General features: G+C 43.1%; 9 protein-coding genes and 1 long non-coding RNA gene across 13 annotated transcripts; 5 read left to right on the forward strand and 5 right to left on the reverse strand.

The window, feature by feature from the left end:
* Positions 1–23,004: 23,004 nt before the first annotated feature.
* On the forward strand, positions 23,005–117,172 carry LOC308673922 (uncharacterized protein; the record flags this gene model as incomplete). The annotated part of the gene is made up of 24 exons (XM_081337971.1): positions 23,005–23,069; positions 32,956–33,029; positions 37,691–37,786; positions 39,147–39,216; positions 44,036–44,110; positions 45,359–45,444; positions 46,081–46,207; positions 46,937–47,078; positions 47,264–47,370; positions 52,116–52,272; positions 56,802–56,874; positions 58,461–58,558; positions 59,601–59,697; positions 63,971–64,092; positions 64,249–64,356; positions 70,007–70,342; positions 71,021–71,113; positions 73,184–73,249; positions 75,866–76,054; positions 79,085–79,201; positions 80,209–80,255; positions 81,709–81,848; positions 115,719–115,837; positions 117,164–117,172. The coding sequence occupies 24 exons, from the start codon at positions 23,005–23,007 to the stop codon at positions 117,170–117,172; spliced, it is 2,613 nt and encodes an 870-aa protein (XP_081194097.1).
* On the forward strand, positions 115,718–156,120 carry SEC14L5 (SEC14 like lipid binding 5). Its single transcript, XM_081338629.1, has 16 exons — positions 115,718–115,837; positions 117,164–117,242; positions 135,829–135,978; positions 136,492–136,623; positions 138,124–138,252; positions 139,868–140,084; positions 143,917–144,029; positions 144,937–145,126; positions 146,989–147,077; positions 148,633–148,703; positions 149,042–149,213; positions 149,700–149,834; positions 150,840–150,977; positions 151,406–151,651; positions 152,823–153,001; positions 155,725–156,120. Exons 2-16 carry the CDS (start codon positions 117,180–117,182, stop codon positions 155,828–155,830), a joined length of 2,130 nt encoding a protein of 709 aa, XP_081194755.1. The 5' UTR covers positions 115,718–115,837; positions 117,164–117,179; the 3' UTR covers positions 155,831–156,120.
* A 79-nt stretch (positions 156,121–156,199) lies between these two features.
* LOC308674001 lies at positions 156,200–159,069 on the forward strand. Its single transcript, XR_014027773.1, has 2 exons — positions 156,200–158,103; positions 158,177–159,069. It is a non-coding gene; the product is annotated as an uncharacterized lncRNA (long non-coding RNA).
* Positions 159,070–160,346: 1,277 nt separating this feature from the next.
* Positions 160,347–168,311, reverse strand: LOC308673923 (adenine nucleotide translocase lysine N-methyltransferase-like; the record flags this gene model as incomplete). Its single annotated transcript, XM_081337972.1, has 5 exons — positions 160,347–160,634; positions 161,447–161,497; positions 162,631–162,771; positions 166,448–166,552; positions 168,156–168,311. The coding sequence occupies 5 exons, from the start codon at positions 168,309–168,311 to the stop codon at positions 160,404–160,406; spliced, it is 684 nt and encodes a 227-aa protein (XP_081194098.1). The 3' UTR covers positions 160,347–160,403.
* A 2,826-nt stretch (positions 168,312–171,137) lies between these two features.
* Positions 171,138–234,175, forward strand: WDR90 (WD repeat domain 90; the record flags this gene model as incomplete). Its single annotated transcript, XM_081337973.1, is given in 45 exon segments — positions 171,138–171,292; positions 171,294–171,325; positions 174,148–174,239; positions 176,002–176,178; positions 178,028–178,166; positions 178,739–178,909; positions 180,772–180,895; positions 181,300–181,367; positions 181,958–182,067; positions 182,640–182,867; positions 187,863–187,925; positions 188,454–188,522; positions 189,356–189,466; positions 191,591–191,736; positions 192,624–192,681; positions 194,298–194,416; positions 195,279–195,440; positions 196,100–196,230; positions 198,853–198,969; positions 200,146–200,381; positions 201,396–201,535; positions 202,977–203,107; positions 204,554–204,684; positions 205,974–206,135; positions 206,796–206,924; positions 207,705–207,838; positions 207,948–207,985; positions 209,025–209,156; positions 210,171–210,365; positions 211,925–212,025; positions 212,761–212,860; positions 213,162–213,283; positions 214,591–214,750; positions 217,346–217,536; positions 219,118–219,286; positions 221,742–221,853; positions 224,113–224,284; positions 224,391–224,513; positions 226,040–226,220; positions 227,194–227,324; positions 227,887–228,030; positions 229,258–229,377; positions 230,771–230,855; positions 231,498–231,651; positions 233,129–234,175. Coding segments are annotated over 45 exon segments (5,778 nt in total). The 3' UTR covers positions 233,142–234,175.
* Positions 234,176–236,157: 1,982 nt separating this feature from the next.
* NAGPA (N-acetylglucosamine-1-phosphodiester alpha-N-acetylglucosaminidase) lies at positions 236,158–251,335 on the reverse strand (the record flags this gene model as incomplete). Of its 2 annotated transcripts, none has more annotated exons than XM_081338239.1 (11): positions 236,158–238,993; positions 239,213–239,264; positions 240,451–240,567; positions 241,741–241,869; positions 243,242–243,289; positions 244,284–244,492; positions 245,382–245,510; positions 246,150–246,258; positions 247,825–247,964; positions 249,606–250,091; positions 251,223–251,335. In XM_081338239.1, 11 exons carry the CDS (start codon positions 251,333–251,335, stop codon positions 238,798–238,800), a joined length of 1,728 nt encoding a protein of 575 aa, XP_081194365.1. In that variant the 3' UTR covers positions 236,158–238,797. The 2 variants fall into 2 exon arrangements, with proteins under 2 accessions (XP_081194365.1, XP_081194364.1); XM_081338238.1 differs by having other exon boundaries at positions 236,158–239,041.
* Positions 251,336–253,848: 2,513 nt separating this feature from the next.
* Positions 253,849–274,976, reverse strand: LOC308674275 (UPF0764 protein C16orf89 homolog). Its single transcript, XM_081338617.1, has 8 exons — positions 274,742–274,976; positions 269,631–269,780; positions 267,709–267,856; positions 263,400–263,514; positions 262,705–262,840; positions 261,905–262,009; positions 255,278–255,340; positions 253,849–254,604 (listed from the first exon to the last, which is right to left on the reverse strand). The coding sequence occupies exons 1-8, from the start codon at positions 274,824–274,826 to the stop codon at positions 254,534–254,536; spliced, it is 873 nt and encodes a 290-aa protein (XP_081194743.1). The 5' UTR covers positions 274,827–274,976; the 3' UTR covers positions 253,849–254,533.
* Positions 274,977–275,055: 79 nt separating this feature from the next.
* ALG1 (ALG1 chitobiosyldiphosphodolichol beta-mannosyltransferase) lies at positions 275,056–304,691 on the forward strand. Of its 3 annotated transcripts, XM_081338614.1 has the most exons (13): positions 275,056–275,409; positions 279,702–279,779; positions 281,271–281,374; positions 282,660–282,808; positions 289,037–289,126; positions 290,881–290,988; positions 292,331–292,455; positions 294,865–294,903; positions 296,269–296,328; positions 298,386–298,496; positions 299,643–299,757; positions 301,801–301,876; positions 304,410–304,690. In XM_081338614.1, exons 1-13 carry the CDS (start codon positions 275,187–275,189, stop codon positions 304,545–304,547), a joined length of 1,416 nt encoding a protein of 471 aa, XP_081194740.1. In that variant the 5' UTR covers positions 275,056–275,186; the 3' UTR covers positions 304,548–304,690. The 3 variants fall into 3 exon arrangements, with proteins under 3 accessions (XP_081194740.1, XP_081194741.1, XP_081194742.1); XM_081338615.1 differs by lacking the exon at positions 296,269–296,328; XM_081338616.1 differs by lacking the exons at positions 296,269–296,328; positions 298,386–298,496 and having other exon boundaries at positions 304,410–304,691.
* Positions 304,692–310,766: 6,075 nt separating this feature from the next.
* EEF2KMT (eukaryotic elongation factor 2 lysine methyltransferase) lies at positions 310,767–325,697 on the reverse strand (the record flags this gene model as incomplete). The annotated part of the gene is made up of 8 exons (XM_081337974.1): positions 310,767–311,344; positions 314,824–314,973; positions 316,402–316,706; positions 318,616–318,749; positions 321,019–321,120; positions 322,751–322,831; positions 323,371–323,433; positions 325,602–325,697. The coding sequence occupies 8 exons, from the start codon at positions 325,695–325,697 to the stop codon at positions 311,244–311,246; spliced, it is 1,032 nt and encodes a 343-aa protein (XP_081194100.1). The 3' UTR covers positions 310,767–311,243.
* Positions 325,698–338,575: 12,878 nt separating this feature from the next.
* Positions 338,576–356,272, reverse strand: LOC308673926 (ectonucleotide pyrophosphatase/phosphodiesterase family member 7-like; the record flags this gene model as incomplete). The annotated part of the gene is made up of 4 exons (XM_081337975.1): positions 338,576–338,821; positions 343,244–343,870; positions 349,856–350,001; positions 356,017–356,272. 4 exons carry the CDS (start codon positions 356,270–356,272, stop codon positions 338,576–338,578), a joined length of 1,275 nt encoding a protein of 424 aa, XP_081194101.1.
* Positions 356,273–468,229: the final 111,957 nt, after the last annotated feature.

Below are 468,229 nucleotides of genomic sequence, written 5' to 3' on the forward strand. Positions count from 1 at the left end.
CCAAGTTCACATTTTAATTCAAATGCTTTTATAGGAAGGAAGGAAGGAAGGAAGGAAGGAAGGAAGAAGAAAAGAATGAATGAAAGAAAGAAAGAAAAAGAGAAAGGTAGCAAAACAACAGTTACAGTACATATAAAAAGCTTCTTCAGCATGTATATATGCATATAAAAATACAATATCAGTAATGAATGAGCATATTTCATGGTAATCATCCATACATAATCTACATTTGTAGGCCACTCATTCCTAAATTACAGGTGACATCAACTCTTCAATCCACTGAGTAATTTGACTGTAAATTTGTCTTTCCAATGTTGATGGATTAGTCTCTTAGTAATAAGAGTAATCTTATTGTTAGTAATAAGAATGACATGAAGTATCCAGCCATCATGTTCCATGCAAAAAAAATTATCAGTGGAAAAAATAATAATATCTGAATATATTAAGCATATCAAAGTTAAATTAATCTATGTAATTACTTCTATCCCAATTATGAAAGAAGCACAATCCTCATTGCATTAAATCCACATTTAATAGAATGGGGCCATCTAATTATGAATGGCAGGGAAGGAGGCAGGAATGACTCGTTGGGGGTTGTCTTTATGAAAATAAGAAGTATTGAATGGAGGGGAACCACAAAGTTACATATGACTTTCACCTAATTTGCAAATTTTCAACATGCTGGGGACCGGATGTCAGAGAAAGATTGACAGAGCTAGGGGGACGAGTCAAGTGGGGAATTAGCTTGGAATCCTTATGTCAGCACAAGAAGGCATAAGCCACCATGCCTCCCCCCTCTGTCGCCCTTGAATGCTGTTGAATCTTATCTAGTCTGGTCCAGGTGCACACTGCAGGTCTGCGAAGAGTCTTGTAAAATAGGCATAAGCAATAAAATAGCTAATTGAACTCTTCACTTATAGATCTGGTTCTTTGTGCCTAACATGGGGCAATGATTACCCTGTGTCAGCTTTCATAGCTGAGTAGATATCTGTACTAACACTTTACCCCTGTTTTCATTATATATACCAGCACTGAAGTGTCACATAACTCCTTGATAACTCAATAATAATTCCTAATTCTGGTTCTCACATGAAAAAACAAGAAAGGAGTAGAATATAAGAATTTTTTTAAAAAAACTCTTGGAGGTTGTAGCTTTGTTAAATGTCACTAATTTATTATGAATATTTAAATATTTTTATATACATTTATACATTCATGTGCCTGTTTGTGTATGTGTGTGTTGTTACCTAGTTTGGTAATGAATTGTCTGCAAGAAAACAGTCAAGCTCAGAGAACATCACTGATCTCAGGGAACAATCAATAACCATTTTCATAAAAGCCTGCAAATCCTTTCTGGGCTTTTTACTGAAAATGGATGAAAATGAATTGACAATCTCAGAATTTACTGATTAAAAAGGGGTTTTTTTAATGGAAAGAAGAGAACCACAATAAGCAATTTGGGAAGATGGTAATAATTACATTTCTGCAAAGCAGATCAGAAGTCGTCTCTTTAGATTTCCCCCCCCTTTCTTTTCTTAATCTTTACTGAGTCTCACTTTTTCTTCTTAATTCTTTATGCTTCTGTAGCTTTTAATCCCATGAAATATTTTTGTTGCTAAACATGAGATAAAAAAGGAACAGGTAAAAGAATCATAACTGACGCAATGTTTAGATAAAAGAAACCTGAGTCCAGAGCAGAAATGTAATTTGAAAAAGCATCTCAGATGGTTCTCATGAAGTTAAAGAGAGGGAGGAGGAAGACTTGCATGATTCTGTTGCTGTAACCTTATAATAAAAATTGGTTTTAGTATTCATAGCTAGGAAACCATAACATTGGTTTCCTATTCTGGCTGACCTTGAAGTCAGGTCTACAGAAACCATGTAAAATGAAGCTGAAGAATCTTGATAATCCATTTGATAATGATCAAAGCATGAAACTCTTTTGAGAAAAGATGTTTAAAACACAAAGAACACAGAAGGCTGTAGATCTGTTCCTTCTTTTTGATGGACCTGGGAATTCCTAGCAAGGACTCAAATGCACATAAAGAGGATTCCTTGAATTAAAGAAGGAATAACAAGACCATAGGAGGTTAATTGGGAAGGACGAATAAAGAGGTACAAGGAACAAACCAAGAAATAATTTTCTTCTTTGTTATGTTTTGGAATAATAAACTGCTGGGCAAGGTCTGACTTTGGGTTTTATCATACAAGTGCAACATTAGGCAGCCTCATGCACAATTATCAAGTGATAATTGATAGTCACCCCAATGACTGTACAAAACATGTATAAATATGTACAAAAATCACACTTGGTTGTGTGTATAAGTAAATGATAAATATGTATAAAACCGTACCTGGAATGGCCTATAAAGCCTTCCCCCACCCTTGTTAGGAAATTAAAAATATCCTGTTCCCTCTCAGCTGGCCGGTGTTTCTACTTTGAAAGCCTCTCGTGCCTTATGACTGATGTCAACCCAGGATTTTCATCTGAAAATTGTTTACTGGTGTTTGCCCACAGGCTGTGCTGCCAAAAGGACAGGTATTCTTAGAACATTCCTGCCTGGCTCTTTGGAGAGAAAAGAAATTTATTTTAGACCCAGCTCTGATTTGTTGTTTAGGACCTCACTCCGAGGCTGTCAAGACAGAATTGGACATGTTTAGTATAAGGACGGCAAAGGTAAACCAGACCAGGAAACCAATGGCATTCAGAGCCAATTGCATTGTAAAGATTTAGTGATCTGTATTCTAGTTTTATTGTTTGTACAAATAACTCAAGGCGACAGAGCTGTCAAATATGCCTTCCTCCTTCTATTTTCCCCGCAACAAACACATCTGTCGGGTAGGTTGGGCTGAGAGACGGGCTGGCCCAAAGTCATCCAGCCAGCTTTCATGATTAAGGTGGGACTAGAACTCACCAACTCCTGGTTTCTAAGCCAGCACCTTAACCACTACCCCAAACTAGTCCCATTGGTATGGCATGGTATGGTATGGGCATAGTATGGATAGCGTAGTGTAGGGTAGTGTACGGTAGAGTAGTGTAGCATAAGGTAGGGTAGGGTAAGGTAGGGTAGTGTAGTATAGAGTACAGTAGTGTACAGTATAGTATAGTATATGCTACCTTTTAAACATGATTGGAGGCTGATTGTCTCAGTTGGAAAGGGGTATATTACAAGTGGGGCAAATCAGATGTAGGTTTTTGTAGGTAAAGACAACTGCAATCTGGAGAACAGCCTGACAAGTGGATGAGCAAATGGCTTTATCTGCTGGTTTATGACCAAATAAGATTGAGTGAGTGAGTGAACGGTTTGTCTTATACTACTTCTGGCTTTTATCAGCGTTGTCTGCAATTTTGCAAAGCTGGAGGACTAACAATGTTACAGTTATGAGCTCTTAGTAAGCCATAAAACATTCTGGGCATGAGTCCTGCTGCCATGGACTTCAGAATTAATTTGTTAAATGTTCTGCTGGTCTCTTAGAGAACCTCCGAATTCTATAATGGGAGAGAATGTAGTTGTAGCCCTCTACAGGGAGTTGAACTGGTGATGTTTTGCAGCTGGCAGGTACAGCTGGAAAGCAAGAAAAAAGCAAGCAGGAGGCAATATATTTAAAGCAAATGAGAAATGCATTGGTCTCCTCCTTGTAGATTAAGTTCTGCCAAGGTTTGATGTCATTTGGCATCTCCCTTTGAACAAGTCAATAAAGAGTGAAGCAAAAAAAAAAAGTCAGGTACAGAGTTCCACCATTGCTGGACAGGTGAAGCATATTGTGGTTAAAAGGGACACTAAAATTAGGAACTCTAGAGCCATGTTTCTCAACTTTAGCGGCTTTAAAAGGTGTGGACTTCAACTCCCAGAATTCTCCAGTCAGCATTAAAGCATAGTATTTACATTTATTTTTGTTGCCCTCTACTTGGATTAAAAATGAAATTCTGAGAATCAAATTATATCTGTTGACTTCACTTGACCCATAAAATGGGCACTCTAGACTTTAAGGGATAATAATTACTGTAATTGTTTTAGACTACACTAACAGAATCTTGAAATTCCATCCAAGTTTCCATCTGTTATGCCATTGTACCAGTGTTTCTCAATCTTGGCAACTTTAAGATGGGTGGACTTTGACTCCCAGAATACACCAGCCAACTCTCAGGTACAAGCTGGCTGGGGAATTCTGGGAGTTGAAGTCCACCCATCTTAAAGCTGGCATTTATTTCATTTATTTCTCAAGAGCCAACTTTCCTTTCAAGAGGAGACAGATAAACATGATCTGTTCTTTTTTGGCACTAGTTTTGCTCTGAATCCCCCCCAAATGAATAACTCCTATCCACTCCCACTCCCAAACACCACCCCCAATTTCGACGGAGCAGTATCCACAGGCCAACACGAACCAAAGACGGAAGCTTGGTGGAGAAATTCAGAATCCTTATCCCTGCTGCATCAAGTGGAATTAGTCTGATGTTGTTCTCTGCAGTTTTTAGAGAGGTGTGTTGGAAATGAAATGAGTTGCATCATTTGCAAAGAAAAGCAAACTTGGCTTCAGATTGAACAAGGGGGAGTGGAACAAGACAGGGCAAGCCTAATGGAGAACAGAGGAAAGAGAAATACAAGGTAAAGTAACAGAGCGGAGATTTTTCTGGGCCTTCCAGTTCTAAGGCTGAATTGTTGGGACTTGTCGGCTTTCACACTTCAGCTGCTCTGTGCTGATTTCTCCAGCCTTCTTAGAAGTCATAGAATAATAGTGCTGGAAGGGACCTTGGAGATCTTCCAGTCCAACCCTCTGCTCAAGCAGGAGACTCTGTCTATGCCATTTCAAGACAAATAGCTGTCCAAATTTTTCTTGAAAACTTCCAGTGATGGTGCAGCCACAACTTCTGGAGGCAAGCTGTTCCACCGATGGATCATGCTCACTGTCAGGAGATTTCTCCTTAGTTCTAGGTTGCTTCTCTCCTTGCTTAATTTCCATCCATTGCTTCTTGTCCTGTCTTCAGATGCTTCGGGGAATAGGTTCATCCCCTCTTCTTCTTTGTGGCAGCCCTCAAATATATTGGAAGACTGCTATCATGTCACCCCTAGTCCTTCTTTTCACTAAGGTAAAGGTAAAGGTTCCCCCGCACATGCGTGCTACTCGTTTCCAACTCTAGGGGCCGGTGCTCATCTCCGTTTCAAAGCCGAAGAGCCAGCGCTTGTCCGAGGACGTCTCCGTGGTCATGTGGCCGGCATGACTAGACGCCAAAGGCGCACGGAACTCTGTTACCTTCCCACCGCAGTGGTCCCTATTTTTCTACTTGCATTTTTACGTGCTTTCGAACTGCTAGGTTGGCAGAAGCTGGGACGAGTAACAGGCGCTCACTCTGCTACGCGGCACTCGGGATTCGACCCGCCAAACTGCCGACCTTCTGATGGACAAGCTCAGTGTCCTAACCCACTGAGCCACCGCGTCTTCTTCTCACTAGGCAAACCCAATTCCTGCAACCGTTCTTCAAAGGTTTTAGTCTCCGGGCCCCTAATCATCTTGGTTGCTCTTCTCTGCATTCTTTCTCAACATCTTTTTTCTATCCTGGTGACCTGATCCGGGTACAGCATTCCAAGTGTGGTTATAAAATGGCACTATCACTTCACATGATCGTGATACTATCCCTCTGTTGATATTTGTCTATATGCAGCCAGGCAGGCAGGCAGGCAGGCACGTACTGCCTCTGTTTGTATTTTATTTATTCATTCGCTACCCCATCTCATGTCTCAGTGAGCAGTTTACAAGTAAAAAAAAACCCACATAGAAATCCTTATAAAAATAGACACAATAAGATGGAGCACCCTCAAACCAACCCCAGCATTGAATATCATTTTTGTATCCCCCCCAGGCCAGATGACAGAGCCAGGTGTTTTGCTTTTTTTTTTTTTTGCTATTAAGAATTTTATTAAAACCAACATAATTTAAAATAAAGTTGATAAGAAAACAGGGAAGGGGAAGGAAGGGGAGGAGAAGGGTGGATACAGCAGAAAGGAAGAGAGGGGAAAAAAAGCAATAGCTTCCCATTTTGTTTTCAGTGTAATAAAGTACAGAATAAAATTTCAGCTGCCGCTCTCTACTTTACCAACCTTAACGAGTACGAGGCATTTCTATAACAACAAACTGTGTTAATCAGCAAAACCCAACGTCAAAAGTTCATTTTTGTTTCCGTCTTAAGCACAAAGTCCAGGAGCCATTTTCAAGTAGAAACAAAGCTGGATATGTTTCTTTTCTCTCACTGAAGCAGTCAGTTTTGCTACGTCTGTCAGCTGCAGAGAGGGATGCTGGCTGCTTTCTATGGCGCTGAGTCAGCAATTGATCAGGTGCAACAAGGTACTGATCAGAAACAATGTGGTACCTTTTCTGGATCACACCAGATGCCATCGCTCTGCACTTTTATTCTAACAGAGACTTCCTAGTTTTCATAGGGAGGGATTTCCCTTTCCTTTCCTTTCCTTTCCTTTCCTTTCCTTTCCTTTCCTTTCCTTTCCTTTCCTTTCCTTTCCTTCCCTTCCTTTCCCTTCCCTTCCCTTTCTTTTCCTTTCTTTTCTTTTCCTTTCCTTTCCTTCCTCTCCTCCCCTCCCCTCCCCTCTTCCCTCCCCTCCCCTCCTCTTTTCTTCTTTGCATCCACATCATTCTTCTTTAAAATCCAGGCATTGAAACTGCGAGCCTTCTGCTCTCCTCCTGACCTACAGTTCTTTCTCAATGAGGGTGAGGACCTTCTCTGCAAACCTTGTTCTGTGTATAACGGGAAACAGGCTTGGTTAGTAATTTCTGGTAAGGTAAGTAGGAGTTTCCCAATGACATCCCTCTCTGAAGGCTGCCTGTACAGCATATGCAACAGGTAAGAGAGAACTGGTTTCAAATTTCCACAAATTTGGGGAGGGGGGGAGTTTTAAAATACCTGGAACAGAAATTTAAATTGTGGTAAGTCTGTAGTAGGTTAAATGACTTTGCCTTAATCTTGGCAACTTTAAGATATGTGGACTTCAAGTTCCCAGAATTCTCCAATCATTGGAGAATTGAAGTTAAGACATCTTAAAGTTGCCAAGGTTTGAGAAACCTTGGATTAGAGGGGGGATCTGTGGAATAGCAAACAGACAAATTTATGCATTAATTGCACTTATAGTTTATCTACTATCCAGAGTTGGACATTAGATCTGGCAGGCATAAAATGGATAAAAATATTGCCTAAGCAATTACACACATAAACATGCAAAGCATATATTTTAAAACATAGAGCAATTAAGATAAAAAAAACCAGGAGCAACAATAATCTAATAATCGTGAGAATAAATAATGCAGAAGGCCTTAATGGTAAAGTAAAAAAAGCAACCTTCATAAAAACATGTTTATATATATATATATAGGACGCGGTGGCTCAGTGGGTTAGGATGCTGACCTTGTCGATCAGAAGGTCGGCAGTTTGGCGGGTCAAATCCCGAGTGCCGCGTAACAGAGTGAGCGCCTGTTACTCGCCCCAGCTTCTGCCAAGCTAGCAGTTCGAAAGCATGTAAAAATGCAAGCAGAAAAATAGGGACCACTACGGTGGGAAGGCAACAGTGTCATCTAGTCATGCCGGCCACATGACCACGGGGATGTCCTTGGACAAGCACTGGCTCTTCGGCTTTGAAACGGAGATGAGCACCGGCCCCTAGAGTCGGAAATGACTAGCATGCATGTGCGGGGGAACCTTTACCTTTATCTATCTATCTATCTATCTATCTATCTATCTATCTATCTATCTATCTATCTATCTATCTATCTGAAGAACATTTGTTGGAATTGTAACTATTTGCATTTCTAAAAATTATATTTAAGGAATTCAAAGGCTTTCTAGATCTCAGTGCCGAAAACATTTTCCAGATTCAATTTGTGCAGTTGCTGGCTACTTGATGGACAGTTTTCTGTGCCGATTCTTTGAGAATGACTGACTGGCATGCTCTGCACATGTTTTTCTAGTGGCCCTGTGGGAGAGGAAAGGAAGAACCAGAGCCAGCATCTTATTTACTGGGTTTTCTTTGGCAGCCTTCCATTCTTTTGAAAGGCATCGCACACCCTTTTTGCCCTGCCCTAAATGCTCTGTTCTGCTGTATTAGTGAATCTAGTGAAGTTGCTTAACAGAGACATTCCCCAGAATGGAGCTTCATTGATGCTCCCTTTGGCGCATGGGTTTCACTGGTGTTTCAGAGGGAGGCACCATCTCAGGGTGTAGGAATGAGTAAGAAGTTCATTTTGTTCACATCTGCATGCAAACTGGTTTCATTGCACATTTTCAAAACCATCTCCAAACTGAAAATGTCAACTCTTTTAAACCTGTTTATTGATTTTTTTGAATATTCTCTCTCTCATCTCTCTCTCTCTGTGTCTGTGTGTCCTTCCATCCATCCATCCAATCCATTCATCCATCATCTGCTTCTCTCTCTCTCGTCTCTCTATCTTTCAATCCATCCATCCATTATCTGCTTTTCTCTCTCCCTCATCTCTCTCTCCCTCCTTCCCTCCCTACCTTTCAATCCATCCATCCATCTCTATCATTTTTATTATCTGCCTCACTTTCTCTCTCTCTCTCTTTCAGCTAAGACATTTCATGTAGATTTTCATGAAAACCATAGTGAAAAATACAAATAAAACTACGAGAATCAGTCGGCAAAAACCATCTAGATTTGCAAACAAGAATGGAGAATATTTGGAGAAATACACGCCAAAGGGCACACGTGTTTTTGTGAAAACAGTGCTGAAACAGTGAACATGGTGAGAATTGACCATGAGGCAATCGGAATGAGGCAAGTGTGTTTTCTTTGATACAAGATTCCATAATAGCTTTAAGGAGAGCGTGACACACAAACAGACACACAAATGCTCATACATGCACCAGTCTCTTTACTGAATATCATCCAGCTGGTGACAACAATGTGACTGAAGCTTCCATCTTGACTTTTTGGAGTCCCCTCTGTGGACACCTCCTGCCTCCCAATTAGAAGACGGCTTGCTTGAAGGATTCCTGGCTAGGAATTCTAGGAGTTGAATCTACGTCCCTTAAAACGACCAAGTCTGAGAAACACTACTGTAGGGTGTAATAACAAAAACCCAAAAGCCAAGAATCTGGAAAATGAAGGCAGGGTTCTTTAGAGCTATTTTAACCTCATGCTTTTTTAAAAATCTTTTTTTCCATATCCTCCAGCGTCTGAAACTGTCATAAATATGAGTCAGTGGCCAAGCATCCAAATTTTGATCGCGCCACCACAGGGATGCTGCAACGGTCGTAAGTGTGAAAAATGGTCATAAGCCGCTTTTTTCAGTGTTGTCGTAAGTTCGGACGGTCACTAAATGTTGTAAGGCGAGGACTACCTTTATTGAATATCCACGGAAGGGGAGGGTTTGAAAGTGGTGCCTCTCTTCGTTTTGTTGGTGTTTTGCTGTAGTCCGAGTAACCTCTGTTTATGAAGCTGTCTATCAATTTCCCTACCCACTCATGCTCTTGGCTGAGAGCGCTGCTGCATCAGAAGGAAAGCACATTCCAGGGCCTATTCAATGCCTCTCAGCGTTTCAGGAGCAGATGCATGCAGGGGTTGGTGGAGCCAGACTCTCTGGAGATGGGAGAGGAAGCAATAAATCAGGAATGGGTCATGTGTGGATAATTTGGCCCATCAAGCCCAAAGTGCTGTCAGATAGCAGTTTGATGAGCGGGAAGTTCTTCATGTATTTTCCCAACCTTATCCAGAAGGCCTGCCTGAGGCTGGCTGCATCCTGAGATTTCGTGACACCTTGGTTAGCAGGAGGGCAGTGAATGGGATGAAGTCACTTCAAAAGCAGCCAACCTGAATTGTTCCAGGCCAAGAATCATGGGGGTTTTGTTTGTTTGTTTACATCAACATCTTCCAGGAATTATGGATGCCGGAGAGAGGATTTCCCCATTCTTTATACAGGGGTGAATTTGCCCTCTGTTGGCTGAACACCTAATATGTCCATGCAGAAGATCGCCAGTGGTAAATCAAATCAAATCAACTCAACTCAACTCAACTCAACTCAAGTCAACTCAAGTCAACTCAAGTCAACTCAAGTCAAATTGAATCTGCCTCATTTTTTTCCCTTTCTTCATTTCCTACCATCTTGTTTCAGACTGAGAGTCATGTTTGTTTGTTGGTCTGCTTGTTTACTTGCTTGTTTACACCACCAATTTCCAGGACAGATAGCTCATTTAGTGACCGCTCAAAGTTACAACGGCACTGAAAAAAGTGACTTATGACCGTTTTTCACACAACCGTTTTGGCATCCCCATGGTCATGTGATCAAAATTGTGGTTGGCAACTGGCTCATATTTATGACGGTCACTGGCTCCCAAGGTCACATGATTGTCTTTTGCGACATACTGACAAGCAAAGTCCATGGGAAGCCAGATTCACTTAGTGACTTTGTTACTAATTTAACAACCGCAGTGATTCACTTAACAAGTGTGGCAAGAAAGGTTGTAAAAAGGGGCAAAATTCACTTGACAAATGTCTCATTTAGCAACAGAAATTTTGGGCTCAGTTATTTGTCATAAGTCCAGGACTACCTGTAATTCTAAAAGTCAGAGAGAGGGCATTTTTATACAGGGGTGGGATTCAGCTGGTTCGCACCAGTTCGGCAGAGCTGGTAGCTAAATTTTGCTGAGTTCGGAGAACCGGCTTAATGCACACTGCTTCTGGAAATCCAGTCTAGACCTCAGAGGTCTAGAGGAGGCCTCCCAGGCCTAGAATGGGCCACCGGAATTGCATGGATGCCACTTCTAGAAGTCCATTCTAGGCCTCGGAGGCCTGGAGGAGGTCTTCCAAGCCTAAAACAGCCTGCCAGAAGTGTGTGGATGCCACTTCCGGAAGTCCATTCTAGCCCTCGGAGGCCTAGGCCTGCATCCAATAAGAAAACCGGTTGTTCAGGTATTTGAATCCCACCACTGAGTCTGCCATCATTTCAGCAGCCACCTCCAGCATAAAATTCCCCAATTGGTCTTCTTGCCTTTGACCAGCTAACTTTGGAAACAAAACTCAAGACTTGCTAAACTTTGGGGTCAAATTCAGCCTTTCCAGGTGTACAACTTTAAGTAGAGGAATTAATTATGAAACATGGGAAGAACAGTTACAAGAACGGGGTATGTTTAGTTTAATGAAAAGAAGGACTAGGGGTGACATGATAGCAGTGTTCCTATATTTGAGGGGCTGCCACAAAGAAGAGGGGGTCAACTTATTCCCCAAACCATCTGAAGGCAGGACAAGAAGCAACGGATGGAAACTAATCAGGGAGAGAAGCAACCTGGAATTAAGGAGAAACTTCCTAACGGTGAGAGCAATCAACCAGTGGAAAGGCTTGCCTTCAGAAGTTGTGGGTCCTCCGTCACTGGAGGTTTCCAAAAAGAGACTGGACTGCCATTTATCTGAAATGGTACAGGCAGTGCTTTTTTTGTAAAAGAAAAAGGTGCCGGAACTCACACATGTCATACAACCCACCTTGCCTATCCTACAAGGTTCCATCCAAAAAAGGTGCCGGAACTCCGTTCTGGGCGTTCTATGAGGAAAAAAAAAGCCCTGGGTATAGGGTCTCCTGATGAAGCAAGAGGTTGGACTAAAAGACCTCCAAGGTCCCTTCAAAACTCTGTTATTCTATGTTCTAAATGAGAGGAGAGAGCTAAATACCATCTGCCCAGCACTGCATTTTCCATCTGCATCTTACATTCAAAGAGACACCAGCTGCAATCATTAAAAAAAAAAATCCAAATTCAATTCAGCACCTCTCTTTTTCCTCCCCCATCTCTCTGGCTTTTTAAAAGGGAAATGGCTGGGGGGGAAAAACAAAAACAAAACAGTCCAGTTTAGTGACTGGTTCCTGTCACCCTTTCAGATCAGATTCTGGCATTAATAGATGTTCAAGCTTTTTTGTTTTTTGTTCCGGATTGTTCACATAACGCGGGTGCCCGAGAGGTGATTCATGCCGCTTTGAGGAACGGGTGAAACAAGAATGCTGTACATATTTGTGTCGTGTGAGGCAGACACACCCCGAGTGTGTTAAGGAAGAAGGGGATGGTCTGCGTGTATATGGGGTGTGTTTGTGGGGTGTGGGTGTGTATGTGTGCATTTGGATGCTTTTTGGCTTACAGCTGGCAGAAAGTACTTAAAAGCAGAAGGAAAGAAGTTCATCTTTGCAACTGCATCACATTTTTTCACATGAGCTTGTAAGCCGCCCTGAGTCTTCGGAGAAGGGCGGGATATAAATGGAATTAAAATAAAATAAATAAATAAATAAATAAAACACACACACACACACACCCTCCACCGCCACTGCGATTTTGTAGTGGGAAAACTCTCCCCAGAACTTCCTCAACACAAATTTTTAGAGCTTTTCAACACAATAAAAGTATGCAAAATTAAAATGATGCTAAGAAAAAAAAATATACAAAAGAATAAAAAGACTTCTTCCCATCTTAATCTTCCCCTATTTTTTTTTAAAAAAAATCTCCAGATCCATAAATCATCAGTTCAGTTTTTTCTTCTGACAGTCAAATGCCCATATAAGGCTTCCGGTTTTCTTTTTTTATTATTATTAAATTGCAAAGATAAACGGATAAAGTAAAAAAAAAAATACAACACAAAAAGCAAAAACAGGGACGTGCAGCAACAGGGAAAGTTTAGAGTGACCCAATCCGCTCCAAAAGCAGCATTAAAAAAAAAAAGCTTAACTTCTGACTCTCGTTCAGATGGATGCAATTAAATAATAACATAATCTCTTGTTTGGGGTTAACCAAAAACCAGCTACAAAGCAAAAACATAAAAGATTTACTTACCTAACAATCAAACAATAACACCAACATATAATATCCTAATTGCTTATTGTAAATAAAACAAACATATATTTATTTATTTATTTATTTCCCCTTTACTAAACAGATCCGCTTCCCCAATTTCTTCCACTGTGGCTACTTCATTATTCTTCTATACTGGCAGTCATCAGTTTACAACAGTTCATTTAGCGACCTTGGACTGCAAGGCGATCAAAGCGGTCAGTCCTAGAGGAGATCAACCCTGACTGCTCTTTAGAAGGCCAGATCCTGAAGCTAAAACTCAAATACTTTGGCCACCTAATGAGGAGGAAGGACTCACTGGAGAAGAGCCTCATGCTGGGAAAGGTTGAGGGCAAGAGAAGAAGGGGATGACAGAGAAGGAGGTGGCTGGATGGAGTCACTGAAGCAGTAGGCGTGAGCTTAAATGGACTCCAGAAGAAGGTAGAGGACAGGAAGGCCTGGAGGAACGTTGTCCATAGGGTCACGATCAGTCGGACACGACTTCGCAGCTAACAACAACAACAACAAAGTTACAACAACACTGAGAAAAGTGACACTTATGACCGTTGCAGCACCCCCGTGGTCACATGATCAAAATTCAGCTGCTTGGCAACTGATTCCTATTCTGACCACTTTCTACAGGGGGATGATCAAGAGTATCCTGTCATACCGCATCACGGTCTGGTTTGGAAGCATCCCTGCTTCGGACAGGAAGGCGGTGCAAAGAGTGGTGAGGAGGGCCGAAAAGATCATTGGCAGTTCCCTCCCCTACATCCAGGACATAGCACAGAAGTGTTGTTTGAACAGGGTCCGTAAGATTATCTGGGACACTACACACTCTCTTCATGACCTGTTTTCCTTGTTCCCTTCTGGGAGGAGGGGGTTTTGTGGTATCCGTAGCAGAACATCCAGATTCAGCCATAGTTTCATTCCATACAGCATTAACCTTGTGAACTCTTAAGCTTCCTCCTTCCGTTATATATTCAAGATGGACAGTATTTAATATTTTACTGTTATGTAGGGGTGTGGGTCTATACATGTGTTGTATGTAGTATGTTTTAGGTGTGTATGTGTCTCACTTTGAGAGCGGGCAACTAAATTACATTTTTGATGTGCGCCGTTATGCCCACAGTAAAAAATTATCTTATTTTATGACGGTCGCCGTGTCCCACCTGATCAACTTTTGTGATCAATGGGGTATCCAGATTCATTTAACAACCATGTTCCTTATCTTAACAGTTGCAGCAATTCACTTAACAAAAGTCATAAAACGGGGTGAAACTCACTTAACAAATGTCTCGCTTAGTAACGTAAATTTGGGGCTCAGTTCTGATCACAAGTTGAGGATACACGTGCATACGTACAATCTTCCCTCAGTTAACATATGAAATATTTATTTTCCCCATTTGGCCTCCATAAAATACAATAAAAGGAATTCTGCTTTCATTGTAATATTAATCTCTCATCAGCACAATTTTTCATAGAGAAGAAAGTTCACATACACGACATACAGGACTTTTTTTTAATAAAAAAAACCAGACTGAGGTTAATGTGAAAAAGATCAGTCCATCTGAAAACTTTAGATGGTCCCTAGACTTTGGATGGCAGTTGTGACTGTCCAAAAGGACCTGAAATATTGATAATTATACACATATCCTGAGGAAGAAGTGATTCGGGAAAGCTATTTTGAGCTTCTGAGGTGAAAACTGGGATATACAAAGCCATAATTGAGAACTTGGCTGTCCCGTCTCTGAAAGAAGCAGGAATTCATCAAAGAAGGAGCTTTTTCTTGGCATGGGGATGATCTGCAGGTGTCCATCTAAGCTTTTGGCACTGTTTTCATCCTGAAGACCTTTCAGCTACATTTGGCCTTGCTGATGATTTGGCTGTCCTGAGATATTAACTCTGCATTACTGTAGATAAACTTAGAGATGACCTTCAGGAAGGTATGAAAGAACAATTAAGAAGGAAATCAGAGATGACACTTCAGAAATTGAAGGAAGTGTCAGAAAGTAACTCCATCTTGATTTTGTTTAATATAAGGCAGCGTTTCTCAATCTTGGCAACTTTAAGACAGGTGGACTTCAACTCCCAGAATTCCTCACCAGCAAGTGCTGCTGGCTGGGGAATTCTGGGAACTAAAGCCCGTCCATCTTAAAAGTTGCCAAGATTGAGAAACACTGGCATAATGGTGCAACAGATGGAAACTTGGACAGAATTTGAAGCAGGGGTCTTCAAACTTGGCCCTTTTATGACTTGTGGACTTCAACTCCCAGAATTCCTCAGTCAGACCCCTAGAGTGTCTGTTTCCAGACTATCTCAAAAGGAAGGTTTCAAGGGAACTGGGTTGCCCACACCATAGCCAGTGAAGTCAGTTGATAATAAACATAAATATAATGCTTCAATTTTTCCTTGCTAGCAAAACACAGGCTGGTATCGTTCTGCTTTCAACTGGTAATTCATAACAACTGGCAGAAAACAAGCATCTGGACAGACTGGCATGTTTTTTTGCTGGCAAGCCAGGAACAAAATGTGTTTTTGTAGCATCTGAACATGTGCAGTGATGTCGCCCCACAACGGCGTCACGATGCAGGTGGTCTTGCTTCGCTGTGGTCCCCCCCTGCCAGGTAAGTCCCACCAAAAGAGCAGGTGAGGGCCCTGGCAAGCTTCAAGGCTGAGAAGAGATTTGAACAGAAACTCTCAGGTACAGCATAGAACTCAGGGGTGGGCAACCTTGGCTCTTATGACTCGTGGACTTCAACTCCCAGAATTCCTGAGCCAGCTATGCTGAGGGGAAAGCAAGGTTTCCAAGCTGAGCCATGCTGGCTCAGGAATTCTGGGAGTTGAAGTCCACGAGTCATAAGTGATTGTTCACTAGGACTCCAAGATCCCTCTCACAGTTGCTACTATTGAGTCAGGTACCACCTATACCAGGGGTAGGCAACCTTGCCTCTTTATGACTCGTGGACTTCAACTCCCAGAATTCCTGAGCCAGCTACGCTGAGGGAAAAGGGAGAGGTTTCCAAGCTGAGCCATGCTGGCTCAGGAATTCTGGGAGTTAAAGTCCACAAGTCATAAAAGAGCCAAGGTTGGGCAACGGAGCCCGAAATTTCTGTTGCTAAGTGAAACATTTGTGAAGTGAATTTTGCCCCATGTTGTGACCTTTCTTGCCTCAGTTGTTAAGTGAATCACAGCAGTTGTTTAGTAACCCGGTTGTTAAATTATTCTGGCTTCCCCATTGATTTTGCAGATCAGAAGGTCACAAAAGGGGATCATGTGACCCCAGGGGGACACTGCCACCGTCATAAATATGAATCAGTTTGCCAAAGGTCTAAATTCCGACCGGGTGGCCCTGGGGATGCTGCAGTGGCCGTAAGTGTGAAAAATGGTCCTAAGTTACCTTTTTCAGTGCTGTTGTAATTTCAGACGGTCACTAAACGAATGGATGAGGACTATCTGTACAAGCAGAGAGACCTCACTTGAGAAGAATCTCAAATTCTACGTGTGTTGGGGGAGCCGGCCTTGGTCCGGCAGGTGGAACTCTGCTGAAAAGGCAAGACGGTATACCTGCTTTAGAAGTTCACACACCTGAAACTGCCATCCACCTGACAACGCAAGCTTGGCAGATGCTCTCGCCTGCCAAACCTGTTCCTGGGTTTCAGGAACAGGTTTGGCCTGCCCTGCTAGGCTGTCCACCCTCCTTCATTCCCTCTTCAAAGAAAGTCAAGGGTTACGCCCTCAGCTCTGCCTCTCTTTTCCTCTCGACAAGTCAGGCAGTTGGAATTTGCAGCTCTTGAGTGGCTGGGTGGGAGAGAAGCTCGGCCCCAAGGAACGTGGTCCTCAAGGAACATGGTCCTCAAAGAACAGGGTCCTCAAGGAATGTGGTCCTCAGGGAATGGGGTCCTCGAGGAACGGAGTCCTCAAGGAATGGGGTCCTCAAGGAACAGGGTCCTCAGGGAACGGGGTCCTCAAGGAACAGGGTCCTCAAGGAATGTGGTCCTCAAGGAATGTGGTCCTCAGGGAATGGGGTCCTCAAGGAACAGGGTCCTCAAGGAATGTGGTCCTCAGGGAACGGGGTCCTCAAGGAACAGGGTCCTCAAGGAATGTGGTCCTCAGGGAACGTGGTCCTCAAGGAACGGGGTCCTCAAAGAACAGGGTCCTCAAGGAATGTGGTCCTCAGGGAACGGGGTCCTCGAGGAACGGGGTCCTCAAGGAACAGGGTCCTCAGGGAACGGGGTCCTCAAGGAACAAGGTCCACAAGGAATGTGGTCCTCAAGGAACGGGGTCCTCAAGGAACAGGGTCCTCAAGGAATGGGGTCCTCAAGGAACAAGTCCTCAAGGAATGGAGTCCTCAACAAACGTGGTCCTCAATGAATGGGGTCCTCAAGGAACAGGGTCCTCAAGAAATGGGGTCAAGGAACAGGGTCCTCAAGGAACGGGATCCTCAAGGAATGGGGTCCTCAAGGAACGGGGTCCTTAAGGAACGGGGTCCTCAAGGAACAGGGTCCTCAAGGAACGGGGTCCTCAAGGAACAGGTCCTCAAGGAATGGAGTCCTCAACAAATGTGGTCCTCAATGAATGGGGTCCTCAACGAATAGAGTCCTCACACCTGGAAGCCCAAGAGAGTCCTCTACTTACACACTAGTTCATTTAGTGACCATTCAAAGTTACAATGGCACTGAAGAAAGTGAGTTAGGGCCGCTTTTCGCACATATGACCATTGCAGCATCCCCATGGTCACGTGGTCAAACTTCAGGCGCTTGGCAACTGGCACGTACTTAGGATGGTTGCAGTGTCTCGGGATCATGTGATCCCCTTTTGCAATCTTCTGGCAAGCCGAGCCAATGGGGAGGCCAGATTCACTTAACCAACGTGTTACTAATTTAAGGGCACTGATTCACTTAACAATGGTGGCAAGAAAGGTTGTATAATGGGGAAAAAACTGACTTAACAATGGTCTGGCTTAGCAACAAAAATTTTGGGGACTCAACGGTGGTCGTAAGTTGAGCTGTATTGTCTTTTGATGCTCCTGGAGGCTTGCAAGGGCAAGGCCTGCAAAGGAGTCCCAACCGATTCACACGTCCCACTGACACATTCTAAGCTTTGATCGGTGGAATAATTTACTCGCAAGTGGCTGGTGGCTTGCAATATTCAAAGTTGTAATCCATCATTTTCAACCACAATGGTGGGATTCAGTATCAGGCTAAGCCCCGGGCAACAGAATGATAGCAACAGCAATAGCACTTAGACTTATATACCGCTTCACCATGCTTTACAGCCCTCTCTAAGTGGTTTACAGAGTCACCCTCTTGCCCCCCATCCCCAACGATCTAGGTCCTCAGAAGGATGGGAGGCTGGGCCAACCTTGAGCTGGTCAACATCGAACTCCTGGCAGTGAGCAGAGTCAGTCTGCAATACTATATTGTAACAGCTGCACCGTTTCACCTTCCTTCCTTCCTTCCTTCCTTCCTTCCTTCCTTCCTTCCTTCCTTCCTTCCTTCCTTCCTAAGCAACAGCACTTAGACTTATATACCGCTTCACAGCCCTCTCTAAGCGGTTTACAGAGCCAGCCTGTTGCCCCCAACAATCTGGGTCCTCATTTTACCCACCTCAGAAGGATGGAAGGCTGAGTCAGGATCGGTCAGGATCAAACTCCTGGCAGTGAGCAGTGAATTAGCCTGGAATGATGCCTTCTAACCACTGTGCCACCATGGCTCTGGTAAGGGGGAAGTCAAGCAACCCTAACCCCTCCATGTATTTTGGATTCCAACTGTGTCCTGCTTAGCAACAGGCAAGGATTATGGAGGTCTCTGAGGGTACCCACTCGTCAATCCAGCTTCATTTCACTCTTGTCCAATCTCAAGTCTGTTCAATCTTCTAGCACAGGGTTTCCCATCCTTGGCAACTTCAAGATGCATAGACTTCAACTCCTAGGATTCTATGCTGGCTGGAGAATTCTGGGAGTTGAAGTCCATGCCTCTTAAAGTTGCCAAGGTTGGGAAACCCTCTGTCAGCACTTGTAAATGTCAAAATCTCGTGTGGTTCCTTCTACCACTTTTAAAGCCATCCTGGTGCTTCAAGAAGCTATTTAGCAGACACCTGCAATATTTATTAAAGCACTCCTGCCTACTAGGACGAAGCCACTGCATTTGCAGCTTTCACCCTCCTAGGTATTATGTTTTGGTTTTTTTTTCTCATTAGGGATAAAAAATACCTGTTTGACTGATTTTCTATCTTACCAGTGGATTTACTGGCTTACGCGATTTCTCAAGCTACATTCTTGGCCGAGAAGACAACTGCTGGAAACCAAGGAGAAATTTGTTGTTTCTACTACAACTAGGTGTGCAACAACACCGGGAGCCATCGTGAGTGGTATAGGAAGTGTTGTGTTGTGGGTTCTGAAGAGCAGGAAAGACGCCAGGCAGATGCGTACAGAAGAATCATAGCTTTATTGTAACTGAACCTGTACTGAGGCTTTGGGGTAACGTTGCACAATATATATAGTCCAACATGCTATGAACAACCAATCAGATTGAACCCATTATTCCCGCCAAGTTAACTGCTGCTAGGACTGGAGACATCCGGTCTGGATTGCTGGAGAATCGTTAGTTCTCCAGCAGCACATGTGATTAAACCCCCCAAAAGCTCAGTACATAACAGGAAGAACAGGTCAAATGCCTTGGTCCCAGCTGGGCATTTTCAACAAAAAGTTTGCGTTCGTTCTCTGTCGAAAAAAAGCACTGGGTTCCTCTCTGTCACCCTAACCCTTCACCAGCCGGCATGAAAGAAATTTCCCTGCATTGAACTATTTTCTTGAATCAAGAGAAAATGGCTTACGAATAGTCCTCAATTTATGACCAATCACTTAGCGATGGTTTGAAGTTTTGACAGAACTCCAGGCACTCAGCAACATGGCTGCCTTGAAAGCCATTTGTAATATCTTGCAGTACGTGACTGGATTTCACGCCCATTGTGTTGAAAACCGGCACTTCCACACCTTATAGCAAGTGTAAAGATAAAAACCAACAAATGCACATAGTCAGAAAGGGTAGGTAGAAAGAATAAAGGGAAAGATAGAGCATAGGAGTGCAGAAAAAACAAAACTATATTAAAAAAAGTGACCTCCATCCTCTTTTGCAAAAGATATAAATAAAGCTTTAATTCAATCCTTAGTTTAGGATTATACTATAGTATCCATTTTTTTTCCAAAACTCAATAGTCATTTTTTCCAGTGCTGTTGTTAACTTCAGACAGTCATTAAACAGAATAACAGAGTTGGAAGGGACCTTGGAGGTCATCTAGTCCAACCCTACACAAAGGAAATCCTAGGCACAAGGCTCCACCAAGAGCCTTGGTGGAGCAGTGGGCTAATGCCTCCTTAAGTAACACCAGCTGCCTGCAATTAGTGCAGGTTCGAGTCCCACCAGGCTCAAGGTTGACTCAGCCTTCCATCCTTCCGAGGTAGGTAAAATGAGGACCCAGATTGTTGGGGGCAATAAGCTGACTTTGTAATAATGCCGCTTGGTGTGTGTGTGAAAGCCCTAATAAGCAGGCATATACATAGAATGAAGGCTACTGCTAAGCTTGTAAGCTGCCCTGAGTCTTCGGAGAAGGGCGGGATATAAATGGAATTAAAATAAAATAAAAATAAAAAATATACCATTTCAGGCAATTGGCTGTCCAGTCTCTTCTTAAAAACCTCCAGTGTTGGAGCATTCGCCGCCTCTGGAGGCAGGTTGTTCCACTGGTTAGTTGTTCTAACTGTTAGGAAGTTTCTCCTTAGTTCCAGGTTGCTTCTCTCCTTGATTAGTTTCCACCCATTGCTTCTTGTCCTGCCTTCAGGCGCTTTGGAGAATAGCTTGACCCCCTCTTCTTTGTGGCAGCCCTTAAATACTGACACACTGCTATTATGTCCCGCCTACTCCTTCTTTTATTAAACATGTAAGTTGAGGACTACCTGTATTGCAGATTAACACTATAATGAAACTAGAATTGGTCCTATTGGGTCTTTCAGACACTGAATTACAAAAAAAAAAAAATAGGGAATCAATATTGCATCTAGTAACAGTGGCAAGATCACTGTAGGCATGCGGATAGAAGAATGATGAAATACTCAGAGCGGAAGATTGGATTATAAAATGGACCGAGCTTGTGGAAATGATAAAGCTGGCCAAACTATGTAGGAAAAAATAATAATAAAGACTTTTTTTTAAAAAAAAAAAGACTAGAAGCTTAACATGGCCGTTTTTGGAGAAAGAGGCAAAGTCAGGACTCAGAAGTAATGATTTTCAGCTTTGGAAAAAATTAGGAAGGGTTAAAAAGAAAGGAAAAAGGGAAAGAAATTATAAAGATTAGAAGATGGGTGGCTATCTAAATGTCCCAAACAAACAAACAAATAAAGTCGGAGAAAATAGAAACGGGAAAAGGAGAAAGTTAAGACGATACATACTTTTCACTAGAGAGAGGCTGCCAACGCTGGGGATTTGGAAGAACCGCTAGGGGGCGCCTCAGGCCTACACTTCCTTGGAATGCACCGGAGTGAATCCGGGGGATGGGGGGAATGGTTATTTGGGAAATGGCTCGCTTGCTTTTTAGGAGGAGGAGTAGGCAATGGGAGCGCGAAGGCAGGGTTGGATGCTTAGGGATCTCGAAGATAAAATTCCGTAGCTTTCCAGATTGCACAGATTTCTTTTTCTCAAGCTGAATGGTTGACGTAATTTGGAAACGGGAGCACGAATTTAGATGCTCTGGATGTCTCCAAGTATGGATCTGTTTGGGGGCTGAATCACACTGCTTTGTTAATGTTGACTTTAAATTGATAATTGGGGGGTGGGGTGGGTCAGATTTACCTTAGCTCTGCAGAACTGGCTTGCTGGTAATGGAAGGAAGGAAAGGGAGATGGGGAAGGAAGGAAGGAAGGAAGGAAGGAAGGAAGGAAGGAAGGAAGGAAGGAAGGAAGGAAGGAAGGAAGGAAGGAAGGAAGGTGAAGTGGTGCAGCTGTTACAATACAGTATTGCAGGCTGACTCTGCTCACTGCCAGGAGTTCGATTCTGAGCGGCCTTCCATCCTTCTTTGGTGGGTAAAATGAGGACCCAGATTTTTGGGGGGCAACAGGCTGACTGTAAACCACTTAGAGAAGGCTGTGAAGCGGTATATAAGTCTAACTGCTATTGCTTGGGAAGGAAGGAAGGAAGGAAGGAAGGAAGGGAGGGGAGGTGGGGAAGGAAAGAAGGAAGGGACTGAGGGGAGGAGGAAGAAGGGAGGAAGGGAAGGAGAAAGAAGGGAAGGGAAGGCTTTCAAGCCCTTTGGCCATTTTTGGAAGTGGTTCTCCTCATGGAATAAATTTCATAAATCTCCCTTCTCCTTCTCTTCTTTTACCACAGGACCTGTATCATGTTTCCACGCCTAGGAAAATTCTAAAATTCTTCGCTGCTTGATCTGCTCCAGAGTAAAGGAAATTCCCCAGTTGTGAGGAGGGGGGCAGGGAGGAAACAACTTCCCTAATTGCATTTCTGAAAATCAGGGGGCCAGAAAAAGCCCCAACCCCACCCCACCCCACCACCCATTCCCTGCCCTGCTTGCTTCCCAAGACCTCCTTCCAATGGCTGATGCCGTTTCTCTGCATTTCCCCCAAACCCAGCTGCATTTATGCACCGCTACCTGTGGCCATCTCTGTTTTTCCCAAACTCTGGAAAAAGATTCTTTGCCTGAATCAAGAGAAGACAGAGGGAGGCGTGCGTGGGAGCGGGGTGCATCCCTTCGACTTCCATCCTTCGGTCACGCTCTGTGGACCCAGTACTGAAACCTTGGAAGCCCTTCAGATGACGCTGCCCTCCACGGAACGGATCTTTCGGATTATCTAAAGAGTCACAACATCTGTTCCTAGGACACGGGCGTGCCAAAGGCTGCCAGAGCAAAACCATTGATCCACATTGGTTAGCAGCAAGGTCGTGGGGACAGGCGATCCAAGGCAGGGCTCTAAAGCCCTCAGCCGAGATCCCCTTCCAGAAAAAGTCCGCTCGATCCCATGTAGATGGTTTGGATCTGCTGGGGACAAGGCCACCCCCTGTCGCCCCAATCCACATGTCGGGGTTACAGATGGCGTTGCAGCTGAGAGATTGGATCTCAGACCGTTGCTGGGAAGAGTAAAGAAGAATTCAAGATTTCCAGTTTAGGACAGGATGTCCTATTTGAAGCCAGGGGGAAGCGACCTAGAACGTTTCGATGGACTTTCCCTCATTTATTGGTGAGAATATGGAAAGCCGGGGGGGGGGGCTGAGGGATGAGAGGTGTGGGAGTCTTTCTCTAAGAAATACCTTCTTTCATTTCATTTTATCTTCATCTTTGCAAAATCAGTAAGTGAAGATTAAGGACTCCCCCCCCCTTTTTAAAGCCCCTACTTGCCGGAGAAAAGTGGGGCTGGATGGAAAAAAAGGGATGGAGCTAGCAGAGATGGCAAAAATTAATGGTTTTAATCAGAGAAAAGCATGTATCTAGTTATGTTCCTGCTTGTAAATTGCTCCTAGAGACTTTGTGCTCTTTGATGCTGACTTTGGCTTTTGCTGATTAGATTGCTTTGTTGTCATAGAAATGGCTAAATGTGCAAAAAGCAAAAAAAAAAGTTGAGGCCGTAACTATTTTACTGCCCTGAAAAATGTTGGAAGTCAAAGCTTTCCCCTCGTCCTCCTCCTCTTTATCCCACCCCTCTCTTACTTTTCTCTCCCCGATTTCCCTACTGTATTTATTTTCTTTTGTATTATATAGTAAGATAATCTAAATATAATTGATGGAAAGAAAGAGAGAATAAAGGGGTTGCATTTACAAAGCGACGTTCTTTGTGAGTATAGCCCCTTCACAAAACAGTACGTACAAAACAGTTTGGCGGGAGTAAATTATAATTTGCGGTAGCTTTTACAAAGTCAATACACTCTAAAGGGTTGTGATCCATGGATTGGGAGGCGGGGGGGATTACATTTTGAAAGCTTTGAAGATGGGCTTTTTTACAAAGATAACATGGACGGATCCTCAGGGAGAATTGTAAACAGATAGTAAAGTGACAGAAAGGAAGGAGAGTCCATTATGAAGTAGAATGACTGTTACCCTCATGAAAGTGATCCTGCTGATCGGGAAGACTGAGGAGTTTCCGAGATTGTCAATATCTCCCCCTTTTAAAGTTCCTGAGCATCTTTAAGAGGAGAGACCCAAAGGGCCTTTTTCAGAAGGCAACCGGGCTTGGTTTATTCCTTGAAGATGTTTCGCTTCTCACGCAAGAAGCTTCTTCAGAACCGAGAAAGAGTTGACTTCAGCTCCCAGAACTGAGAAGCGAAATGTCTTGAAGGAAAAACAACGTCCAGTTGCCTTTTGAAAAAGCATCTTTGGGACAGCCCTGACCTGGATGGCTGAGTATCTCCGTAGACGTTAAGAGGAGACCTGTGATTTCAATGCCAGCGTTGCTTTAGTTCCTCAATTCATACACCTTGACCGAATTCTCAGATCTCTGGTTGTATACAAGTGTTCCGCTCGCTTCCATTAGCTACCGAGATGTTTGCTAGTAGCTAGGAGAAGAGCTGGAAAGTTGGTTATGTTTAGAGGGACATCTCTGTGAAAGAAGGAAGAAAAGTGTAGAGAATGCTGTCTAGGAATATTTACCCATGTAGTATGGCTGTATTACTGTTATCCTTGTCATCTTTCCTACTATTTTCTACTGGTATCTTATGATTATTTTACTTTGTTGTTTGTATGTACACTGAGAGTTTATGCACCAGAGACAAATTCTTTGTGTGTCCAATCACACTTGGCCAATAAAACTATTCTACTCTATTCTACTCTACTCTACTCTACTCTACTCTACTCTACTCTACTCTACTCTACTCTACTCCTTTCTGTTCTGTTCTACTCTACTCTACTCTATTCTATTCTATTCTATTCTATTCTATTCTATTTACTCTACTCTACTCTACTCTACTCTATTCTTACTCTACATTCTATTCTATTCTTATTCTACATTCTATTCTATTCTATTCTATTCTTACTCTACATTCTATTCTATTCTATTCTATTCTATTCTATTCTATTCTATTCTATTCTATTCTATTCTATTCTATTCTATTCTATTCTATTCTATTCTATTCTATTAATTCTATTGCATTCAATTATTTCTGTTCTGTTCCGTTCTGTTCCATTCCATTCCTTGGGGAAAATAATTGATTTCTGAATTTTAGGGCAAGTACCTGTTTATTTCCAGGCAGAATATATTGTAAGATCCCTTTCCATGAAGGTCAGATAGATGTTGAAATCAATCTCTTTATATTGTAAATTATACTTTCTTGTACCTCTTTTCAAAGGCCAGGAAGTATTAGTATGTGTGTATGGACTAGTACATGCCTGTTTAATATTTAAAACTGTTTGCTTTTAATTTGAAGAGAAATGAGTTATTGGATGAGGGTAGCCAATGTATACATGAACAACTGGCTGTCTTGCCTGTTATTAATGATTTCGCATCCAGTTGCTTGTTCTCTAGATAACATCTGGATGACCCTGGCTTTTGATCTAGTCAATGTATACAAAACGACTTTCAAAATTCTTTAGGTGGCATTTTATGAGTTGGTAGAAATTGAGCTCTATCTGTCCATAGCATTGGCTGGCTGGAGAATTGTAGGAGTTGAAGCCTCTAAAAGTTGCCAAGGCTGAGAAATATCGATCTATAGCTTCCTTTGCTAACCACACTTTGTGGTCTGAACAACAAAGGAAAGTCACTTTAGAATATGTTCTCTTCAGCTTTCTTGTTTGCATTGGTTTATTTATCCAATGCACATGGATATGTGTGTGTGTGTGTGTGTGTGTGTGTGTGTGTGTGTATATGGCTCAGTGGGTTAGGACGCTGAGCTCATCGATCAGAAGGTCAGCAGTTTAGCGGGTCAAATCCCAAGTGCCACGTAACAGACTGAGCGCCTGTTACTTATCCCATCTTCTGCCAACCTAGCAGTTCGAAAGCTCGTAAAAATGCAAGTAGAAAAATAGGGACCACTCCGGTGGGAAGGTAACAGCGTTCCGTGCACCTTTGGCGTCTAGTCATGCCGGCCACATGACCACGGAGACGTCCTCGGACAAGCGCTGGCTCTTCGGCTTTGAAATGGAGATGAGCACCGGCCCCTAGAGTTGGAAACGACTAGCACGCAGTTGGAAACGACTAGCACGCATGTGCGGGGGAACCTTTACCTTTACATACATACATACATACATACATATATATAATGTAAAATTAGATTAAAACAAAACAAAAATAAAAAAACAATAACTAAAAGTGCATAGGAGTTCAATAAAACCACAAATCACTAGTCTTGTGCACTCTGGCTAGAGCACCTATACTAACATCCTGCCCTCGGTACCAGATATAGAATAGAATAGAATAGATGAATAGAATAGAATAGAATAGAATAGAATAGAATAGAATAGAATAGAATAGAATAGAATAGAATAGAATAGAATAGAATAGAATAGAATTGGAAGGGACCTTGGAGATCTTCTAGTCCAGCCCCCAGAACCTATACTATCTCAGACAAGTGATTATCTAGCCTCTTCTTAAAAACCTCCAGTGATGCAGCGCCCACGATTTCTGAAGCCAAGCTGTTCCACTGGTTAATTGTCCTCACTGTTAGGAAGTTTCTCCTTAATTCCAGGTTGCTTCTCTCTTTGGTCAGTTTCCAACCATTGTTTCTCGTCCTGCCCTCGGGTGCTTTGGAGAATAATTTGACACACACACACCCTCTTCTTTGTGGCAGCCCCTCAAATACTGGAACACTGCTATCCTGTCACCCCTGTTTCTTTTTTTCTTTAGACGAGCCAAACCCAAGTCCGGCAGCCGTTCTGCATATAGAGTAGGATCTGTCCATATTTTGGGATAAGGGGAGAAGATTGTTCCATTCGGTAGGTGTGTAACAGATTTATTTATTTATTTATTTATTTAAAAAAGTATAACAGACTTCCGGGAAGAAATGATGAACTGAGGAAATAAAAAAATGGAATCAGTGACCATGGCCGAATGAGATGGCAAATAAAACGGTTCTTCTCAATTCCTCTCGGAGTAAGACGAAGACTTAAGGTGGCCCACAAGTGTTCCAGATAGCTGGTTCTCATAAGGAGACCTAAAAAAATCTAGAGCCCTGGGAGATGAAGGAAATCCATTGTGGTTAGCTCCTTCAGAAGTATATTAGGTTCTCCTAATTCCTTTTCTAATCACTTTCAAAGATTGCTTATTTTACAGCACTGGGTGAGTTTCCTTAAATCCTTAGAAGTTTAAAAATACAACTTTAAGAATTTAAGAACTGTCCAGAGTTGCCTCGAAGCAATAGGGGTGGAAAACAAATGTAATAAACAAACTTTTTTTTGAATAAACCACAAAAGGATGGTCAAAACTTTGATTTTAGAAAATTGTAGTTGGACTAAGGGTCCAGATGAATTTGAAACAAGAGTTTGGATTTACTTATAAAGAGCCCATCCTGTGGGGAAATGCTTTTGTTTTGAAATCTTAAGAAAAGACTTTCAAAATTGGATACCACAGGGAACTAGACAGAACTAGAAATTACAGTTAAAGAAAAAGACCGCTCAAACTTGACTTACAAATACGGAATGAAGCAAAATATTTTAATATTGGATGTATTGAAGGATATTTTTGAACAAAGGACTCCGAACTTAATTTTAAGAGTGTCTGCCTCTGTAGATAGACTGTGTTTAAAATATGCTATGGAAGAGAAAGAAATATTACCTGACGTGATGGAGACTCGATTTGAAAGTGGATTTAAACATTGCAGGCCACAAGAAGGACATGGAAAAAGATGTTACACTGGACACATGAAAGAAATCAGCTGGATGCCTTGATAATTAAAAAGGATATGTGAATAACAAACCAAGAGAGGGACCGGGTTAATCTTCCTAGATTGGATGATTAAAGCTTTGAAGAACGTTGTGAGCAGGGGCAATGAAAACATAAAAGAAGTCAAGTTCTCAGACATTATTTGAAGGAACTAAAGATCAGTATTGTTAAAAATAGCCTGGACAATGCTTTGATAAAGGAAATTTGAGTCTGAAGGAGGCATGGGGTGTTGAAAGAATCTCAGAAGGTATCTTCTCTACTTTTTGAGTGAGTAAAAATTTGGGTGGGGGGGAGAGCGTTCAGATTTGCGAGATTCTGTTATTGTAACGTTACGATAAAAATAGAGCTGGTCCTCCTGGTTGTGCTTCTCGTCTAGTCTACCTCGCAAGGCTGACATCAATCTTACCGAAATACAGAATAACAGAGATGGAAGGGGCCTTCTAGGTCATCTAGACCCTATATTATTCGTGACAAGTCGCTGTCCAGTTAATTCTTGAGAGCCTCCAGTCATGGAGCACCCACAGTTTCTGAGCTGAGCCGTTCCATTGGTTGATCGTTCTCACTGTTGGGAAATTTCTTCTTATTCCTAGGTTGAATCTCTCCCTGATCAATTTCCATCCATTGTTCCTAGTCTGGCCTTTGGGTACTTTGGAAAATAGGTTGACCCCCTCCTCTCTGTGGCAGCCCCTCAAATATTTGGCACACTGCTATCCTGTCTCCCCTGGTCCTTCTCTCCACTAGACTAGCCATGCCCAGTTCTTGCAGCCGTTCTTCACACGATTTAGCTCCCAATCTTTCAAGTCAGTCGGTTCTGGCAATTAATCCAAGGTGCCCTGCATTTGAAAAGGAACAATTGGATAGTCGAAAGTTCATGATCTTTACACTTTTGATTAGGATTTTGTCCAGCAAGCCAGCTTGAGAGATCAGCAAACAGATGGCCTAGCAGTTAATATCTCCCCATCACTTTGACAAATATGATCTAACAGAGTAATTGATTTAAAGATTAATTTATTAGTCACTTTGGGGAGGTTAGAAGGAAAGGCTGTGGGGCGTGTGTGTGAAAAGGAATCTGGCGAGAGAGAGAAAGAGAAAAAGAAAGAGAAAGAGAAAGAGAGGAAAAGAGAAAAGAAAGAGAGAGAGAGCTTTTGCAGCAGCTACGTGTTTACCTCACCTAAGAGGATCACTGTCGATCTAAAGCCTTCTTAATCTTCCCAAGATCTTAGCACATGAGGTTTCACAAAGCCCATTCAGACAGGAAACTGCAAAGGTGTCCAATCTTGGCACCTTTTAAGACTTGTGGACTTCAGTGTGGTTGGATGGGGAATTCTGGGAGTTGAAGTCCACAGGTCTCAAAGTTGCCAATGTTGGACACTCCTATTTTACAACTTTTCTAAAAAAAAAAAAAAAGGCCTGGGCTCAAACCCTAATTTGCTCACAAAATGTTTCCTGGAAACTTCTCCTTTAAGATAGCTTTTGGCCCAGAGATTTCTCTACTCCAAATTTAACATGCTTCCTCTAGAGAGTCAATTTAATGGCACTTTGCAGGAATATCTCTGCCTCACCCACTAATGGAGGTGCCCAGATGTTCTAATGTTGCTTTTTTTTTACTGCTGCAGGGCCCAAATCAGCTGGAAGGGATCTTGAAGGTCTTCTAGTCCAACCCCATAGCAAAGTTTCCCAACTTTCCACCTTCACGGATCAGCAAAAGAGGGGGGGGAGGATGATTCCGTGTAAGTGGCAGGCAAGTGCACATGCATGCAGCTCCCTTGGTGTGAGTGGTGGGCATGTGCACACGCCACTTGCACAAATAGAGCGTGTGTGCGCATGCTCGCTCACTGCTCGCACAAGTGGGAATTCATGTGTACGCACTTCCCTACCACTTCAGTGGCCTGGTTCTGAACGGCTCAAGGCCTGGTAGTGGGCCACAGCTTGGGGATTGGGGACCCCTGCCCTCTACCATTTCAGAGAAGTGGAAATCCAGAAGAGAATGTCATCCCGTACCTTTTAGCAGCCACAACAACAATGATCTCCAGGAGTGTGTCAGGCACGAAAGACCAGGTCCACAAGTGAAGGTCCAATAAAACTGGTTTATTGCTAAAATGCCTACACACAGGGATCGTCTCCACTAATCATTAGCACCTCTTTGGAGTTAGATAAGGGTCAACGGAATTCAAGGAGGTTGGGTTTATTTTGCTTATGGCTATGTAGGGATTCCAGGCTGATTCCTCGTTTGCCTCCAGATTCTGCCACTGCTTCTCCTATGGAGTGTCACAAAATTAAGGCTCTCGCTCTTGTAGTATCTTCAGGAAGTACCTGATCCTTGTATGGTGGTCCTCAGCTTATGACCATTTGTGTAATGAGTGTTCGAAGGTACAATGGTGCTGGAAAAGTGTCTTATGACCAGTCCTTGCATTTACAACCATCGCAGCATTCCCCAAGGTCAGATGATCAAAATTCAGGAGCTTGGAAACTGGCACATCCCAAAGGTACATTTCAGGAGTGCAGGCCACGCAGACTCATCCCCAACAGCCTGCGCCTGTCTTCAACAGTGGAGGGACCCAGGGCAGAAAAACATCCTGCAGCCAAGAAGGCTCCACACCCATTTGCACCACTCAGGTGACCCTGAGGACACAGCTAAACCTCCGAGTGGCCTCAATGACTCTCTAAAAGAATGCAAATGACCAGCTGTCTGCAAGGAGTATAAATCCTCCCATTCCCCGCCATCCAGTCTGAAGCTTCTAGGGTGAGAAGTGAAACGTCTTCAAAGAAAAAACAAGAAAGTCCAGTTGCCTCTTGAAAAAGCACATTTGGGACAACCAGGACCTGGATGACTGAGAATCTCTGTAGGCAACTGGCATGTATTTACAACAGCGGCAGCGGCCCGGAGTCACATGATCGTCATTTGTGACTTTCCTAGGTGGCTTCCAACAAGCACGTCAATGGGGTATCCAGATTCACTTAAAGACCACGTCACCATGGTCCAACTAGAAATTGTCAGTTCTCTGACTTCCAAAAACTCTCTCCATGTTAGCTAAATATCTTCTGCCATAATAACCAGAAGAACCCAGATTTCATGCCGGACCTCTTTGGACTCGTTCTCCTTCTTTGGGGTTTCAATAGAAGGGTGTGAAACCAGGACGCTTGCACTTCAGTGAAGTGATGGTGATTGTACATTGGAATACACAGACTCGCCCATTTTGACCACCACATAACTCATAGCAATAGTACTTAGACTTATACACCGCCTCACAGTGCTTTACAGCCCTCTCTAAGCGGTGTACAGAGTCAGCCTATTGACCCCAACAATCTGGCTCCTCATTTTACTGACCTCAGAAGGATGGAAGGCCGAGTCAACCTTGAGCCTGTCAGGATCGAACTGCCGGAGTGAAGTGATTTAGCCTGCAGTACTGCATTCTAAAAGGGACGCTGTGGCTCAGTGGGTTAGGAAGCTGAGCTTGTCGATCAGAAGGTCGGCAGTTTGGCGGGTCGAATCCCGAGTGCCGCGTAACAGAGTGAGCGCCTGTTACTCGTCCCAGCTTCTGCCAACCTAGCAGTTCGAAAGCACGTAAAAATGCAAGTACAAAAATAGGGACCACTGCAGTGGGAAGGTAACAGTGTTCCGTGCGCCTTTGGTGTCTAGTCATGCCGGCCACATGACCACGGAGACGTCCTCGGACAAGCGCCGGCTCTTCGGCTTTGAAACGGAGATGAGCTCTGGCCCCTAGAGTTGGAAACGATTAGCACACTTGTGCAGGGGAACCTTTACCTTTACTGCATTCTAACCACTGTGCCACCATGGCTCTTAATACAAGAATGTAATAACTCTAAACACAAGAATGAATTTCTCCATCTGAATAATGCTTGAATACTAACTTTCAAAGCTATTTGGAATGCAAATTCTCGGTCACTGAATTTTGGAGAATTGTCATGTTTCCCCTTGCAACTCTTCCTGACGTTGTGCCCAAAACACCAGCTGCTCTGTGGGAGGCTTATGGTCCTGTTGGGCCAGGCTCACCTTTTAGCTATGCCCTTTCTCTCCGTTGCTATGGCTACAGCTATTTTGCATCATCCAGTTCTCTAATCATCCTATTCCAGCATTTTCTGGGCTGTTAATCAGATTAAGTTGTAGACTTGCCAGAGAGAGAAGCCAGATGATATGATACTGCTGTTTGGCAGCTGGAAATTTAACTGTCTGCAGGAAAGTGGATGGGGAGGAATGCCATGTGAGAGAGAATCAGTGTGATCTAGTGGTTAAAGCATCAGGCTAGAAAGTGAGTTCTAGTACCATCGTGAAAGTTATGAAAGCAGACTGTGTGTCTTCATGCCTAACATGGACTTTGGGTCAGTCACCAGGAGATGGTGAGTTCTAGTCCCATGTTAGGCATGAAGGCCATTTAGATGACTTTGGGCCAGTCACCAGGAGACGGTGAGTTCTAGTCCCATGTTAGGCATGAAGGCCATCTAGATGACTTTGGGCCAGTCACCAGGAGATGGTGAGTTCTAGTCCCATGTTAGGCATGAAGGCTGGCTGGGTGACTTTGGGCCAAGCGGTGAGTTTTAGTCCTGCCTTAGCCATGAAAGCCAGCTGGGTAACCTTGGGCCAGTCCCTCTGTCTCTCAGCCCAACTCACCTCACAGGGTTGTTGTTGTTGTGGGGAAAATAGGAGGAGGAAGGCATGTTGGAGATGTTCACCACCTTGAGTTATTTGTGAAAATAAGAAAGGCTGGATGCAAACCAACCAACAAAGTGGAGGAAGGGAATATGGAACATCTTTCATTGACTTCATTCCCATATCTTGCATGAATTCATGCCTACTATTTGAAGGAACACCACTTCCTCATTTCTCAGTGACAACTTTTTAGGACTCTTCCTACCCAGCCAGGTGGCAGCCCCTGATTGATGTTGGCTGACCTTAAAATGCTAAACAGTGTTGGACTGAGATAGTACTTTAATGGGAGACTTTAATACTTCATAGCCAAACCTTAGATCAAAAACTCTTGTAAGTCGAGGACCACCTGTAGACACAGCCCATCAGGTAGCTAATTTGTTTATGTTGTTACCTCCATGGGGTATGGAGTGGGGTTATGGGTTCTTATTGCATGTGGATTTTTTAAAAATATGATGAGCTGCCTAGTGTCACCTATGTGTGAATTAGGCGGCGGTATAAATTTATTTAACCAATAAATAAGTTCTATGTTTTCGTGCGTTCTTCTGCAGCTCACTATCCCAGCCCATCCTCCCTTTTGCTCTGCTCTTTCAGGACATTAATGGGACCACACGGGATGGATCGTAATATGCATTGCTTTGACTTCTACGACTGCGCCAATGGCTTGGGTGAGTGCGTGGGAGTTGAAAACAGAGCGGTAGAATTTCAATTCATTTGCTTTTCTTCAGGGATCCCACAGTTGAGCCTTTTGGCTTCCCCTCTTCCACTTCCTCTCGTTGTATTTGTAATACTTCTATCATGGGATGGTCACTTTTCTGGTGCCCCACAAGGCAGGAGTATCTGGAGGGTTTCAAAAAGGTGAAGATGGTGGCCAAGCCCATTTGACTAAAGCCCCACATCTTTTTTTTAGAGGTGTTGCAACACAAATAATTACAATTTATACACCGCCCAACTCCCAGGCACATGTAAAAATAAGTCCCACTTCAAGGTAAACCACAATCCCTTCTAGCGGTGATGAAGCTACCTAGTTTGGGTAATGAAACATCTGCAAGAAAACAACCAAGATCAGAGAGCACCAAGGACCCCACAGTCCCCCTCCTCCTCTTCCTCCTCCTCCCCCCCTTCTCTTTTTCCTCCACTCTGCAAACTCCACTCCCTTCTAGCACTGATGAAGGGAGTTTGGGAATGAAATGTCTGCAAGAAAAACAACCTAGCTCAGAAAGCACCAAGGACCCCACAGTCCTTCTCCTCCTCCTCCTCCTCCTCCTCCTCCTCCTCCTCCTCCTCCTCCATTCTGTTTCTCCTCCACTCTGCAGACCTCTTCTAGTACTGATGAGATCACCTAGTTTGGTAATGAAGTGTCTCCAAGAAAACCACCCAGCTCAGAGAGAACCAAGAACTCCACAGTCCTCCTCCTCCTCCTCCTCCTCCTCCTCCTCCTCCTCCTCCTCCTCCTCCTCCTGCTCCTCCCGCTCCTCCCATTCTGTTTCTCCTCCACTCTGCAAGCCCTACTCCCTTCTGATACTGATGAGGTTACCTAGTTTGGTAATGAAAAGTCTGCAAGAAACATCCAGGTTCAGAGAACTTGGACTCATCAGAGTCTCCCTTCTCCCCTTTCCTGTTTTACTCAGATCATAGACTAGGTTGGTTCCCAGATCTCCGTGCTGCTTTGCAATGGCCAGAAAATGGAGACTTGAGCCTAATTTTAGCCCTGCAGAAGCTGGGAAGGGCTTGACGTAGGCATGAATAGCTCCGAGAGTCATGTCTAATTCCGTCCTTCTGCTTTTAGTCTGATAGAATAACTCATCAGCTCATGTTTTCTTCATTGCTTGATAATCTGTGGGATGTTTTCCCAAAGCTTTCTCTAATAAGAGGTTAGCCCTGAGCAAGTGATATTAAGCAGATATGAATGGGTTATAGTGGATGCGGAACTGGGTCAAGGATTATTCTGTTCCTCTGCATTCCAGCAGCCAGGCACTCAGCCTCTGCAATTGGAAGCTTTCACCTTACAGATCATGCCTCCGAATGCACAGCTCAAGACATAAGAAAATATTTCTTTCACCGCTTCTAATAAAGCCGATCCAATGTATTGGTCCAATATTCCCCTCCTTTTAAATGTAACACTTTTAGGAAAGCAAAATGAATGCCAGGCAGCATTCAACCATTCCCTTTTTTTCCTAGCATACTTTTTTTCCCCTTCCCCCCCTCCCCCCCTAAATTAGAACATCGAATAAAAGGGTTGGAAGGTCCCTTGCTTAAAAAAGAGACCCTATAGCATTCTGGACAAATAGTTGTCTGGTGTCTTCACGAAAGCCTCCAGTGATGGAGCACCCACAACTTCAGGAGGCAACTTCTGTTCCATTGATTAATTGTTCTCACTGTTAGGACGTTTCTCCTAAGTTGCTTCTCTCCTTGATTAGTTTCCATCTATTGCTTCTTGTCTTGTCTTCTGGGGCTTGGGAAAACAGGTTGACCCCCCCCTTCTAATCCCGGAACCCTGCTATTATGTCACCCCTAGTCCTTCTTTTTACTAGATTAGACAAACCCAGTTTCTGCGACTGTTCTTCATATGTTTTAGCCTCCAGCCCTCCATTCATCCTTGTTGCTCTTTTGTTGCACTTGTCTGGACTCTTTCCAAAGTCTCTACATCTTTTTTTTTAATATATAAAATTGGTGACCCAAACTGGATGGAAGACGAGTAAAAGGAGGAAAAGGAAGTAAGGGCAGACCTTAAAGCAGAAAGGCAGAAAAAAACAAAACAAACAAACAAACCACAGTTGTATTGTAAGCTGCTCAGTAAATCACTCGGGATTGTGAGAAGTGCAGTATAAAATTTAATAAATCAATACATTTAATAAATAAAGGAAACAAGAGGCTCTCCTTGATAGGTTTCCATCTGTTGCTTCTTCTCTTGCCCTCAAGTGCTTTGCAGAATAGGCCTTTGCTGTCACAGCCCCATAAATACTGGAAGGCTGCTATCATATTATCCCCGGATTTTCTCTTTCTTCAAATAGACATTCCTGGTTCCCTCAGTCGTTCATCATACAATTTAGACCCCACATCCTCTCTGTGGCTCTTCTCTATTTCTAGGGTCTCGACAAAATTCTCTCTCAACGGAGAGAATTAATTCCTTGCTAAATTCCATCTTTAGGGATCCAACAATTCCATCTTTAGGGTTCAAAAGGGAACCCAGATGGAAACCCTAAAAATATGGGAAGGTTTTCATTTATGTTCTGTTCATTTATGTTCGCGGTTATTCAAAAGACTCTGAAATGAATTGTCTGTAAAAGGAATAAAATAGAAACGTAGATGTGGAACTTTTAAAAGCTGGCATGTCTAAAGGGGGAAGGGGGCTACCTTAAGATAAACAGCAACAACCAGAATCTAAAAATGATCCTCGCTGGTGCTTTAAATGCAAAAGGATTGATAAAGTGTAAGCTTTTGATTTGTTCTGGATTTGTGATTGAAAAAAAGGAAGATTTGGCTATCAAAATCTGGAATTTGGGGCTGCTTTTGCATTTTTTTTTGCTAGAGCACTCCTGATATTTTTGAAGAACATTCAACATAAGAGAAAGCCAAGTAAAATAGAATAGATGCTGAGGTTAAAAATCAGCAACTGGAGGACAAGTCACCATCATCAAATTCCTCGAATTACGACCACAATTGCACTCAGACTTTCTGTTGCTAAGTGAAGCATTTGTTAAGTGAGTTTTGCCTCATTTTATGACCTTACGACAGTGGTTAAGTAAATCACTGCAGTTGTTAAGTTAGTAACACGGTTGTTAAGTGGATCTGGCTTCCCCCATTGACTTTGCTTGTCAGAAGGCTGCAAAAGGGGATCACGTGACCCCGGGATGCTGCCACCGTCATAAATACAAGTCGGTGTTCAAGCATCCGAATTTTGATCACGTGGCCATGGGGATGCCGCAAAGGTCGTAACTATGAGAAATGGTCATAGGTCACTTTTTTCAGTGCTGTCGTAATTTTGAATGGCCACTAAATGAACTGTTGTAAGTCGAGGATGACCTGTATTTACATTTCTCCTGAAAGTTAGTCGTCAGTTTTCCATATCAACCCCAGAGAGCAATGTAGGAGGGAAGCATTGCCAATTCCTTGCAAGGAGAATTGCCGCTTTTATTAAACATATACATCCAGGTAGTTTTCACCTTGCGACAGTTCGTTCTGTGACCATTCCAAGTTACAATGGCAGTGAAAAAGTGACTTACGACCGTTTTTCACACTGACGGCCACTGCAGCATCTCCTTGGTCACGTGATCAAAATTTGTAGGCTGGGCAACTGGCACGAATTTATAACGGTTGAAGTATCCGGGGTCACATGAGCCCCTTTTGCAAACTTCTGACAAGCAAAGTCAATGGGGAAGGCAAGATTCACTTAGCAACCGTGTTACTAACTTTTCAACTGCAGTGACTGACTGAACAATTGTGGCGAGAAAAGTTGTAAAACGGGGCCAAGATCATTTAACAACTGCCTCGCTTAGCAACAGAAATTTTGGGCTCAATTGGGATTGTAAATCGAGGACAATCACCTTCTCATCTCTTGTGTTTGTCTGCATGAGGATGTGTGTTTTCTGATGAGATATGGCCTCCTGCCACACCTTCTAAATAGGATTATGGAAATAAAAGGGTAAGAGTACCAGAGATTTCTCTCACTTTGCAGAACCCTCTCAGCTTTTTCTCACTAAAGCTGCACATAAAAATAGCTTTCCCATTTGGGATTATGGGGTGACCGAGAGGTGACAGCTTCCTGGTGAACTCGTTTCAAACTTTGAGTTGACTTTGACCGTCAAGCTTCTCTGGGAGAAGAATGTCTATAAAAGAGGTTCTTGGGCCAATTATTGCTTGACCTCACGTGAACATTGTTAACAATTGTGTTCCCCCCCCCAATGTTGTATTGACAGATGTAAGATTGGACAACTATTTGTCTGAAATGATAGAGGGCCTCCTGCCTGAGCAGTGGGTTGGACTACAAGACCTCCAAGGTCCCCTCCCAACTCTGTTATTCTGTTATGATGTGAAACCAAAAATGATCCCCAAAGGAACATGGCCAACTCATACAAAAGAAGCTATCTCAATAAACATGGAGCTAATTGTTCTATTTTTGATCTAAACAGAGATGCCCTCAATGCATTCTGTGGGTCTTAGCTAATTCTTAGTGGAAGGAATGCATATTTATTTGAAAGCTTTTTCTCACTCTGGTGTCCCCATTAACTTAAAGCTCCCCTGGTTCAGCAAGGGAGAAAGTATAATATTTAGAACAGGATTTACACTTGCCACTTGGGACCGCACTGTATTTCTTTTTTATGGATAGGTATCAAAGTGATTGGTGGTATTAAAGAATTCACGGGAGAAGAATATGGAGTTTATGTCAAGAGAATCCTACCAGGAGGAGTGGCTTACATTGATGGTAAGTTTTTATCGCTTACATCTGTGGCTCGAAATCTCCCAGTTATTGATATTAGGTTGTGTTGAATGCTTGAAAAGGTCTTCAGATTTCCATCAATTCAAACAATTGAAAATGGATTAGTGGGAACTGGAATCAGGGAAATTTAAGGGAGCATCCCTTTTGTTTGCGAAGGTGCAGTAAACCTTAACTCAATACATTTGGGCATATCTAAAAAAAGCATTTCAGATCCCTGGTCAGCGTCACACTGGCAAAGAGGTATATTGTCAGCACCAAGGACAGCTCCTCATAGGGTTTATTGGAAGACAGTCTTGGTGAAGAGCATCTAAAATATTGCTTCTGATATAATGCTGTGAAAAAGTGCCCTGAAATTGATCAGAGTTGTTTTTTCTGATACACCTTCTGAAAATAATCCTTCTTTGAAAAATGAATCAGAATCATTTGCCCAAAATGTTATATCAGCATGTTATATCAAACTGTTCTCCAAAGCACCAGAGGGCAAGACAAGAAACAATGCTTGGAAACTGACCAAAAAGAGAAGCAACCTGGAATTAAGGAGAAAGTTCCTAACAGTGAGGACCATTAACCAGTGGAACAGCTTGCCACCAGAAATCATGGGCGCTCCATCACTGGAGGTCTTTAAGAAGAGGCTAGACAATCACTTGTCTGAAATGGTGTAGGTTCTCCTGCTTGAGTGGGGGGCTGGACTAGAAGACCTCCAAGATCCCATTCTATTCTATTCTGTTCTGTTCTGTTCTGTTCTGTTCTGTTCTGTTCTATTCTATTCTATTCTATTCTATTCTGCATAAATTTGGACTTCTCATAATTGGACATTTTTCTCCTCTTCTCAAACTGGCATCTTGGAATACCTCTAGTTTCATATCCTTATCTAGAGAAAACTTAAACTGATTTAGTTAAAATTAAAATATGAAATTACAAAAAGGCTGTTTGTGGAAGGAAGATCTGAAAATCAAAGTTCTGTTTTGTATCTGTTGAGTGAAAAAGAGATCCTGATGAAGGCGAATCCCTACTTCCCTTCCTGCTTGCGTCTGAGCATCCAAAAATGACCATGTGACACCTGAATTTAATCATTCTACACATTTTGTATTCTTCTCTTTGGCCATATTAAGAATTAATGACAATCTTCAGAAAAATTTGAATAGCTCACACTTAACGCTTTTAAGGGTTCCAGACTGTGCATCTCTAAAATTAATGATAGTTTTCCCATTATCTTCATTGTCAGCAGTGCAGTTGTGTAGGTCCAAAATAGTCACAATGAATGCTTGTGCATAAAAGTATGTACATAATACCACTATTCTATGTGTCATTTTTCTTTTGCCCTCTCCTTCCTCTTTCTCTCCAGGTCGGCTGCAGCCAGGAGATCAGATCTTAGAAGTGAACGGAGACAGTCTGACTGGTGTTACCAATGAGAGGTATAACATCTGAATGAAGCCTCTGAATGCATTTCAGGGCTCAGATTTAATGCTTCAGATCCTGGTTAGCAACACTATGGAAGGCCCACTTCAAGAATTCAATTTCCTTCCAGAATTCAGCATCATTTAGCAACACATAAACCTGGCCTGATTTTATTTATTGATAACATAATACTAAATTATTTATTTTATTTTTTATTTATTTTATTATATTTATATACCGCCCTTTCCCTGAGGACTCAGGGCGGTTTACAGGGAGTTAAAAACCAGCAATACAAAAGTTAAAACCAATTTAAAAAAGATTAAACTAACCCTGTGCAATTAAAACCCCGATTAAAATAAATTACTCCTCAGCCTGGGCCCGGGAGCTCGAAGAGCCAGGTCTTCAGGCCCCAGCGGAATGACCGGTGGTCGGGGGCAGTCCTCAGCTCCACTGGCAGCTGGTTCCAGAGGGCAGGCGCCCCCACTGAGAAGGCCCTATCCCTGGGTGTCACCCGCCGGCAATCTCTTACCGGTGGGACCCTGAGCAGACCCTCCCTGTGGGAGCGCACTGGGCGAAGGGCATTTGATGCCGGCAGCAGGTGTTCCCTCAAATACCCCAGACCCAGGCCATGTAGGGCTTTATAGGTGATAACCAGCACCTTGAATTTCACCCAGAGGGTAACCGGAAGCCAATGCAGCTCGCGGAGTAGAGGTGTTACATGGGAGTATCGGGAGACACCCATTACAACTCGCGCGGCCGCATTCTGCACCAGTTGAAGCCTCCGAGTGGTCTTCAAGGGCAGCCCCATGTAGAGAGCGTTACAGTAGTCCAAACGGGAGGTCACGAGCGCATGAGTAACTCTGCGTAGGGCGTCTCGGTCCAGATAGGGACACAACTGGCGCACCAGGCGAACCTGTGCAAAAGCCCCCCTGGTCACGGCTCCTATGTGGTCTTCAAAATTGAGTCGTGAATCCAGGAGGACGCCCAAGTTGCGAGCCCTATCAACGGGGGGTAACACCTCACCCCCCATCGTTAGAGGTGGAATAGTCTGGTTAGCCCGAGATGCCAATATGCACAGCCACTCAGTCTTGGCGGGATTGAGGCAAAGCCTGTTTCTCCCCATCCAGACCTGAACCGCCTCCAGGCACCGGGACATCACGGCGAGGGCATCACTGGGTTGGTTCGGGGTGGAAAGAAAAAGTTGGGTATCATCAGCGTACTGATGATACCCCACCCCGAAACCACGAATGATCTCGCCCAGCGGCTTCATATAGATGTTGAACAGGAGAGGCGAGAGAACCGACCCCTGAGGGACTCCACAAATGAGAGGCCTCGGGGCGGATCTCTGCCCTCCCGTCAACACCGACTGCGAGCGGCCCTGGAGGTAGGAGGAGAACCACCGTAAAACGGTGCCTCCCACTCCCAACCCCCTGAGACGCCGGAGCAGGATACCATGGTCGATGGTATCGAAAGCCGCTGAGAGATCTAATAGGACCAGGACAGAGGAGCAACCCCTGTCCCTTGCCCTCCAGAGATCATTCACCAGCGCGACCAATGCCGTCTCTGTGCTGTGTCCGGGTCTGAAACCCGATTGGTACGGGTCCAGATAATCAGTTTCCTCCAGGAACAGAGGAAGCTGATGCGCCACCACACTCTCAACAACCTTCGCCAAAAAGCGAAGGTTGGAGACTGGACGATAGTTATTTAAAACAGCCGGGTCCAAAGCAGGCTTCTTGAGGAGGGGTCTCACCACCGCCTCCTTCAAGGCGGCAGGGAAGACACCCTCCTTCAAAGAAGCAGTTATTACTGCATGGAACCAGCCTCGTGTTCCCTCCCAAGCCGCATAAGCTAGCCAGGAGGGGCACGGATCCAACAAACAGGTGGTGGTGCTCAGTCTCCCCATGATCCTGTCCACATCATCAGGGGAAACAGGGTCAAACTCAGTCCAGATAACATGCTCAAGACCGCCCGATTCCTCCACATCAGACTCTGCCCAGTCAGAGTACAGACCGGTCCGGATCTGAGCGATTTTGTCCGCCAGATGATGACTAAACTCCTCGGCTCGTCCCCGCAAGGGATCCTCTCTCACCTCCTGGTTAAGGAGGGAGCGAGTCACCCTAAACAGGGCGGCCGGGCGATTATCTGCGGACGCGATAAGGGCGGCAAAGTAGTTAGACTTCGCCGTCCTTATCGCCGCAAGATAAGACCTTATAAAGGTTCTTAACTGCAATCGGTCGGATTCGGATCGGCTGGACCTCCAACCGCTCTCTAGACCTCGTCTCCGACGCTTCATCTCCCGGAGCTCCACAGAGAACCATGGGGCCCAACGGGATCTGCGCCGGGTCAGAGGTCGCATGGGTACAACGCAGTCAAGTGCCCTGGCGGCAGCCGTTTCCCAGGCCTCCACCAGAGCATCGACTGGGCTGTGGGTAAGGGTGATAGGTATAGGCCCAAGCGCCCTCTGGAACCGATCCGGGTCCATTAGGCGCCTGGGGCGGAACCACCTGGTCGGTTCCGCCGCCCAGCGGCGGGGGGTGGCATAACGGAAAACCAGCCTCAGGAGGTAGTGATCTGACCATGACAGAGGGGTGATGGACGGGGAACCCCTCCCAGATCATCCAACCATTGTCCAGATAGGAACACCAGGTCGAGAGTATGATCCCCCACATGAGTCGGGCCCTCAATAACTTGGGTCAGGCCCATGGCCGTCATGGAGGCCATGAACTCCCGAGCTAACTCCGACGACCCTCCCAGTGACGGCAGGTTGAAGTCACCCAGGACTATAAGCCTGGGGAATTCCACCGCCAACCCTGAGAGGGCGTCGAGCAGCTCAGGCAGGGCTGTTGCCACACAGCCGGGCGCCAGGTATGTAAGCAACAAGCCCAACTGAGCCCGAGGACCACATCTCAAGAGGAGGGATTCGCTCCCGGCCATCTGGACAATGGTGGCCTCCCGGGGACACAAAGTCTCCCGAATAACCACTGCCACCCCGCCACCCCTGCCCTGAGCCCATGGCTGGTGCAGCACCCGGAAACCTGGAGGGCATAACTCGGTGAGAGGCACCCCTCCCTCCGAACCCAACCAAGTTTCCGTGATGCACGCTAGATCCGCACATTCCTCCTCGATCAGGTCATGGATGAGGGGAGCTTTGTTAACTACGGATCTAGCGTTAAAATAGACCAACCTGAGCTCAGGGACCTGATCACCCTCATCCCCGGGTAAGAGGGTGCTAACCGGAGGGTCGGAGCGCGCCACCGCTCGGAGATAGCGGGGATGCGATCCCGGGTGTTGATATGGCCCTCCGCGCGAGCACCTGCTGCCATTCCCTATTGCCGTGGGGATTTGAAGCCCCACCCCCACATTCCCAGAACCAGCAGCCACCTCCCCCGACCCCGTCCCGTCAGGACCCCTAACAGGTCCAGACTGAGTGCCGGTTAAAGATTCCCTCCCTACCCCCCTATCCCTCCCCCTCCCTAACCTTTTAAAATAACCGGCTAAAAATTTTATCAGGGGCCTCTTAGCACGTCTCAACTCGAGGCCCCTATCTAAGCCCAGCCACCTCTCGGAATCCCAACACTTGGGCTCGTCATTAAGGGGAGTGTGGAAACAGGCGGTAGGTCGCGCCCAGGAGGCAGGAACCCCCCTGAGGGCATACAAATCAGCTTCGGAGTAACGAAGGTAAACCATAAAGCGCTAGGATAGTCTCATAGGGCAGATGTTATAAGTATGTCCAAAGGGTAGCTCAATGATGTTATATAGATGGAAAAAGAAGTCCGGTAGGCATATCTCTCAGTCCACAGGACCATATCAGCTCTTTTGACCTTTCCAATCTTTATTCTTTTGACCTTTCCAATCTGTTCTTATTGTAATTCCTTAATCATTTCTTTCCATGCTAGGACAATTGCTCATCTTCAGGCAACTCAACACTAAACAAATCTAGTGTCCCTCCTAAATAAGCTAACTAAACTGGATCCAACATTTTCCTATTATCTCAGGAAAAGACTCTTTAAATCATGATCTGATTTCTGGTGGCTACACAACCATGAGGCAAAAATATCAAATTTGTTTGCCTTGCCTTTTCCTGGGATGTTTTCATCTTCCAAACCTGGCCTACAGCCGTGAGATCTCCTGGTGGTCTTCCCTCCATGTATAAATCAGGTCTGCTCTTTTTAAACAGGGACTTCTACCTACCAGTAATAACAATAAAGTGACAAGTATGGATAACTGACACCGTGGTAATTGCAGATGGAAATAAATGGAGATAAAAAAGAAATAGGGGGAAATAGGGAAATGTAAAGGTCTTCAGATGGAGGTCAACCAAATATGGAAAAAGAAAGTTGTAGGAGCACCAATAATCGTTGGCAAAGTTAGTACTGTATTAAAAGATCTGAAAAAGCGCTTGGAGACAATCCAGATTGGGAGCATGTCAACTCATCCAATTACAAAAGAATGAGTTATTTGGAACAGCGCATTATATTATGATTGCATCTTTAAGTCTACTGGTTATCTTGAGAAGCTTCGGTCCAATAGTCAACAGGACCGAATCAAGTCAGACTATCCAGTGGCTCATATAATTGATGGTTGATGATGATTGATGACGTTTTAGGCCAGGAGTCTTGAAACTTGGCCCTTTTATGAGTTGTGGACTTCAACTCCCAGAATTCCTCAGCCAGGCATGCGTGCCTGGCTGAGGAATTCTGGGAGTTGAAGTCCACAAATCATAAAAGGGCCAAGTTTGAAGACCCCTGTGTTAGATGGAAGCTGATTAATATTTTTTTGAAGGGTATCAACTGCAAACCTAGCTCACTTCCTGCTCCTTTTCTTAACTTCCAACAGAGCTGTGGAGATCCTAAGGGCAGCCTCTGGCACCAGCTATATGCGCCTTCTTGTCACCAGGGATGGTGATGCTCGGTAGGTATTTAGGTTTTATTCAGAATGGACAATGTATTTGTTTGGAAGCAATTCTTCATCATGCTTATTCTGCATAAGATCACATGGTGTTCAAGTGACATGACTTGAAAAAGACACCCCCATTATTTCGAGTAACCAGATTTGCTTTCATTAACAGGCTAGATTGATTCTGTGTTTGTTTTACATCCTCTTCATTCTCCCCCCCCCCACCAACATACTCATCAGTAGTATACCTCAGCATCTGAAGAGCTCCAAAAACACAAACATTGCAAGGCTAATAGAATGAGATAAATGTGTTATGACACAGAGGGTCCTTTATTCAATTATACATAATGCTTTACATTTATTTAGCTGTTTTTCCAAGCATGATATATTTGGGTGTGTGTGTGTCAGGGGGAGTGTTTCGTCCTACCTATATCTCAAAAGTCAAACTTGATTGTGATGACTGTTCCTTTACTTTTAACATTGCTTCTCTTGAATAATTTATTTGGAAGGCTGATAGCTAAAATAACAGTGACTCACCAGCTGTCTTACAGTTGGCATTAATGTTATACTGACAGCCAGTGAAAATGAAGGATGCTTTTGCAATTGTGGTGATGGTGGTGGTGGTGGTGGTGGTGGTGGAGGAGGAGGAGGAGGAGGAGGACTTAAATGAGGAATAATTCCTTGAGATACAAAACAAACATTATCAAAATGCCAGATGTTGGAATAAAGAACAGAGTTATTACTTCCTGTTTACCTTAGGGATTATATGGAGGCATCTGACTACCTCTGATGTTCTTGGCAGTTTGGTGTAGTGGTTAAAGGCAGCGGGCTAGAAACTGGAAGACTGTGAGTTCCAATCCTGCATTAACCACAAATTTAGCTGGCTTCTCAGGACCAATTCCTCTTTCTAAGAATAAAACACTTTTGAAAAAGCCAAGAAAACCTCAGGGACTAGCCCAGAATGCTGGCTGGGGAATTCTGGGAGTTGAAGTCCACTCATCTTAAGGTTGCAGAGGTTGAGAAACACTGCTCTAATGTCTAATTTTAGATACTGCCCAATTTACTGTCTGTACAATAGCCAAATGCGAACTACCGATTTTATTACATTAATATTGCTGCCTTTAAAGTGTGCGGGTGAAGGTGAGTTCCTAAGAAAAACCTAATGATAGAATCAAAAGAAAGGTATCCAGGCAGGTGCAACTGATTAAAAAAAAATAAAGGTTGATTTAGCTACCCTAAAATTGTATTCTGTTTCTTGTTTAGCAAGGAATTCTCTGAACTGCTGGAAAAATTTGGATCTCATAGCAGCTCGGGGTCTGCACAGAGTTCACCTACTTCCCATACTGGAAGTAAGTATTTATGATACAGAAGTTGTTGATGGAGGAGGAGGACTGTGGGGTCTTTGATGCTCTCTGAGCTTGGTTGTTTTCTTGCAAACATTTCATTACCCAACTAGGTAACATCATCAGTGCTAGAAGGGAGGGGGATTTGTGGAATGGAGGAGGAGGAGGAGGAGACAGCGGTTCCTTGATTGGGATGTGGTTTTCTGCTTGTTTGTCCAGTGTTAATCCCTGTTTCTCTGGATGTTGGCTTCTGGAGAGGATGCGTTGTGGCCTTTTTGTTTCCTTCATTCTTTTTTTTTTACTGTCCTTCTTCCTTCTTTTTTTTTTACTGTCTCCTTTGAATGGTACCTAAATGTGGTTTATCTCTATTGATGGCTGAAGTCCTTCCAACATCTGGTGCCCATGGACCCTCGGATGCATGAGAAGTTCTCTTTGGTCACTGTGCTTATTTCACAGGGCAGCTGTGCACAGCTGTATGGGTTCTTGGCTCAAGGTTCCAGACCACAAGAGAGGATCTGAGACAGAGATGAAAAAAAAAATCACCGGATGAACCTCGGTTCCACCTGCTGCCTTGATTCCGTGTCACTTGCTGTCCAAACGCTTCGTCCATCTTATGTAGCTCTCCTTGACTCTGTTCTTCAGGCAGATCCTTGGGAAGCACCTCTTCAGGGTCCTCATCGTGTTCCCAGAGCCCTCTGTTGCTGAGCCCAATCCATTCCCAGGGGATGCTGTTTGGAAATCTGGGACAAACCCACCCCTCAGTCTCACGGTATGTACTACATGGCTGAAGAAATACGTCAGCAGTTCATGGAACTTCTTGGGTTGGTCCCTCTGATCTTTTTTTTTTAAATCCAATTTTTTTATATAATATAAAATACAAAAATGCAAAAGTAAATAGTAGGGAACAAAGGGAAGGGGGAGGGAAAAAGAGAAGCGTGGAGGAGAGGGGGGGAAAGAAAGAAAAAGGCGTTGACTTCTGACTCCCTCTGATCTTCCGTACTCAGTGTACCCGGAAAGGCATAAGTTCATTTTTCTGTACAGGTTAGTCCTCGATTTACAACCGCAACCGAGTCCAACTTTTCTGCTGCTAAGCAAGACTGTTCTTAAGTGATTTTGGCCCCATTTTATGAGCTTTCTTGCCACCGCCGCTAAGTGAATTGCCGCATTTGTTAAGGTAATAACACAGCTGCTAAGTGAATCTGGCTTCCCCATCGACTTTGCTTGCTGGAAGTTTGCAAAAGCTGATCACGTGACCCCTGGACACTGCAACCGTCATAAATATGAACCAGTTGCAAAGCGCCTGGATTTTGATCCTGTGACCACGGGGGTGCTGCAATGGTTATAAGTGTGAAAAATGGTTATAAGTCACTTTTTACTGTGTCGTTGTAGCTTCAAAGGTCACTAAACAAACTGTGGCCAATCAAGGGGGTACATCTTTGAACAGGAATCGATGTATTGAACATCTTTTTGAGCATTCTGCTAACTTCTTTGTTTATAGCTGTTGCGTTGGATCTGGGATCCAAAGCATCACCGTAAGGAAGTTTTCTGACTTGGGGCTAAGCGTTGGTGGAGGAGCCAACCAATCCGATGGACCCATGGTTTATGTCCATGACATTCAACAGGAAGGCGACTGCAACAAGGTAGGACAAACACCTGAAGGTCTTCAGTTTTATACGTTGCTATCTCCGTCTGGAACAGAGCCAGGGATTTTTCCTTCAAAGGTGTTCTGGTTGCAATAAAGGGCTTTGTAAGGAAGGAAAATTGAAGTCACGAGACATAAAACTTGATTTTTCCCCACTGTAATTGTTCTCTCCACTTTCTTTAGGATGGGTGCCTGCAAGTTGGAGACCAGCTAATTGCCATCAATAAAGACTCCTTGCTGGGTGCTACGCATGAGGAGGCTAAAAGGATACTTGCAAAGAATTTGTTCAGGTAAAGTGTTGCTCTGGAGTTTATTTATTTTTCATATCTCACCCTTATTATTTTTACAAATAAGTCAAGGTGGTGAACATCTCCTACTTTTCCCACAACAACAACCCTGTGAGGTGTGTTGGGCTAAGAGAGGAGGACTGGCTCCAAATCACCCAGCTGGCTTTCATGGCTAAGGTGGGACTAGAACTCACCATCTCCTGGTGATTGGTCTAAAGTCTCCCAGCTGGCTTTCATGGCTAAGGCGGGACTAGAACTCACCATCTCCTGGTAATTGGTCTAAGGCAGGGGTCAGCAACCTGAAACAGTGAAAGAGCCACTCAGAACCGGTTCCCTCACAAAAGGAAAAACTGGGAGCCACAAAAAAATGTGTGTGCATGCGCGTACATGCGTGCATGTGCAGAACAAGGTTTGACTGAAGAGTGGAGCCAAGGTGAGATATGCACCTACCCTGCATATTTGAATTGATTGGTTGAACTTTTTAGTCCCACTTTTTTTTTTTTGGACTGCACATGGCAGAAGACTGGGAGCCGCAAGAGATGGCTGAAAGAGCCGCATGCGACTCCGGAGCCGCAGGTTGCAGACCTGTGGTCTAAGGCCCCCCCAGTTGGCTTTCATGACTAAGGCAGGACTAGAACTCACCATCTCCTGGTGATTGGTCTAAGGCCCACCAACTGGCTTTCATGGCTAAGGTGGAACTAGAATTCACTGTCTCCAAGTTTCTAGCCTGGTGCCTTAACCACTATACTCAACTGGCTCTCTATAGGCTTTGAAGACATCATCTGAAATAGAGTTGGCATAGTTATGTCTAAAGGCATTTATTGCTGATCTGGGAGAAAGGGAATGAGCTGTGAACAACGGACTTGGATGCAGTTTAGACAGAGATTGCCCAGAGATTTATACAGAGACAGAAGAAACCATGAAAAAGAAACTCAAAATAAGCCTGCCTTGATTTGGTTCGGTATAAGATGGGGCAGGGAGAAACTTGGACGAGTTTCAAGATTGTATCATTGTATCTAGAACAATAAAATAGCATTCTTGGAATTCCTGCAAGGTTGACTTGGCTTATCTTGAAGAGTTGATGGTGTCATCTTTATTCATACTTCCTGACCAAAACATTAACCACAATGTGCTGTGAGGCACCAGGCTAAAACTCATCCGGATTCCATGACATGGTTGCACAAGGCATGTAAATGTCATGCAGTCATGAGAGATAAGTGACATACGGTCATGGTTCCAACAGATGAAACTCTTCTGCCATAAAAAACAGAATAGAAACCCAAGTTAAGGTAGGCAAGAAAATGGTAAGTGAGCACCTGTCTAGCCTAGACAAGTTCAAATCACCAGGACCAGATGGATTACATCACAAAGTTCTCAAGGAACTGGCAGACGTAATCTCAGAACCACTGAACTATATTTTTCAAAGATCCTGGAGCACTGGGGAACTACCAGAGGACTGGAAAAGAGCTGATGTAGTTCCCATCTTCAAAAAAGGGGAAAAATGGATCCAGAAAATTACAGACCTATTAGCCTGACTTCAATACCTGGGAAGATTCTGGAAAAGATAATCAAACAACGAATCAGCGAGCACCTAGAGGCAAACAAAGTCATTACTAAAAGCCATGGGATTGTCAAAAACAGATCATGCCAGACAAATCTTATTGCATTCTTTGACCAAGTGACAAAATTAGTAGATTAGAGGAATGCTGTGGATATAATTTACTTGGACTTCAGTAAGGCATTTGATAAAGTAGATCACAAACTACTACTTGATAAGATAGAAAAATGTGGGTTAGACAGCATCACCACCAGATGGATTTGTAGCTGGCTGACTGGCCGTACTCAGCGTGTGGTCCTCAATGGAACTGCATCTACATGGAGCGAAGTGTGTAGTGGGGTGCCCCAGGGCTCTGTTCTGGGCCCAGTGCTCTTCAACATCTTCATCAATGATTTGGAGGAGGGGATAGATGGGGAACTCATCAAATTTACAGACGACACCAAGCTGGCAGGAATAGCTAACACTCCAGAAGACAGGCTTAAGATACAGGAGGATCTGGACAAACTTGAACACTGGGTTCTATCTAACATTATGAAATTCAATGGTGAAAAAAGTAAGGTTCTACATTTAGGCAAGAAAAACCAAATGTACAGGTATAGTATAGGGGGTACCTTGCTCAATAGTAGTAACTGTGAGAGGGATCTTGGAGTCCTAGTGGACAATCACTTAAATATGAGCCAGCAGTGTGCTGCAGCTGCCAAAAAAGCCAACACAGTGCTAGGCTGCATTAACAGAGGGATAGAATCAAGATCACATGAAGTATTACCACTTTATGATGCCTTGGTATTATTTATTTATTTTTTATTTATTTTAATTCCATTTATATCCCGCCCTTCTCCGAAGACTCAGGGCGGCTTACAAGCTTAGCAGTAGCCTTCATTCTATGTATATGCCTGCTTATTAGGGCTTTCACACACACCCCAAGCGGCATTATTACAAAGTCAGCTTAATTGCCCCCAACAATCTGGGTCCTCATTTTACCTACCTCGGAAGGATGGAAGGCTGAGTCAACCTTGAGCCTGGTGGGACTCGAACCTGCACTAATTGCAGGCAGCTGGTGTTACTTAAGGAGGCATTAGCCCACTGCTCCACCAAGGCTGCTCCAGGTAAGGCCACACCTGGAATACTGCATCCAGTTTTGGTCACCACGATGTAAAAAAGATGTCAAGACTCTAGAAAGAGTATAGAGAAGAGCAACAAAGATGATTAGGGGACTGGAGGCTAAAACATATAAGGAACGGCTGCTGGAATTGGGTATGTGTAGTTTAACGAAGAGAAGGGTGAGGGGTGACATGATAGCAGTGTTCCAATATCTCAGAGGCTACCACAAAGAAGAGGGAGTCAAGCTATTTTCCAAAACACCTGAGGGCAGGACAAGAAGCAACGGATGGAAACTAATCAAGAAGAGGAGCAACCTAGAACTAAGGAGAAACTTCCTGACAGTTAGAACAATTAACCAGTGGAACAACCTGCCTCTAGAAGCGGTGAATTCTCCAACACTGGAAGTTTTTAAGAAAAGACTGGACAGCCATTTGTCTGAAATGGTATAAGGTTTCCTGCCTGAGCAGGGGGTTGGGCTAGATGACCTTCAAGGTACCTTCCAACTTTATCATCATCATCATCATCATCATCATCATCATCATCATCATCATCATCATTATTATTATTATTATTATTATTATTATTATTATTATTATTATTATTATTATTATTTTGAGGCATTGTTTACCTTAAAGAATCTTTATTTGAGTAGCATAGCATGGGCACTAACACACCCCTGAGCACATAGTATTAAAGCACAATTCCCTCCTCCAATTAACAGTCATAAATCACACCCGCCAATTAGTTTGAAATGCGGGCTTCCCCTCCAGCTCTCCAGCCCACCAATTCTTATCATCTCCTATTTCAACAACCTTAGTTCTCACACTAGGTTCAGTGTTATTATGTCTAGCTAGACTCTCGTGCACATTCCTCCCCCCAGCATCATCTAACTCTAAAAGCAAAAAGAAGAAAATGGCTGCATCTCCATCTATTGTCAATGCAGAAACATCCGATGTTAGCAGCGTTGACACATACCTTATTAGCTTTCCATCAAGAAATGGTATAAAATGTGGCTAAAGTCAGACCGCCTATTAATTTAATAAATTATTACTTTTATTATTATATACGCAACATGACTTTTCAATTATTATTATTTTTTAATAATAATAATCTCATCTCATCTCGCTGTCCAAAGTGAATCACAGCCGCCAGTTCTTTATCTGGTGTTGGCCTCCATATGCCTTGAAGTCTTCCCAAGAATTTAGGAAGTCAGAATGTATCGGCATAATATAGATGCGGACCCAAGCAGCGGGGCCTTTCGCAATTGACAGATGGAAACTTGATCAATGTGCAGATTTTATCAGTAGTATTCCCATTCGGCAATGTGCCATGGAAATTTAATTTCATGATTCTCGGGTGCCTGTTTGAATAATGCGATGTCCTCTGAAAACAACACAAGAGCACAGACTATATTTAGGCTAAGGGGATTCAGGTTCAGACATAGTAAAAAACAGAGGCTAGTTTAATACACAACAGAAGCTTCCACATTTTTAGAGAAGGAGAGGAATTGATGAGTCTGAGGCTCAGTCCCACAACTACATTGCACCTTGCTTGTAACTACAGTTCAAGAAATTTAGGGGCTCGCTTTGAGGACTGATCTGTCTATTTAGCACCATATGAGAACTCACTTTCTCCGAATGTTCTTGCAGGTCATCCTTGACTTTTGACCGCAGTTGAGCCCACCTTTTCTGTTGCTTAGTGAGTTTTGCCCATTTTACGACCTTTCTTGCCACGGTTGTTAAGTGAACCACTGCAGCTGTTAAGCTAGGAACACGGTTGCCAAGTGAATCTGGCTTCCCCGTTGATTTTGCTTGCCAGAAGGTCGCAAAAGGGGAATAAATACACGCCAGTTGCCAAGCCTCCAAATTTTGAACACGTGACCAAGGAGATGCTGCAGTGGTCGTAAGTGTGAAAAACGGTCCTAAGTCACTTTTTCACTGCCGTTGTAACTTTGAACAGTCACTACTGTAAATGAACGGTTGTAAGTGAAGGGCTACCTGTGCTTCTATGTTTACTAACTGCCTTGTTCTTTTAAGCATCCCCTGCTCGCCAGTCTTCTTATAAACCAGTTGCTCTTCTTTTTCTCAAGACATGAAGGAAATACAGAAGTGGCCTTCATCCCAGGAAGGGCACAACTTCATCCGGGACACTGTGCAAACAACGGGGCCCACTCACTGTCCACAAGACTGGGAGAGGACAGCATGGCCCCTCCTGGCAGGTGGAAGGTCCACGCGAGGTCCCCAGAGGTAAGACTTCCAGCCATGATGAGCCAGCTTTGATTTGTATTCATCCACTGAAGTTCTCCACTCTCAAACTTCACCATCTAACCCCTGCCAAAGTGGTGGACATGAACCCCTTTGGACCTTACCTTTAGCAGTCTCTTCACCCCACTTCCTATTCTGGAGATCCCACCGTACAATTTTGGGTTTAGAACTGCTGAATCAGAAGAATAAGTTAGGTAGTGAGATAGGGAACTAAATGTGAATTAGGCTGGTTTTTTAATTTTGTTTAAAAAAAGAAAACAAGGACAGATCGAAGATGTTCGTTTCTTTGTACCCTAGTCCTCTTTTGTACTCCCTGCTCTGTATGTGTTTTTTATGAAAGAGCTAAAATTAATTCTGGTCAGTAACCAGTTAAAAACAGAACATATAGAGTATGAAAAAATACAGCAAAGGAAAAGGCAGGGAGAACTCATCCCGATATCCACCAGGAACGGAAAAGGCGCTGATTTATATGAATGTACACTGAATTCTAATAGTGCAAACTATGAAAATAATTATTTAATCAGATATTAGAGTAATGAGATTCAGTATTTCACACCTATGGAACAGAAGAGTGTTTTCTGATCTTGGCAACATTTAAGATGTGTGGACTCAACTCCCAGAATTCTCCAATTGTCTGCAGACATTCAGAGCAACTATACTGGATTTTGTACATCAGGGGTGATAATACTTTTTCTTGTTTGGTAAAAGGAAATCAGGGATGCAGTGGCTCAGCGGGTTAGGACGCTGAGCTTGTCGATCAGAAGGTCGGCAGTTTAGCGGGTCGAATCCCGAGTGCCGCATAACAGAGTGAGCGCCTGTTACTCGTCCCAGCTTCTGCCAACCTAGCAGTTCGAAAGCACGTAAAAATGCAAGTAGAAAAATAGGGACCACTACGGTGGGAAGGTAACAGCGCTCCGTGCGCCTTTGGCATCTAGTCATGCCGGCCACATGACCACGGAGACGTCCTCGGACAAGCGCTGGCTCTTCGGCTTTGAAACGGAGATGAGCATCGGCCCCTAGAGTTGGAAACGACTAGCACGCATGTGCGGGGGAACCTTTACCTTTACTTAAAAGGAAATCGACGTGAGGTTCCCTAGGATAATTTGGTGCATGGGGAATGCTGGTTGGGGAATTCTGGGAGCTGAAGTCCACCCATCTTGAAGTTGCCATGGTTGAGAAACTCTGCAATAGGGAATGTCAGACCTGCCCCAATCCCCGACTCCATTTGGTTGAAGTGAAAGGTACTTTTACTAAGAGATCCTGCTTGCAGTAAAGTCAGGTGGAATCTGAGTTTCCCACACATCAATACAAAACTACTTCCTTCCTTCATTCCCGTCCCTCCCCCATGACCAGTCCAAGCCAGCCAACGCGATGCCACCGGGATGTTTTGAGAACGCTGAGGTGTTTGGGCTGGTAACTCCACACTCACTGCAAATGGCCTTGAAGACATCTGCTTTTCTTCAGCTGTCATTCCCCTCTCCCGAATCCCCACACAGGCTGCATTTAGGTTTATTGTCCATTCGTCTCCCTCTCCCCTAGTCCAGGACGATAGCGAGGCACAAAGTGAACAATGGTGGACCTGACGGGGAGCCTGGGAAGAAGAGTTAAGGAACTCAGAGAGGTTTCAGTCTACTCCATTCCACTTTTTGTGCGTGTTTGCAAACACATTTGATCTATTACAGTTACGTAACAGTTGTAATAGGCTTATCTTATTTTCTGCCAGCATCCTTGATTGACTGTTTTCCTGTGAGGGGGGTTGGAACCAGTATACTACTGTGAAAAGAGCCGATTGCCCCACAGACCACTGGATTCTTAATCATACCCTTTCTTTGTGGGATGGGTTGGTGGTCAGGTTCTGCAAGGGAAACACGCTGATTTATTTAATCATTGCATTCCTACATAGCCTTTGAGCCCATCTAATTCCAGAGCAAGGTATGAACAGGATTATACATCCAGAGTGCAGGATAATAATAATGGTTTTAAAATGTCTTCAGAGCAGATTAACAGACTGGAGCGTTGCAAAGCCAAACAAACCTTAGACAGAGGTAAGAGGTGAAGAATTTCTCAGCATGACTAACCTTAATCCAGCTCTAACCTCAGGATGTTTTGGAAAAAGTCATACCAGCTTACACTTCCGGTTGGGTTTTAGGAAAAAGGACATTTCCATTGAATCTTGTGGTATCTCAAGCTACACTGCAGGATCTAGCTCCGTGGTGGCGAACCTATGGCACACGTGCCACAGGTGGCATGCAGAGCCCTCTCTGTGGGCACGCGCACCATTGCCCCAGTCCTAGGCCTTCAGCTGGGTTTTATAAAACCTTTTCGCTTTAGGCCTCTGCTGCCGTGTGCAAAAAAAAAAGTTTCAATCAATCAATTTCAACTTCTCACGGGAAAAAAAAGATCTTGCAAAGTTGGAATTGATTGATTGAACTTTTTAGTCCCACCCAGTCTGCTGTTACCACCACAGCCACGCCCACCCAATGGGCCACCCCCACCCAGTTGGCCACCCCCACCCAGTTGGCCACCCCCACCCAATGGGCCACCTCCACCCGGCACCCAACGATACATAAGTGGGTTTTGGATTGCAGCTTGGGCACTTGGTCTCTGAAAGGTTTGCCATCACTGATCTAGCTGATCCTGGCTAACTTTGGAAAGTTTGAATAGGTTTGGACCAGATTAATATTTGCTTGAGTCCTTGGTGCTCTCAGAGCCTGGCTCTTGGTTTGCAGACATATCATTACCCAACTACGTAACACCATCCGTGTGAGGGAGTGTGAGGTTTTACTCCTCATTCAAGAAGCTTCTTCAGTTCTGGTTGGTTCTGTTGCCTCATGGGCTGCCTTGTAGCAGTCATTTCTTCACTACCATGAGAGCTTCAGTTGCTGGAACGCAGGTGAAGAGTGAAGTCCTCCCAAACCGCAGTTTCATCCGGATCCAATTTTAGTTTCAAAACCTTCCCAACAAAGTCCTGTGAATTGTTGCGATGGGTGTTGTTACTGATCAGAGGGCCTAAAGGTGATTAGATGTTTTGCATCATTGTAGTTGATGGAGCTGCTGCTGCTGCTGCTGACAATTGGTCTGAGTGGAGTTCCCTCTTTTGTCCATATATGCATGGAGTGGCTTCCCCAGGATAAAGGCAGTAGTCCTGGGGCTTGTCAGTGGCATTGTCCTTGAGTAGTGGTTGCAGGAATTCAGTAACCTTTTTCTTGTAACTCAGTGATGGTGAACCTATGGCACGTGTGCCAGAGGCAGCACTCAGAGCCCTCTCTGTGGGCACACCTGCTGCCACCTCCAGCAGCTTGCGCAGGTCCATTAGGCCACTGCCAGAGCCCGGAGTGGCATCCCTGCCCAGCACAAAGGAGGCAAGGCAGCCGGGTAGCAAGCTCAAGTAGAGGTGGTAGAGCACGCCCCCATGCACTTGCTGGTCTATGTGTGCGGGGGCCGATAGTGTCCGGCAGCAGCCACCCCTGCCTCGCCTCGCCTTGCCCTGCAGCAATGGCATCCCCACCCTACCCCCGGCCTCACCCTGCAGGACGAGCCTCCTGCCCACTGCTCCACCCACCAGAGACCCCTTGGATCTCCCCCAATCCTGCCCAGCCCCCACAGGCATCCCCCCACGAGCAACATCAAGGTGGCCATGCCCACCCTGGCCATGCCCACCCAGTCTGCCATACCACTGCAGCCATACCCACCCAGTGGGCCATGCCCCCCATCCCCCCTGAGGGCACCACAATGCTGATGCGGCCCTGGCACTTTGCGATAAATAAGTGGGTTTTGGGTTGCAATTTGGGCACTCGGTCTCTAAAAGGTTCACCATCACTGTTATAACTGCTGGTGGAACCTCTCTTCAGAATCTGATACATAGCATTGTCCTTCAGGAAAGTGTCCACTTTGGCACTGTAGTGAACTGAAGAAGCTTCTGGGATGAGAAGTGAAGTGTGTTGGACCTGCCACAACTTAAACCTCTAATTAGAAATGATCCTTGGCTCCATTTGTTGAGAAAGGTATAGTTTATTAAAGATCAAGATTCTCAGCCGGAACTGAGAATCGTGCTTCAAAATCCCTCACTTCTACTTTTCCCCTCCCTTAACTACCTCCTATTGTCCACCCCAGTGTAACCAATCAGGTTCAAGTAAGGGATTTTCGTAGTGGTCAGTACAAATGCAGTTTGATATGCGTCTCTCTCTCTCCTTCTTCCAGCTGAGTGACCTTGAGGCGTTGTCTCGAGGAGATACAGCACTTACTTTCGTTTTCCCAAGCAGTCCCCGCTTCATTCCCCTTCCCCACAGCTCATGGCCGTCTGTCACTGCATAAGCAGCGAAGCACAAGCAAACATAAGGTGGCAGCTGACAAAATGTCTCCAAGGAAAAACGAAGAAAGTCCAGTTGCCTTTTGAAAAAGCACCTTTGAGAGATCCAAAGGAAAGTTTTTTATCTGTCTTTGTTTTTCATACTCCTTTATTTCTTTCCTGGGTAATTTTCTCCTCCTGCATTTTTCCATTTTTTTTTCAGAGCAGACACAACAGCCACTTCCCTGTGCCTTCTCCATCTCCGGATGTTTGCCCACCAGAGTGCATCATTTCTGGTAAAGACATTTTGCACTGGAATGAGTAGGGATATGGGATTATAATAGGACATGCAAAGTTTTTGGATGCCAGCTCTTGAGAGCATTGATAGGACATAGAACACAGAATAATAGAGTTGGAAGGGATCTCGGAGGTCTTCTAGTCCAACCACCTGCTCGAGGAGGAGACCCTACACCATTTCAGACAAATGGTTGTCCAATCTCTTCTTAAAAACCTCCAGTGTTGGAGCACCCACAACTTTTGAAGGCAAGCCGTTCCACTGGTTGATTGCTCTCGCTGTTAGGAAATTTCTCCTTAGTTCACGGTTGGTTCTCTCCTTCATTAGTTTCCATCCATTGTTTCTTGTTTTGCCTTCGGGTGCTTTGAAAAACAGTTTGATCCCCTCATCTATGTAGGAGCCCCTCAAATATTGGCACACTGATATCATGTCACTCTCTAGTCCTTCTTTTCACTAGACTAGATAGACCCAATTCTAGATAGACCCGTTCTTCATATGTTTAAGCCTCCAGCCCCCTAATTATCTTTGTTGGACTTGGGATTGCGATTCCCTGTGATTGTGATTCCTGTGAGTGGGAATCCCTGTGATCCAAAAGCTTAAAGACCCACTGTGGTGTATTGGTGACAGTGCTGGGCCAAGAATGGTGAGATCCAAATTGAAGCCTCCCCGCACTTAATCATGGACATTTACTGGGTGTCTTTGGGGCAGATTCTTTCCTGGCCTGACCTACCTTCCAAAATTGTTCTGGGAAAAAGTTTGGGATTCTGTGGATTGTATAGTTGGAGGTCCATTTCTAAAGCTTTTCCTGCAGCCCAGGCTGACCTCAACTGGTATGAACTATTGCTGAATACTTTAATATTAAGAATGGAAGGATTGGGTCCTGTGGGAGAGATGGGATGAATTAAAAATATGAAAATTGATGAGGTTTAAAGGTAAAATATTTTTTACATAGGGCACAGTCTATTTTTAATTTGGAGACACCCATTTACTACTCATCATTTGCCCCCAATACTTTCCCAACATTTTATTGGTGGCACCCGGGGGAAGAAAATTTAGAATCATAGAAGGATAGGGATGAAAGGGACCTTGGAGGTCTTCTAGTCTAATCCACTGCTCAAAGAGGAGATCCTATACCAGACATGTCAAACTCACGACATCACGTGACGTCGCGCAACGTATCGGAGCTTTTTCTCCATTGCCAGCAATGGGGTAGGCATGGTTTCCTGGTGACGTGTCCGGCCTGTGGGCCACCTCTGTTCTATATCATCCTGGACAAATGACTGCCCAATCTTTTCTCGAAAGCCTCCAGTGATGGAGCATGTACAACTTATGTATGGAGGCAAGCAATTCCACTGATTAATTGTTCTCACTGTCAGGAAATTTCTCCTTAGTTCATGGTTGGTTCTCTCTTTGTTAATCTTCCATTCGTTACTTCTTATCCTACCCTTGGGTGCTTTGAAGAATAGGTTGATCCCTTGACAGCCTCTCAAGTACTGAAAGACAGCTATCAATCACCCCTAATCCCTCTCTTTGAAAGGGTAGACATATCTAGTTGGCTGGCTCTGTCCATTCTTTCTTTCCTTACAGCTCCTGATTCTCCTTCAAATCAAGGATCATCTTCAACCCCCAAGCCTAAGGTATCCTTGGATCCTCACGTCCGTCTCAGGGATGGTAAACTGGAACTGGTGAGTCCAACTCAATGGGGCATTCCAGACAAATCCAGGGATTGGATGTTGTCATATCTGGTGTAGACTCTTTAGTCATAACTAATGTAAGTTTCGTTCAATTCAAGGGTGGGTTTTTATATCTTGGGAGGCCAAGCTAATTTGCATTCGGTTGGCCCTCTCATCTTCTAAGCACATTGTATGCACCTGAAATAATTCTTTAGATTTTATTTTAATGGATTAATTTCATGGCTTGAAATGAAGAACATATACTGATTCCAAGTCATGATCCATACTTGGAGACCTCCACCCACTGTTGTTTTCCTGAAAGACCCTCCAATAGAGTTGGGTCCACCTTTCAGGAACTCTTCCATTTCTGATCAGGCTTGATGCAGAGATGATCTTCCAAGAAAGTTTCCATCTTAAAGGTGACTTTGGATGTAGGAGAACACCTTTACTTAACCTGATAGTGTAGATCTCAGCTCCAAAATTTGCCGTAGCTCAGAGACCTGGGATCTGCAACCTTCTGGAGGCTGTCTAGAGAACATGGAGGGAGATAAAGGTAGTCCTTACGGCCACAATTGAGGCCAAAATTTATGTTTGCTAAGCGAGACATTTGTTAGCTGACGTCTGCCCCATTTTACCACTTTTCTTGCCACAATTGTCAAGTGACTCACTGCAGTTGTTAAGTTAGTAACCTGGCTGTGAAGTGAAACTGTCTTCCCCATGGACTTTCCTGGTCAGAAGGTCACAAAAAGGGACCACGTGACCCCAGGACACTGCAAAACCAGCATAAATATGAATCAGTTGCCGAGCGTCCGAATTTAGATCACGTGATCACGGGGATGCTGCAACGGTCGTAAATGTGAAAAAATGGCCCTAAGTCGCTTTTTCCAGTGCCGTAGTAACTTTGAACAGTTACTAAACGAACTGCTGTAAGCTGAGGATTATTTGTACTAGGGGAGTGAAACCACTTTTCTAAATGAATATCAACATTTCTTCTTCTTCTTTTTCTCTTCCCCACCTTGTCATTGGTGTCACGGCCTGTTTTTTTGGCTTCCAGATGTTACAGTACCTAAACCTAGATATGAGTGAAGAGAAGAAAATGCAGTTACGGCAGAGACTGACAGCTGACTCCCAGGGCACAGTGGCCTACGGAGGTAAGAAAAAAAACGTAGAGGTACTTTCAGCTATCAAGATTCTGTTAGAATAGAACAGAGCTGTAAGGGACCTTAGAGGTCTTCTAGTCCAGCCCCCCACTCGAGCAGAAGAACCTATACCATCCCAGGCAAGTGACTGTCTAGCCTCTTCTTAGAAACCTCCAGTGATGGGGCGCCCACGATTTCTGAAGGCAAAGCTGTTCCACTGGTTAATTGTCCTCACTGTTGGGAAGTTTCTCCTTAATTCCAGGTTGCTTCTCTCTTTGGTTAGTTTCCAACCGTTGTTTCTTGTCCTGCCCTCCGATGCTTTGGATTTGTGTTAGTGTGATCTTATAGAAAAGATAGAACTTTTCTATAAGATCACACTATAAGATCACACTTTCGATACCATCGACCATGGTATCTTGCTGCGGCGTCTCAGGGGACTGGGAGTGGGAGGCACAGTTTTACAGTGGTTCTCCTCCTATCTCTTGGGACGTTCGCAGTCGGTGTTGGCAGGGGGGCAGAGGTCGACCGCGAGGTCTCTCATTTGTGGAGTTCCTCAGGGGTCGGTCCTCTCGCCTCTCCTGTTCAACATCTACATGAAGCCGCTGGGTGAGATCATTCGTGGCTTTGGAGTTGGGTATCATCAGTACGCTGATGATACCCAACTTTTCTTTTCGACCCCAAACCACCCCAGTGATGCCCTCAACGTGATGTCCCGTTGCCTGGAGGCGGTTCGGGTCTGGATGGGGAGGAACAGACTTCAACTCAATCCCGACAAGACTGAGTGGCTTTGCATATCTTCATCCCGGGTTTATTCGGACATTCCACCTCTGGCTATGGGGGGTGAACTATTACCCCCCGTAGATAGGGCTCGCAACTTGGGAGTCCTCCTAGATTCACGGCTCACTCTAGAAGACCACATAGGAGCTGTGACTAGGGGGGCCTTCGCCCAGGTTCGCCTGGTGCGCCAGTTGCGGCCCTATCTTAGCCGGGATGATTTGTGCACGGTCACTCATGCGCTCGTGTCCTCTCGTCTGGACTACTGCAACGCTCTCTACATGGGGCTGCCCTTGAGGACCACCCGGAAGCTCCAACTGGTACAGAATGCAGCCGCGAGAGTGGTGTTGGGAGTTTCCCGATACTCCCACGTTACACCTCTGCTCCGTGAGCTGCATTGGTTGCCAGTTGTCTTCCGGGTGAGATTCAAGGTACTGGTAACGGTGTTCAAAGCCCTTCATGGCATGGGGCCGGAGTACCTCAGGGAACATCTGCTGCCGGCATCAAGCTCCCTGCGCCCTGTGCGTTCCCACAGAGAGGGCCTCCTCAGGGTGCCACCGATCAGAGAATGTCGATTGGTGGCCCCCAGGGGGAGATCCTTCTCTGTGGGCGCTCCGGAGCTGTGGAATCAGCTACCGGTAGAGCTCCGGATGGCGCCCGATCTTCGCTCCTTTCGTCGCGATCTCAAGACATTTTTCTTTGTACAAGCTGGCCTAGCCTGATGGGGATCGGTGGGGTTGTTTTATTTTTGGTCTTTTAATTTTATCTTGGGGTTTTTTAGAATTGTACTTTTATTGTTTTTAACTAGGGCAATTGTTTAATCTCTTTTTAATGTTTGTATTTGCTATTTTATTCTGCCCTGTGAACCGCCCTGAGTCCTCAGGGAGAAGGGCGGTATATAAATGTTATTAAATTAAATTAAAATTAAATTAGTATTCCTGGTTTTGTCCATTTCTCGACTGCCTCGAAGGGCTAGCATCTGACCTTCCTAGAGGGGGTTCCTTCTGCTTTGTCCACCTCATCCCTCCTGCAGACTAAGGTTTTGTTTATTAGACTGTTGCCTAGGCTGGGTCTCTACCTCCTGTCTCCAAGGTCATTCCCACATACCTGTTACACTTGCTCCCAAGTTCAGCGTACGGTCCTTGATCAAAATTTGGATGCTCGGCAACTGGTTCACACATTCACAACCCTGGTGAACAGCTACAATTAAATCCCTTTCAACTGAACGTGGAGGCACAACTAGTTCTTTGGAACTAAACTGAGACCCAATGAATTCGAAGTAATGGCAAAACTTTGCTGGTTACAGTGTACATTTGCTCTTTCTTACGTGTGTTACACACGCAGAGACATACTTAAAAACATCCTTCTCAACTAGGCTGCCAGGCACTAGCCAGAGGGATGGAAGTTGCCAAGCCTGGATCCAAAGACAATCCAAAGAGTGGGCGGGCTTCAGAAACCCCCCCCCCCCGCAAAGTCCTCGTTTTGTTGATTCTTACGCCTGGCAGCTATTCTTGCTTTGTTGACTTGTACTGCACTGGTGAGACCACACTTAAAATACTGCCTCCAGTTCTGCTCACCACAGTACAAATGAGATGCTGAGAAGCTAGAAAGAAAATAGAGAAGAGCAACAAATAGGAAAAAGAGTCGGGAGGCTAAAACATGATGAACGACTGAGGGAACTAGGAATGGATAGTCTAATGAAGAGAAGGAATGGCTTGCTTCTGAAAGTTGTGGGCGCTCTCTCACATGGGAGGTTTTTAAGGTGAGATTGTTTCTGTCCCCTGTCAAACAAACGTCCGCGCCGGAGAACGCAAGCCAGAAGAACGACGACGTGGCATGGTTGACTGCAAGAACACCTTTACTGTGAAGAAATCCATGCAAATACAAAGTCAGCGTTGGGAGTTACTCACCCCCAACGCGCCTTTTATCCTGTGCCTGTAATTGGGCAACAGCCCCACCCATGAGCCCCACCCCTTCCCCGCGCAGACCAGCATCCGCCTGGGCTGCGTAAAAACCCCACCCCCCTATTCCGTCGACCCACGCCCAGCTTCTCCTTCTGGCGCCGAGGTCCACAGCGTGGAGAATAGTGTAAGCCCAGCACCCCCCTCCCCCGCACCCTAAGGTCCCGGACGTGCTCCCCTCCACCGCCTCAGCACCCCGCACCACAACCACGGCCCCCTGGCAGCCCCCGACGTCCGGGCGCAGCTGTAAAGCGCCCTGCGTTGCTGCCGGCTTGCGAGCAGCTGAAACTTCAGCACGAACGCCCACGCGCGCCTCCAGCACAGCCGCCGTGCCACCGTCCACCTTGCGAAGCCCCGTGAGCCCCATGCGGCCGCCGGTGGCCGCTTCTGGCCGCTTCTCAGCTGTTCGTGCCGGCACGGGTTCTGTGCGGCCGCTCGCGGCTGTCTCTGGCCGCCTTGCAGCTGCTGGTGCAGCCGCGGGTCCGGCGTCCGGCCGCCGTACAGCTGGTGAGTGCGGGCGCGGCTGGGCCTCCTCCAGTCCCGTGCGGGTGCTGTCTGTTGTGCTCCCCTGAATCCCTTTGTGGTGTCGAGCCCGAGGGGCTTGACATCCCCTTTGACTAAGTAGCAGCTCTTGCATATTTCCATCGAGGTTACCTTTCTCAATTTCTATAGGAATTGCACAGAGGCTCTTTATGCTGTGTCCAGTCTCTTTTACTATCTCTCTCTAGACCAGAGGTCCTCAACTTTTTGGGCACCAGGGCCCGGTTCCATGGAGAAAGGTTTTTCCGCAGACCAGTGGGAGTGTGGTTTTGTGTGCTGCCTGCATCCCACAGATGGAGCTTTGCTTGTTTGTGCAGACCGGTTGCTGGCATGCTGTGGCCCGGTACTGGTCCACGGACCAGGGCTTGGGGACCCCTGCTCTAGAAGATGAGGGATGTCCAACCTTGGCAATTTAAGATTTGTGGACTTCGACTCCCAGGATTCTATGCTGGCTGACGAATTCTGGGAGTTGAAGTCCACAAGTCTTAAAGTTGCCCTGCTCTAAACCTTTTGGCTCTTCGTTTGGGTTTGATTAGTGGGTTTATTTTTACCTTTCCTGCAGCCTTCCTTAAATGAACCCCACAGAACTAATGGGCTTTGACTAGCTTAATCTCCAGCTGGAATAAGCAATACTGTAGCTGTGTCAGATGGTTGGGGGTACAGTGTGGAGAGTGGGAAAGCTGGATGCTGCATTGGGAGAGGCTGCTTGGTGGAAAACAGTTTGAGGAGAGGTGCCTTGAATTAGAACAGCGGACATAATTTTTGGAGAGTTCTTCTTTGTGAGCTTTAGGAAGCAAGAGATGAGTCCATTCCAGGATTGCTTTGGTCAGCATTGATCGAGAAGTTGAGCAAGGCCTCCCTCTAATGGCCAGTTGGGGGGATAATTCTCCCAAATACAGCATTTTTATGAGCAGAGGGGAAATGGATGTTTTCCAAAGTTTTTGCTAAATTAAGATTACATCACCAGCCTTTCTGGTTTGCCTGAGTCCCTCCTTTCTTTTTGAACCCAGATTTCCTCCAAGTTCTCAAGGACTTGCTGCCAGAAGAAGACACGGATCTCTGTTCATATTCTGCACTTTTCACTCCGCATGAAGTGGCTACTTTGCTGGACACATCTGCTTTCCATTCTCCGGTCAGTGTTGAAGTATCCAAAGCTTTATTGCATTTTCCCATGTTTACTTTTGCTGTTGGTTGTCACCATGGAAGCCTTGCACATGGCACAGGTCCAGGTTGCTTGAGTAATCAGCTCTTCCCAAATGGGATTGACCTGCCCCACCCACCTTGGCAGAGGAGGCATACCACAGGACCCATCAGTCAAGGAACTCTGGCTGGCGGGGTGCTGGAGAAGGGCTTCTCTGCTGTGGCTCCTGCCCTTTGGGACCTCTTACTCCCAGAGGTGAGATCGGTTCCCACCTTTCTGACCTTCTGCAAGGATTTTAAGACCTGGTTCTGCCAGGTGGTTTGGAGTCCCAATGGAAAAACATATTGTCAATTGTAGTCACATGATTGCAGGATGCTAAGAATGAACTTAAATGTAGGCCTGTTACCGAGCAAATGTAGTCATGTGATCTTGGGGAGGTGTGGCCATCAGAATTTTGAATCCAACATTTGAGGGGATCCATCATAACTTTGAACAGTTGCAAAGTGACCGGTTGTAAATCAAGAACTACCTGTATTCTTGGGGATGATTTATATCACTTAGGTAGAGAGAGCGAGGCCGAACTTAGCTCTACGCAAAACCACTATTGCCACTTTGAAAGTAGAGAATTTGTGTCAGCAGATCCCAAAGGTGCTTTTTCAAAAGACAACTGGGTTTTGTTTTTCCTTGAAGGAAAGTATTACAGAGGGTGGTGAGCACAGCACAAGACATTGTGGGCTGTCCCCTGACACCACTGGATGACCTCGCCAGGGCCCACTGCCTTGGAACAGTGAGGAAAATTCTCAGGGACGACTCACACCCTGGACGGTATCTCTTTACTCTCCTACCATTGGGTAGGAGATAGAGGAGTATAGCCAGCCGCACCAACAGGCTGAAAAACAGCTTTTATCCGTGGGCTGTTAGGCTTTTAAATGGGACATAATCTTATGCAGAATTGACTTGGGAGGCCGGTGTGTGGTGTAGTTGGTTCACATAGTGTGGTGGGATGGAGGGTTTGTTATCACTGTGTGTTGGGGGGAGAGAGCACAGGGGGAGGCTCAGCTAATCTCAATGTACACATGTTGTACTTTGACAATAAAGGTTTTATTTATTTATTTTCATTTCATTTTATTTCATTTATTGGATTTCTATACCGCCCTTCTCCCTAGGGACTCAGGGCGGTTCACAGGGCATATATAAATAACTGTACAAAAATTAAAAGAGAATTAAACCATGCCCAATTAAAATACAGCAATAGTAAAATAATAAAACCAATTAAAAACCCATATTCCCCTTCAGGCCAGACCAGCTAACTCAAACAAGTGGGTCTTCAACCCGCGACGGAAGGATCGGAGGTCCGATGCCATCCGGAGCTCAACCGGCAGTTGGTTCCATAGTGCCGGGGCACCCACAGAGAAGGCCCTCCCCCTGGGGGCCACCAGTCGACATTCCCTGACCGGAGGCACCCTGAGGAGGCCCTCTCTGTGGGCATGCACAGGGCGGAGGGGAGTTGACGCCGGCAGCAGGTGGTCCTCGAGGTATCCCGGACCCATGCCATGTAAGGACTTAAAGATCATAACCAAGACCTTGAACCTCACCCGGAAGACAACTGGTAACCAATGCAGCTCGCGGAGCAAAGGTGTAACATGGGAGTACCGGGAAACTCCCAAGACAACTCTCGCGGCCGCATTCTGTACCAGTTGGAGCCTCCGAGTGGTTTTCAAGGGAAGCCCCATGTAGAGAGCATTACAATAGTCTAGGCGAGAGGTCACGAGCGCATGAGTGACCGTACACAGGGCATCCCGGTCCAGATAGGGCCGCAACTGGCGCACCAGGCGAACCTGGGCGAAAGCCCCCCTAGTCACGGCTACTATATGGTCTTCCAGGGTAAGTCGTGAATCTAGGAGGACTCCCAAGTTGCGAGCCCTATCCACGGGGGGTAAGAGCTCACCCCCCCATAGAAAGCGATGGAACATTTTGAATGTCCCGGGATGCCGGAATGTACAGCCACTCAGTCTTGTCAGGGTTGAGTTGAAGTCTGTTCCTCCCCATCCAGACCCGAACCACCTCCAGGCAGCGGGACATCACAGCGAGGGCATCACTGGGGTGGTTTGGGGTCGAAATGAAAAGTTGGGTATCATCGGCATATTGATGATACCCAACTCCAAAACCACGAATGATCTCACCCAGCGGTTTCATGTAGATGTTGAACAGGAGAGGCGAGAGAACCGACCCCTGAGGAACTCCACAAACGAGAGACCTAGGGGCCGATCTCTGCCCCCCTGCCAACACCGACTGCGAGCGTCCCAGGAGATAGGAGGAGAACCACTGAAGAACTGTGCCTCCCACTCCCAATCCCCTGAGACGCCGCAGCAAGATACCATGGTCGATGGTATCGAAAGCCGCCGAGAGGTCTAATAGGACTAGGACAGAGGAATATCCCCTATCCCGAGCCCTCCAGAGATCATTCACCAGAGCGACCAATGCCGTCTCCGTGCTGTACCCGGGCCTGAAACCCGATTGGTAAGGGTCCAGATAATCCGCTTCATCCAGGACCAGAGGGAGCTGATGCGCCACCACACTCTCAACAACCTTCGCAAAAAAGCGAAGGTTGGAGACTGGACGAAAGTTGTTCAATACATCTGGGTCCAAGGCAGGCTTCTTGAGGAGAGGTCTCACCACCGCCTCCTTCAAGACGGTGGGGAAATAACCCTCACTCAAAGAAGCAGATATAACCGCCTGGAGCCAGCCTCGTGTCCTCTCCCTAGCTGCATAAACCAGCCAGGAAGGGCACGGATCCAATAAACATGTGGTGGAGCTCAGCCTCCCCATAATCCTGTCCACTTCATCAGGGGTCACAGAATCAAACTCCTCCCAGATAACATTGACAAGACCGCCCGTGTCCTGATCGCCAGACTCTGCCCAGCTGGAGTCCAAACCGGTCCGAATCCGAGCGATTTTATCCGACAGATGTTGACTGAATTCCTCGGCACGACCCTGCAAGGGATCCTCCCTCACCTCCTGATTAAGAAGGGAGCGAGTCACCCTAAACAGGGCGGCCGGGTGATTATCTGCGGACGCGATGAGGGTAGAGAAGTAATTACACCTCGCCACCCTCATCGCTGCAAGATAAGACCTAATATGGGTTCTTAACCGCAACCGGTCGGATTCAGATCGGCTGGACCTCCAGCAGCTCTCTAGGCCCCGTTTCTGATGCTTCATCTCCCGGAGCTCCGCGGAGAACCATGGAGCTCGTTGGGATCTGCACCGGGTCAGGGGCTGCAAGGGTACAACCCGGTCAAGTGCCTCAGTAGCTGCCCTTTCCCAGGCTTCCACTAAGGCATCCGCCGAGTTGTGAGCAATGGAGGCAGGTGGGGACCCCAGCGCCGCTTGGAATCTATCAGGATCCATTAAGCGTCTGGGGCGGTACCATCTAATTGGCTCCGTACCCCCACGGCGGGGGGTGGCAAAACGGAAGACCAGCCGCAGGAGGTGATGATCGGTCCATGACGGGCATAATAAATGGAGAGCCCCCACCAAGATCATCCAACCACCGTCCAGATAAAAAAATCAGGTCAAGGGTGTGGCCTCCCTCATGAGTTGGTTCAGAAATTACTTGCGTCAGGTCCATGGCCGTCATGGAAGCCATGAACTCCCGAGCTAGCTCAGATGAGCCTCCCAGGGATGGTAGATTGAAGTCTCCCAAAACTATAAGTTTGGGAAACTCAACCACCAACCCCGAGAGGATATCGAGCAGCTCAGGCAGGGCTGCCGCTGCGCGACTAGGCGAAATGTACACCAGCAGCAAGCCCAACAGCGCCCCAGAACCAAATCTCACAAAGAGAGACTCACACCCGACTATCTGAGGAACGGTGGTCTCCCGCGGACATAAGGTCTCCCTAATAGTCACCGCCACACCCCCACCCCTACCATGAGCTCGTGGCCGATGTAGCACCCGGAAGCCTGGTGGGCAGAGGTCAACCAAAGGGACCCCACCCTCTGGGCCCAACCAAGTCTCCGTGATGCAAGCCAGGTCCGCGTGCTCACCCTCAACTAAATCCCTAACAAGGGGAGCTTTGTTAACCACGGACCTGGCATTCAGGTACACTAGCCGGAGCTCAGGAGGCTGCACATCCTCGCTCCCGGAACCTCGGGGAAGAGGCAGAGGGTCGGAGCGCCTCACCGCTTGCAAATAGCGGAGACGGCCCTCCCAGTAACGATACGGCCCTCTGTCTATCCACCTGCTGCCATTCCCCGTCGTGGGAATCGGTAATCCCACGACCCGCTCATGAGCCCCGGAGACAACCACACCCCGTTCTCCCCCCGCGCGGTCGGACCCAAGTCTGGCCTGAGCCATGGTTGATTGGCCACCCCCCATAGCCAGACAACCCCTATCTCCCACCCCTCTCCCTAACCCCGTAAAAAATTTAGATAAAAAAGTAATCAGAGGCCTCTTATTAAATTTGTGTTGACGGCCCCTGCCCCTGCCCAGCCATCTCTCCGGGTCCCAAAACTCGGGCCCGTCATCGAGGTTAAGAGTGTTTAAGGAGGCGGGTCGCACCCAGGAGAGGGGGGCACCCCTGAGGGCGTACAAGTCCGTGCTGGTGTATTGTCGCATGGGTCTAGCAAGTCCAGGATAGGCATCCCATTAGTTATGTCCATGGGAGGATCGAAACATAGAGACAGATATCTGGATCCCCACCCAACTTCACTGCCACTCAGTTGGGTGCCCCCAGAGACAGGCCGCCCCCCGCCCTCTCACGACGGGTTGCAACTCTGTTCCTGGGGGTGGACCAGATATCCTCTGGGTAGGCAAACCCCTGTTCTGAACCAGCCAACTACCGGCCTTGTAATAAGGCAAACCCCTGTTCAAGCAGTAGAGACTGGAGAGCGTCTGAGGCTGCAAAGCGTCTGCCAAGTTTAATTCACAAGCAAAACAACAGAACAAGAAACACAGGAACTTGAATCCTCAAGCGGAAGGGTTGCTTTCAGCAACCAGCCCCTCCCCAAACACTCCTTTTATTTAGAGTTCAGGGCGTGGTCTCCCTGTGCCTCCTCCCGAGGAGTCCCACAGCCTTTCTTTGTTTGTTCCTGCTCGACTGCCTCCTGCGTCGGGCGTCCTTGAACAGGGCCAGCTGTGGGTCATCATCCTCCGCACTATCGGGCTCACGCAGCTGAGAAGAGGGCCCCGGCTGGGAGCTCTGCCAAGCCTGCAAGCCATCATCAGCCGGTTCGTCTTCCACACCCTCCTCCTCCCCCTCATCTGAGTCATCCGATACATCCGAGCCGGCTGCCGGACCCACCGGCTGGCCCTGAGTCACAACAACCCCATAGAGCTCCCACCTCTATGGGGCTGCAGATGGAAAAGTCAAGCCACTCTCCCAGGTGTGTCCAAAATCCAAGGGGAGAGGGGGGGGTAGGCAGGAAGATGATAAGTATAAATGTCCAAGGCAAAAGGATAGGCAGGCCAGGATAGTAAGGATGGTCTAAGTTGCCGTCGTCGCTGCAGAAGCAGTCCAAAGGCGGTGCAGGAACCCCCTGTCGTTCTTGCTCCATTAAGATGACCCACAGTCGTCTTCTTCGCCGCCAAAACGGCCCGAAGACGCCGTCGCCGCAGAAGGCGGCCCGAAGCAAGGATAGAGACCACCATCGCCGCCGAGATGAATAATAGTCGCCCTCTCCGCCGCCAAAACGGCCCGAGGGCGACACCGCCGCCAAAAGCGGCCCAAGGCGGCCTGGGGCAACATGGGAGTCCCACCGCCGGCGAGAGGGGCCAAAAGCCCAAAAAGCACCAAAGCCAGCAGCCGGCCCCCGTAAACGGGGCAACAGTCCCAGAAACGCCGGTGACGACGGAAGCGGCCCGAAAGCAGGCCCCAGAAGCGTCCCGTCAGCTGTTAAACACCAAGAGCGTCCAGAGCATGCCGCCATCGCCGTCGCCGCCAGACTCGGGCCGCCGCCGCCGCCGAGCGCGGCCCGAAAAACCACCGCACGGGCCGCAACCAGCGCCGAAGCCGACGCCCACGCCGTCGCCGCCATCATCGCCGCCACCCGGACAGACTCACGGGCATCCTCCTCGCCGACGGGCGTCCTCCTCGCCGACCAGAGCCAGCCCGAGAACGCCAAAGCGGCCCAGACGGCCCGAAACAGCAGGAAACGCCGACGCCGGACACGAGCAGCCACGGACAGTCCGGAAAAGGTGAACAGCGAGAGAAAACAGCCGGAGGACAGCAGGGCCAGCAGCCGGGTAGCTCAAAGAACAGGAGTCCAAACAGGTCACTGCCGGCTTCGTCAGCCTCCTCGTTGCCTCTCTGCCACTTACCACAAACCCCCAATCCCCATCTCAGAAGGCCTCAGGGCTTGTGAGGGGCTCCCAAGGGACGCCTAGCAGCTGGAGCTCGCGGAGCTCAGCCGAGCACGTCCGCCATCTTGGGCATGCAAATGAAGCAAAATTTATTATTTATTTATTTATTTATTTATTTATTTATTTATTTATTTATTTATTTATTTATTTATTTATTTATTTCATTTCTCATCCAAGAAGCTTCTTCAGTTCTGACTGAACGGTGGAGGAACTGAAGAAGCTTCTTGCATGAGAAGCAAAATGTTTTCAAAGAAAAAAAAAACCCCAAGAAAGTCCAGTTGCCTTTTGAAAAAGCACCTTGGGGACAACCATGACCTGCATGACTGAGAATCTCCATAGACGTATCGGCAGATCTTTCTCTCTCTCAATCCCATAATTTCAGGGTCCCTCTTGGGTTGCAAAATCCTCTAGCTAGCTTAGTGCTTCACCATGTGATCGTGATTCATGTTTGCACAGGTATTCGATCAATGCTCTGAGCATAACCAAAATAGATTTGGGAATGTCATAGGTAAGTTTGGCTTACTCATCCACATTCTTGGCTGGACCAACTTCTCTTTACAGATGTCTGAGTCTGTCAGTTCCAATGAGAATGAGAAGCTGGACAACCTACAGCTGGAAATGGCAATGTTACAACAGGAGGTCCAGAGGTTGAAGGTAATGTCAAGTACGTTGCTGATGTTCGCTGGCATAATAGCAATAGCAGTAGCATTATGCTCCATAATGCTTCAGCCCTCTGTAAGCGGTTTACAGAGTCAGCATACTGCCCTCAACAATCTGGGTTCTCATTTTACCAACTTCAGAAGAATGGAAGGCTGAATCAACCTTGGGCTTGTCAAGATCGAACTCCTGGCAGGGGGCAGAGTCAGCCTGCAATACTGCCTTCTAACCACTGCACCGCCATGCCTCAGAATCGATGAACTCAGCCTTTCCTATATAGACCCAGGTCAGGGGTTGGGGCTAAAGAGTTCTTTCAGGATTGTGATTCCCACCAACAAAAAACCAGATTGCAAAATGGGTTCTGAGTTTTAGCTGCTCCTAATATCCATCCCATCCTGGAACTGCCCAAACTTCCCAGATAATGCCTCAGGCTAAATCTGCTCTGTGGCAAAACAGATTAAGGAATATGCTGGATGAGGAACACACCTGCCCATCATTGGCAGTTGAAACATATTCGGTTTGTTTAGCTTTATGAGATGCCTCAGGGTTAAAATTTTATTTTATTTCTGGAAGGAGAGACACTGTCATTTTTTTGAGAAGTTGGATTCAAGCCACACATCCCCAATGCTGCCCCTTCCATAAAAGTTTGAGCAACCATTTGTCCAGGATAGTATAAAGCAGGGGTCTTCAAACTTGGCCCTTTTATGACTTGTGGACTTCAACTCCCAGAATTCCTCAGCCAGCTTTGCTGGCTGAGGAATTCTGGGAGTTGAAGTCCACAAGTCATAAAAGGGCCAAGTTTGAAGACCCCTGGTATAAAGTCTCCTGCTTTGGACGGGGTTTGGACTAGAAGACCTCCAAAGTCCTTTCCAGCCTTATGATAGCAGTAACAATAGCACTTAGACTTATATACCGATTCATAGCCCTCTATAAGCAGTTTACAGAGTCAGCCTATTGCCCCCCAAAATCTGGGTCCTCATTTTACCAACCTCAGAAGGATGGAAGGCTGAGTCAACCTTGAGCTGGTTAGGATCGAACTGCTGGCAGTTGGCAGAATCAGCATGTAATGCTGCACTTTAACTGCTGCACCACCCTGGCTCCTAATGATTCTATAAGAAGATAACTAAATTACTGCTACCTGTCATATCTACAGTCTCCTGCTTTGGGCAAGGAAAGGGTTGGACTAGAAGACCAAAATCCCTTCCAGCTTTGATTCTGCATCCACTTGGAAAAGGCAGGGACCTTTTGTCATGACAGGGATGCGCAAAAGGCCATGATAATTTGTCTCCAGCTCAAACTTACAGACTACGTTTCCTGACTGACTTTTTTTCCTGATGGTGTGGCCATCAGTCTCCTGACTTTCATTAAAATGATGTCAAGGAGGCTCTTCCCCATTGGAATATACAATCGGACAAGCTGGTTTGCTCACAGCTTAAGGACACCATGACAAAGGATATCAAACTCGGAGAGGGTTTGAGGAACATGAAGTTGTAGGTCTACTGGAATGGGGATTATATTGTTGTTGTTATTGTTGTTGTTGTTATTATTATTATTATTCATTGCACAGTCAGCCAGATGTTCAGACTGGATTTGGCATTTTTGTCTACCTATTGAGTCCTTACCAAGGACCTGGGATAGGTAGATGTGGATGTTTGAATTGATAGTATTATAGATATCGTCGCAGGATGGAAGCTGTTCCTAGTAAGGCTACCTTTTGCAATTGGCTGATGGCATATTTGTCAATGCCAATGATGGTGTTCAAGTAGTGCTCCAGTTGTTTTGGGATTGCACCCAAAGCACTACTTCTTCTTCTTCTTCTTCTTCTTCTTCTTCTTCTTCTTCTTCTTCTTCTTCTTCTTCTTCTTCTTCTTCTTCTTCTTCTTCTGCTCCTCCTCCTCCTCCTCCTCCTCCAGCTCCTCCTCCTCCTCCTCATTATTATTATTATTATTATTATTATTATTATTATTATTATTATTATTATTATTATTATTATTATTATTATTATTATTATTATTCACTGTCTGGATTGATGAGACTGTAACCCTTCCCCATTCCTCTCCCCCCCAGTCTCTCCTGAAGGAGGTGGAAAGCAATAAGAAGTCAATGGAAGATGAGCTTCACAAATTGAATCAGGTCAGTGATGGAAACTGGTTGCACACCTCTGTTTCATTGACCTGAAGATGCACATAATTAAGTGTGTATTTTGTGACAGCAGCTCACTATGCTAGGACTCTAAGTACCGGTGGTCATTGACTTACAATCGTTCATTTAACCAAGTTGCAACCGCACTGAAGAAAGCGACTGATGACCAGTTTTCAAACTTACAACCGTTGCCATATCCCCATGGTCACATGATCAGAATTAGGCTGCTTGGCAACTGGCATGTACTTATGACAGTTGCACTGTCCCAGGGTCATGTGATCACCCTTTGTGACCTTCCCAGGGGGCTTCGGACAAGCCAAGTCAACAGGGAAGGCTAGAAGTTGCTTAATGAGTCCGTTAATTAACAACTGCAGTGATTTGCTTAACAACTGTGCAAAAAAGGTTGTAAGAAGGGGGGAAACTCACTTAACTGCCTTGCTTAGCAACAGAAATTTTGGGCTCAGTTGTGGTTGTAAGTCAAGGACTACCTGTATTATTCCTGACCGATGGAGCTTTACTCACTGTCAAATTCAGACTCTGCAAAGTAGAATTGGATATATGGTGTGTGTCTGTGTTTTTACAAGCCCTAAACAATTTTCTTTCTTCAATCAAGTTCATTTCATGGCTTCTGTCAAACATGTCTATGTTCCTTTCCACACACACACACCCCAAATATTAATCCTGATCATCACCCCTCCAAAGATCTATCCTTACTCTAATCCTTCTCCCTCTATTAATAGCAGAAGATTGAGAAGGAAGGTAGCATAGAACTGTAGAATTGAGAAGAACCACAAGGATCGTCGGGTCCAACCTTCTGCAGTGTCCAGGAAAACCAACTTAGCCATCCATGAGAGGTGGTTGAGTCTCCTCTTCAAAATCTCTCCAAGACGGGGAGCCCACAACTTCTATAGATAAATAGTTCTACGCTTGGACAGACCAAGAAAGCTTTGCCTTTATAATAATAAAGAAATCTAGGTAGCTGCAAATTATGTCCACTGTATTTGGTGCTAGTTTCTATGGTTATGGAAAATAGTTCGTGACCATCACCTCTGTAGCTACTGAAGTCATTGCACCATCTTTATTACTGTCCTCTGAACCATCTCCAACTTACAGCACTAAGTGAAAAGGAAAATATTTTCATGGAATTAGGACTGGCCTTGGGTAAGGAAAAGAGAGAGCCTTGAGGGGACTTGAGGAACAAAGATTTCAGAATCCTGAGATGGAAGGAAGTGTGAAATAGAATCTCTCAAAATAACCCTATCCTGATTTTGCTTAATATAAGCTGGAAACAGTGAAACGTGGAGAAACTTTCAAGATGTTATTATTCTATCTTACGAGAAAAAAATAGCGTTCCTGATATTCTTCTGGTGTGGCTTCTTTCACCTGGGACTACAGAACCACGTCAATCTTGAAAAATCTCTCCTGTCTGACTCATCTTCTACTGAAAACAATCAAGGCAGATTTGTCCTGAGTCTCTTTCCTTCCTTCTTCTCCAAGTCCTTCCTTTATAGCTGTCTCAAACTTTCCCCAAATTTCTTTGCCAGCATGATAGATACAGGTCCATGGGAACTGTGGTTTTATTACGGGCACTTTCAGTGTTATAATCACTTCCTCCTTTCTTAAGGGAGATGAACAAAGGGAAGCACCTGGTGCTTTCGAGAGTTTACTTTATGAACCTCAACAAAATGATCTTTTATGTTACGGAAGGGTTGTCCCTTCAAGGTAATCCAAAGAAGCGCAAACCATGGGTACAACTATTACCTTTATTGTGAGGTTAAAGATACAAATTTCTCCTGTCCGATCATGTCAGACTCTAGGAGGCGATGCTCATCTCTGTTTCTTAGCCGAGGGAGCCAGCATTGTCCAAAGAATAGAATAGAGCTGGAAGGGACCTTGGAGGTCTTCTAGTCCAGCCCCCTGCACAAGCAGGAGAACCTATACCATCCCAGACAGGTGATTGTCTAGTCTCTTCTTAAAAATCTCCAGTGATGGAGCGGTCACAATTTCTGGAGGCAGGCTGTTAATTATAATAATAATAATAAAGTTGGAAGGGAACTTGGAGGTCATCTAGGCAGGAAACCCCATACCACTGGTTGATTGTCCTCACTGTCAGGAAGACATTTTCCGTGGTCATGTGGCCAGCATGACTATATTGCCAAGGTGTACGGAATACTGTTACCTTCCCACCGAAGTGGTACCTATTAATCTACTTGCATTTGCCTGCTTTCAAACTGCTAGGTGGGCAGGAACTGAGGCAAGGATACTCAGCCCATCGCGTAAGCACTCAGTTCTTGAACCCGGGCTGTCAACTTTCCAGCTGACAAACTCAGTGTCTTTAATCACTGAGCCGTCACCTCCTCCACTTCCTTGTAAGGTTAGAGTAACAGACTCTTGCAAGTCTTATTTTCCCCTCCTTTGTTTTTACTTTCCAGGAAACCACGGAGAGTCCCTCCTGAGATTTTTGCCCCACCCCCTTTATTTCTGTGGGCTCAGCAGCTTCTTATCTAACCGTTGCCTAGCTTGCAGCTCTTCCTCCTGTCTCCCAAGGTCATTCTCACCTATGCCCTGACATCTATATCTCTTTTCCTCTTCTTGCCCAAATCTTAGAAGGCGCTGAGCTTCCTTCAAGAGAACCAGTGTCTGCAGAACAAGCTTGAAGCCGCTGAAGTCTTCCGGTGGCGAGCCCAGAGCGCAGAGCAAGATTACGAAGAAGTCATCCATCTGTTGGAAGCTGAGATCATGGAGCTGAAATCCCAGCTGACGGGGAAGAAACACAAGGAGCTTTTGGAAGCAGAGGTCAGGCGGAAGCGAGAGGAACCGTCTGGTTTCCTGCCTGCAATTGTGGTTAGCTTGCACAATGATTTGTTAAAGAAGCCACTGTTGGCGGAGTATATTGAAAACATTCACATAAACCAGGCTCTAGAAAGCACAATAGCATATAAAAGCCCAACTCGGTCATTCATATCATGGCTTATTAAGATTTGCGCACTAGATCTATACCCGGGTTTTCTTCTCAAATTGCTAAAGACTATACAGGCAGTCCTCAACTTTCAACAGTTTGTCTAGTGACCATTTGAAGCTACAGTGGCACTGAAAAAAGTGGATTATGTCCATCCCTGTGGCCACGTGATCATAATTCAGACGCTTGGCAACTGATTCGTATTGATGACCGTTGCAGTGTCTTGGGGGGTCACGTGATCAGCTTCTGCCACCTTTCTGACCAGCAAAGTCAACGAGATGAAGCCAGATTCACTTTACAACTGTGTTACTAACTTAACAAGTGCAGTGATTCGCTTAACAACTGTGGCCAGAAAGGTCATAAAAGGGGGCAAAATTCACCTAACAAAATGTTGGGCTCAGCTGTGGCTGTAAGGTGAAGATTACCTGTATTCACATCGCTTGTATTTCAACCTTGGGGAGAATGAGACTGAAATATTGTTTGGGGGAGGGGTATTGGAGAAAATGCTCTCCTCTACAGCAGCCTATGACATGCTTACATGTTGTTGAAGGAAAAGTCTTCATCATGGTTCAGTCCAAGCCGGGAATAAACAACATGGCGACTGCTTTAGAAAGAAGGTTGCAGTTTATTGAAGAGGAGAGCCAGATAGGAAGATGGCTCTGGAAGAAAAGAGAGAGAGAGAGCACATGTAGGGAGTGGGTTTTTATACCCTCTGGAGCCTTTTCTTTGGAGTTATTCCTGTGGCATGAACTTTGACCTGAGTCTGAGTTTGCCCCTTTGGTATTTGTGGGTTAATCCTATTATGTCCCAAGGGTCATATCCTGCTTCCCTGGCGCTGTGGCTGATGACTCTTTAGATTTTTGGTGTTGATTCTAGGGATCTTTCTTCCTAATCCCAGTTTCCTGACTCCAGTCTTTCTGACAAGATTAACACATCTGCAATTCTGTAGACTTGTTTCTGCTTGGGACAGAGAGACTTGGGGGTGGGGTTAGGGTTCTGCTTTTAAAATCCTTTAGGGAAATATATTATGCCTTTTAAATATTTCCAAAAATATTTCTTTCTCTGGGGGGGGGCTGACTTCCCACAACGTGGAGATTAATTGCTTACTCTTGCCGATTTATTGATTTATGAACAGCATTTTCTAGAATTCCTTCAACGTTTTTTCTTAAATTAAACACTAGAGCTGCAAGGTGTTTTCAGAGTTTAAGTTAATTCCTGAACCAGATTATTAGTTAACAACCTTATAGGGTGAGCCAGTGTAATTAACTCCGTGGCGTATGCTGTTGTCTTTCCTGGGCCAGGAAAATATAGTTTACAATTTGACATAAAATCCAGACAATCCCCTATTCCCCGCAACCCTCAGCAGCTACAAACAATATTTAGTAGCATTGTCTGCCTCCCCACCTGTCTGCCCCACGGTGCCCAGCTGTATTTTGGGTCTGCTCCAGAAGGAGTGTTTTTAATGCTGTTATGTCTGCATCATGGACAGTCCAAAAGCAGGTATGGCATCCATAGCAAAAGGGATGGAAAGAAAATTCAGCCCTTTCTCTAAAATGTAGCCTTTGACTTACAACAGCTTGTTTAGTGACCGTTCAAAGTTACAAGGGCACTGAAAAAAGTGACTGATGACCATTTTTCACACTTAATGACCGTTGCAGTGTCCCCAGGGTAACCTGATCAAAATTCAGATGATTGGTAACTGACTCGTATTTATGACGGTCCCAGAGTCCCGGGGGTGTGTGTCATGCGATCCCCTTTTGCGACTGTCTGACAAACAAAGCCAATGGGGAAGCCGGATTCATTTAACAACCATGTTACTAACTTAATAAGAGCAGTGATTCACTTAACAACGGTGGCAAGAAAAGTCATAAAAGGGGGCAAAAATTCACTTAACGAATGTTTCACTTAGCGACGGACGTTTTGGGCTCAGTTGGGATTGTAAGGTGAGGACTGACTACCTGCACCTTAAATAGCTGAAGAAATGACAGGTGTGGAAAATCAGCTCTATGCCTGAAGATCCAATTAAACCAATTTATTGCTCCTTGTGCCTATATGCACAGGAATCTTAACAGAATAGCAGAGTTGAAAGGGACCTTAGAGGTCTTCTAGTCCAACCCCCTGCTCAAGCAGGACACCCTATACCATTCCAGACAAGTGGCTGTCCAGTCTCTTCTTAAAAGCCTCCAGTGATGGAGTATCTTCTTAACTAACAGTCAGCACCTGCTTGGAGTTGAGATACAATTAAAAATAAAGTATAAAATACAAATAGAAATAAAGACAATGAAAAAACAGGAAAGGAAAGGGAATAGAGGAGATAAAGTCAGGGGGAAAAGGAAATGAAACGGAAACCATAACAAGTGACTTCCTACTTATTTCAGTGCAGTAAGTTATGTAATAAAGTTATAGTATCAGCTTTTTAGTTATACCAAATAACCACCAGCCATTTCTATAGCAATAACTCCCTTAACTGTCAAGACCCAAAGTTAAAATTTCATGCTTTTTCTTTCAAGCAGCAAGTGCAGAAGCAGTTTCCAAATAACCACAAAATTGTTTACATTTTTGTCCCTAATTAACGCAATCAGCTTTGAAGGAATCCGGAGCAAAGAATAAAAGTATAAAAACAGTGTATAATAAAAACAATAGAAACAATATAAGGATAGCATCTTGCTTTATGACAATTTTGGATTCTAAAACTTCTCTGTGTTCACCGTCATGTTTTTACTAACATTTTGGTTCGGGAGCAAAACTTACTTTGTAAACACCCAGGTGAGCAAACGTGTGTCAAATTGCTATCCAAAACTAATAATCTTCTCTTCCAACCCTGTCCTTCTGTCTTTTCTCTCTTTTTCTATTTCCCCCCAAATCAGAGGGATGCCTTAGAACTGAAGAAGCACCTGTCCTTGGTGAATGAGGAGTTACAGAAGTCAGAGGTTGCCCAGAAACACCTGGAAATTTACAACAGGAAACTCCTATTGTTTGTACAGGTGATATGTGATATGTTCACATCCAATCAGAACTCAGTGTCTTATCCAGGAGTGGGCAACTGTGGTCCCTTTACAACCTGCGGACTTCAACAACTCCCAGAATTCCTGAGCCAGCCATGCTCTTGGGAATGTTTCAAGAATTCTGGGAGTTGAGGTCCACAGGTTGTAAAGGGAACCACAGTTGCCCACCCCTAGTCTAGACACTAGTCTAGATCATCCCATTGATTTCAAGAAGAATGCATGAAAATAGGAAAAAATCTATGCTGAAGTCCAGAAGTCATAAAAGGGCCAAGTTTGAAGAGCCCTGGGTGAACATTCCACATGAATGGAACCATTTATTTGCAAGAGATGTGGCCAAAAAAGAACGTGTGTGGTGTGCTGCAAGAAAAATAAAAGGATCTAAAAGTTTTCACTGGGGAGATTTTAATTTAAAAAGAAGACAGGGGGATTTAAGGTGAAAATTGTGCATTAAGGGAAAGTTGTGCAGAGGAAATGACATCAGGGCAGCAAACACGATGATGAATTTAAATTCACAGTTATATGTTGGAGAAATTAGGGGGAAGAGCTTTTTATCTTAGAAAAGGAGAGATGTAGTTTAAAATTAAACAAACAACCGACTGAGAATGATCTCCCTTTAATTTTGACCATAGCACCGCGCCTGTCCTTATTTTGGTGTGTGTGTGTGGTGGGGGGGTATTCTCTTTTTTCCATTAAAAGCATATCTCCTGCCCATGATTAAAGGCTGAGAGTCAAATACCCTTTTTCATTTTTGCAGTTGAAGTTTAGCAGTAGGATTACTGACCTTGATTTAATTTGAACTTCGATTTACATTCTTAAACCATTTTTGTTTTTACTTTTTCCTCTTGGTGGAAAAAAACAACGGGTCTTCCTTGGAGTGAGTTGTAAAAAATTCAGCAAAGAAAAGAAGATGTTTGCTAGTACGAATGAGGTCACATTTCTGCAAATGTTGACAACTTTTCTTCCCCATTTTTTTTGTCTTTAACCAGCATGCCCACAGATTGCTGAGCACACCTTGCTCATTACCCAAGAAGAGGTAAGAGCTTCCTTGATTTTCTTTCTTACCAGGTGTGCAGGATGTCTATGAACATTCTCAGCCATCCAGGTCATCGTTGCATCAAAAGGGGTTTTTATTTCTGAAAAGGCAACTGGACTGGTTTTTTTGAGGAAGAAGTAAAAGATGTTTCGCCACCTCTCCTGGAAGCTTCACCAGTTGTATTGGATGGTATTGTGGGAAATAGAAGGACAGTTATTGCTGAGATTAGTTGAAGGGGGGGGATGAAAGGTTCTGACAGGATGGTGTGTGTGTGTGTGTGTGTGTCTGTGTGTGGGGAAATGGAAAGATTGTGTTTTCTTTGCAGTCAACTGCTCAACCTATACTTCCCCCTCCCACCAACTGTCTCAACTGTCAATCTCAATCTCAACTGCCAATAGCTGTCCTTCCATCCCCCACAGCATCCAACACAACTGATGAAGCTTCCAGGATAGGAAGCAAAAATGTCTTCTTTTTCCTCAAAAAAATTAATCCGGTTGCCTTTTAAAAATAAAAACCACTTTTGACGTGAGCAGGATGTCCAAAATACTTTCTATGGATGTTTTGAGTAATCCTTACAAAGGATTTAGGAGACAGACCGTTGTTCCTCTACATCTCATTTATTTATTTGTATCCAACCTTTACTATGTTTACAAATAACTCGAGGCGGCGTACATATATTCAACACACCTTTCTCCCCCTATTTTTTCCCACGGCAACAACCCTGTGAGGTAGGTTAGGCTGAGAGAGACAGTGACTGGCCCAAAGTCACCCAGCTGGCTTTCATGCCTAAGGCGGGACTAGAACTCAAAAGCTTCTGGTGATTGGCCAAAAGTCACCCAGCTGTCTTTCAGGGCTAAGATGGGACTTGAACTCATGATCTCCCCTTTTCCAGCCTGTTGACTAGACCAAAGGTAGGCAACCACGGCTCTTTTATGACTCATGGACTTCAACTCCCAGAATTCCTGAGTCAGACTTGCCAGGTCAGACTCAGAACTTGCCAGGTCAGACTCAGGAATTCTGGGAGTTGAAGTCCATGAGTCATAAAAGAGCCGAGGTTGCCTACCCCTGCACTAGACCAATCTGGCTCTTTCATAATACAAGTAGCAAAGTTGAATGATTATGGCTTTCTTCAAAGTTTCACTGAGCATTAGCCCTTTTAGATAGTCCAGCCGTGAAACCAAAGCCAAGAATATTAATGCTACTTTTATAATACTAGCAGTAGAATCTTGCAAGTCTGAAAGCACATCTCTCTCCCCTCCCACCCCTCTTACCTAGAGAAGGTTCCTTCTGAGATGTTTTCTCCATCTCCATTCCTTCTCTGGGCTCAAGAGAGTTTTCATCTGGCCATTGCCTAGGCTGCGGGTCTTCCCTCTCCCAAGGTGATTCTGATGGCCCATTACACTCAGAGACCACGAAGTAGGAATTCACAAGCCACCACATTTTCCCCCCTCAGGATCAGCAGCCGAGAGGATGAGGACAAGACAGAAGATGCCTCAGAAACCATCCTTCTCTCTTCAGAACTTGCCATGTTGTTGATCGCAGAAGGCAATGAACTCTTGGAGAATAACTCATTGTCAAGTGCTACAAGAGATGGTAAGTTCCACTTGTAGGCAGTGCTGCTGGGAATTTTTGACCAATGGCTGCCCCATAACAGAAGCAGTTCTATTACACAGGGAACACCAAGGCCAGTTTCTTTTCTTCTGTTACAACAGTATATGGCAGGATTGTAGAACTAGAAAGCAAGAAAGATTTCTTCCAGGTCTTAACACTAACATACCCTGTCCAAGGTGCTGAAACTGGTTGTATCTTGACCATCACCCTGTACTTGATTTTGCTTGGCCATAAAGGGGCTTGATCTGAGCTGAAATAAAGGTCCCTCAGCATGTATAGGATATGACGAGGCTGAGCCTGAGGCAGGGGTCAAACGCATCATCAGTCATGAGTCCCTGCGCACCCACACGTGATCTAAATCCAGTGCACCTTGCATTGTTCATCTATTGCTGAATTGCTTGGATTGTCAGTAGTTCAGGTTCTTGTAGAGCAGGGGTCTTCAAACTTGGCCCTTTTATGACTTGTGGACTTCAGCTCCCAGAATTCCTCAGTCAGGCACGCTGGCTGAGGGATTTTGGGAATTGAAGTCCACAAGTCATAAAAGGGCCAAGTTTGAAGACCCCTGTTGTAGAGAGTTTAAGCTGACAATAAATCTTTATACCCTGGATCTCCTGATTTCCCTGGTGCTTGACAGCATGATATTGAATCTGAACTAAGCATGGCTATATCCTACAATATTCTGTTTAAATTGGCTTGCAGCTGGATAGAGACGATTCCTTGGCTGTCTCCAGTAGTGGTTTATATTGTGAACCAAGAAAAATCTCAATTTGACCTACTGCAGAGCTTCACAGACATTTTCCTTCAGTACCCAAAAGTATTGATCAGAAAGTCTTTCTGAGCTGGGGAGTCCTTGGTGCTCTCTGAACTCAGTGGTATTCTTGCAGATGTTTCATTACCAAACTAGGTAATATCATCAGTGCATTACCTACTTTGGTAATGAAATGTCTGCAAGAAAGCCACAAAGCTCAAAGAGCACCAAGGATCCCACAGTCCTTCTCCTCCTCCCCCTCCTCCCCTCCCCCTCCCCCTCCTCCTCTCCACAAAGCCCACTCCCTTCTAGCACTGACGATGTTACCTAGTTTGGTAATGAAATGTCTGCAAGAAAACAACCAAGCTCAGAGAGCTCCAAGGACCCCATAGTCATCCTCCTCCTCTTCCTCCTCCCCTCCCTTCTAGCACTGATGATGTTACCTAGTTTGGTAATGAAATGTCTGCAAGAAAACAACCAAGCTCAGAGAGAACACCAAGGACCCCACAGTTCAACCCTGAGCTACAAAATATTCTCTTCTATCAGTTTTACTGAAGTTTGAGGATTGGTTGTAGGTCCCTTCCTTCAACACCATTGCAACTTCAAACAGTCATTGAACAGATGGCCAAAACTCAAGGACTACCTGTATTATAAAAATAATAACCTTAAGTAATCACTGCACCAATTCCACCAATTACCATTGGTAATTTCATCAATTTTTATCTTAATAGGAATAGTTGGGATATATTTGAGTACCTCTGGCAATTCCTAAGTCAATTTAAACATCCCTGTTGTGATGGGCAATTGGTTTGTGGGTCATTACCCCAAGAAAAGCTACTTTTACCCAATTTGGGGTAATTTACCCAGATTTTGGGTGCACTGCCTTAGTGAGATCTAGTTCCTCTTGAATGGGCTTCAGCAACTGTGGTCAACCACTGCTCCAGCACTTATACCTCGACTTACAACCATTCATTTAGCAACCATTCAAAGTTATAACAGCGCTGAAAAATGTGAGTTACAACCACACTCAGAACCAACATAGCATTCCCCACAGTCACATGATCACAATTTGCTTGCTTGTCATCCAGGTGTGTAGAGTTGCAGCATCCTGGAGTTACCATTTATGACCTCCCGGGCAAGCAAAGTCAATGGGAAAAGCAGGTTTCACTTAATATCTGCATGATTCACTTAACGGCTGCAATGATTTGCTTACGAACTATGGCATAAAACTGGATGCGACTCACTCAGCAACCACTTTGATTAACAAAGGTATTCCAGTCTCCGTTGTGGTTGCAAGTCAAGGACCACTTGCAGCTGGTCAAAGGGTACTTCTCACCTATAAAATGACATTTACCAGGTTCTTGAGATGGCTGATGATGGAGCAACATCTGATCCTTCTTCTCATGCTCAGTTATAGAGGCAGAGGTGGAGTAACAGCAGGGAAGCAAAGCAGATGAACGGGGGAAAGGATTAGAGACCCACTTTGTCAGATAAAAGGAGCTAAGAGTCAGTGTGTGAGCGAGCGTGTAATTGAATTCTTCAGCTTAGATTAAAATTTGATATTAAAAAATTCAGAGGGGTGAGTGGGGCCTTGCCTGTTACCAGCTGCTGACGTTTCTATTCTGAGCGAAGGTTAGGAACCTTGAGGGCATCTCTAGGTTTTATTGACGGTGACCTGGCAATCTTCTGCTTTCGTTGACAGCTCTACTGCAAGATTCGGACAGCTGCCAAGCAGATGAGAGATCCCCCCTACTATGAATGCTGAGAAACATGACATCATTTCCTCCAGAAGTTAGACTTTGGGCCATTTCTGGTCCACGGTGCTCCTTCAAAATGGATCTTCTTTCACTTCTCTCCATTGCTTGGTCTGAAAGAACAAGAACAATGGCAGCTATTATCTCTGGAAAGTCACTTCTGCAGGGCAATTAAGAATCCTAGAAGCCTAGAACTGGAAGGCATATTGAGAGCTTCTAGTCCATCCCCTTCCAAAGGGCAGGAATCCTCACACTTTCCTAGACATACAGCTGTCCAGTCTTGGTTGATGGAGCTCCAGAACTTCAGGAGGCGAGCTGTTCTACATACTTTTACTTTGAATAGCTCTCTGTAAAGCTTTATTTTTGGTTAAATAATAATAATAATAATAATAATAATAATAATAATAATAATAATAATAATAATAATAATAATAATAATAATAATAATAATAATAATAATAATAATATAAAGTTGGAAGGGACCTTGGAGGTCATCTAGTCCAACTCCCTGCTCAGGCAGGAAACCCTATACCATTTCAGGCAAATGGCTGTCCAGTCTCTTCTTAAAAACCTCCAGTGTTGGAGCATTCACCACCTCTGGAGGCAGGTTGTTCCACTGGTTAATTGTTCTAACTGTTAGGAAGTTTCTCCTTAGTTCTAGGTTGCTTCTCTCCTCGACTAGTTTCCATCCATTGCTTCTTGTCCTGCTTTCAGGTGCTTTGGAGAATAGCTTGACTCCCTCTTCTTTGTGGCAGCCCCTGAGATATTGGAACACTGCTATCATGTCACCCCTCACCCTTCTCTTCATTAAACTACACATACCCAATTCCAGCAACCGTTCCCTATATGTTTTAGCCTCCAGCCCCCTAATCATCTTGGTTGCTCTTCTCTGTACCCTTTCTAGAGTCTCGACATCTTTTTTACATCGTGGTGACCAAAACTGGATGCAGTATTCCAGGTGTGGCCTTACCAAAGCATTGTAAAGTGGTATTAGTACTTCACTTGATCTTGATTCTATCCCTCTGTTAATGCAGCCTAGCACTGTTAATGCAGCCTAGCATTTATCTAAGCCCGTGGTGGCGAGCCTATGGCACGCGTGCCACAGGTGGCATGCAGAGCCCTCTCTGTGGGCACCTCAGTCCTAGGCCTTCAGCTGGGTTTTGTAAAACTTTTTCGCTTTAGGCTTCTGCCGCCGTGTGAAAAAAAAAAGGTTTAATCAATCAATTTCAACTTCTTGTGGGGGAAAAAAAGATCTCGCAAAGTTGGAATTGATAGTCCCACCCAGTCTGCTGTTACCACCGCAGCCACGCCCAGTCAATGGACCATGCCCACCCAATGGGCCACGCCCACCCAGCACATGATGATACATAAGTGGGTTTTGGGTCGCAGTTTGGGCACTCGGTCTCTAAAAGGTTCACCATCATTGATCTAAGCCCTCGCTGGGGAGAATAACCAGAAGTGTCACTGAAGCCAATGTGACTTTTAACTGTGATTTGGGGGGGGGGGGAATGTAACATTTTCACTTAGTTTTTGCACTGTATGCATGTATTCATGCTGTTTCCTGCACCTTTCTTGCCTCCCTTTAGATGAAATATATGGTCACTCTATGGCACCCCAAAATCAGGAATTTAGCAACATCTTTTCCCACTAGCAAATTTAGTTGAAAAGCTCGTGAAAGCTTATGCCTTTTAATTAAATTTGTTCACCTGAAAAGGAGTTACCGGATGCCTCTTGATTCATGTGTGGAAGAAATTGTAAATAGAGAATAGATAGATCCTTAACAGATAGTCACTCAATGCTGAAAGTGATTTGCATTCGGATCAATTGTACCCATTTCTCTCCTTCCTCTCAGGATTCTTTGAATTATTCTAGATTCTTTGAAAAAAAAAAGACTGGAAATCCTTTGGTTAGTTTATTACCGGTCAATGCCTCTTTTTCATTTCTGCTGTCGGATAGGCCACTCTCAATTCCTCTAACAGAAAGTCTTCAACTTTTAAGACTTAAGACCTTTCCCCAAAACTTTGATCAAGGGCCTGCAGATGTTCGGCTCCTGGGGTCTTATCGTTGTGAAGGAGGAACAGCCACTTGCAGTTAATCGGAATACTTGCACAATTCCAGCTCCAGATTTATTTAGCCTGGAGAAACTCCTGATGGGTCTATCCTGAGAATCTTTCTTCTCCATATCTTCTCTCTTTGGCTTCCAGCCAACATCCAGAGCAGCAAAAAAAAAGATGCTCTGTTGTATTGACTCTTTCTCACAGAGTGTGCTCTTGAAGAGAGCAGGCAAACTGGCTACAGATAGCAATAGCACCTAGACTTATATACCGCTTCACAGTGCTTTACAGCCCTCTCTAAGCGGTTTACAGAGTCAGCCTCTTGCCCCTCAACAATCTGGGTCCTCATTTTACCAACCTCAGAAGGATAGAAGGCTGAGTCAACCTCGAGCTGGTCAGGATCGAACTCCAGGCTGTGGGCAGAGTTAGCCTGCAACACTGCATTGTAACAACTGCACCACCAGGGCTCCTAATGTGACATCCAATCAGCTACAGCAATAGCCATAGCCATAGCATTTAGACTTCTATGCCACTTCATAGTGCTTCACAGCCCTCTCTAAGCAGTTTACAGAGTCAGCATATTTGCCCCCAACAATCTGGGTCCTCATTTTACCCACCTTGGAAGGATGGAAAGCTGAGTCAACCTTGAGCTGGTCAGAATCAAATTCCTGTAGTGCTCAGTGAGTTAGCCTGCATTGCTGTATTCTAACCACTGCACCACCATGTCTCTTAGTCCTTGACTTGTGACTGCTTGCTTAACAATCCTTCAAAGTTTGATGGCCTTCCTTGGTGGTCCTCACGATTCATTCTGAAGGTCTGACAGCAGCCACTGTTCATGGTGGCACAGTCATATTTCTGGTGCTCAGCAATGGGCCTACATTCATGGCTGTTTGCAGAGCCCCGCAGTCACACGTCTGCATTTTCTGCTTCTGTACCAGAAACAAATTCCTTGCTGGGCTAACCACACTTGGCTAAATAAATAAAATACAAGCATTTTATGATGGTTTTGCTGACAAGCAACATTTATTTCTGGTCTTTGGCAAAACTGACCCACAGCAAACCATTGGTTTGCTTAACGAACACGTCATTTGCTTAAGAACTGCCGCAAAATGCATCATAAAGTTGATTTGGTCATATAGGTGACCCAATTTATGATTGTCCTGACTTAGAATTATGACAGGCAGTTCCTTTATAGTCATAAGTCAAGGACTGCCTGTACGCTGGCAAAGACGAAACCCAGGTATGCTGGCTGGAAGGGGGTCCAACAGTTGGTCCAACACATGAATGGCCCAGATCTATGTAGCACAGGAGAGGTTGCGCATGTTGAATCTCCCATTCTGCGTTTCCCGTCACGGAAGTGATTTCTGGGTTTATTTTGAAGCCAACATACTTGGGTATGGTTTTCACTTTCCTTTAAAAAGAAGAACCACTTTTTTTGGATCAGACCAAAAGTCTTGACTCAGCCCAGAATTTTGTTTTCATCACGAACATCCAGATATCTCTAACAAGCAGGACTTGAACAGACTGGCACCTCCCCTTAGTATTCTGAGTTGGACAGTGCTTCTTATTCGGCAACTGGCATTGAATCATCCTGATTAGCAGCCACTGATAGCTTTGTACATCATGAATAGATGTAATTCTTTAAAGCCAACCAAGTTGGCAGGCATGCCTGCATTCTCTGGAAGGAAATTCTGCAGTTTAATTAAATCTGTTGTAAATGAGTTTTGGCACTAATAGCAAAAAAGGAAAACTTCCTTCCTTCCTTCCTTCCTCCCTCCCTCCCTCCCTCCTTTTCATAGATATGGTGGGATGTAATCCAGAGCTGCAGGAGGGAAAGTCTCCTTTCCAGAGGGCAAAGCGATACCACAGCTGGAATGTCCGGTGGGCAGGAAGAGAGCAAGGTCAGACCCTCCCTAGCAATTCACAGGGAAGGTCTATTGTTATTGCAAATAACTGCTTTAGTCTGGCAAGATTCTGTCTTTAGGCAGATAACAATAGAGGAACTACTTGGAAGTAGGTCCACCATTATTCTTTGTTCTTTGGGCCTGATATGGACAAAACATAGGGGTTAAAATCTTCTTTTCTTTCTACTTATTTCTTCCCCCCCCAGAACTTTCAGAAGTTCTGTCTACAAGCATGCAAGGGTACAGCATACAAAAAGTCTTTCCCCCCCCCTCCTCCTCCTCCTCCTCTCTCTTTTATTTCATGTTTCTGGCTATAGCAAGATTTTCCCCATAGAATCCAAGCTGTTCTCAAACAATTTATCCTCAAATGAAGGAAAAGTGAATATCACACATGAGCCAGCATATCAAAATTGCCCATTTTTGCATGTTTTTAAATTTTCAATCTCTCTCTCTCTCTCTCTCTCTCTCTCTCTCTCTCTCTCTCTCTCTCTCTCTCTCTCTCTCTCTCTCTCTCCTCATGGAGCTGAGTGAATGGCTACTCTGTGTCTCTTTGTAATATTCTCCCACCTCACTAGACTTGTTTCTTCTTCTCCAATGATCTCTTGGTCATCTCCCTGACTCTCTACAGTCTACTGCTCCTGTAGATGCCAGAGTCTTCAGAAAACAGTTCATTTTCAGAAATTCCTGTACTATGAACCTTTCTTATTAATTTTTATCAAGAGACTCTTAACAACCACAAGCTACATTTAGTACAAGCAGATACCAAAGGATCCAACATCAGGTCCACTGATGTAAAATAGGGGTTGTGTAAGAGCACCAGTCCAGCACTTCATGTGATATTGGCTAATAAATTTAGGGAATCCCTTTGGACTTGATGCCCCATGGGTCAAAGTATCTACCAGACTTACATAAATACTCATCATAATAATCATGGCAATACTCTTGATTTTGCAAAAAGCCCCCTCAAACCCACCTTATTCGGAACTTAAGTTTTTACCAGTCCCAGACCGTGAATCAAATTGAAGATGTAATCTTAAAAAGCAACAACAAAGTTGGAAGGGACCTTGGAGGTCATCTAGTCCAACCCCTTGCTCAGGCAGGAAAGCCTATGCCATTTCAGATCAATGGTTGTCCAATCTCTTTTTAAAAACTTCCAAATCAGGAAGAAATATTCCTAGTTCCCCAACTCTTTCTTCCTCGTCCTGAAGATGCTGTGAGATTTCAGTCGTTTAAATCTGGCAGACATTATTTAGCTGTAAAAACAGGAGTGTTTCATTTTTCCATTTCAAATCAAAGAAAATAAGACACAAGGTATGGTCTGGCCTTAAACAGTATTCTTTTTCTATTAACATATTATCCAAATCTACTGCAACGGTTGGCCACTCGCTTCTGTGATGACGTAATGTCACCTTGGAGATTGAAACCATTTTTTTTAAAAAAATGCAGCCCTTGATTGCCAAAGGTTGATTGTTTCCAGCTCATTTTTTTTCTTGCTAACATGACCTGGCTTCCTCAGGGTATTAAAATTGATTTTGTTATTGCTTGTGCTTTAATTATATACGGCAGTTTTTTTTACAGGGTATAAGATAGGATCTGAACCTCTTATTTTAAATAAAGTTAGCAAGATGCTAACAGAATTGTACAAATGTAATAGGAATAACAGATACTTCCTGTTATGATTCCCTCTTTGGAAAATCCTGACTTCTGTCTTAAAAACCAGTCCTTGACTTACAGCCATTCATTTAACGACTGTTCAATGTGACACAACACTGAAAAAAGTGATTTAGGACCCCTCCTCCCACTTACGACTTTTGCAGCCTCCCTCCGTTCACGTGATCAACATTTGAGCACTTGGCAACTGGGGCATATTTCTGATGTTTGCAGCATTCTGCAACTTTCCCAGCCAGCTTCCCACAAACAAAGTCAATGCGGGGGGGGGGGGGGGTAGCTGGATTTGCTTAACGACCACCAAGGGTAGTGATTCACTTAACAACCGTGGCAAAAAAAGGTCATAAAAATTGTGCAAACCACCTTGCTTACCAATGGAAATTCTGCTTCCATTGTGGTCATAACTACCTGTAAAGATGTTTCCCCTCCGCTTTGCATCGTTGCTAATTTTGTCTATTTTCATGTCTTCTTCTGTTGCTGGCAGCTGGGCTATGTAAAAATGTGATAAATAAAGAAATCTGATGGATTGAGACCTGCTCTACGTTTCTGGAATTTCTACATTTCTACAACCTGGAATTAAGGAGAAACTTCCTGACAGGGAGGATGATCAACCAGTGGAACCCCCAGAAATCGTGGGTGCCCCATCACTGGAGATTTTTAAGAAGAGATTGGACAGTCACTTGTCTGAAATGGTATAGGTTCTCCTGCTTGAGCAGGGGGCTGGACTGGAAGACGTCCAAGATCCTTTTCAACTTCAATTCTATTCTATTCTATTCTATTCTATTCTATTCTATTCTATTCTATTCTATTCTATTCTATTCTATTCTATTCTACTCTACTCTACTCTACTCTACTCTACTCTACTCTACTCTACTCTACTCTATTCTATTCTATTCTATTCTATTCGTTCCATATTCTATTCTATTCTATTCTATTCTATTCTATTCTATTCTATTCTATTCTATTCTATTCTATTCTATTCTATTCTATTCTATTCGTTCCATATTCTATTCTATTCTATTCTATTCTATTCTATTCTATTCTATTCTATTCTATTCTATTCTATTCTATTCTATTCTATTCTATTCTATTCTATTCTATTCTATTCTATTCTATTCTATTCTATTCTATTCTATTCTATACAACTTTAACAGAAGTCAACAAGGCTCCCTCCTCTGGGCTGGACCAATCCTTAGCCATCTTCACAAATCCTTGTGAAAAACATGCATAAATCTCCAGCCTCAATGGGACTCCTCTTTGTGGTTTTGGATACAGATAATCTTCGACTTACAACAGTTCATTTAGTGACTGTTCAAAGTTACAACGGCACTGGGAAAAGTGACTTATGACCCTTTTTCACAGTTACATCCTTAGCAGCATCCCCATGGCCAAGAGATCAAAATTTGGACGCTAGGCATCTGGTTCATATTCATGATGGTTTTGCAGTGTCCCAGGGTCACGGGACCCCCTTTTGTGACCTTCTGACCAGAAAAGTCAATGGGGGAAGCCAGATTCACTTAACAACCAGAGTTACTAACCTATTTTCAGTGATTCCCTTAACAACGGTTAGGTCATAAAATGGGGCAAATGTCCCACTTAACAAATGTCTGCCTTAATAGTAGAAATTTTGAGCTTTCTTCTTCAGAAGTGGGTACAGAAGGATGGAGACCTCACAATAACTCATGTGCTTCCCCTTCTGCAAAAACCAATGCAGTGGGAAATTTGTCCTAGAGAACAGAGTTCCCCAACTTTTCCAGCTTTGTAGACTGGTGTGTGTGGGGGTGAAGAAGGGATGGCTCCACCCAAATGGCTGGCAAACAGATGCACGCACACAGCCCCATTTGCACCAGCAGCATGCACACCCACACACAGGCTGCTCACCGCAAACAGAGCATGCATGCACAACACTCACCCACTGCTGGCACAAGTGGGGATGCGCACATGCGCGCTTGTCCTGTTTCCACAGCCCAGTTGCAAACAGCTCACAGTCCACTAGTGGGCCACGCCCCAGAGGTTGGGGACCCCTGCTATAAAAAGTTAGCTCTGAATTCTAGAGTCAAGACTGAATTCCCCCTTGTTACAACTTCAGAAGGCAAGAAGGGTTTGGAGAAATTATTACATGGGAGTTCCCACAGAGTTTTAGTTGAAGGAGGAAGCAGCCACTAGAAGCTCCTTTTAATTTTCTCATGGGGTTATTGTCATTCAGTCCTTCTTATCTTCGCTTTGCTTAGTTTATTTATTTATTTTTATTTATTTTATTAAATTTATATACCGCCCTATTCCCGTAGGACTCAGGGTGGTTTACAGGGAGAGTTAAAAACAAACATACAAAAGTTAAAACCAGATTAAAATTAATTAGATCAAGTCCCCAATTTAAACTAAAACCCAATAAAATTAAAACCCCTCAGCCTGGGCCAGACAGCTCGAAGAGCCAAGTTTTCAGGTTTAGCCCCGGTCAGTGGTTCTCAATCTTTTCTTCACCAATGGGCCCCCTTTAAGTACCTTTTGTGGCCATGGATCATGGCCACGGCCCCCAAGACTTAGCTCAAGATTTACATTTTAACATTTCTTTCCAAGCCTTTGTGGACCCCCTGTGACATTGTGGTGTCCATGGAGCACACACCGGCCAAGGTCCTTTCTCTTTCAATCTGCCTTTGGATTATAAAACTAATTTGAAGTCCCCCACTGAATCTCATCAGACCACATGGCAAACATCTTGGTAAATATAAAGGTAAGGGTTTCCTCTAGGGCAGAGATCCACAAACCCCAGGCCATGGACCAGCACTGGTCCACGGCATGCAAGAAACTGGATTGTGCAAACAAGGGAAATCCCATCTGCAGGATGCAGGCAGCACATGAAACCATGCCTTCTCCGGTCCATGGAAAAATCTCATTCCACAGAAAGGAAAGTGGTCCCTAAAAGGTTGGGGACCGCTGCTCTAGGGGTGGGTGAGTGTTCATCTCCATTTCTTAGCCGAGGGAGCTGGTGTGGTCTAAAGACACTTCTGTGGTCATGTGGCTGGCGTGACTATACATCAAGGTGCATAGAATGCTGTTACCTTCCCACCGACGTGGTACCTATTTATCTACTTGCATTTGCATGTACTGCTAGGTGGGCAGGAGCTGAGGCAAGCGACGGGAGCTCACCCTGTTATGCAGTGCTCAGGTCTCGAACCCCGGGTTGATCCAACTGACAAGTTCAGGGTGTTTAACCACTGAGCCATCATAGCCACCTTCTCGGTAATTATAGATGGATGTTAAGTACAGCGATGCGGATTGCCAAATGCTGCTGGAAAGATTTTCCGGAAGTCCTGACTGAAAAGAAACTCAGCTGTTTCCTTTGTTGGAATGATGCAAATTAGTAACTGACTGTTATGCGGACAAGATCTGATGTGGACTGACAGTGTATAAGTGGAGACACATCCACACCCCAAGCAGGTTTCCTGTTTCTGGGCTGCGACTGTGAATAAATGGAGCCCACTATTAATTACTGTGGCAAGGAAGGTTGTCAAATGGGGGCAACCCCCCCCCTTAAGAAGCGACTTTCTTAGCAATGGAAGTTTTGAGCTGAGTTGTAGCCTCAAGTCAAGGATTACCTGCATTATCAGGCACAGAGAATTTACTTCTTCTTTTCTCCTTTTCCAGCTCGCTTTCTGCTGACTTTTAATCCATTTTTCACATAGTTTTCTTTGTAAAAGTTCAAGCGTAATTTATTATTGCCTCTGTGTGGGATATTTTTAAAATTCCACAACTTAGATTAAGCCCCGAGATTTCCTGGTAGGCTCCAGTCTAAGCAGTAATTAGACCCGATCTTGCTTAATTACCAAGTCCAGACAAGTTCAGCCCGGTTCTCAAAAACAGCTGCTGACTACAAACGGTGCAATTAATACTGTACATTCAGAGTGGTAAGTTCCATGAAAATACCACTCCGTGGATTACTGCAGTATTTTAAGTTCCACCTCCAACATACTGGACCGCTGATCTCATTGGAAAGAGAAGACTCACCCCAACACAAACATAGTAGAAGAAAAGGTGAGTTCAATTAAAATTCTGTACTTTCTGACTTCAAAAAGCCCTGGGCTAGCCTTTTCTTTTGCAAATCTAGTTTAGCCACACTGCAGGAAAGAGATTTAGTTAGAGATGAAGAGGCTGTCTTTGAAGACATTTCAAAACTTCAGTTAGTTCAGAGGAAGTCATGACAGATAGATAAATAGATAGAGATAGAGATAGAGATAGAGATAGAGATAGAGATAGAGATAGAGATAGAGATAGATAGGTAGGTAGGTAGATAGATAGATAGATAGATAGATAGATAGATAGATAGATAGATAGATAGATAGATAGATAGACAGATAGACAGATAGATAGATATAAAAATTCAGATATAGATATAATTAGATATAGGTAGATATAAAGGTAAAGGTAAAGGTTTCCCCGCACATGCGTGCTAGTCGTTTCCAACTCTAGGGGCCGGTGCTCATCTCCGTTTCAAAGCCGAAGAGCCAGCGCTTGTCCGAGGACGTCTCCGTGGTCATGTGGCCGGCATGACTAGACGCCAAAGGCACACGGAACACTGTTACCTTCCCACCTGAGTGGTCCCTATTTTTCTACTTGCATTTTTACGTGCTTTCGAACTGCTAGGTTGGCAGAAGCTGGGACGAGTAACAGGTGCTCACTCTGCTACGCGGTACTCGGGATTCGACCCGCCAAACTGCCGACCTTCTGATCGACAAGCTCAGCGTCCTAACCCACTGAGCCACCACATCCCTTATAGATAGATATAGAGATAGATAAATAGAGATAGATAGAGATATAGAGATAGATAGATAGAGAGAGATATAGAGATTCAGATATAGATATAATTAGAGATAGAGAGATATTCAGATATATAATTAGAGAGAGATATTCAGATACAGATATAATTAGAGATAGATAGATAGATAATATACATAGATAGATATGTCTATATAGCTATAGCTATATAGCAATATATAGATATAGATACAGATACAGATTATGGCTTCCTATACATGGACACATGCATATCAGTGTTTCTCAAACTTGCCAACTCTCAGATAAATAAACTTCAACATACCACCACAATCGAGACCATAACTTCCACTGCTAAGCAAGCCGGTTGTAAAGTGAATCCGGCTTAACTTTTGCTTAGGCAGTTGTTAAGCAAATCTGGCCATCATGAAGCAAATCTAGCTTCCTCCATTGACTTTGCTTGTCGGATGCTAACTGGGAAGGTGGCAAATGGGGATAGCATGAGACCGGGATGCTGCAACTGTCGTAAATACATGCTGGTCTCCACCCGCCCAAGCTTTGATCATGTAACTGTCGGGATGCTATGACGGTTGTCAGACATAAGTCACTTTTTCCGGTGCCTTCGTGATTCTGAACTGTCGCTAAATGAATGGATATATGTCGAGGACTACTTGTGTAGACTTCCCCCAGAATTCCCCATGTCAGTGTTTATGAAACTTTGATCTATATCATCCCATAAGGTTCTTCAAAGTAGGTTCTACAAAAAGACTTATTTCCAGTGTCACGGTTCCGACAGACAGAGAAAAATAAAGCAGAGCTCCGAGGCTTGGAAATTCCTCAAAAAAACCTGTTTATTACTTACAAAGTATTGGCACATCAAAAGCAAAACCAAGTCTGAAGACGTAACAATACAAAATTAAGAAATCCCACCCCTAAAACTATACAAGCAACTACGTCCCCCAATACACCTTTTTGGTGGACTTTTCACGAAATGCCCAGCCTGCAGTCTTGGGAGCAGCCGATGACCTTGGTTCCCATGGGACAAAAGTTTATTTAGACTAGCTAGCGAAGCACCTGTTCTGTTCCAGCCTACGACTGGCCCTGTTTGTGCGTCAGTGACAACCCCTTTTTTCCTTTTAACAATCAATAGGCTGGAAAAAACCCAACCCAAATTTATTTACAGTTCCAAATAATAAAGTCTTTCAAACAAAAAAGCAGCAGAATATTTTCTTCAACCAAAAATACATGATTCAAAACATCCAACAAGAGTCAATCAAGAGTCAAAGAGTCATTAGCAAGAACAGACCAGGATTCTCTTTGAATGTCTCCGAACGGTTGCCTTCAGCAACCAGACCTGCCCACACCTTCCTCTTTTATTATCTGTCCCAAGACGTGGCTTCTCAATGCCTTCTCCTCCTTTCACTGAGTTGCCTCATTGATTTTCTCTGCTCTGCTGGATTGCCTTCTGCTTCTAGTGTCTCTGAACAGATTTAGATGTGACTCCTCTGAGTCCGATACCTCGGACTTACACAGCTGAGCCTCATGAGGAACACAATTGGAGGGGCCAGGCTGAGAGTCCTACAGTGCATCAGAGCCTCAGAGGCTTTTCAAACCCCTCCTCCTCCTCCTCCTTCTCAGATTCTTCAGACTCAACTGCTGGCAGCACAGGCTGACACTGAATCACAACAGCACCTGGCAACACACCCCCCCCCCCCACTTTCAATGTGTCAACTGAAAATGAATAAGGCCACAGCCCTGCTCATTTTCAAAGCTGACATCTGGTTCACAATGAAAAATAATTAAATTAGTAAGCACTCTGGAAAAGGGCCCTTCACCCTTGGAACAATTCTGTTCCACTCCTCTTTGGCAATTTTGAAACGTCAGAAACCATTTTTTTTTATTCCACCCATCATATTGTTGGCCGCCATTGTTCGTTTTAATCTGAAATGGTTTTCTTGTAAACTTTCTTAACTCTAGCATTCTTAACTTACTGAGTCCTCTTTGGCCCTCTACAAAATGCAAAGCCAAAAGAATGAAGGAATACCTTAATACATTCAAAATAAGTAATATTGATCTTCTCTCTCACACACACAAACCAATTTTCTCCCTCAACCAACCCCTCTGAAAATCATGCAGATGAAATTTGGCCATCCAATAATTGCAGTCTTTTGAATAAGCTTTATCTACAGGGCTATTTCTATACCTTGCCCAACGGATCTCAATGGAAGGTGATACAATAAAGGAAATTGAACGGCAGGTTAGATGTGGTGGCATTCGGCAAGCTAAGCATAATTTTCAAGAACAATCCTCCTCTATACCTGAAAAGTTTTCGATCACTATGTGCTACCTGCTCTAACATATGCCTGTGAAATGTGGACACTAACCTCACAATTGGTACAAAAGCTACACGTGGCACAAAGAACCATGGAAATGTACATGCTCAGCATTGCAAGACAAGAAAGAAAGACCTGCACATGGATTAGAGAACAAATTAAAATATACGATGCCATCAAGAAAGTAAAAGAACTGAAATGGAAATGGGCTGGTCATATAGCAAGAAGAACGGAGGCTAGGTGGACCAAGGCAGTCCTAGAATGGATCCCCCTTGATAAAAAGCATCCACAAAAGAGATCTAAAACAAGATGGATCGACAACACCAGCAAGTACTGCGGTCCAATTGGCAAAAGAAAGCTGAGGACCGTGTTGGTTGGAAACACACGGAAGAGGCCTTCATCCTGCAGTGGGTAGACCATGGCTAAAATGATGTTGAGGCTTTAAAAGCTTCCTGAATAATATTGTAACCACACATATATTTTATATATTTTTTATTTATTTTTTATTTATTTTTATTTTAATTCCATTTATATCCCGCCCTTCTCCGAAGACTCAGGGCGGGTTACAAGCTTAGCAGTAGCCTTCATTCTATGTATATGCCTGCTTGTTAGGGCTTTCACACACACCCCCCCAAGCGGCATTATTACAAAGTCAGCTTATTGCCCCCAACAATCTGGGTCCTCATTTTACCTACCTCGGAAGGACGGAAGGCTAAGTCAACCTTGAGCCTGGTGGGACTCGAACCTGCACTAATTGCAGGCAGCTGTGTGGGCCACACAGATATGAAAACTGCATGGGAGAGGATCTGTCAGTCCTACTAGACATTTGGCCAGGTTTTAGGCCTGGCTGGAGGTTATTTGTCAAATTTATTACCTCTCTAATTACAGAAAAGCATTCAAGATCGTCAGAGCTTTACCTGAATTTTATTAACTCTGTTTTAACTGTTCAAAGTGCATTCTACCGGCTTCTGCTTAGCATAATAAAAATATTTCCTTACATCATATACAAAGTACTGTATATTCTCTGCTTCCAAATATATCTGTATGTGTGTGTGTGTATACAGGTAGTCCTTGACTTAGGACAATTGAGACCAAAATTTCTGCTCTTAAGTGAGACATTTGTTAAGTGGTTTTTGCCTCATTTTACGACCTTTCTTGCCTCAGTTGTTAAGTGAATCAGTGCAGTTGTTAAGTTAGTAACCTGGTTTGTTTCCTGCATTTTCTTTAATTTAATATTTAATTTGATTAAATAATTAATTTGATTTGAATCAACAAGAATTAAGGATTAAATTATTATTTATGAGCTGAGCAGCCACTGCTTCCTTCCTGGATCTATTCTCCAAATCCCCTGAAGGGAGGGCAAGAAGCCATGGATGGGAACAGGTCAAGGAGGGAAGCAACCTGGAAGTAAGGAGAAATTTCCTGACAGTGAGAACAATTAATCAGTGGAACGGCTTGCCTCCAGAAATTGTGTGTGCTCCAATACTGGAAGTTTGTAAGAAGAGATTGGACAGCCATTTGTCTGAAATGGTATAGGGTCTCCTGCTTGAGCAGGGGATTGGACTAGATGACCTCCAAGGTCCCTTCCTTCTATTCTATTCTATTCTATTCTATTCTATTCTATTCTATTCTATTCTATTCTATTCTATTCTATTCTATTCTATTCTATTTTTCTATTTCTATTCTATTTTCTATTACTAATTCTATTCTATTGTATTCTATTTTTCTATTTCTATTCTATTTTAATTCTATTCTATTTTCTATTACTAATTCTATTCTATTTTATTCTATTCTATTCTAATTCTATTCTATTTTCTATTACTATTTCTATTCTATTCTATTCTGTTTTCTATTCTATTCTATTCTATTCTATTCTATTCTATTCTATTCTATTCTATTCTATTCTCTATTACTATTTCTATTCTATTCCATTCTATTTTCCTTCTATTCTATTCTATTTTTCTATTTCTATTCTATTCTAATTCTAATTTATTTTCTATTACCTATTCTATTCTATTCTATTCTATTCTATTCTATTCTATTCTATTCTATTCTATTCTATTCTATTCTATTCTATTCTATTCTATTCTTCCCGATTCCCCCTATCTCTGGCCCGACATCTCCTGGTGGTCTCCCTCCCAAATCCTCCCCCTCTGCTCAGCGATTTCAAGAGCGGCCAAGGTCACCTGTCGGGGCCGACCGGCAAAGGGACCAGCGCCGCGGCCGAGGTGATGCGGAGCGCACCTGTCTATCTGCCGGGGGGCGGGGCGGTCCGGACGGGGGCGAGGCCTCAGACCCCACCTCCGCCGCAGCGGTAAGGGGGCGTGGTCAGGAAAGGAGCGCGGGGGGGGAGGCGGAGGAGCGCGGGGGGCGGGCTGGCGGGCTGGCTGATTGGGCGAAGCGCGCCGGGCGGGGGCGGTCCTGGCCCTCCCCGCTTGCGGCTCGGCTCGGCTCGGCTCGGCTCGGCTTCTGCCCCGCTGCTGCTGCTGCTCCACCCGCCGCCGCCGAAGAGCGAGACGCGGAGGAGGACGAGGATGTCGGCGGAGGCGGCCGGGCTGGCTCTGTCCGGCGAGTGACCGGTGGGTGAGGGCAGGCGGGGAGAGGGTGGCCGGTCCGGACTTCCTTCGCTCGTTGCCGGGTGGTGTGGTGGCGTATGGGTCTGTGTGTGTGTGTGTGTGTGTGTGTGTGTGATGCGTTAGGTCGGTATTAGCTGCGTGTATCATGGATGTCTGCAAACATGCCTGCGTGTATCTATAGATCCCCTGTATAGATTTCTATATCCTCTGTATCTATGTGTACGTCCATCCCTCCCTTCATCAGCTCTCTTTTTTCCTCTCTCTCTCAACTATCATTTCTCTTCTTTCTCTCTCTCTTATAATTTTACTATCTGTCCATCCATCTCTCTCTCTCTCTCTCTCTCTCTCAACTATCATTTCTCTTCTTTCTCTGTCTCTTATAATTTTACTATCTGTCCATCCATCCATCCATCTCTCTCTCTCTCTTTCTCTCTGTTTCACTGTCATCTATCATCTCTCTTTCCTTCTTTCTCTCTTCTACAATTTTACTATCTATCCATCCATCCACCCATTCATCCATCTACATATGTGTGTCTGAGTGTGCGCGTGTGTATGCCTATGTATGTATGCACAGGCAGACACCTTCATTCTCCCCTCCCCCCCCCCGTTTATTATGTATTTCTATAGCTAAGGGTATATTACATTTCCACATGTGATTATTTCCACAAGCATGTTTCTACTCGTGCAGAATAGCCATCAAACCATGCCAGGCTCCTTGGCTGATCTGCAGCTCGCAAGCAGGGTTGGACCTGTGGAGCATGGGTAGTCTGGCGACTCACCTGATGGGTCCAGGGAGCAGCCTAGGAAAAAAAGCACCTGGCTCTAGTAATGAAAGAGAGTGCTGTGAAGGGAACCAGCAGTGAAGTGTTTCTCTTGAAGGGGGGAGGGGGGGGCTGAGACATTTTAAAGGCTGCCTTCTGCAGCTTCACATCAGCCCCTTTGCTAGAGAAAGCTGTATTTTTCTCTGAGTTAATCTTCAAAGATGGTCAGATTAATAAAAAAAAAAACCTCAGCTATTTCCTCACCTGGCACTCATTGGTTGGACTACAGTGCCCGTGATCCACGGCAGCCTGTATATAAAGTGAGAGGATTTGAAATTGCAGCCCAGGCTATATGGAGAGCAGCCGGCATGAGAAGCGTGAATGATTTATATGTAGATATTTAAATTAAATGCTTGACATTGGAGGGGAATTAATATTTAATATTTTAAGCTTGAATGGTTAAATATTTATTGAAAGCAGTTGTTGGCTGTCGGTGGTTTTTGGAGAGCAGGGCCTAAAATGAGTCCTAGGGCTGGGTGTCGCTATCTCTCTCTGCCTTCAACGGTGTTTGCACAATGTGCTGAAGGAGGTCGGGGCGAGAGCGAGCAAATGCATCCCTACAACTTGCAAAAATTATGCATTAATCTTGGCTAGCTCTTTGTCGCCCTGCTGATTCTAGGCTAGCTTACCTACCCTGGTTTGGTGGACTGACTGATGCATTGTGGAAACTCAGAGAGCGAGTACATTCCATAACTAGATGAAGCACATTTGGCAAGCCTAGCCATGCACATCAAAACTAAAGTGTAGCCAAAAAAGAGAGACCGCATCAAAATATTCCTTCAATCCCTCTTTACATCAGAGGCCTGGTAAAATAGTGTTTGCGGTTCTTGAACATTTGCTCTGAAGGGGGTGTACATCCCAGCCCTGTTCGTTCCCCCTTTATTTCCGCTATTCAATAGGTTTGTTGTTATTATTTTTTACACAAACAGATTCTGGGATTCTAATTTTGGGAATCCCATCTGAAAAAAGAAACGGATATGTGTTCCTTAGTAGCATACAGTAGAGAAAATCTCCCCCCCCCACCTTCTCTATCTCCCTCTCCTTGAAGGAGACATCATTAAATAGAATCAGAATCTATTTCTGGAGGCCCATAAAGTGCTTGATATAGGAGGGGCTGGCTGGTGATATAGGGAGAGTGAGAGGCTTATAGAAACATAGGGTTGGAAGGGACCCCAGGAGGTCTTCTAGTCCAACCTCCTGCCCAAGGCAGGAGTCCTTATTCCACCCCAGACAAATGTCTATCCAATCTCTTCTTGAAAACCTCCAGTGATGGAGCACCCACGACGCCAGAAGCGAACCATACCACTTTTTTTGTTTTTTTCATTGTCAGGAAATTCTAGGTTGGACTTTCCGTTAATGATCATCCGCCGTTATTCCTGGTCCTGCCCTCGGGTGCTTTGGAGAACAGATTGAGCCCCTCTTCTCTGTGGGAGGCCCTGGAAGACTGCTGTCATGTCACTCCTAGTCCTTCTCTTCATTGGACCAGACATACCTGCGTCCTTTAACTGTTCATTGCATGCTTCAGCGTCCAGTCCCTTTATCATCTTTGTTGCTCTTCTCTGCACTCTTTCTAGAGTCTCAACATCTTTTTTGGTTTCGTGGGGACCAGAATTAGACACGGTGTGCTCACCGGTGCGGTATCTTTTCTTCAGGTGCTTTCTCCAGATACCTCTGAAGATTTTTTGAATCTCTCTGAAGACAGAATATTCTTTCTTCCTTCAGAGAGAGTCTTTCACCTCCACATTCCACTGTGGAACAGTTCTTACCATTAGCGTATTTTTGTCCTGATGTCCAGCTAAAATGTCCCTCTTTGTCATTTAAACTCATGATTTCTTTTGCTTTAGAACAACCCTGACCTTTTCTGTCTCATCTTCTACATGATGGCCCTTCAGATACGTGTAGACAGCTGTCACCTCTCTCCCCAACCTTCTCTTCTGCGGGCTAAATATATCCAATGCCTCCAAGCATTCTTCATAAGATTTTCCTTCTATGCTCTTTTATTTTTTTTGTTTTTCTCTGGACACAATTACTGCAGTTCATTAAGGACTTCTTAAAATACGATTCCCAGGACTATACACCCTATGATAGGTGTGCTCGGGCCATTGCTGATACTGATGAAAAACGAAAGAAATTGTCCACGGATTTTTTTTCAACCCGCTAAATGGCAAGGCTAATAGCATAGGAACACAATCACCGTGTCCCAATTACTCTCTCTCTCTCTCTCTCTTTTTAATCAACTGAAGATAGGTTTGGAAAAATAATAGGAAGGAAAAGGTGCCTTTTTTTACGTTTTCAAGATCCATTAGAGCATACTAGATCTGTTAGGCAACATTTATTTATTTTATTTTTATTTTAATCCCATTTATATCCTGCCCTTCTCCGAAGACTCAGGGCGGCTTACAATTTAAGCACAAACCAATGTGCTTAGCAATAGCCTTCATTCTATGTATATGCCTGCTTATTAGGGCTTTCGGCCCCTGCCAAGCGGCATTATTACAAAGTCAGCTTAATTGCCCCCAACAATCTGGGTCCTCATTTTACCTACCTCGGAAGGAAATGCATTCCAGGGTTGCTAAGTGCAAAAATCTGCCAGCATTTTGCTTCAGATTCCTGCGGGATATGGTCAAAAAGTGGCAAGATTGTGGCCAAAATGATGTGATGGAAGCTATGCCTGGTTTTTTTTATGTGGTGTGGGTCTGTATCTGGGTTTCTAATGAAGGATTCTATCAAAGAAGCTCCCGCAAAGGCATTTTACTACAGTCTTCTACGAAACTTCATCCTGGTGATCATTGATGTCTATGAAAGTCGTTGTATCTGGAATTTGCAATTAGCAGTTAATTATCCATTGCCAGAAATCAATAGTGGGATGGATCCAGACTGTCACGATCATGTGAAGTGCTAATACCACCTTATAATGCCTTGGTAAGACCACACTCGGAATATTGCATCCAGTTTTGATCACCACAATATAAAAAAGATGTTAAGACCCTAGAAAGAGTGCAGAGAAGAGCAGCAAATATGATTAGGGGACTCGGGGCTAAAATGTATAATGAACGGTTGCGGGAATTGGGTTTGTGTAGTCCAGTGAAAAGAAGGCCTAGGGGAGACATGTTGTTGTTGTTGTTAGCTGCGAAGTCGTGTCCGACCCATCGCGACCCTATGGACAACATTCCTCCAGGCCTTTCTGTCCTCTACCATCTTCTGGAGTCCATTTAAGCTCACGCCTACTGCTTCAGTGACTCCATCCAGCCACCTCATTCTCTGTCGTCCCCTTCTTCTATTGCCCTCGATCTTTCCCAGCATTAGGCTTTTCTCCAGTGAGTCCTTCCTTCTCATTAGGTGGCCAAAGTATTTGAGTTTTAGCTTCAGGATCTGGCCTTCTAAAGAGCAGTCAGGATTGATCTCCTCTAGGACTGACCGGTTTGATCGCCTTGCAGTCCAAGGGACTCGCAGGAGTCTTCTCCAGCACCATAGTTCAAAGGCCTCAATTCTTTGGCGCTCAGCCTTTCTTATGGTCCAACTTTCACTGCCATACATTGCAACTGGGAAGACCATAGCCTTGACTATACGCACTTTTGTTGACAGGGTGATGTCTCTGCTTTTTAGTGTGCTGTCTAGATTTGTCATGGCTTTCCTCCCCAGGAGCAAGCGTCTTTTAATTTCTTGGCTACAGTCCCCATCTGCAGTGATCTTGGAGCCCAGGAAAATAAAATCTGTCACTACCTCCATTTCTTCCCCATCTATTTGCCAGGAATTGAGAGGGCCAGATGCCATGATCTTGGTTTTCTTAATGTTAAGTTTCAACCCAAGTTTTGCACTCTCCTTCTTCACCCGCAACAAGAGGCTAGTTCTTCTTCACTTTCTGCCATTAGAGTGGTATCATCTGCGTATCTTAGGTTGTTGATATTTCTTCCGGCAATCTTAATTCCAACTTTTGATTCATCTAGCCCTGCCTTTCTCATGATGTGCTCTGCATATAAGTTAAATAGGCAGGGCGACAGTATACAGCCTTGCCGGACTCCTTTCCCAATTTTGAACCAATCAGTGGTTCCATGTCCAGTTCTCACTGTTGCTTCTTGACCCGCATATAGGTTTCTCAAGAGACAAATAAGATGGTCTGGTACTCCCATCTCTTTAAGAACTTGCCACAGTTTGTTATGATCCACACAATCAAAGGCTTTAGCATAGTCAATGAAGCAGAAGTAGATGTTTTTCTGGAACTCCCTAGCTTTCTCCATGATCCAGCGTATGTTGGCAATTTGATCTCTAGTTCCTCTGCCTCTTCGAAATCCTGCCTGTACTTCTGGTAGTTCTCGATCCACATACTGCTGAAGTCTAGCTTGTAGGATTTTAAGCATGACTTTACTAGCATGAGAAATGAGTGCAATGGTGCGATAGTTTGAACATTCTTTGGCACTGCCTTTCTTTGGAATTGGAATGTAAACTGATCTTTTCCAATCCTGTGGCCACTGTTGAGTTTTCCAAATTTGCTGGCAAATTGAGTGTAGCACTATTACTGCATGGTCTTTTAAGATTTTGAATAGCTCAGCTGGAATACTGTCACCCCCACTAGCTTTGTTGTTGCTCAGCTTTTCTAAGGCCCACTTCACTTCACATTCTAGGATGTCTGGTTCGAGACATGATGACAGTGTTATTGAGGGTCTGCCACAAAGAAGAGGGGGTCAACTTATTTTCCAAAGCACCTGAAGGCAAGGCAAGAAACGAAGGATGGAAACTAATCAAGGGGAGAACCAGCCTAGAACTAAGGAGAAATCTCCTGGCAGTGAGGATAATTAATCAGTGGAACGGCTTGCCTTCAGATATTATGGCTGCTCCAATACTGGAGGGTTTTAAGAAGAGATTGGACAGCCGTTTGTTTGGAATGGTGTAGGGTTCTCTGCTTGAGCAGGGGTTTAAACTAGAAGACCTCCAAGGTCCCTTCCAACTCTGTTGTTCTTCAGACCAGGCTTATGATGTTTCCAAATGGATCCAGATGGTCACTGAGTGATGAAGAATGCTTGTAATGATCTGTGAGAATAACCTTTAGAGACAGGAGGAAGAACCACAGCCTAGATATCTGTCATGCGAAAGATATCTTAGCCCACAGAAGAAAAAGGCAGCTGGGAAGTATTTTCGAAGGGACCCACCCTCGTTTTCTGTAAACTAAAAGTAGCAAGATCCTGTTACTATCACCCTACAGTGAATGTACAGGTAGACCTTATTTACTGACTGCTTTGTTCAGCAACTGTTTGCCGTTGCAACGACACTGAAAAAAAATAACTTTAAGACTAATGTCCTCATTTATGACTTTCCCAGCATTTCTCAATTCCAGGATCAGCGTTATAGTCGGTTTGCATTGTTCTGTGCCTGATCTCTTTTTCTCTCCCCTCCCCACCCGACCCCTTGCAGACCAGAGAGAGTGAAGAGGAAGGGATTAAAAGAGAGTAAGCAGCACACAGTGGGGAATACACTGACTTGTCTGCAAGGGGATGTTGTGTTCATGGCTGCCATCGCCAGAGCGTGGCTTTCCATGTCTGTTCCCCATTGTGTGACTCTTGTAACCCCTTCCTCTCCAAGGAATGTAAATACAAATATTGACTCCCTTCTTGCTAATTATTCCAGTACTGTGGAGGTAAGCATTCCAAAGGGGACGGGAGTGGGGAAAAAGGAAGGACACTCACAGTCATGTGATTACCCACTTGGCCACCGCATTGCTTAGCGACAGAGCTGTTGGACCCAATTGTGGTTGCTGAACTACCTGTCATGTTAGAACTCAAGGTTGGTGCTTCTTGTTCTGTCTACCTCAAAGGGCTTACAATGCTGCATGAGACCAATTCGTAGCCTGATCCAGCAGGGCTCTTGGAACTTAGTCAGTTACAGTATATAAAAGGTGTTGTTGTTGTTGTTGTTGTTGTTAGCTGCGAAGTCGTGTCCGACCCATCGCGACCCTATGGACAACATTCCTCCAGGCCTTCCTGTCCTCTACCATCTTCTGGAGTCCATTTAAGCTCACACCTACTGTTTCAGTGACTCCATCCAGCCACCTCATTCTCTGTCGTCCACTTCTTCTATTGCCCTCGATCTTTCCCAGCATTAGGCTCTTCTCCAGTGGGTCCTTCCTTCTCATTAGGTGGCCAAAGTATTTGAGTTTTAGCTTCAGGATCTGGCCTTCTAAAGAGCAGTCAGGATTGATCTCCTCTAGGACTGACCGGTTTGATCGCCTTGCAGGCCAAGGGACTCACAGGAGTCTTCTCCAGCACCATAGTTCAAAGGCCTCAATTTTTTGGCGCTCAGCCTTTCTTATGGTCCAACTTTCACTGCCATACATTGCAACTGGGAAGACCATAGCCTTGACTATACGCACTTTTGTTGACAGGGTGATGTCTCTGCTATATAAAAGGTACCAATTTGGAAATATGCCTTCACAAGAAGCTGGCAAAGAAGCTCCTTTAAATCTCCTTCTCTCTAAATCTTTAGAGATGAAGATCAACCTAGCGAGGTAGAAACTGTGAGCCCAGATAGTAAAGGAAACGCCAGTTCAGAAATATACTGTGAACTGTTTCGGGATGCAGTTGTCACGTGCAAACAACCAGAAGCATTCGTTGAGTTCGAAGCGCAGAAAAGTTTATCATCGCTACCTCTAATACAAGAATCTAGTCAACTAACCATCAAAGCTAAATTGGCGCTGGAGAAGAGTCCGTGGAATTCGCAGGGATTGGACTTAGATCTCTTGTGGCAACGCAGTGACACTGAACTGATGGCAAGTTTAACTTCGCCTTCCAGCTCTGCTTGTTCTTCTCCTACAGCGACTCTGATGCTAACCTGTGACAAGGCTAGAGGTTTTCAGTTTGTTTCCTCAGTGGATGCTTTGAGTTGCGTTGAATACAGCAGGATGACGCTAGTCCGGTTTTGGTTTGCCACTGGTCTCCGGATATGGATGGGCACAATTGATTGATGACCAAGCACTTCTCAAAGTTAAATATGGTTATGAACTTGGCTCCGTATCAGATTTACATTCAGCTCTATGCTGTACTTGGAGCTGCTAATTATATAACAGCATAGTTTCCTGAGCCTTTTTCGGCAATAGAATTTCCCCCCCTTCTTGCTGTTGTTGAATCCCTCTTTCTAAGCCCAAATAGTACCATATTTTTTGTAGTGTCTTCTATTTGTATTCCTCCCCCCCCCCCGTGAAGTGGGATCCAGTGCATCAGTAAAGTGTCTCCTGTGTGAGTGGGTTAGTAGAATAGAAATGAATTCGCCTCTGTAGCTTTAGAAACATATAAAAATGTATGATTTATTGTGGCACGAAGCCAGACTGTGTATTAATGCAGAAACTGTGGCTTAATTCTACTAATCTTCCTTTCTTCCCATTTGCATGTGTTCTTGGACAGCCCAGAGAGAGCTTGCAAGGAAAGCTTGGGGGAAGCCGCCAACCCATTGTATAATTTGTGTCTTGAGTTCTTTCTTGCCTATATTCGTATTCTGAATTCTGCTATCCAGCATGAGGGTATCTAGCTGCTTGTGAAATTCTCACTCACCACCCACCCACCACCTTTGTCTTGTTCTCACATGTTCTTACCACCCTCTTTCAGGGTGTAGGTGTAACACTTCAATCACTTTCAAACAGCCTATATATGAAGCTGATTGAAATCTGAGACAATCCATCTCTCTCTCTCTCCCTCTCTCTCTCCCTCTCTCCCTCCCTCCCTCTCTCTCTTTCTCTCTCTCTTTTCTTCTTTTCTCTCTCTCTGTCCCCCTCTCTTTCTTATCTTTCTCCTTCTCTCCCTCCTTTCCCCTCTCTCTTTCTTCTCTCTGTCTTTCTTTTCTCTCTTTTTCTTTTCTCTCTCTCTCTCTCTCTTTCTTTTCTCTCTCTCTCTCTCTCTTTCTTTTCTCTCTCTCTCTCTCTCTCTCTCTCTCTCTCTCTCTCTCTCTCTCTCTCTCTCTCTCTCTCTCTCTCTCTCTCTTTTGGCCAGCGAACGATAAGAAGCAGCTTTCCGAAGCAGATCTTCTCATCCTTTGCTGACCAGCCCCCCACCCCCACCCTGTTTTAGTACAATCTAAAGCCATTTCAAAGATATCTTCGCCTTCTGTCAATCAGTAATCACACGAACGAGTTAACACTGGGAAGTAAAATGTATTTATTACTGGTAGGTAGAAGCAGAAAACTACTCTGCAATTAAATGATAAGCTTTGCAACGAGGGTGAAAGATACGTTCAATCCAGATTCAAGATTTTCATGAACCTGCTTGCTTTAAATAGCTAGAGCTGCTGCAGAAGAAAAAAAAAAGTAGTTTGAGATCGTTCCATGGGGGCAAATGAACTCTTCAGTTCTCTTTGCTAAAAAAGAAAAAAAGAAAAGAAAAGAAAAGTGTTCTTTTGTGCAAGCTATGTCAAAGAAGTCCGGTTAATTATTGTTGTTTATCAGGCTTGAAGTAAGCTTGTTTGGAAGCTGTGTTAGGAGACAAGGGAGCTAGGCATCCAGGTTTTGGTCCGAGAGGACTGATGATGGGTTCCTGATTGGCTTAGCAGCTGTTCCCTCTAAAATGAGGGCTCAGATTGCTGGGGGCAAGATGCTGACTCTATAAACCGCTTAGAGAGGGCTGTAAAGCACTGTGAAGCGGTCTATAAATCTAAGTGCTATTGCTTTTCAAAGAAGTAGGGGTCAACTTATTTTCCAAAGCACCAGAGGGTAGGAGAAGAACAATGGATGGAAACCAAGTCAAGGAGAGAAGCAACCTAGAACTAAGGAGAAATTTCTTAACAGTGAGAACAATCAACCAGCGGAACAGCTTGCCACCAGAAGTTATGGGTGCTCCATCACTGAAGGTTTTTAAGAAGAGCCGCTTCTCTGGGGTCTCCTGCTTGAGCAGGGGGTTGGACTAGAAGACCTCCAAGGTCCTTTCCAGCTTTTGTTCTATTTTGAAGGGTGGTTGGACTAGATAGAAGACCTCCAAGGTCCCTTTCAATTCTGTTATTATTCTGTTATTCTCTGTCAGAGCAATTAAACAGTGTGCATCAACACACTTGCTGTTCATGCACTGTCTAAAAAGCGATGTTTCTGAATCTTGCTGGCTGGGGAATTCTGGGAGTTGACGTCCACATATTTAAAGGTTGCCAAGGTTGAGAATCACTGATCGAAAGCCACTGACTTCAGATTGTGTTGAATAACAATAATTTAGTGTGTGTCAGCTCACAACTTGCTCTTCTGCACCTCATTTCCGTTATCGCTAAGGTTGTCTTTCAGAACACAACCTGCAAAGGCAGTCACTGTCAATGGGGCACCACGTTTGACTCAAGGCAGCAGGCCAAGATGATGCAAAGATTACTTTAGCTTCCTCCATCTGGGTTAGATTGTTAGGATGTGCCAGTGTGGGAATGCAAGTCGCCGCTGAGTTGTTGCTTCTTCCTGTTCTTCTTTCCATAGATTTACAGAACTGAAATTGTACACCGGAATTATATCAATAAAACCAGTTCAAATGTAGGGAAGGATCTTGTTCTGTACCAGCCTGCTACCGGCCCTGCAGAAAAGGCAGGGACAACCCCTTTTACAAGAAGGCAAGAGGCTGGAATTACGCCTGCCAAATTTATTGCTACAAAAACAAATAGAATAAGACACGAACCAAGAAACAGGAGCTTTTCAAGCGGTTGCCTTCAGCAAACCAGCCCTCCCACGCATTCCCCCTTAAATACAGTTAAGGGCGTGGCTTCTCTCTGCCTCCTTCCGAGGAGCCCCATTGCCTTCCTCTGTTTACTCCTGATTGACTGCCTCCTGCGTCAGGCGTCCTTGAACAGGGCCAGCTGTGGGTCATCTTCATCCACGCTGTCAGGCTCACACAGCTGGGTCTGCGTCGTGAACAGATGAGAGGGGCCTGGCTGAGGGGTCTCATCAAGCTGTCCAATCCCCTCAGCAAGCTCTTCAACACCCGCCTCCTCCTCCTCCCCTGAGTCGTCCGACCCAACTGCCGAACCCACAGGCTGACCCTGAATCACAACAGATCTGATAGACTTGAGCTTGTCTCACTCTGCTGCAGAATTGACATTATACATTGAATTTACAAGTAGTGCTTGACTTACAATGCTTCGCTTAGTGACTCTTTGAAGTTACAGTGGCACTGAAAAAAGGGACTTTATGATCATTTTTCAGACTTACAACCGTTGCAGTATCCCCCTGGACGGGCGATTTACATTCAGACGCTTGACAAGTGACTCAGATCTCATGATGGTCGCAGCGTCCTGGGGTCACGTGATCCCCTTTTTACGACCTGAACAAGCAAAGACAACAGGGGGACCAGATTCACTTGGCAACCGTGTTACTAATTTAACAACTGCAATGATTTGCTGAACAGCTGTGGCAAGACAGGTTGTAAGATGGGGCCAAATTCATTTAACAAATGTTTCACTTAGCCACAGAGATTTGGGGCTGAGTTGTGATCGTATGTCGAGGACTGCCTGTATACCAATAAAATCAGTTCAAACGTAGCGAAGAATCTGATCAGGTTTGAGCACTTCTCATTCTGGTGCATTCTGTGCTGTTTAGACGGGAACGGGGGAGGGAGGAGACGTCCTTCCCCTTTGTGGGTGTTGGGACCAAAACACTAGAAATGCAACTGGCCTTAATCTTCCGGAAGGGACGTTGGTTGGCCATTGTGCCCACAGTAAAAAAATGACAATAAAAGTTATCTGACTGACTGACTGCCTATACTGTATCTATATATCTATATATCTACATCTACATCTACATCTCTCTCTCTCTCTCTCTCTCTCTCTCTCTCTCTCTCTCTCTCTATCTATCTATCTATGTCTCTCTCTACTAATCTGTCTATCTGTATCTATCTCTTCCTATCTATCTATCTATCTATCTATCTATCTATCTATCTATCTATCTATCTATCTATCTATCTATCTATCTACTAATCTATATCTGCACTAATCCATCCATCCATCCATCCATCCATCCATCCATCCATCTCTCTCTCTCTCTCTCTCTCTCTCTATGTCTCTCTCTACTTGGCATGGGTCCGGAATACCTCGGGGACCACCTGCTGCCGGCGTCGACCCCCCTCCGCCCCGTGCGTTCCCACAGAGAGGGCCTCCTCAGGGTGCCTCCAGTCAGAGAATGTCGGCTGGTGGCCCCCAGGGGGAGGGCCTTCTCTGTGGGCGCTCCGGCTTTGTGGAATCAGCTGCCGGTTGAGCTCCGGATGGCACCGGATCTCCGCTCCTTCCGGCGCGGGTTAAAGACCCATTTATTTGAACAAGCTGGCCTGGCCTGATGGGGAATTACTTAGGGTTTTAATATTTATATATATTTTTTATTGTTTTTATTGTGGGCAATAATTTAATTCTTTTTTAACTTTTGTACTTTTGTAGTTTTAAGATATGCCCTGTTCACCGCCCTGAGTCCTTCGGGAGAAGGGCGGTATAAAAATTTAATTAAATAAATAAATAAATAAATAAATACTAATCTGTCTATATCTATCTCTTCCTATCTATCTATCTATCTAACTATCTATCTATCTATCTATCTATCTATCTATCTACTAATCTATATCTGCACTCATCCATCCATCCATCCATCCATCCATCCATCCATCCATCCATCCATCCATCCATCCATCCATCCATCCATCCATCTATCTATCTATCTATCTATCTATCTATCTATCTATCTATCTATCTATCTATCTATCTAATACATCCAACTAATTTAGCAGCAACTTGTTACGACTGTCTTTCAGTGAGATGTAAGTAAGATGGAAGATTTACTGTTCCTTCACACAATCATTCCATCTCAGCCTCCCCATTTCGGCACTCCGTTTTAGTATCTGAGCTTTGCCTCTGAATTTGTTCAGCTGAGGGGGAGGGACATGAAATAAATAATGAATAGCGCTCTGAGAGACGAGTCCATAAATATTGAATGGAAAGGCATATCCTTTATATCGTGTTTGGTGATGGAGGCTAAGGAAGCCATAATGAAGTGATCTATTCTTTGGATGTTTCTGTAATGAAGCGGGTAACGTAAAATATATTTGATCCCTTCAGGCAATTGACAGGGCTCCCCAAAGCCTGGTGAGATACTAGAAGCAAGATGCTTTGAAACTCAAATATAAAGCAATTTTCAGACTCGGGTAGAAATGCTGAAGACAGGTTACAACCAGAACTTTACAGGTGGTCCTTGTCTTAGAACCACAATTAGCAATTTCCATTGCTAAGCAAGATGGGTTGTCAGGTGAGTCACATCTGATCTGATCTTATGACTATTTTTATCACAGTTGTTAAAGGAATCACTGTACTTGTCAGGTGAATCTTGCGGTTGTTCAACTAATCTGTTTTCCCCTATGGACTTTGCTTTTTGGGAAGTTGGCTGGGAAAGTCACAAATGGTGATCATGCAACCCCAGCGGCAGCCATCATAAAGATATGTCGTTTGCCAACCACCCGAATGTGGATCACGTGACCTTGGGGATGCCGCAGTGGTCGTAAGCATGAGGACCTGTCATAAGACACTTTTTCCAGTGCCCGTTATTCTTTGAAATGGTCCTCCAATAAGTGAAATCAATGGAAGAAGTCGGATTCACCTAACAACTGCAGTGATCTCCTTAACAAACATAGCAAAAAGAAGATTGTTAAATTGGGTGCGACTCAGTTAACATTGTCCCCATTGTGGTCATAAATAGAGGACTACCTGTAGACAGGATTGGAGCATGCCCACCAGCTTTAATGGGGGTGACAAAAAGATATTTGAAGACAGATGGTCAAGTAAGTTCCGTAACCTGCGCCATGGAGTTAAAAACGTTAAGTTTGTACTTCAAATCTAATTGCAAAGAACGTTAAGCTTTCTAATTCTAATTGCAAAGAACATGAATTCTATCTAATTCAAAGACCATGAAATGTTGAATTTTCATTCTTTTTGTGGGAAAAGCAGTCTCAACTAGTATCTGATCCAATCCAGGAAGACTTTTACATTAGCTATATACTCTCGCAGACGTTCAGAATCCTGTAGATTATTCTTGCATAATATATCCACTTGAGACCCGTGTTTACCAGTTTTTTTCTCTCCCTGGACCGGTATGTTCACAGGTATTTACACACACACACACACACACACACACGCGTGTGTGTGTGTGTGTGTGTGTGTGTAGATAACCATCTGCCACTAACCAAAGGAATTGGATCAAATGGACTTCAGGGCCAAAACAGTTTCTTGAAATAAATAGGTTATTTATTTATTTTTTGGATGCGCCAAACATTTTTCCTTGCTGTTGCTTCTCAAACTGACCCAGAAGATTAAGATAATTCTTGGCAACGGCCAAAGTATAGCAAACCTCCAAAGAGCTTTTCAAGGCAGGAGGGGAGGAATTAAGAGTGCCTATTTATGTAAGTGTTGAGGATGTAAATATACCCAAAGCTTTTGGAAACCTAAAGAGCTGGATTAGTTTGAAAGAGGTAGAACTACTCGGCTTCCCTGCATCGCTTTGATTGGAACCTTCTGTTGGATGCCTCACTGTCAGCCATCAATTATATTGGGAAAGCTAAACAATTTGCACGGGGATGTAAAGGCTGGGAGATGCCTCAGCCTTGCTTCAGAGGCTCTCCCTGCTAAGATTAAATGGATCCATTCATCGCTGGCATGAAAGGATCATAAAAGCTTGCATAAATGCATAGGAGCAAGACTCAGGAAGGGGGAGTGCAGTGTGGGTGGCAAAAAAGTTGGTTTGCTTTCAGAGATATGAAGCTAATGGATGACTTAGTCATAAGCTGTAGGGAAGGAGAGATGGGGAATGAAACTTTGTGGAAGTTGAAATAACTCAGAAGGCTTCCTGCTGTAGGAGAAGTACATTGAGGTTATATGTACTCCATTTCTCTAGAAAAAGTGCAGAGACTCTAGAACAGTCATGTCAAACTGCCAGCCCGTGGGCCGGATGCATCACAATGAAACTGCGGCCTTCCCATTGCCGGCAATGGGGGAAAAGTCACGATATGTCGCACGACGTCACGTGACGTCATGAGTTTAACATGCCTGCTCTAGAAAGAGTGCAGAGAAGAGCAACAAAGATGATCAGGGGACTGGAGACTAAAACATATAAAGAACAGTTGCTGGAATTGGGTAGGTCTAGTTTAAGGAAGAGAAGGTGCTTCTCCAAGGCACCTGAAGGCAGGACAAGAATGGATGGAAACTAATCAAGGAGAGAAGCAACCTAGAACTAAGGAGAAATTTCTTGACAGTTAGAACAATTAATGCCTCCAGAAGTCGACTGCCTCCAGAAGTCGTGAATGCTCCAACACCGGAAGTTTTTAGAAGAGACTGGACAACTATTTGTCTGAAATGGTATAGAGTTTCCTGCCTAAGCAGGGGGTTGGACTAGAAGATCTCCAATGTCCCTTCCAGCTCTGTTATTCTATTATTCATGTAATCCATCAAATTGATTATTTATTTTTATTTATTAAATTTTATCCTGCCCAAATCCCCTACAATATGACAAGGGCAGCTTAATAATGAAGGCCTCTGTTGAGTTGACTTTGACTTTGGGGTGATTTATTTATTTATTTATAAAACAAATTAATATGGCCACTCGACCCAACTCACACATAGATCAGTGTTTTCTCAAACTTGGCAACTTGAAGATGTGTGGATTTCAACTCCCAGAATTCCCCAGCCAACATAATCATCTCCTGAATCTTTATAGGTCTGGGAACTAACTACTAAATCCAGCATGAAAACTCTCTTCAATTTAGTAAGAAAAAAATGTTTCTATTTTCGTACTTAGATATACTAGATCAGAATCTTTCCTCCATATCTTTTAAGTACATTCCAGCTTGTTTGTTTGTTTGTTTTTTAAAAAAAAAAAATAGCAATGACTTAATCCTAATTTAATGCTCTTTCTAGCCAAAAGCTTTATCAATGCAACTCTTTATGTGTTGTTCCTAAGCAGAGTCATGTCAAAGAAACCCCAAGCCTTGATAATCTGCCATGTATAAATAAATAAGTTTATAAATGGCTGATCATCAAGAAGAACCCACATTAAATTGGATTTAGTGCTCACATTGTTGGGCTGTCTCATGTTTCCACAGCTCCTGAACATTCCAAGATTAAGGCTTTACACCATCAGCTGTTCTGTCCTCCTTCTAGGTTCAGATATCTGTTATATAATCCCAACATAGCTTCTGTGTCTCGATTCTAACTCTTGTGTTGACCAACACTTGCTCTGTCTGCTTTCCCCCCTCTAGACGGAGTCACCAATGTAGCACCAGCGAGCGATAACTTTTATCCAGGACTGCATTATTCCGATGGCTACTTGATGGACCGAAAATTTATGGATTTAATGCAGGCCAGCCCTAAATTTCAGGTACATTCCCCTTTCTCTTTCTGCAGAACTTTTGAGTAGCAGCTGCCTTTCTTAAGGGCATCCAATGGTTTTAAGGTGAAAAGGTGGGCTTAACTTGTCTTACTTGCAACCTACTTGTTTTTCACGTATCACTTTTAACTGCAGCTCTCTTTAATTGATTTTTTGTTTGGTCCCCACGTTTGACTTCATGCTTGGAGGTTATCTTGCGTTGGTGAAATGTACGGGAGGTCCTTGATTTACAACCGTTCATGTAGTGACCAAAGTTACAACGGCACTACGGAAAAAAAATCCTTATGATCGTTTTTTTACACTTACGACTGTTGCTGCATTTCCATGATCCACGTGATCAGAATTCGGACACTTGGCAACTGGTTTGTGTTTATAACGGTTGTGCAGTCTCCTGGGGTCATGTGGGATCCCCTTTTGTGACCTTCTGACAAGCAAAATCAATTGGGAAGCCAGTTTCACTTAATAACTGTGTTACTAACTTAAGAACTGCAGTGATTCACTTAACAACTGTGGCAAGAGAGGGTGTAAAGTGGAGCAAAATTCACTTAACTGTCTCGCTTAGCAACAGAAATTTTGCGCTTGATTTGTGATCATAACTTGAGGACTACCTGTGTCCCTTTTTGTACCAAGCACTAAGAAAATCTAAATTGACAAGCCCTTCTGAGCTTGTAACGTTCAGGGGCATTTAATACCAAACAGAGGCGGCCTATCCTACTGGGTTGCAGAAAGCAATTTAATTAGCTTCCTATAAGAGTAGCTTCATTCTTTGCCTGGATTCTTGGACTACTCTGCATGTGCGGGTTCAAAGCAACGGCTACGGGGGCAGAGAGGGAAAATTCCAGTGGCGCTGAGAGCTGCAGAGAATGGTGTTCAAATCCCGCAGGCGTCTCTTGTTCATTGTAAGGTAGCCAGTTGGTGTTGAGTCACTTGTCAAAATGCTGTAATTTTCTCAACTGTGTGCCTAGAACATTTTGTAAAGTATGCCCATCTTTCCATTTGGAGTGCGTTCTCTCCCTGTTGCTAAATAGCAGATGAATTGAGAACGAATTGGTTGCAGCTGGTAAGGGTTGAGTTAGCAGCCTTTAAAACTAATTCATCTCAGAGTAGTGACAGGGTGACAGCCAACTAAGGAAAAAAGGATTATAGCGTTTGATCCACCGGGATTAATTCATTCTCTCTTCTTGGGCATTCATATTAGACACCTGCTTCCTTTTAACTTCCAACAGAAGGTCTACTATAAAAATCAAGGTGTTTTTGCTGGACCGGTTGATGCTGAGAGCCGAGGATTTAACTGATTACTTTTCTCATTCTTTGTAGGCATTCTGAGGTAAAAATGGTGCAAAAATACCAATCTCCTGTCAGAGTCTACAAGTACCCGTTTGAGCTTGTGATGGCGGTAAGTACTACATTATTTCTCCTTTCGGCAGTTCATTTTCTTTTAAAGCCTCGATAAGACCACAATTGGAATATTGCATCCAGTTTTGGTTGCCACAACATAAAAAAAAGATGTTGAGACTCTAGAAAGAGTGCAGAGAAGAGTGCAGAGATGATTAGGGGGCTGGAGGCTGAAACATAAGAAGAACGGTTGCAGGAATTGGATATGTCTAGTTTAATGAAGAGAAGGACGAGGAGGGACATGATAGCAGTGTTCCAGTATCTCAGGGGTTGCCACAAAGAGGAGGGAGTCAAGCTAGTCTCCAAAGCGCCCGAAGGCAGGACAGGAGAAATTTCCTGACAGTTAGTACAATTAACCAGTGGAACAACCTGCCTCCAGAGGTGGTGAATTCTCCAACACTGGAGGTTTTTAAGAAGAGACTGGACAGTCATTTGCCTGAAATGGTATAGGGTTTCCTGCCTGAGCAGGGGGTTGGACTAGATGACCTCCAAGGTCCCTTCCAACTACTACTTCTTCTTCTTCTTCTTCTTCTTCTTCTTCTTCTTCTTCTTCTTCTTCTTCTTCTTCTTCTTCTTCTTCTTATTATTATTATTATTATTATTATTATTATTATTATTATTATTATTATTATTATTATTATTATAAAAAGCAAAGGATGGAAGCCAATCAAGGAGAGAAGCAACGTAGAACTAAGGAGAAGCTTCCTGACAATCAGAACAATTAATCAGTGGAACGGCTTACCTCCAGAGGTTGTGGGGGCTCCAACACTGAAGGTTTTTTTTAAAAAGAGATTGGATAACCATTTGTCTGAAATGGTATACCTTGCTTGAGCAAGGGGTTGGACTAGAAGACCTCCAAGATCCCTCCCAACTCTGTTATTCTGTTGTTCCTAGTTTTTAATTGCACCAAAAATTCTGCAGAAGCCTGTTTTGGTGGGGTCCATTTGGGCTTGGATGTTTATGCTACTAATATTCTTGGTTTTGAAGTTCCTTTGTTAAGTTTTGCAAAAGGTTTGTTTCTGAGGCTTTTGCTGCACTTAGCAGCATTCATTTGTCATTGTAACTCTTTTCGTGAGGTGCCCTATTTTAGTGATCTACTTTTTAACTTTTAACTTGCTTGGTAAATCAGCACCAAGTGTGTTCTAATTTGGAATCCTAGGAAAATTATACTTTTTGAATATTGCCGCATCTCTCTAAGTTTTAAGTCCTATCAAAGGCTACATCAGAGCATCTACCCCTTTACTTCTCTGTGATATCTTTTTCCAGACTTGGCATCTTCTAAAAAGTGCTGAGGTCCATCCTGACTTCTGTAAAATGCACTTGAGAATTGGACCTTGACAAGCCCTTTGAGAAAACAACTTTAGCCCTTTCCAACTGCTGAGTTGAATTGCTGTGTGCCATCTGGCTAAAATCTATCTTGGCATGAAATTTGCTGTCCTTATTCCAGATCCCACTCTGGTCTCTGTCCAAAGCCATCTTAGTCTCCTGATTTCACTCTTTGGTAAAGAGTGACATAACTTTAACAAATTTTAGCCACCTTGAGATTGCCCTTGGGCAGAAGCAGAAAATACTGGGATTAAATTCCTTTAATACTAGCATAGCTAATAAGCATGATTCAAGGCTGAGACATTCTTAGATGAGAAGAACGGAAAGTGGTGACTATGTTGGTCTAAGACCATAATAAATTTGATCTGAAGCGATTTGGATGGAGACAGAATGAGAGGGGGAGAGAGAGAGAGAGAGAGAGAGAGAGAGAGAGAGAGAGAGAGAATGAGAGGTGAGAAAGAGAAATATGGAGTATGAGCAGAATGAGAGAGAGATGGAGAGAAAAAAGGGAGGAGGAGAATGAGAAAAAGAGAGAATGAGGAATACAAGAGAAAGGGAGAAAGAAAAAGAGAGAATGAGAGAGAGAGGGAGAATGAGAGAAATAAAGAGAAAGATGGAGAAAGAAAAAGAATGAGAGAGAAAGAGAGAGATGGAGAAAGAGAAAAAAGAGTGAGAGACAAAGAATAAGAGAGAATGAGAGAGGGGGAGAATGAGCAGAAGGAGAAAGAAAAAGGCGGGGAGAATGAGAAAAAGAATGAGGAAGAACACGAGAGAAATGGAGAAAGAAAAAGAAAGAGAGAATGGGAGAATGAGAGAGAAAGAAAAAGAAAGATGGAGAAAGAAAAAGAATGAGAGAAAGAATGAGAGAGATGGAGAAAGAAAAAAGAGAGAATGAGAGAGGGAGAATGAGAGAAATAAAGAGAAAGATGAAGAAAGAAAAAGAATGAGAGAGAAAGAATGAGAGAGAGAGAGAGAAAGAGAAAAAAGAGAATGAGAGACAAAGAATGAGAGAGAATGAGAGAGAGATGAAGAAAGAGAAAAAGAGAGAGCGAATGAGAGAGAGGGAGAATGAGAGATGGAGAGAGAGGGAGGGAGAAAGATGGTCCATGGCATTTTATCTTACGTCTTCAATAGATTTATTTATCCAATTTGTATAGCTGCCCATTTCACCACACAAGTAACTCTGGGCAACATACAACAAAGCTAAAGGAAAAAGTTTCATCGGATTTTTAGGCCTTTGGTGAGGTTGAGTGAAACCATCTGTGAACTGAGTAGCTCAGTCGTAATCTTCTATTCTTTGTTTTTGTTCATAATTATGTTTTCCCCCCTTGTTTTTATCTTTTTATTCGTGAACTGCCCAAGAATTGCTGGAAGTCAGCTATTCTTAAAAGTTTTCCATTCTTCAAGTTTTTAGAGTTACTGATATTTGCTGCTTAGCAGTAAACTAGGATAGTGGAAGGTTGCCTCTAGAGAAGGATGCTGTACGTTCCTTAGCGGATCTCACAGTTCAATTTTTGTTACAGAATATTTTGGAACGCATGCTGGCAAGGAAGGTTTTTATGCACGTCTCAGCAGTTTACAGATGGTCTGGGAACATTCAGCTTTTTTTTTTAACTTGTACTGTACAACTTTACAGTTTCAGGAAGAGGAAATTAAAATGCAAAATGTGTCCCTGATTGGCTCTGGCAGGAAGATGAATTGCTTATATGCTTTCTGGTTTCTAAGCCACATTTTTATTTCAACAGCAATTCAATATGCTAAGCGTGGATCAAAGAGTTTCTAGGAATATTTGAAGTCTCCCAAAGCTGGTGAGGCTGCAAGCATATATACTCGAGAGAAGGTGAAATGCTGCCAATGAAACCTGTCCATAATTCTTGCTGTCATAAACAGGTGATTCTAAGCAAGACGTCTCTACAGCACATGACTTACCTCTGAACACGTGCAGAGTGCCAGAAATTTTGCCTGTGAACAGCGAAAGATCATTTATTCAGCTCGCCTGGCTCCTTCCATTTTTCTATCATTCGAGACAGGAATCAAATCATTTGTGGGCCATGTTGTAGACCAGGGGTCTTCAAACTTGGCCTTTTATGACTTGTGGACTTCAACTCCCAGAATTCTAATCCTAATTTCTTTCTTTCTCTGGTTAAAACAGGGGTCTTCAAACTTGGCCCTTTTATGGCATGCTGGCTGAGGAATTCTGGGAGTTGAAGTCCACAAGTCATAAAAGGGCCAAGTTTGAAGACTCCTGTCCTAGATGGTTGATATTGGTTCTTGGAAGAATATACAGGTAGCCCTTGACTTATGACTACAATTGGGGCCCGAATCTCTGCTGTTAAGCAAAGTGGTTGTTAAGTGAGTCAGGTTAGATATCATGGCCTTTTTGGCCACAGTTATTAAGTGAATCACTGTAGACATTAAAGGAATCACATGCTCATGAAACGAATCTATCTTCCACCATAAGTGGCAGTCCCATGGCCCCAGGACCCGGCAACTGTGCTAAATACATGCTAGTTGCCAAGCGCCCAAATTCTGATCATGTGACAATGGGGAAGCTGTGAATGCCGGTTGTAAGTCATGGAGAGCCTTGGTGGAGCAGTGGGCTAATGCCTCCTTAAGTAACGCCAGCTGCCTGCAATTAGTGCAGGTTCGCATCCCACCAGGCTCAAGGTTGACTTAGCCTTCCATCCTTCCGAGGTAGGTAAAATAAGGACCCAGATTGTTGGGGGCAATTAAGCTGACTTTGTAAAAATGCCGCTTGGGGTGTGTGTGAAAGCCCTAATAAGCAGGCATATACATAGAATAAAGGCTACTGCTAAGCTTGTAAGCCGCCCTGAGTCTTCGGAGAAGGGCGGGATATAAATGGAATTAAAATAAAATAAATAAAATAAAATGTTTTTCAGTGACATTGCAACTTTGAATGGTCAATAAGCAAATGGCTGTACGTTGGGGACTACTTGCAAGAGTTTTGCATAAGATCTGCGTGAATCAATAGATATAGCTTTCAAAGCAACTTGTGCTTTCCTAGGAAGTAACTATGAAGGATCGTTGGGGACTCACTCAGAATTCCCTTGTGGGTCTTTAATTCGGATTCTTCAAGTGGTTCATATGATATTAACAGCTTCCACCTCTGTTTCTGCCGCTTGACTCTCTGATGTTGCAGTTCCTCCCTTTGATAATGCAAATTCTCTAGAGAGGCACGCAGCTCAGATAGGCTTCTGTTCCTAATGAAATGAGGTTTTGATATACTGAGAGAAGTACTTTCATTAATAGTTTCCTGTATGAGATTGGAATATGCTTACGGAACCTTCATTACTCGACTCAAGATCACGTGGAGTGTGATGCCTTGGTAACACCACACTTGGAATACTACATCCAGTGTTGGTCACCGCAATACAAAAAAGATGTTGAGACTCTAGAAAGAGTGCAGAGAAGAGCAACAAAGATGATCAGGGGACTGGAGGCTAAAACATATGAAGAACGGTTGCAGGAATTGGGTATGTGTAGTTTAATGAAGAGAAGGACGAGGGGGGACATGATAGCAGTGTTCCAATATCTCAGGGGCTGCCCCAAAGAAGAGGGAGGCAACCTATTCTGCAAAGCACCTGAAGGCAGGACAAGAAGCAACGGATGAAAACTACTCAAGGAGAGAACTGACCTAAAACTAAAGAGAAATGTTCTGACAGTTAGAACAATTAACCAGTGGAACAACCTGCCTCCAGAAGTTGTGAATGCTCCAACACTGGAGGTTTTCAAAAATAGACTGGACAGCCATTTGTCTGGAACGGTATAGGGCTTCCTGCTTGAGCAGGGGTTTGGACTAGAAGACCTCCGAGTCTTTTACTCTGTTATTCTGTTCAGTAGATCATGACTTGGTTGGATCGCATTTGAAGTGACCTCAACTGAATCATAGATTGTTAAAGAAGTGAAACCAATTTTTGAAATAAAGATGGTTTTGTACAGATGTCTCCAGACAGCCCGACTATCAACTGCTGCCAGCTAATATTCTGGTTCCTTTTGGACATGGGATTAGCAGTATTCTGCCATAGCATAATTTCAAAATATTTCCTGAATATCAGGAGATTGTTTTGGACACCAGTCAGATACTGAGAGAGACTGTCCTATTCCCGTAGCAGAACAATTTCTGGAGGACATGCCCGTACCAGCCTAAAGTAAGGTTTTACAATTAAAATGTGCTGTGAATAAAAAAATCAGTGTCAACTAGAGTGAAATACGTTTCAGCAGTGTTACTCAAGAGAATATTTTTTTTATTCTTCTTAAAATAGTGATGAGAAGAAATGAAAGACAGAATGAAAGGCAAATATGAAGATACATTGTCAAAGAAAAGAAATAAAAAGTGCATATTAAAAAAAGGAAAGGAAAACACAAAAAAAGGAAAAGAAAGTACGATGTAGCATTTTATAATGAAATGTGGGGCATCTTTATACAAAATAAGTAGGTTTTTTTTTTAAAAAAAATGATAGCAATATAAATGCATTGCAAATATATATGTACTTAAATAATAATTGCATTAGATAACTATATATAGAATTGTAACTACTGTTAAAATACTTAAATGGGATGCTGTTTAGGACCACTTTAGTTTGGAATTCATATACTGACCTAGGAATCTTATTGATTTACTGATTTACTTAGATTCATAAGGCTGACCGACTCATCACAGTAAGTCTCAGTGATGGACAAAGCTTAAATAGAAACCCACAATATAAAATTATTAAAACAATCAATTCCAAACACAGAACTCAAAAAAAGAAATAGCAGCTGATAATAAGAACAATCAATCAATAATATTTATTTGGTCAACGACCAGCAACATTTAAAAGAACAAAAGCAGAGTGGAGCAAATAAATACAATAATATATTACTATAACAACTATCAAAATAAATCACATAGCATAACATTCACTCCTCTATTGCTAGGTTAATACAGTTGCTACCTGGGTGAATAGAATAATAATATAAAGTGTTATCAACCCATCTGGGTTTCATTACCTTTGTAATCCTCCCCCCTCATACATGGGTAAACAATTTTTGTGTATGAACCTGTTTGGTGTAGTAGTTAAGGCATTAGGCTAGAAATGACAAGATGGTGAGTTCTAGTCCTGCCTTAGGCATGAAAGCCAGCTGGGTGAGTTTGGGCCAATCACCAGGAGGCAGTGAATTCTAACCCTGCCTTAGCCATGAAAGCCAATCACCAGGAGATGGTGAGTTCTAGTCCCATTTTAGGCATGAAAGCTGTCTGGGTGACTTTAGCCAATCACCAGGAGACAGTGAGTTCTAGTTCCTTCCGCCTTAGCCACAAAATCCAGCTGAGTGACTTTGAGCTAATCACCAGGAGATGGTGAGTTCTAGTCCCGCCTTAGCCACGAAAACCGGCTGGGTGACTTTCAGCTAATCACTCACTCTCAGCCCAATCCACCTCACAGGGTTGTTGGTCTGGGGGAAACAGGAGGAGAAAAGATGTGATGGATGCGTGTTCGCCACCTCGAGTTATCTGTAAAAATAATAAAGGCGGGGTACAAATAAATGCGTAAAATAAATTTTTTTTAAAAAGTAAAAGTTTCCAGAAAGTCTAGCAGGGCCAGGATCAACCTGATCTCAGGTGGTATTGGTCTTTCAGGGTAGTCCAGCTCAGGAAATCAAAACCGAAAATGCTAGTGCTACTTTTATTCTAAGGTTACAGTAAGAGAATTTTGTATGTCTGAAAGTGCTTTCCCCCCTTCCCTGCCTTACGTTCCAGAGTTTGCATTTTTGAGGCTTTGTTCCCCTTCTGTGTTTTTTTAGCAGCTGGGATTCCTTTGTGGGTAATCAGAGAGCTGCAACTCATTTTTGAGGAGTTCTGAAACGAACGGCATCAGGCCGATGAGGCTCCGAGCAGCTGATGAAACTGTGCCCTTGGTCCCCACGCCCCTGGTCCTTGTCACATTCCTAAACAGTTTTGCAAACATCTGCAGTGAACACGACAGCTTCTGCTTTATGCATCTTCTGTTGCTTGGGGGAATCTTCCCCATCTGTATGTGAAACTATAATAAAGTCTAAGTTGGATTCTTAACTGGAATTCCTCTTTTATTTTTGCCACTGCGGTTCCATAGCAGAGGCCAGAAACAAATCAATAACTCCAGTAATTGCGTGTGTATAATTAAGTTGACCTTATCGATGCATTGTGCCTTGTTGTTTGTGATATCATTTCTTTCATTTTAGTGAATTTTTTTGGGGGGGAGGGGAAGGAATGAATTATCGTGTAGATGGACTCCCCTGGGTGTCAGCTGCCAGCTTATTCTGGCTTGTGTGCTTCGCTACCATGTGTTAACACTCTGCCCATGAACACTGAGGAGGGTGGATGGGAAGGTGGATGCTTAGGGGAAAGCAAAAGTAACAGTAATATCTCCCTGAGATGCTGCTTCAAGGTTACCCAGCCGGAAGAAGAAGGCAGCTGCATACCAACCTAGGCTTGAAGTGACTGTTCTGAAGACATCTTCCTTCAACCTGACTGGCCATAGGAAGGGAGGCAGTTAAGGGAGGGAAAAGTTGAATTTAGGGATTTTTGGCGCACAATTCTCACTTCTGGCTTTGCAATACTGCAATACCCTTGACTTCTAATAAAATTATACCTTTCTTAACAAATGAACCCAAGGCTCATTTCTAGCTAGACGTTCAAGTTGTGGCAGATCTGACCCGGGGAGGGGGAAATACCATCAGGGAGAATCCTAAAACTAACCAACGACAGAGAAAGAGAAAAAAAAGACTTTTTGCGTGAGTGTCTTCAGAAGATTACAGCGATCTTGCTGAATTTGGTATATCAGATGTCTTGCTCTTCTTTCCCTGGCTGTGATGGAAGACTGTGCTGCTTCTTTCAAGAATAGAGAACAGAGAATATTCGTAGCTCGGTTGAATTGTGGGGTCCTTGGTGAGCTCTGAGCTTGGTGGTTTTCTTGAAGACATTTTATTACCAAACTAGGTGACATCATCAGTGCTAGAAGGGAGTAGGATTTGTTCTTATTTTATATACTCATGGCTTACCCTGTCAGTGTTGGTGAGATGTTTTTTGGTGATTCCTTGATCAGGCTGTTATTTTTTGTTAGCTTGTTTCTCTGCTTTGGTAGTTTTTTGATTGGGGCATTGTTTACTCGATCGAATTTTTCCTTTGGTTTCTCTGTGTGATAAAATGAAACCCCACTTGCTTGCTTTTAGTACATCCCAGGTTCTGTTGTTAGGAAACTTTAATTTGACACCCAGGTCCTGGCTGTTTCCTAAGCAAACCAGGGGGCTGGCAGCCATTGTCCACCGACACAAACCACGGGAAGTCACCTCTGCTTAGTGTTGACCCGGCAAAATTCTTGTCGTTGCGTTTTATCTTCCTTTCCATACCCTTGAAAAATGTATGTCATTGCTGGAAGGAAGCCAAAGAAAGAATGAAAAAAAACAACCTAACCCCAAACCTCCCTCTCTGGGAAGCCGTTGCATTCTGTAACTGCAAATGTGCGGTCCCCTTCCTTCTTCGTTGAGTTGTTGTAGGAAAAAAGAAACAGCTGTTTAGCTGAAAAGCTGGATTAAACGCTTCTCTTGCAGCCTGGCCCAGTCCTCTTATTGGGAAACTTCCCACTTAACTTGTTCTGGGCGTAAAATACCCATATAGGCGACTTAGCAGAGCATCTGCCGACTGAGAGAGAGCAAGGACTTAAAAACAACAACAACAACAACCGAGGGCATTTTGTGCAAAGGGAGATTGCACTCGAGTTTCTCCTTGCCTGAAGCTTTGTCGTGAAGGAGGATGGTTCTGTTTATAGCTCAGCCTAGGAACGCCGTGGTTCTTCTGGAATGTGCCTTCAGCCGTAACCTTAGTGGGTTCAGCTGGGTCATATCTGCAGTGGTTCACGCCTGCTCCCCTCCGGCAAGTTCAGATGAGGTCACCGCTTGTCAAGCCAGCCAGTTGCAAGAATTCTGAGCACGCGTGCATGCTGCATTTCGCGGTGCATGCTGCGATGAGCTGGGTGTGCGGGACTCCTGCAATATTGCACAGGTAGTCCTCGACTTAATGACCGTCATTGAGCCCAAAATTTCCGTAGCTAAGCGAGACTCTTGTTAAGTGAGCTTGGCCTCCCTTGACAACCTTCCTTGCCACCGTTGTTAAGTGAATCACTGCCATTGTTAAGTTAGTAACCTGGTGGTTAAGTGAATCTGGCTTCCCCATTGACTTTGCTTGTCGGAAGGTCGCAAAAGGCGATCACGTGACCCCGGGAGCCTGCAACCGTCGTAAATATGAATCTGTTGGACACTGGCTGAATTTTGTTCATATGACCATGGGGATGCTGCAACAGTCGTAAGCGTGCAAACGCCCCTTCGTCATTTTTTTCCCCAGTGCCGTTATAACTTCTAATGGTCACTAAATAAACTGTTGTAAATCGAGGACTAGCTATTCAGGGAAATAAGAATGTCTGGTCTTCTTTCATATTCCTGCTTAGCTTTCAGGAGAGTTCCAAAATGGACGACATCCTTACATTGCTGGCTTCATTCTCAGTTCTGAGAGATATTCCGGTTAATTGAATTTTATTGCACTCTTTGGTGGGCACAAGCTTGTCAATCACAGACTGACACGTTGATTACTTTGCAAGCTTGGCAGCATCCATGAAGCTTTGCTTCTTCTATACCTTGGCTTCTGTGTGATTTTGTTCAAAAACAGATCGGGCGATATAAAGCAAAGCAACCGTGGCTTTTAAAGGTTCAGGAAAGAAATTAAAAAGGAAGGAATCTGGTATTGTGTTAGTGAGTGTGCCGATCTTTATCCAGATAGATTTTTCTTTCTTTTCTTTTCTTTTTTTTTGTCATCCGCTAAGAGTGAAGAGGATGAGTTGGATATATTTTATTTTATATATTTGCTATTTTTGTAATTGTTTGCTAGGAGTCAAGAGGATCAGTTGGATATTTTTATGTTGTTTAGGCCTCGGAGTTAAGATGAGTTTATAGAAAAGCAGCCATGATGTAGGAATACAGTATTTGTGGCCATGGGAAATTTTCTACTAATTTGTTTAACAAGAAGAAAACAGAGAAAGGGGCAATCTTGAACAGATAAGAGGGAGTGGGTTTTTTTTTCTGTTCCAAGGATTACATGATATAGAAAATTTTTACCCTTGTTTCTATATACTAAATTTTGTTAAAGAGATGTAACAATGTACACATAAAACATATATGGGCTGACATTTTGTTATCTATTCAGAATAACAGAACAAAAGAATGACAGAGTTGGAAGGGACCTTGGAGGTCCTCTAGTCCAGCCCCCTGCTCAAGCAGAAAACCCTATACCATTCCAGACAAATGACTGTCCAGACTTTTCTTAAAAGCCTCCAGTGATGGAGCACCCACAACTTCTGAAGCTGAGCCGTTCCATTAGTTAATTGTTTTCCCTATTAGGAAATTTCTCCTTACAAGTGAGAACAATTAACCAGTGGAACTCCCGGAGGTGTTTTTTTCAGGAGGCAACTGGACTTTCTTGTTCTTCTTTGAAGGTGTTTCGCTTCTCATCCAAGAAGCTACTTCAGCTCTAACTGGATGGTGGGGAATGGAAGGATTTATACTCCTTGCAGACAGCTGGTCTTTAAGAGAGCTGTTGAGGCCATTTGGAGGTTTGTCTGTCTCCACAGGGTCATCTGAGTACTGCAAATGGGTGTGGAGCCTTCTTGGAACTGTTGAAAGGGCTACGTTGTGGAGCTGTGCTTTCTGTAGGATGTTTTCTGCCCTGTGTCCCTTCCCCGCTGAGCACAGGCACAAGCTGTGGGGGATGAGTTTGTGTTGCCTGCATCTCAAACTGAAGCGCAAATGGTTCCTGTAGTCTTCAATTTTTGGAAATCTGTTCAAACCTCCTGCAGAAACCACAACTCCACAACAAGGCACTTTCTTCAGTTCCAAGAAAGCTCCAAACCCATTTGCACTACTCAGGCTACCTTCAGGACTAAGACAGACCTCCAAGTGGGCTCAACGACTCTCTAAAACAATGCAAATGACCAGCTGTCTGCAAGGAGCATAAATCCTTCCATTCCCCAGCATCCAATCAGAACTGGAGAAGCTTCTCGGATGAGAAGCGAAACGTCTTCAAAAAAAACCAAGAAAGTCCAGTTGCCTCTTGAAAAAAGCACCATTGGGACAACCATGGCCTGGATGACTGAGAATCTCCATAGACAAGCAGTGGAACAGCTGTTTGTCAGTTGACAGTATAGAGGCCATCTTAGGCTTGCAACAGTTTGCTTAGTATCATTCGAAGTTACAACACCACTGGAAAAAAGTGACACGACCAGTTTTCACACCTACGACCGCTGAGCATTGCTGGGGTCATGTGGTTCAAAATTTGGGGGCTTGTTATGTATTTATGACGTTTGAACTGCCCCAGAGTCAGATGATCACCATTTGCAACCTTCTCATCCAGCTTCCTATAAGCAAAGTCAATTCACTTAACAACTGCAGCGATTCACTGAACGACCATGGCAAACAAGGTCGTGAAATTGGGCACAACATGCTTCGTTTCCAAGAAAAAATATATACTGCTCAAAAAAATAAAGGGAACACAACATAAGACATCCTACTATTAAATACAGTACATTGTGTTGTTTAAGTGTCCTAACCCACTGAGCGGTGGCTCAGTGGGTTAGGACGCTGAGCTTGTCGATCGGAAGGTCGGCAGTTTGGCGGGTCGAATCCCGAGTGCCGCGTAGCAGAGTGAGCGCCTGTTACTCGTCCCAGTTTCTGCCAACCTAGCAGTTCGAAAGCACGTAAAAAACGCAAGTAGAAAAATAGGGACCACTACGGTGGGAAGGTAACAGCGCTCCGTGCGCCTTTGGTGTCTAGTCATGCCGGCCACATGACCACGGAGACGTCCTCGGACAAACGCTGGCTCTTCGGCTTTGAAACGGAGATGAGCACCGGCCCCTAGAGTTGGAAATGACTAGCACGCATGTGCGGGGGAACCTTTACCTTTACCTTTATTTTTTTGAGCAGTATATATGTATAGTATTCTGTTCCCTTTCTAAGGGCCTTCATTTTTGTGTATCTTAATTCGGCTTAATGTATTTCTGTATAAATGACATCTGTAATTTTTTGTTGTTTTTTGTAATTCTGTGTAGACACGAAAGCTCATGCATCATTAAATGTCATTTAATCCTTAGCAGAGATGCTGTGTTACAAACCAGCCGTGTTAAATGTCAAGTCAGCTGTTCACTGTTTGGTTTGTCATCAGTTGCGGTGCTGTGAAGCACAAGAACCCGACGGTCTAATGTGGTAGTCATAAAAAAAGCAACCCTTTGCAGAAAAAATTAGGAACGTGTGACCAAAGCATTGTGTGCTTTTTAAATGTTAAGCGACACTTAGATGAGATGCGCGGTAGAGAAGTGTGATGATGTTGAATGAATAAATGTTTAAATAAATGTATGTGTGTGTGTATGTGTCTTTCTGTGTGTATGTCTCTCCCTCCCTTTTTCCCTCTCTCTCCCTCTCCCTCTCCCTCCCTTTATCCCCCTCCCTCCCTCTCCCTCTTCCTTTTCTCCCTCTCTCTGTCTCCCTCCCTCCCTCTCCCTCCCTTTATCCACCTCCCTCCCTCTCCCTCTTCCTTTTCTCCCTCTCTCTGTCTCCCTCCCTCCCTCTCCCTCCCTTTATCCACCTCCCTCCCTCTCTCTCTCTCTCTCTCTCCATCTCCCTTCCCCTCTCTCTCCCTCTCTCCCTCTTTCTCTTCTTCTCCCTCTCTCTCTGTCTCCCTCCCTCCCTCTCCCTCCCTTTATCCCCCTCCCTCCCTCCCTCTCTCTCTCTCCATCTCCCTCCCTCTCTCTCCCTCTCTCTCTCCTTCCTCTTCTTCTCCCTCTCTCTCTGTCTCCCTCCCTCCCTCTCCCTCCCTTTATCCCCCTCCTTCCCTCTCTCTCTCTCTCTCTCCATCTCCCTTCCCCTCTCTCTCCCTCTCTCTCTCCCCCTTTCTCTTCTTCTCCCTCTCTCTCTGTCTCCCTCCCTCCCTCTCCCTCTCTTTATCCCCCTCCCTCTCTCTCTCTCTCCATCGCCCTCCCTCTCTCTCTCCCTCTTCTTCTCCCTCTTTCTCTGTCTCCCTCTCTCCCTCTCCCTCCCTTTATCCCCCCCTCTCTCTGTAGTGATTTTGGCATTCTGCCCAAAGCAGCAACTTTTCATAATTTCATCTTAGGAACTCTTTGTTACTGCATTAATTCCTGCCAGAGTGTGCTACAGCAACCTGCTTTCTGGATCAGCTGATCTACTAAACATTCTGCAAACATTAAGAAAGGTGGTTACAAGCTTCCCGTAGGATGTATTGGTTTTAAGAACCATTCTGAATCAGAATAACACTTTTTTCCTCTAGGAAAGTCTATGGAGATTCTCGGTCATCCAAGTCATGATTGTCCGTAAGGTGCTTTTTCCCAAAGGTCAACTGGCTTTCTTTGTTTTTCCTTGAAGACGTTTCACTTCTCATCCAAGAAGCTTCTTCAGTTGTGAAGTCAGAACTGAAGAAGCTTCTTGGATGAGAGGTGAAACATCCTCAAGGAAAAACAAAGACCAGCTGCCTTTGGAAAAAGCACTTTTGGGATTTCCTTTATGAAAGCTTGCTATTAATGAGCACGCTTACTCACTTACTGCTGCCTGCCAATAAGAGCCCCTCCTTTAAAAAACAGCAACAAATTCTTGGACAATTTTATACCTCTCTGCTGCTTGCAGACACTAATCTCACAACACACAATGTTGCCGGGTTTTACACACCAGCGATTAAAATCCATCAGATCACGATCTGTCCCTCAAAGCAGACTTGAGGAGTATCTGACTTGTGGTTAGTTGAGACAGTTTCATAATATGATATTTTTAGTAAGCCATATATTTACTTGTTTTTTTTTCCTCATATTTACTTAATGCTTTTATCTCTTTTTATGGGCTTTAGAGTTTTCAAAAATGTTTTTGGACTTTGCCTAGTTTATATATGGGTGTCTACAAACAGATCTCGATTCACCACAGCATTGGGCTCAAAATTTCTGTTGCTAAGTGAAACATTGGTTAAGTGAGTTTTGCGCTATTTTACGACCTTTCTGGCCGCAGTGGTTAAGTGAATCACTAAGTTGTTAAAGTAGTAACACGGTTGTAAAGTGAATCGGGCTTCCCTCAGAAGGTTGCAAAAGGTGTGTATTACACTGCAACCATCATAAATATGAGTCAGTAGCCAAGTGTCTGAATTTTGATAACGTGAACACGAGGAGGCCACAACATAGGAAAGTGTCGTAGCTGATGAAGACAATGGCTTTAGAAGATATATCAGAATAGAATAGAATAGAATAGAATAGAATAGAATAGAATAGAATAGAATAGAATAGAATAGAATAGAATAGAATAGAATCTTTACATGGAATGGAATGGAATGGAATAGAATAGAATATATGGAATAGAAAATAGAATAGAATAGAATAGAATAGAATAGAATAGAATAGAATAGAATAGAATAGAATAGAATAGAATAGAATAGAATAGAATAGAATAGAATAGAATCTTTACATGGAATGGAATGGAATGGAATGGAATGGAATGGAATGGAATGGAATGGAATGGAATAGAATAGAATATATGGAATAGAAAATAGAATAGAATAGAATAGAATAGAATAGAATAGAATAGAATAGAATAGAATAGAATAGAATAGAATAGAATAGAATAGAATAGAATCTTTACATGGAATGGAATGGAATGGAATGGAATAGAATAGAATATATGGAATAGAAAATAGAATAGAATAGAATAGAATAGAATAGAATAGAATAGAATAGAATAGAATAGAATAGAATAGAATAGAATAGAATAGAATAGAATAGAATCTTTATATGGAATGGAATGGAATGGAATGGAATACAATAGAATAGAATAGAATATATGGAATAGAAAATAATAGAATAGAATAGAATAGAATAGAATAGAATAGAATAGAATAGAATAGAATAGAATAGAATAGAATAGAATAGAATATATAGAATAGAAAATAGAATAGAATAGAATAGAATAGAATATATAGAATAGAAAATAGAATAGGATAGGATAGGATAGAATAGGATAGGATAGGATAATAGAAAGAATAGAAAAAATAGAAGAGAAGAGAAGAAAATAGAGAATAGAATAGAATAGAACAGAGAAGAAAAGAGAATAATAACTTTATTGTCATTTTAAATGTACATTAATCGATATACATTAAAATGACATTTCATTGCATAAAGCTCTCAGAGGGTTACCACCTCCAATATATACTGCATAAAGATGACCAAAAAAAATATGCGTATACCCACATACACATGACCCAGAGAAACAACACAGTCTAATTTGAAGTTGACCTGGAGCGGGGTTGAACTGCCATGACCTCTGGGGGTGGGAAGCGGTGTGTGTGTGTGTGTGTAATTGCTTCTGGCTTAACACTTGGATATTCTTGGGCCTTGGAAGGCTGGCTGCTATTTATGGCCTTCAGCATACAGGATGCATTGCATAATCTTTTTTGTCAAGGTCATTGGTTGATGTGAGCCGTGCTCAAAGGGGGAAAAACATCCATGAAGAAGCGCTTTCTGGTTTCCCCCCCCCCTTTCTCTTTCTCCCCTGGGTGGTCAAAATTAGTGTTTAGCTTATTGTGCTCCCTTGACACTCACACCTGTAAGGTAATAATAACCCAGCTGGTCGAGGCTGTGACGCTTCCCCCTTTAAATGAAACCTAAGCATCTTTAATTGTATGCTAAAAAGCCAGGCAACCTCTGTCAACAACCGAGAGGCAGTGGCTTATGTAATGGCGACGGTTCATGAGCTGAAGAATAAGTACAATGCAATAAGCTCTGTTGCATTTGCTTGTGCTGAAATCCTGACTAGAACGGTGGTTTACTTGAGTCTTTTTGTGGCGTTTGTTGACTCGTTGTCTTTAAGTAACCCCTAAGAGAAGAAGGAAGTGTGAGAGCACCTTAGTTGTGACACTACAGATAGTCCCCAAATTACCACAGTTCATTTAAGGACCGTTTAAAGTTACAACGGCACTGGAAAATATGACTTATGACCATTTTTTACACTTACGGCCGTTGCGGCGTTCTCCATCATCCCATGATCAAAATTCAGACACTTGGCGACTGGTTCATATTTATGACGGTTGCAGTGTCCCAGGGTCACATGATCCCCTTCTGCGATCTTCTGGTGAGCCAGATTCGCTTAACAACCATGTTACTAAATTAACAACAGCAGTGATGTCTGGGGGTCACGTGACCACTTTTTGCGACCTTCTGACAAGCAGAGTCAATTGGGGAAGCCAAGTTCACTTAACAATCGTGTTACTAACTTAACTGCAGGGATTCACTTGCCAACTCTGGCAAGAAAGGTCGTAAAATGGGGCAAAACTCACTTAACAAATGTCTCACATAACAGCAGAAAGGCTGGGCTCAGTTATAGAGATACATTGAGGACCACCTGAATTGTGTCAGTGGTGAAATCTTGACTATAATTGAAGTTTACTCAAGGGTTTTCCTGCTTATTTGTTGATTCGTTGTCTTAAGTAACCCCTTTCCGTTTGGAGGTTTATTTATTTATTTTATTTATTTAGCCTGTGGTATCTCACACGTGGACTAGCAATATATCTATTAACATTTAATCTAGATTAGTAGAACCCAATAAAAGTTAAAAAGATCTATGTTCAAATGCCAGAGTCTTTAGGCCATCTAATTGTTGAAGCGCAGCATCGTTTATATGAAAAAAAATCGGATACTGGACCAGTATATGTCCTCAGCTTACGATGTGATCTATAGTTTGACAGGGGATCACGCAGTCCCACCTAGGGGAGGATATTATGCCTGATTTAGGAGATCTAAGATCTACATTCCCCCGTTAGGACTTCTAAGAGAACAAGAAGCGTGAGAGCACTTTAGTAATTAGCACTGTTTTAGAAATAACTCTAATGGCAGAAAGTGAAGAAGAACTAAAGAGCCTCTTGTTGCGGGTGAAGAAGGAGAGTGCAAAAGTTGGGTTGAAACTTAACATTAAGAAAACCAAGATCATGGCATCCGGCCCTCTCAATTCCTGGCAAATAGATGGGGAAGAAATGGAGGTAGTGACAGATTTTATTTTCCTGGGCTCCAAGATCACCGCAGATGGGGACCGTAGCCAAGAAATTAAAAGATGCTTGCTCCTCGGGAGGAAAGCCATGGCAAATCTAGACAGCACACTAAAAAGCAGAGACATCACCCTGTCAACAAAAGTGTGTATAGTCAAGGCTATGGTCTTCCCAGTTGCAATGTATGGCTGTGAAAGTTGGACCATAAGAAAGGCTGAGCGCCAAAGAATGGAGGCCTTTGAACTATGGTGCTGGAGAAGACTCCTGCGAGTCCCTTGGACTGCAAGGCAATCAAACCGGTCAGTCCTAGAGGAGATCAACCCTGACTGCTCTTTAGAAGGCCAGATCCTGAAGCTAAAACTCAAATCCTTTGGCCACCTAATGAGAAGGAAGGACTCACTGGAGAAGAGCCTAATGCTGGGAAAGGTTGAGGGCAAGAGAAGAAGGGGACGACAGAGAATGAGGTGGCTGGATGGAGTCACTGAAGCAGTAGGTGTGAGAGGACAGGAAGGCCTGGAGGAATGTTGTCCATGGGGTCGCCATGGGTCGGACACGACTTTGCAACTAACAACAAGAAATAACGTTACTACATCCCGGTCATGTTGTTCGGCATGGATACTAGAACGTCCATCTTTCAGGTGCTGAAAAGTGGTCTTGAAATGGGATTTATTACAGATATGCAGACCGTTTTCTGGGATTCAGGAGTATCTTTTTGGTTCTTCTCTGCTGATAAATTAAACCCCCCTCTCTTTTTTTTTTTTTTGGCTCCGCAGCGCTAATGTCTGTCTAGCATGCAAGGTTTTAGTTTGCTGCTCCAGGGATTGGATAATTGACCTTTATTCAGCAAAGCTGTATTTTGCAATCTTGTTACCTGATTTTTTTTTAAAAAAATTTTTTTTTACTGAACTGTTGACATTTCCAAGCTTTGGAAGCTGGTTTATGTCTTGCAGATTTTGGGGTCTGACCTGAAGTGTATTCATGAAAATAGGACCTCCCAGAATTTATTACAATTTCTTCTGAAATGGATTTGAAATGACAGATAGTTTGCATTCTAATTATGCAATATTTTAGAGGCACAGAAATAAATGTTTAAGCAACTGCAGCCTAAAACAATGGTCCCCTTCTTCCCTCCCTCCCTTCCTTCCTTCCTTCCCAGGCTTATGAAAAACGTTTTCCAACTTGCCCGGAGATCCCAGTTTTTCTGGGTAGTGAGATCCTTCGCGAATCCAAGAGTGAAGATGGAGCCGTTCATATCATTGAAAGGAGTTGCAAATTGAATGTGGATGCACCTCGTTTACTGAAGAAAGTAAGAACTACAGTACATTCCCGTGGTGGTGAACCTATGGCACGCATGCCACAGGTGGCACACAGAGCCTTCTCTATGGGCATGCGTGCCATCACTGCAGTTCTAGGCCTTCAGCTGGGTTTTCCAAAACCTTTTCGCTTTAGATCTCTGCCGCCGTATGCAAAACAAAAAAAAAGGTTCAATCAATCAATCAATTTCAACTTCTTGCGGGGGAAAAAAAAATCTCGCAAAGTTGGAATTGATTGATTTTTTTTGTCCCACCCACTCTGCCATTACCACCACACCCATGCTCACCCAATTGGCCACACCCACCCAATGGGCCACACCCACCCAGTACCCGATGATACATACATGAGTGGGTTTTGGGTTGCAGTTTGGGCACTCGGTCTCTAAAAGGTTTGCCATCACTGGTACATCCTTCTAACAGTCCTTATCCTTAAGCTATCCCCAAACACCCCATACCCTTAGCTCTTTATTTGCCTTTTGTTCTTACTTTTCTCCTGTTTCTTCCAGATTGCTGGGGTGGAATATGTCTTTTTCATACAGAAAAATACACTGAACTGGAGAGAGAGAACCCTTCTTATTGAAGCCCACAATGAGACCTTTGCCAACCGGGTTATTGTCCTGGAGACATGCAACTACTCGGTCAGTAATCTAACAATGAGATTTCTCTGATCCTGTGCAAAGGGCAAGGGGTTGGTTGGTATTTTGTCAGTTTTTTATAACGGGTGTCATTACAACCCTCCATCTTCTTCATCATCATCATCATCACCAGCACCATCATCATCAACAAGAACACCACCATTATGTGAAGGACACTAGCCAAACTTGAAATAGCAACCTTGAAAGGTCTTAAAGATGCTGTTTTTCAGAAGGCAACTGTACTGCTTTTGTCTTGAGGAAGAAGATGGTGTTTTGTTCTTCACCAACTGATAGGTTTCTTGGATAAGAAGTGAAACCCTCCTCCTCCTCCTCCTCCTTCCCTTTTAGCAATTATGATTTTACTTAGATTGGTAATGAAATGCCTGCAAGAAAACAACCAAGCTCAGACAGCACCAAGGATCCTACAGTCTTCCTCCTCCTCCTCCTCTTCTTCACAATCCAGTTGCCTTTTGAAAAAAAAGCACTTTTGGGACAACTATGACCTAGATGACTGAGAATCTCCATAGACAATCTTCAAAGGAAAACAGGTTTTGCTGATTATATGTTTGGGTCGGTTGTTAGATCTACCAGTACGGAGAGGGTCACCTTGTACCATCTATTACTCTTATAGTTGAGTCCTACAAACTCTTTTTCTTTGTAGAAACCAAAAACAAGACTTCATATTTGGTTTTATTTTATCTTTTCTTATTTTCTCCAACCCCACCGCAGTTTAGCTGGGAATTGCAGGAGGCTTGTAAGTTTGTCTTTGGGTTAGCAGGTGACGGCCTTTGTCTGCCCCTGACATTTAAGAAGCGATCAGGGCAATAAAATACCTTTTTATGCTGGGTGGACAAGAGTCCAGATTGAGTTACTGACATGCTTTATTGGTCCCTACTGGAAAACACAGCTTCATGAAAGCTAAGACGCTTGGAAATAAGTGCTGTTTCAGATGACCTCCACTATTGAAGCCACAAAATGCCAGTTCTTGAAACCAGGAACCGTATGTTTGCGTGTGGCTGTTTTAGAATACGGTTGACATTTTTATCCTACCGTCACTTTGGTTTTCGCTCCGGTCTGTCGAAAGACGACAAGGCAAATGTAGGTCAGGAAAAGAAGTTACAAAAAGGGAAGGTGGTTTCCTGTGGAAAGGGCCAGGTCAGAGATGGGGTGGCCAGCTCTAAAGGAGCCAATTTTACAACCCTTTTTTGCGTGGTGATCATTAAGCAAATCGTCACGGTCATTAAGCAAATCTGGGGCTTTTTAAGCCAATGCTGTGATCGTTTTTTAACCGAATCCGTTGATCACTGTAGGTTTTGCTAGAAAAGAGGAATAAAGAACCAACTTCACAGAGATTTCTCCCTGAAAGGAAGGGAAATGGGAAAAAAGAAAAGAGGTGGAAATTATCTTTGAGAACTAGTTTCCTAGTTCCTTTTTTAAAAAGCTCCTTTCTAGGCATTGCTGGCTGGGTTAATTTTTAACTATGCCATTTCTTCTGTGAGGCAGGTTCATCCAGAGAATGAAGATTGGACGTGTTTTGAACAGTCTGCATCCCTCGACATCAAGTCGTTCTTTGGTTTTGAGAGCACGGTGGAGAAAATGGCAATGAAGCAGTACACAGCCAACATCAAGCGGGTGAATATGGATCTTCTAGGCCAGGGGTAGGCAACCTTGGCTTTTTTATGACTTGTGGACTTCAACTCCCAGAATTCCTGAGCCAGCATGGCTCAGCTTGGAAACCTCTCCCTTTCCCCTCAGCGTGGCTGGCTGAGGAATTCTGGGAGTTGAAGTCCACGAGTCATAAAGCGGCCTAGGCCTAGGTCAGGGGCAGGCAACCTTGGCTTTTTTATGACTCGTGGACTTCAACTCCCAGAATTCCTGAGCCAGCATGGCTCAGCTTGGAAACCTCTCCTTTTCCCCTCAGCATGGCTGGCTGAGGAATTCTGGGAGTTGAAGTCCACGAATCATAAAAGAGCCAAGGTGGCCTGCCGCTGTTCTAGGCACTGCAGTGTGGGCAGTGCGACGGTTCAGGGGTGAAGAGGCTGGGCTTGTCTGCTGGAAAGCCAGCAGCCCAGGTTCAAGACCGGCGCCACACGTCGGGGTGAGCTATGTCCTGACTCCAGCTCCTGCCCTAGCAGCTTGAAAGCATGCAAATGCGAGTAGATAAATAGGTACCACTTTGGTGGGAAGGTAACAGTGTTCTGTGACCCCATGCTGGCCACCTGACCACGGAAATGTCTTTGGACAGCGCTGGCTCACTGGCCTTGAAATGGCCACATTTGTTAAGTGAATCACTGCAGTTGTTAAGTCAATAACGCAAGGACTTCTTTACCTTTATTAGATGCTTACTGGAGACTGCAGTGTCTCCACATATATATATATATATATATATATATATATATATATATATATATATATATATATATATATATATATATATATATATATATATATATATATATATATATATATATATATATATATATATATATATATATATTTGCAGGGTACCATTGTGGAAATATTCTAATAACTCTATGGAAAAACAGGGCAGGATGAAATGAGAACTGCAGTTTGTGGGGCTGGTTAAAGGGAATAAACATCTAATAAACAAGATAAAGCAGCAATAGCAATAGCACTTAGACTTATAGACTGCTCCACAGTGCTTTACAGCCCTCTCTGAGCAGTTTACAGAGTCAGCATATTTGCCCCCAACAGTCTGGGTCCTCATTTTACCCACCTCGGAAGGATGGAAGGATGAGTCAACCCTGAGCCAGTCAGGATCAAACTCCTGACAGTGGACAGAGTCAGCCTGCAATACTTCCTTCTAACCACTCTGTCACCATGGCAATTAGAATAGAATAGAGTAGCAATAGCAATAGCAATAGTAATAGCAAGTGTATATACCACTTCGCAGTGCTTTACAGCCCTCTCTAAGCGGTTTACAAAGTCAGCCTGTTGCCCCCAACAATCTGGATCCTCATTTTACCGACCTCGGAAAGATGGAAGGTTGAGTCAACCTTGAGCTGGTCAGGATTGAACTCCTGGCAGTGTGAGCAGAGTTAGCCTGCAATACTGCATTTTAACTACTGCGCCTCCACATCTCATAAATAAATAAATCTGGATTGAAGCTAGACTCTACTGCTGGATCAAACAAGATCCAATTAGAGCCTTTTGCACAAAATCTCTTTGTACCATTGAAACAGATTGCACAAGCTGATTCTAACTGTAATAAATCAATTCCTTTCAGGGCAAAGAAGTAATTGAGCATTATCTAAAGGAGCTGATATCCCAAGGGATCACTTTTATCCCTCGTTGGACTCCTCTGGAGGCCAAAGGGAATCTCAGGAAGAAGAGTCATTCTGGAAGCAATAACGGTACAATATCGCAGGAATCCCACCAGCACGGAAGCGAGAAAGAACAACGAGGCAACGCCTGCCCTTCGGGGGAGGCCTCAACTCCTGAAGGTAATGGCTTATAACAGCTGGATCCGTGGCAGCTGGTTCCATTAGCATCACCATTCCATATCTTGACCACTTTGGATTTTGACCCCGTTACTGCTACTAATCTTCTCTCCATTTGTTTTCTAATGCACTACTTGTTAAATTTGCAAGACTTATGCTCAAGATAACTTGGAGAACTTAATTTTGATTCTTGGACTTTTCCTGCTCTGGGGCCATCTCATTCTTGATTTAAGTTGCAGTAAACGTGCACTGGGAACGGTGACCAATCCTATTGTCCTCTCCTATGGACCCAGCCTAGAAAATCTCTTTCTTTCATTCTCGTCTCTGCCGTGTGTGTGTGTCGTCTTTGTTTCAAGAGGCTTCTGGCACCACTACAGCCTCCGGATCCTTCCCCTCCTGGCATAGCGTCTGATGAGCTGGTTGGATACTGATGCCCATACAAAGGCTGGCTGCTTTGGGGTGTCTCCCTGGCCTGGTGGGGTTACACTTGTCTACTCACCTTGTAAAAACGTTGCATTCTTTCCAGCCAGTTTTTTTTTCCCTCCATCAGCCTCGATGACATTGCATTTCTCTTCCCAGCAATCTTGGAAAGACCTGAGCAGAAAAAGGGAGAAATTGATTTGAAATCCGGCTTGTCTCTCCCAGTTGATTTACGAGAATTTAGAATTCTGTTAAAAAATGCCTAGGATCTCTTACACGGTTCCTGCCATTGGCGTTGTGCAGATCAAACTCTTCAGCAGCTCACACAATGAATGTCCTTGTGATTTCTGATATGTTGACTCCAACCATGGGGCTTCAGCAACATTGCCGTGTCAAATGCCTACCAGACTGCCCCCCCCCACTCCCAAATCATGTCATTATAGTTACCATTCCATCTCCACTGCAGGATTGCCCAAAGAAAAGGGGGAAAGGAAAGGGAATCGAGGTAAGAAGAACCGGGAGGATAATAAAACGTGCATGTTGAGTCCAATTGAAATTTCAATTTTTCCCTATTATTATTATTATTATTATTATTATTATTATTATTATTATTATTATTGAAATACAGGTAGCCTGTGACATATTTCTGCTGCTAAGCAGGGTCATTGTTAAGTGACTTGTGCCCCACTTTTGTGACCTTTCTTGCCACAGTTGCTAAGTGAGTCACGGCTGTTAAGTGAATACGGCTTCGCCATTGACTTTGCTTGTCGAAAGGTCGCTAAAGGGGAATCGTGTGATTTTGGAAGATGCTGCAACCGTCATAAATACATGCCAGTTGCTAGCAGCCAAATTTTAATCATATGACCATGGGGATGCTGCAAAGGTCATAAGGGTAAAAAACAGTTATATCACGTTTCCCCCAAAATAAGACCCAACCGGAAAATAAACCCTAGCATGATTCTTCAGGATGCTCATAATATAAGCCCTACCCCAAAAATAAGCCCCAGTTAAGATTGTCAGTCAGATGGATGCATTCAGTACCGTATTTCCCTGAATATAAGATCTAACTGGAAAATAAGCCCTAATGCGTCTTTTGGAGCAAAAATTAATATAAAACCCGGTCTTATTTTGGGGGAAACACAGCAAGTCATTTTTTTCAGTGCCGTTGTTACTTTGAATGGCCGCTAAAAGAATGATTGCAAGTCAAGGATTACCTGTACAAGTAGTTGTCGACTTACGGCTATTTGTTTACAACTAGCCAACACTCTTCTGACTATTGCAGCATTCCTACAAACACACGAGCAGAATTTGGGTGCTTGGCAGCCTGCATATATTTATAATAGTTGCAACATCCATCTATGATTGCCATTTGCAACCTTCCTGGATGACTTCCAAGAAGCAATGTTTATGGGGGGAAGCCAGACCTAATAATAATAAAGTTGGAAGGGACCTTGGAGGTCATCTAGTCCAACTCCCTGCTCAGGCAGGAAACCCTATACCTATACCTACTTGATGACTGTAGCAAAAGTTATAAAATTGTGACTCCCTTAATAACCATCTTGCTTAGCAACAGAAACCCTTGTCCTCATTGTGGATGTAATTCAAGGATTACCTGCATGGTAAACAAAGAAAAATAATATATCAGTGATTGTATAAGGAAAAAAATGCACTACAATGCTTAAAATGAACTTACTCTCAGAGTAAGGGGGGGGGGGGGAAACAAGGGGAAAAATAAGCTGTGTATGTCAAAATAAAATTAATTTAGTCTTTAATATAGGCCATGTAGAAATGTATTGCTGCCTCTTCTCATTTTTTTGTAATATAAAGACCTTTCCAAAATTGATAATGAGCACATATCCTGCATCCATTTCTCATCATCAGGAGGACCCATTTATTTCCATCTATGTAAAATCATTCTGTGCTAAGCCCCAGACTCGATAAGACCAAGGTTATTTATAAAATGTCAAATTCTGTATTTTGGGAAGATGAGTCAACATCACAATGACATTTTTAACTGCTGTTTTCCCCAGAACTGTATTAACTTCTGCTCTAACTGGAAATCATGAGCAAACGTAGCTGGAAAAATCCGTGGAGCCCTCGATTGTCTTGCCCAGGGGTAGGCAACCTTGGCTCTTTTATGACTCATGGACTTCAACTCCCAGAATTCCTGAGTCAGCTAGGAATTCTGGGAGTTGAAGTCCATGAGTCATAAAAGAGCCAAGGTTGCCTACCCCTGGGCAAGACAATCGAGGGGTATGCTGACTCAGGAATTTTGGGAGTTGAAGTCCATGAGTCCTAAAAGAGCCAAGGTTGCCTACCCCTGGGCAAGACAATCGAGGGGTATGCTGACTCAGGAATTCTGGGAGTTGAAGTCCATGAGTCATAAAAGAGCCAAGGTTGCCTACCCCTGGTCTTGCCAGACCAACAGAAGAATTTGAAGGACCCATGTTTTTAAAACATTCTATGAAAGCCTCTTGGGTTGTGGAAGAACATTTTTGGAAATAACAAACTTCAAAGGCCATCCTTGTAGTTATTGAACAAGGTGACAGGTAGTCCTCGTTTAGTGACCACAGTTGGGATTGGCAGTTCTGTCACTAAACAAAGTGATGTCTAAGAAGGAAAACATGTGACTGCAGGTGACTTTTCCTTTTTCCCATATCCATACCCCCTTTGGATTGCTCACTCTAGCAGCACTGTAATAATTAACAAGAAGGGAATTAATGTTCATATTTACGTTCATTGGAGAGGAAGGGTAAACGAGAGTAAAGTAGGCACACAATAGGGAATGCATATCAAAAGCAATGCATTGGTGCCAGTAGCCTGAAAATCCTACACAAGCAGCCAGTGTTCTCCGCATTAGCTATTCCCCATCAGGAAACAAATTAGACACAAGAAAGATTGCCTACAGAAAATGTTTCTTTTTTTTCCTTCCTGCCCCTTGCAAAGGGAAGAGATTGGAGAGAAAGGGATTTCAAACAAGTAAGCAGGCGCACATCAGGCTGTTTGCATAATGTGCTCATGGCTGCCTGTGCTAGACTATTGCTTTCCATTGTACCCCTGCTTACTCTCTCGTAATCCCTTCTCCAAACTCTCTAATCTGCAAGAGGGATAAAAGGTAAAAAAAAAACAGCTCACCCAGAGAAGAAACCTATAATGGAGATCATGGGACTGAGGGATAGTGCAAAGGTCATAGATTCAGGCACTGGTGGTAAAATCTTTTTTTTCCAGCACTGTTGCAGCGTTTGAATTTCAGTACTCAAATGGTCACTGAACAAGGCAGTTGGTAATCAAGGATTAGTTGCAAAAGTCTTACATGCCGTCTGCAAGCAAATGGCAAGAAATGCTTTCATAGCCTTACTCTCCCATGGCTGATTTTTCTGAGCTTCTCCCATGGTTGTTTTTTCTGTTTCCCTAGGGGACAAACTGGATGCTGATTATATAGAACGTTACCTGGGACAATTAAGTCCCCTGCAGGAAAGCTGCTTGATCAGACTTCGCCAGTGGCTGCAAGAGATGCAGAAAGGAAAGGTAAATGTGAAAAGGTAAATGTTAATGTTAAAGGCAAATAACTCAGGTCTTCCCTGGATGCTCCTGTCCCACTGCTGATCCTGTGAAGGAACTGGGAGCAGTTTGCATTAATGGTTGACCAAGCAAAGGAAGCTGAAACTCTGCCTTTCAAGATTGCATTCTAAATCAATTTGCTTCTAACTGGAGGACTCTTTGAATGATTTTCCCTGCTGTGCGGCTTCAAGATGTGTTTATGATCTGGAAAGGCTCCATGCAGTTGAGCTTGATTGCTGGTGATGCTGCGTTGCCTTCTTGGCAACGCTATGGATGATGTCTACCATGCCTTCTCCTGGGATAGTTTTTGGAAGGGACCTTCCATGGTCGCTGTTTGGGTGGTGTAATGATAGAAGTGTTGGATTAGGATCAGGGAGGGCTGGGTTCAGTTCCACAATTTATGAAGGCTCCTCGATGACTTTGAGCCAGTCCCTTCTTCTGAGCCCAAGAGCCAATAGGTGTAGAAGGGAAATTCCTGGACGAGCATCAGGAGGATCTGGGTCCAAGCTCATCCTCAGCCACGGAAGCCCCCTGGAGGACTTTGGGCCAGTCCTTCCTTCTTTATCCTTAGAGCCAAAGTGGAATAGAAGTTAAGATGGACTAGGAATGAGGAGAACTAGATTCTAATCCTCCCTTGACCACAGACATTCTTGGAATGACAAGAGCCAGAGTGGTCCAGCAGTGAAGGTGCTGGACTAGGAGTGGGCAAACCCTGGTTGTAGTCCACTCTCACCCACAAAAGGTCTCTGGGCCACTTTGGGCTTCTCTGTCAGCCTGGATAGGATGAGATTCCCATTGAGTTCCTGGATGAAAGGTGGAATTCCAAATCTAATAAATGAACCGAGCATTAACTTAAACTCCCTCTTTTCCTCAGGTTCCCAAAGATGAATACATCCTCCGTTTCCTGAGGGCTCGGGACTTCAATATTGACAAGGCTCGGGAAATGCTCTGCCAGTCCTTGGCGTGGCGAAAACAATACCAGGTGGATTACATTCTGCAAACGTGGAGGCCACCTTCTCTTTTGGAGGAATTCTATGCTGGGGGCTGGCATTACCAGGACAAAGGTGAGTGTCTCCCTGTTGCCCTCTGCTCAATGCCAGGGCATGAGGCTCATCAGTCAGTAAGTTGTTCGTCATTCAGTTATCTTGGGATGACTCTGGGGTGGGAGAGATCCAGTCCAAACTGATTTATTGCTAAATGGCTTATGCACAGGAATCTTCTCAACAAACAGCTGTCCAACGCTGCTAACGTCAGATGTTTTTGCATTGACAACAGATGGAAATGTAGCCATCTTTTTCCTTTTGCTTTTAGAGCTAGATGATGCTGGGAGGGTGGGGGATGTGAATGAGAGTCCAGCTAGACATAACAACACTAAACCTAGCCTGAGAATCAAGGTTACTGAGCCCAGAGATGATAAAGAATTGATGGGCTGGAGAGGAAGCCTGCGCTTTAAACTGATTGGGGAATGTGATTTATGACTGTTAATTTGGGAGGATGGAATTGTGCTTTGATACTATGTGCCCAGGGGAGGGGAATTCAGTTTTTGGCTTTGATTATGTAATTGCCGATATTATGCTACTGGAATAAAAGATCCTTTAAGGTAAACAAATGCCTCGAAGTTCTTTTGAAGAGTTTTATCTGTCAGAACCGTGACAACAGCACCTTCTTGGAGTTAGTTAAGGGTCAATGGAATTCAAGGGAAGTTGGACTTAGTTCATTTGTGGCTATGTAGGGATTCTAGGCTGACTCCCCTTTTTAACTCCCCCCCCCCAGGTTCTGCCACTCATTTTCCTTCAAAACCTTTATTGTGAAGGCTTTTGCCCCAATGCATGTATAAGTAATTCCAAAGAGAGCTGAGAAATAATAATAATCAAAAGGGTCTTCTATCATGGCAAAGGCTCACTGTCCCCAACGCCTTAATATCTGTGATCAACGTGAATTGCAGTGTAGTCACTTCACAATGCAAAGCTTGGCTTTTTATACTTCGGTGTCTGGCCCAGAAGACAGACTAGGACAGCGGCCTCCAACCTTTCGGCCTCCAAGGACTGGTTCCACGGAGAGAGGTTTTTCCATGGACCGGAAGGGGCGTGGTTTGGTGTGCTGCCTGTATCCCATGGATGGGGCTTCGCTTGTTTGTATTTATCGGTTTCGGGCAGGCCGTGGCCCAGTGCCGGTCCTCTGACTGTGGGTTGGGGACCCCCTGCCTAGGAGATGAAAGCTGAAATGACGTTGGTTGAGAGTGGCTGTAATAATGGAATTTTATGAGTCATATTGTGCTGTATCTCCTCCCTTCTTACATGCCAGTGAATTAGGGAGGTGTCTGTTTGAACCTTCTCTGCATATGTTCTGTCTGTTAAGGTGTGTTTCACCCCTCTGTCAAGGTCATCTTCCTTGCTCTTTATATTACATCTCAACCTTCTATGCAAATATGTAAGTCATTTGTCATTTGTGGTTCTCCTCTGGCCTCCCCCTCCCTCCCCAAAATACCTATGGCTCTGAACAGTGACATTCTGGAGCGTGAATATTTATTGCCACCTTCCCATCTGGTCCATTTCCAAAAATGCATTACTGGTAGCTATTTTCTTCAGCTTAGTGGTTTCAATCCTTCCTGAATCCACAGCACAATACTGAGTTTATCAGTAGTTCTGCAGCGCATCAGAAAATTATTAGTCATATATACAGCAAGTCCTTGATTTACATCAGAGTTGGTTGTAAGTCCCTTTTTTTCCTTTGTACTTCTAAGTTTTACGCTCAATAATAACATAAATCAAAGGTTGTGTGCTGTATGCTGAGCTGTTGTGGTAAGAACAGGCTGGCAGCTGAAGGATGGACAAACGCTAATTTTCATGTTTCTGGAAGCTTATTCTGTCTTTTAGGTCAGGGTTGTTGTTTTTTCAGCTTCTGTGTTCTTTCTTTGTTTTTCAAGATGGAAGACCCCTCTACATCCTTCGCCTTGGGCAAATGGACACCAAGGGTCTTGTGAAAGCTCTGGGAGAGGAATCGCTTCTTCGTCATGTGAGACACACCTTTAAGTTAATTACATACTTTAGCTTTGACAGCAGTCCTTTCTCAAAGGACTTCTGCCAAGTCTTAAAGTTTTGGTAGGCATAGCGAAGACCAAGTACCGAGACGCTGGGATTGTGTTCCTGCATTGCATAGTTTTCTTTTAAGACATTCAGATGTCTTTAAAGCGTAGGCCCACCTTGTCCACTTAAGATAATTAATGACAATCTAATAAAAGTAATAAAGGTAAAGGTAAAAGTAAAGTTTCCCCCGCACATGCGTGCTAGTCGTTTCCAACTCTAGGGGCTGGTGCTCATCTCCCTCCCAAAGAGCCAGCGCTTGTCCGAGGACGTCTCCGTGGTCATGTGGCCAGCATGACTAGACACCAAAGGTGCACGGAACGCTGTTACCTTCCCACCGTCGTGGTCCCTATTTTTCTACTTGCGTTTTTACGTGCTTTCGAACTGCTAGGTGGGCAGAAGCTGGGACGAATAACAGGCGCTCACTCTGTTATGCACCACTCGGGATTCGACCCGCCAAACTGCCGACCTTCTGATCGACAAGCTCAGCGTCCTAACCCACTGAGCCAACCTTATTAATCAAACTTGGAAATTCAAAAGCTCTAACAAACAGCACTTTAAAAATTCCCAGCATCCGTAGTGGTTGAGGGCAGTGTTTTTCAACTTTAGCAGTTTCAAGATGTGTAGAATCCAATTCCCAGAATTCCCCAGCCAGTAGAGGAGAAACAGTTATTCAGCTCCAGGAAAGAAGAAAGCAGGATAAAGAATTATGGAAGTCCATGGATGTTATAGTTGGCAGGGAAATTCTGGGAATTGAAGTATACACATCTTAAAGTTGATTGGGGAATTCTGGGAGTTGAAATTCACAAATCTTAAAGTTGGTTAGGGAGTTGGACAAGTTTTTTGTTTTAATGCACCCTACAAATGCACCCTGATTTCTTGCAGGGGTTTCTTGACTTGGCCAACTTGAAAGGACTGACATCAGTTTTGAAAGCATCTCCAAAACCTTCACTGCCCATTTTTAAGGCCAAGCAGATCAAGATGAGACTGTTGGCTCTCTCTCTCTCTCTCTCTCTCTCTCTCTCTCTCTCTCTCTCTCTCTCTCTCTCTCTCTCTCTCTCTCTCTCTCTCTCTCTCTCTCTCTCTCTCTCTCTCTTTCTCCCTCTCTCTCTCTCTCTCTCTCTCTTTCTCCCTCTCTCTCTCTCTCTCTTTCTCCCTCCCTCTCTCTCTCTCTTTCTCCCTCTCTCTCTCTCTCCCTCTCCCTCCCTCCCTCCCTCCCCCTCCCTCCCTCCCTCCCTCCCTCCCTCTCCCTCCCCCCCTCCCTCTCTCTCTCTCTCTCTCTCTCTCTCTCTCTCTCTCTCTCTCTCTCTGCCTTCCCTAGGCTGAATTACTCTTTCTCCTCTCCTACCCCTTCTCAAGGCAAGAGATTAAAGGATTCCGTTAGGCATTTCTCTATCAGCTGTAAAATCTGATCATTGTGTCCAAGACCTGCAAATGAGGAATATTTTCAGATGTCGCAATCCAACCTGTTTCTGTTTTCCTTTTAGGTCTTGTCAATTAATGAGGAGGGACAAAGGAGATGTGAAGAAAACACCAACCTCTTAGGCCGCCCCATCTCGTTAGTATGCATCTCATTATGCAAATACAGACATAGAGATAGAATAACTTTATTGTCACTTTAAATGTGTACTAATTGGCCTAAATTATGCATACATATATAACAACATTTAGGATAAGTCAGCAACTTGCTCCATCTGTGTGAAAACCTCATTAAACAAGTTACCTTTTTCATACTTTGGATAAACGTAAGGAGATGGGAAGGCTATTTTGAGTGGCCTCCCAAAATTTTACATAAGGAATTGGTATGTTGGCCCGATCCCGTGTCTTGAGGACTAGTGAGTTGAGGAATGCCAGTGCACAGGTTGCAAAAACCGTCTTTTGTTTGTTCCCTTTCAGATCCTGGACCTGTTTAGTTGACCTGGAAGGGCTGAATATGCGTCATCTCTGGCGTCCTGGTGTAAAAACTCTCCTTAGGATTATTGAAGTTGTGGAGGACAACTATCCAGAGACCTTGGGGAGACTGCTGATTGTGCGGGCACCACGGGTGTTCCCTGTTCTCTGGACATTGGTGAGGAAGGATAAAGGGGGAAAGGCCTATTTTCCCTTTGAGGTGGTCTTTCAAGAAGGCTTTTAAAAGGAGCACAGAGGAAAATTGTTTTTAATGCTAAGTTCACACTACTAGTTGCTTGGTCCAAATCTACCTCTAGAACAATTGCAACTCATTTTATGCATAATTTATGTTTTAAGCATGGCTCCTCTTTCCGCTGCAAATTTAATCTTAAGGATTTGCACCGTAAGGGAGCAAAAAAGATCTTTTTATGCCTTCTTTATTTTGTACATGGGAAAACTGTGGCACCCTGCAAAACATTTTTTTTGGAATAAAAAAAAACAGTTTCTCTACTTCAAAGTTCAGGGTCAGAGTTAAAATGGCAAAGAAAGGGTGAGTTTGTTTTGGTTTCTCGGGAAAGTCTTTTATCGAAAGTATTATGAACTTGTGAATATTTGAGAGAACAGGTGATAGATAAATAGCAACATTTTCTCCTATCAATTTTAGGTGAGCCCCTTTATCAATGAAAACACCAGGCAGAAGTTCCTCATTTATAGTGGGAACAATTACCAAGGTCCTGGAGGACTTGTAGATTATCTGGAGAAAGACGTGATTCCAGACTTCCTTGGAGGAGAATGTGTGGTACGTTTGGATAATGTCTGTATAGCGTATAATCTTTAATGAGACCTCCTTTGGATTTTAACATTCTTAGCAATGTTTGATAACATGAGTATGTAACAATCCTAATATTTAGGACAGGGGTCTTCAAACTTGGCCCTTTTATGACTTGTAGACTTCAACTCCCAGAATTCCTCAGCCAGGCATGCCTGGCTGAGGAATTCTGGGAGTTGAAGTCCACAAGTCGTAAAAGGGCCAAGTTTGGAGACCCCTGGTTTAGGAGATCCATACCCATATTAAGTATAGTCAGCTGGGAACTGAGCTTGACTTTCAGTAATTGTTTTTTGATTATGTGCTGCCAAGCCAGTGTAAAACTCTTAGTGAGGTCATAGATAGATATTTTACGTGATGCAAAGCAACCCACCCACGTTCAAGGGCTGAAGCTGCTGGTGAAAACCAGCAATTCTCAGTCTAGAAGAGAATCGTTATGTAAACTGGGAACATATGTGTGAGATTTTGAATGTCCATTGAATGTCCTTTGACCCAAAAGGGTTGGAGAAGAAGATCTAGGGTTTAAATTCCGAGACTGACATATATCAATAGACATTGATGTTTAGGTTCTGAAATTGAGAGAATTGTGTATATATGACTCCTTGCTTGCTTGCTGGCTGACTTGAATATGTGAAATTTTACTCTTTGTTAAGAGAAGGGCCGAGTTCCTGGAGAATCAATAACCTGTCACCATGCATTTATCTTGGCAGCAGTTTAGAAGTGGTTGGCCCTTGCTTCTTGGGGTGCCCTTGCATTCCTGGTTAACTTCCAATCTGGCCTGGTCTTCCTTAGGTCTTTGTCCAGGCAGGATCTGCCTGATCAAGAACAAATAGCTCCTTTTGAGTTTAGGGAGAATTCTGAAGAAACTTTCATAGCTGTAGACCGAAGTTTAGGAAAATAACAGGTCTTCCTCATTGGAATGTTGACATTTACAAATGCATCTTCTCTAACTATTCATTTGTCCTCCCCTCCCCACAGTGTAATGTGCCTGAAGGTGGACTTGTCCCCAAATCACTCTATCAAACCGATGAAGAGTCTGAAACTGCGGATCACATTCGTCTCTGGACAGAAACCATCTATCACTCTGCAAATATTTTCAAAGGGGCTCCCCAGGAGGTAAGACCAGAAGGATCAGCGGAAGATGGTAGTAGGTCTATTCTACTTTTCTAGGCCACCCAACGATGACTTGATTAAGGTTCTGAAGAAAGAGGAAGGAAGAAGAACTTTGCTTCCCCATATTCCTGGTGTCCTGTCCCTTCAACTGCTGTGAATATGTTATGCGGGAAAGAGGAAAGATTTAAAACTCAGTTTCTTTGTAGGCACTTCAATCCTTGGCAAGAAGTGGTGGACTTGTGTAACAGATGTATTTCGGGAGCGGGGGGGGGGGGAATTCCCACAGCCAGATTGGAGGGGGATATTAAAATGTGGTTGGATCCAGAATCTTTGCACTGGAAAACCTCCCAGTGTTGACCGGATCTTAGAAGGTCTAATTTTATCCCTGAAGAAACTGCCTGGACATAAGATTTTTCTGTCTTCTAATTCAGATAGTTGTAGAGATCCTGGAAGGTGAATCTGTGATCACTTGGGATTTTGACATCCTCAAAGGAGATGTGGTGTTCAGCCTTTTCCATTCCAAACGAGCCCCCGAGACTGTCCGCAAGGAATCTGCCATGCCAACTGCTTTGACATCTGGGGAAAACGTTCAACTCATTGGCAAGAGTTGGGTCCTGGGAGTGGACTACAGCCGCGTGGAGACTCCCTTGGTCTGCCGTGAAGGCGAGAGCATCCAGGTCAGATGGTCCCCCAGAACGGCTCAGTGCCACTGGGCCTAATCCTGATGAGAAAGCAAGCTTTTCCTATAGGTCTGAGACAATTCTGTGGAATTTTAACATGGGCTAGAGATCCCTCAGTGACCAATGGACGCATTTGATCAGTTGGTTGCATTGTTAGAAAGCTTTCCGTGGCACTCGGTTCATTGGGATGATCGGATCTCTGTGATTTGTAATGTACCTAACTATGAAGAGTGTTTTGCCACTCCTAATTGCACATGAATTAACTTATTAAATTAAGAAGTGGATTGCAGAGCAAGTTGAAAGAGTCAAAAATAATGCAATAGTAAGTGATTATCATGGGAAATGTGTGAGAGGTAGATTGACAGGTAGATAAAATGACAGACAGATATATAGATTGATAGATGATGTATGTGTGTGTGTGTGTGTGTGTGTGTGTATACAGAGAAAGAGAGAGAGGCAGGCAGGTAGACAGACAGACAGGTAGATGGATGATGGATGGTAGTTAGAGGATAGATAATAGTTAGACAATAGCTAAATGATGTCTGCCTGCCTGCCTGCCTGCCTGCCTGCCTGCCTGCCTGCCTGCCTGCCTGCCTGCCTGCCTGCCTGCCTATCTATCTATCTATCTATCTATCTATCTATCTATCTATCTATCTATCTATCTATCTATCTAATCTAATCTAATCTAATCTAATCTAATCTAATCTAATCTATTGACAGTCAGACAACATTCCTTGTGTCAGTATTACGTGGCATAAAACCCCCCAAAACTACTGTACCTACAGAAAAAACCCCTGAATCGAGTTTGTTTCCAAGTCCATGTCTGAACCTAGAAAATACAGATGCCAGATGTGCATCTTTCCAGAAAAAATATATCTTCTTGTTATATGGTTGCTATTAACCGGTACGCAGCCTCAGATAAGTACCCAAGGAGCTTCAGGCCATAGGTGGCTTTAGAGTTCCTCATTTTGGTAAGAAACCTTAGGGGATCAACTCAGTGGCATCCACAGGAATCTTTATAGAACTACAAAGAATTTACCTTTCGGATCCGTGCTTATTTCACGACAGCAAGCAGAAAGAGGCGTTTGAAACCTAACTCGGCACACACAAACAAGCCTGTCGTTTATCCCTCCCTCCCCTGTGTTTCTCCTTGTGTCTCTGCTTGCAGGGTTCCCATGTGACTCGCTGGCCAGGTTTTTACATCCTCCAGTGGAAAATGCACAGCCCAATTCCCTGCACGGGGACCAGCCTCTCTCGGGTGGATGATGTCTTGGCCACCCTCCAGGTCTCTAACCACAAATGCAAGATCCTGTATTATTACGAGGTCCTTGCATCCAAGGAGTTTAGGTAAGTGCGGTATTAGGGGGAACTATAGGTTTGTTTATTTGTATCCCCCCTTTATTATTTTTATAAATAACTCAAGGCGGAAAACATACCTAGCACAACTTGCTATCGTAAGTAGGAGCCAGTTGCCAAGCGTCTCAATTCTGATCAGGCGATGATGGGGACGCTTCCAAAGTTGTCGCTGTGAAAGACGGTCATAAGTCACTTTTTCCAGTGACACTGTAACTTTGAACAGTCACTAAACAGACCGGTATTTACTTGTAAATACCAGGCACAAAACAGCCCAAAGCAGATGTTCTGCTAGAGAGAGACATTCCCTGAGAGTGGGCTCCAGCGCAAATCCGAAAGCTCGGAAGAGAAAACCTTGATCCCGGCGACCGATCCAGATTGGATCCTGCAATTCCAAATTAATCCAGGCATAACAGAGTTGGCTGTTGTGGTTGTTTTTTAAAATTATTATTATTCATTGGAAAAAGAAAATTGAACCAACGGCCTGGGTCACTTCTTTGTGTAATAGTTACTACTATTAATCTCATTTATCCTTGCAGCATTAAGGACATTGGAAGCCCTGAAAACAGGATGCATCAGAGCTGTCCCTTAGAATATTTTCTTTCTGAAGAGAACTCTGTGATTCTAGGCACTTTTCCTTAAGAGCTGTAGATGGGGAGGATTTTCAAGGCAGCCTTTCATCTCCCCCCCCACCTCCGCTTGATAATTTTTTCTGCTATGCCTCACCTCCAGGGTTTTTTCCTCTTTCATCTGATCGGAGGCCAGATTCCCCACCGAGGAAGGGCAGAGGAGAGAGGGAACATTAAAAGAAAAAGAGCATTTCCTCCCCGCCAGTCTCCCCTTCTTTGCAAAATGGGGAGGATTGCCAGAAAAGAGGCGCTTTCTTTGAAATTCACCCCGAGGCATGCTCAGCTGGAGACCTCGCTGCACCCCCCCCCCCATTTTTTCCCCCTCTTCCTTTTATGCAATTTTTGCTACAGACTCTTTAAAAGGAAAGTAAAAAAAATGCATGCACGCCAACGCAAAGTCAGAAAAAGAAAGAAATCAAAGAGAAAACCCAAGGGGCAAGAAACAGGGGGAAAAAAGTAAAAGAAAAATAGAAAAGAGAGACAGACCAAGGAATAGTTTCTGATCTTTAGCCCAGCTGCAGATGGTCCTCAACTTACAACTGTTTAGCGACTGTTCGAAGTTACAGCCAGTGTCCTGGGTTCTTATTTGCCATTTATGACCTTCCCAATTGGCTTCTGACAAGGGGGACTGGGGGAAGCTGGATTCCTGTAACGATGTGCTTCACTTAAAAACGGCAGTGATTCATTTAACGACCATGGCAACAAAGGTAAAATCAGAACACGACTCTGCTTTGCTTAGCAATGGGAATTCTGGTCGTAATAATAATAAGTACAGTCATAAACTTTACCTTCCTTGATTACTTCCTTGGTTAGAGAAAGAAACAATCTCGGCGTTTATTGCTGAGTGGAAATCCCTAATGGACTTTTTTGCATGAAACAGGAAATAACCCCAAACTCACATTTTACACTTTGGATGATTAGAAAAAGATAAATAATGCAGAAATGGATAGATTGACATTGAAAATGAAAGAGAAAGAAGACTCAGTTTATTTTAGAACATGGGACACTTTTTATCATTGGTCGGTACGTTGGCGGGTCGAATCCCGAGTGCCGCGTAGCAGAGTGAGCGCCTGTTACTCGTCCCAGCTTCGGCCAACCTAGCAGTTCGAAATCACGTAAAACATGTAAGTAGAAAAATAGGGACCACTCCGGTGGGAAGGTAACAGCGTTCCGTGCGCCTTTGGCGTCTAGTCATGCCGGCCAAATGACCATGGAGACGTCCTCGGACAAGCACTGGCTCTTCGGCTTTGAAACGGAGATGAGCACCGGCCCCTAGTCGGAAACGACTAGCACGCATGTGCGGGGGAACCTTTACCTTTACATAGAAAAAATGAGGCAGAGAGAAAGGAACTTAATTAATACGTATTTGTAAATTAGGCATTGAAACCCAGACAATATGTTGCTGACAATATTTTAAGCACTTGTGATTATAAAAACTGATAAAAATATATATAAAAAGAAAAGATAAATAATAGGAAAAACGGGGAATTTTTTTTTTCATTACCATACAATAAGAGCTTCTTTTGTACTGATAATTATAATTGCCATAGAGAAAATTGGAAGCTTGCTTTCTATTTCCATTTTTGTTTTTGCACGTTTGGCTTTTCCTTTTCTTTCTTTTCTGTATATTAATTCAAAAATTATCTATGCAAAAAACTCTACAAATTTCACAGGGGGAAGATGTGTTCTGCCCCTCCCTCCCCTACTTTGCCTTGCTCTGCCCATTTGGGGGAGTCAGACCCATTAACCAACTCTTGCAAAAGCTAAATGTGATTTTCAGCTGAGCCACATGGCTGCTGTAAATCACAGCAACTGAACGCTGCTGCCTTTGCCGTGCCCCAAACAATGCCATGGGGAGCCTGGTGTGGGGGGGAAGTGGTGGTGGAGGGAACGATGCTTGTCTGATCCTGGCCATCTGCTCTCGGAGCCACTCTTGCAGAAGCGACGTCTTCCAGCCACAAACGAGATCCCTGCGGAGGCTGGACAGTGGGGCCTCCAGCCGAGCAGCGCAGGACGGGGTCCAAAGCGCTGGGGCTCTCATTAAAGGCGGGAGATAACGAGCGCTTCCTTTCTTCCCTTCCCCTCCAGGGGCTCCATGACGAGCCTGGAGTCGTGCACCAGTGGATTTTCGCAATTCAGCGGAGCCACCACCTCCTCCGCCCGCTCGCAAAGCAGCTCTTTGGTTTCCAGGTAGCATCACCTGTAAGACCCGGAGCCTGGGACAGATGGACGGACCGGGATGCTTTCTTTGAGGCTGCAACCTACGGAGGCTCAGGGAGGAGAAGACGCCCAGGGATGCTTTTGTCAACTGGCTTGGAACCAGGCCCTTCCTTCCCTCTCTCCTCTCCTTCCTCTCTCTCTCTCTGTCCCTTCCTCCCTTATTTTCTTTCCTTCCCCTCTCCTCCCTCCCTGCCTTCTTTCTCTCCTCCTCCCTCCCTCCTTTTCCTCTCCTTCCAGTCCCTTCCTTCCCTGTCCTTCCTTCCTCTCTCCCTCCCTCCCTCCCTTTCTTCCTTCCTTTTTTCTTTCCCTCTCCTCCCTCCCTTCTTCCTCTCTTCCTCCTCCTCTCCTTCCAGTCCCTCCCTTTCCTCTCCTCCCTCCCTTTCCTCTCCTTCTTCCTTTCCCTCCTTTTCTCCCTCCCTCCCTCCCTCTTTCCTCTCCTCTCCTTTCTTCCCTCCCTTTTCTCTCCTTCCTTCTTTCCCCTCCTTTCCTCCCTCCCTCCCTTTCCTCTCCTTCCTCCTTTCCCTCCTTCCTGTCCCTTCCTTCCTTTTCTCCCTCCCTCCCTTTCCTCTCCTCCTCTCCTTTCTTCCCTCCCTTTCCTCTCCCTTCCTTCCTTCCTTCCTTCCTTCCTTCCTTCCTTCCTTCCTTCCTTCCTTCCTTCCTTCCTTCCTTCCTTCCTTCCTTCTCCTCTCCTCTCCTCTCCTCTCTTCTCCTCTCCTCTCCTCTCCTCCCTCCCTTCTAAGTCATGAACACTGGCCCCTCTCCGAGTGTACATTAGCCAACCTGTCGGTTAGAATGCCGGCAGTACTATTTTTTCCATGGATTTTACAACATTCGTAAGGTTAAAGGGCTCTTCCCAGTCAGCACCATTCGATCAAAATGTAGCTAGCTGAGGTTGCCTTACCTGTTAGGGCTTTTAGAGCCAAAAACCAACAACACAACACCCCTCCCGGCCCCCTGGTTAGCTCCGTTGTGCATGGGCAATGCCGTTGGTGTTCTAGCAAGGTACAAACAATACGCCTGGAGGACAGACTTGAAATACAAAGTGCTGATGTGTACATAACCCAGAATTCGGAAGTGGGGTGCATGGTAAATTCACGTTTCTGGGTAACTTCAGGCAGGAAACTCAAGAGACTTAAGAGACCTACATATTACTGTCTAACGCAGGGGTGGCTGGGGAATTCTGGGAGTTGAAGTCCACCGGTCTTAAAAGTTGCCGAGATTGGACACCCCTGGACTAAAGTGTTGGAACTGAGAAATACCCACTTGTTTTCCTTCCGTGCACTGAAACAGCTCTAATTGGAAAGGAGCACCAGTTTTTCCTCTCCCCTTTTTATTTCCTCAGGTCTGTGAGCAATAATTGAAGCCGATCTCTACCCGATGGGTTTGCTCAGGGTTGAAAAAGTGTTTCACTATGTGTGTATATATATATATCAAGGGCTAAGCAAAGCAATATTTCATTTCTTACAAGGCACAAAAACTCTTTCACAGTGTTAAGGAAGCAATTGTTTTAGGAAGGCAGAGCTAACACAAGTAAGGGTAGGCACTTTAAGAGCGTGTGCGTGGGTGTGAGTGTGCGCGTGCATGCATTTTGTGAGTGTGTATGTATATAACTATATATATATACAGTATATACAGATAAATGTAGGGAACTTAAACCCATTAAGTCCCATTTACGGAAACAAGAATTAAGGCTTAAATTAATTATTTGTATCATTTTATAGGCACAACTTGATTATTTATTTGGGGATATGCTCCCTTGTTTAAGTATTGGCCTTTTTTTTTAGTCAAAAAAAAAAGAATGGAGTGGGGTTCTGGTAACTTCGGCTTTATACTTTGGGGTGGGGTGGGGTTGCGTGCCTAGTTTCTGACTAGATATTTTTAGATGCCTGCCTGCATTACACAGAAGAAATGGCAGATTTCCGATATCTTGAATTCATGGGGTGATTTTTTAAAAAAAAAAAACTGTGATCAGGAGTCCGTTGTCATCAAGGAACTGTTGTGGTGAAATCCTACAGTGGAGAAACTTTGATTATTATTATTATTTTTTTAAGTATTAGTTTTCCTCAAATGAAGACCTCAAGGACTGAAAGAAATCCGTTGTGATTTATCCAGAAAGAAATGTTTGAAATTACTACACAAAGAGATGAAAAAGGAATCTAATGGATGGGCGAGAAACGTCTAATCAGGAGTGAACCGTGGGGTTTTCTTGCAAAGTTTTTTTTCCCTTTTCTTGCAACGAACAGGGAGGCAATCGGACAAGAGTGAACCGTGGGGTTTTCTTGCAAAGTTTTTTTTCCCTTTTCTTGCAACGAACAGGGAGGCAATCGGACAAGATTCAGCACGCCTCTATTATATTCAGAAGCTCCATTGCAGGGAGAATACAGGAAGTCCTCGACTTATGACAGTTTGTCTAGTGAACGTTCAAAGTGACAACAGTGAAAAAAGCGACTTATGACCATTTTTCACAGTTACGACCTTTGCAGCATCCCCATGATCACCTGATCAAAATTCAGACCCTTGGCAACTGGCTCATACTTATGACCGTTGCAGTGTCTCAAGATCACGTGATCCTTTTGGCGAACTTCTGACAAACAAAAGTCAATGGGGAAGCCAGATTCATGTAACAACCGGGTTACTAACTTATCAGCTGCAGTGATTCACTTAGCAACGTAAGGCAGGGAAGATTGTCAATTGGGGCAAAACTCACTTATCAACCGTCTCGCTTAACAACAGAAATTTTGGGTTCAATTGTGATCGTAAGTTGAGGACTGCCTGTACATCATCATCCAGGGATCTTTCTGTTCATTGCCACTGTTACTTCCATAAAGAGAACTGGAGAAGAAATCTTGTTGTCTAACCTTGTCTTGAAAATAGGATGTGCAAATCCACACAAATCTAGGCTGCTTCACTGGATGTTGCACAGAATTGCACACAACATGCTCCTGCTATTATTATTATTATTGTTGTTGTTATTATTATTATTATGGTTGACCGCACAGTCATCCATATTTAGACTGAGTTTGGCATTTTTATCTACCTATCGTGTCCTTCCTGAGGACCTGGAACAGGCAAATGGTTGATGGATAGTGTTAAAAGTATTTTCACAGGATGTTACTCTTATTATTATTACTATTATTCATTCAAGGCAACAGGAGGGAGGCGGGTGAATTTCAAGCAGAAACTGGAAAGTCAATAAACGATCTTGTAATCCTCTGATTTTTTTTTCCTTCCTGCCATTGTACATAACACATACTCGCCATAAAGGAAAGGTTCTTTACCGTAAAAAGCAGGATGAATAACTCTTGAACAACAGTGCAAGTCGGAATGTTGTAATTTCTCCTACAGTGTAAAATATGGCAATCTTTATGTCCTGGTTCCGACAGATGAAACTCTTCAAAAGAACTTCAAGGCATTTGTTTGCCTTAAAGGATCTTTTATTTGAGTAGCATAATATCGGCACTTGCATAATCGAAGCCAGAAACTGAATTCCCCTCCCCTGGGCATATAGTATCAAAGCATAATTCTCTCCCCCAATTAACAGTCATAAATCACATTCCCCAATTAGCTTGAAGCCCAGGCTTCATCTCCAGCTCTCCAGCCCGCCAATTCTTTATCAGCTCTGGGCTCAGTAACCTTAATTCTCACACTACGTTTAGTGTTGTTATGTCTAACTGGACTCTCATTCACATCCCCCCTCCCAGCATCATCTAACTCTTAAAAGTGAAAAGAAAAAAATGGCTACATTTCTATCTGTTGACACTTTGTGTGCATGTGCACGCCCACACAGGCACGTGTTGCACAATGAAGCATGTTTCAGCAACCGAACAGGATAGCTAATCCTCAATTTAAAACCCCCATCGGTTGTAAGTGACTGATGACTGTTTTTCACCCTTAACGACCGTTGCAGCATCCTTGTCACGTGATCAACCTTCAGAGGCTTGGCAAAAGTCCTGGGGTCACATGATCCCCTCTTGACAAGCAAAGTCAACAAGATTCACTTAACAGGCGTGTTACTGAACAACTGCAATGATTCACGTAACAGCTGTGGCAAGAAAGGTCGCAAAATGGGGCGAGATTCACTTAACAATGGTCTTGCTTAGCTCAGTTGTGGTTGTAAGTTGAGGGTTACCTGTACTGTCTATGTTACTAGGAGGAGGGAACTATTCCATGCATCCATTACTTCTGTGGGCCATTGCTCTGATGGTGGCTCTTCCTCCTTAAAGTCTCTCAAGGATATTCCCGTGGACCATTGCACGGGATGTTGGAAAGAAAACAAGTCCCAAAGGTGCTTTTTCAAAAGGCAACTGGACCCTCTTTGTTGTTTTTTTTCTTGAAGAGGTTTCGCTTCTCATCCAAGAAGCTTCTTCAGTTCTGGAGAACTGGAGTTCTGAACTGAAGAAGCTTCTTGGATGAGAAGCGAAATGCCTTCGAGGAAAAACAAAGTCCAGTTGCCTTTTGAAAAAGCACCTTTGGGACAACCAGGTTCTGGATGACTGAGAATCTCCCTAGAAGGAGAACAGGATTTTCATATTTCCTCCCTGCCATCGTTATTGTAAGATTTCACGTCCGGAGCCAATATCGCTCGCTGCTTCTGCTGAGCTTCTTCCTGAATTGTTCACTTTTGCTTGTCGGATGTCTCTAATGTTGTAGGCCCAGGCTTTGTATAAACTTTCTCCAGCCACCTTGGAAGGGGTCCATCTGAGGAAAGGAAAGCGGGCGGCTACCACGCAGGCCCCATCAGGGAGTTCGGAAATCAGCTTCTTTTCTAACTTGGGAACCTGCAAAAAGAATGTCAGATCTGGACCACAGCAATAAGACCCACACTAAGAATTGTTTCACCATTACCTGGATGCTGTTCTTGCTTCATTACCAACAGGCTTTTCAGCTATGCTACTGCATAACAGAATAAAAGAATAGCAGTGTTGGAAGGGACCTTGGAGGTCTTGTAGTCCAACCCCCTACTCAAGCAGGAGACTCTATACCAGGGGTCCTCAACCTTGTCAACTTTAAGACTTGTGGACTTCCAACTCCCAGAATTCTTCAGCCAGCTTTGCTGGCTGAGGAATTCTTCGAGTTGAAGTTCACAAGTCTTAAAAGTTGACAAGGTTGAGGACCCCTGCTCTATACCATTTCAGAAAAATGGCTGTCCAGTCTCTTCTTAAAAATCTCCAGTGTTGAAGCACCCACAGCTTCTGAAGGCAAATTCCGTTGATTATTCTCCCTGTCAGGAAATTTCTCCTCAGTTCTAGGTTTCTTTTGCCATGTATGTCACACTTGTGGTAATGAAGACACCAAGTATGGGTCTAGTGCAGTGAACGTACACATCAAACCACACCACCACCATCCAATTGCCACTATTAATACTTGCAGAGTGATGTATGATGCAAGTATGCTGAGTCATGACACTTGTGTGATGACATCATCATGGCATTCTCTCTCCTTGTCTCCCCCACCCCCAGCCATTCAATCCCTTCTGTAACCGAAGCAACCATTGTTAGATGCTGAAAAAGTTGGGGCCACAGGCTCAGCAGCCCCCCTAGATCCATTTACATTTAGCTGATGGGGGAAATGTCTTTGAAAACTGACTCACCACACTGGGGGCCAAGAACACGGTCACATTGCTGCAGTCAGAGAGATCAGCCTTGAAAATAACAAGAGGAAAAGAAATCAGGATGGATAAAGCAAAGAAATACAAGAAATCTGTTTACAAATAATACAGCACATTTGTTACTGGTGTGTTATTGAACCATCCAGAGTGTTGGGAATTTGATTCTTCTGATTCTTCTGATTCTTCTTCTTCTGATTCTTCTTCTTCTGATTCTTCTTCTTCTTCTTCTTCTTCTTCTTCTTCTTCTGATTCTTCCTCTTCCTCCTCCTCCTCCTCCTCCTCTTCTTCTTTCCTCCTCCTCCTTCTCCTCCTCCTCCTCCTCCTCAATTCAGTTCATAGTCTGAGACTGATAAAAACTTGGTTTGAATTGTTAAGTCCTAATCAAGGACCTCAGAGCTTGTTAAGATAGCATCTCAGTATTATACGCAGTTCCGAGTATGACTACTACTATTATTTAAGATTTAATCTTCGATTCACAGTCTGGGAGTGGTAAAAACTTAACAGTTCAAGTCCTAACCAAGGACCTAAGAGCTGTTAAGGTAACATCTCAGTATATAGGCAGTTCAGAGTAGGGTGTTGTTGTTTTTTGCAAAGTCAGAATGTTCAGTCTAATAAGTTTAAAATTTCCATGTACCTAGGCAACTCTTTGGATATTGCTCCAAGGGCTCCTGTTACTATTGGTGCAACCACTGCTTTCTTCCTGCATAATCGCTCAACTTCAATGTGCAAACCATGACATCTTATTATTTTTTCTAGCTGCTTCTCTTTCATTCGTGCATCACCTGGTAATGCAATATCAATGAATCAGACCTTTTTATCTTTTTCACAATAGCATGTTGTGGGTCAGAGATCTGTTCTGTATGGATCCAGAAATCCCACAGGATCTTAACTTGCTCATTTTCAAGAACTTTAGAAACCAGGAGTTTGAGTCCCAATTTAGGTGTGAAAGCCAGATGGATGATTTGGGGCCTTTGAGAAAATGGACTTTCAAAGATGATGAGTTGGCATCATAATCCATCATCCATATCACAATAATCCATACTAGGATTATTGTGCTCACCTGCTAGCCCATCTATCCTCCATCTAATTTTATCTGAACAGCTCCCACTAAAAATTAACCACAAACCTAGCCTGCTATGGGGTGTATTCCCCATGTCGAAAATAACCTTCCAAAGATCTTGTTGGTGGTAGAATACTTTTCCATAACATCCGGCCCACCAGGCACGAAACTGGGAGAGTTTCAAGAGCCACGGGTTGAGTTCGTAGCCAACAACAGGTTGGAAACCTTGTTTATACGCCTCCAATACCTAGGAACACAGAAGAGGCAGATCCATACGATTAACTCAACGTTTCCCAGTGTTGGCAATTTTAAGAGGTAGATATCAACTCCCAGAATTCTGCAGCCAGCATATATTTATTATTTATTTATTTAATTGAATTTTTATACCGTCCTTCTCCCGAGGGACTCAGGGCGGTGAACAGGGCATATAAATAGAAATACAAAAGTTAAAAAGGATTAAATTGTTGCCCAAATTAAAACAATCAAAATATAAAAAACATTAAAACCCTAACATTCCCCCATCAGGCCAGGCCAGCTTGTTCGAATAAATGGGTCTTTAACCCGCGCCGGAAGGAGCGAAGATCCGGTGCCATCCGGAGCTCAACCGGCAGTTGATTCCATAAATCCGGGGCGCCCACAGAGAAGGCCCTCCCCCTGGGGGCCACCAGCCGACATTCTCTGACCGGTGGCACCCTGAGGAGGCCCTCTCTGTGGGAACGCACAGGGCGGAGGGAAGCTGACGCCGGCAGCAGGTGATCCCCGAGGTACTCCGGACCCATGCCATGTAAGGACTTAAAAACCATCACCAAGACCTTGAACCTCACCCAGAAGACAACTGGTAACCAATGCAGCTCGCGGAGCAAAGGTGTAACATGGGAGTACCGGGAAACTCCCAAGACAACTCTCGCGGCCGCATTCTGTACCAGTTGGAGCCTCCGAGTGGTCTTCAAGGGAAGCCCCATGTAAAGAGCATTGCAATAGTCAAGACGAGAGGTCACGAGCGCATGAGTGACCGTACACAGGGCATCCCGGTCCAGATAGGGCCGCAACTGACGCAGCAGGCGAACCTGAGCGAAAGCCCCCCTAGTCACGGCTACTATGTGGTCTTCTAGGGTGAGCCGTGAATCTAGGAGGACTCCCAAGTTGCGAGCCCTATCCACGGGGGGTAAAAACTCACCCCCCATAGAAAGCGATGGAACATTTTGAATGTCCCGGGATGCCGGAATGTACAGCCACTCAGTCTTGTCAGGGTTGAGCTGAAGTCTGTTCCTCCCCATCCAGACCCGAACCGCCTCCAGGCAACGGGACATCACGTCGAGGGCATCACTGGGGTGGTTTGGGGTCGAAATGAAAAGTTGGGTATCATCAGCATATTGATGATACCCAACTCCAAAACCACGAATGATCTCACCCAGCGGCTTCATGTAGATGTTGAACAGGAGAGGCGAGAGGACCGACCCCTGAGGAACTCCACAAACGAGAGACCTAGGGGTCGACCTCTGCCCCCCTGCCAACACCGACTGCGAGCGTCCCAGGAGATAGGAGGAGAACCACCGAAGAACCGTGCCTCCCAATCCCCTGAGACGCCGCAGCAGGATACCATGGTCGATGGTATCGAAAGCCGCCGAGAGGTCTAATAGGACTAGGACAGAGGAATATCCCCTGTCCCGGGCCCTCCAGAGATCATTCACCAGAGCGACCAATGCCGTCTCCGTGCTGTACCCGGGCCTGAAACCCGATTGGTACGGGTCAAGATAATCCACTTCATCCAGGACCAGAGGGAGCTGATGCGCCACCACACTCTCAACAACCTTCGCAAGAAAGCGAAGGTTGGAGACTGGACGAAAGTTGTTCAACACAGCTGGGTCCAAGGCAGGCTTCTTGAGGAGAGGTCTCACCACCGCCTCCTTCAAGACGGTGGGGAAATTACCCTCACTCAAAGAAGCAGATATAACTGCCTGGAACCAGCCTTGTGTCCTCTCCCTAGCTGCATAAACCAGCCAAGAAGGGCACGGGTCCAATAAACATGTGGTGGAGCTCAACCTCCCCATAATCCTGTCCACTTCCTCAGGGGTCACAGAATCAAACTCCTCCCAGATAACATCGACAAGACCGCCCGTGTCCTGATCATCGGACTCTGCCCAGCTGGAGTCCAAACCGGTCCGAATCCGAGCGATTTTATCTGACAGATGTTGACCAAACTCCTCGGCACGACCCTGCAAGGGATCCTCCCTCACCTCCTGATTAAGGAGGGAGCGAGTCACCCTAAACAGGGCGGCCGGGCGATTATCTGCGGACGCGATGAGGGCAGAGAAGTAATTACACCTCGCCGCCCTCATCGCTGCGAGATAAGACCTAATATAGGTTCTTAGTCGCAACCGGTCGGATTCGGATCGGCTGGACCTCCAACAGCTCTCTAGGCCCCGTTTCCAACGCTTCATCTCCCAGATGAAGTTGTGAGGTTAGGGTGAGAAAGAATAGAAGAAATAGAAATAGAGTAGAGTAGAGTAGAGTAGAGTAGAGTAGAGTAGAGTAGAGTAGAGTAGAGTAGAATAGAATAGAATAGAATAGAATAGAATAGAATAGAATAGAATAGAATAGAATAGAATAGAATAGAATAGAATAGAATAACAGAGTTGGAAGCGACCTTGGAGGTCTTCTAGTCCAACCCCTCTGCTTAGGCAAGAAACTATACCATTTCAGACAAATGGTTATCCAATTTCTTCTTAAAAACTTCCAGTGTTGGAGCATTCACAACTTCTGCTTGGGCAGGGGGGTTGGACTAGATGACCTCCAAGGTCCCTTCCAAGCTCAGAGAGCACCAAGGACCCCACAGTTCAACCCTGAGCTACAAATATTCTATCAATATTCACTCCTGCTTGCATGTTTTCTCAAAGAAATCTGTTAAAACACCTATGCAAAAGAACATTTTTACTCCATCTTTTACTGGAGATCATGGGTTTCTTTCTGGGTAAATAAAGTAATAATTGCTGCTCCAGGAGGACAAATGAAAAAAAAAGAGTTTACATAAACCAGAAGCTTGTTCTTCTTTAATCTAGATTTATATCCCAATATTTCTCAGGAATTCCAAGGTCAGCACTCTCCCTCCCCCAAAACAAGCAATCCATAGGGTAGGGTCTGCTGAGTGATAATAAGTGGCCTCAAATCATCTAAGGCAGGGGTCCCCAACCCCCGGTCCGTGGCATGCCAGCAACTGGGCCACACAAAAAAGCAAAGCCCCATCCACAAGATGCAGGCAGCACACAAAACCATGCACCCTCTAATCCATGGTAAAACCTTTCTCCAAGTAACCAGTCCCTGGTGCCCCAAAAGTTGGTGACCTCTAATCTAAAAGGCAGGGATGTACAACCTTGGTAACTTTTAAGACTTGTAGACCACAACTCCCAGAATTCCCCAGCCAGCAACTCCCCAGAAATTCCCCATGGAGCTGAAGTCCACAAGTCTTAACGTTGCCCAAGTTAGACGCCAAACCTTTACCCTATGATTGATGTAAATCTTATCAATCTATTTCAATCTATCGATTTACTTAAATCCCGAACGAATGCCACGGATTCAACACAGTCCTTGTTCTACCATTTTGGGTAGAAACCAGAGCGTGTCAAGGGCACAGAGCACAGAGAAGCATCCCTTTGATGCTTAAAGCTGCAAAGAACTTTATAGGAGAAGCATAAGATCTGTCCGGGCATTAAAGAAGAGTTGATCTCAGCCACAGAGGAATGAAGAGAGGGGTGTGTACACAAGCAGCACTTGTAAAAAGCCATGACGTCAAGGTAACCTGAACCCAAGGGTCACTGAGACTCATTGTGCAAATGTCATTTGCTCCCTTCCACTGACTTCCTGCGGTGCCTATACTTTTGCACACTGCCTTAAAGTGTAGGAGTCAAGCCTTTGGCTGCTCTTACAATTCTCCCATCGCCGGATCCTAGATCCACCAGCTTTCCCGAGCGCCCTTTTAGCAGCGACATCATGTTCTGGACTTGCCTGGCACTGGATGGCACATATGGCACCTGAGTCATAGAAAAGGGGCTGGTAAGATTCATGGGAAATAGCAATAGCATTTAAGCTTATATACCACCTCGTAGTGCAGGGGTCTTCAAACTTGGCCCTTTTATGACTTGTGGACTTCAACTCCCAGAATTCCTCAGCCAGGCACACGTTTGAAGACCCCTGCCGTAGTGCTTTACAGCATTTTCTGAGGGGTTTATAATAAAGAAGTTCCTCAGTGGCTCAGTGGGTTAGGACGCTGAGCTTGTCGATCAGAAGGTCGGCAGTTTGGCGGGTCGAATCTCGAGTGCCGCGGAACAGAGTGAGCGCCTGTTACTCGTCCCAGCTTCTGCCAACCTAGCAGTTCGAAAGCACGTAAAAAATGCAAGTAGAAAAATAGGGACCACTACGGTGGGAAGGTAACAGCGTTCCGTGCGCCTTTGGCGTCTAGTCATGCCGGCCACATGACCACGGAGACGTCCTCGGACAAGCGCTGGCTCTTCAGCTTTGAAACGGAGATGAGCACCGGCCCCTAGAGTCGGAAACGACTAGCACGCATGTGCGGGGGAACCTTTACCTTTACCTTTTTACCACCCCGTAATGCAGGGTCTTCAAACTTGGTCCTTTTATGACTTGTGGACTAAAGTTTGAAGACCCCTGCCATAGTGCTTTACAGCATTTTCTGGGGGGTTTATAATAAAGAAGTTCCTCATTTTACCCATCTCGGAAGGATGGAAGGCTGAGTCAACCTCGTGCCTCATCAGGATTGAACTCCAGGCTGTGGGCAGAGTTTGCCTGCAAAGCTGCACTTTAACCTTCTAAAAAAAGGTGAAATCATGGCAACTGGACCAAAGGCTGTTAATCTGAGATGTTTCGTTACTCACCCAAGTCAACTATTTTTTTTTATTTTGACTGATGAAGTTACTTGGATGATTAACAAAACATCTCAGATTAAGAAACTTTAAAGCAGTTGCCACGATTTAACCTTTTTAAGACACTTTTGGCCGGGATGGCTGAGTCTTTGTTGACATTTTGCACTTTATCCACTGTGCCACCAGGGCTCACAGATTTCACCTTAAGGATAGAGATGGGAAGGCTTGGGGGAAAAAACAGAAAAATGGAGGGGGAAACAGGTTTTTTCCTGTTTTTCCCCCCCAAACTGCTTTGGGAAAAGGGGGGGAACATTCCCTCCCCCCAATTTTTCCAGTTTTTTTTCCAGGTCTTCCCATCTTCTACTATGACTATTTAATTAGTGGGCCTTCAAAGTTATGACAGCGACTTATAATCAGTCCTCCCACTTACAACGGTAATGCAGGCTTTTGGCAATTGGGCATGTGTTTACAATGGCTGCAGTTTGCCAGGGTCACGTGATCGTCCTCGGTGATCTTCCCACTTCACTTCTGAGATGCAAAGTCAATGGAGGAAGCTGGATTTGCTCTAAGGACCGCAGGATTTGCTTAAGGGCCACGGCCAAAAGATCATAAAATTCTCCCTGAATTCTCCCCCCCCCTTTTTTTTTAATGGCAGGATGCCATCAAGGTGAAGTGGGGCTGAAGCGGTTGTGACAGCAGATCTGACGGCCAGTCACCTTCACCTCTGTGCTTAAAATGAGGGGAAGTCAGATACCTGCAGAGCGACTTTGCGGCATCCAAGGGCCAAGGCTCCCGTCCAGGCAAAATAGATAAGAAGGCCGGCGCTGGATGCAATTTCAAAAAGCCCCTCGCTGCCCCTCTTCTGCTGCAACTCGGCTGCTCGTGCTTCCAAAACATCATCCCAATCCATGCCCGAGAAAGGAAAGATTGGCAGGCGGTTTCACAAAACAAAACCTTGGGCACGCTTGCCGTAACCAGGGATCCAGCTGGGCTTGCAAAGAAAACATTTCCGGGGAGATTGAATGTCAGAAGACTGAATGGTGGGGAGGGTTAGGGTTTACTTTCCTCCCTACTATAAGAGCCCAGCATTTGGGGGTGGGGGTGGGTGGGAGGAATCCTACAGAAGGGTAGAGTCCATTAAATATTTGATATACATATAAAGTGCGTCACTCCCTGTCTTTTTTTTATTATCGTAGCTTTTCAAAATTGTTTTTCAATGGATAAATTGGTTCATCTGATTAGTTTGAACCATGTCCACAATACAAGTGATCTGGGCGTCTCTATAAATTCAATACAGCCCATCGATCCGGGGGGCCTCAGAAACGAAATCAATCTGCATTCCCAAAGGTCCGGTCCTCGCATTCTTTGTGAATCTACTGGATCTGCTCTGGCTTGACCTGCAGAGCGTTCTTGCTCTGTCAGCAAAAACCTAGGACCGACCACGGGTTCAGAGTCCATTGCTCGCACTCTTTTGCTCTGAGTCGGCAGCCAAACGCCAGTCCCCTGCAGGAGGCTGGGACCCCCAATTTATGGGGCCTTAATGAGGGAAGGGTCATGCCCAAGACCCCTCCCCCCCGCCCCCACCCCCAGGCCTCTCTTCTCCCCTTGGAAGGTTTTTCTCCTGCGGTGCTTTGTCTCCTGTCTCGTTTTATGGTTTCCTTTCGAAATGCGGGCGAGGTGCGCAGCCAAAAGGCACGAAAAGCACCGCCAGGCTTTTGCCCAAGCCCGACCCCCCGCCCTCGCTTCAGCTAGCCGGGGACCATGGGCTTGGCAGTCCACCCCATGCCCGGTGAGGGCATGCTGCAGCATTTGACCCTCCTCTTGCCCGCTGCCCCAGGGCGACGCTTCTCGGGCTTTACCTGCTCGCTCTCCCCACCCGCTTTCCGACCGGCGAGCGAGGGAGAACGCTCCGCTCTCCGTCCCCGGGGAAGGGCTCGGAGGGAGAGGGGGGGAATGGGCCGAAGGTCCCGGGAGGCGGAGGCGGGGGCTGCAAGTACATGCCCTGGGGAGGGCCTGGCCGGGGTTGAAGGGGTGGGGTCCGCGCGGACACGCGCAACTCTCTCAAGGAGTTGCGGAAAGGCAAGGTTGTGAGAATGCAGCCCTCGAGGCTTAAACTGACTCGGGGGAGCGCGCTGGCTTAAGGCAAGTGTAGGAGGGTCGTTGCGTGAATTTAGATCCTTTGTTTGGGAGGGGTCAAAGTGTGTGTGAGAGAGAAGAGAAAGAGAGAGAAAGAGCGAGAGAGGGAGAGAGAGGAAGAAAGAGAGAGAGAGAGAAAGAATGGGAGGTAGAGAGAGGAAGGGAGAGGGAGAAAGAGAGAGAAAGCGAGAGAGAGGGAGAAAGAGAAAGAAAGAAAGAAAGAAAGAGAGGGAGAGGGAGAAAGAGAGAGAGAGAGAGAAAGCGAGAGAGGGAGAAAGAGAGAGAGAGGGAGAAAGAGAGAGAGAGAGGGAGGGAGGGAGGGAGGGAGAGGGAGAAAGAGAGAGAGAGAGGGAGGGAGGGAGAAAGAGAAAGAGAGAAAACGAGAGAGAGAGAGAGAGAGAGAGAGAGAGAGAGAGAGAGAGAGAGAGAGAGAGAGAGAGACCCGAAATCGGTTAATTCAACAAGTAGGCTTAGCCTGTTGTGTGAACCAACCAACCTGCATCAGACCGAAATCTTTTATTTCTGATTTTGTGAAGTTTGTGAGTCTTTCGCCCCGCCCCCTTTAGTTTTAAGAATAAGCCTGCGAGGGAGGCTAGGCAGGACACGTGATGGGCTCCGCGACTGAGTGTAGCGTGGGCATCTCCAAGACCGGGCAGCTCTCGTTCTGATCGTGAGAATGGGCAACCCGCAGCTTCCCAGAGTGTGACCGTGTTCTGCTCAGCCGGTGTGAGATGTTCTCGGTGGGGTAGTTTTATCAAATTCTTCTTCTAGTTACGAATTTCAGCTTTTTTGTTTTTAATGTGGCGAGTACTGAGGGAGAGTAACAAAATTTGAAACAGTTCACATGAAAACTTCCGATGAAGATGAGCAGTAAGCTTAAAAAGCGCTTGACATTAAAAGCCGGGTTGCCCAGCCCTGATATGCAAAGCTACTGCCTGAATATTTTGTTATTTATATTTAATAAATAAAATTAAACTCCCCCCTTTCCTTAAACAGAAGCTTACAAGGATGCAATGAAAACAACATGAAAAGTAATCTACTGGAGCAAAGTCAAACCATTAAAGCAATGTTTCTCAACCTTGGCAACTTAAGGAGGTACGGACTCCAATTCCCAGAATCCCCCAGTCAACTTGTCTGGGGGATTCTGGGAGTTGAATTCCACCCGCATCTTCAAAGTTGCCAAGTTTGAGAACCACTGCATTAAAGCGTTATATTAAGACATTAAACATTAAAATGCAAGTTTTAAACTCCTTCCTAAACTGTAAATGCCCGAATTCTCGTTTATTCTTCAAAGCTGGCTTAAAAAGCCTTTTAACCCTCTTTCTGGTTCAACGTTTTAAATAGAAATAGGCAGACATCTATATTTATGTAGTTGGGCTTGCCGCTTCTGTTGCAGTTTATTTGCTTATGTCAGATTTTTTTTTAAAAAAAAGAATGCACGATTTAAAAAAAACTGACTTTTGTTTTTGCGGCGAAAGGAAAACAAAAAAAAAGCGAACAGGGAGGTTGTTAACAAGTACGCCCCCATAGAGATAGGAATGTATAGAGGCGCTCCCTCGTCTCCAAAGCCGCGATTCTGTATTGTTCCCGGAAACCGGAAATGGAGGCTTCCCATGTTCACACTAGTTCAGCTCTATGGGCCGGTGTGGCCTCTCTAGCCCTGGGAGAGTTCGCCCTCCCGCCTTTCGTTGAGGAGACTCTATGGTCGTGGGCGGCTGCGCGGGCCGTTCGAGGGCAGCGGCGGGAAGCCGGACCGAGCCGAGCCGAGCCGGGCAGCCATGGCCAAAGGTGAGCCGGGGGTTCGGGGCCTTGAGAGCAAGGAGGGAGCCTTCCGTAGGATTTGCAGTTGTTTCCTCCCCCGCAAAAAGTTTTTCTTCTTCGTTTTTTTGGGATTTACATAAATACGGCAGGCAGAAGCTCGTCAGGTGTAGCTCTCCTCCATCCTTGTGGGTCAAAAAATCATGGTAGGATCCTCTTTTATCAAAAAGTGGGTGATTAAGAAGCCCAGGAGTCCAGAGTCGGTGGGTCAGAGACAGGCAGAAGTCAATCAGGTCGAGCCTTTTTTGCCCCTGGACATGGGCTTCCCTGGTGTAGTTAGACCGTTGAGTTGTGGCTCAGGAGTCCTGCCTGTCTGGGAAGGAAAATAAGGCAGGTGAGGTATAAGGCAGAAGTTTGCTAGATGCAGCCTTCCTCCGCCTTAGCAAGGGGATGCTTCATTGGTTGGACGTCTGCCTGCTCCATAGCTGTATCTGTTTGCTTAGCCTTAGATGGATAGGCTGCAAAATCCCCCAAAGTGGGCCAATATGTAACAATATAATATACAATACTTAACATATATAAAACCGTATTAACAGATGGGTTAATACAGTCTTCTCGGAGAGATGAGATTTGATTAGCTAAGTAACAGCTAAAAATCCATCAGGTGCAGCTGTTCTCCATCTCTCTATGAGGGTAACTGTTGAACTGCACAGCTTAGGAGTGTAAGAGTGTAAGAGCCTTGGTGGAGCAGTGGGCTAATGCCTCCTTAAGTAACACCAGCTGCCTGCAATTAGTGCAGGTTCGAGTCCCACCAGGCTCAAGGTTGACTCAGCCTTCCATCCTTCCGAGGTAGGTAAAATGAGGACCCAGATTGTTGGGGGCAATAAGCTGACTTTGTAATAATGCCGCTTGGGGTTTGTGTGAAAGCCCTAATAAGCAGGCATATACATAGAATGAAGGCTACTGCTAAGCTTGTAAGCCGCCCTGAGTCTTCGGAGAAGGGCGGGATATAAATGGAATTAAAATAAAAAATAAAATAAAATAAAAAAAACTGAATGGGGGGGAGGGAAGGAACTATCAGAGAAATGCTTTTGTAGGAGGCAGGAATTCACCAGGTGCAGATGTCTATGGAGATTCTCCGTCATCTAGGTCCTGGTTGTCCCATAGATGCTTTTTTTCAGGAGGCAACTGGACTTTCTCGTTTTTTCTTTGAAGTCGTTTCGCTTCTCGTCCAAGAAGCTTCTTCAGCTCTGACTGGAGGGTGGGGAAGTCAGAGCCGAAGAAGCTTCTTGGATGAGAAGAGAAACGTCTTCAAAGAAAAACAAGAAAGTCCATTTGCCTCCTGAAAAAAAGCACCTTGGGGATCTCCAGGTGCAGCTTTTCAATCCTGAAGGTAAGTTACGCAGGTCGGATGTCAGCAGTGCCTGTGGCACGTTATTAAAATACAGAAGAACTGTAGAAAGAAGAACACTTTACAGCACTTGCTAGTCAAAGAGTAAATCTGTGTATGTAAATGTGCATGTATGTATAAGTATGTTTCTGTATATATGCATATCTACCTCTGTATGTGTGTGTGTGTGTATGTGTTTGTGTGTGTGTATACAAACACATATATATATACACACACACATATATATATGTATGTATATGTATGTGCATATATATGTGCGTATGTATATATATTTCTGTGTATATGCATATGTATCTGTCTATACCAGGGGTCGGCAACCTCGGCTCTTTTATGACTTGTGGACTTCAACTCCCAGAATTCCTGAGCCAGCATAGCTGGCTCAGGAATTCTGGGAGTTGAAGTCCACGAGTCATAAAAGAGCCGAGGTTGCCGACCCCTGGTCTATACAGACGATCCTCAACTTACAAACACAGTGCAGCCCCAAATGTCTGTTAAGTGAGACATTTGTTAAGGGAGTTTTGCCCCATTTTACGATCTTTCTTGCCATAGTTGTTAAGTGAATCATTGAAGTTAATAAGTTAGTAACCCGGTTGTTAAGTGGATCTGGCTTCACCCATCAACTCTGCTTGTCAGAAGGTCGCAAAAGCGGATCACATGACCTTGGGACACAGCAGCGGTCATAACTATGAACCATTTGCCAAGTATCTGAATTTTGATCACGTGATTAATGGGTCGCTGCAAAGGTCAGAACTCTGAAAAATTTTTATTTTTTTATTTTAATTCCATTTATATCCCGCCCTTCTCCGAAGACTCAGGGCGGCTTACAAGCTTAGCAGTAGCCTTCATTCTATGTATATGCCTGCTTGTTAGGGCTTTCATACACACCCCCAAGCGGCATTATTACAAAGTCAGCTTAATTGCCCTCAACAATCTGGGTCCTCATTTTACCTACCTCGGAAGGATGGAAGGCTGAGTCAACCTTGAGCCTGGTGGGACTCGAACCTGCACTAATGGCAGGCAGCTGGTGTTACTTAAGGAGGCATTAGCCCACTGCTCCACCAAGGCTTACCAATGGTGGTAAGTCACTCTTTTCAGTGCTGTTGTAACTTTGAATGGTCACTAAATGAACTGTTGTAAGTCGAGGACTACTTGTGTGTAAGTATGCATATATATTTCTATGTATATGCACATATATCTGTTTAAGTGTGTAGATATGTATGTGTGTATATGTATGCTTTTATATGCTTTTTATATTGTATTTTGTTCACTTGAGTTCCGTTTAACTATTGCAATTTACCTTCAGAGTTCTTCCAGTCACAATTTTAAAATCTATATACTGGAAGCCTACTCAGAATGAATGGGGAGTTCAACATTGGGAATCCATTGGGGGCTCACTGCTCTTTTATTCTAACCCTCCTCCCCTACCCACCCACTCCTCCAGTGTGGCAGCACCCTTATCTGAACATCTTCAAACATTTTAAAGTAGAAGAATGGAAAAGATCTACCAAGGATGGGGATGTGACAACCTTTATGGTAAGGCCAAATTTCTTGACATTTCTCTCAGCAGCTTCAGTATAAATTGCATTTGCTCAGTTTCCTGTGGTATTCTAGAGTTACCTTACTCTAACATCTGAACTTAGCTAATTCCATAGATCGTGGTTTAGGTGTGCCTTAACTTCACCAGAATTGCATAGGGTTAATCCCTTAAACTATCTGTCTTTTGTATGAAAACACAGATAGATTTAAGACTAGGCCATCTCAGCTGGTCATTTGTGAGTGGACAGAGATTTAAGTGTGACTACAAGTAGCCCTCAACTTATAACCACAATTGGGACTTGAATTTCTGTTGCTAAGCAAGGTGGCTGTTAAGGGACTTGCATCCGATTTTATGACCTCTGTTGCAATGATTGTTAAGTGAATCACTGCAGTTGTTAAGGGAAACGTGAGGTTGTTAAGCAAATCCGGCTTTTCCCATTGACTTTGCTTGCTGGAAGCTGGCTGGGAAGGTTGCAGGTAATGATCACATGACCCAGGATGCGGCAACCGTTGTAAATACATGCCAGTTGCCAAGCACCTGAATATTTGATCACGTGACTGAGGATGTTGCAACAGTCGTGAAAGGACAGGTGGCAAATCACCTTTTTCAGGGCCACTGCAACTTCACTGGTCGCTAAACGAATGGTTATAACTTGAGGACTACTTGCGCTGCTGTGTATCATGTCTGCTGTCTGGAAGGAGTGGAAAAGAAAGAGCTGCACTGATTTCCACTTTCTCCTAATTTTTTAGCTTCTAATTGTTTTCTTTACATTACTCCGATTCTTGTCAATCACATTTGCAATGGACATATTATATCCAGTGCTCCAGAAAAGGAAACACAGGTAGTCCTCAACTTACAACCACAATCGAGCCCAAAATTTCTGTTGCTAAGCAAGACAGTTTAAGTGAATTTTGCCTCATTTTACGACCTGTCTTGCCACAGTTGTTAAGTTGAAAACACAGTTAAGTGAATCTGGCTCCCTCATTGACTTGCTTGTCAGAATGTTCCAAAAGGGGATCAGATGACCCTGGGGGACACTGCAACCGTCGTAAATATGAACCAGTTGCCAAACATCCGAATTTTGATCAGTTGACCGTGGGGATGCTTGCAAAGGCCGTAACTGTGAAAAACGGTCAAAAGTCACTTTTTCAGTGCTGTTATAACTTTGAACAGTCACTAAATGAAGTGTTGCAAGTCCAGGTCTACCTGTGCAGAAACCTTATGTGAACAAAATAAAGGATGTTGTGCATGTTCTGTTCGGCTACCAACTATGCAAAAAGCTAAGAAAAGGATTAGTTCAGACCTGACAGACAACATGCCTGTTTCCCAGACTTCTGTAAAATCCGTCTTCTTGCAAATTTGTTAAGAACTGTGATTGAAAAAGAAGTTCTTAGTGCTGAGAAAATATGACTGGCTCAAGGTCACCCAGCTGGTGAGACTAGAACTCACCGTCTCCCAGTTTGTAGCCTGATGCCTTGACCACTGCCCCGAACTGGCTCTGAGGGGTCCTTGGTGCTCTCTGAGCATGCTTGTTTTCTTGCAGACGTTTCATTGCCTAACTAGCCTAGTTACTAGCACCGATGATGTTACCTAGTTTGGGTCATGAAATGTCTGCAAGCAAACAAGCTCAGAGACCACCGAGGACCCCTCGTTTCAACCCGGAGTTTCAAATATTCTCCTTCATTGGTAAAACTGGCTTTCTTATAGTTTCTCCTATTCAAAACCAAATTTTAAGGTCTGTTTGTTCTCTCCATTCAGGACAAGACTTTGAAAGGGACAGTATATCGCATTAACGGTGCTGTTCCGGCCAGCAACTATCTCCAGCTTCCCAAGACTGGCACCCAGACTTTGGGTCTCACTGGTCGATACATCTACATCCTCTTCAAACCTGCACCTGGCAAATATTTTGTAGTGCATCTGGACGTTGCCACTGAGGTGAGTGCGAGTTTATTCCTAGCTCCACGATGGCCATGGGTACCATAAGAGCATAAGTTAAAATGTGCTCGAAAGCCCTACAGTCCTCTAGTGATACCTGCATAATGCAACATTTATTGACGATTTATTCCCATTGTTTCTTTCCCACCTTTCAGAGCAGCCATATTTCCAAAGACACTTGTAAACAATTCATTCAGTGGCATCCTTCAGTCTCGAGAGACTATGGCAGTGATGGCAAACCTTTTAGAGACCGAGTGCCCAAATTGCAACCCAAAACCCACTTATGCATTGTCGGGTGCCAGGTGGGCGTGGCCCATTGGGTGGGCGTGGCCCATTGGGTGGGCGTGGCTGTGGTGGTAACGGCAGACTGGGTGGGACTAAAAAGTTCAATCAATCAATTAATTCCAACTTTGCGAGATCTTTTTTTTTCCCGCGAGGAGTTGAAATCGATTGGACCTTTTTTTTTTTTTGCACATGGCGGCGGAGGCCTAAAGCAAAAAGGTTTTATAAAACCCAGCTGAAGGTTTAGGACTGGGGCGATGGCGCACATGCCCACAGAGAGGGCTCTGTGTGCCACCTGTGGCATGCGTGCTATAGGTTCGCCATCATGGGACTGTGGTATCGTGCTCTGGAAAGAGGTCCTAAAGCAGCATCTGGTGTGGCTAAAAAGGCCAATTCGAGAGTGGCGGTCCCTTCCACACTGAGGGCAGATACAATCTGTCCCCTGTCCAGCCCCCAGATTTCGCTGGTTCCGAGACTGCCTCTTTGCCTCAGCCTGCCACACAAGCATCTCTTCGAATTGGAGGAGGCCATGCTGGGTCTTTAGCCTCCAAGCTGAGCGATCAGAGGTCAAGGTTTCCCAGCTGTTAATGTCCATTCCCAAGGCCTTTAGATCCCTCTTTCAGATATCCTTATATCGCAACTCTGGTCTCCCTCTGGGGCGCTTTCCCTGCACTAGTTCTCCATACAGGAGATCTTTTGGAATCTGACCATCAGCCATTCTCACGACATGCCCAAACAATATTGCAAACAATATAAGAATAAGAATACAGCATTTTAAAAAGACAAATAAAAACATTTTTAGGATCCTTCCCACAGGCCAATAGACCTGCAGTGAGAGAAGAATGAACACAGCTAAGGAGCCTGGATATTCGCCACCTGCCTTTCTAATATTTTTTTTGGTTGAAAAAAAGTTGTTGCTTGATGCCGTATGGGAGATTTGTTTTCCTAAGCAATGCAGCTGTCATTTTTTTTGAGGCCTACTTTTGAATTACTGTCTTAAGACATAACAGAAGAACTAGGTTAATCAGGAGGAAACTGGTAACACCTTATCAGTCTAACAGATTTTATTAATTTAAAACATTTGTATAGGTGCCAATCTTGTTAACAAATTCTGGGCGGCTCTCAACCAAAAATTAAAGCAACATTTTATTTTATTTTATTTTATTATTTTTTAATTATTTTTTATTTTATATTTTAAATAATAATAAAAATATTTATTTTGTAAAAAGTAATAAAAATATAAAATAATCTTATTTATTTTAGTAACATTTCTTAAATCTGAGGACATGCTACCAGGCTCCTTATTTTTCCTCACTAACTTGGCCTTTTTACGACTTGTGAACTTCAACTCCCAGAATTCTTTAGCCAGCATGCCTGGCTGAGAAATTCTGGGAGTTGAAGTCCAGAAGTCATAAAAGGGCCAAGTTTGAAGATCCCTGGTCTATATAAATAGCAGTATTCAGCTTTGGTTATCTTTTGTGGGCTGTCTGTCAGCTTCTGAATATTTGTTGCTCCCAGTATGATAATTCTTTCTCTATGAACCAGCTCTGTTTCTTTTCATTTCTAGGACAGCCAAGTGGTCCGTATTTCATTTTCTAACCTCTTTAAAGAATTCAAGTCCACAGCCACATGGTTGCAGTTCCCCTATATCTGTGGGGCAACTCGTGGGTCAGTCTATGAAAGTACAGCCAAGTCTTCTAAGCGAGGTAAAATGCAAAGAAGGTCTAATAAAGGTTTTTTTTTGGTGTTGCCTTTGATTTTACCTTCAGGACTTTAGAAACGTGGATCTAACTTTCCTAAGAAGTGAGTTGATGGTTTAGACTGAGTTTTTACTAACAAGACAATTGAACTCTGAAGAAGAGAGATTAGCAAGTGTTCAATTAATGCTGTGTTTTGGCAATTAAAACAATGCTTCTGAGGCTTTCTCGCCATCAACTCAACAATCGTTGTAGTAATCTGAATATCTTAACATCGTAGAGTTTGTAGGGTAAGGGAGGATGGCTATTCCAGTGCAGTTTATCATAAGGGCAGCCAGGTTGAGAAAGGATATTGAGAAGCTAAACATTGAGGCCTATTTCTAAGGACACCCGGTAGTTTATATTTGAGGCACAAGTTAAATTAGTCATTTCCGGCCTGGGTGTCCATACTTCTAACTTCCTTGTCTAAAGAAATGATTGGACATCAGAGATGAACCCATTTGCGCATAAGGTTTGAGGTTGGGGGAATGTGCCAAATGCCTGTTGAAATTCAACTCTCGCTGGCATGTTTGGGTCTTCAGATCTGGTGGGCCTCGCCCCCAGCAACGTGCGATGGACTTGTCTGGTGCTTGATCTCCGCCACATTCTCGGCCTCTACTTGAACAGGACCTACAGTCATCTGAAAAGCGTCAAGCTGTGCTCCAACATGTTGGTGAAAAACCTGTTCACCAGCGACTTGCTCTTTGACCCAGGTAAGAGTCTTGAAGAGCTGAGGCAGAGACTGCTGTCTGAATACAGGTAAGTCTCGACTTAACGGCCATTCATTTAGTGACGGCTCGAAGTTACAACAGCACAGAACGCGGTGAGTGAATGACCGTTTTTCACACGTGCGACCGTTGCAGCAGGCCCACGGTCACATGATCAAAATCCCGACGTTTGGCAATGACGGTCGCAGTGTCCCGGGTCATGTGATCTTTTTTCCCCTTGTGACACCTTCTGACGAGCAAAGTCAATGGGGAAGCCAGATTCACTTCACAACCGTGTTACTAACTTAACAGCTGCAGCAACTCACTTAATTTTTGGCAAGGAAGGCTGTAAAATAAGGCAAAACTTCACAAATGTCTCGCTTAACAGCAGAAATTTTGGGCTCAGTTGTGGTTGTAAGTCGAGGACTGTGTGTACAGATCACTTCACAGATGCGTTCGGCATTCTGAGTGGGGTAGGTTGAGCCTTAGAAACTCAGTTAATCTTTTGCTCCCTAAATCCTTTCCATCTTTCTCCATGATTTTCAGCTTGTTCCTAAAATGAGATGTTTTACAAAAAATAAAAAAAATAGCATGATGGTTGTCACCTTGGTTGCTTCACTAATACAAGCAACATTTGCAGATTTACCAATTCTGTGCACCATTGTGGAGCTGAGAACGGAAAGAATGCCTATTCGGAGACACTAAGCCTGGATTCATACATTATTTAATCAAAGCTAAATAAAGTTTAACTATAGTTTAAATGTTGCAGGATATGAAGAAGGAAAGGTAAAAAAATGAAAATATACAGCGTAGCTTACATGTATATAGGTAATAGTATTTTTCTTAGCATAGAAGCAATGGATGGAAACTAGTCAAGGAGAGAAGCAACCTAGAACTAAGGAGAAACTTCCTGACAGTTAGAACAACTAACCAGTGGAACCACCTGCCTCCAGAAGCTGTGAATGCTCCAAGACTGGAAGTTTTTAAGAAGAGACTGGACAGCCATTTGCCTGAAATGGTATAGGGTTTCCTTCCTGAGCAAGGGGTTTGACTAGATGACCTCCAAGGTCCCTTCCAACATCATCATCATCATCATTATAAAGACTTTATTCATAAAACATGAAACTCAGTCAACTGAACACTCAAATTGACTGGCACTAATGGTTGACACGGGCTGCTGCCAGCATCCTAGGTATCAACCAGGTATCTTCTTAAAATGTAAGATGTTCCGAGTAGCGCAGGTTTTTTTAGCTTTGCTGGAGTTATTGCAGGGAACTGCAATTTCTTGATGTATTTTGCAAAGTTTTTGGACGTAGCTCCCAGTGCCCCGATGACGATGGGTATCACTGTTACGCGTTTCATCCATAATCACGCAGTTTCGATGGCCAGGTCGCGGTATTTCGTAATTTTTCCCAGTGCTTTTTCTTCGACTCTGGCATCTCCTGGTACAATGATATCAATCAACTGTACGCTTCGGTTCTCTATGACGGCGATATCTGGCGGGTTGTGTTCCAAATGGCGATCTGTATTTGGAAATCATCATCATCATCATCATCATCATTGAATGAATTTTGGTTTTACAGTATCCCACTCTTTCACTGTAGTTTGGCACAAAGAGACCTCTAGAGAAAGCTCAGACATGTTTCTCATGCAAGTATTGGCTTCTCTGGGGGAAGCAAGAATGGGCAAGTGATACTGCAACTTCAACTCTGCCCCTCGCCTGCTTGCATGCATATTACAATACTTATATGAAAAGGGAGGGGCTTGCATCATAAGAGGCTTTTCAACATCCGGGCATCATTTCAGTGAAGAACAACCACATCTGCCTCATCCTTTTTTTCCCCCTTTCTTTTCTTTTTTTCTGTTAGCATTGACCTCTTCTGAGGCTCACCAGTCCAAGATGTCATTGCATGGTTTCTCTCCCATGCCTCGGGAAATGGCATTTCCTGTGCCCAAAGGAGAACTGTGGCACGATCTCTACGATTACATTCGGTAGGTTTGGCTAAATGTCTCTTTCCGATACCTCTGATTTTTTTGCCTTAGTCTTTTTGAGACTTTTTGCTCTGCGTAATATTGCTCAGCCCGAAAGATAAATGCGCGAGGAAATATGTTTGTGATTTGGAGGTGGGGGGTGGGGGCTTTGTCAGAACAGAAATTCCACAAATCAAGTATTCCTAATGGAAACTTCTGCTTTGAGACCCCAAAACCTGTATACTGTATCATTCCCTGAGTCAAAATATTTATTGTAGATTGCGGAATCAAGTTTGTCTGGTCAGATTCAACGACCACCATGATTTAGAATGCAAGACTTTGTCTTGCTGGCTGATAGAGGCTGAAAGGCTGGACAAAAATTCAATCTGTTGTGCGTTTGCTTTTCTCTGATTCTTTTTCTTCAGGTTTCCTTCGAGTGGATCCAAAATGCCATTTGATTCTATTCAGAAAAGCACTTTGAATTCCTGTGCTGGTGAGTGAGTGAAATCAGGAGACTAAGGAAACCGGAAATAAGGCCTGTACAGCTTTCTGGACTACCAACCCTCTTACAGAATAAACCAAGAATATGTTGAGATATAACTCCATTTATGCATGGATTGATTTATTAGGCTGATGAATCATTTCATGTCTACTTGTACGTGTCTTCTCCCTGACAACTAATGTGTCTGAAACCCTAGTGCAGTGATTCCCCAACCTGAACAGCTTTAAGATGGTAGACTTCAACTCCCAGAATTCCCCAGCCAAGGTTGAAAAAATACTGCCCTAGTGTCCTAGATAACAGACTGAAAGCAGTTCTAGAAGGAAGAAATTGATAATGAGCCATGATCCTAATTGTAACTTTATTTATTTTAAACATATATTTATTTGAAACACACACACACACACACATATATGTGTGTGTGTGTGTGTGTGTATAATCTATTTCTATCTCTATATCTATCTATCTATCTATCTATCTATCTATCTATCTATCTATCTATCTATCTATCTATCTATCTGTCTATCTATCTCAGGCTCCATATCCTGAGGTCTTCATTGCTTTTCTTCCATCTATCTTTTCAGCTGGCCATCCTGAAGATGAGCCAGTGACCCAGGTGCCCAAGGACGTGTCTCTGAGCAAGCCGGTTCGGGACCGGGTGTCTCTCATCCAGCAAATCACCAGTCCCAAAGAGGTACGTAAGCTTTGATCTTTCTTACATCCAGAATTGACAAACATCTACCACCATTCTCTGTGCTAATGTAATAGACTATTGTATAGGTAGTCCTCAACTTACAACCATTCGCTTAGTGACTGAAGTTACAACGGCACCGTTGGACACAGGATCAAAGTTTGGATGCTTGGCAACTAGTGTGTATTTATGACGGTTGCCGCGTCCCAGGGTCACGTGATCCCCTTTTGTGACCTTCTGACAAGCAAAGTCAGCGGGGAAGCCAGATTCGCTTAACAACCATGTTCCTAACTCAACAGCTGCAGTGATTCATTTCACAACTCTGGCAAGATTCGCAAAATGGGGCAACATTCCCGTAACAACTGTCTCATTTAGCAAGATAAAAATTTTGGGCCCAGTTGTGGTTGTAAGTTGAGGACTCCCTGTGCAGAGCTCACTTCAAATCTTAGCTTGCTGCTGTCCCCCTATGAACCACAGCTCCGTTGCTTCTCGTTGAAGAAAGGACCGGCAGACTTTAGCTTCAGCCTCCACTTTCCAAAACTTTTTCTTTTTTCTTTTCTTTTTTTTTGGGAAAGATGCCTCGCCAGTCCCCCCTTCTTACAAAGCACATCCCCAAGATTCACCCATCGAGGTCCGAGCCTGTGTGGACAGCCTCCACTGTGGACCAGAGCCTGAGAGAAGGGTCCCAGGCCAGAGGAGATCCCTGTTTCCCCCCCTCGTCGATGGACGATGGCAGCATTCATGTCTACGCCCACAAAAATGGGGATGGCCGTGTCCGTGCTGTTACCGTCGACTCTGACGTGGTAAGCAGCAACTTCAGCCTGTTCTTTCTTCCTTAGGCCTTCCTTATCATTCCTGTGTGGACAACTGTTCCACTTTAAGGGAGCCATAGGATTTAGTTTGGATTTGGAAAAAGTGGGGAGAGAGAAATCTCTGAGGAATGCTAGTCATGGCTGGTGTGGAATCCAAACACGGGACCCAAAGCAAATACTCATGGCTTACTGCAGTATTTAGTGTGTACTGCAATATACCGTATTTTCCGACGACTTTTTAAACCCATGAAAATCACCTCAAAAGTTGGGGGGTCGTCTTATACGCCCAGTCGGCTTATACGCCGGAAAATCAGCGTCTGGCGTCTGGCGGGAGCCGGCAGGGCAGTCCTGCGCACGCGCGCACTCCCCAGCTGCTCCTTAGCAGCTGGGGAGTGCGCGCGTGTGCAGGACTGCCCTGCCGGCTCCCGCCCGACGCCCTTCCCTCTTGAGGCAGCATCGCTCCCTGGCTCCTAAGGAGTCCTCGGGGATGCTGCCTCAACTGTCCTGCATTGCCCCCATTCGTCCTCCTTTCCAATTCTCCAAATCCTCCTTTGCTTCATGAATTAAGGCTAAGCAACGTGGAAGGGAAGCGGTATTAATTACACATTAAGGCACCCGGAGTGATGCTCGTCTCTGCCTCATTTTATTTCAACAATCTGTTTGGGGGGGAGGGGTAAGTATAGAAAGGTCATCCCATTCACCAATGGTTTATTTGGACACGAATCTGCGTATAAACATAAACCCACCTTATCCTACAGCAGTTACAAGCACCCAAAGGAGGAATTCAACAACGATTATAGAGATCTCTCCAAGAGGGAAGAGAGCAACATTAACCCCTCCCTTCCCCCCCCCTCGGACGCGCGACTACTCTTCCCCCGCTAGCAAAGAAAGCGCTCCTGCTCAAGTAAGCCCACCGGCAGTTGGAAAGGGAAGAGTCAGAGGGGCGTCGAAGGCAAACGTGCGTGCAGGCTCTGATTGGTGACTTCTCGTGCAGGCGCCCAAAGGCCGGAGCCAAGTAGGCCGCGGGGCTTTTTGTCAAGGAAACGCCTCTGTTTACAGTTGTTGCGTCCTTCTCTGCTTCCACCGCAACCGCCTTCTTTTCTCTCCCCTTAGAAGGCTTGCACGTTTTCGCTGTCCACGTCTAGTTCCAGGCAGGCGAAGAGTCATGCCTGTACGCTGGAAGGTGAGAGGGTGCTGCCGTCGTGTCCTCGGCGAGAGGCTCTCCCCTCTTTTCCTAAGAAGCTTTAAGCTCTAGACAAACGCTCGGCTTCCGTTCTTTATCTCTCCTCTCCTCTCCTCCCCCCGCGCATACTTGGTATTGGCCGTTGTATTATGGTCGTTTCAAGAGAAGCGCCCATTGTTGCCGCTTCGGGGGTTTGTTCTGTCTTCATCAGGAAATAATTCGGGTCGGCAGCTGCTGGTTGTCTCACAAACCCTCGCAGGACTTCCCTGCCGGCTCCCGTCCGACGCTCTTCCCTCTTGAGGCAGCATCCCCGAGGACTCCTTAGGAGCCAGGGAGCGATGCTGCCTCAAGAGGGAAGGGCATCTGGCGGGAGCCGGCAGGGCAGTCCTGCACACGCGCGCACTCCCCAGCTGCTAAGGAGCAGCCGGGGAGTGCGCGCGTGCGCAGGACTGCCCTGCCGGCTCCCGCCAGCCTGCCCTGCGATTTTCCGGCGTATAAGACGAAAAGTCTTTAAAATCACCTCAAAAGTTGGGGGGTCGTCTTATACGCCGAGTCGTCTTATACGCCGGAAAATACGGTAAATCGGAGGAATATACCATGTTTCCCCCCTCCCCCAAAATTAGACCCAATCGGAAAATAAACCCTAGCATGATTTTTCAGGATATAAGCCCCACCCCCAAAATAAGCCCCAGTTAAGATTTATCAGCCAGCTGGAAGCATTTTGTACCATATTTCACTGAATATAAGCCCTAACCGGGAAATAAGCCCTAATGTGTCTTTTGGAGCAAAAATTAATATAAAACCCGGTCTTATTTTGGGGGGAAACATGGATAGTAGAAGGAACTTCCACAGACCAAAGATTGTGTTCACATTTTCAGTGTACATTTCAGATAGGAGAGCAAAATGATAATAGTCACACATGAAGGAATAGATGGTGTAACCATATATACTCATAATTAACAAATCGCAGGTAACTTCCCCGCCTATTACTATCTTTGAGAAAGAATTATTATCATAATAAAAGAGAACATGTCAGTTGCTACAGTTCTTTATTTAGCGTAAGGTGATGTGTCAGAATCCATTTTATATTCCATTCCTAACTCCCTGTCCGTGCAAACCTAAATCTCACCCTCTTACTGGATTCTGCCATTCCCAAGGAGGAGAAGAGAAGATGTTAATTGCCCATCCCTATCCATTAGATGCAAGGTTGTTTATTCAGCCTGCCTGGGGGCCATCATCAAAGACCAGGGAAAGAACCTTTGAACTGAGAAGAACAAAGAAAGAGCGGGGGGGGGATTCTGGTTTGTATCTCCAATTGGAATTTGAAGGGGAGGAAGCAACGGTGTTGTAAATGAATGGAAGTTCTCTTTTCCCTCCAGATCCTGTCTAGATTATCCAGTGTCAACCATGTTTTAGTAAAAGTTCCTGCTTGGACAATCCTGTCTCCAAGAGATTTTCTTTCCTAAGATGTGGACTGGGGTGGGTCCTGACATGATGGTACAGTTAGCCAGGAGACTACAATATTAGTACCTAGTGGATATTTGGCTCGCGCTTCAGGCACTTAGCCAGGCTGCACCACAGGGGCAAACTAGCTCCACACCAGAAAAGACGAGTGACATCCTGCGGCATTATCTGGGGCCTTCTCTCACCACCGATGTTGCCTCGTAATTGGGCATCACACCAGGGCAGGTCCAGCACTAGCAGGGGGCAGAAGCTGAGGCAAGTGACAGGAGCTCACTCCATCACATGGTGCCAGGGCTCGAACTGCCGGAGCAGAGACCATCTCTGGCATATCTTTAAGCCAGTGAGCCAATGTGCCTCCGGTTGCATAATTACGTTGTTAAGACTTACTGAGAACCAGGTACTTCCATGCAGGATTTTTTACAGTATATGCCAATTCGCACACATTCCTTCTATGGCAAAATTTATTTTCCTCAAAGTTCTTGTGCCTTTAAAAAGGTAAAGGTTCCCCCGCACATGCGTGCTACTCTTTTCCGACTCTAGGGGGCGGTGCTTATCTCCGTTTCAAAACCGAAGAGCCAGCGCTTGTCCGAGGACATCTCCGTGGTCATGTGGCCGGCATGACTAGACGCCAAAGGCGCACGGAACGCTGTTACCTTTCCACCGTAGTGGTCCCTATTTTTCTACTTGCATTTTTACATGCTTTCGAACTGCTAGGTTGGCAGAAGCTGGGACGAGTAACAGGCGCTCACTCTGCTGCGCGGCGCTCGGGATTCGACCCGCCAAACTGCCAACCTTCTGATCAACAAGCTCAGCGTCCTAACGCACTGAGCCACCGCGTCCCTTGTTCTTGTGCTTACTTGCATCAATAAGGGGGTCCTTGGTGCTCTCCGAGCTTGCTTGTTTTCTTGCAAACTTTCATTACCCTAACTAGGTAACATCATCAAGACTAGCACTGATGATGTTGCCAAGTTGGGAAATGAAAACAACCAAGCTCAGAGAGCACCAAGGACCCCTCAGTCCTTCTTCTCTTGTCCTTCCCCTCCATTCCACAAATCCCCCTCCCTTCTGGCACGGATGATGTTCCCTAGTTTGGGTCATGAAATGTCTGCAAGAAAACAAGCCAGCTCAGAGAGCACCAGGGACCTCACAGTTCAACCCTCAGCTACAAACATTCCCCTTCATTGGTACATGCATTAATAGTTGTACGCTAGGAATAGTTCTATTTGCCATCCTATAACTTATAGTTGGGTGCTCCTTCGGAAATGATAAATACACACCAACACTGTGTAGCGGCATTATTTAAACTGCATGGCATTTTCTTCCTCTAAAATATTATCTTTTCATTTCTGGCTGCTGTCTGGGGCAGTACTGCAATAAAAATGTTAATAAAAGTTAAGCCTTGTTAGTTTAGTATTGGATTTTATTTTATTTTTTTGATGAAAAATGTCTTCAGTCCATTCAGTGCCTTGCAGATATGAAATGATAGATGTCATTCCAAATGCTTCTTTTGTGAAATTTGACCTGGAGGAGCTAACAGGAGAAACAGATAAATTTGGAAAGCTTGGGAGAATATTTATTTCAGTACATAAGCTTAGATTTATGGCTCAGTCCTGTATATATGCAATTCCAAGTGAATCTCCCTGTGCTCAGTAAGGTGTATGCCCTGTACAGGCTTGTTGCATTAGTTACAATACCAGCGAGGAGGTTACTCTAAAGCCGTGATGGCGAACCTATGGCACGCATGCCACAGGTGGCACGCAGAGCCCTCTCTGTGGGCATGCGCACCATCGCCCCAGTTCTAGGCCTTCAGCTGGGTTTTATAAAACCTTTTCGCTTTAGGCCTCTGCTGCCGTGTGCAAAAAAAAAGTTTCAATCAATCAATTTCAACTTCTCACGGGAAAAAAAAGATCTTGCAAAGTTGGAATTGATTGATTGAACTTTTTAGTCCCACCCAGTCTGCCGTTACCACCGCAGCCACGCCCACCCAATGGGCCACGCCCGCCAGGCACCCGACGATATATAAGTGGGCTTTGGGTAGCAGTTTGGGCACTCAGCCTCTAAAAGGTTCGTCATCACTGCTCTAAAGCTTTCATGGAAAATCATGGATTTTAAACAGTTCGCAAGGAAACATTATTTAATTGTTGCTTGTGATCTTTATTACATATGTCTCATTATTTAATACTTTGAAATAGCCGCGATGGGTGCTTCAAATTTGCATCTTCTCGGTTTAATACGACCTAACCAAAAACGTTATTTTACCCAAACCAGCTTGTGACATTCTTCTTCGTCCCTGCCATCCTCTTTGCCCCTAACCCTTAACGTGTCCTCTTTTTCTCCAGAACCAATACATGCCGACAGCGGGGCCAAAGACCATCTCTGTCAAAAGCTCTGTTCCCTGCACGGTGAGAAGCAATTTTATTCTTTTACAACTTTTGTCTCTGAAGGCTCTCCTGGTTTCACGGCAGGTGACTTTTGCCTTTGAGATACAATCATGCCTGGGCTACAGAACTACTTCTGAGTCTCTCTCATTTTTTTTTCCTTCCTACCATCAGCCCCTTTCTGTGATTGATGATATTTTAGTTCTAGCCATAAGTCCTCTTTGTGTGTGTGTGTGTGTGTGTGTGTGTGTGTGTGTGAAATTGGGCCAATGAATGATGGAAGCTGCCTAATACCAGATCAGGCTGTTGACTCATCTAGATCAGTTTTTTTTTTTCCAAACATGCTGGCTAGGGAATTCTGGGAGTTGAAGTCTACACATCTTAAAAGTGGTCAGGGCTCAGGAAGAGACTGAATTATATATATTGCCGAGATTTCCACCCCTTTAGTGAAAAAAGCAGAATCGCACTAGAGTTGTTGCTTCTGCTGATGCAGATAGATGCTTTTCACAATTGTTGCTTCCTGACTCAATCTAACTCCGGATTGGTTTTCAGAAGCTGCTACCAGATCCAATTCTGAAGCTGAAGAAGATTATTGGGTTTGGGGGTTGCAGCACCAAATGGGTCAGTATATTCTTATTTAATCAGCATATTTCCCTCCACCGGGTGGGGGTGTGTGTGAAGAAAAACCACACATCCCAGTTTGAGCGCCCTAGAGGAAAAGCAAGATAAAAACGCAACACTACAGTAAGACAAGCAGGCTTCCAGGCAAAATGAGACATTACTCTGAGCTGCAGGATGCCTCTAGGCCAGTGATGGCGAAACTTTTAGAGACTAAGTGCCCAAACTGCAACCCAAAACCCACTTATGTATTGTCGGGTGCCTGGTAGGCGTGGCCCATTGGGTGGGTGTGACTCATTGGGTGGGCGTGGCCCATTGGGTGGGCATGGGTGTGGTGGTAACAGACTGGGTGGGACTAGAAAGTTCAATCAATCAATTCCAACTTTGCGAGATCTTTTTTCCCCACGAGAAGTTGAAATTGATTGATTGATTGAACCTTTTTTTTTTTGCACATGGCGGCGGCCTAAAGCGAAAAGGTTTTATAAAACCCAGCTGAAGGCCTAGAACTGGGGCGACGGCATGCGTGCCCACAGAGAGGGCTCTGCGTGCCACCTGTGGCACGCGTGCCATAGGTTTGCCACCATGGCTCTAAGCCTTGGAATGCCGTGTATAAGAAGCCATGTTCCCCAAACTAATAGATAAAGCTTACGTTTGACCCTCCGATTAAATTAAACCAATTTGTGTGAATCCTTCTGGTAATGCTTCGTTTTGTACCTTCTTCAAAATGACAAGTTAGAATTTGAGAGGCCCCCGCATGCCATCCAGCACCCCCAGAGCCTCAGAAGGGGCAGCTTTGTTATGAAGGTTGTGACATTGTCTGCTTTTCTTTCACCCAGGCATTGTGGGCTTTTGGCAGTTCTGTAGTGGTCTACCCTTGCCACGCCCTGATTGTAGCCGTAGCCATTGATTCTGGCAAACAGAGGTTTTTTGCTGGCCACACCGACAAGGTATTTTCTACTCCTTTCGTCTTACGTTTTAACATAAAAGTCACTCCAAGTATAGACATGCCCCTAACATTGAAAGGACGCTTAATGGGAAATGTCTAGCCTTCTACAGGCAGTCCTTGACTTAACGACCGCATGTGGAGCCCCAGATTTCTGTTGTTAGATGAGATGTTTGTTAAGTCAGCTTCGCCCCCTTTTACGACCTTTCTTGCCACAGTTGCTAAGTGAATCACTGCAGTTGTGAAGTTAGTAACCCGGTGTCATGGTTCCGATAGATGAAACCCTTCAGAAGAACTTGGAGGCATTGTTTTCCTTAGCGAATCTTTTATTCGGGAAACAAAGTATCGGCACTACATAGCTGAACCCAAAAACTTCGCCAAAACGTTATCAGCTCGTCCTTGGGTTCCCACTACGGTGTTACGGCTAGCCGAGCTTACATGCCAACCTCCCCCCCCCACACACACACCTAATTTCTAAAGCAAGAAAAGGCATGTTAAAGGAATAAAGAAAATGGCTGCATTTTCATCAGTTGCCAAAGTGGGAACATCCAATGTTAGCAGCGTTGACACCCGGTTGTTACATGAACCCGGCTTCCCCACTGACTCTCCTTGTCAGATAGTCGTAAAAGGCGATCGCAGGAGCTCGGGATATTGCAACCGTCATAAATGTGAACTCGTTGCCAAGCATCTGGATTTTGATCATGTGGCCATGGGGACGCTGCAAAAGTTATAGCTGTGGAAAATGGTCGTAAGTCCCTTTTTTCAATGCCGTTGTAACTTCAAATGGTCACTAAACGAATTGTTGTAAGTCGAGGATTACCTGTATTTCTTAAAATAGGCACATTTAAGATGTGTGGATTTCAATTCCCAGAATTTTGGGAATTAACGTCCACACTTATTAAATCTGCCTACTTTGAGAAACACAAGTCTAGAATTAGAAATACTTTAGTATTCTATAGACTTCTAGCAGTAGCTAAACGGTTACATAACCAAAGGGGGCCAGTTCACAGAAGCTAAATTCTTTATATTGGTTACTTCTCTGACTTTTCTATTAAATTACACGCACATCTTTTGATTTTTTCCAAATGCTGTCAAATCAGCATTTGCTTCTATGAGTACATTTATTGCAAATCTTCTTTATTCTTACCCTGTTTTCAAGTGTCTTTGCATCCTTTTGATTCAAGTAATGTTCTCAGTTTAATGCATCTCTGTGTGCCAAGTTGAAAATGATTAATTATGCAAATGCAGCATGCCCATTTCTTTCATCCCTTTTAGTAACTCAGCCTAGGGGGGGGAAAACGACATGTCATCAAGAACAGATAATATTTGGTGTATTGACCTAAGACTGAACAGTACTCTGGAGTTCACACAATATGCTTAACCTAGGTCAAGAAAACCTAATTGTTGTGTTTGTACTACAAGCTGTTCCTAAGCAGTTCAATTCTGATGACAGTATGCAGTGGCCTGCTTCACCCAACAAGGCAAATTCGAATCTGGCAAATAGGGAAGATAGTAGTTGGGGTGAACAGGTAAAAGAGGCCCTGAGGATTTTACTCCGCTGGTCATCGCTGACCGTAGGGGAGCGGGGCGGCTCATCTCTCTTTCAAAGCCATTGAGCCAGCACATTTCCACGGTCAGGTGGCCAGCATGAGGTCACAGAGCGCTGTTAGCTTCCCACCGAAGTGGTACCTATATATCTACTCGCATTTGCATGCTTTCGAATTGCTAGGTTGGCAGGAGCCACGTGGCGTGGTACTTTGGTCTCGAATCTGGGCTGCTGACTTTCCCGCCAACAAGCTCAGTGTCTTAACCACTTAGCTCAGGGGTAGGCAACCTTGGCTCTTTTATGACTCATGGACTTCAACTCCCAGAATTCCTTAGCCAGCATGGCTCAGCTTGGGACCTCTCCCTTTCCCCTCAGGATGGCTGGCTGAGGAATTCTGGGAGCTGAAGTCCACGAGTCATAAAAGAGCCAAGGTGGCCTACTCCTGACTTAGCTACAGTGCCGCTCTATAGTTGGGGGGAGCAGGACACCTCATCATAAAGAATATTCCTCCCAGGTGTGTGGCCTAACTTCCCCATGCTGTAGGAAACTCTTTGTGCAGACAGTGGCCCGTTATTTTTGTAGGTGGCAGCACTGGCCTTCAACAACAAAAGCACTATGCTGGCATCTGCCCAGATGGGAGAAATGAGCGTGGTGCGTCTCTGGGACTTCCCAAGTGGGAAGTGCCTTTGTGTCTTTAAAACTGGGATCCATTCCATCTCGTGCCTCAGGTAAGTGCCGGACTACCCCAGAAGAAGGGCGGAGGTGGGGTGGGGGAATGTAAGCTGGAAGAGCTCGTGGTGTCCCACGTTGGTGTGTTGAGGGGGCTGAGGATACCAAATGTGGCTTTTCTATCATGGAACAGCCTCCTCATAGACATCAGTTTGGCCCCTCGATGCGATGGTCCTCTGGAAGCTGTTGTTGTTGTTGTTGTTAGTTGCGAAGTCGTGTCCGACCCATCGCGACCCTATGGACAACGTTCCTCCAGGCCTTCCTGTCCTCTACCATCTTCTGGAGTCCATTTAAGCTGGAAGCTGTAGAGAACCAAATAATGGCTTTTGGAGACTGAACAGCTGCCATTTTTACCCAAAGTTTTTTATATGTTGCCTGTAGAGGTTCTTATTCATCCAGGTCATGGTTGTCCCAAAGGTGCTTTTATTTTAAAGGCAACCAGATTTTCTGATTTCTTCTCTGTTATTAGCTATTACATTACTGGCTCTTCTTGTCTGTTGTATTTTGTTATTTTTATTTATTGAAGGGTATTTTATTGTGTTTTAGTACACCATTGCAAGCCCCTGCAATCTTGAAGATTTGGCTGCATACATAGTCAGAAAAACAAACCAGCAATCAATCAATCAATCAATCAATCAATCAATCAATCAATCAGGAAAGGCTTCTAGATTTGGTGATGAAGATTCCTTTCATGGTCTGCACTGAGTTTCCTTGAAACAGTTTGTGAAACTTTCGACAGATCAAATTCTATGCCTGTTTACATCTCCGTTAATTGTCCTGACAGGCAGCGTCCTTCTCCCATTTTCAAGCTGTAACAGCCATCAGTAGCTTATTTTTACTTAACTGGAAATGCTGGACTTATGCCTGCCATTTTTTCCCCCTCCAGTTTTTCATACAGTGGAAATGTCCTTTGTGCCACGGGGAAAGACAAGCGTGGGAAGACGGTGAGTAAATTGGCATTTGGTTTGTATAGCAGACCAAGGTGCTGGAGGGTTTTCCTCACGTCTTTTACGGTGTCACCTCAGAGGTCTCCATGGGGCATCTATGGCTGCCAGGATCTGCAGAGGTATCTCTAGCCTTTCCCAATTCCCAGACACGATTTGCGGTGCTTGAGGACTTGGGAAACAATGCTCAGGGCCAAAACAAAGATTCCTTCTCCCTGCCAAAGCTGTTGAGAATTTGTATGATTTGTGATTTCAGTGATTTGATTTGTGGCTTGCTCACATTTAAGCGGTTTGTGGATTGGTTTTACTGTCAGTTGCTGTCATCTAAAGTCAAAGGAGATGTATAATTGGTTCTGGAGTGGAGGAAGGGAATCCTGGCCATGTACTCTTCATCGTCTACTTATTCCCAGAGATCAAAAGGCTAGAGCTGTCATGGCTGAAGATCTCTTCCCATTCCAGTAGGATATTTATTTTTTTTTATTATCAGAATAGTTTTCCTTTCTGTATTTCCTCTGGACAAAGTTGGAGCTGTCCAAGTGCTGATATCTTGATGCCATCCTTCCATGCGAGGGAACATTAGAATTGCCTATGGATACCGTTGCTCCAAGATACTATTTTTTTTTCTGATTAGCGTCACCTAGGTTTTAAATTGAAGAGAACATTTATAGCTCGGGGTTACACTCTGGGATCCTCGATGCTCTCTGAGCTTGGTTGTTTTCTTTCAGATGTTTCATTACCCAACTAATGTACTGGTGATGTTACTTCATCTGCATCTAGGTTTCTAGCACTGAGAGAAAGAAAGACTCCTATCCCCATCCGAATATTCTATAATGGCACTACTTTGCAGCTAATTGATTTCTGGTTTTTCAGATCCCAGTGTTCCTTTTCGTTTTTAGGGTTTAGAGCAGCATTCAAAATAGCGTAGGTAAATTTGTAAGTTTGTTTTGCTTTGGATCAGCTATGAAGATCCTGAATCTTCTCTCCATTGACAAACCAGGAAGAACCCAAGTATTTTTTTTTATAATATTTTATTCATTTTTCTCATTTTATAATTGGGTATTTAAAAAGCAACGTGATGACTGGGTTGATCAAGAGTTCAACAGTATACATAAGTCTTTAGTATAAATCTCATATTACAACATCAAATATTTTCTCTCTTTTTCCATTAATACCTGCTATCTCATATTGGGCTAGTACAATTATTATTATCAACTCAATAAAAACATCTTTGTTACAGTTATCAAGTCACCATAGGCAGGCATTTACCCTTTGTGACTAAAGACAATTGCTATCCTGTGGTCTCCTTATGGGGAGCAGCCATCCAGAGCACATATGGGCAATCTCATCCTCTCCTTATCCAGAGAGGTTCCAAGGAACCAGTTTGCTCAGTGGTTCCTAGGTCTTTGCCCCAATTGTCAGCTCTTTGTTGAGATGCCTTCAGTCCATCATTCCTTCCTTGAAAGTTCTGAGCTAAGCTATATCTTCAAAGCCATTAATTCTGAGCTTGGTTAAAGAAGAATGAATTTGGGAGTTGTAGAAAGATTTTAGAGGTAGATTTGATCAGGTTTGTCCAGTCAAGGAAAGATCACTCTAGCTGTTGCATACTCTCTTGGCAGTTGGTGGTGGTGTGGAACACCTTCCAGGTGAATCGTGGGGGAGAGGTGGTCATGCTGGCCAAAGCTCACACAGATGTGGACATTCGAGCCTTCAAGATTGCCTTTTTTGACGATACCAGGTAAAGAACTGTTTCTTGTTCTTGAGGCTAACTGTCATCCTTTCAAGGAGAGCTTTCAAAAGAGTCTTTGCATCAGGTTTTCAGGAAACCGAGTTGGTTATGTACAGTAAAAAGGTAAAGGTAAAAGGTTCCCCTGCACATGCGTGCTAGTCATTTCCGACTCTAGGGGCTGGTGCTCATCTCCGTTTCAAAGCCAAAGAGCCAGCGCTTGTCCGAGGACGTCTCCGTGGTCATGTGGCCGGCATGACTAGATGCCAAAGGCGCACGGAACGCTGTTACCTTCCCACCGGAGTGGTCCCTATTTTTCTACTTGCATTTTTACGTGCTTTCGAACTGCTAGGTTGGCAGAAGCTGGGACGAGTAACAGGCGCTCACTCTGTTACGTGGCACTCGGGATTTGACCCGCCAAACTGCCGATCTTCTGATTGACAAGCTCTGCGTCCTTACCCACTGAGCCACTGCGTCCCTCTTATGTACAGTAGTGACAGGCAACAGAAGCCAGCCTGTATTTACTCTCTGAGCTTCTTATGCACTCTGTTGCATCGTAGCTGGTGGTGCTGTTGAAACTCATCACCATCAAGATGCTTTGCCCAGGCCAAACAGCAAACCAGAGTGACTCAAGAGGAAAGGAAGGGAAAGTTGCATATCCCAAGTACTATGCCTATGTGAATTCGGATTAATATTCCAAACTGAAAAGCTTCCCTGTATCTTCCTTCCTTCCTTCCTTCCTTCCTTCCTTCCTTCCTTCCTTCCTTCCTTCCTTCCTTCCTTCCTTCCTTCCTTCCTTCCTTCCTTCCTTCCTTCCCTCCCTCCCTCCCTCCCTCCCTCCTCTCATCCTCTACCCTGACTTCTCTCAACACAGGATGGTATCATGTGGCCGGGACAATGTGAGGCTGTGGCGGGTCCAAAGTGGGGCTTTGCGCTCCTGCCCCGTGAATTTGGGCGAATACCGTTCTCTGGAATTCACAGACCTGGCCTTTGAGGTCGGCCACTCCACCCAACGTGAGCCTGAGGATCGGACGCTGTAAGGAATACTTTTCCTCTCTCCTTGCCAAAGCTTTAGAGAAAGACTGAGGGTTCAAGGCAGCTTCTGGGTGTCTTTCCATAGATCAACAGGGCTGCGGTCATGATAACTTAGGAAGCACATTAAGGTTCAGTCCCGCCTTTGGTTGACATATCTTGATTTATCCTGAAAGTTAATTCCTTTTGGTTGAACAGGGGATTCAGCTAATATTTCACTCTTGGATTGATTCACACATCAATTCAAATGTACGGTTAGTCAGAGCTTCCATATAAAAGTTTCTGGCACTGAAAAGATAAGTGCCAGCATAACAAAAGGAAAGTTAGTTTTATACTTAGGACAACCAGGAAATCTGTAGAGGTTTTGTTTTGTTTTGCCTCCTATATATTTTAGCATGGAAGTATAAGATGCTGCTCCATAACCGATCCAATTCTTTTTGGTGGATTCTTTATTTTGGTTTATTAAGCATACTTTTATAACATCTTTCCGTAGCATTACTTCCACAGGGGTCTTGATACTGTTTTACATAATGCAAAGTCTATTTACGGAAAAGTTCTTCATTTGCTGCTATGGTCAGAGTGACTTACTGGTGACGCAGTAGCCAGAAGCCAGAAAAGAGAACTGCTTTAAGAATTAAAACAATCCCTCCCTCCCTCCCCTAGGTTTGTTTGCAGTAGAAGTGGGCATGTTTTAGAAATTGACTACAAGAATGTCACTGTCAAAAATGTCCGTCGCCTTTTGCCCTTGGAGGCAGGACCCGTCCATCAACGAGAGAAGCCAGGTTTTAATTCAGGTATTTATTTATTTTATTTATTTATTATTGGGACTTATATGCCGCCCTATCTCCCGAAGGACTCAGGGTGGCTAACAACAATAACATACAATAAATACAGATGTTAAGATAAAATTAAAATTAAAGGCCTCTGTACAATAAATTAAAATTAAAATAAATTAAAATTAGAGTTAAAAAATTAAAAACATAATTAAAATCCCTGTCAGTCCAGGTCAGCCAGGTGGAAAAGGAGTGTTTTGAGGTATGAGTGAGTGTTTCCGGGATTTTTTCAGGCATTCAGCTATCGCAGCCATTTCTAACTTTGTCGAGGCCAAGTGAACGTTTTCGACTTGTAAGGGTGTTTCATTGGACACACTTGTCAAGTCTCTACCATCTTACCTTACATTTTGACTTTTTAAATGGGCATTAAGGGCATCTTTCCAAATCAAGCGCAGTCTTCAGATCCAGCTTTTTTGGAGCCCAAAAGAACGAAAAAAAGAAGGATAAACAGGGCCTGGAGGCGTTCGTGAAAAACAGGCTTTACACTCAAGGCTGACACTTCCCTTTGCAGGATGCTAGCTAAAATAGGTTGTCCTGGACTTACTACCACTATTAAGCCCAACATCTCTCTTGCTAAGTATGTTTTAAATGTGTTATGTATGCGTACACTTTGAGAGGAAGCAACTAAATTTCATTTTTAACTTATACCATTGTGCCCACAGGGGGAAAAAATGACCATAAAGGTTATCTATCTAGACAGTTGATAAGTTAGTAACACGGTTGTTAAGTGAATCTGGCTTCCCCATTGACACTGCTTGTCAGAAGGTCGCAAAAGGGGATCCCATAACCCTGGAGCATTGCAACCGTCACAATTATGAGGCAATAGCCAAGCCTTTGAATTTGGATCACGTGATCACGCGATGCCGTATCAGTTGGAAGTGTGAAAAACAGTCATAAGTCACTTTTTTCAGTGCCGTTGTAACTTTGAACGGTCACTAAACAAATGGTCATAAGTCAAGGACTATATTTTTCTGATAATTTGAGCAATATAAATAAAATAAGATCAGGTGATATATTGCGGCTAGCAAGCATTAAGGGAAGAACCATCAGACAGCTGGTGCTCGTGGATGTCATGTTGGAGATACGGAATTTACAACTTTGGGCGATGCTATAAACTGGAGCAATCCTGAAAAAGAAATTCTATTTAGGTCGGGCTGCATTTTCCTAGACTCAAAATGGCTTCTTAGTGGGGGCAGGAGCTACATCAGTTCTTGGGTCAAAAAAGAGAACAGTGGTATCTGAAGTCTCTTCTTGCAGACCTATTGTCAACTGTCCAATTGGCAAATCCAGGAAAAGAAGCTCCTGGGACATTATTTTACCAGAGCATAAAACTTTACTGAAAAAAAACAACACACACATTGGCACAGAAGAAGCGAGACCAGCTCTGGGTTTTCCGTGAACTCTCAAGCGTCCTCCTTCCGTTATATATTCAAGATAGGCAGTGTTTAATATTTAAATGTTATGTACATGTAGGGGTGTGGGTCTATACATACGTTGTATATAGTACGTATATGTTGTTAAGTATTTGTCAAGGCTTTTTTTTTTTAATACACCTTGCTAATTAACTCTTTTTTTCCTGTTTTTGCCTAACCCAAGGCTATCCACAGGATATAGTCAACTTATGACAGCTCATTATTTGTGTAAATTATTCAAATTGCTAATAAAGAATTAGGGAGGCTGAGATGGCCATTTTGAACTTATTTTGTTCTCATCAGTCAGTCATACCCTTTATCTGAGATTCGAACCTGGGCTGATTATATATTAGGCAGTTGTTTTAACTCCCTGAGCCACAGCTTCTTTATCTCTTTATTAGCAGGAAGCAAGGGAGATATGTGTTAAGTATTTGTCAAGGCTTTTTTTTTTACGTATATGTTGTATATAGTATGTTTAGGTGTGTGTCAGGTATGTGTTCACTTTGAGAGCAGGCAACTAAATTTCGTTTTTGATGTGTATTGTTGTGCCCACAGTAACAAAAAATGACAATAAAGGTTATCTTATCTCTTACCAAAAGCAAGCATAGTTAATTCCCCCCTTTCCCTAGAGGCCGCCCACAGACCATAACATCCACCAATCATTTCTGTTCATAAAACAACAACAATAAGAATAAGAATAAAAGGTTGGAAGGGACCTTGGAGGTCATCTAGTCCAACCTCCCGCCCAGGCAGGAAACCCTATACCATTTGCAATGGGAGAGAGCCATCCATGCTGGGACATCTGCTCATTGTGTTCTTGAAATGCCACCTTGCTTGGATACCATCCCCCCCACCCTTGCATTCCATACACACACACACACACACACACACACACACACACACACACACACACCGTTATTGTCAAGCTGCAAGCGAAGGAAAAATGTAGGTGAAAGTCCAACTCAGTCTTGACACTTACTGAAGCGAAGGGTCGTTGTTTTGGGATAATTGTAGAACGTTATCTTAAGGGGTCTTAACGAGATAGGCCTTTAGATATTAAGCATCAATTAGAGATGGGGAGGGGCGAAAGGATTCAAGCGCTGGCAGTTCTTGTGTCTCAGAGCATCCTGGATTTCTATTTTGTTTTGTTTTTCTCCCCCCCCCCCGGCAGGCCCTGGGATATCCCTAAACAGCATCTGCCTCTCTTCAACTTTCTGTGCCACTGCCTCTGATGATGGCTACCTGCGCCTGTGGCCGTTGGACTTCTCAGAAGTCTTCCTGGAGGCAGGTGCGTAGAGTTTAAAAAAAAAGTCACAAACCAGGTAGGCCTTCTGTTCAGGGGATCAACTGGAGATGCCTTTGGAAAGGTTGCAGGTGACGCCTGAGGACATAAGCTGGCTTCTAGGGGACTGGTTTACTTCTCCTCCTGAGCTTGAAGGGATTTTAATCCATGGCCTTAGGTAGTTGCGCAATCAATAAATAGTGGGGTTGAAATAGGTCATTGAGTCTAACTTCGTATTCATTACTGGAATCGACATTAAAGCTTCCTTAGTCGATGGCTGTCCATCTTGGGTTTTAAAGCGTTTATTGAAAGCCACCACTCCCCTTGGTCATTGGTTCCACTTTTGAACGGCCAGGAACAGTTTCCCAGCCTCGGCTGAAATCTGTCTTCCTATAATTTAAGCCCATTATTCTGTGTCCTGCATGATGGGATAAGAGAGAAAGCAGATCTTGTTTTTTTTGCGTGTGTGCGACATTCCGTGTTCCAGATTTTGACATCTTAGTACGTGAAGAGTGCTGGTCTAGCCTCCTTCTGGCATCTTTTTCCATGGCCCTAGACATCCAGTTTCCTTTGTGTCTCTCTCTACAGTTAGGGCATATCCTCCATGAGTTTAATCTCTTTTGAAAGATGCCCAAGCCAATGGCTTCCACAGTTTGAAACGAAAAATTCAGTGACTTAAAAAAAGCTACTCTGCAGAGAAATATTTCCATTTGCTTGTCTTGAATCTCCTGTCAGCTAGCTTGCCTGGGGATAATTACGTATTCTGCTTCTAACAGCTTCCCATGTTCCAAATCTCTCCCTTACTAGGATTACATTTTTTTTGCATAGATTTATCTAGTTCTTTGAGAGCTACTTTGGCGTCATGGTTAAAGAACCAGGCTAGAAACAGAGAGACCCTGAGTTTTAGTCCTGCCTTAGACACATCCTTAGCTGGTTGTCACGTCCCATGGAATGTGAAAGACACGTGGAAGTTACCCTGTGGTAAGATGGACAGCCAACACATTTAACAAATCAATAATTTCTGAGCAGTTTCCTGTATTATTCCTGTAAACAGAAACCTCGCCAAGCTAAAGTAGCTATTTGCACCCTCGCCAAGAATCTCCAGACGCCTGACCGTTTACTTTGCCTGGTGAATCTAACCATGTCACCTGAATGCTGACCGAACAGGTATCTTTCTTCCAGAGCACAACAATCCAGTGAGTTCGGTTCGAATCAGCCCAGACAATCAGAAAGTTTTGTGTACCACCGCCACTGGGAACGTGGGCTGCTTGGACATCCAGTCGAGAGATTACTGCACGATCATGCGATCCCACGTGGGCACAGTCTGGGCATTTTCAGTGGACAGTTCCCAGAAACAGCTGGTGACTGTGTCCAAAGACAGTACCATTCGCGTCTGGAATGTCGAGTCTATGCAGCAGGTGATTTCAGAACTTTGTTCAGCAGAACACAACACACACACACACACACACACACACACACACACACACACACACAAAGAAACACGCACACTCATTTGTGGCACCTTAAAGATTAACATTATTTTAACAATAGATGCTTATAGCTTCCTGGAAGGTGTCAGATATCCTATCCCTCAATCTCCTGATCTGTATTCTTAAGGTTGAATCCATGTGAATATGATAAATGAGAAACTTGTGCAAAGAAAGCGACAGTTTTTAAGAAGCCACAAGACTTCATAGTCCTTGTTCTTAGTTTGGGGCAAAAGAACCAGTGCTTCAGCTTACAGGTTATGTTGGGATTGGTAAAGCAGTTTACAGTTTTTAAATTTTGTTTTAGATGTAACAAAAACAACGATAAACCCATAATAAAATGTTAAGGCCTGTTAAACCATACTTCTCCACAACCAAAAGCAACCTATCTTATCCACAAGTAGCTTCTGTTGTTTTCGTCGCTATTTCATGCGATAACAGCAGATGGTCAGCTACAATTTTTTAAAAATTGGTTGATCATCTCTATTTTCTGTTCTTTAATTGTTTTCTTGCCATTGATGCTTTCACTGTATTAAATCAAAGATGGGCCACCTCCTGGCGGTTAAGAAGCGAGGCATACCATAGGCAGAGCTGTAAGACAAAGTGGTCGAGACTGAATTACACAGAATAGGCAAGGCCAACATTTTCTGGCTTTTAAGGTTAGCGTTTGGACTTCTTGGGAGATTTCAGGCTATGTTAAATTTATTTAAGGCGTGTGCTAAATATTTCTTACATTTCAGCATTGCCCACTGTTGCTATTTTTTTTTGTGCCAGACATTCTTCTGCAAAAGTGGAAGTCAGGGAGATTTGATTGTTTCTTATTTGTTGTTCCCTTTCTTGAATGGAAGTATTAAAAAGTTCCTTAACACCAAGACGCAACTCTTGGACCATTTCCTTCTGCTCCCTCCTTCTGTCTCACCTGGATACCACTCTGTCCCCTTACAGCTTTATGAATTCACGGCCTCAGATGAAATCCCGTGCGCTGTGGCCTTTCATCCCTTGCAGCCTATTTTCGCTTGCGGTTTCGACACTGGCGTGGTGAGGATCATCAGCTTGGCCGCCTCAAGGCTGCTTGAAGAACACAAGTAAAGTCTTTGTGTAATTTCATAGTTACATTTTGAATGTTTTGCATGCATTACAAGAGGAGGGGGACAGTGATTTGAAAGGGAATGTTTCTTTGGAGGAGAAAATAAATATGAAATACACTCATTAGCCTGTAATGCAGTAAAGAAAAACAACAAAACAAATCATCTGATTTAGAATGATTCATTCACTTATCAGTGTTTTTTGGGGTGATACGTTAAATGTTAAGTACAGGTCATCATTAGTAACCACAACTGGAACCGACAATTTGGTCATAAAGCAAAGCGGTTGCTAAGTGAAACTGCAACAGTGCTTGGAATCTTATTTCAGCGTTCCTTTGTTTACCGACCTATGAAGGTTGTAAATGTGAGGAGTGGTTGCAAAGTTACTTCTTTATCACTCATAACTTGAACAGTCTCTAAACGAGGACTACCTATATCCCATTTCTGCTTCTGATTTGTCTGTTTATATAAAGCATTCAACATGGCCACTCAACTCAGATAACAAGACTCTGGGCAGTACCCAAATCATTATACAAAAATAGAGAAGAAAAATAGCACACACCACTAGCGCAATCTAAAATAATTATATAGTGATTAAAATCAAACTATATAACGTCACCAGTGGGGAGAACGTTACTCATCTTAGCCCAAGTGCCTGGAGAAAGAGGCACATTTTTATTGCCTTTCCAATGGCAGATGCTCCCCTTTTTTACAACAAATAACTGAGCATCACACAACTCTAAAAAATATAGTGCAAAAGTAAACTCTTAAAAATATACTATAGTGCAAATGTAAACTAAAAAGGATACTACAGTGCAAAAGTAAACTAAAATATACTATAGTGCAAAAATAAACTAGTGCAAAAGTAAACTAAAATATAGTATTGTGCGAAAGTAAGCTAAAATATACTGTAGTGCAAAAGTAAAAATATAGTATAGTGCAAACTCAAAATATACTGTAGTGCAAAAGTAAATTCAAAATATACTGTAGTGCAGAAAGCAAACTCAAAATATACTGTAGTGCAAAAAGCAAACTCAAAATATACTGTAGTGCAAAAGTAAAATATACTATAGTGCAAAAGTAAACTCAAAATACTAGTGCAAAAAGAACTAAAATATACTATAGTGCAAAAGTAAACTCTAAGAATATACTATTGTGCAAAACTGCACTAAAAATATAGTGGACTTGGATGGGGGCAGGGGGGGGAGGAAATGTCGATTCAAATCTTGCCGGACTAAATAGCTCCATGGGTGAGTTTGAAGCAGTTGCTCTCCGGCCGATAACTGCAGGATTACTATGGGCTTAAACTGAAGGGAGAGAAACCTTAATGTCTTGCGCTTGTGGGATATAACGGCCCTTGTTTTTGTCATCCTCTGGTTTCCTTCTTCTTTGTGTTCGTTCCTCATTTTGCCTCTTTGTTTGGGGGGCAATTATTGGACAGGCAGCACCGGGGTCTGATCACTGGTCTGGCCTTCTCTCCAGATGGCAACTTCATGTACAGTTCCTGCACACAGGGGACGCTGAGCCTTTACAACTGTGCCATCCAGAAAAGTCACACGGTCCGAGTGTTAGGTAAGTGCTCTACTCTACTGCTTTGTCCTAAGGAGGGACTTTACAATAGGTAGTGCTCCATTTGGAACCGGTCATTCGGTGACAATTCAAAGATTCAATGGACCCCCCCCTGTTCTGTCCCAGCCTACGTGAGTCCTTGTTAAACTCACAAGGAGAAATCCCTCTTCCAACAAGTGGGCTGGAACCGCAGGAAAAACAAAGCCCTTTTATTATTATTATTATTTACAGACCTGCAAAATGTCCAAAGGCAAAGGCAAACAAATCACGATTCAATGAAACTTGATTCCTTCACAAACAGTTGCCTTCAGCAACCAGCACCTCCCACACCTTCCCTTTTTATTATGCAGCCCAAGGCCTGGCTTCCTAATGCATTCTCCTCTGCCTTTGAAGCTGCCCCATTGCATTCCTCTGTCTTGCTCTTGTTGCCTGTTGGTGTTTGCGAGCATCTATGATGTCTTCCAGCTGTGAGTCCTCAAGAGTCTGACTCAGCTTCCCAGCACAGCTGTGTCTCAGCCTGAGCACAAGTAGAGGGGCCGTCCTCTGACTCTGATGGCACTCCAGGCCCCTCTTCCCAGTCCCCAGACTCAGCTGCCGAGTCCACTGGCTAGCAAGGAATCTCAACACCACCCCCCAAAAGCCACTTAAGTTTTGGTGTTCCACTAGTTGCACACACCTACACACTCACCTGACCACATATTGGGCATTTGGCCACCAGCTCATATTTATGGCTGGTTCCAGTGTTCTGTGTGGTCTCGTGACCGATTTGTGGTGTTTTGGGACAGTTTCCAGCAAAAAACACCCATGGGAATATAGGTAGTCCTCGACTTTCGAGCACGATTGAGCCCAAAATTTCTGTTGTTAAGTGAGACATTTGTTAAGTGAGTTTTGCCCCATTTTGCGACCTTTATCGCCACCATTGTTAAGTGAATCACTGCACTTTTTAAATTAGCGACCCGGTTATTAAGTGAATCTGGATTTCCCCATTGACTTTGCTTGTCAGAAGGTCGCAAAAGGGGATCACGTGACACCCCCCCTGGGACACTGCAACCGTCATAAATATGAGTCGGCTGCCAAGCGTCTGAATTTTGATCACGTGACCCTGTGGAGGCTATAATGGTTGTAAGTGTGAAAAATGCTCATAAGTCACCTTTTTTCAGTGATGTAACTTCGAACTGTCACTAAATGAACTGTTGTAAATTGAGGACTTCCTATACCAGGGGTCTTCAAACTTGGCAACTTTAAGACTGGTGGACTTCAACTCCCAGAATCCCTGGGAGTTGAAGTCCACAAGTCTGAAAGTTGCCAAGTTTGAAGATCTCTGACCTGTACTTTTATTTGCTTAACGACTGTGACTTCTGTTTAATGACCGCTATGCCAAATAGTGGGAGTTGGACTTAACGGTCATCATGATTTACAACAGAACTTGACTGTCTGACTCTCCTTCAGCTAACGTGGTGTCCCAGGACGCTGATCATGGTCCTGACGCATTGTCTGTCAGTTGCGAAGGTCGTCTTTTGGCCTTTGTGGGCCCTTCCAAATACATTGTTACCCTCATGGATGCTCACACTCTGGATGAGGTAACTATCCCGCGCGTGCATCTCAAAAGCGGGTAAAATTTCTTGCTGATATAATGCTAGCAAAACCATGGGAAGCTCTGGTGTCACTAGGTGTGAGTTAGGCACCTATATAGTAAATATGTTTAATAAATAATAAAAAAGTAAAAAACAATTGGCAGCAGCCGAAAAAGCTAATAGAATCCTTGGTTGTGTAAACAGAAGCATAGAATCAAAATCATGTGAAGTATTAGTACCGCTTTATAAACCCTTAGTAAGGCCACACCTGGAATACTGCATCCAGTTTATATCATCTATCCATCATCTATCTGCCTGTCTGCCTTCTATCTATCTTATCTTATCTATCTATCTATCTATCTTTTAATCTATATCTATATATCTTTTAATTGCATAATTTTTTTGGATTGCTAACAAAGAATTAAAGGGAGACTGATATAGCTATTTCAAACTTATTTGTTCTCTTCAGTCAGCCACACCCTTCTGAGATTTGAACCTGGGCTGATTGCACATTAGGCAATTGTTTTAACTTCTAGGCCACAGGCTCTTTCTCACATTGTCAGCTGCATCGGGTAGGGAAGAGGCAGGGGAGATATGTCTTGAGTATTTTGAACACCTTGCCGGCCCAAATATGGGCCAAATCTTTTTGCCTGTATCAGCCCAAACTCAGGCTGTCCACAGGCGGTAGTCGCAACTGCGACAATCATTATTTGCGTAAATATTTTGGATTGCTAACAAAGATAAATCCAATTTATCTTTCAGTCTATCTCTATATCTTTTAATCTGTCTTATCTCTTCTGTCTATATATATCTTCTAATCTATCTCTACTAATCTATCAATTTATCTCTTCTAATCTATCTATCTATCTATCTATCTATCTATCTATCTATCTATCTATCTATCTATCTATCTATCTATCATCTATCTTTTCCCTCCCTTTACACGTGCACATAAAGAGAACCACACCCACAGATGTAGATGCACCTATGTGCACAGCATTCACATATGTAAGCACAAATATAAAAGTATTTTTAAGCATAAATATAAAACTACCTGTGTTGTGAGTACATGTCAGAGATCACTGACAAACGGTGCATCTGACACCCCCAGAACAGGCCATGCTGTGTACTTTGAGCTCCTAGGGTGAAAAAAGGAATATAAATCTGTGTCATTTTCTTCATCTGGCTTGCAATGGTTGTCACCCCTAGCTTCTTTGCCCACTTCCTGGTCTAATATAAATCCAGTTTAAGTAAACAGAGCTTACTTAAGCTTACTCCTTATCTATGCATGCCAGCTGCTAAGAATCGACGTGAGCATATTGGATCTGGACAGCACGGCCCTGGATGCCGCAGTGAGACTTTGCTTCGCCCCTTTTCCTCTCGGCCATCTCTTGGTGTCCACGTCCTCCCAGAAGGTCCTGGTGCTGGATGCCAAGACTGGACGCTTAATCAGAGTGGTAGGAGACCCACAATTTTTGTTTCCCTTTCAGAGGTGGGACTTTCCTGGGATTTCCATATTTTTCCGTTTACCCATGTCTTGTGAGGAAAAACTCAAATGTTCTATGAGTCTAAAATTGCTAAATTACTATTAACTACAGGTAGTCCTTGATAGTTCATTTAGGGGCCGTTTGAAATTACAACAGCGCTGGAAAAAGGGATTTACGACCGTTTTCCACACTTACAACCATTGCAGCATCCCCATGGTCACCTGATCAAAATTCGGACGCTTGCCAACCGACTCATATTTATGACGGTCGCAGTGTCCCAGGGTAATGCGATCCCCTTTTGCGACCTTCCGACAAGCACAGTCAGTGGGGAAGCCAGAGTCACTTAACCATCCTCTTCCTAACTTAACAACTGCAGTGATTCATCTAGCAACTGTGGCAAGGAAGGTTGTAAGATGGGGCAAAATTCACTTAACTGTCTTGCTTAGCAACAGAAATTTTGGGCTCAGTTGTCATAAGTCAGGGACCACCTGCATTGATGCTCGCGTGGGTGGTTTTGAAGACCGACCCCAGAAGAGACGAGGTGGAACCGTGCAGGAATATGCTAAGGGTTTTGCTGCCTTCAGTTCCAGAGTGGGATCCAAGGTTAGTGATTCTCTCTATTGATTGCAGGTCTCCCAAGTTCACAGACAGTCTTGTTCTTCTTTAACGCTGAGTCCCGATGGCCGGTATGTTCTCACAGCCGGTGACAGGAGTATCAAAGTGTGGGATTATGAAATGAGATTTGATGTCAGCTGCCAGGTAAGTAAGTTGGGGCAATCTTAGATTTCTCTACCATCCTCATTATTAATGATGGTCACTTGATAGCCATATTAAAATAATACAACGTTCAGTTAAAGTATGTTAACAGAAATGGACTGGAATGAGACCAATTAAAAAAAGTGTGTGTGTGTGTGCAATGGAGAGGGGGAGAGGGAGAGGGACGGAGGGAGGGAGGGAGGGAGAGAGAGAGAGAGAGAGAGAGAGAACACACTAGGGATGGGATAAGTTACCCACTACATGATTCTCTAAATGTCTAATGTTTTAGGATCAATATTTGCTGCTCTTCTCATTATTCATTAATGCCTCTGGGTTCTTCGCATCTTAAGTTAAAAACTACTTCACTTATCAGGTAGAATGAGTTATACCAAAAGTAAAATGAAAATTGCTTAACCCCAAAACCAAGAAAAGAAGCATACTTCATGAAAAAATATACACACACACACATGCACACCCACACCCACACACGATATTCATAGTAGCTAAATGATCCGGCTCTTCATATATATGTCAGTCCAGAAGAAGAGCCGGATCATTTAGCTACAGTGAATATCGTGTTCTGAAGCGATGGTCCAAGTTTCTCTTTAAAGTCACAGACAACAAACATGATAAGGTTACGAGCTGAAATCTTCCCAAAATGTCTGAGGACTACCCACGATCCTTCCTGTAGTAGTAAATCCTGTCTAGGAAGCATATAACCCCAAGCCGTGGGAACGAAGCTGTGAAGGAGAAAGTTGGGTCTTCTGCTTTTCTTTCTCCCAGGTGTTCATCGGACACTCTGAACCAATACAGCAGGTGAGGTTCACTCCTGACCAAAAGCAGGTCCTCAGCGTTGGAGACGCCATCTTCCTGTGGGACTTCCTAGGGGTCTTTGCCGAGCAGCCCTTCAAGGAGGAGTAAGAATGCAGAATTTCCTCATTTAAATCTTACAGGTGTTTTCTTTCTGAACCTACCTCTACATTTGAATCCCACTGTCTTATTTCGGACTCTGTGTTCCCATTGCAGGATCAATTCCCCTGGGCCCGTAGTGGTTCCTCAAGTTGGTAAGTTGGCATTTTGCTTTCTGAGTCATGCAGTTGGTGTTGCCTCTTCCACAGCAAGTCTACAAAACGTGAGGATGAAATTTGTGACTTCAGAACGGGACAACTCTGCGGGATCATACAACAAATACAACAGAGTTAAATTAATTTTGACGGAACCGTGGCTAGTGCAGGTAGTCCTCAACCTTTGACCACAATTGAGCCCCAAATTTAGGCTGCTAACTGAAACATTTGGGAGTTTTGTCCCATTTTACAACTTCTTGCCATTGTTGTTAAATGAATCATTACAGTTGTTAAGTTAGTAACACGGTTGTTAAGTGAATCCGGCTTCCCCATTCATTTGCTTGCCAGAAGGTTGTAAAAGGGGATCATGTGACCCCGGGACACCGCGACCGTCATAAACGTGAACCAGTTGCCAAGTGTCTGAATTTTGATCAGGTGACCATGGTGATGCTGCTATGGCCCTAAGTGTGAAAAAAGTCAGTTTTTTCAGTGCCATTGTAACATAGAATGGTCATTAAATGAACTGTTGTTAAGTCAAGGACTAGCTCGGGGGCAGGCAACCTTGGCTCTTTTATGACTCGTGGACTTCAACTCCCAGAATTCCTCAGCCAGGCACGCTTGCTGAGGAATTCTGGGAGTTGAAGTCCACGAGTCATAAAAGAGCCAAGGTTGCCTACCCTTGGACTAGCTGTAATAATAAAATAAAGAAAGTCAGTCCAGAAGTACAAGAGTTACAATAATTTCCACGAAAACGTGTTTACCAAAAATAAAAGTAACTGAATGAAACAATGCAGCATTGAATTGTTCTGTAGCGAATTGGCTGGGGCGAATTGTCCTAGACCAGAGGTCTTCAAACTTGGCCCTTTGATGCCTTGTGGACTTCAACTCCCAGAGTTCCTCAGCCAGGCACACATGTTTTGGCTATAAGAATGGATGATTGGCCCCAGTTCATCTGGTTACACAGAATCGGAGTGAACGTCTGAACCTGGAAATCTTAACCTTAAACTATCCTCTGATGTCGCCTCTTGTTTCTCCACAGAAGCTAATTTGGAGAAGGTACAAATTTCACCACCTGGGTCCAGTGATGCCCCCCGCCAGCTGGTTCCTTTGCCTACTGTGGTGTCTCCTCCATGTCTGGATCTCAGTGCTCTCCACCGGCTGGTTGAGCAGGGTGAGCAAAGAAAATTTCAGCACCATAGGAACTGATCAGGCCTTCCCTATGCAATTCTACAGACTTAATGCCCCTCATGGCTGTCTTATCACCTGCCTTTCCAGAGACATTTGATCAAAACACAATGGGTCTTGCCTTTCCATTGAAGATGATATCTGTCATCCCATAAGAGAGCCGGGAAGGAGAGAGGAGATAATTGGTCCATTGGAATGAGGGGGTATTTAATACATTCGAATAAATAAACTATGGTAAATAAATGAATATTGCTCCTTTCTTTTGGACAGTTTTCTATCATGGTCTCCAAGCTTACTCCCTTCTGCATGAACAGGGATTCTGACCTGGGTGTAATTCTCAGAAGGTGTCTTATGAGAATTTGGCAATACATTTTCTGTTTATGGGATATGCCTGCGTAATGCTAGATATCTACCACCACATCTGGAGAGAGGGACTATTCTTCCTTGTCCAGAATTTCTTTTCCAAGACAGCAACCATTGTCTCTGCTGTGGGAAGATAGATAAATTAGGCAGCTCCTGAATGGGTTCCATTCTTTTGTTCCTCTTATCTTCTAAAACAATGTCTCTCAATCTCAGGAATTTTAAAATAGGTGGGCTTCAACTCCTCACGGTGGCTGGGGAATTCTGATCAAAATTCGGACGCTTGGCAACCGACTCATATTTAAGAGGGTCACAGTGTCCCGGGGTCATGCGATCCCCTTTTGTGACCTTCCAACAAGCACAGTCAATGGGGAAGCCAGAGTCACTTAACCATCCTCTTCCTAACTTAACAACTGCAGTGATTCATCTAACAGCTGTGGCAAGGAAGGTTGTAAAATGGGGCAAAAATCCATCCATCCTAAAATTCCTGAGGTTGAAAAATGAAAAAGTGATCCATTCCGTCCTGTCTGACTCTTGGCGGATGCTATGAGCTAGCTCTCTCCACGTCTTCCGATTGTTCTAAAAGCACATGGAGCCACTTGCTTCCCCCTGTCATTTTCCTCTCCTTTCTCTCTCCCAGACACTTGGTCTATTTCTGAAGAAGAAAAAGAAGAAGAAGAAGCACGTTTGAAAGGGAAGAATGGAGAAGCTGTTAACGGGACTACTGGCCACTCAGTTCTTGCACTGAATGATGTTGTACAACATGAAGGGCCTCTGCCTGTGAACCCTGACATCGCTCCAGTTTCTTCAAGCCCTCACAGCCCTGCAGGAGGTGGTAAGTTGGCTGTATCCTGGTGCTTTTAAAAGATTCCACATTGTGAATAATCTCAAGAGTTGCCTTGAACCGTGAGACAAGCAGCAAATAAATTTGATAATAATAATAAAATTTAATAATAAACTTGAACACCATCAGCATTGACAAAAATCACGCAATGGCTAGAAAAACGAGTCAGAGAGAAAGGAACGTGATATGCAATTTTGAATATAAGTAAGAAGAAGAGACATCACCCTGTCAACAAAAGTGCGTATTGTCAAGGCTATGGTCTTCCCAGTTGCAATGTATGGCAGTGAAAGTTGGACCATAAAAATGGCTGAGCGCCAAAGAATTGAGGCCTTTGAACTATGGTGCTGGAGAAGACTCCTGCGAGTCCCTTGGACGGCAAGGCGATCAAACCGGTCAGTCCTAGAGGAGATCAACCCTGACTGCTCTTTAGAAGGCCAGATCCTGAAGCTAAAACTCAAATACTTTGGCCACCTAATGAGAAGGAAGGACTCACTGGAGAAGAGCCTCATGCTGGGAAAGGTTGAGGGCAATAGAAGAAGGGGATGACAGAGAATAAGGTGGCTGGATGGAGTCACTGAAGCAGTAGGTGTGAGCCTAAATGGACTCCAGAAGATGGTAGAAGACAGGAAGGCCTGGAGGAAGGTTATCCATAGGGTCACGATGGGTCGGACACGACTTCGCAGCTAACAACAACAAGAAGAAGGCTATTGAGTGACTAATTAACATATTGTTTATGGTAATTAACCATATCTATTACTGTTAAACACAGGTACGTAGACACTATGCTGTTTGCTAAATATTGAAAATGTTATTTGGAAAAACCCCAACCCTAACCCGAAGCCCAATCCTAATCCTGACCCCACCTTATCCCTAACACTATAAAAACTAATAAAATCTATATATTAAAAAAAGCATTGAAAAAATCACCGTCGGTCAATTGCAAAAGGCAGCCTTACTCAGAACAGCTTACATCCTTTGACCCTTAACATCATCAAGCAGCCAGAGCTATCTATCCCAGGTCCTTGGAATAGACTCGATAAGTGGATAAAAGTGCCAAATCCAGTCTGAACATCTGGCTGACTGCTAACAAGAACAGCAACAACAACAATAATAATAATTTGGAAGATATGCACATGCCTTCACAAATAACTAAATGGAAATAATGTATGAGAAGTTTCTTGTGAGAACAATGCCCACTTATTTTTATTAGGCAGTTTGAAAAAAAGACAAACGGAAAGAGGTGAAAAATTATAGAAAGATAAAACACGACCTGAATGAACAGGGAATCTACAAATATGGAATTGGGTTTGAATTTTTAATATATAATTAACTGCTTTTAAACGCTTGAACATATGAGTTTATAAATTGCAGGTATTAAAATCTAGGCAGTTCATAAGTATCAGTGCCAGAAGTTAGCACAGTATGAATAATAAAATAAAATTCAAAGTTACAGCATGTTCTATCCCAAGAGACTAATGATCTCTTTGGATCTTTTTAGAGCTAGAATACTAAAATTTAACACAATCTGCTTGCTTTTTCTCATGTGTTAGACAGAGGAAAGGAAACGAAACAGTCCGTACCCCAAAATATCATCCCCCCAGACTGTTACCGGCACTTCATACCCCGTTTCAAATCTTCAGCACCTTCCAAGGTGAGACCTAGCTTGAGAGTCTGGGGAGAAATGGTTGCCAGTTGTTCAGTGCTGACTTATTGTACAAAACTGATTTGTGGGGTTGGTATGCTGAGCTATCAGTCCTGGTTTACAAATCTTAAAAGGCTTGTAAGGCAACGCCAAGCAAAACATGTTTTAGTGTGGTTGTTTTAGTGTGGTTGTTTTAGTGTGGTTGTTTTAGTGTGGTTAACCCAGTCTATCTGAGTGTAGACAGAAACGTTTCTTAATGATTTAGCTATTCTGAAAACATTTCTCGGGAAAATAGCTCTACATTAATTTAATATGCAGTGTGTGTTTGTCTACTGATGTGTAAAGTACAAGTAGTCCTTGACTTACAAGAGTTCACTTAGTGATTGTTCAGAGTAACAACAGCAATGAAAAAGTGACTTGACTGTTTTTCACACTTAATGACCGTTGCAGCATCCCTAATGGTCACGTGATCAAAATTCAGACGCTTGGCAACTGACTCACCTTTATGACGGTTGTAGTGTCCCCGGGGTCACCCTTTTGCGACCTTCTGACAAACAAAGTCAATGGGGAAGCCAGCTTCACTTAACCATATTACTAACTTAACATCTGCAGCAATTCACTTAACAACTGTAGCAAGGGAGGTCGTAAAATGGAGCAAAAGTCACTTAACAAATGCGCCCCTTAGCAACAGAAATTTTGGGCTAAGTATATCAATTTTTACTGGGCTCCTGTTTGGTTTTTAAGGTATTCTCTTCTCCAACTGCTAACGAGGGTCTGAAGTTGAAAGCTGTGATTGGCTACAACGGGAACGCCCGAGGGAACATGGTGTGGAACCCCGACACAGGTACAGCCATGAAATAAAAACCCCAAATCCACCATCTTTCTTTTCCAGACCCTCAATGGAACTTTTGAAAGGCTTTCTGAATCTCCCTTTTTTAAAAACAAAACAAACCACGGTCCAAATCTACTGTGATGGCCCCTTCAAATTTAGTTTGAATATTCTCTTTGGCCTGCAGTATTGACCCTGCAATATATTTTTAAGCCTAGCTGTGTGTTGCAATCTGGGGGATGTGTACATGTTTGGGGGAAGGGTAGGGTTAGGGTTTTAGATGATAATGGGTAATTTCCCCCCCCCCCTCTGCTAGGTTTCTTCGCCTACAGCTGTGGTTGTGTGCTGATTGTGGAAGACTTGCACTCTGGATCCCAGCAGCACTGGCTGGGTCACCCGGAAGAGATTTCAACTTTAGCTCTCAGTCACAATGCCCAGGTATGACCATCCCGCCATTTCCCTACAGAGAAGCTGACCGGAATCACAAAGAAATGGCCGTTTATTGACGTTCAGGTTGTGTTAATTTTTGAATAAAAGTCCTGGACTTAAGAAAAACCATAATTGATCCCAGAATTATGCTCCTGAGTTATGGTGGTGTCATCAAGTCGGGTCATTGGGGTGATCGTGCCTAATGTTATGAACTGCTTTGTGGCTGACATTAAGCAACCATTGGGTCGTTAAGCGAATCCTGCTGTCGTTAAACAAGTCCATTTACCCAGTGGGGATTTTTTTTTTCTCCCGGGAACTAGAAGTAAATACTGGAAACGGGCAAAAACCCACTAAAAAAACCATGGTCCATAAATGTGAGCTGGTTGCCAAGTTTCCAAAATGTGATCATTTGACACGTTTGTGTGTTTGTGTGTGTGTGATCAGAACTCTCTCACATGCAAATAAGCATACATATTTTATAAATATCTAAAGTGCTTTTCATGTAAGTTGGCAGGTTTTTTTTGCAATAGCCCACTCAGCAAGCCTATATTATATTATATTATATTATATTATTATATTATATTATATTATATTATATTATATTATATTATATTATAATATATTATATTATAATATATTATATTATATTATTATATTATATTATTATTAATTATATTAATATTATATTAATATTATTATATTATATTATATTATATTATATTATATTATATTATATATTATATATTATATTATATTATATTATATTATATTATATTATATTATATTATATTATATTATTATATTATTATATTATTATATTATTATATTATATTATTATATTATATTATATTATATTATATTATATTATATTAATTAATTATATTATATTATATTATATTATTATATTATTATATTATATTAATTATATTATATTATATTATATTATATTATATTATATTATATTATATTATATTATATTATATTATATTATATTATATTATATTATATTATATTATATTATATACACACACACACACCATCTTGTTAAAACAAGAGCTGTATCTTAACATACTTTTAGCCCTGCTGGAAATTGCCTGTGAGTTTCTTAATCACGAGACACATGGCCATCACAGTCCTTTGTCTGATTGTGGTTTTGAGCAGCATTAAAAACTCTTTGTCTCTCTCTCTCTCTCTGTGGCTTTGAGTTGCAGCTGCTTTATTTATTTTTTAGCCTAATTGTATTTTCCTGTTCGTTAAACAGTTAACCTCCTTATTCTTTACTGAGATCTCCCTGATGACATGGGCTATTCTTCTAGGTTCTTGCCTCTGCATCTGGCCAGGGTGAAGGAGACCTGCGCTGCCAAATTTGCATCTGGAATGTACAAAATAGGACTTGTGAAAAAGTTCTCCTTCATCATGAAAACCAAGTGCAAGCCATGGCGTATTCTCAAGACGACCGCTTTCTTGTCACTCTAGGTTGGTATAGCCAAGGGAGATGAGAAGGCATCAGGTATTCCACCCAGACGAGTGGAAGCTTTTGACCAATTATGATGGGTGTGTGCATTTTGGCTGCCTTAATTTTCACCAAGCAGTGCCATTTGCTACGGCATCCTAATTGAGGGCTTGTTGTTGTTGTTGTTAGTTGCAAAGTCGTGTCCGACCCATCTTGACCCCATGGACAATGTTCCTCCAGGCCTTCCTGTCCTCTACCATCTTCTGGAGTCCCTTTAAGCTCACGCCTACTGCTTCAGTGACCCCATCCAGCCACCTCATTCTCTGTCGTCCCCTTCTTCTATTGCCCTCAACTTTTCCCAGGATTAGGCTCTTCTCCAGTGAGTCCTTCCTTCTCATTAGGTGGCCAAAGTATTTGAGTTTTAGCTTCAGGATCTGGCCTTCTAAAGAGCAGTCAGGGTTGATCTCCTCTAGGACTGACCGGTTTGATCGCCTTGCAGTCCAAGGGACTCGGAGGAGTCTTCTCCAGCACCATAGTTCAAATTGAGGGCTAGATAATTAATTTAGCTGTGCATTTTTTCAAAAAGTGGGAGTGAAGCCTTTAAATATGCAGCGTTTACCTTTAAGATGTGTGGGCCTCGTAGCAGGCTGGGGAATTCTAGGAGCTGAAGTCCGCACATCTTAAATCTGAAGGTGCTTTTCAAAAGGCAATTGAACTTCCTTGGGTTTTTTTCCCCTTGAAAATGTTTCCCTTCTCACCCAAGAAGCTTCTTCAGTTCATCTTCAGTTCTCTTCCTCTTCAAACTGACGAAGCTTCTTGGATGAGAAGCGAAATGTTTTCAAGGGAAAAAAAACAAACCCTAGAAAATCCAGTTGTCTTTTGAAAAGCACTGTAAGGACTTGCCCCAGCTGGTCCCCTCAGGAAAGCACAACTCTTGACTCCGTTAAGGTTAATCAGAATAACTTTTACTGAGTAAAAGTAAGATAAGACTTTTATTGTCATTTTTTTTACTGTGGGCACAACGGCACGTATCAAAAATGAAATTTAGTTGCTCTCAAAGTGGAACACATACATGACACACACCTAACCATACTATATGCACATATGTATAGACCCACACCCCTACCTATACATAACAAATAAATATTAAACCCTGTCCATCTTAAATTTCGAAGACCATATAGGAGCTGTGACCAGGGGGGCTTTTGCCCAGCTTCGTCTGGTGTGCCAGTTGCGGCCCTATCTGGACCGAGATGCCCTACGCACAGTCACCCATGCGCTTGTGACCTCCCGGCTAGACTACTGCAACGCTCTCTACATGGGGCTGCCCTTGAGGACCACGCGGAGGCTTCAACTGGTGCAGAATGCAGCTGCGCGAGTTGTGATGGGGGTCTCCCGATACTCCCACGTAACACCTCTACTCCGCGAGCTGCATTGGCTTCCGGTTGCCCTCCGGGTGAGATTCAAGGTGCTGGTAATGACCTATAAAGCTCTGAATGGCTTGGGTCCGGATTACCTAAGGGAACACCTGCTGCCGGCATCAACTTCCCATCGTCCTGTGCGCTCCCACAGAGAGGGCCTTCTCAGGGTGCCGACGGTTAAGGAGTGCCGTCGGGTGATCCCCAGGGGGAGGGCATTCTCTGTGGGCGCGCCTGCCCTTTGGAATGAATTACCGGTGGAACTTCGGACCGCCCCCAATCTGCGTACATTTCGCCGGGATCTGAAAACTTGGTTTTTTGATCTATCAGGCCTGGACTGAAGGGGTTTTAGTTTTTAATATTGTTTTAATTGTTGGGCTTATGTAATTTAATCTATTTTAATTTATACTATTTTTATATCATATTTTATGTTGCCCTGTAAACCGCCCTGAGTCCTTCGGGAATAGGGCGGTATAAAAATTTAATTAAATAAATTAAATAAATAAATGAATATATAACGGAAGGAGGAAGTTTGAGAGTTCACAAGGTTAATGCTGTATGGAATGAAACTATGGCTGAATCTGGATGTTCTGCTTCAGAAAAGTCAGGCGGAATCTAAGTCCCGCGCAAAGCCCAAAGCCATTCTTTCAGTTCCCCAAAGCCAAACCCTATGGCCAGTCCACTGGCAGCCAATGTGATGCTGCGTGGTTGTTTTGAGAACACTGAGGTGCAAGGCAGATAACAGGTCACCCTCAGGGCATGATGGCCCTAGAAGCAGGTGGGAACCAGCTAGGAAGGAGTCTGCTTCTTCTCCAAAGACAATCCCCCCCCTGTGATTACTGCGAAAGCAAAAGTATGTGGAGAATGCCAACAGTCTTTCTTTCTCCCCTCCCCTCCAGCCGAATTGCAGGACACCAGCATGGTGGTCCTGACAAGCGCCTTTGGGACAACCATGATCTGGGTGATTGAGGATCTCCACAGACATTCACACATCTTAAAGTTCCCAAAGTTGAGAAACACTGGGTTGGATTAAAATATCTTCCTCGTATTTATTTTTTCATGAGCAGATTTTAGCATTCACGTTTTAGTTTGAATCTGAGAAAAACAGAGTGTACCTAGATGCTAAAAGAAGTCCAGAGTTATCAGGCATCGAGATTTAACGAATAAATCCAGATTGGCCTTTTACTTCTGTGCCTGCAGGAGATTATGTAGACCGGGTCGTCGCTCTGTGGAACACTCAGACTTACGATCTGATGACCTCCACCCGTCTCGCTGAGCCAGTCCATGACCTGGCCTTTAATCCACTTTCTGTGGGACAACTTGCCTGTGTGGGGAAGGGAGCTGTGACCTTCTGGCTGATGAAGCAACAGGGCTCTGACATCAGCCTCAAAGTAGGTATATTTTTCCCTGAGGTATATGGGGTGGGGTGAGGTGGGGTGGGATGGGATGGGATGGAGTAGAATAGAATGGAATGGAATGAAATAGAATATGGGAATATAATAGAACAGAACAGAAATAGAACAGACTAGAATAGAATATGGGAATAGAATAGAATAGAACAGAACAATAGAACAGAACAGAACAATAGAATAGAACAGAACAATAGAATAGAACAGAATAGAATATGGGAATAGAATAGAATAAAATATGGGAATAGAATAGAATAGGAATAGAATAGAATAGAATACGGGAATAGAATAGAATAGAATAGAATAACACTGTCACTTTAAATGTACATTAATCAGCATACATTAAAATGAGATTTTGTTGTCTACAGCTCTCAAAGGGTACCCACCTCCAATATACAATGCATAAAATCTGACAAAAAGAATAATAATTATGCATATACCCACATGCTCACACACACATATATGACCCAGAGAAACAACACAGTCTAGTTTGGATGTATACATATACACGAGAGAAACGAATTTTACTTGACATTTTGCCAAATTTAAAAGGAATCCTCGACTTATGACAGTAATGGAGCCTGCTCATCGTGGTTGTTAAGTCATGACGGTTGTAAAACAGGTAAAAGGTGAAACCTTTTGTGTCGCAGTTGTAAAGTGGCTGCTGTGGTCATTAAGTAAACTCTCTAGTCCTTAAGCCAACCAACAGGTCGCTGTGGGCGTGGTTTTGCCCAAAACTGGAAGTAAATGCCTGAGGGCTTGAGGTTCAGACACATGACTACATGGAGCCTGGGGGAAGGCGACTGTTGGCACTTCAAATCTGGGTTATACAGGTAGTCCTCGACTTACAATCATTGGTTTAGTGACCGTTAGAAGTTACAATGGCATTGGAAAAAGCGGCTTATGACTGGTCATACAACCGTTGCAGCATCCTCAGGGTCACATGATCAAAATTTGGACGCTTGGCAACTGGCATGTATTTATGCCAGTTGCAGTGTCCCAGGGTCACGTGATCACCATTTGCAACCTTCCCAGCTGGGTTCTGGCAAGCATAGTCAAGGGGGGGAGCCGGATTTGCTTAACCGCATGAATTCACTTAACAATCATGACCAAAAGGTCATAAAACAGGGCAAAATTCATTGACAACCGCCTTGCTTAACAATAGACATTTTGGGCTTAGTTATAGTCAGAAGTCTAGGATTACCTGTACTTAGCCCCGAGGTAGGTCCTTTACAACTTTGAATGGTCTCTAAGTGACCAGTTGTAAGTTGAGGATTTCTTGTAGACCAGGGGTAGGCAACCTTGGCTCTTTTATGACTCGTGGACTTCAACTCCCAGAATTCCTGAGCCAGCTTGGAAACCTCTCTCTTTTCCCTCAGCATGGCTGGCTCAGGAATTCTGGGAGTTGTAGTCCATGAGTCATAAAAAAAGCTGAGGTTGCCTACCCCTGTTGTTGACCATAATCAAAGAGAAGACTTCAGCCTTGTGACTCATAAGAGATCCAAGGCAGCTTTGGGCTACTTTTGGGGTGCCGATTAAGCATAATCTTCCTTCCTCCTTTAGGTCCAGCGAGTCCCTGCTCCTGATGCTCTTGGTGCGGTGGAGCTGACATCCATGTGCTACAGCTCTGGTTGCCTCCTGTACACTGGGACTAGCACAGGACAGATCTGCACCTGGGACACAGAGACGAATTGCTGCTTCATGACTTGGGAGGCTGTGGATGGCGAGATTGGTGGGTCTCCGCCCTGTGTTAGGCTTCATATAGTAAGACAAGATTACTTTCATTGTCATTTTGCTGTGTGCACAAAGGCGCATGTTGAAATGAAGTTCTGATGCACTGCTCTCGAAAGAATGGAAGCCACCCACCAAACAAGGTCACCCTCCTGAGAACAACACTATTAATACAATAGGAGCAGCAAAATCCAAACATGCCAAGTTATAGACAAATAATATCAAACCTGTATACACACGTATTAATCACAGTCCATCTTGAATACATAGCGGGGGGAAAGAGTCACGAGAAGGCTCTTGAATTAACGATATTTCATTTCACACACACTGGAATTGATGGTGCTTCAGTGAAAGAGTGTTCTGGTACCATCCCTATGTCAATGGTGCAAACACTGACATGTTTTTGCACTGACAATGTAAGAGACAGCCTTTGTTTAAACTGCTTCACTTTGAAACTTGGAGGGAGGGAATTTTTCTAACGACTATTTTGAGAAGATGAGAAGCCCGCGTACAGAATGGGAGGAGAGACCTCATATGTGAAACTAATTGGATAATGTGATTTATGACATGTAGTTAAGGGCAGGGATTATGTGTGTGTTACGATGGGTTTGCAGGATGGAGATTTCAGATTCTGGCATCCCTCCATGAGTGCCGATGTTTCGTTTCATTACTAAGACTTTTAGATAAATAATTATGCCTGCAATTTTTTTGATTTGTCTTATTCATCGGAACCATGACACCCTATCTTTCCCAACGGAGTCATCCTAGAACCGCCATTAGCTCCTGATCAGGTTTAAAAGGTAGTTGATTGCTCCAAGAACTGCAGAAGTGACGGCTGAGAACAGTCACCCAGGAGCTTCCCCATCCTCATACCCTTAATTCTCTACCTAGTGAAATTGAGGGAAATATGGACAAAGTTTTTCGTGTAAATTCATGGATTGCAAGACAGAGGAAGTTACCCAGAGATGTGGTGGTCTATTTTACAAAGAGAGTAATTAGAGATGAAGTCATTCAAGCTGCTTATGATACTAATTTGGTAGTGGCTGAGCAAGAAGTTTTGGTTTTAAAAGAGGTCCCTCCGAAGATCCTAAGGAGAAGGAAAGATTTTGCATTTCTAGTACAGGAACTTAAGAAACGTGATATTAAGTTCAGATGGGAGATTCCAGTTGGGTTGGTGGCGACGTACGAAGGTAAAAGATATCGTTTGGTTACTGTGGCTCAGGCACGTGATTTTTATAGTAATGTGTTAAAAGCAACCCCCCTATCATTTTTGGAAGCTGCAAAAGGATACGGTGTGGGAAAGTTTCAAGATGTTGCAGATAGACAGACAGAGGACAATGGTATTGGAGGGGATCAAGCTACAGTTTCATCGGTTGCTGCAGGAGGCCAGAAGATGACGCGTGCCGCCCTAAGAAGAGCGAGACGAGAGCGAGAGCAAGACCAGCAGAAAGTTATGGAATCTTCAAAGTGTGCTTACAGTGAAGATGTAGGAGGAGAGCGGTCTAAAGAAGTTTTGGGGGTCATGACAGAGGTGCTCCAAAAGTTTTGGGGCGTTAAGATTGCTGATTAAATTTTTAGATTAGAATGTCAATGGAGTAAAATTATTATAGAGGAGAAAGAAAGTTTTTTTTTCTTTTTTTTAATATTTTACACAATTTAAGATTGATGTTATTTGCTTGCTAGAAAAGTATATTAGGGTTATGGACTTAAAGTATGTGTTGAACTAAGAGTGGGTATGTAAGCTCCTAATTAACAACAAGTTGTCTTAGAGATTGCCTAAATTTTTTTTTTATATATACTCTTTTTATCTGAACTTTTATTTGAACTTAAGGATGATTTGGAACTGTGAGACATTTGGCGTGATACATGCAAGAACTATTTTTGATCATAGTTTAGTTTGGCCGGAGATTATTAAGGTTAACAGAGATAGGCGCTTTTGGCGCGTAACTGAGAATTTGTTTGGAAATTAGAGAAAGGTGGGAGAATGCAAATAGCAGGTGAAAGTTTTTTTTTTCTTTTCTTTTTTTTTTTGAAATTAATATGAATAAGGACTGGGATTAAGAAAATTTATTTTGAGTAAAGATCTTTTTCTGTTTTCCTCTTTTTCTTTTCTACTTTATTTGTAATATTAATATTGTCTGTACTCATTTTATATGAGCTAGAGAGAGATAGAATTTATAGTTTATTGTTGATAACATAGGGGTGTTTATGTTTGTTTTTTGATTTTATGCCCTGTATTTAGCTCTGGGAAGTCGGGGGGGGGGGAGGGAGTGGGGGAGAGGGAGAGGGGTGGGGGAGGGGGGGATTAAAGTCAAAATGTATTGTAAAACTTTTTAAATAAAAAAAAAAATTCTCTACCTAGTTTCTCATCTCTAACAAGGAGGGCAGATCTCTGCAATCTCCAGCAGTATTTGGAGGAAATCTGTTTTAACTGAAATAACCCTTTCCTTCTCTAGGAGTACTGCAGTGTCACCGTAACCGACTGGTCAGCGGCAGCAACACCAAGAAGATCCAGATTTGGTCAGTGGCCGCAGTCCAAGAGCTGAGAGTCAAAGGATCTGATGCCAGGTGTGAGATACCAGTTTGCGGAGAGCTGCTGGGGCTTCCTTTTCTCACTTATTCTCATGGTGTCTGTGAAAGACAATGTTTGTTTACGGCAGGGATGTCAAACTCAATTTCATTGAGGGCCGCATCAGCATTGCGGTTGCCCTCAAGGGGCCGGGTGGGTAATGGCCTGGGTGGGCGTGGCCTCCTGGGTGGGCGTGGCTAGAGTGCGTATGGCCTACTGGGTGGGCATGGCCAGCTCTACATCGTTCGCATCAAGGGTGCCTATGGGGGCCTGGGCAGGAGTGGGACAGATCTGAGGGTCTCTGGCAGAAGGAGGGTCTCTGGGCCAGGGCCAAGGCAGTGGGGGCTGTTCCCTCCCTGTTTCCAGGATGGCTTCGCGGGCCAGATCCGGCCCCCGGGCCTTGTGTTTGACATGTCTGGTTTACGGCATTCCCACTTCCCTCAAGTGAAGCAGATGTAGAGTAGAGTAGAGTAGAGTAGAGTAGAGTAGAATAGAATAGAATAGAATAGAATAGAATAGAATAGAATAGAATAGAATAGAATAGAATAGAATAGAATAGAATAGAATAGAATAGAGCTGGAAGGGACCTTGGAGGTCCTCTAGTCCAGCCCCCTGCTCAAACAGGAGAACCTACACTGTCTCAGACAGGTGATTGTCCAGTCTCTTCTTGAAAATTTCCAGTGGTGGAACACCCACGATTTCTGGGGTAAGCTGTTCCATTGGTTGATTGTCCTCATGGTCAGGAAGTTTCTCCTTAGTTATTTACACAGTTTAAATTTATTGTTGAAACTCAAATACTTTGGCCACCTAATGAGAAGGAAGGACTCATTGGAGTAGAGCCTAATGCTGGGAAAGATCGAGGGCAAGAGAAGAAGGGGACAACAGAGAATGAGGTGGCTGGATGGAGTCACTGAAGCAGTAGGCGTGAGCTTAAATGGACTCCAGCAGATGGTAGAGGACAGGAAGGCCTGGAGGAACGTTGTCCATGGGGTCGCGATGGGTCGGACACCACTTCGCAGCTAACAACAAACAACACATTTATATCAAACCTCTAAAAATGTCCTTAAATAGAAATTGAGCTGATCAATTTGGTAAAAAAAAAAAATTCTCTGTCCTTTTGAAAAGCCATTGCAGAGACTTGAGGTTCTGTCAAGTTTCCAGCCCAAACTGGAATTCTTTTCTGAATTAATTGCACTGTTACGCTCCCTTCAGTGTGGCAGGAAGGATCATCTGATGTGTCTTGCTGATTAAGGAGCACAGACTGCAAAAGAAAGTAGATAAGGATTTCCCAAGAGATATTAAGTAAAAAGCAAAACGCTAGGATTTCCGTACCACGAGCAGAGTTCAGGTAACTAATGCCAGCAACCCAGAGAATGATTGGGCAAACACTATAAGCAGTATCGAATCAGCCAAGGTAAGAAGCTGGTTTGGAATACGTTCTTTCTGGTGGGGATCGTCTGTGAGTAAATGGCGCACAAATCTTCCTTCCAAGACCTGGCCCACACTGACAGATGGCAGCCAGTTTGGTTGTTCCAACTAGCTGGAAATGTGTGAATGGACGAGGAGGTCATGTCTGGCTTGCAAAGATAAGAAGTGTAGGGCATTAAAGCCCAATAATGTCCCGAGAAAACAGATCTTCTTTGGGCAGCTAATCACAGAATCACAGGGCTGGAAGGGGCCTTGGAGGTCTTCTAGTCCAACCCCCTCCCAAAGGCAGGGATACCTCATAATTATGTGCGAGTTTGTGTGTAAATGTATGCGTGTGTGTGTGTGTACACACACACACACACAATGTGGTACTTTGGTACTCAACTGCTTTGAAACTCATCGAATTTGGTACCCAATACATTTTGACATGAAAATTTTGTCCTGTTACTCATTGTTTGCTTGGTCCTCATTACACAAGCTAAAACGTGTTGATGTCGGCTGCCTTGTGACTTATTACATTATTCCTTAGGGGGAAAATTTGTTTGGTACTCATCATTTTTGGTACTCATTGTGCGTCCTAGAACCAATTAACGATGAGTATCAAGGTACTACTTTGTGTAGATAGATAGATAGATAGATAGATAGATAGATAGATAGATAGATAGATAGATAGATAGATAGATAGAGTGAGTGAGTGAGTGAGTGAGTGAGTGAGTGAGCTAGGCAAAAGGATTTATTCTCGGCAAGCCTGATGATAACAGCTGTGCAGCTAAGACGGAATATGTTTAATTTCTCTTCTCTTCTCTTCTCTTTTGGGCTCTTTCCTGTAGATCTAACTCCGTTCTCTTGGAGCAGGAAATCACTCTTGATGGGACCATTGTGAGTGCCGCTTTTGATGATGGCATGGACATGGGCATTGTTGGGACCACTGCAGGGACTTTGTGGTACATCAACTGGACAGAGAACACCAGCATCCGGCTGATCAGCGGCCACAAGAACAAGGTTCGCCTGGAGCACACCTTGGCAGTCATGGGTAAATCAAAATCACGTCAGCTGCTTCCTTGTTCAGACGACCCTTTCAGTTGTCCTCTGTTCTCTGTTGGTCCAGGTGAGCGAGGTGGTCTTCAGTCCCGGAGAGTCTCATTTTGCTACCTGTGCAGAGGACGGCAGCGTCAGGGTTTGGTCCCTGGCTAGCCTGGAGCTGGTGGTGCAGTTTCAAGTGCTCAATCAGGTAACTTTGGAAGGATGTGGTGGACTGGAGGAGGCGTTAAGGGGCAGAGGGTGAGCTGAGAGTCCTTACACTGCAGAAAGCGGCACCGGCCTGACCTTTCCCAGAATCCCTGAAGCCTTATCTGGCCGTTTCCAAGGGAATGTCGTCAAACTAGCAGATTCTTGCAACATGGGTGACTAACAGTAAAGAATGTCTATGGAGATTCTCAGCCACCCAGGTCATAGTTGTCCCCAAGATGCTTTTTCAGGAGGCAACTGGACTTCCTTGTTTTTCTTTGAAGACGTTTCACTTCTCACCGAAGAAGCTTCTTCAGCTCTGGATGGTGGGCAATGGAAGGATGAGAAGTGCAACGTCTTCAAAGAAAAACAAGAAAGTCCAGTTGCCTCCTGAAAAAGCAACTTTGGGATAACAATAAAGAACTTGAGGGCATTCACGAGTGGTTCTAGTTGCTTGTGCCTAAGATCAGCCATCCAGGTCATGTTTGTCCCAAAGGTGCTGTTGGGTTCAAAACTGAAGAAACCTCTTGGATGAGAAGTGAAATGTTTTCAAGGGGAAAAAAAACCAAAGTCCAGTTGCCTTTTGAACAGCACCTTTGGGACACAAGACATATAGTAATCTTAATAGTCATGTTTTGCTAGAAGTTGCTAGGAGCTGTGCGGGATGCAAAAGACATATAGGAGATCTGGAAAATGTACCCCACATTTCTGGGGCTAGTCACAAAGCTAAGCCAAGGAAGACAGTGGGAGAAAGCTGAGCATGCTGGTAATTGGCTGCTTACCCTGGAAGTGTAGTCTCCCAGGTTTTGGCTAGTGGCTAAACTGAGTTCTACACGAGCTGGTTTGTTTGTTACTGTGGGACTCCCCAATTCCTCTGTGGGTTGATTTAAACGTTTCAGGATTTATTTATTGAGAGCCAATTTGGCATAATAGCTAAAGTGTTGAGCTATAGTTTCTAGTCCTCCCATAGAGCTGAAAGCTGGCTGGGTGATTTTGGCCCAGTCCCGTTGTCTCACCTCACAGGGTTGTTGTTATGGGGAAAACAGGAGGCAGGAGCATTACGTGCACTGCCCGTAGTCGTGCAAATAAGGGCAGGATATAAATCAAAGAATAAATACATAAACATTTCTAGATGATCCTGCAGAAGCCATTGTGTTCAAATCCTTTCTTAACCCGCTGTCAATATTACATGTAGGAGATGACCAGTCTGAGCCTGAGGGAGGGGTCAAATGAGTCATCAGTCTCGAGTTCCGTCAGACCTAGAAGAGGTCTAAGTCCAGCCCACCTTGAGTTCCATTGACTCTTATCTACTGCCAGTTTGCTTTGACTATTAATAATTAGTAGTTAGTAGTTCAGATTCTGGTCGAGAACTTTAGCATACAATAAACCTGTGGTCATTTGGACCTCTCTGACTCCCGATTTCCTACACTTGACAGCACACATGATACAGAAGTGGGACCACTATTCCTTCCCCTCTCTCACCTGGTTGTGGTTAGGTCATCGCTAATCCCTGGTCTTTTTCCTCTTAAGAGTTGCTTGTGCTTGGCCTGGAGCCCAGTGCCCACCTCCATCAACGGGGTCGAAAGCCATCATATTGTGGCAGGCTATAGCGATGGCACCATCCGCCTGTTCAGCATTTCCCGGACAGAGATGGAATTGAAAATGCACCCGCATCCCCTGGCCGTAATGGCACTTGGATATTCTGCAGATGGTAGGGGACAAGTCACAATGTTGAGCTCGGCGTCACCGTTCTTGCTATCTTCTCCTTTGGCTTGGTTCTTTTTCTCTCTTCCAACACTCCCAAGCTAAGATCTCAACTTTGCCCTTGCCCTACTGGCTGATGGGAGATGTAGTCTAACTAACTGATGGATGTTATCCTTTCAGTTGTGTCCGACTTTTGGAAATCCTATGGGTCTCTCCACATCTTCCAATCTTGCACTACTTCCTTGAGTTTTCGATGCTCTGTCTGGTGCTAGCTTTGATGGTGTCCAGCCCCCGTGTTCTTTTGACGGCCTGGTTTCCTTTTACTGCTAACTCTTCCAAACGTAATTGCTTTCTCCAATGAGTCTAAGTAAAAGCTAGTTTTAATCCTTATTTTTTATTCGGCTCTTTCTGTATAGCACAGAGATTATCTGGATTAATAACAGAATACCACAAATGAAATCAAATGTTCTCTTCTTGGCTTTGCCTTAATTCTGGTGTTTTTCGAACTTGAATAAAGGATTCCCGAAAGTATTTCTGAAGAGGTTACGGTCGAGGGTGAAACTTTGGCAGCCACGTGCCTCTCTTCGTTTTAACATGTCATTAGAAAAAGCAGGGAGGAGGTGTTCCTTACGAATGGCTTAGCTGGAGAAACGAAACTTCTGTGGCTCCACCGAACATTGTGAGAGCCTGGAAACTTTTCAAGGACGTCCTAACAGGTGTGAAGTTGAAGCAGATGGTTCCCGTAACAGAGAATTTGTTTACATGGACTACGTGAGGGTTGGCTGGGAAGGTCATTGTTTAATACTATGAACTGGTGTCTGATAAAGTTTTTCCTTGACAACACCATGCAATGCATTCTATAAACAGTGAGCTTTTCGGAACTGAAGTGATCCTGGAGTTTTATTTGGATGTTGACAGTTACAAGTTTATGTGTGTATATTTGCTATCCCTGACTGGTGGCTTCTTGTGTCTGTCTCTAGGAGAAATCATCCTATCAGGAAGCAAGGATGGATTGATTGCCATTAACAGCCCACGTACAGGGATGACCATCAGGGTCCTTACTGACCACCGACCCTCAGCCATTAACGTTATCCATTGCACCAGAAAACCGGTAAGGCACGCAAATGGTTTTACGCATCTGTATATTACCAGATAAATGGAATTCAGGTGGAGAGAGAGAGACAGGATGGAAAATAAATAAAAACATTCTAGAGACCAATAACCGAGCTTTGTGGTCTGCACAAATGCAGAACCAACAGTGGGTTAAAGCCAGATGGAGATTGATAGCAAACGAAGAGATCAAAAATGGATTTATATAAACAAATACAAGTAGTCATCACTTAACAATACACACGGGGACTACAATTTCTATCCCGACTTTCCATATTGTTTCTCTTTTCTCTTTCCTCCAGTTTTACCCTGTCCTGTTCCTCTACCCAGCCTCTGCTTTTTCTCAATAATGCCCCTAAGCAGATTCTCTAGCTTAATTTGTATCTGGAGTTGAGTGACTAGTCCTGAAGGTTTGTGTCTATCCTTGATTGGAAGACAGAGCTTTATTCGTAAACGTGTATCATCCAAACTCTGAGGTCCTATATAAGCACTGTGCTAAGAGGCTGGGGAAACAAATGCAGAAAAGCAAGAGGAATTCTCATTTTCATATACTTTTTCTCCAGTACAAGGAACTTGGGACCGAAGGAAGCGATCTCTGGCTGGCTTCCAGCTCCGATCGACGTGTCAGTGTCTGGATTTCCGACTGGCTGAAGGACAAATGTGAGATCATCGATTGGTTAAGCTTTCCAGCTCCCACAGGTCCTGAGGTAAGAATAGTTTACTTGCCTCTAGTATTTCCATCATGTGGCAAATAATGTTGGCCTTGCTCTTGTTTCAAATCTGGATCAATTTATGGTCCTTGAATTACTCCGAAAGATAATTCACAGCTAAGAAGGGTTCCCTGCTGTTGGTCTTTATCTCTGTATGTCTCCATTTGTTTAAGTAAAATGATAAGTTTAATTCCCATACTTAGAAAATGCTTAGGAAAGCAACTTTTCTGAAAAGGGTCTTTGCTGATCGGCAGAAGCTCTCCAAAGGCAGTAATGATTCTTTATGCCCTTCCTGAATTGGATATGGGCTGGTTAGTGCTAACAATAGCGCTTAGACTTATACATGCAGTCCTCAACTTACAACAGTTTGTTTAGTGACCATTCAAAGTTACAATGGCGCTGAAAAAACGACTTATGACCGTTTTTCACACCTAGTGACCGTTGCAGCGTCCCCAGGGTCGCGTGATTTGTATTCGGATGCTTGGCAACTGAGTCACATTTACGACGGTTGCCGTGTCCTGGGCTCATATGATCTCTTTTGCAACCTTCTGACAAGCAGAGTCAATGGGGAAACCAGATCCACTTAACAACCATGTGACTAATTTAACAACTGCAGTGATTCACTTAACAAATGTGGTGAAAAAAGACATAAAATGGGGCAAAACTCACTTAGCAAATGTCTCACAATAACATACATTTTGGACTCAGTTGTGGTCGTAAGTTGAGGACTGCATGCATACTGCTTCATAGTGCTTTACTGGACTCTGGGTGGCTTACAATGTCAGCCTATTTGCCCCCAACAATCTGGGTCCTCATTTTACCGACCTTGGAAGGATGGAAGGCTGAGTCAACCTTGAGCTGGTCAGGATCGAACTCCTGGCAGTGGGCAGACCCAGCCTGCAATAGGGCATTCTAACCACTGCACCACCACACCTTAGATAGCAATAACAATAGCACTTAGACTTACGTACCGCTTCACAGTGCTTTACAGCCCTCTCTAAGCGGTTTGCAGAGTCAACATCTTGCCCCGAATAATCTGGGTTCCCATTTACCAACCTCAGAAAGATGGAAGGCTGAGTCAACCTTGAGCCGGTCAGGATCAAACTCCTGGCAGCGGGCAGAGTCAGCCTGCAATAAGGCATGCTAAGTTCCACTGCACCACCAGGGCTCTTTCCCGATTGCATGCACTCGTCTGATCTTTTTATCTTTTTTTTTCCTTTTCAGATTCCCAGCCCTCTACCTCCTAGCCTGGCAGCGTTTTGCCCTTGGGATAAAAGTACTATTGCTTATGTTGGCTTTGGGTTGCAAAAAGAGATCCTCTTTTACAGCTTGCAACAGAAACAGGTACGCCGCGTTGTCTTTGAATCATAGAGTTGGTGGTTGAATCTGCGGGGTGCAAGTGTTACTAGATGACACCGCTCCAGACTTCAGGTTTGGAGAAAAGGGGCATCAGCAGGTTGCTGCACGACCTGCATGAATGCCGGGCATACTGCAATGCCAGAGCCTCCGATGCCTGCCTAGAAAACACAGCAGCTGAGCAGTAGAAGCAACTCGCAGAACCTGTGATTAGCCGTTGCAACACAGAATTGGACTGTGATAGAGAGAAGCACAAATGCCCATTTACCACCTTCTGACAAGTAGAGACAGTAACGGTGTTACTAACTGAACAACTGCAGTGGTTCACTGAACAACTGTGGCAAAACTCACTTAACAAATATCTTGCTTAAGAACAGATATTTTTGGACTTGGTTGTGGTTGTGGTACCTGTATATTTCTTTGGTGCCTTGTTTAAGCTAAATGTGTCTTAATTCCTACGCTCTGTAGGGAGAGAATTTAGTCTGTAAAACCGTGACCTCGCCCTTCTCTGAATCTGCCCAGTTCCTTTGAATTCTTCTTCAAGTGTTTAGTGTTTAGGATTAGGGGCAGAACCTGAGATGAAAATTGATCAAGCAAGTCACATTTCTTTGCCTGATCAGTACTAGAACTTTACTTGGGTTTCTACTCTTAACACATGCAGCAAGAGGCTAATCTTTGTTCTCGTGCTGTTTTGGAGGGGAGTATATGGACTGTAGCCAAGAAATTAAAAGACGCTTGCTCCTGGGGAGGAAAGCCATGGCAAATCTAGACAGCACACTAAAAAGCAGAGACATCACCCTGTCAACAAAAGTGTGTATAGTCAAGGCTATGGTCTTCCCAGTTGCAATGTATGGCAGTGAAAGCTGGACCATAAAAAAGGCTGAGCGCCAAAGAATTGAGGCCTTTGAACTATGGTGCTGGAGAAGACTCCTGCGAGTCCCTTGGACTGCAAGGCGATCAAACCGGTCAGTCCTAGAGGAGATCCACCCTGACTGCTCTTTAGAAGGCCAGATCCTGAAGCTAAAACTCAAATTCTTTGGCCACCTAATGAGAAGGAAGGACTCACTGGAGAAGAGCCTAACGCTGGGAAAGATGGAGGGCAAGAGAAGAAGGGGACGACAGAGAATGAGGTGGCTGGATGGAATCACTGAAGCAGTAGGCGTGAGCTTAAATGGACTCCAGAAGATGGTAGAGGACAGGAAGGCCTGGAGGAACATTGTCCATGGGGTCACGATGGGTTGGACACGACTTCGCAGCTAACAACAACAACATATAGACTGTTCATGTTCTTATTTGGAAATAAGGACATTGAGGAAATTGTAGTTCATCTTTCCAAGAAAACTAATATTCTGGGTTGTTTTTTTCTCCCCACGGCATGAAGGTCATCGAGAAGATTCCCTTGCCTTCCTTTGCCACTTCGCTGAGCCTGTCCCCTGTTGCCTGCACCATAGCTGTTGGCTTCAGAGGTACGTATCTGGAGCAGTGGAATGGTTATGTGTCATTTTCTCTCCAAAGCAGGCTAGCAGGCCTGTTACCGATGCTCAAGAAATAGAGCAATTGGTGCAAACAGATCAGATTGCGGAGCTTCTGTTTGACGCTGAGAATTTCAAGCATCCGTTTCAGAGCGTCAGACTTGAAATTGTGATGGAGGATGGGAAGTGAGGCAGTTGTCTTGAGGCAAGTAAGAAGACCCAGAGGAATCTAGACCCCGGGCAGCTTTCACTTGTCTTCTTTATTTGGAGCTTAATGTCCCACGTCAAATTAAAAGAAACCAGTGCAATCCTTTAGAAGACATTGTCCTTGGCCTGTAGCTTGGCTTGCTTTCATGAGTCACAGGGTACCTCAGTGGCTCTTAAAACTATAGAACCAACAGCGAAAAAGAAAACGAGATTGCATCAATATTATAACAAAAAGATGGACAGGGAGAGAGCCGGGAGCAAGAGGAAGTCTGCCAGAATGGTAGGAGGAATCTGCCGGCATGGCTTCTGGAAATGATGCTGCCAAAGTCCCCTTGATGTTTTACTTTCCCTGTAGTTCTACGGCATTTCAGCAGACCACCCAACTGTAGATGTGTCTTCTCTTAGCCAGTCCCTTTCTCTGCCACGCAGAATGCACGCTGAGGCTGATTGACCGTGCCACGAGGACATGGGAGGATTACGGGGGACACAATGACACAGTTGGCCTCTGCAGATTTGCCCCCTCCGGGAAACGCCTCTTCACCGCCTCCTACAACGAGATCCTGGTGTGGGAAGTCCAGAGCAGGTGAGTGCAGACCACCACCACCCCTTCATCATCACCCTGGCCGGGGATGTCCGGTGGAAACATGCTAAGATGATGGTTGCTTGTTACCTTGGACCAGCTGCGACTTCTAACCCCAGGTTGAACCGCCCCAAACTTGGGGGTGGGTGGGATCAGGCAGGTGTCTCTGTTAAAGCAGAGTTCACACTTGAATCTCAGTTAGAGCAGATTTAGCCACTAGCATAGCAGTCAATTAGGAGCATGCAGGATTTGGACGCGGTGACTCAGTGGGTTAGGACGCTGAGCTTGTCGATCAGAAGGTCGGCAGTTTGGCGGGTCGAATCCCGAGTGCTGCGTAGCAGAGTGAGCGCCTGTTACTCGTCCCAGCTTCTGCCAACCTGGCAGTTTGAAAGCACGTAAAAATGCAAGTAGAAAAATAGGGACCACCTCGGTGGGAAGGTAACAGCGTTCCGTGCGCCTTTGGCATCTAGTCATGCCGGCCACATGACCACGGAGACGTCCTCGGACAAGCGCTGGCTCTTCGGCTTTGAAACGGAGATGAGCACCGGCCCCTAGAGTCGGAAACAACTAGCACGCATGTGCGGGGGAACCTTTACCTTTACCTAGGATTTGGAAGGAGTCCTTCCCCCTTCTATTTAGGCTTCAGGATCCCTATTTGTAGGTTACAGGAAGTCCCAAAGGTCCTATTTCAAAAGAAAACTGGGCTTTGGTTTCCCTTGAAGAAATTTTGCTTCTCATCCAAGTAACTTCTTCAGTTCAACTGCAAAGAAACGTGGAACTTGAAGAAGCCTCTTGGATGAGAAGTGAAACGTTTTCAAGGAAAGACAAAGGAAGTCTTTGAAAAAGCTCCTTTGGGACTGAGAATCTCCATAGTCATTTAGGTCATAGATAGCTCTCAATTTATGACTGTAATTGAGCCCACAATTACGGTTATAAATCATGCCGGTTGTTAAGCAGGTTATCCTGTGATCAACCTGATTTTATTACATTTTTTGTGGCAGCCATTTAGTAAATCTCCCTGGATGTTAGGCAAATCCATGGTCCTTAAATAAGCCCTCTTTTTAAGCAAACCCATTGTCTGCAGTGGGCATTTTTATGCCGCAACTGGAAGTAAACATTAGTTTCCAGCAAATAATAATAATAATAATAATAATAATAATAATAATAATAATAATAATAATAATAATAATAATAATAATAATTATTATTATTATTATTATTATTAGTCATGCGATCACAGAGTTCTGCAGATAGCTCTAAATGTGGGCTTTTTGCCCAGGGCCCAAAATGGGATCATGTGATCACAGGTGCGGAGCGGCCATTGCAGCTTCGAATCCAGGATGTCAGCACCTTTTCTGGGGTCCATCATAAGTTGAAAATTATCTGTACCGCGTTTCTTTGTATTTGTAGTAATGATGCTAGATTGCCTCCCTTCCCAATACTTCTGCAGATACTCAAGTTTATCTCTTTCTTTTTTCAGCTCAGCGGAATAGCTTGACCAGGCCATTTGAACCTGGAGCCGAAAAAAACCTTGGCCAGGTGTTATGGGAATGGTGGATTCTGACAGGTTTTTTGACCCAATACAGTTGGCAGACGCAACTCAATTGCAAGAGATCTTCTTGTCACATTTGGAACTGGCAAGTGGCATCTATCCAAGCGCCTTCTTAAAAGTGGGATGACTCACAGATTCAGTGGGCCAAGCCACTGCTCTGCTCAAGCCAATTGGCTGGGCAGATTGCACAGTAATGATCTCCGTGCTTCTGATGTCCCCCGTAGAAACCTGAGCTTTAACCTACAATGCTATAACCCCAGTTAAAGTATCTGGCCCATTGAAGGTCCTGTTGTGAAACAGGGAACAGAGCAGCACAATTTTTGACGCTTTTCTATTGCAGTTGATTTTAGTCCCTTTTAGCACTGTTAAATGTATATATGTATATTTCGCATATTTTTCTACAACTAAAGTAGCCTTTTTTTTATAAACATAAAAAACCACCACCACCATCCTCCTAGGACTAGATTTTGATTTTAACAGTTACCGGTTATACTTTCAAGTGAACGTTTAGTTGAGAAGGAATCTCTCTTCCCCCGTTCCTGCTTCTGATTTTCTCGGTAACAATCACAAAAAAGGCATTTTTTAAAAAACAAACAAAAAAACAAAAAGACACCCAGCTGAGTGTTAACGGCTGAGTAGGTTTTATACGAATACAAGTTTACCTTTTTTTAAAAAAAATATATTTTAAAGATCAGGAACTCTCCAGCTCATTTTATGCTCAGAATTTGAAAAGATAAGGTGTTTTGCTTATAGGATGCGTGGTTAACTTAGACACAAGGTTGTTCCTCAGGTAATGGTCAGATACCAAGAGCGCAACAGGTATTGCTTTCACTTCTTAACCTTGGCTTACAACAACAGAAGCAACGACATTCGCATTGGACTCATTTTCGTTTGTAATTTATAATGAAAGAAAAGGATTGGATTTGTTTGTACTTTAAATTTTTAATATTCCAAATAAATGAGTAGGTTTGTGTATTCAGCCTCTGCTACTTTCTCCTGGTCTAGCTGTTAAAGACGATCCAGCAAAATGGTCTCCCTCTTATAAAATCTAAGAAAATCAGTCCCGTTTTTTATCTGTGCGACCAAACCCAGAGGTGTCTATCGGGCATTGTCAGAAAAGTCAAGATTTCTGACAGCCAGAAAGATGCGATTAAAGTTTCACCCATTTTTGATGGATGTCAAATGTAAAAAATGGATAAAGATTCATTCCCACTGCCAGGGCCGTCATCTTGAAGTTTTTTTGACAGCATCCAATCTGGGTTGATCACCAGGATCAAAGGTTTTGTCTTCCGAGCTTGGACTGGAGCCCATCCTCAGGGAATTTCTTTGGGTTATTCTCTATGGTATTTGTATGGTGTCTGTTGTGTGTGGCTTTTTAGATGTAGATTGGGGTGTTGATGACTGGCTGTTAAGTCTTCTGCTGCTATTTCCTTGTGCTGCCAAGCCCTTGCCAGGATCCTAAGTACTTGACAAGCTGGGGATAAATCACCACGGCTGTTGATTGACATGCCCCCCCTTTCCAGTTTCAGACACTTCCCTGGCTGTTTTTGTGCCTGCTCGTCCAACAATCTTATAGTAATAGGTTGTGGGGTTGTTGTTTTTTTGATAGCACTTTTTATTCTGGAAACAGCAGATCAAGGTCCTTAGTTTTCTTTCCTTCTCTCTAAAGACGTGGGTTAAAGAAAAAGAAGAAGATGGGAGTGATGGCCAATTTAGATTTCCCCCTCCCATCCCGCCGGCCTAAGGATGCTTCCTAACCTGCTCCCAATTTCTGTATGCAAATTCTCATTAGATGGTGGATAGTTTTGAAGAAAGGGCTCTATGTACAGTTGACAAAGCAAGGCAAGAATCGGGGGTCTGAGTGAGGACAGGCTTCCCGCATCTTATATCCATTTTTCCAAAGGGCTGGAAATTGTTTGGGAGCGCCCCGACTCTACGCTCTGTGGTTGTGTCACTGCGACTCAGAGCCTTGCTGGGTTATCAGAGACAGCAATCTCTGCGGCTGTCTAAAAACTTGACGGAAGAGCCCAGTCCGGCTCAGTCCTGAAGAATTTATTTATTTTATTAAATTTATACGCCGCCCTTCTCCCTGAGGACTCAGGGCGGCTCACAACAATGAAAATTAAAAAACATAAGAGTAAAAAATTTAAAAGAGAATTAAACAATAAATGCAAAATTACAAAACAATTTAACCCAGTAAAAGCCTAATTAAAAATCGTAGTCAGTCCAGGCCCGCTTGTTGGAACAACCACATCTTCAGGTCACAGCGGAAGGACCAAAGGTCAGGGGCCGTCCGCAGCTCCGGAGGCAACTCATTCCAGAGTGTCGGCGAGCCCACAGAGAAGAGTCTCCCCCTGGGGGTTGCCAGCCGGCATTGCCTGGCCGATGGCACCCTGAGGAGGCCGACTCTGTGGGAGCGAACCGGGCGAAGGGAGGTTGACAATGGCAGCAGGTGGTCTCGCAAGTACCCCGGGCCTAAGCCATGCAGGGCTTTAAAGGTTATTACCAGCACCTTGAAACGCCTCTTATTGTAAGCAAAACTCAAAAAAGTCAAAAGTTGGAAACTAAATTCACCGCAAGGTGGGGGGGGGGTTTGGCTGCCATTTCAGTCAGGGTTACAAGCGTGTTTCATTCAGGAGCGAGAAACGTACTGGATCTATTTTGAATTCGACAAGCCATTGAAGGAGGTTGCTGTAGGCAATGTCATCTAAGTCATATACAACTATGAGAAATTTCCTCTTCCCATCCCAAAGGTGTTTTTTTTTCCCAAGAGGCAACTGGACTTTCTTGTTTCTTCTTTGAAAGACGTTTCAATTCTCTCCAAGAAGCTTCTTCAGTTCTGATTGGATGGTGGGGAATCTTCCCATTTTATTTAAGCCAGAATATGCCTCTTTCCCCCCCCCCTTTCAGTCCACTAAATCACAAGGAAGCAAAGAGTGAAGCAAGCAGAATGTGAATTTATTTCTATAAAAAGTTTATTCTCATGTAAAACACAAAGCAAAGTCTCCTTAAGGCTTTATTTTCTAGAGGGACTTAAAAGAGTCTTAACTTTTCAAACGTGGCCCAGGAATTCCACTTTTCACTTGAGTGGTGCGTAAATACAAAAAGGAAATACAGATCAAAGTGCATCAAAAAGGCTGGCTCAGAAAGAATTAATTTTTGCTTCAAAATATATTATTAAATGATACTCCTATTGCTATCTTAAGAAAATGTACATCTTTTCAAATATATTACTTAAAAAACACTTTTTAAGAGATTAACATACATTTCTCAGAAATCTCTGATAAAAAAGATTAGCAACCTAGTCAACACTGTCTGCATCTCTTATTATTCTAGCCTGCAGAATAAAATTAGTGACTCTATTTTTATCACATTTTAACCTAGGAATCCTGGCTTGTTAAACAACAGTAACCAGTATCACAATCTCATCCATGAAACCTTTTCCACCAGTTATTTTTCTTCTCTACATTTGGGAAAAAATATATATAAAAAGACAATGTATTTTTCTAAATCAGCAAGAGGGAGTAAAAAAATACAGTCAAGTAATTTATATTGAATAAGTCATTTTGGAAAAAAAAATGCAGTTAAAAAAGGTTGCAGATAAATTCCAAACTTTTTCTGCAATTCCACTGAGTAAAAATGGATCTACAAATATCAAATATACAAGCCTAGATAATTTTGATACTTTGTGTTGGCTACATGAGGTCTGTGGCAATTGGCCACGGCAAAACTCGCCGTGGGACAAGAGTTACACTAATATCAAAGAAATGATGTAACAGAAGCATTAAAAGCTGCAAAAGGAGGGACAGAATGAAATGTGAATGGTAAAAATCAATTTTTATTTTAAATAATTAAATAGAATTGTTAAATTGTCACGCAGCAAACTGTGCTGTGGTGAGTTGGCTGTGGCAAGTTGTCCAATTCCCGGCTACATGTTCAGAAGATTGCCTCCTATGCGTTAAAGCAGTGTTTCTCAACCTTGGCGACTTTTCAGCTGTGTGGACCTCAATTCCCAGAATTCCCCAGCCAGCATGCTAATGGCGTCATGAACAGTTTAAAGCTGAAGTCCACACAGCTTAAAGATGGCTGGGGAATTCTGGGAGTTTTAAGTCCCCACAGTTTGAAGTTGATAAACACCTGGGTTAAGGAAACAGGATTCCTTTATTTCAACCGATAAAAACATATTCCTAGATTGATAGAAGTTTACGTTGAAGGATGCGCTAAATCATCTTGGGAAAAAAGCAGGTTTTGGTTCCCAATGGTTACATCCAAGAGAAGAGGAAGAAAAAGGCAACTCCTGTAACAGTAATGAACCATGTCCGATCGTTCATAAAAAACAAAGGCACCTCTACGTAAGACATAAGCAGAGAACCACAGGGCTGGAAGAGACCTCTGAGGTCTTTCTGGCTGGCTGGGGAATTCTGGGCGTTGAAGTCCACGCATCTTCCAAGTCATCAAGGTAGCTTATCTCTGGTTTAGAGAAACGGCAGCATTCCCAAAGCTGGCTGGCTCCAAAGCCCATTAGCTTTCTGTGGCCAAGCCACCCTACGGGATGATGAAAGTTGTGGTCCAAAGATGTCCAGAGAACAAGTCCCCCCCGCCTTTTTTTTCAGGAATGTGTGAAGGACAGGAAGGTGCATGAGGTGGAGGACAAATTATATACTACAGGTTGTCCTCGGCTTACAATCATAATTGAGCCCAAAATTGCTACTGCTACGCAAGGCAGGTAAGGAATTTTGCCCCGTTTTACCTTTTTTTTCTGCCACAGTTAAGTGAATTGTCATAACTGTGAATCACTTGGTTGTTAAGCGAATCACACTTCCCCCATTGACTTGGCTTGTCAGTAGCCGCCTGGGAAGGCTGCAAACAGTGATCGCGTGACCAAGAAGAAAGAGTGCAATTGTCATAAATACAGGCCAGTTGCCAAGCGCCCAAATTTGGATCCCGTGACCATGGGGACGCTGCAACGGTCGTTAAGCGTGAAAACCTGTCACTTTATTCAGTGCCTTGCAAATGCGAACAGTCACTAAATCCTCGGTCGCAAACCAAGGGACTACCTGTAAACGTTTTGGGATGAGATTTTTGAATGTTGCAAATCAGGAGGAATCCTCCAAAAAAAAAAGTTTCCTGTCTCTCAAAATCATCTGTGCGTGCTTCTACATCGGGGGTGGGTGGGTCTTCAAACCTGGCCAATCGAAGACTTGTGGACTTCAACTCCCAGAATTCCTCAACCAGTGTGCACGCTGGCTGAATTCTGGGAGTTGAGGTCCACAAGTCTTCCATTGGCCAAGTTTGAAGACCTCTGTTCCACAGCATTTCCACTATGAAGATACTGCTCTCTAGTTCTCTTGAAGCATTCGGGAGATGGACAGCTCTGGGGACCACCTTTGACCTTCTCTCCAAAACTTGATGGGACAAAATATTTCCATACCAGTATGGAAGCTCCCCCTGTCCCAGGCCCCTCCTAGGCCACTGGTTCCAATTAAGGCAACAGGGCAAAACGGCAACCGATTGCCGAGCGATGGAGCCAAACATCTACATTCAAAAATAGTGGCATCTCCCGAGGTTTCTGCTCCATGGAAGAGAAACTTTTTTGATCACAGCAACTTCACACTTTCGGTCTGATTCGAGTCCCAGGCGGTCTCGGAGGGATCGTCGACCTCCCAAGCTGCTGCCAGACCCCGGGCTTTGGTCCCCCCATTTATCTCTTCCAGGGGGATAGAGGCATACTGGCCGTTTTTGTGACGCTTGTTGGTGCAGCTGCGGCAAGCCAGTATGATGTTCAACAACACGCTGAGCAAAAGCAGGAAAAGCAAAACGCCGATTATTATCCAGGCTTTCCTACAAGAACAATACACGACTCATGAGCGAGGACAGAGAGAGCCTTAAAGGTGCCACCCCATCAAGCTACAGATCAAAATTTTTGCACTTTTATTTCCCTCCATGGGAGGCTGGGAAAACCACCAAGAACTTGCAAGGACTTTTATCAGCAAGCAAAAGTGTGTAACTTACGCGGGAAAAAGGAACGCTTCCTTTGAGGTAGCACGTAGCAGGCACGGCTCAGCTAAAAAAAGGGGAAAAAAAAGAAACGAACGAGGTCAGGAAAAGTGAGAAAGGGGTCTATTTCCTGGTTCAGAACCAAACCACAAAAAAATACGGATCTGGAGAACAAGTGAAGCTCTCTTTCTGTGAGAAGCTTAATCGATCCCCCGTCCAGCATATTCATTGGTACAAAAGTGATCCGTTTGGGCTCCGCCACAGGGATCCCTCGACGTACGACTACATTTGGGACCTGTTGCTAAGCAAGGCGGTTGTTAAATGAATCATGCCTGATTTTACAACCTTTTACGCCGTGGTTGTTAAATGAATCACTGCAATTGAGTCACGTGTTATTAAGCGAATCCGGCTTCACCCACTGACCATGTCAGAAATCAACCGCGAAGTTCGCAACGTGCGCTAAAGTGACCAGGGACACGGCAATGGTTGTAAATACATGTGGGCTGCCAAGTGCCCCAATTTTGATTGTGTCACTGTAGGAATGCTGCAGTGGGCATTAAGTGTGAGGACTAAGGGCTGCTGTAACTTCAGACAGATGCTAAATGAAGCAAACGTAAATGTAAATGAAGGCCTACTTGGGATAGGTCAGGGGCAGGCAACCTTGGCTCTTTTATGACTTGTGGACTTCAACTCCCAGAATTCCTGAGCCAGCCATGCTGAGGGGAAAGGGAGAGGTTTCCAAGCTGAGCCATGCTGGCTCAGGAATTCTGGGAGTTGAAGTCCACAAGTTATGAAGGGGCCATAGTTCCCCCATGCTGGCTCAGGAATTCTGGGAGTTGAAGTCCACTGGTCATAAAAGAGCCAAGGTTGCCTACCCCTGGGCTAGATAAAGGCTGGTTCTAAATTATCTTTTTTCAGTGTCATCGCAAGTCTGAATGGTCGCTAAACAGTTTAAGTCGAGGACTGCCTGCTCTTACTGCTAGGACAGTTTTTCAAAATGTACAAATGAATTTGCCGTCGTGATCCTAAAGACCATTGTGTTAACTTTGCATCCAAACCTAAACTTTGCTCATTCTTGCGTGGCAACAATCCTCCGAGGAGCCAAGCAGAGAAAATTAACATTCTGGGCTTTGCAAACCAAGAGACTTTTGATCTGGAGAGGCCAGCAATTTGAGTTGGATCCTCAAGTAATTAAAAAACAGTTTTTTTCGAGGACTACCTCTACAGTCAGCATGTACCTCTAGATAACTCACCCAAGATGGTGGAGTCTAGAGAAATATTGCAACTGCCCGTCCTCCGATCACAGGAACACTCGTTCGAGCACTGACAGGTCTGCTGGCAGTTGGGTCCGAATCGTCCGACAGGACAGGCTGCAAAATAATGACGAAACAGGCATTATATCTCCACAGATCAGCAAGAAGCCAGGATAAAAGAGTTGGAAGAAACAGGCATTATATCTCCCCAGATCAGCAAGAAGCCAGGATAAAGGAGTTGGAAGAAACAGGCATTAAATCCTCCCAGATCAGCAAGAAGCCAGGATAAAGGAATCGGAAGAAACAGACCTTATATCCCCATAGATCAGCAAGAAGCCAGGATAAAAGAGTTGGAAGAAACAGGCATTATATCTGCCCAGATCAGCAAGAAGCCAGGATAAAGGAGTCAGAAGAAACAGACCTTATATCCCCATAGATCAGCAAGAAGCCAGGATAAAGGAATCGGAAGAAACAGGCATTAAATCCCCATAGATCAGCAAGAAGCCAGGATAAAAGAGTTGGAAGAAACAGGCATTATATCTGCCCAGATCAGCAAGAAGCCAGGATAAAGGAGTCAGAAGAAACAGACCTTATATCCCCATAGATCAGCAAGAAGCCAGGATAAAGGAATCGGAAGAAACAGGCATTAAATCCCCATAGATCAGCAAGAAGCCAGAATAAAAGAGTTGGAAGAAACAGGCATTATATCTGCCCAGTTCAGCAAGAAGCCAGGATAAAAGAGTTGGAAGTCAAGTTCAGCCTGCCTTAAGATGCTGTCCTCAGTTCGGGCAGCCTTCGACTTATAACCATTCAGTGACCACTGAAAGTTACAACGGCACTGAAAAAAGTGACTAATGACTGTTTTTCACACTTACAACCGTTACAGCATCCCCAGGGTCACGTAATCAAAATTTGGATACTTGCCAACCGGTTCCTATTAATGACGGTTGCAGTGTCCTGGGGGGGTCACGTGGTCACCTTTTGGGGACCTTCTGACAAGCAACTTCAATGGGGAAATCAGACTCACTTAACAACCGTTGTTGCTAATTTAACAACTGCAGCGATTGCCCTAACCATGGTGGCAAGAAAGGTCGTAAAGTGGGACAAAGCTCACTTAACCACTGTCTTGCTTAGCAACAGAAATCTGGGACTGAGTTGGGGCTGTAAGTCGAGGACCCCCTGTAACTTCAACCTTCTGCGTTTATGGATTAGCCTGAGCCCTGTTACTTGTGCTAGTATTAAGCCACAGATTTTTGTGGGGAGCCACAGAACCGGCTCCAAATCCCTCACCTTCTTCACAGAGGATCCCTTGGAAGCCAGCTGGGCAAGTGCAGGATCCGTGCACAGGGTCACAGGTGCCGTTGTTGCGGCAGAGGCATTTCTGAGCACAGCTGTCCCCATAGGTACCGCTGGTGCAAGCTAAAGGAAGGGAAAGGCACAATCAGGACTGTGGGTGGCAAGCAGAATTGATGGCGCTCGTTAGTCACCACACACACACACACACACAAACACACACACACACACACAGGATTTTGAAAGAATGTAGGACGATGCTTAAGGCTGGCATTTTGTTTGACAATTTCTCTAATCCAAAAGAAGGGAACCTCTGTAGCTCAGGGCTGAACTGTGGAGATTTTGATGCTCTCTGAGCTTGGTTGTTTTTCTTGCAAACATTTCATTACCCAACTAGGTAACATCATCAGTGCTAGATGGGAGTGAGGTTTTTCTTTCAGTTTATATACAGTAGCTTCCCCATCCAGTGTTCCCTAATAATTTTAAAGTTAGCTCTAAACCAAATGAAGTCCCATAATGCTTGGGCTACCTCAAAAGGGATTTAAGTTCCATGCTTTACAAATATATAAATGTTTATTTTATTTATTTATTATTTTATTTTATTTTATTTTATTTTATTTTATTTTATTTTATTTTATTATTTTATTATATTATTTTATTATTTTATTTTATTTTATTATTTTATTTTATTTTATTTTATTTTATTTATTTTATTTTATTTTATTTTATTTTATTTTATTATTTTATTTTATTTTATTTTATTTTATTTTATTTTATTATTTTATTTTATTTATTTTATTTTATTTTATTTTATTTATTTTATTGAATTTCTATACCGCCCTTCTCCCGAAGGACTCAGGGCGGTGTACAGGGCAATAAAAGCACTACATACAAAAGTTAAAAGATTAAATTAATTAAGCCCTAACAATAAATAATTAAAAATACCCCAAACCCTTAAACCAGGCCGGCCTGTTCAAATAAATAGGTTTTCAGATCACGGCGGAAAGAGCGAAGGTCGGGAGCCATCCGGATAAGCAAAAAATATACATGACTGGATAAGCAAAAAATATACATCCATTTTCTTCATGCTGTGCGTGATATTGAAGAATCAAGTCTCTCTTAGTTGCCTTTTTTGAAAGCTCAAGAGAGGAGGAGTTGGAGTTCCCATATTCAATCCTGTTATACTCTTCTGCCTTCTTCCAGCTCCATCATTTGCCAAATGATTGCACACCCCGTTTCAGAGGTGGATATACTCTACGGCAGGGTCTCCAACCTTGGCAACTTTTAAGACTTGTGGACTTCAGCTCCCAGAATTCCTCAGCCTTCCATAGAGTTGTGGAAGGGTATTCACCCTGCTGGCCGTTCTCCCTTTAATCCACTCTCCTTCTGTATCACGGAGTTCAGCTCTTTTATTCCTATCGCCCTGAGCAATGAAGAGAGACATCAATCCAGCAAAACAAATCAACGCTAAGACAGTTAAGTGAGAAAAGAGGGTTACCTTGGCTGCAGTTTTCACCCGTCCAACCAGCGTCACAGATGCATCCCACTGCAAGAAAGGCAGCGACACAAGGAGAAATGGTGAACTTATGTAGTAAGGTCAGAGAACGGGACGGGATTTGGGACAGGATTAAGAACCAGAGTCTGATCCAGGTCAAGGAGGACAGGTGGAGGATGAGCAAATAAGGGGCAAGGTGGATTTGCAGAAGGCTGCCCCCCTTCGACAAAGCTGTTGCCTTCTGGGCAGGCAGTGAAGAGAGGGCAGCAGTGGGGTGCTCTGGGGCTGTGCTTCAGAATGAGTGGGTGCAGGGGGCTAGCCGAAGGCTTTGGAAAAGACTGGCAACCATCAGTTAATTTTGTTTCTACTCGGAAACGGCTTTTGAACTTTGTGCTTAGGGTGAGGGAAAACAAAATGAAACTTGGACGTTGGGTTTTGCTAATTAGATAGGCTTGTTGTCACAGAAATGGCGGGCGCATACTATTCTGTAAAAGTAAAAAGTGGAGGTTGTATGTTATTACCTTATTCTACTGCACCAAAAAGAGTCAAGGTCAATGCCCTTCCCCCCCTTTCTGCTTTACCCCACACTTTTTCCTCTTTCCCTCCCCTATTTTCCCACTGTTTTCATTTTTCTTTCTATTTAATATTTTGATAAACCTAACAAAATAGGATCAATCCAAAAAAAGAGCCGCAACTGCCAGCCTATGTTCCTCCTTCCATTTCTGATGTTTTCCTTGAAAAAAGCTGGGAAGGAGAGGGAAGATCCTACCAGGAAGCACATACCGTGGATATAGGATCTCCTGCTCGAGTACGGGAGGGGGTTGGACTAGATGACCTCAAAGGTCCCTTCCAATTCTGTTATTCTGTTTTTTTTCTCCCTCCACGAAGCCTCGCTTTTCAGAGCTGGAGTTCTGCGCCCAGCCTCAAAATCCAAGGGTGCTGATTTGCAACGAACAAAGGGCCCCCTTCTCTCAAGGCAAACCCCACCCCAGCCCCCCAAGGAAGACCGGTTTTCACCCGGATCCTTTCAAAGGCGGAGCCTTACTCTCCGTGCACATTCCATGCAGAGTGCAGTTGGAAGGGCCACAGTCCAGCACGTCGCAGGCTGGCCCGCTCCAGAAGGCTCCATGGCAGTGGCAACGTCCAAGCACGCAGTGCCCCTGCCCGCTGCAGTTTTGAGGTTGGCAGGCAGGCTCGTGCACGCACAGGACGGTTGAAACGCTCCGAGGGCAGCGCCAGGTAGAGTCAAACACGCTGGGAAGAAAGAAGAAAGAAAGCCGGATGGAATTAAAGACACAGCCGCACCCCCTTATCTTCAGCTGAGCCTGTGGCAGGCTCCTGTGTTGTTTATGTACTTAATGTATACTGCCATCTAACTCAGGAGCTGTGGTAGCGCAGTGGTTAGAATGCAGTATTGCAGGCTGACTCTGCCAACTGCCAGCAGTTCAATCCTGTAAAGCACTGTGAAGCGGAATATAAATACCTTCCTTCCTTCCTTCCTTCCTTCCTTCCTTCCTTCCTTCCTTCCTTCCTTCCTTCCTTCCTTCCTTCCTTCCTTCCCAGTAGTTAGAATGCAGGATTGCAGGCTGAGTGTGCCCACTGCCAGCAGTTTGATCCTGGCCGGCTCAAGCCTTCCATCCTTCTGAGGTTGGTAAAATGAGGATCCAGATTGTTGGGGGCAAAAGGCTGACTCTGTTAACTGTTTACAGCGAGCTATAAAGCACTGTGAAGCGGCATATAAGTCTAAGAGCTATTGCTAACTCACATCCATAACGCTAGGTGGCTAACAAGGTTAAAAATAATGAAACATACAGACAAAAAAAATATAAAATTCACAGCAATTGCAGAAAAGATGACAAATCCATGCAATAAGGAGTGCACAATGCAAACCACGAGCCACTAATAACCACAGAGCTCCTTGGGAGGGGAGGTCTATTTAATTATTATTTTTGGAACTTGTGGGGAATGGGGTCAAGGGTAAAATGGACAATTCCTAACCAAATTGTGTCCTTGGGCTGCCCACCATTATTGTGCGGCCATTAACATGAAGCGCGAAGCTTATTGTGGTACTGTGGGAAAAATGTGCAATCCAAACACCAGGCAATCGGGCTATTCCAGAAAAACCACAGCAGAGAATGCTCACCAGTGATCCGAAGGGTAGCTAGCAAGAGTTCCGTTGACGACGAACGTAGATGATCCTCCACCGTCCAGGTTAATTGCATTCACAACGCCACGCTCCTTCAGAAAATCTGCCATTTCCCAGAGGTTCAGGCTGCAGTTGCAAGAAACAAGAGATGGTTATAAGAATCTGACCAGTGGAAAAAACAGCTGCTGGTTTGTTGTTGTTGTTAGTTGCGAAGTCATGTCTGACCCATCGCAACCCCATGGACAATGTTCCTCCAGGCCTTCCTGTCCTCTACCATCTTCTGGAGTCCATTTAGGCTCATGCCTACTGTTTCAGTGACTCCATCCAGCCACCTCATTCTCTGTCATCCCATTCTTCTATTGCCCTCCATCTTTCCCAGCATTAGGCTCTTCTGCAGTGAGTCCTTCCTTCTCATTAGGTGGCCAAAGTATTTGAGTTTCAGCTTCAGGATCTGGCCTTCCAAAGAGCAGTCAGGGTTGATCTCCTCTAGGACTGACCGGTTTGATCGCCTTGCAGTCCAAGGGACTTGCAGGAGTCTTCTCCAGATGTTGGTTATACTACTGCGAATAAGAAATGAACTGAGTCCTGTTAGCTAACCCTGCAATTCACTCAACAAATCAAGTCTTGGCTTAATGTGATGGTCCAACTCAAGACACACCATCAACGTTTCTTTCTTTTCTCAGCAATTGGGATGCAGGAGACCCTTCCCTCCAGAAAGATCTCCAATCTCCTTGCAAGAAAGCGGCACAAAGCTACAGGACATACCCTCTGATGCCTGTCTGCCCGTCAGTGTGAAACAAGATGAGTTGTCCTTGCCGGTCATGCCCCACAGCTGTCCTGGCAGATACAGTATTGACAAAACGGTCAAAGGTCCCTGCCAGCGGGAAAAGAGATATGTTGTTTCAAACAGCCAAGATAAGAAAGTTGGTTAGGTTGAGCCAATCGTCAATCTGGCAGGAGTGCTACCATCTTGGAACCACCTGAAAGCTCTTGAGGATATCAGGCCCAAACCTAACTTGATGGATGGAGAAGGAAGGGAAAGCTAAGCTAAGCCAACCTCTAAGACTATAGGTAATTCTCAACTTATAACCACAAATGGGACCAGAATTTCCCTCGCTAAGGCAGTTGTTAAATGTTACAATACCCAATTTTACAAGCTTTTTTGCCATTGCTGCTGTTAAGTAAATCATATGGGCGCTAAGCGAATCCAGCTTCTCCCATTGACTTTGCTTGTTGGAAAGTCACTATGGGACATTGCAACCGTTGTAAATACATGCTGGCTGCCAAGCAACTGGGGTCACATGATAGGGAGATGCTGGGATGACAGTCAAGAGCGGAAGGACCAGTTGCAAGTAATTTTTGTTCAGTGCCACTGTAATTCAAATGGTCACTAAACAAATGGTTGCAAGTCATGGACTCTCTCTATTCCTTCCATTCCTCATTTTGGTAAACAGACAAACCTGAGGGGGGGGATGTCATCCTGGGGGGCAACTGTGAGGCTGGGCTTGATTTAATTGGAGGGGCCCGGCCCACCACCATTTTCCTTGCCACACAACAGGTCTCTAACCATCTGAACTCATTTTTTTTCAATGGAAAGTTGATGCTCATTGCAAGACCTACAATCTTTATCAGGCTTCTAGGTGCTATAATTATTCTTGGGAAATAAAATTTGCAGGTTGTTGCATCCTAACATAGTGAAAACAAGGCACCTTTTCAACTGAATGAACAAAAAGACGACACTAAAGCAGGTGGCGAAAAAAAACACACCACCACCATCTTGCAAGGAATTGGGTGGGAAAAGCAACGTCACTAATTGTCATTGGACAATGGGGAATTCTAAGATTGGCCAAGTCCATCCCAGCAGCCATTTTGTGAATTTACCAAGAAGACCAGGCAAACTTGGTAACTTTAAGGACTGTGGACTTCAACTCCCAGAATTCCTCAGCCAGCTGGAATTCTGGGAGTTGCAAGTCCACAAGTCTTAAAGTCGTTAAGTTTGGAAACCCTGAACCATCTCAATCTCTTTCCAAAGTTCCCAATCTCACTTGGTCAAAGAAGAGTGCAAGATTGGAAGATAGAGATTTGGCCCATAGAATCGCCAAGAGTGAGAACGACTCGATAACATCATCATCAACGTTATGATGTGATTTTTATATATTTTATATGCAGCCTGAGACAATTCCTCTTCACTCAGCCCTAACCCTGGCAAGTCAAAAGGTTGGGCACCAGGGATTAGTTCCGTGGAGAGAGATTTTTCCATGGACTGGAGAGTGTGTGGTTTTGTGTGCAGCCTGCATCCCACGGATGGGGCTTTGCTTGTTTGTGCGGAACGGTTGCTGGCATGCCATGGGCCGGTATCAGTCAATGACTCGGGGGTTGGGGAGCCCTGGTTTAGAACCATTCTCCCGCAGTTCTGGGGGGGCAAGCGCTGTGGCATCACCTGTTTCCTGAGTCTTGTCGCATTCTGCCATTTGGCTCTGATTCACGTAGACCTCTCCGTCTCGCAGAAGCCAACCCACCCCGCTTACAAGCTGCACAAATGGGTTCTCTGTAGCAAAGACCTCTTCCTCAGAGAGGTAGCTGGAAGAGATAACCAAAAAAATAAAATAAAACCCAGATTAAAAATTCCACAGAAGCCCAAACTGTGGTAGGAAATAAGGCAGACTGAGTCAGCATTCCAGGACAAGTAGTAAAGATTTATTGCGCAGGTTCAGACCCAGTTTGTACTGAACAATCTGAACCCTGTTTCAAGGAAAAGCATACACGTATATAGTCTTCACAAACAGCCAAACACGTAGAGGCAGTTTATAAACTCTGATTGGTTACATGAACTTTTAAGCCCCCCTTCGCTTTATGCCCTTAGCTAAATATCGTCCATCCTTGTTTCCAGGAAGGCTGCAGGTGTCTTGCGAGCGTCTATGTTTCCTGTGCTATGCTTGTGGTTAGCTACAAGAGAGACCTATGGGGTTAGCTATAACAAACGTTTATGCTGCCTGACTGAGTGTGACCCCCGGTTTACCTTGTGGCTTGACCTTTTCCATTTCTTTGTTGTTCTTCTACCTAATACACGGGTATTCTCGCTTCTATGTCCGACCTCACAGTTTTGACCTGCAACATTCATATGTATTCTTTGTATTTTTCCATGGCCTACTTCAAAACGGTTACAGGCAATCCTTGTTTAGTGACTGCTTCGTTAGTGACTATGACCAATACCAGTTTTACTATTTACAATTGGACCCAGAAATCCAGTTGTAAATAATTGCAGTCATAAGTTGAGGCACCCACATGACAAGACCTGGTTTTTCCCCAACATTTTTGAGAGTGGACATTAAATAAATCACTATGGTTATCAAGTAAATCACACGGTCCTTAAGTGAATCCATTCTTCTGGAAGCCAGCAAAAAAACTGCCAGAAATTTTTAATTTTAATTTTTAATTTTAATCCCATTTATATCCCGCCCTTCTCCGAAGACTCAGGGCGGCTTACAATCTAAGAAGCTCAAGTCAAATGTGCTTAGCAATAGCCTTCATTCTATGTATATGCCTGCTTGTTAGGGCTTTCACACACACCCCAAGCGGCATTATTACAAAGTCAGCTTATTGCCCCCAACAATCTGGGTCCTCATTTTACCTACCTCCAAAGGATGGAAGGCTGAGTCAACCTGGAGCCTGGTGGGATGCGAACCTGCACTAATTGCAGGCAGCTGGTGTTACTTAAGGAGGCATTAGCCCACTGCTCCACCAAGGCTCTTTTTGAGCTTAGGGTGAGGGAAAACAAAATGAAACTTGGACGTTGGGTTTTGCTAATTAGATAGGCTTGTTGTCACAGAAATGGCGGGCCTGGTGGGATGCGAACCTGCACTAATTGAAATGAGGAAAGAAATATTGCAGATTGTGGTTGTGTGATTGCAGGACCCAGCACGTGGTTGCAAAGGGCAAGTGTCTGAAATGCGGTCAGGGTGGCAATATTTTATGAAGGCCAAAAGTCCTTTATGGACCACAAATCAGCCATTTCAAGGCCACTGAAATGCCAAGCGGTCCTAAAAAGAAGACTGTAAGTCAAAGACTTGTACAACAGTGATGAAAAAGTAACAAATCATGCACAGAGTCACAGTTTCACTTAACAATTGCTTCCCTCAAGAATCCAGATGCCAGTCTTAATTGTGACCACTAAACAAGGAGTTGCAGTTGTAAAAAAAACAAAACTATGCCAACGCTTACCCAAAGACTAAAGTGCCATCTTTCCGGATTCCAAACAGAGCATTTTGCACTCCGCCAGAGGACTGTACCAGCTGCCCGTTGCTGACCACATTCCCTATGCATGCGCCAGTGTTTGTATGAAAATAGCCCCCATTCTGGGCCACAAGGCACTGACTTCGGCTCACTGTCTCTTCCACGGTGGCTCTGTGGCGGAATTGGCAGCCCCTCGGCCCCCCAGGCTCTAGGACAGAAAAAGTCCTCAGGGGGTCTCGCACAACCGTCAAGTGGCCGTACACCTGGCGGCGATTGGAACGGTGCGGTGGGATGTCTGAAACAAATCTATATATAACAGGCAGAGGGGAGGTAGTGCTGTTGTGGCTAGGCCAGGTTTCATGCGTCACATTGCCACGCAGGAGACCCCGGCAATCTCGGACGTACCGATGGTGGTGCCGGGGGCCATGCTGAGGAGGGAGATAAGGCAGCAAGAGGTCATCATTCAAAGAATTCCTGAAAGTTGAAAGGCAACAGGGCAGGTTCAGATAGAAGAAAACGAGTGAAAAGCTTTATCTGATAAGTTCTCTCCAGGTGAGTACGGGTAATACTCGACTAACAATCACAACTGCACCCAAAATTTCCATTGCTAAGTAAGACAGCTGTTAAGTGAGCTTTATGATCTTTCTTGCCACAGTTGCTAAGTGAATCACTGCAGTTTTCAACAGTTGTTAAATCAGTAATAAGGTTGTTTAATGAATCTGGCTTTCCCCCTTGACTTTGCTTGTCATAAGGTTGCAGAAGGGGATCACCTGACCCTGGACTCTGCAACCATTTGTTATGTGTCCTAGGTTTGATCACATGACCATGGCGAGGCTGCAATGCTCGTAAGTCACTTTTTCAGTGCCGCTGTAACTTCAAACAGTCACGAAAGAAAAAGTTGTAAGCCAAGCACTACTTGTAGCAAGTAAAGCATAATAAACAGGTTTTGGATTTGTCTTCCTTTTCACCCTCCAGACTGAAAATCCATCTTTTTTTAACTGGCTTATTCTATTCATCACTGTTATAGAAAGCGAATTTTGTGCAGTGATTACAGGACTGGACTAGAAACTAAGAAACAGCGAGTTCTCCTTTAGGTATGACAACCAGCTGGGTGCCTTTGGGCCAGTCCCTCTCTCAGCCCAATCTGCATTATAAGAAGATAGGCTGTTGGAGAATTATATATGCTGTTGTAGAATAATCACAAAACAAATATGTGCTATAAAACTAATAATAAATAAAATACATAAACAGACAGTCATCAAACTTTATAATCACAGAGCCGCATCTTACACCCAATGTGTACCATAGTGTTATTATTACGACATATATTACACACACACACACATAGCCCAAGAAAACTAGTTTGAAAATAACTTATGTAGCTCAAGCATTTCTCTGCGGGGCAAAATATTGACTCCCTGCAAAGATTTGTTGTTGTTCTTTTAATTATACTTTTAGGAACGCAGAACAGGGCTTACATCGCCTTATTTTTCAGCACGAAAGACGACCTTTTAATGCTAATTGCCTCAGGCGGAAGAGGAAAAAAACCCCGCCAGCCCTGCTAGGTGGGGCCCCCCTTCCACTCCCCTGGCTCACCCTCCTTACCAGGCTCCGGCGCTGCCGTGAACTCCCCCAAAGCAGTGAAGCAGCCCCCCCAAAAACGCGGCCAGGGCAAGACCTCCGAACCCGCTGCCTGAGATGCGCGACAGGCAATTCATGGGGGCCGCCATATTGAGCCGAAAGGCGGATCACATGACCCGAGGTCACGTGAGGCTCGGGGAACATCGTCCTTCCCGGGCGGAGGAAGGCGTGGGCGTTTGGGTTTGCCCTCTGGTGGCCAGCGGGGAGAACTACAAGGCTTGAATGGGGGGAAACCTTAGAAAGGCTCAAATGTGTAGGTTCCAAGGTTGCTTTTCGAAAAGGCAACTGGGCTTTTTTTGTTTGAAAACGTTTCACTTCTCATTCAGTAAGCTTCTTCAGTTCCTCACTGAGAACCGTAGAAGCTTCTTGGATGAGAAGCGAAACGTTTTCAAAGAAAACACCAAGGAAGTCCATTTGCCTTTTGGAAAAGCATCTTTGGCGATTGAGAATCTCCATAGACATTCAGGCATGCAGGGGACGGGGTTTCTCCATTTGGCCACTTTAAGAAGTGGAAACTTCAACTCCCATAATTCCCCAGCTGGTCCAGTCTGAGATTTGAAGTCCATACGCCTTTAAAGAGTGTCAAGGTTGACGAAGACTCGTTTGTAGAAGCAAAATCACAAAACGGCGTCTCACTTTGGCCATGTCGTGTGGGGGGAATTTACTGGAGAAAGTGATTCTGTTTGGAAGAGTCTGCAGTAAAAGGAAACCAGGATGCCAAAGACCACGAAGGCTGGACACCATCAAAGCTGACCCCAGCCAAGCGTAGAACAACTCAAAGAAGTACAGGTGTCCCTTGACTTACAACAGTTCATTCGGTGACCATGCAAAATTACAAAGGCACTGGAAAAAGTGAGTTATGACCGTTTTTCACAGCTATGACCTTTGAAGCATCCCCATCATCGTGTGATCAAAATTAGGATGCTTGGCAACTGGTTCGTATTTATGACCGTCGCTGTGTCCCGAGGTCATGTGTGATACCCTTTTGCGACCTTCCGACAAGCAAAGGGAGGACCCAGATTGTTGGGGGCAATAAACTGATTTTGTAAAAATGCCGCTGGGGGGGGCGCACGAAAGCCCTAAGCAGGCATATACATAGAATGAAGGCTATTGCTAAGCACATTGATTTGTGCTTCTTAGATTGTAAGCCACCCTGAGTCTTCGGAGAAGGGCGGGATATAAATGGGATTAAAAAAAAAAGTCAACTGGGAGGCCAGATTATTTTAACAACTGTAAGGTCCCAGCCCCTTACTTGAACCTGAGATATCATTCAGGACACTTTCAATGCAAGGTGTTAAAACAGCTGGAACTCTGCATTCACTCCACTTTTCTGCAAAATGAACTCGGTGTAACCCTCAAGTTGTTTAAACAAAGGTCTATGGAGAGGTCTTCGAATGACCGATGATGCCAGGGCCTGGATGGGGGCAGTAAACTATTCCTTTTAGAACCCTCATTGACGTTTAATACTGTCTACAACCTCTGGAGGCAGGTTGTTCCACTGGTTAATTGCTCTAACTGTCAGGAAGTTTCTCCTTAGTTCTAGATTGCTTCTCTCCTTGATTTGTTTTCATCCATCCGTTGCTTCTTGTCTTGCCCTCTGGTGCTTTGGAGAATAGCTTGATCCCCCTCATTTTTGAGGCAGCCCCTCAAATATTGGAGCACTGCTACCGTGTCGGAAAGTTCTTCTTTTCATTCAACTAGACATACCCAACTCCAGCAACTGTTCTTCACTCTCCATTCCTCAAATCATCTTTGTTACTCTTCTCTGCACTCCTTCTAGAGTCTGTGGATGTTGGGGGAACTATTTTGTGGTGCTGCTGCAGCTTTGTCTGAGGGTGGTTTGGGTCTGTTATGGGGAAGGAGAGTTCCGTCCGGTGGCTTACTTGAGGTACACCAAAATCCTTGCCTCCCAACTTTTGAATATCTACCTGAAATTGCTAGGAAGGTCATCCAATAACTCACGAGTATAGGATCTTCAGACTGCTGCTGATACCTAGATTTATGTCCCCCAACTCAGGCTGTGGAGGCCCTCCACAAAACCATTCACATCCTAATCGCTTTCTGCAAGGCCCTCCACACTGGGCTGTCTTTGAAGACCATTTGGAAGCTACAACGGGTTCAGAACGCAACTACGTTTTTTGATTAAATAACGTCATTCATCTGTCACAAACTCCTGCGGCATCTGCCCTCTGGAACACCAGCCTCCAGAAAGACACGGGACATCCCAGCTGGTTATAATAAGCAAGTCACGAGAATTACTTTGGAGAAACTACATGGGGTCAGCTACAAAAACACATTTAGTCGAGGTACTGAAGAAAACGTCAGAAAGTATCTTAAACTGACTCTGCTTTAACTTCCGGGAGCATAAGAGGCAGACAGAAAACATTTTCTGGAAGGCAGGAAATAAAATCCACCCATATGCTGAACATCTACTTTATTGACCTAGACCAGGGGTGTCAAACTCAATTTCATTGAGATCAGCACTGCGGTTGCCCTCAGGGGGCTGGGTGGGTGTGGCCAGGGTGGGCGTGGCCTACTGGGTGGGCGTGGCTAGAGTGCGTATGGCCTACTGGGTGGGCGTGGCCAGCTCTACATCGTTTGCATCAAGGGTGCCTATGGGGGCCTGGGCAGGAGTGGGACAGATCTGAGGGTCTCTGGCAGAAGGAGGGTCTCTGGGCCAGGGCCAAGGCAGTGGGGGCCGTTCCCTCACTGTTTCCAGGGTGGCTTCGCGGGCTGCATGAAACCACTTCGCGGGCCGGATCTGGCCCCCAGGCCTTGTGTTTGACATGTTTGACCTAGACGATAGTAACAAAATCTAGAAATCTTCTTTTTCCTTTCTTCCTCCTCATTTCCTCCATGTCTAAATTTATCAACAAGTGGATTTGCAGGGATGCATGTTGGAAGTGGACTTTCAAATTTTTCGTACCTGGGATCCACCTCAAAGTGTTGCCAGGAATCATGCATTTTAGAGCCGACGGAAGACTTTTCCACTCTAGCTTTTTAGAGGACGAGAGAGAGAGAGAGAGAGAGGCTAGATTTCGAACCCAGGAGAGCTCAAGACGCTCCAGGACGAGGTGCGTGGCTGAATACATCTAGAAGACAACCAGGTTCGGGGTGGGGGCAAATATTGGTTCCTTTCTTTAAAAAAAGAAAGAAAACAGAACAAGCTTTTTTTTTAATTTTCAGATGAAGTCAGACGTTTCTTTTAGGAAAGTTGCCCAGAGAGACCTGGGTTTAGACTGCAATGAAGAAAGAGGTCCAAAGATGGACCGTCATTAGGAGCTGTGCAAGAGGAAGCTCCCAAGTGCTCCAACAGCCACACCAGTGTTATGGGAAGAGCAGACACCTGCAATGAAAAGAACGCAGAACACAGAATCAGAGAGCTGGAGTATAAATCACCTTAGTAGAGGGCGAAGGACCGTGCTTCAGAGGATGCATAATGTGCATGAAGGAAGGAAATAAAACACGACGCATAATCTTACTAAATACCTTTTAATTACAAAAACTAAATATATATTATAAAGAGAGCTAGCTGACTACATCCTAACATAACAGACAGTAACAGCAAAGTGAAAGACAATAGAATAATTGTGAGGAACTTTTTCTAGACATGCGCACAAAACAGTCTGAAACCATAACATATGGGATTCACTATGGTTACCAGATGAGCTATCACCACAAGTGCAGAGAGCAGGGGAAATGTACAGTTAGAAATGAACTTTTCTGACGAACAAAAAAAAAACAACATGCAGTGACAGAGGTCACCTAGTTCAGCAATCCCCAACCTTTGCAGCTTGCAGTGGGCGTGGGGGGGAGAGAGAGGGGAACTGGGCCGTAGAAGCAGCCGGCCGGCATGCCACGTGCATGCACAACACAGCTTGACTGCAAGTCGGGCTGTGTGCGCATGTGCGTGCGCGCAGGCCCACCGATCATGCTGCGTGCGTGCATGTGTGCGCCACCCCACGGCTCACTATACTAGACAAACCCAATTCCTGCGTCCCAGCCACCAAGAGTTTTACCTTCAATTAATTTCTCTGATCTCTTAGTCCTTCTTCTCACTTGGCCCCCAGCATCGGAAGAAGCTAGTAGATTGAGAGAAGAAATGAATCATTTGCTGGAAAAAGAGACTAGTATTATTTCTTTGGGAATCGAATCCTAAAATTCAGGATGCTGCATCTCTGTTTTTATGCATTATCATTTTCTTGCATTTGCCTGAGTAGTTCAATACTCAAAACACTGGTGTAGGAGATGAGCAGGCTGAATCCGAGGAGGGGTCAAGAAAGTCACCGGCCTTGGGACTTTTCATGCCCACAAGAGATTTAGGTCCAGCCCACCTTGAATTCCATTGGCTCTTATCCATAGCAACAGCATTTAGACTATATTCTATATTGGCCCATAGTGCTTTACAGCCGAGGTCCCCAACCTTTTGGGCAGTAGGGACCGGTTCCGTGGAGAGAGGTTTTTCCGCAGACCGGAAGGTGCGTGGTTTTGTGTGCTGCCTGCATTCTGTGGATGGGGCTTTGCTTGTTTGTGTGGACCAGTTGCTGGCATGCTGCAGCCCGATACTGGTCCATGGACCAGGGGTTGGGGACCCCTGCTTTACAGCAAATTCTGGGTGGTTTACAATGTTGAATTGTTATTTGCATAATACCCTCCAACAATCTGGGTCCTTATTTTACTGACCTTGGAAGGATGGAAGGCTGAGTCAACCTCGAGTCCCATCAGGAACAAACTCCAGGCTGTGGGCAGAGTTTGCCTGCAACACTGCATTTTGTCCACCAGGGCTGCTAATGAGGTGCAACTCACTTAAGAACTGCCTCATTTAGGACTTCCGGTGGCTCCGCGGCGACGGAGACAGCCTTCCCGGGCTGCCCGCGGCTCAGCTGTTGTTTTTTCGCCCAAAACAGCGCCGATCAGCTGTTCGGGCAAATTTAAAGCCCCCTCCTCGGGAGAAGAGGAGGGGGTGAGGCCCCAGGTAGGGGTAGAGTTCTCCGGGGCCGCCTGAGCTTGGAGCTTGGGCGGCTGAAGGATTGAACTCCCCCGAAGCCTGGGTTGCTCCCAGCTGGCCAGCGTCTCTGCTCCGGATTTCTTGGAGCAGAGCCAGGCGTCTGCGACCACCCCTGCCTGAAGAAAGGACTATGGATTAAAGGAGCAGGCAGAGCGGTACAAGAGGAAAAGGTGAAGAGGATTATTTTATTATACTCTCGAGCTTGATGGACTTTTTAAACTTTAAGTGAAAGTGCGTCACAATTGAAAAGTAAAAGATGGCGGCTAAACCTCCCCCTAAAACTCTTCGGAGTGGTGGATCTTCTCCGGTGCAACAATCATCATTACAGGCGTTGCACCCTCCTGATGTATTGACACCGAAGGACTTACGAGATGCTTTGGATAAACAGGCCCAGGTATTTTTGGAATCAATTAATCAATCAATGGGTGATAAATTTGCACAGATGGAGGAGAAATTGGAGAAACTGGAGGAGAGAATGGAAGAGAGGATGGAACAGAAGCTCAGCGTGATGAAGGTAGACATTTTGTCTTCAGTGCATAAAGTGGCGGAATGTGTGGAAGATTTAGATGAAAAAGTGGATGATTTGACTCAAAAGAATGCAATATTAGAAGTTAAAGTACGGGAGAATGAAAATTTAAGAGACAAAATGGAAAGGGAGTTAAGCCTTGCCCAATATTACCAGATGCAGTTTGCTGTTAGAATCAGAGGTTTAAAAGAGAACATTAAGGAAGATTTAAAGCAGCTGGTTTCTGAGGCTTTTGAAGTGGTATTGAACCAGCCAGCATCTGAAATAAGAGCAGCTATGGATAAAGTGTTCCGTGTAAACTCATGGATTGCCAGACAGAGAAAGTTGCCTAGAGATGTGGTGGTTTACTTTGCAAAAAGAGAAATCAGAGATGAAGTTATACAAGCTGCCTATGATGCTAAAGTTGTGATTGCTGATCAAGAAGTCTTGGTTTTAAAAGAAATCCCTCCAAAGATTTTAAGGAGAAGGAAGGATTTTACATTTCTTGTGCAAGAGCTCAAGCAACGAGACATAAGGTTCAGATGGGAGATTCCAGACGGGCTGATGGTGATGTATGAAGGCAAAAGGTATCGGTTGATTACTGTGAAGCAAGCGCGTGATTTCTACAATACTGTTTTAAAAGCAACCCCATTAACACTTCTGGAAGCTGCAAAGGGATCTGGAGAAGGAGAAGGAGAACATCAAGAGGATGAAACAGAGGAAAATGGTGCTGGAGGAGATCAAGATATAACTTCTTTGGATGATCCTAGAGAGCAAAGGGTAACGCGTGCTGCTTTAAAAAGAGCAAAGAAAATAAAAGAACAAGACCAGCAAAAGTCTTCAGAATCTTCACAACGTACTCATAGCCAAGCAGTGGGAGGAGCACGGCCTAAAGAAGATAGTCCTATCAAAGCAGTGCTTCAAGAGCTTTGGGAGGATATGCATGGCAACTAAATTTTTGACTTGGAACGTTAATGGACTAAATTCACCACAGAAGAGAAAGAAAGTTTTTCAATATTTAAAACAATTCAAGATAGATGTTATATGTTTGCAAGAAACGCATATTAGGGCTATGGACCAAAAGTTTTTATTGAACTCAAGACTGGGTATGCACTTTGTTGCCTCTGCAATGAATAAGAAAAATGGAGTGGTTGTTTATATTAAAAGTGCCATAACAGCGGACTTAATTGAAGCAGACAAACATGGAAGATACGTACTGATAGACTTGTTGCTAGAAGGCAAAAAGACGCTTCTAGTTGGACTGTATGCCCCTAATCAACAACAACAACAGGCTGACTTTTTTAGTTTACTTCATACAAAGCTTACCCAGTTGGATTATAAATCTTTTATTTTTATGGGGGACTGAAATGGTGTTTTGGATGTACAGATGGATAAGGCTGGAGCTTTTAAGCGCATTCCAAGTCATGCTAGACTGCCTAACTCTTTTTTTGAAATGAAGGATGACTTGGAATTGCGAGATATTTGGCGTGAGAGACACTTGCAGGAAAAGGATTATACTTTTTATTCTGACAGACATCAATCTTTTTCGAGGATTGATTTTATTTTGGTGACTAATGATTTTTTTTTGAGGACTAAAAAGGTCAAGATTTGTGCAAGAACTATCTCTGATCATAGTCCAGTTTGGTTAGAGATTGATAAGGAGAAAAGAGACAGGCGCTCGTGGCGCGTAAATGAGAATTTGTTTAGAAATCAGAGAAATGTGGAAGAATGCAAACAGCGGATGAAGGATTTTTTTGAAATTAATATGAATAAAGGTACTTCTATGGATATGGTGTGGGATGCTAGCAAGGCATACATGAGAGGGGTGTTGATATATATGAACAACAAACATAGACGTGCTGTGGAAGCCAGGAGGAAAGAACTGGAGAATGAAATAAAGGAAAAAGAAAAGGCTTTGATTTTGAACTCAGAGGATGTGAAGACTAAGGAGGCTATTAAATTGTTAAGAGGACAATTTGATAAATTAATGGCCGACCAAGTGGCAACCAATCTGCGGTTTGCCAGGCATAATACTTTTTGCAATGCTAATAAACCAGGTAGATGGTTAGCTTATAGATTGAGGAAAAAACAAAGGGCTTCTAATATAGACAAGATTGAGCATAAAGGAAGGGTTGTGTTTCAACAGGACCTTATCAAGGACGCTTTTGTGGATTTTTATTCTAAATTATATGCTAAGGAGAAAATTAATGAAAAAGACATTGATATATATTTGGAAAATGCTAGCATCCCGGTTCTTACGCAAGTACAAAAAGAAGGGATTAATCAACTGATCACAGAAGAAGAAATTTTTACAGCAATTAAGGAATTGAAGGTGGATAAAGCACCAGGTACGGATGGCTTGACTGCGGCCTATTACAAAAATTTACAATTAGAAATGATAAAACTGTTAAAGGAACTGTTCCAGACAATCCAGAGGGGGGGAAAGGTGCCACCGTCTTGGAGAACAGCTTTTATCTCTTTGATTCCGAAGGAAGACCAAGATGCTACTCAAGTTAAAAATTATAGACCGATATCGCTTTTAAACACAGATTACAAGATATTTGCTAAGGTTTTGGCTAATAGACTGATGAGGGTTCTGCAACAGGTGATTCATGGGGATCAAACAGGGTTTATTAGTGGTAGGCAAATGAAAAATAATGTGAGGCATATAGTTGATGTGTTAGAGTTTTTGGAAAGGAACAACCAGATTGCTGCGGTGCTAATTTTTTTAGATGCTGAAAAAGCTTTTGATCAATTGAATTGGAAATTTTTGCTGAAAGTTTTAGATAAAATGGATTTTGGGGAAAATTTTTTACAACCGATTAGGGCATTATATCAAAAACAAACTGCCCGAATTATAGTTAATAATAGCTTGACAGAAGTATGTAATATTGAGAAGGGCACAAGGCAAGGGTGTCCGTTATCGCCCTTGTTATTTGTGTTAACATTAGAGATATTATTGGTTAAAATTCGGAATTCGGAAAAAATTAAGGGGATTCAAATTGGAGATCAGGACTACAGATTGAGAGCATTCGCAGACGATCTGGTTGTTACAGTGACCCAGCCAGAGAACTCTGTTGTGGACCTGATGGAGATAATAACACAATATGGGAAGGTTTCTGGATTTAAGGTTAATGTACAAAAAACAAAAATTTTGGCCAAAAATATGACAACACCGCAAAAGGCCCTTTTAGAAGGATTAACTGGATTTGAGATTGTTAAAAGGGTTAAATATTTGGGGGTGATTTTGTCGCCCTCTAATACAAAGCTATATAAAAATAATTATGAAAAACTATGGGGGAAAATTCAAAAAGAATTGGAGAGTTGGGAAAAATTGCAATTGTCTTTGTTGGGACGGATTGCAGCAGTAAAAATGAATGTCCTGCCTAAATTTTTATTTTTATTTCAAATGATACCGATTCTTAAGAAAGATTCTAATCTGGAGGAATGGCAGCGAGGTATCAATAAATTTGTGTGGGCAGGGAAAAAACCACGAGTTAAACTTAAGATTATGCAGGATACTCGTGAGAGAGGTGGCCTTAAATTGCCTAATTTTAAATTATATTATGAAGCTGCTGCATTAGTAGGAATAAGTGACTGGATTAATTTGACGCAAGGGAGGTTATTAAATCTTGAGGGCCACGATTTGTTGTTTGGCTGGCATGCATATTTGTTGTATGATAAGAAGGTAGATAACGTGTTTAGGGTGCATATTTTAAGACAGGCATTGCTGAGAGTTTGGAAGAAGTATAGACATAAGTTAAGTTGCAGGATACCATTGTGGGCAATTCCAAAACACGCAATAGAAAATATACATGCTGGCTTCAAACATGACCTGACTGCGTACAAGGAGATTCTCAGTTTGGAAAGAAACGTTTGGTGTTTGAAATCATATAGCCTCTTGCGAGAAGAGAAGGTTGTTCAAAATTGGTTTCAATATACTCAGTTACGGGCCAGGTGGAAAGAAGACCAGAAAAATGGATTTACAATGACTGATGAGAATTTGATAAAGCAAATCAGAAATCAGGGACCAGCACATATCAAACGGATATATCTTGCATTGATAGAGATTGACTCAGAAACAGAGCTTGTTAAGGATTGTATGATAAAATGGGCCCAAAATATCCAGGAAGTTATCACAATGGACACCTGGGAAAAGATTTGGGTGAGGAACGTAAAATTTACTCAAGCTCAAAATCTAAGAGAGAACTTTTATAAAATGTTTTATAGATGGCATTTAGATCCTAAAAAGCTTGCAAGTATGTATCCGAATTATCAGCCTAAATGTTGGAGGTGTGGTGATGAAGACGCAACATATTTTCATATATGGTGGACATGTAAGAAGGTTAAGGCTTTTTGGATAAAAGTCTGGTGGAATATGCAGAAGATTTTTAAACAGAGGATAAAGTTTTGTCCTCAACTTTTTTTGTTGGGAATAATTGCAGACGCTACAGTTGTGGACATTAAGTTGATGCTGAACTTAATTACGGCGGCAAGACTTTTGATAGGCCAATATTGGAAGAAAGAGGAACTGCCGACTATAGAAGAGTGGACTTTAAAGGTTTCCGACCTGGCAGAGATGGCGAAGATTTCGGCCTATTTGAAAGATCATTCGCAAGAACGCTATATTATGGAATGGAGAAAATGGATTGAGTTTATCCAGAACAAGTATAGGGTTAAGAAGTTTTATGTAGCATTTGAATAAGTCTTCTTTCGTTTTTTTTTTCTTTTTTAATCTTAGGTTTTTTTTATACATATTTAATATTATTAAGGTTTGTCTTATCCTATATAAGCTAGAGAGTGATGGATTTTAGAGTTTATAATTGTTAGTATATGATTGTTTATGATTGCTTTTTATATATATACCTTGTATTTAGCTCTGGGAAGTCGGGGTGGGGGAGGGGGGGAGGGGGGGAGGTAGGGAGGGGGGAGGAGGGAGGGGGAAGGGGGGATTCTTAAAGGTAAATTGTATTTTAAAACTTTTCAATAAAAAAAAAAGAACTGCCTCATTTAGCAATGGAAATTTTGAGCTCAGTTATGGTCATCAAGTCAAGGACTACATATTCCTCATCTGGACATTTTTTGGACAAAACGCAAGTCACTGATGCCCCTAAAATCGTGCAATCTACTTACTGTACATCCAGAAACATCCATTCTCCTGTTTCTGCCAGCTGAGAATGTAATCAAGCCAGGAAGTCTGGAAGAAATCTGAGAATCCAGCTATCCCACAAAACATAACTGTGAGGAAAGAAGATGCAGGTTGATTGGTGATCTGGTTAGCGCAACTTGAGGATTAAGAGAGAGAAAAAAAGATCTATTCCTTACAAAATTAAGAAAGGACTGGAAATTACCCACATATTTTGAAGAGATCACTTACTATGTGTATCCTACATGAAGCTAAGTCCAAGCTAAGTCTAAGTTCACCGCCCTGAGTCCTTCGGGAGAAGGGCGGTATACAAATAAAATAAATAAATAAATAAATAAAAAGTGCTAGAGAATTCCTGGAAGCCTGGCACTCAATCCAATCAGCCATCAACAGGCACATAAAGATAAGCAACATTTATACGCCATTTAAAAGAGGAAATTTAAAAAGTTAAGAAGGAAACAAACAGGCCAGAACACATCCTCTCCAGCAGCCAACCACCAGCTAAGCAGGGATTAACCTCAGGATTAATACCAGACCAACAATCAAGCAATAAATAATGTTCCAGTCAAGGAATTACCAACTCAGAAAAACAATCAAACAGTAAACAATCAACCCATTCAAAGAACTACCAACCAACACTGACATGGCAAGCCACTTGTATTGTAAATAAATAGAGAGCAAATCCCACTCCTTTCGAGCACTGATGATGTTAGCTAATTGGGTAATGAAATGTCTGCAAGAAAACAACCAAGCTCAGAGAGCTCCAAGGACCCCACAGATCACTTACTATTCTCTGTAAAAATGTCTCCAAAATTGTTGATCAGATTGTTCTTTTCGAGATTGCGATTGGCCTGCATCATCAAATCACAGAACATGTTTTCATAATATTGGGTATTTTGGAAGAGAGAATTAGGGCACGATTGCTAGAGAAGGAAAGGTGAGAATATAAAGAAAGGCGGGATAAAATATTTATTGATTGATTGCTTCCTCTTGCTAACCCAAAAGTTCCAGTGGTATCACAAAGGAGTTGATAGAAGGAAATTAAGAAAAGATAAATCTTTTAAAAATACTTTTAAAGCATAAAATATCTGATTCAAAATACAAATCGCAAATAAAATTATTGCAGTAAAAATGAATGCACTTAAAAATTCTGCAGGTGGAGCTTACAAATTTACTCTTTATACCAGGTTTCCCCCCCTCCCCCCCAAATTTGGCAACTTTAAAATGTTGGACTTCAGCTCCCAGAATTCCCCAGCCAAGTCCACAACCTCTACACCTCCCCCTCCCCCAACTCTTTGCCCTCCTGTCCTAGATCCTTGCAAATGGATTAAAGATCTCAGAACATTCAAAATTCCTTCCTCTTCATCCTATGATTATCGTTCTAACCACCCTGGCAACATGATCCAGAGTCACCATGTGTAAACTGGGCAGCTACATACGTTGGTTTAATAAACAAACAAGCAAACGTGGGCTCTCTCTTACCATCTTGGCAAACAGAAAGTAAAAGAGTTGATGGGACAGCGAATAACCATAGCAGTGACTGTTTATCATGATACTGGTGCAATTGTCGGGAATCCAGCATACATCCGCATCCTCCCTGTTAAAGGAAGATAAAACTTAGATAAGACTTCCTGCCCATTCTCAAGGATGAAACTTTGGCAGCTACATGCCTCTGCGTTTAGAGTAAGGGGGGGGGAAGGAATTAGTTTTGAGTGGATTAGATGGAGAAACAAAACTTCTGTGATTCAGCTGAAGACTGTGAGAGCTTGAAACCTTTTCAAGGACACCATACCAGGTGTGGATTTGAAGCAGACGGTTCCCATAACAGAGTGAACTTGTTTATATGGATTACATGAGACGTTGGGGGTTGGGCTGGGAAAATTATTGTTTAAGTCTATGAACTGGGGCTGGAACCTCCGAGTTAGTTTTGCTTCGACATACCCATGCAGTGTATTCAATAAAGAGCAAGATTTTTGGAGGCCATCACTGCAATGTCCCAGGGACATGTGATCACCATTTGTGATGTTTCCAGCTGGCTTCTGATAAGCAAAATAAATGGGGGGGAGCTGGATTCACTTAACAACTGTGGGATTCACTTATCAGCTCAGTGATTTGCTGAATAGCTGTGGTGTAAAAGGTCATAAAATTGGGGGTGAATTATTTAACAACCACCTACTGCAATGCTCTCTACATGGGGCTGCCCTTGAAGACCACCCGGAGGCTTCAACTGGTGCAGAGTGCAGCTGCACGGGTAGTGATGGGAGCACCCCGATACTCCCATATTACAGCCCTCCTGCGTGAGCTGCATTGGCTACCGGTTGCCCTCCGGGTGAGATTTAAGGTGCTGGTACTTACCTTTAAAGCCCTACATGGCTTAGGCCCGGGATACTTGCAGGACCATCTGCTGCCGGGAACGAATTCCCATTGCCCAGTACGCTCACACAGAGAAGGCCTCCTCAGGGTACTGTCGGCCAGACAATGTCGGCTTGCAACCCCCAGGGGAAGAGCCTTCTCTGTGGGAGCGCCAGCCCTATGGAACCAGCTCCCCCCTGAGCTTCGGATGGCCCAAGATCTCCAGTCCTTTCGCCGCAGCCTCAAAACACTCCTTTTCCACCTGGCTGACTTGGACTGACAGGGATTTTAATTATGTTTACAATTTTAACTCTATTCTTTAATTTATTTTAATTTATTTCAATTTTTAATTTTAATTTACTGTACAGAGACCTTTAAGTTTTGTTGTTGTTAGCCGCCCTGAGTCCCTCGGGAGATAGGGCGGGATATAAGTCCCATTAATAAATAAATAAATAAACCTGCTTAATAACAGAAATTCTGGACTCAGTTGTAGTTGTAAGAGCTGTAGGGATGTACTGCAGCTTCTGCCCACTGCCAGCAGTTTGATCCTGACCAGCTCAAAGTTGACTGGGCCCTTTGTTCTTCTGAGGTCGATAAAATGAGGACCCAGATCGTTGGGGGAAATATGCTGACTCTGTAAACTGCTTAAAGAGGGCTGTGAAGCATTGTGAAGCAGTATATAAGACCAAGTGTTATGTCTATTGTTATTACCCTTCCTTCCTTCCTTCCTTCCTTCCTTCCTTCCTTCCTTCCTTCCTTCCTTCCTTCCTTCCTTCCTTCCTCCCTCCCTCCCTCCCTCCCTCCTATTCCATTCCATCCCATCCCATCCCATCCGTTCTCTCTCCTTCCTTCCTTCCTTCCGATCCTGACTGGCTCAAAGTCGACTTGGCCCTCCATCCTTCTGAGGTCAGTAAAATGACCCAGATTGTTGGGGGCAAATAATGTGGACTCTGTAAACCGCATGGAGAGGGCCGTAAAGCACTGTGAAGTGGTATACAGTCATGGCCGAAATTGTTGGCACCCCAGAAATTTTTCCAGAAAATCAAGTATTTCTCACAGAAAAGTACTGCAGGAACACATGTTTTGCTATACACAGGTTTATTCCCTTTGTGTGTATTGGAACAAAAAAGGGAGGAAAAAAAGCAAATTGGACATAATGTCAAACAAAACTCCAAAAATGGGCTGGACAAAATTATTGGCACCCTTTCAAAATTGTGGATAAATAAGATTGTTTCAAGCATGTGATGCTCCTTTAAACTCACCTGGGGCAAGTAAAAGGTGTGGGCAATATAAAAATCACACCTGAAAGCAGATAAAAAGGAGAGAAATTCACTTAGTCTTTGCACTGTGTGTCTGTGTGTGCCACACGAAGCATGGACAACAGAAAGAGAAGAGAACTGTCTGAGGATTTTGAGAACCAAAATTGTGGACAAATATCAACAATCTCAAGGTTACAAGTCCATCTCCAGAGATCTAGATTTGCCTTTGTCCACAGTGCACAACATTATCAAGAAGTTTGCAACCCATGGCACTGTAGCGAATCTCCCTGTTCGTGGACAGAAGAGAAAAATTGATGAAAGGTTGCAACGCAGGATAGTCCGGATGGTGGATAAGCAGCCCCAAACAAGTTCCAAAGGAATGCAAGCTGTCCTGCAGGCTCAGGGAGCATCAGTGTCAGCGCAAACTATCCGTCGACATTTAAATGAAATGAAACGCTATGGCAGGAGACCCAGGAGGACCCCACTGCTGACACAGAGACATAAAAAAGCAAGATTAGAGTTTGCCAAAATGTACTTGAGTAAGCCAAAATCCTTCTGGGAAAACATCTTGTGGACAGATGAGACCAAGATAGAGCTTTTTGGTAAAGCACATCATTCTACTGTTTACCGAAAACAAAATGAGGCCTACAAAGAAAAGAACACAGTACCTACAGTGAAATATGGTGGAGGTTCAATGATGTTTTGGGGTTGTTTTGCTGCCTCTGGCACTGGGTGCCTTGAATGTGTGCAAGGCATCATGAAATCTGAGGATTACCAAAGGATTTTGAGTCGCACTGTAGAGCCCAGTGTCAGAAAGCTGGGTTTGCGTCCGAGATCTTGGGTCTTCCAGCAGGACAATGACCCCAAACATACGTCAAAAAGCACCCAGAAATGGATGGCAAGAAAGTGCTGGAGAGTTCTGAAGTGGCCAGCAATGAGTCCAGATCTGAATCCCATTGAACACCTGTGGAGAGATCTTAAAATTGCTGTTGGGAAAAGGCGCCCTTCCAATAAGAGAGACCTGGAGCAGTTTGCAAAGGAAGAGTGGTCCAAAATTCTGGGTGAGAGGTGTAAGAAGCTTATTAATGGTTATAGGAAGCGACTGATTTCAGTTATTTTTTCCAAAGAGTGTGCAACCAAATATTAAGTTAAGGGTGCCAATAATTTTGTCCAGCCCATTTTTGGAGTTTTGTTTGACATTATGTCCAATTTGCTTTTTTCCTCCCTTTTTTGTTGTGTTCCAATACACACAAAGGGAATAAACCTGTGTATAGCAAAACATATGTTCCTGCAATACTTTTCTGTGAGAAATACTTGATTTTCTGGAAAATTTTCTGGGGTGCCAACAATTTCGGCCATGACTGTATAAGTCTAAGGGCTTTTGCTATTGTAAGTCAAGGACTACCTGTATGAGTTTTAAATCAAGCAATTTATCGCTTTATTAACTTGCTTTGTATATAATTCAACAGGTGCTCCACAACACAAAGTTTATGAGTGGATCATCCCAGTGGTTACCAAATTGTTTTGGCTAACAGCCCTTCTAAAAATTTTGGGGAAATATCATCGGCATATCCTAAACACTGCTTAGTAGTTAGAACAGGCCAGTTCTTATTAGCTGTTGCATCAGAGCAGAGTGTCCTTGATCTGCTCTCCAGAGGGGCCAGGCCCAATTCCAGCCTTGCAGATGATGGGAACTGCTACCTTAATATATTTCGGGAAATCTACAGACAGTCCTTGACCTACAAGCAAAATCCTGACCGGTTCCCATTGATGACCAATGCAGTTCTTGAGGGAGTCACACCTGATTTTATGACCCTTTTGCCAGTTAGTAAACAAACCCCTCCTGTTTTTAAATGAATCAAACACTCATTAAGCAAATCCAGTTTTCCCCCATTGACTTTGCTTGTCAGAAGCCAGCTAGGGAGGTCACAAATGGGGAACCTGGGATCCTGGGGAAACCGCAACAGTCAAAAATATAGGCCAGTTGCACAGAGCCCCAACTTTGATCAAGTGATCGTGGGGATACTGTGATGTTTGCTTGTCCAAGGACTGGCCCTAAGTCGCTTTTTTCAGTGCCGTTGTAACTTCGAACAGTTATGCAAGTGGTTGTAAGTCAAGGGCTAACTGTTTTGGGAGAGAAGGTACCCTAGGCAAGAGGAAAATCGAAGCAAAATACCTACTGTGTTCCTAATACTGCTGAGAGGCAAAAATCACTTTTTTTTGCATCCAGACAGGGGCCGTTTGTTAGGGAATAAGGAATAGACTCATTAATCTTTCTCCATTCCTGAGGGCCCTTCCAAAATCCTGGTTTTAAAATCGGAGCAAAGGCTGAGGGGAAAAAAACAAATGGGAAAGAGAGAAAGATTGCTTAGGCATGCTTGAGACTTAGAATAATTCAACCCATCTTCTGAGGGTGTTGGACAAACGAATCTCAGAATTTTATGGACGTCATCAATAAAAGAGTCGGAGGACATTTCCGTATGTTGATTTCTGACCTGAATATAAGAGGGAGGTTTTAGCAAGTCTTCCTTCTCCGTTTCATAAAATCACAGGTTAAGCCCAAAGGTGCTTTTTCCAAAAGACAGCTGGACTTTGTTTTTCCTTGAAGACATTTCACTTCTCATCCAAGAAGCTTCTTCAGTTCAGAACTCCAGTTCTCCAGAACTGAAGAAGCTTCTTGGATGAGAAGCGAAACCTCTTCAAGGAAAAACAGAGAATGTCCAGTTGCCTTTTGAAAAAACACCTTTAGGACAACCATGATTTGGATGACTGAGTATCTCCATAAGACACCACAGGTTAATCTTAAGGTTAGACAGGAAAAACAAAAGAACAGAGTTGGAAGGGACCTCGGAGGTCATCTAGTCCAACCCCCTGCTCAAGCAGGAGACCCTATACCATTTCAGACAAATGGCTGGCCAGTCTCTTCTTAAAAGCCTCCAGTGATGGAGACCCCACAATTTCCGGAGGCAAGCCGTTCCTCTGGTTAATTGTTCTCAGATGTCTATGGAGATTCTCAGCCATTCAGGTCATAGTTATCCCAAAGATGCTTTTTCACGAGGCAACTGGATTTTTTTGTTTTTCTTTGAAGAAGCTTCTTCAGCTCTGACTTCCCCACCATCTGCTTCTAGCCCAACACTTTAACTACTTCACCTCTCTTTTTCCAAGCTGCCATGCTGGTTTTCACAGATCAGGGCCCTGGTTTGCTGGCAGAACAGACATATTTGCATGCAAGAAAGTCCCAGACTTATTTCCCTGGCTTTCAAATTAGATTCCAGAGCTGGGAAGAGCAATTATCTCACTCAGAATAAAATAATCTCCTGCATTCCTTTGGCAGAAGTGGATAATTGCCTTTCCCAGGGTAGAATGCAGTCCCCAAGCTCTCCTTTGTATCTCTCAGAGTCTCTTCTAAGAACAATTGTTGAAAATCATTGCAGGTTTCTGGCTGTTTTGTGCCATATGCTCCCCAAAGGTATAACAGAAGCCATAAAACAAATGCACCAATGCTTAAAATAATGAAGAAATCCCAGGCACAAAGCAAGTCATATGGAAGACGAGCTGGGGAGGGCTATCCTGATTCCATGCTAGGACGTATGCATATATGTATGTACCTAGGCATTTATTTATTTAATCTCCTGCCTTTTATTCTTTTCATAAATAACCCAATGCGGCGAACATACATAATACTCCTCCTTCCCCCTATTTCCCCCAAAATAACAACCTTATGAGGGGAATTCGGCTGAGTGAGAGGCCCTGGTCCCAGGTCACCCAGCTGGCTTTCATGGCTAAGGAGAAACTAAGAACTCACCGTCTCCTGGCAATCAGCCCAAAGTCACCCGGCTGGTTTTCATGGCTTGAGGCAGGACTAGAACTCACCATCTTCTGATTTCTAGCCTGGTGACTTAACCACTAGACCAAACTGCTTCTCTAGTTTGCATCACTAGCAGACTCCCACAGCTGTTAAATGAACAACTCTTGGCCACCAAAAGTTTTCTTTCCCAGACTTATGAAATGATTCACATCCATCTTCGATGCCTAGGGGGACACCTACCTTTCTCAACAACGATTACCTAATTCTACTGAAAATAACATTTGCTGCTTCTACCTTTGTGGGAAACGGGATCCTGTTTTTCAACATCTTGGGTTGCCTCCTCTATGAAAGTCAACAGCTTCTCCTTCAGAAGCTGGATTCTCTGCCGCTCGAGAGTTAATTCCGGCTGCCGTTGCCATCTCTCCAGGACCATCTTCAAATGTGCTGGAGGTTTGCAGAGGGAGGAAAAAGAGATGGGGTTCACACCGTGTCTCTCTCTCTCAGAAGTAAAAAGAGAGAGGGAAGAAGTCCAGCCGCTGGCATGACACGACTGGGATGTCATGCGTCGCAAAGCTCTTCAATTCAGGTTGGTGCTTTCTGAGGGAGATGGAAACGTATGACATCCTCAAAACACAGGAGTTTCAGCCTGTCCCCCAACCAACCTTCCAACTTTCAATAACCCTCTTCAAAATCAGTAGTTCAAAGGCCTCTGCCTCCTTTCCTTTCCTCTTTCTCATTCTCCAGCTTTCGAACACAAGAACACTATAGTTCTTGTGATTTCTGTTACCGTCCAAATGTGTTCATCACTCATGATTTTATCCCACTTGTCACTGTCTTCCTCTTCTCAGTTTATCTCCCCCTCACAATTTCCCACTTCATGTGTCCCTCAGCCCAAGGACACAAAACACCCTGCTTCCTTTAACTGAAGAACAGAGTTGGAAGGGACCTTGGAGGTCTTCTAGTCCAACCCCCTGCTCAGGCAGGAAGCCCTATACAATATCAGACAAATCGTTGTCCAATCTCTTCTTACAAAACCTCCAGCGTTAGAGCACCCATAACCTCTGGGATCAAGTCGTCCCCTTCAACCACAGCAGTGGCTAAAACTGGCACCTTCCAAGACAGAGTATCCCAGCACCGCGTCTATGTTGACTTGGTCGTGTTTTTCGCCCAGGAACATAACTGCCTTCTCCAAGGCGGAAATGATAGCATTTCTCCTATCTTCCTCACAAGAGGAGCACTGCAGGTTTGCGAGACAGAACAACAGCAAAAATACAAAACTCAGCATTTTTTGCATTGGGGCAGGAGAAAGCTAGAGAGGCTTTTTATAGTTTCTGCGAAAAATCTCCAGAGCTCTCTTTGTCCTCCTTAAACCTTATATGTAGGATTTGTGTACACAAGCATCCATGTCACAGCCCAAGAAGCTCTGATTGACACCCATGAGTCACCAACTTTCAGCTCTACATTCTTTATAAGAAACCATTAAAGTTCTTCCAGGGGCCAGATGATATTTTGTTGATGGATGCAAGTAGCTCAAAAGTCATTTGGAGTTGAGTCACATGCAAATCCTAGACAAGGAAATAAACTGGTGGGGTTTTTTTTTGTTTGGGGGGGGGTATAAAAGTTATTGAACGTCTTAAAAAGGAGATAAAACATTGAAAAAACTAATGCAAAGTAAGGAAAGAGGGGAAAAAGGACAAAGGACAAAGAAAAGATAAACAGAAAAGTGTCTCCAATTTCTTTGCTGCAAAATTATCTGTTTGGAAAAAAAGCTTTATTTCTTTCATTATCTAATATTTTCCAATCACCAGGGCCATAAATCATGTCCATTTTTTCTGCTTCATGCAAAAAATCCCTAAGGATTTCCCAGTCAGCAATAAAGCAAATCACTGCTTTATTATAATGTAGAATTAGAAAAAATGGCAAAAGTTATGGGAGAGAAATTATAAATTGACAATGTCAACTTTGTACAAAGAAAACTTATACAAAATGTTTTATAGATGGCACTTGCCACCAACAAGATTAGCAAAAATCTTTAAAAATATGTCAGATAAATGTTGGAAGTGTAAACATAATTCGGACACGTATTATCATGTTTGGTGGACATGTCACAAAGCAAAGAACTATTGGGAAAAGATACATACCTGGTTAGAAAAGATATTGGGAGAACATGTAGACTTTAAACCTGATTTTTTCCTACTAGGTATAACGCCAGAAAAGATTAACAAGCCTATATTTGATTTTACGCGTCACAACAGCAAGAATAATACTTGCACAATATTGGAAAAATGAAGAAACTCCAGCAGAGAAATAATTAAATAAATACTGGAATGCACAGAGATGGACAATCTGACTATGAGATTGAAAGAAAAGGAAGAAACAGAATATTACCAAACTTGGGACTTATTCTATCAATGGCTAGAGGAAAGAATGATTAGGAATTAAATATGTATTAGCGTTTTCAAACCCAGACAGCACATTGGTTGAAAAATTATGTAAGAAAAAATCAATAAAATTATATATATATATATATATATATATATATATATATATATATATATATATATATATAATCTATATGTATATATATATAGTATATATATATAGTATGTCAGGACCCACCCCAAACCACGTCTTAGGAAGACAAAAACTCTTGGAGTCAAATCTAGTCCAAAAAGAATCTTTACTATGACATGCTTGGTTGTAGGAATACAAGACAGGACTTAATATTGTCCCACGAACTAAACCCTTATAAAGAGTTCCCGGTTTAACCCCCCTTAACCCCATTTGGTCAGTCCCCCCCATTTACCTCGTATCATCCCTCTCGTGGGAAAAAGGAACTTAGGACCTTTTATGTTTATTGCTCTCTACTGTGACACAAGCCAGATGCTAGCCCCCCCTTTTGTTTCCCCAGTTCAAAAGGCTTCTCTTTTCCTTTGAAATGCCTAATACCGGTTCAATACACATCCGTTCCCTCCTCCTCGGGAGATGGCAGGATCCATGGAATAATGTTTGAAACATACATTTATGAATATGATATAAATGGATACTGACAGTGTATATAGTGTATATGTATAGTGTGTATGTATAGTGTGTGTGTGTGTGTATATATATAAGCAAATTACTCTTTAAGTTTCATCAACTTCCACAACCATCCCTCCTTTGTAGACAGTACCGAATCTTTTCACTTTTAAGCAAATAACAATCTTGCATCAGTTGTCAGGTATCTACTGTAAACAAAGTTCTGTGATTTCTTTTCCAGCTGTTTATTCATCGAGCCCAAAAGAAAAATCTCTAGTTTCAATTGTACATTAGTCTTCAAAATCTTCTGAAGAAGTGCACGTGTTTGGATCCAAAAACTGCTGGTTTTCTTGCACCTCCATACATCATCATAATATGTTCCTTCGTGTTGTTCACATTTCCAGCACAAATTTCTAGTACCTAGTTGAAATAAATTGTTGTGGCATTCACAACAACAACAACAAAAAACACACAGCTCTTAACATGACCAAGACTGAGTAACACTGACCTAGTTAGAAGAGAATATATGTAACTCAGGGTTGAACCGTGGGGACTTTGATGCTCTCCCAGCTTGATTGTTTCCGTGTATACATTTCATTACCCAACTGGGTAATATCATCAGTGTCAGAAGGCTGTGGGGGTTTCCCCTCTGTTTATATACAGGTTTAGCCCACTCCCTTCTAACACGGATATTACCTAGTTTGGTACTGAAGCATCTGCAAAAATACTCAAGCTCAGAGAGCACCAAGGACCCCACCGATCTAATTGATGGGAACTCTTAAGCTTCTGCCGCTCCTCACCGGTTGCAGCAACCCCCTGGAAGGAGGGTCTTAGATGGGTTACACCTTGAAGGAGAATATTTGTAGTTCAGGGTTGAAAATGACTGACTTGAAATTCTCCCCCGCTATCTGCGATTGGATTCAAGACTTTCTTAGGGATCGGGTACAAACAGTGAGGGTCGGTTCTGCTTTGTCCAGCCCCCTGAAGCTTTGCACTGGCACGCCACAGGGCTGTGTGCTTAGCCCCTACCTGTACTCTTTATACACTTATGATTGTGTATCATCTGACCCATCCACTGCGATAATCAAGTTCGCAGATGATACAACTGTGGTGGGTCTTATTACAGGTGGGGATGAGACAGCATATAGGGCGGAGGTACAAAAACTATCCATATGGTGTAGTAACAACAACTTGCACCTAAACATCGGCAAGACGAAAGAGATGGTGTTAGACTTCCGGAGAAAAAAGGAGGAACCTGCCCCACTTTACATCGGGGAGGACTGTGTAGAGAGAGTTTTCTCCTTTAAATTTCTGGGAGTCTACCTCTGTGAAGATCTGACCTGGAAAGTTAACACAACCCAGGTGGCTAGAAAGGCCCAACAGAGGCTTCACTTTCTTAGGATCTTGCGGAAGAACAGGGTAGAACAACAGCTAATGACCCTCTTTTACCGGTCTACCATAGAGAGCGTCCTCTCGTATGGTATTGTGGTTTGGTATGCTGGTCTGACAGCCGCGGATAGGAAAGTATTACAGAGGGTGGTGAGCACAGCACAAGACATTGTGGGCTGTTCCCTGACACCACTGGATGACATTGCCAGGGCTCATTGCCTTGGAAGAGTGAGGAAGATTCTCAGGGATGACTCACACCCTGGACGGTATCTCTTTACTCTCCTACCATCACGTAGGAGATATAGGAATATAGCCAGCCGTACCAACAGGCTGAAAAACAGCTTTTATCCGTGGGCTGTTAGGCTTTTGAACGGGAAATAATCTTATGCAGAATTGACTTGGGAGGCCGGTGTGTGGTGTAGTTGGTTCACATAGTGTGGTGGGATGGAGGGTTTGTTGTCACTGTGTGTTGGGGGGAGAGAGCACAGGGGGAGGCTCAGCTAATCTCAATGTACACATGTTGTACTTTGACAATAAAGGTTTATTATTATTATTTATGAGGGGTCCTTGGTGCTCTCTGAGCTTGACTGATTTCTTTCAGTGGTGGAATTCAGCCGGTTCGCGCCACTTCGGCAGAACCGGTAGCTAATTTTTTGTTGCCCAGGCCCAGAATGGACTTCTGGAAGCAGCATCCACACAGAGAACCGGTTGTTTGCATATTTGAATCCCACCACTGGTTTCTTTCATTAGCCTAACTAGGTAACATCATCAGTGCTAGGATTAGTAGAACAGAATAGAGTAGAATAGAAAATGGAATTAAATGGAATAGAATGGAATAGAATCTCTGAATGGAATGGAATGGAATAGAATCTTTAAACGGAATGGAATGGAATAAGAATAGAGTAGAGTAGAATAGAACAGAACAGAACAGAATAAAGATTTGGAAGGGACCTTGCAGGTCATCTAGTCCAACCCCACACCCAAGCAGGAGTCCCTACCATTTCTGACAAATGGCAATCCACTTTCTTCTTCAAAGCCTCCAGTGATGAAGCTCCCACAACATCTGGAGGCAAACTGTTCCATTGGTTGATCTCACTGTCAGGAAATTTCTCCTTATTTCTAGGTTGAATCTCTCCTTGATCAGTTCCCATCTGTTATTCCTTGTCTGGCCTTCAGGTGCAGTTACACCTGAACTTACACCTTCCTCTTGGATCCCCACTCTCTACGAGAAGGCATATTTGGTTGGAAGTCTTCTCCCCCCGCTTTTGCATTGATAAAAAGGACGAGACACAATCTTCCATTCCAACGCCGCTCTCCCCTTCAACCTCCCCTTCAACTGTCGTCTGCAGTTCGTCCTCCCGTCCGGCAGGGCGGCGGCGTCCCGACGTGCCTCGCGGCGCGCCCTGGAGCCGCTCTGCGCGGCCTCTCGCCGCCTCTCCTAAGATGGAGGCCGGCGATTGGCTGCTCTTGGGGTCGGCGCTGCTGCTGCTGCTGCTGCTCGTGGCCGGGGGCTGGTGGTCGTTCCGGACCCCGAAGCGGCCTGCCGAGGTCGAGGGACGCGTGGCCGTGCTGGTGGTGGGCGACCTGGGCCGCAGCCCCCGCATGCAGTACCACGCCTTGTCGCTGGCCCGTCGCGGCCGCCGCGTCGCTTTCATCGGCTACGCGGGTGAATCTTCCTGCCGACCCCGAGAGACGGCGGGCCCAGGCCCGGAAAGCCGCCTTTCTTCCCGCAGGGCCTTCGCCCTGAAGCTGGAGCCGGGCTGCCTTGCCCTACTACAGCTCCCAGCAGCCCCGGCCAGGGCGGCCGTGCGCGAGGGATGCTGGGAGTTGTGGTTCCGCAGCCGTGGAAGGGCTCACCTGGGTTCCTCCCCAACCTGGCGCCCTCCAGTAGGGGAGTGGGATCCTGCGAGTCCGTGGCCTTCTGGCATGCTGGGGAGGATGGGGGTTGTAGTGGTCCCCCTGGAGGCTGCGGATGGGATGAGGCTTCTGGGGTGGGTGGGAGGGTCATAGGAGGGTCCCTTTTGAATATATGGGGTGCAACTTATGGGTTAGTAGTAGTAGAGTTGGAAGGGACCCTGGAGGTCTTCTAGTCCAACCCCCTGTTCAGGCAGGAAACCCTATACCATTTCAGACAAATGGCTGTCTAGTCTCTTCTTAACATTTTATTTTAGGCTTTCCATTTTTCAGGGGGTTTGCATACTTTTTATTCAAATTTCCGGCTCTTTCCTTTCTTGCCCGTCACTCGGGTTCGGATCTAATAATAATAATGATAATGATAATAATGATAATGATGATGATGATGATGTTGGAAGGGACCTTGGAGGTCATCTAGTCCAACCCCCTGCTCAGGCAGGAAACCCTATACCATTTCAGGCAAATGGCTGTCCAGTCTCTTCTTAAAAACCTCCAGTGTTGGAGCATTCACCACCTCTGGAGGCAGGTTGTTCCACTGGTTAATTGTTCTAACTGTCAGGAAGTTTCTCCTTAGTTCTAGGTTTCTTCTCTCCTTGACTAGTTTCCATCCGTCGCTTCTTGTCCTGCTTTCAGGTGCTTTGGAGAATAGCTTGACTCCCTCTTCTTTGGGGCAGCCCCTGAGATATTGGAACACTGCTATCATGTCACCCCTCACCCTTCTCTTCATTAAACTACACATCCCCAATTCCAGCAACCGTTCCTTATATGTTTAAGCCTCCAGTCCCCTAATCATCTTTGTTGCTCTTCTCTGTACCCTTTCTAGAGTCTCAACATCTTTTTTACATCGTGGTGACCAAAACTGGATGCAGTATTCCAGGTGTGGCCTTACCAAATCATTGTAAAGTGGTATTAGTACTTCACTTGATCTTGATTCTATCCCTCTGTTAATGCAGCCTAGCACTGTGTTGGCTTTTTTGGCAGCTGCAGCACACTGCTGGCTCATATTTAAGTGATTGTCCACTTGGACTCCGAGATCCCTCTCACAGTTACTACTATTGAGCAAGGTACCGCCTATACTATACCTGTGCATTTGATTTTTCCTGCCTAAATGTAGAACCTTACTTTTTTCACCATTGAATTTCATTTTGTTAGATAGTTCCCAGTGTTCAAGTCTGTCCAGATCCTCCTGTATTTTAAGCTTATCTTCTGGAGTATTGGCTATTCCTGCCAGCTTGGTGTTGTCTGCAAATTTGATGAGTTCCCCATCTATCCCCTCATCCAAATCGTTGAAGATGTTGAAGAGCACTGGGCCCAGAACAGAGCCCTGGGGCACCCCACTACACACTTCCTTCCATGTAGATGCCATTCCATTGAGGACCACATGCTGAGTACGGCCTGTCAGCCAGCTACGAATCCATCTGGTGGTGATGCTATCTAACCCACGTTTTTCTATCTTACCAGGTAGTAGGTTGTGATCTACTTTATCAAATGGTTTACTGAAGTCCAAGTAAATTATATCTACAGCATTCCTCTGATCCACTAATTTTGTCACTTGGTCAAAGAATGCAATAAGATTTGTCTGGCATGATCTGTTTTTGACAAACCCATGTTGACTTTTAGTGATGACTTTGTTTGCCTCTAGGTGCTCGCTGAATCGTTGTTTGATTATCTTTTCCAGAATCTTCCCAGGTATTGAGGTCAGGCTGATAGGTCTGTAGTTTCCTGGATCTATTTTTTTCCCTTTTTTGAAGATGGTAACTACATCAGCTCTCTTCCAGTCCTCTGGTAGTTCCCCAGTGCTCCAGGATCTTTGAAAAATATAGTTCAGTGGTTCTGGGATCACGTCTGCCAGTTCCTTGAGAACTTTGGGGTGTAATGCATCTGGTCCTGGTGATTTGAACTCGTCTAGGCTGGACAAGTGTTCACTTACCATTTTTTTGCCTATCTTGCGTTTTATTCTGGTTTTTATGGCACTGGTTTTGGTAGGTTGGACTGTTTTTTCCCTTTGTGTAAAGACAGATGCAAAAAACGAGTTAAATAGTTCTGCTTTCTCCCTATTGCTTGTCACCTTCTTGCCACTTTCCCCCACTAATGGACCAATCATTTCCTTAACTTTTCTCTTGTTTTTTATATGTTGAAAGAAGCATTTTTTGTTATTTTTGACTTTGGTCACAAGCCTTAGTTCATTTTGAGCCTTAGCTTTCCTCACTTCATCTTTGCAGGCACGGGCTGTTTGCTGATATTCTGACTTAATTATGTGCCCCTCTTTCCAATTCTTACACTTGTCCTTTTTATCTTTCAATTTATCAGAGAGTTCTTTATGCAGCCATGCTGGTTTCTTTTGAGAGCTGTTATTTTTCTTCTTTGTTGGTATTGTACTAGACTGGGCCTTTATTATCTCACTTTTCAAAATTTCCCAAGCTTCTTGAGTTGTTTTCCCCTTTAGGATTCTCATCCATGGAATTCATGGATCCATGGATCTAATCTCTGAAAAGTTTTTTGCCCATCGCCAACAAAATTGATGGATGCAATTGATTTGCACTTATGGGTATTTAAAATTGCAGAAGCAACAACTGCCAAAATCAAGGCCCTTTTTGTGGGTGGAGGGGGAGTATGAGACAGCCAGAATAAGCAGAATTAATCAACAGGTGTGCAGACTTACTGACGGCAAAAAAATGCAGGCAACAAAGGAACAAAGAGCCAGTTTTCTTAAGATTATTCCAGATATAACTTATTACAGTGATCTCCTCCCACAATGTTCTTTGGGTCCCCCTGCTTCCTTTTATGGTATGTTTTCTTTTGAACCTGACCTACGGCTGCCATCATCTCAAAACCAGGCCAAAGGGATGGGGCAGCCAAGCTATTTCTGAAAAGCTTGTGTGTAAACTAGCCCTGCTTAATCAGAATGCAATTAGTCACGGAAGTAATTTGAGGTTTGTTTGTTTTTTAAATAACCTGCCCTGTTTAGGAAGAGAAGCATAATTGTTCCTGTTTTTCATCTGGCTGATGGTTTCACAATAATAAGTAACAGCAGAAGTCTTCAGCGCTCATTTCTTTCTTTGAAGTGGGTCAGATACCTGCCACAAGGCAGATCCCATTGGAGAAGATCATTTAGGGCAGAGATCTCTCTATTCATTATTTCAAAAAGCTTTCTAACCTTCTATAAAACATAGGAGTGGAAGGGACCACAGAGGTCTTATAGTCCAACCCCCTTGCTCAAGACAGGAGAACTGATATCATCCTAGCCAAATGATTGTCTGGTCTAGTTTTGAAAGCCTACAGTGAAATCCAGTGAATGTATGGAAACTTTAATTTGGATTACTGATCTGAGAAATTTAGATTCAATATCTAGATCACATGGTCCTGGACAGCTATTAGTGCAGCCCTGCAAAATTGTAAAGTTTTAATATTATTATGTGGTTTATTTACATTAGCAACCTAGAACTAAGGAGAAACTTCCTGACAGAACAATTAACCAGTGTAACAACCTGCCTCCAGAAGTGGTGAATGCTCCAACACTGGAAGTTTTTAAGAAGAGACTGGCCAGCCATTTGTTTGAAATGGTATAGGGTTTCCTGCCTGAGCAGGGGGTTGGACTAGATGACCTCCAAGGTCCCTTCCAACTTATTATTATTATTATTATTATTATTATTATTATTATTATTATTATTCACTCAGTATGACTCAGGGAAGTCAAAAGATTGGACAACCATCGTCTAGAGCAGGGGTCTTCATACTTGGCGATTTTAAGACTTGTGGACTTCAACTCCCAGAATTCCGGCTGGATTGATGACGAATTCTGGGAGTTGAAATCCTCAAGTCTTAAAAGTTGCCAAGTTCAGAGACCCCTGGTCTAGAGACTCAATAAATTGTCCCATTCCAGCTCTTAAGTATTACACTTATTTGTTACTAATGGAGGCCGGAGAAGTTTTTATACAAGTTTTTTCTATAATTGACCAGTGAGGAATTGACTTCAGAGCTTCTGTATGTTCTTCTTGGAGATTCTGGACAAAATCTCCTAACCACTATTTGCTTTTCTTTCAGGCACAAAACCACACAATGAGATCATCAGCAATGAAAACATTGAGATTGTTCCCCTTACGGAGCTCAAAATCTGGCAAGGTAGGATGCATGTTGCATTGTTTCATTTATGTACGTACCCATGCAAAAACTGACGTCGAGTCAGGCCAAGTTTATTTGTACAGAAATGTTGCGGGAGATCTGAATAATCCTTTCATTCACCAGTCTTTTATCTCCCTCCTCTGACTCTTTCTTTGCTATTTTTGGCAAGACCAGCAAGGAAGAAATGGCATAAAAACAGTGAAGTGTTGGTCAAAGCATATTAGCACTAGTCATCAACAAGTATAGTCGGTGCCACCTCTGGCCTGTAACCTGGATGAAATAAGTCCAACCAATCTGCCATCTTCCGGATCTTCTGCAGGTGAAGCTCGTCCACCTTCTCCACAACCTCCTTCGCTTTCAAGGGGAGGTTGGAGGCTGGATGGATGTTGTCAAGGAAGTATCTAAAGACTTGGGCTGGCTTGTGGTGTATTCTGGTCAATTCCACCAGGCACAGCCCTTTTCAGTCTGAGGACATTCGGTGTGATAGAATGTTTTGTAGTGTTCAATTTTAAGTAGAACATTGAAGGTTGAGGGCATCCTTGCATTTGAACACCTCGTAAGGCTTTTCAGCTACAGGTGGTCCTTGACTTACGACCACAGTTGAACCCAACATTTTTGTTGCTAAGCAAGACATGAATTTTGCCCCATTTTGCAATCTGGCCACACTTGTTAAGCGGTTAACAAGTGGGTGTGCCTGCCCTATGGAATGATCTGCCTGTGGATCTCCGGACTGCCCCCGACTTTTGTTCGTTTCGCCGGGACCTAAAAACCTGGTTATTTGATTTATCTGGCCTGGACCGAGGGGTTTTAAATTTTTAAATTTTTAACTTTTTGGGCTATTAATTGTTATTTAATTTTATTTTAACTCTATTTTAACTTATATTGTTTTTAACTTTGCCCTGTAAACCGCTCTGAGTCCTTTGGGAATAGGGCGGTATATAAAACCACAATCAATCAATCAATCAATCAATCAATCAATCAATCAATAAATAAATAAATGTCTATGGAGATTCTCAGTCACCCAGGTCAGGGTTGTCCCAAAGGTGCTTTTTCAAGAGGGAACTGGACTTCCTTGTTTTCCTTTGAAGACGACGTTTCCCTTCTCATCCAAGAAGCTTCTTCAGCTTTGGCTCTTCAAAGAAAAACAAGAGCGTCCAATTGCCTCTTGGAAAAAGCACCCTTGGGACTGCAGTTGTTAAGTGAATCTGGCTTCCTGGACTGACTTTGCGTGTCAGAAGGTCGCAAAAGGGGATTGCGTGGCCCCGGGACACCGCAACCGTCATAAATACATGCCAGTTGCCAAGCGTTCAAATTTTGATCACATGACCGTGGGATGCTGCAACAGTTGTCTGAAAACAGGTCATAAGTGTTTTTTTCCAGTGCCGTTATAACTTCGAACAGCAAACTAAAGGAATGGTTCTAAGTGAGGATTACCTGCATCCAAACGTTACTTAGCATCAAGCCTTGACCAGAGTTTCTTTTCCTTTGCAGTTGGGCCCAGGTTTTTCCAGTATATCATAAAAGTGATTGTGCAGAGTTTCCAACTCTTGTACACGCTGCTAAGGATTGCTCCACCAGGCTATGTGCTTCTCCAGGTATGCACACTTCCAGGTTTTAACACCATCTCGCCTCCTGCCTCTTATTTAAACCACAGCATCAGTCCAGCTTTTTAAAAAGAGCCATAAAGGTTGCTGAAGAGTGCTTGCTTAACTTAGTTTTTATTTGGCTACCATCCTGTTAGGACCTGCCCCAATTGATCCCATTAAGTTTAATCAAAAGAACTTTTACTGAGAGATAGTGGATGCAGAGAAGTCAGGCGGAATCTGAAGGTCCCACTTTCCCCAAACCCAACCCTCCCAACCTCCCCCCCCAGCAGCCAAAACGATGCCGCAAGTTTGTTTTGAGAAGGTTGAGGTGCTGGGTAGATAACAGGTCATTCTCAGGGCACGAGGACCTTGGAACCAGCCTGGACTCAGTTGGGAAGGAGCCTGTTTCTTCTCCAAAGACAATCCATCTCCCTAATTCCCAAGGGGTTACAGCAGAAGTGAAAGGATGCAAAGAATGGCAGAAACCTCCCCCCCCACAGAATGGCAGGACAACAGCATGGTAGACCTGACACATCCTGTGAATAGTGTATCAGATGTAGGTGTTATTTTATAAAGAATATAAAATAAGTACGCGTCCTACATGGGCTAACAGAACACGCCATGATTACAGCACTGGAACAGAGAGAGAGTTGGATATCTCAAGAATAATTCACACAATCTATGGGTGCAATTTTTAAATATTGTTCTCCTTGCCGCTCTTAGAAGTTTATAATATAAAGTTTGCAAGAAGAAAGAGAAAGAGCCCAGAGATCTCACGTAGAAGGATTGAGGGATGGGGAATTTTTGGGTTTCCAAGTTAAAATGAGCTATACTGCAGCTTTAGCCATGGGTCTTAGGACTGCTGGGAATTAGGGTTCAGGAATATTAGACTGGTTGTAGGTGACTCACCTGGGTTCAGTGGGGAAAAAAGGGTCCCTTCGCTGGCATTGAGTTGTTATTCTGGAAAGAAATGCCTATCATAAGCCGGTTTGGTCTGGTGGTTAAGGTGTCAAGCTAGAAACCAGGAGACGGTGAGTTTTAGTCCTGCCTAAGGTGTGAGAATCAGCTGGGTGACTTTGAGCCAGTCTCACAGAGTTGTTGCTGGGTGTGTGTGTGTGGAATAGGAGGAGGAAGGAATATTAGATATGTTCGCTGCCTTGAGTTGTTTATAAAAAATAATAAAGGCGGGATATAAATAAAATAAGGAGAGGGTGTGTGGGTAGAGAAATTAGAAAGGAACCAATCTTATTTACTGGGATTGTTCTGAAATATTTTCTCTTCTCCCCATAACCAGAATCCGCCCGGTTTGCCCAGCATTGCGGTCAGCTGGATATTTTGCCTACTGCGAAACAGCAAGCTAACAATTGATTGGCACAATTATGGGTATACTCTAATGGGACTGACTCACGGGAAAAGGCACCCGATCGTCCAGATCGCTAAATGGTGCGTTCAAGACTTTTGATATTTATGGGGGACGGTTGGCCATTGCAAAGTTGTCCAGCGAAATCTGATTTCTTTTTGCACAGTAATCAGGCATGTCTCTTACCTGTTCCTGCCAGGTCCCACTGGGTGTTTAAACGCTCCTTAAGGAGGTGATGATGGACTCTTCCTTTTTTTACCAAAAGGTGTAGAAGCCACATTTTTATGGCTTGTTTCTCTCTCGATCTTCCTAAGAGAACAAAACATTACTGAAAACATTTCGCTTTCCCTGGAGATATATATATATATATATATATATATATATATATATATATATATATATATATATATATATATATATATATATATATATATATATATATATATATATATATATATATATATATATATATATATATATATATATATATATATATATATATATATATATATATATATATATATATATATATATATATATATATATATATATTAACAAACAAATGAACACTGGGATAGAATTAAAAACTAAAACAGTTTTTATTGCTGAAAAATCAAGCTTTCGTTGGCCAACTGCCAACGTCATCAGGATGGAGATGCTGGGGTGGGGAGATTCCGTTTGTACTGTTGGTGTCTGCACTCTGCTCATGGAGCATGCTCAGATCTGTTTGTTGAGGTCTGCCGTATTTCTTTGAGTTGTCGCGCATCCGTTTTTGGGATGTATTTGTCTCTGGGTATCTGTTGTTAAAAGTGAATTGTTTATAGCTCCATGTGTTGTAGCCATAACCCTGGTCATTGTCCGTGTTCTCATGCCAGGGATCTTAAATGGTTGTTGCTCTTCTTCCTTGTGTTCGACATTGCAGAGTGGTTGTGTGCTGGTGCAACCTTGGATTTGATGCAATGAGATAATTTGTGAATTCTTGCGCTGTTTGTCTTCATGTCGCGCACGTCGTTGCTCTTCCCAATTTTTTAGTGCCTGGTATGCAGGGGGGAGGTCTATATGCCGGTTGATGGAGGAATGGTTTGAAAACCAGGCTTCCTTAAACAGGCGGCCGCCTTTAGTGTTGTCACTGGCAATAGCCTCAGTCCCTGCTAGATTAAAGGCATGGTTATGTGTAGCCATGTGCGTCCACACCTGTGAACGTTGTTCTTGTCTTCTAATAGCAAGCTTGTGTTCATGCACCCTAGTCCTCAGTCGTTTTGCTGTCTCCCCAATGTAATTGCAATTGCAATTCTGGCATGATATCTTGTATACGACCGAGGCTTTTTCTTCATTGGGGAGTGGATCTTTAGGGCGCATGACGCAAGCTCGTAAGGTCCGATCAGGTCTGTGGGCAACACCGACTTTGTGAGGGGTTAGTATGCGCGCTGTGGCCTCGGATACACCGTGGATATAAGGCAGTGTTATCCGTGATGTTAAGGCGTTGTTACATTCATGGCGGGTAGGTTCACTTGGCCTGCTGTATTGTCTGATGAAGTTACAGAGACAAATACATCCCAAAAACGGATGCGCGACAACTCAAAGAAATACGGCAGACCTCAACAAACAGATCTGAGCATGCTCCATGAGCAGAGTGCAGACACCAACAGTACAAACGGAATCTCCCCACCCCAGCATCTCCATCCTGATGACGTTGGCAGTTGGCCAACGAAAGCTTGATTTTTCAGCAATAAAAACTGTTTTAGTTTTTAATTCTATCCCAGTGTTCATTTGTTTGTTAATTTTAACATGCCTGGGATTCGTATTTTTAATCTTATCAAGGAATATATATATATATATATATATATATATATATATATATATATATATATATATATATATATATATATATATATATATATATATATACAGCCCAAAATTTCTGTTGCTAAGCGAGACAGTTGTTAAGTGAATTTCGCCCCCATTTTACGACCTTTCTCGCCACAGTTGCTAAACGAATCACTGTAATTGTTAAGTTAGGGCCGCAGTAGTTAAGTGAATCTGGTTTCCCCATCGACTTTGCTGGTCAGGAAATCACAAAAAAGGGGGGAATCACATGACCCCGGGACACTACGACCGTCATAAATAGGAGTCAGTTGCTGAGCATATGGATTTTGATCACGTGAACATATGGGGATGCCTGCATCGGTTGTAAGTGTGAAAAACGGTCATAAGTGCTGCTGTAACTTCATAGGGTCATTAAACAAACTGCTGTAAGTGGAGGACTATATGTATTTGTATTTCCAGGTTGGAAGAATTTCGGAAACTGTCTTGCTGCATGCTTAGCACCTAAGTACACTTCCAAAATGTGCTCCCACGTTCACAACTGTATTTTGGTATTCGAAAAGCAGCGATTTCTGCTCTGAGGACTGTGCGTGCTTTGAGAATAATTTACTGAATTAAGGTTTTCAAATATTTTTAAATTTTTAAAATTTGTATGCCGCCCACCTTGTAGTTCGAAGCGAGTGAGCAGCGTATAAGAAATAGATTGCATGGGCGTTGCCTCGCTTTGGTATTGATTAAAGCTGCCCTCTTTTTTCCCCCTCCAGGTTTCTTCAGGAGCCTGAAAAAAAACATACTGTGGCATCAAGAAGTCAACTCAATTAAAGTTAGTAGAATTCTTAATGCAGCACAACATTCCCCGCCCCCTCCCCCATTTTTCAGGGAAGCCTGACTGTTTATATACATATAAGATTTCTCTGTCTTTATTTTTACAAGAGAGAAAAAGGACAGAGAAAGAAAGAAAAATTGAAACAATAGAAAAAAAGAAAAAAGGAAGGAAAACGGCGGCAACCAAATTAGATCTAGAGATCATTAGGTATTGTAGATTAGAAATTAGATATTTTCAAGAAAAGATTACTGCATTTCGTTATCCGTACAGGTAGCCTCTTATGACCATTCAGTTAGTGAATATTTGAAGTTCCAGTGGCACTGAAAAAAGTGATTTATGACTAGTCCTCATACTTACGGCCCTGGCAGCATCTTCGTGGTCGCATGATCAATATTCTGGTGCTTGGCAACTGGCTTGTATTTTACAATGGGCACAGCATCCCAGAGTCATGTGATCACCATCTGTAACCTTTCCGGTAAGTTTCCAGCAAGCGAAGCCAAGCCAGATTTGCTTAATGGCTGTGTGATTCATTTAGCTGCAGTGATTTGCTTAACAACTGTGGCAACAATGTTGTAAAATTGAGCACGACTCATTTAATGACTGCCTTGCTTGGCAAAGGAAATTCTGGTCCCAACAGTTGTCGTAAGTCAAGGACTACATAATTTTCATCTATGAACAGTAAAAGCAGTAAGTTCATAACCTAAAAAGAGCCAAAAAAAGAGAACAATTAGGGTGGTGTCTGCTTGAGCCATGTCCCAATGTTATCTCATTTCTGGAGACTTAAAAAACAACAACATTTCAGCCCCTTTTGTATATAGACAATTTTTCCTGCCCATCACCTCTGGCATTTTGGTCAAGCCGTTTGTCATCATGCGGGATGCTCTGTTCTTCAAAGAAGGTGGAACTTCTCACTGTGTTATTAAAATGAAATGTCACGAAATGTCAAATTCTGTGTCAAAAAAAAATCCAGCTGCTTTATTGTGGTTCAGTCTAGCCTTCCTCAACTTGAAGCCCACTGCAAGCGCTGGAATGATAATTCCTTCAGTGCCATCATGAGCCTTGATGGCACCATGGTTACAATGCAGTATTGCAGGCAAGGCCTTCCTTCCTTCCTTCCTTCCTTCCTTCCTTCCTTCCTTCCTTCCTTCCTTCCTTCCTTCCTTCCTTCCTTCCTTCCTTCCTTCCCTCCCTCCTTCCTTCCCAGTAGGTAGAATGCAGGATTGCAGGCTGAATCTGCCCACTGCCAGCAGTTTGATCCTGACCGGCTCAAGGTGGACTCAGCCTTCCATCCTTCCGAGGTCGGTAAAATGAGGACTCAGAGTGTTGGGGGAGGGGAATAATATGCTGACTCTGCAAACCTCTTAGAGAGGGCTGCAAAGCACTGTGAAGCGGCATATAAGTCTTAAATGCTATTACGATTGCTACACGTAACCTCAGGTCTTCAGTTTGCTGATTATCTGGGGATATGTGCTGAACTTTCCAATCGTTGGAAGGACAAATCTCTTTTTATATATGTCCAGGTGCCAGTTTTCTTATAATACGTGTGTAATTCAAAAGAATAAGAATAAACTTTGTCTCAGAGTCAGAATAATATGTACAATGAGGAAGCTGTTTTAATCAATGGCTGAGAATTTATTTATTTTATTTATTTTATTTTATTAGATTTATATACCGCCCTTTCCCGAAGGACTCAGGGCGGTTTACAGGGTATTTAAAAACCAAACCAATACAAAATACAAAAGTTAAAAAACAATTAAAAAATTAAATTATCCCTAAAAATAAAAACCCCAGTTAAAAATTCTCAGCCTGGGCCGGAGAGCTCAAAGAGCCAGGTCTTCAGGTCCCGGCGGAATGAACGAAGGTCAGGGGCAGTCCTAAGCTCCACAGGCAGCTGGTTCCAGAGGGCAGGCTCACCCACAGAGAAGGCCCTCTCCCTGGGTGTTATCCGCCGGCAATCTTTTACCGGCGGCACCCTGAGAAGACCCTCCCTGTGTGAGCGCACTGGACGAAGGGAACTTGATGCTGGCAGCAGGTGTTCCCTCAAATATCCCGGACCCAAGCCATTAAGGGCTTTATAGGTCATCACCAGCACCTTGAATCTCACCTGGAGGGCAACCGGAAGCCAATGCAGCTCGCGGAGTAGAGGTGTTACATGGGAGTATCAGGAAACCCCCATCACAACTTGTGCGGCCGCATTCTGCACCAGCTGAAGCCTCCGAGTGGTCCTCAAGGGCAGCCCCATGTAGAGAGCATTGCAGTAGTCTAAACGGGAGGTCACGAGCGCATGAGTGACTGTGCGTAGGGCATCTCGGTCCAGGTAGGGTCGCAACTGGCGCACCAGGCGAACCTGGGCAAAAGCCCCCCTGGTCACGGCTCCTATATGGTCTTCAAAATTGAGCCGTGAATCCAGGACGACGCCCAAGTTGCGAGCCCTATCAACGGGGGGTAACACCTCACCCCCCCATCGTTAGAGGTGGAATAGTGTGGTTAACCCGAGATTTCGATATGCACAGCCACTCAGTCTTGGCAGGATTGAGACGAAGCCTGTTTCTCCCCATCCAGACCTGGACCGCCTCCAGGCAATGGGACATCACGGCGAGGGCATCGCTGGGTTGGTTCAGGGTGGAAAGAAAAAGTTGGGTATCATCAGCGTACTGATGATACCCCACCCCGAAACCACGAATGATCTTGCCCAGCGGCTTCATGTAGATGTTGAACAGGAGGGGCGAGAGAACCGACCCCTGAGGGACTCCACAAACGAGAGGCCTCGGGGTGGATCTCTGCCCTCCCGTCAACACCGACTGCGAGCGGCCCAGGAGACAGGAGGAGAACCACTGTAAAACGGTGCCTCCCACTCCCAACCCCCTGAGACGCCGCAGTAGGATACCATGGTCGATGGTATCGAAAGCCGCTGAGAGATCTAATAGGACTAGGACAGAGGAGCAACCCCTGTCCCGAGCCTGCCAGAGATCATTCACCAGCGCAACCAATGCCGTCTCCGTGCTGTGCCCGGGCCTGAAACCCGATTGGTACGGGTCCAGATAATCAGAAGCATTTGGCTTGTGGGAGGCCCAATGCGCTTTTTCCAAATTATTTTTGAAGTGGGCACAGCTCCAAAGCCAGATAAGATGAACTCCATCGAGGTGGTCCTTCACCTCTTATGCTCCACCTACATACACCATCATGTGAATGCTCGCAACACTGGAAGTTTTTGAGAAGAGATTGGACAGCCATTTGTCTGAAATGCTATAGGGTTTCCTGCCTGAGCAGGGGGTTGGACTAGAAGACCTCCAAGGTCCCTTCCAGCTCTGTTATTTTATATTTCTATATTATTGGTGGGTGGCAATTTTTCATTGTGCCTTCTTCTTCTTCTCTAAGAAATGTGCATTTCTGCCTTATAAGAAATTATATATTATTATTTTAATGATAATGCTCAGTGATACAGGATACAAGGTGATTATAGATATAAATGGCATTTCTGTGTTTTAAAAGTATTGAGAAAGGAAATCAAAGATAGATATTAATATTTGGAGTCCTGTAACATTTGTTCTCATTGCCATTTCATTTTTTTTTAAAGAAATGGGGGGAAACCTATATTTCTATACAAACATCTAAAGAAATTATTAATTTCAGTAGCAAGTTACATTTTCATTTCTTCTAGGTATGAAGAATTATTTGGCTCCTTGTCCAACTATAACATTTGTGTGACCAACGCAATGAAAGAGGATCTTCAAATGAACTGCAATATCAGGTGCTTCAGGAGTTTAAAATTACTTGGAATTCATTTCTGTTTTTCTTTAGTTATGATACTGCTGCCAACCTATCTGATCCTTTTTATTACAGAGGGTATTTTGTATTTTTTTTTAAAAAAATACTTTTCAGTATCTAAACCATTTTTAAAAATGCTGCTTAACATCTAAACTATTTTCACCACTGTCTTCTTGTAATAAATGGCTGGATCTATAAACATTTAAACAGACACATCAACTCCAAAGAAGATTCCCTATTTTTTAAGCTTAAGCTTTTCCCATTACACCTCAAAGGAGTGATTCCTGCTCTAGAATTATTAGTATTTTGTTCACCAGGGTAAACAGATGCAAATTAATGACGTATGAATTCTTTCAAGTAGATCAGATATATTTCTGAATGTATATCTTTATGACCTTGTATTTCTTTGTTCTTAGTACCTCAGTCAAATATTCTGAGCATTATTTTTATTTTTTTAAAAAGGGTAGATCAGTCTAAGTGGCCATTGAGAACAGTACCATGGAATGCAAAAATATTTCATTCTGGATTTTTGTGAAGGGCCTGCATCTCTCCAGCCTCTGTGATCCCTGAATTGACGTTTATGGCTGGTCCTCTACAAACTGCATGGAGTCACTTTTATGCAGTCTACAACTTTAATAAATAAAATAAAACATTCAAATACGTCAAGTTGCAAATATGATGCCTGGGCATTATTTAGCTGTTTGACAATATATATCTTCTTATCCCAGGAAATCTCCTAGCTAACTGTTCTGAACCAGCCCTCTTCTGGCCTTGTAGTAAGGCAAACCCCTATTCAGAAAGAAGAGACTGGAGAGCGTCCAAGGCTAAAAGGCATCTGCCAAGATTTATTACGCAGTTAACAAAAACACTAGAGCTTGTCTTCTCAAGCGGAAAAGTTGCTTTCAGCAACCAGCCCCTCCCCAAACACTCCTTTTATAGAGAGCTCAGGGCGTGGTCTCCCTGTGCCTCCTCCCGAGGAGTCCCACAGCCTTTCTTTGTTTGTTCCTGCTCGACTGCCTCCTGCGTCGGGCGTCCTTGAACAGGGCCAGCTGTGGGTCATCTTCCTCCGCACTCTCGGGCTCACGCAGCTGAGAAGAGGTCCCCGGCTGAGGGCTCTGCAAAGCCTCCAAACCATCATCAGCCGGTTCGTTTCCCTCCCCCTCATCTGAGTCATCCGATACATCGGAGCCGGCTGTCGGACCCACAGGCTGGCCCTGAGTCACAACACTAACTTTTACATACGTCTTTTACATACTTTTAACTTTTTAACTTTTACATACGCGGTGGCTCAGTGGGTTAGGATGCTGAGCTTGTCGATCAGATGGCCGGCAGTTTGGCGGGTCGAATCTCGAGTGCTGCGTAACAGAGTGAGCGCCTTTTACTCGTCCCAGCTTCTGCCCACCTAGCAGTTCGAAAGCACGTAAAAATGCAAGTAGAAAAATAGGGACCACTACGGTGGGAAGGTAACAGCGTTCCGTGCGCCTTTCGCGTCTAGTCATGCCGGCCACATGACCACGGAGACGTCCTCGGACAAGCGCTGGCTCTTCGGCTTTGAAACAGAGATGAGCACCGGCCCCTAGAGTCGGAAACGACTAGCACGCATGTGCGGGGGAACCTTTAGCTTTACCTTTTTACCTTTACATTTTCGATGAGTTGAAATTATTCTTTTTGTCCCCTTAGAACTCTCTTTTGAGTTTTATTGATATTACTTGACCATTAAAACCTGTTGTGTTCCAGAGCAATAACCCTCTACGACAAGCCAGCATCTTTCTTTAAGGAAACACCCCTGAGCGAACAGCACAAATTGTTCATCAGGCTCTCCGAAGACTATGCTCCTTTTAAAGCGTGAGTTAAAACCTGTTCCGTTTGTACTCTCTTAAATGAAAGAACAAGCCTAATCTGAAACGTGTCTCTGCTTCTAAGTATTGTGCCTTTTTAAATATTGTGGCATGTTTACAGGTAGTCCTCCACTTATGACTACAGTTGAGACTGGAACTTTCATTGCTAAGCGGTCCTTAAATGATCATGTGACTGCATCCATTTTTTACATTTTTTTTGCTGTTAAGCAAAATTCTGTGGTTATTAAGTGAATTTGACTTCCCCCAGTCACTGTGCTTGTTGGAAGTCAGCTGGGAAGATCATGTGCGAACACCAGAACACTGCTACTATTGTAAATGCATGCTGGTTGCCAAGCGGCCAAATCATGATAATTTGATAGCGGGGATGCTGCAATGTTTGTAAGTGCGAGGACCGGTTGGCAGTAAGTCACTTTTTTTCAACTCCATCATAACTTTGAATGGTTTCCAAGGGAATGGTCATAAGCTGAGGACTCTCTGTATCTGCAGTACCTCATTTAAAGTTATTGGATCTTGGATATTAGAGCCCTGGTGGTGCAGTGGTTAGAATGCAGGCTTGCAGGCAAACTCTGCCCATTGCCAGGATTTTGATCCTGGTCAGCCCAAGATTGACTCAGCCTTCCATCCTAAGGTTGGTAAAACGAGGACCCATTGTTGGGGGCCATATGCTGACTCTGTAAACTGCTCAGAGAGGGCTATAAAAGCACGGTGGACCGGTATATTAGTCTAAGTGCTATTGCCCTTCCTTCCTTCCTTCCTTCCTAGTGGTTAGAATGCAGCATTACAGGCTGACTCTGCCCACAGTCAAAAGTTTGATCCCGACTGTCTCAAGGATGACTTAGCCTTCCATCCTTCTGAGATTGTTGGGGACAATAGGCTGACTGTAAACTGCTTAAAGAAGAATGTAAAGCACTGTGAAGCGGTATATATAAGTCTAAGTGCTATTGCTACCCATAGGTAACAAAAGAATCCAATCAATTTGGTCCTGTGTAACACTGGAATGGACACGGGAAGTGATTGCCAATTAATGGATGGCTCCTCCTTTCCATATGAACATTCATCTCTTCCTGATATCCACTGCATTAACAAATTAATAAGCTTGAAACCCCGACTCTCAGATGGTGTCATAGGTGTGTTAATCTACAGTAGCCAAAAATCAAGATTATTATCTGAATCTCCCAAATGGTTCATTCAGTAAATGGGCTAAGGTTGCTATGTGGAAGGGCTCTGTTGCCTCATTGACTGTCCTGAGAGTTGTGTGTTTTGTACAGAGGTGCATGTCTATGTGTGCATTCGCTAAGAACATTCCCTGCTAATTTTTGTGTTCTCAGGGTGGAATCCTTCCCTCCAGATCATGTTGAAAGATCTGCCTTTACCCAGTTTGATGCCATCAGTGGAAGTGCCACACACCGTCCAGGCCGACCAGCTCTCCTTATTAGCAGCACCAGTTGGACAGGTCTGACTCTATATCTTGTCATTGAAGTAAGCCATGATTAGTTAAATAAAGTACACTTAGCTGAATATTCATAACATGCTAGATTCCAACCCAGTATAACCCAACCCAACCCTATATAACCCAACCTAGTATAACCCAACCCAACCCAGTATAACCCAGCCCAACCCAATATAACCCAACCAACCCAATATAACCCAACCCAACCCAATATAACCCAACCCAATATAACCCAACCCAACCCAACCCAATATGACTCAACCCAATATAAAAAGGTAAAGGTTCCCCTGCACATGCGTGCTAGTCGTTTACAACTCTAGGGGCCGGTGCTCATCTCCGTTTCAAAGCCGAAGAGCCAGTGGTTGTCCAAGAACGTCTCTGTGGTCATGTGGCCGGCATGACTAGACGCCAAAGGCGCACGGAACGCTGTTACCTTCCCACTGTAGTGGTCCCTATTTTTCTACTTGCATTTTTATGTGCTTTCGAACTGCTAGGTTGGCAGAAACTGGGACAAGTAACAGGCGCTCACTCTGTTACGCGGCACTCAGGATTCGACCCGCCAAACTGCCAACCTTCTGATCGACAAGCTCAGTGTCCTAACCCACTGAGCCACCTCGTTACTCATATATGTGTGTATGTATGTATGTGTGTGTGTGTGTGTGTGCATATATATATATATATATATATATATATATATATATATATATATATATGTATATGTATATGTTTATGTGTATATATATGTATATGCATATGTGTATATATATGTGTATGTATGTATGTATGTATGTATATATATATATATATATATATATATATATATATATATATATATATATATATATATATATATATATATATATATATATATATATATATATACATATACATATATATACATATACATATATATATATATAATATGTATATGTTAAATGTTTGTTAAGCACTCAGAATACACTTGCTTAGTCCCAGACACGGGATAAATCTTATTTCCTGTTTCAGCCTAGCCCAAGGCCATCTTACAGGCAGTAGCCACAGCAGTGGCAGCTCATATTTGTGTAATATTTTTTTTGGCTTGCTAACAAAGAATAAAGGGAGACCGATATGATCATTTCAAACTTATTTGTTCTCATCAGTCAGCCATACCCTTCTGAGATTCGAACCTGGGCCGACTGCATCTTAAGCAGTTGTTTTAACCCCTAGGCCAAATATGAGCTGCCACTGCTGTGGCTACTGCCTGTAAGATGGCCTGCTAGGCTGAAACAGGAAATAAGATTTATCCCGTGTCTGGGACTAAGCAAGTTTATTCTGAATGCTTAACAAACATTTAACACATATCTCTCTTGCTTCTCAGCTAACAAAGAGAGAGCGAGAGCCTGTGGCCTAGGGGTTAAAACAACTGCTTAAGATGCAGTCGGCCCAGGTTCGAATCTCAGAAGGGTATGGCTGACTGATGAGAACAAATAAGTTTGAAATGATCATATCGGTCTCCCACTGAGCCACCGCGTCGCTTAGCCCAATATAACCCAACCCAATATAAGCCAAGCCAAGCCAACCTCATTGTGGATTAGGACAGTGTATGGTTCCAGATGTGATCTTTGAAAGAGTCTGCATGTTAGAGGTTTGTGATGATTCTGGACCATTCTGCTCTCTGTGGCAAGAGGTATTAAAAATAAGCTTTATGATTGCCTTCCATCCCTTCTTGGCTTAGCTGGCATGCAAGTAGAATGATCAGATAGGAACTTAATAATCAGAGTTCATATACCCATTGCTGAGATTGCTTGGCTGTGTTGTCCATGTATATTTCAAGATTACAATGTAAATTTTTTAAAAAATATAGTTTAAAATGTTATTGCTCTTTGACTTGATCCACAGCTGTCTGCGTGACTTGTCATTCTGAGTTGTTTTGAATTTGACATCCACAAGAAGACAGTTCCCCTCTCATACACATCCGTCATACACACTCAAAAACCAACAGCTTTGCTTGGTTTATTTTAATCCCTATCTAGAGATGAGAATGATTTGAATTTCCAGGCTGGTGTAGATGTCTTCAAATACCAGACTGTCTCATCAAATTTGAATGTGGTTCTTATTTTCTGGCTCAAGATTTGTTAGCAGAGACGGGCTTTTCTCCATGTAGATGTAGGATGGCAGTTTTTCGGTTGCAATCAAGTATATTTAGAACATTTCTGTTTGATGGGAGGTGAATTTGTTCTTCCTTGGGCCTCATAACTAAAATTGGACACCATCTAGTTGCTCTTAAGATATAATGTATAGATCAACTTTCTCCAGTTGGTAATCTCCACATGCTTTGGGATTATCATCCCCAACTTTTTCAGCCAGCCTAAGGAAAGTGAATTTATAACCATGATCTTTGTGTAATAATTTCTTGTTCTTTTCTTTTTCTAGAGGATGAAGATTTTTCCATCCTGTTAGAAGCTTTAAAAGGTGAGCTGTCAAGAAAGCTTTTACAGTTTCTTAAAAACCAGCCATCTTCACGGTGAATCAACTAGCGATTTGTCCTCGCTGCTCTTCCTTGAAGAGATCAGGTTAAGAGTGGGTGGTGAGATGAACTTTCCTATCTGATCTTGGTCTTGCTCTGGTAATATAACCCACTCCGAAGGCCCAAAGTTGTAATAATAGCGGGTCATTTTATATTCTCACCAGAACTCTTGTTCTTCTCATTTTGCAAACCATACTAGGGCCAAGCCCGATGTATAAGTTCAACTGGATCCTTTTCCTTAGTCTTTCTCATCATGAAGGAAGATCACTTCCACAGATGTTATCCCTCCCCGTAAAGCTGTCTTTGGCTACTTTTGACCCCACTTCACCCCATCTTGTTCTCTTAAAACAGCCTCCCTCATTTGGCATAAGGCCAACCTGCTGGACCTCAACTCCCATCACTTCCAGTCAGCCTGTTGGTTGATGTTTATGGGCACCATGGTCCCCTCCAACTCACTGGGTGGTCTCCCTATGGAAATACCTCCCCTTCATATTCCGACGACAAAAGAGTCCTCAACTTACAAACATTCGTTTAGTGACCATTCAGAGCTACAACGGCACTGGCAAAAGGGACTTATGTCTATTGTTCACACTTAACAACGGTTGCAGCATCCCCCACGGTCACGTGATCAAAATATGGATGCTTCGTAAAGCAACATCCGAGGCCATGCGGTCACTATTTGTAACCTTCCCAGCCAGTTTCCGACAAAGCAATCAGTGGGATTGCATTAAACTAGATCTGTTTAATGACAGATTACAGATAATGACATGATTCATTTAACGACCACACACTTAAGAACTGTGGCAAGAAAAGTCATAAAATGGGGCAAAACTCACTTAACAATGGCCTTGTTTTAGCAATGAGATTTTTTTAGGCTCAGTTGGTGTCGTGAGCCGAGGACCACCTTTATTTATTTATTTATTTTGTGGCTTGCTGTGTCTGATTAGCGTGTTGTTCGTTGCCACTCAAAACGATTTTATGGGTCAGTTTTTGAAAAGCGTAGAAAGAAAACACTCCGAAAAAAGATGTTCAGGTTTTATGCTTGTATTGTTTATTGGAAGCCTTTCCAATTTTGGTACCCCCTAAAATTTGGCAGCCTAGAAGCTGCCTTTTTTCTTTTTCCTTTTTTGTCTCCCTATGCAAGAAATCAGACAGAATTGGCTGTACCAAACTGAGGATGCATTCCCTTTGAAATTTCATTGGGACTCCAGTTCACTTTTCAAAATTCTGGGCTTAGTTTAAAAGGGAACTTGCCTTTCGTAGCCTACGTAAATAATTCCGTACTTTGCTCTCTTCCCCCCCCCCCACAGAGTACGAGCATTGTGTCAGCAATGGAGTGAAACTTCCTTCTCTTGTGTGTGTGATCACAGGTAGCATCTTGAGTTGTTCGTTTTTTTTTAAACCAGCCTTTGTTTCTTCCAACATTTTGAGCTGCTGCATAAAATGCTTTCATTTAGCAGTGGGAGCATCTAACATTCAACTGCTTGAATGACATCAATTCTCGCTCTGCACATTTATAATACTAGTCCCACAACCCTTTTGAAGAAGAGCTTTTTCCTTGGTGCTCTCTGAGTGTGGTTGTTTCCTTGCAGACGTTTCATTACCAAACTAGGTAATATCATCGGTGGTAGAAGAGAGTGGGGTTTGCTTTCAGTTCATGAGCGCACCCCAAGTAACAGTGGGAAGACATGATGAAAATTATTACTTTCACAACACCTGGACAGACTCCACCCTAGCTTCAGTTGGGGAACTGTGAGCATCCTAAACCAAGCCAATTGTAAAAATGCTAAAGGGTTCCTGGAAGCCTGGCACTCAGTCCAAACAAACTTCCACAGGCACAGAGAGATAAACAATGTCTACATACCATTCAAAAGAGACAATCAAAACATCCAAAAAGGAATGAGATCAAAACATCTCCTCACCAGCAATCGACACCTAGTTGAGCAGAGATTAACGCCACGATTAACATTAGAACCCAATCAAGAAGCAAAGAACACCCCAGTCAAGGAACTACCAAGCTAGACAAACAAGTTAACAGTAAACAACAGCCCAAACAACAACCCACCGAGACCACTTCCACCTAACACTGACAGAGCAAGCTACTAACATACAGAACAGGGGTCTTCAAACTTGGCCCTTTTATGACTTGTGGACTTCAACTCCCAGAATTCCTCAGCCAGGCACGCATGCCTGGCTGAGGAATTCTGGGAGTTGAAGTCCACAAGTCATAAAAGGGCCAAGTTTGAAGACCCCTGATATAGAATGAGAGCAAACCCCACCGCCTACTAACACTGATAGTGTTACTTACCTTAGTAATGTAACGTCTGCAAGTTTCAAGTAGGTTTATTACAGTCAAAGACCAGAGACAAGTTAAAAACCTTGAAAGAGCCTTGGTGGAGCAGTGGGCTAATGCCTCCTTAAGTAACACCAGCTGCCTGCAATTAGTGCAAGTTCGCATCCCACCAGACTCAAGGTTGACTCAGCCTTCCATCCTTCCGAGGTAGGTAAAATGAGGACCCAGATTGTTGGGGGCAATTAAGCTGACTTTGTAATAATGCCGCTGGGGGGGTGAAAGCCCTAATAAGCAGGCATATACATAGAATGAAGGCTATTGCTGTCAAGGTAAAAAACACCTTTGTAGAGGGCGAAGGACCGTGCTTCAAAGAATGCATGATATGCATGCAGGAAGGCAAGAAAAACACGACGCATAATCTTACTAAATACCTTTTACTAAATATATATTATACAGAGCTAGCTCACTACATCCTAACGTAACAGTCAGTAACAGCAAAGTGATTAAACAATACAGAAAAAAAACTCTGGGAACTTTTCTAGACATGCGCACTAAACAGACTGAAACCATAACGTAGCTAGTCATATGGGATTCACTATGGTTACCAGATAAGTTATCACAACAGGTGCAGAGAGCAGGGGAAAATGTACAGTTAGAAATGAACTTTCTGACGAACAAAAAAAAACGTGCAGTGACAATTGCTAAGCACATTGATTTGTGCTTCTTAGATTGTAAGCCGCCCTGAGTTTTCGGAGAAGGGCGGGATATAAATGGGATTTAAAAAAAACAAAAAAAAAAGTTCACAGAATATCCGGTCAAAAATTCTAAAAATAAAATAATAAATAACAGATAAAATCACAATTTGGCATCCAATCTGTGAGTTACACATGAGCAAAACACAGCATGGTCTAGCTGTACTATTAACACCAATCCTTAACACAGTGAGGCCCGTGGCCATTAAATACTAAAATGCAACAGATTAGAAATTCGAAAGGGTTTTGTGCGTTAGTTGTGTAAAGAAACGTCTACAGGAAAGCCTCCAAGCTCAGAGAGCACCAGGGACCCCTCAGTTCAACCCTGAGCTGAGAATATTCTGTCAACTTTTCCTTACATGCGGTGGTTCTCTTATCAAAGGCAAAGGGCCTCTGAAGGACCATTACACCAGGTTGATGGCTACACTGCACTTCAAGCATATCCAGATTTGCACCCCCTGGCTGGAAGCAGAAGACTACGCCCTGTTGCTCGGCAAGAAAATTTTTCTTTTTCATAGGTGGGATGGTACTAATCGGATACATTCAAGACAAGGGGGCTTATGGTATCTTTGCCTTTGGCAAGCAGTTCTACTGAACTCTCCCTTTCGAAGTATTTCTAGCAGGACTCCTAGATTCTTCAACAGCTTTGTTCCTTACACCACCCGTCTTGTAAAAAAAATGTGTTTTTTGCCATGACTGGCTGTATCGCTCCTCATTCGGTTGTCTTGGCCCACATCCGCCTCATCCGCGGATGATGGCCAACACAACCGAATTAGGAGCGATGCAGCCAATCATAGGCGGATGGACCTGCAACGCGCTTAGTGGGCAAATTGCCGACACCTAAAGAGCTATAAAGATGAGGGCTTCCTAATGTTAGCTTGCACTTTGATAACATTAGTAGTTGCTAATGAAAGCTCAGTATTTAATAAAATGTTTTTGTCCCGGAGATCAGCATTTCAGTATGCCTTTTTTACAAATTATATATATATATATATATATATATATATATATGTATATGTATATGTATATGTATATGTATATGTATATGTATATGTATATGTATATGTATATGTGTATGTATGTATGTATGTTAAGTATTTGTCAAGGCTTTTTGAAAGCACCTTGCTAATTAACTCTTTCATTCCTGTTTTGGCCTGTCTCAAGGCTTATCCACAGGATATAGTCAACTATGACAGCTCATTATTTGTGCAAATTATTCAAATTGCTAATAAAGAATTTGGGAGGCTGAGATGGCCATTATGATGAGAACATAAAGAGTTCGAAATGGCCATCTCAGCCTCCCAAATTCTTTATTAGCAATTTGAATAATTTGCATATATATATATATATATATATATATATATATATATATATATATATATATATATATATATATATATATATATATATACACACACACATACACACACATGCACATACACATATCTATATATCCAAACTAGACTGTGTTGTTTCTCTGTGGTGTGGGTGTGTGTGTATGCATAATCTTTTGTCACGTTTATGTATTGGTGGTTACCCTTTGACAGCTGAATGCAACAAAATTTCATTTTAGTGTACACTGATTCATGTACATTTAAAGTGACAATGAAGTTACTCTATTCTTCTATTTCTCTTACAGGCTCTGCCGATTTAGGGGTTTGTCTTCATAAATCCTCCAGCGGTTTAGACTTGCCCATGAAAGTGGTAGATATGTTTGGCTGCTGCCTGCCCGTCTGCGCAGTGCAGTTCCAGTGGTAAGGACTGTGTGTCTGTGTGTCTGTGTGTGTATGTTAAAGCTTGTCCCACTCTCCTCCGCCACTCCCAGTGAATAGATGGTTCTTGAAAACAAGGAACACACAAAATGCCTGCTGGATGGATGGAATGTGCATCTGGAGAAAAGATGGAGGAAAATTTCGGCTGTCCCACCGTAGCTTCCCAGGGAGGAAGTAACCCAAAATAGATTGCCCAGTCTGCGTGGGGGAAGGAAGAAAAGACCGGGTGCCCAAACTGCAGCCTAAAACGCCCTTATTTATTGCAAAGTGCCAGGGGTGCATCAGCGTTGTGGTGCCCTTGCGGGGGGGGGGCAGGGAGGTGCCTCTGAGTGCCGCCTCTGGCACACAAAAACCTGGGGCGCAAAAATGGACCAACCTGCTGCAACCCTCCCTTTTCTTCCAGTCCGCCAATCGACAATGGTTGGTGACTTCTGATCTATCACCTCTACTCAAGCTTGCCGCTTTGCCTCCTTTGTGCTGGGCAGAGCTCCTGCTCCGGGTGGCGGCGGTGGCCTCATGGACCTGCTGCTGGCGGCGGCACGTATGCCAACAGAGAGGGCTCTGAGTGCCGCCTCTGGCACGCGTACCATAGGATCACCACCACTGCCCTAGTATCTCCCAGGGTATGTCTGCACGTAGCCCTCAATTTACAACCACAATTTGAACCAGAATTTTCATTGCAAAAGAAGGCGCTTGTTAAGTGATGCCCGATTTTACGGTCTTTTTGCCATGGTAAAGCAAAAACCCTGAAGTTGTGAAGTGATTCATGTTGTTAGGTGAGTCCGACTCCCCCCATTGGCTTTGCTATCGGAAGCCCTTCTGGGAAGGTTGCCAATGGTAACCCCGGGATTAGTGCAACCGTTGTAGATACTTGCCGGTTGCCAAGCGCCCCAATTTTGACTGGGGAAACGACAACAGTCATAAGAGTGAGCTCTAGTCTTAAAGTCATTTTTTTGCAGTGCTGTTGTTAACTTCAAACATTCACTAAACAAATTGCTGTAAATCAAGAACTACCTAGAATAGGTTTGTACCGTAGGTCGGGGGTCCTCAACCTTGGCCCCTTTAAGACTTGTTGCTGGCTGAGGAATTCCGGGAGTTAATGTCCACAAGTCTTAAAGGGGCCAAGGTTGAGGACCCCTGTCGTAGGTCTGGGAAGACTCTTGCCTACTATGTGTAAGCAGTAAAGAACTGGAATCGATTGGATCTTACTGTCAGAATCCATTTATATCCCATTCATAAAACTCTTATCTGTATGTTTCTAAAATTTTATACCTCCCCCTGGAGTCTACCATTTTTGCAAGGAGGAGAAGAGAGGATGTGTATTCAGCCTGCCGGGAGGCTGTCTTCAAAGACCAGGGGAAGAACCTTTGAACTGAATCTCTAAAGGAAGGGAGCAATTGTCGTAAAGACATGAGAGTTCCCTCTTTCCCATGGAAGGATTTGACACCTGAATTTTAATTGACCCAGGACAAACCAGATGGCTTGGAGGGAGGGGGTTCGACCCGGGGACTCTTTAAAAAGCACCAAACTGTAACACAGTTCAGATCCTGTCTAGTATTCCCATCACCAATCATGTTTCAGTAAAAGCTCCTTTTGAACAATTCCTGTTTCAAGAGTTCGTTCTTTCCTAAGATGTGGATTGGGGTGGGTCCTGACACTTACTGTGTTATCGTTGGACTTAGGCCCAACCCTTCTGAATGCCTTCCCCAGCCCTGGTGCCTTCCACCCGGGCTACGATTCAACTTCCCCAAATTTTGGAAGCTATAATTCCAATCCACACCGGAAAGCACCAGATTGGAGAAAGTCAGGTTGGCGGTTGCTGTGTGGAAAGCAAAGTGGGGCTTCTGGGTTCAGAAATAACAAGGACCAGCTACACATGTGCAGGCACAAATCAAGCGCGGACTTCGAGAGACCTCCTTTTGATTCAGAATGGCCTTCCGTACTGCAAACTGATTTTGCGCCCCCTCCTCAGCTACCAGGGAGATCTTTTTCTAACCCCCCCCCCCCCTTTCTATTTCTTTGCAGTTTACACGAGCTAGTGAAACATGACGTGAATGGATTGATATTTAAGGACTCGTGTGAACTTGCAGAACAGCTGAAGGTTTGGGAATGCTTCTCAGATTACTTCTTGATAGTGCTGTTTGGGTCGTTTATGTAACTATTGTATCTTATGATGTATGACTTATCACTGTTGCTTATATGTATACTGGGAGCTTATGCATCGAAGACAAATTCTTTGTGTGGCCAATCACACTTGGCCAATGAAGAATACTCTACTCTACCCTACCCTACCCTACCCTACCCTACTCTACTCTTATTCCTCCTCCTTCTCCTCTTCTTCTTCCTCTTCCTCCTCTTCCTCTTCCTCTTCTTTACTTTTTAGCCTGACTCCCCACTTTCTGCAGTATTTCTTGACTTCCTTTGAATCTGAGAATGGATGTCTAGCACCAACTATGGTTTTTTTTTCCTGTTAGCAGTTCCTTGATAATCCTACAACTTGTTATGTTATGGTGCTGATGTATGCCCCAGTTACTGAGGTGGCACTGATCCCATATCTCCCTAAGTCCCATTTGGGAAAAAATAATAGCAATCTCACATAGATTTATATACCGCTTCACAGTTGCTTTACAGCCTTCTCTAAGCGGTTCACAGAGTCAGCATATTGGTCCCAGTAATCTGGGCGCTCTTTTTAGTGACCTCAGAAGGATGGAAGGCTTGGTCAACCTTGAGCCGGTTAGGATCGAATTCCAGGCTGTGGGCAGAGTTAGCCTGCAATACCACATTCTAACCACTGCACCATCACAGCTCCTATTATTTTTTATTATCTTAATTGGTGGTTCAGGAAGTCTTTACAGACTAAGATGGCAGGTATTCCTAGATCTGGCTGATCACGTTTTGCAACTTTTGTTGATTTTAAACCTGCATTTGATGCAATCTGTAGACCAAATCTGTGGTCCAAAACTTAAAAACCCTTCAACAGACTGCTGCTTTTGAGATTTAAATATCACAAGAACTTAAGGCTGAAAGTTAGATGTAGCATTCAAGGACACGTTACTAAATACCTGGAAGAAGAGAAGTTAAATGTGTATTCAATTATCTTATAAAGTCCCCGGGGCCTCATCTAAGCAATATCACTTTCCATCCTCTTCAACTAGCCCATAGCCATACCGACATCAGTAATTTTCTCCTTGACCCTCTTAGCCTTCAAAGAGTTTTGCTACTTTTTTATCGCAATAATTAAGAATTAATTAATTAACAATACGTTTTTGCTCAGATCGAGATTATAGCCTTTTCTAAACCTTTTCTAAAGCAGTGAATGTGGCATTGATCAAAACCTTTAAATGTTGAGGGGGTGGGGCTGATTAGGAGGCAAACAGAATTGCCCTTCTAGTAGATAAATTTAATTCTTCTTGAGAGAAAAAAAGCTACACTAAGAAAATTGAATGACTGTGTAACGGTGTTTGATTTTGTGCTGCCTTTTCATAGGTTTTTTTTGGTTTTTTAATCTTAAGAACATTTGTGATGCACAATTTTGGGCTGCACAAAATTATACAGGTAGTCCTCAAGTTGCAACCACAATTGACCCCAAAATGTCTGTTGCTAAGTGAGACATTTGTTAAGTGGGTTTTGCCCCAGTTTGCGACCTTTCCTGCCACAGTTGTTAAGTGAATCACTGCAGTTAATAAGTTAGTAACACGGTTGTTAAGTGAATCCGGCTTCCCCATTAATTTTGCTTGTCGAAAGGTCGCAAAAGGTGATCAGATAATCTTGGGGCACGGCAACAGTCATACGTATGAACCAGTTGCCAAGCGCCTGAATTTTGATCACATGATCACAGGGGTGCTACAAAGGTCGTAAGTGAAAAATTATTATTATTATTAATTTTATTATTAATTTTATTTGTATACCGCCCTTCTCCTGAAGGACTCAGGGCGGTGAACAGGGCAATACATGTTAAAAAGACAGAACACAAAAATTAAAAAAGATTAAACAAAATGCCCACAACTCTTACAATAGGTTAAAACACATTTAAAAGTAATAAAAACCCAACCCCATCCCATCAGGCCAGGCCAGCTTGTTCAAAGAGATACGTCTTTAGATCGCGCCGGAAGGAGCGAAGGTCGGGCGCCATCCGGAGCTCAACCGGAAGACGGTTCCATAAATCCGGCGCGCCCACAGAGAACGCCCTCCCCCTGGGGGCCACCAGTCGGCACTCTCTGACCGGTGGCACCCTGAGGAGGCCCTCTCTGTGGGAGCGTACTGGGCGGAGGGAAGTTGATGCCGGCCGCAGGTGCTCCCTAAGGTACTCCGGACCCATGCCATGTAGGGCTTTATAGGTCAATACCTTTGTAGGTCAATACCTACAAATGGTCATGAGTCACTTTTTTCATTGCTGTTGTAATTTTGGAACAGTCACTAAATGAACTGTTGTAAACCGAGGACTACCTGTACTATAGTTTTCCTAATCCTAATATTTTAATAATACAGTTTCATAGTTTTAGTAGTTCTCAGTGTTATTCTTCCATATTTGATGGGCTAGAGACTACCTATATTGGATTGGTTTCAAATTTCATGGTCCACCCTGTTCATTGCATAGCGTTCTTTTTATCATGTTTGGGGTTTTTGCCTTACAGATGCTTTTCGGGGAATTTCCTGCCGAGGAAGGCCAGCTTGCGTTATTCCGAAGAAATCTTCGCCTGGCAAAGCAGCAGCGCTGGGACGAGAGCTGGGAACAGACAGTATTTCCTCTGTTCAGCGACCAATCAGATTAGCTTATAATAAATTAGAAGCTAGTTGATAAACGATGGTATTTTTCCAATTTTGTATTATCGGTGTTTGAAAATTAAAAACAAACCAGCTTAAATAAGATTTTCATGACTTTATGTTGAATAAAAATATGGCATTTTATTTTGGTAAATCAAAAAACAACAACAACTATGTGAAGCTTGGTCGCAGTCCTTTCCTATTTTTGTCCATTAATTGGTCACATTCCATGCAAACTGAGGTGCCAGTTCATGGATGGAAATTAGCCTTCTACAGGGAGTCCTCGACTTACGACAGTTCACTTAGTGACCTTTCAAAGTTACAACAGCACTGAAAAAAGGGACTTAGGACCATTTTTCAGTTACGACCTTTGAAGCATCCCCATGGTCATGTGATCAACATTCAGATGCTTGGCAACTGACTCATATTTATGACAGTTGCAGTGTCCCGGGGTTATGTGATCATCTTTTGACAAGCAAAGTCCACGGGGAAGCCAGATTCACTTATTGACCGTGTTACTGATCAGCTGCAGTGATTCACCTAACAACTGTGGCAAGAAAGCTTGTAAAATGGGGCAAAACTGACTTTAAAATGTCTCATTAAACAACAGAAATTTTGGGCTAAGCCGAGGACTATCTGTACTTGAATTGCAATTGGCGTTGGAATATTGTTTTTGCGTTCTGGGAATCAGCTTGCTACCTCATAATCATAATTCTTTTGGATGGGGACCCAAAATTCTATTGCTAAGCACATTGGTGTGTGCTTAAATTGTAAGCCGCCCTGAGTCTTCGGAGAAGGGCGGGATATAAATGGGATTAAAAAAAAAATCTTCAGATGTTGAGCCACAACTCAAAGCGTTCCTTCCCGCTGGATGTGCAAAGGTAGATTAAATCGAAAACAGGAATGGGGAAATCACTTTTCTTGAGAATCTTAAGTGCCATAGCAACGTACTTCTGAATTTGGTCTATGACAACACAGCCAACTCTCCATGGCCAACTTGCACAGCTAACATGCCATGGCCAACTTGCCACAGCCAACTTACCATGGTCAATTTGGTGTGGCCAACTTGCCACAGCCAACTTGCCATGGTCAACTTGCCGTGGCCAACTTGCCACACTCAACTTGCTGTGACCAACTTGCCACAGCCAATTTGCCACAGCCAACTTGCCACGGTCAACTTGCTGTGGCCAACTTGCCATAGCCAACTTGCCATGGTCAACTTGCTGTGGCCAACTCACCATGGGACAACTTGCTATGGGACAAGAGTTACACTAATATCAAAGAAATGGTGGAATAGAATCATTAAAAGAAAGGATCCAAAAGGAGGGACAGAATGAAATACGAATGACAAAAATTATTTTTTAAAATTTGTTGGCCTTGCTGAGTTGGCCATGTGAATTGGCTGTGGCACGTTGTCCCATTCCGTTCTGAATCAGCTTGCTTCATGTGACCTCCAAAGGTATTTGTAAAATATTTAGTTTCCACACGAATTTTTCAAACAAAAAGTACCTGAAAATGAGATGTCAAAAAGTCGATATTTAAATGCTTATCTGTACTGGAGGGAAAGGTAGCTTATAAATATTTAAAATATTTTAAGACATATGTATGGATGTGCATGCAATTTCCTTTCCTTTCAAACAGCCAAATGCTACGTGCACAAGCATGTTTGTCTCAGCAATACTATATAAAAAACATTCTTTTCATTGGGGTTTATCGCCTGCTTTTTCATCTCTATTAATGGAAAGGCCAATATCTGAAAAACTGATCTCCATTTTTTGAAGTGTTTAGGTGAAAAAAGAGCTATTGAATATAACACTCCTGTAGTGGATAAGACTGGAAGATATCTTATTCACCCAAGATGCATAATTCATGGAAGGCATTTAGTTATAAATTCTTGTTCTTGAATTCTTACTGAGAATACTGCTTTTTCCCCGTGCTTGTAGAAGTTTGTTGCAGCAAAGCATAAGAAACAGGACTGTCGGTTATTTAAATTCGTTGCAAAGTTAAATAAGAACAGAGAAAGTAGAATTTTGTGTTATCCAGTAGGACTGATTAGATTCCACTGTGGAATGATTAAGCTGCAGGTCTTGCATTTATGTGGATTTTTTTTTTAATCCCATTTATATCCCGCCCTTCTCCGAAGACTCAGGGCGGCTTACAATGTAAGGCACAAATCAATGTGCTTAGCAATAGTCTTCATTCTATGTATATGCCTGCTTATTAGGGCTTTCGCCCCCCCCCCAAGCGGCATTATTACAAAGTCAGCTTATTGCCTCCAACAATCTGGGTCCTCATTTTACCTACCTGGGAAGGATGGAAGGCTGAGTCAACCTTGACTCCCCTCGTCTCTTTCTTCATGGGAAAAACACAGAACATAACAGGGGTAGAAGGGACCTTGGAGTTTTTCTAGTTCCAACCCCTTGCTCAAAGTAGGAAATCTTATACCATGCCAGACAAGTGGTTGTCTGGTCTAATTTTGAAAATCTCCAGTGATGGGGCCTCCACAACTCTAGGAGGCAAGCTATTCCTTCGATTGTTCCCACAATTTCTCTTTAGTTCTAGATTGGATCTCTCTTTAATGATCTTCGACCCATTACTTCTTGTCCTGATCTTGGGTGCTTTAAGGTAAAGGTGCTAGTCGTTTCCGACTCTGGGGGCCGGTGCTCATTTCCGTTTCAAAGCCGAAGAGCCAGCGCTTGTCCGAGGACGTCTCCGTGATCATCTGGCCGGCATGACTAGACGCCAAAGGCGCACGGAACGCTGTTACCTTCCTACCGTAGTGGTCCCTATTTTTCTACTTGCATTTTTACGTGCTTTCGAACTGCTAGGTTGGCAGATGCTGGGACGAGTTAACAGGTGCTCACTCTGTAACGCAGCACTCGGGATTCGACCTGCCAAACTGCCGACCTTCTGATCGACAAGCTCAGCGTCTTAACCCACTGAGCCACCGCGTCCCTTTTTCAAATATTGGAAGACTGCTTCATATCCCCTTTAATCCTTCTCTTCAATAGACTAATTCCCGTCGCTGTTCATCATACAATTTAGCTTTCTTGTCATGCTCTGTCCTCCTGTAACCTACATCTAATGGACCTCTGAAATGGGCCAGACTCTTCTCGGTTGCTCGCTGTATGACAGATACCCAAGTAGTCCTCAACCAATGGAACGGCCTGCCTCCAGAGGTTGTGGGTGCTTCCATCACTGGAGGCTTTTAAGAAGAGACTGGGCAGCCACTTGTCTGGAAATGGGACAGGGTCTCCTGCTTGAGCAGGGGGTGGGGTTGGACTAGAAGAACTCCAAGGCCCCTTCTGAGTCTGTCATTCTGCTATGACTGAAATGGAGAAGGCCCATTAAGGTTGTTGACAGTCATAAAATGGGCCGCCTACGCAATCGACCCAACTTTATGACCTCTCTTGAGGTGGTTGTTAAGTGAACAGTGGTCATTAGGTGAACCAATGGTTCGTTATGGACCGGTTTTGCCGAAAACCAGAAAAATGCTGGTTTTGGGCACAAACATCGTAAAATGTAGTCGTATGGCCATGGAACACTACAAACAGTTGTAGTTGTGGGGCAGTTGCCGAGCACTCAACATGATCATGGAGGGCGGCCATTAGAACTTCTTCAACTAGAAGTGGGTCGTAAGGACTCCAGTGAGGTCCATCGTTACTTCAAACATTCACTAAGCAATCAGTGATAAGTCAAGGACTCCTGCATATGGTTGGGTTCATGCAGTATGTTACCTAGATTTATGATATTGGGTTCGTCTTCTGCTCAGAACAGGAATCCAGAATATCAATTGGTTTGAATAAAGAGGACTTTTGGGGTCATTGGTTCCACCATCAAGGTCTCATTAACGCTGGGTGATTTATTTTGAATTAACACTGGAATCTGCTTTCTAGTAATTGTGTAACAAAGGATATTTCATAGATCCAAATCAATATCTTTTTAATATCTTACAAAGCAAGGCTACTATTAATCTTCATATACGGTGTATATGTAGTCAATTTACATTTATATTTTCTATATAAATAATGGGATGTAGATGGCTGATTACATAGGTTGATTACTATTTTCATCATTAGAGTATTATATGAAATCAGACCATACAGGGGGGGGGGAAAGTAATTTTCTCTCTTATTTTTCTTTAACTAGTTTCAATTTATATGTTAATTTTTCTGTTAAGGCAATGGACCATATTTATCATGCCAATTTTTCTAAGATGACCCTTCTGGATATATCCAGCATTTTCTGTTACTAATCTAGCAGCATTAATAACAAGTGTAATCGTGCCTTACTTTTCAAATTTGTATTCTTAACAGATAAGAATAACAAAAGCTGTAAGATGTTTTCTTTTTTTACTTTGATTAATAGTTAATGGGATTATCTGAACTACCATATCCCCAAATTTACAAATGTTTGGGGATCACCATAGGTAGAATGGATTTTTCCCCCTTGCTACCTCTCCAACATTTATTTCAATTTCTTTTTTTATTATGTATGAAATGTTAAGTGGGATAAGTGCCAACAGTATGCAAACTTGAAATGTAATTTGTGCAAAGCTATTGAGAATAACGTAGGATTTTTTTCCCCTTCCGTATTTATAATTCATTTGGGGGTATTTTTCTCTCAACGGCTAAGGCTTTCTCCCAGTTTCAAACTGTAGTAGAAGTTTGTGAAATTGTGCACTATTAGGATGTTGTTATTAATTACTAATAATATACATTGATGGGGTACATGTATGTATGTGCAAAGCAAGCATCTGTAAAAAAAAGGTCCATTAGCTCTTAATATTTTGCAGTAGTTTCTGTCCATTCATATGATTGTAGATTCTTTTAATTCAGTGTTGCCATATTGTAGGACCAAGGAAAACATACCTTCTCTGTTGCAATGTATTTTCTCAAATTTAAGAAAACTGGTATAACGCAAGTTTTGTTAGCGTACCGATACAGAATATTTGTAGTTCAGGGCTGAAATGAGGGGTCCTTAGTGCCCTCTGAGCTTGGTTGTTTTCTTGCAGAAGTTTCACAACCCAACCAAGTAACATCATCAATGCTAGAAGGGAGTTGGGTTTGCAGAATGGAGGAAGGAGAGGAGAAGGGACATGGAGAACGTGGTGCTCTCCGAGCCTGGTTGTTTTCTTGCAGACATACCTGATAGAAGCCTTTGTGTTTTTGGTCAATTTATTGTTTCATTCTGTTGCCATTAAAAGTTTAGAGCAGACATGTCAAACACAAGGCCCGGGGGCCGGATCCGGCCCGCGAAGTGGTTTCATGTGGCCCACGAAGCCATCCTGGAAACAGTGAGGGAACGGCCCCCACTGCCTTGGCCCTGGCCCAGAGACCCTCCTTCTGCCAGAGACCCTCAGATCTCTCCCACTCCTGCCCAGGCCCCCATAAGGCACACTTGATGCGAACCATGTAGAGCTGGCCACGCCCACCCAGTAGGCCATACACACTCTAGCCACGCCCACCCAGTAGGCCACGCCCACCCTGGCCATACCCACCCGGCCCCCTGAGGGCAACCGCAATGCTGATGCGGCCCTCCATGAAATTGAGTTTGACACCCCTGGTTTAGAGGGTGAACTAGAAGCAGAAATATCAGGAATTATTTCGTGACTGGGGAGATAAGATTTGTAAGTTCCTGCAGGTTACTCCTTCTCCGACTCGCCCATCTTGAGAAGTTGTTACAGGGATAAAACTGGGTGGTAAAACCATGGATATTAGTCTAAGCTGGGTGGAAAAGATGAGAATACTTAGATATTAATGTGAAAAGATCACAGAAAAGATCTCTTCTGTTTTAATTTTGACTACCTGTTTGGCTCCCACAGAAAAGAACTCAGGAATGCTCCTTCTGAATCTTTAGCTTTTGCAAGGTTAAAACTTCACCCTGCAAGAAGCACCTTCTAGAATGGCGAAGCAAGAAAATGTGCGTAAAGGCAGATGTCCTTGGCAGGAATATGCAGAAATGGTTACACATACACAAGGGGCTGAACAACTTGTTAAGCGCTCAGAAGCGGCTGAGGTAGACATCCCACCGCCTCCCGATTCAGAGGAGTATAAGGAACAGGAGAAAGAGGAGAAAGGAAGGAAGGTACAGAACAATCAGAATACAAGATTCTGTTTTAATAATCAATCTCAATAAAAAAAATTGAGGTTTCTGTAGAATCGATTACCTACTTCCCCAGGTTGACAGTGTGGCAACAGACCCCAGACAAGTAAAAACACATCAAAACAGATGTAACCTCATGTTTATTATACAAAAATAACAGCTTCTGAGTTCCATAGTTCATGTGAGTATATGAACAGGATAGATTGTAAGCATTCTGTGAGATCGCAAGCAGGAAACTTCAATTGTGTAAACAATACAATACGCAAAAGTTTTCAGTAACGTATCCTGTAGATCGGTGTTTCTCAACGTTGGCAACTTTAAGATGCGTGGACTTCACAACGAATTCTGGGAGTTGATCACATATCTTCAAGTTGCTAAGATTGGGAAACTAAGGAATTCTGGGAATTGGTCTTAAAGTTGAGAAGATTGAAAGCAACTCCCTTGTAGACCCATTGGTGAATTGTTTTTAATGCAGCTATAAGAGACATTTTGATGCTTCCAGCAGTGGACACTTGGAGAGTGAAACCAGCTCATGATGGCCAGAGTTATTTCCAATCATACTTGGGGAAAGCTTTCCAACCAAGAGTTTGGGGGAAAACTTAAACATACAGCCTTAAAATTACTATAGTTGCATGCTGGTCATATGGAAAAAGATTCTTCCAAGAGGTAGGTACTATTTGCCATCCAATCTCCACTTTATCTGAAAAAAACAAAAAGGGGGGAAAGAAACATGGTTAAATGTAGGGATATTTCCATGTTGCCTATTTTTTTTTCTAATTCAAATGATTTGGTTTCATTTGCAAAATGGACCAGAATTGTTTATTGTTCTGAAAGCAACTTTGATAAATCAGCAGCAAAGAAAAAAAACTTTTTTTTAAATCTCCCAAACACGATACTTACTCAAGATGTACGTGGCTTTTCTGGAGTCTAGCCAAAAACACTACATGAATTAATTGCACAGATTTGAATACGCAAGCAAAATAAGAAAAAGTCCCATCAACTCTGGGCAACTTTCTCTGTGGCTGAATCTTGCGTATGGGAAATGCAACCCCTCTGAAAGTTAATTGGTCCCTTGATACCAAGTTATGAAGTCCTAGCAATGCTTATCCCTGTCTCTGGTAAGACAAAAAAAAGCTGCTGTGTATGCAAACATTTTCATACCCAAAACGAATCTCAACAGTGGTTCAATTTTTAAATGTCCAGGTTTTGAAAAAAAAAAGTTCTTTGTAGCTGCAATATATTAAAGCCTCCCATGCATTTTATTTCCCTATCTATTTTCCTGCAGTGCGTTAAAAACAGACTGCAAAAAACAATTCAGACATTGATCTATCAAGGCCAATTTTATAAAAAGTGGACTTTCAAGGACGAAATTATTTTCGGGAATGTTGCATGAAACACTGAAGAGACTCTGGTGTCTTTACAAGCCGTAACAATTTTCAATGAAGTTTTGGAAAATATCAGCACCTAGGCATAGTCTAGTAAACACTAGGCCAGAATTAGTAGAGAGGCAATACAAGTTTATCAAGTACAGATAGTCCCCCAAGGCTTTGAAAACGTCAATGGAGATTCTCATTCATGGTTGTCCCAAAAGTGCTTTTTCACGAGGCAACTGGACTTTCTTGTTTTTCTCTGAAGACATTTCGCTTCTCCCCCAAGAAGCTTCTTCAGCTCTGACTGGAGGGTGGGGAATGGAAGGATTTATATTCCTTGCAGACAGCTGGTCGTTTGCATTCAAAGAAAAACGAAGTCCAGTTGCCTCCTGGAAAAGCATCTTTGGGTCAAACATGACCTGGATGACTGAGAATCTCCATAGACGTTTAGCTATGTACTTTGGGATGAACAGCCTTTGAATAAACGGTGTTTATGTGAACGGATTTGCAGAAAATTTGCAGACTTACAGGAACCATTTGTGCTTCAGTTTGAGATTCAGACAGCACAGACTCATCCCTAACAGCCTGTGCCTGTCTTCAACAGCAGAGGGACCCAGGGCAGAAAACATCATGCAGCCAAGGCCCCACAGCCATTTGCATGACTCAGGTGACCCTGAGGACACAATTTAAGTGGCCTCAACGACTCTCTAAAAGAAGGCAAATGGCCAGCCGTCTGCAAGGAGTATAAATCCTTCCATTCCCCACCATCCAGTCACAGCTGAAGAAGCTTCTTGGATGAGAAGCGAAACAAACACGAAAGTCCAGCTGCCTCCTGAAAAAGCATCTTTGGGATTTCCTTGAAGACATTTCATTTCTCTTCCAAGAAGCTTCTTCAGTTCTGGTGGAATTCTCCACCATTCAGTCAGAACGGAAGAAGCTTGCTGGATGAGAAGCGGCACGTCTTCAAGGAAAAACAAAGTCCAGTTGCCTTTTGAAAGAGCACCTTTGGGACAACCCTGACCTGGATGGCTGAGAATTCTCTCTAGACATTCAATTCAGGTAGTCTTTGATTTGTGACTGTAACTGAAACCCAGAATTATACTCGTATTTCTGTCATAAATTGAGGCACCCATGTGACCGAAGTAATTTTCCAGATTTTTTTTCCCCATGGCAGTCATTAAGCGAATGTTGTGGTTTTTAAGCAAACCCATTTATCTCAATGGAAACAGGCAAATAAACCATTGCAAATCAGCCGTATGAGCATGGAACACCACAATGGGACCCTCCCAACATGCAATCGCATGACCTCAGGTGGGTGAGAGATGGTAGAACAATTTGCAATGGCTGGAGGTGATTTATGGGCCATAAAACACCTGTTCCACTTCCATCGTAATGAGTGTTTGTTAAGTGAGGGCTACCTGTATTACTATTGCTGATTTGATGATTATTTTATTTTTATTTATTTATTTTAATTCCATTTATATCCCGCCCTTCTCCGAAGACTCAGGGCGGCTTACAAGCTTAGCAGTAGCCTTCATTCTATGTATATGCCTGCTTATTAGGGCTTTCACACACACCCCAAGCGGCATTATTACAAAGTCAGCTTAATTGCCCCCAACAATCTGGGTCCTAATATATGGGAATATTTCATTGCACGGAACATGAAAGAAACGACGTGGCGTTTTTTTGCAGAGATCAGCTTCAGTTCCAACCTGAAGACGTTAGCAACTTCTTCATGTTGGAACTGATACGCTGTGATACTGTCTTGTGAACAATCCCTTTAAAGAGAGAGAGAAAAAAAATATTTTCCTCTCTGCTCCTTTTCCATTGTTCCTTAGAATGAAGAAAAAAATCTGCTAAGGAAATAAAGTTAGAGCAGTTGCCATATCTTTGATTGGTACAAGCCGTTAACTAGTTAATTACCTATAATTAATTAGCAGAGGAATTCTTCAGCGACGTCGTATGGAAGACAAAAGCAATGCACACCAGCTGTGCCTATTAAAACAGGTTTTGTTCCTGATAGTCACGCTTTGATTAGAGCTTTCATAGCGCTTTCCGGTCTTGTAAAGCGATGTATTTATTCACCATTAATTAATGATACACTGCAGATGATAAACTCCCAGTGTTTTTTTTCCCTCTGGGAAACGGGTCCAAGTGGCTCTTTTGAGTATTTAAGGTTGCAGACCCCTGTTCTAGGCTTATTTCTCTTATGTTAAACTTTGGTTCCGAGCCAGGGAGATGTTCTGTTCCAGCCTACGACCGGCCCTGTTGGAATGTCAGGGACAACCCCTTTTTATAAACAATAGGCTGGAACTAATCCAACCAAATTTATTTGCAAAAGCTAAACGAAAAAGTTCAAACAAAAGTTAAACAAATACAGACCAAGACTTTATCAGAAGCTCTTCAAACGGATGCCTTCAGCAACCAGCACCTCCCACACATTCCCCTTTTAAACAGCCGTCTCAAGGCGTGGCTTCTCATTGCCTTCTCCTGAGTTGCCTCATTGCTTTCCTCTGCTCAGTTCTGCTAGATTGCCTCCTGCTCCTAGCGTCCCTGAACAGAGCCAGCTGTGGATTGTCTTCTTCCAATCTTTCAAGCTCACACAGCTGGGTCTGAGGAGGAACAAGATGGGAGGGGCCTGGCTGAGAGCTCTGCCGTGCATCAGAACCCTCCTCTGACACCAAAGGCTCTCCAAACCCCTCCTCCTCCTCCTCTTCAGAATCATCAGACTCAGCTGCCGAGTCCACAGGCTGATGCTGAATCACAACAGGAGAAGCAAGCCCACTTCTGAAGCCCCAGTGATGCTTACCAAGTTGCATTTGGAAGTCGTGATACGTATCTGGGTTTCGGATATTGAAGGCAATGTAAACTTCAGGTGTCTCTCTGTTCCTGCGGTCCCGGGGAAATTTTTGAAGGACTCCAATCAAGTGCTGGCTTACCTCCGGATCGTATACCACATCTGATAGGAATTTAAAGAGGGGGGGGGGAATGGAACAAATGAGGTAGTGATTTTTTTAAAAAAAATGCAAATTACAAGGTAGTATCGATTGGAGAGAGTGGATCACTGGATAGGATAAGGATTTAAAATAGATCCAGACTGGGGTTGTTTGCAGGGTGCGGTCAAGATGGCGGCCACAACGTGGCAATGAAAGGACCACCAATTTGTTTTTTTAGAGTTTTCATCGGAACCCCCTGCCCAAATCCTCGCCTCTTCCTGGCGATTGGAAAGAAAACCATTTTGCAAGAGTCAAGATATATGGCGAAGACATAAATAACATTATTTCTGAACAGTGCAGAGAATGGGGGTAACTGTTTATTTTTCAAATTTATAAGGTCTCCCGTCTCTCAAAAATAAGTGACTGCGGGCGATGTGCAACAAAGCTAAAAAGACAATGAGTAAATACCAACAATTATTTCAAACATAATTTTTGATAAGGGTTTTTTGGGGGGTACATTTTTGATTTGGTTTTCAAAAACAGACTGCACAGCCATTTGATTGGGACAGCATAAGGTCTCTTGCCTTGGGTTGGACTAGAAGACCTCAAGATACCTTCCAGCCCGAGGATTCTATGTTCTATGTATTAAAAAAGTGTTAAAACTATAAAAAACAGTTTGAGGGCCAGTTTGGTATAGTGGTGAAAGTGCTGACTAGAAACCAGGAGACAGTGAGTTCTAGTCCCTCCTTAAACATGACAGCCAATTGGGTGCCTGTGAACCAGAGGAAAAAATGTTAGGTATCTTTACCACCTTGAGTTACTTATAAAGTAATAAAGGTGGGATTAAAAAAAAGCTAAAAAAAGAAATAATGAGCAAATGAATGTTAATAATAACAGGGATAGCTCATTCTCAGCAGTTCCTGAAGTCACAAACCTTGATGTAACAGAATAAGAGAGTTGGAAGGGACCTTGGAGGTCTTCTAGTCCAGCCCCTGCTCAAGCAGGAAACCCTACACCATTTCAGAGAAATGGTCTTCCAATCTCTTCTTGAAAACATCCAGTGGTTAATTGTTCTAATTGTCAGGAAGTTTCTCCTTAGTTCCAGGTTGCTTCTCTCCTTGATTGGTTTGGCTCTGTTGCTTCTTGTCCTGCCTTCAGGTGCTTTGGGGAATAGATTGACCCCCTCTTCTTTGTGGCAACCCCCGAGATATTGGAACGCTGCTATCATGTCCCCCCTCGTCCTTCTTTTTACTAGATTAGACATACCCAATTTCTGCACCTGTTCTTCATATGTTTTAGTCTCCAGCCCTTTAATCATCTTTGTTGCTCCTCACTGCACTCTTTCCAGAGTCTTGATAGGAATACCCACAAACCAAAACTTCCATGCGTAGAACATGTTTGCATTCGCTCCTAACTCGGCGAGCTAAATTTGATCTGAGGACATCCATTACCTGCAGCAAGAATGACGTCAGCTTGCAATCTCGCGAGCTCGTCTTTGGAAACGAGATTCCAGTCTAGTTCTTTTATTGATATTCGGACCTGGTCATCGTCAAGATGGTCCTGATGATCGGGGCTTGCTTTTATACGGTGGCTGCCAGAATCGGGCTCCAAAGTCAAACCGTTCAGCTGGATATTCTCAGACAGCTGTTGAAGGACACCCTCGTGGTGATCGCTGAAGATGTAGTCTCTCGGACGGCACGCCTTGCAAATGGCAATTCCCGTCAATCCAATCCCACTTCCCAATTCCAGAATTCTTCTAAAGGAGGAGAAAGAGGAGGAACATGGAACAAAATAGAGGAAGGGATAGTTTTGGGTCCATCATTCATTTCACAGCTCTTCTCAGTGTTATGGAGCTAAGAAGATGGCCTTGGTCCAAATGAATGAATGAACCTTTATTGTCAAAGTACAACCAAGTATACGTTGAGATTGGCTGAGCCATCCTTAGGCAATTGACTAGGCATCTTTGGCCCAGTCAGTATTGCTCAGCCTACCCTATCGAATAAATAAATACGTAAAATAAGGAGAGTTCTCCATGGAAACTGCTTCACCTTTCAGGGAAAGCAGGGATAAAATTACTCCTTGACTTAAAACAACCATTTGTGTAAGAAACCTTCAACGTTATAAGGGCACTGGGGAAAAATGAGTTATGATCGGTCCTCACCTTAGGAGTATTGCAGCTCTCCTGCGGTCTGGTGATCAAAAGTCAGTTGCTTGGCAACTGCTACGTATTTATGACAGTTGCACTGTCCCAGGACCACCATATGGAGCGTTCTCAAGGTGCTTCTGACCAGCCAGGTCAATCAAAGAAGATGAATTAGAATCAGAATAGAGCTGGAAGGGACCTTAGGGGTCTTCTAGTCCACCCCCCTGCTCAAGCGAGAAAACCTATACCATCTCAGACAAGTGACTCTCTAGTCTCTTCTTAAAAACCTCCAGTGATGGAGCGCCCACAGTTTCTGGTGGCAAGCTGTTCCACTGTTAGGAAGTTTCTCCTTAATTCCAGGTTGCTTCTCTTTTTGGTCAGTTTCCAACCATGGTTTCTTGTCCTGCCCCCTGGTACTTTGGAAAATAAACTCCTCTTTGTGGCAGCCCCTCAGATTTTATTTTATTTATTTTATTTAATTTCTATATCGCCCTTCTCCCGAAGGACTCAGGGCGGTGTACAGGGCAATACAATAAAAATACAATACACAAAAGTTAAAAAATTAAATACTGCAGCCCAAATACTGGAATACTGCTCTCAGGTCACTCCTCCTCCTTCTTTTCTCTAGCTGGCCAAGTGTAGATTTGCTTAACGATCACAATTTGCAACCATGACAAAAAGTTTGTAAAACAGGGTGCAACTCTTAATTTTAACTGGGGTTTTACTTATGCAGGGACGAATATAATTTTTTTTTAATCTGTTTTTAACTTTTGTATCTTTGTTTTTTAATCACCCTGTAAACCGCCCTGAGTCCTTCGGGAAAGGGCGGTATATAAATGTAATAAAATAAATAAATAAATAAATAAACTCACTTATCAATTCCCAGTTCAACTGTGGTTGTAAATTGAGAATTATCTGTACAGGTGGTCCTCGACTTATGGCCACAATTGAGTCCAAAATTTCTGTTGTTAAGTGAGACGGTTGTTACGTGAGGTTTGCCCCCATTTCACAACTTTTCTTGCCACAGTTGTTAAGTGAATCACTGTGGTCATCAAGTTGCTAACACGGTTGTTAAGTGAATCTGGCTTCCCCATTGACTTGGCTTGTCAGAAGGTCGCAAAAGGGGAGTCGCGTGATCCCGGGACACTGTGACGGTCATAAATACGAACCAGTTGCCAGGTGTCTGAATTTGCATCACGTAAACACGGGGATGCTGCAACGGTCCTTGGGTGTAAAAAACAGTAAAAAAGTGACTTTTTTCAGCGCCGTTGTAACTTTGAACAGCCACTAAGTAACCTGTTGTAAGCTAAGGACTACCTGTATAAGATTAACCAAAGCATATGTCATGGTGTGCAACGCAGGGGGCTTTATGCTTATTTTCTTTCCGTTTTATCCCAAAAGTATCTCCTTTGCTAAGTTTTCCCAACAGGTCCCACTTTTTAGTGAGTCCAGGTCAGTCTTCCCAAAGGGCTCAAACTAAGCATTAACTGGTTCTGTTCATGGAGAAATGGAGAAACCATACCTGCTTCTAAAGACATCCGAATTCTCCAGAGCCCATTCGGCCAGGTACAGGCCAGCATCCCAGGTGACAAGACCGGTTGTTCCTTGTGAAACGATGGCAACGTTTTCACCAAGCGTAATGGCATCTCCTGAGGGCTGAGAGAAACATATTGGTAGGAAGGATCTGTCACATTTGGAGACAATAAAGGGAAAGACACCCTTGAGTTGAATTAGGATTCCTGGGGATATTGTACAAAACATCTACGCTGTTTTCTCCGCAACAGCACAACAGGGAGTTGACACTGCCTTCTTTCGGGATAACGTTGGTTTGCCAGTCTGGCATTCCACCCTGGTGTTCCCTGGTGGGTCCCATCTGTGTATTCAGGAGGCCTAACCCTGCTATTTCCCAAATTAGCTAGAGGCGGCAAACTGCTATAGGGTTTTATGGCAGCATATTTAGCAAGGCCTGTTACGAAAGTGAGGAGAGATATAATTGCTTCCTTAGGAACAAGCGGGCACGGTTTTAGCATCGTCAGAACAATTCATGTCTTGGGTGTTAACAGAACATGAATCCAGTAAAGATTGGAATGGCTAAGCCAGCTGTGGAAATAAAAAACACAGAAAAATGTCAAGGCTTGGGTTTATCTGTAGATGGCACGGCTTTTCACGGAATTTTGGCTAAACATTCCTGGGTGTGTGTGTGTGTGTATATATATATACACACACACACACACACACATATATATATATACCTCAGAAAACAAACATACATATATACATACACACACACATATATATATACACACACACATATATATACACATATATATATACATATATATACATATATATACATATACATACACACACACATATATATATATATATATGTGTGTGTGTGTGTGTGTGTGTATATATGTGTGTGTGTGTGTGTGTGTGTGTGTGTGTGTGTGTATTTTCTGCCAACCTAGCAGTTCGAAAGCACGTAAAAATGCAAGTAGAAAAATAGGGACCACTCCGGTGGGAAGGTAACAGCGTTCCGTGCGCCTTTGGCATCTAGTCATGCCGGCCACATGACCACGGAGACGTCCTCGGACAAGCGCCGGCTCTTCGGCTTTGAAACAGAGATGAGCACTGGCCCCTAGAGTCGGAAACAACTAGCACGCATGTGCGGGGGAACCTTTACCTTATATATATATGTGTGTGTGTGTGTGTGTGGGTGGGTGTAGATCTTTGGTCATTCGGGTTTTTCCCCACGTAGAATTGGAGGTATCAGGGCAACATTTCGACGAAATCTCATCCGTCATCCTCAGGCTGGTGGCTGAGATTTCGTCGAAACGTTGCCCTGATACCTCCAATTCTACGTGGGGAAAAACCCAAATGACCAAAGATCTACATACAAACACCCACGAAAACCTCAGAAAACATATACCAGAACAAGTATATACGGTAATTTGGGTGGGCTTAGCAAGGCTTATATATACCGTATCAAGTATATACAGTAATTTGGATGGGCTTATGGGATGGTCTTATCAGTCATAAGTCAAACACACGTTCTCTCTCTCTCTCTCTCTCTCTCTCTCTCTCTCCTTATATACAGGTAGTCCTTGATTTATAATCATTCGTTGGTAACCGTTTGAAGTTACACGACACTGAAAAAAGTGAATTGTGACCATTTTCACACTTATGAGCATCTCCGGGATCAAAATTCAGATGCTTGGCAACTGCATGTATTCATGACAGTACAAGTGTCCCACCCAGAATCCTGTGATCACTTTTGCGACCTTCCGACAAGCAAATTCAGTGGGGAAGCCAGATTTACTTAACAGCCGTGTTACTAACTTAACAACATTACTATGAAAGTCAAACATTACAGGATAGATTAGTAAGTCAAACAAACTTTGATGTGACGTCAACGGTAAACCAATTCTATGTGGCTGCCAAGAAAACTACATGAACGCATCCATAAATTCTTCCAAAATTTAGCTTGACTCACGTGTGAGTCTTCTGAGGTAGATCAGAGCTGGAAACAGCCCTATTAGAACTTAACTTTATTGTATGCCAACAAAATCTTCAAAGCCTGGAAGAGATTCTCTTTCCCCCCGCCCCTCTTCTTGCACCCAAAAAAAGAGGTTCAAGATAGGTCAACCTTGACTTTCTTTCTCAACCGTTCCTGTTTTCCTGAACTAAACTCACGTTTTCCTAACAACAGCTGAACATATTCTTTAAGGCTATGGCCATAATCCTCTACAGAGACAATTTTAACAAAACCATTATAAGTTTAGTGTGTGCCGTGACTTCTAGCTTAGGCTCCAGATTCTAATAGAATCCATGTCAGGTGAACGTGAAGGCGGAACCTGAAGATTTAAAGATAACTGCACTGTTCACACTTGATTTTAGAAAAAACAAGAAATTTCCTGCTTACCAAGAAGTAGCTTTTGTAACATTGTGTGACTTCTTCAGTCTTTAGGACGTCCCCAAGGGCTTCGTAGAGCTGATCCAGAGGCTCAACGCTTGTCGATTCATGCTGCAATGAAGGAAAAGACAGCAGAAGATACTAATTTGGGAAGATGATCCAGACAGAAAACAAAGCGACCCGTTGAGATTTTATTTTTATTTCTTTCCACAACACTTCCTGTAACCTGGCTGCAGAATAATTGCCAGGATTGTCTGCTTTTTATAAATAGCAGGACAGGGTCGTGCAAGCAGACATCGATAGAAAAAAAAAATAAACCTCTTCCAACTGAGAGGCGAGGCATTAATCTCAAGATACAATCCAACTTTCCTCAAAATTGGTATCAAAATCATTTGATATATTTGTATCAAAGTTTACAGTAGGGGGTCAAAATGTGTAGTTACCATCTTAAAAAGAAACCATTCAATGTCATCTAAAAATAAATATATCAAAAATAGCAAGTTATTCCAAATATTACTGGAAATTGTTAAAAGGTCAAAAAAAAAATCCAGGTGGCAGCCACATTCTCATTGTTACTAGAATAAAGGTCTAATTAAAAAAGATCAAGGAATGTGATAGTGGTTAAAAAAAAAGTAATAAAACCACCACCACTGCCCTGAAAGTCATGTTGCCTAGTGCCTCCATGGCTTACCATGACCACGAGCTCCAACACTGTAGATGCTCCTCTAGTCACCAAATCATTGATTAGCCCACCAGCATTCCCTTGCAGACCACAAAGATTTTTAATTTATCAGTGTGGGCCTTTCCCTTCTACAAGTTGCACAGACCTCTTCTAGATTTTCCTCTTGCCTTTCCGAGTTAACTCCTTGGTCTGTCATTGAGCAAGAACTGACTTTGTATGGAAGCATATTATCATTTGATGTATATTTAACATATGTTCTACCTTTATTTACCGATTATATAATATTTGTATGCCATCCACATTGGCGAGGTTTGGGGCAACTTACAATAGAAAAAATATATATTTAAAATCATAAGATTAAAACATAAAAGCAGGGCTTTTTTTTTTCATTGAACGCTCTGAATGGTGTTCCGGCACCTTTTTTTTGCACACGCACAAAAAAAGCTTTTGCACAAGCTATGCTACTCCCTCCCTCCCACAAGCTATGTTACTCGAAAGCCAATAGGAATTGCTGCTGAGCGCGCCAAAAGACCCAACCGGCAAACGTTGCACCCGCAAGTTGTCTGCAGCGAAGGTGAGTTGGCAGGAAGTTTGCATCCCTCCCTGCTGCCCAACTCCACCATCTCAACTAGGTAAGAGAGGACAAGGAGTGGGAGGTGGGTTCTGCGGAGTCCATGTGCACTCCTTCCTTGTGCTCACCCGTGTCAGCCAGGCTGGTGGCCTAACCGGTGCTGGACCTGCGCCTCCGTCGCCTTGCCTTGCGCGCCTAAGTGGCTGCCCTGCATCGCCTGCCCCGCGCTGCCTCGCCGTATAGAGTGGGCCCCGCTGCTCCCACTGCACCAGCTGTGCTGGCTCCGGCCCCGGGGGGCAGCCCGCCACCAACACCCCTCACGCCTGTGACTGCAGCAGCGCCGCCCCCCCCGCCTCCTGCGCCCGCCAAGATGAGAGTTCCGGCACCTTTTTTTTTTTTTGAAAAAAAAGCAGTTATTATTGTTATTGTTGTTATTATTACTATTATTATTACTATGATGATGATGATCCCCACAAACCCAACCGTACCTTTTTGATCAGCTCTGATAAGAACCGTCTTCTGTATTGAACAGATGGAGGATACTTCAAGCAGAGTGGATGAAACACCGTCTGAAACAAGGAAAACAAGAGCCAGATGCCCAAGTGACAAAACGACCTCTCATCTTAGGGTCCCTGGTGCTCTCTGAGCTTGGCTGTTTCCTTGCAGATGTTTCACTGCCCAAACTAGTTTTGGGCAGTGAACGTTACCTAGTTTGGGTAATGAAACATCTGCAAGGAAACAACCAATATGTTGACATAGTAAGCTGCTCAGAGAAGGCTATAAAGCACTGTGAAGCGGTGTACAAGTCAAAGTGTTATTGCTATTGCTATAACTCATGATTTGCAAAACTACAAGGGCCATGTCCACAAAACACATAAAAATAAAACTAAAAAGCTTCACATCTTAGCTTTGAGGGAGGCGCGAACTCAGCCAAGAGATACTGTTTGTGCCTAATCGGTGCAAAACAAAGATGTAAGAATGTCTTGCACCCCCCTTCCTTACTAGGGGTTACCCCTTAAAGCCCCACTGTCTCAGTTTCTCCATCAATTTGCCTGGGAAAATTGTGGAAAAATAAATAAATAAGACCCGTTTCCAAAGAAATCTTTACCTTCTGTAGAATAGCCAAAAATGGAGAGGAATCCTTTGAATATTTTAGGATCTCTTCAAGGCTCTAGAATAACAAAACACGTATGATTTAAAGGAAAGGAAAGGCGGTTAAATGAATTATAGCTTGTGGAAGCATCATTTTATTTTTTATATGCAGCAATCAGCAATTTCTGTGTTCTTCTATGATATCCAAGGTTTTTTAAAAGTGATTTTTTTCGTTGTTTTTTTATTAAAAAAAATCACATTTGTTCTGTGCGTGGCAGAAAAAAATTGGAAATCGAGTTAGGGTCTGAAAAAAAAAGAGGCAGGGGGCTTCTTTCTCAATTCAGCTCAGGGAAGAGCTGTTGATAGGGAAAAGGGGGGGAGCAGAGGAATACAGTAGCTGCGAGCATGTGCAGAGAGCCTTTTCTTTCGTGGAAGAAAGAAGCCGCCCTAAGTCCTTAGGGAGAAGGGCGGCATATAAATTTAACAAAAAATAATAATAATAAAGGTAAAGGTAAAGCTTCCCCCGCACATGCGTGCTAGTCGTTTCTGACTCTAGGGGCTGGTGCTCATCTCCGTTTCAAAGCCGAAGAGCCAGTGCTTGTCTAAGGACGTCTCCGTGGTCACGTGGCCGGCATGACTAGACGCCAAAGGCGCACGGAACGCTGTTACCTTCCCACTGTAGTGGTCCCTATTTTTCTACTTGCATTTTTTACGTGCTTTCGAACTGCTAGGTTGGCAGAAGCTGGGACAAGTAACAAGCACTCACTCTGTTACGCGGCACTCGGGATTCGACCTGCCAAACTGCCGACCTTCTGATCGACAAGCTCAGCGTCCTAACTGTTCTGAACCAGCCCTCTTCTGGCCTTGTAATAAGGCAAACCCCTATTCAGAAAGAAGAGACTGGAGAGCGTCCAAGGCTAAAAGGCATCTGCCAAGATTTATTACGCAGTTAACAAAAACACTAGAGCTTGTCTTCTCAAGCGGAAAAGTTGCTTTCAGCCACCAGCCCCTCCCCAAACACTCCTTTTATAGAGAGCTCAGGGCGTGGTCTCCCTGTGCCTCCTCCCGAGGAGTCCCGCAGCCTTTCTTTGTTTGTTCCTGCTCGACTGCCTCCTGCGTCGGGCGTCCTTGAACAGGGCCAGCTGTGGGTCATCTTCCTCCGCACTCTCGGGCTCACGCAGCTGAGAAGAGGTCCCCGGCTGAGGGCTCTGCAAAGCCTCCAAACCATCATCAGCCGGTTCGTTTCCCTCCTCCCCCTCATCTGAGTCATCCGATACATCGGAGCCGGCTGTCGGACCCACAGGCTGGCCCTGAGTCATAACACTAACCCACTTAGCCACCACGTCCCTTTTTAGGTAAAGGTTGCCCTGCACATGTGTGCTAGTCGTTTCTGACTCTAGGGGCCGGTGCTCATCTCCGTTTCAAAGCCAAAGAGCCAGCGCTTGCCCGAGGACGTCTCCGTGGTCATGTGGCCGGCATGACTAGACACCAAAGGCGCACAGAATGCTGTTACCTTCCCACCGTAGTGGTCCCTATTTTTCTACTTGCATTTTTACATGCTTTCGAACTGCTAGGTTGGCAATAATAACAATAATAAATAAAAATAATAACAATAAGAGAGGGGGAAGAGAGCTGTGAGGCCACATGATTTTCAGCCACAGCACCCCACAAGTTAGCACTAACTGGGGGGGGGGGCAAGGCGGTTTGTGGGAAAGGCAAGGAGAAGAAGCGAAAGCCAGAGGCAGGATGGGAGGGACTAGCTGCCTAAGTTTCATTTTCAGGGAAGGTATTCCTCGACTTACGACCACAATGGAGGCCAAAGTTTTTGCCCTTAAGTGAGCCTTGAAGTCAAGCCCAAAGCAGGAGCAAAAGCCGCCGCGTTCTAATCCAGATGTTCAGGGATCGCAATTTCCAGCAGTTCTGGATACTGCAGCATGAGCGTCGTATCTGGCAGGCTAATAAAAAGGGGGTGGGGGCATCCAGAAGGGAAGATGCCAGCCCCCTCCTCGCCTTCCTAACCTGCAATCTCTTCTCCACCCCCAACCCCCCCACCCCCAAAATAATAAAAATAAAAAATCTGGTAACATTTTAAGCCCTTCCCGCTCGCACGCTCCGCCTCCGGCAGCGCTTCTCCCTCCCCCATTCCCCCCCCCCCCAACTCGAGCGTCTCTCAATAAGCGCTAAGGCGCCCCGCTGCTGGTGCAACCGAGCGCCCCCGGGCGCCGCCGTGCGCGACGCTGCGCTCACCTCCCAGGGGAGCTGGGCCAGGCGCTTCCCGGCTAGGAAGCCCCTCTGGAAGCCGAGCGCTGCCTCCCCTTCCAGGGCCTGCCCTCCTTCCTCCATCGGCTCCTCCTCCTCGGTGCCTTTGGCCTTCCGGAGGTGTGGTGGGGGAAGGTTCCGCGGCGGGGGCGCGCCCACCCGCCCTCGAGGGTGCGTCTGTGGGAACGCGTGTGCGCGCGTTCGCGACGGTGCCAGCCTGCGTGCGGGCGGTTCATTCCCAGTGCAGCACTGAGCTGGAGATGTTTGGGGGTAGTAGGTAACAGAATAACAGAGTCAGAAGGGGCCTTGGAGGTCTTCTAGTCTAACCCCCTCCCTGCTCAAGCAAGAGATCCAGTACCAATATCAGAGGAATGGCTCTGAAAGATCTCCAGTGATAGAACACCCACAACCTCTGGAGGCAAGCCTTTCCACTGGTTAATTGCTCTCACTGTCAGGAAATTTCTCCTTAATTTCCAGGTTGCTTCTCTCCTTGATGAGTTTCCATCCATGGTTTCTTGTCTTGCCTTCTGGTGCTTTGGAAAATAGGTTGAGTCCCTGTTCTCTGTGCCAGCCCCTCAACTTTTGGAAGGCAAGCTGTCATGTCCCCCTGGTCCAGATACTATTTTTGAGCCAAGTTTCACCTAATCTCTACCTGTATATTTGGTTTTTCCTGCCTAAGTGTAAAACCTTCCTTTTCTCTGTGTTGAATTTCATTTCAGTCAAAAGGGCTGAGTGATCCCAGCCTGCCTAGGAAATAGGTTGCCTGCCATTATCAAGGCAAGAAGCAGAGAAACATACTTATTAAACCCATATAAAGATGCAGCTTTAGGATACAGTTTTGGTTGCCACGATACAAAAAAAAAGATGTTGAGACTCTGGAAAGAGTTCAGTGAAGAGCAACAAAGATGATTAGAGGGGCTGGAGTCTAAAGCATGAAGAATGGTTGCAGGATTTGTATATGTCCATTCTAGTGAAAAGAAGGATTAAGGGGTGATGTGATAGCAGTCGTCCAATATTTGAAGGGCTGCAACAAAGAGGGAGTCAACCTATTCTCCAAAACACCAGAGGGCAGGACAACAAGCAAAGGATGGAAACTTAACCAAGGAGAGAAGCAACCTAGAGCTAAGGAGAAATTTCCTGACAGTGAGGACAATTAACCAGTGGAACAGAAGTTGTGGGTGTTCCATCACTGGAGGCTTAAAGACTGGACAGCCATTTGTCTGTAATGGTATAGGGCAGGGGTAGGCAACCTTGGCTCTTTTATGACTCGTGGACTTCAATTCCCAGAATTCCTGAGCCAGCCATGCTGAGGGGAAAGAGAGGTTTCCAATTTGAGCCATGCTGGCTCAGGAATTCTGGGAGTTGAAGTCCACCAGTCATGAAGGGGCCATAGTTCCCCCATGCTGGCTCAGGAATTCTGGGAGTTGAAGGCCACGAGTCATAAAAGAGCCAAGGTTGCCTACCCCTTGTATAGGGTCTCATGCTTGAGCAGGAGGATGGGCTAGATTAGAAGACCTCTGTGGTCCCCTCCAACTTTGTTATTCTGTTATTTAAAAATGCTTCATCAAAAATGCTTCATCATTAACTGCTTGCGGTGGTCCTTAGCCCCTTCAGTCTGAATGGGGGAATCGCTTTCTTTCTTCTGTCCTGGATCTGCAGGCAGACCCTCCACAGGAAGGCCCTGTGGATTACACGCTCTGCTGTTTCCTCCAGAGCTGTTGCTAAGTTGCTTTGAATCTTTAAGTCATTACTGAGTTTCATGCTGGAACCCACTTAGAGCAGGTGGCCGCTTTGTGGAGAAACACCGTGGAGTTGCTGATGCCACAGCCGCCCTTCAGCCCAGGTCTGGATAGCGATCCGTGGCCTGATAGGAAAGCCACAGGCTTGAGTTAGTGGGAGCTTAGCTACCATAATCCTCAACCAGCATGGTCAACGAGGTATGGGAATTGGAGTCCAGTGGTTTTGGAAGGCAGCCAATTGGGGTATCGGCAAGCCTTGGGGTGCAGAGTGGTTAGTCCCCAGGTACCCTCCACTTAACAACCATCATTGAGCCGAAGACTTCCACTGTTAAAGAAGACAGTCATTAAGTGAGGTTTGCCTCATTTGGTGACCTTTTGTTGTCACAGTTGTGAAGTGAATCTGGCTTCCCCATTGACTTTGCATGTCGGAAGGTCGCAAAAGGGGATCAGGTGACCCCGGGGACATTGCAACCGTCATAAATAGGTGTCAGTTGCCAAGCATCCAAATTTTGATCACGTGACCATGGGGATGCTGCAACGGTCATAAGTATGAAAAAGGACCATAAGTCACTTGATTTCAGTGTCGTTGTAACTCTGAATGTTCACTGAATTAATTGTTGGGAGTGCTGTTTTTGAAGTGTAATGGAGAAGAGTTGAAATGGTTATATTCCTGGCAAGCACAGCTCCTGAAATGAAGTTAGATACAGGAAAGCACACGCATTAATTCTGTTGTAGTTCGGTGTTCGATACACAATCTGTTGGGCATGTGATTGAATTTTATTTTTTTAAAAGGACATGAAGGGGGGACAACTGCTGCTCCTTTCATTTAGCATAAATCTGAACAAGCCTCCACTCTTCAGCCCCCACTCCAAGATTTGAAGTAGGCAGGATTTGGAAGAAAGAAATATTTTTATCAGCTACCTAGTCAACGCTATCCAGATGTTCTGGGTTACGTCTCTCACCAACTCCAGCCAATATGACCATTAAGCCTTATTTGTTTATGCATTTGCTAGATTTATATCACCGTTTTTGTGTAAGACTAGATTGAGGGATAGCTCATCATGGACAAACCGCATGTCATTAGGAGCTGAAAGCAACTCCTGATGAAAATAGGGATCTATATGAAAAAAAAAATACAGGTAGTCCTTAACTTACAACCCCAATGAGCCCAAAATTTCTGTTGCAGAAGCGGGACAGTTGTTAAATGAGTTTTGCCCCCATTTTATGACCTTTCTTGCTACAGTTATTAAATTAATCATTTCAGTTTTTGGATTTGAATAGGATATTAGGACATAGCACATAAGCGTTGCTTGAGCAGGGTCCGCAAGATTGCCTGGGACGCTACACATCCTCTCCACGCCCTGTGTTCCTTGTTCCCTTCTGGGAGGAGGGGTCTTCGTGGTATCCGAAGCAGAACATCCAGATTCAGCCACGGTTTTCTTCCATACAGTATCAACCTTGCGAACTCTCAGGTTTTCTCCTTCCGTTATGTATTTAAGATGGAAAGTGATTAATATTTATATGTTACTTATATGTAAGGGTGTAGGTCTATACATAAGGTGTATTTAGTATGTTTAAATGTGTGTTACGTATGTGCACACTTTTGAGATCAAGCAACTAAATTTCATTTTTAATGTGTGCCATTGTGCCCACAGTAAAAAATGATAATAAAAGTTATTTGTCTATCTGTCTATCATCTCTCTCTCTCTCTCTCTCTCTCTCTCTCTCTCTCTCTCTCTCTCTCTCTCTCTCTCTCTCTCTCTCTCTCTTATCTATCCATCTGTCTATCATCCATTCATCCGTCTGTCTGTCTGTCTATCTATCTATCTATCTATCTATCTATCTATCTATCTATCTATCTATCTATCTATCTATCTAATCCATCTGTCTGTCTGTCTATCTTATCCATCCATCCATCCATCTTATCTATCCATCTGTCTATCATCCATTCATCCGTCTGTCTGTCTGTCTATCTATCTATCTATCTATCTATCTATCTATCTATCTATCTATCTATCTATCTATCTATCTATCTATCTATCTATCTATCTATCTATCTATCTATCTATCTATCTCTGTATCTCAATAGGGTTGGAGTTGAAGAAGGACCTCTTGGTCTTCCCAAATTCACGTATAATCCTTCTCCTAACCTGTGCCCCTTTGTTTGCAAAAGTTTTTCTTAGCAAACGGACAAATTTATCTGGTCTTAAGTTATCTCGAGTGACGCAGTTTTGCTTTTTACAATTCTATTATTCCCTCCGTTAACGCTGTTTATGGGGAAGAAGGATGCTTCCCCATTTCACAGTCCACAAAACCAGCCCGCAGCATATGTGCCGACTTTGAAAATGAGTTTTTTATGGGTGCCTCTGTTAGTTCAGTTCGTAGGTAGCTTCTAACAGATTGCGGAAACGGTCTTAGTACGCTTTTTACCCAGAGATAGATGGCATCCCAAATAAAGCATCTGCTGTCCTATTGTTTGCTAGGAATTGAAAATGTTTCTCCAAAGTGAAGGAGGAGGCAGTGAAGACGCCACGTATAACTAAATCACAAATGATTGGATTTGGACCGTAAGCAAGGTTAAACAAATTGCAATATGGTTTAGCTCAGTGAGTAAAGTGTCAGTCTGTGATCTGTTCAATAAATCTAAATTAGGCTTTAGTGCGGAGTGTGTCCAGCCTTCACAGTTTTCGAGATTTGTGGACTTCAACTTTCAGAATTCTCAGAGTTGAAGTCCACAAGTCTTTAAGTTGCCAAGTTTGGAGACCCCTGGCTTAGTGTAATCTATGAACCCAGTGCTCACTCTCAGGCTCTGGACACAGTAAAGACGGCACATAACAACAAGGAATGGTACTTTCTTTGAATCTTCATTGTTGTCAACTGCCACCTTATGTTTGCTTGTGCTTCGCTATGTGGTGACAGAGTGCCATGAACTGTGGGGGAGAAGGAATGAGGAGGCGGGAATGCTTGGGGAAATGAAAGTATGTGCTGTATCTTCTCCAGACGCTACCTCAAGGACACCCAGCTGGAAGAAGGAGGGAGCTGCATATCAAACTGTGCTTGGACTGACCGTTATGAAAACATCTTGCTTGATTGGTTACACTAGGGTGGACAACGAGGGATTGTTAAGGGAGGAAAAAGTAGAACGTAGGGATTTTGGCACGCGATTCTCAGTTCTGGCATTGCAACACTGCAGTGCACTTAACCTCTAATACAGGGGTGTCAAACTGCCGACCCGCGGGCTGGACGCGTCACAATGAAACCACGCCCACCCCATTGCCGGCAATGGGGAAAAAGCTCCGATATGTCGCGGGACGTCATGTGACATCGCGTGTTTGACATGCCTGCTCTAATAGAACTATACCTTTCTCGCCAAATAGAGCCAAGGGCCGTTTTTATCTAGAGATTTAAGTTGTTGCAGGTCCAACAATTGTCTTCTCTAGAAATGGGGTGATTATCCAGTGTGGGACAGTTTAATGCACGTTAATATTCATGTGTTTGATATCTATGCCAATTTAGTTTGTACAACTCAAGATGGTGCGCCTATTGCTACCGCCTCCTATTTCCCTACTTCTACAACAGCTTGTTGAGGTCAGTTGGACCCAGTTTGACCAGCCCAAAGTCCCCCAGCTGGTTTCTGCAGATAGTCCTTGACTTACAACCATTCATTTAGTGACCGAGGCTACAGCAGCACTGAAAACAAGCGACTTACAAAAGGGCCTCACACTTACGACCATATCCCCATGGCTATGGGATCCAAATTTGGATGCTCAGACCCTGCATGTATTTAGTATGATTGGAGTGTCACGTGATCAGAATTGATGACTTTCCCATCTGCTTCTGACAAGCGAAGTCAGTGGGAGAAGGCAGATTTGCCTGGTGAACGAACTATTTGCTTAACAGCTACAGTGATGCACTTAACAGCCATGGCTTAAAAAAAGGTCGTAAAAATCAGGTCTGGCTTATTTAATAATAATAATAATAATAATAATAATAATAATAATAATAATAATAATAATAATAATAATATAAAGTTGGAAGGGACCTTGGAGGTCATCTAGTCCAACCCCCTGCTCAGGCAGGAAACCCTATACCATTTCAGACAAATGGCTGGCCAGTCTCTTCTTAAAAACTTCCAGTGTTGGAGCATTCACCACTTCTGGAGGCAGGTTGTTCCACTGGTTAATTGTTCTAAATGTCAGGAAGTTTCTCCTTAGTTCTAGGTTGCTTCTGTCCTTGACTAGTTTCCATTCGTTGCTTCTTGTCCTGCCTTCAGATGCTTTGGAGAATAGCTTGACTCCCTCTTCTTTGTGGCAGCCCCTGAGATATTGGAACACTGCTATCATGTCACCCCTCACCCTTCTCTTCATTAAACTACACATACCCAATTCCAGCAACCGTTCCCTATATGTTTTAGCCTCCAGCCCCCTAATCATCTTTGTTGCTCTTCTCTGTACCCTTTCTAGAGTCTCGACATCTTTTTTACATCGTGGTGACCAAAACCGGATGCAGTATTCCAGGTGTGGCCTTACCAAAGCATTGTAAAGTGGTATTAGTACTTCACTTGATCTTGATTCTATCCCTCTGTTAATGCAGCCTAGCACTGTGTTGGCTTTTTTGGCAGCTGCAGCACACTGCTGGCTCATATTGAAGTGATTGTTCACTAGGACTCCAAGATCCCTCTCACAGTTACTATTATTGAGCAAGGTACCACCTATACTATACCTGTGCATTTGATTTTTCCTGCCTAAATGTAGAACCTTACTTTTTTCACCATTGAATTTCATTTTGTTAGATAGCGCCCAGTGTTCTGTCCAGATCCTCCTGTATTTTAAGCCTATCTTCTGGAATATTGGCTATTCCTGCCAGCTTGGTGTCGTCTGCAAATTTGATGAGTTCCCCATCTATCCCCTCATCCAAATCATTAATGAAGATATTGAAGAGCACTGGGCCCAGAACAGAGCCCTGGGGCACCCCACTACACACTTCCTTCCATGTAGATGCGGTTCCATTGAGGACCATTTACAACTACCTTGTTTAGCAACAAAAAATTCTGGTCCTAATTGTGATCGTACTTTGAGGAATACCTGTGTGTCCAAGAAAAGGACTGGAATTCACAATCTTCCAGTTTCTGGTTCAGCGCCTTCGCAACTAGATCTAAGGGGCCCGTGTCACTGCCGTTTTTCTTTTCAATTTTGTCAGCAGCTCGTTTCTGTCTGTACATTTTTTTCCTCCGCTCTCTGCACCTGTGTTATTATCTTATCGTGTAACCATAGTGAATCTCATATGTCCAGCTATGTTATGGTTTTAGACTGTTTTGTGCGCATGCCTAGAAAAAGTTTCTCACAGTTACTTCTTACTTTTCTCTTCTGCCTGATGAGAGAATGTAGTCAGTTTAGGTCTTTTGTTTTCTCATTAAAAGTTTTACAATAGAATATGCCTCGGATTTTCTTTCTTTGATATTCACCATGCAAATGAACCACGGACCATCCTCCTCTGGTCGGAATGTTAATTATTCCGCGACAGCCCGGTTGTTTAAAGGACCAAAGAAAATCCAGAAAGGAAGCTTTGGGTCACCCGAAGAAGAGAAATAAGAACAGAAACGAGCAGCTCTCAAAACTGCAGGTTGATTGAAGTTATGTACAGATCCAGATTTTTTCCACTAGTATAGTTTTATCGAGCTGAAAATGTGCCGACTCTGGTTTTTTTTTCTTCATTCCAGCATGTGATCTGAGAAAAACACAACCAACTGGGAAATAATCATTTTAAAAAAATTATTTATTGAATATTTACATCGGCTGTCTCTCAGCAACTCCAGCAGTTCACAAACAAAGACACAGAAAAAAATTAAAACAATACAATAATACAACAAAGGATCAAAAGATGCAAAAACCAGGTAATAAGGAGAAGCAATTCCACACAAAGCAGAAAAGGGCCACATCACCGTCCTAGTCAAAGCCTTGAGTGAGGGGCCAAATCTTCAAGGCCATCCAATGCATCGGCACAGCAGCAGGGGGAGGGGACCCTAGATCTCATGGTGGGGGGGGACCTCATTCTAGAAGTTAAGTGCTGTGACACAGATGGCCTGCTTCTGGGGTCCCAAAAGATGGCATTTTTTAATCGAAGGAACCTAGAGCATGCTAACTATGTTGAATCAAAGCGGTCAGGTAAATATGGAAATAGGACGGGCCCTATGCCATGTAAGGCTTTATAAGTAGCCACCAGCCTCTTGAATTGCACCTGGAACCACACGGGTGACCAGTGCAGCTCATGAAGTAGAAGCATTTACATGGGCACACTGAGGCATAATCATCCATCTGCTGCATTCTGGAACAGTTGAAGCTTCTGGGAAGTGTTCAAGGGCTGCTCCCTACACAGCAAGTTGCTGTAGTCCAACCACAAGGTGCCTAGGGTGACAAGATGGCTGAAGGATTGCTAATCTAAGGAGGCCTGCATTAAAAACCGCTGTTACATATCTAGAGTAATGACGAACAGAGTATGACTTTTCTTCTGTGAGGGAAAGATGATGCCCAGTCTGCATTTTTTTTTGTATGAGATTAAACTTGCCAAATTCCCTCCATCCCTTTTGAAGGTGTATTTCTATTACTTCCTCATCTCTATTGCCTTCCTGTGAGCAATTCCTCTGTCAACGCTGCTAACATCGAATGTTCTTGCTTGACAAGAGATGAAGAAGCAGCTATTTCATATGTTAAACTTGTGTATTGCTTTAAGCCCCTTCATGGATTACTGCCTTGTCGTGGCGAAGGGGCTTGCGTAATTCAATGAAGCTATGAGCTATGCCGTGCAGGGCCACCCAAGACGGAAAGGTCATAGCAGAGAGTTCTGACAAAACGTGATCCACTGGAGAAGGAAATGGCAAACCACTCCAGTATCTTTGCCATGAAAACCCTATGGACAGTACCAAAAGGCAAAACGATATGACGCTGGAAGATGAGCCCCTCAGGTCGGAAGGCGTCCAATATGCTACTGGGGAAGAGCAGAGGGCTAGTACTAGTAGCGCCAGAAAGAATGAAGCGACTGGGCCAAAGCCGAAAGGACGCTCAGCTGTGGATGTGTCTGGTGGTGAAAGGAAAGTCCGATGCTGTAAAGATTTTTTCTCCATAGGAACCTGGAATGTAAGATCCATGAATCAAGGAAAGCTGGACGTGGTCAAACAAGAGATGGCAAGACTAAACATCGACATCTTAGGTATCAGCGAACTAAAATGGACAGGAATGGGTGAATTTAATTCAGATGACCATCAGGTATACTACTGCGGGCAAGAATCCCTCAGAAGAAATGGAGTAGCCTTCATAGTCAATAAAAAAATAGGAAAAGCAATACTGGGATACAATCCTCAAAATGACAGAATGATCTCAGTTCGAATCCAAGGCAAACCATTCAATATCACAGTAGTCCAAGTCTATGCCCCAACCACCGGTGCTGAAGAGGATGAAATTGACCGGTTCTATGAAGCCCTACAGCACCTTATAGAACTAACACCCAAAAATGATGTCCTTATCGTCATGGGGGATTGGAATGCTAAAGTAGGAAGCCAAAAGATAACTGGAATAACAGGCAAGTTTGGCCTTGGAGTACAAAATGAAGCAGGGCACAGGCTGATAGAATTCTGTCAAGAGAATACGATGGTCATAGCAAACACTCTTTTCCAACAACCCAAGAGACGGCTTTACACATGGACATCACCAGACGGTCAACACAGAAATCAGATTGACTATATGCTCTGCAGCCAAAGATGGAGAAGCTCTATACAGTCAGTAAAAACAAGACCAGGAGCTGACTGTGGCTCAGACCATGAGCTTCTTGTTGCAAAGTTTAGGCTTAAATTAAAGAAAGTAGGGAAAAGTGCTAGGCCAGTCAGGTATGAATTAAATCATATCCCTGTTCAATATACAGTAGAGGTGACAAATAGATTTAAGGAATTAGATCTGATAGACAGAGTGCCTGAAGAACTATGGACAGAGGTTCGCAACATTGTACAACAGGTAGCAACCAAAACCATCCCAAAGAAAAAGAAATGCAAGAAAGCAAAATGGCTGTCTGAGGAAGCTTTGCAAATAGCTGAGGAAAGGAGGGAAGCGAAAGGCAAGGAAGAAAAAGAAAGATATGCCCAATTAAATGCAGAATTCCAAAGAATAGCTAGAAGAGATAAGAATGCCTTCTTAAATGAACAATGCAAAGAAATAGAAGAAAACAATAGAATAGGGAGGACCAGAGATCTTTTCAAGAAAATTGGAGAGATGAAAGGAACGTTTCATGCAAAAATGGGCATGATAAAGGACCAAAATGGCAGGGACCTAACAGAGGCAGAAGAGATTAAGAAGAGGTGGCAAAATTACACAGAAGAACTATACAGGAATGAGCTTAACATCCCTGACAATCACAATGAGGTGGTCACTGACCTCGAGCCAGACATCCTAGAATGTGAAGTGAAGTGGGCCTTAGAAAAGCTGAGCAACAACAAAGCTAGTGGAGGTGACAGTATTCCAGCTGAGCTATTCAAAATCTTAAAAGACGATGCAGTAAAAGTGCTACACTCAATTTGCCAGCAAATTTGGAAAACTCAACAGTGGCCACAGGATTGGAAAAGATCAGTTTACATTCCAATTCCAAAGAAAGGCAGTGCCAAAGAATGTTCAAACTATCGCACCATTGCACTCATTTCTCATGCTAGTAAAGTTATGCTTAAAATTCTACAAGCTAGACTCCAGCAGTATGTGGATCGAGAACTACCAGAAGTACAGGCAGGATTTCGAAGAGGCAGAGGAACTAGAGATCAAATTGCTAACATACGCTGGATCATGGAGAAAGCTAGAGAGTTCCAGAAAAACATCTACTTCTGCTTCATTGACTATGCTAAAGCCTTTGATTGTGTGGATCATAACAAACTCTGGCAAGTCCTTAAAGAGATGGGCATACCAGACCATCTTATTTGTCTTTTGAGAAACCTATATGCGGGCCAAGAAGCAACAGTGAGAACTGGACACGGAACCACTGATTGGTTCAAAATTGGGAAAGGAGTCCGGCAAGGCTGTATACTGTCGCCTTGCCTATTTAATTTATATGCAGAGCACATCATGAGAAAGGCAGGGCTAGATGAATCAAAAGTTGGAATTAAGATTGCCGGAAGAAACATCAACAACCTAAGATATGCAGATGATACCACTCTAATGGCAGAAAGTGAAGAGGAACTAAAGAGCCTCTTGTTGCGAGTGAAGAAGGAGAGTGCAAAACTTGGGTTGAAACTAAACATTAAGAAAACCAAGATCATGGCATCTGGCCCTCTCAATTCCTGGCAAATAGATGGGGAAGAAATGGAGGTAGTGACAGATTTTATTCTCCTGGGCTCCAAGATCACTGCAGATGGGGACTGTAGCCAAGAAATTAAAAGACGCTTGCTCCTGGGGAGGAAAGCCATGGCAAATCTAGACAGCACACTAAAAAGCAGAGACATCACCCTGTCAACAAAAGTGCGTATAGTCAAGGCTATGGTCTTCCCAGTTGCAATGTATGGCAGTGAAAGCTGGACCATAAGAAAGGCTGAACGCCAAAGAATTGAAGCCTTTGAACTCTGGTGCTGGAGAAGACTCCTGCGAGTCCCTTGGACTGCAAGGCGATCAAACCGGTCAGTCCTAGAGGAGATCAACCCTGACTGCTCTTTAGAAGGCCAGATCCTGAAGCTAAAACTCAAATACTTTGGCCATCTAATGAGAAGGAAGGACTCACTGGAGAAGAGCCTAATGCTGGGAAAGATTGAGGGCAATAGAAGAAGGGGACGACAGAGAATGAGGTGGCTGGATGGAGTCACTGAAGCAGTGGGTGTGAGCTTGAATGGACTCCGGAGGATGGTGGATGACAGGAAGGCCTGGAGGAACGTTGTCCATAGGGTCGCGATGGGTCGGACACGACTTCGCAACTAACAACAACAATTGCTTTAAGAGATAGGGTTAAGCTTGGGAGGAGGAGGATTGTACCTCAAGGCCGTCTGAAATTAAAGAAGATAAGAACTTGGTGTGTTGTCTAACGGAAGGGAAACTGATTCTTTAAATTTAATTGGAAAATATGATTAATGACAAAATTAGAAAGGTGGCAAATTGTGTTTAAAATATTGTGCAAGGGGGCGGAGATTTCAGATTCCAGCTTCCTTCGAGTAAGCATTTGCCGGTGTATTAGGCTAAATAAAGGACTTTTAAGGTAAACATTAAGAAAACCAAGATCATGGCATCCGGCCCTCTCAATTCCTGGCAAATAGATGGGGAAGAAATGGAGGTAGTGACAGATTTTATTTTCCTGGGCTCCAAGATCACTGCAGATGGGGACTGTAGCCAAGAAATTAAAAGACGCTTGCTCCTCAGGAGGAAAGCCATGGCAAATCTAGACAGCACACTAAAAAGCAGAGACATCACCCTGTCAACAAAAGTGCGTATAGTCAAGGTCTTCCCAGTTGCAATGTATTGCTGTGAAAATTGGACCATAAGAAAGGCTGAGCGCCAAAGAATTTAGGCCTTTGAACTATGGTGCTGGAGAAGACTCCTGCAAGTCGCTTGGACTGCAAGGCAATCAAACTGGTCAATCCTAGAGGAGATTAACCCTGACTGCTCTTTAGCAGGCCAGATCCTGAAGTTGAAAGTTCAATACTTTGGCCACCTAATGAGAACTCACTGGAGAAGAGCCTAATGCTGGGAAAGGCTGAGGGCAAGAGAAGAAGAAGGGGATGACAGAGAATGAGGTGGCTGGATGGAGTCACTGAAGCAGTAGGTGTGAGCTTAAATGGACTCCAGAAGATGGTAGAGGACAGGAAGGCCTGGAGGAACGTTGTCCATGGGGTCGCGATGGGTTGGACACAACTTTGCAGCTAACAACAACAAAGGTAAACAATGCCTCAGAGTCACTTGAAAAGCCCATACATCGGAAACTTGACATCCTACTTTCCTGAAGATCCTTTCAGCAGGAAATGTTGGGTTTGCTGCTAGCAAGGCATTGCTTTGTTAAGGTGGCCCATCACTTACTGCTTTCAGATCTCGAAAGATTTTGACAAATACAGAGATAAATATATGTTTCCCACCTATGATCTTCCATAAACCATCCTTTATTTTCTTTACAAGGCAAAGGGAAAAAAGCATGGATTATCTTTGATGATGGATTGTACCCTGTGTCAAAGCTAGATGGAGATCAGGAGAAAGAGGAGACTTATGGTCCCAAAACTTAGGAAAGGAATTTGCCCGATGCTGATGTGCGGAGCATCTCTTCAGTAACTGCCAGGGAGCCATTGTTCACTTCTGGCTGGACTCCTAGGAGCTTGCACATCAGAGGATAAATGTGGATGCTGTCAAAAGCTTCTGCTAAATAGCCTTTCTTGAAATCAGGACCGAAAGCTCTGAAGATGGTCTTCATGTCCATGCCTTCATTGTCGAAACCATGGTCTCCTTTGTTGACGTAGATAATCCACCTCTGAAAAGAACATTGAAACAAGCAGTCTTAATAACGCACCTTGCAGAAGATTGGGAGAGGAATGTATTGTGCTTATACTTAAGCCAACTCTAACGTAATTGTGGAATTGATAATTACAAGATGTGCTGAGGGGCTACTAATTAGGGCTGCTGGTGATTGATAATCTTTCAGGTCACCAGTTCTCCCTCCCCTGTCAGATTTATATTGGGAGGAACGGAAGAAACCCAGAGAAGGTATACATGGATCTCTCCAATGACAAAACCAGAGGTTGGGAACGATGGCCCCTCTATGACTTGTGGACTTCAGCTCCCAGAATTCCTGGCTGGCTCAGGAATTCTGGGAGTTGAAGTCCACAAGGCATAAAAGAGGCATGGTTCCCCATCCCCAGACGAAATGAACCAGAAGGCAAGAAGTCCATCACCCAGGATGAATGGCAGGAAAAAAGGAGCTGGATTTGAAGGAAGAGGAAAAAAATAGGTTCCAAATCGGTTTTGCCCAGATGGCGTTCACTGTCTGTAATGGCTACCTTCCTGAATTACAGATAGTCTTTGACTTACAACCCTTCACTTAGTGAGTGTTCAAATACTGTCATGAACGATGACTGGGTGGCTATAGAAAAGGAACATTTTTTTTTACATGGTGTAAAAATGCAGTTTATTTTATCCGAGTGTTGAGGACACCTTTCTCTCCAAAGAAAGGGCAGTGACTGAAGCAGTTTTTTTAAGAGTAAAAGGTTACTGGGTGCCATAAAAATAAATAAATCTGGGGAAGCATTAAAAATACCATTCTATCCTTTTCCCTTGCTCGCTCCCTCTTTCCTTCCTTCCTTCCTTCCTTCCTTCTTTCCTTCCTTCCTTCCTTCCTTCCTTCCTTCCTTCCTTCCTTCCTTCTTTCCTTCCTTCCTCACATAAAGCTAGATTCCTTCCTTCCTTCCCTCCTTCCCTTCCTACCTCTTTCCCTCCTTTCCTTCCTACCTCTTTCCATCCCTCCCTCCCTCCGTCCCTCCCTTCCCTTCCCTCCCTCTGATTTCACAAAATACTCCCTTCCTGAAGTTCCCTGAGCCAGAAGGCAACGTGATGAAGTTGGGCAACTTATTAGGTCCCTGGGACTGTCACCCCAAGATTGTCTCTCTCTGGTTGGGGAATGGAGGGTCCTGTTGGAGCAAAGCCCCACCTTGCAGTGTTTCTTCGATTGTCTCTTGACTGAATGTTTTTTTAGGAAGGAACAATGCTCTCCTTTTAGCTTGCATCATGCCGATTAATGAAAACATACAATTACATAATGCCAAGGGCAGAGGCATCGTATTGTCTATCCCACCAAGGCTTCTGCTTTTCCTAAGGGCAAATCAATGCTTAGCGGAAGACGTTCTGTAGTCTCTAACTCTTTTCACAGTCCCACTGAGCAAATTGAGCAGCCCTCTGGACTTGCTACTGTAGTGGCCACTACATGTCACTGTTGCTCTACTCGAAAACTACAAAGGTGAAGAGCAAAGAGTCCCCCTGCTTAAAGTAATGTTAGGTGTAGCCCCAGAGATGTGAAGAGGGGCTTTTGAGCTGTGTGATGGGTGGCTGGAAAGGCAGGCTTGACAACCAATATTTGGAGACCTTCTCATAGTGCCCCTTATCAGAACCCCAAATTTTGATCAGTTGACCACGGGGATACTGCCACGGTCGTACGTGACAACACCGGCCATAAATCATTTTTTCAGTGCTGCTGTAACTTTGAATGGTCACTAAACCCAATGGTTGTAAGTCAAGGACTACCTGTATGGTAAAGTAAAGTGTCCCACCGTTTCCAATAATTATGGGAAGGAGCTGTTTCTATTAGATGCTAGTGGCAAGCGCTGTGATCTACTGCAGCTTGCAGATTTGTGTTGGTGTTTTTTTTAGAACATCTCCCAAGCACTGGCATGTTTATAGATGATAAGAAGCCCAGAAGGAAAGGTCACCATGTGAGGAATTAAAAATCCCATTATGCAACGGCCACCTTTCTGTGTGAAATTACATTTTATTGTTTATTGATCAGTTGAGGATGTCAGAGCCGGTGGGGGAATGTGAAATGCTAATAGCGGTTAATAGGCTAAGGAAAGAATGCTTTAAATGAAAAGGGTTTACATTGATTTCTCTTGCAACGAGAGTTAATGTATTAACATTACTTCAATATTAGAGCAGGGAAATGCAACCTTTTTTTAGAGTGGTGCGCACTTTTGGAATCTCAGACGTGTCAGTGACCAAACACCAATTCACCCCCAAAAAATACATAACAAAAAAATAGATGGGGTTGCTGCTTGCCCTGACCTCAAGTCTCCAAGGATGGTCTGTAGCAACTAAGCTGACTTTTTTGGCCTGGTTGGTAGGCTTGCTTACAAGCACAGTCCTGGCTTTTGCAACCCACCGTGTTTCTTTTCTCCGAGAATGCCTATGGGAACTGCAAGATCTTAACAGGAGACATGCTTACATTCTTGAAAATAATGATAATGCCGCAGGCTGGAAGCTCTTTCGTTTTACAGTGGGAAGAAGGAGGAGAAGGAAAAGAAGAGAGAAAGAAGGACTGGAGGAGGAGGAGGAGGAGGAAGAGGAAGAAGAGGAGGAGGAGGAGAAGGAGAAGAAAAGAAGGAGGAAGAGGAGGAGGAGGAGAAGGAGGAGGAGAAGAAGAAGAAGAAGAGGAGGAGGAGGAAAAAGGAGGAGGAGACGATGACCAAGGCCAGATGTCAATGAGGAGATACTGCCTTATTAGATTGTATCTCAGACCTGATATGGATAATGATTTTAGAATAACTGAATAGCCATCAGTTGGGAATTATTCAGTTTCAGATTTCCTTCATCCAATAGGAGATGGGCTATATGATCCACCACATCTCTTTCTGATTCTGTCTGCCAGGTCTGAGAGCTGGAATGCTTATGGATAGTTAACTCTTCACATAAGAACACAGCTCCATGCTCATCCCACAGGTGCACTTTGTACTCCAACATTTTCTCCCCTAGGGGGCCAACCCAAGGTCAGGAAAAATGTGCCAAAAGTAGAATAGAATAGAATAGAATAGAATAGAATAGAATAGAATAGAATAGAATAGAATAGAATAGAATAGAATAGAATAGAATAGAATAATGGGATAGAATAGAATAGAATAGAATGTAGAGTAAGAATGGAATAGAATAGAATAGAGCTGGAAGGGACCTTGGAGGTCTTCTAGTCCAGCCCCCTGCTCCAGCAGGAGAACCTATACCAGTGATGGCGAACCTTTTAGAGACCGAGTGCCCAAACTGCAACCCAAAACTCACTTATGTATCTTTGAGTGCTAGGTGGGTGTAGCCAATTGGGTGGGTGTGGCTGCGGTGGTAACGGCAGACTGGGTGCGACTAAAACGTTCAATCAATCAATTCCAACTTTGTGAGATCTTTTTTTTTCCTGTGAGAAGTTGAAATTGATTGATTCAATGAACCTTTTTTTTTGCCCATGGTGGCGGAGGCCTAAAGCGAAAAGGTTTTATAAAACCCAGCTGAAGGCCTAGGAATGGGACGAGAGTGCGCGTGCCCACAGAGAGGGCTCTGCGTGCCACCTGTGGCACGTGTGCCATAGGTTTGGCACCACAGACCTATACCATCTCTGACAAGTGCCTCTTCTTAAAAATCTCCAGGGATGGAGCGCCCACGATTTCTGGAGGCAAGCTGTTCCACTGGTTAATTGTCCTCACTAGCACTATTCGATTCAGGTTTTCCCAATGAAACCTTCAAGGAAGCTTCTCATTCAGAAGCTCTGATGTCATCACCACCGCCTCTGACTTCTTCTCATCAGTAAGTTTGACTGTTTGATCATGTGTCTCTGAAGTTGCGTTTACCTTTCTTGGGTCTGAATCGTTCACCATCCAGCTTTAGCAATAACTACAAAGGTTTTAATTTTATGCAACAGTGATGGGGGAACGGGGAAGAAGGGAGATCAATTGCAGTTAGTGACTTATGGCCATAACCTAGCCCAGGATTTATATAGCTGAGCGAGAAATTTGTTGAGTGAGTTTCATCTCACATTACAAAGTGAATCACTGCGGTTCTTAAATGAGTGACATGGTTGTTAAGTATCTCCGTTCTCCTCCATTGACTTTGCTTGTCAGAAGGTCAAAAAAGGTAGTTCCGTGACTCCAGGAGACGCTGTGACCGTCATAAATGTGAACCAGTTGCCAAGCATCTGAATGTAAGTCACGTGACCACAGGGATGCTGCAATGGTCATGTGTGTGAAAAACTGTCATAAGTCACTTTGATCTGTGCTGTTGAGTTTCATACGGTTGTAAGTCAAGGACTACCTGTAACTGACCATAGTTAGCTTTGCATAATTCCTGTTGGCTTTTTTTTTTAAAAAAAACCAAGTTCCTACATATAATGATGTGATATTTCCATATCCACCTCTGATTTTCACCCAAAACTTACCCCGTTGATCACGTAACCAGAATCGCCATAAAGCAGGATCGGTAACACACGCTCGTGCCGGGCATAATGGAAATGTTCAGGAAACTCTTCCTTTTTGTAGACACGCAGGTGAGGATGCGCCTTTTTTAAGAGCTGGTAAATTTCTTCTTCTTTCCCTGGTTTGGGTAGTATCATCCCAAACCCTCCATAATCCACAATGTCAAACTTCGCGACATCTTGGAATTTAATGTAATCTTTCAACAAGATCTCCTTGACCTGCGGTGCCTTTTTGACGGTGGTCATACCATGGTCGGATGTAATTATGACATTGAGAATATCCTTCAATCCGTGTTTTTCTATGGCACTGAGCAGGTAACCCAGGGTTCGGTCAATCTGCTGGATTATTTTTTTCCTCTCCTCAGTCTCCGGGCCAACGTAATGTCCAGTATTGTCAGGCTCCCCGTAATAAAGTGTGACAAAATCGAAATCTTCTTTAGCAAACCAGTTCATGACAATGTCGATGTTCTCTCGCCACTCGGTCTCGTTGCTGTCGGGGTGATCGGAGGATTCGGCCAAGCTCCTTGTGACTGACTGACCACTGTAGTTGGCGTTGCCCCCTGGATAGTGGAAAGAGGCAGCTTTTTTCCCCTATCCAAGACAAAAAGAAAGAAAGAAGTTAAGAAAAAAAGAAATAAGAAAGAGAAAGAAAAAAAGAAAGGAAGGAAGGATGAAAGAAAGAGAAAAAAGAAGAAAAGGGAAAAAGAAATGAAGGAAGAAAGACAAGGAAGGAAGGAAGGAAGGAAGGGAGAAAGAAAAAGAAAAAAGAGACAAGGAAGGGAGAAATAAAATAAGGAAGAAAAAAAGGAAAGGAAGGGAGGAAGAAAGGAAAAAAGGAAGGAAAGAAAGAGAAAAAGAAAAAGAAAGAAAAAAGGAAGGAAGGATGAAAAAGAAAGGAAAGAGAGAAAAAGGAAAGGAAGGAAGAAAAGAAAGAAAGGAAGGAAGGAAGGAAGGAAGAAAGAAAAAGAAAAAAGGGAAGGAAGGAAGAAATGAAATAAGGAAAAAAAGAAGAAAAACAAAGAAAGAAAGAAAGAAAGAAAGAAAGAGGAAAGGAAGGAAGAAAGAAAAAGGAAGGAAGGAAGGGAGAAAGAAAGAAAAAAGGAAGGAAGGAAGAAATGAAATAAGGAAGAAGAAAGAAAGAAAGAAAGAAAGAAAAAGAAAGAAAGAAAAAGAAAGAAAGAAAGAAAGAAAGAAAGAAAGAAAGAAAGAAAGAAAGAAAGAAAGAAAGAAAAAGAAAGGGAGGAAGGGAGAAAGGGAGGAAAGAAGGAAGGAAAAGGAAAGAAAAGAAAGAGAGAGAGAGAGAGAATTGATGGCATGTATGAAAATCGTAAAACTCGCTGCAAGCAGACTCTGTGGCCAACTTGATAGTACAAATATTGATCACTTATTTTTCTGTCATTTCTGTACTCAGGGAAACTGCTTTCTGTTGCAAGTCTTCACTATAAAACTTAAGGCATCCAGAACAAATAAACAAAACACTCAAAACATCTTACAATTAAATTTATGAGCGTGACTGCAAATTACTTCATGATTATCTGGGAATAAGTGCCATTGAAATGAATATTGCTTTCTTCCGAATATATGAGTCTAACCTGAAAACACATTAAGCTTTAAGCAGAAATATTTTTTTTCTCCGAAATTATAGAGTTTTTAAAATAATAATAATAATAATAATAATAATAATAATAATAATAATAATAATAATAATTAATAATAATAATAATAATAATATGAATTTCAAAATAGCAGTAGTCAGGCATTATTCTTCTTACAACTCTTATTGTTATTCTGCTGAATTTAATTTCTAAAGTGCTAAGCTGGGGTGGTAAAGTAATAATATTCTTACTGACATTTAATATCCTGGGAAAAGGTCAAATTCAGTATAAAATCTAAGTTGACAAAGCAGACAGATCTTGCAAAGGAATAAAAGAGGAATTTAAGTTTTTAATGTCAGAGCAAGAGTGATGTCCCACATATTTCAAAATATTGCTTTTTGCAGAGGACAAGCCTACATTTCCCCCTTAGAAGTAAAACCTACTATATTCAGAGGATCCAAATCCAGATGAACATTCACAGAGTCCTTGCTATTGGCAACACAAAAGTAATGCAACTGTTCTGGAAATTTAAGTGGCTGCGTTGGTTGGTAGCCATTTGTAGGGTCTGTGACAATTTGCCACGGCCAACTCAGCGCAGCCAACTCATGGCCAACTCGCTGCAGAAGAGTTACACTGGTGTTAAAGAAATAGGGGATCATTGAAGAAAGGATGCAAAAGGAGGGACAGAATGAAATGTGAATGGCAAAAATTAAAATGATTTTTTAAAATTTATTTTAAATAATTAAATAGAATTGTTAAATTCTCCCGCACCGAGTTGGCCCACAGTAAGTTGGCCGTGGAGAGTTGTCCCATTCTGCATTTGTACTACAGGTAGTCCTCAACTTGCCACCCCAATTGCGCCCGAAATTTCTGTTGATAAGTGAGACATTTGCTAGGTGAGTTATGCCCCATTTTGCCACCTTTCTTGCCACGGTGGTTGTTAAATTAGTAATATGGCTGTTAATGGGGAAATCTGGCTTCCCCCATTGCCTTGGCTTGTCAGAAAGTCGCAAAAGAGGATCATATGATCCCAGAACATTGCAACAGTCATATTGAACTCTATGGTCAGCTCTGCTACTCAGTTCCTTTACGGGTTTTGTTGGTAGGATAAAATAGGTCAATCATTTCTGTGGTGTATACAGTTATGAGTTTGGAGGAGGACAATATAAGCGTTAGTAATTACAGGATGTGATTCCGAACAGAAATGAGCAGAAGGCAGCAGCAACAGATATTTGTCCCCAGCAGTATTTTTATGAGGTCGAAGAGATGGTATAGGACAATAGTGGTCAGCCAACTGCTTTTTAAAACACTGACTTTTTGAGCACTAAAATGTCACCAATTGGCAGGGATACTGATAGCATTGTACAGAGCCATTAATATCCCCGGTGCCTTATAGACTTTTGCAGGTTGAAATACTTCCATGTCAGCTCAAATATTCTTTTTTAAATTTATTTACTTGTTTATTTATTTTTTTAAAAAAGGGTAGGCTGTTCTTTCTTTTTGTGATTTGCTGAGTTCCATTGCAAGGGGGATTTGATCTCAGCATCTAGAATTCATTAAGAAAAATTCCAAAACCATTTTCTCTTTTATGATGGAAAATGAGAGTGGGTAGACAAAAATCTCTCTCTCTCTCTCTCTCTCTCTCTCTCTCTCTCTCTCTCTCTCTCTCTCTGTGTGTGTGTGTGTGTGTGTGTGTGTGTAACACCAATGTTTGGCTGAATAAGGCTTCCCAGAGAGTAGCGGTCAAGCTATACTTGATTGCCAGCCCTTGATTAACCCAGCAGTGTGCTGTAGCTGCCAAAAAAAGCCAATGCAGTCCTAGGCTGCATCAGGACAGCATCAAGATCACATGAAGTGATCATATCGCTTTATAATGCACTGGTGAGACCACACTTGGAATATTGTGTCTGGTTTTGGTCACCACGATACAAAAAAGATGCTGAGACTCTGGAAAGTGTACAGAGAAGAGCAACAAAGATGATTAGGAGCAGTGGTGGGATTCAGTGGGTTCGCACCTTTTCAGCAGAACCGGTAGCTAATTTTTTGTTGCCCAGGCCTAGAATGGACTTCCAGATGCGGCATCTACACAGAAAACCGGTTGTTCACCTATTTGAATCCCACCACTGATTAGGGGTCCAGAGGCTAAAGCATACAATGAATGATTGAGAGAACTGGGTATATCTAATCTAATGAAGAGAACGGCTAGGGGTGACATGATAGCAATCTTCCAATATCTGAGGGAGTGTCACAGAGAAGAGGAGGTCAACCTATTGTCCAAAGCACCTGAGGGCAAGGCAAGAACTAGTGGATGGGAGCTTATCAAAGCATGATCTAATCTAGAATTAAAGAGAAATTTTCTGTCAGCAACAACATCAGTGGACTAGCCAAACCCAAGTCCTTCCAGTGGAAAGGCTTGCCTTCAGAAGTTGCGGGTGTTCCACCACTGGAGATTTTAAAGAAGAGATTGGATCTCTCCAGAATGGTATAGGGCAGTAGTGGTGAACCTTTTGGAGACCGAGTGCCCAAACTGCAACCCCAAACCCACTTACGTATCTTCGGGTGCCGGATGGGCGTGGCCCATTGGCTGGGCATGGCTTCAGTGGTAACGGCAGACTGGGTGGGACTAAAAAGTTCAATCAATCAATTCCAACTTTGCGAGATCTTTTTTCCCCCCCGCAAGAAGTTGAAATTTATTGATTGAACCTTTTCTTAGTTTTGCACACGGCAGCGAAGGCCTAAAGCGAAAAGGTTTTATAAAACCCAGCTGAAGGCCTAGGACTGGGGCAATGGCACACGTGCCCACAGAGAGGGCTCTGCATGCCACCTGTGACACGCATGCCATAGGTTCGCTACCACTGGTATAGGGTCTCCTGCTTAAATAGGAACAGAAGACCTCCAAGGTCCCTTCCAATGCAATTATTATGTATTCTGTATCCTTTGTCGAGGGTCTGCGGATTCCCTTCTTTTCCTCCTTAGACTGAGCAGTCCGTTGAATTTCCATTGAATCAAAATCTGACCAGCGATTTCCTTCCTTTCTTAATTCCAACCGAACAATTTAATAAAACTCTCTTACAACCTAATTATCTTGAAACTAGAGAGTATTTACTGTTCCTGCCTCCCTGTTTTATTAATATAATCAACTTTACTAGCAGCTATACACTTGCAATATTATCAGTTTTACTGGGAACACTATTTCCTTCCTTTTATTACCACAATTCTTATTGTTCCTGAAAAGTTTTGCAGTGAGACAGCTGGTGGATTTTCTCCCTCGCTATTTCCTATCTCCCATCCTCATTCTTTGCACTGTATCCTTTGCTTATTCAAATTAAAGTGTTTTGTATCTCCGAGCTTCTGCTTCTCACTATGAAGATGGTTTTCAATTTGACATAAGCTAGATTTAAGCTGCGTGAGCTTTTTAAAATTCTTGTTCCATGTGTCATTTGAATTAGCATCACCCTTTTCCCTGTCTGAGGGCAAAGAAATCATCGCCACATTCACCGTTGCTAAGCAAAAGAATGTAAGTAATAGAAAAGAAAAGAAGAAGAAGAAAAAAAATAAACCATATTGTTTTGTAGGAGTTTTTCGAGGCTGCCATGGCCTACTTAGCCTTGTGCTAAACAATGTAATGTACATTCCGAGGAATATATTTGGCTCCTAAAATGATAGATCAATGCATTACTAGAAAACCAAATGAAATCAAATCATATTTATTTCATTTAATTGTTCAAGTAACATTGGTGGATATCCCACTCCCCTGTTCAACTCTAAATTGCACACAATCTGGCAGGTTTAAATATGCAAACAGCCAAGCTGTTTAGGTGATTTCTCAGAGTTCAGATAACAAATACCGGTAAATGCAATTCACAGAATACAGAACAACAGAGTTGGAAGGGACCTTGGAGGTCTTCTAGTCCAACCCCTTGCACAAGCAGGAAACCCTACACCATTTCAGACAAATGGCTGTCCAGTCTCTTCTTAAAAACTCCCAGTGTTGCAGAACCCACAACTTCTGGAGGCAAGTGGTTCCAATGATTAATTGTTCTAACTGTCAGAAAATCCCTCCTTAGTTCCAGGTTGCTTCTCTCCTTGATTAGGTAAAGGTAAAGGTTCCCCTGCACATGCGTGCTAGTCGTTTCCAACTCTAGGGGCCAGAGCTCATCTCCGTTTCAAAGCCGAAGAGGCAGCGCTTGTCCGAGGACGTCTCCGTGGTCATGTGGCCGGCATGACTAGATGCCAAAGGCGCACGGAACGCTGTTACCTTCCCACCGGAGTGGTCCCTATTTTTCTACTTGCATTTTTATGTGCTTTCGAACTGCTAGGTTGGCAGAAGCTGGGACGAGTAACAGGCGCTCACTCTGTTACGCGGCACTCGGGATTTGACCCGCCAAACTGCCGACCATCTGATCGACAAGCTCAGCGTCCTAACCCACTGAGCCACCCATCTATTGCTTCTTGTCCTGCCTTCTGGTGCTTTGGAGAATAGGCTGACCCCCCACTTCCCTGTGACACTCCCTCAAGTACTGGAAGACGGCTATCATGTCACCCTAGTCCTTCTGTTCGTTAAACTAGACATACCCAATTCCAGCAACCATTCTTTATACTGTATGCTTTAGCCTCCAGTCCCCTAATCATCTTTAATTAGCGAAGCAGATGCAAGAAATGATCTCAGCAAAATAAGGAGGGCCACAACATAGTACTGTATAGCACAACATCAACTAAGACTGGACACATTGCATTAAACCACTGTGTAGCTTAATTTTGTTTTGTTTCAAGCCATATTTTTTTCAAACCATAGTGGTTTGTGGAATGTGGTTGAGGCTTCAGTTGGATGGACGAAGCATGCTGAGCAAACCAACTGTAACTAAGCCATAGCTTAAGGCAGTGATTCCCAACCTTGGCACATTTAAGATGGATGTATTTCAACTCTCAGAATTCCCCAGCCACATAGAAATCAAGCCATGATGATCATTGGATCCATTACCTGATTTTGAGCTGTGATCCAGAGGGGAAGAACTCCATTGTCCCACCATTCAGTCTTATTCTGGGTTTGTTTATAGCCGTACTTCTGTAGAGTTTCTGTGTTGAACATCATATTATGGATGACTCCATGATCTTCAATCCAGCGACCTGGAAAAATAAGATGAGAAAAAAAATGAAAAGTGGCAAAGGACAAGTTTTCTAGGAGTCCTGCAGCATCCATCCACTCTAACTACACAAAGGAATTGCACAACAGCTTGAAAGTGTGGCTGAAGAAATGTGGTTTAAGTTGAAGGCAAAGGAAAAGAAAACTCTTCAATTTTTTGAGTCTAGAGAAATGGAACAGTGGGCATAAACTTTGCCCTTTGGAGAAAGAGAGAAGACCTCCACAGTCCAGGTTCATCTTCAGAACTTGAGGAACCGAATGGACTTCTTTGTTGCCCTTCAGAATCTCAGCTTGTTCTTCATCCTTGGACTTCACAAATACTTCCTTCATCTGAAACTTGGAAGCAGCTGCCGTTAGAACCCAACTGTCTTTGTCATCAGGAAAAAAATAAAGACACGAAAACCTGAACAGGCACTGCCTAGTGAGCAGATGTTTACTCAGCAATGAATGGGAAAAGCTTTCATCTCCTCTAAGCAATTGAAAACAAAAGGAGAATTCCTTCTCTAGAGACTATTCTCCAGCATCTGTTGCTTCTGTTGATTATGAGGGAAAGGAGCCAAGGCAAGCAATGTAGGGACAATGCAACATCAATGTCTTCTGCATTAAGCCTTCTTAGGGGCCTACTTAAAGCAGTTTAGCAGTATCTTCCAAATGGCTTGTGGGGTGACCTACTGTGTATATGTGTGTGTAAATCAACTATCTTCCAAAGAACAGAGGAACCCAGCACATCCAGTAGTACTGAAGCTACATTCAGCTAAGGCTTGTACACAGCTACTTTTTGGTGCCCAACTAGGACCTGATACTTCTTTTCTACTAATGAGTATGGTTCAGGACAATCTCACAAAAATGTCAACATCTGGGGCTGAAAGATGCTTTTCCAAAAAGCAAGGGAGCTTTCTTGGTTTTTCCTTGAAGACATTTCACTACTTGTCCAAGAAGCTTCTTCAGGTCTTCTTGGAGGAGAAGCTGAAGAAGCTTCTTGAATGAGAAGTGAAATGTCTTCAAGGAAAAGCCAAGGAAGTCCAGTTGCCTTTTGGAAAAGTGGCTTTGGGACAACCGTGACCCGGATGACTGAGAATCTCCATCGACATCAACATCTGGGCTTTTCCAGGGAAGCATTCCTAATGATGGGTTATGAATATGCACTCAGCGCATTTAAGCAACATATCAAAAACCTGGAAGTTCAACAGGACCAATGAAATCTTTGTTATGGTCATACACAACACGACTAGTCTGCTGTATTTAAGAGCATTGTTTTCCGAACAGCCAAGCCCCTTTTTATAAACCAGTGTGATACTTAAAACCCAGTTAACTGTTGTCAGATTCCAAAGAGCACTAACTTTAGCAAACTTCAACATTATCCCCACCATAGTTTTGGAGGGCTGATACAAAAAGGATGAAAGTGTGCCCCCTGTGGGAAAGGAGCTGATGTACAGTATTGTACCCTCTACCAGGACTCAAGAACCGGCCTTATAACTCCTTACTTGGTAAAAAAAAACCTTGGAAATTCTAGACTTTTTTTTTAGGTACAGTTATTGTTATCTGATCAGAATGATCCAGTCTCCTTGAACGTAGCGAAATTTTGTTATACTGCTGGTAGAATTAGGCAGACTTTGATTATCCACTGAGGAAGCCACCGCCAATTGCAATATTTTATCATGCTTTGCTTTTATTTTTTTAAATTTTTGTATGCATTTTTGTTTGCAGTTCTGGTCAGTGGCTGTAATAAAGACCATTCATTCATTCATTCATTCTTCTAAAGCAGTGGCTCCCAACCTTTTCTATACCCCACACCCTAGAACGCCTCTGATATATTCTCACACCCCTTACCAAAGTTCAAAATTATGGCAACGAATTATGCATGTACACTATAATTTTGAAACTTCTAAACCCAAGTTTTTGCACCCCTTGGAATATCATTTCGCACCTGAAATGTAACGATTCTTATTTAAATTAACTGAATAATTACGCTGTCTACCCATGGCAGTTTGTCTGCCATATGTATACAGATAGTCCTCGATTTACAGCCACAGTTGAGCCCCAAATTTCTGTTGCTAAGTGAGACATTTGTTAAGTTAGTGTTGCCCCATTTTATGACCTTCCTTGCCATAGTTGTTAAGTGAATCACTGCAGTTCTTAAGTTAATAATATGGTTGTTAAGTGAATCTGGCTTTCCCAGTGACTTTGCTTTCCAGAAGATCACAAAAGGGGATCTTCTGACCCTGGGACACTGCAACTGTCATAAATATGAGTCAGCAGCCAAGCGTCTGAATTTTGATCACACAGCCAGGGGGATGCTGCAACAGACATAAAGGTTGAAAACGGTCCTAAGTCGCTTTTTTCCAGTGCCATTATAACCTTGGACGATCACCGAATGAACTGTTGTAAGTTGAGGCAACTATCTTTACCCTGGGCCCTTGGTACTCAACAGCTTTGAAACTCATCGAATTTGGTACTCAGTGCATTTGGATGCAAAATTTTTGTCCCAGTACTCATTGTTTGTTTAGTATTCAATGCATAGCCTGACTGCTGGGATTCAAATATGCGAACAACCAGTTCTCTGTGTGGATGCTGCTTCCAGAAGTCCATTCTGGGCCTGGGCAACAAAAAATTAGCTACCGGTTCTGCTGAAATGGTGCGAACTGGCTGAATCCCACCACTGCATAAGCTAGAACTTGTTATTGTTGGCTTCCTTGTGACTCACTAAATTATTCCTTATGGGAAAAAATTGTTTGGTGCTCATAGTTTTTGATACTCATCGTACCTCCCGGAACCAATTAATAAAGAGTACTGAAGTACCATTGCATGCATGCATGCATGCATGCATGCATTCATTCATTCATTCATTCATTCATTCATTCATTCATTTATTCTGTAACTTGTTTAGAGTGGTTTAGATTGTTTTATTCTGTTACTAAGATACAAAATGATTTTTGGATTGGGCCCACATGTGAACATCTGAAATTCCACCGTGTTTTTCTCTTCCCACTTCTCCAAGAAGAAGAAAAAAATGCTTGCTAGCCTCTGCTTTATTTTAACCTCATAAAATTATACCCTAGAATTAATTAGGTGCAGACGTTGCCCTTTCTAACCAATCACATTCAAACACTAATTAAATCATTATCTTGGTAATGCATTTACTTTAAGGGAAAGTCTTTCTAATGAGGAATATTAATTAAAACCTGTTGAATGACTTGTAAGCATATAAGCATATCGCCTGTCTGCTTTAATTAATTTCCGGTAAATAATGAGCACATATAAACATGTAATTTGCCTTACAGATTTTTAGAGCTGACTTGAACTTAGTCAGCCTTAAAGGAAAAAAAAATATCTCAGTTTTTCAGAACTTGTCTTTAAGGAAAATATGGAAAATGATTTTTTTAACTGTAAACATAATGTACATAAAGAACAGATTTTCTATTGTCTCTTAGCTATAAGGATTATGCTGGGTTCACACATTATATTAATGTATAGGGTGCGTGTTTGTGGTTTTGACTTAGCACACCAGCCCTACTAGGTAGACTAGAACAGGAAATCAACTCTATAAGAGTGGCTAAAATTACTTCAATTGAGAAGAATAAAAGAACAGGATGTTGCAAATCTGATTGTCAGGTACTTCCTCCTCCTCTGTATAATTCACTGAATTAGGGAAACAGCTACTTGAGTTCCTTCCAGATGTTATCTCATTTTTCTAGACTTCAAAAATACTTCATCCCTTTTAGCATGGAAAGCAGTTTCTACATATTTCCGACAAGGCCATCTTCCTTACTCTCTAGATGGGCTGATAAAAAGCTGGACATTTTTAAAGGGAGGTTCACTTGTGAATTGATTAATTGATGGAATTGATCAATGTCAGCCCCATTAGATAGACCAGACCAGACCAGAAAACTAACTGTACAGGATGGCTAAAACTACTTTTATTGATATTAGCTGCACCAACAGAATTTTGCGAGCCTGATTGTGCTTTATCTCCTTAGTTAAGTCCTTGATCCTAACCAAATGTGATTGTTTTGATAAACATCCCTTCAGATTTTAGAATCTGAAGAAGAAGCTTGCAAGTGTAATTGTGTTGTACCTCTTCCCTGCTTCTTAGTTGTTCTGTGAATTAGAGGGAGAGTTGAGCCACCTGGATCAGAGACCCCCAACTTCTATTCTCATTATGGAAATTCTCAAGTGACTTTTGAATAAGTCAGATGCTCTGTGCTCCATGTCCTTCCTAGAAATGCTGGAGCAAAACTGTCATCTCTGAGATATAAAGTGGAGTACAAATCATCATCATAGACTTCTAGGGAATGTTCCCTGGAAAATAGATATCTGAGCATCTTCCAAATATTATCTGTTGGTTTTGGAGTTAAGACACGTTTCACCCCTCATTGCTTTGTTAATAGAACTCTCATATCTCTATCAGTGCCATCTTCCTCACTGTCTATAATGGACTAGCAATAGCAGTTGCCAAAATTAGATTCCTTACAACTTCTGTTTAAGTAAAGGTAAAGGTTCCCCCGCACATGCGTGCTAGTCGTTTCCGACTCTAGGGGCCGGTGCTCATCTCCGTTTCAAAGCCGAAGAGCCAGCACTTGTCTAAGGACGTCTCTGTGGTCATGTGGCCGGCATGACTAGATGCCAAAGGCGCACGGAACGCTGTTACCTTCCCACCGGAGTGGTCCCTATTTTCTACTTGCATTTTTACGTGCTTTTGAACTGCTAGGTTGGCAGAAGCTGGGACAAGTAACAGGCGCTCACTCTGCTACGCGGCACTCGGGATTCGACCCGCCAAACTGCCGACCTTCTGATTGACAAGCTCAGCATCCTAACCCACTGAGCCACTGCGTCCCTGAACATTAAGTGTTTGACGTGGACCATAGAACACAGAACATAGAATAATAGAGTTGGAAGGGACCTTGAAGGTCTTCTAGTCCAACCCTCTGCTTGAGCAGGAGACCCTATACCTATACCATTTCAGAAAAGGGTTGTCCACTTTCTTTTTGAAAACCTCCAGTGCTGGAGCACCCACAACTTCTAAAGGCAAGTTATTCCATGGGTTGATTGCTCTCACCATTAGGAAATTCAAGCAGGAGTCCCTACATCATTTCAGACAAGTGGCTGTCCAGTCTCCTCTTAAAATCCTTGAGTGATGAAGCACCCACAACATATGAAGGCAAGCCTTTCTACTATTTAATTGTCCTCACTGTTAGGAAGCTTCTCCTTAATTCCAGGTCGCTTCTCTCATGGATTAGCTTCCATCCCTTGTTTCTTGTCCTGCCCTCTGGTACTGACCCCCCCCCTCCTCTTTGTGGCAGCCTCTCAAATACTGGAATACTGCTATCATGTCACCCCTGGTCCTTTTTTTTCTAGACTGGCCATTCCCAAATCCTGCAGCCATTTTTCCTATGTTTTAGTTTCCAGGCCTTTAATCATCTTAGTTGCTCTTCTTTACACTTTTCCCAAAGTCTCAACATCTTTTGTGTAATGTGGTGACCAAAATTGGATGCACTATTCCAGGTGTGGCCTCGTTAAGCGGTACTAATACCTCGCGTGATCTTGATTCTATGCCTCTGTTTATACAACCAAGGATTGCATTAGCTCTTTTGGCTGCTGCCACACACTGCTGACTGATGTTAAAGTGATTGTATGTTTTAGTCTCCAGGTCCCTAATCATCCTTGTTTCTCTTTTCTGCACTCTTTCCAGAATCTCAACATCTTTTTTATATTGGCGGACCAGAACTGGATGCAGTATTCTGAGTGTGGTCTTACTAAGGCTTTGTAAAATGTTACAGGCAAATCAGGTAGACCCAGATTCTGTCCTCAGCTATGGAAATGCTCAGGTGACTTTTGAATAAGTTATACACACTCTGTGCTCAATGTCCTTCCTAAAATTGCTGGAGGAAAAAATGTCCATGATGATTGCTGTGGATTTAATGAGATCTTCCTTCTCATCAACCTCTATGGAATCTTCTGCAGAAATCAGGTAAGACTGGAAAAATACAAGATGGCCTTACCTGTGACAATTGTAAAATGTGAAGGCGAAGTCATGGTCACAAAGGGAGGTGTGATGTACTTTGCTTTCACTCCTTCCTTAACCAAATAATCCATGTGTGGGGTATCTACATCCTCATCGTAATTCCATCGGAAGCCATCAAAGGAGATCAGGAGCAGCTTGTGGACACCCGCGGTCTTCTCCTTCGGGACAGCTGGATAGCAAACAACAGCAGCCAGAAGGATCGAATTGAGAGCCAGGATGTTTTGTGTCTTCATTGTGTTGTTCTGGCTTGCAGTTAAAGAGAATGTCTGTTCAATTATCCTTCTGCTTTTCTACTCTCTGATGGTTGTAAAATCCCCAATCTCATCAGAGCAAAGCTCAGCCTAGATAAGATTAGCCCTAGCTGTGTCGCCATCTTGTTGATATCATGGGAGGAAGAGGAGTGGGCCAAATGTTAAGGAAATATATCTATCTGTTAAGATTGCACAGATTGGAGCAATGGGGGGGAAAGCAGGAAAGAGCAGCAAATTATATTATTTGTTGATGCTGAATGTTTGGGATGCAACAGTTCAGTGATTAATTATTTGAGATGGTGGGGATGGAAGCCAAAAAGTGGCCCTGATTCATTGGAGGGTACACTTTGTAATCATCATCATAATAAAAAAGAAATTGGAAAGAGTGATTTGATTAGAATTTATGTGTAATTGCCAAGAGGGATATTAGAAGCTATTTCTTTATATATTCTTTTTTCCCCTTTATAATATACTTTTTTTTTAAAAAAAAAATCGTTTCTATACAGGTAGTCCTTGATTTATGACAATTGATCCCAAAGTTTCTGTTGCTAAGCAAGACATTTGTTAAGTGAATTTTGCCCCCATTTCATGACCTTTCTTGCCACAGTTGTTCAGTGAATCGCTGCAGTTGTTAAGTCGCTAACAGAGCTGATAAGTGAATCTGGCTTCCTATTGACTTTGCTTGTCAGAAGGTCACAAAAGGGGATCACGTGACCCAAAGATGCTGCAACCGTCATAAATATGAGTTGGTTGCCAGAGGTCCAAATTTTGATCCCGTGACCATGGGGATGCTGCAATGGTGGTGTGAAATGAGCCTTGGTGGAGCAGTGGGCTAATGCCTCCTTAAGTAACACCAGCTGCCTGCAATTAGTGCAGGTTCGCATCCCACCAGGCTCAAGGTTGACTCAGCCTTCCATCCTTCCGAGGTAGGTAAAATGAGGACCCAGATTGTTGGAGGCAATTAAGCTGACTTTGTAATAATGCCGCTTGGGGGTGTGTGTGAAAGCCCTAATAAGCAGGCATATACATAGAATGAAGGCTACTGCTAAGCTTGTAAGCCGCCCTGAGTCTTCGGAGAAGGGCGGGATATAAATGGAATTAAAATAAAATAAAAAATAAAAAAATGATCATAAGTCACTTTTTTCAGTGCTGTTGTAGCTTTGAACTGTCACTAAGTGAACTGTTCTAAGTTGCAACTACCTGTATCTTTTTCTCCCTTCCCTTCCCTTCCCTTCCCCTCCCTTTTCTTCCCTTCCCTTCCCCTCTCCTCTCCTTCCCCTCTCCTCTCCTTCCTTTTCTTCTCTTTCCTCTCCTTTCTCTTTCCCTTTCCTCTCCTCTCCCTTTCCCTTTCCTTCCTTCCTTCCCTCTCCTCTCCTCTCCTCTCCTCTCCTCTCCTCTCCTCTCCTCTCCTCTCCTCTCCTCTCCTCTCCTCTCCTCTCCTCTCCTCTCCTCTCCTCTCCTCTTCTTTCCTCTCCTCTCCTCTCCTCTCCTCTCCTCTCCTCTCCTCTCCTCTCCTCTCCTCTCCTCTCCTCTCCTCTCCTTTCTTCAAGACGGAAGAACTGCTTGTGCCTTGCATTAAAGGCAAATGCACCTGGAGTCAAAGCCCCCAATGAAACTCCAATATCCTTTGGTATTTACACTTTTCCAAATGTCGAGACATGATTCCTGAAATGTGTGTGTGTCTTTACTTGGAGGGAGAAAAAAAAACACCCCCTGAACCTCCAAAATGCTCTGCTTTAAGGTGGGGAGCATTGTTGTGCGTTTCTAAGCTAAAGCAGAAATGGAAGGAATTACATTCACGACTCGGAAGGCTTGGAGGACTTGAGAACACCCACTGCTTTTGCTGCACAAAGATAGCGTAACTTTGGCAATTGAGCTTCCAGCTTTAATTCCTATTGCTTTCATTAGCCAACCTGGTTTGCCGATGACTGGCTAACCTAGATGGATGCCAAGTGACCCCCTTTTTTGTGGGGGGAAGGGGAGGGGGGGCAATAAAGGAAATCCACTACCTTTGGAAGATGGGAAGCTCAGTAATTAAAACTGGGGCTAGTTCTAGAGGAGGCGAGTGAAGAAAATTAAACTGCCAACAATGAATAATGAGAAATCTTTGATGGAATTAGCAATGCTGACAGATGCATAAGCCTTCCCGATTTCCTCTGGAAACTTAAAAGTTTTAACAAGCAGAGAGAGAATTGATGAAAAGTGACCATGAGCAGAGAATGTAAACCTGGAGAAGATTTCTCCCTCCTTGCTCGGAGTGTGTGTGTGTGTGGGGGGGGACTGAGAGGAGTTCATTTCTGGACATGGCAAACAGATTATATTTTCTCAGGAGTGTAAGATTTCACCTGCAGGTTAATCAAGAACTGGTCACATTTAGTTAAGTAATTGACTAGGGCAGCTTCCGGTAGGCGATTCCATATTTCAGGAGGTGTTCTGGGAAAATAAAAAAAATCTCACCGCTTCACTTTTCAAATCTAGTGTGGTGATTGTTAGCCTAGGCCAGAGGTGGGGAACCTTGGCTCTTTTATGACTTGTGGACTTCAACTCCCATAATTCCATGCTGGCTCAGGAATTCTGGGAGTTGAAGTCCACAAGTCATAAAAGAGCCAAGGTGCCCCCACTCCTGGCCTAGGGTCAATGCTCTTCAAACTTACCAACTTTAAGAGGGGGGCGGACTTCAACACTCAGAATTTCCCAGCCAGTCATGGCTACCTGTCTAGGGAGATTTTCAGCCATCCAACTCATGATTGTCCCAAAGGTGCTTTTCCCCCACCCCCAAGGGCAATTGGACTTCCTTGATTTTTTTTCTTTGAAGCTGATGTTTGCTTCTCATCCAAGAAACCTCTTCAGTTCTCTAAGATTGTAAGATCGGGCATTTCTAAGCTAATGTAGAAAAGGAAGGAATAGAATAGAATAGAATAGAATAGAATAGAATAGAATAGAATAGAATAGAATAGAATAGAATAGAATAGAGTAGAGTAGAGTAGAGTAGAGTAGAGTAGAGTAGAGTAGAGTAGAGTAGGGTAGGGTAGGGTAGGGTAGGGTAGGGTAGGGTAGGGTAGAGTAGAGTAGAGTAGAGTAGAAAGGGACCTTGGAGGTCTTCTAGTCCAGCCCCCTGCTCAAGCAGGAGAACCTACACCATTACCACAGGTGATTTTCTAGTCTCTTTTTAAAAAATTCCAGTGATGGAGCGCCCACGATTTCTGGTGGCAAGCTGTTCCACTGGTTAATTGTCCTCACTGTCAGGAAGTTTCTCCTTAATTCCAGGTTGCTTCTCTCTTTGGTCAGTTTCCAACCATTGTTTCTGGTGCTCTGGTGAGCAACCTGGCCCCCTCTGCCTTGTGGCAGCCCCTCAGATATTGGAATGCTGCTATCATGTCTCCCCTATTTCTTCTTTTCTTTAGGCTATCCAAACCCAAGTCCTGTAGCCATTCTTCGTATGTTTTAGTCTCCAAGCCTTTGATCATCTTAGTTGCTCTTCTCTGAATTTTTTCCTAGGTTTCAACATCTTTTTTGTAGTATGGTGACCAAAACTGACTGCAGTATTCCAGGTGTGGTCTTACTAGAGTTTTATAAAGCGGTACTAATACTTTGTGTGATCTTGATTCTATGCCTCTCTTTATACAACCCAGGATTGTATTAGCTTTTTTGGCTGCTGCTGCACACTGCTGGAATTACATTCAAGACTGGAAGTGATTGGAAGACTTGAGAATATAATATATACTTTTGCATACGCAAGTAGTTCTTGACTTACAAGAGTTCATTTAGTGACCGAAGTTACAATGTCATTGGAAACTGTGACTTATGATTGTTTTTCGCACTTATGACTGTCACAACATCCCCCATGATCACATGATCAAAATTCAGACGCTTGGCCACTGACTCGTATTTATGAACGGGGCAAGAACGGTTGTTAAATGGGGCAAAACTCGCTTAACAAATGTCTCATTTAGCAAGAGAAAGTTTGGGCTCAATTGTGGTCTTAATTTGAGGGCTACCTCTATTATATTCTACTTTTGCAGTGCAACAATGTTGTAACTCTTGAAGAACTGAAGAAGCTTCTTGGATGAGAAGCAAAACGTTTTCCAAGACAAAAAAACAAAGTCTGTAGTATATTGCGGCGGGTTCCCGGTACAGATTCGAGGACAGCAGGCTTCAACTCAAACAGCTGTTTATTGCCTCACTGGAACAACAAGCAAGTGTGAACCCCCCTTATATAGAGACGCCGGTGAGTCTCTGTCCAATCCCCGCCTTAGGATATTTCCCGCCATTTCGGTTTCCTCCAATCCGTGCGGACCGCGTGCGCAGCTGTCAGATTCAGCTGTCACTTGTAGCCGCGTGTGGAGCTGTCGACGGAAACCGCGTGTACGGCTGTCAGCTGTCAAAAGAGCTGTCACTAGTATTTCTTACATTGAACAGTGTTTAAACTTACATATATTACAAAGTCCAGTTGTCTTTTGGGCAAAAAAGAAGCACCTTTGCTTTTGGGTTTTGGCTAAGAAAAAGAGAGGCTAAAATAAAACAGTCTGCTTTTAGGAATGGTTGCCTCTAGGATTAATGTGCACTGTTCATTTTAAAGCCTATATTAAAACACTGGTTTTATTATCCTGATTCCCTTCTCCCGCCCACCCCCAATCACTCTAGTCTGCTACATGAGTATTTATATTTTCATAAAGCAGGTCTTTTTTTTTAAAAAAAAACACCCACTAAGATGAAATCAAGTCCTTGCCTTGGACAATTGCACAGTGTAACCTGACGTGATATCAGCTGGGACTGACCTGAGTTGAAATTGACACTATTTCCTATCTCCCCCAGAGTTTATCTCAATTCGCTTAGCAAAGTGGAAAAAAAAATGCAAAGTGAATTTTAACTTTGATGTTTGCTTAAGTTTTCCAGAGGAAAAGAAGTGTCGCTTTTCAAGGGATTGATTGATCTTTCTCAAAATAGCTTTTCTCCTGGTTAATCATTGATCAAAGGGTCACACAGGTGTCCCTTCTGGTGTCTATTGTAGGCTGAGTGCACCAACGTGGCTACTTATTTATTTTATTTTTATTTTATTACATTTATATACCGCCCTTTCCCGAAGGACTCAGGGCGGTTTACAGGGTGATTAAAAAACCAAGATACAAAAGTTAAAAACAAATTTAAAAAAAATTATATTTGTCCCTACATAAATAAAACCCCAGTTAAAATAAGATTAATCCTCAGCTTGGGCCAGAGAGCTCGAAGAGCCAGGTCTTCAGGCCCCGGCAGAATGAACGGAGGTCGGGGGCAGTCCTCAGCTCCACTGGCAGCTGGTTCCAAAGGGCAGGCGCCCCCACTGAGAAGGCCCTACCCCTGGGTGTTACCCGCTGGCAATCTTTAACCAGCGGCACCCTGAGAAGACCCTCCCTGTGGGAGTGCACTGGACGAAGGGAACTTGATGCCGGCAGCAGGTGTTCCCTCAGATATCCCGGACCCAAGCCATTTATAACAGGGAAGATGCTGTGAGATGGTCTCTTCATCCCAATTCTTTCTTTTTGTTGCATGGATCGTTCTGTTTTGTATCACTTCCCCTCTCCTTGGGTGAAAGAGAATTGTTTCTGCCTTAAGCATGAGTTTAGCTGAAAGCAGACGACGTGAGAACTTTCAGGCTTCTTTTGTGATTGTATAGGTTTATTTCCAAGGATGAAGGCTTAAGACAGGCTCTGATGTAGCATGGGACTCAAAGAATGCACCTCAACGAATAAGAGCAACTTAAAAACAAATTATATCCAAACAGAATAATAGAGTTGGGAAAGACCTTGGAGGGCCAGCCCCCCCCCCTCTCAAGCAGGAGACCCTATAGTGTTCAGGACAGTCCCTTCTTAAAAACCTCCAGTGATGGGGCATCCACAACTTCTCAAGCCAAGCCCTTCCGCTGGTTAATCATTCTCACTATCAAGAAATTCCTCCTTAGTTCCAGGTTGCTTCTCTCCTTGATTAGTTTCCATCCATTGCTTTTTGTCCTGCCTTCAGGGGCTTTGGAGAATAGCTTGACTCCCCCACCCCTCTTTCTTTGTGGCAAACCCCTTAGGTTTTGGAAGAGTGTTAAGACCGCAGTATGAAATGATTGGCTACAAGCTTCCCCAATGACACATCTTTCCTTTTCTTTTCAGTTGGCTCCATCACAGTTGTTACAAAGAGTAGAGCAAAGCTTCCATACCAACTCATTAAAAATAGAGAAAGTCACATTTTTGGAACTAAAGGGAATACATTGGCAGCGTAACAGATGCAGCTGTTTTCCCTCATCAAAGTAGCAACCAAAAGAACTTTTTGTTCTTGTTTCTTACAGGATCAAGCTAACAGAGGACGTGACTCAATTAAATCTTTATTACGGTCCTAGACCAGCATAGCAAATAACCTTTGTGGATCTCGTGCCATCTTTGTGGCATCTTAATCTAGCATTCCTGTTCAATACCCAGATGGCTTTGGATGCTTGTGACGAAGAGACTGGGTTTTCTCTTGTCCCCACCATTCTTCCCTTGGCACTGGTGTTTATTTTTTAGTTTCTTATTTATTTATTAAAAATGCCTGTATGTTGCTGCAATCAAAATGATTCTCAGTAGCTTACATACACAAAAAGGCAAAACTTTGATGTTCTTCTTTTCATTCAGGAGCCCAACATGGCACACAGTGCAGATTGTCCTCATATCTTTGCGAAAAGCTCCCTCAAAACGTCCCTGTGAAATAAGCTGGGCTGAGAAAGAATTATTGGATCAAAATCACCCAGTGATTTTCAGTGGTTGACAAGGACTTGTATTCAGGTCTTCCCATGCCTAGTATAGTCTAATTAAATACTATTCCTTCTGCGCATTTTTTAAAAAAATCTTCTTTCAAGTTATCTCAGTCAAAGATGGTCATCAGGCCTGTAGGATTTGTTTAGCTACTAGAGTAGACTAGATTAGACTAGACTAGACTACATTAGACTAGAAGAGAGAATGGAACAGGAGTAGAATTCTTTATTGGCCAATTGTGATTGGAGACACAAGGAATTTGTTTCCGGTGCATAAGTTCTCAGTGTACACACATATAACAACAAAGTGATAATTCACCTTGAGATCCACCAGTTGAACCCTGATAGCAAAGTCAATCAGATCACCATGGAAACGCACTTGATGATAATTCATTGGTGTTTGGTTGAATAAAAAAAGGCAACATGGTAGTTTAAGACTAGTGGTCCCCAACTTTTCCAGCTTTGTGGACCAGTGGTGGCGGTAGCGGTGATGGAGGGAAAGGGGTGGTTTTCCATATGTACCGTTTGTGGAAATACAGCTTCGCTTGTGCGTGTGCTCACCCACCACTTGCGAGGCCCAGTTCCCAATGGCTGCGGCCCTGGGCTTGGGGACCATGTAATTGAAGTATTGTCCCCTTTTGTATGTGCATCGGCATCACACTGTGCATAAGTGGGACGGAGCATGGACTACACAACTGCTATCTTATCTTCCTTTAAATCCCATTCCTTTCCCTGAGCACCATTGCTAGGACTGATAATTGGGGTGAATTACGACTTAACCCATGGTGTGTTAGATTGGAAATTGATTGCTGAAGAGGAATCATTTAATTAGCTTAATGTGATATAAATTACGACACATGTTCATGTCCCTCTCACATCAAATCATGCAGCGACTGATGGGAAATTTCCTGCAGGTCTCCTTGCTGCAAAGGTCTCTTAGGATGTGAGAAGCAGCTGAATCTTATCTGAAACGCAGGTTTGATAGCTCCATTTAGTCCTCTGGATTCAAATTATCAGTCTGGGTTGGAAAATCAAGGCCATTTGATTTGATCCAGTTGACTCAGCTGCTTTCCCTCCATCAATCCAGTAACTGGTTTTAAGGGCAGCCAATTTGGTTTAATAATTTGATCCAAATTGTAGGTTCGGTACAGAGAAAATGGTTTGATTCCAAGATTGGATTGAATTGCTTTCAGATGGGGTCTCCCAATTGAAATGTTGCACAGGCCTGTAATTCATTTTTCCTTGTCCTCATTGGTGAAGAGAGAGAGAGAGAGAGAGAGAGAGAGAGAGAGAGAGAGAGAGAGAGAGAGAGAGAGAGAGAGACAGAGAGAGAGAGAGAAAGAGAGAGAGAGAGAGAGAGAGAGAGAGAGAGAGAGAGAGAGAGAGAGAGAGAAAGAAAGAAACAACAATTCACAACAGTCTGTGTTCCTATCAGTGTGTTGCTTAGGAAGAGAAGCTGTTTTATTTTCTTTTTAACTGGATCATATCGCTCGGATCTCTGAATCCATGGCTTCATTTATAATAATAGCCTTAATGCTATCAGCCAGCTATCTTTAGGTCATGAGAATTGAGCGTAAAGAGAACACCTTCAATGAACATGAAGAATACTCTATATTAGCTTGGTGAAGATTACCTTCCTTTTTCAAAGTTGTGTTCTGTATGAATGTTGAGTAATGGACTTATGCCTACAGGTAGTCCTCAATTTACAACCAGAATTTCTGTTAAGCCAGACAGTTGTTAAGTGAGTTTTGCCCCATTTTGTGACCTTTCTTGCCACAGTCGTTAAGTGAATTACTGCAGTTGTCAAGCTATCTGTCTCACTAAGCAACGGAAATTTTGGGCTCAATTTTGGTCACAGAGAACTCCATCAGCAATCAGTCAATCAGAATACAGCTGGAAGGGACCTTGGGTGTCTTCTAATCCAACCCCCTGCTCAAGCTGGAGGCTCTATACCAGGGGTCTTCAAACCTGGCCCTTTTATGACTTGTGGACTTCAACTCCCAAAATTCCTCAGCTAGCATGCCTGGCTGAGGAATTCTGGGAGTTGAAATCCACAAGTCATAAAAGGGCCAAGTTTGAAGACCCCTGGCCTACACCATTGCAGACAAATGGCTGTCCAGTCTCTTAAAAACCTCCAGTGTTGGAGCACCCACAACTTCTGGAGGCAGGTTGTTCCACTGGTTAATTGTTCTAACTGTCAGGAAGTTTCTCCTTAGTTCTAGGTTGCTTCCCTCCTTGATTAGTTTCCATCCGTTGTTTCTTGTCTTGCATTCTGACGTTTTGGAAAATAAGCAAAGCAAATCCAGATTGGCTTGAAGTTCAAAAACAATCATCCCTCTTCCTAGAAGACTGATGGAAGAAGGGCCGAGATAACATTTCTGCTGAGTGTGAACCCTGACCAGATCCAAGTTTCTTCCAAGTTGCCATAAACGCCTTCTCCCTTCTCCCTCCCTCCCTCCCTGCCTTCCAGTAGCTTCCAATGAAATCCGTGCAACTTTCCTGTTTGCCAGATGTTTTCCAACAAACAGCTTCATGGAAAAGAACCTGGCTTTTAAGGAATACCTCGTGCTTGGTTGTCTCCCTCTTGTGCTATGTTTTCAAGAAGGGATCGTGGCTTCTGAAGGCTTTAAAAATAAAAAAAGGAGGAAAGTGTTGCAGCTTCTGTTTGTTTGCAGGAAGAAAGGGAATGACTGAATGCGTTCGGTCCCCAAGATGGTGTGGGAAACATCTATTAAAACACATATGTGCCCAACTGTTCTGAAGCTCCTCCTCCTCCTCCTCCTCCTCCTTCTCCTCCTCCTCCTCCTCCTCCTGTTTCAAAACTCTCCCCCTTTAATGTCTGAGAGCCTAATCCATTATCCAAGGATTTTATCCGTGTGGTGTGTGCCAAACAATGTCCTTTGATGGTTCTAGAGTTCTTTACATGCATTATTCATGCGCTCTTTTCTATCGCTTCCCAGAGCACCAGTTGGGAACAAACAAGTACTGCAGACATGGTTCCCCTCCACCTTTAAAAAAAAAGAGGAAATGTATAATCGGTCTTGCTCACTTCTTACTCCTTCTTTTCGGCAAGTGAACACCTACAACAGATTGCTTCTGCTTTTTTTAAAAAAAAAAATCTAAAAAACCCCCAAAGACTAGCAGAACTGTTTTTGTTTCCCCCCCCCTAAGATTTTGGAAACATAACGGGCTCCTTTGTTAGTTATTTTATTTCTCCATTGTTCCTCCTCTCACAAAAGAAGAAAAGCTGGTTTGAATGAAAGCATCGCCAATAAACCAACCATCCTGATAAACAAGAAATAGAAACTTAGTTAAGGGGAGGTTTGTGCCGAAAAAGGACAGACCTACAAAACCATGAAAAGGACAAGCTTGACAGTCCTGGTTGAGCTTAAATCAAGGTAGTCCTTGATTTATGAGCCCAAAATATTTATTTATTTATTTATTTTATTGAATTTGTATACCGCCCTATTCCCGTAGGACTCAGCCCCAAACTTCATTTGCTAAACATGTCAGTTGCTAAATAAGTCTTGGCCCCATTTCACGACCCTTTCCTGCCACAGTTGTTAAGTGAATCACTGCAGTTGTTAAGTTAGTAATGTTTTATTTTTATTTTATTTTTTTGGTGTCAGGACAGAATCTCAACAGACCATCCGGCTGTCTCTCTGGACCAACCTATGCAACATTCATCCGCATGGATTTATTTTTTTGAGTTTCTTTCATTCTTGCTTCCCCTCTTACTCAGGGGTGTGTACAGGTAGTGCTCGACTTCACAGCCGTTCATTTAGTGACCGCTTCAAAGTTACAACGGTACTGAAAAAAAGGGACTGGTGGCTGTTTTTTTTACGTGATCAGGGGAGCATCCTCACGGTCACGTGATCGAAATTCAGACGCTTGGCAACTGACTCGTATTTATGACGATTGCAGTGCCTTGGGGGGGGGTGTCATGTGATCAGTTTTGGCGACTTTCTGACAAGCAAAGACCATGGGGAAAACAGATTCACTTAACAACCGGGTTACTGACTTAGCAATCTGATGTCATCCACTTAACAACTGAGGTGAAAAAAGTTGTAACATGGGGCAAAATTCACTTAACAAATGTTTCGCTGAGCAACAGAAATTTTGGGCTCAATTGCGATCGTAAGTCGAGGACTATCTCTATAAGCCACAGGTCTCCTCTTAACAGTGCGCTTATTTCTTCCCCAGTCCTATCAGCTTTAAATGCCTACATAATTGTTGTCTGTCTGTCTGACTCTCTGCCAGAGCACCTGAAGGCAGGACAAGAAACAAGGGATGGAAACTAATCAAGGAGAGAAGCAAGTTGGAATTAAGGAGAAACTTCCTAACCATGAGAACAATTAATCAGTGGAACAACCTGCCTCCAGAAGTTGTGGCTGCTCCAACAATGGAGGCTTTCAAGAAGAGACCGGACAGCCATTTGTCTGGAATGGTATAGAGTCAGTGGTGGGATTCAAATATGTGAACAACCGGTTCTCTGGGTGGATGCCGCTTCCGGAAGTCCATTCTGGGCCTGGGGCAACAAAAAATTAGCTACCGGTTCTGCTGAAGGGGTGCGAACCAGCTGAATCCCACCACTGTGTATAGGGTCTCCTGCTTGAGCAGAGGGCAGGACTAGAAGACCTCCAAGATCCCCTCCAGCTCTGTTACTGTTACCTTTAATTTCTGATGAAGAGAACCATTTTAAGACCTTCCTTCCTTATTTCTGTGATGATGTGAAGCTGACTCAGCATATTTGGGGCAAAAGCAGTCAGTTGATCAATAACCACTGGCTTGATAAAGAATTAGACTTCGGATCTTCTCAGTATCACCAAGATAAGGGGTATCTGCTTATCATTCAGGTCCAGTTCAAAAATAAGTGTCACTTATCGCAGGTGGGGGAATTCTTTATTAAGAGAGAGGTGTTTTAGAAAGAAGAGTGGGCAAGAAGCTGATGCTGATCTATTGGTTGTGCTGCAAGAAGGTGAGATAATTTTTATTACAGAGGTTGGATTTCAGTTCCAGAGTTCATCTAGACAGCCATCACAGCATTTTCTTTCTTCCTTGGCATATCAGCTCCCTGATGCTCTGATTGAATTTACACCTTTGGAAGGACAATTCCAAGGATTTCAACTGGCATCATGGAGGAAGACTAGTTGATCCTGTTCCATTTCCAAAGTTAATCCGCAATGGATCCGGTCATTGTTCTTGTTCTGTGGTTTTTAGGAAAAGTGAAAACCAAGATCCCTGGGGTTCCCAAGTAAACGATCTAAGGCAGGGGTAGGCAACCTTGGCTCTTTTATGACTTGTGGACTTCAACTCTGAGAATTCCTGAGCCAGCCAAGCTGAGGGGAAAGGGAGAGGTTTCCAAGATGAGCCATGCTGGCTCAGGAATTCTGGGAGTTGAAGTCCACGAGTCGTAAAAGAGCCAAGGTTGCCTACCCCTGTTTTAGGGGATGTGAGTGTCAGTGTTCTTCTTTTTATAAGGGCTTCAGGTGTGGGTGTGTCAAGGGAGGGTCTTGTGATGGGCCTTGTGATGGGTCAGGGGTGAGTCATCGATGAGACCTTTGTGATGGGTCTTGTGATGGGGAGGTTACATCAGCTCAGGGTCATTGGGAGGTGAACTCCTAGTTTGAGGGGCTTGTGTGGGATTGTTGAGGGCCGGTGCTGTCTCTGGTTGGCTGTGCGGTTGATTTGGATTCTGAGGGGTTTGTCGGTTGGCTGTGGGTTGATGTGTCTGTTGATGGGATTTCTGGTGGAGGGTCAGGCTTTGATGAATTCATGAGCATGGTGGCTGGTAGCATTGGGCAATGACTTTAGTGTTGCTGCAATTGAACTGGTGTTGTTTGGTGTCGATGTGGACAGAGACTAAGGAGTTTGGGATTGTGGCATTTGACTGCCAGCTGGTGTTCATGATCCTACACCTGATCCTATGTCCTACACTATTGTCTATGGATAAACCCCCAAGCGGCCTCAATGAGAGCAAGCTAAGCCTCCGATCCTCAAAGTGCTAACAAGCGGATGACTGCAAAGGATACAAATCCTTCCATTGCCCAACCATTCAATCAGAACAGAAGAAGCTTCTTGGATGAGAAATGAAAAAACAACCCACAGGAAAGGACTTTGTCAGAAGGTCGCAAAAGGGGATCACATGATGCCAGGACACTGCAACCATCATAAATATGAGCCAGTTGACAAGGGTCTGAATTTTGATCATGTCACCATGGGGTGCTGTCATAAGTCACTTTTTTTCACTGCTGTTGTAACTTCAAAAGGGAACAGAACAGAACAGAACAGAACAGAACAGAATAGAATAGAATAGAATAGAATAGAATAGAATAGAATAGAATAGAATAGAATAGAATAGAATAGAATAACAGAGTTTGAAAGTACCTTGGAGGTCATCTAGTCCAACCCCCTGCTCAGGCAGGAATCCCTATACCATTTCAGACAAATGTTTGTCCAATCTCTTCTTAAAAACTTCCAGTGTTGGAGCATTCACAACTTCTGGAGGTAAGCCGTTCCACTGATTAATTGTTTTAACTGTCAGGAATTGTGGAATTGTTGCAAGTTGAGGATTACCTGTAATGGAGACTGGAGTTCTTCAGCATCTGGAAGACCACATATTCTCCAATTTTATTAAGTTTCCCTGACTTTTGACCCTTTCCCTTTATTACCACACTCACACAGCAACAACAGAGGTTCACTCTCCACCCCTTCTATTTTAGACAAACACATTTGTGACTGGAATGAAATGCTGAACAATTAAGATGCAGACAATAGGATTTCTCTCTCTGATTTTGGACTCTAAATTCTCTCTCGGGTGAAGATTTTTGGCTGCTTAGAATAAAGGGTCTCTTTCTTTTAATGCTAATGGAGTAAAAATTGAAAATTTATTGAATCCGACTGTGCGCTAATGTTCAATAAATCATGGCTTTCCAGATTTTAGGTGAAGTTGGAGGTAAATATTGGCTTTAAATTAACATTTATGTGAGGCCGGGAAATGGGAGAAGACTTTTTCTTCTCCAAGATTACGGACCCAGGTCAATGGACTGATAGCAATAGCACTTAGACATATATTGCTTTACAGCCCTCTCTAAGCCTTTTACAGAGTCAGCGTATTGCCCTCCAACAATCTGGGTCTTCATTTTACTGACCTCAGAAGCAAGGAAGGCTGAGTCAGTCTTGAGCTGGTCAGTGGGAATGCAGAGTCAGCCTACAGTACTTCTTCTGAAGCTTCTTGGATGAGAAGCAAAAAAAGCTTCTTGGATGAGAAGTGAAATGTCTTCAAGGAAAAACAAAGTCCTGTTGCCTTTTGAAAAAAAAAGCACACCTGGGGAAGCAAACAGCTTCCTTTGTTGGTCCCATATACTGTAGGGAGTTCTTTTCACACCAAGGAAAACAACCTGGTTTCGGTTAAGTGTCCTTCCCTTCCAGGATCATCAGAGTTTGTCTACTCTGTCTCAGATGCAGTTTGGCACCATCCACGTAAGGAGAACATTGTTTGTTCTCCACAGAGTGAGATAATAAACACAGGGGAATTATTCAGAAGCTGACTGTTCCTGACTGCACATTTGCTTGTGACGAGGCTGTATTTCAAAAGGCATGGAAAGACTAACATTAACCTAGACAATAACAATGCCTGAGAGTTAAGTGTTGAGCATGTTTACAAACTCCTGTGATCGTATTTCCAGGAAAAGGCATGAGCATATTTTACACTGATCTCCAAGGAGAAAGTCCTTGCCCTGGCTTATGGAAAGAAGGACAAAGGATAAGAATTTCATGAAAGGCTAGGTAGGCACAGTTTTAGCCTTGACGCTAATGTATGCAAGCCACAAAGTGTTCCATTAGCGTGACCCAATTGGGTCTAGGACAGCCAACTCACCATGGCCAACTCACCGTGGGACAACTCACTGTGGGTCAAGAGTTATACAAATATCAAAGAAACGGTGGAATAGAATCATTAAAGAAAGGATGCCAAATGAGGGACAAAATGGAATGTGAATTCAGCATTAAAATATTTTAAAAGTTATTTTAAATAATTAAATCGAATTGTTGAGTTGTCCCATGGCTTGTCCCGCAGTGAGCTGACCGTGGCAAGTTGTCTCATTGTGAGTTGGTCGTGGTGAATTCCAGACCCAGCCAGACTAGGTTATGAAATGTGGTTCTGGTTTAGTGTCAGACATGAACCCTGTTACTGCAGTCAAGCCATGTTAGAACAAGCCATAGGTTAGAGTATTTTGTGAAGCAGCCAGTAGATTGCAACTTTCCTATACAAGGAAGGTCCTTAACTAAAAATCAGAGCACCCGTTAGAAAACTTCTTGTTCTATTAGATTGCTTCCCAATTAGCCTTAGAAAAAGGAAAATTGTGGGCAAGAAGATGCCACATCTGTCTTCCCTCCCAGCGGTTACTACCTTCTCCATGGATTTGATATATATATGGATATCATTATAATGCAATGTTTTATTCAATGCTCTTGGTTTAATGATATTGTTTAAATTGCTAGAAATGGACGTATGCTTTTTGCTTGCCTGCTCATTGTTTGCTGGCTCTGGGTTCTTTCTTTCTTTCTTCTTTTGCATCACGATTATAGCTAGAAATGGCACGATGATATACCATTGATAGGGGACTCCGTCCACTTCCAGCCGAGTGAAACTGTAATGAAGCAAAGCAGCTTTCAGCATAATTTAATCTCTTTGCTTCATAAGCAAAGTTTAGGACATCCACTTCAGCACAAAGTAATCAACGTGTTTTCTCTAAATTCTGTAGCTTTGCATGTTTTGTACTGAGTTCCTTTGGGAAAAATGACATCTCAGTTGGCCTCCTCCTTCTCCCCCTTCCTTCCCTCCCTCCCTCCTATATAAACTCAATTCCTTCCTTCCTTCCTTCCTTCCTTCCTTCCTTCCTTCCTTCCTTCCTTCCTTCCTTCCTTCTTTCCTCCCTCCCTCCCTCCCTCCTATATCATCTCAATTTCCTTCCTTCCTTCCTTCCTTCCTTCCTTCCTTCCTTCCTTCCTTCCTTCCTTCCTTCCTTCCTCCCTACCTCCTATATCAATTTCCTTCCTTCCTCCCTCCCTCCCTCCCTCCTATATCATCTCAATTTCCTTTCTTCCTTCCTTCCTTCCTCCCTCCCTCCTATATCATCTCAATTTCCTTCCTTCCTTCCTCCCTCCCTCCTATATCATCTCAATTTCCTTCCTTCCTTCCTCCCTCCCTCCTATATCATCTCAATTTCCTTCCTTCCTTCCTTCCTTCCTTCCTTCCTTCCTTCCTTCCTTCCTTCCTCCCTCCCTCCCTCCCTCCCTCCCTCCTATATCATCTCAATTTCCTTTCTTCCATTCTTCCTTCCTTCCTTCCTTCCTCCCTCCCTCCTATATCATCTCAATTTCCTTCCTTCCTTCCTTCCTCCCTCCCTCCCTCCCTCCTATATCAATTTCCTTCCTTCCTTCCTCCCTCCCTCCCTCCTATATCATCTCAATTTCCTTCCTTCCTTCCTTCCTTCCTTCCTTCCTTCCTTCCTTCCTTCCTTCCTTCCTTCCTCCCTCCCTCCTATATCAATTTCCTTCCTTCCTTCCTCCCTCCCTCCCTCCTATATAATCTCAATCCTTCCTTCCTTCCTTCCTTCCTTCCTTCCTTCCTTCCTTCCTTCCTTCCTTCCTTCCTTCCTTCCTTCCTTCCTCCCTCCCTCCCTCCTATATCAATTTCCTTCCTTCCTTCCTTCCTTCCTTCCTTCCTTCCTTCCTTCCTTCCTTCCTCCCTCCCTCCCTCCCTCCCTCCCTCCCTCCTATATAATCTCAATTTCCTTCCTTCCTTCCTTCCTTCCTTCCTTCCTTCCTTCCTTCCTTCCTTCCTTCCTTCCTTCCTTCCTCCTATATCATCTCAATTTCCTTCCTTCCTTCCTTCCTTCCTTCCTTCCTTCCTTCCTCCCTTCCTCCCTCCCTCCCTCCCTCCCTCCTATATCAATTTCCTTCCTTCCTTCCTTCCTTCCTTCCTTCCTTCCTTCCTTCCTTCCTTCCTTCCTTCCTTCCTTCCTTCCTTCCTTCCTTCCTTCCTTCCTCCCTCCCTCCCTCCCTCCCTCCCTCCCATATCATCTCAATTTCCTTCCTTCCTTCCTTCCTTCCTCCATCCCTCCCTCCCTCCCTCCCTCCCTCCCTTCATACCACCATGGAGATGGTTCTCTGTCCTTCCCTCTCCAGACAGCCATCTATTTTCATGCCTTTGCTACAGAGATATCGCTGCGGTGTTTTACAACTCTCCCTCCAGCTAGCCAAACAGGCGTGTCATTATTTGGCAGTGGAGTTAACCTTGTCCCATTTGAAATGATGTCAACTTAGGCGGTGGGAGCAGGGCAGGTGGAGTGGAAAAATTGAGCCTTCCTCCCCCTCCCCCCATCTCCCGCCCACTCCTTAAATTTATGGCAAAATCAATGTGAAGTAGCAATCCTTCTGAGATGCTGATGGGGATTATGAGGACTTATAATTCCTTCTAATTCCCAACAGCATGATTTGGAATTATATAACTGTAGCCCTCAGGTGTAATAATAAATCAGAGGAAGAGAGAACAGGATGTGCGGTAGAGAAACACTCCCAGCCTGCTGAAGCCGGGAGCTGGAGAAGACCAGAATGGTGCTAAACTGCCTGACTGTTCCTGGTGGAAACAAAACACTGGGGCCTGTGATTTTTTTTTAGCTCTCTACTCTTGCCATATACAGGTCGTCCTTGATTACAACAGTTCGTTTAGTGACCGTCTGAGGTTACAACAGCACTGAAAAATGCAACTTACGACCGTTTTTCAGTAACGACCTTTGCAGCATCTCCGTGGTCACCTGATCAAAATTGAGACGCTTGGCAACCGGTTCATACTTATGACCGTCGCTGTGTGCAAAGGCCATGCGGGGTCCCCTTTTTTTGGGGCCTCCTGACAAGCAAAGTCGATGGGGGGGGGAGGAGGGGAGCCGGGTTCTCTTAACAGCTGGGCTACCAACTTATCAAGGTCAGCGATTCACTTAACCACGCTGGCAAGAAAGGTGGTGAAATGGGGCAGAGCCCAGTTTACAACCATCTCAGCATCACAAGAGAAATGTGGGGCTTACGTGGAGGATGGCCTGTACAGGACACAGAATAAACAGAGGGGCCTATGAGGTCATCTAGTCCAACCCCTTGCCCAAGCAGGAGACCCTATTCAGTTCTGGACAAGTGGCTGTTCAGTCTTAGCAGAAGATGGGTCCAATGTCACAGATCTAGATCACTTGCTGCATGAAACCAGGCAGCTACGAAGTCCTTGGCTTATGACTGACTGGTTAGTGAATGTTTGAAGTCATGATGGACCACCCTGGGATACTTATGACCTGGTCTGAAGATCTAATGGCTCCTCTCCATGACCGTGTGAGACCTCAAGTTAAAAGCTCAGAAAATCACCCCACAGTTACGGGCATTTGTAGTGTTCTGTGGCCCTGTGATTGTATTTTATGATGCCTGTGCTGAAAGCCAGCATTTGTTACTGGTTTTTGGCAAAAGCGGCCCATAAAGAACCATTGGTTCACCTAATGATCACTGTGTTCATTTAACAACCGCCTCAAAAAAAAGTCATAAAGTCGGGTCGTTCACAGGGGTGGCCCATTTTATGGCAGTCACAATTTATAATCTTGATGGGCCTTCTCCAATTTCAGTCATTACAGAATAACAGAGTCAGAAGGGACCTTGGAGGTCTTCTAGTCCAACCCCCAGCTCAAGCAGGAGACCCTATTCTATTCCAGACAAGTGATTGTCCGATGCCTTCTTAAAAGCCTCCAGTGATGGGGCACCCACAACTTCTGAAGGCAAACAATCTCACTGGTTAATTGTTCTCACTGTCAGGAAATTTCTCCTTAGTTCTAGGTTGGTTCTCTCTGTGATCAGTTTCCATCTGTTACTTCTTGCTCTGGATTTAGCAGTGGGTTTTCGATTTGGTTCTAAAGGTCTGGAGTTAGATTTTGGACTTCTTTAGATATTAAAAAGGCCAGGCCATCAGAAGGGAGTGTCCCTTTTTCCCCTTTTTTCAGCTGGGCTGAGCTCCTGAATGGGGGAAAAACATGCTCCTGTCTTGCATCTTAAAATACAAATCAACTGCCAATGTTCTGCCTTTGTCACCGTGTTTTGAGACCCCCACAAGATTGTTCCTCCTGCCTTGCACTAAAATGTAGGGCATGTTGTTGTCGATAGGTTAATTCTGCCTGAGTTTGTCCAGTCCCCTTTTAAGGCCACCCAAACTGAAGGCTGGCATTGTATCTGCAGACAGCATAATTGCTGGGCTTCTTACACGAGAAAGAGGGTGTGTAAAACCTTTTGAGTTCTAAATATATTGAGGACAAAAGGCATTGTTTAAAGCGATGGTTGAAACAGGTTATTCTAATCTTTCCAGAAGTATTTTGAGCTGGAAATGGCATAATTTTGAGCTAAAAGCACCTGCACATTTATGTTATTGCACTTTTAAAAGAATGCTTTGTTTCAAAGTTTTAATATTTGCGCTCAGATGCTTGCACATTCTGTAAAGAAATGTTTTTCCATATTGGCCTTTGCTATCTAACTCACAGAGCAGAGCAAAAATCACGAGCCACTATGATTGCTTGATAGAACCCCCATAAGCAGAGGCAGTATACCTTTCAGACAATAATAATAGTATATGCTGAAACTATTGGGTTTGTATCTTTGCAGTTCGTATCTTAGAAAGGAGTATGGCAGCTTGCATGGTTAGGATGCTGGATTGGAGGTCTAGCAAGCTCGCGCTCAAGACCCAAGTGCTGGGATGGGGTGAGCTCCCGTCCTTCACTCCAGCTCCTGTTGGGGTCATGAAAAGAGCCCCAGCCGGGTATCCCCCAGGAAACCGTGATGTCACTGGGTAATCCTTTGAACCTGGAAGTGCCTCATTGCTTCTGACAGAGATGCGATGCAATATCTTAGAAGAAACTAACTTTTTTTTTTTTTTAGGAAAGACAAGGTGAGAAAAAATTAGAATAGAATAGAATAGAATAACAGAATAAATGGAATAGAATAGAATAGAATTAGAATTAGAATTACAATAGAATAGAATAACAGAATAAATGGAGTAGAATAGAATAGAATAGAATAGAATAGAATAGAATAGAATAGAATAGAATAGAATAGAATAACAGAATAAATAGAATAGAATAGAATAGAATAGAATAGAATAGAATAGAATAGAATAGAATAGAATAGAATAGAATGGAATGGAATGGAATGGAATGGAATAGAATAACAGAATAAATGGAATAGAATAGAATAGAATAGAATAGAATAGAATAGAATAGAATAGAATAGAATAGAATAGAATAGAATAGAATAGAATAGAATAACAGAATAAATGGAATAGAATAGAATAGAATAACAGAATAAATGGAGTAGAATAGAATAGAACAGAATAAATAGAATAGAATAACAGAATAAATAGAATAGAATAGAATATAATTAGATTTAGAATAGAATAACAATAAATGGAGTAGAATAGAATAGAATAGAATTAGAATTAGAATAGAATAACAGAATAAATGGAATAGAATAGAATAGAATAGAATAGAATAGAATAGAATAGAATAGAATAGAATAGAATAGAATAACAGTGTTGGAAGGGACTTTGGAGGTCTTCTAGTCCAACCCCCTGCTTAAGCAGGAAACCTTAAAACATTTCAGAGAAATGGTTGTCCAATCTCTTCTTAAAAACTTTTATGTTGGAGTATTCACAACTTCTGGAGGCAAGTTGTTCCACTGGTTAATTGTTCTCACGAGGAAATTTCTTCTTAGTTCTAGGCTGCATCTCTCCTTGATTAGTTTCAATCGATTGCTTCTTGTCCTGCCTTCAGGTGCTATGAAGAATAGCTTGACTCCCTCTCCTTTGTGGCAACCCCTCAAATACTGGAACACTGCTATCATGTCACCCCTCGTCCTTCTCATCATTAAATCAGACATCCCAAATTCCAGCAACTGTTTATTTATTTTATTTTATTATATTTATATACCGCCCTTTCCCTGAGGACTCAGGGCGGTTATATGTTCCTTATATGTTTTAGCCTCCAGTCCCCTGTTCATCTTTGTTGCACTTCTCTGCACTCTTTCCAAAGTCTCAATATCTTTTTTACATTGTGGTGACCAAAACTGGATGCAGTATTGCAAGTGTAGCCTTACCAAGGCATAATAAAGTGGTATTAACACTTCATATGATCTTGATTCTATCCCTCTGTTAATGCAGCCTAGAACTGTGCTGGCTTTTTGGCAGCCTTTTTTGGCATACTGCTGGCTCATATTTAAGTGACTGTCCGCTATGACTTGACCAAACATAATGCTAAGGTATAATCTGTTTTCTTTGATTTAGTTTAGAATGAAATATAAACTAATGATTGTGGTTTGTAGATTTACATTTATAAGTATAATGAGTGAACCCAGAACCTTTTGGCATATTTGACACTTGTGGTTAAAACAAACCATGGCTTAGGATCAGTAAGCAGAATAAAGAATTATGTACTTTTCAAAGTTGGCCACTAAGAATTCCTTATTATGTTGGGTAACTCCAATACATAAATCACAGGCCAGCAAACTATGAATTAATGTCATGTAGGACACCTATCACTGTCATTTATAAAACATGGTTTATGGCTGAATTTGTTGGTTATTTCCAATGTCTAACTGTAAATCATAGTGAAACAAACTGAGATTTTGTTTAATGAATCACAGAGTTTCTGGTCTGAAACAGGTTTTTACAAACCATGACCATTTACAATTAAATGGTATATGTATACTCAGGAATTACAGAAACTGGGTCATCATCCAAACTTTAAAAATTCTGGAAAGTAAGTGTTGGAGGGGAACCATTAACAGTGCTAATGAATTTGATAAACCTCTCTCCATTTCCTTCACAATCACCAGTAACTTTTATTTATAGCCACTTTAATGGCTCCCTGTGTGTTAGAAATAAAAACAAATGGCAGAGAACATCTGGCAGATTTATCTCCCAGATTATATTTCTTTGCTAGTCTGAGCTGAGAAGATAAAACATCCTGGGTTTGGGCCCGGGGCAACCAAGGATGATCAAATTGGCCAACTAGGCAGGGCTGTTTAAGAGAACAGACAAATTGGCCATCAACAGGCACATAGAGATAAACAACATCTACATACCACTCAAAAGAGACAATCAAAAAGCCCAAAAGGAAACAAAAAGATAAAAACAACTGGTCACCAGCAATCAATACACATATGAGCAGAGATAACATCCTGATTAACACTGGACAAACAATCAAGAAGTGAACAGTAGCAATAGCACTTAGAGTCATATACTGCTTCATAGTGCTTTACAGCTTTCTCTAAGTGGTTTACAGAGTTAGCATATTGTTCCCAGGTCCCTATCAAGGAACTACCAATTCAGACAAACAATCAAACAAACAGAAAAACAACAGCCTAATCAAGGAGCCACCAAGAATACTTCCACCAGCACTGATGGGACAAACCACTAATATATATATAAAAAGAGCAAATTTCACTCCCTTCTAGCACTGATGGTGTTAGCTAATTTGGTAATGAAATGTCTGCAAAAGACAACCAAGATCAGAGAACACCAAGGACCCCACTGTTTAAGAAAAGCAGGTAGGTTGAAATGTTAATTACTGTCCATAGAAATATAAGGGCATTTTGGTTCTAGGAATTGTTTCTGTTATGCCCTTTGGAAAACACTTGTTTGATTCTTCCTGAAGCTCAGAAGAGATGTTAAAGTTCTCAGTGCACTGAGGAACAATTCTTTATTTCAGATTCAGCCAAAATAAACGTGAAAAGCAACTTTAAAGTGCCATCACTTTCCATTCTTTGAGGTTACTGCTGTCCAGTTAATGAAGCCTTTCATGACAGTTGTCCTTTTTTTCTCATCAGATTGTAGCTAGACTTCCATAACCCATGAGAAGCAATACAGAAATCACTGGGATAATTTGTTACGTACAATCTAGCTGTTAGCCTCACTAGGTAGAGCAGGAAATCAACTCGACAGAAAGGTTGAAGCTACTTTTATTGAGGCTGGCTATAAGAACAGAATCACGAAAGTCTGGTTGTGGCATATCTCCCCCCCCCCACCCCCGCTTCTTATACTCCAGTGAATTAGGGTGGTGTCTGCTTGAGCCATGTCCCAATGTTATCACATTTCTGGAGACTTCAAAAACAACAACATTGCAGGCCCTTTTGTATATAGACAATGGTTCCTGCCCATCACCTCTGCCATTTTGGTCAACCCGTTTGTCATCATGAGGGATGCTCTGTTCTTCAAAGAAGGCGGAACTTCTCACTGTGTTATTGAAATGTCACGAAATGTCAAATTCTGTGTCAAAAAAAAAATATCCAGCTGCTTTATTGTGGTTCAGTCCAGCCTTCTTCAGCTTGAAGCCCACTGCAAGCATTGGAACGATAATTGCTTCAGTGCCATGATGAGCCTTGATGGCACCGTGGTTAGAATGCAGTATTGCAGGCTAACTCTGCCTACTGCCAGCAGTTCAATCCTGACCGTCTCAAGGTTGACTCAGCCTTCCATCCTTCAGAGGTGGGTAAAATGAGGACCCAGATTGTTGGGGGGCAATAGGCTGAGTCTGTAAACTACTTAGAGAGGGCTGTAAAACACTATGAAGTGGTATATAAGTCTAAATGCTATTGATATTGCTAACTCTCATCTATCTATCTATCTATCTATCATCTATCTATCTATCTATCTATCTATCTATCTATCTATCTATCTATCTATCATCTATTTCCAATATCTATCTATCTATCCATCTCTCTCTCTCTCTCTCTCTCTCTCTCTCTCTCTCTCTCTCTCTCTCTCTCTCTCTCTCTCTCTCTCTCTCTCTCTCTCTCGCAATATTGCAGGCTAACTCTGCCCACTGCCAGGAGTTTGATCCTGATTGGCTCAAAGTTAACTCAGCCTTCCATCCTTCCGAGGTTGGTAAAATGAAGACCCAGATTGCTGGGGGGCAACAAGCTGACTCGGTAAACCACTTAGAGAGGGCTGCAAAGCACTGTGAAGTGGTATATAAGTCCAAGTGCTAATGCTATTAATAATTATATCTAAAATAACCCAGTAATTACTGGGGACTGGGTTACCTGAAGGATCACCTTTTGCCAAGGGTCTCTACCTGTCCAACTGGATTGAGCAGAATGGGCATGCTGCAGATCCCATCAGTCAAAAAGTGTTGAATGGCAAGGACTAGAAGTTGAGCTTTTTCAGCAGTGGCCCACGCTCTATGCAACATCTGAGATCAGAAGGCCCCAACTCTCTTACCATTTTGAAAGGCCCCCCCAATTTTTTTTGGCTATCTTGCTGAGTTTGGGGTGCTGAATGTGTTAAGGACCCTGTTTTCAGGTTGTATTACTAACTAGTCAAGTATCTCAGCTGCTATGTATGTTTATTTTGGATGTTTCTATCATTTTAGTATTTTAATTGTAATATATTTTTTGAATTGTAAGCTGCCCAGGTAATTGACTGAGATGGGCAAGTACAGAAATTGAATAGATGATAGATGATAGATAGGTAGAGATAGATAGATAGAATACTGTAGAGATAGAGATAGAGATAGATAGATAGATAGATAGATAGGTAGGTAGGTAGGTAGGTATTTCAACATGATTAAGGATTGGTTTCCTGCTCCATATGACTCTTTTCTCCTACTAAATATTAATGGTTGATGCTAGCAGAAGAGAAAATATAGAGAAAATATAGCATTATTCTGGAGGCATGGAAGGGAGAATGTTACAGTCAAGAAGCAGGGAACAATTGTCACAGAAGATCATCTTATTTAAACCTTTTTGTGCAATATGGCACATCTTTCTAAGTATGTACATTTAACACCAGATTACCATCAGATTGTTCATCTGCACCAGCAGTCCATCCTGAAGGGAGGGGACTTTATTCATCGTCCCGGAAAAGATATATCTGTGCCTGCATTTGTGCAAGAACCTCTCTCTCTCTCTCTTTCTCTCCCTCTCCCTCCCTCTCTCTTTGTGTGTGTGTGTGTGTGTGTGTGTGCGCGCGCAAGCACGCGTGCGTGCGTGCCTGGTGCATACAACTCTTATCAAGAACATTGAGCAATTGAAAAGAAACAAGGATATCAGTGGTATAAAATGTACACCACCAACCCTTCTGCTTATTTATGTAGCACGCATCTCACATAGGCAACTCTGGATTATTGTGGTTCGTCGCACAGTCAGCCAGATATTATCATTATGGTTCATCGCACAGTCAGCCAGATGTTGAGACTGGACTTAGCATTTTTATCTACCTATGGAGTTGTAGAAAGAAAAATCTTCATCAGGGTCCAGTCCAAGCCGGGAATAAACAAAATGGAGACTGCTTTAGAAAGAAGGTTGTAGTTTATTGAAGAGCAGAGCCAGACAGAAATGGGGCTCTGGGAAAGCTGACCACATGGAGCAGGGAGCGGTGGGTGTTTTTTTTTTTAACCTCCTGGGGCTTTTGTATTTGCAGTTCTTCCTGTTTGAGGCTTTGTATTTCCTGTGTCATGTACTTTGATCTGAGTCTGTGTGTGCCCTTTTGGTGTTGGTGGGTCAATCCAATTATGTCCTGTCTTAGAGTTTGGGTGGGGTATGTAGATTTTAAGGGTCTTTGTCTTCCTCCAGGTGAGATTCAAGGTGCTGGTGATGACCTATAAAGCCCTAAATGGCGTGGGTCCGGGATATCTAAGGGAACACCTGCTGCCGGCATCAAGTTCCCTTCATCCTGTGCGCTCCCACAGGGAGGGCCTTCTCAGGGTGCCACCGGCAAAAGACTGCTGGCGGGTAATACCCAGGGGGAGGGCCTTCTCTGTGGGTGCGCCTGCCCTTTGGAACCAGTTACCCGTAGAGCTCAGGACTGCCCCTGATCTTCGTTCGTTCCGCCGGGACCTGAAGACCTGGCTCTTTGAGCTTTCCGGCCAGGACTGAGGATTTTAATTTTAACTTATTGTAATTGGGTTTTAATTGGAGCTATAGGCGTTTTATATTTTACTCAAGGATAATTTAATTATTTTAATTGTTATTAACTTTTTGTATTTGTAGTGTTATTTTAATTACCTTGTGAACCGCCCTGAGTCCCATGGGAGAAGGGCGGTATATAAGTTCAATCAATCAATCAATCAATCAATCAATCAATCAATCAACCAACCAATCAATCAACCAATCAATCAATAATCTTCTAGCTTCCAGAATGAATTATTACACCTGCATTTCTAAAAGCTGGCCTGATTTCTGCTTGGGGCAGAGAGACTCCGGGTTGGTAGTTTCTGCCTATTATTCCTTTGGGGAAATATATTCTGCCTTTTTAATATTCCCCCAAATATTTCTTTCTCTGGATTCTTCCCACAGACTCCTTCCCAAGGACCCGGGAGAGGCAGATCTTGATGTTTGATGGTGTTAAAGATACCATTGCAGGAAGCAAGCTATTCCAAGCACTCTCTTACCTGCAAACTCAATAGGCAACATCTCTCCTCGTCTTCCCAGTTCCTTCCCACATACCTTTACATCAGCTCTTCAGGTTTGTCTTCCGGGAAATGCCGGACTCTTGGCTGTCGGAGTAGCCATTTTGTGAATGGGCAAGCCCACCCAGGCTAGATCCCTTGTGAATGACATGGACCAGAAAAATACTGCATTGGCCTCAGTTACCTGCATGGGGCAGAAACCCCCTTTCCCCCCCTGCATATGACCACACCAAAACCAGAGGCCAGAACAGGCTAGGTTTGGGGGAAGAATTGGCACCTCTAAAGGAGGCTGTGTAGGAAGGGCCCAGCCCAGCAGCTACAAGACAGTGGGGTGTTGTTGTTGTCCCCCCCCCCCATGAAATTAGTTCTGTCGAATTCTACTGGTGAGATGTGCCCTCAAACCACAGGTGTTCTTAAATCAATGAGTGCATGACAATTATAAATTGCTTTTCATAAGCAGTAAACAAACAGAAGTACAATAAAGGCTTGCACAGGGGTGGGGAAGGAGGGGGGGAAAGAGAGAGAGAGAGGGGGGGGGCTTCACTGAAGTGATTCCATTGCTATGCAGGGTTCTGCTGTCCAAGCTTTTTTTCTAAAATGCTTACTTTCTTTTTTTCTGCCATTGCCTCTTTGTTTCCATTCTCAATGGGCTCGCTGATTTGGAGGCTGGGAAATATCCCTCCCTTTGCAGAGCTTTCCCTCTGCTCCTATCCCTTTTCAGGGAGAACTCAAGAAGATGCTACTGTAATTCCTAAAGAAGGAATGCTAAAGAACCCCCTCCTTCTGATTTCCCCAGAATCTGGGCAGTTGTGCGCTTTTGTCTTCCTGGTGAAGGACCAAGGATGATGCATGCATTGGTGGGATCCAGAGCTAAATTCCAAGGATTTTTAATTCCAGTTTGTCAGTCCTCCCAAGTAAATCAGATACGAAACAGGTCTAAATGAGCTAAATCTACTTTATTGTAATAGCGTAAGCAGAGATTAACACCAAGATTAACATTAGGCCAATAACCAAACCATAATCTACACCCCAAGTCAAGGAACTATCAGTCCAGACAACCAACCAACCCATAAACAACACCTCCAATCAAGGAATGCCAGCCCAGACAACCAACCAACCCATAAACAACACTTCAGTCAAGGAACTACAGTATCAACCCAGAACCAACCAACTCATAAACAACAGGAAGAGTTAGCCCAGTCAACCAACCAACTAACCAACCAACCAACCAACCAACCCAGAAACAACACCTCCAATCAAGGAATGCCAGCCCAGACAACCAACCAACCCAGAAACAACACCCCAGTCAAGGAACTATCAGCCTAGGCAAAGAACTAAACCATAAACAACACCCCAGAAGGAACCATCAGCCCAGACAAACAACCAAACCATAAATAACATCCCAATCAAGAAAGTACCAAAATGCTCCCACAACACTTGCAGGGCAAGTCACTTGTATATAAAGAGTGAGCAAGCCCGACTCTCTTCTAGCACTGATGACATTGTCTAGTTGTGTAATGAAACTTCTGCAGAGAAAACAACCAAGCTCAAGGAGCACCAAGGACCCCACGGAAGATAGCATACAGTAGGTAGCTTAGAGCTGAACTATAGAATCCTTGGTGCTCTCTGAGCTTGTTGCTTGCTTAACATTTCATTACCCAACTAGGTAACATGATCAGCGCACTAGGAATGAACCATCTACTAGCAGGCAACCAAGTTCAGAGAACACCAAGGACTCCATGCTGGATGGAGAATTCTGGGAGTTGAAGTTTACACATTTGCCAAGGTTGTGAAACACTGAATTGGATGTTTTTTGTGCTTCCTTCCAACTCTATATTTCTATGATTCCCTAGGCCTAGGGCAATGTTTCTCAACTTTAGCAACTTTAAAATATGTGGACTTCAACTCCCAGAACTCCCCAGCCAGCTGGCTGGATATTTTGGGAGTTGAAGTCCACATATCTTAAAGTTGCTAAAGTTGAGAAACATTGTCCTAGGCCAGATGTAGGCAACCTTGGCTCTTTTATGACTCATGGACTTCAACTCATTTTGGGAGTTGAAGTCCATGAGTCATAAAAGAGCCGAGGTTGCCTACCCCTGGCCTAGGCTTAGAAAGATCCATTGAATGCCAGGCCTCGTGATATATCAGTCATTAGTGTTAAGAGATAAGGAGGTTAGAGATGGTGGAAGTTCAATCCAGGGTCCCCCAATCCAGATTGAGGAAGGCTGTTTTGAAGATTTACTTGCAGTTACAAGGTGAGCTAAACGGACCAATGAACTCAACTCACTATAAGCTTCATGTGTTTAATGACAATAGAATAATTGCTTCAGTTGATGGCACCAAAGCTGGGCCCACATAAAGATTCATTCAAGCTGAAATTCTGCTGAACTTACCTCCACACCTAGTTGCAAAGTATTTTCTTTAAAAGAAAGAAAAAAAAAGTTTTATTTCTCTTTTAGAAAAGAGCGCATCCATCTGATTTAATGTCAATTTGCTGAGCGGAGCTCCTTCAGCTGTTGCAGACATATCTGATAAAAAAAATGGTCCAAGCAATTGATTCTTTGAAATAGGAGGCAAAAACCAAGCCTGACATTTGCTTAAGTTGACCCAGGTGGTGATATGAGTGAGATTTTTATGGGTGCTACTTTTGGGCAGCTTCTTGATATCAAAATATTTCTCTGGAAAGAAGATTTAATGTTATGCTCTTTGTGTATGATGCATGCCTGGGGCTAGCTCCTAACTCAGCTGGCTGGAAAAATACATCAACAGCATTTCATACAATGGTTGCGGGCAACCAACTCTATATGGACTTTGAAGACGAAATCAAGAAAGGAAGCTAAGGGATTCTTTGGGGGGCATCTACTTATAGTAGGAAAACTAAAGCACAGGCATTCTCATCCTGTTGATTTCTCCAAGGTTTCCTTTCAGTTGCTAAAACTTCTTGTTTTCTACTTCCTTGTTCTTGGTTTTTGAGAATGCCTTTTCTCTGCAATTTCTCTTAATGACATTTTGACCTTCTTTTAATGTTATGTTTCCTTGATGGACGATGGAGGGTGTGTGTGTGTGGGGGGGGGAGGGCTCTGTGCAACATCTGCCCAGTTTTTTGGATTGTTTCTCTGCTGCTTCTTGTTAAACTGGAGGAAAAACATCAATTATCTAGGGCAGGGGTAGGCAACCTCGGCTCTTTTATGACTCATGGACTTCAACTCCCAGAATTCCTGAGCCAGCCAAGCTGGCTCAGGAATTCTGGGAGTTGAAGTCCATGAGTCATAAAAGAGCCGAGGTTGCCTACCCCTGATCTAGGGCTATCTGATCTGGCTTTCAAAAAACCTTAAGTGTTGCTTACGTAGTAATACTTTATCAATAGTCTGAAAAAGAATGGAAACCATAAACTTCCATGATCAAACCAGGACCTGAATTTGTCGATCTCTGCTTTTAAGCTGACCTTTTAACTACCCTTATTATCCTGCATCATATTCATGACCAGCAGGCTTATGATTCACTGTTTCCTGTGCTATCGGTCTTCCTGTATTTAATTCAGTTTAGAAGCAATTATTCACAAGGCGAAATCAGTATAATGCAGTGAGACAAACTGTAAAGATGAATAAAAGAGAAAGCAGCTGATAATGGACATGTAATATTTCGGTTCACTTGAACATGTATCTACTACCTTTCCTTTTTATTAAAGATTCTAAAAGATGCTATTGTAAAAATAATCAAAGGTAAAAAGATATTATACAATTAGAAGACAGCCATGCAAAAATAGAAGGAAAATCCATCTTTTCCCACTTCCTATGCTAAATTTCCAAATTTATCAGAAATCCAGGAATGCTGATGTTGGCATATTAGGATTTGGTTATGTACAGAAGGGGAGCACTGTAAAGAATCAATGGAATTCAAGGTGGGCTGGGCTTAGATCTTGTGGGCATGAATAGACTTGAGACAGATGATGTGTTTGACATCTCCCTTGGGCTCAGCCTGGTCATCTCCTACAATCAGTTTGGAGTTCTTACATTCTCACAGGGGCCTAGGTCCAGCCCCCCCCCCCCCCGTGACTTCTGTTGACCCCTATCTAGTGCCTATTTGGCTTGATGATTAGATTCTTGTGAATAGAATAGAATAGAATAGAATAGAATAGAATAGAATAGAATAGAATAGAATAGAATAGAATAGAATAGAATAGAATAGAATATGGAATGGAATGGAATGGAATGGAATGGAATAGAATAGAATAGAATAGAATAGAATAGAATAGAATAGAATAGAATAGAATAGAATAGAATAGAATAGAATAGAATAGAATAGAATGGAATGGAATGGAATGGAATAGAATGGAATGGAATAGAATATGGAACGAATAGGAATAAGAATAGACTAGACTAGACTAGACTAGACTAGACTAGACTAGACTAGACTAGACTAGAATAGAATAGAATAGAATAGAATAGAATAGAATAGAATAGAATGGAATGGAATGGAATGGAATGGAATAAGGAACGAATAGGAATAAGAATAGACTAGACTAGTCTAGACTAGACTAGAATAGAATAGAATAGACTAGAATATGGACTGGACTGGACTGGACTGGAATGGACTAGAATAGACTAGACTAGACTAGAATGGAATGGAATGGAATGGAATAGAATAGAATAGAATAGAATAGAATAGAATAGAATAGAATAGAATAGAATAGAATAGAATAGAATAGAATAGAATAGAATATGGAATGGAATGGAATGGAATGGAATGGAATGGAATGGAATGGAATAGAATAGAATAGAATAGAATAGAATAGAATAGAATAGAATAGAATAGAATAGAATAGAATAGAATATGGAATGGAATGGAATGGAATGGAATGGAATAGAATAGAATAGAATAGAATAGAATAGAATAGAATAGAATAGAATAGAATAGAATAGAATATGGAATGGAATGGAATGGAATGGAATAGAATAGAATAGAATAGAATAGAATAGAATAGAATAGAATAGAATAGAATAAATATAAAATGGAATGGAATGGAATGGAATGGAATGGAATAGAATAGAATAGAATAGAATAGAATAGAATAGAATAGAATATTTTTTTTATTGAAAAGTTTTATAAAAAGTTACAATATTATCCCCTCCCAAACCCCCCCTCCCCCCTCCCCCACTTACCAAAGCTGATTACAGGGTTACAAATACATAGTAATCATAATCTAACTAACATTAATCAACTATATAAAAAACCAAATACATAATACACTTTAACCCGCCTTTAACATAATTACCAACACTCTAAAATACCCAACTTCTAGAAAAAATTTTAAATTACAACAATAACAATCTAAAATTTACTCATAAGCTAAATGAAACTTTTTAGTCCCATATTTTTTCTGAATATAATCTATCCATCTTCTCCAAACCGAAATGTATCTCTCTTGTGAATGATCTTTCAAGTAAGCAGAAATCTTAGCCATTTCTGCTAGATTTGACACTTTAAACATCCACTCCTCTATAGTAGGCAGACAATCCTTCTTCCAATATTGCCCTATCAATAACCTCGCAGCTGTTATCAAATTCAACATCAAATTAATTTCTTTAGTGTCACAGTCTGTAATAACACCCAATAAAAATAATTGTGGAGTAAACTTTATCTTTCTCTTAAAAATAGAATAGAATATAGAATAGAATAGAATAGAATAGAATAGAATAAATATAAAATGGAATGGAATGGAATAGAATAGAATAGAATACAATATGGAACGAATAGGAATAGGAATAGGAATAGGAATAGAATAGAATAGAATAGAATAGAATAGAATAGAATAGAATAGAATAGAATAGAATAGAATGGAATAGAATGGAATATGGAATGAATAGGAATAAGAATAGAATAGAATAGAATAGGAATAAATATGAAATGGAATGAAATGGAATACAATAGAATATGGAATGAATAGGAATAGGAATAGGAATAGGAATAGAATAGAATAGAATAGAATAGAATAGAATAGAATAGAATAGAATAGAATAGAATAGAAAATATGGAATGGAATGGAATGGAATGGAATAGAATAGAATAGAACAGAATGGAATAGAATGGAATATGGAACGAATAGGAATAAGAATAGAATAGAATAGAATAGGAATAAATATGAAATGGAATGAAATGGAATAGAATAGAATATGGAATGAATAGGAATAGAATAGAATAGAATAGAATAGAATAGAATAGAATAGAATAGAATAGAATAGAATAGAATAGAATAGAATAGAATAGAATAGAATAGAATATGGAATGGAATGGAATAGAATAGAATAGAATAGAATAGAATAAATATGAAATAGAATGGAATGGAATAGAATAGAATATGGAACAAATAGGAATAGAATAGAATAGAATAAAATAGAATAGAATAGAATAGAATAGAATAGAATAGAATAGAATAGAATAGAATAGAATAGAATAGAATAGAATAGAATAGAATAGAATAGAATCTTTATATGATATGGAATGGAATGGAAAGATGTTGAGGGCAAAATAGGGAGATTTTTGAAATGTCAGCTCTCCCCACCGCCAGGAATATTTTTCCTTGTTCTAGAGTAGAACTGACTAACACGGAAGGGTGGCTTGATCAAAATTTAGCCTTCTGAATGGTCTTCATGAGTACTCGCTCTTCTGCTCCGTTGAGTAAACGGATCCTTTTTTCAGCTCTATGGAAATCAATATCAGTTTGCTTTTCCATGCAACTCTCTCTAATTATGTACATGCTTTAATATACGGTTCTCCAACATATTTTTTTTTCTTATATAACTTTCCCCAGTGTCCTTCGTTCCTGTAAATTTCCTCAACAGAGTTTTTTAAAAAAACTTTCCTGAAAGGTAAGCATTTAAAAAGACAACAACAACTGAGCTGTCGCTAATAGGCACTCGTACACAGTGCCTACCCTGTGTGTCTGTATGTGTGTGTGTGTCCATTTACACCACTTAAAAGAATAAAAGAATATTCTTTTCAAACTGCAACTTTTTTTTTTAAAGATGTGAAGCTGGGTTGGAGAAACGGGGTCACAACGGACCTCATGAAATGCTGACATCTTTTGCCATTGGTGAATCTATTCTCAGAGGAACCCGCCACAAATTGCTTTTACCTTACTAATTACCAATCTTTGTATTCTCCAGAGAGCCATCCCAAAGCCAAGGTGTAGTGTTGCTGCACAAATTGACTCTCTCAAGGCTTGTCAAGTCCTGTGGTGTCCTCTAGTAACAAAGGTTGCATTTAGGTAGACATGTGATCGGTGTATTTAAAAAACTGCCTTCTCTCATATGCAGGCTTTCTAATTAGGGCTGGGATCGGAGGTTGTTAAATCCTGACTCAAATTCAGGAGGTTTTGGAAGACCAGAATCAAAGCTGAACCAGCTTTTCTAAATCTCTGTGGATCCTTCACTCAGCATGCTTAACTGAGCTATTAAATCAAACCCTTTTCTGAATCTGTGCAATAGATTCAGTTGTGAACTAGCCCAGTTAGGAAATTGATTTTAATACTGGTCAAATTTAGCATTGTATACTAAGGTTTATTGGCTGCAACTGTACAATTTGCTAGGTGTAGATAAATTTAAAGCTCAAACAAACTAATTTGGTTAATTTAAGGTTTGGCATATTCTGTAAACAAATTCAGGCACCAAGTTACAGTAAGTGTGCTATGCAAATAAAGCCTATGGTCTTTATTAATGTCTGAGCTTCCATTAGGAATAGAGGCTTTTAACTGAGCACATATATAGGTAAGGGTTATCCTAGATATTATTATGTCATTATACTGCTTAGAGTCGCTTGACATTGAGATGGGTGGGATATAAATTTAATAAATAAAATATAAATTTAATAAATAAGCCTCCATGCTTTCCATGTTTACAGTCAGTAAGTATTGTACTGTTGTCTTTTCTTCTTACCCTCTTGCAGAGAAGAGAGATTGGAGAGGAAGGGATTATAAGAGAGTGAGAAGGCACACAATAGGGAATACACCAGGTCTGTTTGCCTAGTGGTTTCAGAGTTGCCAAATCAGAGCATTGCTTTCAATGTGTACTCCCTGTTGTATGCTTGCTTACTCTCTTGCAATCCGTTTCTCTCCAATGACTGTAAATGCAAATATTAATTCCCTTCTTGCTAATTATCCCAGTGCTGCTGGGGTAAACATTTTAAAAAGGGGGAAGTGTGGGCAAGGAAAAGCACACTTGCAGCCATGGGATTTTTCACTTAGTGATCTCTTCACTTAATGACAGAGCTGCTGGTCCTAATTGTGGTAACTAAATGAGGACACCTTTATGGCTTAATAGTACTTCAGACCCAGTAGCTTATTTAACCATGTATTTTCTATATTGATTACCAACCACTTAGCCTGGTTTGTCCAGGATCTTTCTTCCTACTACTTGGAGATCCTAGGAATGAAACTTCAAACCTTGAGGCTACAAAGCAGCTGGCATATCAGTACTATGAATGCTGGGGCTGGAGATGATAACAGAGATGCTCAATAGATAGCTAAGCATTTTTTCAGATGAATCAGAATGTGATTCTTCCCCCCCCCCTTTTCTTTTTCTTTTAGAGCCTCACTGCTGAAATTCTTCCCTGACCCTATTTCTCCTCAAGACGTTAGCCAGAGTAATTGAGAAGCTGGGAAAATAGGGGTAGTAAAGGATTTCAGTTGTTCTGAAGGTTTTTCTTCTTCTTCTTTCCCCCCATCTCTTTGAGTCAGTCTTGACGTATGGCGATTACTTGGGCAATTCCCTGCAGTTTTCTTGGCGAGATTTCAGAAGCAGTTTTGGCTTTGCTTCCCAGGGTTGAAAAAGAGAGGGGGAGAGAGGGAGAGGGGGAGGGGAGAGGGAGAGGGAGAGGGAGAGGGAGAGGGAGAGGGAGAGGGAGAGGGAGAGGGAGAGGGAGAGGGAGAGAGAGAGAGAGAGAGAGAGAGAGAGAGAGAGAGAGAGAGAGAGAGAGAGAGAGAGAGAGAGAGAGAGAGAGAGAGAGAGAGAGAGAGAGAGAGAGAGAGAGAGAGAGAGAGAGAGAGAGAGAGAGAGAGAGAGAGAGAGAATTACTGTGGATAGAATAGGGACCTTGGAGGTCCTCTAATCCAGCCCCCTGCTCAAGCAGGAGAACCTACACCATCTCAGACAGGTGATTGTCCATTCTCTTTTTAAAAACTTCCAGTTATGAAGCGCCCACGATTTCTGGGGGCAAGCTGTTCCACTGGTTGATTGTCCTCACTGTCAGGAAGTTTCTTCTTAATTCCAGGTTGCTTCTCTCCTTGATTAGCTTCCAACCATTGTTTCTTGTCCTTCCCTCTGGTGCTTTGATGAACAAAGTGACCCCCCTCTTCTTTGTGGCAGCCCCTCAGATACTGGAACACTGCTATCATGTCTCCCCTATTTCTTCTTTTCTTTAGACTGGCCAAACCCAAGTTCTGCAGCTGTTTTTCATACATTTTGGTCTCCAGGCCTTTGATCATCTTAGTTGCTCTTTTCTGAACTTTTTCCAGCCTCTCAACATCTTTTTTGTGATGTGGTGACCAAAATTGGATGCAATATTTGAGATGTGGTCTTACTAGGGCTTTATAAAGTGGTACTAATACCTCGCATGATCTTGATTCTATGCCTCTGTTTATACAACCCAGGATTGTATTAGTTTTTTTGGTTGCTGTTGCACACTGCTGGCTCAATGTCAAGTGATCGATATTGGAGCCCTTATTCTATTCTTTTGATCCTATAGTTGTCTGGATTGTTTAATAATAATAATAATAATAATAATAATAATAATAATAATAATAATAATAATAATAATAATAATAATAATAATAATAATAATAATAATAAGAAGAAGAAGAAGAAGAAGAAGAAGAAGGAGGAAGGGACCTTGGAGTCATCTAGTCCAACCCCCTGCTCAGGCAGGAAACCCTATACCATTTCAGAGAAATGGCTGTCCAGTCTCTTCTTAAAAACTTCCAGTGTTGGAGCATTCACCACCTCTGGAGGCAGGTTGTTCCACTGGTTAGTTGTCCTAACTGTCAGGAAGTTTCTCCTTAGTTCTAGATTGTTTCTCTCCTTGACTAGTTTCCATCTGTTGCTTCTTGTCCTGCTTTCAGGTGCTTTGGAGAATAGCTTGGCTCCCTCTTCTTTGTGGCAGCCCCTGAGATATTCGAACACTACTATCACATCCCCCCTCGTCCTTCTCTTCGTAAAACTACACATACCCAATTCCAGCAGCCGTTCCTTATATGTTTTAGTCTCCAGACCTCTAATCATCTTTGTTGCTCTTCTCTGTACTCTTTCTAGAGTCTCAACATCTTTTTTACATCGTGGTGACCAAAACTGGATGCAGTATTCCAGGTGTGGCCTTACCAAGGCATTGTAAAGTGGTATTAGTACTTCACGTGATCTTGATTCTACCCCTCTGTTAATACAGCCTAGCACTGTGTTGGCTTTTTTGGCAGCTGCAGCACACTGCTGGCTCATATTTAAGTGATTGTCCACTAGGACTCCGAGATCTCTCTCACAGTTACTACTATTGAGCAAGGTACCACCTATACTATACCTGTGCATTTGATTTTTCCTGCCTAAATGTAGAACCTTACTTTTTTCACCATTGAATTTCATTTTGTTAAATAGCGCACAGTGTTCGAGTCTGTCCAGATCCTCCTGTATTTTAAGCCTATCTTCTGGAGTATTGGCTATTCCTGCCAGCTTGGTGTCGTCTGCAAATTTTATGAGTTCCCCATCTATCCCGTCATCCAAATCGTTGATGAAGATGTTGAAGAGCACTGGGCCCAGAACAGAGCCCTGGGGCACCCCACTACACACTTCCTTCCATGTAGATGCGGTTCCATTGAGGATCACACGCTGAGTACGGCCTGTCAGCCAGCTATGAATCCATCTGGTGGTGATGCTATCTAACCCACATTTTTCTATCTTATCAAGTAGTAGGTTGTGATCTACTTTATCAAATGCTTTACTGAAGTCCAAGTAAATTATATCTACAGCATTCCTCTGGTCCACTAGTTTTTGAAATAGCTCCTAGTAAGAAGGGATAGAAAATACATATTTTAAGGGAAATTTCATGCTCCCCCCAAAAAGAATTGTGTACTGAAATTGGCATATTAGAGAAAGATGCGTACAAAAGCATTCACTGAAAAATGCAGCAGACAAAATGCGCACAGGAGAGAAACTTGTGCATGAAAACATGCAAAATTCCTTGCTTTTAAGGCAGCCTTTTGATGGGATGGATTTATAATTAAATAGGTGCCAAATGGACATAAATTGGCTGTAGAAAGACATGTCACAGCCAGGATGGGTTCTTAGCAGCTCTGCACATCCACTGGAAGATTCAACCAAGTGACATCAGGCCTGTTTGGCTGAAATTTTCTTACTTTTGCTGTAGCAGCAGGAAAAACCAAAGCAGAACTTTCAGAGTTTGCCTTCAGACAAGTTCCTTTGCAGTACAGATCAGTTGATTTCAATGCACAGCAGCTGTTGCTGACACAAGCTTTGAAGTTTTTTCCTAGCATGAAATCTAATGATGAATGCAACCAAAGAGCTGGAACAGTCAGTACTTTATTTGGAAGTGGTCGACGCAGATGGCAAAATACGAAAATGCAGCAGACATATGGCCAGGAGAACAGACCACGGAAAAAGAAACGAAGGGGAGTAAGAAACAGTCGAACCCCAAAAGGTTGGATCTGAAGTCTGTCTTTCAGGAGGAATGATTGACAGATCTCAACCTGTGGAATAGGAATAGAACAGAACAGAACAGAACAGAACAGAACAGAACAGAATAGAATAAGGCTAGGCTAGGCTAGAATAGAATAAGGCTAGGCTAGGCCTGAATACAATAGAATAAGGCTAGGCTAGGCTAGGCTAGGCTAGGCTAGGCTAGAATAGAATAGAATAGAATAGAATAGAATAGAATAGAATAGAATAGAATAGAATAGAATAGAATAGAATAGAATAGAATAAATATGGAATGGAATGGAATGGAATGGAATAGAATAGAATAGAATAGAATAGAATAGAATAGAATAGAATAGAATAGAATAGAATAGAATTATTTATTGGTTAAGTGTGATTGGATACACAAGGAATTTGTCTGCAAATTTGTTAGCCTGCATTCTAACCTGATTGATTACATTTTGACTCCTAGCATAGAAAAGCCTAGAAAAATCATAAATAGATTTGTTTTCTCCACAAGAATCTATCCCTAACTTGGTCTTTCAAGTCTTCTAATGGTGCCCCCATCGCTCCTGTAACTGAGTCCGTTCTTCTTGCTCCTTCTCATCTTCTCTTTCCCTCTACCTTTCCCAGCATTGAAGTCTTCTGCAGAGAACCGGGCCTTCATTTAATGTGTCTGAAGTAGGATAACTTGAACCTGGTTACTTGTGCCTGGAGTGAGAACTCTGGACTGATTTTGTTTGATGACTCATTCATTTGTCTTCTTGGATGTCCGTGGCCTTCTCAGGAATCTTCCCCAATATCAAAGTTCAAAAGTGTCAATACTCTTCCTGTCCTGCTTCAACTTTCACTTCCATAGAGTGCCACAGGGAATACCATAACTTGCACAGTTCTGATATTTGTGGTTATTAGATACCTCATGGCACTTGAGAATCTTTTCTAAGGTCTTTCTGCCTGCTCTAGCAAGTTCTAGTCTACAATATATTTCTTGACTGCTTGTTGCTTTACTTTTCATGGTTTATCCTAACAGGCAGAAGCTCTCCACCATTTAGAACATAGAATAACAGGGTTGGAAGGGACCTTGGAGGTCTTCTAGTCTAACACCCTGCTCAAACAGAGACCCTATATCATTTCATACAACTGGCTGTCCAGTCTCTTCTTAAAAACCTCCAGTGATGAAGTACCCACAATTTCTGAAGGCAACGTCTGTTCTACTGGTTAATTGTTCTCACTGACAGGAAGTTTCTCCTTAGTTCTAGGCTGCTTCTCTCCTTGATTAGTTTCCATCCATTGTTTCTTGTCTTGTCTTCTGGTGCTTTGGAAAATAGGTTGACCCTGTCATCTTTGTAGAAGCCCCCCAAATATTGGGACGCTGCTATCATGTCTCCCCTAAGCATTCTTTTCACTAGAGTAGACATGCATTCTTCATATGTTTTAGCCTCCAGCCCCCTAATTCTCATTGCTCTTCTCTGCAGTCTTTCCAGTTGTCTCAACATCTTTTTTATGTTGTGGTGACTTCAATATCTTCATTGCCAACTCGAAGGGTGGTTGTCCTACCTCTTGTCATTAGTTTGGTCATCTAACAGAGATGGTTCATATTAGGCTGAGAAGTTTCTTTCTAAGAATTCTTTCTCCTGGCAAAGAAGCTTTTATTGCAATTCAGTCTTAGGATGCTTTAAAAATTTACTTTGAATTTCTCTTGGTGGTGTTCTTTGTCCTAACTTCCTTGCTGGGTTATTGGTGTCGTTACTTTTTGGAACAGATTTTTCTATTACTCTAAATTCACAAAAGCATGGAAAGCTGGGGGGATGCGGAGTGTTGAAAGGATGAAGGCACAAGGAGAGGGAGAAATTCACATCTGGCACTCTTAACTAGTATTTCAATAAAAGCAACACCATCGTTTTCCATCCATGATGATTTCCCTAAAAGTGATTCCTTTTTGGGGGAAGGAAGGAAGGAAGGAAGGAAGGAAGGAAGGAAGGAAGGAAGGAAGGAAGGAAGGAAGGAAGGAAAAGATGGTAAGAATGGAAGGAGAGAGGAAAAAAGGAAGAGAGGAAGAAAAGCTAGAGGAAGGGGAAGGAAGGAAGGAAGGAAGGAAGGGGAAGATGGTAAGAACAGAAGGAGAGAGGAAAAAAGGAAGAGAGGAAGAAAAGCTAGAGGAAGGGGAAGGAAGGAGAAGATGGAAGGGAGAGATGGAGAGAGCTGGAGGAAGGAAGGAAAGAAGGAAGGGGAAGGGGCAAGGAGAGAGGCAGAAGATGGGTTGAACTTCTATGCAATCACAGCAAAATTTAACCAGCACTCGGGTTTTTGGAATGGGACACCAGAGAAAAGAGACTTTCTTTTGCTTCTAAGAGTATCTTTAACATTTCAAGGCTACCTGGGAACATAATTTGGTTAAATTTTGTGAGAAGTTGACCATCTGGAAGTTTTGAAGAAGAGGAAGGGCCGGTATTTTTCATGGATGATTGAAATGTTCATGAGAAAGGGCGGAACTAGACTGTTGGGGTCCGTTTCATCTCTGCGATTCTATGAGTTCAACATTCGACACTGGGGAATGATACAGCTAAGGACACCTTTAATTTCCTCTCCTTTTGTGGGCACTGAGCATGACGGTAGCTTCAAGCCATCATCCCAAGTGGTTGGGTCTGTGCTCTGCAGCATCTCCAGATGGAAATGGAGAGGAACTCACAGCCTGTGGAGAGAAGAAGCTGTTTTATTCCTTTTCTGAAGATCTCGGATCACCCGGTGGGAAGTCATTACTTCTCAGAGCAGGGATGAGCTCAGCTAGAGAGGAACATCCTAACCCTAGGAGAAGCAACCAGTGAAATCATAATAGTTTTTGCTTGGATGAGTCAATACTTTTGGAGGTTTGTGTGTGTGTGTGTGTGTGTGTGTGTGTGTGTGTGTGTGTGTGTTGTGGGACACATGGAGGGTTTTCAGGGATGAAAGGAGTGTCCTTTATACCTCCAGTGTGGAAAACTGATTTAGTTTTGGAGGTACAGCAGCAAGTCTAATATAAATCAGGGGTGGGCATTATGGTACCTTTAAGCACTTCAGCTCCCAGCATTCTGGGAATAGAAGTCCACAAGTCGTAAAGTTGCCATAGTTGTCCACCCCTGGTATAAATACTCTAACCCTCTGCCAACTACTCTATGAGGACTGAAAAGATTGCTAATCTCTGACTTAGTTTCCTTAAGAGAGGAAGAAATGGCTATTAAATCAGGGATATGTAATCAAAATACGGAGGTGTTGTAAGCTCCTGTTATCTGAATCTAATCCAGCCCGGCTGATATCTCCACTTGTCAACTATAAAGCAATCTAATAACGGCTAATGAAATATTTATTGGCTTTTAAAAAAAGTAATCAGGACAATGCAATGTGGAGCTTAGAGGCAGAAACTCAGGGAAGTAAAATAAAAGCCGAAAATAAAACGTTTTCGTGCATGCAAATCGGCGTGGAAGATCTGAAATGCCTTTTCTTTTGACAGTCAGAAAAAGCTCCGTGCTAGATGGATTAACTGTCTCTGCAGTTTTGATGGGTGTGTGGGGAGGACTGCCAACTTTTCATTTGATCCCGGGACTTGCGTCCTTCGCAAAAGGCATAAGTAGGTGAGAGTGGCTTTTATTGATCAGGGAAAGTTTCTCAGGATGATTGCTTTAGCAGGACTTGCTATTAAAGGCACCGGAGTACTGCAGAATGATTACAGATAGTCCTCGGTGTACGGCTGTAATGGAGACTGCCCATTGCAGTCATATGTTGTGACCGTTGTAAAGCAGGTCACTTACACGGATACCTAATTCATAATAAAAAAAATTACAGGCAATCCTCTACTTACATCAGTTCATTTAGTGACCTTTCAAAGTTACAACTGCACTGAAAGAAGGGACATATGACCATTTTTCACACTTATGAAGGTTGCAGCATCCTCAGGGTCACGTGATCAAAATTCAGACTCTTGGCAACTGACTCATGTTTATGATGGTCGCAGTGTCCCGGGGTCATGTGATCCCCTTTTGCAACCTTCTGACAAGCAATGGGGAAGACAGATTTATTTTACAACTGTGTTACTAATTTAACAACTGCTTGATTCACTTAATGACTGTGGCAAGAAAGGTCATAAAAAGGGGGCAAAACTCACTTAACAAATGTTTCACTTAGCAACATAAATTTTGGGCTCAGTTGTGGAGCCTTGGTGGAGCAGTGGGCTAATGCCTCCTTAAGTAACACCAGCTGCCTGCCATTAGTGCAGGTTCGCATCCCACAGGCTCAAGGTTGACTCAGCCTTCCATCCTTCCCAGGTAGGTAAAATGAGGACCCAGATTGTTGGGGGCAATAAGCTGACTTTGTAATAATGCCGCTTGGGGCATTATTATAATAATTATTATAATAATTATAATATATAATAATTATAATATTATAATTATAATTATAATATTATAATTATTATAATTATTATATTATATTATAATTATAATTATTATAATTATTATAATAAGCAGGCATATACATAGAATGAAGGCTACTGCTAAGCTTGTAAGCCGCCCTGAGTCTTCGGAGAAGGGCGGGATATAAATGGAATTAAAATAAAATAAAATAAATAAATAGGTCGAGGATTATCTGTACATAAATGTGGACATAATAAAACAGCCCATCATATCAGCTTTATTATTTCCAGTCAGGATTACCAGAGCAAGACTTTGTTTCAACTGATTTTGTTTTGTCCTGCAAATGAACCAAAACCTCTAATGTTTGCTTCTGCATTCAAAATCTTTCACTGTGTTGCCATTCTTCAAAAATGCTAAAATAATTGTACAGAAACCAGCCTTGTCCCTTACAAAACGGAAAGATGGAATCGTGCACAGATAGGTTTTGATCTGTATTGTCAACCAATTAACATTTAAAAGTTTGGTGTGCTCATAAAATACCCAGCACTTACAAAAATCCAGAATTTATGTTTCCCTTTTGACTTGTACATTCCACTGAAGGTGAAAATGCTAATTATTTATAAATTGCAAATATCACCAGCATCGTCAGTTATGAGAAAGTTAGAGAGAGGACACTTTCCATCCTGCCCCTTATCTGAGGAAATTCAAGAAATGTTCATCTGAATGTTTTCTTTAAAACATTACAAACAAATAATAAGGGGCATTTTTTTTTTGGTTTAGCAGATCACTGTGATTAGCAGTAACCGCGATCACTTTAGTCTAGTTGCTTTCCTGGTGGGTATTTCTTGTCAACAAAAAGCAAATACAAACATACACACACACACACACAACCAAAATTTGGTTTTTGAGTTACTTTAACTCCCATCACTCATGTGAGTAAGCAATTAGTTTGGCAGCTAGTTTCTCATGAGATACAGCTTCTTGCTCTGCTAGTTTTTGTTTTTGTTTTTTTAAGGCACATTAGCAGCTAACAGCCCATCATATAATTCCCATCATAGAGGGAATTATATATGTGAAAGATTAACCTATTTCACTGTCATGTATTTAAACTCTAGTCTTCAACTTTTTGTAGATCTTTTAACCTGATTCTGTAACCTTGAACCCCATTATGTTCGCCCCTTATTCTCTCCCCCAAAATGTTTTCCCCTCTTTCTCTCCATATCTTACAGAGGCCAGAGACATTTCGCTGTAGAAACACAAAAATGTATGCTTGTCTTATTTTATTTATCAAATTTATTTGCCCATCATCTCATGAGTGGCTTACATCAGGATGAAAGACATATGACAATGATCTTAAATATAAAAGTGAATTCAAATTTACAAAAATTAAAACAAGGTAAAAAAAACGGTGTTCAAAGAGAGATAGGATGCTTCCTCTTACTGTGTTCAACAGATCCCCCTGAGTCTACAAGTCATTAAGCCACAGTTTGCTTGGGATAAAAAGAAATGTTGGTGTGGCTGAGTAGGAAGCAACTGCAAGTTCTTGATTCAAACTCTGGCAGATTAAAAATGAGAAAAGAAGCAACAGTCATTAATTGAAGAACTGAAAACAATGAACTCAAAGATGACTGATCTAGCCAACTTGGTTTGTATGCTTTTGGGAGAGACGTATGAACCTCTTTCTGGAGAGGTTTGCTTGGGTCACTTAAGTTGTATGAACACAGTTGTTTTCAGCTGTGTCTACTTCATGGAGTTTTTGTGAGGGCCATATGGGAGGGAATCAACCCTTTTGAAATGGTGCAAAAGAATCAGTAAACACAATAAACACCAATATGTTACCTTTTTTAAAAAAAAATGGTTCATAGTTTGATTGTCAACAGGAGGGAGTTCTATTTCTCTCATTTTGTAGGAGAACTTCAGATGGGAGATCTCTGTAGTTGACACAGGTGTGCAGTGGCTTGGTCCTAATTTTCTCTGGGAAAAATGCAAAGTCCTATAACTGAAGTGCTACCCACTCCTAGCCTCCTTCTGGACCACTGTTTCTTAACCTTTAGGACTTTAAGATGTGTGGACTTCAACTCCCAGAATTCCCAGGTGGCATCTTCCCAAACTTGAGAAACACTGTTCTGGACCAATCCAGGAAACCATATAGGCCCGGCGAACCAATCCCTTGCTGCCAGAGAACCAAGTCCTCAGGGAAACTTCTATATTGCTTGTTGTCTAAGTTGGCCAACAAAGCAGCCCTTGGAGGCCAGGCCAGTTGACTCAAGATGGTTCCACTGTGTAAATAAATCAATGCTATTTCTTCTTAGAGGGAGAATGAGGATATTGACCTATGAAATCAATGCCTCTTCCCCTGGTTTTATAATGCTTGAGGTCAGGGTTTCTCAACCTCAGCAACTTTAAGATGAGTGGACTTCAACTCCCAGAATTCCACTCGGCATTCCATTCTTAAAGTTGCTGAGGTTGAGAAGCACTGCCCTGCCTAATTAGTAGATGGTCTTCAGCTGTGGAAATGGCTGCCTGTTCTCCTTTAATGGCCTTCTCCATTCTAGTTTCTGCAGCTCAACTTTGGACGAATTATTTATTCATGGGTGCTTTTAGGAGTCTGACCTTTTATCTATTATACAATGAGCATTTTTCTTTAGGTTCACCTGAGTGGTTTGTTTGTTTTGTTTTTTGTTTCTTAGGCCAGATTCTCACAGCATGCTATTTCCGGCTTAGTGTGTAGGAATTCAGCCATTTGTTTTGTAAACCACCATTTGTGGCTCAATGTGTCATTTAAACCCAACTGAATAACTGCAGAGCCTGGATTTCGGAGGAATTCAGTGAGAGACCGAAACGGGTAACTTAAATGTTTTTCCTCCTTGTATGAATGCCTTGCAATGAATGGCATGCTAAATCTCCTAGGCCTCAGGTGCACAAAAATTGCAGGATTTTGGCACAACTAGAGAGATTCAAATCAATAGTCCTTAACTTCCAGATCATATCTGAGGGTTTAATTCCATTATTAAAAAAATACACACTACAGAAAACCCAGTCCCTGTTGCATAAGGAGCCTATATAACGCCGGCGCTGAGGATTTAGTCCAAGTAATAATTGTGAGGCATGATCAATATGCAAAAGGTTATTGTTAGGGAGATATTAAAGTTTGCCTTCTGCCTTGTTCTAAACGGCGATTGATGGAATAGCTCCAGCTAGCAGCAGAGGGAGCTAAAGAAATGGAAGTTAGCAACCAGAGGTTTTGCAAAGGCACTGAAACATCAGCTAAATCTTTTAAAAAGAAGACGGGAGCTGATCAGGGGAGAGAGAAAAAGAGGAATTGCTCTCAGACACCCCCAAATCTTTCCCTAATAAGGCAGCTTCTCCAGGCCAAAGAGGAAAGGAGGAAGAAAAAAAAAACCCAGCAAAGTGGACAAACATTTGTTTGTTTGGAAATGTCTCTTCCTTCTGGCAACCTGGAGGATGCAGCAAAGCAAAGACCCAGAGACGGCAAAATGAGGAGAGAGGAACTGGACGATCCACAACCCGAGGGGAAGAGGCTAAAGCTGGGCAACGACGGGGGACATTTGAGGAAAGAAGGAGCAGAAGACCAGGAGAAGACACCACATCTGGGGAGAGAAGAATCTGGAACTCAGACCGATGGGGAAGGCCAAACTGTAAGTAGAGATGTTTCTGTTTGGGGCACACAGCCGTGTGTGTGTGTGTGTGTGTGTGTGTGTGTGTGTGTGAATTTTCTCCCCTGGGTGTTGTTTTTAATTGACTTGTTTTGTGGAAGTTGATAAAGTCTTGCAGACGTGGACCCTGTTGAGATGAATTGACTCTAGCTGCGAAACAATAGGAGCTGCTTTGCTCATTTGTCTAGAAGAGTTTGCAGGTGATAGCTTGGACTTCTGAAGGTGTTGTTTACCCCCCCCCCCTCAAAAAAAGTTTTCTCCTTTGGCTCCTTCTGAACGAGGCAGAAAAATCTCTGTTGGGTAGGGGTATCTTAAATGTTCATCGTCTCTAGGCCCTCTGACTCATTTCTGAGTCCAGCAGAATGATATACCGGGGAGCGGCATGTATCATTGGGGAACTTTTTTCTTCTTCTTCTGGAAAATGACTTTGAAAAAGGAAAAAGTCATTGTGGTGTGGTTGACTTGGGAGGGAAAATCGATATTTCTATGGCTGGATCAGCTAAGCTCCTGAGTATTATGGTTCTTGAAATGGCTTAGGTGCATGTCAGGACATGCTTAGAAAGAAAGAGAACGTGAGTCAGAATTTTAAATCCCTTTATCTTCTCCTATTTTGCAATGCAGCTGGGTCTCCGCCCCCCCCCCAGGTTCCTGCCTCTGTTGTTTTCCATCTACCTAGGTGTGTGAACACAGGGGTTATTCCATGCAGAGAACCGGAGCTGCTTTAGTTAAGTCAGCTGCAGATACAAACTTTGTCATCCTGTCTTCTTTGGAAGGACCACATTCTCCCACTCCTTATCCCTATCAGTGTGTCTCTGAAATATGAGAGCTGCCTTGCCAGTTACAGGAATCAATGGCTGATGCATGTTTTGGAGAGTGTTGCAGACCTGTTTAATTTGGAAGCCCAGAGAAAAGGTTTCGGTTTAATTCATTCTGTCAAGGGATTATTTCTCCGAATGCGGTTGAGTGTGTCTGCTTGACAGAATGCAATTAGTATTTAACACATCGTCACCTTTAGTGTATAACACCAAGCAGCGGCTGTAACACTGCCTCCCATTAGCCTTCTTCCAATTTTGCACTTAGTGTTTTCGTGTGGTCCAAACTCTCTGAATAAATTCTGCGTATTGAATCCTGCACCGATGATCACCGGGCAAATCTTGTGGGGAGCATTGTTGAAGATTTGAAAGTAATATGCTGAACTTCCCCGTTGGATGCGTAATATAATCTGTGGGGCCAGAGAAAGCCTTCAATAAATTTTAAGAGAATGGCTAGAGAAGGTTTCCTCTGGGTTGCTATAGGCGGCTTCATGTTCTCTTTTTCCAGAGAAAGTGGGAGATTGGGTTTTGGGTTACATTTATATCTCGCCTTGCCTTGAGGAGCTCAAAGTGACTCCTTGTGGAGTTTCTTTTACTTTTATTCCTCAACTGGCAGTGAGGCAATCTCAGGAATGAATTCAAAAACATCTGGAGAACTGCATAGCTGAGCGGCTCTTGAATCTGAGGTTGCTGATCCTAGTGTGAGACTTTAACCATTATGCTCTTCTTTCCCAACTTGATTATTGTTAGAATGTGTGGATTTTATTTCCCAAGATGCTAGAGCACCTATTCATGAGAATTCATGAGAGTTTGTCTATATGTCTAGGCATTACCTGGTTGAAAAAAGTTGGTCAGTTATTGCACTGGCTCTAAGTATATTTAGATGGGCAACCTTTATATTAGGAGGGTAGGAACAATATTTTGTCTCAAGATATGGAAACAGGCAGCTACTGGGCAGAGCCAATGCCACTACTGGAAAATCCCAGAGTGCAAAAGGGGTTGGCTTGTTGCTCCCTCCCCCCCCCATGTGTCTTTAATATTTGTCCCTTATTTCCCCATCTCTGTCCTTGCCCAGGAAAAGGTGGAAGGAAAAGGGCTGATTGCTCTGTTACGGTGGGATCTTGGTACTCGGTGGCTTTGAAATTCATTGAATTTGGCACTCAATGCATTTCAACATGGAAATGTTGTCCCGGTACTCATCTTTTGTTTGGTACTTGACACACAAGCTAGAACTTGTCAATGTCCGCTGCTTTGTGACTCACTACATGATTCCTTATGGGAAAATATTTTTGGTGCTCATTGTTTTGGGAACTCATCGCACCTCCTGGAGCCAATGAACTACTTCTTCTTCTTCTTCTTCTTCTTCTTCTTCTTCTTCTTCTTCTTCTTCTTCTTCTTCTTCTTCTTCTTCTTCTTCTTCTTCTTCTTCTTCTTCTTCTTCTTCTTCTTCTTCTTCTTCTTCTTCTTCTTCTTCTTCTCCTCCTCCTTCTCCTTCTCCTCCTCCTCCTCCTCCTCCTCCTCCTCCTCCTCCTCCTCCTCCTCCTCCTCCTCCTCCTCCTTCCTTCTCTCTCCCCCCCACACAATAGTTTTGGAAAGAGTTTGAAGAGTTTTGGCAATAGATTAAAGCCACCCAGAATGAAGCTGTTGACTACAGATAGATTTGTTTATCTATTTATTTATTGGCCCAATCTTGCAAGATTGGATTTCCACATAAGGAGGAGGGTTCTGATGGTTTTCTAATATTTGGTTTATGTGCAGGTTAGATAAACAAGCCAAGATGATCTCATCTCATCAAACCTCTGTGCTAAAATATCTTGTGGGATTCATTTGAATGGCTGTTTTTGAAAAACCCAGTTGTAACTTCACTTTCTTCCCTGCTCTCCCAAAGAAAAAGATTGACACCCAAGAATTATGGTGGTCACATGCCTCCATTCCAGAAGATGGCCTTCCATTGGAAGACTAGCCAGAACCAATCCAATTGAAAGATGGGATGGCTCAGATCTTACGGCTGGCATCCACTTGGGCTGCAGATGGCAGAATGCACTGATCCACTGGTCAGTGCCTTCTCCCTGTGAAATCATGATAATCCTTCATAAATTAATTAATTGTACCCTTCCGAGTATATACAAAAATTAAGATGTCAAAACTTAATGAAATTCTGCTTTTGGGTGGGGGAAAGGAAGATCAACTGATTATGTACCATCAAGTTGTTTTTTATTCCTACCAACTACATAGATATATTTTTCTCCGACATGATCTATCCTTAATGTATTCTTTCATGTCTCCCAATGGTGCACTCATCGGCACTGTAACTGAGGGTCATCTACCTTCTCTTTCCTTCCACCTTTCTCAGCATCAGAACAATTTCCAGATAACGTGTCCCAAGCTGACATAATGAATCTCAAGTAGGGTAATTTGAGCCTGTAATCTGTGTCTTGAATAAGAACTCTGGGTTATTATTTTTCCCCCCGGTGAGCCGTCAGTTTGTTTTCTTGGTTTCCACAATATTCTCAAGAATTTTCTCCAACATCAAAGTTCAAAAACCATATAGGGAACGGTTGCTGGAATTGCGTATGTTTAATGAAAAGAAGGATGAGGGGGGACATGATAGCAGTGTTCCAATATCTCAGGGGCTGCCCCAAAGAAGAGGCAGTCAAGCTCTTCTCCAAAGCCCCTGAAGAGAAGGACAAGAAGCAACAGATGGAAACTAATCAAGGAGAGAAGCAACCTAGAACTAAGGAGAAATTTCCTGACAGTTAGAACAATTAACCAGTGGAACAACCTGCCTCCAGAAGTGGTGAATGCTCCAACACTGGAAGTTTTTAAGAAGAGACTGGACAGCCATTTGCCTGAAATGGTATAGGGTTTCCTGCCTGAGCAGGGGGTTGGACTAGATGACCTCCAAGGTCCCTTCCAACTTCTTCTTCTTCTTCTTCTTCTTCTTCTTCTTCTTCTTCTTCTTCTTCTTCTTCTTCTTCTTCTTCTTCTTCTTCTTCTTCTTCTTCTTCTTCTTCTTCTTCTTCTTCTTCTTCTTCTTCTCAATACTCATCATATCCTACTTCTTCAAAGTGCAACATTTTCTTCTATAATGTCACCGTGAACACTTGCTTGATTCTGCTCTGTAGATCTGTAGATTTTTGAATATCTTTCCCAAAGCCTTCATGCTTGCCCTACCAAGTGCTAGTCTGTTGTATTTCTTGATCGCTCATTCCTTTATTACAGATGGTTAATTCAAAAAGGCAGAAGTTCTCCACCACTTCAATACTAGTTAGCTGTTGTGGGGAATATTACAGCTGCTGTTATTACAATCTCTATCCAACATAGAGCAATTAGCTGAACAATCTAGGAATTGCTCAATAAAATATCTGCAGGGTACCATGTTCGAAAAAGTTGAGCCACACAACACACAGATTTGCTTAAGTATTATTTATTGAATAATCTATAATGGGCTAGGTTCATACAACATACTAAAATCACCAATCACTGTTTGCAAACCACTAAGCCCTGCAAAATTGTGATGCTTTTTTTTTTGGGGGGGGGTTGTATTGTGTGAACTTGGTTTTGTTAGCAAACAGTGATTAATCAACCTACCTTTTGCACAATAAACAAAGCCAGTTTTCATATCCTGGTTCCCACACAGTGTTAAGCCATAAATCCTGGTGAATGTATTAATGTCCAGATTCACACAATACCTTAAGCCGAAACTGAACGAATTGCATTATAAGCTGAGCCAGTGTAAAGAGATGGGCATGCGTGGGTCATATTTCTGTAAAAAAAATATATTCACCCTGTCTTCCCTCTTGCTGTCCCTATCCTTACTTTGTCATTGTCAGCTGTCAGTAATAACAGCTCTTTTCTGCATCTGGACCGAACTGCTGGTTAAAATAAGATATTTTGGTGACCTTGGAGAGAAGATCCTCGGTGGGAAAAATTGGAAAGGCTGTGGGGCAAAAACACAAGTTCCTTTTGCAGCCAGGCAATTACAGCTTTCCTTTCCTACTTGTGGGGCTGAAACCCTCTTCATCACTCGCCACATGAATGACTGGGATTATGTTGTCCAGCACATATGGAAGAAGGCTGGAACGGCTATGCGAGAAAAAGCAAAACCAAAAGCTTAAAAAAAAAGGCATGGATTGAATTGCTGGGTGTTTTTTTTTAAAAAAAAGCATTAATAACACTGCTATTGGATATTGCATTCAGCGGCGGGTTAAACCTAAGCCTCTCCAGGACTGCATTTTAATATTTCACCCTTTGATTGTGGTTTATGAAATGTAAGCCACCTTGATTCAGTGGAGAGCAACGAGATAGAAATACTTGAAAAATAAAATCCTGACTCCAGCATGCCGATATCAGATAGAGTGTCACTCAGAAGCATCTCCGTAGAGAAGAGTTCTTCCTTTTTTGTTCATTTCCTTCTCTTGATTTCAAGACGCTTTTCAAAACCAAATGATCTGTACACAACAAGGGAACTCCGGGCGAACAGCCTGCGCTTGCTCGCTAAAACGGTTTGATTCTCACTCTAGCAAATGCAGAAGTCTCTTTTGAATATCCTTGGAGGTTGGGAGGCTAGGAGATAAAAACTAGCATCTCCTCTGGCTAAAGCCCAAACTCTGGAAATGTATCCAGGCCAATGGGATGGGGGTGATTCTGCAGGGGCAAGGGGAAGCTGCAAAAGTGGACAGGGGTGAATCCTTCCTTGAGATTTTATTATCCTCTTGATGTTTCAGTTGGATTTTTAAATTGGTCTCATTTTGAGGCAGAGGTAAAGGTTTCCCTGTCCAGCGTGTCTGACTCTAGAGGGCAGTGCTCATCTCCACTTCCTAGTGAAAGGAGCCAGCATTGTCCACAGAGCCTTGGTGGAGCAGTGGGCTAATGCCTCCTTAAGTAACACCAGCTGCCTGCAGTTAGTGCAGGTTCGCGTCCCACCAGGCTCAAGGTTGACTCAGCCTTCCATCCTTCTGAGGTAGGTAAAATGAGGACCCAGATTGTTGGGGGCAATAAGCTGACTTTGTAATAATGCCACTTGGGGTGTGTGTGAAAGCCCTAATAAGCAGGCATATACATAGAATGAAGGCTACTGCTAAGCTTGTAAGCCGCCCTGAGTCTTCGGAGAAGGGCGGGATATAAATGGAATTAAAATTAAAAAAAAATATTTCCATGGTCAAGAGGCCAGCATGACTATGCACCAAAGTGCACAGAGCGCTGTTACCTTCCCATTGAAGTGGTACCTATTTATCTACTCACATTTGCATGTTTTTGAACTGCTAGGTGGGTAGGAGCTAGGGTGAGGGCTGGAAGCTCACTCTATCATGTGGTGCTTAGGTCTTGAACCTGGGCTGTCAGCTTTCCAGCTGACAATCTCATCGTCATTAGCTGCTGAGCCATCATGCCCCATTCTGGGGTAGCACTGATAAAATCCCAAGGGAACCAACGAGATACAAAGAAGAGGGTATCTTCCAGAAGCATTGGGCTGTAATGCTTATAATCCCCAGTCAACAACCTGGCCAGCTGGGCATTATATAAGTTATAAGAGCCATGGTGGCGCAGTGGCTAGAATGCAGCATTGCAGGCTAACTCTGCCCACTGCCAGCAGTTTGATCCTGACCAGTTCGAGGTTGACTCATCCTTCCATCCTTCCAAGGTCAGTAAAATGAGGACACGGATTGTTGGGGGCCATAGGCTGACTCTGTAGTGCACTCAGAGAGGGCTGTAAAGCACTGCCAGGCGGTATCTAGTCTAAGTGATAAGTGCTATTGCTATAAATCCTTCCTCTTTGTTGTTAGTTGCGAAGTTGTGTCCGACCCATTGCAACCCCATGGACAATGTTCCTCCAGGCCTTCCTGTCCTCTACCATCTTCTGGAGTCCCTTTAAGCTCACGCCTACTGCTTCAGTGACTCCATGCAGCCACCTCATTCTCTGTCGTCCCCTTCTTCTATTGCCCTTGATCTTCCAGAGCATTAGGCTCTTCTCCAGTGAGTCCTTCCTTCTCATTAGGTGACCAAAGTATTTGAGTTTCAACTTCAGGATCTGGCCTTCTAAAGAGCAGTCAGGGTTGATCTCCTCTAGGACTGACCGGTTTGATCGCCTTGCAGTCCAAGGGACTTGCAGGAGTCTTCTCCAGCACCATAGTTCAAAGCCTTCCTCTTAGCAATATGCTAAGGATGAAGAGGGACGCGGTGGCTCAGTGGGTTAGGACGCTGAGCTTGTTGATCAAATGGTCGGCAGTTTGGCGGGTCGAATCTCGAGTGAGCACCCGTAGCAGAGTGAGCGCCTGTTACTCGTCCCAGCTTCTGCCCACCTAGCAGTTCGAAAGCACGTAAAAATGCAAGTAGAAAAATAGGGACCACTATGGTGGGAAGTTAACAGCGTTCCGTGCGCCTTTGGCATCTAGTCATGCTGGTCACATGACCACAGAGACGTCCTCGGACAAGCGCTGGCTCTTCGGCTTTGAAACGGAGATGAGCAGCGGCCCCTAGAGTCGGAAACGACTAGCACGCACGTGTGGGGGAAGCTTTACCTTTACCTTTTAAGGATGAAGAAGAGAGCTAAGAAGGAAGTTAGAATTTTAGGAAATTATCTTCAACAAGGTTAGCCTATTTGTGAGTCACACCCAAACTTTATCTCTCAGGCAAGTGACAGTTTCTGGGGGAAAAAGCAGTTCTGTTACTTTTTTTGTCAAGCTTTGAATGCTGAACTTGCATAAAGAGTCGAGACTCTGTTTTTGGCTAGATTCAGCTTCATCCTTTGCACCTTTTCCATAACCAGAAATTTTTAGAGACTTGAGAAGTTGTCGTTTTTGTTAGAGGGAATGGAATATGGGAAACATTGCAGTAGCATCACTTCACTGCATTTATACTCATTCTCATTTTTTTGAATGAGCATCAAGTTGAGGCAATCAGTGCTCGCACTGTAGGAAAAAAAGCCTTAATAGTCTATCATGTTTTTTTTTAAAAAGATCTTTCTTTGGTGGTAGTAAAGGACATCCTACTCCATACAAATACTTTTGAAATATTTATTTTTCTAGGCTTTCTGAGTCAACAACTCTTCTTAGGATCCGATGGTTACTTTTAAAAACTATTTAAATTGTTCTGCAGCCTTTCTTCCAATGCAACATTCTAATCTGAATTACAACTGCAAAATGGCTCCAGTCTTACGTCTAGTAGCATAGAATTCAACCTTTCTTCCATAATTTGTGTTCAGCATAGTAATGAAACCAATTTGCTTGTCGAAGATGGAAGGAACTGGGTATGTGATGAAGAGGTTGATGTTGGAGATGAGACTGGTTGTCTTCTTGGACAGATCATCAGAGTACAGTTTTATAGCACAAGGCTGAGACTTCACTCAGATGCATTAGCAGGATAGCCTTCCAAAGCAATAAGACAGGCTTAACACATTAGGAAACAATATGGGTTAACATCTCAAGAAAGGAAAAAAAACCTAGCATCATTAGGTCCAAAATCGAACATTCTTCCATTGCATCTCTTCAAATAGTATGGTATGGAAGATACATGTAGGCTTCCAGATCCCAGAATAAGGATACTATTAAAAGTTCCATATGAGCATGCTTTGCTTTCTTTTTTGTGATAGTGGTCCATCTGGGGTTTCTGACAATCTATCTAGAAATCTTATTTGATTATGGATGCTTTATCAGCAGTAACATTGGACTGAACACAATTAGTCTGTGTATTTATGTGACATGGCATATTTTAAGCCAAGACTTCCCTCCGTTTTTTTTATTTGAAAGAGTGATTTTTCCTATTGATTCATTTGTATCATTAACCAAATATCTCCCCTCCCACTAAAAAAGAGCTACAATGTTACCTGCTTTGTTCTCGAAAACTGAATTTGTATTTGCCCATTTGAAACAAGCTTTTTATTTCATGTTAAAGCAATTTTAGGCAGTTTTCGGCAATGTGGTGGTGAGAATAAACTGCAATCTCCATTTTGGCAAAGCACACCATTTAAAATCCATAAATTTCCACTATAAAAACCATCAGAAAACAGCCAACTGCAGCATTAGCAGATACAGCAGTTCAAAACACATATATCTTCACAGCTCATCTGAAGACCAATATAGATAAGTCACCCATATCTACTTTGGGAAACGTTTCGGTTTATGAACCACAATTGAGAAAGTTTTGCCTGACTGTCTGCCAATGTCATGCATTTTAAGGGTGCATTAGCTTAAGTGGGCAAATGATGTTTCTTGGGGTTCCCCCCCTAAGTATGGGTCAAAGGCAAACGAGCATGATGTGAGTAGATCTACAAACTCTAGGAGGATTGGTAAGGGCACTGACAGAAACATCTAGTGAGATAGTGTCAGAATCCATTTATATTTCATTTCTAACTGTGCAAATCTAAATCTCGCCCCCTGACTGGATTCTGCCATTTTCCAAGGAGGGGAAGAGAAGGCATGGTTGTAAAGAGCCATCTCTACCCCTTGGATGCAAGGTTTGTGTATTCAGCCTGCCTGGAGGCCATCACAAAAGACCAGGGAAGAAACCTTTTGAACTAAGAAGAACAAAGAAAGAGGGAAAGGGGGGAACTATGGGTTGTATGTCCGATGGGAATGTGAAGGGGAAGAAGTAATAATGCTGCAAATGATACTGGGGCTCTCTTTTCCCATGAGGAGTTTGACACCTGAAACTTGACTGATCCATGACTGACCAAATGGACTGAGGGGAGGCATTTTACTCGGGGACATTACTCGACCTGCAAGACAGTTTCCAGATCCTGTCTAGATTATTCACTGTCAACCATGTTTTAGTAAAAGTTCCTGTTTGGACAATCCTGTCTCCAAGAGTTCTTCTTTCCTAAGGTGTGGATTGGAGTGGGTTCTGACAAATAGGCTTCAATTTTCTGTTATGCTACCTCACCAGAACAAACAACATTCCTGAAATCTCTATTGGGCTTGTTTCTTAACCTGGCTTGCTTGAAAGACTAATATCTACCTTGAGCCTGTACAAGGCTCATCTATCTGTCTGTCTCATATTACGCTAAAATTTTTTAGGTGGGGTTGTTTTCATTTCCTGCTTCCCTCTTTCGTAGGATTGTTAATCTTTTTTCAAATCCCTCCTTAACAGTTTTCTAATCCTTCTGCCCATATCAATTCTACATTCCTTTACAAATCTACTAAGGATAATTCTCAGGAATAATCCTAATTCAGCCTCTTGAATGAAGGGTTAAAATTAGATTGCAATTATAAAAGCTGGTATGCAGATAAGGAAGATTAGCAGATCAAGTCATGACAGACTTTCACAGCCCTGGTGGAGCAGTGGTTAAAATGCAGTATTGCAAGTTAACTCTGCCTACAGACTGAAGTTCGATCCTGATGGGGCTCAAGGTTGATTCAGGCTTCCATCCTTCCGAGGTCAGTAAAATGAGCATCCAAATTGTTGCAGTCAATATACTGATTTTGTAAACCACTTAGAGAATGCTATAAAGTACTATGAAGTGGCTTATAAGTCTAAGTGGTATTGCTATTGCTTTTTCTCTTCCTAATGGTCTTCCCTTTTTTCTAGTGCTTGTACTGTGTGTTAGAAACTATATTATATATGACTAGGCCCATGATTTTAGTGAACCTTTGGAGGAAAAGTATGTGAAGATTGTTTGTCAAATCCTCTAACCTTATTCTGAGACTTAAAGCATTAAAGCAACTCTGTTAGTAGTAAAAAACTATGTAAAAACTATGTGACTGTGTCTCAGTAGATTGCTTCTAAATGTTAATAATGAAGAGGTCTCCAGAAATGGGATGTGATTTGTCCTTTTTATTTTATTCCACTTGGAAAAAAATGGGCCTCATTTTAAACTTAAAAAGAAATGAAAAACTTTCTAGTATTGTTTTATTTATTTATTTATTTGGGGGTGGGGGAGGGCATGAGAAATTCATTTCCAGTTTAAGAAGTTGCACAAACACTTGTGCACTTTTTGATGGTTATGCTTGAGAAAGTTATGCTGAAAAGGACCCTGTTCGAAGGGCCAATTGATTTCCTGCCAATTCTGGCCTTGTTTGTAACAAGTACATTTTCGCTTTTGCTCTAGAGTTAAAAATACCAAGAAATGGGGCTTTCTCTACTTCCCTCAGGAACTTGCTCCACTGCTTAATCATTCTCGCTGCCCTATTTTACATTTCTTGCAACTGCCAAACAAGGGGGCTAAAGAAAAATTGAGAGGCTATTTAACTTTGTTGGACAAATAAAATAAAATAGCACAGCTCCTTCAACCTTCTTGCCCTTCAAATTGAAAAAAGGAAGCTTCATTTGTTCAGCCGTGAAGCCGGAAAGCCAGTTCAGCACCCTGGACAGAGCCCTAGTCATTTGGGCACCTTGTTAAGCGTCTTTGAATGGTAGATAAGCTGTTGTTGTTAGCTGTGAAGTCGTGTCCGACCCATCGCGACCCCATGGACAACGTTCCTCCAGGCCTGCCTGTCCTCTACCATCTTCTGGAGTCCATTTAGGCTCACACCTACTGCTTCAGTGACTCCATCCAGCCACCTCATTCTCTGTTGTCCCCCTCTTCTCTTGCCCTCGATCTTTCCCACTCCAGTATCTTTGCCATGAAAACCCCATGGACAGTACCAAAAGGAAAAAAAAGATAAGCTGAACGTTTGCTAAATACACAATAGCACTAAAAATATAACAAGCATGTATTTAGTCTACCCATAAGGTTCCATACCAATAACTCTACTTTCACTTACAACCATTCATTTAGTGGCCATTCAAAGTTACAATGGCACAGAAAAAAGTGACTTATGACTGGTTTTCAAACTTACAACCACTACAGAATCTCCATGGTAACATGATCAAAATTTGGACGCTTGGCAACTGGCATGCATTGATGATGGTTGCAGTGTCCAAGGGTCATGTGATCACCATCTGTAACCTTCCCACTAGCTTTCAACAAGCAAAGTCAGTGGGGGAAGACAGATTTGCTTAATGACCACATGATTCACTTAAGTGACTCACTTAACAACTATGGCAAAAAGATGGTAAAATGGGGCAAAACTCACTTAACAACCACCTTTGCTTAGCCATGGAAATTTTGGGCTCAATTGTGGCCATATGTTAGGGACTACCTGTACTCAATGTACTTAATGCAATGAATTTATGCCAAGCTATTTGTTACAATTGATACTGCTAGGATTAGGTGCTTCTACGAGTTCTAAATTCAGTATCACATATGATGGATTCAAAAGAGGTTCTGTTTGTTCTCTTACATGCTGCCTTTCTCTGCTTTTCTTCCTCTCCCAAACTTACTCATTCCTCCCTTCTTAGGGTGAGGCAGAAAGAGTGAGACTTTTCTTTAATTTTTCTAATAACTTTGTGAAGAGTTCAGGCTTCATGCCCTAGGCCAGGGGTAGGCAACCTCGGCTCTTTTATGACTCATGGACTTCAACTCCCAGAATTCCTGAGTCAGCATAGCTGACTCAGGAATTCTGGGAGTTGAAGTCCATGAGTCATAAAAGAGCCGAGGTTGCCTACCCCTGCCCTAGGCTAATGGTGAAGTAGAATTGGCATCTTGGTTTCCCAAAGAGTCTATAAGTGAAGAGGAATGGAGGAGAGGAATGGCAATGATGGTCATCATTTTAGAAATAGAGAAAGAATAAGTAAAGGTTGGTTTGGACAAGTAGTAAGATGAGAATAAGGAAAAAAAAGGCACAACAACTAGGAAAAGAGAAAATGGAAACAACGGAGGAGGCCCAGCATGTGTGTAAGATGCTTTTAGAAAACATTCTGTTCAGGATCACCTAAAGCCAGGTGGTGTCAGGGTTTGTATCATATGCTGCTATGGGCTGAAAATAATTTATCTCTGGAAATCGGGCCTCAGTTCTTCTGTATGCTTGTTTTAATCCATCCACTTTTACCTCTTCTGAAAGCTTTCCCTTTTTCTTCTCTACAAACTAGTATGCTGGTATTCCCATGAGGAAAAATTGCCACCCCAAGGGACTAATATCTATCAATACCACATCTGCTTCTTCCGCACAAGTTTGAAACTGCGTTCTGCCTCATTTGCAGCTATGATTCTCTCTGTTGGGCTCTCTCTGCCCATCCAGATGGAACCAGTTTTCAGAATCGGGAGACGTATCTAGAAAATTTCAAACAGCACCATGCTATTCTTGTCTCTTTAATGGGGATCCAATCTATAACCTGAATTTCTAAAGCTACTTCCATGGCAAAGGTAATAAACGATAGCTTAGCTCTCGCCCTATGCAAAGCTTTCCTTTGTTTCCCCTCAATTTGTGAAATAAGACACAATTGGTTGTATTCGTGCATTGTATTAAACCATCATTGCAGTTTACAGATAACTCAGCATATTAAACCAGATCCAAACAAGGTATGTTATAATTTAACATGAAGTATGAATCAGGCAATTAGGATGGTTGCATGACACCATAAATTACGTTGCTTCTACCAAAACAGTCATGCACATTGAAACATGCCAGTGGCAGATGTAAATTGCAAAGGAGCAATATTGATTATTTGATTGTACTTCATTGTACATTGCCCAATTCCCAATGGCTCTATACAATTCACAACTCAGAACATTTAAAAAAAGAAGACAGTACAACAATAAACAAGAACCAAACCAAAATAATTGTGCTTCCCAGCTCCTGTTGTCCAGATTGGCCCCATCTGGAGAACTGCAGTGTTTGTAGGCTGTCGCCTTTCCTTGCGTTGTAACAACAACAGAATTACAATTTAAATTAGTTGACATTTATTTGGGAGTTCAGTTCTGAGCTAATGGGACTGGGTGTATTTAGCCTAACAAAGAGAAGGCTTAGAGGTGACATGATAGCCATCTTCCAATACTTGAAGGGCTGTCCCAGGGCATTGATTTACTCTCCATAACACCTGAGGGCAGGACAAGAAGGAACAGGTGGAAGATCATTAAAGTGAGATGCAACCTGGAAATAAGAAACAATTTCCCGACATTGAGAATGGTTGATCAATGGAATAGCTTTTCCCCAGAGTTGTGGGTGCTCCATCATTGGAGGCTTTTAAGAATTGGAGGTCCATTTGACTGGGTTGGTATAGATCTTCTGCTTGAGCGGGGGTTGGAATAGAAGACCTTCAAGGTCCCTTCCAGCCTTATGATTCTATGATGCATTGGGGTCTCTTGCTGATGTAGCACCCCTGAAGGTTTGGTTTCTTAACATGTTTTCAAATCTGTTTGGGTCAGTCTGTTCTCTCATGGAAGAGAACAAAATCTTCTCCAGTTGCATTTCAGCTAGCACAAATTGTATCTAAAAGTCTCTTCAGGGATGTGGCTTTAGATGTAGCTTAGATCTGCTCTACCAGTATCTATGCTGGGTCAGAGTGTTCTTTTATGGGTGTATGTAGGTGCAGGTATTTTTAAACCACTCTCTGATTGCAATTCCAAGATAGTTTACAGAAAAGAACAGAACAATCCAAATATAAGTGCAAATAAAAAAAATCACAAGAGAAGGACTGTGTGGCCAAAAGCTATACTGCAAGGATTTGGGAGGCTGTGAAAACAGGAACAGTGATGGGAAGTGTGCAAGATTTTGTCAGGGAACTAGACAGGATCATATTTGTGGGAAAGGGTGTTTCTTCTAAATAGTACGTTAAGCTTAGAACGTATAGTTCCACTTCTATAAATTTCCTCCTTTGAAATGTGAAGAAACTGTGCTGCTGATGTTAGGCAGTTATGACACTAAATTTAATGCCATTATCAGAGAAGGGTTTCTGTATAGGATATCAGAATTGGCTTTCTTCCTTCTCCTGTTTCAACTCCTACCTGACCATACAACAAGAGAATCTAGAGCTGACTCATTTTTGTGGGGCTGTTCTATGGCTTTGTGACTAGGTCAGTGTTAGATCGAATCTAGCGCTTTCCAGATTTGGCAACTTCCCAATAAATGGGTTGTGCTGAAGATCATAGTGCCGAGATCAACTCAGGCAGTCTTCCACAATCTCCTTTCAGCCCACAACCATACAACAATGATAATATCTTCTGAGATTGATGGTGACATGGAAAATCTTTTTGAAATGTATCCATTCAGTGATCCATTTTCTGGGCTTTAGTTACCGTATTCCTTGTAAATGAGTTTGCCTTATGTTACAATATTCAGCTTAAAAATGAGTGGTGGCTCAGCGGTTAGAATGCAGTGTTGCAGGCTAACTTTGCCGCCTGCTAGGAGTTCGATTCTGACCAGCTCAGAGGTCAGTAAAATGAGGACCCAGATTGTTGGGGGAAAATTTGCTGACTCTGCAAACTGCTTAGAGAGGGATGTAAAGCAGTATGGGACAGTATATACATCTAAGTACTATTGCTATTGCAAGTATTCTGCTTGGGAAACTCTTAATATGACTTTTATAAAGTTAATTATTATTTGTGTTTTCCCAGTTTTTCTGGTCCTCAATGCATAGTGCAAGGCTGCAAGCAGAAATCTATTATTCTAAAGAAGCTTATATTTCTATACTTTGTTTTGTCAAGTTTTAGAACTTTTGTTCTGTTTTAAACATAAAAATGATATGTGACCCAATTTTATTGTTTTTAAACTTCATGTGATGCCTATTTTATTTTATTTTATTTTATTTTATTTTACTTTATTATTTTATTTAGTTTTATTTTATTTTATTTTATTTTACTTGCCATTTGTTTTTGTTTTTTGAAAAAGGAAATGTTGCCTTGCATCACCACTGTGGTTCAGACTGATGTTGAGACAAGATTATGATTCTTAAAGCAAGAGAATTTAATGCTTTTCTCTCCCATCTTTTGACTAGCCAATATTGCGGTAATTGATAAAAAGAATTTTGGACGTTGGTTTTGGTGAAAGTATAAAGTATAAAGAAAAGGGGAAGAGAAAAGAAATGTCACTTACTTTTCATTTCATATAAATTCTAGTGGACATCACAGAGGAAGAGGTAAAATGGAAAGAAATATTCATTCATTCATATTTATTTATTTATTTATCTATCACTTTCATTATTTTACTACTATCTCAAGGCAGCAAACACACAATACTCCTTCTTCCTCCTATTTCCCCCCCAACAACAACCCTGTGAGGTGGATTGGGCTGAGAGAGAAGGACTGGGGCCCAAGGTCATCCAGCTGGCTTTCAAGGCTAAAGTAAGACTTGAACTCACCACTTCCCACTTTCTAGCCTGCTGCCTTAACCACCGGATTAAGCTGGCTACTCCCAGTATATCCACAGCATGTTTAGCTTAACGCAGCGGGTCTGTTTTGGTTGTTTTCTTTTAACTAATTACTTTTAATTAATTAACCTGGCTTTATGAGAGTCAGAAAAAGATGCTGACATAGAGTGGGATAGAATAAATACCAGTGTGATTGGGGTCCTCTGATGGCAATTTTGATGATCATCTGCTGATTTATTCTAGGTGTCCTTTTTGGCTGGTGTTTTGTTGTTTGAACTGGGCACAGGTCGTCCTTGACTTACAAATTGTGCGTTTAGTGACAATTTCATCAATTCCCATCCTTACAAAGAGGGAGGAGCAAGTGGGCGCCCTGCCGATGATTTAGCCGTGGGTCACCAATGCTTCTATCCCACCTTCTCTAGGTAGAGATTGATCAGTGTGTGGCCACACGTTCTTCTGCGCCATTTAGCAGCCAATGATTGAGAGATACTCGCTCCAGGTTTTTTATGGATATCTCCCTTTGTATCAGTTTGCCAAACATTTATGGAAATAGCCATCTTAAATAACCGCTTCCTTAAAAAAAAAAAGGGCAGGCAGTCGCGTTAGACAAAAATGGCGAATATTATGCAGATGGCTGCAAATTATTTTCTGGCTCACCGCAGAGTCTTTCTTCTCACAAATGGACCGGAGGGAAGGAAGTCTTTTGTGAGGCGTGAATGTATTCGGAGACCCTTCCGGTTGGATGTCCTTTTTGTATCAGCCGGTGACTCAGAAACGCTAGCCGAAAGGTTGCAATTTCAGTATTGTGAAGAGACGCTGAACAAGAGATTAACCGCTCACTTTGATTGAATTCTATCATTGTTCATAAAAATACACGGACTCTTTGCAGCAGTTAAAAAAAAAGGAAAAAACACCAGAGCAAACAATTCAAATCTTTATTACACATGCTGACTGCTCATTCGCCAAAGTGGAAAATGGAAACAGGTTGGATTAGGCTATGTGAGATTGGTTTGAGGTCCAGGTTGTGATTTTCTTCACCTATCCAGCTTATGGGCTGGATGCATACATATATAGGGGGAAAAACAATAAGGCAATCTAAAAATAATTAAGAAAGCGGTCAATGAAATAAATCCAAATAAAACACTAGTACAAGGGTCTTCAAACTTGGCAACTCTAAGACTTGTGGACTTCAACTCCCAGAATTCCTCAGCCAGACAGGTCCACAAGTCTTAACAGTTGCCATGTTTGAAGACCCCTGTACTAGTATAAGAAGTTCCAATCCTAAGTAAGTATCGTACAAATGTTAGAACAGAACTGGGCGACTTGAGAGGTTGAAACCCACAAGTCTGCCACCCCAATAAAGCAGGGATGCTACCAATCCCGTGCCCACTTCTCTCTTCAATTTAAGGTCATCAACACAACAGGAGACCTCTTGGAAGCAAGCAACTTCTACTCTTACAAAGTCTTATGCCTCCGTCAGAGCTTGAATCCGAGGAAGACATGGAGTTCTCTGTTGAGGCCCAGGAGGGGGTGTCTGTGGCTACGGAGGACTGTAGGGAAGAGCAGGCTGAGGCAGGCCAGGGCCCTTCAGGTGTGGAACAGGGAAGGCAGAGTGCAGGCGAGGAGCAAGGCCCCCCCCCCGCACCTGATCCTAGAGCAAGGAGAGCAGAGAGGAGGAAAGAACAACAGAGGCAGGCTCAATTGCATGCCGCCCCACTCCACAAGGCACACCAAGATTTAAGGAGACGCTGTGGGGTGGGGCATTTGTCGGGAACAAATGTGTTATCTTGAGATAGTGAATTGTGCTCTTGTCTAACCTGGACACTTTGAATTCCGGACCGGTTGGTTTCCTGCTGCACAACCACAGACGACATTTCTGGTCTCTCCTTGCAGACTGCAGGCAAGCCGGGAGAGTTAAAAGGACTCTTTATGTTTTTGTTTTGTTTTTGTGTTATTGCCTGTGTGTGCATGGGTTGAACTCATGCCAGCATATGTGGGAGCTTTTGGGGAACATGGGCAGTGATTAAAGAACTGTCTCTCTTGCCAGCCGACTGCTTTGCCTCCATTCAGGGCCCTGGGTCATCACACAAATTATTTTGGGGGGATTGGCCATTTGGGGAGCTCTCTGAGGGAGTTCAAGGCAACTCATTCCCACTGCTTGGTTGTTCTCACAGTGAGGAAATTTCTCCTTAGTTCCAGGTTGCCTCTCTCCTTGATTAGTTTCTATCCATTGTTTCTTGCCTTGCCTTCTGGTGCTTTGGAGAATAGGGTGACCCCTCTTCTTTGTAGCAGCCTCTTAAATATTGGAACACTGCTATCAGGTCACCCCTACTCCCTCTTTTCATTAAACTAGGCATACCCAATTCCAGCAACCATGTTTTATGTATTTTAGCCTTCAGTCCCTTTGTTGACTTTGTTGCTCTTCTCTGTACTGTTTCTAGAGCAGGGGTCTTACCAAGGCATTATAAAGTGGTATTAACACTTCATGTTCTCTCTTTTGATTAGTTTCCATCCATTGCTTCTTGTCCTGCTTTCAGGTGCTTTGGAGAACTAAGCAAATTAAGCTTAGTCATCTTGGAGGTACAGTGACATGTCATCTCTCTACCTCAGATGAAATCTTTGGTCCACTGGGAAGATAACCTACCTCAAGTAGCCTAGTATTATTGTGTGGAAAGCTGTTAAATATTGGGGTGGGTGGGGTGAGGAAGATTGCTTTTATAAGAAAGTCTGAGAGGTGACCCTCGGGTGATCAAATGTGGGCAGAATGGTCTAAGCTCTTTAGTTTTATGTCTAAGCATTTGGTTTTATTTTAGATAAGGCAATTCAGGGGAGCATCTTGAGTCTCAAGCATTTTGGGTAGAACGAATGCTGCATTTAAGCAAATAGGATTATTGTTTGATTATTTAATGAGTTGGATCAGGATGCCACAGGTACACATGAGAGGTTTTAATTTGCGATGAATAAGCTTCTGAGAATTTGCAAATGTTTCTGCTGGAGCACGGCTACATCAGACAGAAGAGCTCCAATTTCTCGGTATTTGGAGTGGAAAAAACCAAAACAAAAGCCACGTTTGCTGCGTGCCATAGATCTAACTGGTGCTGGAGAAGACTCCTGCGAGTCCCTTGGACTGCAAGGCGATCAAACCGGTCAGTCCTAGAGGAGATCAATCCTGACTGCTCTTTAGAAGGCCAGATCCTGAAATTGAAACTCAAATACTTTGGCCACCTGATGAGAAGGAAGGACTCACTGGAGAAGAGCCTAATGCTGGGAAAGATTGAGGGCAATAGAAGAAGGGGACGACAGAGAATGAGGTGGCTGGATGGAGTCATTGAAGCAGTAGGCGTGAGCTTAAATGGACTCCAGAAGATGGTAGAGGACAGGAAGGCCTGGAGGAACGTTGTCCATAGGGTCGCGATGGGTCGGACACGACTTCGCAGCTAACAACAACATAGATCTAACGCTGATGTCCCTTAGCATAAAACCTGGCTTGCATTGTCAATTAAACAGGAAAGGGTCTCCATCCAAAATTTACTCACGTTTCTATTGCTTTAGGTAAGGGGCTGAATAATTTTATCTCTTCTCCATTAAATTTGGCCATTTCTTTCCTGACTGTGATCGTTTGTCACTGAAAGGGACACTTTGTGGAATGCAGCAAAACAGCCCCATGGTGTGCCCTGCATAATACTGTGTGTTATTTCCAAGGGATCTTGGCTGTTGGACTGCTCAAGCTTTACCACAAACCTGAGCAAGGTGTGTTGGGCTCCAGATTTTACCAAAATGCTGACTTCCTCACCATTGGTCTCTCTGGAAGCCTATTCATTCCTTAGTTGTTCTTCCCCGGATTGACCTCCTTCTATATTAATAGAAGTATCAGACTAATTTCAATCGTTTATGATTGAGGCTTGTACTTTCTGGAACAGCATCCTGCTCAGAGATAAGGATGGGATCCTGGAAAGCTTTGAAAATGCTGCTTTAGTCCCAGGCCTGGAGTTCATGTTTGTAATTATTTAATGACCCTTTTTAGTTTTGTGGATTTTGTTTGTCTGTCTGTCTCTCTATCTCTAAACTATTATCGATCAGTGGCAAAAGAAAGCTGCAGGTGTGAGTGTCTTTTGTGGTGAGTTTCAACTATCTAGTCTAGTGAAAAGAAGGACTGGGGTGACATGCATTTGAGGATCCGTCACAAAGATGAGGGGAGGGTGTCAACCTATTCTCCAAAGCACCAGAAGGCAGGACGAGAAGCAACAGATGGAAAATAATCCAGGAGAGAAGCAAGCTAGAACTAAGGAGAAACTTCCTGACTGTGAGAACAATTAATCAATAGAATGGCTCGCCTTCAGAAGTCGTGGGTGCCCCATCACTGGAGGCTTTTAAGAAAAGACTCAACAGCCACTTGTCTGAAATGTTATAGGGACTCCTGCTTGAGCAGAGGGTTGGACTAGAAGACCTCAAAGGTCCTTTCCAATTCTGTCATTCTGTTATTTCTGTTAGCTATTGTCTTTCCATCTAATCAAAGAAGTCTGTTACATAAATTATTAAATTTAAATTTATTTAAGCTATTCCATGTATATGCTGCCCATCTCACCAGCCATCTCTGGAAGTCCCATCGTCTTCACCAACCATTCCTCCATTGTGGGTTGTGTTGAACCTTTCATTTTGGGTCATATAATCGACTTGCTACAGTTCAAACAAAATTTCCTGACCAGGTTTGGTTGTCAGATTAGGGATGATTTTCAGGCCAAACATGGCTGCAGAAGGGAATAAAGCACTATGTACACTATAGTTCCCCTCCAAAATAAAAAACCAAACAACCCAACCCATCAATAAAAAGATAAAGGTAAAGGTTCCCCCACACATGCGTGCTAGTCATTTCCAACTCTAGGGGCCGGTGCTCATCTCCATTTCAAAGCCGAAGAGCCGGGGCTTGTCCGAGGACGTCTCCGTGGTCATGTGGCCGGCATGACTAGACGCCAAAGGCGCACGGAACGCTGTTACCTTCCCAGCGTAGTGGTCCCTATTTTTCTACTTGCATTTTTATGTGCTTTCGAGCTGCTAGGTTGGCAGAAGCTGGGATGAGTTAACAGGCACTCACTCTGTTACGAGGCACTCGGGATTCGATCCGCCAAACCGCCGACCATCTGATTGACAAGCTCAGCATCCTAACCCACTGAGCCACCGCGTCCCTTCCATCAATAAAACATCCCCCCAAATCCATTCCTCTGTATTTTTACTTATAGAAAAATGGTATTACTGACTGTACAGTCAGTAAAATACGTATTCCTGCCCTAAGTTGACATTTCTTTTGTAACTAAATTTTCCTGCAGCCATTTCAGGTTCAGATTTTCAATTGGCATAGGGCAATCCTTTGGGATTGAGCACTGAATCCTTTAAAGAACTTCGCTGAATTGATTATTGATTGCAGCATGGCACTTGACTGCCTAATTTCAACCAGCCACTGTGGGACTTAATTAAGAAAAGGTCATCTGAAGTTTCTGACGTCAGTTTCAGGATGTCAAAGACATGGATCGGACCTTCCCGAAGGGATGCTTCTCAAAGGAAGAAGAAAAGAAAGAAATAGAAAAAAAAGAGGAAGGTATTCATTCAAGAAAGGGGAAGCTGAAGTCAGAAGGGCAGAAAAACAGAGCCTGGTTCTCAGATGAGTAATGGATTCATCGAATGGAAAGGGGAAAGAACTTGTCTGTGGAGAATGGATGGGTCCCCGGGCAAAGGAAGATGTGGCTCCAAAGGTTTGGAGGAGCTTCAAAGAATTCTAAGAGTTGTTCTCCTTCCATAAAATGTTTCGTGAAGCACCTTCTCAAAGCCAGTTTGTAAAACAGGGCAGACCCTCACTTCCTAACAGTGGTATGACATGCTGTTTCACTTGTAGAGAACAATGACCTCTACAGATGTCCCAAAGGTGCTTTTTCAAAAGGCACCTGGACTTTGTTTTTCCCTTGAAGACGTTTTGCTTCTCATCCAAGAAGCTTCTTCAGTTCTAACTCTGAGGTCAGTTCTGAAGTCAGAACTGAAGAAGCTTCTCAGGTGAGAAGTGAAATGTCTTTGAGGAAAAACAAAGTCCAGTTGCCTTTTGGGGGGAAAAAGCACCTTTGGGACATCCATCACCACGAGAATCTCCACAGACAGACCTCTGCATATGGAGAAGCTACGGAAAAAATAAAAAGGAACACTTCTCTGAAGCAAATCTAGTGAGGTGAGCACTCTCTCCTTGAAGCTTCATGATGAGATGAAGCATAAGAAGAGTTTTCTGGGCCCTAAAGCACATCATTCAGGAGGGATCCCCAAGGGCAGGGGTAGGCAACCTTGGCTCTATTATGACTTGTGGACTTCAATACCCAGAATTCTTGAATCTGCCATGCTGACTCAGGAATTCTGGGAGTTGAAGTCCAAAAGTCATAAAAGAGCCAAGGTTGCCTACCCTTGCCCAAGGGTAATGGAGCGCAGGTACTGAATTTCCCCCCTTCAACTGCGGCAGTTGAAAGACGATGGAAGAGAGGGAACATCTAGCTGTTTTGTCTTCTGTGCTGCAGAGACCTAAGCCGCACAAGAAATAGGAAGAAAGAGGTCAGCAGCAAGCATGAGAAGCACCAGGATTTCTGATGACCCGTGTCCACCATATCACCTTATCTATATTGTTCCAGTTTCAAGGGATCTGGTAAGAGTAGGCAAGTGATGGTATCACTGCTGTTGCTGATAGTGAGGAATGGTATTGGAGGAGGTCTGATATCGCCTTTCTCTTTTCCTTACCACTTTCTACCTTCCATGCTGCTCCTCTTGAAGCTCCCCCCATGGAATCAAGTTTGTTAAAGACATGAGGCAATGGGGAACATGGGGCTTCCTGTGTGTGTAGGCCCCAAGGTGGCCTCTATCTATTTATCTATTTATAAGATTCTATGCCAACCTACCCCTTCATGGATTACTGCCTTGTCGTGGCGAAGGGGCTTGCGTAATTCAATGAAGCTATGAGCTATGCCGTGCAGGGCCACCCAAGACGGACAGGTCATAGCTGAGAGTTCTGACAAAACGTGATCCACTGGAGAAGGAAATGGCAACCCACTCCAGTATCTTTGCCATGAAAACCCTATGGACAGTACCAAAAGGCAAAACGATATGACGCTGGAAGATGAGCCCCTCAGGTCGGAAGGCGTCCAATATGCTACTGGGGAAGAGCAGAGGGCTAGTACTAGTAGCGCCAGAAAGAATGAAGCGACTGGGCCAAAGCCGAAAGGACGCTCAGCTGTGGATATGTCTGGTGGTGAAAGGAAAGTCCGATGCTGTAAAGATTTTTTCTCCATAGGAACCTGGAATGTAAGATCCATGAATCAAGGAAAGCTGGACGTGGTCAAACAAGAGATGACAAGACTGAACATCGACATCTTAGGTATCAGCGAACTAAAATGGACAGGAATGGGTGAATTTAATTCAGATGACCATCAGGTATACTACTGCGGGCAAGAATCCCTCAGAAGAAATGGAGTAGCCTTCATAGTCAATAAAAGAGTAGGAAAATCAATACTGGGATACAATCCTCAAAATGACAGAATGATCTCAGTTCGAATCCAAGGCAAACCATTCAATATCACAGTAGTCCAAGTCTATGCCCCAACCACCAGTGCTGAAGAGGATGAAATTGACCGGTTCTATGAAGCCCTACAGCACCTTATAGAAGTAACACCAAAAAATGATGTCCTTATCATCATGGGGGATTGGAATGCTAAAGTAGGAAGCCAAAAGATAACTGGAATAACAGGCAAGTTTGGCCTTGGAGTACAAAATGAAGCAGGGCACAGGCTGATAGAATTTTGTCAAGAGAATACGATGGTCATAGCAAACACTCTTTTCCAACAACCCAAGAGACGGCTCTACACATGGACATCACCAGACGGTCAACACAGAAATCAGATTGACTATATGCTCTGCAGCCAAAGATGGAGAAGCTCTATACAGTCGGTAAAAACAAGACCAGGAGCTGACTGTGGCTCAGACCATGAGCTTCTCCTTGCAAAGTTTAGGCTTAAACTGAAGAAAGTAGGGAAAAGCACTAGGCCACTCAGGTATGAATTAAATCATATCCCTGTTGAATATACAGTAGAGGTGACAAATAGATTTAAGGAATTAGATCTGATAGACAGAGTGCCTGAAGAACTATGGACAGAGGTTCGCGACATTGTACAAGAGGTAGCAACCAAAACCATCCCAAAGAAAAAGAAATTCAAGAAAGCAAAATGGCTGTCTGAGGAAGCTTTGCAAATAGCTGAGGAAAGGAGGGAAGCGAAAGGCAAGGGAGAAAAACATAGATATGCCCAATTGAATGCAGAATTCCAGAGAATAGCTAGAAGAGATAAGAATGCCTTCTTAAATGAACAGTGCAAAGAAATAGAAGAAAACAATAGAATAGGGAGGACCAGAGATCTTTTCAAGAAAATTGGAGAGATGAAGGGAACGTTTCATGCAAAAATGGGCATGATAAAGGACCAAAATGGCAGGGACCTAACAGAGGCAGAAGAGATTAAGAAGAGGTGGCAAAATTACACAGAAGAACTATACAAGAATGAGCTTAACGTCCCAGATAATCACAATGAGGTGGTCACTGACCTCGAGCCAGACATCCTAGAATGTGAGGTGAAGTGGGCCTTAGAAAAGCTGAGCAACAACAAAGCTAGTGGAGGTGACAGTATTCCAGCTGAGCTATTCAAAATCTTAAAAGACAGTGCAGTAAAAGTGCTACACTCAATTTGCCAGCAAATTTGGAAAACTCAACAGTGGCCACAGGATTGGAAAAGATCAGTTTACATTCCAATTCCAAAGAAAGGCAGTGCCAAAGAATGTTCAAACTATCGCACCATTGCACTCATTTCTCATGCTAGTAAAGTTATGCTTAAAATTCTACAAGCTAGACTCCAGCAGTATGTGGATCGAGAACTACCAGAAGTACAGGCAGGATTTCGAAGAGGCAGAGGAACTAGAGATCAAATTGCCAACATACGCTGGATCATGGAGAAAGCTAGGGAGTTCCAGAAAAACATCTACTTCTGCTTCATTGACTATGCTAAAGCCTTTGATTGTGTGGATCATAACAAACTGTGGCAAGTTCTTAAAGAGATGGGAGTACCAGACCATCTTATTTGTCTCTTGAGAAACCTATATGCGGGTCAAGAAGCAACAGTGAGAACTGGACACGGAACCACTGATTGGTTCAAAATTGGGAAAGGAGTCCGGCAAGGCTGTATACTGTCGCCCTGCCTATTTAACTTATATGCAGAGCACATCATGAGAAAGGCAGGGCTAGATGAATCAAAAGTTGGAATTAAGATTGCCGGAAGAAATATCAACAACCTAAGATACGCAGATGATACCACTCTAATGGCAGAAAGTGAAGAAGAACTAAAGAGCCTCTTGTTGCGGGTGAAGAAGGAGAGTGCAAAACTTGGGTTGAAACTTAACATTAAGAAAACCAAGATCATGGCATCTGGCCCTCTCAATTCCTGGGAAATAGATGGGGAAGAAATGGAGGTAGTGACAGATTTTGTTTTCCTGGGCTCCAAGATCACTGCAGATGGGGACTGTAGCCAAGAAATTAAAAGACGCTTGCTCCTGGGGAGGAAAGCCATGGCAAATCTAGACAGCACACTAAAAAGCAGAGACATCACCCTGTCAACAAAAGTGCGTATAGTCAAGGCTATGGTCTTCCCAGTTGCAATGTATGGCAGTGAAAGTTGGACCATAAGAAAGGCTGAGCGCCAAAGAATTGAGGCCTTTGAACTATGGTGCTGGAGAAGACTCCTGCGAGTCCCTTGGACCGCAAGGCGATCAAACCGGTCAGTCCTAGAGGAGATCAATCCTGACTGCTCTTTAGAAGGCCAGATCCTGAAGCTAAAACTCAAATACTTTGGCCACCTAATGAGAAGGAAGGACTCACTGGAGAAGAGCCTAATGCTGGGAAAGATCGAGGGCAATAGAAGAAGGGGACGACAGAGAATGAGGTGGCTGGATGGAGTCACTGAAGCAGTAGGCGTGAGCTTAAATGGACTCCAGAAGATGGTAGAAGACAGGAAGGCCTGGAGGAATGTTGTCCATAGGGTCGCGATGGGTCGGACACGACTTCGCAGCTAACAACAACATGCCAACCTAGCAGTTCGAAAGCATGTAAAAATGCAAGTAGAAAAATAGGGACCACTACGGTGGGAAGGTAACAGCGTTCCGTGCACCTTTGGCGTCCAGTCATGCCGGCCACATGACCACGGAAACGTCCTTGGACAAGCGCTGGCTCTTTGGCTTTGAAACGGAGATGAGCACCGGCCCCTAGAGTTGGAAACGACTAGCACGCATGTGCGGGGGAACCTTTACCTTTACTATGTTTTATCATCCATCCATCCTTTCTCTGTCTCTTTCTCTCTCTCCATCTGCTCCTCCTCCCTCTCCCTCTCCATGTATCATCTTTGATTTGTTGATCCATCCACCCATCCATCTATTGTGCCGCTTCCAATCCAGTGGAAACACCAGCTGGGTAACTGACTGGCAGAAAGTGCAGGCATCAGCAGTTTTGGCATCACCAAGGATCTTTTGCCTAGCTGCCCCTCCTAAGATCTTCAGAGTCATGGCTGTCAAGACCTACAATTGTGTTTCTGGCCCTGATTTGATTTGGAACAGAGGCTTTTACCTTTGGTAGTCCTGATCTGCTCCTCTGCTTTGCTTGAGTTCTGCAATTCGATCGTGCACTTGCTTGGCTTGAACTGCTATAATGGGTACAAATTGCTTTCTTCAATCACTGCTCGGTTTTTTGTTTTTTTTTTATTATCTTGTTTCACTAGTTGGAATGTACTGTACATTCAATGCTAATTGGGTTATGCCCTTTCCACCGACTCTCCTTTTGGTCTTTGCAAAATTGAACATCTTAATCACAGGGAGCGTAATTTGATTTTGATATGTATGATTCACAACTATCACCCTGGAGCGATCAAATTCAGTATTGGTGAGTTGGACAGTAATGAAATGGACCATATGTGTTTTCATTGATTTAGAATAGTTGGTGAAGCAAAGCCAGCTTTGCAGATTGTGATTTAAAGCCACAAAGCTCTTGGGTTTTGGTTTTTTTTTTTTTTTGGTCATCTATCCGGAACACCAACCTTGTCCCTTTACTTCAAGGAGTTGGCAACTATATTTGCACGAGATAGGAAGTTGGCATCTTTTAGCTCTGTTATGTGAGCACGTTATACACACAACACGTACTCCCAATACGATTAGCCATTTAGATGTGTCAAAGTGTAAAACTTAGATTTCAGCTGCCTTATGTTTGTGTGCGGCTTAGCACATGGTAACCACTCACCTATTTGAATTTGTGCAATGTAGAGGTAGTCAGAATAATAGAATAACAGAGTTGGAAGGGACCCTGGAGGTCTTCTAGTCCAACCCCCTACTCAGGTTGTCTAAAATTTACTCTAAAAAGTAAATTTCTTTGCCATTGTTTGTCCAGTCCTAAGAATGGCTTGGAAGACATTAAAGTATAATTTTGCCTGAAAGGTACCATCAATGCATGTTCAAGAATCCACATGAAACGGCTTCTCTTTTATTTCTTCAGCAATCTAATTGGTTTGTAGAGGCTGTTTTCCAACTGATATATATATCATCAGGATGGTGGCATTTTCATCCCAAAGTTCAGAAGAAAACTTGTGCTGTCTGAGCTTGGTGGTCTTCTTGCAGATGTTTCATTACCAAACTAGGTAACATCATCAGTGCTAGAAAGGAGAGGGGTTTGTGGGGGGGAGGAGGAGGAGGAGGACTGTGGGGTCCTTGGTGCTCTCTGAGTTTGGTAGTCTTCTTGCAGATGTTTTATTACCAAACTAGGCAACATCATCAGTGCTAGAAGGGAGAAGGGTTTGTGGAAAGGAGGAGGAGGAGGAGGAGGAGGAAGAGGAGGAGGAGGAGGGCAGCTGTGGGGTCCTTGGTGCTCTCTGAGCTTGGTAGTCTTCTTGCAGATGTTTTATTACCAAACTAGGCAACATCATTAGTGCTAGAAGGGAGAGGGGTTTGTGGAGAGGAGGGGGAGAATGAGGAGGAGGAGGAGGAGGAGGAGGAGGAGGGCTCTTGGTGTTCTCTGAGCTTGGTGGTTTTCTTGCAGATGTTTCATTACCAAACTAGGTAACATCATCAGTGCTAGGATTGCCTTGTATCTAAGCCTAAGAGGGACATACAGTTGACAAACAAAACACGAGCAATATCTTTGATGGCTAGGACATAGCACTTACAGATTTCTAGTAACTGAAACTTATATCCAATGTTTGTTGCATTTGGCAGCTTCTGGTTTTGGAAACCTGGAAGCCCCAAATGGTTGCAATTTCTGCTTTGGATTTCATGACTGCCACCAAAACCCATTAAAGGACCAGATGTTGAGTCAAGCATGGTACATGTGGGCTTGCTAATGAAGGGTCAGCTTAATACAGGGGTGTCATGTTGTGACGTATCGCGACCTTTTTGCCATTGCCAGCAATGGGGTGGGCGTGGTTTTACTATGATGCAACTGGCCTGTGGGCCAGCAGTTGACACCCCTGGCTTTGTGTGTTGCATGAATATAGCCTCTGAATTTTACTTCAGGTCCATATAGATTGGATATAGGTGAGACATCTCTTTTTCATGCTGATTTGGTTAAGTTCTGTTGGAAATCTCAACATAAATAGGTATCATTTGGCTGAGAAGGTAGCATTCTGTACACCTCTGCATATAGTCATGCTGGCCACATGACCATGGAAATGTATTCAGACAATGCTGGCTCCCTCGGCTAAGAAACCAAGATGGGCATCACCCCCTAGAGTCGGGGAGACCTTTACCTTTACAGTATGTTTAGTGTGTGAGAGATAAACTCAGAAAAGTAGGTTAGCTGAGCGAACCAGCATTCAGATGAGTGTCAGGGACATGCAGAGCTTTGATTCAAACATTATTCAACTGACTAACCCTTTCAAAGTGGATCGTTAGCTCAAATAATCACACTGAATGGGGGTGCCATTGAGCAGATTGATCATTTGGTGGATTTTCATGCATGCTTGTGAGAGTATTAATCAAACTGATGTTGGATTAGCTCCATTCATTAATCAAAGAGTTAAGCCAACTCCATTCATGTCATTGAATTGATGATTCAGACCAGATTGCATAACCTTGGTCCCTCTGCCCTGTGGAATACAGCTATATGCTGAAGTTTTGAGATAATCTTCTTTTCTACTCAATATTGACCTACTAGAACAGGGGTCCCCAACCCCTGGTCTGTGGACCAATATCGGGCCGTGGTATACCAGCAACTGGTCTACACAAACAAGCAAAGCCCCATCCGTGGGATGCAGGCAGCACACACAACCACACACCCTCCGGTCCACGGAAAAACCTTTCTCCATGGAACCAGTCCCTGGTACCCAAAAGGTTGGGGACCTCTTTACTAGAACCTATGGAACTCATATTGGGGACCATTTGAATGATAATTGGGCTTAGAAAATAGAGCCAGTTAGAACCTACAGGCAGACCAAATTTCATTGTTGTTGTTTAGTTGCTAAGTCATGTCTGACTCTTCATGACTCTTCATGAGCCAAGCACACACTAGGCTCTCCAATTTCTCCTTACGTCTTCCCAAATTCATGTTCATTGCATCAATGACACCATCTCATCCTCTGTAGTCTCTTTCTCCTTTTGCCTTCAATCTTTCCCAACATCAAAGTCGTTTCCAATGAGTCCTCTCTTCCCATTAGTTGGCCAAAGTTCTCGACTTGCAACAATTTCTTTAGTGACCGTTCAAAGTTACAACAGCCCTATAAAATGTGACATATGGGCATTTTTCCACACTTAACAACTGTTGCAGCATGGCCACATGATCAAAATTCAGAGCCTTGTCAACTGACTCATATTTATGACGGGTCACGTGATTCCCCCCCTTTTGCAACCTTCTAAGAAGCAAAGTCAATGGGGAAGACATATTCACTTAACAACTGTGTTGCTAACTTAACAACTGCAGGGATTCACAACTATGGAAAGAAAGGGGGCAAAACTCACAACTGTCTTGCTTAGCAACAGAAATTTTGGGCTCAATTGTGGTTGTAAGTTGAGGACTAGCTTTATTTGAGCTTCAGCTTCAGAGATCCAGATTAGTTCTTTGATTTTTCCTGCCTTGTCGTTTTCCTGTCTTGTTGTCTTCCTGTGTTCTGACTATCTCCCTAATTTTGACCGCATCCTTTGCTTCTGTCCCTTTCATTTTGAGTCTACCCTTGCTGAATTGAACTGATTGTTCTCTTCTGCCTCTGCGGTTGCCTGAGGCCTGTCACACAGCCTACAGCTTTCAAAAATCAGTGGTTATTCTACAGCAGACACAGTTCCCAAGCAAAGTGTTGGTTATGTCTAATCTGGTGAAAAGAAGGGCCGGGAGTGACATGATAGCAGTGTTCCAGTATTTGAGGGGCTGCCACAAAGAAGAGGGAGGGTCAACCTATTTTGCAAGACAAAAAGCAATAGATGGAAATTAATCTAGGGATATCCAACCTAGAACTAAGGAGAAATTTCTGACAGTGAGGACAATTAATCAGTGAAAGGAGTTGCCGTTAGACGTTGTTGGTGCTCCCTCAGTGGAGGTTTTTAAGAAGAGATTGGACAGCCATTTTTCTAGAATGATATAGGATCTCCTGTTTGTGCAGAGGGTTGGACTACAAGACTTCCAAGATTTCTTCCAACTCTCATTATTATTCTATTAATCTATGTGTTCTTATTCTATTAGTCTATGTGGAGTTCTCTTTGAATCTGCTCTAGTATTTGCCTAAAAAAATGGCTATGAAGCCCCTTTACAAAACTGCCCATCTTGCAAGTATGGAAAAGAAAATAATTAATTTAAGAAGTCAACTGTCTATCAATGCCAGCACTTAATAATGCAGCACCCAGGCTGCTGTTGGGCCATCTAAGGTCTAGAAGAGTCAACCTATGCATGCCAATTGCACGCTTGAATGAACAAGGGGACATTGCAGTGTGCAAACCTCAGATCCTGCTTAATTGTATGCATGCTCCAAGGCCAAGGAATGGATTTGCTATGCAAGTGAAGAATTTCTAACTGGGATCATGTGCCTCTTCTACAAAGGGAAGTCGGTCCCAGCTAACTACATGACAATGAGAATTAGACAGAGGGTAATAAGATATTACAGGTCAAATATGCAATTGAGTTTGCTTCTTAAACCACAGGGCAGACTAAATGAGTGATAATTACGTTTGGATTGCTTAAGTGGGTTTAAAGTGCCAAGGCGGAACATCAAATGACCATGTAGTTACAAACCAATAAAGATTTATTGTCATTAAAATGTAGCCCTTGCGAACCATCTGCTAATGCATAAGCACTAAATATAGAGCAATTTTCTTTCCTTTTTGTTTTGTTTTGCTTATGTGGCATTTGGTAAATTTATTAGCATCAACCGATAGATAGATAGATAGATAGATAGATAGATAGATAGATAGATAGATAGATAGATAGATACAGATACATATACATACACACATATATAGAGATTAGACAATGATAGATTGATAAGATATAGATGATATATCAATAAGATAGATATAGTATGATAGAGAGATAGATCAGTATGATATAGATGATAAATAATAAAATAGATGGATGAATGAATAGATAGATAGAGACAATGATAGATCAATATGATATGGATGATAGATTAGAGAGATAACTAGATGATAGATTGATATGATAGATGAATGATAGATAGATAGATAGATAGATAGATAGATAGTTAGATAGATAGATAGATAGATAGACAGACAGACAGATAGAATTGAAAAGTGACCAAAATGTTCACTTCTTTATTAGAGGTCCGATAACCATTCTGGGAATTATAAACTGCATAGATTAATATTGAGTTTGGATAGTTTAAAATAAAAAACTGATACAGACAAGAGGTTTGGCTAAAGGTGAACTGGGATGGCTTCAGAAAAATGCAGTTTCATTAAATCACTTATTCTAAATTCTTTAAGATTTTTCTCTTTCTGTCCTGTTAGTCATTCCAATCTGACAGAAACGTTTGCAGTGGTTGTCTATAGAGATTGTCAATCATCGTTCATATTAACATCAGAACGCAGGAAGAGTTTTAGTTGAAAAAAGTAGAGTGGGGTATCTTAAAATCATGATAGTGGTATATCACCAAATCATCCCTTCCCCCCACCTTTTTATTCTAACAAACAAAAAATGCTAGTATATATGAGCTTACTGAAGTGAGCAATACAGTCATTCAGGTTTATTTCCAGAAGAAGCAACTTGATTGTTCCAATTATGATCATAACATAACATAGAATAATAGAGTTGGAAGGGATCTCAGAGGTCTTTCAGTCCACCCCTCTGCTCAAATCTCCTTTTTTCTATGAGCCCCCTTGTCTCTGAAGAAGAGCTGAAGAAGCAGAATGGAATGGAATGGAATGGAATGGAATAGAATAGAATAGAATAGAATAGAATAGAATAGAATAGAATAGAATAGAATAGAATAGAATAGAATAGAATAGAATAGAATAGAATAGAATAGAATAGAATAGAATGTAGAGTAAGAATAGAATAGAATAGAATAGAATAGAATAGAATAGAATAGAATAGAATAGAATAGAATAGAATAGAATAGAATAGAATAGAATGTAGAGTAAGAATAGAATAGAATAGAATAGAATAGAATAGAATAGAATAGAATAGAATAGAATAACTTTGTCACTTTAAGCGTACACTAATCAGCATACATTAAAATGAGATTTCATTGCCTACAGCTCTCAAAGGGTAACCAGCTCCAATATACGCGGCATTCTTGGGTGAGAAGTGAAATTTTTTTTTTCAAAGAAAACACCAAGAAAGTCCAGTTGCCTTTTGCAAATGTTCTGGCACTGCCCACGTTTTCAGCAGAGGAGACAACAGCCTTAATGCTGAGATGCCAGACCATGTGATTCAATCAAACGTCAGGCTAAAACTCCTAGCATGGAGTGAGGCTGTTCTGTTCAAAGGCTAGTCGAGCAGAACACAATTGTCAAGTCAATCCCTGAGTGGAGGAAGCCCCCCTCCCCAGCAATCCATATTCTGCCCAAATCATTTGTTTAAGAGTGCCACACAGAGTGTCAGTTGATGCTTCCCAGTGGGACAGCGAAGCTGAGAAACAAACTGTCAATCTCAGAGTGGCATTTCTGCATGATAAACCAAGGGTGGCAATAGAGGAGATGTGGATCCTTCCAAGACATTAGACAATTTAATGTCAGACACTAGAAGTCAGGGGCCAGGATAGAGTTCAAAAAACCCCACGAGTTTATTTCATGCTACCTATACACAACTGAATTACTAGTGGGTCACGGTAAATGAGCTCCAGAAAAGAGTCTATGGCAGGGGTCTGCAACCTTGACAACTTTAAGACTTGTGGACTTCAGCTCCCAGAATTCCTCAGCCAGCATAGCTAGGGAATTCAAGGGGGGGGGGCTGGACTTAGGACTCTTATGGGGGCATAGAGATTCTGGGCATCTTGCCTGGTCCCCTCAACTTGAAGAAGACTTTCATAGGTCTTGTAATATTGAAAATGTTTTCACTGCAAGAGCTACCATCAACCTCTGTAGCTTCGTGTTCTGCTTCCTAGAGTGAATTCTTGAACATTGGTCCTTGGAGACAAACTTGCTGTCAATGGTCTGACTAGCACAGGGATCCCCAAACCCCGGTCCATGGATCAGTACCGGGCCACAGCATGCCAGCAACCGGTCCGCACAAACAAGCAAAGCCCCATCTGTGGGATGCAGGCAGCAGACAAAATCATGCAGCCTCCAGTTCGTGGAAAAAACTCTCTCCACGGAACCAGTCCCTGGTACCCAAAAGGTTGGGGACCTCTGGACTAGTGAACCCAACAAAAGGATTCCTCTAGGCAACTAAGTCCCAAAAGTTAGAACTTTATTAGATACACCATCTTGGAACTGAAGAAGCAAAACCAGCTCTGGTTTTTCCCACGTGAAAGCTGGCTCAGTTAAAGAATTGATTCCCTTGTCCCCACCGCTCGACTGTTCACAATGTCCAATACTAAGACTTCTTTGTGTTATGGGAACAGTCCACTTCTCCGTCGAACACCTGCAGTAGTGACCTTGGTGGCTTGCAGGCTCTCACGATTCGTGAATGGCTTCTTGCTATCCCGTTTCCTCCCTTCGCTTTCTACCCCTCCCTCCTTTTCTTTGGCAAGTTGATTAGCGATAGACGCTAGCAGGCATTATAATGATTTCCATTTTGACACTTGCTCTCTGCAGGAACTCTTCCTTCCCCCAACTCAAAAAGATGGTCTTTGTTTTGTCCGACCGGCAAATGATTTTACATTGTCAGGACCATCTGGTTTTCATTTCAACTCCAGGTCTTCAAACCTAGGATGCCTCTCCAGAACTGATTGAACCACAGCAAAGTAAACAGCCAGGCAAAAAGATAATCAAGGCAGAGGCTTGGAACTGTGCTTCTTAATTACTGGGGAAGACAAAAAATGTATATGTTCTGCAGGTAAAGTGACCCCGGAGACAGCTTTGTAAGTTGGTTTTCTTCCTTCCCCCATCCTACTCAACCTCCTGCTAACTTTGAAAAAAAGTCTTAGAAATGAATATTGAAACTTTGAGGAATAAGGTTGATGGGTAAATGCTAACTTTCCCTGGTTAAGAAGCGAAGAGAGGAAGATACTGGAGGAAAATTTTAACCAGACAATCACATTACCCATCGTGAACCAATCATATAGAACATAGAATAATAATAGGGTTGAAAGGGACCTTGGAGGTCTTCTAGCCCAACCTCTGTTCAAGCAAGAGGCTCCATACCATTTATATACCATTATTTATATGATACCCTACCTACCTACCTACCTATCTATCTATCTATCTATCTATCTATCTATCTATCTATCTATCTATCTATCTATCTATCTATCTATCTATCTATCTAATCTCGCTCTAATTATATCGATGCTTTTATTAATAATAGCATCATAATTACAATTATACTATTGATATCCAATACCTTTCAATCATATGTAAATGATGCTGTGCTATACCAAGGTGTATGAGGGATAACCCCCCCATAGATATTTGGTTTATTTTAAAAGACAGGTACAAAGTCACCTTTGGAGGCAAGCACACTCACCTGAGATTAATAACCTGTTTTCCCCCCATTAAGACATTCTTCTCTCTTGCTTTCCCTTTTCCATTTAAAGTGCAATGTTAAGTAAAAAAGAAAAATCAAAGGACAAGAGGGGAATTTTAAAAGCAGCATTACTTAGTAAAAATAATAAAAACAGCAAATACAAGAACAAATATACATCATGGATAATTGACCCAGAAGACCTTAGAACAGTTGGGCTAAGAGACAGAATGACTTAGGAAAAGTAATCTTATGAGCAGAGGTGGACAATTTTTCTAGTTCATTTTTGCTGATTAGCTCATTTTTCTAGCCTTATATATTTTATTGCATCCTGATTCTGCACTTTTTAGTAAGCTGCATGCAAAATTGTGTGTGTGTATATATGCCCGTAATATGCTTACTTTGTATGCCCTTCTTCATAAAAATATGCATACACTTTTTTAGAATTCGCCCACTTTTTTAAAAAAATAATAATAATTGCAATCCTCTCTTTTTAATACATGTCTCTATTGATGAACTGCATTATAACATGTAAAAAGTGGATTTCAAATGATTACTGCACTTGTTCAGGGATGATTATTAAGCTAGATTAACTGCCAAGGAAAAGTGATCATTGCAAATACCTGAAGGGCTGCCATAGGGAAGACTTTTTCCCCCTAAAAAATAATTTATTCCCCATAGCTGGACAAGAAGCAGTGGATGGAAACCTGTTAGAGGAAAGTTCAACCTGGAAACAAAGAGGAAATTTCTGACTGTAAGAACGATTAATCAGTGGAATGACTTGACACTGGAAGTTGTGGGTAGTCCATCTCTGGAGGTTTTCAAGAAATGATTGGACAACCATTTGTCCAGGAGGGTATCAGGACTCCTACCTTGGGCAGGGGGTTGGGGTAGAAGACCTCCAAGGTCATCTCAGGTGAGTGACTTTGTACCTATCTTTTAAAATAAACCAAATATAAATGGGGGTGAGGGTGGGCGGGGGGTTGTCCCTCAGAAACCTTTGTATAGGACAGCATCATTCAAGGTTGACTCAGCCTTCCATCCTTCCGAGGTAGGTAAAATGAGGACCCAGATTGTTGGGGGCAATTAAGCTGACTTTGTAATAATGCCGCTTGGGGTGTGTGTGAAAGCCCTAATAAGCAGGCATATACATAGAATGAAGGCTACTGCTAAGCTTGTAAGCCGCCCTGAGTCTTCGGAGAAGGGCGGGATATAAATGGAATTAAAATAAAAAATAAATAAATATGGTTTAAAAGTATGGGATATCAATAGTATTATTGCAATTATGATACTATTAATAATAGCATCAATATAATTAGAGAGAGAGATGATGTAGATAGAGATGATAGATAGATAGATAGATAGATAGACAGACAGACAGATAGATAGATAGATAGATAGATAGAGAGAGAGAGAGAGAGAGAGAGAGAGATGGATAGATATAGAGATGGATAGATGGATAGAGATGATAGAGATTATGGATAGATGGATAGAGATAGAGATGATAGAGCTAGCGATGATAGATATGGATACGTAGATGGATAGAGATAGAGAGATTGAGAGGATAGAAATATATGATAGGTGATAGATGATAGATGGATAGAGATAGAGATTATATAGAAGATAGAGTGATAGAGAGATGATAGATGATAGATAGATGAAATATCACAGAAATAATGGAATATAAATAGTATGGGTTCTCCTGCTTGAATGGGGGTTGGGCTAGAAGACCTCCAAGGTCCCTTCCATCCCACATGATTCTGTGATTCTAAAAGGGATGTCTATATTTTTTGCAAGAGCTTTTTGGTTAAGCCACCCTAGTAGAAATTCATAGACAGTACATTGCTTGATGTTAGATGGTGGGAATTTCCATTTCAGCATGGATGACAGTGAACTGTATCTATTCTGCAGCCAAGAGTCGAATTTCAATTCAGTACTTCTAGACCAGGTGTGTCAAACTGCCGGCCGGATGCGTCATGTGGAAGCTGCACCCAGCCCATTGCTGGCAATGGCGAAACAGTCCCGATACATCGCGCAATGTCATGTGACGTCACGAGTTTGACATGTCTGTTCTAGACAGCTATTTGAGGAGCTTCTCCTTTCTCTAGTCCCCTATTCATCTACCAGTCTATTCCGCTCTGGTCATCCTTGCAAGGTAGCCCAGATAGGAAGCACCTCCAGATGAATTAATTCTACTTTATTACCACTTACCATTTACAGAATCTTGCACATCTAAAAGTACAAATCTCCCCCATCGCCTTTACAGCCCTTTATAGAGAAGAAGATCATTAAAGAACAATCCAAGCTAGAATCAAGGAGAAATTTCCGGACAGCGAAAACAATTAATCAGTGGAACGGCTTGCCTCCAGAAGTTGTGGGTGCTCCATCAGTGGAGGTTTTCAAGAAGAGACTGCACAGCCATTTTTCCGGAATGGTATAGGGCAGGGATGTCCATGTGTTCATGGATGGATGGGGAATTATGGGAGTTGAAATTTACAAGTTTTAAAGTTGCCAAGGTTGGACATCCCTGGTAGCGGGTCTCCTGCTTGAGCAAGGGGGTTGGACTAGAAGACCTCCAAGATCCTTCCAACCCTAATATTCTATCTTCTATCTTCTAGAATTTCTCGCAGTTTGGGCTCGAAGGGGAAACTCCTTCTGTGCAGTTCCAGTTCTGAATCTGAACCCAGTGCTGGCTGCAGAAGTTCTAAGGCTTGCTGTTCTGTACCAGCCTGCTACCGGCCCTGCAGAAAAGGCAGGGACAACCCATTTTACAAGAAGGCAAGAGGCAGGAATTACGCCTGCCAAATTTATTGCTACAAAAACAAACGGAACAAGACAAACCAAGAAACAGGAGCTTTAAGAAACATGAACTATCCAAGCGGTTGCCTTCAGCAAACCAGCCCTCCCACACATTCCCCTTAAATACAGTTCAGGGCGTGGCCTCTCTCTGCCTCCTTCCGAGGTGCCCCATTGCCTTCCTCTGTTTACTCCTGATTGACTGCCTCCTGCGTTGGGCGTCCTTGAACAGGGCCAGCTGTGGGTCATCTTCATCCACGCTGTCAGGCTCACACAGCTGGGTCTCCGTGGTGACCAAGTGGGAGGGGCCTGGCTGAGGGCTCTCATCAGCAAGATCTTCAACCCCCACAGCAAGGTCTTCAACACCCCCCTCCTCCTCTGAGTCGTCCGACCCAACTGCCAAACCCACAGGCTGACCCTGAATCACAACACTTGCAGTAAGCAGTGGAACTGATCCAAGGAGCCTTCATTACTGTAAAGTCTGATTACATCATGCTTGCATTAACTGTTATTTATAGTCAAATGAAGAGAAAACAAGACATTTATTTCATTCTTGGCTCTGATGCCCTTCCTTGCCTTATGACACCACACTTAGTGTTACATGGTCAACTGTTTCCTTGTGTGTATACAAGAAGGGAATGGAAGCTACGTGACCTGTTTTGCACCTCTGGATAAATGTTAGATGGAGATGCATCCCTTAGTAGAGCCTCTTCTCTGATTCTTGTGGTGGATTTTGGACTGGGGAAAAACAACAACCAGATGTATATTTTAAAAATCTATTTTACCGTAAAGTGTATTAAGGACATACTGTATACATGTTCAAGAAGGTTTTTTATTTAGTGGCAAAAATCTGAAAAGAGGGTGAAACTCGCTTCTGGAAAAGTGAGAGAGAGAGCGAAAAGAATGAGTTCCATCCATCCCAATACTTATATTAGGTCAGGGGTCCCCAAGCCCAAGTCCGTGGACTGGTACTGGGCCGCGGCATGCCAGAAACAGGTCCACACAAAAAAGCAAAGACCCATCTGTGGGATGCAGGCAGCACACAAAATCACACTCTCTCCGGTCCGCGGAAAAACCTCTCTCCATGGAATTGGTCCCTGGTGCCCAAAAGGTTGGGGACCTCTGTTCTAGATTGTGAAAGTACCATTCCTATAATAGGGGCATCACAGTTGCACTGCCACACTTTTTTTGACTGTCTGCTGTTATATTTTCTACAGCAGGGGTCTTCAAACTTGGCCCTTTTATGACTTGTGGACTTCAACTCCCAGAATTCCTCAGCCAGCGTGCCTGGCTGAGGAATTCTAGGAGTTGAAGTCCACAAGTCATAAAAGGGCCAAGTTTGAAGACCCCTGTTCTACAGCACTGACTAAGACTTCAGCTAATGGAGGAGAGGTACAGAGGCTATCTTCACGCAACATAATTAAACTAGGAACCTTGCAGATTGGTTATAATGTTAGATTTCTTTGTAAACTCATCAATTGATGAATTCAGTTTGCTTGATTCAATATATTTTATAAACCCAGAAAATGGATCACTTTAATAACCAGATTAAGCACATTTAGCTTCCCAGAGTCACCTCATGGTGAGATGGGCAGCAAAAAAATTCAATCAATCAATCAATCAATCAATCAATCAATCAATCAATCAATCAAAGTAAATAAAATATTTCTGTAGAATAGCATGTTTGGTGTTACATAGCTGTAATGAATCTGATTTACAAATTTGTAGTTAATTTATTATGATAGGTACAAAAGATGGAATTGTTTCAGAGAGCGTTCTCCAGATTGTGTCATGTCAGCTTTAACTTTCATTGTTATTGCTTATAGTCTTATGTTTAGTAGGCAGTGGTGTTTTTATTGTTATTAATGGTGGGTTGTACCTGAATGCTTAAATTGTTTTTTTTTATATTCCGTACAGGCTGTCGAGAAATCTTTTCATTGCATCAGGATAGAAATGTACAAAATAAATAAGCAAACTGATTTCTAGAAACATTGTAATCTGGGATTCAAAGCAGTACAAATCATTGTGGCAGCTGTATACATTCTGGCCTGTATTTTCCCTAAAATGTGGACACTAAGCATTTTATCACCCAATTTGGGAAAGCTCTGATTTCAAAGGGATGCTTGTGTCTTGTGACAGAACTTGGTGGAAAAGTTGAAATCAGATACATTGACATTAAAATAATGGATTGCTTCTTCCTCCCTATCCAAAACAATGGGAAAAGTCAGAAAGCCTGTGATTGTGAATGGTGTCACCCATGCATTTCCAGAGAATGAATATTAGTGTAAAATGACTATGCTACAGTGCATACAATGTTCTTCAACATCAGGGGTCTTCAAATTTGGCCCTTTTATGATTTGTGGACTTCATCTCCCAGAATTCCTCAGCCAGGCACATGTGGGAATTGAAGTCCACAAGTCATAAAAGGGCCAAGTTTGAAGACTCCTGTTCAACATGTATGGAGGAAGTCCTCAGCCTGGAAAGAGGGCAGAGAAGAGCAACAAAGATGATTACGGGGCTGGAGGCTAAAACTTAGGAAGAATAGTTACAGGAAGTAGGTACATGTAAATCTAGTGAAAAGAAGGATTTAGAGGAGACATGATAGCAATGTTTCCAATATTTGAGGGGCTGCCACAAAGAAGAGAGGGGTCAGCCTGTTCTCCAAAGCACCTGAAGGCAGGAGAAGAAGTAATGGATGGAAACTAATCAAGGAGAGAAGCAACATAGAACTAAGGAGACTGGACAACCATTTGTCCATAATGGTATGGGGGCTCCTGCTTGAGCAGGGGGTTGGACTAGATGACCTCCCAGATCCCTTCCAACTCCGTTATCCTCTTAGTCTATTCTATTTGTATATTGTTTGATTAACCTCTGGCTCACTTGGTGCTTAAGCAGTATTGAACACCTTTTCTTTGATGGGATTCCTTTCCTATAGAAGTTACTGCTTTTCCCTCTAGGATTTAAAGAAAACTTTCCCTATTTGAAGGATTTCATTATTTTATATTCTTCATCATTTTATATTCTTAAGCTGTCAGTGAGCTATCAGTAACTTTGTTCAGAATACAGTAAGCTTTCAGACTCTTCATGTTGCATGATACTTCTACTTTTTATGCGCCGTAATTAATACACATGAAGGAGAATGGAAGAGAGAAAAATCTTGTAATTGTCTGCAGGAAAGTAGTGTATCGAACACACAGTGCCCTTTTTCTTTTCTTTTCTTTTCTTTTCTTTTCTTTTCTTTTCTTTTCTTTTCTTTTCTTTTCTTTTCTTTTCTTTTCTTTTCTTTGATTTCCACATCAAAACAAGAGGAGTAAACAAATGAGGGAGGGAAGGAAATTGCATACTTCTACTAGCACACTAATGTTTTATCTCCTATAAATTTTTTGATTTCCAATCAATTGTCCTTAACTAGACCTGGGCATTTTATGGCCCATGGGTGATCCAGTCTAGCCAGCTGTCGACATCCAGCTCGAGAATCCAACTAAAACTCCAGGTTCATCCCGTCTCCGAAAATCTTACTCTGCATGGTTATGTCAAAGCAAAACTAACTCTGGGATTCCAATACCAATTCATAGACTTAAAGAATGATTTTCCCAGCCAAACTGCCAACGTCTTACATACTCGATATAAACAAGTTCACTTTGTTATGGGAACCGTCTGCTTCAGAACCACATCTGTTATGGTGTCCTTGAAAAGGTTTCAGACACTCATGGTCTTCAGTGGAATTGTAGAAGTTTCGTTTCTTCATCTAACCCACCCAAAAGAAACACACACGCCCCTTAATTTAAAGGCAAGTTGAAATGCAGAGGCACGTAGCTGCCAAAGTTTCATCCTTGACACCTGCGCATTGGTGGTGCCAGTGGTGGGGGCAGCGTTGGCCTTGGTGGAGGGCAAAGTGGCAGTGCAGTGTTGTTGGTGGGGATGGGGCAGCGGCAGTGGAGGTTGGGCAGTGGTGCAGCATCAGCACAGAGAGGCAGGGCGGTGGCAGCATTGGCGGGGGGCAGGCATCAATTTCAGCAGCCCTCCACAACTGTTCCACTTTCTCATATGGCCCCTTGGGAAAATGAATTTGCCCGCCTCTGTCTTATACCTCGAAACTTAAATCTCCAGCCCGTGGTTTTTTTTATTGCTTTGTGTTTAGAATGAAAGAAGCCTAAAAAGTTAATTTAAAAATTAGTTCTTTTAAAATGATTGCAGGTAGTCCTCGCGTTACAACAGGTCATTTAGTGGCTGTTCGAAGTTACAACAGCACTTTTTAAAAAAAAAGATTTCCTTACTGACTGATCCATCAGTCAAGTGATTTCAGCTGGCAGCATCCAGGAGAAGGGCCTTTTCTGCCACTTTGGAATATCTTACCCCTTGAGGAGAGATCAGCTCCCTCCCTTCTGACCTTCCACAGGAGCCTTAAGACCTGGATCCACCTGATGGCTTGGGGGGAGTATCACACTGGATTAATTAAAGCCAATTCCACTTCTCCCCCCCCCCCGCCCCAACATGCCCTGCTTTAGGCATGAAAGCTAGTTGGATGACTTTGGGCTGGTCACTAGGAGAATTCTAATCATGCTATAGGCCTGAAATCTGGCTGGGTGACTTTAGACCAAACACTAGGAGATGGTGAGTTCTACTCCCATCTTAGGCCTGAAATCTGGCTGAGTGACTTTGGGCCAATCACTAGGAGATAGTGCGTTCTGGTCCTGCCATAACCATGAAAACCATCTGGGTGACTCTGGGCCAGTCACTTTCAACATACAGTAGTGGCCAAAATTGTGGAAACCTTTTGGGAAAAGTGTAAAGTAGAAATGCCACCTTTGGTTAAGTTTCCACCAATTTTTCTTCTAATTTCTTTATAACTGTAGCCTTGTTCACTTAATAATACTATTTTACATCGCTTTCTGGGCGACCGGTCAACTCTTTGCACCATTACTTTAATTTTATTACGTTTTACAAGCTCACTAAATGAAAGAACACGCACAAAACCAACCAACTTGATAGCAATCACATCACACAGAGACAAATGTCCCCTCAGCTTCAATATATGACATCAATAACTGAATCCTAGTGTGGTCTGATTGGCTCATTGCCAAAACAAGATGACACCTGATTGGCTCTCTAAACACTCACGCTCATTGGCTACAATCAGTTGAAGGAAAGCTATATTTGCCTATAACTTTTCACAGAATACAGTACAGATGATCGAACAAACTTTGCTGCATTACATTCTTGATTAAATTATCTTTCCATTAATATACAATTTTATGGTACTACTCACCCCCAAAAGTGGTGTTATTAGCCATCAAACCTCAAAAATACACTTTTCCCAAAAGGTTTCCACAATTTTGGCCATTACTGTATCATGTTGGATATGTTCCTTGTCTTGAGCTATTTGTAAAATATAACACAGATAGGATACAAATAAATAAATAAAACCAATAAGGGAAGTAAACAGTTTGGAACACTGAAAAGAGAGAGACCTTGTGCCTGTTCAATACTAACTTTTAACAAATAAAAAAAAAAACAAGAGAAAGAGATATAGCAAAAGAGTGGATTTTATGAAGCCCAACTGAAGATGAAAAACAGTTTTTGTTATTTTTGTACTTGCTGCTGATGGATGCCCAAGCAAGAATGACTTTCAAATATGAAACGCCATAAATTGTCCTGGTCAGCACGTCATTCTTCTTTGCTTCCATTTTCCTCTTAAGAGCAAATAAAAATTAAACCTCTTATTGCCAGCACTTTGCTAGCAAAACACTAGCTTAATGCAATGATTCATTGCTGTGATTTTGCCTGTGACTCCGAGCCCCTTCTCGTTCTTGAATGAAGATCGAGAGTTGCTGCTGTTGCATCTGGAGCTGTCATCTTACGTGTGCATTTCTATCGAAAGGGACCATGTCATCTATTACTCTGGACCAGCAATGTTAACTTGAAGCCAACAGATTGTCAACCTGTTTGGGACGACACGTTGCTTAAGATATATGGCGCAGAATCACATGGAACTGCCTGGAAGGAGACATGCTTCAATGTTAAAAGCAAATAAAACCCATGCTCTTTTTATCCTGTCAATGGAGACATTTGCAATTCTTGCGAGTCCTTAGCCAAGAAATAAACAAATCAGCAAGATTGGAGGAAGCATATCTCCAGATAGAGGGTGTTAGTTTGATAATTGTTTTGGTGTCCATGGGGTTGCTTTCATGAGATCAGCACTTCCTTTCTTCTTACTGACCTCTCTATAGCACTCAGCTAGTGATTAGTTTCTCATCTGTATCCTGAAAACCAAGATCATGGCTTCTAGCCCCCTCAATTCCTGGCAAATAGATGGGGAAGAAATGGAGGTAGTGACAGATTTAAAAGACGCTTGCTCCTGGGGAGGAAAGCCATGGCAAATCTAGACAGCACACTAAAAAGCAGAGATATCACCCTGTCAACAAAAGTACGTATAGTCAAGGCTATGGTCTTCCCAGTTGCAATGTATGGCAGTGAAAGCTGGACCATAAAAAAGGCTGAGCGCCAAAGAATTGAGGCCTTTGAACTCTGGTGCTGGAGAAGACTCCTGCGAGTCCCTTGGACTGCAAGGCGATCAAACCGGTCAGTCCTAGAGGAGATCAACCCTGACTGCTCTTTAGAAGGCCAGATTCTGAGGTTGAAACTCAAATACTTTGGCCACCTAATTTTTTTTTATTTTAATTCCATTTATATCCCGCCCTTCTCCGAAGACTCAGGGCGGCTTACAAGCTTAGCAGTAGCCTTCATTCTAGGTATATGCCTGCTTATTAGGGCTTTCACACCCCTCCCAAGCGGCATTATTACAAAGTCAGCTTATTGCCCCCAACAATCTGGGTCCTCATTTTACCTACCTCGGAAGGATGGAAGGCTGAGTCAACCTTGAGCCTGGTGGGATGCGAACCTGCACTAATTGCAGGCAGCTGGTGTTACTTAAGGAGGCATTAGCCCACTGCTCCACCAAGGCTCTAATGAGAAGGAAGGACTCACTGGAGAAGAGCCTAATGCTGGGAAAGGTTGAGGGCAAGAGAAGAAGGGGATGACAGAAAATAAGGTGGCTGGATGGAGTCACTGAAGCAGTAGGCGTGAGCCTAAATGGACTCCAGAAGATGGTAGAGGACAGGAAGGCCTGGAGGAACATTGTCCATGGGGTCGCGATGGGTTGGACATGACTTCGCAGCTAACAACAACAACAATCCTGAATCACAGAATTAAAATCACAGAGTTGGAAGAGACCTTGGAGGTCATCTAATCCAACCCCCTCCTCAAACAGAATAGAATAGAATAGAGCTGGAAGGGAACTTGGACGTCTTCTAGTCCTGCAGAGAGAACTCTAATCTAATCTTACAGGAAGAAAAAATATCTCCCCCACCCAGTCCCTATTCCACATAGCCAGTCACGATGCTCCTCCCTTCTATTAACTGGAGATTGGAGGGACAGTGGAAGTCCAATAAATCTGTAAGGCATCAGGATGAGCAAGGACAAGGAACTCACCTTATCTGGCAAGTTATCCTTGCTAAATCATCAACTCAGAGTTTGGTGTTTCTAAGCAGGCTTTGGGTAGCCTGAGCAAAGAAACTTTAAACCATCAGTTTAGCTGAACCATCAACCCATAGTTAGGTGTTTTTAAGCAGGCTTTGGATAGCCCTCAACAAACAAACTCAAACCAACATCTAAACCATCAACCCAGAGTTTGATGTTTCCAGGCAGGCTTCAGGTAGTCTTCAGCAAACAACCTTTAAACCACCAACTCAGCTAAACCAGAAAATCCCAGAACTGGGTATTTTTAAGAAGGTTTTGGATCCTCTTCAGCAAACAAACTTAAACCATCATCTAAACCATCAGCCCAGAGTTTGGTGTTTCCAAGCAGGCTTCAGATAGCCTTCAGCAAACCATCTTAACATCTAAATAATGGTGTATATCGTATCCCTTCTCCTTCACCTGCGCCCAGTCTGCACTTCAACATTATTTAGCTACTACATTCGTTAAACACCCCAATCTTATCATGCTGAGTAAAGAGGAAAAACAAGCCATAAAAGTTAATAAAAGATTACATGTCAAAAGTCAAAAGGTATTATATACAATGCGGAAATCTTTCAGTAAAGAGATCATGTCAGAATAAACCTGCCATTTATGCCACCAATCTTGCTGAGCCATCCAGATCTGAAGTATGAAGGCCAAAGAAATAAAAGGTGATTGCCTCAAATCTTGGCCTCTTTATAAATGCCTGCAGTGAAATGAGATAACAACACCAGAAAAAGAACTGTTATCTGCTAGGCTTAAGCAGCATGAAGAGAAATATCAACTCCAATTTCTGAGAAGGGCAAAGTCCTACCTTTGAGCAGATTGAACCAGCAGAATAAACCAGGATAACTCAGACCAGCTTATTGAGGCGTTATTCAAGAATGGCAATAATTTATTCTTGCTGCGTTTTTCCTCTTCACAACCAAAATTGTGCCTAAAAGTCAGCTCAGCCATGACACATTTGAGTGGGGCAAAATAAGTTCACCTATCGTGTTGTGAGGAGTTCAGAAAGGGGACAATCAATTAGCCACCGAAGGATTAGTTTTAGCCTACAACAAACCTAGTTCTACTTAGGGCTAAGCTAACCACCCACTCTGTTTTCTGTAGACCAGGGGTGTCAAACTGTCAGCCTGCGGGCCGGATGCATCATAGCAAAACCACACCCACCCCATTGCTGGCAATGGCAAAAAAGTTGCGATATGTTGTGGCACGTCACATGATGTTGCGAGTTTGACACCCCTGCTGTAGACTTTAGGGATCTCTTTCTCCTGCCAACACTGAGACCAAATCCTAGTGCAGGGGTCCCCAACCTATGGTCCATGGCCTGGTACTGGGCCGTGGGCTATTAGCCACCAGGCCAGGGAAATAGCTGGCGAGCCCCCCCCCACTCATGGTAGCGCTGCCACGCGGGTGCTAGCTACCTCGTTTGTCTATGTGCGGGTGTGCTAGCACCACCACCAGTGTCACATGGGTGCTAGCGGCTCATTTGCGCATGCATGCGGGCACCATCGGCCCATCTGCATGGGTGCCATTGGCCTGTTTGTGCATGTGCAGGCTGTGTGCGCCCACAATTCCATGCTCCTCCCTTTCCTTCCAGGCTGCTAAGCTAGAAAGTTTGGAGAGCTCTGTGATAGCGAGACTTGGGTTAAAATAAGCCTCTGGCTATTTTCAATCCATTAGGACAGGGGCAGGCAACCTTGGCTCTTTTATGACTCGTGGACTGCAGCTCCCAGAATTCCTGAGCATGGCTGGCTCAGGAATTCTGGGAGTTGAAGTCCACGAGTCATAAAAGAGCCAAGGTTGCCTGCCCCTGCATTAGGACTTTGGATATATTTCTTTTTTTATCCTAGTTTTGGGATAAAAGCAGTTCATTTAGTGACTGTTCAAACATACAACAGCACTGAAAAAAGTGACTTAGGGCCATTTTTCACACTTACGACCGTTGATCACATGATGGAAATTCGGACGCTAGGCAACCGACTCATGATGGTTGCGGTGCCCCTGGGGTCATGTGATCCCCTTTTGCGACCTTCTGACAAGCAAAGTCAATGGGGGAAGCCAGATTCACTTAACAACTGGGTTACTAACTTAACAACTGCAGTGATTCACTTAACAACGGTGGCAAGAAAGGTCATAAAATGGAGCAAAACTCACTTAACAAGTGTCTCACTTAAGAGCAGAAATGTTGGGCTCGATTGTGGTCATAGGTCAAGGATTATCTGTATTACTGAACTTTCTTTTCATTTGTTTGCTTGGCCCAGGGAAAACAGCGACAGGCTCACCTTGAGCTTTTAAACACACAAGAGAGATAGGGACAGTGTTATCTGTGTAAATATTACTCCTACTATTTCTTTTTCTTTCTTGTTTTTTCCTGTAAGGCCTGAGTTTGTTCAGGTCCTCAACCTTCAGCTACACCATTTCCTAGCCTTTCAAATAATAAGTCACAATGATATCAATCTGGAAACGCTTGATATAAATAGCGTTATTCTTTATTAGCGTTGGCTGCTCCTGCCCATTTCTGGATGGGAGACAGGGCAATTTTGTGGTTAGCAGAAAACTTTGCATTATCCTCTCTGCCACAGACCAAAATGTTAGAGATTGTGCCATAAAAGAAATACAGTTGAAATAACTCTCAACCTCATAGCACTTTGGCATAACAGACTGCAGATGGGAAACTTCCCTGCCTTGCAAAAAGCTATTTTGATGTTCAAATCCATCCTGTGCCAAAAAAATAAAATAAAAATCATTGCCCCCTTTTTGCTGGTTTTATTCAGCTTGATGGGCAAGAAATTACTTTTAATTTCAACCCGCCCCCCCCAATCCCAAAGACAAGTTCAGAGTTCTTGTGCTTACATGAGTAAGGATGCAACTGAGTGTGTAATTCTTCTGTCTTTCACTGAGAATTCTTTTCTAGTTTTTCTGCCCAGGTTTAAATTCAATTCTAAGGATTCTTTTTTTTAAGATGTCTCTTCTGTAAACAATACAGTGAGATGTAGGTTACAGAAACCCATATTGGATTGGCCATTGACTGGTCAATAAGGACTTCTCTAGGTCAGGGCTTTTCAACCAGTGGTACGGGTACCACCTGTGGTACATTGGCACCTGGCAGGTGGTACGCGACCGTCTTAGAAAAGTGGTAGCGGGGGAGGGGAATGAGCTGAACCGGTGGCAGCACTGCACAAGCCTGAGCAAGAGACAGCTGGAGCTGCAGGGCTGTCGGGGCTCAGCGGAAGCACCAGGATCAGTGCTTCTTCGGGGCTGTCGGGGCTCAGTGCAAGCACCAGGTTCAGCCCCAGGCTCCAGCTGGAGCTCGGCGCTGATCCCAGCATCTCTGCTGAGCCCAGAAGAAGTACCAATCAGCTGGAATGTTGCAGCATCTCTAGGGTCTTGTGATTTACATTCAGGGTGATGTGAAGTGACCAAAACCTGCTGCAGCCACCCAGCAGATGGGGGGCAATAAAAACCAAACACCCACTTCACCCCACCCCCGCTTCCAATCCTCAACCTCGGACAGGAGGAAGAGCGCCGCTCTTTAGTCAGCTAAAACATCAACTGAAGAAATGTTACAGCAGCCTCAGAAGGAGGTAGAACACAGAATAATAGGACTGGAAGGGAGCTTTGCGGACTTCTAGACCAACTCTTTGCTTGAGACGGAGACCCTATACCATTCTGGACAAATGGCTATCCTGTCTCTTCTTGAAAACCTCCAGTGATGGAGCATTCACAACTTCTGGAGGCAAGCTGTTCCATTGGTCAATTGTTCTCACTTTCAGGAACTTTCTCCTTAGTTCTAGGTTGAATCTCTCTTTTATGATGTCCCACCCATTAACTCAGGTGCTTTGCAGCATAAGCCAATCCTCTCCTCTCTGTGATAGCCCCTTAAGTACTACTACTATCATGTCCCCCCTTAATCCGTCTCTTCAATATGTTAGACATACTTAGTTCCCTCCATTGTTTATCATATAGTTTAGCCTCCAGACCCTTGTCATCTTTGTTGCTCTTCTCTGCATTCTGTCTAGGGTGTCAACATCCTTTCTTGTATCATGGTCACTCACCAGATTCGTTTTTCTTGCCGTGCGCATGTATATATAATCTGAACGAGACTGTGTTGTTTCTCTGTGTCATATAATATATGTGGGTAGATGCGTAATTCTGGATTTATTTATTTTTGTCATATTTATGTAGTGTGTATTGGAGGTGGTGACCCTTTGAGAGCTGTATGCAACAAAATTTCATTTTAATATATGCCGATTAGTGTATATTCAAAGTGACAATAAAGTTATTCTATTCTATTCTATTCTATTCTATTCTATTCTATTCTATTCTATTCTATTCTATTCTATTCTATTCTATTCTATTCTATTCTATTCTATTCTATTCTATTCTATTCTATTCTATTCTATTCTATTCTATTTTGATGCAGTATTTTCCAAGTGTGGTCTTACCAGTGCAGTATAAAGCGGTACTATCACTTTGTGTGATTTTGATATTACCCCTCTGCAGAAGATTAGAAAGCTCTTAAATAGGTGGGAAATTCTTTGAAAGGATAAAGTTTTGGCATAAGAGAAACTACTGCCTAGACTGAGATACTTCATTGATCAAAGTGATAAATAACGGCTTTTTGGATATATTTTTTAAGGATCAGTTCTTCTGGCTATTCATTAAGCCAGATGCACACATTAGAAGCTATTGTGCAAAAAAATAAAAAAATGCAGCCTCAGAATAGATGCTCAGAGCAAGTTATTGAACTTCTACGAATTGTCTTAAGTATAATAAAATTTGAAGTGCTCTGGGGCTGAATTCAAAAGGGAAAGCTAAGCTATATTCGGCTTTAATAATGTAGGGGCTCAAACAAGACATGAATAAAAGAAAGGAGAAAATAGTCGAGAGATTCCTTATACCGATATGCTTTGATGAATATTTATTCGTGTTTGCATAAAACATTCTAGAACAAGCCTAGAAGGATGCTCAGACTTCACTCGCGAGCTCTACAACGTTAAAAGAAATTATTTAAAAGCTCAGATTGGAAAATAATCTGATAGAATTATTTAAAAGAGATTATGGGCAATATGCTTTTCAAAACTGCTCCCATGTTTTATTCCAACACTAGAGAAACCCTATTATGGATGTCCCTCCTTTCAATGTATTTTATTTTGTTTTATTTTTATTTTATTTTTTAAATTATTTACCAAAATGTGACATGGAGGATAGGCACGTGAATGCACTTATACACACCCTCTTAGGAACCTCTTAAATGTGGGAGTGAGGTCCAGAGAAGTGAAGTTGCAATCAAAACTGTGAAAGTTAGTTACTGAGGGAACTGAATTGGGTAAGACATTCCAGATGTTGACAACTCTGTTACAAAAACATAGTTTTTATATTATGTTATATATTTTATATTATAATATATATATATATATATATATATATATATATATATATATATATATATATATATATATATATATGTCAAATGTTAACTATTTAGATTACCTTGCTAGGCCCCAAACATGGGGCAAATCTTTATTTCCTGTTTTCAGCCTATCTTGAAGGCCATCGAACAGGCTGTAGTCACACCGGACAGTTCATATATTTGTGTAAATTACTAACAAAGAATTAAAGGGAAACTGAGATGCATTTCTGACTCTTTAGTCTTCATCAGTCAGCTATACCCTTCTGAGATTCGAACCTGGGCTGATTGCATATTAGGCAGTGTTATTTACCTCTTGAGCCACAGGGTCTCTCTCGCTCTGTTAGCTTTCTGCAAGGGAAGATATGTGTCAAATGTTAACTATTTAGATTACCTTGCTAGGCCCCAAACATGGGGCAAATCTTTATTTCCTGTTTTCCTGTTTTTGTTAGTAATTTACACAAATATATGAATATATATATGAATATATGCCCCATATATATAATATTCAGGTTGTTCAATGCCACCATCCCATTTCTCTTTACCTTGCCTTCTCTGTTGTTGATTTGTCTTCTCTTCTGCCACAAACTTTCTCCTGTGATATAGTATTGCCTTTTGGTGGCCCTGTTTTGTTTGATGTGTCCTACGGATTGTTTAGTCTGGGCTGTTCAGTGTAGTTTTATGTCTTATCTATTTTTATGGATTTCTGGGGGGGGGGGTTGTACATCGCCCAGGGTCTATCGGATGGGGCTGGCTGTAATAAAGTTGAAATAATAACAACAATAACAACAATTAACAATAACAACAATAATAATATCATTTATCTTCACAGCACTCAAATGCGGTTGCCTACTTGTGTGCATCTAATTTTGTTTGCCAGGGCAGTCACAGATGGAATAGCATCCTCAGAGGCTCCCGGGTTGACATTTCCTCTGCAAATCCTGGGAGCCAGAGTTTTTGCCCCATTAAAAATGTGAGTTTATATTTTCGCATTGTTTGAATTCTGCTGGTGGACAGGAGCCAAGCAGCATTAGAGGACCTTGAAATATTGTTTCATAGTCTTTTTTAATCTGAAGATGCTGTGCTTCCAAGAACTAATTTGTTCTTTCTCTCAGTCTCTCTCTCTCTCTCTCTTTCTCTCTCTCCCTGTGTTTCTGTCTCTTTCTCCCGTTCTGTCTGTCTGTCTGTCTCTCTCTCTCCCTTTATCTGTGTTTGTAAGAGAGAGAAGGACAGATTCTTTGTCCCAGTCTTAGCAGTTCATTTTTCATGTGAATTGAAGCCAGACTTTGTTGTGACAAGAACTTCTGCTAAGTTATCACCATCAGGCATTACAAAGGCTTAATTCACTCTGCTGGAACATCCTTTTTTTATTGAAAAGTTTTACAATACATTTTTGAATACAAAAAACTCCCTCCTCCCCCTCCCCTCTCCCCAACCCTCCCCTCCTCTCCCCCCTCCCCAGCTTCCCAGAGCTGAATACAGGGTATAGTGATACAAACATAAGCTAAAATATTCTAACAACAAAAATAAACCATTAAGTTCTATCACACTTTAACTCTCCATAATCATAATATTAATGAAATAACAACTAACTAGTTATACATCATAAAAATCCACTACTTATTCAAATGCTAAATGAAACTTTTTAGTCCCATATTTATTCTGAATATATTCAATCCATCTTCTCCATTCCACAATATATCTCTGTTGCGATTGGTCTTTCAAATATGCTGAAATCTTTGCCATTTCCGCCAGGTTAGAAACTTTCAAAGTCCACTCTTCTATAGTCAGCAGTTCCTCTGCTGGAACATCCTATACAAGGATAACAATATATATATAGGATAACAATAAAGCTGTTGCCTCAGATCTGGCTTATACCTTCCTTGCAACCATCTAGCTACCTCCTTCACTCGTGGTTCCACATCTTAGTGCAATAATGCAGAAGCTACCAGCTGTGCATCTGAACAGCATGTGCAACTGCTTTTCCTCACTGCTTCACAAGCAAGCTCAATGCTCAGAATTAAATAAATATCATTATTGCAGGTCATACCTATGTCTCTTGACAGTATCATTATTATCATCGTCTTCATCTCTGCCTTAAGCAACTTATCTTATTCCATGGTGAAGGATGACAACTTATGATGGAGTGGGAGATAAGACTAATAAGAGGAGAGAAAAAATGAGAAAAGGATGAATATGAACCTTGAGAACTTTTCCAGGAAATCATATTGTGGTTTGTAAAGCACCTGTAAAAAAACCAGTAACAGTATAACAGAGTTGAAAGGAACTTTGTAGGTCTGCTAATCCAACTCTCTGCTCAAACAGGAGACCCTATTCTGGAAAAAAACGTTCTCCATTTTCTTCTTAAAAACCTACAGTGATGGAACACCTGGAATTTCCGGAGGTAAGCTGTTCCACCGATTAATCGTTCTCATTGTCAGGAAATTTCTCCTTAGTTCTAGATTGGATCTCTCCTTGATAAGTTTCCATACCTTCTTGTCCTGGCCTCAGGCGCTTTGGAGAATAGGCTGACCTCTTCTGCTTTGTGGCAGCCCCTCAAGTTTTAGAATTTTAATTTTAATTTAATTTATTAATATTTCTATACCGCCCTTCTCCCGAAGGACTCAGGGCGGTGTACAGGGCAAGAATAAAACACAGAAATTTACAAAAAATAAAAGATAATTAAATACATGCCCGATTAAAAATACAGTTAATACATGGTAAAAAACCCCCAATAAAAATAGTAAAAAACCCCACCAATCCCCCCTCAGGCCAGGCCGGCTTGCTCGAACAAGTATGTTTTCAGATCGCGGCGAAAGGAGCGAAGATCAGGCGCCATCCGGAGCCCAACCGGTAACTGGTTCCATAGCTCCGGGGCGCCCACAGAGAAGGATCTCCCCCTGGGGGCCACCAGTCGGCATTCTCTGACCGGTGGCACCCTGAGGAGGCCCTCTCTGTGGGAACGCACAGGGCGGAAGACTGCTATCGTGTCACTCCTATTTCTTCTCTTTGATAAACTAGAATACCTAGTTCCCTCAATCATTCATTGTACACTTTAGCCTCCAGGCCCCTTATCATCTCTTTTGCTCATCTCTGCATTATGAATTATTTTACTTTTAGTTTGGATGTTTTAATTATATTGGTATCATGAATAATGCCTTGGGTAGATTCAACTGTCTAGAAATATAATAACTTGTCAGGTTTGCTCAGGATCAAGTGGTTCACTTCATTACAAAGCTCCTAGAAAGGAATTAATAGGTTCTTCTTTGGCCATTTTTTCTTCAGGAACTGCCAGTGGGAATTTTCCTCTTAATGCAAATAGAAGGCAACTGTTCCCCCCTTACTGACCTGGATTAGAATGCTTCAAACATTGCCAAGTTTCTATTCTGGATGAATGCAGATTGTATGAATGGTGTCAGATCTAATTTAACCACAAGAGAGGATTTGGAGAAGGCGAATGGAACAGATTGTAGATCTTTTCTAGCTATATGCTTAACTCAGTCATATAGTCAAATCCTTTTACTGATGGTTCTGGGAACATACAAGAACCACTATTGGGAGGAATGCAGAATTCTTGTCCACTCGCTCCATGAATTTTCTGACACCCCATCTGTGATAAAACGTTTAATAGACATTTGAGTAAGAGGAAGCAGAAAGATAGTTGAAGAAGGAGTGGAGAATCTCAAGAGAACAGGGAAGGTAGCAAATATGGAAAAAGAGACTCCACCTTGGTTATTCTAGGTGTAAGTAGAACCGGAAAATTCCTTTGGAAGTATTTCAAGATCCAAGGATTTCCCATCTATATTTCTGGATAAGTAGTCCTTCCCTGTTCAAGAGTGGTGTGTAGTCTGGGTGTGTGTGTTCCTCTTAAGCTTACAGCTTCTAGGCGGCAGCTGTGGCCAAGAGGGCCTTTGCACAGGTCCTTCTGGTGCACCCACCAGGTCTACTTATACCTAGCATAAATGAGGTGAAGTCTCTCTTTCACATTTCCCTGATTCCCTGTATTCTGGATCAGGAGGCCCTTCAGATGGTGACTCATGCCTTAGTCTCTTCATGGCTCAGTTACTGCAATGTAATTTGCATGGAGCTGCTCTTGAAAACCACTTGGAAGCCTAAAATCCATGTGACCCCCCCCCCCCCCCCCGTTTGTGTTGATGTTCCATAATGCCTTGAGGCATGGTGGTTCTCCCAGGCTTTCGGTTGAGATGGATGGAACTCCTTGTTGCATGTGTCTTGGTAGATCCCATCTTGTTTTGCTTTGTATTGGTTTTTTTTAGTCATCTATTGTGATCCATTCAGGGTCAGATGGAATCAGGAAGTGGCTAAACTGCATTGAATTGAACTATATACAGTACAAACATACATACATACTGCAGTTAAGAAATATTGGAAAGGTGTGTTCTCTACTGCTGGTGAGTGGTTTCTGGCCTTCACAGTTTGCATTCAGAAGTGCCCCAACACTGAAGGTTTGTAAGAAGAGATTGGTCAGCTATTTGTCCAGAATAATATAAGGTTTCCTGCTTGAGCAAGAGTTGGACTAGAGGACTTCTAAGGCTCCTTCCAATTCTGTTATTCTTTTATTCTTTAATGTTCTTTTTAGTCCTCCTTTTTCCTTAGATCCTTTTTGGGGGACGATCAGTTAGCTCAGATGGGACAACCGATGCTGCTGTGAGAGGACTGGCTGATGGAGAGAGCTCAATTCTATATCTCAGTAGCTGTATGTGGGGTTTGAATTTGAACTTCTGGGATTCTGCTCCCCTGACTCAATTATTCCCTTTTGGCTGTCCCATGATGTATTTAGCCCCCTCAGTGGCTAATTAACCCTAATTTTTTCCCCTTTCTGCTTTCCCTTTTCTTTTCTGACTTTATGGAGATGAGCACTCATTACTGAATAGAGAATATATTGAGTTATATTGTAGCAGCGTTTGGCTTGTAATTGATACGCTACAGGCTGAATGCTAATGACGGGTCATTGATCAAACATCGGTAGCAAATTTTAATTGCTGGGTGTCATATCCCAATATCAACTTTTTGGAGATGTAGTACATAAGCCCTGAAATCCATGTCTCCTCCCCCTGTGGTGTAAGGTGGGGGAAAGAGAGAAAACAAGTGTGTTCCAGCTGCAATTCAAATCCAGTTTGCATATTTTGAAACAAAGAAAGACAATAATACAATAGGGGGAAAATGATACTGGGACAGAATGTGGTTGGCAGAGAAGCCAGTATTGGTATTGCTTTAAATTAAGATTTGCAAATCCATATTTAATTAGGCAGTTATTGGACTGCATGGTAAGTAAACACCAACTAATTATTAAACATGGGATTTGCTGAAGTAAAATAGATAGGCGTAAAAGTCCTATTTGTTAAACCCGAGTAAACAGGTTTTAACTAATCAGTTATTTCTCCAACCTTTACAAATTAGGAAAGTAAAAAGAGTCATAAAAATACAGGAGGTTTGAATGGCTGTGTCCCTGCTTCCAAATATTTTTCAAAAAATTATTGTAATAGAAGATGACCCAGCAATTGTTATAAAAGAATGGCAGTAGCTTATATGGCAAACACATTATTACCCTTGGCAGTAGCTGGGTTGAGGCCAGAACGTTCAGCCAATGAACTTGCAGGCAATAAATTCTGGATCGTTTTAATTTACCACCCCGATGAACACTTTGCTTTAAAAAAAAAGAGGGGAGGGGGAATTAAAAGAATAACACAAACAGGTCAAGCCTTTGTCCACCCCCTTCTCTTTTCCAATCCCTCAAGGCTGGAGAGAAATTGCTGTTCAGAACATTTGTAGGGATTCTTCTTAGATCAGAAAGCGGGAAGATCAGAATTAAATGTTTGATTTGCACTTAGCAGTTTTGGAGGCCTAGTTATTTAACAACTGGAATGAAATGATCTGGGTTTGTGGGTGAGTTGTTGTTTGTTCCCTATTTTTATCAGGGTGGGGAAAGGGAGAACATGAAGTGGCACTGTGAAAGGATAGGGCCACTGTGGGACACGAGCAAATGAGAGTTCTACCATCAGAATACAGTATAACAGAGTTGGAAGGGACGTTGGAGGTCTTCTAGTCTAAAACCCTGCTCAAGGCAGGAGACTCTATACTGTACCATTCCAGTCAAAGAGCTGTCCAATCTCTTCTTGAAAGCCTTCAGCAATGGAACACCTACAACGTCTGGAGACAAAATCTTTGCTGTACAGCCATATCCACTTTAGGAAATATGTACTGTGATAAATATATCTACCAGCCTTATAAGTCAGGGAGGTCCATCCCCCAATATGCCACCATCAATCTAATATGGACCTCAAACGAAAGCATGTCAAAGCCCTGTCTAAATCATATGCAGGCAAGATGATCAAGGGCCTGGAGACTAAAACATATGAAGAACGACTACGGGACTTGGGTTTGGTTATTCTAAAAAAAAAGAAGAAATAGGGGAGACATGATAGCAGTATTCCAGTATCTGAGGGGCTGCCACAAGGCAGAGAGGGGCCAGGTTGTTCACCAAAGCACCAGAGGGAAGGACGGGAAACAATGGTTGGAAACTGGTCAAGCAGAGAAGCAACTTGGAATTAAGGAGAAACTTTCTGATGGTGAGGACAATCAACCAGTGAAACAGCTTACCCCCAGAAATCATGGGTTCTCCATACTGGAGATTTTAACGAAGAGACTGGACATTCACCTGTCTGAGATGATATAGGTTCTCCTGCTTGAGCAGGGGGCTGGACTAGAGGACCTCCAAGGTCCCTTCCAGCTCTCTTCTCTTCTCTTCTCTTCTCTTCTCTTCTCTTCTCTTCTCTTCTCTTCTCTTCTCTTCTCTTCTCTTCTCTTCTCTTCTCTTCTCTTCTCTTCTCTTCTCTTCCATTCCATGATTTCATTCCATGATTCCATTCCATTCCATTCCATTCCATTGCATTCCATTGCATGATTCTATTCTATTCTATTCTATTCTATTCTATTCTATTCTATTCTATTCTATTCTATTCTATTCTATTCTATTCTATTCTATTCTATTCTATTCTATTCTATTCTATTCTATTCTATTCTATTCTATTCTATAGAATGGGCGCTCCATCACTGGAGATTTTTAAGAAGAGACTAGACATTCACCTGTCTGAGTGGTATATGTTCTCCTGCTTGAGCAGAGGGCTGGACTAGAAGACCTCCAAGCTCCCTTCCAGATTCTATTCTATTCTATTCTATTCTATTCTATTCTATTCTATTCTATTCTATTCTATTCTATTCTATTCTATTCTATTCTATTCTATTCTATTCTATTCTATTCTATTCTATTCTATTCTATTCTATTCTATTCTATTCTATTCTATTTTGATGCAGTATTTTCCAAGTGTGGTCTTCTATTCTATTCTATTCTATTCTATTCTATTCTATTCTATTCTATTCTATTCTCATGGTTAAGTGAATTTGGCTTCCCCAGTGTCTTTGCTTGTCAGAAGGCCTCAAAAGATGAACACATGGCCCAAGGACAGACAGACAGACAGACAGACAGACAGACAGACACATATACAGATAAATATACATCTACATCTGTCTATCTATCTATCTATCTATCTATCTATCTATCTATCTATCTATCTATCTATCTATCTATCTATCTATCTATCTATCTATCTATCTATCTATCTATCTATCTCATCATAGTCTCTCTCTCTCTCTATCTCATCATAATCTCTCTATTATCTGTCTGTCTATCTCTATCTCTATCTATCTCATCATAATCTATCTATCTATCTATCTATCTATCTATCTATCTATCTATCTATCTATCTATCTATCTATCATCATAATGTCTCTATTATCTATCTGTCTGTCTATCAATCTATCTCATCATAGTCTCTCTATTATCTGTCTGTCTATCTATCTGTCTATCTGTCTATCTATCTGTCTGTCTGTCTGTCTGTCTGTCTGTCTGTCTATCTATCTACTTATCTCTCATCTCTCTGTCTATCTATCTATCTATCATCTATCTATCTATCTATCTATCTATCTATCTATCTATCTATCTATCTATCTATCTATCATAATAATCTCTCTATTATCTCTGTCTGTCTATCTATCTATCTATCTATCTCATCATAGTCTATCTATCTCATCATAATCTATTATCTGTCTATCTATCTATCTATCTATCTATCTATCTATCTATCTATCTATCTATCTATCATCTATCTATCTATCTAATCATAATCTCTCTATTATCTGTCTGTCTGTCTGCCTGCCTGTCTGTCTACCTATCTATCATCTATCTATCTATCTATCTCTGCCACAGAAGCAACTTTGTAGGACCCTGTCCTGTGGGCTGATAGCCTTCTGAGTAAGGAGGCCTAAAGACAAAATTGTCACTTTGCATCAGGAAAAGACAGAGTTGTATACAAACACCAGCACTTATTGTCTTTCACATATCACAAGAAGAAGGTGTGTGTGTTCTTGATGTGTAACGTAGGGGCAGGAAAAATTTCTTGTTGGCCAAGAAGCAAATGTGGGTGATAAATTACAATGTGCATGATCAGTCATCAGCGTGAGCTCTATAGGCGAACAAGCATGTAAGCATGCCTGTTCTCACATCCATTTTGTGTCAAGCCAGATCAAGAAGCTAGAGCACAGCCAAATGTACGCTAAGCAATGGCAAAGGTCAGGCTTGAGAACAAGCTCAAGTTTCCAAACAGAGATGATAGCTGCATTCATAACAAGGTGGTTACTGATAGTAACATAAAATCCATTTGCTGAACTTGCACAGCGTGCCGGACATGCTCCAAAAATCTCTTGTTAATCAGAGCAACATGATTAGTGCTTTGCATTGGAGGGCTGCTGTATCTTGCCAAAGCTGAAAAGGTCCTTCAAAACTTCTCAAGATGTTCTCTTGAAGCCAACTCTGATGTTCTATGTTCTAAGCAAAGCAACTTCTCAAAGTCCTGCAGAGCCTTATGGACTACAGTGTCCTTGTTCCTGGGTCCTGGAATTATTTAGCTTTGGCCTTCATCTCACTTGGATAGTTCCAGATTTGGATTTCCCTTTGAGAAGTTTCAGGTTTGTCCAACTCGCATTTAGTGCATTGCAGAGTTAGCTACTCTGGGGAAGATCTTGTCTGCTAATGAACATTCCTCTGGGGAGGCATGAAAATCAAATCTATTCCCCTGCTGGGAACTGATTAGAGGAATGTAACGTATTATGCTGTAGATGTAGAGGTGATCATCTCTGGCCAAGCCTTGCAGGTTCGTATGCATATCTGATGCTTTCCTTGCCATTGTTTGCAAACAAAACATAACAAAAGCAAACAAAATACTTTTGTGATGAAAAGAGGTGAAAAGAGAAGAACGTCAGCAAACCAAAGACTTAGGCCTGCAGGATGTTGCATGTGTTAAATGGCACCGAAAGCAGAACACTCCAGCCTTATCTCCCAATTGTTTTATCTGAGTTGGTCCAAAGCCTACTTCGGTTTCGACAGCTCACAAATATTATTTTGTTGTTTATCATCATTTGTCAGAGTTGAAATATGTGCTGACACAAAAGAGCTTTTGGCATGGAGACACGGATGCTATAAATCAATTTCTCTTTTTGGGTAGTATTTCTGACGTGTTCCCTGCCAGCCTTTGTAATCCAGGCTCCCCTGCCAGTTTCCTTCTCGTTGGCCCAAGGATGACACAAAGCAAAACTGACAAGTTGCAATGCGGTTTGGGAAAGACTCACTCGTTTTCCGGAAGGGAAACTGGAAGGCAAAACTGGGGGATCGAAACGTCCTGATCATGTCACAGTTCTATCACGCCACCTTTTCATGTGAAGCTAAGAGTTGTAGCCCATCATCCAGGAGAATGCCAAATTACTACATGGCAAATATAAAAGCAACAACTACTATTACTTCTGTTTGGTCCTGAGTAAGTACTGGCTATGCTAGAAGCAGGGCTTTTTTTGTCATAGAACGCTCAGAACGGAGTTCTGGCACCTTTTTTGGATGGAACCTTGTAGGGTAGGCAAGGCGGGTTGTATGACATGTGTGAGTTCCGGCACCTTTTTCTTTTACAAAAAAAGCACTGGCTAGAAGTGACACCTTTTTGGGGGGGAGGGATGCACCTGATAGCGGTATTGTGGACACACAATGCAAATTGCATGGTGATAGAATGGCTGGGGGTTTCGTCGTTGTTGTTCCATGTTTTATTTTTATTTTTATTTTGATGGGGAGTTTTCTTTATTTTTTTAAGCACAAGGCCTAATTAAGGTGACAGTGTTTCCCATCTTCAAGTGTGGAGTCCTTGGTGCACTCTGACCTTGGTTGCTTTCTTGCAGACATTTCACTACCCAACTCGGTAACATCTTCAGCGCTAGAAGGGAGTGGGGTTTGCAGAGTGGAGAAAGAGAAGAAGAGGAGGAGGAGGAGGAGGAGGAGGAGGAGGAGGAGGAGGAGGAGGAGGAGGAGGAGGAGGAGGTGGTTGTCTGTGGGGTCCTTGATGTTCTCTGAGCTTGGTTGTTTTCTTGCAGATGTTTCATTACCAAACTAGATAACTTCATCAATAGCACTGATGATGTTGCTTAGCTGGATAATGAAACATCTTCAAATAAACCATCAAGCTGAAAGAGCACCAAGGACCCTACAGTTCAACCCTGAGCTACCAATATTCTCTTCTCTCTGTCTTCAAATGTCAGGGAACTATGGTACTGATGATCAACAATCACGCCCACCAATGGGGTTGTCTGTTGAGGAGGGCAGACATCAAAGAATCCAAGATAGCAGCCACAACTATGCAATAGAATTCTCTCCTTTTTATAAGAATATTGACAAATGGGGGGAAAAGAGAGAGCAAGAGGCCTTTGGTTATCTTGCAGTGGTCATCATCTTAACTATGTTACTGCCCCCCACAACCCACATATACTCTTATAACATATATGTTATAAGCTGGCCTTATGAGACTCCAGGAAGAACTTTGTGTTAGCCAGGCATATTGGCGGGCTATTTTTTTTCTTTTTTGAGTGGTGTGGTGGCCTCATGGTGAAGACACTTGCCTCCCACTAGGAAGGTTGAGGGTTCAATCCTACGTAGTGGCAGATGTTTCTCTCTTAGGGCTCAAAGAAAAAAAAATCCACTGCAAACTCCGTGTGGCGTCAGGAAGGGCATCCAGCCAGTAAAAGCTCAGCTGCATCCAGTCGCCCGACTCGACCCCCAATTAAGAGACTCCAAGGTCGTAAAAAGGGAGTTATTGACAGGCTATTTTTCCAAAGATCGGAATATTTCATATCCAGTTCTGTTCTGTGCTACCGGCATGATGTACGCAGCATTTTGTTCGATAAGGCAGCTCCCCCATCTATTTGCTAGAATTGCTCAGAGATCTTGTGTGATCTATAGCTGACAATATGGGGATGGACGGCTACTTGTATTTTGTGCTTTGTTCAGATACTTGTCTGTCTCCTATTGAATCAAAAAGCTCTACACAGAAATGCTGGAAACGGTATTATAAATCAGAACAGCCAGCCGGCTCGTCCTTTCCAATTTTTATCCACTCCAACCAAATGGCCTGGGCTTGAGGCTGCAAGACTTCATGATCAGTTATTCCCAGATATTTATTAAATCGAAAGTGTCGAGTACTAAACTTGCTCCTGAGGAAATCCCTCTTTAAAAAAAAAATTAAAGAGAGATGTCAAAATGTTTTGAACGTATTTTTAAAATTGAAAGTGGAATTTTGTGAGGCATCTACGCCCATCGTCGTCTTTATTTCCAGTTCCAATTCCACATAGATACCCTAAGTATGGCTGGAAATTTTTTTTAGAAAAATTGCAGGTGGCTGTCCAAGTAGTTACAACCATTCATTTAGTGACCATTCAAAGTTACAATGGCACTGAAAAAAGTGACTTAGGATCAGTCCTCATATCGACACCCAGCACGAGGATCCAAATAAAAGTCCAGGTTCATTCCATTTCTGAAAACTTACTGTTTATTGAGTACACGTCATGTTAATGTTGAAGCAAAACTAACTCTGAGGTTCCTATACACCAGTTCATGGAATTAAACAATATTTTTTTCTGTCCCAACCACTCTCTTGCACAGTCCCTATAAACAATTTCACTTTGTTATGGGAACCGTCTGCTTCTTCTCCACACCTGCTGAAGTGTCCTTGGAAAGGTTTCAGGCTCTCACAGTCTTCAGCAGAATCATAAAGGTTTCATTTCTCCATCTTAATCAATTCTAAAGCAACACCTCCCCTCCCTTAACTCTAATGGCAAGTTGAAATGAAGAGGTACGTAGCTGCCGAAGTTCCATTCTTGACACCTTGCACTTAAAAACACTGCAGAACCCCCACGGTCATGTGATCAAAATTCAGGTGCTTGGCAACCAGCACGTATTTATGAAGGGTTGCAGCATCCAAGGGTCACGTGATCATCATTTGTGACTTTTCCAGTTGGCTTCTGACAAGCAAAGTCAATGGGGGAATCTGGATTCACTTAACAACCATGTTGTTCACTTAACAATGTTGTGGTTCTCTTAATAAGGAAGTGGTTCACTTATCAACCAGGGGAAAAAAGAGAATAAATTAGGGCATGTGTGTCTTAACAATCCCCCCCCCCGGCTTAGCCATGGAAATTCTGTCCCAACTGTAGCTGGAAGTTGAGGAGTATCTGTAGATCAGTCTTTCCTTGGAAATCTATCTGCTGCTGACTTCCATGGGAGAAGAAGAGTAAACTGGGGAATTCTGCAGGGTTAGGGTTATAGTGGTGAGAAGCAACATTGCCAGTTTACCTCCTAGTGGCAGGTAGGAAGTCCATAATACCTTTGCTGGCCACACATGTTCTGCCATGTACCCAGCCACTTTTTCTATTGCAGGCTCTCCTGCCGGTTTCCTTCTCATTGGCCCCAAATTGACACAGAGCAAAACTGACAAGTTGCGCTGAGGTCATGGAAGAACTCGCTACTTTTCTGGGAGGGAAACTGAAAGGTAAAACTGGAAGATCGAAGCATCCCGATCACGTCAGTCCTCTCATGTCACTTCCTGACTTGATGCTAGAAGTTACCGTTCCATCATCTCTGGAGGGTGGCAAGTTGGGAGACGCTACTCTTTGGAGATTAATTAGGAAATGCCAAGATTATAAACCAGCTCGGGAAGGGTCAGCCCTCTGAGCAAGGGAAGATCGGGAAATGGATTCCGCGAGAAGGCCAGATTTATTGAGATAGATTATAGAAATAAAGGGTCCTTGTTCTTTTGGTTGGTTCTTTCAGCTTGGTTGTTTTCTTGCAGACTTTTCATTATCCAACTAGGTAACATCATCAGTGCATCTAATCAAAAGACTCACACTAATAATGTTACCTAGTTTGGTTAATGAAATGTCTACAAGAAAACAACCAAACTCAGAGAACACCAAGGACCCCTCATTTCAGCCCTGGGCTACAAACATTCTCCTTTATTGGTATTATAGAAATAGAGTGACTGTATTTTTCCTCTCCTCACTCTGTGAGTCATGGGACAGCCAGTCTGAATCTCTTTCAAATCCTTTCCTCCCTCCCGAGGCTTAACACATGTTTCTACTCTTGTTGTCTTAATGGGTTATGAATGGATTCCCCAAGGTCATTTTCATATTCCCTTCATGAAGTCAACAAAACATCTGAGAAGAAGCCGGTAGCAACCTATTTCTCTTCTGTTACCAAGAATGTATTACAGGCATAGACCCAAAATGAACTTAGCCCAAGGATCTTAAATGAAAGTTATATGACCCATATCATAACAACAATTTTGTGGCAGTACTGCCGTGTTCTTTGAAAATTAAACACCCACTTAAGCAAATACTTGCTAATTCTTACTCTTCTTTTTAACTTGGTAAAGGATAAGGGAGAGACTGTGGCAGGCCCTACGAGGGTCTGGCATTTAAACAGTACAGGTCTACTATTGAGTAACAAATGAGAGATGATGCATCCTTTCTTAATGGGTGCTTTCACTTTTCATCCAGAAAGTAGGACTGTATAACTATAGAAATACCCTGCAAACTATTAGGGAAGGTCCAACATGGCCCTCTTCCTGCCTACCAGACATTCCAAGCTCCACTGTCCTCCAGTTCAGTACTTTAAAAAAATCCCATCTATTATTTTTATAAATACAGTAATTCAAGGGGGCAAAGATATCCAATACTCCTTCCTCCCCCTACTCTCACCACAATGATAAACTTGTGAAGTGAGATGAGTTGAGAGGGAATGATTGGCTCATAGTCACCTAGTTGGCTATCATGCCTGAGGTGGAACTAGAACTCACCACCTCCTGATGATTGGCCTAAAGTCACCCATTTGGCTTTCATGCCTAAAACACGACTAGCACTCCCTAACTCCCAGTGATTGGCCCAAAGTCACCCAGCGGGCTTTCATGCCTAAGGTGGAACTAGAACTCACTGCCTCCTGCTGATTGGCCCAAAGTCACCCAGCCGGCTTTCATGGCTAAGGTGGAACTAGAACTCACTGCCTCCTGCTGATTGGCCCAAAGTCACCCAGCCGGCTTTCATGGCTAAGGTGGAACTAGAACTCACTGCCTCCTGCTGATTGGCCCAAAGTCACCCAGCCAGCTTTCATGGCTAAGGTGGAACTAGAACTCACCATCTCCTGGTTTCTAGACTACATTCCACCACAATTCTCATCTTTGTCTGGCCACTTCCTTAGTGAGGCGTAACACTTTCTTCTCTCCCCGAGAGACTGAAGCTGGAAAGTGGATCTCATCAGCTGACTTTGAGCAGAACTGACCTTTTCGTAAAGTGACCATGATGATAAATGAGGAAACAGGCTCGCATAAACTACCTTCAGTTGCCCCCCCAAAAAAATCTAATAATAAATTTGTTTATAAACAAAAAACGTGTATGTTTGTGGAGTCAGAGGAGGTCATTTTAGAAGATTCACTTCTGGGAGACTTCTTCAAGAGCAGGATTGAAAATGAACAATAGAAAAGAAAAAAAAATCTGGAAATGTGATGATTGCTACAGTGCATTTATTGATCCAGTTATAAAGCGATATAAAGAACAAACAAAAAGTATCAGACCTCTGACTTACCATTATTACTGCAAATGTGCAATAAAAAAAGGTGGTTGATTTGTAATGAAATGATGAAGTGTGTCAATTTATCCAAAAACTCTTGGCAGAAGGTTTTTTT

The sequence above is a fragment of the Vipera berus genome (assembly GCF_964194415.1).
Source record: "Vipera berus genome assembly, chromosome: 13".
In the NCBI taxonomy this organism is placed as follows: domain Eukaryota; kingdom Metazoa; phylum Chordata; class Lepidosauria; order Squamata; family Viperidae; genus Vipera; species Vipera berus.

Bases quoted from the DNA above. Each gene is read 5' to 3' on its own strand.
- LOC308674275 (XM_081338617.1), bottom strand. From the start codon at position 274,826: ATGGAACAGTTTGCCTCCAGATGTTGTGGGAGCTTCATCACTGGAGGC. The intron at 262,010-262,704 runs GTAAGTGATCTG...CTTTCCTCACAG, and splicing joins AGACATTTTTACAGAGAATA to TTATGTTTTGTGGGATAGCT. The intron at 254,605-255,277 runs GTAAAACTCTTG...TTTTCATTGCAG, and splicing joins ATCAGAGAAATTAATTGAAG to GTGTCTGCTCTTCCCATAAC.
- ALG1 (XM_081338614.1), top strand. From the start codon at position 275,187: ATGGAGGCCGGCGATTGGCTGCTCTTGGGGTCGGCGCTGCTGCTGCTG. The intron at 294,904-296,268 runs GTGAGCTGTCAA...CCCCCCCCACAG, and splicing joins CCTGTTAGAAGCTTTAAAAG to AGTACGAGCATTGTGTCAGC. The intron at 296,329-298,385 runs GTAGCATCTTGA...CTCTTATCAAAG, and splicing joins TCTTGTGTGTGTGATCACAG to GCAAAGGGCCTCTGAAGGAC.
- SEC14L5 (XM_081338629.1), top strand. From the start codon at position 117,180: ATGGTGCAAAAATACCAATCTCCTGTCAGAGTCTACAAGTACCCGTTT. The intron at 117,243-135,828 runs GTAAGTACTACA...CTTCCTTCCCAG, and splicing joins CGTTTGAGCTTGTGATGGCG to GCTTATGAAAAACGTTTTCC. The intron at 147,078-148,632 runs GTGAGACACACC...TTTTCCTTTTAG, and splicing joins AGGAATCGCTTCTTCGTCAT to GTCTTGTCAATTAATGAGGA.